This window comes from Toxorhynchites rutilus, chromosome 2 (assembly GCF_029784135.1).
Source record: "Toxorhynchites rutilus septentrionalis strain SRP chromosome 2, ASM2978413v1, whole genome shotgun sequence".
Classification (NCBI taxonomy): Eukaryota; Metazoa; Arthropoda; class Insecta; order Diptera; family Culicidae; genus Toxorhynchites; species Toxorhynchites rutilus.
Window position 1 is genome coordinate 102,034,572 of NC_073745.1, and position 576,716 is coordinate 102,611,287.

The 576,716-nt window shown below is 38.8% G+C and overlaps 8 protein-coding genes, 2 long non-coding RNA genes and 3 pseudogenes across 32 annotated transcripts in view; 6 read left to right on the plus strand and 7 right to left on the minus strand.

Moving 5' to 3' along the window:
* Positions 1-18,758, minus strand: part of LOC129769711 (RNA polymerase II elongation factor Ell) — a 198,333-nt gene extending 179,575 nt beyond the window's left edge. For 4 of the 7 annotated variants that reach the window (XM_055772140.1, XM_055772139.1, XM_055772138.1 and 1 more), the window contains exons 1-2: positions 18,097-18,758; positions 16,509-17,331 (exon numbers count right to left, since the gene is read on the minus strand). In XM_055772140.1, coding sequence (XP_055628115.1) covers positions 16,509-16,646 — 138 coding nt within the window. In that variant the 5' untranslated portion in view covers positions 16,647-17,331; positions 18,097-18,758. The remainder of the gene's footprint in view (positions 1-16,508; positions 17,332-18,096) is intronic. The other 3 variants (XM_055772135.1, XM_055772136.1, XM_055772134.1) reach the window with 3 other exon arrangements.
* On the plus strand, positions 3,974-4,775 carry LOC129769712 (uncharacterized). The gene is made up of 3 exons (XR_008741948.1): positions 3,974-4,032; positions 4,240-4,586; positions 4,658-4,775. It is a non-coding gene; the product is annotated as an uncharacterized LOC129769712 (long non-coding RNA).
* A 13,270-nt stretch (positions 18,759-32,028) lies between the features above and the next one.
* LOC129765999 (uncharacterized) lies at positions 32,029-37,275 on the minus strand. The gene has a single exon (XM_055766460.1). The coding sequence runs from the start codon at positions 37,273-37,275 to the stop codon at positions 32,029-32,031; it is 5,247 nt and encodes a 1,748-aa protein (XP_055622435.1).
* A 7,599-nt stretch (positions 37,276-44,874) lies between these two features.
* On the plus strand, positions 44,875-46,520 carry LOC129768520 (uncharacterized). 2 transcript variants are annotated; one of them, XM_055770230.1, is made up of 4 exons: positions 44,875-45,063; positions 45,140-45,679; positions 45,733-45,862; positions 45,911-46,520. In XM_055770230.1, the coding sequence occupies exons 1-4, from the start codon at positions 45,061-45,063 to the stop codon at positions 46,021-46,023; spliced, it is 786 nt and encodes a 261-aa protein (XP_055626205.1). In that variant the 5' UTR covers positions 44,875-45,060; the 3' UTR covers positions 46,024-46,520. The 2 variants fall into 2 exon arrangements, with proteins under 2 accessions (XP_055626205.1, XP_055626204.1); XM_055770229.1 differs by having other exon boundaries at positions 44,878-45,063; positions 45,921-46,520.
* Positions 46,521-50,843: 4,323 nt separating this feature from the next.
* LOC129765197 (coatomer subunit beta') lies at positions 50,844-365,300 on the minus strand. 2 transcript variants are annotated; one of them, XM_055765215.1, is made up of 16 exons: positions 364,410-365,300; positions 209,859-209,908; positions 152,776-153,033; positions 101,690-102,552; positions 86,818-86,951; positions 71,752-71,851; positions 71,482-71,681; positions 71,044-71,146; positions 70,838-70,985; positions 70,608-70,777; positions 66,397-66,800; positions 65,828-65,984; positions 65,556-65,757; positions 65,361-65,492; positions 51,792-51,968; positions 50,844-51,671 (listed from the first exon to the last, which is right to left on the minus strand). In XM_055765215.1, exons 3-16 carry the CDS (start codon positions 152,896-152,898, stop codon positions 51,636-51,638), a joined length of 2,949 nt encoding a protein of 982 aa, XP_055621190.1. In that variant the 5' UTR covers positions 152,899-153,033; positions 209,859-209,908; positions 364,410-365,300; the 3' UTR covers positions 50,844-51,635. The 2 variants fall into 2 exon arrangements, with proteins under 2 accessions (XP_055621190.1, XP_055621191.1); XM_055765216.1 differs by lacking the exons at positions 152,776-153,033; positions 209,859-209,908; positions 364,410-365,300 and adding an exon at positions 103,266-103,423.
* Positions 179,353-179,485, plus strand: LOC129772180 (U4 spliceosomal RNA; annotated as a pseudogene).
* On the minus strand, positions 323,843-323,915 carry LOC129772275 (U4 spliceosomal RNA; annotated as a pseudogene).
* A 23,580-nt stretch (positions 365,301-388,880) lies between the features above and the next one.
* On the minus strand, positions 388,881-406,462 carry LOC129768867 (uncharacterized). 2 transcript variants are annotated; one of them, XM_055770802.1, is made up of 3 exons: positions 405,878-406,462; positions 405,496-405,824; positions 388,881-389,596 (listed from the first exon to the last, which is right to left on the minus strand). In XM_055770802.1, the coding sequence occupies exons 2-3, from the start codon at positions 405,638-405,640 to the stop codon at positions 389,232-389,234; spliced, it is 510 nt and encodes a 169-aa protein (XP_055626777.1). In that variant the 5' UTR covers positions 405,641-405,824; positions 405,878-406,462; the 3' UTR covers positions 388,881-389,231. The 2 variants fall into 2 exon arrangements, with proteins under 2 accessions (XP_055626777.1, XP_055626776.1); XM_055770801.1 differs by having other exon boundaries at positions 405,496-406,462.
* Positions 406,463-417,379: 10,917 nt separating this feature from the next.
* LOC129767906 (uncharacterized) lies at positions 417,380-432,211 on the minus strand. Of its 3 annotated transcripts, none has more exons than XM_055769178.1 (3): positions 432,094-432,211; positions 428,761-431,643; positions 417,380-428,648 (listed from the first exon to the last, which is right to left on the minus strand). In XM_055769178.1, the coding sequence occupies exons 2-3, from the start codon at positions 431,527-431,529 to the stop codon at positions 428,316-428,318; spliced, it is 3,102 nt and encodes a 1,033-aa protein (XP_055625153.1). In that variant the 5' UTR covers positions 431,530-431,643; positions 432,094-432,211; the 3' UTR covers positions 417,380-428,315. The 3 variants fall into 3 exon arrangements, with proteins under 3 accessions (XP_055625153.1, XP_055625154.1, XP_055625152.1); XM_055769179.1 differs by lacking the exon at positions 432,094-432,211 and having other exon boundaries at positions 417,380-428,205; positions 428,271-428,648; positions 428,761-431,778; XM_055769177.1 differs by lacking the exon at positions 432,094-432,211 and having other exon boundaries at positions 428,761-431,778.
* Positions 432,212-444,264: 12,053 nt separating this feature from the next.
* Positions 444,265-445,822, plus strand: LOC129766000 (jerky protein homolog-like). Its single transcript, XM_055766461.1, has 2 exons — positions 444,265-445,438; positions 445,497-445,822. Exons 1-2 carry the CDS (start codon positions 444,265-444,267, stop codon positions 445,778-445,780), a joined length of 1,458 nt encoding a protein of 485 aa, XP_055622436.1. The 3' UTR covers positions 445,781-445,822.
* Positions 445,823-445,882: 60 nt separating this feature from the next.
* LOC129770983 (H/ACA ribonucleoprotein complex subunit 2-like protein) lies at positions 445,883-446,772 on the minus strand (annotated as a pseudogene).
* Positions 446,773-449,139: 2,367 nt separating this feature from the next.
* LOC129764678 (huntingtin-interacting protein 1) lies at positions 449,140-555,969 on the plus strand. 11 transcript variants are annotated; one of them, XM_055764013.1, is made up of 13 exons: positions 449,140-449,295; positions 501,907-502,433; positions 502,568-502,989; positions 503,059-503,120; positions 511,131-511,862; positions 511,926-512,035; positions 512,407-512,445; positions 525,496-526,009; positions 534,629-534,999; positions 535,358-535,829; positions 536,055-536,302; positions 554,485-554,738; positions 554,806-555,969. In XM_055764013.1, the coding sequence occupies exons 2-13, from the start codon at positions 502,401-502,403 to the stop codon at positions 555,194-555,196; spliced, it is 3,648 nt and encodes a 1,215-aa protein (XP_055619988.1). In that variant the 5' UTR covers positions 449,140-449,295; positions 501,907-502,400; the 3' UTR covers positions 555,197-555,969. The 11 variants fall into 11 exon arrangements, with proteins under 11 accessions (XP_055619988.1, XP_055619991.1, XP_055619989.1 ...); XM_055764016.1 differs by lacking the exon at positions 449,140-449,295 and adding an exon at positions 449,801-449,899; XM_055764014.1 differs by lacking the exon at positions 449,140-449,295 and adding an exon at positions 449,937-450,130.
* A 19,442-nt stretch (positions 555,970-575,411) lies between these two features.
* Positions 575,412-576,716, plus strand: part of LOC129771501 (uncharacterized) — a 1,336-nt gene continuing 31 nt past the window's right edge. Inside the window, exons 1-3 of one of the 2 annotated variants that reach the window (XR_008742393.1) lie at positions 575,412-576,345; positions 576,416-576,513; positions 576,584-576,716. The exon at positions 576,584-576,716 is cut by the window's right edge and continues 31 nt beyond it. This is a non-coding gene — a long non-coding RNA (uncharacterized LOC129771501). The remainder of the gene's footprint in view (positions 576,346-576,415; positions 576,514-576,583) is intronic. The other variant, XR_008742394.1, reaches the window with a different exon arrangement.

The following is a 576,716-nucleotide window of genomic DNA, read 5'->3' on the forward strand; positions in this document are numbered from 1 at the left end:
ATATTGTGTCGTTTCGTTAGTTAAAAATTGATTTTTGAAACCCGAATTTCAAATGTTTTTTCACTTTATGTTTCCAAGTTCGGCATGTGACAAAACATTGGACGGTGTGTATCTCAGCAACAGATTTTTGCTTGGATATTGGATTCAGGAGATACGGACGGAATTGTTTCTGGAATATATGTATCTGGACCTGAATCGCTTTCAAACATATCAGATCCATCCCACCTCTACTTACTCTGAATTCAAAAAGTTTCATTTATTAAAGTAACTGACCAGAACTTCATTGGTCACATCCAAACATATTCCGAGCCTTTCCCAGATACCTTCTATGATCAGTTCCTGAGTTGACCCTAAAATCCATAATAAAATTACGCAGAAAATCTATCTTGTTAAAAAAAAACGCTGAATAAAAATGCTTAGCAGGAATAGGAGCATATGAGACGAGATGAAACAAATAACACAAAGTAAGTAGCATTTTTAATGACCCAGAATCTGACTCCTTTTTCTTTAAAATGCGTCCCATTTTTACCCCAGAGCCTTGATTTATTTTAAGGACATGTTCGACCCGTATGCTGGATCTACATTTCAACTATCAACTACTATTTTTTCAATGATACGAATGTTTCTATTGGATGCCATAAGAAAACCATGAGAGAAAGGATTACAAATCCAGTTCAACTTTCAACACTTTTTGAGCATTTAATTTTCTCTACCATCAAGACTGCATCTCTCTGGGTGTCAACCAACATCTTCGAGTTTCTAGCCTCGTTCGTGCTTTTCGAAGAAAATCCTCTCTTTTCAATGATGCTTTGCCATGCGATATGTTCAGAACTTTTTTCACAAACAAGATCAAAATTGGAAGCTCCTTCTGCGACTGAGCGATAATTTTCATCCAAAAGTTATGCAATCTTTGATCTTTTATTTGATATGCAGATAGTACAATTCCAGCATTCCAGCGTTGGACACAATTGTCCATACTCATTCTTTATTTTATCTGCACAAACGCCGGGCAAATTTTGTTTATCGACTAACACTTCCAAGCATAACTCCGTCCGTTTCTTCGCTATATCCGGAATGTTGAAAATCACATCCGGGTTAATACACGTTAGGTAACGAGTGCGATATGTCAAAGGGGATTGTATGAACAATTTTTTCAAAAATCCACCTTGGAACTCACGATAGCTGGTACGAAATATTAGGACACATTCATCAGAAATTTTGCGGAATTCCTTGCTTGTATTGCGGATTGCGGATTTCGTTGTAAATCCAATTTTAATACTTCCAGGTAGCAGTAGAATGGTTCATGTGAGGTGATTTAGATTTTACTTCCAGTCGTTCGGATTTAATATTTTCTCCATAACAGGTCTCACAAGTCCCGTTAGGTCATCGAAAAGAAAAGGAACCATCGGTGCCTCTGTCTGACATTCACGAATTTTTTTTTTACCTGTCGATGCTGCCGTAACACAAAAAATCAATTTTAGTTCCAGCAGCCTATATTCCATAGCATGTGCGACAATCTCGTACATCTTTGACCGGAAAACTAATGCAAAACTCCGTTTAAAGTGTGGATGCCTTTCCTTAAGCTTATTCTTCTCTTGTTTCCTTATCTAGCTGACAGGATTTTTTGATAAACAAAGATTCACACTGCTGAGAAAGTCGTAATTCGCTAAAACACATGCAGTAACTTTTGAGAGAGCCGAAAAAAAAACACGGCGCGAAAAAAATCCCGACTTCGTGGAACAATTTCCGACTTTTTCCCGATGTATTTTGAATCCCGACTTTTTTTTAACATTAAATGAGGAGATTTGAAGTATTAGTCAACTCATTGACTCTGGAAATTAAAATTTTTATTTCTTCTTTGTCAGACATTCCGCGGAGCCTCTCGCACATGGGAACAGTTCCAAAACTGAGTTTTGAGCGTCAATCCCTAAACATATCCACAAAAGCTTGAACAACTTTTCAGACTCCAAGACACTTGCTCTATAGCTTCAGGTTTGATGAATCCAAAAATATTCAAAAATATCTACAAGGTAAGCGAACGGTTTCACGGTTTAATCTTGTCCTGAAACTGAGAAATACGGATGAGCGCATTACCTTGTTCCCAACAGTACATGGCAGTATGGGGAAGACGCTTACAGCTGCAGTGTAGAAAAGATCAGCCAGTGGCTGAGCCCTTCAAACAAAGATATGAAAAACAAACAATACAATCGTACCGGCAGGGTCTTACTGACAATGTCATTTTGATGAACCATACAATGAACCTCAGCGAGAAACTTGTGTCAATGGATTTTGAAAGAATTAAAAATTCATTATATAATCATCAGTTACGCACAGGAGCTGGAATTCGGAGTTTCTTTGAGTTGGATTGCAAACTGTTGATTTCCGTAAGACATATAGTCGATTTGACCTTGCACGGTGTTTCAAGACAAAATATTATATATGCAAGCACTTCGCGGACTCCCTGGGCAGATCTTTTTGGTACTCATGGCTCTCATTTGTAGATAATAAAACACACTAGCTGAAACGGCAAACTTCGTCCCGCCAAAAATTTTGTTTTTTGTTATCAATACCTTCAAACATTCACGTTTTCCTACTATGAGCAAGTTCATGGGTCCAATCGCAGAACTGATTGATCTTTAAATCGACCCCATTGGATTTACCTTTTACTATAAAATTCCTAGTCTGGCATTTGTCTGGCAGCCCTCCCCTTAGAGAGGAGGGCAAATTTGGTTTCATTTGCTTGATTAATACTCGTGTAATGCAGAAATTTGTGTTTTATTTGTATGGCAGCCCCTTCTAAGAGAGGGGTGGAGTATCTAACCACCATAAAAATATTTATTGCAACCTTAAACCTTCATATGCCAAATTTCGTTTCATTTACTTGATTAATTCCAGAGTAATGTAGAATTTTCTGTTTCATTTGTATGGAAGATTTGTATGATGAGGTTCTGACCTATCTTCCATATTGTCAACAGCTGGGAATGCGTTTACAGCTAAGTTATGATCAAAACAGAGAGCCGATGTAGAGAATTCGATTACGTCACATACACCCCTTTCAATTTTGTGCCCCTCATATTTGACAGAACGATTTTGAATGAACCGGGCGTCATTGAAAAGAATTCGCAATGTTTGAGAGGCGTGAGAGGGGGAAACTAAAATAATTCGGAACAATTATCACCGTAATCAATTATGTTATTAAGGGATGATAACAATCGCTAGCATATTTGAAGGAAAAGCTTCCCGTGGATTCCAGCTTCGGAAACGAAGCGCCGCGTTCGCGCAACAGACGACATTTCACGTTCGGCGGGTTAGCGCAGAAAAGACCAATGACTACACGACGGTGGTGGTATAAATGTGCATAGCAGCGCAAAGGTGAATAAAAAAACAAATTCCATCAAAAGTGAGTGGAAATTTTCCTACATGCAGCAGCAATGCTGGATGATGACGAAGCGCTTAGCGGGGGGAGGTGGTATCGGTTTGCAAAGTCAAGTCGATGTCGATCCAAAAGTGCTCTCTCTCTCCCTCACTCGCTCGAGTCACTATTTCCTCTTCGAGCAAAACGGTCCGCAACCAATAGAGAGATTTTTGACATGGTGTGCGTTGTTGTTGTTGTTATTTTGCACTTCATCTAGCTGTGTCTATTCGAACGGATGACGGTGCTGTCTCGACGTCCGTAAACAAACACACACACACACTCAGCGCGTGTGCTGTGTGTGTTTACGTGCCGAGGGTATCGAATCGCAGAACATCTGTAGTTGGTTGGTGGTGTGTGTGCGTTTGGGGCCAACGCGCAACAGTGGCAGCACACACATGGGTGCAAAAAGGTTTTTCTTATCTGTCACAACACTACAGGTAGGTTGCGCGTATCGCAGCCGCTGTGGATTGTATTCGTGTGCACTCTCCGAGACAATCGCGAAAGCAAGTCTATACTATTTTTTTTCGATGCTGCGATGCTGTGTCTTTGAATTGTCATGTGTCAGAAGAGGTAGTGTTATTTTTTGTTCCATGCTATCCGAGACGACCAGCGCGACAGTAAGAAAAATTACAGGGGAACACAACGAAAATAAAAGTTTTGGTTTTCACTAAAAGTATTGTGTGAGCGATCCGGGGTATGGGAAACGGAGGGGAATCCATCTTCTTCTTTTTTTGTTTTTAAGAGGCTTTAAACTTTGCAGTTCATTCGCCTCTATGGGGAATCCATCTCATCACAGCCCCTAATCTAATTGTTTCGTTTTTCAGATTGTATGCTTTTCTGTATTGGTCGAGACGAGGAGAGACGCATCGGTTATCGAAAATTAATTGCTTATTCCAAAACAATGGCTCGGGGCGACAGGCGTGATCGAAACTGTGTAGAGGCCACTAACCAGAAACGACACGAAACAAAAATGCACAGGACAACATTCCAATAGACTACTACTGACAGAGAGATAAGCAAAAGAAGAATATTTAAAGACCGCGTGAAGGTAGTTTCATAACCTGCAGGAGTAGATGTGAAACACGGTGAGAGGTAGAGGTGATGGACGCACTGCTTCGGAAGCATAAACACATAATGGCTATTGTTGCGAGCCGATTTGAACCGACAGATTGTGAGTAGCAGGCAGGAAAAGCATTTCACGTGTTCAAATGAGTCATTGTGATTTTTGCATTTTTCTCTTAGTGGCGGCGTAACAGGATTACACATCTAATTACTCCAGGAAGAAGATAACAAAAGCATTCGTCCTTTTGTTTACGCTTGCTTTTCCAACGCGTTACCCAAAAACATTAGAAAATTGGAGCAACTTGTTCGTAATTGAAATTATAGAACAGCATGGGAAAATTTGCGTTCTCATTCACATTCATTAAATGATGTCTCAGCATCAAATAACTCGATTTTCTATCCATACTGCCATACAAAAAAAAACACAAATTTTTGCATCACTCGAGAATTAATCAAGCAAATAAAACCAAATTAGGCATATGGAGGTTTCAGGGGGCACGAGACGTTTCTATGGTGAATCGACACTCCACCCTCCGCTCTAAGGGGGACTGCCACACAAATTCCTGCATAAATCGAAAAAAAGGTGGGGGGGGGTCGTGTCATAGAAATGAAACATAAATTCCTGCATAACTCGAAAACTAATCAATCAAATGGAGCCAAATGTGGCATGTGAAGGTTTCGAATATGAGAAATGTTTCTATGATGGTATGACAACCCTCCCTCCTCTGAAATGGAGAGGGGGTTCCGTAAAAATTATAAACATTTCAACCATACATATTCCAACCAAACATGACATTTAAAAAAAATATTAATGTGCTAAAACGCACTCCTACACTGCGTTTCACAACTATAGAACCACTCATTTTTTCTGAGTTTCCAGAGATATGTAAGAAGTCGGTTAAATTGAAGTATATAGTGTAGGATATAACAACTACCTTCATTTAAAAGACTGGCCATTTTAACTTTATTATTGTGTTCAGGCGTGAAACATTCAAAAAACTAGAATTAAAGTGTTTCATAACTATAGAACCAGATGGAAAAACTCTCACTCCTTTACAAAATTAACGTCAACTTCACATGAATTACAACAAGTTTCTGATTCGTAGGTCAACTTTAGTTCCCAATCAGTTCAAATAACCCTTTCTGGGTGGTTTCGACTAAGCTGCGCCATGTTTTAGTGTGTATCTTATTCTACGCAGAGGATATTACTCGTTTGAGCTCTTCTAATCACTCATACTGCTTGTAAACTGCATCTACTATTCGTACGATCACTCCTCATAAGTTCTTGGCAGGGTTTTGATTTGGTAAACATGCTGACCAGTCCAAAATCTGAAGCCCTTATTCATCAAACCATGTCATGACTTTCCGGATTTTATGAATTGATGTCAAATAACTCAATTATCACATTGTTTTTGATGTAAAACAGCAGTAAATGATTCTGAAGTACTTCGTTGCATTTCTGACTGTTCATTTGTTTTGATGATAAGCTACCCAAACCAAGCCTACTTGAGAAAAATCTCCCCAAACCATAAAAATTCCATATTCAAAGCTGCGGGTCCAAAAACTAATGTGGAAGCTAATCCCATGGGTTTCACTATTTCAGGAGAACTTTTCCGATAAAAGAAACCCAATTTGAAAAGAATTTCTTTATACTGGAAGGACTTACGGAACATGTCATGTAATATTTCAACTCGTAACTTTGCAAGAGGAAGTTTCACGGTTTGAGGAAAATATTTTCAAAACGGCCTGGTTCTGATAGCTTTTTATCAACACCAATGTACAGTCAGAAGTGCAATGAAGTATTTCAGAATCATTTACTTCTGTGTTTGCATCAAAAACATCGTGATAAGTGGATAATTAGACATGAATTCATAAAATCCGGAAAGTCATGGCATGGTTTATAGAATAAGGGCTTCATATTCTGGACTGGTCAGCTTGTTTACCACATCAAAACCCTATCAAGAACTTATGAGAAGAGAAGTGATCTTACGAATAGTAAATGCAGTTTACGAGCAGTATGAGTGATTAGAAGAGCTAAAACGAGCAACATCCTCTGTGTAGAACACACACACTAAAACATGGCGCAGCTTAGTCGAAACCACTCAGAATGGGTTATTTGAACTGATTGGGAACTAAAGATGACCTACGAATTAGAAACTTATCGCAATTCACATTAAATTGACGTTAATTTAGTAAAGAAGTGAGAATTTTTCCATCTGGTTCTATAGTTAAACACTAGAATTTTAGTTTTTTGAATGTTTCGCGCCTGAACACAACAATATAGTTCAAATGGCCAGTTTTTTAAATGAAGATAGTTATAATATCGTACACTATATACTACAATTCAACCGGCTCCTTACATATCTCTGGAAACTGGAAAAAAATGAGTGGTTCTATAGTTGTGAAACGCAGTGTATATCTTCTTCTATGTATATAAATAAAAATTGAACACCGAATGTGTTGAAAAGAGCAAAATTCGAGAAAGGAATTGTCCGCTTTAAGGTTGTCTTTATTCTATCAAATTTTCTGTATCAAACATTTATTTCATGTAACGGAGAAACATGTTATTTGCAAGTGGTTGAAAAATCTTGAACGAGAATTGTGTCTGAATATAATCTGATCTTATAATGACGAGTTTTGGAAGAAGTACAGCGCGGACTCGATTTTATACAGTCTCCGCTTTCTTTTCACTGTATATAATCAAATCTTGTATATAATCGAGTCAAAAAAAAATTTGACGTAGGACTATGTCTTTCATTTCTATACCGGGGTGTAAGATCAATGTTTCGAAAACGAAAGCGTTACGCCTGAGACCGAGATTTTGAGCGTTAATAGCTCCTAAACAATCGAACGAAACGGTATGATAAACACTCAGTTATAATTGAACAGCGATTGGAGCATGTTGTCACTGTTGTGGGAAACGGTGTCACCAAGAGCCTGTTTGTGCACCTTAGGCCTGAAGGGAATCCATCAGGAGGAAAGTGATGCCACAAACGGTTCCGCTTGAGACATCGGAGCAGCCACCACACACACATACACGCTCGGAACTATTTTCGTTTGGTTGCCATCCAGCATCGAGAAGGTTCCGGAAAGATGTCATCGTTGCTGAAAAATAATCAACCAGTTCCCTTGGAATTCAAAAATACATTCATGCGAAAGAGTTTATTTTAATGTTTTCTATCCATATAACACTGCAACCAAATACATTTGGTTTCGTGATTCTTCAATCAAGTGCAATTGACAGGTGGTTATCGAATTACCATTAACCACTGGTGGGCTTCGAGTATCGAGGAGTATCTGGAAAGATGCTATCGTTGCTGAAAAAAAATCTGCCAGTTCCCTTTGAATTAAAAATTACATTCAAGCGAAAGAGCTTATTATGTTTTCTATCCATATGATACTGCGACCAAATACATTTGGTTTTGTGATTTTTCAATCAAGTGTGATCAACGTGAGACCACGTCTTTCGGAAATTTATTAGAGATGGAATGACTGGCAAACGATGTTTACTCAACAATATCTCAAACGAGAAATGAGTCTTGTGAGAAATGTTGAGCGAACGCAAAAATTATGTAGACTGATTTGATGCAACAGATATTTTGTCTATTGGAAATGGAATACAAATCATATCACAATACAAGCAATGTAGTATGTATTATACAACTTTCGTGTGATTGCTTCTTTTGATGAATATCGTTCCTTCAACGCAACGCTCTATTTTTTATATCTAGTCCCCCAAATATCCATTTATTCATTCATTCAGAATTGATTCAGATGCAACTAAAAACAAATGATCACTAAATTAACGATAGTCCTATATCACCCTTGCGGTTATACCACAGATATACCCCCCTTTTTTATTAATTCTTTTTGCATATATGTTTTGTTTATTGAAAATAAAAGAAGAATTTGATTTTTGATATATCCCCTTAAAGTCAGAAAACACCTTTCTCACATGAAAAAATATTGTTTTCCAGAATTTCACAGAAGGAGATTTGATGAAAAAAATGCTTGTACGCATATGTTCGAATTTCAACAATGACAGAGTTATAAAACTTTTTTTTTGTTCCGGACTCTGTTGTCTCAAACTGGCTCGACACTGAAAAGTACACTGCGTAATCCATTTTTTTTACCTTTATTTAAGCATCTAAATTAGTGGATTTAAATAACTGTTTTGGTGAAAGAAAATTTCAATATTAGTAATTTTTAATGTGCGGTTATCAATTTCATCCCGAAAATTCATATTAAACTTTATTGTTTCTATCAAACTTAAGTTCTCAAACCACTTTACAATTTGTTCTTTGACACTCATCTTCTATCTTTCTTAATTTCGCTGCAATATCGATATAAACAATTCCTGGTGAAAATTCAAGCAAAACCAACAAAAATCACGATTTTTATCCCACTGTACATATAATAGCCACTTAAATTCCACCTTAACGTTCAAAGATTATATTTTTTCTTGAAACAACTCATATTTTAAATGAAAAAAAATATTTTTTTTCAAACTTTATATAATAAGTCCAAAATTGTATATAATCGAATCACATATAATCGAGTCTGTATATAATCGATTCCGACCTGTACTAGGAATTTAATGGTAAAAGGTAATTTTGAAGGGTGGATTAGAAAATCAACCAATGAACAGTTCTGCGATTGGACCTATGAACGTGCGCTTAGTTAAAAAACGTGAATGTGATAGCGAAAAATAAATGTTGGGCGGAACAAAGTTTGCCGGGTCAGCTAGTAAATTATATTTTAAGGTGAAATTTGACTCTGTAAACGTTAGATAATAAGTAATTGAGTCTGATTAATAAACATTCTCGGTTTTCGTCTGGCACCGGTTTGTCCTAGGACATCTTCAAGTCGTACGAATTCCGAAAATTAACCAACTTGAGAGAATCTTTGATCTTCCCACACAAGAAATAGACAGACGTATTTTCCAGCACTGTTTGGGAAGATATGGATTCCGATCTGATTGGAAAACAATTCCAGAAATATATTTAATGTTAAGAACTTCGCTGGCCTAGAATTGATCTATCTGAACTAGAACTATAATGTTGTCGACTGTTGGATTGTACTTGTACGTTTGATTTAGTGCAGAGATTCTCAAACTATTTTGAGCAAGAGACCCGTTTTCCTGAATGAAGTAATACCATCCAAAGGGCCTGGCCGTGTAAGGGAGTAAAAAGTGCCCCCAAACCAAATCACCAGCTGTATGGCAAATATTGTATAGGATATTAAATAAGAAATTTTAGCGGTTTATTTGAACCCTTATGTGGTTTGACGTAGGACCTATAGTGAAAAACGTGCTTTTTCGTTTATTTCACGCCATCCTCAAAAGCTTCGAGATAAAAATTTGAAAAAATACTCAATGTGCATCTTATTACGGTGTATCAATGAAAACTATAAAAAAAATTGTAAAAAATTTAAGTACTAAAAGAAATATTGAAATTTAGAATTTTTTTTGGGATTTAGAGATTTAGTACTACTCTAATTCATATTTAAATGTGTTCCTACGGCTTTTCTAGATATGTTTTTTTCAGTGTTGCGCGGTACAAAAAATATTTTTTTAATATTTTAAAAGGGTCTGGCTGGGTAGGGGAGTAAAAAGTGCCCTCATTCTGGCAACTATGCCTGCAGCACACAACAAGCGCGAATAGACTGCTGAAAACAAACAGTATTATAAGTATACAACGTCGTTTCCGTAGAATCAAATTGCGTTAATTATGCAGTTTAAATAGCGTGTGGACATTACAAAGTTTTATACTCTCTAATATGTGCATCTGTGCTCAGATATAAAATATTGATCATCGAATGCTGAAAGAACGCTTAAAGAGTTTTCAATACCACCGACAGCACTTATCCATTGTCCTATTACGGTCTACTGTGAAATTCTATTACGATCTACTGTGGGATTATTTTTCTGTCTACATCTGTTCGTAAACAACGATGTCAACTAGAAGCCAGAAGCTTTATGCCTGTCCGGCAGGTAGCTCTGGATGCACCTTGGAAAGCGCAGTTGCAATGCTCTCTAAACGTTTCGACGAAACAAACCAGCTTATAGATGCCTCGAAAGCTGAGCTTAACTCGAAACTTGACGACATCAAAGAAGATCTTCAGAAGCAGATTATGGCGATGGAGCAGAACTTCAACTCATTGAAAACTTCCTGTGATAATGAGCGCAAGGTACTCAACACTCGAGTCGATAATGCCACTGAGAGTGTCCAGCGTTTGGAGAACAGAGCAGAATTGATTGCAGCAGGTATCCCGTATATCACCAACGAGAATCTACGTAATTACTTACATTGTATTGCGGAAGAAATTGGCTTCGATAAAGACAAGGTGCCCCATATACACTGTAAACGTCTACGTTCAAGAAATCTTTCTGACGGCAATGAATGTTTTATCCTACTGCAATTTTCTGTGACATGCTTAAGGGATGAATTTTACTCGAAGTACTTGGCTAAGCGTAATTTGAAGCTGCGGCACATCGGAATTTCATCGGATCGTCGCATCTATATTAACGAGAATTTAACTGTGAATGCGAGGACAATAAAGCGTGCTGCATTGAAGTTGCGTCGAGAAAATAAACTGGTCGCAGTCTCGACGAAACTAGGAATTGTACAAGTGAAGAAAAATGCTGATAGTCCGTACCTGTCAGTTTCATCTATCGATCAATTAATGCAAATTTGAATTAACTAGAGCTACATGTATACTTGTTATTGTTTGTTAAAGTGGAGATTGTATGTAATTTGCACTAAAGAAATTTGTTTGTATACTGGAACTATATGTAAAGTATGGAGACTATCATTAGAATGCAGCCTATCCATGTACATTGTTTCCCTCACGTTACCTGATGTCATCCTTAAGTAATCACACACTCTCACTACACACGATTCCCAGAGTTGTTATGAACACCATACTCAAGGCAAACAAATTCAACATATGCCATGCCAACGTTCAAAGTCTTTGTGCACGACGATTCTGTAAGTTTGAAGAAGTCAAACTAATGTTGTATGACTCCAAGGTATCCGTCGCTTGCTTCTCGGAAACATGGCTAAATAATTCCATTCCTGACCAAGCCGTTTCTATACCTGGTTACCGTCTCGTACGGAACGATCGGGCGTACAAAAGGGGTGGTGGAATTGCCATCTATATTCGTGAAAATATCCTTTCCAAAACGGTTTATTCTACGAATCTGACTGCTTCGTCGATATGCAAAACGGAATGCCTGGCTGTGGAGCTTAAAATAAGCGGTGCTGTAATGTTGGTCGCCGCGATCTACAACCCGCCGGACAATGATGTTTCAACTTTTATGCAGTGTGAATTGGCAACCTTATTATCAACTTATGAGCATTGCGTGCTTACCGGAGATCTTAACACTGATTGGTTACGAAGAAGTACCAGAAAAGAACGCCTAGAAGAAATATTCACAACGTATACCATGACTGTATTAGGCACCGAGCCAACTCATTTCTATGATGATGGTTGCTCTCAACTGGACTTGCTTGTCACTAACCGACCAGATGTAGTAACCACCTTTCAACAAGTGTCCGTGCCTGGCCTGTCTAAACACGATCTCATTTTCTGCTCGTGTAACATCAACACGTGTGCTATTGATCAACATTCCGTGGAAACCTACCGAGACTATGTAAATTTCGACCCAAATTTACTGCGAGATAGCATCAATGGAATTTCTTGGGACATCTTCCGCAATATTAACGACGTCAATCAACTTACTGAATACTTCAACAGTAGTATTATGTCCGTCCATGACTCGTGTATCCCACTACGGACTGTCCGACATCGCCAGCATTACAATACTTGGTTTAATGATGCTATACGTAAGGCAATCGTAGAGAGAGACATGGCTTATAGTGACTGGAGGACTGCTCCCATGGAATATAAGGATGGAAAAAAGCAAATATATACGCAGCTAAGAAATAGGACAAATGCTCTTGTTCGACGTGTCAAATCGGAGCACATCAATCGAAATATTGTGGTTGCTGGCTCAACAATGAACCTGTGGAAGATGGTGAGAGGTCTTGGTATTGGGAAGGTGCAAGATCAAGAAGATTGTTCTTTCGATCCAAACATGATAAATCATCATTTTGCCGGTCAATTCACTATCGACAATGCTGACAGTTACGAAACCCGAAGACCACAACCTGTCGGTGGATTCTCTTTCCAACAAATTGCAGCGCACGAAGTGTTGAATGCGTTTTGTGAAGTCAAGTCAAATGCTGTTGGAACCGACGAGATTCCCACCAAATTTCTTAAAATAATTCTTCCACTCATCATCGATCACATTGTGCACCTCTACAACATGATCATTAAGACATCGACATTCCCGGAGGCTTGGAAGTGCGCCAAAATAATCCCTCTGAGAAAGAAGAAACATCTAAACTCTGTCGAAAACCTCCGCCCTATCAGCTTGTTGAGTGTTTTGTCTAAGGTTTTGGAGAAGGTACTGAAGCAACAAATCAGTACCTATTTTACATCGATGAATCTACTAAATGATGACCAAGCGGGTTTCCGGCGTGGTCATGGTGTAAAAACTGCGTTGCTTCGTGTTTATGACGATATTGCTGGACTGATTGACAGAAAGGATAAGGTGGCTTTACTGCTGATTGATTTCAGCAAAGCTTTCGACACAATATCTCATTGTCGACTCTTGCATAAGCTACATGAGCGCTTCCATTTCTCATCATCTGCTGTTGGCCTCATGAAGTCGTATTTGGCCGGGAGAACGCAAATTGTATATTGTAACCATATCTCTTCCGCTGCAGTTTCCGTTACCTCTGGGGTTCCGCAAGGATCAGTGCTTGGACCTTTGTTGTTCTCTACATACATTGATGACCTACCCGGAATATTGAGATACTGTCGAGTCCAAATGTTCGCAGATGATGTGCAACTGTACTTTTCTCATCCTGACGTTTCAACTGCAGTGGCGCGGTTAAACGATGATCTTCAACGAGTAGTAAATTGGGCTTCAAGGAATTCGTTACGCATAAATCATACAAAAACCAAAGCGATTTTATTCGGTACTAACCAGTATATGGATTCAGATCATCCATCGCTTGTCGTCGAAGGGAATTACATCCAGTTTGTAGAACACGTGAACAATCTGGGCATTATTTTTCAAAGGAATCTCAGCTGGGACAAAGCAGTATCCACCCAATGTGGTAAAGTGTATGCTGGCCTACGTACATTGCGTGCAACCACGTCAGATCTCCCTCAGCATACGAAACTCCTGCTTTTTAAGTCGCTAATATTGTCACACTTTATTCTTGGTGATGTCATCCACCTTAGCATGAGTATGGCTATGATGTCAAAATTGGAAGTTGCCTTAAATGATTGTTGCCGTTACGTATACAATTTGAATCGTTTCACGTCTGTTCGGAACCTTCAGAGGAATCTACTCGGATGTCCTTTCCGTCGTTTCTATGAAATGAGGACATGTCTGCAACTGTGGAGAATTATTCACCGTAATGAACCCTTCAATCTTGTCCGAAAGCTGAGGCTGCTCCAAGGACGTCGCTCGCTCAACTTCGCGGTCCCATCACATCGTTCTGCTTTATATGGTGAGTCATTTTTTGTGAGAGGAGTGGTTTATTGGAACGCGCAACCCATGGAACTTAAACGAATACAGTCGGAAACATTGTACAAAAAGGCTGCACTAGATTATTTCAACAGAGATTAGGTTAATAAACCTTTAAAAATAATAATGTTTGCTAGAACTTATGTAAATGCTTTGTAAAAATCGTTATTGACAGAAAAAAGACTTTGTCTTACGTCATGTGAAACATTTAAATAAATAAAATAAATAAACAAACCAAATCACCAGCTGTATGGAAAATATTGTATAGAGTAATAAACAGAACATTTTGGCAGTAGTACCATATATTTGAGTCCTCATATGGTACACCATATGGTCTATGGTGAAAAATGCACCTTCACGCCATTCTCAATAGTTTTGAGACAAAAGTATGAAAAAAAAATACTGAAAGTACTTCTTACTAAGGTGTATCGATCAATATTTTCAAACAATTTCTTCATCAAAAAATTAAATATTAAAAAAAATTTAATTAATTTTTATTTTTATTTTGAATTATTTTTTTTATTCTGAGATTCGGTACTACTCTAGTTTGTATTCAAATTTCTTCCTTCGTCTATTTCAGGTGTATGTGATTTTTTCAGAATTTTTAGAGTGTTTTTCGCGGTACAAAGAAAATTATATATATTTTCAGGCATTTCGAAATTTTGAAAGAAATATTACTTTGAGATCCACTTTTGCTCTAATTTTTATTTAAATACATTCGTATGGTTTTGCCACATGTAGCGTATTTTTTCTTGAAGTTTTAAGAGGATTGCGCGAAAAAAAATATGTTTTTGCCCTTTGGGCATTTTTAATTTATTTTGAATTTAGAATCCCAGTACTGCTCTGAAATTTATTTCAACTTTGTTTTTTATATGTCTAAATTTTGACGGTATATTTAGAGCATTGCACTGTACAAAGATTTTTTTCTCGTGTTTTGAAATATATGAGATTATCTTTACATCGGATTTAGATGGTTTACCAAATTCATAGGAGTCAGCAGTACGATAGAGCTCTGTGAGAAAAAATAAAGTCCCTGTGGAAAGATCATTCGGATTATTGAGAAAAACACTTAAAAACATCCAAATTATTATTATTTTTTGAATTCTAATCTTACAATTGAAAACCACGAATACAATAAAATAATCGATTTCAAGAAAATAACAATAATAATGCAGACGATGAAAAAAAATTATGTTTGTGTTTCGCAATGCTCTTAAACATTCAGGAAAAAAATGCACCACATGTAGCAAAAGACACATACATACGAACGGCATACGAACGCATTTAAATAGAAATTAGAACAGAAGCGGGTCTCAAAGTTATTTTTTTTTTAATTTCGAAATGCCAGAAAACATATAAATTTTTTTTGTAACGCATATTTAATTTTCTTAATATAATTACATTTTTTGATGAAAAAATTGTTTGAAGATATTTATCGATACACCTTAGTAAGATGTACTTTCAGTATTTTTTTCCATATTTTTGTCTCAAAGCTATTAAGAATGGCGTGAGAAAAACGAGAAGGTGCGGTTGGTTAAGTGAGTAATTTCGACATCATTTTCTCATCAATAAATATACATAAAATTTATTCCGTCGGTTTGTTTTGTTAGGCTCACTTAGCACTTCAGTTGTAAAAGAACTGAAGCAATACATAACATTCAGTAAATATCAAAAGTAATCAATATTTATTAATATAAATTACAATAATACTGTCTACTGGAATATTAGTCATTTTTTCAACAAATTGGTTCACGCAACACAACTCATAGAGTATCTTGCGAATTTGCGTTAACTAATAAGGTTGTATTTTAGGCCTCATCGATCGCCGATATCAGTTTTCGTTTATGACGACCCCACCGAAACTCCAAGGGGTCGATATCGATCACTTTGGAAAACCCTGATTTTGTGTTTCAAGAACATGACATGCATCTCGATTTTTTTTATTCTTTATTTTTGAGACTTTCAGCCTCCTGGGCTGGTTCGTCTCAACATGCATCTCGAAATTCCCCTTGTGAATTCTAGAAACATTTTGATTACAAGAACATTTGTATCTCAATATGTTCATCGACAAACGTTCCATGAAAAGGTCAACTTGAAACTTATGTTCCTACAGTACCTCCAACGAGAACACAACATCCGTGATTTACAGGGTTTCATCGTCTTCAAAAAATTAGGATGACGGTTGAAATGATTAGCTAGAGCTAGAGCTAGATGGACCAATATCCCTTGCGATTGCGCTGATGAAACAAGGTGTATTTTGTGAAATATGACAATTTCACCATTCTTCCATTTGTCAACAATTGAACCACTTCTGATTCACTCGACAGAGATTCAAAAGATAAGATTGAGATATAAGACCAAAACGAAACTCAAAAATTTCAATACAATCGATAAACAAGTCAGACAAAATAAAAGGAGAACACTCACCTGATTCCGCTGGAACTCCTCGATTGCCCGCAACGCCGAATCGGTCAGCTTGACGAAGATCAGCTCCTTGTTGTCATTGTTGGGATACTGCGGCTGCTGCTGGGACAGTCCGTAGCTCCCAGCACACAGGGCGGCCATCTTGAGACACGGCGAGCGCTACTCTTGGCCGAATGGTGCCTTCGGTTTCGGTTTTTTTTTCTTCCCCCCGCGATACACACCACTACTCTGTTGTTGTCTGGGCGCTTGGCGATGGGTGCGATTAGACCAACTAAACACAATCCGCACAGCCCAAAGCACTCAAAGCACAACGTCCGCCTGTTAACGTCGGTATTGGCCGCTTTTGCTTCGCTATTTCTCACTCCCCAAATGGGCACCCCGCGCTCTACTTCTTCTCTCGGTGTGTTTGCTTGTTGCGTTACTGTTGCTGCTGCTGCCGTGTTCAATTGATAGCAACTATTTGTTGTTGTTTTTTTCTTGCTCTCTTCCGACGACGACGACGACGTTCAACTCGCAGACAACTGTGTGTGCTATGGCGGTCGGCCGCTGAGAGGGCGCTACTCTGTGGCCGCGGTGCGGTCGGTGTTTCGCTGCCTTTTTTGCCACGTAAAAATTCAATGAAATATTTTTATATCTACTTGCTCGGCACTGTATGGGTATGAATCGTCGTAGTACACACACAACGATACTGTATCACCGTTTAACTACACTCACACATTCACGCACGTTTTGTGTATCAATTTGCCTTCAACTTTTTTTTTCCTATTCTTTCCCGATCACTCACGATTTTTCGACAAAGGCTTTCCCTCTCTTTCCTGCTCGCAATCTGCAAATGGTAAATGATTTTCTTAATCTTACTTTTTGCCTGAAGACGTGCGCCTGTGTGTGCGTGTGCGAGCCATCCGAATTGTGTGAGTGTATATGGGGGGCTAACCAACCAGGTGGTGGTGTGTTGTACATTCAGATGAAAGGAAAACTATTTTTTCGCCTGCAATCTGCTAATACTTTGTTCGGCAGGAGTTTTTCCTCGTTTTGGCGAATATTTTTTACAAAAAATCTTTATGCAATTCGCGTCCAGCGAAGGATCATTTCCCCTTCACCACCATGCGCAACCATGAGTCCATATAGATGTGTGAGAATCACGAGCACGACAGCAAAACGATCGACGAATCGAATGATTTCCTTGCTCTACCTTGTTCTACCTTGTTCTACCGATTAAAATAGGGGGTAGCTTCCAAGGATCCCGCACGATCCGCTGACACTAGAGCATGTACACATATGGTGAAAATTTTTCCTTTTAACGTGAATCAACATCTTAATTTCACCTTCTTTGTATCTGCTCTTTTTTATTTCTTCACCCCTTTTTGGGCTCACTTGTCACACTTATTGCCTGCTCGCTCATGATTGATTATACACACACGCAGACCCACACGCACACACATTCGCACGTATACAGAAAATTCGGATTCCAGCCCTTCTCCCGCTGCAGAAAACGGTAATTCTTTAATATTTTTACCCTCAATGCAAATGTCCCTCGAAATATGTACTGATTTACCCCAAACCCGGAAAACAAGATTGAACGAAATCTTACTTTTCGCTTGCTGATACCGACCACTAAGCAATCTGTTGCTAGGTAGAGGAAAAAAGTACGTTTTTCAGCAACTTATAAAATATTGTTGGGAAATTCCACCGAACAGTTTCTTTTTCCTTCTTATGCTCTCCTCTCACACACTAATGCACAGTTCGCTCACTCATCCAGAGCCAGCCTTGGACTCGTTTTTTTTTGTATCTCTTTTTCTTGCAACTTTAGGAGTACAAAAAATGTGCACAGCACTTTTAACACACTTTTTTTTAGAAAACTTGGCAAGTGTTTTTCTTTTTTTTCCTCGAAATTCGCAATTCACCGGAATTTTATGAAACTATAGCAAACCGTAGATGTCGATCTGCTGCAACTGTATTCTTCACCACGGGATGATGACGGAATTTATTCTCTCTACACTCTATGGTTTATCAATAAAGTAACATAAAACTATAATCATATACCGATTGATTGCTGGCTTGGCCGGAGAAAACAAACACGGAAAGGGATACTCTACTGTTTTTTTTTGGATGGAAAATCATAAAAAAATAATACAAAAAGAGAGAGTCGCGTATTTTATCCCTAGTCTTCTTTTGCACGGAGCAATTTTTCTTCTTCTTCACGGCTTCACTTCTGGCACGCGCAGCGAGACCCAGTTCCTTTTCCCGCACTCCACACACTGCGACTAATTTACGAACGGCACATCGCAACAGCGACTCGGCGAAGGTAAAGCACGAGGCGCGCCCGAAGCGGGCCCCGAACGGTAGCCGAGCGGCTGTCACTCAGGCGCACCGCATTGACAGTTACCGGAGGTATGCTATTATTTACGTTTCTACACACAATACTCACACATAAAAATATGAAATTTAGGGCTGATTTTATGAAATTTTGATGAATTTTGCTGATATAAATTCCTTTTCAGGATTTTTTCTTGTACCAAAGCGAATCGGCGATTAAATTAATTTGAAAGTGATAACTATATACGTTCGTGAATCTAAAAAGTTCGTGAACGCATAATTTTGCAAATTATCGACCAATACTAGTGCGAGGACCTTAACAACATACATTCAACGCTGTTTAATATGTTGATTCAGGTAGACGTCAGCTACCTGTCAGCTGATGATGGGGTACATAAATAACGAGTGAAGATGATTCATTATTTTGATTGTTTGCTTTCGATGGTGATGATAACAAAACTGTTGATTTGCTGGAATAACTCATTCGTAATTTGGATTTCCCCATTTCAATGGCATATGGAAATGTTTTCATAAATATTTGCTAAATTTGACAGCGGTATGTAATTCCGGATAGGGCGGCCAGTAGTCAAGCGTAGATGTAAACATACACTGAAGGAAAGAAGTAGAGATATGCCATCTGCTCATGAGCTGTTCCGAAGAATCGACTCTTTGGAGGGAGTTGACACGGAACAGCTCGCAAAAAAAAAACAAACAGCTTTTCAGCTCACTTCGCAGAATGAACACGTTTTTAAAATTAAAATTATGAATCAAAATTAACTTCTACATATCAAATTAGAGCCCCCGCATACTACAGACTTTCTGTCAACCAACAGTTTGGTCGGGTCGGCCTTGCAAAAACCGACCCAACTGAATCGGCGTAATCAAGACGGGTCTATGGTACTAGGTGAGGCCGTTTCGTCACTAAGTTGGTTAGGGGAGCGGTATATGAAAACAGCACGGAAGAAAGTAGAAGGGGAATTATTTGCTTGTAGCGTGAAAGAGACAGACTGATCACGAGCGACCTTCGGCAATAGCGTATTGTGTTTTGTTTACAAACAAAACACAGTAGACTTCCAAGATGGCTGAAGAGTGGTTTTAGCAAGATGGCCCACCTTAGTATATACTTCTAGGCGCCGTGGGCGTAATGTGCGCACATGCATACCTCTCTGTACTGATTAAGAAGCCGACCAAACTATCGGCCGACAAATCAGTCTGTAGTTTGCGGGGGCTCTTAAGCGGCCCTTACACGATCAGTAGCAACGACATTATCAGTAATGGCAATACTAGCAAGACACACTCCATTCGGCATCATCATTATTCTTCAACCCTACACGATAATTTTTATTACTTCGAGGAATGCAGCAACTCTACCCAGCAAACATTAAATCGTATAATTTTGCACGTGCCAAGTCTTACAAGAAATCCGAATAAATCATAATCGCATATAATATCAATCAAAGTATGTATCGTGTATATTGGAAATCGCATAAAATGTAAAAACTCGATTTCATATACCATTATCAAATTAAGTCGCATATCAGTATAATAAACATCAATTTTATGATGTACATTGTCGTAAAATATATTTAATCCGCATCATATGCATATATTACGTTGACGCAGTTTGTGGGTCGTATAATCGTATAATTTAAATCGATTCAGTACTGTAGTAAATCGTGTTGCATGCTGAAGAAAATCATGAAACAGTAAATCATATTAGATCCTAATAAAGAACATATTACATCGTATTGAAATGTCAATGAAATGCTGATGCACTCGAAAGTTTTAACCGCTGTTGAATTAAATTTCAGATAGCCGCGCGAGATAGCTGGTGGATGATAATCCAGACGACCGGAGTTCGAACCCACATCGGAGCAGTTTTCACCAAACATCAATCTGTGCCATTTTAAACATTCATATTCCACTCCCAACACAAGTCAATCAAACAATTATTATTTCTAGAAACATAAATACTCATATATGAAAATGGCGATTCGTGAGGCTATAATAAACATTTCACGAAAATATTTTGCGCCATTTGTTTTTTTTTCATGTCTGTAATAAATCGTATATGAGTATGCATATTCATCCAAACAAATTCGGTAAGCATTTGCCATGTATGTATATGGCCTCCACTTTTGCATGCATATGCCAGTTAGGCGCATTATATGCCAACCAAATTTTAGGGCATATGATGTTATATATACGCTTGTTATGCGATTTAATGTTTGCTGGGTAGCCTTCATAGTCGTAAGAGAAATATACCCATTTTCGAAATGAAAACTATCAATGAAAATCAATTTTATTGTATCATTTAAATATCCACATCAATAATTTGAAAGGTTTTCTGCAAACAATGAAAAAATCTAGAACGAAAGTTGTTCCTAATAATGGTTTCTAATTATGATTTCAACAATTTGATCTGTTAATATAATGTATTTCAGTGATGGATGAAGAAGATTCAAAACAATATGTTATGAGCATTCGAAAACCATTTTGAAATTCTTTTCATTGATCTATTCACAATTTAAAACTGTATTTTTCAATAGTAATCTCAATAGCTTATGCTTGATTCATTACCATTTAATACCTTCGTAGATGTCGACATCGTATCTCACCCGTATGCTTCACCCACTCATTTGGGAAAAAGATGTCGACACTGCACCGTCGCTATCGCGAATTACCATTTTAAGCTTCGTGCTCCATCGTTGTGAAGTGAAAATGATAACGGGTTTTCAGGTAGAAGAAACAAACAAAATCAAAAAGTATAAATGAAAATCTTTTTTTTTTTTCGCATCAAATATGTTGCTTTATGTAATAGAGCAACAGGTTTTCTGTAAAAATCTTGAGCTAAAACTAATTCTGGTGGTCATTTTATTTTATACTAATGAGTTTTAGTAGGGATTTTAGAAAAATTATAGAAAATTGATCAAGTAAGGTTCAGTGCTACGTGTTTTATGCATTCAAGTAACAGCAAATAATAACTTTCATTCAAATTTTAAGAATTTTAAATTGCTTTGGGCCCACTAATCTGATGAGAGTAAATTGGCTCACAAACATAGATTTTGACACAAGATGTCGCACAGTATCCACCTCGAATGATAGTGTCCCTGCTCTATTACAGTAATGATGGATCGAGATCAGAAAATCCGGATTTGCATCATTATTGCCCTTCATATCAATTTTGTCAACCTTACACGATCATTGTTATTGCCATTCTGATGGAGTAATGTCATTATTATTTATCGTGTAAGGGACTCTTTAGTATTTTATTTAAATGAAAAACACTTTGTTTGTAGGCGGTAAAAAAATAAGGAAATTGTTTTTGAAAACTACTTTATATTATAATGAAAAGGGGGTGTATGCCATTTCCGGCCAATCGGGGGTAGATTCAGTTCTACTAGGGGAGGGTCGCCCTGACCCAACATTCTAAACTGCATCGGAAATTTATCGCATAAGATTCTTGTTTTTTGGCAACACCAGTATTGAAATGTATAGTATAACTCTTTAAATATGTTTTCTACCGGTCGGCGTGGTTTATGAGTGTTAAAAAAAGGCGAAACAGAGACCTAATCAGAAGTCCCTTTTTTCGACACTTTCAAAAATGGTGATCCTTAACCGATCCACCCATGGTCCTGTTTCGACCCTCTGTTTTTGCAGCGAATCTGCTTCCGATTGGCCGGGAATAGCATACACCCCCAATTGTATAGGTAATAGGTGAAAATAATTGACGAGTGGAAAAGAAATATCAACGTGTTTTGACTTCCGGTTGCGACTACAAACAAGGGGAAACTCCTACGATATGGCTAGTAGGAGAAAATGCTCTAACAGCGGAAGTCGATTGTTGTATTCCGATTCCATTTCGAGAACGAAAATGATGGCTTCCGGTTCATTGAAAACGACTCTAGTGGACCGGAAATGGAGTTTGTGAACTGGAGGAAAACAAAGAAAGAGAGACGATGATCGTGTCAAAGCGAAATGGTGGTAGTTAAAGAGCACATGCACAAACATAAACAGAAACGGAAACAAACGCTCAACGCTCAATGCTCATCGCTTAACGCTTAATGCTTAATGCTTAACGCTTAACGCTCAAACTCAACACTTAACGCTTAACACACTTAACGCTTAACGATTAACGCTTAATGCTTAAAGGTGGAAACAGAATGCCGCGTTGTGCGTTGCTTCTCGTCAGCTGTCATTGCTTGCGTTTTGTGCCAAAACATTCGCCCGACGCAATCTGTTGATTTGCAGTCACAATCTAGCATTCGCGTCACCTCTTTTCATGTAAAAAAAACAAAATAAAATTCGTGTGAAAATCTTGTTCTTGTTGTGTCCACGGATCAGTTGAATGTTTTTGAAAACAACACATTGACATATCCGCGCTGGCGGCATTGAGATTTGTTCACTAGTTTAGGGGAGAGTGAAAGAATAGCTGATTTTCAGACGGATTGAACACGTTTTCAAAATTAAAATTATGAATGAAAATTAGCTTTTCTAATCAAAATAGTATTCTAGTTAAATGAAAAACATTTTTGTTTGCAGGTGGTGAAAAAGTCTCATACGATTTTTTTATGAAGACAAGTCTATATTATGATGAAAAAATTCAGCAACAATGTTGGATTTGTTTAGCCATATGGTTGAATGAAAGTCAGAAATACGCAATGACGCAACGCACTATTGTGTTCGACTAAATGGAAACACACATATTTAAAATGAAGTGAAAAATCACAATTGTCGCAACGCGAAGCTTAGCGCGGTATTCTGGTCCCACCTTAACGCTGAAAGCTTAACGTTTAACACTTAATGATTAACGTTTAACGCTCAACACTCATATTCCGTACAAGTTCAACGCTAAACGATCAGCGAAAACACAAAACGGCGTCAAAACGCTAGAATAAAGGGAGCAGGAAAAAGGCCTTGGAAATTGAAATTGTCAGTCTTGTCACGCCTTTCATTTGACACCATTAAAAATTCGGTAGGTAGTGCCATACCAAAGATCTCGGGGGAGGTCGATTCTTGGCCACCGGTCGGATTTGGACCACCTTCCTCGATACATTTCACTGCCGAAGTCGCCAAAAACAAGAATTTTGTGTGATGAATTGCCATCCTTTACCATCAATCGATTACACTCTTAACTGGTTGATGTTGAATTTTATGCTTTGATTTTCACTAACAAGCAATGATCTTCAATTTCAACGTTACGAATATCATGATGAAAATGAAGATGCAAATGAAAAATGAACTTCATGGCAAGCTGATGTTGATGTTCTTTCCACTGGTGTTCATTGATAGTGTTGTTTCATATTTATCATCTTTCGCTTGAGCAGTAGGTTATCAATACAAGACAGGCTGAAATTCGCCGTATTTGAATGTCGTGAACGTGAATATTTTCTGCACTGCTCGACGGCGCCTCGGCATGTCGAATTAAATGTAACTTACTGTATTTCGTTTATGCAACATTAAGGTGAAGGTGGAAGCTAGCCACAAAGGCCCTCATTTCCTTCATCTCCCTCCGTCACCCTCGCCCGAAAATCAATAATTTTGCGAAACAATGTGAAGAAAATGATCGTTTTCGCACACTTCCCATCAAGTAATATCAACCAAACTCTGATCGATTACTCACAAGATATTAAATTTTCATCTGCTGTCGCAGGCAGCTTGGTTTTGATGTCTCTGTTAGGGAACCGCCGCATATGTCGTCAATTTCGACCAATTTGAAGTGGATATTTCCGTTAGGATAGGGGTTGAGATTTTTCAACTGTTCGATAGTTAGTTTCATGACATATATTATTTTATTCAATATAAAAAATTGTTATGGAGTGCCGAAATCGATTGACGCGAAAATTTCATCAATCCATCATGAACTGACTGAGCAATAAGCGTTTGAAATTGAACAATTTTCCCGATGTGCTCGATTTTCGATTTTCAATTTGTACCCCAATATGTTCCCGAAAGACGTAATCCTACGTCAAAACCACTCAATAAAATGTTATTCCTGAGTCATAGCGTTTCATGTCATGAAAATCAATAGAATAACAATGTAAGTTTTAGCAACTTAAACATTGGTTAAGCAAATTGTATTGCAGAGCACGGAACACTGCCACGGCTGCCTATGCTTTCAAAAACAGTAAACGGAGAAGTATTACATTCAATCAAAATGCCGCGGCCAGCGAAGAGAAGGGTTAAGGCTCTCCAACGTGAATATGTGAAAACAATACGATCAACGATGGAAAATATTAAGGAATTATTGACATCGAGTTACTATGCGGAAGAACTTCTTCTTCTTCTTCTTCAATGGCACTAACGTTCCTAGAGGAACTTCGCCGTCTCAACGTAGTATTACTCGCGTCATTTTTATTAGTACTTAGTTGATATTTCTATGCCGAATAACACGCCTTGAATGCATTCTGAGTGGCAAGCTCTAGGAATACGCGTGATCACAGTGCAAGTCGGAGGAAATTTCTTTGACGAAAAATTCCCCCGACCAGAACGGGAATCGAACCCGAACACCCGGCATGTTAGTTATGACGCTAACCACTCGGCCAAGGGAGCACCCGGAAGAACTTGTTAATACCAAAAGAGCCCAAATTCGCAAGTGTTATAAATTTGCTCATGTTATAATCAGAGTTGTACTTCATATACAAATGCACCTTCCCTACGGAGTGGTCCCCATGGCCTAGTGGTAAGCGTTGCGCTTGTCAAGATGGGGGCTTCGGGTTCGATTCCCATTCGGGTCAGAAATTCTACCGTCATAGATCGTTTTTCTGGCTTGCACTGGTAAAGGGGGACTGTCTAGGGTGTGGTGGGATGAGCATTGGGCATTGCTAGTCCTCAAGAAAAGCCACAAAAACCCGGAAACAGCTCCTCTAAGCGAATTGACGTCGCTATAAGCGTCTTTGCCCAGTCTACCACCAGGACTGGGACATAAAGCAGCAGTATCACGATGGTCCTCCTGCGAGATAGCGGTGTTGATCGCAGGCCTTGCAAGCCGCACCACTAAAAACACCAAGCAACGAACGATACACAAGCGAATTGTGAATCAAGCCATGTTGTAAAGACGTTAAGCCAAAATAAATAAATAGGGAGAATTTTTGCTACTACCGAAATGTGTTCCCTATCAGAGACATCAAAACCAAGGTGCCCGAGGAAAATCAGCATTGCAATATATGCAAATCGGGAGCATTTTTATATTGCACCCTACTTGCTATATAAAAATTCCCTCGAGTGATACGATTAATTCTAGCAAATAAAATTTAAATTTGGAACTTTAATTTGCTTCGTGAAATTCCATATCAATGGCCGATCGTGCATTGTGAAAAATTTAGCACAAGTGAAATTGTAAAATTTTATATGGTAGGAGTAGTGTTAAAATGACTCGATATATGAAACGATTTATTTCAATTTTCATAAATAAACACCAAGGTATGTTCCCGCTCGAGAACGTCGTTCGATTTAAGCTGTCTGTTTTGTTGTGTTCATTTTCACCCAAGGAAAGTTCATGCGGCGAGAAAAAATTGGAAAAGTGAAGAAATATTCGAAAAAGTGATTTCCCATATGCTCTACAATACCTAATACCGGGATTTAGTATTAGTTGTTGTTAGTTCAATTAAAATTTCCATTGGGTTGAATAAACACCCAGAAAATAAAAATTATAAAAGAAAATTACCTTTTCCATATCAAATATGTTTTCTATATATTAAAGTAACATGTTTTTACCCAGCAAAAATTAAATCGTATAATTTTGCACGTGCTAAGTCTTACAAGAAATCAGAATAAATCATAATCGCATATAATATCAATCAAAGTATGTATCGTGTATATTTGAAATCGCATAAAATGTAAAAACTCGATTTTATATATCATTATCAAATTAAGTCGCAATTCGGTATAATAAACATCAGTTTTATGATGTACATTGTCATAAAATATATTTAATCCGCATCATATGCGTATATTACGCTGATGCAGTTTGTGTGTCGTATAAGCGTATAATCCAGTACTGCAGTAAATCGTGTTGCATGCTGAAGATAATCATGAAACAGTAAATCATATTAGATCCTAATAAAGAACATATTACATCATATTGAAATGTCAATGAAATGCTTTAACATTGACAAGTTTCATTTCATAACAGCAATGTCTGAACACATTACAAAAATGAACTTCTGAATATCAGCACTCGAAATTGCTGATGTTCGATGAAAGTAACAACGACAAACATCCCTTCTAACAAAACATGCAGCAAAACGAAGTGAACTACGCCATTGAACGCCAATCCTAGATATATACCACATCGAATTTGGCACACTGCATCGCATCGCTTTGCAAGATTGCCAGATTAGTTTATTATATTCATTATAATAGTGATCAGAATTTAGTTGGATATGATTGAGAAAACATATTGTACAGTGAAAATTGTAATAAAAATAATTTAAAATTGAGATGGTTTCATTGATATTCATGTATTTTTTATTATTCCAGTTCAATGATATTATATGATAGGGAAATCAAAGATCCTTTTCTTAAATAATAAAATCGGCAACCAGGAATGACTGATCCTACTGCATAGAATGTATTAGGTTATATCATATCGAATCATATGTGCGAGTTTTAACCGCTGTTGAATTAAATTTCAGATAGCCGCGCGAGATAGCTGGTGGATGATAATCCAGACGACCGGAGTTCGAACCCACATCAGAGCAGTTTTAACCAAACATCAATCTGTGCCATTTTAAACATTTATATTCCGCTCCCAACACAAGTAAATTAAATAATTATTATTTCTACAAATATAAATACTCATATATCAGGCTGTCTAAAAAGTCCTGCGGTATTTTTTTTTGAATTTTCATTTGTTCATAAAATTAGTTACAATCATCTGTTTTAAGTCAAATATGCGCCGTTTTGTTCGATGACTAGTTCCCAACGAGATGCCAACTTCATAATACCCCTGTTATAGAAGCTCGCTTCCTTATTGGCAAAAAACTCGGATAGCCAATTTTCACAGGCCTCTTTTGTGGCTAACTTCTGACTACCTAGCTCGTTCGCCATGGACAAAAACAGGTGGTAGTCACTTGGTGCAAGGTCCGGACTATACGGCGGATGCAAAAGAACCTCCCATCCGAGCTCCAGGAGCTTCTGGCGCGTCACCAAAGAAGTGTGTGGCCTGGCGTTGTCCTGATGGAAGACAATGCGGCCTCTGTTTATCAAAGATGGCCACTTCTTCATGAGGTGACCCACTTTTCATCGCCAGTCACCATCCGCTTCAGAAACGGGTCGATTTTGTTGCGATTCAGCAGCGATTCACATGCGTCGATACGGTCAAATATGTTTTTTTGCGTCAACGTGTGTGGCACCCATACATCGAGCTTCTTTGTGAATCCAAGCTTCTTCAAATGGTTAATAACGGTTTGATGACTTATCCCCAGCTCTTGGCCGATGCTACGGCTGCTACTATGCCGGTCTTTCTCGGCTAATTCAGCGATTTTGTCGCAATTTTCGACGACAGGCCTTCCGGAGCGTGGCGCATCTTCGACGACCTCTACACCAGAACGAAAACGTTGAAACCATCGTTGTGCGGAGGAAATGGAAACTGTATGGGGTCCATAAACTGCACAAATTTTATTGGTAGCTTGAGATGCATTTTTGCCTTTGTCATAGTAGTACTGTAAAATATGTCGGATTTTGTCTTTATTTTGCTCCATATTTGCGACACTATAACTCACGAACGACTTAACCAAACAAAACACTGTCAAGGACTATAGGACTATAGCGCGCAAAAATACATTTCCAACAAGCTATAGTATGACTCGATACAATGAATACAACTAGAACTACGCGCTTACAACGACACCTCGCGGAAATACCGCAGGACTTTTTTGACAGCCTAATATAAAAATGGCGATTCGTTTATTAGGCTATTATAAACATTTTACGAAAATATTTTGACCCTTTTTTGTCTATGTCTGTAATAAATTGTATATGAGTATGGCAAAAGTCGTATTGCGTTGATAATTTATGAATATATTCATATTAGATCGCAATTCAATTTCAACATAATCGCTATTATAGTCGGTCAAAGTTGCATATTCATCCAAACTAATTCGGTAAGCATTTGCCATGTATGTATATGGCCTCCACTTTTGCATGCATATGCCAGTTTGGCGCATTATATGCCAACCAAATTTTAGGACATATGATGTTATATATACGCTTGTTATGCGATTTAATGTTTGCTGGGTACTTATGAGAAAAATTGATAATTGTGTTCGATATTGGTTATTATCTTATATTACATTGGTGAGTTTCTTTTTCTTGATTTCATCCATACATAACACAGGAGGCATCTCGTCTAGGATCACAGAAGGCGGTTTTCATCATATCTCGTTCCACTTCGGTATCTTTTATCTGATACGCACCATCCAACGACTGTTTACCATCCTTCTGGCATCATCACCCGGTTGTAAACACTGGTGGAGTGAACAAACGATACCCAACAAACAAAAAAACGGCCCTTTTCAGGAGGCCACCAAATCATTATCAAAGAGTTTATTGATGTAATTCTTCAAACATATCCAGAATCCACAGATAGCCTAACGGAATCCTACGTCAACTATGCGGTCGTGTCTCGGACTTTTTATAGCTGTTTCGATGATGTTGTCTGGCATCAGTGTCGAAAAATAACGATGCTTTCACCAATACAAACAAAACCATTGCCGGAAATTGAAAAATAAAAATTTAACTTTCAGAGCACTAGCTCGAGTTTTCCGACGTTTTTTACTATACAGTGCGACAGCAGATAACAGTTTCGCAAAATTATTGATTTTCGAGCGAGGGGCGAGGGAGGGAGATGGAAGAAATGAGCGCCATTGTGGCAGCCATTTGTGGCTAGCTTCCACCTTCACCTTAGGGGCTGTCCACATACCACGTATGAGTAGGGGGGAAGGGTTTGGGGGTAGAAAAATGTCTACGCTTGTCCACGGAGAGGGAGGAGGGGGTACAGACATAATCCACGTGGACAGGAAGAACAAATATATATTTTAAATACAATCACCTATACATTCAAAATTAAATAAAATCTGTTCTGTTACATTTTTAAGAATTTCGAAACACTTCGTATTTATCAATATTCGAATTGAGCCGGCTGAGAGTGCAGCCCAGTCAAACGTTCATATTTTTTTCTCATATCATTGAACTTTTTCAGTGGAATCTATATTCTAAAAATATCTCATGTAAACTTCCTTTGATCGAACTTTCATAGATACGGAGTATGCATAGACACCCATAACCCAAAACTATAAAAATTAAACGATTCCAAAGGATTGAGATTGTGATTTCATGGTATGCGTAAATGGTTTTTCATGAGATATAACTTTCTATACATGTTTTTTTACATCGAGAATAGTTAGCCTTAGGATAATAATGTCTGTATAGTTTTTCATACAGAATTGCATGTAAAATGAATGCAGTTGTAAAATATTCAAATTAATGGAACCAAGTATCTTTTAGGAGTAACGAAGAAACTTAAACTTTTGTGTTATATGGGTATAATCTAAGGAACTGGAGTTCCCTAGATGCTTGCTATGAAGGCAAGACTTTTCGCTCGTCCTCTCTCGAGCGCTTCGTGATTAATCTAGGGAACTTATTTCCCTAGATGTCGGCAATTGAGGCCTGAGAATCACGGTTTAAATTTATTAAAGCCAGGGATCTATTTCCCTGGACTTGGTTGGTCTCTTATGGGCTAAGCCCCTTTGCGTGAACAAATCCCGGCTAGGGCAGCCACAAAACTTCAACCTCTTCCGGCTCCAGTGCGGTCCGGTGAAGCGAAGCAAATGGTCTGCTTTTCGGATTGGGATTTGTTCCTTTTGGTTATACCTTTTATAGCGTGGCGCCTGGTTGCCAACGCTTGGGTGTATCCGGATTCTGATGCGTGACGCCTGGTTGTCAACGCTTGGTGGATTTTCGGATCACGAATTGAACTTTGAACTACGAACTTTGATTTTGAACTAACGAATTAGACTTCTGATTTGAACTGTTTGATTTGAACTGTTTGATTTGAATTTTGAAATGGACTCAACAATTGGACTGTTTGATTTGAACTGTGAAATTGAACTGACTGAAACTTGAACTGAATTCCTAGGCCAGAATCCCGAGTATATATACCCAAGAATTCATTCCTAGGCGTTAAAACTATAAAGGAGAGAAGAGATCTCTCTTTCCTTCTCAGACAACCGAGCCCATATCGATTGTCTGCCTGCTATTTCCCTACATGTAATTACTACCCGCTTATCTCTGCGGACCTCTGTCGCTCTCGCTAGAGGGGTACAATTTAGAAAGTTTATTACTCATCGTCGGCTTAAAATGTTATTTTTGTTTATAGCCCTTCGTATATTCGATAATGGGCGAGGCCAGGCTTATTACCAGCAATAATCTTTCGCCTGGTGCCTTGTTGTCTTTGTGTATTCCAGGCGCCTTATCTGTCTATGCTGCCTGCTCACGGTCTCAAATGAACACGTGATTTCCTATCTTGTATGCCTGCGCTACACTATGAGTAATACGATCTATTCAGAGGATCGTGCGGGTCACAAATTTGTTTATTTATTTGTCCCTACTTTCTGGTGCGTCATGCACCGCTTGTCTGAAGCTATACAAAAGGAAAAGAAAAATAAAAAAGGGATGAATCACATGGCCGTATCTGGTGATTCATTGGGCTATAAATTTTCTATGCGCTCGCTTGCGCTTCAATAACATTATTTTGTTTATTGGCCGGCCTTGCTATCTAAATTGGGTCCGTAACATTCCGGCCCTGATAAATCTACTTGTTCGATTTATAAAATTCCTGAACGGACCCTATGCTACCTGTGTTACTTATATCTCTATTTGTTTACATGTTTTCGGAGCATCATTTATTTTACATTCATCCTTATATTCTAACAGAGTTTAAAAACACTTTTAAATTTCAATTCTTCGGCACGTTGCCTGGTTCCAACGGATGTCCTCTTCAATGCTCGGTCCTTGGAAACTTTCTTCATGTTGACTCTGGTACGAGTTATCTTCATTGACTGCAACTTTCGGATATTAGACAGCTTGTCCTCCTCAATGCTTGGTCCATGGATCATACATCTTAGCTCTGACGCGAGCTTACATCAGTTGGCTGCATCTTTCGGATATTGGTGCTCTGGTGCGAGCACTGACGTCTTCTTCCTGATTAGTTGATGGCTGGATCATTTCCCTTGATAATGTCCAGTACTGCAATTTTAACTGCCGGTCGTTTCAGGACACCTTTCGCGGTTTGGATCTTTGCTTGGCGAACTTGCCCGTCGCTCGCCACAAACGTTTCGATGACTCGTCCTTTAAGCCATTTTCCTGGTGGTGCGTCGTCGTCCGTGATTAAGACGATGTCGTTGACTTTGATCGGTTCTACTTTCTGCGTATTTTTATTACGCTTTAACAGAGTTGGTAAGTACTCCTTCTTCCATCGGTTCCAAAACAACTTGGAATAATGTTGAATGCGTCTCCATTGCGCTGTGTCATACTGACTGGTCGTTGGTGCATACGGTGGGGCATACTCTCCTGCTCTTCCTATTAACGCGTGGAATGGCGTCAACACTTCATCGTCGATGCAGGAGACTGGTATGTGTGTCAACGGTCGAGAGTTGACTAAAAATTCCGCTTGGATGAATGCAGCTTGCAACGTTGCTGCTGATGGCTTGCTCCTACCCCAAACTTTCAGGATCTCTGCTAGTGCTACTTTGACGTTTCTTATTAATCTCTCCCAAGCGCCTCCAAAATGTGGTGCTGAAGGTGGGTTGAATCTCCACTGGATTTCCATTTTTGCTGCTTCATTTTTGCCCATCTTCTCGTTGATTTCATTGACTAGCGACTTTAACTCTCGCTCTGCTCCAACGAAGTTCGTTCCGTTGTCGCTGTAGATACTGGTGACCTTTCCTCTTCGGTTCTGGAAGTTCCTTAACACGACCATGAACGCATCAGTACTGAGATTTTCTGCCATCTCAATATGTACTGCTCTTGTTGAGAGACAGGTGAATATGACGCCCCATCTCTTCTCGAGCGATCTCTTTACCGCTACTTCGAAAGGTCCGAAGTAATCTACTCCGCAGTTTGTGAATGGAGGTATATGCGCTTCTGTGCGGAAATGTGGTAAATCTGCCATCATCGGCTCTACCGGAGTTGCACGTCGTATTTTGCACCTATTGCAATTCTTCTTGACGTTTGCTAATACTGTTCTTATATGCAGTATCCAATACTTCTGCCGTAATGCTGCTATGACGGTGTTTTCGCCGTGGTGGAAATATCTTTCGTGTGTTGCTTTCACGATCAAATACGTATATGGATGCTTTTGTGGGAGCAATATTGGCGTTCTTGTAGTCCATGGTACTGACATGGCTTTCTTCAAACGTCCTCCACTTCTCATTACCCCTGCCTCGTCTAGGAAGGGTGCGTAACTGACCAATGGTCCTGACGATATTGTTCCGCCATTGAATAAAGTTTCCATCTCTGTTGGAAATGCTTCCCATTGCATCTTTCTATAGAGCACGTTCTCAGCTCTTTGGTAGTCCTTGTACTCAATGTCTGGAATATATCCACGACGTAATCTTTCCTTTGTCCTGTTTAATACACAAAGGTTCTTCACCAATTTCCACCAATCTGAGTATTCCTTGTATTTATCGATGAAACTAAGTTTGCTTAGTTCTTCGTGAACTAGCACTGTTTCTCTCAACTCTTCGTCTGTTTCCTTCTCTTCAATGGAAGGCCATGACGATTCTGAGAGCTTTAGGAAATCAGGTCCCTCAAACCATTGTGATTTTCCTAGCTTTTCCTTTGTGCCTTCATCGGCTGGATTTTCATCTGTTGGCACCCATCGCCATTCATTTTTCCTGTTATCTTCCAGGATTTCACCTACTCGATGCATCACAAATACGCTTCTTCGTTTTGGACTCTTGATCCATGACAATACGGTCTGTGAATCACTCCAAAATGTTTTGCTGACGATTTTCAACCTCGTTTCATCTATTATCGTTTTGGTTAATCGGCTTCCTAACACGGCCGCTTGTAGCTCTAGGCGTGGTATGCTCAATGGTTTGACTGGTGCTACTCTAGACTTTGCTGATAGAAGTCTTACGTGTGGTGTGTTTCCAGATATACTTCTTACGTACACACATGCACAAAATGCTTTCTCAGAAGCATCTACAAAGGTGTGTAGTTCTACTTCACCTGTTCTTTCTTCGAGGATGTATCTTGGTATCGTTACGCTATCAGCAGATTCAATAATTTCTAACCAGTGTTGCCAGTCTGACTGCAACTTCTCGGGAATTTCGTCATCCCAATCTATATTTTCTATGTGCAGCCTTTGCATGAGGATTCTTCCATGCACAGTTATATTTGAGATGAGTCCAAGTGGATCGTAGACACTCATCACGAAAGCTAGTACCTCTCTCTTTGTTGGTAAACGTAGCATTTGTGTAACATCACTTCCTAGCTTGTCTAATTTGATTTGATAGCCGAGTGTGTCAGACGTGGTGTTCCAATATACACCAAGTACCTTTTCTGTCATTGAATCCTTTTCTTCGAACATTTTGATTCCGGAAATTTGTACACGTTCCGAGGGTAAACTTTGCAGAAGTTCTCTGCTGTTTGACACAAAGTTTCTGATGTGGAAACCCGCGTGATCGTGAATTTTCATAACATGTAGTACTATCTCTGCTGCCTTATCAAGCTCTTCGAAACTATCCAAATAATCGTCGACGTAGTGTTGCTTGATGATTGCTTCAGTCGCCACTGGACAATATTTTCTGAATTTTTCTGCGTTGTGGTTTTTAACCGCTTGTGCACATGACGGTGAACAGGTTGATCCGAATGTCATCACCTGCATTACGTATACATCAGGTTTCTTACTGCTATCACAATCTCTCCATAAGAATCTCTGAGCGTGTTGATCTTCAGCTCGGATTCGTACTTGGTGGAACATCTCTTTGATGTCTCCACATACAGCAATTGCTCCTTCTCGGAATCTTACTAAAACACCGAACAATGACGTAGTAGCATCCGGCCCTGATAACAGTTCCGTGTTGAACGATACACCTTGTGTCTTTGCCGCCGCATCGAAAACCAACCTTGGTTTAGGTGGCAACTTATTTTTGTTGTGCACAATAAAGTGTGGAAGATAATACACTCTTGATATCGGCTTCATAATTTCTTCCTCTGACAGTTTGCGGATGTAGCCTTTCTTCTCGTAATCCGCAAATGTTTCTATTGCCCATTTTTTCAACTCTGGGTCTTTTTTTAACGTTCTCTCACTCGTTGTCAGCCTCTTTGCTGCATTGTTGTAGCTATTTGGAAATTTCGTTTCCTCATCTTTCCATAGAAGTCCAACTTCGTATCTACCATCCTTGTATTTCATAGTACTTCTTAGAATTTGTTCAGCCTTTTCTTCTTCAGCTGATTTTGGTAGATTCTTGACTACCTTAACGCCGAAGTCTTCGGTGGAGAAATATTTCTGCAAAGCCTTGTTCATTTCATCTTCTTGCTGAATGACCATGATGTGTCCGCCTTGCACATTGGACGATATGTTGCCGAACATGAACCATCCAAGTTTGGTTCGTAGCGCTGTGGGCTCGTTCGGTTTTCTCATTCGCCTTTCGAATGGAATTAACAAGTGACTGTGACTCAGTCCAATTAATATCGTCGGGCGTATACTGCTGTAACTGCTCAACGGCAGATTCTTGAGGTATGGATACCTTTTCTCCATCACCTCCTTGTTGAAGCTTTGCTCTGGGAGTTGGAGATTCTTTATCGTTCTCACTCCTTTCATGACGTATTCTTTTTCATTGTTGCCGTTGATTCGTACCTGAACTCTACGGCTGTTTTGTTCGTTTCTCGTGACGTTCTGCGTCCACTTTAGCATTAACGGATCAATTCTTCCGTTGAGCCCTAACTTGTTCGCAATCTCCTCGTCTATTAGAGAGAGTGATGACCCCGCATCCAAGAAAGCGAACGTGTTGATGATTTTGTCATTATTTTTCAACGTCACAGGAACTATTTGGTAGAATACGTTGGATTTTGTTAGTTGTTGGTGATTGTGTATCTCACCATCTGCTTGTGTATCTGGACTATGCTGTCCTTCCGACTGATTTGAATCACTTGATTCTCTCTCATGAGATTTATGAATTAATGGATGATGTTTGAACTTACATCCATTAATTCCACATTGTTTTGCTCTTTTGCAGTCTCGCATCATATGGTTTGTAAATGCGAGACAGCTCAAGCATACCTTTGCCTTAAAGGCTAATTCATTTCGCTTTTCAGGCTTCATAGCCTTAAATCTGGTGCATTCGAGGAGTTTGTGGTTTCCCCGACATGCTTCACAATTGCGTTTTATTATTGTCGATCTATTTTCCTGATGCGTATTTACGTTAAATCGACGCTCAGGCCTCGTGTCTCGCGGCTGCGATCTGTTAATTTCTCGCGGCTGCGGTCTGCTTGTTTCTCGCGGCTGCGGCCTGCTGGTGCCATTCAGCAGTCTATTGGTTCTCGAATGAGGCTTCAGCCACTCATTGAGATCAGCTAAAGTCTTTGCCCCGTCGTACATTTCTTCAGCCCACTTCACCTGTAGACCGTAGGGCATTTTCCTTATGATCTCTTCCACCAATCGGTGGTCAATCAGGAATTCTTCTCTATCCATAAGAGAAACATTACAGACGAGATTATCCAGTGCTTCGGATATCTCGGTAATCAAATTCCGACTCTCCCTTTTGATATTGGTGAGTTCGGCTAGTAGTTCTTTATAGACTAGTTCGGGTCTTCCGAAATTATCTTCTAGTCTATCAATTATTTGGTCCATATTATTTGGATCCATCATTAACTGTCGGACGCTCCTCTCTGCGTTCCCGTACAGCACTGTTTGCAGGCGATTCAAATTTTCAAGCCTGTTAAATTGACCTTGTTTTGTGGTCTCATCAAAGGCCTTTTTAAATTTCGGCCATTCTCTGGCCGCACCTCCATATTTTGGCAAGCTCATGAGTGCTTGTCGCTTTAGGTAGACAGTCCATTCTGGCTCTGCCTCCTGATTTTGACCTTCGATGCTGTCATTATTGTGTGCTGAACTTGTACCTGGTTCAGCTTCGAATCTCGTTGTCCTCATGGACTTTACCAGAGCCTCCATTGCTGCTCTGTTCTCTTGCAAAATTTCTTGCAAGCTGTCTCCGGAAACTGATTGTCTGACTTTGACTTTCAGTTCCATCATTTCCCTTTCTGTGCTCATGCACTTAGGGCATACCCACCTTTCATCTTTCTTGGGTAGGTATGTGAGTCCCACACATGAAATGTGGAACCACCGATCGCATTCATCGCATGCGACCATGTCCTCTTTCTTGTCTTTGTCCGTACACAGACGGCAGTGCCCATTAGGGTTGGCTTTATATGCGTATGTAGCCATTTTAATTAACGTGATTCCTTCTTGAATACACGTGAGTTCAATTCAGATCTTTTTTGAGTGCTTAAATTTTCAAGTCTTATCTCTTTCTTATAAACGTGATTCCCTTTTGAATGCACGTGTGTTCAAATCAATTTCTATGAGTGCTTGAGTTCCAAGTCTTATCTCCTCTTACAACGTGATTCCCGTTTGAATACACGTGAGTTCAATTTCACTCTCTGGCGCGAGAGTTCAAATTTCAATTCTTGACTTCTTAGTCTTTTCAAAAAGGCGTGATTCTGAGCCTCCCGATTTACTCCTCTTGCGCGAGGGATCGTGGTTCTTTTCTTGGCGAAGGTGTGAGTTTTAAATCTCCTCTCTGGAGCCACCAAAATATAATCTAAGGAACTGGAGTTCCCTAGATGCTTGCTATGAAGGCAAGACTTTTCGCTCGTCCTCTCTCGAGCGCTTCGTGATTAATCTAGGGAACTTATTTCCCTAGATGTCGGCAATTGAGGCCTGAGAATCACGGTTTAAATTTATTAAAGCCAGGGATCTATTTCCCTGGACTTGGTTGGTCTCTTATGGGCTAAGCCCCTTTGCGTGAACAAATCCCGGCTAGGGCAGCCACAAAACTTCAACCTCTTCCGGCTCCAGTGCGGTCCGGTGAAGCGAAGCAAATGGTCTGCTTTTCGGATTGGGATTTGTTCCTTTTGGTTATACCTTTTATAGCGTGGCGCCTGGTTGCCAACGCTTGGGTGTATCCGGATTCTGATGCGTGACGCCTGGTTGTCAACGCTTGGTGGATTTTCGGATCACGAATTGAACTTTGAACTACGAACTTTGATTTTGAACTAACGAATTAGACTTCTGATTTGAACTGTTTGATTTGAACTGTTTGATTTGAATTTTGAAATGGACTCAACAATTGGACTGTTTGATTTGAACTGTGAAATTGAACTGACTGAAACTTGAACTGAATTCCTAGGCCAGAATCCCGAGTATATATACCCAAGAATTCATTCCTAGGCGTTAAAACTATAAAGGAGAGAAGAGATCTCTCTTTCCTTCTCAGACAACCGAGCCCATATCGATTGTCTGCCTGCTATTTCCCTACATGTAATTACTACCCGCTTATCTCTGCGGACCTCTGTCGCTCTCGCTAGAGGGGTACAATTTAGAAAGTTTATTACTCATCGTCGGCTTAAAATGTTATTTTTGTTTATAGCCCTTCGTATATTCGATAATGGGCGAGGCCAGGCTTATTACCAGCAATAATCTTTCGCCTGGTGCCTTGTTGTCTTTGTGTATTCCAGGCGCCTTATCTGTCTATGCTGCCTGCTCACGGTCTCAAATGAACACGTGATTTCCTATCTTGTATGCCTGCGCTACACTATGAGTAATACGATCTATTCAGAGGATCGTGCGGGTCACAAATTTGTTTATTTATTTGTCCCTACTTTCTGGTGCGTCATGCACCGCTTGTCTGAAGCTATACAAAAGGAAAAGAAAAATAAAAAAGGGATGAATCACATGGCCGTATCTGGTGATTCATTGGGCTATAAATTTTCTATGCGCTCGCTTGCGCTTCAATAACATTATTTTGTTTATTGGCCGGCCTTGCTATCTAAATTGGGTCCGTAACAATGGGTTTTTACTAATTTTCTAAAAATATTGTTGATATTGTTTTTATAAACCAAATTGAAGCTAACATTTTGTCTCATATTCCGAAATTCTGTTTTATTAATTCAATTCATTGTAAAAACTGAAATTATTGAACATCAATGTTATTTTGATACCTATAAATGTTGTTATACAGAAAGGTTTACCCTAAAGAGGGTTTTCATTATTCAATTATTTATAACATTGATGTTCAGTAAATTTAATTTCAAAATGAAGTGTTCGGAATTTGAGTCTGTTCGGAATATTCGGAATAATCACTTAAAAATTTCGACCCTTTACTCCTCAATCCTTTGTTAAATGTAGATCTATAGATATCAGTGCATGCTTCCTACTTTATCTTTTCTTTCTTTGAGATTATTTTTTATTAATCAAAAATAATTTATGTATGAAAAATTGGTTCGTTTGTGTGCGCTCGAAAAGTTCGGTACTGATGGGGCTCATATTATGACAAAATATACAACACACTTCAAGGATTGTTTTTGCTACTGCCAACACCTCAGGAAGCTTTATGATTTCCAAATCGAATAAGCACACTTCTGAAATAAAGCTGTGAACGTAAATGTATTCTATGTGATATCAACATATTTTTTGAAAGTGTTTAAAAAATCGTGAACTAAAATTGTATCTGATGATGATTTTAAATCCATTTATTTTTATTCGATTGGCGTTACTCAAAACCAATCTTCGCAATTGTGTTGAAATTCGGATTCGGATTGTTCAACTGTATTTTGCACGTGTTCGTGTTGGGAAACAAGATAGACTTTATATCTTCGCAGATAATACAAAAACAAAGTATTTCAAGAATCGAAAATTCAACTTATACGAAACGTACGCTTTTGCTAATCGTTTCTGTGCCATAAAACCTCAATGTGCCACAGCAAAGCGTGACAGGGTACAGCTAGTAAAATTTGAAACAAATAAACTTGAGTAGAATCAAAACATAATTCAGCGCATTTCACTTATTTCATCAATTATTCTAGTAAAATAAGGAAAAATGTCCACGTGGACAACAGAGCGAGGGGTATGAAAGTGTCCACGCTTGTCCAAAATCGTATTTTTTCTGTTCACGTGGTATGTGGACAGCCCCTTTACTTGTAAATTGAACTAATAATATTAGTGTAAACAACGTGTAATATTAAACTTGTAGATTTGTACTTCTAGATTCATTATGCAACAAGAATCAAGATACAATTTACAAGACTAATGTTATTAGTGAAATTTAGATTATGCAACAGGGCCCATAGGGGCTGTCCACATACCACGTGGATAACTTTAGGGGGGTAGGGGTTACGAAAATGTCTACGCTTGTTCATGGTGTGGGGGGAGGGGGTTTAGATAATATCCACGAGAACACGTTAAGTATTTTTTTATGGTAAACATTAATGTTAATAGTCTAAATTGAATGAGATCTGTTTTGTATTTCAAGATTTTTTAAGCTTCAAGTCCACCCTGACTACTCTGTATTCCTCAATAAATAGACTGAGCTGCCTGAGAGTGCTACCCGGTCAAACATCTATTTTTTCATATGGCTGAACTTCTTCCCTGAAATGTACATGCTGAAAGAAATGCACATGAACTGGGATCGATCAACTTATTCCAATCGGTAATAGAGAGCCGTGAATTCCGTCAGTATAAAGACACCCAAAGACACAAAGAATGTTGGAATTTCTGTAGTATTAAAAATTACGACTTAAGTGCGGATTGAAATCAGCTTTTGCTCTTGATGACAAAACTGCTTCGTTTTTATTTTTCGAAAACTCCCAAGGTTTTCCGAACATTGAAACAACCAAAAAATTCTTCCATGAGTACACGGGCCGTATCTCTGGAGATCTATTTCTTGCAATGGAGATCTATTTCTGCTACTGCTGACAATCAAATCGAGACACTTATCAAGATTAATCCTCGATACACGACACATTAAGTAGTAGATTCGCTACAGATGTCGAAAATCACTGTTCATGAGAAACGAAACATCACGAAAAACGCTACAATGCATGGACTACATATTAATCTATATTCCGGAACCCGATCGTATTTGACATATCGCAATCCGAACGAGATAAACTTTTGCAACTTCGGACGTTTCTTCGAGCTCCGGAAAAAGTAAAACAAAGACTATTTTTACCATCCATTATTTATTTATCTATCTTTCAACCATTCTGGTTATCTGAAACAAAAAAATTGAACATATTCTGAATCAGTAAAAGTGCCAGATGAACGTGTTTTTTAACAAAATGACGGCCGTTTGAAAAAAAACTGTCTAAAACATTTTTTTCAAGTTTCCTAATTTTTTGAAAATAGTAAAGTTACGAAATTAGGATTTTTATAGGTTCATGCAATAGAGAGATGCATACAGATTGTATCCATATAGACATAAATCGGATGAGTAGAACTTGAGATATCGTGTATCCAGACATGTTTCGAGAAAAACGCGTTTGAGGTTGATTGTTATGGCCGTACTAGATGCGATGCCGGATCACTAGAATGGCTATAACTTGGCAAATAATGAGATTTTCGAAAAGTCTCATCTATGGTTTATTCTTAAATGTCTAAACTGAAGAAATGTGAAGGAAAAAAATGTATTTTTTTCAAATTTCTAGACTAGAATACCCCCTTAAAGAATGCAACATCGTACTAATTCACCGACCAGAATAAGGATTTATTTTACCGAAAAAATACTTGAAGGAACGTACCTCAATCCTCGATTCGTTTCATAAACGCAACGAAAATACATATTTGTAACGAATTGTAAAGGGCAAATAATTCACAAGAATGTTGAGTTGAAAAAATCTTGGCAAGTGAATGGAACTCCGAAGCAGGTTTTTGCCTGAAGGAAGTCATGACTGGGTATGGTGGGACTAGAAGAAAATTTGTATCATGAGCTTCTACCAAGCAACTAGTTTCGATGAATTTCAACAAGTACTGCTAGCAGCTGAACGTATTAAAATCAACGATCCAGAACGCTTCTAGGTCACTTCTAAAACTCCACTCGCCTTACTCATCAGATATTGCATCTTCAGATTATTAACTGTTAAGATTCCTGTATGAACTTCAACTTACTGCATAGCATAAGTTCTAAGAGGATGGAATTCCATGTAGCGTGGATGCCGAAATATTCAGGAAAAAAATGTGCATCTATAATCGAAAAGATAATGGTAAATGATTTTGGTTTATGCAGTCGAAAATATGATCATGGTTTGTTCACTTTCTTGAATGCTCCAATTCAGCACCCCTGTGTCAAATCAGGTATTCGAATGTTTGAAAACATATAAATGAAATTATCTTTTTCATGATTTACAGTAGTTTTCTAGTTATTTTACGGATTCACATGTTTTAAAGGATTATAAAATCCACCTTCTATTGGTGTCAATGCGCTTCTCATTTGAGCTAACTTTCAATCAATCAGCAGATGATTATTTGGCACGTATTCAGACCTTTTCTGGACTATAACACTTACAAATATTGTAAACATCATGCTTGCACACCATTTGTATCAGATTTACATAGCTAAACCATGTGAATTTAATCCTGATGTCTGCAAGTATATATACCCAGCTTAGCGAAGAATCCGGCCCTGAACGAGTAGATATATCTCATCATCCAAACTACGTAACGCAATAGGAGAGAGATGACCACAATCATCGCACAATCATCAACTGCCGCTAATTCGTATTAGCAGCAGTGAGATCGATCGGAGAGAGATAAAAATCCTCGGCTAATCTCAACGAGAAAAACATCGCAAAACCCAATCGATAGGTCCTGGAGAACTCGTATCAAACGATAGAGTTGAGTTGACTTAGCACCGCCAAACCAACCACACGGAACCTAGGACCCAGGCTCACCGAATAAGTTTATTCCTTTGTTAATTATTCTTTGTTGTAAATAGTTTCTAAATGTTAAATGTAAAATTAATAGTTTGTGAATTATATGTAAAACTGTGTAACAATAAAAAGTGTGTGAATTGTAAAATTGCGGGAGAGTCCTTTTATCAATCCCCATCTATGTGAGGGAGAAGCCACCGGAATATCGAAGGAAGGACCCACAACTCCCCCACACCTGATCATGAGTGGATCAATATGATGACTGTAAACTCAAGCAATGAGAAAAGCATCAATATGTTGACAGTAAACTCAAGTAATGAGAAAAGCTATTTGAAAATTAGATTTTTTTCATTCAAAAATGGTGCTTTCTAGAACTGACAAACCATGATCATTTTTTGGACAAACCATGATCAAAGGTGGACAAACCATGATCATAATTTCTCTTTGAAGAAAAAAAAATAATTTCAACGCCTTATGTTAGTATTAGCAACTAGAGATTTGGGGCTTTTCAACAAACCCAAACTCGTATTTTTTTTTTTTTTATCTTCGCTTATTTTTCGTCGGCCTATTTCCGCCACTTTAGTGCCAATCACCGACATCAGGGAGGCGACTCCACCTGTTCCTACCTATCAGACTCACCAACTCATGAGCCGGGCCAACTTCTTTTACTTCCGCTCCGAAGGAAGACGTAACCAGAGATTTTTCGCCTCAGAAAATCCCAACGACGCCAGCTGGGATTGAACCCAGGCCGATCGGATTGTGAGGCTGTTACGCTAACCATACAACCACTGGCGCCGTCCAAACTCGTATTGATTATATGTGATTTTCATGAAGATTTTGCATTCACTAGTTGCGTGAAAACACCGTAAATTGGACAAACCAAGTTGATTTACCCTATGCCTATGCTTTTAGTTTCTTCCTTAGAATCGGCACGAATTTTTCCGTACAATATTCAGCATGATTTAACAATTAAGGCTTGTAGGTCAACGGAATCATCGAATCATCGATGATACTGCAGATGTTTTGTTTTGACTAGGTTCATTATAGCCGAACCTGTAAAAGCGAAAGACATTGATGTTTAGACGGAATAATTCTGTGTTCAAACAAAGTGCTTGATTTTATTGGCGATCTAACGCAAAACGTAAACGATCGGTGAGACATCTGGATTTTGTTTTTGAACTAAGAAAATGATGCTAATGTAACCTAAAACTCAAAAACAAATCACATATATTTTACTTCCGGGCTTTCCAAGGTAGTTCTCACATGCACGAATCGTGCATTTTTCTACTTGTGTTTGATTGTGCTCTCGAATTTCCTTCTTTAATTCAACCGTTGGCAACATTTTTATAGTTTTCACTACTGAAAGAGGTAAATAAATAACATGTTATATATAAAACTGCGCAGAATTAAATTTCTTACAAACTCATCGCAATCAAATAATCTTTTATGATTATAACATTGTAATTTATGGAAAGAACTACAAACCTTCCATAAGCTCACATGGCAAAATTTAAAACCATCATCACTTTCACCGCAGCGCCGCCTAGGTGTAGATTTGTACGTTAGATCGCCAATTGTCTGATTTTTTGAAAACTCAAACAGCCAGCCAGCTTTAATAAAAATTCTCGAGAGTAGATTCACAAACGATTTTTTGATATGGATGGGGATAACGTAAATGGAATTCGGAAGAAAATAATGAGCTCCCGGACAATGTTGAAAAGAAATCGAAGATTTCAAGACAAATCGTTACCATTGATAAGGCTATAATTTTTATCAATATAATCATGGAATAGAAAATAGAAACAAACTTGAAATGGAATTTAAGCGAAAAAAGGAGAATTTTCTTGATTTTTTTTTTCCAAAACTGGAGGAATGTCCACGTGGACAACAGGGGGACGGGGTATAAGGAATGTCCACGCTTTTCCACGGAGGGGGAGGGGGGTGTCTAAAATTATGCTTTTTCTGTCCACGTGGTATGTGGACAGCCCCATAGGTGTCGTCATGTCCAAATTTAATACGACCGAAAAAAAAATTGTTACAACCGTTGCCACACAGTGCTTTACCCTGCTTGATTTTACTGGCATCACTTCTCCGATCATTAAAAAACTTTGACGTTTTCCAATGTACACAATGTCAAAAAAACAACACATATCAAGCAGGAAAATAAATGGCTGCATAGAATTAGGCCAAAAGTGAAAAATGTTAGGATTAAGAGAAAATCAATAGAATATTCGAACTGTCGTTGTCTCCCCGGAACACAATCGACGACAAGCTTTCACTAGCGCCTAATATAACCTGAACAACAATGGTAATGATGAGAAAATCCGTCTTGATTTCACATAATCTTGTTGGCGTTTCAACTTCCCTTTTTTTTCCTGCATCAGGACATAAATAAAGAACCATCCGCTAGTGCCTCTGCAACAACGGAGAGGGAAGGAAAAAGCAACCTCAACCTTTCGGCGGACGAGCTGAAGGAGGAAGGCAACAAGTGCGTCAAGGCGGGGAACTTCGCGGAGGCCATCCTGCACTACACTCACGCGATCAAGCTAAGCCCAAACGATGCTATCCTGTACAGTAACCGGTCGCTGGCATTTCTCAAAAAGCAGCAGTACTACTACGCGAACGAGGATGCGGACAAGGCGATAGCGCTGAATCCCACGTGGGCCAAGGGCTACTATCGGAAGGCGGAAGTGCACATGAGCGTGGGACAGTACGATACGGCTCTGCTGTCGTACGGAAAGGCTCTGCAGCTACAGCCACAGGACATGGGCATCATTCAGTCGGCTCGGAAGGCTGCCAATCTGAGCAACCAGGATATCGAGAAGGAGAAACGAACGCCCGTGATGGGTGCCGGTATTGGGTGCATCGTGGGGATGTTTATTGTGTTCGCGGATATATTGCTGACGGAAACCCCGACGTTGAAGGTACAGCTTGAGAATGTGTCCGGAGTTAATTGATAAAATTGAATTATTTTCAGTACACCTCATTGATGGTGCTGGTGGTGCTTGTTGTGGCAGGTATTGGTTTTGGAATTGCGAAATTGATGCGTTATTACACCAAACTGCAGAGGAAGGGTTTATTGGATCCGCCGATAGATTTGTTGGAAGGTATTTCGTTCATTTGTAGTTATGTTGCAATTATTCTTAAGATCTCAGTTCCAAATAGATTTCCAATCAACCAAAGAAGAGGAAGTGGAAAATGGTGGCGTAGGGGACCAAAAACCGCCGCGGAATCGTTACTCGAAGGCTCAAGCAAGACAGCGTTTTAAAAAGGGTAAAACATAATTCAATTGGAGAGATTGGTGCAGATGGCGATGACTGATGGCTTGTCTCCATAACCATGAGAGTGAAATTTCGTCTTATAGAAAGCTAGTAATGATGCAACAACCACAACCATTCTGGTCGGAAACTGAATAGTGAATACAATTATTATTTATGTCATCACAACCAGATATCCAGGACAAGTCAAGTGGAGGTGGAGAAAGGGAAGCATTTAGTTTTCCTCCGACTTTTACTTGTAATGTTTACTGGGTAGTGTCTACAATAGGTAGAACAAGATTAAAATGTCATCTTTAGGGTAGTATCCTAAGACTATAGGACAATGTTCCATTTATTCTATTTTATTTTGAACTATTTTATTTTTTCTTACCTTAATTGTTGGGTGTTCTGTAGCTAATGATTGTGCATTTGAAGGGCATTTCCAGATTCAATAAACATTTTATGCACAGGAATGCCATCCAATGTGGATGGTATGGAAACGAATAAATGTATTCATCCTTATTCTTATTTTAGTTCGAACTATTCTTCCAAAATACATCCAAATGTTTCACAGCAGAACAATCATCTAGAACAGCGGTACTCAACCTTTTTTTCATAGGGGCCACAAACACGTGTTCGTCATGGTGTCAATGGCGGCAAAAAAAAATGAAAAGGGTAATATCGGGGACATAACTTCGCAGAACGGCAACAAAAAATCCGAGATCGATTGTTTTTTTTCTCCAGATATATATTTTTATTAAGGCTCATATGCCGTCAGCCTGACAGGGTCGGGAGTTCAATAGTTTGACAATGTTTGCCTTACAACTATGTTAGTAATATGTAACCGATTACTCGCGGTTGGCACGAGGTTAGTATTACAAGTGTTCTCACAATTGGGATGTTGCAGCCTGCAATGCTCTCTACGTGCGCCCGACACGGTATACTTCATATTGGGATGCAGCTGACCATTAATCAGCAACGCCCCCCTAGTCTACCCCATATCTAGCGTGGTGCGCCTTTCTCGACTCAAGGAATCCAGGATAGAATGGTCACTAGCCGGCAGAATCGTCAACTCGTGTAGAGTTGCCATGAGCCATGAGTTGCCATAATCAGTGGGCTGCACAACCTTCGGCCCGTATATCTGTATAGAGTATGTGTATGTATTGCCGCGACTAAGTAAAAGTTTATCGATCAGGTAGAAGGGATATGATACAGGGATACAACGGAGGAAACATCATTAAACGTTGACATCGGCGTTTCTGAGGAACAGGTATAGATGAAGCATGCACTCGTCGAGACCTTAGGGATAATCGTGTGTAACCGACGACCGAACTCATCTCCACTCCACATGCGCTGCCAACTTACGAGCGTGTACTGACGAGGAATGTGGAAAAAATCATTATAAGCAATTTGCCTTTCAAAAAGAGTGCCTTCTAAAGCGCTCACCTTAGCTAGCGAGTCCGCTTTCTCATTCCCCGGAATCGAGCAATGAGAGGGTGTTCCGTCTGCTGGGAACTAGGGGTGGACTGTATGTAGGATGCGTTGATCCACTCTTGGACACAACGGGTGCGTGGAAGGAACCCTCGTGTTCCACACGCCTTAATCGCCGGGTGGGAGCCCCATTGGCTCCGCTCCGTGCATGGAAAACTCTCTACATGCTCTGAAAAGAGCATTTTTACTCTTTCGGAAATGCTTGAAAAACTCTTCTTTACTTTATGGATTTGGGTTTGAGTAGTGCGAGATGGAGACATGGGTTATGTTTTATTTACACTGCTTTGATTGTAATTATTCTCACTGAATTGTTTAAATACGTTAAAATTCACTAGCTGCTGCTGCTGATGTTATATTTCTCCCGCTGCTGCTGACGCAGTACAACCGCTGATGCAATGCTGCTTGCGACGCAATACAGCTGCTGCCGCAATGCTGCTTCTTATTCTTCTTGCTCTGCCACTGCTGCTGACATCATAATGCTGCTGCTATTTATTCCGCTACTGTTGATGGTGTTCACTTTTCCTTGTTGCTTGTCACACGGTCGAGATAAAACTGAATGAAGTTCGCGGTTAGTGCATCGCCTTATATACCCTCATTTGGGCAAGTGCATCGCGACAAAACTAAAGTGGGCGTGGCTTACGGAGCGAATACTTTTCAGTGCGTTTTTCGGACTGAACAGAGGGAACCCATGCTAAGGTAATCTTGAATAATTTTTCGACCAAAACACTCAATAGTTGTCTTATTCTTGTTAGGAAATAAGATGAGCGTTTATCAACCTTCATTGAGCGGATTGCCTCTATTGAGCTGAGACTGTCTGAAAAAATAAAATAGTGGTCGATGGGCAATGTTTCAATGATCCTCAGTGCGTAGTATATCGCACCCAGTTCAGCGACATACACGGAACAAACGTAACGCTCTTGTTTTTGAATGTTTAAACTTACACTCCAGCACAGATGCAGCGATGGTGTGGTCAAAACAAAATGGAAGCACTCTCCATCAGACGGTATGAAAATCGATGCGATATGTGTACCTTCCATTCTTCCTTTGTATCGAGCAAAACAGCTGTGTCTGACATCAGTAATGAGAAAGACTGCTGTCTGCTAGCTGAAGCGAGACTGTGACCCGAATAATGACGATCAGCATGGTTTGAATTATAAAGACTTTAAAATATCTCAGTTCATTCGAAATTGGCCTTGAAAAAAAACCGCTGCTGACTGGCCGTTAGCTGGATGACTGATGAATCGTGGATGACGAATAGTCTATACATGAAATTGGGGGTTTCAAACAATTTTGTTTTATGCCAAATGTTTTCAAATGCATGAATCGTCAAGATCTATTGTCATCTCGAAAAAAATTTTCGTCATAAATCGACTCGGGGAAAAAAATTTAAATTTGACTTCTGCGACACTAGTAAATGAAGTCCGAAAGAGCTAATATTTTGCATAGCGTATATCATTGTGCAAATCAACATTTCGCAGCAGGTTCCGTATGAAAAATCGAGATAACTATTTTCATTAGCACCCTAAACCATACATTTTGCCCCGTATTCTGAAGTCCCAGAGAGTCGATTTTTGATGAAAAATTTATTAGAGGTGACAGTAGATCTCGACGATTCATGCAATTTGAAGGCATTTGGCATCATTTTCCTTCACACAGGTGGGTCATTGAAATCGTTTAATTAAACTCATATTCGTATGGTATTTGAGATGTCAATTCGATTCCGAAGGTGTCGAAGCGAATGAACAAATGTTTTTCTAAATTTAACACCTGGTAATGAGACCACTGCATCGTCAATGATCAGTTGAATTGCGGAAGTTAGGGCGAAAACAGTAAAGCAACTGCGCTCCATGGTTTGTGCCTACTGGGAGCTCCATTCCGTTGCGAAGAAAGAGAACATCGTTAAGTACTTTAAGTCCTCCGGATACGCCCGTTCCGATATCTATAATATTCTTACACTTCTGGAGAAGAATGGGATCATTGAACGGAACCCTGGTACCAGTCGTCCGACGGTGCTAAGCGATAGTAAACTACAGCTGAAGCTAAAGTAGAAGACGGAGGGAAAGGTGGCTACATCGTTGCGGACTTTGGGCTTGGAGGTTGGAGCAACGGGCCAGACAGTAAAAAAAAAATCCAGAAACGAATGCTAAAAGTGATTTTCTTCCGACGAAGCGGAATGTCGCGGTCGTCAATGACGAGACGTGTTTTACGCTGGATGGCAACGACTGGCAGGGAACCAGTTACTATACGACTCCTGTCGAGGAAATAAGTTCCGAAGTGAAGTACATCTCCCACACCAAGTTCCCAAAGGAGATGCTTCTGAAGCTAACCATCAGCGAAAAAGGGATGTCAACGCCGCTCTTCTTCCATTTGGGACTTGCGGTGAACGGGGAGATTTACAGCACAAAACGCGGACCTGGTCTCCGCCCATTACGCGAAGAAGTCGCTGGAGGAGATGCACCGCTTGAAGATAGATGTTGTTTCGAAGTTCGCCGAACCCTCCGAACGTTTTTTTTGGAATTTTAGATTATCATCGATCGGAGATCGTTCCAACGATCATCGATGCAAAGTAGGGGCGTATCAATTGTTGTCATATGGATTTTTCTTATGTATCCTCTATGAACGAATCCACACAATTTGGTGTGTTCAACGAATTTTTTAGCACCTCCCACAGTCTCAAGTATCCTTGCTCAGTGTATATTGCCGAATTGGCAACGATACACAGGGCGTTAGACAGCGTCGTCTCATGACCTGTTGAACACTATTACATTGTACCGGATAGTCTGAGCTCTGTCGAAGCTATCCGTTCAGTGAGACCGGAAAAGCACTCGCCGTACTTCCTTGAGAAGATACGAGCATTTTGGAGTGCTTTATCCAGAAGCTGTAATGTCATTACCTTTGTCTGTCTGGGTTGCCGTCCCATCGAGAATTCCTGTGGAAACCTGGAGTGGAGGGTCTACTCCAACAATTTCGTAGCGCAAATGGAGGAGTAACTAATAAATAAGGCTATGGAAGAACTTAAAAACATGCACGCAAGTATGCTTTCGTGAGCAATGGCGAAATTCGGCGTCGTAATGTTTTTGTAACATGTAACAATTATGTTTTATGGGCAATTTGTCCAATTGAATCATCTTTTGTATTTTTTTTATCGCCATCCGAAAAATGTCCATTTTTTAATGCAAGCGTTATGGTAGCTGTCTCCTAAAAAACGAGTCATGGGAGACGGAGAATTTAAAAGAATTCGGAGAACAAAAACATGCAGAGTGAGCCCCCCAAACGACAGCATGAAGAGTTGTTCTATGGATTTCGAAATGTTCTAGAATAGATAAACATTATCACCAAATGAATTTTATACATACTTTTAATATATTGTTGGTTTTTCGGTTTAATGATTTGCTGTTTTTTTGTTTGTTTTCTGCAGATATAATCAGGAGACAAAATATAGATAATAATTACTCATAATGACAATAATCAATATTTGATAACGATACAAAATATATCCTAGTTAGTAATAAAAAAAGTAAGATGTAGGTGTCATCAAACTTCACACCTTCGGGCTCAAATTGGAAACCACATATTGCGCGACCGTTTTTTTTTGTTTCGTTTTGGAATATTTGGTCAAATCTATTTGTCCTTGCGCGAGTCGGTTGGTAATTATCATCCGGAAAACGATTCCCTTCCCAGGTGCTTTGCTACTTGCCTTATTTTGGTTGATATAACTACACATTAACTGTTTCTGCTTCGTCTTCTTCAAATGACGGAGGTGTTAAAAGACAAGGACAGGACTGTTGAAGTCAGGTTAATATTCTCTAAATGCTATACTTTTACCACCTATTTCTCCAAGTGCAGCACGTGTTTATCAATCGTTTGATTCAAAATTCTCCTGTTACGCTTTGTTTTACAAATCTTCCAATTGTTTGTTTGCTTTCTTTCATCACCTTACCCAATATTCGCTCGGATAACCATTTCGATAACATTATTTTTTGTGGTTCAGTTTTTGTTTCTTCTCAGTGTTTAATTGTAATAAACTTCTATATTCTCTCTATTACTAGCACTACTAAAAAGGGGAATTACTTTTCATTATTATTTCTCTCGCTACACCGCAGTCTGCTTCCTATCGGAATATCCGCCATTCTCAATCACTTAACAAATCGTCGTCTATATTTACATCCTTTTTTTTTGTTGTGGTTGTGGTTGCGTGAGAGAAAAAAAAACAGAATGATAGAATATATTTTCGAAAAGCAAACAGGAGAAAAGGGAAAAGAAAGAAGTGGAAATCTTAGGTACTCACCGAAGTGTCAATATTATCGTCCAGGTTCAGTGCTTCAATTTCCGACTCGAAGTCCTCTAGCGAGCTCTTTCGCTTGATTGGATTTACAGTCGGAGGTTGAGGCAGGGAGGCAGATACATCCGATGCGAGTGTTGGGATTAATATCTCGCCCGTAACGATGGTAGCTGGTTCAGGTTCCTGTTCAATTATAGGTGAAATCGAATGTGTGATTATTGTTGGGTCGTGAATCAATATCCAACTAGAAGAGATTTGGAGAACTTCAAAATATTGCAGCTTTAAATATGAAAATCATTCCAAGAAAAAGAAAGTTACGAAGGCTATTCTCGACCTACAGTAGAACCCCGATTATCCTCGGAGTATTCTAGCATTGTCACCTCGGATAACGCAATAAAGGACTAACAATGAAGTGTAAACGCGAAAAAAGATATATCTGCATGTTATATCAATACAAAAATCATTTGACTATCCATCTGTGAGGTCGTGTATACCAGAGGACAGATAATGTGAAACCAAGACCAAAAGAAAAGATAAAGAGCCTACCACTCACTGATAAATTTGGGAAAGTTCTATAGAATTAATATACACTCTGTCCAACTTCTATAAGCTACATCTTCCGTTGGTTTAGTTGTTTCGATCAATAAATCTGGAAAATGCCGAAGGGGAAAGTCCTCACGGAGAGAGAAGAAAAACAAATCAATGCAATTCACCAAGAAAATGTTGATATCAGAGAAATTTCTCGTCGGATTGGACGATCCCATCAAGTAGTGCTCAATTATTTGGCGAATCCTCAAGGATACTGTAAGAAGAAGAGAACTCCACGTAAATCGAAGCCCTCTGACCGGGCTAAGCGGGAAATAGCTAGAACAGCTTCGAATACCCCAAAATCGCTAATGCAAATAAAGCAATATTTCAATTTAAATGCTATTCGGGTGACAATTCGTCAAATTTTGGTAAAAAATTGACATATAAAGAGGACTTTAAAGGTTAAAGCTCCTCATCTCACATCGGAAGAAGTCTGAGTTTTGCCGAAGCTCACATGAACCGGCAGTAGAACATGGCATGTTGTGACAAAGAATATTTCCAAAAAAATACATTGTGCTATATACCATAACGAAAAGATCTTCAATGTATAGGTTATCTTCACTAACGAAAAAAGTTCAATTTGGAGGGTCCTGATGGTTTCAATGGGTACTGGTGTGATTTACGGGAGGAGGAACAGTATTTTTCAACAAGGAATTTTTGGTGGAGGCTCATGCATGGTTTGGGCGGAATTCTGTGCAACCGGAAGGCTCAAGATAGCTTTCACATCATTCAAGGATTACATACATGTTCTGGAATCCTCTCTCCTACCGTTTTTGTGTTGATATCGTCACAAAAAATTCACATTTCAGCTACTCTTCATACAAAAGAAACAAAGCAATGGATTAAGGACCCAAAGCTTGTTTTTTTGGACTGGCCGGCTCGCTTTCCAAAATTGAAACCTGTTGAAAATCTTAGGGGGATCCTTGTACGCAGAATCTACACTGAAGGACAACGGGACACCACGATTGAAGAGCTCACGGTCGCAATTTCGGAAAAATGGAAAAATATCGAGAAATACGATCAGCAGAATTTTGTATAAGTATTCCAACAAGAATTTTCAAGATTATTAGCCGAAATGGCACAGTTGCCAATTATTGACATGTAAATCAGCCGATCGTTCTGAATTTTCGTTGATAATACTTATGAATTTTGAAATGGTCTTATAGTAAAGTGACCAGATGGTCAGAGGTCTAACGCGGGACACAAAAAAACAAAACGTTATGTATATACGTTATGTAAACATAAACCATAGTTTAGCGAATCTAAACTGATCTGTATTATTTCTTTCTATGTATTAGCACCCAGTTGTGATTTTTCGGTGGTTTAGATTTTGTTTACGCCTGAAAACCACTCGCTCAATCAGAGCATTTACGCTGGCAAGCAAGATTCAAATTCTACAATTTTCTTCAAATTACCCAATGGAATGCTCGAAAATTCCAATTCATTTCTCATCGATTTTAGTGTTAACGTATGCATTCAAAAAAATGGACTAATTTCGGATGGTGATGAAATATTATTTTATGGAACAAATTTTCCTTGGATCTTACGTTTATTAAGCCTACAACAAAAATGATTCAAGGCTGTTTCGTCGCAGCAGCAGCACTGTCAAGCAACTTGATGATTTTTTCAAACTGCAAGCTCCACCCTACAGCGAAAAAGTTGGACATCCTGAGGCACTTTGTGTCCACCACATATAGCCGATCTGGTATTTACAACATCATCTCCCTGCCGCTCCTCAAGCAGGGAGACCGAAGCAACCAGCAACCGAAGCAAAATGGACATTTTAATGCAGAAGCGCCAAACGAGACCAGCCATATCTGAGGAGCATGCAATCACCCAGAAGGAGTAGCATGAGGTGCTGGTGAAAAACTTCTTCCCTTGTTCATGAGATGAAAGATGAGACGTACTAGATGCTAGAATTCAACGAATGGCAAGGGACCGAGTACTTTACGTCCTCCAGGTAACCGATGACGTCGAATATATATCATCCACATCAAGTTCTCGAAGAAGGTTCTTCTCTGACAGACGTGAAGGGAATGTTCAAGCCGCTCTTCTTTCGAGTCATATGATGAACGAAGAGATATATAGTACGAAGTGCTTGCCGGAAGTGGCGAAGGTGATGTGGTCTTTATGCCGAGCCTGGGATCAACCCATTATGCCAAAAGATCCCTGGAGGATGGATCGGCTGGAGATAAACATTGTCGTGAAGACCGCCAACCTTCCCAACATTCCCAAGCTGCGACCGATAGAAAACTTTTGGGTGAATGGCTAAAATGGAGAGACAGTCGACCACCAAAGCCACGAAAAGGTAAAAAAAACACGTCGACTTACATCTTTTTATCGGTCATGGTTGAGGTTCCGGCCAACTTCCGTAAGACCACCCAGCGCTTCATTTAAGATACTTCATCAAACAACCCTGCCTCTTCCTGTCGAGTATACACAAGTTCTTTCAGCTTATTGAAAACATTAAGCCCTGACCGAGCTAGGGGACCAAATATGAACTTTTCGTCTGACTCACGTTGGTCCCTGCGGATGAATAGGGGACTTGCTGTCGCTTCCAGTCGACACTCTCTAAACAGAAAGCCCACTGTCGGTGTGATGAAACCATCTCAACGTATTAATCTTTGGATGCATTAGAAGCGCTCTTGAACAAGAAAATAAGAAAATCAACATGATCAAATTGAAATATATTGATATCGCGGGACATTTTCGTTTCTTTTGCCAAATGCGGGACGCTTCGCGGGACGCAATCTTACGCGGGACATTTTGTTGAAATGCGGGACTGTCCCGCGTAACGCGGGACGTCTGGTCAGTTTATCTTATAGGAACTGGACATCTCAATTCAGCATATTTAAGCACAATAAATAAACAAACAACTCTTTCGAACGAAATTGACGTTAAATATACTTTATTCTAAGCATTCAACAATGTATGAATGTATCTTGTTGAAATTCTAACTGTTTGTGCAACGAACTATAATCAGGATGGTCTAATAGAAGTTGGACAGAGTGTAAAACTCGCTTCAGCGAATAATTCGCTCACGGATAATTGGGGTTCTACTGTATTCCTTTAGACCAGTTATACTCAAACTGCGGCCCGAGGCCACCTACTGCCCAATGGGCTCTTCTGGTTGACCCACCTGGGTGTCACTTCATTTTATTTTATTTTGTATGTGTAACGATGGATAGAGATTTTTAGCAATCACATCAATCGTTTACACTAGAGCAATTCCAAATGAAATCGCCCTAAAAATGTAGATTTTAAAAACATGTATTTTTGATTCGAATGAAAGCTTGTATTTCGATTGGGTTGGAGGAAATACGGGGAAACTTCGATATAACGTACCCTCGATATAACGTACATTTTACCTCGATATAATGTACACACTTCCAAAATGTAAAGGATTTTTTTTTTAATATTTTTTTTATAGAACAATGAATCATCTGTATTGTGATGCTAAAACAAGTTTTGTACCTTTAATCAACCCCGAAACCCTGGTTTGGTGATTCCGGATTCTAAATGAATCAAGCTTTAATCAACAGTACGAAGGGAAACGTTATGAGAAAGGCTGGCTTTGTTTTCTGATTGAAGTTATTCATTAACTTCACTAAAACAGTAACACAATAATGTATTATAGACTACGTTTGTGAGTACTTCATTATGCTTCGATATAACGTACAATTCGATACAACGTACAATTTTGAAAGTGAAATGTACGTTATATCGAAGTTTACCTGTACGAGTTTTCCACAGTAAGTTGGAATTTTTTGACTCAAGCGTAAATTTTGAAAAGGGCGTATGAATCCTGATGTCATTTTAAATAGAAAAAGGCTATTCACCAATCTCCTTCTGAATGCAGCCATTCTCGAGATATATTTTATTTTATTTGATGTGAAAAAATTAAAAAAGCAATCAAAAATACATATTTTAGATATTGCAAATTCAAGTTTTTTCTTGTAAATAAAAAAAGAAAATGTGTGTTATGGTCACTCGTTCGAGAACTCGCGAGCTGATCGGACAAGTTTGAGAATCGATCCGATAACGGTGTTTTTTTTCACGCAGATTTATATTGTGCTTTTTTCATCAGCGCTTGCGAGTGAAGCGAGCTCAATAAAAAGTGGTGCACGATCGAGACGCTGAGGATCCAGTTCAGATCAACACACATTCATCACACGCTACACAGCAGCGGCAAGTAGAAGTTTATTTTTCTATTGTTCCATTTATCATTCCTTCAACCTCCTGTGTACGATTTACACCATTGTCCAACATTGTATTTACCAAATCGGCAAGCGTTGGCATTAGGGGTGTACAATTTTCTTACATTACCGTTGAACTTTTGTTGAAACTTTTTTTCATTTTTGAATTTATACAATAAATATAATTTATATATACCTTGAATACAAATATAATTTATTTACTCATTTATTTTTTTTTCTATTTTTTTATTATTATTCTATACTGTTCACATCGAACAGGTGACTAATTTATTATTATGGCTGAGGGCGGGGAGGATCCCCCCTCCACGTCATTGAATGTTTCTGATGCTGACCCACCTCCTGAAGAGCAGGAGGATGAAGTAGACGTTGAGGAGGAAAATTCTGTGTATGAAGTAGAAAGTTCTGAAGATGAGGAAATTGATGAAAAACATGATTTTCGTCTAAAGGAATACCCGGAGGGATTCAAAGGTCCATTCATTGTATACTTTAGACGAAAATCAAAACCTCTCAATGTCATTCGCACCTCAAAAGAACTAACGCAGAAATTTTCCAAAGTTACTGAAATTACTCGGATGGGGCCAGACAAATTACGAGTTGTCGTCTCTTGCAGGACCCCTAGCGAATGCAATAACGCGCTGTGATCTCTTTGCGATTGAGTATCGCGTATACGTACCCTGTTGCAACGTTGAAATAGACGGTGTAATAAACGAAAAGGGTTTGACTCGAAAAGAGATACTCGATGGTGTCCGTCGCTTCAAGAACTCCTCACTTAAAAGTGTGAAGATTCTTGAATGCGATCGACTGAAGTCTGTGTCACTTAAAAATGACAAACGAGTTCTCAATCGGACAAACTCTTTTCGTGTGACATTTGAGGGTTCCGCTCTTCCAAACTACGTTGCAATAGGTGCACTTCGTTTACCTGTTCGGTTGTTTGTACCCCGGGTAATGAAATGCAACAAATGCATGCAACTCGGTCACACGGCCGCCTATTGTTGCAATAAACAACGTTGCGCAGATTGTGGAGAGAGTCATGATGGGACTTCTTGCGCAAAAGAGCGCAAGTGTCTTCATTGCGACGAGGCTCCACATGACCTTACTCAATGCCCGGTGTACATACAACGAGGGGAAAAACTCAAGCGTTCCTTAAAGGAACGTTCCAAGCGGACTTATGCAGAAATGCTTAAGAGTTCCGCTTCAACGACTCAGGACAATCCCTACTCCATTCTGCAGAACGACGAGCCTGTTGCTGACGCTCCCAATGCAGGAAGTTCCGGTACATCGCAGGGTGCCATTAGGAAAAGAAAAATTACTTCTTTTCCATCACTCCCCAGAAAGAAGACCGAAACTTCCCAAATTGGAATGAAACCTCGTATCGAACGTGCTGAGAATAGACCGAAGCAAGTACCTCCTGGTTTAAGCGGTTCTTCTACGCACCAGGGGTCCTCAGCACTTCCCGGAGCAGAGCCCAACACGTCTGTTCCTTTTTCGCGGTCGAGGCAACAGCCACAATCTGGCTTGCTTGCGCTTTCTGACCTGGTGGACAATATTTTAAACGCTTTAAATATAAATGACCCTCTTAAAAGCATAGTATTATGTTTGCTCCCGATTGTGAGAACATTTTTGAAAGAAAAATGTGGTTTTTTAGCAGCGTTCATTTCCCTCGATGCCTGATTCAGTGCAAGAGGTCAAGGATTTGACCACTGTAATACAGTGGAATTGCAGAAGCATCATCCCTAAACTAGATCAATTTAAATTTTTAATTCATAGTTCTAACTGTGATGTATTTTCCCTCTGTGAAACATGGCTTTCTTCAGCCGACGAACTGAATTTCCACGATTTCAACATTATTCGCCTCGATCGAAATGACTCGTTTGGTGGCGTACTATTGGGGATCAAAAAATGCCACTCCTTCTATAGAGTCACTCTCCCATCGATGACAGGCATTGAAGTTGTCGCTTGCCAGACACAAATCAATGGCAAAGACCTCTGCATTGCCTCGATATATATTCCTCCAAGAACTATGGTTGGCCGCCATCAGTTTTTTGATATCATCGAGGCACTGCCGGAGCCGCGGCTAATCTTAGGTGACCTCAACTCCCATGGAACAGCATGGGGTTCACTCTACGATGACAACCGTGCCACTTTGATTTATGATCTGTGCGACAACTTCAAATTGACAGTTTTGAATACTGGGGAAGCAACTAGAATAGCCAATCCCCCTGCACGGGCAAGTATGCTAGACATATCACTTTGCTCTTCTTCGTTATCCCTGGATTGCACGTGGAAGGTAATCCAAGATCCCCACGGTAGTGACCACCTGCCAATAATTTTATCGATCGCCAATGAATCAGGTTCTCGTGAGTCAGTCGATATTGCGTATGACCTCACGAAAAATATTGACTGGAGAAAATTTGCAGAAATAATATCTGAAGCACTTGTTTCAATGCATGAACATCCTCCACTCGAAGAGTATAACTTTATATCGAGTTTGATTTACGTAAACGCACTTCAAGCTCAAAAGAAACGTGTTCCTGCTACCACTTTCCGACGTCGTCCTCCATCACTTTGGTGGGACAAGGAGTGTTCAAAGGTCTACCTTGAAAAATCATCCGCTTTCAAAAAATTCCGGAAAACTGGACTAGTGGAATGGTTTCGAAAGTACCAAGCTCTAGAAGCCAAACTAAAAGGTCTGATTAAAGCAAAAAAGCGTGGATATTGGCGAAAGTTCGTCAATGGTTTGTCAAGGGAGACCGCTATGAGCACTCTTTGAAATACGGCTAGGAGAATGCGTGGCTGGAACCATACAAATGAAAGTGAGGAATACTCTGACCGTTGGATTTTCAAATTTGCAAGAAAGGTTTGTCCCGATTCCGTTCCTGCACAAAGCGTCGTACGCGACATTCCGCTCCAATGCGACTATGAGAATTTTTCGATGGTAGAATTCTCAATTGCCCTCCTCTCATGTAACAATTCAGCTCCTGGGATGGACAAGATTAAATTCAACTTGTTGAAGAATCTTCCCGACTTGGCAAAACAGCGTTTGCTGAACTTGTTCAACAAGTTTCTGGAGCTGAATATTGTCCCACATGACTGGAGGCAAGTGAGAGTGATAGCCATACGAAAACCCAACAAGCCGGCTTGCGATCACAACTCGTATAGGCCGATTGCAATGTTATCCTGTATTCGTAAATTGTTAGAGAAAATGATTCTACTTCGTTTGGACAAGTGGGTTGAAACGAACAATTTGCTGTCAAATACGCAGTTTGGCTTTCGCCGAGGTAAAGGGACGAACGATTGTCTGGCGCTGCTATCTTCTAAAATCCAAATCGCATTTGCTCGCAAAGAACAAATGGCTTCCGTTTTCCTCGATATCAAAGGGGCATTTGATTCAGTTTCCATGGAAATTCTCTCAGAGAAACTTCATAATCGTGGACTTTCACCAATTCTGAATAATTTCCTGTACAATTTACTGTCAGAAAAGCACATGATTTTCTCTCATGGCAGCTCGAAATCTTCTCGTTACAGTTTTATGGGCCTACCACAAGGCTCCTGCCTAAGCCCCCTCTTGTACAGTTTTTACGTCAATGATATAGATGATTGTCTAACTAGAGACTGCACGCTGAGACAACTTGCAGACGATGGAGTTATTTCCATCACGGGTACTAATCCCGTCGTTCTGCAAAAGTCGTTGCAAGATACCCTGAACAATCTGTTCACGTGGGCCCTCAAGCTGGGTATCGAATTCTCTACGGAGAAAACTGAAATGGTCGTTTTTTCTAGGAAGCACGAACCCGCCCAATTCCAGCTTCACCTATCCGGCAAAACGATCAAGCACTCGATGTTTTTCAAATACCTTGGAGTATATTTTGACTCTAAATGTACCTGGGGAATACACATTCAAATACGCAATGTCAGCAAAGAATCAATTTTCTCCAAACAATAACCGGAACATGGTGGGGTGCCCATCCAGGAGACCTCATTCAGTTATACAAAACAACGATATTATCAGTGTTAGAATATGGCAGTTTTTGCTTCCGATCAGCTGCCAGGATTCATATTCTCAAGCTGGAGAGAATACAATATCGTTGCTTGCGTATAGCAATGGGGTGTTTGCATTCGACACATACGATGAGTCTCGAAGTTTTGGCAGGAGTACCCCCGCTTACTCTTCGGTTCACAGAATTATCCAACAGATTTCTCATCCGTTGCAAGATCATGAATCCATTGGTGATTGATAACTTCGAAAATCTACTCCAACTGATTCCTCAGTCAAGTTTTATGTCTTTATACCATGAGTACCTTACCCACGACGTGCACCCTTCACCAGGCATCTCCAACCAAGTTTGCTTCCCATACTTTTGCAATTCCTCTGTCATTTTTGATCTGTCCATGCGACAAAAAATCCATGGAATCCCAGATCATCTACGCTCCGATTATATTCCGCCGATATTTTCGGCAGAATATGGGAAAGTTAGATCTGATAAAATGTTCTTTACTGACGGTTCATACATAAACGGGTCCACTGGCTTCGGCATCTTCAATGAAAATTCCAGTGCCTCTTTCAAACTCAAAGATCCTTGTTCCGTGTATGTCGCTGAACTGGGTGCGATATACTACGCACTGGGGATCATTGAAACATTGCCCATCGACCACTATTTTATTTTTTCAGACAGTCTCAGCTCAATAGAGGCAATCCGCTCAATGAAAGTTGATAAACGCTCATCTTATTTCCTAACAAGAATAAGACAACTATTGAGTGTTTTGGTCGAAAAATTATTCAAGATTACCTTAGCATGGGTTCCCTCTCATTGCTCGATTCCGGGGAATGAGAAAGCGGACTCGCTAGCTAAGGTGGGCGCTTTAGAAGGCACACTTTTTGAAAGGCAAATTGCTTATAATGAATTTTTCCACATTCCTCGTCAGTACACGCTCGTAAGTTGGCAGCGCATGTGGAGTGGAGATGAGTTCGGTCGTTGGTTACACACGATTATCCCTAAGGTCTCGACGAGTGCATGGTTCAAGGGATTGAATGTAGGTCGTGATTTCATTCGCGTGATATCTCGGCTTATGTCCAATCACTACAACCTAAACGCGCATCTCTATCGCATTGGGCTCGCAGCAAACAATCTTTGTGATTGTGGCGATGGCTACCACGACATCGAGCATGTTGTCTGGTCGTGTATCCGGTTCCATGCTGCTCGCTCTCAGCTCTCTAGAGCACTGAGAGCACAAGGCAGACAATCGGAGATCCCCGTCCGGGATATCTTAGGTAGCCGTGATCCTGATCTTCTGCTTCATCTATACCTGTTCCTCAGGAACGCCGATGTCAACGTTTAATGATGTTTCCTTCGTTGTGTCCCCGTTTTATATCCCTCCTATCCGATCGATAAACTTTTACTTAGTCGCGGCAATACATACACACACTCTTTACAGATACACGGGCCAAAGGTTGTGCAGTTCACTGATGATTCAACAAGAGCCAAAGGTTGTACCGCTCATGACAACTCTACATGAACTGATGATTGCGCCGGTTAGTGACCATTCTATCCTGGATTCCTCGAGTCGAGAAAGACGCACCACGCTAGATATGAGGTACAGACTAGGGGGGCGTTGCTGATCAAGGGTCAGCTGCATCCCAATAGGAAGTATCCCGAGTCGGGCACACGTACAGAGCATTGGAGACAGCAACATCCGAATTACGAAAACACTTGTAATACTAACCTCGAGCCAACCGCGAGTAATCGGTTACATATTACTAACATAGATAATAAGAAAAATTGTCAAAGTATTGAACTCCCGGCCCCGTGAGGCTAACGCCATATGAGCCTTGATAAAAATATATATTTTGGAAAAAAAAGAGTACTATTTTTTCCTCAGTGTGTATTTTTTTCGCATATTAACATTAATACTCTAAAACTTTTTCCAAGACACTATTTCGGTACGACTCATAGTTTTTGAGATATAAATTATCAAAGATTTCTGTTATTATAATCGATACGCTCTTTTCAAAAGTTACACTTGAGCCAAAAAAATCCCAATTGCTGTGGACAACTCATATTTCCTCCAACCCAAACGAAATACAAAGTTTCATTCAAATTAAAAATACTCTTGTTTTGTCATTTGTCGATTCCATTTCATTGCTCACTAGCGTGAACTTACATAATGAATATATTAATATTTTCGGTGAATTTATTCACCTGAAGTAGAACTGCATCCAACTTTAGTGATTTCTCACCAGTGAGAAATTGATCAGCGCTTACATACGCCTGAATTTATTCTATTCATAGTGGTTATATATATCACGAAGAAGTGTATCATCTATTTTCGGGTGATCTATTTTCCATCTAAAGCTATAATTCTCTCTAATGTAAACGTGACATAACAAACGTGGGGTAATAACTGTTTTTGCTGCGACTATATTTTGATGATCTGCTTACCAATCGAATCGGAAATTCTCTAAGATTTGTTTGATATGGTCTACATCACGATTCCCTAATCCATAAATGGTTTAAATTACACAACATTGGAAGCATTTCTATTTTCCTATACATTTGTTCTGCCTATTTGTGTGTAAGCACACAATTCGTAATGTCAATAACTCAGCAAGACACATTATTTATATATACCACTGTGAATCCGGTGCGCGTGAATCGCTGTGGATAGAGAAAACATTGCAATTTAGGCTCCGTCCGATTTCAATTTATTGAGTGTACACAGTCAATTCGCGATTTCAGATCACAGCACTTACGATTCATCAGTCATTCAGCTAACGATCAGACGGCAGAGGAGCAGTGTTGCCAAACATACAGATTTATTTGGAAAGGTACATATTTTTTCGATTTTTTCGGTACAGATTACAGATTTTCGTCCTAAATTACAGATAGGAACAGATTTGATTTCAATGATTCAACCCTCAAGGTTGTTGCAATGTTGCAGGTGCTCCCGTGGTCGAGTGGTTACCGTTCCACGTTATCAAGCCGGGGGTTCGGGTTCGATTCTCGTTCTGGCCGGGGGATTTTTCGTCACAGAAATTTCTTTCGACTTGCACTGTGATCACGCGTATTCTAAAGCTTGCCACTCCAGAATACATTCAAGGCGTGTTATCCGACGTAGGAATCCTAACTAGGTACTACAAACAAAAATTACGCAAGTAATACCTATGTTGAGAAGACAAAAGTTCGACTGGGAACGTTAGTGCCATCCAAGAAGAAGAAGAGATCGATAAACGTTTCTATGGTAGTTCGACACCCCTCTCCCCTCTCTAAAGGGGAGCTCCCATACAGATGAAACACAAATTCCTGCATAACTCGAGAACTAATCAAGCAAATGGAGCCAAATTTGGGATGCGAGGGTGTTCGAGGGGTCCCAACAAATCAACAAAACATGACAATTGAAAATTTTCGGAAAACTCTGAAGGAAAATGGGAAAATTCAAAAAATTCAATTCGAATGTGTTCTACAATAACATATTGACAAGAGTTGTTAGTCCATTTGATGTTTGCGGTAACGAAATTGATCTTCGTTCGAAAGTGGAAATGGATTTTGATGTGATAAAACGCGCTCCTATATCGTTCTCTATCTATATAAATAAAAATGGATCGCCGAATGTGTTGATAAGAGCAACACTCAAGGAAGGAATTGTCCGATTTAGGACTGTCTTCATTCTGTCATATTTTCTGTATCAAACATTTATTTAATGTAACGGAGAAACATGTTATTTGTAAGTGGATGAAAAATCTTGCACGAGATTTGTGTCTGAAAATAATCTGATATTGTAACTATGAGTTTTGGTAGAAGTACTGAAATTCTATAGTAAAAATAATTTTAAAGGGTAGATTAGAAGATAAATCAATGAACATTTCTGCGATTGGACCCATGAACGTGCGCTTAGTAAGAAAACGTGGATGTGATAACGAAAAATAAATTTTGGGAGGAACGAAGTTTGTCGGGTCAGCTAGTAACATATTCAGAAAAACCTACAGAGAGTCAAAGTAGTCAATTTTTTTTGTATCATTAATCACTGCAATGATCAAAATTCTAATTGGCGGTATTTAATTTTTTCCAGATTGGTGACGAAATTCCCTGATATTGTTGGATTTTCCTGATATCCCCTGTTTTCAAGGTTTTTCAAGGTAGTCGACAGCATGAACTCTTAGTGTTTTTGGAACGTTGTATTTCATGGAAATTAAATTTCGCTCAAAGATACTGAAGACTTCTTGAATATATAAAAAGTTTAGTGTTTCCGTGTCGCTCTAGACAGTGAGCAATCAACAATACATGTTAATTCTAAGAGTTAATTTAAAAATCTGCTCAAATTGGCGTTTTATTGCTTCGCGAAACGTTTGCGACCCCCACAAAACGATTAACGCGTGTTTGTGGCCCCTATAAAAAAATGAGTACAGCTGCTTTATGGCTTTATGGATTTATTCGCGTGAAAATAGGTGTAAACGGGTGAGAATAAATATGATACACTTATTCGAAGTATATATAACTTGAATAAATTCAGCATATGTAAACGCTTGTGAATTTCTCACTGGTGAGAAATCACTAAAGTTGGATGCAGTTCTACTTTAGGTGAATAAATTCACCGAAAATATGAATATATTCATTACAGAAGTTCACGCTAGTGTAAACGGTTGATGCGATTTCTATAAATCTCATCATATTTCTTCACATGAATATATCACTGGTCTAAACCCACCCTTAGACAGAATAACGTAAACAATCCCTTAGGCAAGAACTAATTACACGTTCGGATAGGCTCAACTTACCGTTGCATCAGCCTCAGGTTTCGCCGGCGGAACGTATCCTTCTCTGTTAATTCTCGGATCGTAATCAAATCGTCCTTCATTTTCAGCTGCTGTCATTTCTTCCACCGGATTGCGCTCGATGTTTAGTGGGACCTGTGAACCAGAAAATTTCATCGTTACGTTATCCGATAATCAATCAAATAAAAAACACCGTACATTGATAGCGGAGCTGGCTGGCAGCAGAGTCGCTCTTTCTGGCTGCAGAAATTGGTATGTTTTAACCGCGTTGTAGAAACCAGGGAATAGATTCTCGTACTGCTCCGGATCGGCCAAACTCTGGCCGGCTTTCTCGTTGATTTTACCCAGCTCCGTCCGCCAAATGTTCAGCACGTATGAAATCTTGTTGGGCATATAGGTTCTGTGGAGTATAGGAAATTCGTTACAATTCCATTTCCGGATTAAACATCTAATCAATTTGTTAATCGAACCTGGCGAAGAATGCAGCCTCCGGTATCCGATTGGTTTGAATTAAAATGTCCAAGCATTTCTCTAGATCGCCCAGCAAGAACATCGACAGGAAGGAGATGTTGAACTTCCCCTGTGATTCACCGTTCTCGCCCAGATTCTGCAGCATATCGGCGTCACCTACGAGGAAAAATATTTTACCATTTTAGTGCCTCTCACATCAGATTATTTCATCCAGTGTTCGTTAGAATAATTGAGTTCCATCCGGTTTTCCAAGTTTTATGAGAATTTAATTCCGATTACCCAGTTCACCGTGCAATATGCTTGCGAAAGAAAATCAGATCCTAGCTCTTCTGGTTATTTGATTGCTCATCCTTTCCCCATGTTTACGCTATGCCTGTTATGTCGCATTGCAACAACCTGTTCCCCATATAGGCATCAATTCTCTATTCATGATCAATAAAAAGACATTCCCACACCACCCTCACACACAATCTGCTGAAAGTTTTCCTTTCTCATTCTTCACGCTTATTTGAAATTATAATTATTTTCACCCTCTCCCCCTTTGCGCATCACACCGAAGGAAACTTACCCGTGCTGGTGGCCAGCAGCAGCAGACCGCCGTAGTCGTTCGCGTTGGTGAGACACTCCTTGACCAGGTCGAACTTGTTCTTGCTGGTCGCGATGCTGGCAAGCTGGGACCACTTTTGGGGACTGTCGGATTCTCGTGCCAGCTCGAGCGCTGTATCCAGATCGCCAATTTGCAGCGCCAGATCGAACCGGTGCTCCGGATCGGTTGAAACCTGCAGCGCCTGCTGCTTGAAACCTTGCTTCTCGAGGAAGTGTGCCACGCGGGTGCGATGCTCCTTCGGGATGGTGGGTAGCACTCGGTCGGCTGTGTCGAAATCCCGTCGCATCACCGCGGTTTGGTACTCGAGCACCGAGAGGAGCAACGCATAGCTGGTCACATTCAGCTCCTTGTCGCCGAGGTAGAGTCTGTTGGAAGAAGAAGAAAATTTGTTTACATAAGGCTTGAAACATTCAGAATCCGGAATCGCAAAACCAGTTGTATCACGGGATTGATTATCCAATTAACGGTCAAGCTGTGAAAACTATTTTTTTAACGACCCATTGGTGTAATTTCGAGTATTGGCGATACAGAAACCCTAATCTTCTAGAATTTTTTTTTCCATTCTTCCGTTTTCCGGAAAATGACAAAAAGTCGAAAAATCTTCAAACAGCCAAAACGTACATTTTTATTGATGTAGGAGGTTCAATCCAACGGTTTTTTCCTACATCACAATGTGTGTTACTTTATCAAAGTAATACTGTATGGAAGCTTATATATTGCCCAATTAGACACAGTTATCTTAAACCGAATTTATTGCCCAATAAAGATATGCAATATTGAATTAAACCGATAGTAAGTGGTAGCTAACCAAAACCTTACCATATGGTTGCGTTCCAAAGCCATGAAAAATTATCAAAGTTGCTGTTTGATTAGGAGGATTGTGTTGAAAACACGATCGCATTGTCATCGTGGGACTAAGAACTTGTTGCATTCAATTAGCCTTCAATTCAATTCAAATAACCTTCGGTATTAACTTGGGAAGGAACAAAATTTTATAATTAACTCTTTAGTATATTTTTTGTGGCTCTGATACGTGATTTTGTTGTAACTTTATCGTACTCTTCAAAAACAGATTCTAATTTTCATATCAAGTCTCTGCGTTGGTTGATCGCTGTCTAGAGTGAAATTAAAAAAAAGGATGTTTTAAAGTCGAATACTCAATACCTCTCGCCTGATGCAGTGTTACATTCTTTTTACATTTGTTTTTTATTTATTTATTTAATTACAACGTATTCACAACGTGGCCTCATTCACAATGTTTCTCAAATTAACTCGATTCCTCGGATATCCGGTGCTCACCATGTCTTGTTCCACTTGGTTTAACCATCTTGCTCGCTCGCTGTACTCCTCATCGTCTCGTACCAGTCAGATCTCTCGAAATAAACAGCATTTTTGCAGGATAAGGAGTGTATCGAAAAGTAGACTTTCCTTCTTGAACTTGGCCTTGACAATTTCCCAGTAACGCTCAATTGGCCGCAGCTGGGGACAGTTAGGTGGGTTGAGGTTGTTCCGACGAACATGATGTTGTTTTCCGAAAACCATTGTAGCTTGGATTTGACATAATGTGCCGATGCTAAATCCGGCCAGAATAGAGGAGGAATCTCGTGCTTTCTATAAAGTGGAAGCAATCTCTTCCTCAAGCATTCTTCCACATAAATTTGAGCATTTATAGTACCTTCTGTGAAAAAAGATGACGATCGCATGCCACACGTGCAACTGGCTTGCCAAACGAGCACTTTTTGGCCGAATTTCTCCATCGCAACAGTCGTATCCGCTAATGGTACACTCTCTCCAATCGATTTGACAGAAATTGAGGTCCCGGCAGCGTTCTGAAATCTTCTTTGACGTTTCGTCATCCATGAGAATGCGCTGGTTGGGATTGTTCAGAATACGCTCATATAGCTTTCGAGCTCGTGTTTTAGTGCATTTACAACTTTTCGGTCCAATTCGGGATTGCTTGGTCCGGGTTTTCGCCCACTTCTGATGAGATCCTCGAAAGAACACTCATTACCGAACTTTGCGACGATTCGTTTAACATTATTGTGGTATGTAACATCCTTTCAGTGTACCAATTGTGCCGAATATTCTTTTTAGTTTCTAAATCAATCCGCGACATTTTGAAAACAACTTTTCGACTGACTTGTACTTCAATTTTTGACATGTAAACAAAGCGGGCTCTGATTACACAACAAAAAAAAGTTCACCCGTTTGTGTGTAATAACGTGTTCAATGTTTAAGTTGATGTCTTTTCGATACACTCCTTAGTTGACCGGTATTCTTTCAATATGTCCTGCCCAGCGTATCCTTCCAGCTTTGATCACTTTCTGAATACTGGGCTCACTGGTGATTTACGTGACTTCATTCTTCGCCTCCATAAGCCGTCCTCCTGCACACCACCGAAGATGGTTCTTGACACATGTCATTTAAAGACTCCGAGTGCTCGCTGATCTTCTTCGAGTATAGTCCACGTTTCGTGCCCCTAGAGGACAACCGGTCTTGTGAGCGTTTGCTACAGGGAACATTTTGCACGATAGCGTTGCATAGACGCAACTCCCATTAATAATGTATCTCCAGATTTCTCACTGTCAGATATTGTTCCACTACCTCGAACTGATCGCCGTCGATCACATCACTACTGACTAATCGGGCCCTGCCATACTCGGATCCGGAAGCCAGCATGTATTTTGTTCTATCGTTAGGGGTGGTAAATCTTCACTATTTAAATCACCAACGTGTAATCGCTTCCATCGTTATTTTGCCCCTCTGCCTGTAAGCCATTCAGGTGTACTTCGAAGTGCTGTTTCCACCTTTCGTTCACTTCACGATCGTTCGTCAGGATACTACCATCCTTGTTCCGACACATTTCTGCTGTTCGAGTTTTTAGTACTCATCCTCTTTCAGGCGAGGCTTCTTTTCCCTGAAGTGTTGGGTTTACTTTCTCCGTTTCTGTCTGTATCGTTCCACGTTCTGACGGGTAGCTTAACGCAGCATTAGCTCCTGCGCAATATTTTTCTCGTGTAACACTTGCTGACACTCATCATCGAACCTCTCGTACCGTTGCCTAGTTCCATGTGTCCTAGGATGTTCTACGCTGTTTATGACTGTTTTAATCATGCTTCAACAGTCCTCAAGAGGAGCTTCGTTAAGTTGATCCTCTTCCGGAAGCGCAGCTCCGAGCGAATGCGCGTAATTTTCGTCGAAATCTGTTTGCTTTAATCGTGTAAGATAGTACCGTCGCGGGCATCGGTTCCGAATGTGGTTCATAACGGAGTTGTTAATAAACGGAAGGAGACGTTTCTGCAGGCATTCTTCCCCATAAATTTTCAAGCCCCTTATCTTGTTTGTGACGAGAACCTTTTTTTTGTCTACAATCAACGAAAACGAACTTACATTAGCTGGGAACTTCATTTCTGGCAGATCCTTTATATAATTTTAAGCCGGAAAGTTGTCCAAAAACCATCTTCACGTACTTTTCGTCCATGCATCCTTCGTACTTCGTCAAAACCTTGTTGAACAACTTTCAAGCGCGTCTTCTGATCACCAGATTTTGCTGCAGTGTCCTGTTTGGTTGCTTGGAGGCACGGAAATTACGATAACCTTTTCTTATACGGATTCTCCGGATGGTACTTTGGTTAGAGTTGTGTTTTTGGGCGATATCGTAGTCCCAGAGTTCTGGGTTTGCCTTAATTGTTCTCAATGCCTTCAACCTCAGCTTCCGACCGAAGTTCCGCTACGATGCGTCCTCTGATCCATCCGAATGACAGTTGTACGTTAGAGGAAACGTTTCAGCACATCATACACAGTCGATCTAACCACTCGACTAAATCACACTCAGTTGACCAGTCGACACTTTGATTACTGATTAACCACTGTCTCGCGATTTTAGTATCCGACTAGGACGGAGTTTGAATGTGGGCGTTCGAAATCAAATTTCTTCTCTCAGCTTCCATCCTTCACAACTTTTTCAAAACAAAAAAGATCAAAGTGAATTTTTTACCGTCGAAAGATACAAATTTTCCAAAAAATCTGCTGTCAAAATATTTAAGATACACCTACTACGAGTGCTGCTATAAATTTTGTTAATTGAACGAAATTTCTGTCCAAAACATTATGCACACTCATGTTTATTTCAAAACATTGTTCTGCGTGTAGGTTTCAATATTGCTACTCACCGATTATCCTTCGGCACATATCCCAGCAAATACATCGTCCTATCGAGATGGGAAACGGTGACAATCTCACCCCCGACGTAATAGTTGATCCTGTTCACGGAGTTCGTATAGATGAAGCAGTCACCAACCCAGACTCCGGTTCGAACCATTTCGTGGACTTCTCCCAGCACCTGTGTGAGTAGATTTTATTCTACATTGTGCTTTCACATACATCGCAAATCAAAACCTACCTCAAAAGCTTCCTCGATCCCATCTTCGCTAACCTGCTGCTTTGTGGCCAATGCGTTCTGAATCATGCCGATGTCGACCTGCAGGATGAAGTAGGAGTCTTCCGTGGCCAGACAAACAAGCGTGCCAGCTTCGTTCCAGAATACGTGTCTGCGGGGTTAAAACACATTATTTCTGGAACACACAAACATCACGACCGTCCTCTTACCTTGGTTGAACTTCAATCCTTCTAATCAGCTCGAGGTTCTCCCAGTCGTAGAATGATAACCCGGAGGAGGTCTTAACTCCCAGCAGTTGTCCGCCGAATATACCTGCGAATTTATAGTACGTGTTACACAAATTATGCCCCAACCAAATGTTTCAACCATTTTAACAATGGATTGTTAATCGAACTCGGACAAGTACCTTCTACGGATTATAGGCGTGCACATTGGTTAGTTAGTATCAATTTGAGTTTAGATGGGTTCGCATGAAGAGAAAACGGGGGGAAAACAGAGCAAACGAGAACGAGAGTTGAGCGTTTGGCATTCAATCTCAGTTTTCATTGTTTTGTTTGTTTGATTTTGATTTACGCGAAAAACACAAAGTAGCGCCCATCATTGGAACACACACACATCGTGACCACTGTGGAGCATCTTCTACTAACCTTCTGCGCCATAATCCGGAGTGAAGCTCTTCCGCTCCTTGAAGTTGCGGAACAGTTTTACGGCTCCGCTGGATTCGCGCACGGCATACTCGCTGTTTTCCGCGGCCCACACGAATTCCTGAGCCGAACCGAACGACTTATTTCGCAGCGCCATCGAGGTGTAGATGATGTACTCGCCATCGCCGCAAACGACCACGAATCTGGAATCGGAAAAGCGAACAAGAGTCTCAGAAAGGGTTGGGTTGTTTAAGGTGAGGCATAACGCGTTACCGTCCGTTCGGGTTGTGGGCAATCGTCTGTGGATAGTTTTCGCAGGCGCCCATGTCTTTGACCGCCACCGGTAACCTTTCACCGTCTTTGATTTCAGTACCTGGAAGGGAAGAGATTAAATGGAAGGCGTTAGCGTATTTTTGGATCTGATCGAAATTATGTGTCCTTGGCGTTCGTTTTGTTATACAAAAAAAAAACACTTCGATCATCAAGGAAACGAATTAGTTAGTTGAGATTACGTCCACCATTATTTTAAGGTATTGCAATGGGCTAGACATGCTTTCAATTGTAGATTTGTGTATGTACCTAATCCAGATGTAAATAATGGGTCTTCTAGACTATCCTTCTGCATGGAACGAAGTCTGACAAAGTGAAATATAAGGTCAGTGATACAACACATTCCATCCATTATTTCCCAAACATAACGGTATATTAAACTGAGGTCAAGCATTGTCATGGTGGGTTGTGTCCCGCGATATTCTGAAGATTTTCGCTTCGATCGAATCAATTGTTACCTATAGAACAGTTGCAGATTGACTCGGATTCAGCAGCTCTACCAGGATGACACCCTTCTGATGCTATTAAGTACGGAGACATACCTTGGCGTTCATTGTTATTAAATATTTACGTTGATGTTCCAGGTGGACTGGAATCTAATAAATGTTTTTTCTTCTCGTTTCGAGCTGTGACATGAATCTACTTCGCAACAGTAATGTTACTGGGTAAGGGAAATGGTATTACAAATAAAATCATTTTTTTTCAGGCAGATGAAATTGAAGTTCTAATTGCATTTGACAGAAGTCTCGATCAACCGGTATATTGACTTATTCTCTCCAAACTTTAGGCTCTTCTCCACCACTCCATTACTACTTAAACTGTGTAGCCGAGTATACTTGTTATTGAATTCACAAAGAAACGATGAGTCTCAGCTTCAGTTTTCTTTCCAAGAAGTAGCTCAGCAATCAACATCTATCCGAATACGTTAAAAAACAGGAAGTGGGTTATGTATGTGATATAACCGCAAGGTTGACGCGGTACTATCATTGTTGTAGTGATCATTTGTTTGGAGTTGCATCTCAATTGTCAATGAATGGATGAATAAATATTTGGGGGATTCGAAAACGAGAGCGTTACGTTGGAGGCACAAGGTTTTAAGCCTCAGTACCTCTTTGTCTACTGAACTAAATGTAATGATTATTACTTCACTAGAAAGATAAAATGTCTACGAGTTATATGCCTTGAAAACAATCTTTTGATGGAGTCAAATGAACTGAAAAAGGTTTACGTCTCTATAATTCAAGACAACAACAAATTACTGAAATCACAAAAATCTATAAATGTGGGTACCTGCTTGAAATTTAATCTTAGTCATGATCAAGGATGGAAAACAAGGGAGCATGATGAGATTTACGATTAATCGCAAACTGCGTAGATCGTAATCTGTGCAAACTGCGACTAACTATTAATCCTCTCCCATCATAACAAAATGATTTTCTCTTGGTAACTCTGAGTTGACCAAAGCATTGCTAGACTGAAACTAGTCCGAATAATTGAGTTACTCTCCTTCCTCGTTCTGAGTACAACTCCTAACAAGAATTTGCTCCATGGGAATGAGTATCTCTATGACGTACGCTTTACGATTCTCGCTCTCTCGTCCGGGCGTTCAATTTTCCTCTCCGAGCGCATTTACTTCGATGAAACTGTGTGAGGAAAAAATGCGCTACAGCAGATAGGACGACATGATGGTTAATGTTCCACAGAGGATTCCTCAGATGGTGTTTAAATTCATCTACAAGAGACTACAAACAATAACCCTCCTCAAAACGCTAATTTTATGAGTTAATGTAAATGCGTTATTGGCCAAGGCTATTACGATATCGAACACGTGGTCTTGTGAGATATTTTTTTCCGCCAGCACAAATACAGAACATTCCTTTCGGGCCCAGTAAACTTGTGGCTAGAAAAGACCTTAATTACCTTGAATTAATCAAAAACATAAATTAGCGCAAATATGTCAACATGTGTTTTTTGTGTAAGCACGTAAATATTTACTCATAACATTTTAGGATTGTGGAACTCTACATAATTTGTATGCAGATAGACTATCCACAATTTGTGGGGGGAATACTCATACAACTCAAATTGGTAATGATTATCTGCTATCACAAAGCTGAGAAATTTTTGACGTTTTGTTTTACAACTGATTCATTCAAAAGCTTTATTTTAAAATATTTTCTTATCCTGAGACTGGCTCACCATATTGCACTGCTGCTAAAACCGTAGGCTAACCTCAAGGATATTTTTTTATCCATTTTCGGCGAATAATTAATAGAGTGTCGTGTTATGAAACATCAGAACAATGGCAAAAACAACATCACGATCATAAGGTGTTGGTTCGGTTATTCCAGAAGACATTGGAATATATTCCATCTGATCATGTTTAGGAAGGTTAACGACCTTCAAAGGATAAATTTATCTTGGGAACATTAAATTGATGTTCATGACTTCCAGTCGGACGTTTATCCGCTCTGATAATAATTGTGTAGTCCTTACAAAGCATATATTCCAATGCCGTTTGTTCACTTAAATTCTTCGCATACCGTTTGATGATTAGGTAGGATGTTGATAAGCATTTTCTGCGATACGGATTGTTCCAATAGTATTTATTCGACAATATGGAGATTGGAATATACCTGAAATTAACTAGATTCAACCAAACAAATCAGCGGACAAAGCAGTATGCACACTCAGGAGATGCAACAAGTTTGAAGGGATATGAAGAAAAAAACATTGGTCGTTTAATAAATCTACTGCCACATATGTCGGAAGTCCACGATATATGAATAACATATGTCCATACTTATTCATTACATTTATTTGCAACGAAAAACGTAACGACACAGAATTGAATTAATCAAATATGTGATTCGTTTTATCTACAAAATAAAAAAGGATCTTAAATTCCATTGAATTCGAAAAGTGTTTCGTGAAATCACTAATTGAATTATTATTAGAAAAAAATATTTGAAGAGAAATGTGAATGTTCAGAATTATTGGAATCTAAAAAACGATTTTGGGCGGGATGAGATTCGCCCAAATCTGCTGGTAATAAAATTAATCAAATGCATCCGTTTCCCGTCTGCTGTTTATCGGGCGGGAGACGACAGCAAAACAAAATCGACACGAGACTGAGTCAGCCACTCACTGCGGACAGTGCAATAGAGAATTAAAAATCCCTCGACGAGTGTCGTAAGATTTCAGTTGATCGTCTCTTGTACACTTTCCGATCAAGAACTCATCATCCGCTCTATGGGATGGGATTAATCGTTTGTGGCTTGCACTCTCGAGTAGCCTTGAGTAGTAGAAGTAATGCTTCGAGAGTGCATACAGTGGGGATTCCTCTTTCATACTGCTTTTTTGAGATCTTGGTAGCTCACCGTTCCAAGTATTCTCTCTGTGTACATATGAAGGATAAAAGAGCATCGCCTGGGGTGATTTAAAAACATCCGACTAGAGGGATATACTTATTTATTGATCGTTGAATGTGATTTTTTTACCATCACTGGTCATGATTATTAATCGGGTGATGCAAGACACGACTAGAAAAGCAAGATTGTCCTTCGATTTGTGCACAACGTCGTTGAACAACTTGTATGTAGGGAAGGCAAAATATTTAGTGAAAAAAACAATCACGTAAAATTTAAAACGTATTAAAAATTTAATCTCCGCATTCTCGTGTTTGCCCTATCTATACAGTCATTCCTTGCCATGCCGATATAGTGGTTTTCAGATTTTCGTGAAAAGTGCTAGTTTTGTTCCTTATCGCGAAATATTAGACTAGTATTTTTTTATTAGTGTGCTCATTCCCATTTTAGAGCGGTCCGAAAAATGAACTATTAGCCTTTTTTACAAAAATGACTTTTTCAAAAAAATCATAGCTGCTGAACTGCTTCTGAATCTGAACCGATTCAGATGATCAACATATCAAATTAAAGCCAATTAGCTGGTATTCTTTAAAAAAATGCTACACTTGCAAAAATATTTAATTTAATTTACATAATCGTTGACTGTATTATATTATAAACTAGTCCGGCAAACTTCGTCGGCCCACAATTGTTTTTCTGATTCAAATAATTTCGAACACTCACCTTTCCCGAGTATTATTGTTCTGTACGTGATATTTATTCGCGGTTATTTTTTTGACATATATACCAGACGCAGATTGAGACACATCAATCCTGATACTGACTGTTCAAGTCCGTTGCTCCGTTCTTGAGTTAAATCGTGAGGAACGGACACCAAATCATTTTTATTTATATAGATTATAAGTTTTTTTTGTCATATTTTTCCTGAGGAATTTTACCTAACATATCCAAAAAATGAGAGATGTTTTCTTTTTCTTTTTGAGTTATGATTTTTCAAAGTTAACCGATGGTTTGAAAAACAATTTTCGCCTTTTTTCCAAAAACGACTTTTTTTTCAAAAATTCATAACTTTGAACTACTGGATTTATATAACCGATTAATTATAATAAATTGAAGCCAATGTTCGCCATTTTGGAAAAAATATAATTTTAACATAGATGCGAAGAAATTGGATTCTAGTCGCATAGATCTAGGTCGTATAGAATATTGAACGAAGACTGCAAACATTTTAACTTTGATAAATCATGACTCAAAAATAAAACAAAAAACACATCTCTGATTTTTGTACATGTTATGTAAAAAAATCCTTAGCTTTTTTAAAAATATATAGTCCGCTTCATCCCGAGACCATGTAAACTAACGGGTGTTAAATAAAAAATGAAATTTTTTTCAATCACATATAAAAAAAAATATTTTTTTTTCATCGATTTCAGTATTTTTTATTAATAACATAATGTATTTTCTTCAAAAAATGTCAGTGAATGTTTGAGTAAGGGCCGTGGTCTGCTGTTCGACGCAACTTTGTCACGATGCTCTCACAAGAACGTTGTACGGCACTTACGTCCATTTTCCGGATACAATTCCGGATTCTTGTAGTCAGTTTCTTCGTGTCCTTGGCCCTCCAATTGTTTTCATACACTAGGGCACTGAGTAAGCCAAAGAAATCCTCTATTGGGCGGCACTGGGGCAAGTTTGTTGGGTTACGATCTTTCGGCACGAACGGTATCTTTTTCTCCTCAAGATACGACAGCGTCGTCTTGGCGTAATGGGAAGACGCCTTGTCCGGCCAGAAGACGTACTTCCCATCCGCGTGATGCTCGTTCAGAAACGGCAGCAGGATTTTATCGAGGCACTCTTCTCGATAGATTTGTTGGTTGATTGCCAGACCGCTCGGCTTAAACCAAGGCTTTGAAATGCCCCGGTAGGAAATGGCGATGTACAACATAACCTTTTTTTCAAACTTGTGCTTGAACTTGTATTTCACTTCAGGCGGTGTGGATGACTTGTCGCTGGAGTAGTAATTATCATTTCCTGGAATATGCGTTTTGGACAGCGGAAAATAGCTTTCGTCGTCCAGAACGAAAGACTTCCCGCGGTATTTTTTGGTCATCCACCGATACTGTGATTTAACCGTCTCAATCTGCTCCTCCGTGTACTCCGGCGACCTCGTCTTCTTCCTGCAGACGATTCCTTCCATCTTGAGGGTCCGATGGATCAATACGTGGGAGCAGCCATATTTCCGACCGGCGTCACGCAGGCTGGTTGCGTCCTTGTTGTCAAACAGCTTCTTTAACGATGTCTTCCTCTGCTTCGTCATTATCGTCACCGGACGACCACTTCCGACCTTCCGACCTTCCGCTCTACGTTCAGGGAACCCAGGATACGAAATACCGTACTGACAGGTACATTTTCTTCCTTAAAATGTGCCACCGTGAACTTTTTTCGTTGCTGGAAATGCGTTTCGTAGAACCGTACAATGCGTTCGCGGAGCACGTGCTGTTTCGACGCCATCTTTGCTTTGACTAAATTCAAACTAGCGAAACCAAACACGCCTACTGTTTCTAGGGAGCCCAAAGAGCAATTTTCTTGGAGAAAGAAAATTTTACGCTCTTTATTTGAGTTACTGAAAGGAATTGAAAAAAATCTCATTTTTTATTTAACACCCGTTATAAAAAGCAAATACAATCGAACAAATCACGGGAACAAATTACAATTTTTTCACCAAAGTTATATTTTTTAAGAAGACTTCATTGCATTTGATATATCGATCATCTGAATCGTTCAAATGTTATTAACTTTAAAAAAAGACATTTGTGGAAAAAAGGAAAAAATTTGATTTTTCGGACCATCGCACTGTGGCTTTTAAGGCGAACAAAAGTCGGAGAAGTGACTGTCACCGATTTTTTCTATATTTCTTATTGAAAGTAGACACTCTAACTAGGAAAAGTTCAAAGTTTCAGAACTATGGCATGTACTATTACCTGAGATATCGATAAAAAGAAGATGAAAAATTAAAAAAATGCATTTTTTTTCGAAAGAAAGCAAATTCAAAAAAAATTCGATCATGGTAACTCAGAATAACTTATAAGTACATTATATTCTTATAAACGTATTGATTAGGCTTTCCGAAAAACTTGTGGTTAGGTGACTGTATAGTATAAAATAAGAAGATAAAGCAAGTAAATAAGGGTACAAATCATAATTTCAACTTTTTTGATTGGCATGTTTTTACTCCCAGGAGCTCCCGGGTCGGATCCTTGTTTTTCTTCATGTTTTGGATATATACTAACAAATTTTGAAGAGTATAGCTGCGACGACCTGCGACGTATACCATTCTGATTTTTTTTTATCTATAGGAAATATACAAAGTCAAAAATATTTTCAACAATTATACATGACAATAAACTTTTTCTTACCCCTTTTTATGTTTCGTTCTTCTTGATATAGTTGAAACTTGTCATCTATGACAATTATGATATATTTCACGACTAACTTATTAACCCTTCACGTACAACATCGAGTCTCACTCGATGTGAAATGATTGTGCCAAAACGTACAACATCGACTCTCTCGTGGTGCGCTTGCATATCACACGGCGCTAATACGCTCAGCAGAGTAGTGAAATCACTCGATACGTGACCCGTCGAAGCGTTTGCATTTGGTCCGCTCTTTTGACAATTAAATCGTACGCGGAGGGGTTAAAAGAGCTTAAGTTTGGGGCTGAATTCCAAACAAATCCATGTATTTTTTTTCTTTTTATAAAAAATACACGCCTCTATCAAAATTTGACCGTAATATAGTCACAAATGATCTTAAGCACCTTGTTTCAAAATCATAACAAGTTAAAAAATACCAGAAGTGTTGGAAAAATGATGAGAAGATTTTTGTCCGCTGGCTTGTATGGAAATCATCCCTAGTGGTATCGGTTTAAAAAATATAAAGCGCCCTTGTGCTGAGACCATGTAAACAATAAAAAACAAATACAAACAATAATTATGAACACTAAATTCAAACTTTTTGCAAGTGTAGTATTTTTCCAAAAAATACAAGTTAATTGGCTTTAATTTGATATGTTGATCAACGTTACAGCGGTACAGAATCTCAAAAGTTATGAATTTTTGACAAGTCATTTAAAAAAAATGGGAAATTAAATGTTCACCCCCTCGAAAAAATACCCTATGCAAAATTTCACCTCAATCGGACTTAAGAGAGAGTGGCGCAAAGCGGTCATAGTTTGAGTTTTTTAAAAATCAAAAAATCACCCAAGGGGAATCGGGGTTTTCAAAACAATTGTTTGATGCTAGATGTCTTAAAATATTATGAAACATCGAGATTTACTGTCATTTCGAAATTATTTTTTTTTCAAGAATCGACACTCGTTTTTTTCGGAATGCGAGGCAAAACTTATGGTTTAGGGTGCCAATAAAAATAGTTATCTCGATTTTTCATTCGGAACTTGCTACGAAATGTTGGTTTACACGATATTATACGCAGTGCAAAACCAGAGTTCAATCGGACTTTCTTTTTCAGTGTCGCAGACGTTAAAATTTGATTTTTTTGAAAACTCAGCAGCCGGCAGCCTAATCTATATAAACGAAAATTATTTTTTGCCAGCAGCGATGACATCTTTTTGGTTTCTTCTTGGCGGCTGTCTTCTTCCTCCGCGCTCGACGCCCGCCGGCAATCGACTCGATGACCACCAAACGAAAAGGGTTGCGCATGTGTGTGTGTGACGGTCGTTTTCAATGCGTAGCCTTTATCTCCTTAAACGGAAACCTTTTTCGATGCTGGTGCTTTCTTGGTCGCCTTCTTAGCGGCACCATTGTTCTCCCCGGTGGATTCCCTTTTGGCCTTAGGGGAAATCTTTAACCAACCCGCACCAATGCCGTTTGTTTGAACAAATGGGATCTTGCTGACACCATTCATCCGCGCTTTCTTGATAAACGAAGTAGGCTTCGCTACAGCAGCGTTAGCATGCTCCAATCGCTGTACAATCATAACTAGAGGGAGTTTTTTGAAGCGCGTCAGCTCATATACAGATCTATGTGATTTCAATTTTTAACCGTTTGAGTACGGGGCAAATTTTGTGAGCATATGCCAAATATCCATATTATTTTGGATGTATTAAAAAAAATAATGAACGTAGATTACTGATTAGGCTATGAAAGTTGTGTTAAAGTAAAAAAACACACGAAAAGTGATATTTTTGAAATTTATAAACATCAAACTCTCTCTCTCTCTCTCTCTCTCTCTCTCTCTCTCTCTCTTCAAGGAGTGTTGTTACGACATAAAACATTGGAAAATTGAAAGAAAAATTATTTTATATATGACCAAAGTGAGTTTCTGAAAATGCGCTTCTAATGAAAATCGACTATTCAGTGATGAATATGTGTTCTATTTGAAGGAAACATCTTTTTTCCACGTGTTTGGCAAAATCATGAACTGAAATTGTGTTTCGGAGTGATTTAAACTTTATCGATTCCCCTCAGCTATCTTTATATATATTAAAGTTCTCTGTTCGTTTGTGTGCGCGTTAAAAACTCGAAAAGTACGGAACCGACTGAGTTCAAACTATTATACAATATAACAAAACAACCAAACATATCTAGGATTGTTGTTACAACATAAGAAATGAAAAATTCAACTCAACCATGCAACCACAATGTGCCACGGCAAAGCGTTGCAGGGTACAGCTAGTATTTATATAAATATTTTTTTTTTTTAAATTATGAGAAAATTATAATTTGACAAATTTCTTCACAATTATGTTTAGTTGCACAAAGTACGTGAAGTTCACAAATTGGGCAAATTAGATTTGTTCTTTTCACTTTTTCGTCCTTTTGTATTATAACATTCTACACCTTAACCTTCGGCCCGACAGCTTTTAAGATGTTTCTCAAAAATCTCTTAAATCCATCGAAAAAATAGGTGAGCAATAAGCGATAGAATCTATATTTATTCAATTTGTACCTCCAATGTGTTCCCGTTAGACAAAATCCTGCATTAAAAAGTGCCAAGTCAAAAATGTTAGGATAGAAGAAGAAGAGCGATATCGTGCTCTCCCGTACTCAAACGGTTAAGCTATTGAAACAACTTTTTGGATCAAAAATAAACAAGCATATAACGCGTAGACATTTTATCTTTCGAATGATGTTGTTATCATATCATTTCGTACAGTTCTTTCGCTCAAAATCTTGGAAAAACGGAATCTTTTACTGAACAGAAGGCGAAATTTTCGAATGACGAACCGCAGATTCCTCGACTTCCTCGACGCAATTGGAGGGCTGGTCGCTAGGATCTCCCGATTAACCCTAGGTATGAATGAATGCGTGGTTGGAGGATTTGTATGTTTGTATCTCAAGTATTGCCCCTCGCTAGCCACAATCTTTCCCCATCTATGGCTGCATAAGGAAAATGTCTCCGAAATGATTGGTCTAATTTCTCTGACATTGTCCGTAAGCTGAATTATCTGTTCTTGCAGTCACCAAAATGATATTTGGTTAAGTGAACTAAATATTTTGATTTTATTGAGTCATTCAAATGGAAATCGGAGTCTGTAAAATTTTTAGGTTAGGTTGAGAATGTTTGTATAAGATTGATTCACACCTAAGAATTGTTGATTTTATGTGTTATCAAATGGTGAAGGTTGTGGTGGAATAAAGAATCGCTTGTGTGTGCAGTAGGTTGCCAATGGATGTATGGGAAAAAAGTGACCCTCGAATTTTCAAAGCGAACCTGATTAAAAATGTTGATTCCCACGAAAAACTACCCTATGCAAAATATCAGCTTAATCGGACTTCATTTATTAGTGTCGCACAGCGGTCAATGTTAGAGTTTTATGAAAACCGAAAAATCACCCAAATCGGGGAATCGGGGTTTCGAAAAAAAAATTGATGCCAAATGTCTTCAAATTGCGTGAAACGTTGAGATCTACTGTCATCTCGAAGAAAAATTTTTGGCAAAAATCGACGCTCTGGGACTTTGTTGTTTTTTCGGAATACGAGGCAAAACGTATGGTTTAGGGTGCCAATGAAAATCGTCATATCGATTTTTCATACGGAACTCCCTGCGAAATGTTGATTTGCACGATAAAATACCATCTGCAAAATATTAGCTCATTCGGACTTCATTTACTATTGTCGTAGATGTCAAAATTTAAGTTTTATGAAAATCGAAAAATCATCAAAGGGGGAGAAAAAGGAAATCGGGATCTTTAAAAAAAAAGTTGATGCCAAATGTCTTAGATTTGCATGAAACGTCGAGATTTACTGTTATCTTGAAAAAAAATTTCGTCAAAAATCGACTTTTCGGACAAAGAACGACCAAGCGCCAGAAAGTCAATTTTTGACAAAAAATTTTTTTCGCGATAACAGTAAATATCGACGTTTCACGCAATTCTAAGACATTTGGCATCAAATTTTTTTTTGAAAACCCCGATTTCCTTTACTCCGAATGAGCTAATATTTTGCAGAGGGTATTTTATCGTGCAAATCAACATTTTGCAGGGCGTTCCGTATGAAAAATCGATATGACGATTTTCATTGGCACCCTAAACCATACGTTTTGCCTCGTATTCCGAAAAAACAACAAAGTCCCAGAGCGTCGATTTTTGCCAAAATTTTTTCTTCGAGATGACAGTAGATCTCGACGTTTCATGCAATTTGAAGACATTTGGCATCAATTTTTTTTCGAAACCCCGATTTCCTTTACTCCCCCTTTGGGTGATTTTTCGGTTTTCAAAAAACTCTAACTTTGACCGCTGTGCGACACTAATAAATGAAGTCAGATTAAGCTGATATTTTGCATAGGGTAGTTTTTCTTTTTTTTTTTATCTGTATTATAGTGATTTTCAACTCATTTGGCTGGTTCGTCACTTTTTACTTCCATTTTTGGAAGAATGTCGGGAGTGAGAATTGAACTCGTGACCTTTAGCGTGAGAGGCATGGATGTTACCACTACGCCAGATCGCCTCCACCAGGGTAGTTTTTCGTGGGAATCAACATTTTTAATCAAGTTCGCTTTGAAAATTCGAAATGGCCGTTTTCATTGGCACTCTAGTGCAAGATGGTGGAGTTAACAAGTGGCTCGTAATTTACACTATTTAGAAAAGACGTACGAGGAATGACAAGACGAAAAGTTTGGATTTGTTTATGTTATTACTTACGTTGGTATGGTTACATTTGATTTCGTCAAAGGTATTTGAAGCAGTATAATAAATAAACAGTTGTCGTTGAAAATAGTAACCTAGTAACTTTTATGCATATGCTTCCGCCAGCTGGCTCGGCTAATGTGATTCAGGGAGTGCTTTGATCGTGGTACCGCAACTGGCGCATAATTTTCAGCTTTGTTTTTTGTGCTGGTTCATAACGACAACCGTGCCGGCGAAACTGTAGTCAATGTTTAGTGTTGTTTGGATACCATCTATGTAAATAAGTTCAAACTTACGGGATACGTCCGAACGGCAATTCTGACATTACGTTTTACCTCCACTTCACTTTCCTTGCTCTAGTGTGCAGTGTGTGTCAGCTGTGTCTAGAAGGAGAGATGCATGCTGAGTGCACTACGTGCATTTGCAATAAGACCACAAATTACGACATATTGACGTGTATTGTCAATGTAAATCACAACATCTCAAATCAAATCGCGACATCTTGTGTATTGTTCTCGCGAGAAAAATAAAGAATCATGAATGAACCATCATTGATCATTCCGGGGCCAACAAAGCTTTGTACTAAATAGTTAATTTTCGATGCATTCTAAAGTAATACCCGAAGTAATAAAAAGTTGATTGATTCTTATAATTTTCCTGTCGGGAGAAGGCTCGTGTGAATTTAGAAAAGTGCTGGGGCTCATTGGTTTTTTCATTGGACTTTTGCTGATCGCTCAATTTTTGCGAATTCGGGCATTGTTCCCGGATTAAAAGTGGCATTAAAGTTCAGCGCCTTTCAAGCCGGGTGTGAAGTAGGTATTTTCTAGCGTGAGCGTGATTATCTGATGAAAATAAAATAAAAATAGAATAAAAATTACCAGGCACTCGATTTTGTTTGGATTTTCTGTTGCCGTTCTGCCAAATGAGATGCATAGCAGAATTTGTGGATTTTTTTGGAAATTGTGTTTTTTATGAGCGCTGGAGATGTAATTCTGCTGAGAAATACTGGAAAACTACTTGTATATTCAATAAGTTCAGTGTTTCGGTGCCACTCTCAAGAGCGAGCTATTAATAGAAAATATTAATACTGAGAATTAATTTCACAATCTGCTTGAATTGGCTTTTTACTGCTTTGTGGATTATACGCGTCCCTCACTCAGTGCAATCGCTATCAAGGTTCCAGTTCCAGTTCTAAAATTCATCAGTATAGCTACGTTAGGAGTAAATCATTCTAATAGTGATATTCTTCAAATTTCAATTTGTTTTCAACACGTCAGGTCGAATATATGTCGGGATTCAATTAAACACAAAACATGACTGGAACTTATTGTATTGTTTCAACTCATTTTTAATATATTGAGTAATTAAAAAGTACCTCGCATAATTTTCTTGCCTTGTAAGGAAATTCATCAATACTATCTCAATTACCTTTTAAAACAATATAAATCCAGAGCAGTTAAGAGAATTTAAAATTTACTGTTCTGTTTCTCCCTCCATCGGCAACTCAAATAACAGTACAAACAAAGCATCGGTTGCACAAAAAAAAACAACATATTTCCCTTGATTCATATTCACGGGAAAGCCAACAAAAAAAAACAAGATTCAAGAACCTACCACAAACAGAACCAGAACAGAATAGAACCAAAATAAAAAGAACAACCCAAGCTGGACACGGTTCGAGTACCACCGATTGGGTCATTATACGATACCCATCTCATTACGAGGGTACACCACACAACTGTGAGCAGTCACAGCAAGAAGCGTCGTGGTGTTGCTTACTTCTCTTCCTGTTAGTGGAGAGCAAAAGTTTACACTTGTGGAAGATACCCACGTGCGCTCCACCTTTCTTCTCGGATGATCATTGTACACACATAATAGTGAATGTTAAAGTGATTCTAATCTTGAGGCTTCGCCGCTACACATACGACTTCGGATGGGTTCAGTTCCGCTTCCTGGAGATTTGTTACTTTTTTTTTTATTTTGGAACAAGCAGTTTGCCTGGTTCTATACTGTGTACAACGGTCAAAATCTTGAATGAAAACTGGAAGAAGACATTGCAATAATTAAAAGAACCTTCGACGTGTTCAGCACATTTTCGGTGGTCAACAACACAGTTACTGAAGTCGTTCCAAGTTCCATTGCAAGGCGTCTGTTCATTCGTTCTAGATTGTTGAGCACGATTGTTGATGTAACGACAGGCGCTCGTGCCGAATGAGCTTGCATATTATTATAGTTATGATCGGAAGCGATGCCATAAATTATACACCAACCCAAAAAACAGCGGAAAAAAATGTTGTGGAAAGTCAAATTGGTATGATAAGGATTTAAGATCAATACCAATGAACGTTAAGATCTGTTCCCGGCGCATGAGACAAACAAGTAGACAAACATTGATGTGAAACTGGACATAAATGGCGGAATATATTATCCGGAAGCGCGTGGAGACCGTAATTGCGCGACAAATGACAATTCAATCAAAAATTAACCAGAAAATCAGTAGAAAATGTTCCTTTGTATCTCTTTTTTTCATGAATAGATGTAACGCATCTTGTATTATTTGAAATCAAAACCGAAATTGAAAAGACGTTCAAATCAATCACTGATATTATAATATAAACAGCCAACATTAGACTGTGGATACAAACAAATTTGATGTAAAACAAATAACTGATGAAACATGTTTGCTTCGAATTTCGTAAGTGAGACGAAGAGGCTCACAGTTTCGAAGTTCAAACTCTTGCACTATTATTGTTGCATTTCCTTAAATGGCAGGAATAAAAGCGAGAGTATCCCACGATTGTTCTCCGGCGACGGCTGACCAATCGAAAACAAACTCTTTTTCCCAGACGGCTGCAGTGCTGGGACTTCTCTTATTTTTTTGTTCCCTCAAGGTAGAATGGGGTCGTGGGAAGTAAGTTAATACTTTGTCGGTTGATGGGACTCTCCAACCTGTTTGTGTACTTTTTAATTTATCAAAATAAGAAATCTGCGTACTTCCCAGCCCGTTGGGAAATATGCTAATGCGACTGGCGGAATCACGTGAGGATTTTTATTCCAATGTATGCGAAGCGCATACGAGAGCTCAGTGCATGCTGCTACGATTTCATTTCGATATTAATCTCGCTAATGACACATCCGAATGATAGAAACATCTCGCTGCTCTTGTGTATGTAACCTTTTGGTGACATTTGATAGAAAAGGATATGCTGCTCTGCAACAGCAGGTCGGGACCACCTTAAACTACAAATGAAATATTACACAATCCGGAACCGAATGTCGACAGAACGCAGCGAGTTCCGGACGACGATGATGCACTTTTAATTAAGATGAAAGCTTCGTGAGCTTCGTCCTGTTGACAATTTTTTTTTCGTCCCTCTCTGTTCTGGGATTTTTTTTATTATAATGATTAGAGTTTGGGACACATTTGCTTCCGACTTGTATCAATGATGTGTCCTTATTGTTTGTCCCCCTTCTTCCCCATTTGGTACTTACCCTCGGGTAGCGCTTTGAGATTGACCTGCTGCATTTCCGAATGTCGTGCCCACACGATTTTGCCTCCGTTCACATCCATCGACATGGCCGGCTCCTCGCGGCCCACCTTGATAATGATGGAGCCTTCGTCATAGCTGGGGGAGGGGAAAGACGATCAAAATTAGTGTTTGTTGGAACATATGAAGATAAATGGTGGAATTTAGAAATTATGTTTTGTTAAGTAACCGTATTGAATTGAATGTTGTTATGTTTTGGAACACCAGCCGATTGGGAAGCAGCACGATATGAATTTTTTTTCGGATATACACTACGCGTTATACCGTTAGAACGATTCGATTTTGTTTAAGTTTTCAGAGATGTGTAAGAGCTCGGTTGAATTGGTGTATATGATGTAAGGTAGAATAACTATCTTCGTGTATAAGAGTGACCATTTGAACTTTTTGTTTTTTCCAGACGCGAAGCAGTCAAAAACGAAAACGTCATTGTTTCATGACCATAGAACTAGGTGAAAAACTATTACTTCTTTACAAAATTCACAACATTTCCCATGAATTACAACAAGTTTTTCAACAGATACTGCGGTTCTTACATTCGTAGTGCATTTCAATGTGAAGGTATGCTCCAACAACACGGATTACTATTTATGGCAATCCAACTATGTGTGACAATTAACTAGACATCATACTACTGTTTAATGGTCTTGAAGACAGCTGCAAACAGGGTTTTGCCGGAAAATATTGTGTGAACTATAGATCTTTGCCTCCAATCTTACAGGGGCAGGTCAACGAATGTCAAAAGCCTCTTCATTTGGTACTCATTATCTATGAACAGACTTCCGTTTACGTTCGAAGTTCGTCTAGGCTCGAATGTAACATTCCTGACACACGCTGATCCGGCTCTGAACACGGTTTCCAAGAAGGGCCGTGTCAACACTGCTTTCAAAAATATCCATGGAATCACGAAGAGAGACTATGTACTATGTAGACTATGTATACTACGAGTGGAGATAGTGACTCGGAGGGGGACCCAATCAACAACCAACAAAAAGAATGGAGAAGGAAACAGTGGTACAATGGATGCTACAGGTGTTCAAGCCAACGTGTTCGCATTTAGTAGGAAGCTTCTGCGATCGCCAATACTCAACCGAGTGGAAACACCAGGCTCTAGAGACAGTAATGGAGGAATACCTGAGATTCGACCAAGTCAATTAACCCTCCGTTCTTGTCAAAATCCAACTGACTCGAGATACACGATACGATGAATACAGACAGATACGATGAACAAGAACTCGACTTCTTCATGCAGGCAAAATTCAATGTGCACAAGGAGATAAAGTCCTGAATGTCGAGTCTAAGATCCCTCATAGGATGTGCTACATTGGAGCATGATAGACTCGTCGAAAGAACAAAAGTCGCCGAGAGAGCACCCGCTGAAACGTTGCAGAGAGCTCCAAAGCGCGAATGTCCATCCCCAAGACGGGTCTATGGTACTAGGTGAGGCCGTTTCGTCACTAAGTTGGTTAGGGGAGCGGTATATGAAAACAGTACGGAAGAAAGCAGAAGGGGAATTATTTGCTTGAAGCGTGAAAGAGACAGACTGATCAGGAACGAGCTTCGGCACTAGCATATTGTGTTTTGTTTACAAACAAAACACAGTAGACTTCCAAGATGGCTGAAGAGTGGTTTTAGCCAAGACGGGTCTATGATACTAGGTGAGGCCGTTTCGTCACTAAGTTGGTTAGGGGAGCGGTATATGAAAACAGTACGGAAGAAAGCAGAAGGGGAATTATTTGCTTGTAGCGTGAAAGAGACAGACTGATCACGAGCGAGCTTCGCCACTAGCGTATTGTGTATTGTTTACAAACAAAACACAGTAGTCTTCCAAGATGGCTGAAGAGTCGTTTTAGCAAGTTGGCCCACCTTAGGATATACTTCTAGGCGCCTTGGTTTTAGCAAGTTGGCCCACCTTAGGATATACTTCTACGCGCCTTGGTCCATCCCTATCCTTATCCCCATCCAATGCACTGCCTACCTATCATGAGTGCCGAGATGGAAAATGAAAGGTGGGAAGGTTTTTAAATCTGTGACGTCACAGATTTTGTTTATATATGTTACTTTTCTTATAATAGTCCACTACATAGGAAAAGTGTTGTTATTAATAGTAAAAATATGCAGATGAAATGAACTAACTAGTTTTTTTTTCTTAAATCAATGCTAGCGTTCAAAATCATAAGGGCCCAACTGACATTTTAGCAGAAACTGAAATTTCAGTATTATTGAGGTGTTCTTAACTTGATTTCAATTCAATGTTTCTTCTTGTTACGTAGACCAAAAACGCAAATGAACAAAGTCTGAGTCACAGAATATTTTGTTTCTTTGACGGAGAAACATTTGACAGTGCATGGGAATAAAGGTTTCATTTTTTTTCTTGTAAAATGCACATGAAAAATAAATTTTATTGACTTCGTATGACCTAGATTGAGACGAAAAGTTTTCCGTTTGTGTCTTAGTTTTAAACGAATGAAGTGTTCAGCACCGTAATTGTGGAAAAAAAGTAATTACAATTGCTGACAAGAGATAAACGACCAAAAAGTTGCTCTAAAATTCAAACAAAGTAGACATTGCAACGTTATTCGTTAACACATTCAATTTTGTGCCATTTGAGTAACTGGCTGGTATGCTTGGTATGTGAACTTCCTATCTTCCTGGCTACTAATACAATCAAAGTTTAACACAACTAAAATCTGTGAATCTTCCCACCTTCTATTCTTCATCTCGCATCAGTGCAATGTGTGATGTAAGAAACGAATACTAGCAACATATCCCGATGTACAATGCACATCATAAACGTATACTACGAAACGAAGAATATATAACACACACACCGATGATCCCTACTATATATGCCATTCAAGTGTGAAAGATCGCGAAAATGAATCTTGTTAGTAGTTATCCAAAGTGTTCTTTAATTCTCCAGTGCAAGCATTCCAAAATCCTGAGCTATGAACTTCCATGCCTCCTTCAGGACACTTCCTCAACAGTTGACTCTAAAAAATCCTCGAGATCATTCGGAAAAAAAAGAAAAGGGGTTCACCAGCAGAAAAGACCAGAGTGCCGGACAATCGTAAAAAAAATAAAAAAAAATAGCTGGGTTATATCCGTGATATAACCGCAAAGTTGGCGTGGGACTACCATTGTCTTAGTAAGCATTTGTATTGTATTGACTAGCTGACCCGGCAAACTTCGTTCCGCCCAAATTTTTTTTTTGTTATCAATACCTTTTACCTTTTACCATTTACATTTTCTTACTATGAGTAAGTTCATGGGTCCAATCGCAGAACTGTTCATTGATTGATTTTCTAATCGACCCCGTTAAATTTACCTTTTACTATAAAATTCCTAGTATTTCTAACACAACTCATCATTATAATATCAGATTATTTTCAGACACAATTCTCGTTCAAGATTTTTCAACCACTTGCAAATAACATGTTTCACCGTTACATGGAATAAATTATTTATACAGAAAATATAATAGAATAAAGACAGCCCTAAATCGGACAATTCCTTCCTCGAGTTCTGCTCTTATCAACACATCCGGCGATCCTTTTTTTTGGTATAGATAGAAGATATAGGAGTGCGTTTCATCACATTAAAATCCATTTCCAGTTTCGAACAAAGATCAATTTCGCTGGCGCAAACATCAAATGGACTCACAGCATTTGTCACTATGTAATGGTAGAACATATGGGGATAAAATTTTTCGAATTTTCCCTTTTTCCTTCAGAGTTTTCCGAAAATTTTCAATTGTCTTTTTTGGTTGGAATATGTTTGGTTGAAGTGCTCCCTTGGCCGAGCGGTTAGCGTCATAACTAACATGCCGGGTGTTCGGGTTCGATTCTGGTCGGGGGAATTTTTCGTCAAAGAAATTTCCTCCGACTTGCACTGTGATCACGCGTATTCTAGAGCTTGCCACTCAGAATGCATTCAAGGCGTGTTATTCGGCATAGAAATCTCAACTAAGTACTAATAAAAATGACGCAAGTAATACTACGTTGAGACGGCGAAGTTCCTCTAGGAACGTTAGTGCCATTGAAGAAGAAGAAGAATGTTTGGTTGAAATATGTGGAATATTTTTATTGGACCCCCTCTCCATTCCAGAAGAGGGAGGGGTGTCATACCATTATAGAAACATTTCTCATACCCAAAAACCCACACATCCCAAATTGTGCTTGATTAGTTCTCGAGTTGAGGCAAAGACAGCCACAAGCCTTCGAAAAAGGGGGCCTCCGTAGCCACATTGGTTGCGCGTTCGCTTAGTAAGCGATCGATCGTGAGTTCGAAACTCAGGGCCCTCATTGACCATCTTTGTGTTGTTACAGAATAACTACGTCCACGCAACAATCATCAGCGATGGAGATCGATCCACGGTCGAAATATGATCGATTCATCCATACAACTGCTCTGCTCTGCAAGACACATCGGGCTGCTGTTCTATAAATAACTCAACAATGATCAATCAACTGTCTCCGCTGTCCGGTCTAACTGGATAATGGAAGAACAGATAGAAAACTCTTACGCCTAAATGGCTGCTACTGTGTAAATGTGTACTATATGGAATGGTATAGAAGGGAATACTCTAACGCCGAAAAATGGCAACTGTGTAATGTGCTAATTATAGATATGATAAATATGTGACATGTACACGATTAAAATTCGGCTCTGTTACAGCTAAAATGCCAATGAGCCTAAAATAAATAAAAGGGACAAAAAAAAAGCCTTCGAATGTTTCGTAGTATTTGTAAAGAGTTTTTGAAGCATGATTTAAATTTTTGACCTGGTGTGTAATCAATGTTAGTATGTAAGATGACGAAGCTATAACGGATTAATTTTTTTTTGTGCTTTTGTCTTTTCTATCATTAGACTATGATGATGGTGGTATTTTATTTGTTTGTACTCGTTTTTAATTATTTTTTTTTTATACATTTCGAGTAGTCTACAACAGTTTGAGCATCGTGCACGTGAAACGGCATAGAGAAGCTTAAAATTGAGCATTGGCTAAAAAAAATGGTTCTGTTTTTAAGAAAATCATATTCTAAGGGATTGAAAGTGGAAATTGCGAACAAGCTAGGGATAGCTCAACCGGAATTCTTGTAAATTTATCTTTTTTACAGATGATTGACGAGATCTTTCTGTGTTGTGGGAGATCTCATTGCAGATTCAGATTGAAGCGATTATACCCCAGTTTGAATGAAGGGCCTGAAGTATCGGCTGGAATTAGGCTTAGGTTTGCTCAGCTGTCTGGTCTCGAAAACGATTAACAGATCGTTGTCGGGTATCCAGTAAAGCGGGATTTCCTTTGTAAATTCAAGGCTGGTACTGACATAGGTATTAGGTTCAATTCATGATCGGTCAAGGGTCTTCTCGGGTTGGAAATTCTCTTGACATGCCTTGGGAGAGTTACTGGGCCTGAAGTGTCGGCTAGAATTAGGCTCGGGGTTGCTCAGCTGTCTGGACTCGAAAGCGATCGCATTAGTAGATCGTTCTCGGGAATCTCTAGTAAAGCGGGAAAACCCTTGTAAATTCATGGCTAATGCTGATATAGGCATTGGGTTCGATTCCCGATCGGTCAAGTGTCTTCCCGGATTGGAAATTCTATTGACATGCCATGGAATATTTAGCGTTCAGATAATGCCCTTACTTGTTCTTTTGATAAACAATCTATGCCAGTGCACTATGGTCCAGGAGGTGCATTTAAGTGGAAATTAGCATCTAAAGCTCGGCAGTGATTCTCTAGACAAAAACTGTCTTCGACAAAGTTGTTACATATAATAGAGCGCTCATTTTTATGTTATCAAAAATAGGGTGACCAAAATTTACGATGGAATAAAAAATATAACTTTCTTATCTTTATAGATAGAGGTAAACATAGTTCGACAATATTGTAGCTCTGGTTATTTTAAGTAACTTTGTGGAACAATATTTCTTTCTATCTCTTCAAATAACCGATATAGCGCTTTTTCTCTAGGTTGAGTTAGGGTTACCATGAAAAAAAGGGTTTTTTTGCTCTAACTTTTATATGTAAAATTCTACATCAAAACTGTCCTTGAATGTCCTACTCAAAGTTATTGATGTTTTTTCCCCGAAAACACGACCTTTTCATTTGCTTGTCATTCTTTTTGGGGCAAACATAATAAAAAATTATTGCTAGCATTTTAAAGAGCACATTTGACTCTACATAAGGTGTAACTTTCAAAAGAGTGTTATTTTTTGTATTTGAGTAAATTAAATTTGAAATTATGAGTTTTTGCATATAAATGAACAAGTTGCAATTTTTAAATGCATATAGTAAGCGTAGACTTTAAAGCAGCATCACTACAGTTCAGTCTTATAGCCACTCAACATTCATAGAAGACACATTGTTGATTTCCTTTTTCGGTCGACGAAATATTGAAGACGTTATACAATTATTACGAGAAAAATTTCTGACTATTTTCTTTTTCTACAATAACATATATTTATTGTATAAAAAGAAAAGCGGGGACCGACAAATTATCAAATGCTTCCTGAATAGAAACCGTATGAAGAACAACTCGGGGCTCGACGTGTTATTTTTTAGTAATATATTGACATATTTTACTGGCGATGAGTTGATTGATCACATTATTTTACCAAACTTTTGTTGTTCCTATTGTTTTATTCAAATTTATTTTTATAATCTTCCGTATGTACATATTAACCTGTTTTAGTTGTTATAATGGAAATGAAATTCATAGTAATAAATAAAAATTATACAAATAAAAAACTACAAAATCAAATGCTTAGCATTTTCCGGAATCAGAAGATCGGAATACTCTGGTGTTTGCCTATTACTAAGAGATAATACTGGATCCGAAGCTGTTGTGAAGCCCAGTTCTTCAGCAGAAAATTTTTCTGTAATCTCCCGAACACGGTTACGCTTCATCCTTTGGCTCAGCATTTGGCTTTTCAGGCACTTTCTGGCACTCAAAACACATAAATCTTGGCATTTTTCTCGTAATAATTGTATAACGTCTTCTATATTTCGTCCACCGAAAACAAAAACAAATATGTGTCCTCTTTGAACCTCTATGTTGAGTGGCTATAAGCCTGAACTGAAGTGATGCTGCTTAAAGTCTACGCTTACTATATGCATTTAAAAATTGCAACTTGTTCATTTATATGCAAAAACTCATAATTTCAAATTTAATTTAGTCAAATACAAAAAATAACACTCTTTTGGAAATTGCACCTTATGTAGAATCAAATGGGGGTTTTCGGGGAAAAAACATCAATAACTTTGAGTAGAATTAAGATACATACAAGTTATGCACCGTAAAATGCGTGGATTGGAAAGCTCTAAAGATCATTCAAAGACAGTTTTGATGTAGAATTTTACATATAAAAGTTAGAGCAAAAAAACCTTTTTTTTCATGGTAACCCTAACTCAACCTAGAGAAAAAGCGCTATATCGGTTATTTGAAGAGATAGAAAGAAATATTGTTCCACAAAGTTACTTAAAATAACCAGGGCTACAATATTGTCGAGCTATGTTTACCTCTATCTATGAAGATAAGAAAGTTAGATTTTTCATTTCATCGAAAATTTTGGTCACCCTATTTTTGATAACATAAAAATGAGCGCTCTATTATATGTAACAACTTTGTCGAAGACAGTTTTTGACTAGAGAATCACTGTCGAGCTCTAGATGCTAATTTCCACTTAAATGCACCTCCTGGACCATAGTGCAGTGGTACAACCGGACCGTTTTTTGTTTTTAACTTGCTTACTGGTTGATTTGATATTACAAAGAAACTCCTCCATATAATTATCCACAAGATAACTCGTCCAGCTCAAACCTATGTAGGGGAAAGAGGTGGGACCATCATCATTTTTATAAAAAAAAGAAGTTTGTGTTTTGTTTGTATGGCAGTCCCTTTTAGAGAGGGGTAGGAGTGTATTCACCATAGAAACGTCTCGTGTCCCGTAAAACCTCATGCCAAATATGGCTCCATTTGCTTAATTAGTTTTCGAGTTATGCAGAAATTTGTGTTTCATTTATATGACAGTCCACTTTTAGAGAGCGGGAGGAATGTATGACCATAGAAATATTTATTGCATCCTAAAACCTCAACATGCCAAATTTAGTTTCGTCTGCTTGATTAATTCTCGAGTCATTCAGAAATTTGCGTTCCATTTGTATGGCAGCCCACCCTTAGAGAGGGGGGGGGGAGAGTGTAACCTTAGAAACATTTATTGCACCCTAAAACCTCAATATGCCCAATTTGGTTTCATTGCTTGAATAATTCTCGAGTAATGCAGAAATTTGTGTTCCATTTGTATGGCAGCCCCCCTTAGAGAAGGGGGAGGGGTCTCAAACTATCACGAAAACCTTCCCCGGCCCCAAAAACCCGTACATACCAATTTCCATGTTGATCGGTTCAATAGTTCCCGAGTCCATAAGAATCAGACAGACAGACAGACAGACAGACAGAAATCCATTTATATATATAATCATACAAATAAAAAATATAATATATATATATATATATATATATATATATATATATATATATATATATATATATATATATATATATATATATATATATATATATATATATCAATTGAATAAAACAATTTTCGAATTCAATTGAAGTTGAGGAAAAAGTAATCCATTATTTTGGGTGAAATTCAAAACTATTTTCAATATGCTTCGGATTGTCCGATTTGGGTTAAATATGCACCGTTTTGTTGGGATTGCCATTTTTTGTTGCCATTCTGAAGGTAGCTACATTATGTCTCTATCATTGAAGTAAGTTAAATTTAATGCGACAGTGCTAAAATGCTAAGTGGATAGACCTGTAACGCGACACGTTTAATTAGACATTTTTGTAAACATCGAGTAATACGAGAAATCGAATAACACAAATACAGGTCAAAATCGCCTCCAATGCGACACTGACTGGTGCCTCGACATGTCGCATTAAATGTAAATTACTGTATTTGGATTCCCCCAGGCACATTGATTTTGAGGTCCGTGTTAGGTACATTGATTTTGAAGTCGTGTTCGGAAAACCGTAAACCGGGACAATCAAAACTAGACAGCTAGGGCGTACAGATAACGCTTGACATTTTACAGTTATTAAATTGTTTATCCCATGGAAAATTACATTTTATTAAAAAAAGAAATATAGAAAAATAATAGAAAAAGTAGAAACATTTCATATCAATTGATACAAACATCTTTCCGATCTCTTAAGAAATGTTCGAGTTATAAGCATTCGGAATCTTTCATTTTTTCTTGCATGTTCTGTGTTTAGGTTTTCATTTTACCCCCCATTATACTCCGGTTAGACGTAGTCTCACGTCAAAAAGTCTATTCGCATAGGAATATCGAACGAAGACTAAAAACGTGTTAAATTTTTTTCCCCTGTTGGATGTGAACCCATTTTTTTATACTTCACTTCAAGCTTACCTACTGCTTATTGATGAAGAAGTAGACTGAAAGCGAGATAGGTGCCAATCAGGAATACTCTGTTTGATAAATTTTATAATCCTGATCGGCGACGTACCCCAAATTTCCTAATAGCCTTATCAAGGTATTGAAATCTGCGTCTAGTTAGAGCTCCACAATTACAGAGCAAATGTTCCGAGGTTTCGGTTTCGGTATTACTAAAACGACAAATATCATCTTGCACTAAACCTATGTTTTTGAGATGTTATTTACTCGGACAGTGTCCTGTTATAAGGCCTGTGATTGTGCCTAAGTCTTTCTTATTAAGACTCAGCAATTGTTGAGTAATTTTAATACTCGGCGTGATAAATTTTTTTGACTGGTTAAGTTGTACCGCCAACCAGTTGGCTAACACTTCCCGGTCTTCCCAGTTCTTCAGCTCACCTTTCAACACACAGTCAGAAATTCCACAGAATGGTTCTGGACCAGTGAAAGGTGAGCTTGAGCCGTTCCTGGCAAGTTCATCTGCTCGCTCGTTTCCCTCTATTCCACAATGGCCAGGAATCCAGTACAGTTGTACCGAACTTATCCGACTTAGTTGCCGTAAGAGGAGAATGCATTCCCAGACAATTTTTGGGGAGCATTAAAAAGCATTTAGAGCTTTAAGTGCCGCTTGACTGTCTGAGAATATGCAGATGTTGGCATGTCTATATTTTCTTTTAAGGCAGACATTTGAGCATTCTATTATCGCAGCTATTTCTGCTTGAAAAACTGTTGGCCAGTTTCCCATAGCTACAGAGATTTTTGTTCTGGGACCATACACTCCAGCACCTGTTCTGATTCCCATTTTTGACCCATCAGTGTAGAACATGATTGAACCGTTACGAACACTAGGATCGCCTTCATCCCATATTGAACGAGAAGGTTCGATTACACTGTATGGAATATCGTAGTTAGTCCTAGGTTCCATCCAATCACTGTTCATCTCTGAGGATGGTCCTACGGGTAAGAGATTCAGGATGCTCAAGTGACCAATTTTGTCTCCGTCTAATATTTTTTTCCATTGTTTAAGCTTTAGAGCGCTTTTCTTAGCCTCTAGCTGAACATGTTGGTTCAGAGGTAGAACGTGTTAACTTTGAAAAATCATAACTGAAACACGAAAAAGATCTCTGATTTTTGGATATGTTATGTAAGAAGTATAAAAAAATATAGCGCCCTTGGTCCAGAAACCATGTAAACTATAGAAAACAGATACAATCAATAATGGCGAAAACAAAGTCCAACTTTTTGCAGTTGTGATAGTTTTCCAAAAAAGATCAACTAATTCACTTCAATTTGCTATGTCGATCATGTGAATCGGCGTAGTGGTTTAAAGGTTTTGAATTAAAAAAAAGTCATTTTTGGAAAAAATGGGAAAAATATTATTTATTCTACCACCCTAAAATCGAAATGGTCATCCTAACGAACAAATAAAAAATACGGGTCTAATATTTTGTGATAAGGAACAAAACCAATTTTGATGTAAAAATCTGAGAACCACTATATCGGTTTGGCATGGTATGGCTGTATATGAGAGTAAACTCCCCTCTTGGGTGATTTTTCGATTTTCAAAAAACTCAAACTTTGACCGCTTTGCACCACTCTCCCCTATGTCCGATTGAGCTGAAACTCTGCATAGGGTTTTTTCGAGGTGATGAACATTTTGTGTTGGGTAACTTTTTGAAATTTTAGGGTCGATTTTTTCCTATACATTCATTGGCACCCTAGCGTACATAGTTCAATATGACGGAACCAATGAAGTACTTTTCTAGATTTGAATTTATTGACTGAACAATTTAGAAATATTTTTCAACCAATTAACAGTTTTGAGTCAAAGTGTGCCATTCTGTTATGAAAATCAGAGCGAGAAGAGGTGTGAGATTGTACCCAGGGTTCGGCATAGTCATATTCAACTGAGGATAGTCAGGGGACTATGAAGAAACTCGCCTTCGTATTCAATTGGAAATGGGTTTTGACTTCTTCCAGCAGCTTCTCCGTCAACATGACTCAACAGTCATTCGGGCGTTTAGTTGCTATTCCACTCTACGACTCTACTATCTCATTTCATCCTTCCCCGTCAACTTCATTGCATATTGAAGTGACTCCCCGCCCAAATGAATTCGTTTTGACGTAGGTTTACGTCTTTCGGGGAACATATTGGGCTACAAATTGAAAATTGTCCAATTTCAAACGCGTATTGCTCAGTCACTTCATGTTGAATTGATGAAATTTTTGCGTCAATCGATTTTGGCACTCCATAACAATTTTTTATATTGAATGAAATACTATATGTCATGAAACTAACTATCGAACAATTGAAAAATCTCAACCCCTATCCTGACGGAAGTACCCACATCTGATAAATAAAAGTAAGGGGAGTTTTTGTTCCCACCGGAATGTGTTCCCTAACAGAGACATCTAAACCAAGTTTCCCGGGGGAAATCGGTATTGTAAATATATGCAAGCTGGGGGCATTTTTTATATTGCAAGTGAGGTGGGTGACACGATTAAACGATGATTTCTAGCAAATAAAATTTAAATTTGAAATTTTAATGTTGGTTGCTTCGTGAAATTTCATATCAATGAAAGGAAAGGGAAGCTTCATACGGCGAAAAAAGTCTGAAAAGTGAAGAAACATTCGAAAAAATGATTTCCCATATGCTTTACATATAGTATTATGTGTTGTTAGTCGAATTAAAATTCGCATTGGGTTGAATAAACACTCAAAAAGTAAAAATTATAAAAGAAAATTACCTTTCGCATTTTAAATATGTTTTCTCTATATTGAAGTAAGATGTTTTTATTGATGAGAAAAATTGATAATTGTGTTCGGTATTGATAATTATCTTATATTACATTGATGAGTTTTTTTTTCTTTATTTCATCCATACATAACACAGGAGGCATCTCGTCTAGAGTCACAGAGGGCGGTTTTCATCATATCTCATTCCACTTCGGCATTTTCTATCTGATACGCACCATCTAACGACTAATTATCATCCTTCTGTCATCATCACTCGGTTGTAAACACTGGTGGAGTGAACAAACAAAACCCAACAACCAAACAAATCATTATCAAAGAGTTTAAATCTTCAAACATATCCAAAATAAACAGATAACCTAACAGAATTCTACGTGAACTATGCGGTCGTGTCTCAGACACAACCCTCCTGTGACTTTTTCTCTCTCATGTATCACGTATGCATATATCGGTGTTTGACGTCAACAAGGTTTGACATATACTACAGGTGAGCTAGATTTTTTTTGTATCGTACACGAAAATTACACATATCAAATAGCGTGCAGTGTTGTGTTCAGGAATACTGACAAGTTTGTGATTTTTGTTGATGTGAACCCGTTTTCTGTATGTTTTTCCTTTAACAAAATTGAACACGAAGACAACGTGAACTAAAATTTTGTTGAAAATTTGGGAGGAATGCACGCTATTTAAAAATAAAGCGTTTTTCAATAAGAGCGCTACAAAAGCTTTTTTAAATAAAACAAAAACGGGTTTGGATATCATTGAAATTCTTTATTCATGTGAAAGTACATTTGATGTTATTATGTATGGAACACGATTTCTTTTGCATGGCCAATGGCCAACCCAATTTACGACGGTTTTCAAGCATAAATCGGCCGATACTGCTGCAATTTCACGTAATTTTTTGAGATGCAATGGTGACTCATGGAGTACGGGTGGATTGCTGCCTAACCAATAACACATATTTTGCTTATTGACGAAGCCATTCAGCCAGAAATGAGCCGCACCGCTGAAGATGAATTTTCGATGAAAATCCGGATTATTTTCACGTTGTTGCTCAGCCCAATTCACGAACATACGACGCTTCTGGTGGTCAAGCGACTTCAGTTCTCGCGTCAATTTGATCTTGTAAGGATGTAGGCCAAGATCTTTTCGCAAAATTCACCACAACGACGTCACAGAGATGCCCAACGCTTGGGAACGACGTGTGAGACTGATTTGGGTCTTCCTCAATTGATGCTCTAGCGGCTGCAATATTCTCGACACTACGGGCACTTCTTTGTCTCACTGGTAATAGAATATTTTGTACTGTGCCTGTGGATTCAAATTGTTGATCTGGCAGGACGATTATGACGACCATAAATTGGACGTAGCGCTGTTAAAGTTGAAGACATTGACTCCGAATTTAGGCAGTAAATTGTAATAATCTCTACTCGTTGATGGATCGTATATCTTTCCTTATGAAATGGCAAGCCTTTCTGAAGAGAAGCGTCAAGAGAGTGGAAAAAATATGGCGTCGTTTGCTGTCTCTATCAGTCTACTTTTGTAGCGTTCCTATTGAAAAACCCGTTACATATTAATACAGCAATGCCATGCCAAACTTTAATAGTGGCTCTCAGATTTTCGTGAAAATTAGTAGTTTTGTTCCTTATAGCAAATTTTTTTCATCAGGGTGTCCATTTTCATTTTTGGGGTGGTCCAAAAAAATAACTTTTTTTCCTTTTTTTCAAAAATGACTTTTTCAAAAAATTTATTACTTTTGAACTACTGGACCGATTTAGATATTTGTGAACTATTTTCTATATGTGTAAAATATATGACCTCATGTTTCAATGCGATGGAAAATTTTGGAGGGTAAAAAATCTAAACATCTTCTAATGGCATCAATGACTCCTCATTTAAGCTAACTTTTAATCAACCACCAGATTATGATTTGGCACGTATTCAGATTTTTCTGAGTTGTAGCATTTACAAGTATCGTGAACATCATGATTGCACACCATTTATATCAGATTTATGTAATTAATGCATCTCGATGACCTCAATTCTGATCATGAGATGTCCGATTCACTAATGTTGGTTTGTCCACATGATTTCTATGGCAACCTTTTGGTGCGCTGCAGTTTGTTCGTTTTGTTAATGGTGTCTCTCGCGCATAGCAGAAACAAAGTGCTGTTTACTTTGAAAAAGCTCAAGGAAAGGCGATATTCTGAAGAAAGCCTAAAGTGGCTCATTATAATTACAGTAAACTCAGACCAATAAGGAATGCAATATCTACTTGAGAATTCGAATATCTTCGTTCAAAAATGGTGATTTCCAATACCGGACCAGCTATGATCATAATTTTTCTTTAGAGAAAATCGTTAAAAAACATAGAAATATGGATAATTTTAATGTGTTACAGTATTATTAGGAATTATAGACTTGGGCCTTTTCAACAGACCCAAACTTGTCTTGATTAAATGTAATTTTCGTGAAGAAAGTTCGATTTGCATTCACTAGTTGCGTGAACACATCCAAAATCGGACAAACCAACATCATTTACCCTAATATAAATTTAATTTTAAAATAAAATAAAATGATTATAAGTGTACTCACCCCAGCGCAACGTTGTTTGTGCCCCGCATTGCGGCAATCGTCCACGCCCGTTCGAAACCATAATTAAGCGATGTCTCCAACCGATAGGTACCCGAGTGCCAAATTCGGATAGTGCCATCCTCCGATCCGGTCAGCACAATGGGCAACTCCGGGTGGAACAGAACGGCCGACACGTTCTGGGCGTGTCCTTCCAATGTTTGCACACAAGTCTTGTTCTGGTAATCCCAAATTTTGACCAACCGATCGTCAGCACCGGAGATTAGGTACGGCTTGTCGCCACCCTGGTAGTAATCCACACAGTTCACACCCTTCTCGTGACCTTCCAGCGTGAAATTGGCCACATTCGATCCCAACTGCCACACCTTAACGTCCCGATCCAGCGATGCACTGGCAAATGTGTTGTTATCCTTCGGGTTGAACACAATCTGCATAACGTAGTGCTTGTGACCTTCGAACACCCGCTGCATGGACCACATCTTCTCCCAGTTCCACAGTTTGATCAGCATATCGTCACTGCAGGTCAGAATCAGGGGCTGTGTCGGGTGAACTGCAATGCAGCGCACATAATCTGTGTGTGCCTCGAAGGAGTGAACCTTCTCCAGGGTGTTGTAATTGAACACCCGCACCTGCATATCGTCCGAACCGGTGATGATCCAGTTTTTGCGGGCCACGAATCGTGCGCATCGTACCGGAATGTCACACACTTCGAAATCCTTCACCAGCTGCTGGTTGTCGTAATTCATTACGTGTACGTGGCCATTGTATAGAGCGCACAGCATCCATGGTTCCGTGGGATGCAAATCGACCGATTTTACGCGATCCGAGCGGGACGTTAACCGCCTCTTGATGTCCAGTCGAAGTGGCTGAACGGAGGGATTGAACAACGCATATAAAGTAAGTATTCATAAATTGATATATAGTTAAATGAGAATTAAAATAACGATGAACTTGTAAATAACCCAATCATATTTTTTTTAAATGCAATGACAATCTTCCGACGGGATACTCATCTGACTGGAAAGCCGACGGTTGTCTTATATCATCAAAAAGCTACGTTAAGGTTTTTATCCCGAAGTAAAATTTAATCGCGAGGATACAAGCTGACAAAAGCATCAATATTTTGAGGCCTTTTCGAATTAAAAAAAAAAAGGTTTTTGCTCAAACAAAACTATTCTTAAAACATGTTTCTCCCGATGTGTGTGGTATTGGGGGGAGTAAATGCTCCGGATTAGTTCCATTTGGGTTGATGCAATTATCAACATGATGGTTTGCGCCGTCATTTTCCCGAAAACACAATTATTCAATCCGAATCACACAATCACAGCTTTCACAAATTCTTCCTAGGACTGTAATCCCTGGTCAATCGTATTATAAAAATTCACAACACCAGGTCTTCTTGCCCTTCGGACACATATCGTTTCTTCCTTCCAGCTCGACAGCGGGGAAACTCAAAATGCAGCAGCAGCAGCACTAATAGTTGCTGCGCCTCGAGAATTTCGTCACCATTTTCTCCGCTGAAAAACACCCCTAAACATTCCAATTTAACCCCCAACCATTGGCCCGCATTGGAACTAACCATTTTGCTTCTTTAACACGATTCAACACACTCTGTTCCGTCGAAAATTCACCGTACAATCCGCACCGACATGAGAGGACGAAAAATACACCGCGATCCGAGTTTAGACGTGGCTTAAAATGATTTTAGCGAAAAACGTCAAATGTGGCGCTGGTGTTCGCTGCCTGTCGAGCAGGGGCGCGTTGGTGTGCGTGCGCTCTGCTGTCAGTGGTAAACTACGAGAGCGGATTGACTACTAGAGGCGCTCGCATCGAGGAGAAGATATGGTGCACGAATGACACGAAGGATACGATAAAATATGGGTCGGTTCTGTTTAATAATATTTAATAAGAAACGTTTGCATTTTTTATATACAGTGACTCAAATCCGAAATCGTACTCCACAATGCAGATCTCTTTTCCCTTCTTTTGAAAGTCGAAAATAAGTTTTTGGAACATTCTATTTAGATAAAGTTATAGTGTCATATGAAAGTTGAAAGGTTTTCTATCTGTTTCCAGAATAATTGTTTTTATATCTCTAAAAATGGCGAATATATGTGCTAATGTATGAAAATTGACTCAAACTCATAATCGTACGCTGGTTGAAATATCTACTCGATTTCGAAGCCGTTGGTCAATTTTTGAATTCCATCATTAGTATGGTATCCCTTGTTCATTGTAACTATCTTTAGTTGTCTTTGGCCTTATCTACGAGTGTTTTGTTGTATTCGGAAGGAATATTTATAAGTTTTTTCATCAAGTGGTTTTTAAAATCGTTATTTTTAGAAATTTAATGGTTTCTGAATTTCCTACACAGATAACTTCCTCAGTTTTTTACTGGGATTGATGTTAGAAGATTGTGGAGGAATATCAATAACTTTTGAGTAATTGTAATGTAACGATGTGCGAACTTTATATGTCTTTAGCTCTTGGTCATTGTCTTGGAAAAACTCGAATCCTCGATTCCATCACATTTTGTTGACACTTTGATTCATATTTCATTCAGGATGTTCAAGTAAACATTCTGATCCATTACACCATCGATAAAAACAAAATTGAGCAAACATAAAGTTTGTAATGTGCCTAGGAAGGGCAACTTGAATGCCCGAGCACAGAGGGACAAACCGTTCCTCAGCAAAAAAAATAATAATCAGTAACTCCAATTTGATTATTCCAAACAGCATGAAACACATCAATGTCTTACTGGTAAGATGGTATTTCTATAGAAGGATCTTAATTTGATATTTTTGGCTCCGATGGTTATCGTTTCGTATGGAGGAAGCCAACGATGAATTAAACGTAAAAAAAATCTGAAAGCAACTTTTAAACATGGTGGTGGTGGAGGGATGGTATGAGGGTGCATGTAGGGGCAATTTGATTTTTATCGATGGTGTATTGGATCAGAATGTTTACTTGATCATCCTGAAGGAAAAGATGAAGCAAAGTGCCAACAAAATGAGATGGAATCGAGGATTAAAGTTTTGCCAGGACAATGACTCAGAGCTCAAGAGATGTAAAGTTCGCACATGGTTACATTACAATTACTCAAAAGTTATTGATATTCCTCCAAAATCTTCTGACATAAATCCCAGTAAAAAACTGAGGAAGTTATCTGTGTAGGAAATTCAGAAACCATTAAATTTCTAAAAATACCGATTTTAAATAGAACTTGATGAAAAAACATATAAATTTTCCTTCCGAATACACCAAAACACTCGTAGATAAGGCCAAAGACAACTAAAGATAGTTACAATGAACAATGGATACCATACTAATGATGGAATTCAAAAATTGGCCAACGGCTTCGAAATCGAGTAGATATTTCAACCAGCGTACGATTATGAGTTTGAGTCAATTTTCATACATTAGCACATATATTTGCCATTTTTAGAGATACAAAAACCATTATTCTGAAAACAGATAGCAAACCTTTTAACTCTCATATGACACTATAACTTTATCTAAATAGAATGTTCCGAAAGCTAGTTTTCGACTTTCAAAAGAAGGGAAAAGAGATCTACATTGTGGAGTACGATTACGGATTTGAGTCACTGTAGATACAAACAAAAAAATCATCGCATGAATTTTTGATGACTGGCGATTGTGGAGATATTGTAGCAAAACTTCTGGGCATTACGAACGACTAATTGCTCAAATGTTAGCCTGCAGTCTACCAACGTTGACTGTATCAAAAAGTCATTAGAAAATGAATGTAATACTAGAAGCCTTAGCATTCAAAATTAAATAAAATCTGTTACACATTAAGAATTTCAAAACTCTCCGTATTTATCAATAAACGGTTTTAGCCGTCTGAGAATGCTGCCCAGTCGAACGTATATATATTTTTTCTCAAATCATTGAACTTTTTCAGTATTTTAAAAATACCTCACGTATACACGTGTAAATGACCAAACTATTTCCTACGATTGAACTTTTCTAGTTACGGGGTATGCATAGATTCTCATAGCCCCAAACTATAAAAATTAAACAATACCATAATTGTTGAGGTTTCATGATATGAGTAAATGGCTTTTCATCAAATATAATTCTCTATACATATTGTTCTATCTCGAGAACAGTTAGTCTTATGGCGGGTTTACATTAGGGAGATCTATAGCTATAGATGGATTTATTCACGTGAAATAGGTGTAAACGGGTGATAATAAATATGATATACTTATTCGAGGTATATATAACATGAATAAATTCAGCATCTGTGAACGCTTGTGAATTTCTTACTGGTGAGAAATCACTAAAGTTGGATGCAGTTCTACTTCAGGTGAAGAAATTCACCGAAAATATGAATATATTCATTATAGAAGTTCACGCTAGTGTAAACGGTTGATGCGATTTCTATCAATCTCATCATATTTCTTCACATGAATATATCGCTAGTCTAAACCCACCCTTAGGATAATAATATCTGTATAGTTTTCCATACAGAATTGCGTGTAAAATCAATATTTCAAAGTATTTTTATTCGTCAATTACACTTGTATGAGATTTTCCACTCACTTTTAGTCGTCAAATTCAAAACAAATGAGCCAGTATTCCAATAAAAATATATATGGAATTAGGTAGCTGATTCTGATTACTTCAGGAAATTATAGAGGTTAGCATTTGACGAAAAAAAACCTTCTCCACATATGGTCAATTCTCAACTAGTCAGAACCACAAGAATTTTTTTCCACTATTCCATTCCATTCGCCACTAATCTTCCACTAATTTAAATGTTTTATAACAGATTTTTATGCAAAATTTTCTCATCTTTCAAATGAAAGCAATTGAAACGTTCTAAGCAGCCTACTTTTTGAATTTGAGTCAAATTAAGGCAAAAGAAAATCGATCTCAAGGAAAGTTCAATAATTGTTTCTTAGTTGAGATGTGACCACAAGCGAGGAAGGTTTTTTTCATCAAATATGATCCTCTATCACCTCCTGAAGTATTGTGGATCAACTACTTAACAACCTGCATATAACAATATTTTAAACAGACATAAACGTTTTCGATGCATTATTCAATTTATGAGAATGTTTTCTCAACTGTTTGAACATTACTTTAAATTTCCATAGAAAGTTGATTGATTTCTCAAAAAATTTGTTTCAATCGGGCAGCACGTTTCAGAGCTATGATTTTTTGAAAAATGGAACATTATTTTTCAAATGTAGAGTATCGGGTAATCAATTAATTTGGCATTGAATTGTTCTCTTGTAAACTATTCGAGTTTCATAAGTAATATTTAAAAACGGATTTGAGCGGAGGAAAACCAAAACAATAGAAATGGAATTTGGAAGAAACTAAAGAGCAAAAAAATAAGGGCAATATTAGTATCAAAAATTTCTTATGTAGTTTTTCCCCGCGAGTACTGCGACATCGAAAGTGACTTTTGAGTGATTTTTGAAACGCTGTAACTCTGTTATAAAAGAATGCATTCGTCGAAGCAAACACTGCTCCTTGCATAGAATATTTTCAAGTTTGTTGTTTTGACCATCGTTTTGCTGTTCGTTCATTATTTCATTGAATATTCCTTATTCAAAATTAAAGGATAATTTTTCATTCGTTAGAGAATACCTCTGTAGGCAAAGGTTCTACTGAAACTTTCTATGAATCAAATGGAAACGAAATGAAATTATTATTAGGAATATATTTTTAAAATCTGTACAAACTTTGAAAATAAACCAAAAACGTTTTATTTTTTTCTTCTTTTTCTTGAATGGCGTTAACGTTCCCTGTGGAACTTTTGCCGTCTCAACGTATGCATTAACTAGCGTCATTTATTAATACTTCATTGAGATTTCTTAAGCCAAATAACACGCCTTGAATGTATTCCGAGGGGCAAGATCTAGAATACGCGTGACCACAGTGCAAGTCGAAGGAAATTTCTTTGACGAAAAACCCCTCGACCAGAACGGGAATCGAACCCGAACACCCGGCATGATAATGTGAGACGCTAACCACTCGGCCACGGGTGTACCTTTATTTTTTTATTCTTGCAATGTCTTTTGTCTACAACCCATGTACATATTAAACTTAAAATATGTATGTACGATAACCCTAAACTAGAAATTTGTAGCTTGAAAATGTTGTATTTTGTATCTTCATGTTATCATTGATATCGAAACTACAGCGTTCCGAAATCGTTTAAAAATTTCGACCCTTTACTTCTCAATCCTTTGTTAAGTGCAGGTCTATAGATATTAGTGCACGTTTCCTACTTTATCTTTTCTTTTCTTGAAATTCTTTTTTCTGAATAAAAAATAATATATCCATATGGAATTGTTCTGTTTGTTTGTGTGCGCTTCAAATACTCAGAAAGTTCGGCACAGACGGAGCTCATATTATGACACAATATAAAATCCACTTCAAGGATTGTTGCTGCTACTGCCAACACCTCAAGAAGTTTTAAGATTTCCAGTTGGAATAGGCACAATTTTGAAATAAAGTTGTGAACGTAAATTAACTTTCTACTCCCAAAGTTAATTTTTAGTACATGTTCTGGCATCCCGATTTATTACATTAAATGAGCTGAAAGATAACATAAAATGTTCTACTCCCCAATACATGTATATCATTTGTTACATATATATGCTATAGCCAATGTGAGGGAGCGAAACAGGAGACACATTTAAATGAAAGCATATGAAAGCTTTTCGTATAGTTTGCCAAATACACGGCCCAGACAGAGAAAGATATATTCTCGTTCATGTTCTTCTTTATCGTCTTAGAAAACACCTTCCAACTTCATTTTATGATGAGGTGTAATATTATCACGCTCCTTTATAATAGCGCTGGCAGCTATATGGATAGCGTGGTCGTGTAAAGTAACTTTGGATTCCAGCCGGCCTTGGTTCAATCCTCATTGACGTCGTATGGACTTTTTTTTTGCACCCAAATGAAAAAAGAAAAGGAAACAGAAAGAGATGTCTGCACGCATACATACAAACCATTTTTAACCTTTCCAAATAGCTCATTATTTGCGCATTTGACTCTCATGAACAGGAAATGGCATCTTTTTTGCCAAAGATGACATGTTTTCTGCCAGCGCTAGTTTGGGTGTAGTATTAAATATGTTGCCCAAGATCAATTTTTGAAATTCCGTGCTTTATATTCGGATTTGTACGGTTCAACCAGCTGTATGACACCCGCCATGTTTTTGGTGCCAACATCTCAAACGTTAAAAGCTAAGTGGTGCGGACTCAATCCACTTCATTCTCAAGCAAATTCTTGCATGTTTTCAAGCGATTTCTTGCAATAAATTCTCAGACCACCAGAGATGCCAGATTTACAAATATGTTTGTAAATTTACAGACATATCTGTAAAACATTCATCACATCTATTCATCACATCAAAAATATTTGACTCACCATATGACATTTTTCCATAGTTTTAATACAGAAAAGTTATTATATTTAGTATATATCAATACACATGACGTTAGACCAGCGATACTCAACCTGCGGCCCGGCAGTCCTTCTTGTTGGCCCATCTGGTGTGTATGAAGTTTGGAACTCATACACATAAGTACTTTTGCCTTGACATCATTGCAGACGAAAAAGAGGATACGGTTATTCACAATTAATGAACAATTGCATTCTCTGCAGGTAAGGAAAAATCTTGAACGAAAATTGTCTCTGATAATTATTTTCTGTTCTAGACAAGATTGTTTTGCTGAAATGCAAGGAGATTTATTGAAAAATAGTTAAGTTAGGGTCAGGACTATTCAACCTATGTATTTAAACAACATCGAATAAAAATTTTCATTCTTTTTTTAACAACTTACATTTGCTTTCGGGTCTGCTTATGACGAAATATGGGTTACTGTTCGATATTGTTACGACAGACATGGTTCATGGCCGTGTGGTGGTCTAAAACTTGTATAGCCTTGCATGGCGGATGGAAAATATACACTGCATTTTTTTAAAAATAAAAACGACAAGACCGCAAGCCTTGGTGGATGTCCAATATATCAACGGAGAAATACTGTGTTTTATAGAAATTAACAACGCGTATGTTTGTGTATGTATGTGTATGTTTATATGTGTAGATCGTTGAAACATTTAAACACACTTACAGCACATAAGTTATTAAGTGGTCCGAAAAATCATTTTTTTCCACTTTTTCCCAAAAATGACAAACGAAAATTAATAACATTTGAATCACTGAATCGATTTAGATGATCGACATATAAAATTGACCTAGCCTTTTATAAAAAAATATTTAACTTGCGAAAAACATAATTATATTTTAGTAATTATTGATTGTAGTCGTTTTTTATTTTTTTTATGACTTTGGACAAGAGGGCGCTATATATTTTTATATTTTTTCTTGAAAGCTGAGGATTTTTTACACAATATATCTCGATATCAGGGTTGCTATTTTTTCGTTTTTTAGATATGATTTAAAAAAAATCATTTTTCCCTATTTGTCCAAAAATAACTTTCTGCAAAAAATCATAACATTTGCACTACTGAACCGATTTAGATGATCGGTATATTAAATTGAAGCCAATAAGCAAAACTCACACTTGCGGGAAGATTGGATTCTAGTAGCATAGGTCTAGTTTAGTCACATATGAATATTGATCGAAGACTTAAAACATGTTAAATTTACAAAATTCTAACTTAAAAACGATAATTATAGCATCTCTGATATCGAGATATGTTAAGTAAATACTCCTCAGCTTTCCATAAAAAATATAAAAAAATATAGCGCTCCTATCTTTAACCGAGAAAACTATGAAAAACTAACTCAATCCATAATTACAAAAACAAAATTCAATTTTTTCGCAAAAGTAATATTTTTTTTTAAAATATATCTCGTAAGCTTCAATTTGATATGTCGATGATATGAATCGGTCCAATAGTTCGAAAGTTATGACTTTTTGTAGTGGGAAAAATGGGGAAAAATTGTTTTTCGAACCATCGATTAGTTTTGCAAAATCATATTTCAAAAACGAAAAAAATAGCATCTCTGATATCGAGATATTTTATGCAAAAGTTCTCAGCTTTCAATCCATATTAAAAATAGGATCCATATTATATGCAAGTTAAATATTTCTCAATTAAAGCTCATTGGCTTAAATTTGATATGTCGATCATCTAAATCGGTTGAGTGGTTCGAAAGTTATAAATTTTTGAAAAAAGTCATTTTGGGAAAAAGTGGAAAAAATGATTTTTGGGAAAAAAATGAAATGGGCACCCTAATGACAAATTAAAAAAATACGAGTTTAATGTTTTGCGATAAAGAACAAAATTACCACTTTTGACGAAGAGCTGAGAACAACTATATTAGTTTGGCATGGAATGGCTGTATATATATATATATATATACAGAATACAATCTTACGTGCATCGTGATGTACAAAGTATTAATGAATAAGTGAAAATTAACGTTAAAAGACATTTCTATAGATCTGCACACTTTTACAGACTTTTCCACATTTTTAACAGACATTCACATGTTTTTACAGACTTTTTTTAAAAATCATCTGGCAGCTCTTCCTTCCACTTTTTATCGAATATTTCCAAATCGCAGGAGTAAACATTTACGTGACTCTGACTTTGTTTGTTTTTATTACGTTCGGAAAAACGTTATGACAAAGAGAGGGGACATTAAAAATGCGTTGCTCAGTGAAAGGCTGAGATGGTCTTTTAGAGATGCAATGGTTAATTAAACAATTGACGGAAAAATGTAGTTCGTTCATTTTATAATTTTACTTATTTTTGCCCTTGACAACAATACCTCTTTTATAGTGTTGATTATCATAAGAAAAATAACACTCCTGATCGTTGGATCTCTTTTGACATTTCAATTGGATCTTTTTTGACAGCCGTTTTGATTCAGTCCGCACTACCTAGGTTAAAAGTATTTGCTTTCTTCGAAACAGCGATCCGCGTTGGCGGCATTGAGCTTCGTTTACTAGTTTAGGGGAGCGTCAACGCATAGCTGATTTTCAGTCGGAATGAATGTTTTCAAAATTAAAATTATGAATGAAAATTAGCTTTTCAATATCAAATTTGTATTCTATTTGAATTAAAAACATTTTTGTTTACAGGTGGTGAAAAAGTCTCATACGAAAATTGTTTATGAAGATAATTTTATATTATATTGAAAAAAATCAGCTACAATTTTGGAATTGTATAGCCATATGGTTGAATGAAAGTCAGAAAAACATGTTTCAAGTAATTAAATAACATGATGTGAAAATTTTCATTCAAATTTTAAAATTTAAAAACCGGCTTCTTGTCTTCTAATCTGATAGAGATTACACTAACGAGTTTGGGACACAAATTATGGCCCTAATTTGAGGTCGCCACCAGACATCGACACCATCGCGAATTACCAATTTACCACCATCTGACATATCGTGATGTCGATGATGAACTTTTACAGCAGAGGGATAGTGAGATATGCGATGACGGTAGGTAGAGTAAGATAGCGATAATCGTGCCATACACCTGTGTTCAACTATATGTTGCGCGTTTCTGTGTTGGCAAACCAGATAGCCTTTATACAGGGGGGGCCATTTAAAGTGGAGGGATTTGTTTTTGCAATAGCAAAGTAAAGAAGTGGAATTTTAATTTTTTTTTGAAATTCATTTATTTTAGTCCATGGAGATTTGTTCTAACTACTTTTTGATTATGATATCTCGTAAATGACCGCCTCTGGCCTTGACCGCAAAATGTGCCCTTTTTTCGGCATTTTCCATCACTTTGCCCAATGTTTTGGCCGATATGGCAGCAATTTCTTGTCGGATATTGTCTTTCAGCGCAGCCAGGGTCCTTGGTTTACCAGTGTATACCTTGGATTTTAAATATCCCCATAAAAAAAGTCAGGAGGCGTCAAATCAGGTGATTTCGGTGGCCAGTCATAATCGCCGTTTTTCGATATTAATCTTCCGGGGAACATTTCGCGCAATAATTTGGTCGTGGCAGCCGCTGTATGGCATGTAGCGCCGTCCTGTTGGAACCAGTAATTGTCCAATTCTCGCGTAACTTTTGAAAAGGTCCTATGTAACAAATGTAAACAAATCGAGTTAATGTATGCACGCTATTAGTTTTCAATCATTGGATGCATTACAAAAACAATTTTTCACGTATCTATTTTCTCCATCTTTTTATCGCCGATGCAAAAAATATCCTATGTACAGATTGGGATTTTAAGTACCCGGCTGTTACTTCGGACGTCACTTACCTCCGACGCCCGAAACGCCAGAAGTACTAAAGCAGTCAAAACAACACGATGTCGTACTTCGGTCGTTTTGAGTTTTTGTTTCTTACAGGTGTTGTTATCGATTTCAGTGCAATTCAACGAGTGATAACAACAATAATCTGTCTTAAGAACGAAATGCTGATATTTGGATTGTTGTTTAGTAGTCAGTTTCAAATTCTTATCGTGCAAAGTAATATGTCCAATGTGCAAACGCGGGCAGTCAAAACGTCCAAAGTAACATTTTTCACTCCGAAACTTCAACTTTAATCTCAAATCACGGAACAACAGTTACGATTGGTTTTTCAGAGTTATTCTTGACTGCTAGTGGTGAGAGTAGCGATAAAGAAGGATTGCTTTTAAGACAATTGGTGGAATAATGTTCGGGTTTTCAACTTCGTTTTTCTCGAGTTGACTAAAATGTTACATTGGACCTTTTCAAAAGTTACGCGAGAATTCATTTTCACGAACAAATGGCAATAAAAAATCGGTTATCATTATCCGATGATGTCGATGGAGTCTCTGCAACACTGGCTCGAACGGCATCAATATTCTCGTCGAAACGTCTTGGTCGTTGTCTGGACAGATGACTGGCATTACCAACACTACCAGACGATATAAATTTGGCATATAATCGACGTATAGTGTTGTCTCCAGGCGATGTTTTAACTTTATTTTTATTTTTCCACGCACGTTTAGTTAACACAATTGAGAAGTTATTTTGAATGTACAGCTGAACAATTTCAGCGCGTTGTTTAGGTGTGTATTGTTCCATGGTTAAAATTGTACTGAAATGACGCTTCCAACGCGGTATGACATTTGTTAATCTGACATCTCTGTCAAAAGTTATGGGGTTGCCAGATGCTTCCACTTTAAATGGCCCACCCTGTATAAGAGTGACAGGTAAAATTACTAAAATTACAACTACACTCAAACTAGCGTTGGCAGAAAACATGTCATCTTTGGCAGAAAAGATGCCATTTCCTGTGCATGAGGGTCAAATGCGCAAATAATGAGCTATTTTAAAAGCTTAAAAATGGTTTGTATGTATGCGAGCAGACATCACTTTCTATTTTCTTTTGGGATTGTGCAAAAAAAGGCCATTCGACGTACACGCGCGCAAAATCATAATTCGTATACTCGTGCACGGTGTCACAAGCTGTGCGTGGCTTTGCAATTTTGCTATTGTTTTTTAGGCGTTATTTGTATTTATTTAAAGTATATTTAAAGATACAGTGGTTTGCCTCTAATTTTATATCTAGCTAATTAGACAGATCTGTAATGTGATATTAATAATTGGACATTTGATCTTCTAATTGGACATTTTTGTGAACATCCTTTGTGCAAGTTTCTACAACACGATAAAATTTTAGTAGACTTTTCAACCTTTTTACAACCATTTTACTAGATTATGTATTTTGCACACTTTTCTAAGGCCAAGAACATAGTGAACGCGATGCGGTCGCGGGTTGCGGGAAAGCTCTTTCGTTCACGAATGCGCGGAAATCAAATGCAAACCGCTGGGACCTGACATAGGGGTATGTCACATTAGGTGGATTCGCCGCCGCGGATATCGCGACGGTTTTTTTTTCTCGATTTAAAATCGCTTCCAAAACCACCCCGCTCTGTGTGACATGGCTCATTCACAATACACGCTGCCGTTTTTACTCGCGGCGGCGAATCCGCCTAATGTGACATCAGCCATAGTAAACGCGATGCGGTGCGGATTCCAATGCGGCGAAACTGTTTGTGGAGTGTTTTGCCGCGAGTGAACGCAAGTAATGATTGCCAGACGATTTATCTATAAATATCTTCACAACCGAACTCATCGAACTAAAATAAAAATTGAGTTGTTGAGAGAAAAAGTAACCAAATTCCACTGAGAAAAATGTTTCATTTGCTGTATTTTCAATTTAGATTTTCGGTTGGAACTTTTTTGAAAAAAACATACAATTTCTTACTAAATTAAATAACTCACTATTCAACTGTTTACAGAATGAAGATTTGATATCATATCTGGCATCCTTGTACTGGGTTGTTTACATGTGGAATGGAGTGGAACGAAACATCAAAAAACGCGCGATTAGAAGCGATCAGTACGTCATAGCACGCGATGAGCTCCAATTCATCGCTCCGCATCGCACCGCACCGCGTTTACTAAGTCCTCGGCCTAATGGTTACTTGTTAAGACGCGTCCACACTGTGGCATCCTAAAGCTGTTATGTGACGTCATGATGTTATGTGGCATCCTAATGTAGTATGTGTGACGTCAAGATGCGAGGTCAGATAAAAAGATAGACGTTTGGAGTGCACGGTTGAATGGTAGCTCGTGGAGTATCTCATTCGTTTTACAGGATATCACACACATTACGCCAATCGGCCTTGCCGACGTGTCGAAAATCGATTCGATTCATGCCGAACCCAATCCGAAACATGTCGGTCCGGATCAAAAAAAGTCGAACCAAAACAAAACAAAGTAAATTCGCGTTGACCATGCCCTTCGTGTGTTCGTGACGGCTTCGTGCACCCGGTGGGACTTCGGCTTCCTGCACCTTCCTGTCCACATTACATAACGAACCGAATATGCCGCTTGGTACAGGCCGGCCGGCATAATGTGGACGCGCCTTTAGATTTTCAATGATTTCCTTCTTTTAACTTGTTTTTCACATTGTGTTGTGTTTGTTGATATGTCCAATTACAGGTCACGATCGCATCATCACACTGAGGCGTGTTTCGGTATGTCCAATTAGAAGCAAATCGCTGTATAATTAAATGAAAAAACTTCATTCAGTCTCAATAGTCATTTATTTCAGCCTCCTCAAAATAAAATTGGTGACTCTCGGTCTGTGAGACCGTAGGCTCGAGTATAGGAGGGTCAATTAAAGAAAAAAAAAGATTCCATAAAATACACCCAAGATTATTATTATATTTCAATTACCTAGAGGTATGTGTAATCGGAATCGGAAATTGACGAAAGCTGTTTCAGCTCATGCGACACCTATATTAGATATCATAACCGCAAAAGTGATGATGTTTGTACTTCTACGCGCTTGAAAGCGAAATTCAGTCATGATTATTTTTATTAATTTCTATTCTAATTCGTTCTAAGCATTGATGTCGTCAGTAAATGGTAAGAAAGTTAGATTTTTTTGTATATTTACAATGGTTTGAACACTCGATTGATCGAAAGTCAAAGATAATTTTAGAAATTTTTATGTTTGATAATGCATATAGGCTATGAGTCCGGACATTTTTCTGAAGCTCATGCTGAGAATAATGGAATGCAATCGATCTCATATTAAGTTGGTTGATATCATTGATTATGAAGGGGATTTCATTTGGCCGATACGAGAAGGATCTGCAGCATTTGAAGTGCAACACATGCTACACATTGTTTACCTAGTACAAAAAATTCAAATTACAACACTTATACCGAACCATCCTCAATGTGTTATGAATGAAACAATGTAAGATGATGATTTTCTCACCTTTCCAGCGTAGAAAAAAATTCTTAAAACCGTGAAGTTTGGAGAAAATTTTTGATTTATCTAAAAATTCAAACGCATCTCAACAGAATCATCATTTTACTCTCTGCGCCATCTGGGTGCACATCTAACGTAGATTCGTCAATATTGGTCCATATTATTTAAATTGAATCGAACGGTCGACTCGATCCCTATAACTATCACACTCAACAAATTTTCGTATTTTGTATTGAAAAAATGATAAAAAACGTCTAAGAAAACCCTAAGTTTTAACCATTTAATTTGTAAAATGTTATTTAATTCCACTAATTTAAATGTTTTATAGCTGTGTCCAGTACCAAATTTTCTTATCTTCCAAATGGAATCAACAGAATCGTTCTGGTAGCGTTTTTTAAATTAAGAGCCAATTTGAGGGGGGACCCAGGTCTGGAACTAGCAAGGTACCGATTTTCAGACAACATCTACGCATCCAGCTGTCAACAGCGTAGTAATCATTATTCGTGCTCTCAAAAAATGGAAAATACATCTTCAAATATGCCTTAAACAATAACCAAAATACCCGAATACTTGACTTTATTCCTAACATCCGAATAAATCACGAAAAATTTTCCAGAGAGTCTCTTGCGTTTATGTAAGTCTTTCGGGTACATTTTTTTTCCAATATTTGTAAATATATAGCATTAATGCAGAATGTTTCCGTATTTTTTCTATTACTCCAATTCTTACAAACCGATTTCAGTTCATATAACATTTCCGTGAATATTTGAATACTTGATGTTTGAGCTTCGCAGAACTCCAGTTTCGTAATCTTTAGGTTGGCGCATGAAGGCGGAAATTGACAATTACGAACTGGACTCATCAGAAATTGTTGAGATTTGATGCTTTTTATGAGAACAATATCTGTAAGTCATATCGAGTCTATTGCTTTGATATACTTATGTGCATGCTTATAGTTACCGTTAGAATGTAATTTGTATAAATCTATGCAGCTATTATCGCGTAAAGTAAATGAACGACACAACGTGAAGTGCAATAGTGGTTATTTTACTAGTGATATCCGTCTATAGAAGTTGTTATATATTTTTCTGATGGGAATATAATAAATATTAGGTTGGGGAAAAAGTAATCCATTATTTTTTGGTGAAATTCAAAATTATTTTTAATATGTTTCGGATTGTCCGATTTGGGTCAAATATTTCCATTATAATATTGCCATTCTAAAGGTAGCTTCATAATGTCTCTATCACAGAGGCGTTGGTTCTTATTAGCGAAAAAACATAGCAATAGATTTTTACAACCTTCTCTTGATCCCAATTTTTTGTCAGCCTGGAAATTTTCCAATGCGAGAAAAAGATGATAATAGTTTGGTGCCAGGTCCGAACTATATGGTGGATGCATTAAAACATCCCAATCAAGCTCTCGGAATTATGTTGCCTTGCGTTGTCCTGATGGCAGAGACAGTAGAGATCATAATTTTGTGTATTGCACCGAAAAAAATAAAGAGAAATTTTTTTTTGAATTTCAAAAAAAATTAAAAAATTTAAAAAAAATTGAAAATAAATTAAATTGCACGTATTTTACTGTTGCAGTATCGGCACCATAAACATCAATTACAATTTCAGCGGCCTGGCTTGCATTTTCGGATTTATAAAATAAAAAGTGTAAAATGTACCGAATTTTCTCTTTGTTAACATCCATTGTTAACACCGTGTAACTCACATCTGAAGGGAACAAACAAAAAACAACAAAAAAAATTTTTTAGTGTGAAACGCCACATTTACAACGGGCCTAAACTTAAAATTGTATGAACGATATTACGCGAGATATTGATCACTAAAGCCAGCCAACGAGAAAATAATGGATACCTTTTCCCCAACTTAATATATAACCAGGTATGGCTAAAAACATGGGGGAAAATATTTGAGCTACTGAACCGTAAATTCCTATATTAATCCTTCTTCTTAAAACTAAGAAAAGGATATCCGCTTAAGCATCTGGAACCGTATTATACAGCTTGGAGAGACTGAAAAGCTCAATGCCTAGGGAATAAAGCAGGAACTTGAACATCCCATATCGGAAAGACGTGTATCTTGAATTTTACGAGGATGTGGACATTTAGTTTACACTAAAAAGGCGAAGAAACCTAACCTTACCAGAAGGCACATACAGGTGAGATTGGAATCTGTGAAACAACACATGAACTGGAAAGCGGAGTGGGATGAGGGTTTTTTTGACGTAGAACTACGTCTTTCCTTAAGGGTGCCAAATCAGAAAACAGCTCACGTTTTTATGAAATAAAGTTAACGTTAATAACTATTTTTGCCGCGAACGGATTTTGGCGATTTTCATACCAAACGAATCGGAAATTTCCTAAGATTTGTTCGATATGCTATACATTACAATCCCATAGTCTGTATGTGGTTTAAATTGATGAAAATCGGAAGCATTCCATTTCTTCATACATTTGTTCTGTCCATTTGTGTGCTTTCCCGAACAGAGCTGTCAATAACGAGCAACTTATCGACGAGCAACGAAGGGGAAATCGTAAGAGGTAAAGTCTCCGTGAACAAAGGAAAAGAAGAAGAACGAAGGGGAATATTTGCCTAGAGTATAAACAGTGGATCTCGCTGAGGAAAACTTTCATTCTTCGTGAGGAAATCGACTGAACAACATCGTTGCTGGGCAAGCTGGACGGCGAGGGATGCCTTTCTCAGGACAATGGGGGTGGAGTAGTAATATGATGGATAAAATGAAGTTTCCAAGGGCCTTTTTGAAGGTTAGAGACGAATGAACTGAAGAAGTTTAAAATCTCAAGCAAGGAAGGAAGGCAAACTTTCAGTATCGTTCTGTATTCAAAGCAAAGAACATCGCTTGTTCTTCCTTGGTTTGCGTCATCACATGTCTTCATTTTGGATTGAGCTTTGGACGCGAACAAATTACTCACTTGCTGATGTCTCTGGCATTGCAATCATTGCATCAAACTGACGCCATTGCATTAAGGTTCTGAGCTACACAATTATGTGGGGAATCACCAAGCTAGGCTATCGCCAGCTCACCAAGAAAATTAATGTTTTGGAATTTGGTCAGTGATTTGGTTTTGTATGACGGTAGGAAAATTCTCTCCACAAAGGATGACTGCTAAGCTATTCTAGACTAGCAATATTAACAGAAACGGCTTCTGTTGAGAAGAGCGCAAAACGGAGATAAGTGTGTGTATATTTAGTTGCTTCAAGCCATCGATATATGAATATTTGTGTGCGTACGTGCGTGCGTTTGGTGTTGCAAATTATGCAGTCACAATGATAAATATAAACATGGAGGGGAGATGGCGGGAGGAAAATATTTACGCTAGGGTATTAGTAATTAATCTCTGCTGAGGCAAATATTCGGCTTTTTTCCAAGCAGGTAACATTGTTTGTTTTCTGTTATCAATGCATTGAACTGATGCTATGCTGAAGCAGGTGTTAAGGTTGTGCACCAAAAAATTATCTGAGGAATACCAAGTTATTCAATAAGTTATATTAAGTTATTAATTTATTTGGGCTCGCGTGCCAGTCGCAAAACTGCTTTCATGCGCTAATCTTGATCATAATGAAGCAGTGCTACTCTTTTGAAGGTTGTTGAGATTAACAGATAGAGTTTATTTCGTTTATTCGGTCGCCAAGAATGTAAATGTCGTACTGGAATTTCGTATGTAATTTGGTTTCGCTTGCTAGTAGCAAAATTTTATCCACTAAGGATTTTTTTTTCGTAGGATGACAGCTGCGGTTATCTCGAGCATGTATTGTTCTGCGAGCGCAAGAATGAATAATCAAACAATTATCGTCAAACGATTCTACAATAAAAAAAAATTCAGGGCGACCAAACTGGTAGAAAGGTTATTTCAATATTTTTGTAGCATTGTAAAATAATATCCGCAGTTATAAACAAGCGAATTGAATAGAACCACAGCGCAGTTCTACGTCAATAATGCGGTCGTGTCTTGAACACAACCTCTTATTTTTTTTTTCGATAAAAACAACAATTTAGACATTAATGAATTCGGAAACCTATATGGAGCAGCTGGAATGTGTTTTACGTCTAGCTCACACCGATTTTTGAAAAATTCAAAGGTACATGTTTTGTCTCTAACTCAACGTGTTAAAGACCATTTCTGCCGATCTTGAGACAATATAATGATTATCTTGTTTTTATCCCATAACGATACCGTACCATTACGCAAAAATGTTCTTGAATTGAATCATACAAAACAAATCATGTTGTATCTAAGGCGGCGGTGACACTGGATGCGGAAAAGTGGTCGTATGGATTGTATGCAATAGTGAATGTAAACAACCACATTGAATTGTATTGGTGTGGTTACAATGCTTCCCCCTTGCTTCGTTCGAATTCGTCAGCTTCTATCGAACAAAATTGTTTGTTTCTCGTTGTCAGTTATCGTTCAATCTAATTTTCGTTCGTACTCCGAGCCAATGTCACCTCAGCCTAAAGACTACATCCGTGAAATTGTCCAATATATCGGTCAATCGCACGATGGTGGGCAGTTTTTTTTCTATCTTTTTCTCTTCGTCTTCAATTTTTTGTTTGTTTTTTGACTTTCAAAAGAAAGTCTCTTTCTGCATCTCGCAAATATGGCTGTCATGATTGGCATGCAATAAATAAACTGTTATACCTTTACCTCGTTCGGTGTGCAGGTAACCTCATTAGAACTAAGTGGAACGTTAGTGTCGATCTATCTCAGAAGTTCAGGACACTAGCGGATAGTCTTATAGATCAAACACTAAGATCTGTACGAATTTGGAGCGTGTATGGTCTGGTAGAGCAGAAGAGTACTTTCAGAGCGTAAACGTAATCGAACCTGGATGTTAGTCGTCGGATGAGTCCAAGGACAGAACATGCAATCATGAATCATATAACAGTTCGGCTGAAAAGTTCATAACGTTGACGTCTAGATGTCGCCTCTTGCAAAAATCTACTTGACTATCACAAAGCACCATCTTTCAATGGATACGTGTCAAAATTTTACAGCAATCGATCGATAGGTTTGTGAGTTACAGCATTAAGAGTGAGGCAACTTTTGTTATTGTGAAAAAAATCACAAATCAATGAAAACGATGGCAATATTGCATGAATTGGGCTTCGAATTGCTTCCGCATCCACCGTATTCTCCAGATCTGGCTCCCAGCGATTATTTTCTGTTCGCAGACCAGAAGAGAATGCTCGCTGGCAAGAAATTTAAGACCAATGATGAAGTGATTGCGGGAACTGAGGCCTATTTTGAGGAAAACCCGAAAGAGTACTATAAAAATGGTATCAAGTTGCAAGATCACTATAATCGCTGTATCGCCCTCGAAGGCAATTATGTTGAATAATAAAATTGAGTTTTGCAAAAAAAAAAAAAAAATGTTTTACTGTGTTACCTTAGAAACTTTTCAGCCGAACTGCAAAAAATAGAAACATTTGCACCAAGGAAAAAGTCTGCGTCGCACCCGGGGCGGAAGGGTCTACACTGATTTCATTTCTTTATTTGTCTCATTTGCTGCGTTCTTTTGTGTTGAATAACTTCGTGGCCTGAGTAAATTCAACGTTTTGTCTATCCTCAGTATTCTTGAACTATTAATCGTTGTAAGTGTGAACTAATCATACTTCAGATATTATCGTTTTCCTAACTCATAACTAAACACAAAGACGAATCTTCTTCTCCGTGATAAATCGTCGCTTGCAACCTGTAAACGAATCGCAAAGGTATTTGATATCATTCAAAATATATATATCAAATTTGGTTGATATGCCCCAGTAGCAGAGTTGCCACTCGTCACTCATTTCAATGTCGGTCTCCCGCAAGGCTATCGTTTAACTTGGCTAAAAAGCCAAACCTTTGTACCACAGTCGAGAAGCTGCAAGAATGCAATTATTGCATTATTAAGAAACATCCCTGCTGAGTGCTATTATAAGATATTCATGAGAAATTCATTATACGTTTTGGAAGTACGTTTGTTATGGTTTTGCTCCCGTTTCTGCCAATCTAGACTTCTTTTTAACATTAGTAGAATCATCACGAAGCAAATGCAAATTTTGTACAAGTTATAAATGATTGGAAATGCTGTTTTCTTCCCTGCCGTTGAAGTATAGGAATACATTGTTGTTTGGCGATAGCAGCAATGACACTTCAGCGATCAACACAAACAATCCAAAGTACCATTCGAAGTTACATTGTCGCACACCTTCGAGTGCAGTTCGGTTCGAAACTTTCGGACAATCAATTTACCTTTGCATTGGCAAAGTTGTTCCATGTAGAGGGTTTGCTCAGCAGCAGCAGCATTATAAACCCGACCACTCCAGAGCATTGTCACACCTACCAAACCCACCCCCGCGCGTTGTTCCGGAATCGGAGACGCCGTCTATGGCATTCATTCGCGCAACATCCGCTAGCAACTGTGATAAAACTGCTCTTGCCCATGCCTTCGCGAAGACGAATGGGAAATATTCTACCAATTCTAACAAGCTGTTTAATTGGAAAAGTTCCGCAATTGAGTCGAAGCTAGGCAGCAGCACAATCATTGCACTCTTTTTTATTTTTTTTTCTGTTGTTCCTCCCAACCATTGAGAGTCGTTACTCGGAGCAACGCAATCGTCAGTAATAAATTTTGCACGGCGTGACATTAAATTTTCTCGCTCTTTAATTAGCTTTCCGCTTGAAAATTGACTTCGTAAACTCGTCGTTGAGAACAAAATAGATAGCTACCTGCTCGGTGGATTTCATCCAGGTATCCTTTTGTGAAGGAATGAAGAAGTTGATAACGTTTTGCCAATTTTATTATATAGGGACTGGTAATAAAAATGTATCAACATATATTTGGTTATTTGAAAAAGTATTCGCGGTTTCTGTTCAATTTGAATGAATTTTTTCTCTTTTCAGATTCAATTTTCAAGTAAATATTGGCTATTGGCTAAAATGGCCATACCTTTCGCCATTTCCGGATAATTTCATCCATGTAGAACTTATCAGCGACAAAACACACCAGTAGAGCTGTAAATCAATATTTAGGCCATGTAGTAATACCTTATAATAAATGACTCCCTTCCAATCACACCATACACACAGCATCACCTTATTTGGGGTCAATCCAGGCTTTGAAGATGTTTGTGCTGGTTCATAGCGCTTACCCCATTATCTTCTGTGAATGCTATTCCTGTATTCTACTCATTTTTCATCAACCATAGTGATTTGTTTGAAAAAATGGATCAAGATCGTTGCGTTTTAGTGAAAATTCGGTCTTTTCAATATATTATACCGATAACAGAACATGTGCTGGCATCTTTACAAAATTGAAATTGCCACGAGGACCTTTCGAACAACTGCGGAGCAAGTTGGGTTGTTGGGTTGAGGTGAGATGTTAAGGGGGGACCCCGGTCTGGAAAGTCGAAGAAATCGAATTTTTTATTATTGCATTTTTGAGAAGCTTATGCCCTCAGAAATGTTGTCCTTAAAGGATTTTTCGATATTTGATTTCGTTGGAAAGTTACAGCCAAAAGTATGATGTCACCCAAAGGGATGTAGTATTGCTGTACGAATTTTTAAACGCGTTTTTCTCGAAATCATATTTTTTCAGCTGGTGGTATCGATATCTCAGGATCTACTCGAACGTTTTGGCTGAAATTATTTATCAGCATGTAAAAATGAATTATCTAAAGCGTTACATAGCCGTTTTTTGATCTCTTTTTTTTTCTTATTTTCTATGGCGATATTTAAATTTTTAACAATTTTAACAATTTTTCAAATTTTCAAAATCCCTTATGTAACGCTTTAGGTATTGTCTTAAAGTTCATTTATAAATTGTAATATTATAATGACGAGTTTTGTTAGAAGTACTAGGACATTTATAGTAAAAGGAAATTATAAAGGTCAATCAGAAGATCAGTCAAAGAAGAGTTCTGCGATTGGACCTATGAACGTTAGCTTAAAGGGTGTGTCACATCAAATTGCATCACGGAAAAAACGCTGTAGAAATTTAATTTTTAGGAATTATATCTTCAGCTTTCGCTTATAATCAGATAAGAGTGTATAGATCACGTTGGCCATGCTTCACTGTCAATTTTTCGTAAATTTGGAAAAATGTCGTCGAACGAAAAAGAGCGTCGTGAATTGATCCTGTGCACTCATTTCGAGAATCCGGAGTTGTCACATCGGGACATCGGTAAGATGCTGGGAATCGTCCAATCCACGGTCAGCAGAGTACTAAAACGATACTTTGAGAACCTAACCATCGACAGGAAGGTGAAGAACGGCAAAAATGGATGCTCCGTTAGTGAAAAAGATCCCAAGCGCGTAGTTAAGCAGTTTAGACGTGATCCGAGAAGTTCGGTCCGGGATGTCGCCAATAAGCTGAATTTGTCAAGTTCATTCGTCCAGCGGACCAAGCAGCGGGAGGGCCTGCGTACTTTTTTTTTATTTATAATGATACTACATCCCATTGAGAGATTAGATCTTCTTCACAATTTTTCGCCAATAGTCCCGATCCATGGCTGCAGTTCTCCAACTCCCGGCTGCACCGATTCTTAACAAGTCCTGCTCCACCTGGTCCAACCACCTCGCTCGCTGGGCTCCTCTCCTTCTTGTTCCTACCGGATTCGATGCGAACACCATCTTTGCAGGGCTGCTGTCCGGCAATCTTGCAACATGCCCTGCCCATCGCACTCGTCCAGCCTTGGCGACTTTCTGAATGCTGGGTTCGCCGTAGAGTTGCGCCAGTTCGTGGTTCATTCTCCTTCTCCATACTCCGCTTTCCTGTACACCACCGTATATTGTTCTGAGCACTCGGCGTTCGAAAATTCCAAGCGCTTGTTAGTCCTCTTCAAGCATCGTCCATGCTTCGTGCCCATAGAGAACAACCGGTCGAATTAGGGATTTGTACATGGTACACTTCGTACGGGGTCGGAGTTTGTTGGACCTCAAGGATTTGCGGAGCCCATAGTAGGCACGACTTCCATTGACAATGCGTCTTCGAATTTCACGGCTGTTGTTGTTGTTGTCAGTTGTTATCAACGAGCCAAGGTAGACAAATTCCTCTACCACCTCGAGCTCGTCGCCGTCGATCACTACACTACTACCAAGAAGAACTCTGTTGCGATCAGTCCCTCCAGCTAGCATGTATTTAGACTTAGACGCATTGATCCCAAGCCCAATCAGCCCTGCTTCGTGTTTCAGTCGGGTATACAAGTCGGCTACCGTCGCATGTGTTCTTCCGATTATGTCCACGTCGTCGGCGAAGCAGATAAACTGACTAGACTTGTTGAAAATCGTGCCCCGCATGTTGAAGCCCGCTCTCCGCATAACACCTTCCAGCGCCACGTTGAAGAGCAGACAGGAGATTCCATCGCCTTGTCGAAGTCCCCTGTGAGTCTCAAATGATTCCGACAGCTCACCTGAGATCCGCACACTGCACCGCACACCGTTCATCGTTGCCTGAATCAGTCTTGTCAGCTTTCGGGGAAAGTCGTGTTCGTCCATGATCCTCCATAGCTGTCGTCGGTCGATTGTATCATATGCGGCCTTGAAGGATCTGCCGCAGTGTAAAAATCTGGTCCGTCGTCGAGCAACCGGGCATGCATCCGGCCTGATAACTTCCCACAAATCTACTTACTATTGGCGATAGGCGGCGGAAGAGGATCTGAGACAAAATTTGGTAGGCACCATTCAGGATTGTGATGGCACGATAGTTCCCACAATCCAACTTGTCGCCTTTTTTATAGATGGGGCAGATTACCCCGTCCTTCCACTCCTCCGGTAGCTGTTCTGTGTCCCAGATCCTGACTATCTACCGGTGCATACACTCTACAAGTTTTCTCGGCCTGCGTACATACAAGGTTCAGAAGGCTCCTAACCGCGACGAAAGGCAAAACATGGTGGGGAAGACGCGAGCCCCGAAGCTGTACACCGAAATGCTGACGAAGCCGCATTGCCTGGTAATGGACGACGAAACCTACGTCAAAGCGGACTTTCGTCAGCTGCCGGGCCTGTTGTTCTTCTCCGCAGAGGACAAATTCAGCGTTCTGGAGGAGATTCGCAAGCAGAAACTATCCAAGTTTGCCAAAAAGTACATGGTGTGGCAAGCGATCTGCTCTTGCGGAAAGCGGAGCGCCCCCTTCGTGATGACCGGCACGGTAAACGGGCAGGTTTACCTTAAGGAGTGCCTACAGAAGCGCTTACTACCACTATTGAAGCAGCACGAGGGCCCGACCATCTTCTGGCCGGATCTCGCTTCGTGCCACTATTCAAAAGACGTGTTGGAGTGGTACGAAGCCAACGGGGTCACCTTCGTGCCAAAGGAAATGTACCCGCCCAACGCGCCGGAGCTTCGCCCAATAGAGAAATATTGGGCGATTATGAAGCAGGCCCTCCGGAAGAACCCAAAAGTTGTCAAATCGGAGGCGGACTTCAAGAGAAAATGGATTTCTGTTCAAAAAAAACTACAACCTGACGTTGTACAGAACCTTATGGACGGGGTAAAGAGGAAGGTGCGAGCATACGGGCTTGGGCTCGAAGTATGAATAAAAAGAAAATGCCAAAAGTTGTTTAATAGTTTTTATTTTACTGTCTAAAATTTTCAAAAGGATCGGTTTACTGGGCGAATTTCTACAGCGTTTTTTCCGTGATGCAATTTGATGTGACACACCCTTTAGTAAAAAAAAGTGAATGTTGGGAAGTATCCATAACAGAAAAATCAATTCTGGGCGGAACGAAGTTTGCCCGGTCAGCTAGTTTCATATAAATGCATGTTGTTGACGTTTCACCCCACGGACTACGAAACAGGGTTGCCAGATTTAAAAGGGTGTCTGTGAATATGCAGACATTTCATTCTTGTTACTCGTTTTTGCGGCTGCAATTGACTTTTACAAACTTCTAAAAGAGTAGGAAACATTAATGAAATCATTTGGTTTGGAAAAGTGAAATGAAAAATTTTAACCTTTCTACACTCTACACTTCAATGAAGTGGCTGAATCAAATGACTATTAAAACTGAATAATTTCATTAAAAAATATAAACAACATATTTTCTGAAATTTTTTCATTCAATTATATCTTTTTTTATAAATAAATACCAATAACGTCCAAAAACACACAATAGTAATATTACAGAGACACGCATCGACTGGTTAATAACAAAATACGGTACTTTACGGAAAACGAATTAAAGCCTCAAAGTAAACTGACAATGTTATGTCGACAGAGTGAATGAATATATGTTGTGTATTCCTTCATATTTCGCTCATGCGTTAATTCAATGTATAGAGGGAATACAAGCTATAAATTATATATAGCCTTACTTATAGAATGAAAATATCAGCTTGCAGATAATATGGTGTGCATATATTTTCGCAAACTAAAGAAAATGGCATCTCTAAAACTGAAAGGAACAGCCTTTTTTTTGAAGCGAGTACAGTAATCATTCGGTAACTAAACCAAAATAGAAGTCCTGTCAAATAAAGCCGAGGAGAACTCCAATGAATTGTTTGATTTGTGTTGATCGCGAAATTGGATAAATAGAATGTTTCCACTGGAAGTTCTGCATTGAGTGCGACAACAGGTATGTACAGGTTTCTGTAATAAATCAATGTTTTTGTCATGTGAAAATAATGTCAATTTTATAACATCTCAAATTACATTAGAATGCCCCTCACAGCAAATCTTCAAATTGAATATGGCGTCAATGTTTTACGAAATTCTGCTTTTCCACTGAACAAAAACCAGTTAACGTTCGCCCCGGTTAAAGAGCAGTCCAGTTAAACCAGGTTCAATTATCGAATGATTTATAAAAACTTTCTGCGCCTTGTTTTATTGTCGATATTGTTCAGCCCATATATTATAAAAAAATATCCCCGAAACTGTAACTGTGAAAAATAACCATAAACTACCGATTAGTTTATAGTTTACAGTTAACAATACTTCCACAAGTGTGCATATATGTGACCATTGTATTTAGCGAATAACTATACGAAAGTCAAATATTTGTATTTTTCTTTTGCACGTATGAATCGAACAAATAATATATGAATCCGTTCAATCCGGTGACAAATAGGACTAAAATCAAATACCAATAGTTCAGTAATGATCTTTTGCATTATATTAAAAAAAAAATTTTCCACGCCACTAACATTAATTTATACATTCCATTCAACAATATTCTAAAATAGGAAGAAAAAAGTCACTTATCCAAAAAAGCTACTCCTATACTCGCGTCGGTGTCTCAGACCGAAAGTGGTAAAAAAGCGATAGGGGAACCGCGGGTAAGACAGACAGTGGGGGTATAATGGACAGGTGGTTGATTTGCATAGTTGCATAGTTGCATTATGAATTTCAAATTTCTGTTGATGGGAACCCCTTCTACATGCTATTCTATAATATTTGAACCATCCTTTGACAATGAACACTGATTAAAAGTGGAACAGGGAAACAAAAACCGAAAATCAAACGTGATTCCACGTGTGGATGTAGTTTTCCGGCTTCGATATTAAGCATTTTGAGTGGTTTCATTGCAAAATTTAATTCGCTGATTGTTATATTTCGGTTTGTGAGTTGACAGAGAAGCGATATTAGGTATGTACGGAAAAGTAAATTCTTCCGTAAGTGGTATATTCAAATTATCAAAATAATTGCACTGGTGGGGTTGAAATGGACAGTCACATCCATAATCACATCCAATGCATGATAGAAAGTGAAGAGAAGAATCTTCAGCTCTTTTTGATATTGCTTCCTCTTTTTGTTCTATTTCAGTTACTGGACAAACAAACACAGAGAGAGCGAAATTATTCCTCTCGCGAGCGATAAACTTCTACGGTTCATACATTATCAACCTGTCCATATTCCCCCCACTACATGTCCATTATACCCGTATTGATAAAAATGTTGTACTTTTCGGCTTGTTTTAATTTCAGTAAAAACATGGAAAAACAATTTTTTATAAAACGTTTGGCCAATTATTTCGAAAAACAGTATACTGAACTGTAAGAAACTGCTTTTAAGTTTTGGAAAACATGAGTTTCCAAAGATATAATTGAAATTCTTCTTAACATGTCCGTTTTACCCCCATTTCCACTACACGTCCCCTTCGTATCAACACATACGATTCGCTAAACGATGATGAACGACGAATGACGAAGCTAGAGAAAATCGCAAAGTGATGTTTTCTGAGAAATGAACGAATTATTGATTTTTCGGTCTCACAGACCTCCCAGCAAACATTAAATAGTATAATTTTGCACGTGCTAAGTCTTACAAGAAATCCGAATAAATCAGAATCGCATATAATATCAATCAAAGTATGTATCGTGTATATTTGAGATCGCATAGAATGTAAAAACTCGATTTTATATACCATTATCAAATTAAATCGCAATTCGGTATAATAAACATCAATTTTATGATGTACATTGTCCTAAAATATATTTAATCCGCATCATATGCGTATATTACGCTGATGCAGTTTGTGTGTCGTATAAGCGTATAATTTAAATCGATTCAGTATCGCAGTAAATCGTGTTGCATGCTGAAGAGAATCATGAAACACTAAATCATATTAGATCCTAATAAAGAACATATTACATCATATTGAAATGTCAATGAAATGCTGATGCACTTGAAAGTTCTAAATGCTGTTGAATTAAATTTCAGATAGCCGCGCGAGATAGCTGGTGGATGATAATCCAGACGACCGGAGTTCGAACCCACATCGGAGCAGTTTTCACCAAACAACAATCTGTGCCATTTTAAACATTCATATTCCACTCCCAACACAAGTCAATCAAACAATTATTATTTCTACAAACATAAATACTCATGTATAAAGATGGCGATTCGTGAGGCTATAATAAACATTTCACGAAAATATTTTGCGCCATTTGTTTTTTTCTATGTCTGTAATAAATCGTATATGAGTATGGTAAAAGTCGTATTTGGTGCTCTGACAATTCATGAATATATTCATATTAGATCGCAATTCAATCCAACATAATCGCTATTATAGCCGGTCAAAGTTGCATATTCATCCAAACAAATTCGGTAAGCATTTGTCATGTATGTATATGGCCTCCACTTTTGCATGCATGTGCCAGTTAGGCGCATCATATGCCAACCAAATTTTAGTGCATATGATGTTATATATACGCTTGTTATGTTAATGTTTGTTGGGCTATGCGCGAGCATAGGAGGGTTAAGAAGGAAAAACAAATTTTGAGTGTAAATTATGAATGAAAATTAATTTTTCCGGATCGATTTAGTAGGAGAAAGTCGGGAAAGATGGACACCTATGTATGATTGATAAATTAAATTTTTATTTAAAACTAGCTGAACCGGCAAACGTTGTTCTGCCATTTAAATTATTTCTAGAGAATATTTCTGGTGTTGAATAAAACATAACTATTATATTTTAAGCGTGTTTGAATGTTTTAACGATCTATAAAATTATTCGAATGTGATCGATAAAAGGAACGAATGAAACGATTTCAACGGAAGTTGGAATGATGTTTCATAATGCAATGTATTTCATTAACGTAACTGATATATTTGATGTCTCAAAAGTTAAATGTAAAGAGAAAAAAAAGTAACATATTTTTGTCTTAAAGTAGAAAAATGAAATGAATAAATTATTATTCGTATCGTTCAAATGCTGTCTCGTTGGTGGAAAATACGCACTTCTCTTTTGCGATATGTACTGCTAAATTTATAACTGCTGGGTCTCGTTAATGGATTGGGAAACCAATGTATCGTTCTCATTTGGAACCGCATTACTTCGTTGTTGTCATTCAATCGAGGAGTATTCACAGCGGTATTCAAATTCAGAAACACAGCCATATTGCTTCCTTTATCCACGTACTTGCAAATGTATTAATTTGATCAGCTGATGCGAATATTCATATTCCGGAATCCGATTGGTTCGAAACTCGATCGAATTTCACGATCACTTGATGTCGTTTAAATACATAGAAGACATTGCCCTAACCCTATCTTAACGTTTTAGTCTATAAATTTGCTTGCATTTCCACCATAACTTTATACATAACATAAAATCATCGGCAGAAACAATTTTCGTTCTAGATTTGTCCCCCAATTGCAGAGAATGAGTTGCTGTTTTACATCGAACACATTTTTAATAAGGAGAATTAACCTTCATTAAAAAAATTTATTTAAAAACGTGTTTATTCCTCCCGAATATCCATTTTGCATTTTTGCTTCACAGAAATGGAACACGGAGCTCAATGTTGTCTATGTTGAATTGCGTCGCAAGGTTGATACATTTGCACAACTCGATTGGACTTGAGTCGAACGGATTTCAGAATGCGAAATCGCAATCCGCTCATATAATTTTGATTCTGACGCTGTGTCGGTATTGCTCATGATAGCGTTTTTTAAGTGAATGTATTCTTCCTCAAACCGCTTAATGTGATTCTGTCGTAGGAATCGCAATCGTTCGCTATCTACCTTCACGTACATGTTGATCATGAATTGTTGGCACATCTCACGACATCATATAATGACATCATACGATCCATATAATACCCATCGAGCGCACTCTTTTACTTCATTCGTCTGATATAGCTATTCATAAATATTATTTCAAAATGCGTAATGATGTTCATAATGAATGGAGTACCTGTGGCAGGATCATGCTGTCTAATGTTGTATTGCAATATTCATCTTATTCTTTCAGAACGGTCGGGCATTTTTCGTCAGATATTTTTTCTGGCTTGCATTGGGGTCACACACATTCCAGAGCTTGCCACTTCAGAGCGTTTTGTTTGGTAGTATCTCAACTAAGTACTACTAAAAAATGATGCAAGTAATACTACGATAAGAAGGCGAACGTTGGGAACGTTAGTACTACTGAAGAAGAACACGGAAAGAGCCGTTCGAACGATGTGCGTCAACGATAGTATCCAGATTATTGTTTTTTCTACGAAAATCACAATTTCTCGCGTCATTGTGCGAAAACCTTCTATGATTTTAGTAACGCTTGCGCATTGAATCTAGACACGTACTCTCCAGCGGATGTTTTATCAGAATTGATGACAATAACGTGATTATCATGGTTTGAAATATTTCAATAATTCGTTGTGCTCATTCAAAAATACTTCTAGCTCGCCGGCGATACGCCTGGCTTTAGACGAAGAGAGGTTACTTGCGAAAGCGTGAATGAAAGTTCGATCTAGTGCCATCTGTCATTTAACAACGTAAATAAATTCATTCTGTTTGAAAAACGACCGACGGTTAAATGTTTTGAATATTGTTTATACAAAACTACTAAAATCGCGATTAAAAATAGGATATGAGAGTTTAAATTTGTGATTATATTATTGTTTGAAGCAAAATTTGAGAAAAAAAATCAGATTTTTTTTCTGCATAAAGGCACTCTAATCGGAATCAAATATTTAGTAATTGGTATCCTAGCGGTATATAGTTTACAACATATTCTCATGCTTACCAACTTTTTTGTGCATAATTTCGATAAAATCGGTCGAGCCGTTTCGGGGGAGATAGATTTTAATGATGTATAAACATTCCGTACAGTGTATCGATATTGCTGGCCTTCTGTTAAAATTGTAAATAGAAGCAAACAAGTAATCTACAGAGAGCATCTTGATGTAAGTTTTCGTCTGCAGAAAATAAGGTTCTCATTGTTATCGAGTAATTTATTTGGGGTATTTTTCGTTACGTGAGAGTTTGACCATCACTTATCTTCCAGTTTATCGAATCAGCGGTGAATATTATTTTTTTTGTTTTTTAACATACGCTCACTAACTACTTTTGTAAGTGCAACCAGATATCATGGACGAATCATCAGAGCGGTTTTTTAAAACGTAATTCGAATTTCTCACTCCGAAGGCCGGAAGCTATTTTAGAGATGAAAAAATGAGAAAAATTACAAGGTGATTTTAGTCTAAGTTTTTTGTTCAGTCATTTTTAGGGCTTATTTGAAGACCTTCAAAACTTATTGAGTACATAAACTTGAACTTTCAGTTAGTGTCTGTCTTTCCCGACTCAATCTTATTTTTTCAAAGATGCTGAATACATTCATTTTGTAAAATTTCTGCCTCAAAAACAATAATTTTGTTTCTGCAAGTGGTGAAAAAATCCTATATAAAGATTATGTTTGAAATTGATTTCATGTTCTAATAATGAGTTTTAGTAAGAATATCGGGACATACTTTCGTAATCCCGGGTTGATGACGATATTGACCGTGTAAGGTGGCAAAATATTGATTGAGGTTAGATCGGATCGGAAAGCCTAGCTGTTATGATATTGAAGACATTTTTCTCAATAAAATTGATCGCCACATATTTTTGTATTTCTTCAGAAATTTAAGTGTCTTTGCAATTGGCCTTTGTGGTTGTCAAAGTTAAATACTTTAAAAGGCTTCGAGAATTTCGACACATTTCAATTACTTTTTGAACGTTGTTTCGTCTGCCAATAATGGTATCATATTTCACAATAAAGCAAAGTCAAAACTTTTATGGTATCTGTCATTCACTGAGGAAGGAACAAAGAGTACACGCAATTGTCTGCCTCCCATCAAAGGGAAAATAAAAAAAACTTTGAAAGTCATTTGTCTAACTTTTGCGCCTCCCCCCAGATATGATGTCTGGGAACAAGTTTTGCGAACTATAAACATCCAAGAGATGTTTGTTTCGTCTCGTGCAACTGACATTGATTCCGAGCACACTTCCCTGTGTGTTCCTTCGTATACACTTTAATCCAAAAATGAATACACGAATGGCGCGTGCTTCGGACAGAGATTCCTCAAATATTTCCCACACTTCCGCATCCCCTAGAAAAGACCACTTTGAAATGTGTTGTAACGGTTAAGGATTACAAAAGGTAAGTGGCACGTGGCAACGATCGACACCTCCCATTCCCGCTCCGTCCGTTTTCCCTGTTCGTATCATTAGCCATTCGGTTTCCCCTATAGATAATTACCTTGCGTCACGAACAAAGAAAAAAGTCTTTAGGGGGTACCAAAACCGATAACAAACGATATATTTCATTTAATTAGATTCCACCACCTCACCTAGTCCGGAGGATCTAACGGCTGTGAGAAAAACAAGCTTCTCACTCGCTCTTCACGAGCTAATTTAATTAGAGCAATCCAAAGAATTTCACTTTGATACAATTCCAGCCTCCGGGCGGTGAACGGCACGAGTGGGCGGCTCTTTGATAGTAATTCGTCTGCTAGCTGCCAGAAAAACACTATCAGCCGCAATGCGAGGCACTGCTAATCAAAGCCATACGCTTCGGTATTCCGGAAATGTGTTGCCCTTTTTCCGCAGCCAACCAATCGTTTGATGTTGTTCGAATGACCATAGGTGTAGGGTTAGGAATTTTGCACATATTCTCCGCATGGCTCCCCGAATCAGATAGGGAGCAGACGAGCTAACCAAAAAAAAAACGCGATTCCATTTTGCCAGTCAGCACAAGAAAGAATTCGCTTGTCGTATGCCGGTGGTAGTCATGCAGTTTGAGTTTGGGGGAAGGGAAAGTCTCCCGGACGACCGGTTTCATCTTTCTCATCCATATGACAGTCTGGCTGCCATGTGTGCCTAGAGCCTAGATGATGACGAGATAAGGCGAGATAAGGACCATCGTGACAGCTTCATTTGTGTGATCTGTGGTGGTCTGTTGCTCGGCTGATATAAATGGTAATTCTGGTCTGCTTGTTTTTTCTAATTAATTTTTTACTTATATCTTATAGACTTTCAAAGTATCGACACATTTTTTTCACTTCAAGATATTATCACTGTCATAGTAGTGGGTGGACTCGTCAAATTACCCGTGACATTGTGAAAAAAGTTGAAATTCACAATACTTTGACAGGAGGCCAAAGACGGCAGAGTTCTTCTAGGTTTATTAAAGAAGGAGAATGGATGTGACATTGACGCAAAACTTTAGTTAGGTATAAGCATTAAAAAATACAAAATTTTTTCATATAATGATCAAAAACAGCTTATTTAGGCCTGAAAGGCCTTTTACTTTTATTATTTTAAAAATTCGTTGAGTTTAACAGAGAATAATATTTATTTTAGACAGACTTTGATTATTGATAGATATGCTACATAACTCGACTACTTTGGGCATAACTACGACTACTCCATGTTTAGTGGGAATGTCAGCTTCGAATCACTTTTAGGAATGTTATCAGATGAAATACATTTTCGTGGTGGTAGTTGAAATCGTTCAACTATTCTCCAAATAATTTGATTTTACGGTGTGATTTCAATCTTTTTGAAGTCTTCTAGGGTAGTTATGTGAAGCTTTTTTCTGTATTATAGTGACTGTCAACACTTTTGGCTGGTTCGTCACTTTTTACTTCCATCTTTGGAAGAATGTCGGGAGTGAGAATTGAGCACGTGATCTTTAGCATGAGAGGTATGGATTTCAAAACCAATGAGCCTGGGGAAATCGGAATTGCAAATATATGCAAGTTGGGGGCATTTTTATATTGCAAGTAACGTGAGTGATATGATTAATTTTAGCAAATAAAATTTAGATATCGAACTTTAATGTTGGTTGCTTAGTGAAATTTCATATCAATGACCGATCATGCATTGTAAAACGTTTAGCGCAAGTGTAAGTGTAAAATTGTATATGGTTGTGTTAAAATGACTTGAAATATGAAACGATTTATTGCAATTTTCATAAATAAAAACCTAGCTCGAGATCCTTAATCCTTAGCGAACGAATGCTGCCATACTCGCGACATTGTAAACAGGTAAACTTCGATATAACGTACATTTCACTTTCAAAATTGTACGTTGTATCAAATTGCACGTTATATCGAAGCATAATAAAGTACTCACAAACGTAGTCTATAATACACTTTTGTGTTGCTGTTTTAGTAAAGTTAATGAATAACTTCAATCAAAAGACAAAACTAGCCTTTCTCATGATGTTTTCCTTCGTACTGTTGATCAAAGCTTTTATTTAGTATCCGGAATCACAAAACCAGCTGTATTTCGGGATTGATTTAAGATACAAAACTTGTTTTAGCATCACAATACAGATAATTCATTGTTCTATCAGAAAAAAAATATTGAAAAAAAATTTCCTTTACACTTTGGAAATGTGTACGTTATATCGAGCGACGTTATATCGAGGGTACGTTATAACTAGGGTACGTTATATCGAAGTTTCCCTGTATTCTAAAAAAAATCGAATGCCGCCATACATGCGGCATTTCGTTATATTTCAGGAATTCTGTTAGGTTATGCCTTTTTTATGCATGCAACGTGATCTGGAGCATTCCTTTCCGAGCATTCAGTGCAAATACATATAGCGAGAGAATTCGTTTTTGTTCAGTTTCAACCCCAGTTCCAACCTAACTTCTGTCAAAATGTTTTTTATTCATTCATTTTCAACCTAGTTTCGCACTAGGTTCAACCGGAAAGCTATTGCCTGCTTCGCCACACGATCTTCTCTACACCACTTTCAACTCCCGTCACTACTGTCATCATTATTCTTCAATCAATGCAAAGTGTATGTGTATATTCAAGGTGTGTATTTTATTTGGGAATGAGGAACCCTACACCTTCCTTCTTCTATAAATGAAAACATAAGACATATCGTTTGTATTTATTATGAAATGTAATCCTTCAACCGACTCGATTTCATTCTGGTTGTTGCTCGGTCTATGATGTGAGTTTCCATCATCTGAATGAGATAAACCGTTATTCACTGATATGCAAGATTTCTCCACAACAAGTTCTCGTTGATCGTCGTTAGGAACAGCATCCCGATTACTTTTTTCAGCATACACCCTCCCCTATTCTTTCTGAATCTTGCCATGATTTCTTACATCATCTTCAAAATTGACAACAGAAGGTACATGAGACAATTTAGTTCGGAAACGCCGTCCGAACATCAATTCTGAAGGCATGTTATCCTGCATTTTTTCAACATCCTAGTATCTATTGTGGTAATCCACACATACCAGAAAATTTTCACCAATTGGAAAGCGGTCCCGAAAACTCAATGGCGATTTCTTCCCACGGATGTGAAGGAAAATCCTTGCGAACCATCGATTCTGGAAGATTAGGTGCAGACACAAGGGTACACCAACGGCAGGCCTTCGGATACTTTTCAAGAAAATGACTCTCGTACTTGGTTTAAATCCGGATCTTCCTGATCGGCAGACTTTACTTCTCCTCACTTGAAGGCTACTGTGGTCTCAGATTCGCCAAAACGCATCGGAGAGAACGTTAAAAGACATGACAAAGATATCAGCGATGTTAGATTGGCCGGCAATATGAGCTACCTTATATTTGAAACTTTGCAACCGTAACCCCCACCGCACAATTCGCACACATGGCAGAGACGTAGGAGTGAACAAGAAAGTAAGGGCTTTAGAGTCCGTAAGAAGATTGAACTGTCTTCCTATCAAACAGAATTGAAATTTCTCAACACTCTAAACCAACGATAAGGCTTTCTTTTCTGTTCAGAAGCATCTCCTTTCGGTTTCGGCGAGCGATTTCGAAGCGTAACAGATAACTCTTGATTCCCTTCTATCTTCCATTCGAATGAGAAATGCGCCTAAAGCTATCGGACTAGCATCTGCATATAACGATGGTTTGGATTGAAAAATCCGAGACAACTGGACTTTGAAAAAGACGTTTGATAGCGTTAAAGGCTTGTTCTTCGATTGTACCTCAATCACACTTGATGCTTTTCTGTGTGAGTCTTCTAAGCGGTTCATCAATTTCAGCTGAATTTGAAATGAACTTGCCCATGTAGTAAGCCAGGCTTAGAAAACTCATAATCTAGCTTTCGTTTACTGGATGGATGCATCTCTCTTAGCTTTGAAATGTACAACGCAAACATGGGCGGATTTTATTTCCGAGGAAATTAAGCTCGGTAACACAGATCCTACCCAGTTCCCAGCTAAGGATCACACCCTTTTCTTGAACTTTTGCGATACCTACAAACCCACACACAACAGAGAAAAACTCGCTTTAATTTATTCAATATGCTTCGATATGCTTTTCATGAGTGAATAAAACTACCAAATCATACCTGATCAGCTATCGTGTTCTTTTAACTACTACCCTCAACGCCAACATCGTCGAGGTACCAGTAGACACCCTCACAGTCGGCTAGCATTTCATGCATCATTCGCTGAAATATTTCCGGTGCTGGGATGAGACCGCACGGCAACCGCTTAAATCTGCTTAACATCGATCAACATCGAGTGACGATCACGAATGGCCGCCTGGTCGACACGTCGAAGGTTCACGCACAGCTGTATATGACCCATTCCAGCGTGACGTGACAACGGTTTTTTTTCGTTTTCATGTATACATCACACGATTTCCAAATGGTAAACGATTTTAAAGTTAATTTGAGAAAATTTCTTACAAGAATCTTCAGTTGGAGAATATTTTGCAGTTGAATTCGCTTGTTGCCAGCCCAATACTTTTGTGACGTGACAACACCTGTCTTTTTGCGGATTCCGACTTTTGAACATTGATGTTGTATTTTAAGTTCCGTTTCAATACATACAAATTAACTTTGTTCTATGATTTGGCAATAAAAGATGAACGAAGATTCCAGTAAACTCAGTTTTTCAAAAAACTCGCAAGAACATGCATTTTGTGACGTGATAACGCGCTCTGTGCGAATAAACAGTCTCCACAAAGCGTTGTCACGTCACACAATCAATAAGTTGTATTAAATAAGATTTTCACCGTATTGTAGCCTATAGGGGAAAGTGGTCCTAACGCAACCGTGCTTCCTACTGAATTTTCAATGGTGTCATAACGCTGACAATTTGATAATATGGTGAATCCTCTTCATTCTAGCGTTTTAGTGCCATTTTACGTTTTCATTCCTCCAAAGTCAGAAAAGAAATATATTCGACCTGTGTGCAAAATGAGTTCTATGTTCTTTTAGTTTGTGAAACATTGCGAAACAAGGCAATTTTAATTGTTTATGGTATGTTCATCAAAAAAAAAAACTATATAATTTGAATCTACCTGTTACCAGTAATACACGATATGTCTTTATTTGGGAAAAATCGGGGTGGTCCAAAACCGACATCCAGTTTTTATATCGTGATTGTTTAACACGTTCACTCTGGCGCTTGCCATCAATGGCTAGCACACTCCTGGTTCATCGAGTGGCGTTCACTACAGGGGGAACGCATTTGATTTTGCTATCAGAAACATTTGATAAACTCACATACCTGTAAAAGGGCGTTTATGTTTGCGTATTGAAGATGACTTTGACTTTGACGACTTTGACGTTGATGTTTGCGTGTACATTTGTAGGTGCACTTTCTTTGTATAACTCCACACACGTCGCTCTAAGGCGACTCTTCCCACTCAAACATTATCTCCCTCTCACTTAAATCCTATCTCTCACGATCAAACATTATTCTTTTTTTATTCCTCTTCGTGCACCCATGGTTATATGCCAACATTACCATTCACGATCGTATTGTGGGATTTCATGCCATTCCCGGCCTTTTATATCCGTTTTTCATATCCGGAAGTCAACATCCTCGATTCTTAAATGGCATCGGAATACGATATTCGACTTCCGTTGGGTTGGATATCGTATGGGTTTTCCATATTTTTTTTAGCATTCAATAACACCATCAGCAAACCGGAAGTTGAAATAAGATTATATTTTATATTATGGAATCTACGTTCATATATTGTTGATAAAACATAGGAGAAATATCATTTGTATGTTTTGAAACGAAACGGTAATTAATGAAATTAATCATAAATGTTCAACAGTCCGAAACAGCAAAAAGTCAGGTGTTGCCACGTCACAAAAGTATTTGACTGACAACAAGCCAACCTAACTATAAAATATTCTCCAACTGATGATTCTTGTTGGAAATTTTCTTAATTTTATTATAACATTGTTTAATTTTGTGTGCTTTATTCATGAAAATGCAAAAAAGTGTTTGTAGTTAGTCAAAATATTGTTTGAATGGATCGTATACTATTCGTGACGTGACAAATACCTCTGGAGACAGTTGATACTCCTCTATTTGTGGACCGATCTCAACCAAATTTTGTGGGTTGTTGACTTTCACTGTTTGCTCAAAGAAACTCAAGTATAAAAATGTTTGAATCTATGTTCATTTGATAAACTAAAAAAATGCTCTCTTTTTGTGACGTAACAACGCTTCAAAATACCTGTTTTTCAAATGCTTGTTTCTCATAAATTACAAAATGAAACGTAGGTCCACCCACGGCTCTTCAAACAAGCATTTAATCACCCATTCAATGGTATATAGACATTGAAGTTTGGTTAAGCATGTGCAGAGATATCTCAAGAAACACAAAAATAGTGACAACCTAAAATATTTTAAATATAATGAAGTAGTTTTTTAAACTCACCTCTCTTAAAGGTTGGTGCATAAAAATTAAATTTGTTGCAAAAAAATTATGATATAATTAGTGCTTATTCAAATAACGTTTTCAATTTTCACCTAAAACTAGATTTGAAATTTGGTTTTCTGGTGCATAACCTCATGGAATGGGTCATATAGCTGTTTGTTTTGGTTTCCACTACTAGTGGTGACACCCACCGTAGTTTTTTTTGACGTAGAACTACGTCTTTCCTTAAGGGTGCCAAATCAGAAAACAGCTCACGTTTTTATGAAATAAAGTTAACGTTAATAACTATTTTTGCCGCGAACGAATTTTGGCGATTTTCATACCAAACGAACCGGAAATTTCCTAAGATTTGTTCGATATGCTATACATTACAATCCCATAGTCTGTATATGGTTTAAATTGATGAAAATCGAAAGCATTCCCATTTCTTCATACATTTGTTCTGCCCATTTGTGTGCTTTCCCGAACAGAGCTGTCAATAACGAGCAACTTATCGACGAGCAACGAAGGGGAAATCGTAAGAGGTAAAGTCTCCGTGAACAAAGGAAAAGAAGAAGAACGAAGGGGAATATTTGCCTAGAGTATAAACAGTGGATCTCGCTTAGGCAAACTTTCATTCTTCGTGAAGAAATCGACTGAACAACATCGTTGCTGGGCAAGCTGGACGGCGAGGGATCAAATGCCTTTCTCAGGGCAATGGGGGTGGAGTAGTAATATGATGGATAAAATGAAGTTTCCAAGGGCCTTTTTGAAGGTTAGAGACGAATGAACTGAAAAGGTTAAAGTCTCAAGCAAGGAAGGAAGGCAAATTTTCAGTATCGTTCTGCATTCAAAGCAAAGAACATCGCTTGTTCTTCCTTGGTTTGCGTCATCACATGTCTTCCTTTTGGATTGAGCTTTGGACGCGAACAATTTACTCACTTGCTGATGTCTCTGGCATTGCAATCATTGCATCAAACTGACGCCATTGCATTAAGGTTCTGAGCTACACAATTATGTGGGGAATCATCAAGCTAGGCTATCGCCAGCTCACCAAGAAAATTAATGTTTTGGAATTTGGTCAGTGATTTGGTTTGGTATGACGGGAAAATTCTCTCCACAAAGGATGGCTGCTAAGCTAAGCAATATTAACAGAAAGGGCTTCTGTTGAGAAGAGCGCAAAACGGAGATAAGTGTGTGTATGTTTAGTTGCTTTAAGCCATCGATATATGAATATTTGTGTGCGTACGTGCGTGCGTTTGGTGTTGCAAATTATGCAGTCACAATGATAAACATAAACATGGAGGGGATATAGCGGGAGGAAAATATTTACGCTAGGGTATTAGTAATGATTCTCTGCTGAGGCAAATATTCAGGCTTTTTCCAAGCAGTTAACATTGTTTGTTTTCTGTTATCACTGCATTGAACTGATGCTATGCTGAAGCAGGTGTTAAGGTTGTGCACCAAAAAATTATCTGAGGAATACCAAGTTATTCAATAAGTTATATTAAGTTATTAATTTATTTGGGCTCGCGTGCCAGTCGCAAAACTGCTTTCAACTAGGATTGCATTTGCGCTAATCTTGATCATGATGAAGCAGTGCTACTCTTTTGAAGGTTGTTGAGATTAACAGATAGAGTTTATTTCGTTTATTCAGTCGCCAAGAAAGTAAATGTCGTACTGGAATTTCGTATGTAATTTGGTTTCGCTTGCTAGTAGCAAAACTTTATCCACTAAGGATGACAGCTGCGGTTATCTCGAACATGTATTGTTCTGCGAGCGCAAGAATGAATAATCAAACAATTATCGTCAAATGATTCTACAATAAAAAAACAATTCAGGGCGACCAAACTGGTAGAATAGTTATTTCAAAGTTTTTGTAGCATTGTAAAATAATATCCGCAGTTGTAAACAAGCGACTTGAATAGAACCACAGCGTAGTTCTTCCTCAATAATGCGGTCGTGTCTTGAACACAACCTCTTATATTTTTCTTCTTTTTGGCTTTAAGAGGGTTTAAACTTTTCAGTTCATTCGACTCTAGCACCGTAGTTTACACAAACATAGCACAGAGCTTCCTGTCTTTTTCCTTCTCTATGTACTCTATGCTGTTTCAGAGTCGAAGAGCATAGCTCGCGGCTACAGTTCAAATACTCGAAACCCTGCTATTGTATGTCTTTCTCTAAGCTTCCGGCATAGAGTCAACATAGCTCCCAGGTAGGGTAACACGGGGTGAGTTGGACATACGGGGTGATTTGGACCGCCCCATTATCTCAAAAAGTGCGGCTCAGTTTGGATTTTTTGACGTAGGACTACGTCTAACCGGAAGATATAGGGGGTGAAATGGAAATCTGGGCACTGAACAAGTAGGAAAAAATGCAAGATTCGGAACGCTTATAACTCGAGCATTTCTCAATAGATCGCGAAGGCTTTTGCATCAATTGATAGAAAATATATCTACGCATCTATCATAACGAATAACATTTCATTTTTCTTGAGATAAATAATTGAATAATTGTGAAATATCAAGCATTGTCAAAATGCACTATGTGCCCATTTTTGATTGGTCCATTTTGTGCTCCTCAAATCGTACCGACCAAAACGGGCAACCAGAGCAGCAGCGAAATAGAATGAAGCACGATTGGGAAGGAAAAAGAAAAAAAAATGAACGAAGCATTGGTCGCAGTCTCACACAAGCGTAATTCTCGAGTCAGCCAGTCAGCTTAAAAATCCCCGCTCCGATGCCGTAACGATCATGGTGCTACTGACACTCGACCGCAACGGTTATGTTTTAGCGCCATCCTAAAAGAGAATAATAACTATAGAAGTTTTCTCCTACAACCGGATGCATAGCTTTTTTCAAAGCTGTCTTCGGTACTAAATAAAGCGTTCTTTTTCAGCAACAGTTGTCCGGACATCAGGAAAGGAGGAAGCAGCCGAGAAGCCCCCACGGGCATTCAGGAAGTTGGTTCGGTCGGATTGGCCACTTTGACCGGCAGTTTTCACTGCCCCTTGCGTGTCCCGCTGTTTGCGCCCGTTTCATCAGCAACGTTTTCCCTGCCAGTGTCGCGCGATTTTGGCGCAATTTTCTTCTCATCAATCATCAGCAGCTCAGGAGGTGTGAAAAGAGTTTTTCTTCGCTTCGTCGCTTCGAACCGCTGCGGCGATTGCCCTGCCGTCGGCGGTATCTGGTCCCTTCCCCGCTACCCCACTACCATTTGGTGGTGTATTAGGAGTGGTTCTTCAACACGATCGGTGAGTGACCAAACCTTTATTAATACCAGGAGCTAGTGAAAAATAGGACGCCCATAGGGTATAGGTTAGAAAAAAATTTTTTACTACATATCCCAAATTGATTTTAATTTAACTGACATTTAAAAAGTGATTTTTTCCAAGTGTTTTTAAAAATAGTGTTTTTCCGCCAAGTGATTTCGGTGTTTGTTCTTGTAACTGCGTTGGCATTGTCCCCCGCCGTTACCGTCCTCCGCCGTTTTCGTCCCCCGTCGCACGTCGTATAGTCTACTTTGGTTCGTGAATATTTTTCCGCGCCTGGCTGTATTTCGATATAGCCAGGCCCCAATCATGGCTTCCAGCAGCTCCGGCGCCGGAAGGCCAACCAACATTTACAGAGGTGTTACCACCACTCGTACCTTGCCCAGATGGGCTGATCCTTTTGGTGGCAACTTGCAAATATTACTGTTGAGAGCCACTGAAGGTAACATTCTTCCATCGAATCCTTTCACCGTTTCCAAATCGATCCAAGGAGTGATCGGTACGGAATTTAAAGACGCGAAACCTCAACGCGACGATAAAAATCGCCTGCAATATGCGCTACATTTACGAGATGAAAAACTCGTTCAATTGCTTCTGGGTACAAAGTCGCTGATCGACGAAACACCCATCGAAATTTTATACCATCCCACCTTGAACCAACGCAAATGCGTTGTGTCCTGTCGTGACGTAATGTTCTTAAACGAAGACGTCCTCCTAACTGAACTAGCCGACCAAAATGTGATCGGCGTTAAAAAAATCCTACGATTTGACCCAGTCTTGAAGGAAAGAGTTCCTACTTCAACAATGATCCTTACCATTAACGGAACAGTTATCCCTGAAGCAATTAACTTCGGATTCCTCCGTGCTTCAACCAGGAATTTTTATCCAAACCCGATGCAATGCTTCGGATGCTTCGCTTTCGGCCACACTTCCAAAAAATGCGCCAAAAAAATCCAGCTTTGTCGTAACTGCGGTGTAGCCCACCCTGAACTTAACACAAATAGTAATGAGAAGGACAAAATTAAAAATTTTATCTGCAATGCACCTGCCTCTTGTGTGAACTGCAAGGGAAATCACGCCTCTACCAGTAGGAAGTGCCCAGCGTGGATCGCAGAGGACAACATCACCAGAGTCCGAATTGACCAAGGTGTATCTTATAAGGAAGCTAAATCCATTTTTGAGAACAAAAATGGTCCTTCCTTTGCTAGTAAGCTTCAAGAAAGACTAGTCAAAATCCAGAATACTGGTTGTTCTCAATGCAAATGCAACTGCAATCAGGCTAAGCTAACTTCTTCAGAAAAAGCAGTTCCAACCCCGTCCAGTAATCCACAGGAATCGGAACTTAGCACCTCCTCGTCAGATTCAGAATCCGACCCAGAAATTTCTATGGAAATCGAAACTACCCCTTCCAACAAGAGGAAAAATACAAACAAAAGGTCAACCTCAGATGAATTCAAATCATCAGAAGAGGAAATTTTTAGAGGAAAAGAATCCAATAGGAAGAAATCCAAAAACCAAAAATATAACTCAACCCAACCAGCCAACGAATCCAAACCATCCACTTCCTTCCAACCATCCACTCCCCCCCAACCATCCACTTCATTCCAACCAACCACCGCAACCAAAACTAAAACTTCCAACCAATCCAACCATTCAAACAAACCCACCCCACCTGGCAACAAATCAATTGCCAAAGCTTCCAAAAATGATCCTAGACTGAAGAACAAATCCAGCAAATCTACCCATTCCTAATCTCAAGTCTTCTGATGAGGAAAACAAGCAAACCAAAGAAGTCCAACGGAAACGGACAAGGAACGAACAAACAAATCAAATAAATGAAAGAAACAACACACACACACCAACAATAAACACCCACATAACAACAATCAACAATCACATGCTAACACTCTATACCACTCCACTCCAAATAAAAATAACACTAACACAAATAACACACACACCAGGAAAGTTTCCAGCCCTCCAAAGGGTAATAATAAAAACAAATAAATTATTCCTTCTATTACATAATTTTGACCTTTGATCTGCAGCATTTTTATATCAATCAATATTATTTTAGTTAAACCGAACGGCCCGGAATTGCCGTCCACCTTATTTTTGAGGGAGGTAGGATGGACGGCGGCTCCAGCCCTCGATCTCTTGATACTATTTACCATACTTTTCATAAAATAATTCATAAATCGAAAGACCTGGAGTCACCTTCCGCCTTATTTAAGAGGGATGGGACGGAGGGCGGTCTTCAGGCTTTCACTTATTCATATTATATTTAATCTGATTAATTCTTTAAATAACTTTCAAAATCGTAGGACCGGAAACCGACTCTCACCTTATTTTGGAGATGGTAGGGTGAGCGGCGGTTCCTAGTCTAATATTATATTTTCTCTAAAGGCCGGGAGTTGTCCTCCATTTCACTCAGTGGGAGTGATGGCGAAGACTCACGGTTGCAGACACCATAAGGACAGCACTATCGGACGACGCCGTCGAGCAAAAAAGGACCATCGAGTTCCTAAAGGATACAGGTTTATTCGATCAGATCTAATGTCAAATTACTAAATCTACCTATACTGATAAAACTACGTTTGTTTTCTCTTCTAATTTCAGCAAAAGATGAGCAGGTTTTTTACGCCCTTTTTAGAAGCGAGCTCGTCAAGCACACTAAAAGGGGCTTTTTCCCTGCTCCATTTGTTTGGTTGTGTTTTTGGCCCCAGAGCCGTGTAGGGTGCGGCGTTGCGACATACATCCATAGCGGTTACTAGGACTGAGTCGAGCGAGAATAACGAATTTTGCAATAGTTTTTCTTAGTTTTCCTTTAGTTAAATTTCCCGCCCTCAAGGGCAAGAGACGAATGAACTCTCAGAGTTTAAAGTCTCTCTAATTCATTACCATTACCATTACCGTAACGATCATTCTCATCCAAACCATACACCACATCGTTTCGCATCACATCACATCAACAAACCAACCATGCAGCCATGTCTGGACATGACAAAGGAGCAAAGGAGGATCGCGACGATACCCGCATTCAGAACAAACCACAATCGGTTCCGTGGACACCAAGACAACAACAGGCAGTTGCAGTGAGTGGCGAGTGGCAAACGCAATCGCAAAACGGCAGCAGGTAGCAGAAGAAAAAAAGTTTGTTCTTTATTCAAACTACTTTGGTGGCAAATCCAGAACAAGGCGGCATCGAGGGCGTTCGAAATGGTTTTTTTCAAAACCACGAGTACTAAGTTTTCTAAATTGGAACCATTCCATAAAACACGGCGCTTATCAGAGCCATTAAACCTTTCAAAAAAAGAGTTCACGAAATACAGTTGTATAACATGCATTCTAAAATAATATCCAAAATAATAATAAAACACACATTGATTTTTTTCATAATTTGTTTGCCAGGATATGATGAGTATGTGAATTTGTCAGTTGTTCTGAGTTTATTGATGGTTGTGGACTTTTGCAATTATTCAATTTTCACCAATTCTTAAATTGCCTCCAGATTGAAAGTACAGTAATTTACATTTATTTCAACATTTAGCTAATTGGACGGACATGTAATGCAACATATTTGGTTGGACATTTTTGTAAACATAGAAATCGGGATCCAAATTATGATCCCACATTGAAAGTCGACACTGTACCACTGTCATCGCAGATGTTCAATTACAGGTTAAAATCGCTTCCAATGCGACACTGAGTGGTGCTTCGGCACGTCGCATTAAGTGTAATTTACTGTACAACATGTTACAATCTGGATGGGAAGTAATTTTCTAACTGTGAAAGCTGTGGCGAGTGGCAAACGCAATCGCTAAACAGGAAGGTTTAGCCGAACAAGATGGGGATATCGAGTGATAACAAAACAATAAACTCTTTAGATTAAAGATGATTTTGTGGTCCTGAAAAGGACCCTTTTTAGGGTTTGCTTCCGGATCAGCAGTCGGAAAACGCTCTTTACTTGGAGTAAGTATACTTCGTCACCGCTTTGGTACCTTCGGAAACCGCATGCAAGTTCACCGGGCAGCAACAGACTGATTGCGATCTGAATTTCCCACGCAGTAATGGTTGACCGCTTATTGTAGTGGATCAGACGAGGAGCTTCTGCTACGATACGCTCAAAGATGCATTGACGCTCATCGCCTTTGATGAGAAACCGGTGTCGGAATGATCCTGATTCAGCACCTTATGATGTAGATAGCATATGATTCCTTCTCCTTCTTCTTGTCGGTTTCCGAAATATTCTTCTGCGCCGTGCCGAACTTTTTGGCGGCTTTTCCACTATTCCACTAGTCTTCGGTGCCTTCGTGTTTGTTAGAAACAACTGCATGTGAATGCAACGAGCGAACAAATCGTAATGAATATATTTTTTTGCCATCGCTCATTCGTTCGTCTCGTTGGACTCGCCCCTTTGGCTGAGTCTGCCGATTTGTCTCTATCCTGTGAGTGTGTACCGCTAGAGTACAAAACGCGCGGACCCCAAAAAAATCTCATTTTCTTTCAAGCCAGTGTGGTTGTATGGCATGGTTTAACATCGCATCGCATCACATCACATCATAAAAACAAAACACAACACCAAAGGTTCTTTTCAGAACCACCAACATGTTCATAAAGAGTAAACAGTAAACTAATTCATTTTTCAGGTAGATAGGTAGGTATTCACGTAGGAGAACAAAATAAAACAATATTATTAAAATATATATTTAACAAAAGCTGTCCACTTTGTATAGTCCTACGTCACTCCGGTTATGTCCCCGACATTACCCACCCGTCTTTTATAATGTCATTTTCTTTTATTGTTGAACCGTATGTAACTAACGTAAAAAAATTTTCTTAAAATTCGACAGGTGGAAGGAAATGGTAGCATGAACACAGCAAGCACTTTGATTGTAAAAAAATGTGAGTTTTCCGATCGTGGTTTTACGGTTTTTCCCGCTGATTAGACAAACTTTTCGTGTATTATGCAGTAAATTTCTGTTCGTCTACAGAAGAGGAACAATTTGATGCAGCGAAACTGTAAGTTTGATAACAATAAATGAAATTAATTGCATTTTAACTTTTGCATGTTGTGTGGGGTAACATGGACACGTTTCAGTGGGGTGAATTGGTCTTACAGATTTGAGGTTTTTCTTTGGTCTAATTGATTCCAGATGCCGCTGAATTACAAAAAGAGGATGGGCACACAACGTTGGAAGAAGGAGGAGATTGAAAGAGCAACGCAGGCCATCAAGAGCGGATTTTCTTTGACCAAGCATCGAAAGGGTTTGAAAATGCTCGAACAACAGTGAAAAGATCCACGCAGAATTCGCGATAGTCTCAATCCAATTTTTCTGGTCTGGAAACTAGCCAAGACACCTGGTATCGATCCCAGAACACTGTTACTGATTGTAACATTATCCCAAAATACTTTACATAAACATAAGTATGTTTTTTTCGATGAAACTCACACTGAACCAAATCACCCCACAGATGGTCCAAATCACCTCGCATCAAACTTTAATGTCCAAAAATCATCTCTTTTATTTTATGATATATTTGGTAGTTTAAAGCTTGATATAATGATTTAACATTATTTATTGATAGAAAACAAGTGTAGCTTAGTATACAATGTGACATTTTTTATTTGGACCGTATTGGTTTGGAAATATACGGCGATTTGCTTAGGTGGTCCAAATTCCCCCCTATTCCCCTACATTTTCTTTACAAATACCTAGATTACTACTGCGATATTCTATCCATAAAAATGAAACACAAATTTCTACATTACTCGGGAATTAATCAAGCAAATGAAACCAAATTAGGCATATGGAGGTTTAAGGATGCAATAAATGTTTCTATGATGATTATACTTTCCACCCTCCTCTCTAAGGGGGGAGGGGGGGGCGCTGCCATACAAATGAAACACAAATTTCTGCATTACTCGAGAATTAATCAAGCAAATGAAACCAAATTTGGCATGTGGAGGTTTTAGGGTGCAATAAATGTTTTTTACTGTGGTTAGACACTCCACCCCCCCTCTAAGGGGGAGCTGCCATACAAAATTCAACGGGATCGATTAGAAGATCAATCAATGAACAGTTCTGCGATTGGACCCATGAGTTATCTCATAGTAACAAAACGTGAATGTTTGAAGGTATTGATAACAAAAAACAAATTTTGGGCGGGACGAAGTTTGCCGGGTCAGTTAGTAAATAATAAACGAACCCTTGGCCCAGATTGGTGCTTTGGGTGTCGTATCACGCTCTATGGTTGTATCGCCCCGCACCCTCGTGGGAGGTTCATTGCCTTAGGGGCATTGAATATAGGAAAGCTAAACTTATGTGTGTTCCTGGGTCATCATATTTATTACAAGCTTATGCCATTAGATATGTTGTCCTAAAAGGATTTTCCGATATTTGATTTCGTTGGAAAGTTACAGACAACAGTATGAAGTCATTTCAAAGGATATAGTATTAATGTACGAATTTTAAAACACGTTTTTCTCGAAACCATGTTATTTCAATTGGTGATATCGATATTGCAGGTTTTACTCGACCGATTTGGCTGAATTTTTATTATCAGCATATAAAAGTGAATTATCTAAGGCGTTACATAGCCGTTTTTTGATATCGCATTTTTTCGATTTTTTAAAAATCGCTATTTAGAGATTTTTCATAAAAAATATCTTATTTTTAACAAAAATGGCAGCCGATTTGGATGTTTTTCGAATTTTCAAAAACCCTTACGTAACGCTTCAGGTATTGTCCTAAAGTTTCAAAATATACATTGGAATTCGTTATACGACACCCTTTTGCTTCAGAACCGATACCACCAGTAAGGTACCGATTTTCAGACAGCATCTACGCATCCAGCTGTCAACAGTATCATGATCATTATTCGTGCACTCAAAACAAATGGAAAATACATCTTCAAATATACCTTAAACAATAACCAAAATACACGAACACTTCACTTTATTCGTAACATCCGGATAAAAAACCACGAAAATTCATTATTTTCCGACCTTCCAGACAGGGGTCCCACCTTAATCGACTAAAATAATATTTTCTGTATCATCTGAAATGAAAATGAAATGTATGATTAATTTTGTCTAGTATTGTTACAGTACTGGACAAAATAAGTTCAACTTATTGCTTATTTGTTTCCTATTTCTACTGCCGATATCATATACCCATTTCAGGTCAAACAATGCACCCGAACAACAGATACAAACATCAAATCATCCCTGCCGATTGCCGTTTTTCTGCCGAAAAGCAAAAAATCGTAACCGTAATCCTGAATACAGCCTTATCACAACGTGAAGATCCTTTCTCAAATTAAAGCATGTGCTTATCATCACCGTTCAATCTCTTCCATCATCACTCTTCCCGTTGCTTGTTTGGCCGCTTCTGTAAATTGTATTACGAATATTGATACATTCTACATGGCACCATCTCTCGAGCACTCGACGACAGTCAATTCTTGCTGCTGCTTGCCGAAAGATTAGATCAATGCATTATTAGATTTTCGTTGTTCTGGTTTTCATCCCGCAGCTCGAATGCCACCACCCTTCGAGCGAATTAGGCATTTATTTTGATCGCTATCCCTGCGAGGGGAAAATTGAGCACAAAATCGAGGGGGAAGTGTTTCCCCTGGTGCGTTCCCACAAGCAGGCACAAGAAATGTCACACTCAGAAAATACGGACAAATTCATTGTTACCCATTAATGAATTCAAATGGGAAAATAAACGATTGCGATAGCACCAACAACATGATTATTACGAATCGGCGTGCAGTGGAGTGGGAAGACACCTACCGGGAATGACACCCACCAGGTTAGACAGCTAACCACTTGGGTCGGAAATCACCTGTGGAATTGGTTTGAATTACAATCCCCCCTTCCTAAACGATTTTACAAAAAGTATCGCATTTAGAGTCGTACAACCAGAGACAAAGCTCGAATCCCACGTCCCAAGAAAACAAAAGCCATTTGTAATGTGATAACTTTTCAGCAATAAAAACAAACGAATTCAATTTACACTGCTTGCCGGGATGGGACAGTGTCTAACCTCAAAATGTGCGAAGAATTGCTATTCATTACCGACGGTGAAATGAAGGAAACTCCTCCAATTACCCACACATTCAGCCAAACGCACTCCGGTTCCCGTGGAACCGTTCCATGTGGGAACAGGCATGTCGTTGATTATTTTCGCCTTTTGTCACGTCTGACTGCGGTTTTGGTGTCGGCGTCGGTCGGCTTTTCGTTTAGCAGAGGAATCCTTTCAGCCAAACGTGTGCGTGTGTGTGTGTGTGTGTGTGTGTGTGTGTGTGTTGGTGTTCATGGGGGTACTTGCTCTTCAGTCGTCACATGTTTTCTAAAGATCGTTTACCGCAGATTCCACTTCACCGTGGGTCGTAGTGTGACTAGGTGGCGGTGATCGGTGTGTAACGAACACCGGTAGCCGCCTGGAAGTGGTGTGAAATATTTGGTTTACATCGTTTTCCGTAAAATGTTGCTTATGAATAGCAAACGTGTCTGGAGTTGGCATGTAGGATATAGAACATTCATTCTCACCCTCAGAATCTATAGTTATCTTGGTAATTGTCAAAATCAGAAAAGTGGTACATTTTGTTGAAATTGCACCGATTAACAAAAGCTCTTCATCGATATTTTAATTCTTTTCTTATCTACCTATTGGCTACTCACCAATTTCATAACATCTACATCGAGCAGCTTCCGCATGCGCTCCTCCCGTCGAAGGGCTGCTTCCTTCTGATGGTGCCGCCGCTGTTTATTTCGCTGTTTGCTCCCACCGCTCAAGTGTCCCATGTTTCGGTCCGGTTACCCGGCTAGTTTTTGCTACTCGGTTTCTTCCCTCTTGGCCGTGACAGCCACGAGTTGTCTTCCTGTGCGTTTCCGCTTGCTCTTCTATTGACCCTTTGCTCGCAGCATTCGACTCACTTCCTGCGAGGAAAGATAGCAAAAAAAAAAATAGAATGAGTGCTAAAGTTATTCGCCCATTTTCACCAGCTCGGGATAGCTTCCTGAATAAATTTTCCATTATTCGTGGCAATCGTTTTGGACAGAAGCAAGTAGGAAGTGATTCAAGGAGCGGGTTGTCATCTTTAAGGAAATCGATAAATTTTCCAACGCTGCAACGTGTTGATTCTGTCACTTCCTTCCTCCACGAATCCGCTGCGAGCCCAGCGTGTGGACCCATTCGCTAACCCTGATGAAGATCCGCATTTGCGAAAAATTGGCAAAGTATGGAAAGCCGACGGATATACAAAGAAATGCAAATTCGTTGGCTTGTTCCCTCGTGGGCATTATTTCAGCGACAGTTGGGAACAATGGCAGAAGAAATAATTCTTCAATGGGAAAAACGGGGTTCGCCGGGGGTTTCTTTTCTTTTCGACGAAAATTTTGCATCCCTCCGAATCTACGATCGCAGTTACATTAATCTCTTATGACAACCTTGGCTTGCATTTTATTTTGGCGTTCCTAATTTAATCAATGTGGTTATGTTCATCTTGAAGTAAACAACATTGTAATTGTTATCGATAGTATTTTTGAATTAATTTGCAAACCGTGTAACAGACGGATATGTACAAATTATATTCAGGACAATGAGAATAACCAACGTTAACTTGTCCACAAACATACTGTTTCCCTGGAGTAACCCCTTTCTGCGGATTCTATACCGTCGGGAATAAATCTTCCTGTCTCCATCTATGAATATGCAACAAAAATCCTGATGCGGGACGATTATGACGGTGGCATTGATGATGGGGCAGATTGAAACCGAAGCGCGCAGGACCAACCGTTCCGCATCATGTCCGGCAAAATCGATACTCGGGCTCGGGTGGAATATTCACCGCTGGGGGTGGAAATAAACACGGGATCCGTAGCCCGTGTTGGAGCGGCATGTGTGTACAAGAAGCAAATTGAATTCGATGTAAAACATTTGCTTGAATTTTGCAGTACCCGTCGGGCGGAAAAGATTTAAGTTGTTCGTAATATTATCTTGTGACAGTAGAAAATTTGGGTTTTTATAATAAGTAAGAATAAGGTTACTGGTTCATAGATTCATAAGGTTCATACTTTTTGTTATAGTATGCTCCCATCAGCGACCACTAGTGAAAAAAGACCATCGACTACCTCATGTAGAGTGGAAAGTAAGTAAAAATTACTCTGAATATAACTCTTCACAAATCGTTCAACAATTCGGTATACACCGTACGACAATCAAGAGAATGTTAAAAGAGAATGACTAATTTGTGAAACTGTATATCTGAAATAATCGAGTACTATAAGAGAATTAAATATGCTGCTGAAAGTAGAATTGTTTGAATGTTTAAATTAATTGATGGAAGATATTATATGTTTACTTGAAGGGAAAATACAGGAAGCTGGAAATGGCTGTGAACTCGATAGTATCTGCGTCGTTAAAGTTCAGTGATTTTTGTCTTAATTTTGAAGTTTGTGCAATTGATAATTTCAAAGAACAATTACTTGAAGACTGATGATTTGACCGTTGACCAGATTGATTGCAACGAATCTGTCTTATTTTTCAAAATGATTACCAGATAAACTTTTACTCACTTGACGGAAAAAATGTGTCGCATGAATCAAAGCTGACAAAAACCGGATAATTTTCATGTTACAGTGTTTTCGGTACTCATAAACATTTTGATTATGATAATTGGAAAATCGAGAAACTTTCGATGTTTCCAAGCGGAAACTGTTTTTTGAATGGTTCTAAAATCAGTTTATTCTGGAAGTTCCCGAAAAAGACTACAACCTAGGGACGTTCCGATAATAGATAACTGCATTGCGCACCATTACTTGTGGGGATGAAATTTCCTCTGGCGATTGACTGATTAAAGATTGTCCAACGCCAACAGAATGATGAATCAGGGCCTAATTCAAAACATAATAGTAATATATCGAGAAAAATTAGAAATGTCAATTATGCTAAATTCAGAAATACTGGACAAGGCACTGAAAAAAATAACATTAAAAGATCAACCACAGCCACAATCACAAAATCTTGGAAACAATTTGATGTGGTCCAAAACAAATATGTTTTTGGTTAATGCATTATCAAGTTATCGGTATAGTGAATGGTCCATCAGAAAAGGATGAAGAAACCTATGTTGGGAAAGATGAAGATGAGAAAAAAAGAAAAATAGATACAGTAATCAACTGAAAATACCGTTTTGTCTCAAATTCCGAACACTTAAGCTTAGCCACCATTAAATAGTGTCTCATTACTCAAAATGGTCCTTTATTGCGAAATTAATTTGATTTTCGGATACAATAGAGCCTTCTTTTCCATTTCCATTTCCAGATATATTTTCATGGTGAAAAACTAAAAATTACATTTATCACATTTGTCTCAAATTCCGAACACCATTTATGTCACTGATTCATATTCCGAACACTTTTGTCTCAAATTCCGAACAGCCAAAATGCATTTGTTTAAAAAAATCATAACTTTTGAACTACTGGACCGATTCAGATGATCGATATATCAAATTAAAGCGAATAAGCTATTCTTTTGTGAAAAAACATATTACTCGCAAGAAAATTTGATTTGGTTTTCGTAATTCTCTATTGTGTTTGTTTTTTCTAGTTTACCTGGTTTCGGGACCTAGGGCGCTATATATTTTTATATTTTTTCTTGAAAGCTGAGGAGTTTTTATTTACATAACATATCCTGAAATTAGAGTTGTGTTTTTTTTATCGTTTATGAGTTATTATTTTTCAAAGTTAACATGATTTAGTCTTCGTTCGATATTGCTATGCGACTAGACGAGATCTATGCGAAAAGGCTTCCATTTTTTGCAAATTAAATAATAGAAGACTAGCTCATTGGTTTAAATTTAATATGTCGATTATCCAAATCTGTTAGGTAGTTCAAAAGTTACGAATTTTTGAAAAACGTCATTTTTGGAAAAAAGGGAAACATGAGTTTTAGACCAACGATTAACTTTGAAAAATTATAATTCAAAAACAAAAAAACAACAAATTTCTGTTTTCTGGATATGTTATTTATATTTAAATGTAATATAATAATCGAGTTCGCCCTGTTACTTCAGGACCCCGGTTTTGTTATTGTGGTTTTAGTTGAAGACCTGGCTAAGAAAATCAATTTTACTCTCGTTGGTTTGCACCTGCAACCTGCGTTTTGCAAGAATGAGCATGCAAACATTTGTTAACAAATGTTCTTTTTATACTGTTGCACCAGAATTGAATTGTCCTTGTACTCTAATTTGTGAACTATCGTTGAATTTGCCGGAAAATAGTGTTCAAACATTTTTCTTCGGAATTCGATTCATGCGTCGAAACTTGATTCAAATTTCGAACACTACGTTAATTGTAATAAAGATTTCTTCATAAGAGATTTTTTTTAACAGTTTAGAGTAGATTCGTAACGAGATTCTTACCGAACGAATATATAAACAGCAATTCAAACACAAAAATTTAAAAATTCACGATGCTTGTTTTCGACGGAATTTGCTAATGCAAACTTTCTATCACTGGTTTTCGATAGTCACTTTGTTTTTTTGACGTAGGATTACGTCTTTCGGGAACATATTGGGGTACAAATTGAAAAATGAAAATCGATCGCATGGTGAAAAATGTCCAATTTCAAACGCTTGTTACTCATTCATTTCATGATGGATTGATGAGATTTTTGCATCAAACGATTACGGCACTCCATAACAATTTTTCATATTGAATAAAATAGTATATATCATATAACTAACTATCGAACAATTGAAAAAATTCAACCCCTATCCAAACAGAGATACCCAGTCCTGATTGGTCGAAATTGACGTCATTTCTTTTTCGCGCCCGATTCGTTCTCTCACCGGCAAGCTGCATGGCAATCGAGTTGGAGGCGCCTACATCACACATACCAAATGATATAAAAGCAAGGATCATTCGTGGATCTCATTCATTCTTACAACGGACGTGGAACGGACAACAACAAGTGGAGAGCAGCAGCAGTGAAAGCGGCTAATATATAGGCGAGCATAGAAGTTGGGCGGTCAAAATGCGAGCTGTGTCTCACATCGAGCTTCTATGGCAGCATAAGCAGCGGCAAACAGTAGCAACGGTTGTTGAAACCGATCTACTACTAGTGGCAGCAGCAAGCATCACGAGCGGATCGTTTCAGGCACGCTCTATCCATCAGAAGTTCGAGAACGTTTCTTGGCATCGTGAAAGTGCAGCATCGAATCTGAGCGGCCAACAATTGAGCTGTGTCTCACATAAGTGGCAGTAGCAGCAGCAGCGGCGGTAAACATCGAGGCTGAACCTCAACAATCGAGCTGTGTCTCGCATCGGTCCACTACTGTTGGCAACAACAAATATCAGGAGTAGAGAGTTTTAGGCATTCTCTCTTTCTCTACTGCTGCTGCTGCTGCTGCTGCTACTCAGTCAGATTTCTCATTCTTGTTGGACTCTCAGATCGATAAACATATGTGTTTCTAGTGTGCATTGCTGGTACTCCTGTTCACATCAACCAATACAATTGGATGCGGTTATGGAGGTAAAGGAGACAAAGGACCCGATTAAGGAATAGTGTATCGCAAGGTTCCACATGGCAACATCCAGTGTATCAAACCCGCTATCCGTTGTTTAGCTCACCGTGATGGTGTCAACGAAACCCTTGCAAACCGACGCACAGAAGCCGAAGATGCCAAAGCCAAGGAAAGCAGCAGCGACTCCGAAAAAACTACCGCTGCCAAAAAGTTAACAACTACTACATCCGACTGAAACCTCATTACATTAGCACGCAGCAGATTCCATACAACCCATTTAACCATTCCAGTTCTTTTCAGGACTTTCGATATTGCTTTGAAACGAAAGAGTTTAATTTATTGTTTTCCACTTATCATAAAAATGATATAAAACTACGATCAAAAATACTGTTTACTTTTACATTTTCTTTGATCATGTGCAACTAACAGGAAACTTATCACGTCAGAAACATACTTTCCATCAACCAACCTGACTGGATGCGGTAAGGGAGGCGAATGACATATGTATGCATATATATATATAGCGAAACGGCTCCGGTCATACACAGCACGTTTCAGACAAATGCCTCAAGGAATTTTATAAAATAATATTTTGCCGATGCCTTTGCGCGAACTACACAGGCGAGTAGCACCATAATAGCAAATCAAATGTCGAAGTTCGTGATATGGGTGCGTTCATCGCTATTCGGTTCGGCGTCGGTTTAACCCTTTCATTACGGCAGTGTGCTCCGCCGAAGTGCTACCCCTGTACGAAGCACTGCGCCGAAAAGTATGCACATCGCGCTGGTGTGATCGAAGAGCAGTATGAATTTCATGTCGTCTAAAGACGACGCTCGTACACACAGCTCGTCGCGTGGATGTCGTCTATAGACGACATTCGTACACACAGGACGTCGCGCGGATGTCGTCTATAGACGACGCTCGTAACGGATGGGTTAACCATCAATAACTACGCTTGGCAACATTGACATCTGGCAATTTTCATATAAGATTTTTTCCCCGCATGTTAAAAGTGGTTTTTCATGTACATAAAAGCGCAGCGTAGTATGTCAATTGCTTCCCGGTTAGAAAATAAATGATCGTTAGAGCGACCCATCCAATTTCAAACGCTTATTGCTCATTCATTTCATGATGGATTGATGAGATGTTTGCGTCATACGTTGTCGGCACTCCATAATAATTTTTCACATTGAATAAAATAATATATATCATGTAACTAACAATCGAACAATTAAAAAATCTCAACCACTATCCAAACAGAAGATACCTAGGCCTGATTGATCGAAATTGACGTCATTTCTTTTTCGCGCCCGATTCGTTCGTTCACCGGCAAGCTGCATGACAATCGAGGAGGAGGCGCCTACTTCACACATACCAAATGATATAAAAGGATGGAGCGTTCGTGGATTTTATTCATTTTTACAACGGACGTGGAACGGACAACAGTGGAGAGCAGCAGCAGTGGACGCGGCTAATATATAGACGAGCATCGAAGCTGTGTGGTCAATAGGCTAGCTGTGCCTCACATCAAGCTTCTATGGCAGTATAAACAGCGACAAACTACTACTACTCTACTAGTGGCAGCAGCAAGCATCGCGAGCGGAGCATTTCGGGCACGCTCTCTCCATCAGAAGTGCGAGCACACGCTTCTTGGAATCGTGAAAGTGCAGCAGTGAACAGTGACGAGCATCGAATCTGAGCGGCCAACAATTGAGCTGTGTCTCATATCGAACTTAAGTGGCAGTAGCAGCAGCAGCGGCGGTAAACATCGAGGCCTAACATCAACAATCGAGCTGTGTCCCGCATCGGTCCAGTACTGATGGCAACAGCAAACATCATGAGCAGAAAGTTTCAGGCATGTTCTCTCTTTTTGCTGATGCTGCTGCTGCTGCTCAGTCAGATTTCTCATTTTGTTCGACACTCAGATCGGTAAACATATATGTTTTTAGTATTTTAAGTGTGGTCACATCAGATCAACATCAACCAACATGACTTCATGCGGCAAGGAAGGCAAAGGAGGATCGAAGCGTATCGCAAGGTTCTACTTGATAATATCCAGTGTATCAAATTCGCTATTCGCCGTTTAGCTCGACGTGATGGTGTCAACGAAAACCACCAAAATAAAAACAGAAATAAGCAGCAGCGGCTCCGAAAAAGCTACCGCTGCCAAAAAAACAACAGAAGTGAATTGTTGTTTTTGTTGCTCCATAAAGTTTTACGCGAGTAAATATGTCGGAATATATGTTCACGCAATATGAGCGCCAATCTCGTAAACGTGCATCGGAGCTGAAACAACTTTCTATCACTGATACCGAAAGCTCGATTGTAACACTGGTGAAATGAACAAAAAATACCCAACAACCAAATCAAACGGCCCTTTTCAGGGCCATCAGATCATTATCAAAGAATTTAACAATATATTTTTTTCAAACATCCAAAATCAGCATGCGACAGATAGCCTAACGTAATTCTACGTCAACTATGCGGTCGTGTCTCGGACACAACCTTCTGTGACTTTTTGTAAATGTTTAATATTATAAATTATAGGCAGAATGTATACCTGTAAATGAATTTTAAAATAAAGCCTACAAACCAAAGAATGTTAGGGTTTTCATTATGGAATTATTTATAACATTAAAGTTCAGTAAATTCTTATTTGAAAATGATGTGTTCGGGATTTGAATACGTCGAAACTCGATTCAAATTCCGAACACTACTTCAATACTAATTTTAATGAATATTTCTGAACAAAATATATTTTTTTTCATCCATTTATTACAGTCCCTTACCTTTTCTAGCACTTAATGTGAAAACAGCAAACAAAATAGTTGAAAAACTACAAAAACTGAAAAAATAACGGTGCTTGTCTTTTACGGAATTTGCTAACGCCAACATTTTATCATTGGTTTTGACTGTCACTTTTTTTGCAAATGCTGAATATTATAAATTATGGGCTGTATATATGATACCTGTAAATGATGTGAAAATGTAGCCTATAACCCAAAGAATGTCTCATTATCCAACTATTTATAACATTAAAGTTCAGTAAATTTACATTTCAAAAATGAAGTGTTCGGAATTTGAATCATGCAAATAAACTTGATTCAAATTCCGTACACCACTTCAATACTAAATTCAATGAATATTTTTGCATACAATATAATTTTTTTCATCCATTTATTGTAGATTGTCACCTTTTCTAGCAATCAACCTGAAAAAAAGCAAACAAAGAAATTGAAAGGACTACAAAAACTAAAAAATTAACGATGCATGCTTTTTACGCAATTTGCTAACACACGCATTTTATCTTTGGTTTTGACTGTCACTTTTTTGCAAATGTTTAATATTTTAAATTATAGGCTAAATCAATGCTCGTAAATGATGTTAAAATGTAGCTTATACCTCAAAGAATGTCAGGGCTTTCATTATTCAATTATCTATAACATTAAACTGTAGTAAATTTACATTTAAAAATGAAGTGTTCGGAATTTGAGACTGTTCGGAATATCAGACAAAACGGTAGCAGCTCTGAAAAAAATCATACAAAATTTCAATTCTAAATTTGAAAAATACGATAGAATGGGAGCAACAAAATAACTTTAATTTAGCTACAATGTCTTTCACACAATGTATTCGAGAAAACATGAGACATTGCTATGAGAAAAGCACTGTAACTATAACGTCGTTATATCATGTTATACTGTGTTGTTTTACGTGTCCATGTGATAAATATTGCCATAAATGTTATTTTGTTATAATGTTATAAATCATACATATTGGAGGGAAAAAAGATTTTTCGTTTAAGAAAAATTTCTGTTTCGAATATATCACGTTTCCATTTTAATACGCGGCCATTTTTTAGCGTGATATAATCGAGACGTCGTGTTATATTTTTTTCATTTTTCTGTTTTGCAAAATCACTGAAATCGTTCATAAAACTTTATTAGCGAGCAAATAATGATACGCTGGATACAAATAGGGTTTGAAGAAGTAAAAATGAAAATCTTTATGGAAAGTACACAACAAGGTAACCATGCTAACACCTTTGCTGCTAAGTTGGTTCTCTGTTGAACAGTTATGTTGCTATAATGCCATGTTGTCGACAATGGTGCTCCACAACATTGTTCGATTTGATACCAATAGTTTTTCGTAACTATCTGCTTCAGCTTCATTGCCCCCAGAGGCTTGGTAAACAGGCCTGCCTTCATAATATCCTTTGGACAGTACTGTAGGATTACGATGTCGTTCTCCACAAGGTCCTTTACGAAACAGTACTTCGTGTCAGTGAGATTCGACTTGCGGGTGTTCCTATCAGCAACAGAAAGAGCAATACAACTCAGATTGTCTTCATTTACCTATATCGGTAGCTTAAGTTTTTAAGGTCGTTCATCAACTTTCGAATCCTTGAAGACATTCAGCAAGCGCGATGTATTCCGCTTGTGTGCTTGACAATAAAATTCCAGCCTGTTTGTTGTATTTCTAGTTGTCCACCGTACAGCTTGAAGATGCAACCGGTATTCGATTTCCGGTCGTCGGCTTCACCTTCCCAATCTGCATCGGCAAAGACTTCAAGTCCAAATTGTTCTGTGACCCCAAAATGTAATTCGTGGTCGATTGTACCCTTGATAAAACTTAAAACTCTTTTACCTTCATTCCAGTCAGCTTTAATAGGCTTCGATACACGTCTTCCAAGAATAGAGGTTGCGACGGTCACTTCAGGGTTTGTATTGATGGCTCCTAGTGAACTCTGGAACTGCTTTTGAAATGGTTATACTCCTTCTCTTGTTGAAGAAAGCTGGTTGTCAATGTTGGATGCATTCGCATTCACAATCTGGAAAGGTGATAGCACTTTCGTTATGTAGTTCTTCTGGTTATGAACAAACTTCATTCAAACTTGAATTCCCAGAAAGGAACGTAATCACTTAACTCCGTTTTTTGAACTCCGCTAGTAATGCTTTCACCAAATGGTTGTACACCGATTCTGTCTTCGCAATAACGACGATGTTATTGAATTCTGCGTTCGGACACCGTACAGTCAGGGATCTGCAGTTGACGACTGGAACCCATGCTTCTCGAACACATCATCAATTCTACGGCTCACGACTCTTGCGGCCTGCTTGAGTCCTTTAACCGCGTCTCAATGGGCATACGACATTCATGTTGATGCCCGTGAAGTCCAAGGTTGCTTCATATAGATCTCTTCCTGAAGCTCCCCATATAAGTACACCGTTTTGATGTCTACGTGACGAACCAGCATTTTTGAGAAAATCTTTGCACCATAGGATTGCATTTGAACAGTCTCATATCCTTTTCGTTTGAAAACTCATTTGCATCCTATTAGCTTGTGTTTTGAAGGTAGATCGAAGAATTTCCCATGTGCAATACCATTTCTTTCTCACATTGCGACCTTCGACTTTTAACATGCTCAGACCTTAAAACAGCTTCCGCGCCCGCCTTCGGTTCAGCCTGTAGATTTACGGTAAGTCTAAAGGAGTCCTTACATCCTTGCGAAAAAAAACACCAATGTTCGGTCGAGATGAACGTCGGCACTGATTCGGAGTATGTTGTATCTTCTACCGAATTCTGCTGCCGACAGTCGCTTTCGTTTTCAGTCTTGGGAAAATCTAGTTCTTCGGGATGTTCATCTTTCTTCGCGACAGGATCTCCTTCACTCAAAAAACGGACAGAAATTTCTCCAACATCCTTCTCAGTTGCAGCCAAAAACCTTCAAATGCTTGATTTCAGGCTTTTTATCAAACCAAATCCCGAATGGTGTAACACCTACTGCGCTGGATGGCAGCCTGGTCTGTCAACAAGTCAATATTCAAGGTCCTATTCTTTTTTTCGGTCACGCCATTTTGTTTAGGCTTAGCGCTCCCGTGGTCGAGTGGTTAGCGTCACACATTATCATGCCGGGGGTTCGGGTTCGATTCCCGTTCTGGCCGGAAGATTTTTCGTCAAAAAATATGTAGTCACGTGTATTTTAGAGCTTGCCACTCCAGAATACATTCAAGGCGTGTTATTCGGCATAGAAATCTCAACTAAGTACTACTAACAAAAAAAATGATGCAAAATGTCAAATGTTCCACTGGAAACGTTAGTGTCATCCAAGAAGAAGAGGAAGGCTTCTTCCCGAACTGGTTTTCCACAAAACGGACGTATTCGAGAATCTTGCCTTCAACACCAGATTTATCCTTAAATAATATATCATTGTGTATCTGCAATGGTCATCGTTCAATTAGATAATATCCGCAAACCACCCATAAGTTTTGTAAATCATGTAAATTTATATTGTCGCCATGAAAATAGCTCCCTTCTGAAGCAATACGCAGGACGTGCCATCTTCCCTTCAAGGCAATATTCACACTTTAGATGAACTTCACAGTTCTTCATCCCTCCAAATACAACCCTATGGTCAAGTCTACGGTGCCACAAATGTTGGCAATCCTGATTATGTCGTCGTTTTCGTCGAAATGGTACAATCTATTTACTACATGAGCTGAAAAGTCCCGGGATTTTTAATGAAAACAATAGTTTTTTTGGGCGAAGCTGTATTTATTCCTCAGCATAGTTTCCTTCGAGGCCTAGACACTTGGTATAGCGAGTTTCCAACATTTAAAAAGTGTGTCATTTAAAAAAAAAATACGATTTGCCTCTTTTTCCATTTTCTATACTAAGGCTCAACTAGTGACACTTAAACAACTGTAGTTTGTGAATGCACCATTTGATAACGGAACGAATCGAAGCAGTGTGGTTTGAGCGCTCGAAACGAATGTTGTCTCATTTTGAAAAGAAGCAACTGATCATCGTGTTCTCAGATTCGAAACTTTATTCGACTGTACCGGTATCCAGTACACGAACGGATAAGTATGTTTTACTCCTGAAGCCTGAAAATGTAAATGTGAAATTTAAGATTACCACCAATCATCCCCCTGGAGTCATGGTATTTGGATGAGGTTACATCGAATCGATTTAAAATGCCTTCATTTTTCATAAAATCAGATTTAAAAGTGGACACTGAAGTCTACATGGACACTTTGAAGGATCAAGTTTTTCCGTGGATTCAAGAAAACTTCGATGATCACTAGAATATTGTTTTTCAACAAGTTGGAGCACCATGTCATGCAGTGATAGGCATGAAAAAAGAATATCTTGGATGTTTAGAAACTTTTCTCAATTTCTGGACTATTTTATCGAAAACTACTATCGTAATTTTATAGAATTGTTTGTTAAATATTACTCTTTCAATTGATTAACAAGTCTTAACAACAAGCCATTTTTGTTAGATTTTGTTCACTCCCTTACATGACCTCTTTAATGTGTGCAAATATGCGTCCACCCCCAAAAAATAAGATTAAAGTCACTCAAAACCTTTGAGTAACCACTCGTCGCTTCATGTTATGACAGTAATAGATGTGCGGAATTGTTGGCAATCGATATTAAAGTGATATGAACAAAGTGTTGTTTACATTGTATTAAAAACAACATTAGATAACGGTTTCTCAATTTTGTTTGAATAAAAACAAAATTGAGAAATTTGGTTAAGTTGAAATAGCAATTTCATGACTCTTTATAATAAAAACACATTTTCATTGCATTTCCATCATATGGGTTTGATTCACAAAACTTAAACCAAACATTTCATTTTAAAGGCACGCAAAATAAAATTGAAACAAGTATAAAATCCCGAATTCGAGAAATAACGAATCACACAATAAAAGCAAAAAAGCTAAAAGCATCAATATTTAGTGTGGCCTCCTGAAGCTTGAATGACCTGTTGGAGACTACCAATCACCTAATCATCTATGGGCATATTATCGAGCAAAGTTCTGAAGGTGCTAAGGGTCGATTCCGTTCCACGCCTTCTGGAGAGCCGTGAAATAAGCTGTTTCGTAGGCCAGTTTTTGAAGCGATTCCTTCAGGTTATCCTTGAGCATGTCAACGTAGACATCTGTTGTCATGATTCCGTGAATTCGCTCCAGATTTTCAACACCAGCCATCCTCGCACAATTACATTGCATCCTCTCCGTGCTTGACTATAGCCTACAAATGACTTTTCTGCAATCCTTAACCATCCTTCCGCCACACTCTTTCGCGTCGCTTCTTGTTGAAAAGCTCAAATTTCGATTCGTCAGTCCAAAGTAAGGTAAATGACCTTGGTTTGTCCAATTTGGGATGTTTTTACGCAACTAGTAAATACAAATCGATTTTTCTTCATGAAAATCACATATAATCGATACGTGTTTGGGTTTGTTGAAAAGCCCCAAGTCTCTAGTTGCTAATACTGCCATAAGGTGCTGAAATTATTTAAATTGTTATGTTTTTCAACGATTTTCCACAAGGAGGAATTGGTTTGACCGCCTCTGATGATGGTTTGTCCAAAAAATGATCATGATTTGTCCGTCTTTAGAAATCACCATTTTTGAATGAAAACATTCGTTTATTGTCATCATATTGATCCATTCACAATTTAGGCTTTCTTTAGAATATTGCCTTTTTTTTGGGCATTTTAAAAGTGTTACCCTCAACACACTCAATACAGAGAAACTTTATTTATGCCATGCGCGAAGGACACAATAAACAAACTGAAGCGCGCCAAGCGGTTGCCATAGAAATCACGTGGACAAAACTACACTATTGAATTGGACAACTCATGATCAGAATTGAGTTCATCAAAATGCGTTAATTTAATGATTTATCTATGTAAATCTGATACAAATGGTGTTCAAGCATGATGTTTACAATATTTGTAAGTGTTATAATCCAGAAAAGGTCTGAATATGTGCCAAATAATCATCTGGTGATCGATTAAAAGTTAGCTCAATTGAGGGGAGCATTGACATCAATAGAAGGTGTATTTTATCATCCTTTAAAACATGTGATTACGTAAAAATATACTATAAAACTACTGTAAATCAAGAAAAAGACAATTTTGTTTATATGTTTTGAAACATTCAAATACCTGATTTGACAAAGGTGTGCTAAATTAGAGCATTCAAAAAAGTGAACAAACCATGATCATATTTTCGACTGGACAAACCAAAATCATTTACCTTACATTGTTCTGAAAGTGTTTGGGTTTGTTAACATGTTTTCGGGAAGATTCAGTTTATTTTTCTTTCTGATAAATGGACGGTTTTTTTTGTGAATCTGCTTTTGAGTCTATGCTCAGCTAGTCTGCGGCACACGGTTCTGGCCGATACTGCCATTTCCCGGATGATTCGTTGATCCGTTCGGCTATCGGTATTCCGACGACGGCCTCTTCCGGATTTGTCAGCAAGCAAACCATAAGCTTTGTGTTAGTGCACAATTCCACGGACTACTCCCTGGCTTGTTCCGAACTTCTCTGCAATCTTCCGCTGTGAAATCTGCTGCAAATGATCCCTTACGACAAGATATCGGACTTGCATGCTGATTTTCGTTCCATCCATTTTGATTTTGTTGAAAACTCTTTGAACAACTATTTCAACAACTTTTATGTGCCAACGTAAACAACACTTTGTTTATATCACGTCAACTGAATCACTGAAAGTTTGTAAATAATATCGCACATTGTGGAAACAAGGGGTTAATCAAAGGTTTTGAATGATTTTAAATATTTTTTTTAGAGTGGGCTTTTATTTTTGTCATCGTATATTTGCATACTTTAAATAAGTTATGTAAGAAAGTGAAAAAATCGACCGAAAATGGCAAAACTTGTTACTTACTTGGAAGAGTAATAGTTAATATACAATTCTATGAAATAGCAGTAGTAGTTTTTAATGAAATACCTAGTCCAGAAATTGAGAAAAGTTTTTGAATATGCATGATGGGCTTTTTTATGTCTATCACTGTACACAAGTGTCAATTTTCTTAGATGTTTTGAGAAGTTCTGTGACAATTACTAGTGACGCATCGCTTTAATCGACTTCGCGGGAACACATATCAAATTTTACCAATAAATAAGGCAACAAACAATCGACTGAAACTGTTCTCCACGTGCAATTGGCACACTGCATCAAACACCAGCTCAGGATTTGTTCTCCGCCGTTCGCCGAATTCAGCCATTGCGCGAACAAAACGCTGCTAAATTTGATCCGTTTACCGGTGCATTGTTTCGGGTTCCAATACTGAGGCGAAGCTGATGAATTCAATTTTTTCCTGCCGCCAGGATTGCGTTCCCATCGACAGCTGGGAATGCACCGACAAAGATAACAATAGAAAATCTCGCTCGTGATAGCTGCATTTCCCCTTGCTACTGTCAGTTTTTGACAGTTTCATGCGAGGGAAACCTGTAAACTTTTTCAGTGTATTTTTTTTGTATTGTTCCACTCCACACAAAATCTATCGATTCGAAAGGATTTACCGGGCGTCAATGACGCTCGGGCTTATCGACGGCGAGCGCTGTATGCGTTGGGAAACTTTTTTTCTGCTCTGAATTGTGCATTTATTAGCGCTCCACTGTGAGTGAGACAATGAGGTTTGAAGTAATGTCGTACGCCGGTAATCAATCGGCGCCTGCCGCCATATGATTCTGTTGCTGGCTGTGAAATACGTGAGCCGGCATCAGGCTCACGCAAATGCATTTGCTGCCATTGTTTCGAAATGTGGCATTGTTTGGCGCTTGGTTGTTGTTTGTTTGCACAGCAGATGCATTTTTGGCCTATTGTGGCAGTGGGCAGTGGTGGTGGTGAATGATTAAATTGCAATTAGTGGTATTCAGTGATAATTGCATGACATTTGGCGACGATGATTGACGTTATTTCGGGGTTGATGGTTTTTTCTTCAAACGTCAGAGATGGTAGCAGTCCTGGCATTCGATTTGATCATAAACCACGAAAGTAATATCCACATTTGTTTCCGTTGTTTTCCGTAGCTTTACATTAGTTATGGAAATTAAACGTCCATTCCCCGTCACGCTCAGAGACGCCGGTGCACACATCCATATAGACGGAGAGCAAATAAAATGTCATGAATTATTTTAATCGGCTCTTGCATATTGATAGCCGTGGACTGCAGCCGATGCATCGGTCCAGCTGGACATCGAATGGCCCCTCTGATGTCAAATATATTAGCTGCCATTTTCCTGCCCGTATCAGAGCTTTAGCTTCAAGCGAGACTGAGACTGTTTCAGTATGTAAATTTTGAGCCTATAATACAAGCCCGCCATTCGCTTCGCTACCGCCCAATAGCCTCGGAGCTGGGAAGTGAATTACATGGTATTATATTAATAAATCGAGTTGTAAACAAATAACAAAAATATTGATTCCCATTTCAATATATTATTCATGGGGTGTGGTGGTGGCGGTGGTCAGTGGGGTGGCCCGTTATGTTTGGGGTAGAGCAATATGACTGAGCGAAAATATTTATCCTTCTGTGAACCCCGATAAACTTGGAGCACGCGGAAGGTAAACAAGCGGTTGGACGGGCAAATATATACGCACTATCGGGCCGAGTGAAAATATCGTCAGCCGGGTACAATAACGTTTGACATTTAAATTTTAAATTAACACAAACAATTCCGACAGTTATGGTACGACCTGACGCTAGATGTGTTCACCGGGATTTGTGTAGTTTGTGTTCGATGATTTTGTCAGCTCGGTTGCACACAAGATGTGGAAAACATCGTTCATCACATATCATGCAATAAGCCTTGTGTGTCATATGTTGTCGGCAATTGAATCCTCCATGATTTTTAGTGACAAGTTATTTTCTGTGAAAATACATTCATTTTTCCTGGAGATAAAAATCGATGTTTCCTGTTGCCATTTGAGGCGCAAAGCCTCAGGAATGTGCGCGTGCGAGGAAGGGAGGATCAATTTATGCATAGTGGAAAGACCGAAGGGTTGTGAAACATGCCACCCCTCAATTGAGACTAACATGCGGGTTCCCATAGGGGAAAAGGCGCCGTGCAACAAATGTCTTTATCGGTAATGTACGCCACCTTCGCTGTTGTGTTAGGTGGAATTCGCAAAGGGCGTAGGAAACAAAACGGCAAATGCTTTGGCAGAATGGAAACGAAGGGAACAAAGTATGCGCATATTAAGCTTCAATTTCTCTATAAAGAAATCTCAACAAACTGGCCCTTTAGAAAAAATGGTAGCGAACGCTGTCCCCTGCTTACAAATAAATATGTTTCTCTACAGGGGAGACGTTTCAAGAGTCATTATGTGATTATGAACATTGGGAAATAGCTGTAATCTGAAACTGATTCATTTTAAAGAGAGTTTAATGAAGTCTCGGCTTGAGAGAGTTTATGTTTTTTCAATAACATTGGATATTAATAATACTTCCGCAATGCAGCGTTTCCCAATTTTAAATAATCTCTTAAAATATGGACGAGCTGCCAATTTTTTTGAAGCGCTCCCAGTGATTGGATTTGGAATGTTTTGACAACAGATCGTTCTGAAAGGTATGCTCTTTCAGTGGCGAAAGATTTACTACAATTCATTCAGTGTTGGCGTTGTGAATGATGGAAAATATCGCAAAAGTTCGAGGATATGTCACCAGCATGTTTATCAAGTTTACTCATGGGATTTTTGTCGACTAAAATTTTTTTTTCATTTCAAATAAAACTGCGGACTCGAAAGCCTATAAAGAAGAGTGATTGAGAAAACGCATTCATCCATATATCAAAGCACACAAAATGAAAGAAAAAATCGAAGTACACCGATAGGAGAAATTTATTTACAAATTTCGACATGATCTGGTCGAATATTGCGAAATAATTGAGTTTAGTTAAACCAACAAGCTATGCCCTGAGGTCCCTTGCTGAGAGAAATAATAAGTAAATATAACGAACATTTTTGGTACATGCTACCAATATATAGGCATTTACTACCGTACTAACACATATATTTATGTCAAGCAGAACCATGATCCCCAATATCGGCTACATTTTCCCGGCAAAAATGCAAGTATTAGATTTAGGGGAAGTGGGAGGCATAGTGGTCACCATAAATATTATGTCCATTTCTTGCGCTTTTTTCGTCCAAATTTGTTTAAATCATTATTGAAACAGTATGTACATTAGGGTGCCAATGAAGATGGTCATCTCCAATTTCAAAAAGTTACCCCATAAAAAATGTTCATCACCTTCGGACGGCATACGTTTGCCTGGTGCATTACGTTTGCCCGGTTGAACTTATATTGAAAGATATGCTTCGGTGGCGATCATACGTAAATACCGCAAATCACAAATACGCATTTTCGTAGCACTAAATACAAAAGATAACAGAGTGCCCGTGCGAAAAATAAAATTGCTATTTATTGAATTTCAGCTCCGGTGACGCTAATACGTAAGCAGTAGCGTAGTGTGCAGGCGGCAAACCCGGCATTTTCCGGGGGCGCTGGCCCTTTGGGGCGCCAAAATCCATGAATTTTCAATTGCAATTTTTTTCCGGATTACATTTCATCTTTCATTTGAGTAAAAAATATCCATCATGAGTAGTTGCTTCTGTACGTACATGATATCAATAACCTCTCTTTGATTTTCGCAAAACTGAAACAACATCACATCACATTTTATCAATAGCCTTTTAATTTTTTGCTACGTATGCCTGGGCGCTCCTCCATGCTAGGCGTTGTTTTACAGTTATTTCCTATGGGAGGGCCCCTATCTGGAAGGTCGAAAAATAATGAATTTTCGTGATTTTTTTTTCCGGATAAAGGGAAACTTCGATGTAACGTACCCTCGATATAACGTCACTCGATGTAACGTACATATTTCCAAAGTGTAAAGGAAAAAAAAATCAATATTTTTTTTCCTGATAGAACAATGAATTATCTGTACTGTGGTGCTAAAACAAGTTATGTACCTTCAACCAATCCCGAAATACAGCTGGTTTTGTGATTCCGGATTCTAAATGAATCAAGCTTCAATCAACAGTACGAAGGGAAACATCATGAGAAAGGCTGGCTTCGTCTTCTGATTGAAGTTATTCATTAACTTTACTAAAACAGCAACACAATAATGTATTATAGACTACGTGTGTGAGTACTTTATTATGCTTCGATATAACGCACAATTCGAACGATTGTTTAATGTACGAACAATGATCTTTACGCTGTTGACAGCTGGATGCGTAGATGCTGTCTGAAAATCGGTACCTTGGTATCGGTACCTTGGTATCGGTTATGAAGCAACGGGGTGTCGCAAAACGAATTCCAATAAATATTTTGAACCTTCAGGACAATACCACATAGGGGTTTTTGAAAATCCAAAAAAAATGGTGGCCATTTTTGTTAAAAATTAGTTATTTTCATCAAAAATCGGTGTTTGAAAGCTCATAAAAATCCCTAAAAAATAAATGTAAGAAAACGGCTATGCAACGCTTCAGATAATCCATTTTGACATGCTGAAAACAAATTTCAGTTGTATCGATCGAGTAAATCCTGAGGCATCGATACACCCAGCTGAAAAAACGCGTTTAAAAATTCGTACAGCAATACTACATCTCTTGAGGTGACCCCATTTTTTGGCTGTAACTTTCCAACGAAATCAAATGCTAAAAAAATGCAAAAAAAAAATGTTTTTTCGATCAGAAGTTTTATTGCACCTTGAGAAATTTTGTTTGATAATTTTAACAATGAATCTGAAATAATTGCTTTGATTAAAAAAAGTCGCTGTCAAGAAACACAGTTATACATAGAACAGAAGTCAAAAGTTGAAATTTGAATGAGATGCTGATAGAAAGTATTTATGATTTCCGGTTGCATTCTTACAACTCGACGAATCAACTGATACCACATAGTTATGTACACTGAAGTCGCTTGTTGCGCAGTTTTTTATACACGATTTTATTTTACGAGGTGTTTTTAACGCGGTTTTTTGGAATTCACGCGGATTTCGGAATTTATGCGGTTTTTTTACGCGGATTTCGAAATTTACGCAGTTTTTTTTACGCAGCACGTATCAACCGCGTACAAATTCAATGTGCTAATTGGTGTGATTTTTCACGAAATATCTTTGTATTGTATCACTGATTAGTAGCGGAGAAATAAAAGAAGATACAGATATCTTGATTTACGCATACAAAAAAAATCAGCTAATCAATTGTTAGAATATGAGTTGCAATTTTAATTAACAATTCACTGTTTGTTAGATTTCTATACGGTTTTTTAAATTTACCCGGTTTATATTTACGCGGATTTTGGAATTTACGCGGTTTTTTTTACGCAGCACGTATCCCCCGCGCAAGAAGTGACTCCAGTGTATATCCAAAAGGATGTTTTTGCAGGATATGTCTAATAAGGATGTATTTTTTACAAATTTTCATCAATGAAAGAACAAACGACATATACAACACGTTCAAGTCCTCCATCACTAAAGCATGATTTCCAATACAAAAATTGTTATCGATTATGACTTATGGAGCTCGGTTGGAAGTCATAATGGATTTATGAATAATTGCAAAACTGATGATATCAACTACCATTATATCCATCAGCAAATACTGTGCGCAAAAATATTGAAATCCGATGATGTGAGGAATTTGGCTCTCAAAATAGTCAATATCGTTAGTTAAAATAGTTAACTACGTATAAAAAGCAGTTTTCAGAAACGCAAGTTCAGGGCAAGAGAATTGTGGATCAAATATTGGAGGATTATTATTACACCCCGAAAAAAAACTTGGCAGTTTTTTTTAAAAAGAATTAATGGCAACTGCCAATAAATCATATCCTCAATAAGTGGGTGCATGATCTCGTTTTTCATTGTGTCATCATCAAAATGAAATAAATTTGAAACATCAACGAAAAAAAACTGCAAACACTCTTTAAAGCACAATTTAGGAGACGAAGTTTAAATCAATTCGAAAACATTGCGACTGAATCAGAAAACTAAAACACATTGATACGATCGTTATGCAGATTAAATTTCTTTGATATGAAATGAGTTCGACAGAAGATTTGAAGATATTTCCAAAAAAATATAATTCATAATATAATTCATGTCATTTCCATTCAATGATGGAATCAACATAGAAGAAATGTCAATGAATTAAAAATCATTGATTGAAAATTAAATCTTCAATTTTCATGGCGATATATTTTTTTAAATCAAGAGATATGAAGCGCTTGATTTTAAAAGCATTTCAATTTCAAAAATATATTCACTGCGCTTATTGTAATTTACTTGGCGAGGAAATGTGTTGTTGATAACATTTTTCGGATATACTTATACCCGAAAACAATTTTTTCTACTATGAATACAATCGAAACAAAACATCGCTCTCCTTTGACAGATTACTAATTATAAAATTGTTCGCAATAAAAATAAAAACATAAAAAATAAAAGAGCCTATTGTTATTATAACTAACTAGTTTTTGAGAAGAAATCATTATTCTCGTTACCTAAAACAACATTTTACAATCAAACTACTACTTATTAACGATGACTTAAAAAAACATATTGTATTGGTAGGAAGAGTTGATGAGAAGTTTGGCCACCCCTGCTATAGCGGATATAGCATCAGATTTTTCATTTATAACGAGAGACTGACTAACATCTATAGTCATGGATCAATTGGATAAGGATCATGGATCAGATGTTGAATCAGAGGAACTTGTATCAGAGGTGGAAGTGTTTAAGACATCGATGAAGGACCAATTCTCTGACCTGAACTCTTCGATGCTCTAAGGCATCTTTAACATTATTCTCAGATATTCTCTCGATACATTTTATCCTAACATCGAGACTGCGCTTGAGTTGGATCGTGCGAACTTGATTGAAAATTATCTGCATTCTATAATAAGCTAAGGCCGACTCAATGGCTTGGCAATTCATTCGAACGAGAAAGAATCGCTAAGACTTTGATTTTGATGCAATTTCAGACCATTTTGCTTTAACTAAAGCACGCACGAAGCTGGTAATGATATTTCTAGCCTTTTAAATACGAATAAACTGCTCATAGTGAACATTGGTATAAGCAAGTAGTTTTCCTCATATTTATACAAAATATCACAATCTCAAAATTAGTGAGAAAATCGATAAAAGTGGTACTTTTTGGGGCGCCATTTTCATCATTTGCCGGGGGCGCTGTCTACCCTCACTACGCCGCTATACGTAAGTACTGGATTCCCTAAATCAACGGAATTCTTCAAACTGTTCTCACCAGTACCCCTGCAAAACGTTGAAAAGATTCAGAACAAAGTGCCGGAAGAAGACAAGAGTTCCGGAATACATTGAGAAACAGATTTCGACGCTGAAATTCATAAAAAAATATTCTCGAAAATGTTCTGTTTTTGACGACAAAAGCTGGTTCCCTCTATCGAAGACACACATTTCCGGAAACGATTGATACTATTCCATGGGTAGTTATACTGCATCTTCGAACACAAAAATATGAGTCTAAACATAACTTTGAACAGAAAGTTATGCTGTACATTGCCATTTCCAGGAGAGCTATTTCTAAGCCATGGCTCAAGCCCTCGAGTTTGGTTATCAATCAAGATGTGTACCAGCACGGATGTTTGGAGAAAATTTTAATCCCGTTTCAAAAAAAAAAACATTAAGCGGGTGGACAATATGTGTTTTGATCGGATAAAGCGTCATAGAATCACGCCAAAAAACACAATCGTTCCTTAATACACATTTCCATATACTCATTCGATTACAAACGGATTACAAACAGTTGATCGGTAGAATCAAGAGATGCATTCGCAATGTTGACTTGAATGCGGTACAACGCTTCTGTTCCGACATCAAACGGAAGCTTTGCCGAACAGCCGATTGCGGACCGTTTTCAAATGGTCTCTTTTTTTTGACGTAGAACTACGTCTTGTATGAGGGGGGCCGAGTCAGAAAACAGGTCACGTTTTTATGAAATAAAGTGAACGTTAATAACTATTTTTGGCGCGAATGAATTTTGGCGATTCACGTACCAAACGAATCGGAGTTCCCTAAGATTTGTTTTTTATGCTATATAATTCAATCGCCTGGTGTGTAAACGATTTGAACTGATGAAAACTAGAAGCATTTCCATTTTACCATGCACTTATTCTGCTCATTTATGAGCTTCCCTACCCATGCCGTTAAAAACGAGCAGCTTATCGGCGAGCTACGAAGGGGAATGATCTAAAGTCTCCGTGAACAAAGTAAAGAAGAAGAAGATCGATCTCTTCCTAGCGCATAAATGTTGGACATCGCTGATGCAAACTTTTAGTATTGTTCTAGATACGACGCAACGAACATCGCTTGTTCTTCCTTGTTTTGCGTCATTACATGTCTTCGTTTCGGATTGAGCTGTGGACGCGACCAAATTACTTACTCGCTGATGTCTCTGACATTGCAATCATTACATCAAACTGACACCATTCCATTAAGATTCTGAGCTACACAATTGTGTGGGGAATCATCAAACTAGGCTATCACCGGCTCACCAAGAAAATAATTGTTCAGGAATTTCGTGAGTGGCTTGGTTTCGCCATGGAATGTAAATGTCGTTCTACAATTTTGTATGTGATTGGGTTCCGCCTGCCAGTAGCAAAACTTTTTCTCCACTAAGGATAACAGCTACGCTTATTTCGAGTGTGAGAGAGCGTTTCAGAAGCGTTTCTTTCGAGAATAGCGCAAAATGATGAGAAATGTTTATTTTCTTAGTCGCTTTAAGCCAACAATGTATGGCTCTGTATGCATGCTTTGTTGAACGCTTGTTTGGTGCTGATTGGTTTTCGTTATACGAACGATGTTCGATGTCGATGACGATGTCGTGTCTTGGACACAACTTGCTATATTTTTTTTCAAAAACGTTTATTAATCAGATTCAATTACTTATTATCTAACGTTTACAGAGTCAAATTTCACCTTGAAATATAACTTATTTTCTATATAATTAAGAACTGAATCAAGCCATAAAGAAAATAAATACCATATCCCTGCAGTCTGCAACAGGATAGAGTTCGCGACAAAAATTAAATATTAGTAAAATTGCGAACATGTCTGCAAATTTGGCATCCTTGCAAAAATGAAAAACAAATATCGAAATAATTCGAAGGGTTACAAAATGCACATATTTGCTAATTTCAAACCCGATCGGGATCAGGAATAGAGGTGTTTGAGAACAGTAAAGGCGAACCCGGGACTCTCGGATTACGACATCACCACGAAACACAACTCTAACCAAAGTACCATCCGGAGAGCCCGTATGCAAGAAGGTTATCGTAATTTACGTGCTTACGAGTAACCAAACAGGACGCTGAAGCAAAATGTTGTGATCAAAAGAGGCGCTCGAAAGTTGTACAACAAGGTATTGACGAAGTACGATGTATACATGCTGATGGATGTCGAAATATACGTGAAGATGGATTTTGGACAGCTACCAATACCAGTGGAGATGTCACCAGCAAATCTAGTTTCGTTTTCGCTAATAAATTAGCCAGAAAGTTTGGTAAGAGATTTGCAGTTGTAGAAAGAGAATCAAGGTTCTCGTCACAAACAAGACAATGGACTCGAAAATGTATCGGGAAGAGTGACTGCATAAACGACATAAACGATGAAATTTTAGCCAGATTTGACAAGCTGCCACGAGAGGTGCTTCAGTGGTTCCGTACAATAGGGCCGATTACATTGAAAAATACCTCAATCCTCCCAATTCTCCTTAACTCTGGTCAATCGATAAACATTGGGCAATTGTCAAGCCGAAATTGATGAAAGGTGGCAAAATGACTCGGAATGCTGAAGACGTGAAAAAGTCGTGGAATGAAATGACCGCTGAGGTTGACCAACAGATATTCCAATCTTTAATGGAGGGTATCAAAGGGAAAAGTCCAAAAAGTTCATCAAAAATATAACTAAAATATATAAATATAAATAAAATAAAATATAAATAAAAAAAATTCAATAGTTTTTCTGTGAAAGACAATAAATTATCTGCATTTCGATATGCAAATTTTTTTCTACACCTTTAACCACCCGATGTACAACCAGAGTTGCCAACCAATTTTTTAAAAAGCTGGGAAAATTCGAAAAAAAATACACCGGAGTCGCTTTTTACTCGGGGGATACGTGGCGCGTAAATTCCAAAATCCGCGTAAATTCCAAAATCCGCGTAAAAATAAACTGTGTAATTTTCAAAATCCGTGTAAAAATCTAACAAACAGTGAATTAGTAGTTTAAAATGCAACCCATACTCTAACAATTGATTACCTCAATTTTTTTGCATGCTACAATCATGCTATCTGTATCTTCTTTCAATTCTCAGCTACTAATCAGTGATACAATACAAACTTACTTCGTGAAATGTCACATCAATTAGCATATTGAGTTTTTACGCGGTTAATGCGAGCCGCGTTAAAAAGAACAGCGTAAATTTCGAAATCCGCGTTGAAAAAAACCGCGTAAATTCCGAAATCCGCGTAAAAAAACCGCGTAAATTCCGAAATCCGCGTAAAAATAAACCGCGTAAATTCCAAAAACCGCGTAAAAAAAGCCGCGAAAATAAAACCGCGTAAAAAGCGACTTCAGTATACTGGGAAAAACTGGAACAATTCGAAAAAACTGATAGAATCGATTTTTTTCTTAATTTTGTTTATATTAGCATTAAAAACTACGATATACAGTGACAATATAAGTAATTGGCATTTATAATTTACCTGTTATCATATGTTTTAACATTATACATTGTTATACATGTTGTTTTATTCTAACTTATCCTGATCTTAAAATATGATGTTTGACAATGTTGTTGGAAAATCAATAATAAAAATAACATTTCATATGCAATTCATATGACATATTCTGGAGATATATCCAACTTAATATAGTGATTAGCTTCTAATCGGACATACCGCACTAGAGCCGATTGTGGCCTATAATTAGACACATCAACAAATACAACACAAACGAAAAAAAAACAATGTGAGAAACAAGTAATCATTAGTACAGTGTGCAAAATACAAATTCTAGTTAAAATGAACAGTTAATAGTAATTAAGTAAATGACATGATTAATGTGTAAAAAATTTGGTTGTAACACCTTTATTGGGAAATGGTTGAAAAGACTCCTAAATAATATCTTAGAAACTCACACAAAGGTATATTTACAAAAATGTCCAATTAAAGATCAAATGAGCAATTGTTCGTTTTGCATGACAGACCTGTCCAATCAATGATTTTGAATACTCCCTTTTCGAAAACCAGTCGTGATTTGGATATGATGATATGATGATCAAAATTGAGATTTTGATATTGATGAGATTCGAGTCTGCGACCGGGTGATTTGGCGTGGAATTGCTTTTTATTCATCTTTATTATTTTTGATTTCTACATAATTTTTGGAAGCTAGAATTCCTCGCATAGTTTTTGTTCCTGTTCTACTTCCCAGTTTTGATTCGTTCAAGATGTATACTGAAAACTATCGCTCAACGATTGCCGAGGGATACGTCAGAATGAAGAATGGTGTAATCATATTTCCTATTTGGCAAAATAAATGTCATACCTTTTGGGGATAGAATTGTACCTCAAAAGAAACAAGCATATTGGCGTTCGTTTACACTGAAGTCCGGATCTTCTTAAATTCATTATCGATTTCTTGAAAATCACTTCGATCGCAAATATTTGGAAGATTTTGTAGTAGGGGAACAATTGACATAGGCCTCCTTTCAATGACAATAGTTGGATCAATTATCGCCATGTTGATGATTAATGGATCATTGAAATTAAAACGTTTTAGGATTTGATTGCATACTGTGATGTAAAATTGAAACAAGCTATGGTGCTGTGTGAAATTACATACTGACAAATATTAATTGGTAGCTCTGCGCAGTGGCGATATCGTAACCAATGAGGTACATCCTAGGAGCGATTATTGCTAGTTGAAAATATTAATTGGTCAACATTTCGACAACAGCGCCTACAGAAACATTTTTCAAACTGGTATAATTTTCCTGATCGAACAGAATATCAATAAAAGGGAGGCAAATTAGCGAGAAAACACCATACCATGTTTCTGTGTGCTTATACTAGATAGATAGATTAAGATATAGAAAGACGATAAACAAGTCTACAAGTTCTCGATGTGAGTGAAGCGGAGTAGAATTTTCACAAATCGTAGAACAGAATACAATTTTGGGGAGTAAAATACTTGAAAAGGCCGAAAAAATAAAAAGCTGGATAAAACTGTGAAAATTTAAAAAAACTGTAGATTTTTTGGCTTTGGCTGTTTCGCTGGCATGCTTAAAAAACTGGTAATACAGGTCGGACTCGATTGTCCGGAGACTCGATTATCCGGGATTCGATTCTCCGGAATTTTAGACTCCATTATCCGGAGTATTTTATTTTTGATTTTCGGAAATTTTGAATAATTTGTATAATAATTCTGTTCAAGCTTAGGTCAATAATAGACTCGGTACCCTAAATGATTTGCCTACGCTCACACTTTACCGCGCAGATCATTATTATCTCAAAAATCTAATCTGCATACGCACAAAGCAGATAATAGTTTTATAATCCCTTTTGTCACAGAACGAAACGAAAGACAGATAAAACTAGATACACCGATAGCTTCAGCCTCTTTCTACGTAGATAGTTCACAGAGTACGCATCAAAAATTATATCGTCGGTCAAATACAATTTCGAGCAAAGGAATTGAATAGTTTTTTCCATTACTTATCCGCGCCAACAGTGTCCCGTCCACAATCCGGTGAACCAGTCGAATTTAGTTAGTTTCCCTACATTTTTATGGTCCTTCGAGAAACCGGATATGTGTAATTAGTGGCCAAAACTGGCAAAAGTGAACTGTTGGAGTGCGAATATCACGGACTTTCACATCGGACTGTGAACATCTACATCACCCTACGCGTGCGGAAGTTTCATCGGCGTCGATTGGTCTATCGGCGATTACGGGTCCAGCTGAAAAAAGGATTTCTTCTGCATAGACTCAGGATCGGATTTCGGCAACTTATATCGAACGTGGAGCTCTCGGCCGTGGCAAACGGATTTCATCCTCCTTCGTAAAATTATAGCGTGGCTCGCTAGTAGCGTGAGTATTCAGAAAAGAAAGGTGCGAATAGAAATAAATCGATATAGTGCATGTGAGTTTCAATTGCTGGATTATATAAGAGTGATTTCATACAAAAAGTTGGAAATTCGAGAGGGTTAGTGATCTGAATAACGATAGAAACAAAATGGCGTCGTTACGTGAGCTCACCAAAGTTGAGCGTGGTTTCATCGATTCACTGAAGAATTTACAGAACTTCGTGAATGATTTTGATAATTCTCGTGATCATGTGAAAATTGAGTCTCGTTTGGAACATCTTGAGACATTATTCAAAAAGTTTCTTGATAATCGTGCAAAAATCGAAGCAATTCAGGAACAGGACTTAAGCCTGGTTGGTCAAACTAAGGACGAAAGAGAATCCGAAGTTATTAGAGACGTGGAATCGTCCAATAGAAAGACGCGCATTGAATTTGAAAATACGTATTTCGATATAAAGGATTTTTTCCTTTCTCTACGATTACAACCGACAGCTGTGACTGATCTTTCCCCTCCGCCTTCCCATTCAACCGTATCCCGTGTTCATCTTCCGGTCTTCAAAATCCCTTCTTTTGATGGTAGTGTGAAAGATTGGCTTAGTTTCCGGGATGCCTTCCAGAGTATGATCGATAAAGATGCATCGCTTACACCCGTTGACAAATTTAATTATCTGCTCTCTGTACTAACGAAGGAAGCAAAAACATTAGTTGAGTCGATCGAAGTAACAGTGTCAAATTATGAAGTCGCTTGGAAAATGCTACAAGAACGATTTGAGAACAAGAAAATTATCGCTAGAACTCTGATGGACGGTTTTTTGGATGCCGAACCCATCAGACGGGAATCTTACGATTCGTTAGTTACGTTGATAGATTCGTACGAACGCAACCTCCTCCAACTTAAGAAACTAGATCTTGATACTGATGGTTGGTCTTATATTTTGGCACACTTGTTGTATAAACGTTTGGATACAGAAACCCAAAGATACTGGGAGCGTCATCATAAATCTCGTGAGGTACCGCAATATCAAAATTTGTTGAAATTCCTTCGTGATCACCTGGCTACCCTACAACCTATAGCAGCGGCAAAGACTCGTGAACAAACTATCCGAAATGATACTCGCAGACTCTCAACGAAACAAAAATATGGATCGACACTCACAACTACAGCCACACAAAATAAATCTTGTCCACTATGTCAAAAACCATATCATTCTCCTTTCAAATGCGAATCCTTTGCTAAACTAAAGCCCGTCCAAAGGCACGAAATGGTGAAAAAGACTGGTCTTTGCCTAAATTGCCTCTCCTTCTCCCATATGGTGAAGGCTTGTCCCAGTTCAGCCTGTCGCGTTTGTGGACAAAAGCACCACACAATGCTGCACATGCGCTCCACTGATAGTAATTCCAACCGAGGACAAGAGATAGCTTCGTCACAATACGTTCCAATTACCACAACCCCTCGACCTCTACACTCATCGAACGCTCCAATCATATCGAACACACCTCACTCACAATCGCAAACCTTCGCTACTAGCCCAGTACCCCCAATCGTGTCACAATCACTTCCAGTGGGAGCCCACGCGCCGAATGCAGTTCGTGAAAATACATCCTCTTGTGGAAACGTTGTATTCCTGTCTACCGCAATAATCAAGATAGCAGATTCTCACGGCAACATTCATTTGGCCCGTGCTCTATTAGATAGCTGTTCCGAAAGAAATTTAATTAGCACACAACTGGCACAAAAGCTAATTCTTCATCGTCAAAACGATTCACTCTCTCTCCAAGGAGTTGGTCCAAGCATGATACATTCAAAGCAATCAGCCATGGTCAAGGTTTTGTCTCGTTACACCAACTTCGCAGTAGATTTGAAGTTCCATATTCTACCAGAATTCAAACCGATTATTCCGTCGAGTCGTTTATCGGTTTCACAATGGAAAATACCAACTTCCGTGGTCCTTGCCGATCCACGCTTCTTCGAACCCAGTCACATCGATGTTATAATAGGAGCTGAAATCTACCATCGTTTACTACTTGATGGCTTTATCGAACTTGATTCAGATTTGCCCATTTTAAAGGAAACCGTCTTCGGCTGGATTGTATCCGGCAAATGTAGCAACACTATCAGCTGCCATTCCGCTGTCACCATGGTATGCAGCAATGCGGATTTAGAAAAGCAGATGATGCGTTTCTGGGAGATTGAATCATGTCACTCCAACAACATTCTTTCTGTGGACGAACAGCAGTGTGAACAATATTTTGCAGAGACGACCACGCGTGATGCCAATGGTAGATTTGTTGTATCCCTACCGACGAAGAAAACTGTTTTATCGAAGCTTGGAAGTTCTCGAGAAATTTCACTACAGCGATTTCTCTCACTCGAACGTCGTTTGCACGCAAATCCCGAGTTAATGAAATCGTATACGGATTTTATTCGAGAATATATCGAATTGGGACACATGACCTTAATCGATCCTAACGCTGATTTATTGTCTTCTACTATTCAACCTTATCATATGCCACACCACTGTGTTGTACGACCTGAAAGTTCAACTACGAAACTGCGCGTTGTGTTTGACGCTTCCTGTCCGACGGATACTGGTGTATCGCTCAACGATGCCCTCATGGTCGGTCCAGTCGTACAAGACGACCTCTACAATATCATCCTTCGATTTCGACTCTCACGGTACGCTATAGTCGCCGATTTGGAAAAAATGTATCGGCAGATACTCATTCATCCAACAGACCGTCATCTCCTACGGATTTTATGGCGAAACAAGCCTAATGATCCTGTGGACACGTATGAACTTCGCACCGTTACGTATGGGACAGCGAGTGCCCCATTTTTAGCTACACGCTGCCTTCGGCAACTTGCGATGGAAAACGTCACCTCATACCCTACTGCGTGCGCTATACTCGATAAAAACTTTTATATCGATGACTTGCTTTGTGGAGTGGCATCAGAGCAAGAAGGCATCGTGCTTTATAAGCAGCTAACTGATATTCTTCGTAGTGCTGGTTTCAAGTTGCACAAATGGGCGTCAAACAGCACACATATTTTAGAGAGCATACCAGCCGAATTGAGAGAAAATCGCAATGTTTTTGAACTCGATTCGTCATCACCTGTAAAAACTTTAGGTCTACTGTGGCAGCCAGCAGGAGACGTCTTCCGGTTTAAAATACCCTCCTGGAATTATAACGCTGTAATCACCAAACGACTTGTGCTCTCGGACGCAGCACGCTTATTTGATCCCCTTGGGCTTGTGGGTCCAATTATAGTACGTTCGAAAATGTTTATGCAACAATTGTGGCAATCGAAAATATCTTGGGATTGTCAATTAGAAGACCAGCAACTACAGTTTTGGAAAGAGTTCCGAAACGATCTGCAATCTCTAGAAGGTTTTGCCGTTCCTCGCTGGGTAGTCCCATGTAGTCAACCATACGTCATTGAACTACACGGCTTCTGCGACGCTTCAGAGAGCGCGTATGGAGCTTGCATCTACCTTCGCTGCATCTCCGAGAGTGGATCAACTTGTGTACACCTCCTCACGGCTAAGTCGAAAGTTGCACCGAGGGCTCAAGGAAAAGGTCAAAAAAGAATTTATCTGCCTCGCCTCGAACTGTCATCCGCCCTCCTACTAACCCATTTGTATGAGAAGGTTAAGAGTGGTTTGAACCTCAACACACGTGACTTCTTCTGGTCAGATTCAATGATCGTCATCCATTGGCTAGCTGCATCGCCATCTCGTTGGAAGAGATTTGTAGGAAATCGCGTGGCGGAAATCCAGCAGATTACTGCCGCTGGAACTTGGGGCCATGTAGCCGGTTTTGAAAACCCTGCGGATGTAATATCCAGAGGCATGCTAGCTAGTCAACTGATCAAACACACTCTCTGGTGGAGAGGCCCACTTTGGTTGAGCACATCAAGTGAATTTCGACCAAATATTTTGCGTACTACCGACGATCAATTCGATAGTCAATTATTAGAAGAGAAACCATCGACTTCCCTAGTTTCAGTTTCTCCCAGCAATATATTCGAATTTAAATCAACGCTCACCGGGTTAATTCGATTAGTTGCTCATCTCCGCCGATTTGTGTTCAACACTAGATTAAGAAACCGAAGTACACGACAAGTTGGACCCTTATCGACTGCTGAATTGGACATTGCTCTACAACCTAGTACGAATCGCTCAAAATGAATCATTCGGAGAAGACATCCGCTCAATTCGCTCATCTACACAAGTTAAAACCACTTCCAAATTGAAATCGCTTTCACCCATTCTGAAAGATGACATTCTTCGAGCTCGTGGCCGTCTCAGTAATGCTTGCATCAACTACGATCAAAAACAACCAATGATTCTCGATCATGATCATCCTCTAACATTATTAATTGTTCGCCACTATCATATAAAATATCTACACGCTGGACCCCAACTGTTATGTGCAGCAGTTCGTTCAAGATTTTGGCCTCTTCGACTACGAAACATTGCCCGTAAAGTCGTGCACACCTGCGTCACTTGCTTTCGCAGCAAGCCTGAAGTTACCGAACAAATCATGGCGGATCTTCCACCAGCACGTGTAACCCCAACCATGCCATTCCTGAGAACAGGAATCGATTTTTGTGGACCACTATATTTGCGACCGCTTACCCGGAAACGTGCTCCAGAGAAGTGCTATGTTGCAGTTTTTGTCTGCATGTCAACGAAGGCGCTGCACTTCGAGTTAGTGGGCAATCTCTCCACAGACTCTTTCGTCGCAGCGCTCAAAAGATTTGCCGCCCGACGTGGCATACCACAAACAATTTTTTGCGACAATGCCACTAATTTTGTCGGCGCTAGACGATTATTGAACGAATTTTTGCAGTTATTCCGAACACAGCAAAGTCGAGATCAAGTTGTAAAACTGTGCTCAGACGAGGGCATAGAATTTCGATTCATTCCGCCAAGATCTCCTCATTTTGGGGGAATTTGGGAAGCTGCGGTGAAATCCCTAAAACATCACCTGTATCGCACTCTTAAAAACGCTTTAGTAACCGCCGAACAAATGGAAACATTACTGTGTCAAATCGAGGCGTGTTTAAACTCACGGCCTCTCACACAGCTTAGCAGTGACCCTCAGGATCTGAACGTCCTTACACCAGGACATTTCTTGGTGCATAGATCGCTAACCGCGATACCTGAACCGTCTTATGAGGAAATTTCATTGGGAAAGCTTTCACAGTGGCAAATAGTTCAGGAATTCCTTAGACGCATATGGCAACGATGGTCAACGGAGTATCTCGCCGACCTACAGCAACGAGCCAGATGGACCCGAAGACGCAACAACATCCAGATTGGTACCATGGTGTTGGTCAAGGAGGATCATCTCCCTCCAATGAAGTGGCGATACGGCCGTATCGTAGAAGTTTTCCCTGGCAACGACGGCTGTATACGTGTAGTCAACATCCGGACAAAAGATGGCATATTCAAACGAGCCATTACACGCATCTGTGTTCTCCCAATTCAGGACAATCTGCAGCGCAATGCAGAGTCATCATAGGTCCAGTTGTTCGCGGATCCAGAAAACAAGCATTGTTGGATGGGAGAGGGTCTTATGGCCCTCTCACATGCTAAGTATCCCTGTTCCATTCACTATATTTTGATTTGGTCTCGGCCTAAATACTATACATTGGCAGATGACGACACTATCCCGCAGACGAATCCACATCCAACCTGGCATCTCCTGTGAAGACGACCCGTGCAAGATCCGGCAGGAACCTTTCCCGACACCTCACCCCGCAGCCGTTGGAAGAAGCAATCCTGTCATCGAGTAACTAATATGTCAAACATGAAAACAGCGTAGATAGTTATTGTTTTCGCTCTCATCGCCATTATTCTTTTGCGAAAAATAACATTGAAATGAATTGAAATCAAATACCGACATGTATCTAGTAAGATTGATAGCCCCCACCATTAATACGCATGAAAAAAAAATTGTATTGAAATAGAATTTCAATGGTGGGCGGTATGTTCAAGCTTAGGTCAATAATAGACTCGGTACCCTAAATGATTTGCCTACGCTCACACTTTACCGCGCAGATCATTATTATCTCAAAAATCTAATCTGCATACGCACAAAGCAGATAATAGTTTTATAATCCCTTTTGTCACAGAACGAAACGAAAGACAGATAAAACTAGATACACCGATAGCTTCAGCCTCTTTCTACGTAGATAGTTCACAGAGTACGCATCAAAAATTATATCGTCGGTCAAATACAATTTCGAGCAAAGGAATTGAATAGTTTTTTCCATTACTTATCCGCGCCAACAGTGTCCCGTCCACAATCCGGTGAACCAGTCGAATTTAGTTAGTTTCCCTACAAATTCTATATTGAATAGCTAATATGGGTATCAAATGAAAGGGCTCGACTAGTAGAACAAAGTTATTTACGAAAAATGCAAATCTAAGATGGCGGCCACTACAAAATGGTGGATTACATATTTTCTTAGAACCCCATCAAAATGGGTATCTAATGAAAGAACTTGACTAGTAGAATACAGTTATTTATGAAAAATTCAAATTCAAAATGGCCACCACCACAAAATGGCGCTATATATATTTTTTTCACGACCCCATCAATATGGGTATCAAATGAAAGGGCTTGACTAGTAGAATACAGTTATTTATGAAAAATGCAAATCTAAGATGGCAGCCATTACAAAATGGCGGATTACCTATTTTCTCAGAACCCCATCAATATTGGTATCAAATGAAAAGGCTTGACTAGTAGAACACAGTTATTTATGAAAAATGCCCCAAAATGTATCAAAAGAAAGTTCTCGACTAGTAGAACATAGCAGATAATGAAAAATCCAATTTCAAGATGGCCGCAGTTGTCAAACAACTAATTACTTTCTGAGTGGTTTCACTCGCCTTAACCTGCTTTCATGTATGTTTGAATGTTTGTCGGGTTGTCCCACATTAATAGGAAATTGACCCCGTTCCTGTTGAATGATTGATCTGAAACTTGGAACATACATTTGATTCTACTGTCATTATAATACTGCGTATTTCATGATCTTGGAAAATTCAATTTGGCCGCCGCAAAAAAAAATGGCTGAATGGCTTGATTTGGAGAATACACTACACTATGAACAACATAAATTCGAAAAGGTCGCCGCCACAAAATGGTCGACTATGTATTTCTTGCAATCCCCTCAATATTGGTATCAAATGAAATGATTTGACTAACAGAATACAGTACAGGTCGGACTCGATTATATACAGACTCGATTATATGTAATTCGATTATATACAATTTTGGACTCGATTATACTCAGAGAGAATCTGGATAAATTATTTTTTTTCATGTGAGAAAGGTGTTTTCTGACTTTAAGGGGATGAATCAAAAATCAAATTCATCTTTTATTTTCAAAAAACGAAAGATACATACATGGATAATCGAGTCCGACCTGTATACTGGAGGGTTGCCAACTCTGTGTACAACTGATTTGCTGATTCCGGATTCTAAATGATTCAAGTTTTATGTAATTAACTGTTTCAGTAACGGGACTATGCGGGTTCGATTCCCGTTCTGGCCGTGAACTAGAACTTGAAACTCAGAAAACATTCAAGGCGTGTTATTGGAATAGAAATCTCAACTTATTACTAATAAAAATGACGCAAGCTATCAATACAACGTTCCCCTAAACATTAGTGCCACTAAAGAAGAAAAAGAAACTGCACGAATTCAGTTGTCTGCAAAAGCCGTGAAATGTACCTTATCTGTGAATCACAAGTGAATGGACCAAACAAAAAACAATATATTTGAGTATGAAATATCACCATTGTCAACGGGCATAAAACTAAAATTGTTCGATCGATATTTTACGAGACATCGATCACTGCAGCCATAATGTATCTTTTGTTCCCAAAAAGATATTTGCAACTTTATTCAGCAATCCACATCGGCATTAGACAGATATTAAAAAAGAGCGGAACGCTATCATAAACTACCATCTTGGTAGCTGATAAATAACCATACTATTTCCGGGATGGTTTTCCCGATCCAATCCCTCTCCTGGTCGTGTTTGAACGGCGCAAAATCACACAGGAAGTAGCACCAAACAGCGAGCACAACCCCGAGCTCTCTTTATTCATCTTGCACATTCATTTTCACAGATAGCATGCAGTACCGTTTTTAATATTTTCCTGTAACGAGCTGGGGTCCTCGTCCCCGTCCCCCGTTCAGTAGTTTTCTTTTATGTTTCACCACAAAGGCAGAAACTCCCAACGACGGACGACGACTATGGCGACGAGATGCGATCCCGTGCTCTTCTGTTGGCCTGGCCCGGTTTGGCTGATGGGATGTAATAGTGAAAAGGCTTTTCATACTAGTTCGAGTTCCTGTTCGAGCACAACCGCACTAAATGAAAACAGGTACCCCGGGTATCCACGTTCCTCATCTCCCTTCGCGTTTTTTTTTCCACTTTTGCTTGGTCTCGTCCAAAGAGACTTCAGCATCGCCAATGATAGCTTCATATTTCTCTACTACAAAATAGGATTGACTGAAATCAGTGATGGATCATCGTGGTGGCTCACGACGAGAGACGAAGCGCAGGCTGTGTTCTCTATATAAATAACACTACTTTCAGGGTTCAATTCGACGCGGAACGGTGCTCTTTGTGGCTTTGCCACAGTGAATATCTATGGGAGTCCCGAGAAACTACACTTTTCATCGCTTCGTTTTATAAATTATAAAACAAAATAGGAATAGCTACATACCAGATGTATGCGGCTTTTTTTCTACTATTGTGTGAGCAAGTCGTCCAACGTATGACGTTTTGCTTTTGACGATCCGGTCCGCTTTGTGTAGTATGCAAATTGAAGAAAGAGAATCTCTCGTTCGTATGTTACACAATTTTCTAACTTTTTATCAAAAACGTAGAATGAGAAATATGTTTCTTGTTTCTGTTCTACTTTTGAAGTCATATTCGCAACATCAAATTCAGTAAAAGTTAGATTCAACTCAATTCCGAAATCACTGCTTATTTCTACAGCAGCGCTCCTAGTGGTTTCTTTTGGAATGTTTTGACAGAAGTTTGGTTCGAAAGTCTATGAATCATTTGCATTAGTGGGAATAGTCGCTTTCGAACTATTGGGGCTTTGAATGAATTGAATTGACAACATAAAGTCTATGATTTCTATAGTGAAAATCAAACTGAAAATTCAGATACAGCGATCGTTCATTATTCGGGGTAGGATATTCCAAAGAATCTTCAATGTTTCGATTTTTTTTTTTTGAAACGTTGAGTTTCACGGATACTTCATAGAACATCAGTTTTCAAACCATATCACCTTATCGGGGAGAAAGGGGAAACACCCACCCAGAAGCTGTACACCCTCCTCCCCGGGGTGGGTTCATAATCCGCTTACGATTTTCCCCACTCATTTACGCGTTTGTTATCCTTTCCTCACTCAGATGCGGACGGCAGGCGCAAACCAATTTCGATTCCTGTGTCTATTTATACGATCAGCCAAAGCGTTGATTCGGCCGGCAGATTTTTCAACATATGGCTTTCATTGTGCGGCAGTTTTGCCAGCCATTGCCATTGTATTTATCCGTTTTTGTACATCGAAGAGAGCACATTTTCCACACTATTGTTATCGCTTTCTGCCACAACCAGCGTCAGTGGTGGCACCGGAACGGGACAGGAAGGGCAGGTAGCGACGGGGGAATGGGACGAGTGGGTCCATTGTTCGATTGGAAAAAGGATTATCGAAAAAAGGTAGAGAGACCGAGCAGCAACTGTTAGTCTGTGTGTGATACGGAATTTGTTTTTCCGTTTAAAAAATTGTATCAACGTTTTTGTTTCTCCCTTGTTGGTTGGCACTTTGATAAGCTTGACAGGGAAGGTGGAGGACAGATACTGGCGCTGCTGCAAACCTTTTGTTGTTATGTTCCGGAGAAATAATTTATGATATTTTTAATTTGTTTAAAATTTTCGCTCACTTCGAGCGTGAATTTTCGCTGAACAAGAGATTCAAAGTGAAAATAAACTTCGCCAAGATCAAAGACGGACCGGGAAATTGAAGGAATTTCATTATTACTCTCCGCTCGGAAACGTTTGCGTCTTGCGTGGGTTTGTCGAATGCTGCGAGACGAAAGTACAACAATTGAATTTCCATCTCATGCTCAGGGCTTTTAGAGGTTCGATTCAACATTGATTGAAAATCAACCTGTTTCGGTCTGAACCCGCAACAAGCGAGCTGGAGGTTAACAATCCTTTTTCGTTCTGTTTTTTTTTAAATAAACTATTCAACTATGTGTTTACTCTTTGACCAATTTCTATAAGACTACTAGCTGACCCGGCAAACGTTGTTCTGCCATATAAATTATTCTAGTAACAATATTTTGGTTGTTAAATGAACAATAACTAATGCATAAGTGTAGGTGTGTATGACTGTTTTTTGTTTTGTAATAAAGTTTGAATTGAAATAAAGAAAATTGGTGAAAAATACTTAGCAGAAGCGAAAGCAATTTTGCATTGTTAAAATATGAATAAAAAATATTCCTCAAAGCTGTTTAAATACCTTGGAAACTTAGTCTCAACCCTAACTTAACTTTTTCTCTATAAATTTCCTTGCATTTCCGGCAAAACTCTATCCATAATATAAAATCATTATCAGAGACAATTTTTGTTCAAGATTTTTGCCCACATTACACAGAACATATATTAGAGCCTATTTCAATTATTTTGGCAAAGTATTTCCATGTATAATTTTTGTTTTAAAAACATGTTTCTGTCATCCGAAAATTCGCTACCATATCTCCATTCACCAAAAAAGGAACACGAACTACAATGACATCTGTGTCAAATTGTGTGGCACATTTGTACAACCCGATTGGACTTGAGTTGAACGGATTACAGAATGCAATATTGCGAACCGTTCGGGTAATTCTAACTCGAGCAGATTTTAGAATACAGAAGAGTAGATGGGTATGGAATTCCCAAGGAAATTACACTGTAATGGAGCCCACTAAAAGCTTAATTTTTGTTTGAACACATATGATGTAATGTCACGACATTGCATGCGTTTTGGCCTGGCAATAGTGAAGACTGTGTCGGTGTTGCTCATGATAGCGTCTCGAAAGTGAATATATTATTTCTCACGCCCCTTCTGTTGATTGTGTCGTGATAATCGCAGTCGTTCACTCTCTGCATTTGCGTATGTGTCGACCATAAATTAATGACACAGCTCACTACATCGGATATTTTTTTTTTTTATCCAAAATATATATTTTTATTAAGGCTCATATGGCGTCAATCTGACGGGGCCAGGAGTTCAATATTTCGACAATGTTTGCCTTATAACTATGTTAGTAATATGTAACCGATTACTCGCGGTTGACTCGAGGTTAGTATTACAAGTGTTTTCGTAATTGTGATGTTGCTGTCTTCAATGCTCTGTACCTGTGCCCGACGCGGGATACTTCCTATTGGGATGCAGCTGACCATTAATCAGCAACGCCCCCCTAGTCTGTACCCCATATCTAGCGTGGTGCGTCTTCTCGAGTCGAGGAATCCAGGATAGAATGGTCACTAGCCGGCGCAAACATCAGCTCGTGTAGAGTTGTCATGAGCGGTACAACCTTTGGATCTTGTTGAATGATCAGTGGACTGCACAATCTTTGGCCCGTGTATCTGTAAAGAGTGTGTGTATGTATTGCCGCGACTAAGTGAAAGTTTATAGATCGGATAGGAGGGATATGAAACAGGGACACAACGAAGGAATCATCATTAAACGTTGACATCGGCGTTTCTGAGAAACAGGTATAGATGAAGCAGAAGATCAAGATCACGGCTACCTAAGATATCCCGGATGATGATGTTGTCCTAATCGCGTCTAATTTGCTTGTTTGCGTCGTCTCCTCTAACCACATGTTCAGAAAAAGTATTAACGTTCATAAAAGAATTTTTTTCTGACTTCTGTGGTTACACATATTCTAGAACTTGTCACTCAAATTAATGTATCTTGGCATAGGAATTCAGGTTATAAATCAAAATCAAAATTTCTCGTCACTATGCAGTCGTCTAACATAATTCCAGCTAAGTCTTCAAGAACATTGGATCTGCACACGTGCTAGTTGGTGCTTCTTCAGAATTGATGACAATAGAGTGATTGTGATTTTGCAATTCAACCATGTGTGATTTCAATAATTCATTGTGCTCATTCAAAAAGGCTCGCCGCCGGCCTGATTTTAGGTGAATTGAGATTACTGTGTGAATGAAAGTTCGATGAAGCGGACGTAACGCCATCTATCACTGACAAAGTAAACAAATTCGATTTATTTGAAAAATGAACAACGGTTAAATTTTTTGTATATTGTTGATACAAAAATACTGAAATCGCCAGGAAAATAGAGGATGGGGGATAAATATCTGGTATTATATGTATTTTTGAAGCCGAATTTAAGAAAAAATGCAAAAAAATATTCATATTTTATTCCGGGATAGAGTTACCCTTATCGCTATTACATATAAAGTAATCGGTACTCTAGCGATATCATATATAGCTTACGACCTATTCTCATGCCTGCCAAGTTTTTTGTGCATAATTTCATAAAAATCGGTCGCGCCGTTTCGGAGGAGTTCGACCACGAACATCGTGACACGAGATTTTAATATATATAGATTTCAATGTTGTGTGTTACCTGTCACGTTATAGCGAATTCGTTTTTAAAACTGAATCAGTTCCAAACTGACTTTGTAATAAAAAAACGTTTTCAGTTTCACGAATGCGGCGATTTGTTGGTGTGCGTTATATAGTCTGATTTGTTTATATTTTCGATGACAAATGTACCGTGTCAACGTCTGGTGGCGATATTAGTGCTTGTGAGGTAAATTATTCTCTATCAGATCAGGCCAAGTGCAGTGTAAAAATATAAAAGTTTGAATGAAAATTTCTACGTCATATTGTTTGATTACCTAAAACATGTAGTCCTGACACTCATTTAACCTTTTGTCGATGCATTTCCTGTTTGTTCTACAAATAATTACTGTTATAATATGAAATCATCATCAGACACAGTTTTCGTTCAATATGTTTCAGCATTTTCGGAAAAAACTCTTATTTCATCACATAAAATAAAAAACGATACGTTAAAGTTAATTTTCATTCATAATTTTGATTTTGAAGGCATGTTCATTCCACTTGAATATCCATCATTATTTTCGCCTCCCACATTTGTTGCCATTCTAAAGGAAGCTTGATAATGCCACTCTCATTTTGGTCTTGGTGCTAATTGGAGAAAATCTCTAGCAATTGATTTTTACAATCTTCTCTTGATCCCAATTTCTCATAACTCAGGAAGTTTTACAATGCGTGAAAAAGGTGGTAATAGTTTGGTGCCAGGTCCTGACTATATGGTGGACGCATTAAAACATCCCAATCAAGCTCCCGGAGTTGTGTGGCCTTGCGCTGTCCTAATGGAACAAAACACGTCCTCTGTTGGCGAATTCTGGAAGTTTCAGGTCAATCACTAGCTCCAAATGGTCCATTTGTTTGATTGTAGAGATCTGAATTTAGTGTATTGCACTAAAAAAATTAAAAAATTATAAAAAAATACTAAAAAAAAGAGATAATTGTCACTGTTTGTGTGGGTTGCTACCGCCTTGTTGTGTTGTTGTTGATTTGCTGCTGCTGTTGTTGCTGTTGCTGTTGGGTTGCTGCTTGTCTAGAAGCTGGCAATGTTGTTCTACAATAACATACCAGTGATGGGGTGAAGTTAACCCTCCCTTTGTTAAGGGTCATGGAGAAGAACTCACATTACTTTGGACGCTGCGGTTGAAGGCACAGTGCCAAAGGGAAGATTCCATCTTGATGTTATTATGATGGGCACCTTACACGATCAACCGGATTGACAATAAGTGTCTTCAATATCGTGACAGCTAGGCTTTCAACATCTGATCTAACCTCAATCAATATTTTTCCACCTTACACGGTCAATATCGCCCTCAACCCGAGACAACGAAAATGTCCGCGATGGCTAGTGGCGACATTTGAGTTTGGGATCCAAACTATTCTCAATCAGATTAGAAGGCTAAAAGGCAATTTTCTATTGGTAAAATTTGAATGAAAATATCTACTTGGTATTATTTAATTAGTTGAAGCGCGTAGTCCTAACCTTAACTTAACCTATTTCCCCTGAATTTTCAGATATTCCTACTAAAATGTATTATTATAATATAACGTCAATTTCAGACATAATTTTTGTATGGGATTTTCTCACCACTTGCAGAAAAAAAGTGATTTGCATTCACATAGAAAACTAATTTGATTCGTAAAAGTTCATTTTCATTCATAATTTACACTTTAGAATTCGGTTTTTCTTCTCAAAAATACATCATAATACTCGTTTCACAAATACAGACTGTTCCTTTCAGTTCCAGAGATGCCAGATTATTTTAGTTTGCGAAAATATATGTAAGTTATTTTATCTGCAAGCAAATGTTTTTATTCCATAAATGAGACTATGACAGTAGAACCCCTATTATCCGCGAGCGGGTGATCCGCCCTGCGGATTATTCGTGACTGCGAGTTCCATAGTAAATCAATAGGCCTTTCCGGAATTTGTTAGTGAGTGGTAGGCCCATGCTCTTTTGTTGTGGTCATGGCTTTGACATTATTTAGCCACTGATGTACACGACCTTATAGATGGATAGTTGATTGATTTCTGTATTGATAGAACATAGTTTTTATGTTGAAACATCTCTTTTCGTGTTTGCATTTTTTTGTCCTTTAATGGGTCATCCGCGATTTTCGTTAATCGCGGTGAGTTTGCCCGACTATTCCGCGGATAATCGGGATTCTACTGTAGCTTGAATTAACACATGATGATTTTTCATCTGTGATTTTCCCAGATCTTCTCATTCTCCAAATTTTATAGCGGAGTGTGAAGAAACACACAACCCGCTTACTAGCGCAATGAATGACCGAGTTCAACGTTAAAAAATTCCTAAAACGTTGTTAAGTTTCATCCACTCTCTCACCACCATCACATTGTCAGTTTACTTTGAAGTTTTGATTTGTATCGTGAAAAGTACCGTATTTTGCTATTCAAAGTATCGGTTTTCCAAACCAAAAGCTTCCATTTATGATTCCTACAATTTCAGTAGTTTATAAATTTTAATTGCAATCGCAAAAAAGACTAACAAAAATTAAATGTGCGCTTGCATATCTGGCAACTCAGTCTGGAAGTCCGTGAGGTAAAACGTCAACATCATGCATCCATATGAAATGTCACGATATTGATGCTCGAAAATCAGAAAATCCGGATTTCTGCGTCGTCGGCCATGTTCAGCTGTCATTATGCTCTCAAATGTCATCATATTGTCAATAAAGTTGACCGTGTAAGGTCCGCTTGACGGTTGAAAAATATGTAAAAAAAATTATTCCACGTATTTTACTGTTACCATATCGGCACCATCAACACCAGTCACAGTTTCAGCGGCCTAGCTTGCATTTTCACCTTTATAAAATAAAAAGTGTAAAATGTACCGAATTTTCTATTTGTTAACCTTCATTATTAACATCCTGAAACTCATAACTGAATAGAACAAACGAAAAACAGCAATTTTCCGAATTTTCCATTTGTTGACCTCTATTATTAACACCCTGTAACTCATAACTGAATAGAATAATAAAAAAAAAACAGCAAAATGATGTTTTTCCGTGTGAAATGTCTCCTTTACAACGAGCCTGAGAAAAAATTGTATGATCGATATTATGCGAGATATTGATCAATAAAGCCAGCTATCGAGAAAATAATGGATACATTTTCCCCAACCAAATATTTTCACTTTTTTGCAGTGTCTATTTTATATAAGTCTGTACTTGTCTGTTTCATGGTGTGACATTTTTTATACCTGACATTAAGGTGAAGGTGGAAGCTAGCCATTGTAGTAGTATAGGTAAACCCACGTGTAAAAATGGGGTAATAGTGTTTGTGATAGAAGAGCAAAGCACACATAAATAGATCAATCCACTTTTCAGACTGTGTGGCGCTCCATTGAAAAGAGTCTTTGAATACATTTGAAAAAAAAAATAACAATTCAAAACTAAAGTAAAATGTATGAACGATATGTTCCGACGAACAATTGCAAATATAAATCTATATAGAAGGTGCATTTGCATATGAAGTCAAATTCTGATTATACGCGAGCGTAACATGAGCAAATTTATAACACATGCGAATTGGGACTCTTTTGGTATTAACAAGTTCTTCCGCATAGTAATTCGATGTTGATAATTCATTAATATTTTCCTTCGTTGATCGTATTGTTTTCACATATTCACGTTGGAGAGCCTTAACCCTTCTCTTCGTTGGCCGAGGCATTTTGAGTGAATGTAATACTTTTCCGTTTACTGTTTTTGAAAGCATAGGCAGCCGTGGCAGTGTTCCTAGCTCTGCAATACAATTTTCTTACCCAACGTTGAAGTGCGATAGCAGATGAAAATTAAATATCTTGTGAGTAATCGATTAAAGTGTGGTTGATATTACTTGATGGGAAGTATGCGAAATCGATCATTTTCTTCACACTGCTTCGCAAAATTATTGATTTTAGGGCGAGGAGTGAGGGAGGGAGATGAAAGTAATGAGCGCCATTGTGGCAGCCATTTGTGGCTAGCTTCCACCTTCACCTTAAAAGGACTAAAAAGGTGAAGGCTTCCACTCTAACACCTTCTGACATTCTGAAGAACGATTGAGTTTCGCCAAATTTAAATAAATCGACAATGAAACATGATAGGCTTGAAAAAGTAATTTCTTAAGTCTGTGTTGTGATTATAATCGTTTATAATAAACCGGTCGTAGATATGGCTAAAAATTTGAATTTTTGAGGTGCCGTATGAGTGTTGTTCTTGGAATGTTGGAATTCAACGCAACTGTCCCTCCCTTAACAGCTTTTACAGCTTCTTCCATCTGCTGATTCGTCCATGACTTTCGGTTGCTCTTGCAAATGTAATAAGTGGGTATCTGATATAAAAAACGGAGGAAATAATCAAATTGTTTTCTAAACCACATGTTCGTCTTTCCTTTCGCTGGAGTGTCCGGCTTACCCGACTAGATAAGTTTTTTTAATATAAATATTTCTGGATTGAAAATGAGAAAACTTACCGGTGATTCGATAAAATGGAAGCAAAGTAACGAAAAATACCCGAAACGAAATTTTACAACTGTTCACAACGCAGATCACTTTTCTGTTTTCATTTATAATTTTGACAGAAGACTAGTTAGGTGTACAAAGTAATTGTAAAAAGTATTGATACACTGTATTGCATGTTTGTACATCATTCAAATTTAAAATAAAAATGTAATTTATCAATCGTACCTAAGTGTCCATCTTACTCATCCTGTCCGTCTTTCCCGACTTTCCTCTGCCAGTAATATGTCAAATAAAGCATTCAACTACAGTGATTCGCCTCTAATTGGACATACCGAGGCATCACTCTGTGTCGCATAAGAGACGATTGTGACCTGTAATTGGACATATCAACAAACACAAGACAATGTGAAAAAACTAGTTATAACAGAAGAATCATTGAAAATCTAACTATTGACCATCAGAAAAGTGTGCAAAATACATAATCTAGTAAAATGGTTGTAAACACTACCGAAAATTAATCGTAGAAACTTGTAGAAACTTGCACGAAGGCTTTACAAAAATGTCCAATTAGAGGATCGAACATCCAATTATTCGTATCGGATCATAGGTCTATCCAAATAGCTCGATGTCCAATTAGAGGAAAATCACTGTAACTCACATTGTATATGCTAACTCGCGCTTCGTATTTTCGTATTCGGTTGGACAAACTCTATCGGGACAAAGTGATCATTAAAAAACTGCTCCCTGGTGTTGAGCGTAACAGTTCGGCTGAAAAGTTCATAAGGTTGACGTCTAGATGGCGCCTCTTGCAAAAATCTACTTGACTATCACAAAGCACCATGTTTCAATGGATACGTGTCAAAATTTGACAGCAATCGGTCGATTGGTTCGTGAGTTACAGCATTGAGGGTGAAGCAACTTTTATTTTTGTGAAAAAAATGGAAAAATCTTAATTTAGTGTATTGATAAAGCATTGATTTTTGATGGAAAAAATACAGTACAACCCAAAGCATGGCTTGACAAACGTTATCCGGACTCTGCTCTAGCTATTATTACAACTGTGGAATATTACCGAAATTACCGAAATTACCGAATTACCGAATCTGAGGCCTATTTTGAGGAAAACTCGAAAGAATACTATAAAAATGGTACAGCGCGGACTCGATTATATTGATTATATGTGATTCGATTATATACAATTTTGGACTCGGTTCTATACAGTTTGGAAAAAAAATTAAATAACACATTAAAAATTATAAACTTTTAAGTTTTTAGTACTCCTGTACTGTTATCCTGTACTAAATTTTCTCATCTTTCAAATGAAAGCAACAGAATCGTTTCATGTAGCGTACTTTGTAAAGTAGAGACAGTTTGAGGCAGAGTCCGAAACAAACAAAAAAGTTCTATAACTCTGTCATTGGTGAAATTCGAACATATGCGTAGGAGGATTTTTTTCATCAAATGTCATCGTCTATCATCTCCTGAGAGAATCTAGATAAATTTGTTTTTTTTTTTCATTTGAGAAAGGTGTTTTCTGATTTTAAGGTGATGAAGCAAAAATCAAATTCCTCTTTTATATTCGAAAAACGAAAAATACATACAAAAAAACGAATTTTTTTTTTGACGCGATTATATACAAGATTCGATTGTATACACTGAAAAGAAATCAAAAACTGTATATAATCGAGTCCGCGCGATATAATCGAGTCCAAAATTGTATATAATCGAATCACATATAATCTAGTTTGTATATAATCGAGTCCGACCTGTATCGAAAAGAAAAGATTGCTACAATCGCTGTATCACCCTCGAAGGCAATTATGTTGAATAATAAAATTGAATTTTGTAAAAAAATAGTTTTACTGTGTTACCTTATAAACTTTTCAGCCGCACTTTTACTTAACGCAGCTATATCAAGAATAACATCACAAAATGAACGCTAAATTCGGAAAATATTCTGGAACGATGGTACTGCCCATCGGAAAACGTGGACTGAGTCTGCTCGTTTTGCTAAGTCCTTCTCGAAATATTTGGAAATTACTTCAAATATTCCGGTAATTTCAACATGTTATCAACATCCCACATGTACTGTGTACATAAAAATGTATCAGCATTTCGCCATGACAAATTAGCTCTCACGTAGACCTAGACCTTGAACGCAGAGTTCGCAGTAGTTCCACTACCAATGGAAGCTTGATCGCTCACCGTTTATAAGACTTTAATTCAGAATACATATTTCATTGAATAAGTTCGATGATATGGATAAAAATAGAGTACCGTCGATGGGGGTGAAAATTGGTTATGAGGGTGACATTGGGTCAAAAATGGAGTAAGTTACTAAAAAAAAATTAGTACTATCTTGGCAAATATTGCGAATATTTTTGAAAGCTGTGAGCCGTTCAATAGACGACATATTTCCACAACTTCCAATGCATAATTCTTAATTGTAGTACTAATAGTTATTATTTAATAATTCATCAAAGTTCGATGCCATCAAATAACACCTCAGAAAAAATCTCATACCCAGCATTAACTACTAAAATTGTAAACATTGTATAGAATTATTCTTTAAAGTCTTGCCAGATGAGTCATTACTGATTTTGAACATCAAAAATGTTTTTCCATTCGAATTTCAATATTTTCGAAATAATCTTTTATTTACACTGAGTGTGGGTGAGAATGGGTCAAGCACAAAATTGAATTCCATGCCAAACCGATATAGTGATTTTCAGATTGTCATGAACATTAATAGTTTTATTCCTCATCGTAAAATGTTAGACCCGTATTTTTTATTTATTTCATCAGGGTGGCCATTTTAATTTTATGGGGGTCCGAAAAATCAACTTTTCCCCCTTTTTTTTTTCCAAAAATGACCTTTTTCAAAATTTCATAACGTTTGAACTACTGGCTATTTAGATGAGCGATATATTAAATATTTAGATGAGCGATATATTAAATTAAAGCCAATGAGCTAGTTTTGTTTGAAAAACATTACACTTGAAGAAAAAAAACTGGGTTTTGTTTTCGTAATTTTTGATTGTAATTGTTTTTCATAACATGCATGGTTTCGGAACTAAGGTCACCATATTCTTCATATTTTTCTTGGAAACTGAGGGATTTTTACATAACAATATCAGAGAGGTGTTCCTTCGTTTTCGAGTGATTTTGTAAAGTTAACATGTTTGCGGTTTTCGTTCAATATTCCTATAGGACTGGACAACATCTATGCGACTAGAATCAAATTTTTATGCATTTGTGGTATTTCATGTGGCTTAAAATTGCTATATCGATTATCTGAATCGGCTCGTAGTTTAATAGTTATAAAATTATGAAAAAAGGGACAAATGATGTTTCGGACCATCGCTTAATTATGAAAAATCATAACTCAGTAACACAAAATAACGCATCTCTGAATCTTGGATATGTTATCTAAAAAAATATTAGCTTTCAAGAAAAAATATTAAAAAAATATAGCGCCTTTGGCCCCGAGACTATGTAAACTATAGAAAAAAAAAATACAATCAATAATTACAATTTTTGTATAATATTTTTCGAAAGCAAAGCCAATTAGCTAGGAGACAAGCTAATTGGCTTTAATTTGAGATGTCGATCATCTGAATCGGTCAGTAGTTCAAAAGTAAAAAAAAAAGTAAAAGTGACAAAACATTATTAATTCAAAATGATACACGAAGCTGGCTAGTATGTCAGATATTAGCACATATTTACAAATATTTCAGATTTTTATCGCGAAAATTTAAGCAAAAACACATCTGGCATCCCAGAATTTTATTTATTAGGCTGTCAAAAAAGTCCTGCGGTATTTTTTTTAAATTTTCATTTGATCATAAAATTAGTTACAATCATCTGTTTTAAGTCAAATATGCACCGTTTTGTTCGATGACTTGTTCCCAACGAGATGCCAACTTCATAATACCCCTGTTATAGAAGCTCGCTTCCTTATTGGCAAAAAACTCGGATAGCCCATTTTCATATGCCTCTTTTGTGGCTTCTGACTACCTAGCTTGTTCGCCATGGACAAAAACAGGTGGTAGTCACTTGGTGCAAGGTCCGGACTATACGGCGGATGCAAAAGAACCTCCCATCCGAGCTCCCGGAGCTTCTGGCGCGTCACCAAAGAAGTGTGTGGCCTGGCGTTGTCCTGATGGAAGACAATGCGGCCTCTGTTTATCAAAGATGGCCTCTTCTTCATGAGTGCTACCTTCAAGCGGTCCAGTTGTTGGCAGTACAGGTCCGAATTGAGCGTTTGGCCATAGGGAAGCAGCTCAGAATAGATTATTCCTTGACAATCCCACCAAACACACAGCAGAACCTTCCTGGCCGTTAATGAGGGCTTGGCCACCGTCTGAGCCGCTTCAGCGGGCTTCGACCACGACCGTTTGCGCTTCACGTTGTCGTAAGTGACCCACTTTTCATCGCCAGTCACCATCCGCTTCAGAAACGGGTCGATTTTGTTGCGATTCAGCAGCGATTCACATGCGTCGATACGGTCAAAGATGTTTTTTTGCGTCAACGTGTGTGGCACCCATACATCGAGCTTCTTTGTGAATCCAAGCTTCTTCAAATGGTTAATAACGGTTTGATGACTTATCCCCAGCTCTTGGCCGATGCTACGGCTGCTACTATGCCGGTCTTTCTCGGCTAATTGAGCGATTTTGTCGCAATTTTCGACGACAGGCTTTCCGGAGCGTGGCGCATCTTCGACGACCTCTACACCAGAACGAAAACGTTGAAATCATCGTTGTGCGGTGGAAATGGAAACTGTATCGGGTCCATAAACTGCACAAATTTTATTGGCAGCTTGAGATGCATTTTTGCCTTTGTCATAGTAGTACTGTAAAATATGTCGGATTTTCTCTTTATTTTGCTCCATATTTGCGACACTATAACTCACGAACGACTTAACCAAACAGAACACTGTCAAGGACTATATTATGTCGCGCGCAAAAATACCTTTCCAACAAGCTATAAAGGGTGTGTCACATCAAATTGCATCACGGAAAAAACGCTGTAGAAATTTAATTTTTAGGAATTATATCTTCAGCTTTCGCTTATAATCAGATAAGAGTGTATAGATCACGTTGACCATGCTTCACTGTCAATTTTTCGTAAATTTGGAAAAATGTCGTCGAACGAAAAAGAGCGTCGTGAATTGATCCTGTGCACTCATTTCGAGAATCCGGAGTTGTCACATCGGGACATCGGTAAGATGCTGGGAATCGTCCAATCCACGGTCAGCAGAGTACTAAAACGATACTTTGAGAACCTAACCATCGACAGGAAGGTGAAGAACGGCAAAAATGGATGCTCCGTTAGTGAAAAAGATCACAAGCGCGTAGTTAAGCAGTTTAGACGTGATCCGAGAAGTTCGGTCCGGGATGTCGCCAATAAGCTGAATTTGTCAAGTTCATTCGTCCAGCGGACCAAGCAGCGGGAGGGCCTGCGTACATACAAGGTTCAGAAGGCTTCTAACCGCGACGAAAAACATGGTGGGGAAGACGCGAGCCCGGAAGCTGTACACCGAAATGCTGACGAAGTCGCATTGCCTGGTAATGGACGACGAAACCTACGTCAAAGCGGACTTTCGTCAGCTGCCCGGCCTGTTGTTCTTCTCCGCAGAGGACAAATTCAGCGTTCCGGAGGAGATTCGCAAGCAGAAACTATCCAAGTTTGCCAAAAAGTACATGGTGTGGCATGCGATCTGCTCTTGCGGAAAGCGGAGCGCCCCCTTCGTGATGACCGGCACGGTAAACGGGCAGGTTTACCTTAAGGAGTGCCTACAGAAGCGCTTACTACCACTATTGAAGCAGCACGAGGGCCCGTCCATCTTCTGGCCGGATCTCGCTTCGTGCCACTATTCCAAGGACGTGTTGGAGTGGTACGAAGCCAACGGGGTCACCTTCGTGCCGAAGGAAATGAACCCGCCCAACGCGCCGGAGCTTCGCCCAATAGAGAAATATTGGGCGATTATGAAGCAGGCCCTCCGGAAGAACCCAAAAGTTATCAAATCGGAGGCGGGCTTCAAGAGAAAATGGATTTCTGTTCAAAAAAAAAACTACAATCTGACGATGTACAGAACCTTATGGACGGGGTAAAGAGGAAGGTGCGAGCATACGGGCTTGGGCTCGAAGTATGAATAAAAAGAAAATGCCAAAAGTTGTTTAATAGTTTTTATTTTACTGTCTAAAATTTTCAAAAGGATCGGTCTACTGGGCGAATTTCTACAGCGTTTTTTCCGTGATGCAATTTGATGTGACACACCCTTTAGTATGACTCGATACAATGAATACAACTAGAACTATGCGCTTACAACGACACCTCGCGGAAATACCGCAGGACTTTTTTGACAGTCTAATATTTCGCTCAGAGGTCAGATATTTGTTTTGTTACAGTCAGTGCTTTTTCGTTGTGTATCGGGACATTCTGTCGAATTTGCAGACATTTGATTGGGATTTAGTTTGCTCAACATGCAGAGTAAAACAGATTATTGTACCCTTTAGTTTGTTTTTGTCGTAGTTGCTGCTGCTCTCTGCGCTCTGTGTCCAATTGTTGCTCTGGCTCCGGTTTCGGCGTTTATCACGGCTCCTGGAATGGATATGTAGTTCGGTGATGACTCGGTGCTAGATAGATGAAACGCAAGATCCATGTAATATTTTTTTTTTTTTTTTTTCTTTCTTTATTAAAGAGATTTTCAGCCAAAGGCTGGTTCATCTCTAGTGTAATAGATATATTGTAGAATAAATAAATTGATTCCATGTGATGGAAATATTTTCGGAGTGTTTATTCGTCCGATCGAAGGATAACAGATTCTCCACCGCCTCCACAAGAAATTCAAACTACTTGCAATTCGTCACAAGCACTGCGAAAATTGTTGATAAATTGAATTAAATGATACATACTATACCATAACTATCGATTCTATACGACCAAAACGACACTTCCTATTTGTCTTCCATTTCTCATTTGTTTTTGTGCGCTGTCAACAGTTCAAGACATATCGACGATTGTCACCTAGGATTCCCAGTTCATGTGACAATCGTCACGTATATTTGAGAGCGAGAATAAGGTGAGAGTTCATTCAAGTGAGATTTCTCAGGGCATAAGCCTGGTGGAATCGCGTGACATACGTGACAATTGTCATCTCACCTCACACGCCACGCAGAATCGGGCCGATTATTTCAGAATGCATCGAAATTTTTGTAATAGATTATGTTCTTCGTCACAAATAAATTTGATGGACGTCCTTATACGTTTGATGTGATGTCTAGGACTACCAAAATATGTGAACGGAAGAATTGTCAAACGATCATTGTATTTTACATTTTCCTCTGAAATTATTGCACATCTCATGTTTACGTAGTTCTCGAACCGCGAAAGTTCATTCACCTCTAGTGTCTGAAATGATGATTTTCCCAGGATTCTCACTTTTAAAGTACGTTTTAGGGAAAAAAATACCCCCGACTTGCATGTTTTGACAAAGCGGATTCCTCCAGGCACATTGATTTTGAAGGAAAACACAGCTCGGTGGGAACAAAAATACCCCCGACTTACATGTATATTTGCGAAGCGGATTTCCACAGGTACATCGATTTTGAGTTCTGTGTTGGGGAAACCGTAAATCGGGCCAATCAAAACTTGGCAGTTAGGGCGTTTAGATAACGCTTGACATTTTACAGTGATTCAATCGTTCATCTAATGAAAAATAACATTTTATTAACTGTGATAGTGAGCACACAAATCGACAGAATAAATGTATGGGAAAAAAGGAAGTTCTTCCAGTTTTCATGAATTTAAACCGTTTAGAGATTAGCGAATTATAATGTATAGCATATCAAACATGAGAAATCGTTCACAGTGAAAATAGTTATTAATGTTAACTTTATTTCATAAAAACGTGACCTGTTTTCAGATTTGGCATCCTTCCGGAAAGACGTAGTTCTACGTCAAAAAAGTTATTTTTGGGATAAATGGGAAAAAAATGATTTTTTGGGTAGCCCTAAAATGGAAATGATCACCCTACACCCTACACTTTTCACGAAAATTTGAGAACCACTATATCGGTTTGAAATGGAATGGCTGTATATAAACATTTCCATCACACTTCTACACTCTGCCCAACTTCTATAAGGCCAGGTGATGATCTTGCTGCTTTGTGCCATTGTAAACAAACCATGCTTCAACTTATATTACGTATGTGTGCAAGCGCTGAGCGTAAACCAAAGTTTTGGTTTTTTCAAGTGTCAATTTTCTATGAGACCAGTTACATTTTTCCGTTGTTTTAGTTGTTTTGATCAATAAATCTGGAAAATACCGAAAGGGAAATGAGAAAAGAAAGACAAATCGATGCATTTCACCAAGAAAACGTTGGTAACAGAGAAATTTCTCGTCGGATTGGACGATCCCATCAAGTAGTGCTCAATTATTTGACGAATCCTCAAGGATACGGTAAGAAGGAGAGAGCTCCACGTAAATCGAAGGTCTCTGACCAGGATAAGCGGAGAATAGCCTTAAAATCGCTTTTGCAAATAAAGCAATATTTCAATTCAAATGTTACTCGGGTGGCAATTCGACAAGTATTGGTAAAAAATCCTCACATAAAGACGGTTTCAAAGGTTGAAGCTCATCATCTTACACCATCTCACAACGGAAGATGTCTGAGTTTTGCCAAAGCTCACATGAACCGACAGTGGGACATGGTATGTTGTGACAAAGAATGTTTCCAAAAGAATACATTTTGCTATATACCATAACGAAAAGTTCTTCAATGTATAGGTTATCTTGACTGACGAAAAAATGTTCAATTAGAATGGTTCTGACGGTTTCAACGGGTGCTGGCGTGATTTACGGCAGAAGAAACAGTATTTTTCGACTATAAATTTTGATGAAGGCTCGTGCATGGTTTGGGCGGGATTCTGTGCAACCGGAAAGCTCAAAATAGCTTCCACATAAAAAAAATCAAAGAAAATCATTCGGCAGCATTTGGTAAATAGTATTCCAACACAAATTTTCCGTGTTTTTAGCTGAAATGGCAAGGTTGCCCATTATTGACATGTAAATCAGCCGATAGTTTTAAATTTTTCATTTAATTGATACTTATGAATTTTGAAATGGTGTTATAGAAACTTGACAGCTGAAATTATCATATTTAAGCACAATAAATAAACGAACAACTCTTTAGAACTAAATTGACCTTCAATAAATATTATTGTAAGCAATCAACAATGTATGAATGTATCTTGTTGAAACTCTAACTGTTTGTGTTGCAACGAAATAGAATCAGGGTGGTCTTATAGAAGTTGGACAGTGTGTAGGTGGATTGACACTATTTTCGTAACTTAAATAATCATTCAAGACACTTATATGTTGTCAAATTATCTTGAAATTATTGAGAAATTGATTTCTAAACATAATTCTTAATAGAAAGAAATATTCACTACTTTGACCCATTGTCACCCCCTCTAAGGGGTGAGATGGGGTCAACTTTCATTCAATCGTAGTTCAGTGAAAAATTAATATTATTCAACAATTCCTTCAACACTTACGAGTGTTCATCATTAGAGAACATTTCTACGTAATCAGAATTGTGTTTTACTTCAATTTACAATAGTTATTCAACAAAAAGTTCGAAAACTAACTTTTTTTACCCTTCTTCTTGAATGGCGTTAACGTTCCCTGTGGAACTTTTGCCGTCCCAATGGATGCATTAACTAGCGTCATTTATTAATACTCAGTTGAAATTTCTTAAGCCAAATAACACGCCTTGAATGTATTCCGAGGGACAAGCTCTAGAATACACGTGACCACAGTGCAAGTCGGAGAAAATTTCTCTGACGAAAAATCCCCCGGCCAGAACGGGAATCGAACCCGAACACCCGGCATGATAATGTGAGACGCTAACCACTTGGCCACGGTTGTAACTTTTTTGACCCATTTTCACCAATTTTGACGGTACTCAAAATGGGCGGAAAGTTTGAACATTCTTGAAAACGCAGAACAAATTTAATTTATTTTTGAAAATAGATCTGAATGTACTTTTAAACAAATTTGTTTTACGTGTCTACGTGGATATTATCTGTACCCCCACCCCCTCACTATGTACAATCGTGGACATTACGTTAGGTTAAGTTTGACGTATAGATTGATGAAGCAATTAGGCGTGCTTGGTTGTATGGTAACAAAAACAAACATGAGAAAACAGTCTCAGCATCGTTGGAGTTCGTAACTCAACAACAACTGATGATAGTGGAAATGGGTATCGTATCAAGTTTCTGCTAACACTGTTGATGTACGAGAAGACAAGTATGTCATTGTGGCAAATAAATTATTGTTGTTTTTTTTCTCTTATGTCTTGTCAACATCTCATGATTCCATCGATACCTGGCTCATTTCCCTGCCGGAATGACGGAACCGGCATGTGATTGACGCCAGCCGCCGATCAGCGTTACAACAAGCTAACGTAAACATATGATGGACGCCCCATCGTGCCAAAGGTGGATAGATATGATGGAACAGGTAACAGGTGACTCGAGGGGCTGGGTGGCAGAAAAATGTTGACGTTGTTGCTGTTGATGTTTTGTTTGTGTAGTGTAGTGTGTATGTAAATGGGTTTGGTTTTGCTTGTTTGACCACGCCTCTCCAGGAAAGCGTGAAGAGTGTGTGTGCAGCGATGAGGAACGGCGGGAGGATGCCGACAAAGGCGAAAAGCTCTTCATAAGCCAGAGCAATGGCGCTGGAGATGATAGCGATGATGATGCTGCTGCTGATGATGACGACGATGATGTTGATGATGATGGCGACGGTTCCAGTGTCGAGAAAATGGTAAAGATTTTGTGTTAGATTGTTACTGAATGGGAGCGCGCATAAAAAGGAATAAATTTATTATTATATGGCTCGCTTTTTGAGGATACAGTTTATTTTTAACCCCCACCTCCTCCATGGAGCTGAAAAGTTTTGCATTGCAATGAAAACCCTTTTTTGGACAAACTGTCGGTGAAAATGGGAGGAAAAAGGGATTGCGCCCCAACCCCACTTTGCTTCGGCCCAATTCCTCGGCACGCAAACGGTAGAGTTATTTGTTTGTTGTTTGTTCTCGTGCTTGTTGTTTGGTGTTATATGTTTATGAGATTTGTCGTTTCATTTTACTGCGATTTTGTGCTGTTTGCCTGACTGCCGGGCCATCCGATGGCAAAATTTAGCACCGCTTCAAACAGACTGTGACGGTTGGGAGTAAATTTCGCTGAAATATGTTCTGAATTTGAATATTACGATTATAGGTGCTCTGACAAACATAACTTTCCCTGGAAAAGTGAAAGGTTACAGCTACTTCTCCATTGTACGTACAACTGGAATTACTGACAAGTTTTAATTAAACAAGATCATCAGTGTTGTCAAGATTTCGGTGTCACCATTCATTATTATTTTTATCATTCCATATCTGACGCCGAATCACCCCTGTCCATGATGCACGATAATGGTATCCTGAGACGGTGTCCCCTAATGAATAATTCGGTTTATTCTTCCATCGGCATTTGACATTCCCTCGTTTCAATGCCAAACCGCAAATCCTTCGGCCACTCGTTGTCAGCCCGGACGTGACGAGATGGGATAACCTGTTTGGTGTGTAGATGCGGTGGATCATTTCCTCATTAATGTTTCGAATAGTCAGAGCATTGCTTCTGATAACTGTTGTATTGTGCGTGACCACCATAATCGATGTCGAAGATTGCAATAAACGTCGTTGTCAATCCCGACACCATCATGCGCCATTTGAGCATTCAAATTCGATCGACACTTGATGCACACTTCTTTTCCCAGCAAAGAAACCCCGATGGGTTTAATAGAAGGAAAACAATTCCACAAAGTGTCTGCCTCAATCTGTTTTTCAATTTGTAATTCCTTTCCGAGGAAAGGAAAGGTGAGATGACTCCCCTCGTCACACCGTTTGACAGTTATCGATTTCGGCTCTGCCAAACACGATTTACCGCGATGTATGCAAAGAGGGATGTAATTAGGAGGAAAATATCAATTGTCAGTTGGAGGAACATTTTTGTTGTCGTTTTTGTTTGGCAATCAGTGGTGGGAATGTGGCTAGGGAGTTAAAGTAAATTTACATAAGGTTCAATTACCTGTTCAAGTTTTAATCGGTGGCAGCCACACTTCCATAGTTCATTGAAATCTGAAAAAATAAAAAGATCTCTTGCATTCATTGTATGTTACTAAAATCTCGTATTCCAAAATTAAGTTACAATCGGTTGGAATTCTTAAGTTTTCTTCTGAAACTGTTTTCATACTATGGTTCATTGAAATTGAAAAATTGCTAAAAAATGGTAATGTTTGTCAATTGAGAATATAGAAAAGTAGAAAATATCGGTATTTACAGGAAGCGGAAAATCACACCAGTGGCCAGATACCAGAGGCTTGATAACATCTCGAAGCATATTAAACATTTTCAAATGTTGAAAATGTTCAACATTATGAATATTTCAATTTGCAACATGTTTATGTTTCAAAAATCTATCATTATTGCTCTCACCCTTGGAGGGAAATACCTTCCATATCTTCAGATCCCAGAAAGTGCCGTAATGCGATAGAAATCCATGGCGATCAGCGCACATTTTCAACTCCGACACCGATGAAAAATTTGTGAATTTAATAGCAATTGTTCCGCCACGTGGCCACTTTTCATCGTTTTCCCCTCGTACCCATTAGCGTCAGCATCCGATAGCGATTATCTACTGGTCTAATTTTTTCGTTCCCTCGCTCTCTTTCAAATGTCGATCAAATGATTCGATAACGACGGTACAATATGCATCTGTACATTTAACGAATCATGTGTGTGTGTGTGCTTATCAAAAAGTGTACTGCTAGCATTGTGCGAGAGAAATATTTTTCTCTTTGGTGGGAGCAATATTTTTCTGGTTAGATGTGATATATTGACTTTTTCCAAACTTTCAGACACTTTTCGACAACCCAATATTCAATTCTCCACATTCTTAGCTTGATTCTGTGAAATAACTGAAAAATAACCCAAAAATTGTAGGATTTTTAGTCCGGAGCACGATCGCTTGTTATAGCTGTTGAGTGGAGCTTACATTGCAACATTTACTTTTTCCAAAGTGACCGTTTATTTGTTGCAGTGTTTGTTCTCTGTATTTCTCTGCAATTTTTTAATTGTCCCTATATACATTGAATTCACTGGTAAAGTGTATAAAAATATGCTTCTGCCGTTTAGTTCAGTCAGTGCATTTGTAGTTTCTGTGATGTTATTTTGTTGTCCAAGTTTGTTCTATGATGTTTCTGATCCATTTATTTCAAATATCTCGACCATCAACATTGACGTCACCATCACATCGAGAGACTCAAGTTTCACCATTTCCATATCGTTTCTACGTCTTAAAGTGAAACATACAACCTACAAACAAAACTAGATTTCTCACCTTTACCCGAGCAGATGAATAGATTGTTGATACCTTTTAATGAGTAGACAGTGTTTGCAGAATAAATGTACACCCTATGTTCCATGGAAATAGAATGGATTGGAAGAAATACCGCACACTCACACACATAGTCAATCAATAACCTACCTGAACAGAAACTGGATATACCCAACTAATGCTTTTTCTTTCATAGCCACAATGCATCGTAAGAAAAAGGATACAACCAAAGAATGTCAGAATAATGAGGTGCGTTGAGTGTTGAAACGCAACAAATCGATTTTGAACTGAAGTATAGGTAAAAAGCGGTGCAGTTTTTGATCACCGTAAATTTATACGGTGAAAACTTGGAATCCAGTTTCGCTAGATGATGTTTTGATGAACAACTACGTATTTCAACAAGGGCACCAAATCGGAAAACAGGTCACGTTTTTATGTAATAGTTTTGACGTTAATAACTACAGTGAAAGCTCTCTGTAGCGACATCGCGAGGGACCGTCGTTATAGAGAATTGTCACTATAAAAGTTTGTCGTTATAGAGAGCTTAGATGTCGCTATAAGGAGTGAAACGTCCAAGCTCACGCAAAACAATCAAATTATATTAAAAACAAAAACAATTGCTGTCTAACCATCTTGAAACAAAAAACATTAAAAAAATGGATATAAAATTCAGTTCCTTCGTCCGATATTTTTTTTTTTTAGACAGAAAAAATAGTAAATTGTTAATTGTTTTTATTTTTAAACCAGCATAGATAATCTGGAAAGCATCTGTTTGCTGGTTTTGAGAGGGTGGGTTTATAGTTTCATTATTGGCGTCAGGCCCTGATTTAATAAATGATTGATTTTATTTGTCTCATCGCCAGACAAAATATACCAATTGAACATCATTGAAGCCGATATTCTTACCCTTTTCCCGACTCTAGTCTATATTTTTGATGATGAATGAATTCGCATTAGGCAGCACATTGAATTCATTAGACAATGTTGTCTTTTTAGTACCTATTTCGACCCTTTGAACTATTTTATTTTTTTTTTTCCAAAATATATTTGTTTATTAAGGCACATGTGGCGTTAGCCTGACGGGGCCGGGAGTCCAATATTTTGACAATTTTTGTCTTACAACTATGTTAGTAATATGTAACCGATTACTCGCGGTTGGCTCGAGGTTAGTATTACAAGTGTTCTCATAATTGGTATGTTGCAGTCTTCGATGCTCTATACGTGTGCCCGACACGGGCTACTTCCTATTGGGATGCAGCTGACCATTAATCAGCAACGCTCCCTAGTCTGTACCCCATATCTAGCGTGGTGCGTCTTTCTCGACTCGAGGAATCCAGGATAGAATGGTCACTAGCCGGCGCAATCATCAGTTCGTGTAGAGTTGTCATGAGCGGTACAACCTTTGGCTCTTGTTGAATGATCAGTGGACTGCACAACCTTCGGCCCGTGCATCTGTAAAGAGTGTGTGTATGTATTGCCGCGACTATGTAAAAGTTTATCGATCGGATAGGAGGGATATGAAACGGGGACACAACGAAGGAAACATCATTAAACGTTGACATCGGCGTTTCTGAGGAACAGGTATAGATGAAGCAGAAGATCAGGATCCCGGCTACCTAAGATATCCCGGACGGGGATATCCGATTTTCTGCCTTGTGCTCTCAGTGCTCTAGAGAGCTTAGAGCGAGCAGCATGGAACCGGATACACGACCAGACAACATGCTCGATGTCGTGGTAGCCATCGCCACAATCACAAAGATTGTTTGCTGCGAGCCCAATGCGATAGAGATGCGCGTTTAGGTTGTAGTGATTGGACATAAGCCGAGATATCACGCGAATGAAATCACGACCTACATTCAATCCCTTGAACCATGCACTCGTCGAGACCTTAGGGATAATCGTGTGTAACCAACGACCGAACTCATCTTCACTCCACATGCGCTGCCAACTAACGAGTGTGTCCTGACGAGGAATGTGAAAAAATTCATTATAGGCAATTTGCCTTTCAAAAAGTGTGCCTTCTGAAGCGCCCACCTTAGCTAGCGAGTCCGCTTTCTCATTCCTCGGAATCGAGCAATGAGAGGGAACCCATGCTAAGGTAATCTTGAATAATTTTTCGACCAAAACACTCAATAGATGTCTTATTCTTGTTAGGAAATAAGATGAGCGTTTATCAACCTTCATTGAGCGGATTGCCTCTATTGAGCTGAGACTGTCTGAAAAAATAAAATAATGGTCGATGGGCAGTGTTTCAATGATCCCTAGAGCATAGTATATCGCACCCATTTCTGCGACATACACGGAACAAGGATCTTTGAGTTTGAAAGAGGCACTGGAATTTTCATTGAAGATGCCGAAGCCAGTGGACCCGTTTATGTATGAACCGTCAGTAAAGAACATTTTATCAGATCCAACTTTCCCATATTTTTCCGAAAATATCGACGGAATAACATTGGAGCGTAGGTGATCTGGTATTCCATGGATTTTTTGTCGCATGCACAGATCAAAAATGACAGAGGAATTGCAAAAGTATGGGAAGCAAACTTGGTTGGAGATGCCTGGTGAAGGGTGCACGTCGTGGGTAAGGTACTCATGGTATAAAGACATAAAACTTGACTGAGGAGTCAGTTGGAGTAGATTTTCGAAGTTATCAATCACCAATGGATTCATGATCTTGCAACGGATGAGAAATCTGTAGGATAATTCTGTGAACCGAAGAGTAAGCGGGGGTACTCCTGCCAAAACTTCGAGACTCATCGTATGTGTCGAATGCAAACACCCCATGGCTATACGCAAGCAACGATATTGTATCCTCTCCAGCTTGAGAATATGAATCCTGGCAGCTGATCGGAAGCAAAAACTGCCATATTCTAACACTGACAATATCGTTGTTTTGTACAACTGAATGAGGTCTCCTGGATGGGCGCCCCACCATGTTCCGGTTATTGTTTGGAGAAAATTGATTCTTTGCTGGCATTTCTGTTTCAAATACGCAATGTGTCTCCCCCAGGTACATTTAGAATCAAAATATACACCCAGGTATTTGAAAAACATAGAGTGTTGGATCGTTTTGCCGGATAGGTAAAGCTGGAATTGGGCGGGTTCGTGCTTCCTAGAAAAAACGACCATTTCAGTTTTCTCCGTAGAGAATTCGATACCCAGCTTGAGGGCCCACGTGAACAGATTGTTCAGGGTATCTTGCAACGACTTTTGCAGAGCGACGGGATTAGTACCCATGATGGAAATAACTCCATCGTCTGCAAGTTGTCTCAGCGTGCAGTCTCTAGTGAGACAATCATCCATATCATTGACGTAAAAACTGTACAAGAGGGGGCTTAGGCAGGAGCCTTGCGGTAGGCCCATAAAACTGTATCGAGAAGATTTCAAGCTGCCATGATTGAAAAACATGTGCTTTTCTGACAGTAAATTGTACAGGAAATTATTCAGAATTGGTGAAAGTCCACGATTATGAAGCTTCTCTGAGAGAATTTCCATGGAAACTGAATCAAATGCCCCTTTGATATCGAGAAAAACGGAAGTCATTTGTTCTTTGCGAGCAAATGCGATTTGGATTTCAGAAGATAGCAGCGCGAGACAATCATTCGTCCCCTTACCTCGGCGGAAGCCAAACTGCGTATTTGACAGCAAATTGTTCGCTTCAACCCACTTGTCCAAACGAAGTAGAATCATTTTCTCTAACAATTTGCGAATACAGGATAACATTGCCATCGGCCTATACGAGTTGTGATCGCAAGCCGGCTTGTTGGGTTTCCGTATGGCTATCACTCTCACTTGTCTCCAGTCATGCGGGACAATATTCAGCTCCAGAAACTTGTTGAACAAGTTCAGCAAACGCTGTTTTGCCAAGTCGGGAAGATTCTTCAACAAGTTGAATTTAATCTTGTCCGACCCCGGAGCTGAATTGTTACATGAGAGGAGGGCAATTGAGAATTCTACCATCGAAAAATTCTCATAATCGCATTGGAGCGGAATATCGCGTACGACGCTTTGTGCAGGAACAGAATCGGGACAAACCTTCCTTGCAAATTTGAAAATCCAACGGTCAGAGTATTCCTCACTTTCATTGGTATGGTTCCAGCCACGCATTCTCCTAGCCGTATTCCAAAGAGTACTCATAGCGGTCTCCCTTGACAAACCATTGACGAATTTCCGCCAATATCCACGCTTTTTTGCTTTAATCAGACCTTTTAGTTTGGCTTCTAGAGCTTGGTACTTTCGAAACCATTCCACTGATCCAGTTTTCCTGAATTTTTTGAAAGCGGATGATTTTTCAAGGTAGACCTTTGAACACTCCTTGTCCCACCAAAGTGATGGAGGACGACGTCGGAAAGTGGTAGCCGGTACACGTTTCTTTTGAGCTTGAAGTGCGCTATCGTAAATCAAACTTGATATAAAATTATACTCTTCAAGGGGAGGAAGTTCATGCATCGAAATGATTGCTTCAGATATTAATTCTGCAAATTTTCTCCAGTCAATATTCTTCGTGAGGTCATACGCAATATCGACTGACTCACTAGATTTTGATTCATTGGCGATCGATAAAATTATTGGTAGGTGATCACTACCGTGGGGATCTTGGATTACCTTCCATGTGCAATCCAGGGATAATGAAGAAGAGCAGAGAGATATGTCTAGCATGCTTGCCCGTGCAGGAGGGTTGGCTATCCTAGTTGCTTCCCCAGTATTTAAAACTGTCATGTTGAAGTTGTCGCACAGATCATAAATCAACGTGGCACGGTTGTCATCGTAGAGTGACCCCCATGCTGTTCCATGGGAGTTGAAGTCACCTAAGATTAACCGCGGCTCCGGCAATGCCTCGATAATATCAAAGAACTGATGGCGGCCTACAGTAGTCCTGGGAGGAATATATATCGAAGCAATGCAGAGTTCTTTGCCATTGATTTGTATCTGGCAAGCGACAACTTCAATGCCTGTAATCGATGGGATAGTGACTCTATAGAAGGAGTGACGTTTTTTGATCCCCAATAGTACGCCACCAAACGAGTCGTTACGATCTAGGCGAATAATGTTGAAATCGTGAAAATTCAGCTCGTCGGCTGAACAAAGCCATGTTTCACAGAGAGAAAATACATCACAGTTAGAACTGTGAACTAAAAATTTAAATTGATCTAGTTTAGGGATGATGCTTCTGCAATTCCACTGTATGACAGTGGTCAAATCCTTGACCTCTTGCGCTGAATCAGGCATCGAGGGAAATGAACGCTGCTAAAAAACCACATTTTTCTTTCAAAAATGTTCTCACAACCGGAAGCAAACATAATACTATGCTTTTAAGAGGATCATTTATATTTAAAGCATTTAAAATGTTATCCACAAGGTCTGAAAGCGCAAGCAGGCCAGGTAGTGGCTGTTGCTTCGACCGCGAAAATGGAACAGACGTGTTCGTTGTTGTTCCGGGAAGTGCTGAGGACCCCTGGTTGGTAGCATGACCACGTAAACCGGGAGGTACTTGCTTCGGCCTATTCTCAGCACGTTCAGTTCGAGGCTTCATTCCAACTTGGGAAGTTTCGGTATTCTTTCTGGGGAGTGATGGAAAAGAAGTAATTTTTCTTTTCCTGATGGCACCCTGCGATGTACCGGAACATCCGGCATTGGGAGCGTCAGCAACAGGCTCGTCGTTCTGCAGAATGGAGTAGGGATTGTCCTGTGTCGTTGGCACGGAACTCTTAAGCATTTCTGCAAAAGTCCGCTTGGAACGTTCCTTTAAGGAACGCTTGAGTTTTTCCCCTCGTTGTTTGTACACCGGGCATTGAATAAGATCATGAGGAGTCCCGCCGCAATGAAGACACTTGTGCTCTTTCGCGCAAGGATTCTCATCATGGCTCTCTCCACAATCTGCGCAACGTTTTTTATTGCAACAATAGGCGGCCGTGTGACCGAGTTGCATACATTTGTTGCATTTCATTACCCGGGGTACAAACAATCGAACAGGTAAACGAAGTGCCCCTATTGCAACGTAATTTGGAAGGGCGGAACCCTCAAAAGTCACACGAAAAGAGTTTGTCCGATTGAGAATTCTTTTGTCATTTTTATGTGACACAGATTTCAGTCGATCGCATGCAAGAATCTTCACAGTTTTTAGTGTGGAGTTCTTGAAGCGACCGACACCATCGATTATCTCTTTTCGGGTCAAACCCTTTTCGGTTATTACGCCGTCTATTTCGACGTTGCAACAGGGTACGTATACACGATACTCAATCGCAAAGAGGTCGCAGCGCGTTATTTTGTTCGCTTGGGTCCTGCTTGAGACGACAACTCGTAGTTTGTCTGGCCCCATCCGTGTAATTTCGGTAACGTCAGAAAAATGTTGAGTTAGTTCCTTCGAGATACGAATGACATTGAGAGGTTTGGATTTTCGTCTAAAGTACACAATGAATGGGCCTTTGGAGCCTTCAGGGTATTCTTTAGGACGAAAATCCTGTTTCTCGTCGATTTCCTCATCTTCGGAACTATCAACTTCGTAAACAGAATTTTCTACCTCAATTTCTGCTTCATCCTCCTGCTCTTCAGGAGGAGGTTCGGTATCAGAAATATTCAATTGCGTCAACGGGGGGTCCTTTCCGCCCTCAGCCATATTAGAAAAATCGGCCAACTGTTCGATATGAACAGAATATAATAATTATCAAAATGAATAAGTAAAAAAAAATATATTATAAGGTTATGCTGCGGATAATATTTATATTAATTTATTTTATTTATATAAAATTCTAAAATGAAAAAAGGTCCAATAAAATTTCAACGGTAATGTAACCAAGAAAAAATAGACACCCCTAATGCCAACGTTTGCCGATTTGGTAAACACACAGATGAACAATGGTGTAAATCGAGCACAGATGGTAGAAGGAATGATAGGAGGACAAAAGAAAAATAAACTTATACTTGCCGCTGCTGTGTGGCGTGTGTGATAAATCTGTCTGAATTGTATCCTCTGCGTCTCGGTCGCGCACCACTTTGAGCTTCGCTCTACTCGCAAGCGCAACCGATGAAAAAAAACACAGTCTGATTCGCTGTGGAAAAAAACACCTTTGTTGGATCGTTTCGAAAACCTATCCGATCTACTTGCGAGTTATCGAACGAATCAACCATTTATCTATGTCCAATTTATTTTTAGCGTTGAAGATTTTCGTGTATTTGAACTCATTTTGGGCAGTGAATGTTTCCGAAGTGAAACAAACGATACTTCAAGTTATTGCCTGAATTAGATCAAAAGCTTTATTCATATAACAATTGCCCAAACAATACATTCATTTTTAAATTTATTGCAAATTTAATGCAATTTTATTCTTTTGCTCTAGGACAGAATTCTTGTACAATTCTTCGATTTATTTGTTATAAAAAACTTTCCCTATCTTTATGGTTCAAATTTCTGTTTTTGTAAGTATCCGAAAATTTGAATCTATTGGGTGTGAACATATGTTATGAGTGGAGTAAAATTGGAAATTGTCGCAATAGAGAATGTTCTGTTCCAGTAAATAGAAGCGATAATGTGTCGTTATAGGGAAAAGTCTTTATAGAGAAATGTCGCAATGAAGAAAAGAATTTCTATGCGATTTTGAAGGGACCTTTGGACATGTCGTTATAGAGAGATTTGTCGCTATAAAGATAGTCGTATAGAGAGCTTTGATTGTATTTCTTTTCGCCAGCGGATTTTGATGATTCGCATAATGTTCGAATCGTAAATTGTCTAATATTTATTTGATATGTCGTACATTACGATTCCCTATTACGAAAATGGTGTAAATGTACGAAATTTGAAAGCATTTCTTTTCTCCAATATATTTGTACTGTGCATTTCAGTACTTACTTAACTGTGCTGTCAAAAAAGCGCAACTAGTGCAGCGAGTGCAGCGAGATATTATTTTTATATATTACTGCGAAAAAGGCGCGTGAAATGCTCGCTTGGAATACAAATGTAGCGTTTGTTCTAAGAACAATATGGAGAGAAAATATTGAGATTCAAGTTCCACTCGTTTTCAACCTATGGACATAGGTCCTAAGCATTTTCAAATCACAGTTTCAATCCAGTTAACGAGCAGACAACATTCTTTCCGAATGTTGATGTCACACACATAGGTTTTGCTCGATACAAAGGAAGAATATAAGAACAAACAGCGGTGTAATTCTGTTCGGTTGAGGCACCGGGTCGATTTTCATGCCATCTGGTGAAAAGTACTTTTGTATTTTTACATCCAGAATCATTATAAAGTTTCGATGCATTCTAAAATAATATCTGTAGCAGGGCCCGAAATTGTCGAAAATGAAAAATGAATATCGACTCTCCTTTCAGTCGCTTCGCTTCGACTAGCACTACTTCGGCATTCGCCGTCAACATGATTTAACTTGACTAGAAAATGAATTGACGAGCGTTGAGAGCGAGGATGGCTGATGAATTATTCTAGTCAATTATTCTAATTGACGTGACTAATGAATACAAATTTGTTTTCTTCATTCAACAGGCTCCAATCCACACTCATTCTTCCCCCTGTCACGAATCTCTTTACCCGCGTTTTTCGTCCATATAAAGTGAAACGAAAACTTGATTTCTGATGCCAACAAGTAGTTCAACCATTAATGGAAGGTCATGAGTGTCAAATGATGGTACTCACACAAAGATAATCAACAAATTTTGTACTTCGATTATCTTTGGTGACCATCCCAAAGGCAGTTCAATAACGTGAGAAGAATAATCAAGAAAATCACAATACTAACATACAATGAGCTTCAGCTTGACAGTAAAAAACAGAGCTCCTTAGTGAGTGCCCTGTTGCTAAAATGTGAGAATAGGGCGAGACTCGAAAGCCTGGTTGAATGTTGTGGTGTTTCGATATTCACAACATTCTTTGTATTCGAAGAGGGATGCCAGATGTGGATATACAGCTTCATTTTGAATACAATTTGAAGAAAAAAGTATTTTCAATTCTTCTTTTCAGATGGTCTTAACGTTTTGTGAGTAATTTTCGTGTACCATACAAGAAAATCTAGCTCACCTGTAGTATATGTCAAACCACGTTGAACTCAAACATCGATACATGCATACGGGACACATGAGAGAGAGAGAAACGAATTCATTTTGAGGGGAGTCACTTCAAAATGCAATGAAGTCCATTTGACGGAGAAGAATGAAATGAGATAGTCGAGTCGTAGAGGGAGATAGCGACAAAACGACCGACTGACTATTGAGGCATGTTGACGGAGAAACTGCGTGAAGAAGTCAAAAGTCATTTCCAAATGAATACGAAGGGGAATTTATTCATAGTCCGCTGACTATCCTCAGTTGGATACGACTATGCCGAGTCCTGATCTGAGGTGAAGCACATAGGAATCAAACCATTTCGTAGTTCTACGTTTATACTGAGATAGGGTCTTGGACATAATCCCCTTTATTTTTTTTCAGATAAAATTCTATGAATAGTTGTTGCATTTGGAGTTCAAAATCAAACCAATCCGGTTAGTGATTTACACTGTCGTCGCGTCCTTCACAATCTTTGTCATGTAAAATTTGCTAGTTTAAGGCAGTATTCTAGTCTAGAAATTGGATAAAATAAAAAAAAATCTTCATATTTCTGAAATTGGGGCAATATACCCAAGAACGGACTTTCCGGAAATCCCATCATTTACTGAGTAATACGTATTTTAGTGGTGTGGTATCAAATCTTGTAAGGCCATAACAATAAACTTCGAACGCGTGCGTACACGATACCTCAAGTTCTACTAAATCGATTTATGTCGAATTCATATCAATACAATATGTATACCGCTCTCTATTGCAGGAATCGATAAAAAAAATCTAATTTTTTAATTGCACTATTTTTAATCAAATCGGGAAACGTAAAAAAAAACGATTTAAACAGGATTTTCCTTCAAACGGCCGGTAAACGGTAAAAAAAATGTTTTTGACTTGTGCGAGGTTCATGCGCTTCATGCTGGTCACACAATCGATTGTACAGAGGAATATTAAAGATTAGTTCTCATAAAGATTTAGTTTGGAATAAAAACACCGTAACAAAGATAAAAAAACGTTCTCGATATGTAAGTTCCATGTGTATAACTCCTCATTCCTCATTTCTTTCACGGAAAATTCGTAAAATCTTAAAATCGATGTTTTCATCGATAATTATAATGTGGAATACGGATGCTGTCAGCCAAGTTATGATGCTTAAAATAACCCGCTTTTATCATGAATTGATTATTTTTATATTAGTCGATAATGGACCTCAACATTATAAAGAGCAATCAATGCCTGATTAAAAAGATACGATGTCATGGATACATAGTTTGCACGAATTGTTCAAATGGAAAACGCTCTCCTTACAGTGACAAGCTTTCTGCGCAAACACATGTTATTATTCACAGATGATGTTTTTTTTCTGTGGCACACGAAAGTCAAATCCCGAAAATAGAATTATGAAACATTCCATTTTCCCGGTCCGTCTCGACTTTCTCGGTGGAAAAAAAACAACATCGACTGTGATTTTACATCTCTCACTCAAAGTATTTTTTTTTGCGGAAAATATTTTCATTATTCTATGAAAAATTAAATGGGTGGAGTGGGGACGAAATGAACGAAATGTGTTTTAATCAAAAAGCCGTCTCCCTGTCCTGCTGCTATCTGCATACCGTGCTCCTATCTCTCATTCACCGCTGCGGCGGATCTGTGTGGCAGCACCCATACCGGCAGAGTGGCTGCGGAATCAGTGCGGTTGGAGGTTTAATTTGGGAAAGTGTACTAAATATTTTCTTGGTGAAATTTTCTCTTCCACTTTTTATGAACTGTCTATAGCTATGTCTGATCATAACCATTCCGGTCATGACGTCAGGCAGAATTTGACGCCAAATGTTAATAAACGACTGTTGGTTAATGCCAAAAGTTTATCCGTAATTGGACAATATATCCGTTACTTCTAAACGATACGCATAGAAGCAAGACTAGTCGTTAGCAGCAGTGTTTGCTGGTATTGGCACTTATCTACTGCTCGTCTATACTCCCCCACAGACACCGCTAGGTAACAATCATCGGTTGTCTTCCACTGCTTCCCCATCGACTGACATTTATACGCATGACTGAACTCGCAGTCAAATCAGAGAACGCCGTCCCGTCGCTTGTTATATACACATTTCATACTCTGGGCGAAGAATTCACCTCGTCATCACCTTCTTACGATTGGTGCCTTACACGGTTGGAGAGAGATCATCACCCAGGCCAGGCCCCGGTAGTGGTGGGGGAAAATGTGTTTCAAACGGGCACATACCCAGCAAAGCGCAACAAAGCGTCCGATGATAAGAGCGTTCCGGTTGGTTGAAAATATTAGAGGAAAATCGAAAGAACAAAAATTAAAATGGCGGTCCAGGGTTTTTCCGAACTGGATCCAAAGCAATGTGGCGTTTCGACATGGTACGCGTGGGCTAGAGCTTGTGTGAAGAGTTTCCCACTTTAGTCTTGAACGTTTGGAGTAAGAAGTTTTAGGGTTGAAAAAATTAATTGGATCGATAACAAATCATTATATGTCCAGTGTTTCGATGAACGTGTATTATCAGAGACATGATCTCACGGAGTTTTTCAGTTTCTAGAGTAAAACATTCAGAGACATAGACTATGAAAATCAATATGGTTTAAATAGCTCCCTCAGTTCAAAAAGCACATATCTCAAAAAATAAAGAGGAATGGACGAATTTCATGTCAACTCGTCTTAGGAGTTGGCAACAACATCTCAGATAGTAGTGAAACGTTGTGGGTTTAAAGATATGGGTCATACAAGCAACTTTGCATACTTGAAATATTCGAAAAAGAATTAGACTACCTTTTGGAAAAAGGCAATTTTTTTTCTCAATTTTTTACAAAAATATATTACTTAAAAACTATGATACCTACAAAATTATTGTCAAAAGATGAAATGTAGGAAATCCAAAAAATTCTTTGATAATTTTTAATGAAAACCTAAGTATTTCATTAAAAATTATCAAAGAATTTTTTGGAAAAAATTTTTATTGAAAAAAAAAGTTTGAAAATAAAAATTTTTTTTTCTCGAAAACATATGCTTTTAAGATTCTGAAAAAAACTATATATAAAAAGCCCCTAAAATTTCCAACAAGTTTGTCATACTTCGGACGATGGGCACATTTACATAGAAAAAGTTTTTCGAACAACAATTTTTTCATTTTTTTCTTTGAAATAATACTATTAATGTTAAATTTGTAACATTTTTACGTATAAATTATCGCAACTTACACGCTCTGCTAACTTTTCTCTATTTAGAAACATGTCAAGATCATGCCAAACGTGAAAATTTACACACAAAAATGTTACGAGCAAATCATTATTTTTTTTCAGGAGTCTTCATTCAAAAATGACTTATATTCCAAAAACTGTAACAGATAGAAAGTTGATGTCTTCGACAAAAGTTTGTATTTTAATGAGATCTAAAACTTTGTCGAATACACTATATCGTTATCTTGACTTTAAACAAAATTAGGATAAGTTGTATTTTTTTCAAAGAAAACATGAAAAAGTTGTGGTTCGAAAAACTTTTTCCCTGTAAACGTGCCCATCTTCCGATTTGTGGACTACTTGTTGACAAATTTTAAGGGCTATTCATATATATTTTTGGGAATTTAAAAAAAAATACGTTTTTGGGAAAAATGAATTTTAATTTTTAAAATAATATTTTTGTCAGCGAAATTTTTTTCCAAAAAATGTTTGGTATTTTTTTATTGAAAATCTAAACAATTTCCTACATTTCATCTATTGACAATAATTTTGTAGGTATCATAGGTTTTAAGTTATAAATTTTGTAAAAAATTAAGAAAAGAAATTGGCTTTTTCCAAAAAGTAGTCTAATTCTTTTTCAAATATTTCAAGTATGCAAAGTTGCTTAAATGACCCATTTTTTTACACCCAAAACGTTTCACTGCTATCTGAGATGGTGCTGCCAACGACCAGTCGAGTTGGCTTGAAATTCGTCAATGGTCAAAAGAATACTTAAAATTGTTATGAAATTATCTTAGCTTCTTTTGTTGCTATTGCAAATTCTGTCTCCCTTGTCCAAGTGCCAAGTGCAGATTCTAATTCTTGTATATTCATTATTATTCAAGCACGTCAGAGGGTTACTCGAAAAATTTATCATATCATGAATAAATTCAGCTTTCTCAGCTGCATTTCAAAAACTTTTACGAATTTGGCGGCCTACATCGGCACAAAAATCGTTAGCTTCGTTCCACTCCATCATCGGTTAATGGATAATGGCACAATACCAAATCCAGCCAAATCTCGTGTGAAGTTGGTGGATTGGCCGCCAAAATCACCCGTTCTGAACCGGATCGAAAATTGGAAAAAATGGATAAAAGCTCGGTGACCAACAAAACTTTACTGTTTGGGGAACTTTCAACGACGTGGGGACAAATTGATCAACATTACCTGCAAAACTTGGTTGAAAGCATGCCCCGACGTCTGCTGGTAGTAATAGGGGAAGACGGGGCAAGACCGTCCGGCGGGGTAAGACGAACCACTCCTAGTTTTCAAGACAACCAAAATAATTCTTTTTCCAGCAAAAACTGTATATTCCGTTAGTTGCCAGTGTCCCAGTCCTTCAGTAGATTGTTCCGGTTCTTCCTGTGTGAAAAGGTATGTAAAATATAATATACAATGCCTGTAAAGTGCAAAATAATGCAAAAGGTGCCCTGGGGGAAAACGGACCATTTTCGACGGGGTAAAAGCGCCATGCGTCGTGATATTGAATGATATATCAAATAAAACACCATCTTTTTACTCGTCTCTTTACACACAGATGCCTCGAAAGTACGTAAGAAAGCCGTAACGCATGCAATGGATGTTGGATAAGCTTAATATGACTAAAGCGGATAGCGGCATGTCCATCAGAACAGCATCAGTCAGTTTTGGGATTCCTAGGACTAGGACCCTTTGCCAACAAGTCAAAGACAATAAATCACCGACGATGAAGCTCGGATTTATTGGTCCAGTTTTTACCACTACTCAGGAATAAGAACAGGTGTCATCCATTCAACAAGAAGAAGCGAATGTCGGGGCAATAAATTTTTAAACGCTAAATAGATTTTTAAAGCGCAATCTGTCATTATCTTTCCAGAAACCGGAAGCTACTTCCGGTGCCAGAGCTCGGGGCTTCAACAGGCCATCCGCCACTAAATTTTTCAACTTTCTCACATCCAACACGGCACACACGGATTTTCGACCGGCAAGAAAATTTAATGTAGGCGAAACTTTCGTTTGCACGGAAATACCCAAGGGAAGATTGGGAGATAGATGGCTACCGTCGTCACTATAGGTTTCCGTTTTTTTTGGAAACCTTTACTATTGGTACTCTTCTTGCCCCTGAAATGAAACGTCAGAGAACACGGCCGAGTTGACTTCGAACGACTACATGGAAGGCTTGAAAAGGGCCAAACGAAAGACGACTTTCAGCAAACCTAAAGGATCAATAACATCACCTACTTCGGGGTCATTCAGACCCCATGAACATTCACGTGAACAGATTTTTAGAGATTTTAGACCCACGTAGACAATCGTCCTTATAGATTCCGAAAAAATGGTAATTTTTTCACGAATATTTGATAATCTCTGCGCGTGGAATATGGATGACCTTAACAGAAGTTTTGTGTAGTTTATGAACAACCCTGAAACAAGTAGTACCGTAGACAACACTGTTCCTGTTATTTTTACTAGACTAAACTGTTTGAAAATAATATTCGTTCGGCTTACGCCATGGTTTACCCCGCGGGTGGTCCTTCTTACCCCACCAGCAAAATATATTTTTTATAATATTTGAACGATCTTTAGTTGCTAAATTGACTAATTTGACTCGTCTCATGTCCGTGTATTTATAATTTACGTAGAATACACTGAGGAACGAAATATGAATAATTCTAATTTTTTGAACTTATCATCATTCATTCATACAGCAATCACTGATAGCTAACGTCCGGCACCCGCAACAAATTTTTGAAAATAATCGAATATCTCTGTTTGCTCAACTTTCCTCAGGGTTGAAAAAACGTGGGGTGAGCTAAAATGCTCAGAGCTGTACAGAAAAAGATTTTTGAGATAGCTTTCAAAACCACTACACTTGGTTATCCCTATTTGATTACCTGACGTGTAATTCTGGCGATATTTTTTCGAAAACATCAATGATTTCGGACCGATTGAGTCAGCGCACAAAAATGTTTGTTTTGATTTCAGAAACAACGAAATGTAAACAAAGGCGCGGATTGTGTTAAGGGGTTATTCTAGTGTAGAGACACTAAATTATGTTTACTATCTATTATATCATTATTTGTTCATCTATCTTATAATAATAAAACAAAAATTGAACGCTGAAAAAATATTCGTAACTAGAATAGTTACAAGATGATGAAGTGGTGGGGTTCAAAAAAAAGTTGTGCCATGGCGTGCACGATTCCAGCTCTTCTGATTATCTGAAACAGAAAAATCGAACAGATTCTGAATCAGTAAAGATGCCGCTATCGCATGAACTTCGGACAAGTTAAAAACATCTTTTTTGAAAAAAGGGCTGCCGTTTAAAAAACAAATTGCGGTTTAGAACGTTTTTTCTTACGTTTCTCGATTTTTTAAAAACAGATTTTTTTTTAAAAATATAATTTTTAGAGGTTCATGCGATAGAGAGTTGCATGCAGATTGTATTCATATAAATTCGACATGAATCGGTTCAGTAGAACTCGAGATATCGTGTACGCCAGTTTGAAAGAACTAGTTTCGAGAAAAACGCGTTTGAAGTTCATGGTTATGGCTATGGTCAGGTTAGATACCGCACTACCTCACTAAAATTGCTCTAACTCGGTAAATAATAGGATTTTCGATAAGTCCTTTCTAGTCCTTTCTTTCTATATTCTTGAAAGCCTAAACTACAGAAATATGAAGAAAAAAAATGATTTTTTTCAAATTTCAAAACTAGAATACTGCCTTAAGGCATTCCAATATTCTGGTAATGGTGTTATGATAAGATGGGTTGAAAGGTAATGTTTACTGAAAAAATATATCACAAAAATTCAGTGAACATTACCTTTCAACCCATCTTATCATAACACCATTACCAGAGTATTACCAGAATATTGGAATCCATCATTTCTGGTAAATGATGACAGAGCTTGGACTGGCTGGCAGAAGTAATTCAGAGCAGAAGTGAAAAAAAACCAGTTTAAGCTACGCCCTTGCACCGAGTGAGAGTATAAAAAATATGTGAATTGCTTTTTTATTCTGGTGTCATGGACGAATGACTTTCGGGTTAAAGGTCTTTATAAATAAAAATTATAGGAGGTTGTGTCCAAGATGACGTAGAACTACGCAGTTATTTTATATGAGTCGCTTGTTTATACCTTCCGATATTATTCTATAATGCTGTGAAATTTTAGAAACAACTGCTTAGTAGAATAATCTCTGGAATTTTTTTTTATTGTAGAATCAGGTGACGATAGTTGATTGATGATTCATTCTTGCCCTCGCAAAACAATACTCTAGCTGATCATATGTCGCAATTTATTTCATGTCAATGCATTGAAAATTTACCTCGAACGCTATTCCGGTGGCCTTTTTCGCAATAGACCTAGACTAGGCTACAGTCGATTATATACATGTTGCATCAGCACCATTATTCCACATCTCATAACTACATCAATATATCTTTGGCACCGCATGGAAACAACAACAATGACAGACAACACTTGCAAGTATCAAATATCATGCTACATGTTATTTAGTATTGGCTCAGTGGAATCGCACCTCTCAATAGAAACTCTTCTGTTCATATTACCGATCTCGAAAAAAGTTGCATTACTTTCTCATGCTCGAGAGAAGCGCAGCTGTCACCCTTAGTGGAGGAAGTTTTGCTACTGGTAAGCGAAACCTAATCACATACAAAATTCCAGAACGACATTTACTTTCTTGGTGACTAAACAAGCGAAATAAACTCTTTTGTTAATATCAACAATTTCGAAAACAGTAGCATTGCTTCATTATGATCAAGATTAGCGCAAATGCAATCCTAGTTGAAGGCAGATTTGCAACTGGCACGCGAACCCAAATAACTTATAACATTCCAGTAAGACATTCAAGCTGCTTGGTTTTCCCCAAACAATTTTTGGCGCACAACCTAAACGCCTGCTTCGCCATAACGTCAGTTTAATGCATTGATGCATTCTCAAAGGCACTAACGAAGCCCTTATGATGACGGAAAACAAACAATGTTAACTGCTTGGAAAAAGACTGAATTATGCCACACAGCTTGTACTCTGCTGTAACACCCATCGATGCGAATTCGCTGATGAGTTTGTCAAGAGCGACCGCCTACACCACCAGCGGGAGGAGCTTGATTTTGATTACTGCCTGGGTAACGGTGCTTACATTTTCGACCGACGCGCCGTAGTCGCCTACTTCGCTGTTGTTCGATGCGGTGTCACACTCGCGAAGGCTCGGTTCAGTGCTAGCGCTTTTCACTGCACCAACATCACGTGCATCATTACATTACGCTTGCCTCGAAATGTTATTGCCCCTGGCAATGCGTTCGTTTTTTTGCAGGGCTCGAGCCTGCCTTCCTCTTCTTCTTGCTCATCATACAGCGTCCAATTTATAACGCGGAAAGAAAAACACACGATACGAATAACGCGAAAAACGAACTGAAAAAACCACACGACGATATCTAAGTTGGATAACCACTGGTGGGGTCCAATCTTAGATCGAAACACAGCGAAAGCAAAGTGAACTGGATTACTCAACATTTCGATGCCGAATAAAAGTTTGCCTCAGCGAGATCCACTGTTTATACTCTCGGCAAGTATTCCACTTCATTCTTTTACTTTTCCTTTCTTCACGGAGACTTTAAATCCTACGATTTCCCTCTCGTTGGTCGTCGATAAGTTGCTCGTCATTGACAGCTCTGTTCGGGAAAGCACACAAATGGACAGAACAAATGTATGAGAAAATGAAAACGCTTAAAGTTTTCATGAATTTTAACCATTTACAAATCAGGGTATTCTAATGTATAGCATATTAAACAAATCTTAGGGAATATCCGATTCGTTTAGTATGTAAATCGCTAAAATCCGTTCGCGGCAAAAATAGTTATTAACGTTAACTTTATTTCATAAAAACGTGACCTGTTTTTTGATTTGGCACCCTTAATGAAAGACGTAGTTCTACGTCAAAAATGAATCAGGCATTCATTCTTGTCTCGTTCAAACAAGTGAGCAGCATATAGACTTTCTTATAGTTCCTTAAGAGAAAAACTCAACTCGAACTTTAGGAGAACTTGAAAACAAGCTAACAGTTAACAGCTACCTGTTATTTCCTACCGTTTACTTGCCATGAAAAAGATCCAGAATGAAGGAATGAACACTCGGTCACACACTGGAAGAGCGGTCAAGGAAACTATTCGGAAAAATAGCACAAATTAAAAATCAATAACTCTCTTTCTAGCATTCTTTACTACAGTTTGGAATCGATTATATACAGACTCGATTATATGTGATTCGATTATATACAATTTTGGACTCGATTTTATACAGTTTGGATTTTTTTTAATATTTTAAATATGGCTTATTTCATGAAGAAATGTAACCTTTCAACGTTAAGGTGAAGTTTAAGTAGCTATTACATGTACAGTGGGGTTAAAATCGTGATGTTTGAAGATTCCCATTGAAAACTCACCAGGAATTGTTTATATCGATATTGCAGCCAAATTAAGAAAGATAGAAGTTGTGCGTCAAAGAACAAATTGTGAAGCGGCTAAAGAAATTCAATTTAATTGATGGAAACAATCTAGTTTAATATAAATTTTTAGGATAAAATTAATAATAACACATTAACTTTTTAACTTTTTACTTCCAAAATGTAATTAAAATCCACTAATTTAGTTGTTCCACCACTATATCCAGTACTAAATTTTCTCATCTTTCAAATGAAAGCATCAGAATGGTTTTCCGTAGCGTACTTTTTAATGTAGAGCCAGTTTGAGGCAACAGGATAATTTTTTTTTTCATGTGAGAAATGTGTTTTCTGACTTTAAGGGGATGAATCAAAAATCAAACTCTTATTTTATTTTCATAAAACGAAAAATACATACAAAAAAAAACAAATAGAGAAAAAAAATTTTGACTCGATTATATGCAGTGAATAGAAATCAAAAACTGTATAGAGTAATGCGGGGCAAAGGTGCGCACCTAACTGTTGTCGTCCAATAACTTCTTGAAATAAAAGTAAAATAATAAAATTCCGTTTGTTTACCAAATTGTAACTATATATATTACCTTCGAAACGTAGTACAAGCATTTCTGGAGTTGTGTTAGTAATTGGACAAATACCTATTTTAATACAAAAGGACAAATGCGCACCTTTGCCCCATAGTGGGGTGCGCACTTATTGAATTGAACTTCTGAGATAACTTATACGTAAAATAAATGTTTTATCATCAGAAGCGGGAGATGCATCATTACTAAAGAGTGTAGGCACCATCCGGTAGGTAGGAGGGGGGTGTTCTGTGGAGAAGAGTGGGTGTTATAGTCGAACATACCACGTGGAAACTTTTTTGGGAGGAAGGAGACTGACAATATAAGATATCCGAAAATGTCCAACATTTGAAACAGAATTCATTTCTATCAACAAACTAGCTGACCCAGCGAACTTCGTCCCACCCACAATTGATATATTGATATAAATCATTTCGAACACTCAAGTTCCCACGGAAATTATTTTTATGTACGTAATCTATACGAGTATATAATTTCTGTTTTGACATATAAACCTGATGCAGACTATGAGGCATCAATCCTGATACTGACTGTTTAAATCCGTGGCTCCGTTCTTGAGTTAAATCGTGAGGAGCGGACACCAAATCATTTTTATTTATATATATCAAGTTTAGAAATACATTCTTCGCCGATTGCCCGAAGTAACCAGACGAAGGAAAGTCGCGTCCAAGTTCCGTTATCGGTTACCGCGTGATTGTTGTTTTTTTGCCGCTGAAGAGTTCATTTCACTATCTGGATAGTGAGTGAAGTGCCCTGCCTGCAAGTGGATAAAGGCTTTCATCCTCGGAAAGCCAAGCATTGGTTTTTGTTTTGTCGCTGCTTCGCCGACATTGGAGATTTCGCCGAGTCATCGTGCCAACAGTGACAGTGCGGGTAAGCTTTCACCGACGACTGTGTGTAGTGGTGTCGTAGGCACATTCCCACCACCAACGAGCTTTCAGCACGCTCCCGTTCATCTGCACTGGAGTGCGTTCATAGGTGAATAAGATTGAATATACTGAGAGAAAATATTTAAGTTTTTTTTTTTTTTTTGTTTTTGTGAATTATTTTATTGTGAAATATTGTTTAAAAAAATACTTAGAATATAAGTGAAAATTTAAAATGGCAGAGAGTGGGGGACCTTCGGATATGGAGGTCTCTGACTCTAGTTCCCTCCTAACGGATAAAAAAAAGTCACTCAAACGTGTTCCAAATACGGAAGATACTTCTTCTGGGGACGAGTCAGCTAACCCTACCAAGCCTCCCTCCAAAAAACTAGCAAATCTCCCATCTGCCCTTAACGATCCCACTCTACCTTCAACCTCGTCTTCTCCCTCTGTTCTTCCCGCTCCTTCTCAACCTTCGCCTTCCCACTCTCAATCCCTGTCCTCGCCTTCCCCCCCTGTTATTCCCACTCCCCGTGTAAAGGTCTATCCAGAAGATGCGCCCGGAAGTGGTCCCTGGGTTGTTTTCTTCAGGCCTAAGCCAAATGGAAAGGCGTTGAGAGTCATGCAGATCGCGAAAGATCTGGCAAGGTATACCTCCGTTTCGGAAATTTCGAAGGTTAGACCAAACAAATTGCGAGTTGTCGTGAATGATCGAAAAGACGCAAACAAGATTGTTGTCGATCAGCATTTTACAATTGAGTATCGGGTCTACATACCCTCTCACATAGTCGAAATTGAGGGTGTGATAACCGAAACGGGCTTGACGTGCGAATACATTACGAGTGAAGGTACCGGCCGTTTTAAAAAACTGCCCTCGACGACTGTTAAGATCTTGGGTTGCCGCCAGCTCGGAACAGTCTCCCATGAAGGAGAAGAAAAGAAATTTACGCCGTCCAACTCGTTTCGAGTCACCTTCGCTGGTTCAGCTCTCCCTGACTACGTGATGGTAGATAAATTGAGGTTAGCCGTGCGACTTTTTATTCCAAAGCCAATGACTTGTCTAAAGTGCAAGTCAGTTGGTCACACGGCTGCTTATTGTGCCAATAAAGAACGATGTGCCACTTGCGGAGAACAACATGAGGGGAAATCCTGCAGTGCGACTGAGCATAAGTGTCCATATTGCGGGGGATCCCCACACGTGCTCTCAGCTTGTGAAACATACAAGGCTCGCTGGGAGAAACAGAAGCGCTCTTTGAGGGAACGCTCTAAACGCACTTTCGCAGAAATTTTGAAGGGCGCTTCTCCACTGGCTCAAGAACAACAACCAATCAATACACACAATGTCTTCGCTACGTTGCCAGTTGACGAAATGGAAGCGGATACAGCTAACGGGGGCACGCCGTTTATTTCTCAAGGGAATTCCCGGCGCAAAAATGTGACCACTCCCAAAGTTCAAGGACAAGTCCCTCCGGTGATACCCCCTGTTAGCTTGCCCAAAAAATCGAGTGCAGCGGATAAGCAAAATCAGGTCCCTCCTGGCCTCCGTGGTAATAGTTCACCTTCGAACGACCCAGCACTCGAGGGGACATCAAAAACCCCAACTGTCCCTGTTTTTCCGTCAAGTTCAACTTCCCAATCGGGATTTATAAAGTTGTCTGACCTTGTGGATCAAATCTTCACGTGTTTTAATGTTTCCGACTCCATCAGAACCATTGTCACCGCAATGCTTCCAGTACTAAAGACAATTTTGCAGCAATTGATGCAAACATGGCCCCTCCTTGCAATGATTATCTCTCTTGATGTCTAATTTAAATAGAGAGGTCGGAGATATCACTGTTTTACAGTGGAATTGTCGTAGTCTTATCCCTAAATTGGATACATTCAAATTTCTAATTCATAAACTCAATTGTGATGTTTTTGCTCTATCCGAAACCTGGCTCTCTTCTCAAAATGATCTCTCTTTCCACGATTTTAATATAATACGCTTGGACCGTGATGACAGATACGGAGGGGTACTATTGGGGATCAATAAGTGTCACTCATTTTTTAGAATTGACCTTCCACCTATTGGAGGGATCGAAGCTGTTGCTTGTCATGCAAACATCAGAGGCAAAGACCTCTGTATAGTCAGCTTGTATTGGCCTCCGAGAGCTGCGGTTAGCCGCAAGCAACTTGTTGACATGTGCTCACTCCTTCCTGAGCCACGATTAATCTTGGGAGACTTCAACTCTCACGGAACTGCCTGGGGGGAACAGTACGACGACAATCGTTCATCGTTGATATATGACCTTTGTAACAGCTTCAATATGACCGTTTTGAACACTGGGGAAACAACACGTGTACCTAAACCTCCTGCTAAACCAAGTGCTCTTGACCTCTCGCTTTGCTCGAATTCACTATCGTTAGATTGCAAGTGGAATGTAATCCAGGATCCCAACGGTAGTGACCACTTGCCAATCAAAATTTCTATCACCAATGGGTTGAATTCTTCTGAATCAATAAACATGGCATACGACCTCACAAGACACATTGACTGGAAAAAATATGCGGACGCGATTGCTCTAGCCATCAATTCCAGAGATGGTTTGCCTCCATTGGAGGAGTATAACTTCATTTCTCGTTTGATATATGACAGCGCGGTTCGCGCTCAAACGAAACCCATCCCAGGTTCCACTATTCGTCGAAGGCCTCCCAATCCATGGTGGGATGGCCAGTGTTCCAAGCTTTATGGAGATAAATCGAATGCATTTAAAGCTTTTCGGAAACGTGGAACCCCTGAAAATTTTCAGAAGTATTTGGACCTTGAAAATCAATTTAAAAACTTGATCAAAGGGAAAAAACGTGCTTATTGGCGAAATTTCGTGGGAGGTTTGTCACGAGAAACGTCAATGAAAAAATTATGGAAAGTGGCTCGAAACATGAGAAATCGCTCTTCATCCAATGAAAGCGAGGAATATTCACATCGATGGATTTTTAATTTTGCACGAAAGGTTTGTCCCGATTCCGCTCCAGTGCAAAGAATTATTCGAGATATACCACAAGATAGGTGCGATCTTGATTCCGAGTTTTCGATGGTAGAATTCTCTCTTGCTCTCCTTTCATGTAACAATTCTGCTCCGGGATCGGATAGAATTAAGTTCAACTTGCTGAAAAATCTCCCTGATGTGGCGAAACATCGCTTGTTGAACTTATTCAATCGGTTTCTGGAGCATAATATTGTTCCAGATGATTGGAGACAAGTACGAGTTATAGCTATTCAAAAACCCGGAAAACCCGCGTCCGACTTCAATTCGTACCGCCCAATAGCAATGCTGTCTTGTATACGGAAATTGTTGGAGAAAATTATCTTGTTTCGCCTTGATCGATGGGTTGAAACGAATGGCCTACTCTCAGATACACAATATGGGTTCCGCAGGGGCAAGGGGACGAATGATTGTCTTGCGTTGCTTTCTTCAGAAATTCAACTGGCTTACGCCGAAAAAAAACAAATGGCTTCAGTATTCTTGGACATAAAGGGGGCCTTTGATTCTGTTTCAATAGAGGTTTTGTCAGACAAATTACAATCTCGGGGTCTGCCGCCTCTATTGAATAATATGTTATATAACTTGCTTTGTGAGAAACATTTGAACTTTTCTCACGGAGATTCGGCAGTAAGTCGGGTCTCTTACATGGGACTCCCCCAGGGCTCATGTTTAAGCCCCCTTTTGTACAACTTCTACGTAAGCGACATTGACAATTGCCTTACACAAAATTGCAGCCTAAGACAACTTGCAGATGATGGAGTGGTGTCTGCCGTAGGATCAAACGAATCCGACCTGCAAGAATCCTTACAAGATACTTTGAACAATTTTTCAACCTGGGCCATTGGGCTAGGGATCGAATTCTCCACGGAGAAAACAGAGATGGTGGTTTTTTCTAGGAAGCATAAACCAGCAAAACCAAAGCTTCAACTTTTGGGTAAACCGATCACTCATGCTATGTCATTCAAGTATCTTGGGGTCTGGTTCGACTCTAAATGTACTTGGGGGGCCCATATTAGGTATCTGAGTAAAAAATGTCAACAAAGAATAAACTTTCTCCGTACAATTACCGGCACCTGGTGGGGAGCCCATCCCGAAGATCTTATAATGTTGTATCGAACAACTATTCTCTCAGTGATGGAGTATGGCAGTTTCTGTTTTCAATCAGCTGCCAAAACACACCTCATTAAACTCGAGCGAATTCAGTATCTTTGTCTCCGTATCGCGTTGGGATGTATGCCCTCAACCCATACCATGAGTCTCGAGGTTTTGGCAGGCCTACTCCCACTAAAAGATCGCTTCAATTTATTATCTCTTCGGTTCCTCATCCGGTGTAAGGTTATGAACCCATTGGTGATCGGAAATTTTGAGCAGCTGATCGAGCTAAATTTTCATTCTGGATTCATGAGCTCATATCATGAATTCGTCTCCATGCAGGTTGATCCTTCTTCGTATATTCCCAACCGTGTTTGTTTTCCTGACTACATCAATTCCTCTGTGCATTTTGATCTGTCCATGAAGCAGGATATCCATGGAACATCAGATTATCTTCGATCGAGGATCGTTCCAACGATCTTCGATGCAAAGTATGGGGATATCAATTGTGATAATATGTACTTTACTGATGGGTCCTCTATGAATGAGTCCACAGGATTTGGAGTGTTCAACGAATTTTTTAGCACCTCACACAGTCTTCAGAATCCTTGCTCAGTGTATATTGCTGAATTGGCAGCGATACACTGGGCGCTGGACAGCGTCGCCTCACGACCTGTTGAACACTATTACATTGTAACGGATAGTCTTAGCTCTGTCGAAGCTATCCGTTCAGTGAGGCCGGAAAAGCACTCGCCGTACTTCCTTGAGAGAATACGAGAAATTTTGAGTGCTTTATCCAGACGCTGTTATGTCATTACCTTTGTCTGGGTCCCTTCACATTGCTCAATTCTGGGTAATGAGAGGGCTGACTCATTAGCAAAGGTAGGTGCAATTGAAGGCGATATTTATCAGCGTCAAATCGCCTTCAATGAATTTTATTCTTTAGTCCGCAAAAATACCATAGTTAACTGGCAACGCAAATGGAACGAAGATGAATTGGGCCGGTGGTTTCACTCGATTATCCCTAAGGTTAGCCTCAAACCATGGTTCAAAAGTCTGGACTTGAGTCGGGACTTTATTCGCACCTTCTCCCGACTCATGTCCAATCACTGTTCGTTAGATGCGCTACTCTTTCGTATTAATCTTGCCGACAACAATCTTTGTGTTTGTGGCCAAGGTTACCACGACATCGAGCACGTTGTTTGGTCGTGCGAGCTGTATCTTGTCGCCAGATCGAATTTAGTAGTCACCCTTCGGGCCCGAGGAAGGCAGCCCAATGTGCCGGTGAGAGACGTGTTGGCTCGGTTAGACCTTGATTACATGTCCCAAATATATGTATTCCTTAAAGCTATCGATCTTCGTGTGTGATTGTCCTTATACCCTTAGTTTTTCCTTTTCCTTTTCCTTTTTGAGAGATCGGATCCCTTCTTAAGAATAAGATGAGATGTAAATACATATTAGATATAAGATAGGTTTAAGAATTGAGTGTGATGAGTGTGATTGAGAGTGTGAGTGTGATCAATGTCAACATATCCTCATATCCCCTCCTTTTCCTGAAGAAAATATGTCACCCTTCTAAACTCGAGTTGACCGCGAGTAATCGGTTTCCTATATTATTAACATTAGAATTAAGGAAAAATGTATATATACTAGTAACAATACAGTAAGGAGTTCGGCTCCTTTAAACCTATGTAACTGAGCCTGTAAAAATAAACGATATAAATAAAAAAAAAAAAAAAGTTTAGAAATACATCGTTACCTTCTCTTGATTTATTTGAAACTCATTGTTGAAAAAAAAAACAATATTGATTCGAAGTTCATTGTGAAAACATAAACATAAACGAAACATAACCGTTATTGAATTGAATGAATGGTGAAAATAAAAACATTTTTCGTTTGAAATTCATTTTGAATTATTTTTGAGCAATTGTTTATTTTTATTTCTCATCTTGGTTCTGAGGATTCCGACGCTTTACCTTGGAGCGCTGTTGCTTCGTTGCGCTGTTCTGGGGTTCGAAGAGACAGACGGTGGTTCCACATGAAGCTAGAAGCCCAATCTCTTCCTGCTAGTTTTGCAACTTGGTTGAATTCGTGCTGGAGGTTGTCGACTTCCGAAAAATCGAACGCCATGCGCCGTAAATCTTTGAGAGTCATACCATAGAAAACTTTGTCCAGTGACCTGCAGATCCTCAGACTGCTCACTCGTAAATACCTATCTGAACCGCACTAGGTGCTCGCTGATACATTCCAGCAGAAGTAGAAATGTCAATAAAAGAAGATCCAAATCATAAATCACTTTCTGATATGAGCCTCTTCCTCAGAGTTGATTCAGAAATACCGAGGTCTGCCGCAATCCGACACTTCGAGATCCCCTCCCGAAGTCTCTGTCGGACTATTTGAGCATTTCTGGAGTGCATTTCTTCAAATCAGTTTTCTTCTTGTGGGTCCCGTTAAAAATTTTGTTGAAAATATTTTATGAAATTTTTTCAGAGCAAAACGCTAGTGCGAGCTTTTACCCCACAGCCACTGCGCACCTTTGCCCCACAAGCAATTTTTGAACTAATCGAATTTTTAAAAAAAGACCTTAAACTTTTTCACAAAAACGAAAACGCACTATCATCTACTATAGAATGAAGGTTTCCTTGACAGTGTAGTTTCGAACTTTCCAATTATTTTAGGTAAGTAAATCGTCATCTCCAAAACTGAAAAAATTAGATCAAAACATCGCAAAACTATTTTTTTTCCTTATAACTTTTAGCCACTTTCATGAAATGTATCTTTTTTTATATATGTGAGCTGCTGGTGTAATAATGTACCAAACGACTACACTGTTGTCGAAATTTTATGCTCGTTTGCTTCAATGCGCACCTTTGCGCCGCATTACTCTATAATCGAGTCCGCGTTGTATTAATAAACGTTCAATATTGATATCAGTTTGCTATATTTGTAACAACTTTTGAATTATATTGTAGATATTTGGGGTCAGAATTAAGTACCACTCGAGTCAACCTGTTAGTTCATGAAACAAAGAATAACTTCTCAAATTATTCGTACCTCCAAATGGTGGATGATGTCTAGCAGCTATCGCTACATCGCAACAAGCAACCCTCCGGGACCTATTATCGACCCTCTTTCATTAATAATCGCAATAAATGTGCCATAAATGTAAATTTTTATTCGAACCGATCCCGACGGTGAAACAAAAATACCCAACTTTCAAACTTCTCATCGTACGCCGATTATTCATCGTGCCAGTGCTCAGCAGTAGCGGCATCTTCAGGAACGACCCACGTTAAAACGCATCAAGACACACTCTCCCTGACGAGGCAATTTAAGCGAAATGTCTTCCGCCGGATCGAAGGGTGGGTCGAGGCTGTCTTAGAGCAAAGGAAAAATCTTCCTGTTGGAAGCCTTCAGCCGACGCCAGTCACCGACAAACACACAGCTTGAGTGCTGCGAAATCGAATGGAATCGGAAAAGTGGAAAATCTATCCGACCGTGCCGTGTTCACGTCCGAATCTTTTTGGAGGCCATCCGCTCCTCCGGCTGGTTGTCGCGGTCGGGAGGAGTGGAGACGCCAGGAAAAGATGTATTCCGTTTTTCACTCTGTCGCGCAACTGTGTCGGATTTTCAGTTCGAGTGCTCCCAGGATCACCGCAGTGGAATAATATTACATAAACATAGTCCGCACCCTTGGTGCCGTCTCGCTCGTACCTGGGCAGAGTCACGATGCGCTGCGAAGACAGACGCACGTGGGAGTCAGATTGGGGGAGTAAGGGTGACGGGTGGCTGTCGGGTACGACCACATGGAACCAGCCAGCCATACAGAGCAGTCAAAAAACAACGAAACGAGAACCGACACCAACGAAAGACGACGAGAGATGCATGCAACAAATATATCTCCCCGATTTTCTATGTGAGTAAGCGCGGAGTTACTCATACAAAAAGAAATTGTTGCGCTTTCACTTTGGCAAGCACGGGAGCGGAAAATGTCGGCAGTGAGGTGCAGTGGGATCCGCGGGGGTCTACCCCCTATGTACATGTGGCCAGCGAGCTTTTTGATTCAAAACTTCGCTCTCCTCCTTCACGGCTTCGGGAATGCCATCGGTGGATGTGTTCGGGTTGAGGAGTCTGCGCTTTGGAACCGTTCGTTGGATGCTGTGTGTTGGTACGGATGAATCCTACAGGTACGCATTGGTTTGTGTAGGTTCATTCAAAGATTCCCTGCCGAGAGTGCATCAGGGACAGATAATGATTCTCGAAGGAATGGAAGGCAACATAAAAAATGAACAAAAAAATCAACGGAAACCTTTGCTGCTTGTGACCATCGAGTACCCCCAAGTTGCCCAAACAAAAGCTCGAGTCTAGTATATAGAGACCTCATCTCAACACAGACGAACGTTCCACAGCAGCTGTATATACCGTATGAGCCACACGATTCGGTAGTTTATGTGCTCGCTGATGTGTGCTGTTTTGAACTGGAACCGCCCATCCGGAAAATAATTCTAAATTACACACTCTGCCGAGCCGAAGTTTGGTCTGACCAGAAAACCCGACCGACCGATGAAAGAACTTTGCCAACCCTTTACCCCACGTTGATTCCGGTGCGTCGTCCGTCGACAGAGGAGGGGGGGGATAGAGAAGACAAATCTTGGTTCGCTCTGGAACTTTCTCTTTTTCTCGTGTGAACGGTGAGTTGTGAGTTCATATGTACACATCCACACGCAAACCCAGCGAAGCCTTCCCATATTTCCCGGATTTATGCGCAGTTCGTACATGCGAGAAATATGGGAACGCGTAACATGTAATAAGCAAATACTGCTCGGTCGCTGGTGGGAACAAAAAAAGGGATTCGGAATGCAGATCCTGAACATCTCCGGTGGGTTCTTCTTGTGTGTGTCGGAAAACATGCACAGCCCAGTCGTGTCGTGTCAGATTCGGTGACCAATCAACATGATTCGTGGGTTATGGGCGAGTACTCCCCACTTTTCCTGCTTGGAGCAGAGCCCAGCCGAGAGGACGCACAAGGTGACGAAAGGATAGAACTGCTGCGAACGAACTGTGCCTGCTGCAACTAGGAAGTCCTGTGAAGATGAATATACTTTATGTAACGACCAAACGGGGCAATGTGTTGACACAGAACAAAGGACAATTGTGTGTGATCCCCTTGGAAATGCAGCTCGCTTTGAATTATCTACGATGCAGTGGTCTTCGCTGGAAATTTTCCAACGGCACTTCTTTGTTTGGGGATTGCTTTTGAAATGTTGATGTAAGCGATGGGTTTGCTGTCAGAAGTTTGGACAAATCAACCCGAATCCATTGATTGATGTTGAATAAACACACAATAGGTAGATCTGATGCAGCTGCTCAAACGGGACGGGAGCGCTTGAACTCGTTAGAGAAGATACCCAGTTTTTTACTTCATTGCAATGCTTAATTACGATTCTTGAAACTTCAGCTGCAGATTAGTGGTTACTGCATAAATCATACAACTACAGTTATATGTTAAGAAAACAATCAATTATAACACTAGCTGGTGATGTACCGTTTTGTCTCATATTCTGAACAGTCTCAAATTCCGAACACTTCATTTTTAAATGTAAATTTACTGAACTTTTATGTTAAAAACAATTGAATAATGACAACTATGACATTCTTTGGGGTATAGTTTCCGACCTCGAAAAGTAGTTTGCCGTATACACCGGACCCTGACGAACAAAATGACGTTGAGTATCGATGCACAGACGTGCACATTTTTGAATAATTTAATGAATAAAAGTGACATATTTTTGGTTTGTAACCACTGTACATCGCAATGGTGTCATTTAACACTAATAGTGTGTTCAGCAAAATTATGTATTTTCATGTTATCTAAAACATTGTGGAACATGTTGAGATGATATAATGTAATTTAGGTATAACTTAAGTTAAAAAAACTGGTTTTGAGTATCCTCCCTAGAAAAACAGTTATATCTCTGAAGGACTGATAGGTAGTTATTATGTATCTTCAGTAAAGTTTTATGAAATTTATAGCTCTACAACGTTGCTGAAGACATAACTATCTCGTAAGTATAAAAAGTATTTTTTTTAATTTTTTGCTGTAACTTGGTAAGAGTTTAAATGAAACCGTCAAATTATTCGAATTAACATTCTGAACCCTTTTCCCATCCTTTTCCTAATGAAAATGTGTCACCCTTCTAAACTCGAGTCGACCGTGAGTAATCGGTTTCCTGTTTTATTAACCATAGAATTAAGGAAACATGTGAATATATTCTAGTTATAATATAGTTAAGAGTCTGGCTCCTTTAAACTTATGTTACTGAGCCTGTAAAAATAAACGATTTAATAAAAAAAAACATTCTGAACAAGTTTTCTGAAGACACCCAACCTCTAAAATCTAAGGTAAGACGAGAAAAGAATTTTGACCGTCTTTTTCCAGAACGGCCCCACTATGCGCCGTGTCGAAAACGGACATCGTGCGGCACATTGTGGACGCCGGATTCACCCGTTCCGGCATCTACAACATCTTGGCACTATTGGACAACAATAGTGCATCAACAGAGCATCGAAAGAAAGCCCGGTTCTGGACGGCCGACGACCCTGAGCGACAAGAAGCTCCAAAGGATGCTGAAGTGGAAGAACGAGGGAAAGGTGGCTACATTGCTGCGTGCGCTTGGTCGGGAGATCGGTGCAACCGGCCAAACAGTGAAAAAATACCTGGCGAACATGAACATACATGTCAGGAAGCGGAAGTCCCGTCCATTGGTCTCTGAGCTGCATACAATTACGCAGCGGCAGCGGCTGAATAAGATGGTCAAGTTGATTTTCCCGGCATATCGCGACGTGGCGGTGGTGATGGACGGTGAGACCTATTTCACTCTAGATGGCAACGACTGGCAGTACACTTCGTATTTTACTTCCCCCACGAAGGAAGTGAGCTCCGAAGTGAAGTTTATTTCACACACCAAGTTCCCCACGAAGGTGCTGCTGTAGCTGACAATCAACAAGAAGGGGATGTCGAAGCCACTCTTCTTTAGCTCCGGACTGGCCGTGAACGGGGAAATTTATAGTACGAAGTAGGGCCCGAAATCTTCGAAGGTGAAAAATTGAAGACCGACTCTACTCTCAGTAGCTTCGCTTCGACTAGAACTGCTTCGGCAGTCGCCCACAACAAAAAGTGACTTGACTAGAAAATGAATTGACTACCGTTGACTAGCGAGAATGACTGGTGAACTAGTCCAGTCAGTGGTTATTTTAACTGATTCGACTAATGGATACAAATCTGCCTCTTCATTCAACTGACTTCAATCCACATTTCTACTCCCCTAGGAACGAAATTTATACCCGCGTACGCAATCTTATTTTTACGTCCATATAAAGAGGACCGAAAACATTATTTCTGATGCAAAAAAAGTTACCCCATCAATGGACAGTTTATTGTCTACCCATCGTGAACTCAAACCAACGAACCTAGACAGTTATCAGGTATATTATAAAGGTCCTCGCGTTAGTATTAGTAAATAGCGTGCAAAACATTGCACGCTATTTTATACGTGTGAGTAATTTTCGTGTACGATACAAAAGAATCTAGCTCACCTGTAGCGTATGTCAAACCACGTTGAACTCAAACATCGATTTATGCACACGTACATGGGAGAGAGAAAGAGAGGAACGAATTTGTTTTGGGGGAAGTCACTTCAAAATGCAATGAGGACAATTTGACTGGGAAGAATGAAATGATATACATCGCGCACTCGATTATATACAGTTTATGATTAATCCTGTACTAGCTGTACTGTATTGATTTTCTAATCTACCCTTTAAAATTATCATCTACTATAAAATTCCTAGTACTTCTACCAAAACTCATCATTATAATATCAGATTATTTTCAGACACAATTCTCGTTCAAGATTTTTTAACCACTTGCAAATAACATGTTTATCCGTTACATGGAATAAATGTTTGATACAGAAAATATGATAGAATATATATATATATTTTTTATTCTTTATTTTTGAGACTTTCAGCCTCCTGGACTGGTTCGTCTCAGATGATAGAATAAAGACAGCCCTAAATCGGACAAATCCTTTCTCGAGTTTTGCTCTTATCAACACATTCGGTGATCCAGTTTTATTTATATACATAGAAGAAGATATAGGAGTGCGTTTTATCACACTATCAGCCCCCTCTCCTTCAGAGAGAGGGGAGGAGTGTCTATCTACCATATGAACGTTTCGTGTCCCCTAGAACCTTCACATACCGAATTCTGCTCCATTTGCTTGATTAGTTTTCGAGTTATGCACAAATTTGTGTTTCATTTGTAAGGCAGCTCCCCTGAAAGAGGGGGGGTGGAGTGGCTTACCACCGTAAAACATTTATTGCACCCTAAACCTTCCACATGCCAAATTGGGTTTCATTTGCTTGATTAATTCTCGAGTAATGCAGAAATTTGTGATTCATTTGTATGGCAGCCCCCCTCCCACTTTAGAGAGGGAGGAGAAGTGTCGATTCACCATAGAAACGTTTCGTGCCCCCTGAAACCTCCATATGCCTTATTTGGTCTTATTTGCTTGATTAATTCTCGAGTTATGCATAAATTGGTGTTTCATTAGTATGGCAACTCCCCCTTAGGGAGGGGGGGTGGAGTGTCTAACCACCGTAAAAACATTTATTGTACCCTGAAACCTCCACATGCCTCTAGGAACGTTAGTGCCATTGAAGAAGAAGAAGAAGAACACGATCGTGTCTTAGTCAATGGTGATGAAGCAGAAACGATGACACATCGGGCTGCTCATCTTGTGCGCGATCTGTTGGTAGCGCTGTAGAGGATGTGTTGCCAAATACATGATTCGGTACTAGCGTAAGCCAATGTGATATTCTATTCATGGGATTATAAACTCCCAGAAAAACGATAAAAAAAAATCAAAAACATTCCTACACGCATGTTTTCGTCCGCCATGACGATTGTTACGGTTAACTGCCGGAAGGCCGCTCGCAAAGGGGTAGAGTTTATTTGCAAGTAAGCTAATATAATTACCTTCCATGGGAAATTTATCAAACTCAATCTGTCTTAGTTTTTTTTCTATCACCATCCGAAACAACAATTTTTTTAATGCAAACGTTAGTAACGATGTGGAATCTATGTAATAATACGTCGAATTCTTGGCAGTAGAATTTTGTAGAAATTATTGAACCGGTGCTCAAATTGTTCAGTCGAACTTGTAAGCAACTGGTCATCTCGATTCTCCTTAGGCAACTTGACGTAGAGGATGGCACGTGGAGGGAGGAATCTTCTCACATCGACTTTCCAAAATACTGGAAGCGGCCAAATCGAGTGCGGAAATCGTTATTCATGAGTTCAGCCAGGAACGAGAGAAAACCAAAACTAGGATGCTGCGGCGACCAGAAGAAGAAGCGTTTTCAAACATTATCCTAACCATTTCTACCATAGATATCAGAAACAAATTGAAGATATCACACATGCAAAGAGCCGAAATTCCATGGAAATTCCCGAAAAAATCCATGGTTTTTAAATTACTCGAAAAAATGCTAACATCGCATAAGTCGTACTCATAGATAAAATCCCCACAAGCTCGTAAGAGTTGCGCCAAATTGAAAAATATTGATCAATCTTTAATTTTTTGTTTCTAACAACATATTCGGTGTTCAAAATATTGCCGACACCTTTGTACAATTTGTCAGACATTCAGAAGATCATGGTTCCGGAGTGTTTTTTTTGTTTTGATTGTGCATATTTTTTTGGAACGCAAATATGGTAAATGAATGATGGTTTATCCGATTTAGGCTGTTTTCACGCTTAACGCAACTAGTAAATGCAAATCGATTCTTCTTCATGAAAATCACATATAATCCTGACGAGTTTGGGTTTGTTGAAAAGCCCCGAGTCTCTACTATCAAAAGGCGTTGAAATTATTCAATTCTTTATGTTTTTTAACGATTTTACTCAAAGAGAAATTATGATCATGGTTTGTCCACCTCTGATCATGGTTTGTCCGAAAAATGATCATGGTTTGTCCGGTTTTAGAAATCACCATTTTTGAATGAAAAAACAAATCGAATTTCCAAGTTGCATTTCTTATTGCTTGAGTTTACTGTCATCATATTGATCCATTCATATTTTCGGCTTTCCTCAGAATATTGCGTTTTCTTGGGCATTTAAAAAGTGTTCACCTCAACACACTCAACACAGGGAAACTTTGTTTCTGCTATGCGCGAGAGACACCACAAACAAAACAAACAAACTGCAGCGCGTCAAGTGGTGGATTCGATGAGTGAAGCCTATTCGCAGTTAAAACTATTGTACATCAATGATCGAATCAGCACCAAATTCTACCGCACAAGTTGCTAATAACGTGAAAGAAACAGCTGATCGAACTGTCCAAAACCCGCCACAGCCAACCCGGCAAACGTAGACTTCCGTAAACTGTACACTGGGGCGGTCGATTATGCCGCTCGATAACACACCGAACTGTGAGTGCCACTGAGCAGAAAAACCGTTTTCAAACTCAGTCAGCTCTGAACATCGACCTGACCATGACCTAAAATTTTACGAATAATTATTTCAAATTATTTCCATCACATTACAAAAATCTCGTCGCCAGCCTTCCGGAAGAAGGATGCTGCTGCTGCTAAACGACGGTGCGGATGAAGGTGGCAGTGATCGATCCCCAAAGGTTGTATTTTTTGCTTCCTTCCCGCTTCCTCTTCAGCTACCTCACCCAACCGCCTCAACGCAAGCAACAACAACTGCACAGCTTTTCCATTTCTACATCATTCATCCGGAATCTCCAACCCCCCCAAAAGTAGCAGCAGTAGTCGCAAAATTCACCAGAGTGCGAAATCCAACAGCCGTCGGTCTGGTGTCGATTGTGTCATCACTGCCTCCACTGGCTGCTGCTGCTGTTGCATCCGGAACAAACGAGAAGTTTACCCGAAAAGAACGGGCCGAGATTCGTACCAGCGCACACCCACACGGTGGCAGAAATTTCAACTCCAGTAAGCTCACATGGTTCTGCCAAGCGTGCAGAAAGCAAATGAGCGGCGAAAGCGGGCCAGTGCTGCCGGATGATTTGTTCCCTGCCAGACATTCAACAGGTTTTCGGTTGATTTCTTCGTCCTGGTTCGCAAAGGGAACCATTGCGTACAAATTTTTACAAGTAATATCAGTTTATTGAATTCCAACAGTCGTTTGAATTTCCAGTTTTATCTTTTTTTGATTTCATCGAGGGGTCAATCGCAACCACCCAGTCGACAGTTGGCAACACTTTCCGCTGGGATGCTTTCGGAACTACCTCAACCTGTTTCGACGTCATTCGGTCGATGCTCGTTCTTCCATCCGAGCGATTTTTCCGGTGACATCGTCCAGGCGTAACACCGCCCTGCTGTAACCATGTTCGAGTGCATGTGTTGGTACATTATGTACCGATCAGCTTGTCCCAGCAAATGGGAGGCAGACTGGAAAATTTGTCTGCGCGCGCACTTTGTGTCATCACCAGTCATCATCATCATCAGCAAGGATGCAAGGACCTCCGGGAGGCGACGATGGAGCTCCATTACAGTAGGCGATCCCCAAATACCAGAGCCAGCACATATGTATGGCTGTATGTGTGTGAACGTGGCCCACTCGACCACCGAAAAACCCAGCAGGCTGTGATTAGCAGACTGTGCGAAATCTAGTTTATGTACAACCCCCCCTGAAAAAAAAAACACCATGCGCGCTATCTGACGGTGACGATAGCGAGTCGACGACGGGTTCCGACTCCACGTGAGTTCGATCTTCCGCACCAGAGAGATTCAGACATAAATTTTTCACTCCTGGGCGGGTACAGATGATTTCTGTGTACAATCCTGCCCGGTGAAGCTGTCGAAATCGATTCGGGCGATTCATAGAGAGCATGCGATAGAGGACAGTAGAAGAAGGGGCCAGGTGGGGGATTTTGAAGCAAATGCTAAATCATTTTAATGACGCGCAGTCGTTTGTTATCTGTCCGGGCGATAAATCATTTTAAAATAATGATTTGTAGCAGTCCAAAGGCGGCCCGGGGACTTCGGCAGGCAGGCGCGCTTTGTTGATGTGAGTGTGTGGAAAACCGTCGGTTACGGCGTCATGACAGGGAAGCTATCCCCAGGAACATGAATTGTGATAAAATGGACTGTAAAAACTTAACTGACTCTATGGGTCATATATTTATAACGATGGTGATGGGGGCAACTTTATCGTGTACTATTTTTTCTGGGTAATATTCTGAGATTGTGTTCTTAAAATATATAGGAACACTCCACCAGAGAATCCATTGCCATTTTCGCTTCACACCAACATGAAGCTTAAGCCCGCAAACGCCAGATCCAATTAGACTAACAGCGATGTCATTATAGAACATATGGGAATTGATTATTTTCGAATATTTCCCCAATGTTTTTTGAAAAATTTCAATACAGGTCGGACTCGATTATATATAATCGCAATTTCACTTTCAACGATAATTTTCGAATCCAATACATAACGGGTGTTAAACAAAAAAAGAGAATTTTTACAATCACATATAAAAAAAATAATTTTTTAAATCGATTTCAGTATTTTTTATTAATAACATAATGTATTTTCTTCAAAAAAATGTCAATGAATGTTTGAGTAAGGGCCGTGGTCTGCTGTTCGACGCAACTTTGTCGCGATGCTCTCACAAGAACGTTGTACGGCAGTTACGTCCATTTTCCGGATACAATTCCGGATTATTCTTTGTGTCCTTGGTCCTCCAATTGTTTTTACACTAGGGCACTGAGTGAGCCAAAGAAATCCTCTATTGGGCGGCACTGGGGCAAGTTTGTTGGGTTACGATCTTTCGGCACGAACGGTATCTTTTTCTCCTCAAGATACGCCAGCGTCTTCTTGGCGTAATGGGAAGACGCCTTGTCCGGCCAGAAGACGTACTACCCATCCGCGTGATGCTCGTTCAGAAACGGCAGCAGTATTTTATCGAGGCACTCTTCTCGATAGATTTGTTGGTTGATTGCCAGACCGCTCGGCTTAAACCAAGGCTTTGAAATGCCCCGGTCGGAAATGACGATGTACAACACGATGGCGATGTACTTTTTTTCAAACTTGTGCTTGAACATGTATTTCACTTCAGGCGGTGTGGATGACTTGTCGCTGGAGTAGTAATTATCATATCTGGAATATGCGTTTTGGAAAATAGCTTTCGTCGTCCAGAACGAAAGACATCCCGCGGTATTTTTTGGTCATCCACCGACACTGTGATTTATCCGTTCCAATCTGCTCCTCCGTATACCCGACGACCTCGTCTTCTTCCTGCAGACGATTCCTTCCATCTTGAGGGTCCGATGGATCAATACGTGGAGCAGCCATATTTCCGACCGGCGTCACGCAGGCTGGTTGCGTCCTTGTTGTCAAATAGCTTCTTTAACGATGTCTTCCTCTGCTTCGTCATTATCGTCACCGGACGACCACTTCCGACCTTCCGCTCTACGTTCAGGGAATCCAGGATACGAAATACCGTACTGACAGGTACATTTTCTTCCTTAAAATGTGCCACCGTGAACTTTTTTCCTTGCTGGAAATGCGTTTCGTAGAACCGTACAATACGTTCGCGGAGCACGTGCTGTTTCGATGCCATCTTTGCTTTGACTAAATTCAAACTAGCAAAACCAAACACGCCTACTGTTTCTAGGGAGCCCAAAGAGCCATTTTCTTGGAGAAAGAAAATTTTACGCTCTTTATTTGAGTTACTGAAAGGTATTGAAAAAATTCTCATTTGTTATTTAACACCCGTTAATCGAATCACAAAAAAGCTATTTTTCTATTAATGTTTGACATTCATACATTAATGAAAAAATTGTTTTCTTGAGATTCGATTATATATAGGATTTGAAAATAATTGTTGAATAAAAATGGTCGACTATATATAATCGAGTCCGACCTGTAGTTGTTCTCACCATGACATTGCACAATGGTCCAGAAGATGTATTTAAGTGGATGTAAAGGGTGTGTCACATCAAATTGCATCACGGAAAAAACGCAGTAGAAATTTAATTTTTAGGAATTATATCTTCAGCTTTCGCTTATAATCAGATAAGAGTGTATAGATCACGTTGGCCATGCTTCACTGTCAATTTTTCGTAAATTTGGAAAAATGTCGTCGAACGAAAAAGAGCGTCGTGAATTAATCCTGTGCACTCATTTCGAGAATCCGGAGTTGTCACATCGGGATATCGGTAAGATGCTGGGAATCGTCCAATCCACGGTCAGCAGAGTACTAAAACGATACTTTGAGAACCTAACCATCGACCGGAAGGTGAAGAACGGCAAAAATGGATGCTCCGTCAGTGAAAACGATCACAAGCGCGTAGTTAAGCAGTTTAGACGTGATCCGAGAAGTTCGGTCCGGGATGTCGCCAATAAGCTGAATTTGTCAAGTTCATTCGTCCAGCGGACCAAGCAGCGGGAGGGCCTGCGTACATACAAGGTTCAGAAGGCTTCTAACTGCGACGAAAGGCAAAACATGGTGGGGAAGACGCGAGCCCGGAAGCTGTACACCGAAATGCTGACGAAGCCGCATTGCCTGGTAATGGACGACGAAACCTAGGTCAAAGCGGACTTTCGTCAGCTGCCGGGCCTGTTGTTCTTCTCCGCAGAGGACAAATTCAGCGTTCCGGAGGAGATTCGCAAGCAGAAACTATCCAAGTTTGCCAAAAAGTACATGGTGTGGCAAGCGATCAACTCTTGCGGAAAACGGAGCGCCCCATTCGTGATGACCGGCACGGTAAACGGGAAGGTTTAGCTTAAGGAGTGCCTACAGAAGCGCTTACTACCACTATTGAAGCAGCACGAACGCCCGGTCATCTTCTGGCCGGATCTCGCTTCGTGCCACTATTCAAAGAACGTGTTGGAGTGGTACGAAGACAACGGGGTCACCTTCGTGCCAAAGGAAATGAACCCGCCCAACGCGCCGGAGCTTCGCCCAATAGAGAAATATTGGGCGATTATGGAGCAGGCCCTCCGGAAGAACCCAAAAGTTGTCAAATCGGAGGCGAACTTCAAGAGAAAATGGATTTCTGTTCAAAAAAAACTACAACCTGACGTTGTACAGAACCTTATGGACGGGGTAAAGAGGAAGGTGCGAGCATACGGGCTTGGGCTCGAGGTATGAATAAAAAGAAAATGCCAAAAGTTGTTTAATAGTTTTTATTTTACTGTCTAAAATTTTCAAAAGGATCGGTCTACTGGGCGAATTTCTACAGAGTTTTTTCCGTGATGCAATTTGATGTGACACACCCTTTATTGCACAATGATCCAGAAGATGTATTAGCATTTAGAGCTCGACGGTTATTCTCTAGACAAAAACTGTCTTCGACAAAGTTGTTACATATTATAGAGCGCTTATTTTTATGTTATCAAAAATAGGGTGACCAAAATTGTCGATGAAATAAAAAATATAACTTTCTTATCTTTATAGATAGAGGTAAACATAGTTCAACAATGTTCTAGTCCCAGTTATTTGAGACATCTTTGTAGAACAAAGTTTTTTTTCTATCTCTTGAAATAACCAATATAGCGCCTTTCTTTCTAAGTTGCGTTAGGGTCACTATGAAAATAACGGTTTTTATACTCTAACTTTTATATTTCAAATTCTATATACAAACTGTCCTCGAAAGGTTTTAGAAAATACTAATACAAACATTTTGCGATGCAGAACTCAACTTCACTAAAACTTATTGATATTTCTTCCCAAAAAAATACGCTCTATTTAATTGCTTGCCATTCTTTCTGGGGCAAACATGAAAAATGTTTGTTGACGGAATTTGAAAGAACAAATTTCACTCTATATGATATGTGATATTCGAAGATATGATATTTTTTGTATTTGAGTGAATTAAAATTGAAATCATGAGTTTTTGGGTGAAACCCCATCAATAACTTTGAGCAGGATTAAGATATTGACAAATTCTGCATCGCAAAATATTGGTATTGATAAACTCTAAAAGTCGTAGGAAGACAGGTTTGATGTAGAATTCTAATTTTAAAAGTTAGAGTAAAAAAAACCATTTTGTTCATGGTTACCCTAATGCAATTTAGTTAAAAAACAACTTTGTGGCAGATATTCATTCTTTAGACAAAAACTGTCTTCGACAAAGTTGTTACATATGGTAGAGCGCTCATTTTTATGTTATCAATAATATGGTGACCAAAACTGTCGATGAAATAAAAAATCTAACTTTCTTATCTTTATAGATAGAGATAAACATAGTTCGACAATGTTATTTTAGATAATTTGGTAGAACAAAGTTTTTTTTTATCTTTTAATATAATCGATTTAGCGCTTTTTTCCTAAGTTGCATTAGGGTGACCATGAAAAAGCGGTTTTTTTTTCTCTAACTTTCATATTTCAAATTCTACATCAAAAGTGTCTTCATACGACATTTAGAGCTCAGCAAGACCAACATTTTGCGATGCAGAACATGTTAATATCTTAATCATACTCGAAGTTATTGATGTTTTTTTTACAAAAACTCATGATTTCAATTTAAATTTACTCAAACACGAAAAATAACATAGTTTTCTTAATCACGCATCATGTAGAGTGAACTATTTTCTTTGAAATGCCGCCAATAAACTTTGTTTATGTTTGCCCCAGAAAGAATGACAAGCAATTGAAGAGAGAGAGTATTTTTTGGGAAGAAATATCAAGAACTTTGAGTAAAGTTGAGATATTGACATGTACTGCATCGCAAAACGTTTGTATTCGTAAGCTCTAAAAGTCGTTCGAAAACAGTTTGTATGTAGAATTTGAAATATAAAAGTTAGAGTATAAACACCGTTTTTTTCATGGTGACCCTAACGCAACTCTATAAAGTTGTCTAAAATAACTGGGACTACAACATTGTTGAACTATGTTCACCTCTATCTATAAAGACAAGAAAGTTATATTTTTTATTTCATCGAAAATTTTGGTCACTCTATTTTTGATAACATGAAAATGAGAGCTCTATCATATGTAAAAACTTTGTCGAAGACAGTTTTTGTCTAGAGAATAACCGTCGAGCTCTTAAGGATAATTTCCACTTAAATGCATCTCCTGGACCATTGTGCATTGATCTACGGGTAGAGATGAATACAACAAAATGAAGTCGACTCAAATATGACCATTCCTCTCTCGGGTTTTGAACTAACCAACACATTTGGCGATCCATTTTTTTATATAGATCACCAGTACTCAACCTTTTTTCATAGGGGCCACAAACACGACTTAGTCATGGTGTTGCGGGCCGCAAAAAAAAAAATGGTAGTGTCCAAGACACGACTACATTGCTAGAGTAGGACTACGGAATTATAGCCGGCAAGAACAAACATATTAGAAATTTGAGAATGAAACTATTTAGTACAAATTTTTGGTAGTGAGAGACATGAGTACCAACATAATGTCGTATAAAAATCTTGAATCGAATATACGTAACTCGCGTAAATTCGAAAGTCGCAATACTTTTTGAACAGACCTCTATTTACGCTTCATTATAAAATGGAGTAGGAACGTGTTTTCTAAGAGTAAAAGTTGATGGGTTTGGGCCTATGAGCGTGGTAGAATCCGGAATCACATTCTGTTCAACAATGTACACGAAAATACCATTAAAGCCATTATTACCTTTTTCTTCTGTTTATTCGATGATACAGAAGAAGACAAGGAGTCATCATTTATCATTTTTAAACACAAGTTTTAATAGTTGAGATCTAAATAAATATAAAACTAAGTCAATTAAATCTATGACTACAGAAATATATGATAGCTAAAAATAACATTTTCTACTTCGTTGCTACGTTGTCCGGAACATTGTTCGTAGGAGGTTGTCAGGGATCGGAACACTCGCATCGATTTCCACTCAGACTGCTACTCGTCTGCTATCGTTTACCCGCGCTGCGTTATTTTGTTCCTTCCTGTGTGACTGTCGATCGTCCCACATCACCCTCAGCGAAAGCTAAGTGAGCGATTAGGATGCATTGCTCCCATACTTTCCCTTCCTCACTCGCTCTGATGCATAGCGTGATCTATTCCGTCAGACACCCCTTCGAGGCAATAAAGATTTAGATCGCTCGGCAAAACGAAGGGGTATGATTATTTGCGATCGTGAATTTGGACCGTGTTACTTCGGATAGTTCACAGCAGGGTTGCCAATAACAATTTTCAAAAAACTGGAAGATCGCTCTTTAAAAAACTGGAAGAAAACTGGATCCTGTAAAACCATTTTATTTCAAAAAGATTGCCTTTAAAGTGATTTTTTACCCATTCCAATGATTGAGAAATAAAACCTCCTTTGAAACTTCGTGTCGTATTCATATGCAGTTTATAAAATGGCGAAATAAACAAGTAATTAATCATATAAGTCGAGGAGATCAAAATGATGTTTTCCACTATTCGAACATTACTGTAAAACAATATTTGAGGATCTTTCTTTCTAGAAAATACGGTTTCATTTGGGTAAAACTTGAAAAATCTCGTATTTTCTGCTTCGTGTCCATCATGTCCTTCATGACATGTCATGTGCCAGATTAATTGAGGTGCATAGGGACGCGGAATTTAACTCCAATGTTCTGTTCTTTTTCTACTAACGCGAATTTTGATTTCTGTACTGTTCTGTTTGACCATATTCGTTGTTATCTTTTTCTCACTTACGAAGAACGTAGGATAAGAAAAATAAATCTTCGGTTCGACGTTCTTGCGTGGTTTTTTTCAGCTCCCAAAATTGCAACGAACGGGAACTCAAACAAACAAACTGCCAAACAGACGTCTCCGGGCACTAATTTATGCAGTGATCTATGTATCAAAATTCTGGAATATTTTTTCATAGGGTCCCATAATATTATTTTAATACTGAAAAGAGCACATTCAATACCAAAGCAACGCTGCTCAAGTGTTACTGTGGTATTGAAATTATAAAATATTGGTATTGAAAAGCTATTTCTCTCCAATTTTGATATTATTCTTTAGTATTTTACTTTTATATCAGACTTGTCCAAACTAAATTTGGGTATCAAGATCAAAATTAAGTATCCTTAGGTATTTCCTCCTGCCCGAGAATATACTTTTGGAAAAATCCATAGTATACATACTTGCTAAATAAACACTATAGTGCTTATGTATTTTATGCAAATCCTGCATTTTTTTCGAAATGTGCATCAAATAGGAGAGTTTAGATCATGCGTAATATTAATGCTATTGAGAACTAAAAATCCTTTGAGAGACCATTAAACACTAATATCTCGTTGATGGAAACGGGGACAAGATTACTTGGGTTTTATGTTTATATCAATCAAAGTCAATGGACTTCAATGACACTAAGGTCTTCAAATGATTATATAAACTCAAAGCCAGCATAGCACACGGGCTCTATGAACCTATTTGGGTAAGACTATGAACATTGCTAATTGAAATGGTACTTCAATTAGTCTCAACTAGGAGGACCTAGAAATTCGGAAGGTGCATGGTGGTAGGTGCATGCAAGGCGAACGGAAATAAATGCCGTCCGCGTTGGACGGGAAATTTAAATGCATTACTGAGTTTTTTTTTTCCAAAATATATTTGTTTATTAAGGCACATGTGGCGTTAGCCTGACGGGGCCGGGAGTCCAATATTTTGACAATTTTTGTCTTACAACTATGTTAGTAATATGTAACCGATTACTCGCGGTTGGCTCGAGGTTAGTATTACAAGTGTTCTCATAATTGGTATGTTGCAGTCTTCGATGCTCTATACGTGTGCCCGACACGGGCTACTTCCTATTGGGATGCAGCTGACCATTAATCAGCAACGCTCCCTAGTCTGTACCCCATATCTAGCGTGGTGCGTCTTTCTCGACTCGAGGAATCCAGGATAGAATGGTCACTAGCCGGCGCAATCATCAGTTCGTGTAGAGTTGTCATGAGCGGTACAACCTTTGGCTCTTGTTGAATGATCAGTGGACTGCACAACCTTTGGCCCGTGCATCTGTAAAGAGTGTGTGTATGTATTGCCGCGACTAAGTAAAAGTTTATCGATCGGATAGGAGGGATATGAAACGGGGACACAACGAAGGAAACATCATTAAACGTTGACATCGGCGTTTCTGAGGAACAGGTATAGATGAAGCAGAAGATCAGGATCACGGCTACCTAAGATATCCCGGACGGGGATATCCGATTGTCTGCCTTTTGCTCTCAGTGCTCTAGAGAGCTGAGAGCGAGCAGCATGGAACCGGTTACACGACCAGACAACATGCTCGATGTGGTGGTAGCCATCGCCACAATCACAAAGATTGTTTGCTGCGAGCCCAATGCGATAGAGATGCGCGTTTAGGTTGTAGTGATTGGACATAAGCCGAGATATCACGCGAATGAAATCACGACCTACATTCAATCCCTTGAACCATGCACTCGTCGAGACCTTAGGGATAATCGTGTGTAACCAACGACCGAACTCATCTTCACTCCACATGCGCTGCCAACTAACGAGTGTGTCCTGACGAGGAATGTGAAAAAATTCATTATAGGCAATTTGCCTTTCAAAAAGTGTGCCTTCTGAAGCGCCCACCTTAGCTAGCGAGTCCGCTTTCTCATTCCCCGGAATCGAGCAATGAGAGGGAACCCATGCTAAGGTAATCTTGAATAATTTTTCGACCAAAACACTCAATAGATGTCTTATTCTTGTTAGGAAATAAGATGAGCGTTTATCAACTTTCATTGAGCGGATTGCCTCTATTGAGCTGAGACTGTCTGAAAAAATAAAATAATGGTCGATGGGCAGTGTTTCAATGATCCCTAGAGCATAGTATATCGCACCCATTTCTGCGACATACACGGAACAAGGATCTTTGAGTTTGAAAGAGGCACTGGAATTTTCATTGAAGATGCCGAAGCCAGTGGACCCGTTTATGTATGAACCGTCAGTAAAGAACATTTTATCAGATCCAACTTTCCCATATTTTTCCGAAAATATCGACGGAATAACATTGGAGCGTAGGTGATCTGGTATTCCATGGATTTTTTGTCGCATGGACAGATCAAAAATGACAGAGGAATTGCAAAAGTATGGGAAGCAAACTTGGTTGGAGATGCCTGGTGAAGGGTGCACGTCGTGGGTAAGGTACTCATGGTATAAAGACATAAAACTTGACTGAGGAGTCAGTTGGAGTAGATTTTCGAAGTTATCAATCACCAATGGATTGCAACGGATGAGAAATCTGTAGGATAATTCTGTGAACAATTGCCAGCGCTCAAATGCAAAGCGCTGCTAATTAACCGACATCTGCGAGAGATGGATGTCATGCCGTTCTATAACTCATTTCTCACTAATACAATTCGTATCCCAGCAGATCTGCCCTGTTTAAGACAAATCCGTCAACATGTCACACTTCTCCCACCTCAGATCCAACAAAACATCTCTAATGAACTCATCCATAGATTCTTTATCGAGCAGACCGAACAGCCGAGAATAGAACGAAAACATCCGAATCACCATTGGCGTCGTATATGGCGCAACATAGCATCCAGGAAAATCTCGTCGAGACATCGCAGTGGATTATACCTACTAGTGAACGAGAAGACACAGCACAGGAAACTGATGCACACTATGCAGCGGGCAGATGGAGCCAGCTGTGTACATTGTCAGGCAGTTGAGGAGACGTTAGTGCACAAATTGAGCGAGTGCCCTCGAGTTGCAGCAGTTTGGGCAAGAATGCAGCGCAAAATGACAGAAACATTAGGGGGATGGCAACAACTATCTTGTGAGGACCTATTGAGACCATCATTGCAACATATCAATCATACAAAAAGAAATGAATTATTGAGAAACTTCGTTCAATATGCTAATTTCATTGATGAGGATAGCGGAACCATGGACATTGCTAGTTTAGAATTTTATTTAGAAGTGAACTAAATATGTAAATATTTTCGAACAAATAAACTTGACATTGAAACATAAAAAAAAAAAAAAAAAAAAACCGAAGAGTAAGCGGGGGTACTCCTGCCAAAACTTCGAGACTCATCGTATGTGTCGAATGCAAACACCCCATGGCTATACGCAAGCAACGATATTGTATCCTCTCCAGCTTGAGAATATGAATCCTGGCAGCTGATCGGAAGCAAAAACTGCCATATTCCAACACTGATAATATCGTTGTTTTGTACAACTGAATGAGGTCTCCTGGATGGGCACCCCACCATGTTCCGGTTATTGTTTGGAGAAAATTGATTCTTTGCTGGCATTTCTGTTTCAAATACGCAATGTGTCTCCCCCAGGTACATTTAGAATCAAAATATACACCCAGGTATTTGAAAAACATAGAGTGTTGGATCGTTCTGCCGGATAGGTAAAGCTGGAATTGGGCGGGTTCGTGCTTCCTAGAAAAAACGACCATTTCAGTTTTCTCCGTAGAGAATTCGATACCCAGCTTGAGGGCCAACGTGAACAGATTGTTCATGGTATCTTGCAACGACTTTTGCAGAGCGACGGGATTAGTACCCGTGATGGAAATAACTCCATCGTCTGCAAGTTGTCTCAGCGTGCAGTCTCTAGTGAGACAATCATCCATATCATTGACGTAAAAACTGTACAAGAGGGGGCTTAGGCAGGAGCCTTGCGGTAGGCCCATAAAACTGTAACGAGAAGATTTTGAGTTGCCATGAGAGAAATTCATGTGCTTTTCTGACAGTAAATTGTACAGGAAATTATTCAGAATTGGTGAAAGTCCACGATTATGAAGTTTCTCTGAGAGAATTTCCATGGAAACTGAATCAAATGCCCCTTTGATATCGAGAAAAACGGAAGCCATTTGTTCTTTGCGAGCAAATGCGATTTGGATTTCAGAAGATAGCAGCGCGAGACAATCATTCGTCCCTTTACCTCGGCGGAAGCCAAACTGCGTATTTGACAGCAAATTGTTCGTTTCGACCCACTTGTCTAAACGAAGTAGAATAATTTTCTCTAACAATTTGCGAATACAGGATAACATTGCAATCGGCCTATACGAGTTGTGATCGCAAGCCGGCTTGTTGGGTTTTCGTATGGCTATCACTCTCACTTGTCTCCAGTCATGCGGGACAATATTCAGCTCCAGAAACTTGTTGAACAAGTTCAGCAAACGCTGTTTTGCCAAGTCGGGAAGATTCTTCAACAAGTTGAATTTAATCTTGTCCGACCCCGGAGCTGAATTGTTACATGAGAGGAGGGCAATTGAGAATTCTACCATCGAAAAATTCTCATAATCGCATTGGAGCGGAATATCGCGTACGACGCTTTGTGCAGGAACAGAATCGGGACAAACCTTCCTTGCAAATTTGAAAATCCAACGGTCAGAGTATTCCTCACTTTCATTGGTATGGTTCCAGCCACGCATTCTCCTAGCCGTATTCCAAAGAGTACTCATAGCGGTCTCCCTTGACAAACCATTGACGAACTTCCGCCAATATCCACGCTTTTTTGCTTTAATCAGACCTTTTAGTTTGGCTTCTAGAGCTTGGTACTTTCGAAACCATTCCACTAATCCAGTTTTCCTGAATTTTTTGAAAGCGGATGATTTTTCAAGGTAGACCTTTGAACATTCCTTGTCCCACCAAAGTGATGGAGGACGACGTCGGAAAGTGGTAGCCGGTACACGTTTCTTTTGAGCTTGAAGTGCGCTATCGTAAATCAAACTTGATATAAAATTATACTCTTCAAGGGGAGGAAGTTCATGCATCGAAATGATTGCTTCAGATATTAATTCTGCAAATTTTCTCCAGTCAATATTTTTCGTGAGGTCATACGCAATATCGACTGACTCACTAGATTTTGATTCATTGGCGATCGATAAAATTATTGGTAGGTGATCACTACCGTGGGGATCTTGGATTACCTTCCATGTGCAATCCAGGGATAATGAAGAAGAGCAGAGAGATATGTCTAGCATGCTTGCCCGTGCAGGAGGGTTGGCTATCCTAGTTGCTTCCCCAGTATTTAAAACTGTCATGTTGAAGTTGTCGCACAGATCATAAATCAACGTGGCACGGTTGTCATCGTAGAGTGACCCCCATGCTGTTCCATGGGAGTTGAAGTCACCTAAGATTAACCGCGGCTCCGGCAATGCCTCGATAATATCAAAGAACTGATGGCGGCCTACCGTAGTCCTGGGAGGAATATATATCGAAGCAATGCAGAGTTCTTTGCCATTGATTTGTATCTGGCAAGCGACAACTTCAATGCCTGTAATCGATGGGATAGTGACTCTATAGAAGGAGTGACGTTTTTTGATCCCCAATAGTACGCCACCAAACGAGTCGTTACGATCTAGGCGAATAATGTTGAAATCGTGAAAATTCAGCTCGTCGGCTGAACAAAGCCATGTTTCACAGAGAGAAAATACATCACAGTTAGAACTGTGAACTAAAAATTTAAATTGTTCTAGTTTAGGGATGATGCTTCTGCAATTCCACTGTATGACAGTGGTCAAATCCTTGACCTCTTGCGCTGAATTAGGCATCGAGGGAAATGAACGCTGCTAAAAAGCCACATTTTTCTTTCAAAAATGTTCTCACAACCGGAAGCAAACATAATACTATGCTTTTAAGAGGATCATTTATATTTAAAGCATTTAAAATGTTATCCACAAGGTCTGAAAGCGCTAGCAGGCCAGGTAGTGGCTGTTGCTTCGACCTCGAAAATGGAACAGACGTGTTCGTTGTTGTTCCGGGAAGTGCTGAGGACCCCTGGTTGGTAGCATGACCACGTAAACCGGGAGGTACTTGCTTCGGCCTATTCTCAGCACGTTCAGTTCGAGGCTTCATTCCAACTTGGGAAGTTTCGGTATTCTTTCTGGGGAGTGATGGAAAAGAAGTAATTTTTCTTTTCCTGATGGCACCCTGCGATGTACCGGAACATCCGGCATTGGGAGCGTCAGCAACAGGCTCGTCGTTCTGCAGAATGGAGTAGGGATTGTCCTGTGTCGTTGGCACGGAACTCTTAAGCATACTGAGTTGATATAGGGCTCTGGGAAAACTTCACATTATTTTTTTTTTAAATTGTATAAAAAAGATTGATTGGTTCTATTCATATCATGAAATCGTTCGACTTCATTTTATAATATAGTTTCAATTTTGCCTTGATATGTTCTCCTGGGCTTATCGTGTGAAATGGGGTGACTTACTCTAAGTATTGTCAAGTTATTAACTTATTAACTTATTAGTTAACTTATTTACTATACTCTTAAGTAAATAAGTTTCCGGCACACATTATCATGCCGGGAGTTCGGGTTCGATTTCCGTTTTGGCCGGGAGATTGTTCGTGAAAGGATTTTTTTTCGTAAGTGTAAGGTCTTTGTTATTCGGCATAGAAATTACAACTAAGTACTAATGAAATGACGCAATCGTACTGCGTTAAAAAGGAAATGATACTTTGAAAACGTTATTTGAGAAGTTTCAGAGAATTTCAAATTAACGCAACCCAATGATTTGCAATACTGTAATGCTTTTGAATCTAAGCGGCTTTTCTATCCGGGAAATAAACGAAATATGCTGTATTTTGCCAATTAGATTGTTACATGTTCTAGCCGTTTAGCGGTATAAGTAAAAGGTATAGGTAACTCAAATAACTCTAATAGTAACGTTCCCATTGGAACTTTCGATTATTTCGATTATTTTTTTTACGTTTAATCGAATCATAAAAAAATATTTTCCCGGTAAATGTACAATAACAAATATTATACAAATCATTGGACTGATTTATTTTCATAATGCGTAACCAGAAATTGTCTTGAGCCACTTGGATGGGGGAGTAATGTTTTGAAAACCGAAAGAAATATTAATTCACTTGGGCTGAGGTAAACGGATTGCCATTGGAAAGACAATTGCGAGAATTACGTAAAATATTTTAGTGAAAATCATTCATTCACAAAATGTTAGTTTTTAATTTTTACTTTGTGGCATATTATGCATATTAGAGTGCCAATGAGTGTATGAGAAAATGTGATTTTCGAATTTTCGAATGGCACTTCCTGCAAAGTGTTGATTTCGGCGAAAAAATACCCTATGCAAAATTTTAACTCAATCTAACTTTACTTACTAGCGTTCCAGGAGGTCAAACTTTGAGTTATTTGAAACCCGCGTGAGATATTACTAAAAATCGTCTCTGGAAGTTAGATGACAAAACAATAATTAAAAAACAATAATCAAACATAAAAAAGCACCTCTATAAAAAATTAATAAACTCGATACCGCAACATACAGTTTGTTTGTTCAAGAATTATTTTTTTTTACAATTTTCCATTTTCCATTCTGCGCTTATTTTTTTACAAGCACAAACATACTGCAACCAAAAACCTTTTTTATTGACAAATATACATATACGCTGCATCAATTTTACATTCCGGGATGAAAAAGCACAGGAAAATGAAAATATCTAAGAAAAAAACCTTCATCCATCTATTGCTGTGGCTTTCTTTTTTTTCCATTATTTTATTCATTATCGACAAGCTTCTTCTTACAAACGAAAATTATTGCGGTTTTTTTATTGTTGGCGCTGGGGAAATGTCAATTTTAACTAATTATTTCTCTCCGATTGTCTATTTCCCGGAAAAAGGAACATTTACCAAAATATTCAAAGTACAAATGCGCTGCGAAAACACAATGACATTAAGGGCTACGAGGTTGCTATTCAGTGGAATATATTGAATTTTTATGAATTTTATTCGTCAATAAGATGCTTACTGGATCCGACAGGGGAATATTCACACCAGCAATCTTATTAAAATCATCGTTACACTTCCCGATGATTTTTTCCGTTCCTCTAGATTCGAAATTATACAAAACGTCATAAAATAATGTTGTTGCGAAAATCGGGCGACGAACGAGTTAATGCACTCTCCCCATACGAGCGGTATAGAAAGCACACCCAGCACAATTTCAATCCAACTATCATTGTTAGTAAAAGCATATATCTAACAATAATACACATATTACACTAGCACAAAAACTAGGTGCATGTTTTTAGTAATTACTCGACTATTTGATTAACATTATTGTCCTCTGGCGAATAACTGCAACTGTTCAAACCATCCAATAATTATGAAAAGACAATAATTTTTGATCATTGTATATACCCTAGATTTATATTTAAATGCCTATTTCATCAAATTTGTATTCAACTTGAACGAGAAAAGTTTCACGCATTTACGGCTCGATTGGCCCCCAGAAAATATACCCATATATATGACGACGACATGGAAAGACAACGAACGCTATACGCTTCCTATCCACGATAATATTCCAACCATACTGCAGGAGTAAATTTCGATTCAACTCATACTGCCCGGTAACCGTCATATTTATAGTTCGCTCGGGTTTTTCGAGCGGTAACGACCGAAACGATCGTTTTTACGACCGATCATGATCATCAGCGATCTAAGTTCGGCAGCGATCAGAAACTCGTTGCTTCGACAGGTAGATCGTTTGCTAACGTTCTAGAGTTTTGCGATCCTTTTTTCTAGCCGCTCGTATACAGGGCGTTCGCTACCGAGGGGAGCGCCTTTGAAATTCGCTCATGTGAGTGCCGGTAGCTAATGATTTTTGCTGAAGGATGCTCAGCGGCGTTCTGAGCGGTGAGCGATTTTTTCCGTCTCTGATGCCAGGTCCGAACTATATGATGGATGCATTAAAGCATCCCAATGAAGCTCTTGAAATTGTGTGACTACGTTGTCCTGATGGAACACAACGCTTCTTCTTTTGACCAATTCTGAACGTTTCTGGTCAATCGTTAGCTTCAAACGGTCCATTTGTTGACAGTAGAGATCATAATTTAATGTATTGTACTGAAAAACAAATTTAAAAAAATATAATTAAAAATTTTAAAAAAAGTTTTAAAAAACTTTAAATTTTTTTGAAATAATGGAATAATGGATACATTTTTGCCCAATCTAATATTAGGCTGTCAAAAAAGTCCTGCGGTATTTTTTTGAATTTTCATTTGTTCATAAAATTAGTTTCAATCATCTGTTTTAAGTCAAATATGCGCCGTTTTGTTCGATGACTTGTTCCGAACGAGATGCCAACTTCATAATACCCCTGTTATAGAAGCTCGCTTCCTTATTGGCAAAAAACTCGGATAGCCAATTTTGACAGGCCTCTTTTGTGGCTAACTTCTGACTACCTAGCTCGTTCGCCATGGACAAAAACAGGTGGTAGTCACTTGGTGCAAGGTCCGGACTATACGGCGGATGCAAAAGAACCTCCCATCCGAGCTCCCGGAGCTTCTGGCGCGTCACCAAAGAAGTGCGTGGCCTGGCATTGTCCTGATGGAAGACAATGTGGCCTCTGTTTATCAAAGATGGCCTCTTCTTCATGAGTGCTACCTTCAAGCGGTTCAGTTGTTGGCAGTACAGGTCCGAATTGAGCGTTTGGCCATAGGGAAGTAGCTCATAATAGATTATTCCTTGACAATCCCACCAAACACACAACAGAACTTTCCTGGCCGTTAATGAGGGCTTGGCCACCGTCTGAGCCGCTTCAGCGGGCTTCGACCACGACCGTTTGTGCTTCACGTTGTCGTAAGTGACTCACTTTTCATCGCCAGTCACCATCCGCTTCAGAAACGGGTCGATTTTGTTGCGATTCAGCAGCGATTCACATGCGTCGATACGGTCAAAGATGTTTTTTGCGTCAACGTGTGTGGCACCCATACTTCGAGCTTCTTTGTGAATCCAAGCTTCTTCAAATGGTTAATAACGGTTTGATGACTTATCCCCAGCTCTTGGCCGATGCTACGGCTGCTACTATGCCGGTCTTCCTCGGCTAATTTAGCGATTTTGTCGCAATTTTCGACGACAGGCCTTCCGGAGCGTGGCGCATCTTCGACGACCTCTACACCAGAACGAAAACGTTGAAACCATCGTTGTGCGGTGGAAATGGAAACTGTATCGGGTCCATAAACTGCACAAATTTTATTGGCAGCTTGAGATGCATTTTTGCCATTGTCATATTAGTACTGTAAAATATGTCGGATTTTCTCTTTATTTTGCTCCATATTTGCGACACTATAACTCACGAACGACTTAACCAAACAGAACACTGTCAAGGACTATATTATAGCGCACAAAATACCTTTCCAACAAGCTATAGTATGACTCGATACAATGAATACAACTAGAACTACGCGCTTACAACGACACCTCGCGGAAATACCGCAGGACTTTTTTGACAGCCTAAATAATATTTATTCCCAAGGCAGGTAAACGGTACAGGACGACTCCCAAAGCGTATAGATCAATTAGTCTAACAGCTGTCATCTTGAAAAAGATGGAAAAGATCATCGATCTCCATATCAAATCATCATATTTGAACAAGAGACCATTACACAAATTTAAATTCGCCTACCAAACAACCAAATCAAGAAAAACAGCGCTTCACACGTTCTAAAGCCCAGACTTCGCCCTGGACTAGTAATATATTCAGGAAAAAGTGGGGATTGAAACCGAGAATGATTCACTGGATTTACTCGGCAACTGTGAGATTCAGACTAACATATGCTTCAGCTCAGAAGAAGCTCGATAAACTACAACGTCTGACATGCTTTCCAATAACTGAAGCAATACCCAGCGCTCCCTCCAAAGCCCCAGATGCTTTTTTTTATTCCGTTTACCCTTGTACCAATATGTGCAACTTGAAGCGGAAAAAGGTGCTCTTAGGCTGAAACGTATAAAACATTTTCTAGAAGGAGATCTCACAAGGCATTTACAATCCAGAAATAATTTCAACTTAATCTGAAAGAATGAAGACTGGATGAAAACAAAGACTTACTTAGGTGTTCCTTTCAAAGTGATTGAATTCAATTGCAGCGAATGGAAAGAAGGTGGTCCCAAAATTCGTCCAGGATCACTCGTGTTTTATACCGATGGGTCTGAAATTGGTAAATCCACAGGAGCTGGGATTACTGGACATGTCAGTTCTAATGGGAGAGCGGGGGCTTCAGTTTTCCAAGCAGAAATACATGCTAGTCTAATATGCACAAATATTTGTTTGGCTAGAAAATACAGGTATCTGCATTTTCTCAGATAGCCAAGCAGCTCTTAATGCATTGAATATGTATGCTACATGTCAGTCAAAGATAGTTTGGGAATGTATTCCATCCTTAAAACAACTTGCTGCTACTATCGATGTTAATCTATATGGATACCTGGTCACTACGGTATAAAAAATTATGAAAAAAAAAACGATTTCTTCGCAAGATTGGGATCTTCAACTAAATTCGTCGGGCCTAAGCCATTCTGCGGATTATCTACAACATGCCAGAAATCAGAGCTCAAAACCTGGGAAATATCGATGATTGAAGCCAACTGGAGGGCTCTATGAGCACCGAGGCATTGCAAATTATTCATTTATTTTTTTTTTGCTTCATTTAATATACTTGAAATTATTCAATTTAAGTCAAATATGCGCCGTTTTGTTCGCAAACTTGTTGCCATTTAGAAGGCAACTTCATTATCTCCCCCTTATTTGCAAAAAACTCAGACAGCCAGTTTTTGCAAGCCTCTTTTGAGGCCAACTTAGTATCACCAAGAGCGTTTTGCATGAACCGGAAGAGATGATAATCACTTGGAGCTAGGTCCGGACTATACGGTGGGTGCAATAGGACGTCCCATCCGAGCTCCCGTAGCTTCTAGCGGGTCATCAAAGATGTGTGAGGCCGAGCGTTGTACTGGTGGAAAACAACACCATTCCTATTGATCATTTCTGGCCGCTTCTGGTCAATCGCCTGCTACAAACGGTGAAGCTGCTCACAGTAGAGAACCGAGTTGAGGGTCTGGCCATAGTTGAGCAGCTCATAGTGGATGATTCCCTTCCAATCCCACCAAACACACAGCAAAACCTTCCTGGCCGTCAATCCGGGCTTGGCGATGGTTTGGGCTCACCGGCTCACCGCGCTTCGACCGCTTCGCTTTAGGTTGTCGTACGTGATCCACTTTTCATCACCAGTCACCATCTTCTTCAAAAATGGGTCGAGTTCGTTCCGTTCCCGGCAGTGCATCGCAGGCGTTGATTCGGTCTAAAAGATTTTTTTGCGTCAACTCGTGTGGCACCCATACATCCAGCTTTTTTTGGAATCCAATCTTCTGCAAATGGTTTCAAACGGTTTTATGGTCTATACCCAGTTCCTGGCCAATCGAGCGAGTGCTCACATGCCGGTCTACTTGGATGATTTCAACGATTTCATCGGTTTCCACGACGATTGGCCTACCAGTACGGGGTGTATCTTCGACAGTCACTACACCAGAACGAAATCGATCAAACCAACGCTGTGCGGCGCGAATCGTTAACAGTATCGGGTCCATAAACTACACGATTTTTTTCGGTCGCCTTCGTTGCAGTTTTACCTCGCAGGTAGTAAAAACGTAAAATATGGCGAATTTCTTGCTTGGTGGACTCCATCTTTGACGCGCTATAACTTGAGACTGAAAAGGACAATCACAGCACTGTCAAAACGACACTTGTAGCACAGAATGTCGTCTTTAAATAGCCGTATAGTATGACCTGATGCGATAAGTACAACACAAGATATGTTTAAGTGTTGCCATATATTGACAATATACGACATTTCTTTTTCCCCAACCCAATAATAACACACAGCCTACTCGGCTTGAATAAGACAGATTCGAGTACATTGACCTTAAGAAAACGGAAAACTGAAGATGATAATCGATTTCTCTACATCAACTCTCTTTTTTGGTCATAACTTAGCTGCAAATACATTCCCAGCTGTAGTTGACAATGATAGGTCAGAACCTCATCTATCGGATTCTATAGTAAACCTAAATTGGAACATTTTTGCAGTTGAGTTATTAACTAAAGAAGAAGTTGATGAAGAGAAATCGACCAAGTCACTTACACCCCTTGCATTTTAAGCCCCTCAATTGTCATTTCTGTAATTTCGAACCTGAAACTTTTACTGTGTCAATGCAGAACATTTACTGTGTCAATGCAGTACATTAATTCAGTGCCTAACGATATTTGGTCTGCTGAACCAAAAAAAGGTAAGGAACTTCATAAAGGAGACTTCCGTGGTGGGAGATGCAAAGTCCTACTGCGACTATCATTTATTCCCTGAGTGACGAAACGAACTGACAGTGCATATATAGCGAACTAGAGTGCACTACCAGAGATCAAACTAATGGTCGCAGCGATTCATAGTTCCTATAGAAGAAGATATCTTAGAACGATTTGGAGAACATCTGACCATCCCCAGGGAACTTACAAGGGACAGTCAAATCAAAAGATCCTAAAACTAATTCGAAAGTGGTGGCTGTTGTTGAACAGAACCTGAAGTTTTCATCGAGAGACGCGATGGAGATGATAGAAGTTTTGTAATCATATGTCCAAAAAGCAAGAAAAGGCAAGGGGACAAGGTGTACCGAACCGTAACGCGAAGCAAAATCTGGAGGTAAAGCAATGCCCAAGAAAGCTCAGCGAGAAAATGCTACCGGAATATGATTGCGATGTCATGATTAACGAAATGCACTGCAAGACTCCTTCGAACAATTTGTGGGATTTTATATTTCGTCTTCGGAACCGTGCACCGGTAGACTGCTAGATAAAAAAGGAGTGGAAGCTCCCGAAAACGTTTACCACATGAATGACAATTATTATTCTAAATTCTTCGAAGATTTTCAGTTTATCCACTGTTGTAATTCCAGTCTCATTTCAAACTCCGCTGTATTGTCTTTACTATTCATTGTAAGAAAAAAAACCGTTTGTTAACTGAAGCGATTGCATTTGTTCCCCTGAATATCTCATTAGAGCAAATTGGCCCATCTAGGCCAATTTGGCGCATCCTTCTGCCGCTCATGTCATCGTCTTGACGGCAGAGTGGCGCATTCCGGGGAAGATGCAACCCAGAGGTGACGGTATTGTTTTTATTATGCGCTGCCAACGGAATTAGCACCTCTGCTCATAGAGAAAATCCACTGAAGCATTTCAACGCTCGTTTGCCTATTTACCAGCAGCTCCACTCCAAGCGGCAGCCCCGCCGGTGGGTGTCCTACTGAAGTGGCCGGTGCTCGAAAATAACGAACCTTTTTATGCGCAAATGGCGATGGATGCACTTGGCGGATTCTTGTTTACATGCGCTGTTCCCCATTCAGCTTCCATTATCTCTTCGTGTGTTTAGTAGAGTTCTTGTGTTTCCATGTGCATATATTTTTTATGCTAATAAAATAGCATCCATCCACGCGCACCTAACCACACGATGGTTGCTTTTGTACTAATTAGGAAATCTTTGCAGGCAGTATTTTGTGCTGCTCAACGACTTGGTTTGTTTGCTGTAAAGGGTTCTAATTGGGTTTCTTCTGTTGATGTTGAAAGTCTCACTTTTGTTTTTGAATAGTCATTGGAATTGTTCATTTTATTTCTAAACGAAGGGGTTTGGCCGGATTTCCTGTCAAATCTGATTTTAGTCGTATTTTTATCTTCAATTGATAGCGGTCCAAATAGCACCGATTATATTAAAGGAAATCTATAACATATCAAAATCTGTTATTTCAATAGTGATCGCATTTAATCGTTGGAAAGAAGGTAGAAACACTCAAACAACACACTTCAAATAATTCCAGTCATCGCAGTGGAAAAAACATCGCACAGTTGCATTTTTTTTAAGTTCCTCTAGACCCAATGAAAATATTCCTAACCAAGTCAACAGCAAATTATCCTAATTAATTAGCTATCATTTGATTCCCTAAACGTTCCAGTAGAACCTTTCACTACAGAGATATTTTCGATTGAATTCGAGACGAATTCAAGAAAACGAAATGTACAAATTGTTTATTCAAAGGGAACGCATAGTACTATGTACGTTCGTTACAATTTACAACGCAATGCTAATCTTTGATCAGTTTATCAGTTTGGTATTCAACACTGGTCGGATTCCGCTCACACGCTTCCACGACACGTTTATGATCCGGATCACTAATACACCCAAAATTGATTTTTAGCTCATGTTTTGTCATCCCGATTTATGACATTAAATGAGACATAACATTACAGAAAATGTCATGACTCACAAATAATGGTAAGCATTTGTATAATATACATGGTACAGCAATATAAGATTAATACGAGCGAGCGAAACAAAAGACAAATAAGCTTTCCGCAAACTTTGCCACATACACGGTCCAGACGGAGAGAGATATTGTTCTCCTTCATGCGCTCCTTTTGACGTAGGACTAAACTCTTTGATTTCTATATAGGGGGTCAGTCTACGAAAAATGTTACGTTTATTAAGAGTTTTCAAATGCATATTACGCAGAATCGTTCATAAGATATATGTGATAATATATACCATTAGACGGCAAATTTATCCAACATTTTTTTCGCCTGAGACATCAACAGTGGAAATAGTAAAACAAGTGAGCAATTTAACAAATAAAATTGCGAGCGGATGCGAATATAAATCATGTATTATGCATTCTTTCTTTCAACTTCGTCCCCATGAATGTTGTATACAACACAAAATTGTGTGCAATGATTCGTTCTATCAAACAAATGAGCAAACCCATTTCGAATGTCAAAATGTTGAAGTAATCATGAAAGATTCCATCAAAGCAACGAGGAAAGTGTCACCCATAGAGTGATCATTCGTTAACACGTTGAGTGCCACGATTTTAGAGCGACTCTATGGAAATTTTTAAACGTATTAGGGCCATCGTTTCTTATCGTAGTGGGAGTTATTTTTGTTCGAAAGAGAATGTTTATAAGTTTTTATGCCTATTTAGTTACCTTTATTATCATATTTTATACTGTCAGTCACCGGACTGACGCAGCCTGAGCGAAAACTCGGTGTCAGTCACCGGTGACTGAGGTGGCAGTCAACGTGTTAATTGAGCCGGAAAATCAATACAATTATCGAATTCTCTCGCTAACAGAACTCAAAAAAAATCAAAAGCAATACCTCAAATTGAAGAAGACATCTATTATTGATACATAACTGCTTTGCAGCTCAGTTAATGTACGCCCTGTTATAAGTAAGTCCAGCAACATGGGCAATTGTACAGCGAAAAATGATATCAATACTAGGAGGATGGCAGCGATTATCATGCGAAAACTTATTAAGATCGGCATTACATCGCATCACAAAAATGAAACGAAATGAAATTTTAATAACCTTCATGACTCATGTTCATAATTTCAATGACTCAATTCTTTCTATGATAGATTGAGCAGTAGAACCAAAACGACTTGATTGCGATAGTCTGCAAACCGATGCCTTAGAATAAGACTAATCCTAAGAATAAGACAATGGAAATAATTTACAATCCATTATCCATTATCTATCTATTAAAAAATAAAGCAACTTCATGAGTTAATGCGTATTTTACCTCAAAGCATCACGAAATCGTATTTTTAACTTGTTTTTTTTTTTGTTTCTTCGCCATGAATTTCATATTCAATGTAATCAATGACGATATATATTTTTTTGTTTACCAATACACATATACTTCATCTATCATTCCATCCAGTTATGTGTCACACTGGTATTCATTAATTATTTTCAGTAAACAGTTGAACTTCCTGCCAGAAGCTAATTTTCTTTTATTTTTCGTTACAAACCGTTTGACGGTATGAGTACATATAACTAACGGCCCTTTTCAGGACTACTATTTGGAGTTTCAAAAGAGTTGAATTAACAGATTTCTGAACAATGAAAAGAATTACATAAAAAACTGTTTTGAACAATCACAGTCCTACGTCAAACTTCCGTCCGTGCTCCTAGGCTTAGACCCTTCTCCTTTTTTACTCTTAGAAAACACTTCCCAACTTCATTTTATAATCAGGTGCAATATTATCACGTATTTGCTGAACAACTGCTGAAGCGTCATTAGCAATGTGGAGAGCGTGGTCGTGTAAAATAGCTTTGCATTCCAGCCGACCTTGGTTCGATCCCCATTGACGTCGTATGGACTTTTCTTTGGCACAATCCCATATGAAATGAGAAAAGAAAACAGGAAGAGATGTCTGCACGCATACATACAAACCATTTTTAAGCTTTTAAAACAGCTAATTATTTGCGCATTTGACTCTCCAGCACACTAAATGACATCATTTCTGCCAAAGATGACATGTTTTCTGCCAACGCTAGTTTGGGTGTGGAACATCTATTCTGACCGTATTTCTCCTTCCAATCGACGCTCAGAGTTTCGTAGTAGCACTTAATTACACGACTCGCCGTTGATTACGCTATTCCGAGTTGTTTTCCGATGTCTCGATGAGAAAGTTGAGGTTTTTCCAGGTGTGTGCACAAAATTAATTCACGTCGTGGCTTTTCGGGGGACGCAATTTTTTGTTTGAATTTTACTACAAACTACAAACTACACACACTCTAAACTACTTCTACCCAAATTTTCAATATAAGTTATCACGATTTGCATGTTCTGCAAACTTTTTTCTATTCTGAAACTTGTCAAAAACATGTCAAACGCGAGAATTTACACACAAAAATGTATTGAGTAAAACATTACTTTTTGAAGATAACATTATATTTTAAAGATAAACATTAGTATAAAAGATAGAAAGTTGATGTTTCCGTCAAATGTTCTTATTTTAATAATTTTTAAAACTTTGTCAAATACGTTATATCGCTATCTTGATTATAAACAAAATCTAGTTCTGTAATTTTTTCAAAGAAAACATGAAAAATTTGTTGTTAGAAAAAAAATTTCCCTGTAGAAGTGCCCATCTTCCGATGTCTTTTTGGACTTGTTGGAAACTGTAAAGTCTATTCACATAATCTTTTTGAGAATTTGAAAAAAATTGTTTTTGAGAAAAATGGATTTCAAATTTTAAAATATGTTTCACTGCAATTTGAGATGTTGCGACCAATGGCCAGTCGGGTTGGCATCTTCTTCTTCTTGAATGGCGTTAACGTTCCCTGTGGAACTTTTGCCGTCTCAACGTATTCATTAACTAGCGTCGTTCATTAATACTTGGTTGAGATTTCTATGCCGAATAACACGCCTTGAATGTACTCTAAAGTGGCAAGCTCTAGAATACGCGTGACCACAGTGCAAGCCGGAAGAATTTTCTTTGACGAAAAATCCCCCAACCAGAACGGGAATCGAACCCGAACACCCGGCATGATAGTGTGGGACGCTAACCACTCGGCCACGGGTGCAGTCGGGTTGGCATGAAATTCGTTAATACGTGTTCCTGTTCCTGCCAATACGTCAGTTAGATTTTAATTTTTATTTTGAACATTGGCGTTAATTGATGGAAAATGTAGTTCTCTCTTTTTTATTAATTTGATTAGTTTTTGCCTTTGATAACAACACTTTTTCCATGTAGTTGATTATTATAAGAAAGTAACACCTTTTGCTCTTCTAGATCGTTGGTCATCACTAGCCACTAGTTTTTACTGGTACCGAAAAATATTTTTTTTTCCATTAAAATCATTCAAAATTCATTACTTTTGAACTACTGGATCGATTCAGATGATCGACATATCATATTAAAGATAATTAATTGCAAAAAATTTTGGAAGTTTTTGGGAAATATTGCACTTGCAAATTGGAATTTATTTTCGTAATTATTGATTGTAATTGTTTTTATGGTTTACATGGCTTCGAAGTGCACCCGTGGCCGAGTGGTTAGCGTCTCACATTGTCATGCCGGGTGTTCGGGTTCGATTCCCGTTCTGGCCGGAGGATTTTTCGTCAAAGAAATTTCCTTCGACTTGCACTGTGGTCACGCGTATTCAAGAGCTTACCCCTCGGACTACATTCAAGGCGTGTTATTTGGCTTAAGAAATCTCAACTAAGTATTAATAAATGACGCTAATTAATGCATACGTTGAGACAGCAAAAGTTCCACAGGGAACGTTAACGCCATTCAAGAAGAAGAACATGGCTTCGGACTAGAGAGCGCTATATATTTTTAAATATTTTTTTTTCTTGAAAGCTTGAAAGCTGGTTTTTTACGAATCAAAAAATCGTAACATTTTAACCACAGGACTGTTTCAAATAATCGACATATCAAACTGAAGCCAATGAGCTAGTCTTCTTTCAAAATTATCACAACTGGAAACAAATCGGTTTTGGTTTTTTTTTTCCAAAATATATATTTTTATCAATATGATCATGGTTTGCCCACTTTTTTGAATGCTCTAATTCAGCGCTCCTGTGTTAAATAAGGCCTTCGAATGTTTCGAAACATATTAATCAAATTGCCTTTTACATGATTTATAGTAGTTCGATAGTATATTTTTACGAAATCACATGTTTTAAAGGATTATAAAATACACCTTCTATTTGTGTCAATGCGCCCCTCATTCGAGCTAACTTTTAATCGATCACCAGATGATTATTTGGCACGTATTCAGACCTTTTCTGGATTACAACACTTATAAATATTGTAAACATCATGCTTGCTCACCATTTGTATCGGATTTACATAGCTAAACCATTAAATTAACGCATTTTGATGAACTCAATTCTGATCATGAGTTGTCCAATTCAATAATGTTGTTTTGTCCACATGATTTCTATGGCAACCGCTTGGCGCGCTTCAGTTTGTTTATGTTTGTTTATGGTGTGCTTCGCGCATAGCAGAAGTATGGTTTTTCTGTGTTGATTGTGTTGAGGTGAACACTTCTAAAATGCCCAAGAAAAGGCAATATTCTGAAGAAAGCCTAAATTATGAATGAATCAATATGATGACAGTAAACTCAAGCAATGATAAATGCAACATCTAATTGTGAATTCGAATGTTTTCATTCAAAAATGGAGATTTCTAAAACCGGACAAACCATGATCATTTTTTTTGGGCAAACCTTGATCAGAGGTGGTCAAACCATGATCATAATTCTTCTTTAAGGAAAATCGTTAAAAAACATAAAAATTTGAATAAATTCAACACCTTATGGTAGTATTAGCAACTAGAGACTTGGGGCTTTTCAACAAACCCAAACTCGTATCGATTATGCGTGATTTTCATGAAGAAAAATCGATTTGCATTCACTAGTTGCGTAAAAACACCCCAAATTGGACAAACCAAGATCATTTACCCTATCCAAAAATCAGCGATGTGATTTTTATCGTTTTTAGCTATGATTTTTCAAAGTTATCTTATTTTCAGTCTTTGTTCAATATTCCTATGCGACTAGAATCCAATTTTATCGCACATGATTTTTTTTAAAAGAAGACTAGGTCATTGGCTTCATTGTGATATATCGATTATCTGAATCGGTTCAGTGGTTCCAAAGTTTTTGAAAAATGGCGTTTTTTGAAAAAAGAGAAAAAAATTATTTTTCGGTACCACCCTCAAATAGAAGACGGTGCCTTAAAGGTTAATCCATCACATCATAGATTTAAAGAAAGGGTGTTTAACTTGATATTTATTGAATTTTAACAACCAATTTTTTAAGAAAAGTCATTTTTGGAAAAGGGGGAAAACTGATTTTTCGTACCATCGGATAACTTTGAAAAATCATAGATCTAAAACAAAAAAAAAAGACATGTCGGATCTTATGCAAAAAAAATCTTAGGTTTCAAGAAAAAATATGAAAAAATGTAGCGCCCTCTAGTCCGAATCCATACTAACTATGAAAAACGCATACGATCAACAATGGCATAAATTTCGTTGTAATATTCCAGATCGAAGCTCTGTTTGGCAATTATCTTCCGACTTTTCCGTCCACATATTGTTCTTCGTAGAAAAAATTCTTTCAATCGATGTGGTCCTGCCAAGCAGACACCAAGAAACTTCACGAATTTCTTACACTATAGAAATCCGTTCGCAATTTCTGAAAATATTTACTCCCAACGATTTGCAACTGACATGGATTCGTTGTACCACCTTTCTATTCCACCAATTATAATTAATTTAATCATTGTTCACTTTCAACTGTCTGAACAGGAAGTTTTATACTAATGCTATTTTGAATTTATGATCATTCAGGAATGGACTTTAATACAATCCATTTATACTGTTGTGCTTCTTCCAGACTAGCTTTCCATTTTTCAATGTAACTCAACGCAGTCAAAATTACCAGCAACTTCAGTGATAAAGTTATCACCTCCTTCAACAAGGCCAATAAATGTTTGGAAAGTCACTGATTGATCTCTATTTAAAAGCAACCATAGTTTTGAGGCATGGATTCTCAAATAAATTTCATGGTTCAACAGGACATTTCGTGTTGTGGAGAATAGAACCAAAATCCGCCATAAAACGTTCGAAAATGATTCGTTGATTCATTCGAAAACAATTTATTAATAATAATAATAAGGATTTTTTTCTTCATGCCTAAAATACGGTACAAATCGATAAAAAGACGGAACAATCTAAAAAAAGGTCGAAAAAACGGTACTGTCCCGTTTAAAACGGTACGGTTGGTAAGCCTACACCCAAACTAGCGTTGTCATAAAGCATTTCATCTTCGGCAGAAAAGATGCCTTTTCGTGTCCTGAAGCGTCAAATGAGCAAATAAAATCATCTGTCCCAAAGCTTTAAAATGTTTGTATGTATGGGAGCAGACATCTCTTTCTTTTTCCTCTTTGACGTAGAACTACGTCTTTCATTAAGGGTGTCAAATCAGAAAATAGGTCACGTTTTTATGAAATAAAGTTAACGTTAATAACTATTTTTGCTGCGAACAGATTTTGACGATTTACATACCAAACGAATCGTAAATTCCCTGAAATTTCTTTGATATTCTATACATCACAATCCCCTGGTGTGTAAATTTATGAAAACAATAAGCGCTTCCATTTTCCCATACATTTGTTCTACTGATTTGTGTGCTTTCCCGAACAGAGCTATCAATAACGAGCAACTTATCGTCGACCAACGAAGGGGAAATCGTAAGATTTAAAGTCTCCGTGAACAAAGGAAAGGAAGAAGAATGAAGGGGAATATTTGCTTAGAGTGTAAACAGTGGATCTCGCTGAGGCAAACTTGCAGTCTCGTTCTGTTTTCAAAGCAATGAACATCGCTTGTTCTTCCTTGTTTTGTGTCATCACATGCCTTCGTTTCGGGTTGAGCTGTGCACTCGACCAAGTTATTCATTCGCTGATGTCTCTGGCATTGCAATCATTGCATCAATCTGACGCCATTACATTACATTACAAAATAAATGTTCTAGAATTTGGTCTGTGGTTTAATTTCGCGTGGCGGTAGCAAAACTCTCTCCACCAAGGATGACCAAAATCAGCGATGTGATTTTTATCGTTTTTAGCTATGATTTTTCAAAGTTATCTTATTTTCAGTCTTTGTTCAATATTCCTATGCGACTAGAATCCAATTTTATTGCACATGATTTTTTTTTTAAAGAAGACTAGGTCATTGGCTTCATTGTGATATATCGATTATCTGAATCGGTTCAGTGGTTCCAAAGTTTTTGAAAAATGGCGTTTTTTGAAAAAAGATAAAAAAATTATTTTTCGGTACCACCCTCAAATAGAAGACGGTGCCTTAAAGGTTAAATCATCACATCATAGATTTAAAGAAAGGGTGTTTAACTTGATATTTATTGAATTTTAACAACCAATTTTTTAAGAAAAGTCATTTTTGGAAAAGGGGGAAAACTGATTTTTCGTACCATCGGATAACTTTGAAAAATCATAGATCTAAAACAAAAAAAAAGACATGTCGGATCTTATGCAAAAAAAATCTTAGGTTTCAAGAAAAAATATGAAAAAATGTAGCGTCCTCTAGTCCGAATCCATACTAACTATGAAAAACGCATACGATCAACAATAGCATAAATTTCGTTGTAATATTCCAGATCGAAGCTCTGTTTGGCAATTATCTTCCGACTTTTCCGTCCACATATTGTTCTTCGTAGAAAAAATTCTTTCAATCGATGTGGTCCTGCCAAGCAGACACCAAGAAACTTCACGAATTTCTTACACTATAGAAATCCGTTCGCAATTTCTGAAAATATTTACTCCCAACGATTTGCAACTGACATGGATTCGTTGTACCACCTTTCTATTCCACCAATTATAATTAATTTAATCATTGTTCACTTTCAACTGTCTGAACAGGAAGTTTTATACTAATGCTATTTTGAATTTATGATCATTCAGGAATGGACTTTAATACAATCCATTTATACTGTTGTGCTTCTTCCAGACTAGCTTTCCATTTTTCAATGTAACTCAACGCAGTCAAAATTACCAGCAACTTCAGTGATAAAGTTATCACCTCCTTCAACAAGGCCAATAAATGTTTGGAAAGTCACTGATTGATCTCTATTTAAAAGCAACCATAGTTTTGAGGCATGGATTCTCAAATAAATTTCATGGTTCAACAGGACATTTCGTGTTGTGGAGAATAGAACCAAAATCCGCCATAAAACGTTCGAAAATGATTCATTGATTCATTCGAAAACAATTTATTAGTAATAATAATAAGGATTTTTTTCTTCATGCCTAAAATACGGTACAAATCGATAAAAAGACGGAACAATCTAAAAAAAGGTCGAAAAAACGGTACTGTCCCGTTTAAAACGGTACGGTTGGTAAGCCTACACCCAAACTAGCGTTGCCATAAAGCATTTCATCTTCGGCAGAAAAGATGCCTTTTCGTGTCCTGAAGCGTCAAATGAGCAAATAAAATCATCTGTCCCAAAGCTTTAAAATGTTTGTATGTATGGGAGCAGACATCTCTTTCTTTTTCCTCTTTGACGTAGAACTACGTCTTTCATTAAGGGTGTCAAATCAGAAAATAGGTCACGTTTTTATGAAATAAAGTTAACGTTAATAACTATTTTTGCTGCGAACAGATTTTGACGATTTACATACCAAACGAATCGTAAATTCCCTGAAATTTCTTTGATATTCCATACATCACAATCCCCTGGTGTGTAAATTTATGAAAACAATAAGCGCTTCCATTTTCCCATACATTTGTTCTACTGATTTGTGTGCTTTCCCGAACAGAGCTATCAATAACGAGCAACTTATCGTCGACCAACGAAGGGGAAATCGTAAGATTTAAAGTCTCCGTGAACAAAGGAAAGGAAGAAGAATGAAGGGGAATATTTGCTTAGAGTGTAAACAGTGGATCTCGCTGAGGCAAACTTGCAGTCTCGTTCTGTTTTCAAAGCAATGAACATCGCTTGTTCTTCCTTGTTTTGTGTCATCACATGCCTTCGTTTCGGGTTGAGCTGTGCACTCGACCAAGTTATCCATTCGCTGATGTCTCTGGCATTGCAATCATTGCATCAATCTGACGCCATTAAATTACATTACAAAATAAATGTTCTAGAATTTGGTCTGTGGTTTAATTTCGCGTGGCGGTAGCAAAACTCTCTCCACCAAGGATGACAGCTAAGCTAATCTAGACCGGCAATATTAACAGAAAGGAGACAGAACGGAGATAAGTGTTTAGTCGCTTCAAGCCATCGAAATATGGATATTCATGTGCGCACATGCGTGTTTCATAACCCTTACGTAAAAATAGTGCGAGAATCGACTGTATCTGAGTCTATGTCAATTGCGAAAAGGTCACCGGAATAGCGTTCGAGCTAAATTTTCAATGCATTGACATGAAACAAATTGCGACATACGATCAGCTAGTGTATGATTCTACTGATTCTACAATAAAAAATAATTCAGGGCGATCAAACCATTCTACTAAACAGTTATTTCTAAAATTTCACAGCATTATAAAATAATATCCGAAGTTATTAACAAGCGACTCATATAAAATAACAGCGTAGTTCTACGTCAACAATGCGGTCGTATCTTGGACACCACCTGCTATAATTTTTTCATCTCTTTTGGGATTGCACCAAAAAAAAGTCCAAACGATGTCAACGGGGATCGAACCAAAACCGGTTAGAATGGAAGGCTGTTTTACTCGACCACGCTATTCACATAGCTACTGGTGCTGTTGCGTAAATGGGTGATAATATTACACCTGATTATAAAATGAAGTTGGAGAGTGTTTTCTAAGAGTAAAAAGAAGAGCATAGAGGAGTTCTATATCCATCCCGGTCTGGGCCGTATATTTGGCAAACTATACGAAAAGCTTTCAAATGCTTTCATTTCAGTGTGTCTCCTGTTTCGCTCGCTCATATTGGCTCATATTGGCTCTAGCATATGATATATCAGCCATTCCATGTGAAACCGATATAGTGGTTCTCAGATTTTCGGAAGTGGAAATGTTATTCTTATCGCAAAACATTAAACCCGTATTTTTTTAATGTTTTTGTTAGGGTGACCATTTCCATTTCAGTCAGAAAAAATCCTTTTTTTCGCATTTTTGCCAAAAATGACTTTTTAAAAAAATTCATTACTTTTGAACCACTGTACCAGTTTAGATGTACGACACATTAAATTAAAGCCAATTAGGTGGTCTTTTTTGGAAAAATATTACAGTTGCAGAAAATTTGAATTATGTTTTCGTTATTATTGATTGTATTTGTTTTTTATAGTTTTCATGGTCTCGGGACCAAAGGTGCTATGTTTTTTTAAATTTTTTTTTGAAAGCTGAGAATTTTTCACATAGCATATCCCGAAACCAGGGAGGCGTTTTTTTTTGTTTTTTTCCCTTTTTGTCCACTACAAAAAATCATAACTTTTGATCTGCTGGACCGATTCAGATGATCGTCATATCAAATTGAACCCAATAAGCTAGTCTTGTATGAAAAAATATTACACTTTAAATAGAAATGGATTTTGTTTTCGTAATTATTGATTATATTCGTTTTCTATAGCTTACATCATTTCGGGACCAAGAGCGCCATTTTTTTATATTTTTTCCTGAAAGCTGAGGTTTTTCACATAATATATCCGAATACCAGAGAGGTGTTATTTTTCGTTTTTAAGTTATGATTTTTCAAAGCTAACATGTTTTCAGTTTCCGTTCAATATTTAAATGCGACTAGACTGGATGTATGTGACTATAATCCAATTAATTGGCAAGTGTGTTATTTTTCAAGAAAGGCTAGCTAATAGGGTTTAATTTGTTATGTTGATCATCTGAATCGGTCCAGTGGTTCAAAAGTAATAAATTTTTGAAAAATGTCATTTTTGGGAAAAAAGGGAAAAATGATTTCTTGAACCATCGGGAAATTTTGAAAAATCATAACTCAAAAACGAAAACAAACGCCTCCCTGGTTTCGAGATATATTATGTGAAAATTCCTCAGCTTTCCATAAAAAAATTTAAAAAAATATAGCGCTCTTGGTCCCGAGACCATGAAAACTATAAATAACAAATACAATCAATGATGACAAAACCAAAACCTGAAGCATAGTATTTTTCCCAGAATGACTAGCTTATAAGCTTTAATTTGATATGTCGACCGTCTAAATCGGTTCAGTAGTTCACAAGTAATAAATTTTTGAAAAATGTCATTTTTGGGAAAAAAAAGGGAAAAATGATTTTTTGAACCATCGGGTAATTTTGAAAAATCATAACTCTAAAACGAAAACAAACGCCTCCCTGGTTTCGAGATATATTATGTGAAAAATCCTCAGCTTTCCATAAAAAAATATAAAAAAATATAGCGCTCTTGGTCCCGAGACCATGAAAACTATAAATAACAAATACAATCAATGATGACAAAACCAAAGCCTGAAGCATAGCATTTTTCCCAGAATGACTAGCTTATAAGCTTTAATTTGATATGTCGACCGTCAAAATCGGTTGAGCTGTTCACAAGTTATGAATTTTTGAAAAATGTCATTTTTGGAAAAAAGGGGAAAAAGTCGATATTTCGGATCACCCTAAAATGAAAATGGGCACCCTAACAAAAAAATAAAAAAATACGGGTCTAATAGTTTGCGATAAAGAACGAAACTACCACTTTCGACGAAAATCTGAGAACTACTATATCGAGTTTGACATGGAATGGCTAATATATGATATGCACGTATTGGAGAGTAGCGCATTTTCTGTTATTTTTAAGCTCATCTAATGTTATAAAGCGGGATGACAAAACAAGTGCTAAAAATTAATTTTTGGTGTAGTTGGATAGACATATTACCGAAGCTTTTTGACCGGTTAGAATGTCAAACTCGTGAACCCATGTCTCATCACCAGTATTAATGCGCTTGGGATCAAATTCGACCCGCTCTTTTCCATGTTAACAGCGGCCTTTACTTCTATCGGCTTCTTGAAGAAAAGTCTGTTGGAACTGTTGGAACTAATCAGTTGGAGCTACTCGTTGCATACCCTAATGATTAGGAAATGGTGCGCCATAATCATATTTAATGGGTATCTTTTTCTCACTCGGCTGACAATATTTAGCCTCTTCACTTTATAGAGAAATTGCTTATCGATTAAATATTTTCTATAAATTAAAAAAAGTGATGACCATTGTTGCCAACTATTTTTTTGAAAAATCAGGGAGAATGAAAAATAATCAGGGAAAATCAGGATAGCTTATATTGGGTTGTCCGGGAAGTTCGTATCCATTTTTGAGAAAACAAAAATATAATTTTTTGAATTTTATATGCACAGTGTTGTTTTGCAATCAATTCAGGAAGTTCTGAAATCTTTCAGGTAGTCTAACATTTCTAAACATTAACTATTTATGGAAGCTAATTTGTCACGATTTGCTTAAAAAAAATCGATGCATAGATGAAACGCACAAGTCGTAACGATTTACGTAACCATGTTTCAACTGATACACATGAACGAAGATTTTAAACATATGTAGTGAACCTGCTATGTGCTCCCGTGGCCGAGTGGTTAGCGTCATAACTAACATGCCGGGTGTTCGGGTTCGATTCCCGTTCTGGTCGGGGGAATTTTTCGTCAAAGAAATTTCCTCCGACTTGCACTGTGATCACGCGTATTCTAGAGCTTGCCACTCAGAATGCATTCAAGGCGTGTTATTTGGCATAGAAATCTCAACTAAGTACTAATAAAAATGACGCAAGTAATACTACGTTGAGACGGCGAAGTTCCTCTAGGAACGTTAGTGCCATTGAAGAAGAAGAAGAAGAAGTGAACCTGCTAATTCATTTATCGTGTCTCACGGATCATTCTTGCAACTTCTTGCTTTACAAACAATTTAATATATATTCTTCAAGAAATAAAACACTTTTTAATAATAATTACAGTTTAATAAAAAAAGATGCCTACATGTTCTTACTTCTAAAATTCTTGTACATCGATTGTTATACTTGGATGTTATTTGCAGCGAAAATGTAATGAAACCTGTATCGTTTTTATTTAACTGTACATATTTTTTGGTCGCTAATATTCCTTTCATCGTTTCCGTTCCTATTCTGTTTCTAATCTTCGTTTTATTGAGATTGAATTACGAGGACCCTCAGGCATATGATTCTTATAGATTATATTTCTTTCACGTTAACTTCAAAATTTCAAAAATGTCGACACTGTACATTCGAAAATGCGAACAGATAGAGTGTAATCGAAAGAAAGAGTAAGCATTATATAAACGCGGACCGGAAAATTTTTTAATGTAGACTATTATGACAGTTCTCATACACAACCACCAAAACTCCTGGTATATTTATATGGATTTTTTTCTGATTTAGCAAAAAGTAAAAAATCAGGAAAAATCAGGATCATTTTATAAAAATCAGGGAAAATTGAGTGTTTGTCAGGATATCAGGGAGCGCGCCAAAAAGTCTGGGAAATCCTGAAAAATCAGGAAGGTTGGCATCCCTGGTGATCTCCGACCAGAGCGAGGAAAGTTTTTATACAACTCTCGACCGCTTTCAATGTAATATACCACGAATACATAGAGCATAAATTTAATATCGGGTAGTGGTAGTGAAAATGAACTTTTAAATTAGTAGTTCGGCTATTGGTTAATTTTATTATTTTTTACGATTCAAATGAATGCTCTAAATTTTAGAGAAATTGGGTTCAACGCTTTGGTTGAATTTGTTCGAATGGTCATCAAAATGATGTTTTCAAATTTGCTTTAATTTTTGTGAAAAGAGTCATAGGGTGCCTAATTAAATCAAAATGATCACCGACTTGTGACTTGCTGCATCATCATGTTGAAGAGGTCAACTTTCTGGATTGTGATATTTGGTTTGAATTCGGCGGATTCTGGCCATCAAATGCTTCAAGGTTCTGAGGTATTCGTTTGACCAGGCTTATAGACAATAGTTTGGTATGGTTTGAGTTCTATGGCCAGGTTGACACACTGTGTATGCTCGGTTCTATAACATTTTCAACGATTTGCCACACGAAAAAAATGTAAAAATTCTTTTCCCTTTTTTTATTTCCAAGCCATGTCATCCATTCATGCCATCGATTGATTAGCAGCATCTGAAAATAACGAAAAATCCACGAATGCTTAATTCTATGCACCGGAATCAATTGCAAACTCCAAACTCCCCAAAGGACAATTATTCGTTGGACGATACATCCGGCGATAAAACAACACTCAACACCGTCCAGACTGGCGAGCCGGGCAAGCAGTAAGATCTATTGCTCCGTCCGTACGCAAATAATTGATTTAAATTGTAACCTATTAATCTAGATCTGCCGCCCGGACGGATCCAACCCGGGTTCGGTTCACATTTGCTCTGATTTATGCCAACACCCGGCGGCACAGGCATTAATACGGGGTATATGGACCTGTAAATAATTACTAGCAATTAAAATATTCACTTAGAACAGAAAGCTTGCTTTTTTCGGAGGGTACACTTGCGAAAGGTCCTATTGCTACATGCTTTTTGCACACGTGAGTGCGTATGTGTGTGTGTGTGTTTGGGGGCTGACAGGATGATGAACACGACTGTAAATTCTCACGTGCAAATCAGCCATGCGTCCCCATTAGTAGTGGGCGCTTCCACTTTCGGTATTTGCGCCTCGAGAGGACTCCCGGAGTAGATTGTTGTTGATGGGTATGACGAGTAAAAAAAAATCGTGAAAAGCAAATGTATTCATTTTCTCCTTTTGCTATTCATTATGATATGGTTTTTGTGGATGGTGTTCGCGGGGCGGGGGTGTTTGTGGAACGACGAGACGGAAGTGGAGAAGAAATGTTTCCATTTCCAGAACGAACGAATGCAGCCCTCTGGTTGGATGAAGGTGTGAGTGAGTGTGTGTGTATGTGCGTTCACCATTAAAGTAATGAGAATTATGGTCTTCATAAAAATTGTAAAAGAGCACTTTGCTTGCTCTATGAATATGTGAACATTGTGCACTTTTTCTCCGTTTGGTTTTTTTTTCTTGCGAAGGCAGAGCACTTGACAGCGAATAAAAACTCGATTTTATGAAGTGAGCGTAAAAATATAATAAGCGCGATTTCTGCGAGTTTCTAGAATGTAACTTGAGTTGGTAAGAATAACAAAAGCTCGTTCAATTTACACAGTTTGTTGCAAGCGAACTGTTTCATTACTGGAGCCCCTTTTCATAATATATGTTACGAAAAGAGGCTTAGTAATTACGAGAATTTATTTCCGAAATTATGTTTTAAACACTAAGAAAAATTGACCCAAACCTCTTACGTTCGTTCTAATATCGTTTTCTCAATTAGTCAGAACGATGACAGATTCTTGATTCTAGATTACAGAATCTCTTTTCAGACGAAATACACTGAGGTCCATAGTATTTAGATTTATTTACAATTTTTTTTTGTCCTCTAATTCTTTCGCATATTTGATAAAAATGTTAACAAAGACAAATGTGTTTGTCGCATTCTCAATGAAATCAACTTCGTTCAGTTACTTGCAGCAGGCAAGGAAAAATGTTCATCTTTCAAATGGAACCGTCAGGTGTCACCTAAAAACCTTCAGTTTAATAACTTATTTTCGAAACACCGATAGATATTATTCTTCTTATAAAAAATGACGTTGAAGGATGTATTACAGCATTCAGATTACAATAGCATATGTAGCGAGAAATTGGAATGCACATTTTTCCCCCGTTTAAACATGTTCCATTCTGCAAATTATAACTGTTGATTTTTCCTCCTGTTAGTGGGTTCCGAGAGTTTTTTTTTGAAAAAAAGAAAACAGAAACAACAACAATGATACGAACAAAATGGGGAACAGGGCTCAATTTTCCCTGAGCGGATTAAAAAATTGCACATTCTCGGAAATGAGTTTCTGTTTTTTTTGCCCGCAGCCGTTGGCAGTGCATTTGCACACGGCTTGGGTGACCAATATCCGCCTTTATCACAACTCCGATGGCTCGTTGTTGGTACCAGATTCTAATTATAATATTTCGAGATGGAAACGGGGGCTTCGTCACACGCTACACCGAAAACAACAGGTTTCACATCAGCATTGATGTTTGTAATTTATAATTGTTACTGCCGTGGAAAAGGCTCATTTGCGACATCATTCGTGCACAAAGCCAACGAAAGGAGTAACAGTGGCGGGATCTATTTTCCCATCACTCCGTCGGTTGGGGCTGCATTCGAGATGAGCTCAGCCGAAACGAGAAACAAGCAGCAAATTATAGGCAACACAACACACGTATTAAAATGAACAAAATCTAGTCCTGTGTTGTAGCGTTGTATTCTGGTGTATTCAGCACTTGATGTGAATTATAACTTTTTCCTGTACTGCCACTCTCAAACCGCTGGAACGCACCAATGAAAGCCGAGACTCCACTACATAATGATAATCATCCCATGCCCCAGTGACAAAAGTTCACAGTTCCGGGTTCTGGTTAATGACTCGCCGTCCTTTTGCGAACGTGAATCATTCGCCAGCTCAAATTGGCAACGGGTTGGGAGAAGGATTGATTTCAATTTACACCGGCAAATGGGAAAAAATGTGTAAAACCGACGACAGTCGGACTGATTTGAGGTTGGAAATGGATTCCTCTTTGTTGTGCTGGTAATTATTTTCCCAACCGGTGGTGAAGGGTTTTCATGATGAGTTTAGTTGTGTGTTTAGAAGATCCAAACTTTCACGGTAATGAGTTCTCTAGTACTAGTTTCTCGGGTTCCTCGTTATATCTCACTCTCTACTTATCTTGCAAAATTAACAATCTCAGTTGAAGCTACACCTAGAAAAATCCTCGGTCGAAAACTACCAAATACATTTGGTAATGCAAAATTAGTAGAATGTACAAATTTTTTGTACATATTGTCAACAAACTCACATCACTACCAGAGATTAGTATATTTTACTCGATAACATTAGTAAGCTTGGATATTGTCATATCTGAAAACGGGTGAGAAAAGCGCATATTAACCATTTTCATTGTTACCATAAGGCAATACGGAGGTATAATAAGGATATAATTCTGATACGTGCATTTTCGGCGAGAAAATGTAGTCGATATTGGGCTTCCGAATCATGGTTCTGCTTGACATATGTGTTTATTAGTACGGTCGAAAATGACTATAGATTGGTAGTATTTACCAAAAAATTCGTTATATTTACTAATTATTTCTCTCAGTGTAGTAAACTCCGACAAGTGGAACGAAATGTTTTTGTAAACACAGAAGCTTCCTAGCTTGAAGGTGGCCTGTTGTTCTTCGCATCTTCCCATCTGCCAGTCTATTTATGAATGCCTCACTATCACAAAAATCTTTCCGAACCATTTTTATACAATTTTATCGCAAGATTAGAATTGTTGCTCGGCTAGTTAAAGTTCCATCGATGGAAGGCCAAGCCTGGTGAATAACCCGTATGCAGTAGTCAATCCCAATTGAGTATATCAACCGTTTTCTCAGGCCGGTTGACTGGGATTTCAAGTGAGTTTCACCGGTTTCCAGAAGGTCTCACCAGATTACACCTCGCTGATCACAGAAACCACACAACATTGTCTTCTTTCTGATGCGATCTTAGCGCACTTGGTGAAGGGTTTTGCCTATTGACGTACCTTGAATAATTGGACGAAGTTTGATTCAGGCGGGGAAGCATGAATGACAGTTAGCGAGAGGGAAGCATGCGGGCGAGATAGATTAGCGGGCAGAAAAAGAAGTGACTGTAAGCGAACGGTTGTGCCGAAAACGAAGTCGGAATATAAATAATTATATTGAATATAAACCAAGTGTTTTAATCAGATCTCTATACCTGGTGACGAGATTGGGAGTACCAGCAAGGTAAATTATGCATTGCGTTTGATAAATAATGGTTTCAGTACAAACGAAATTACTTCGTTCAACGATGAAAATCATAGTATAATGATTACGGACAGGAAGTCTGGTTGAATATTGTACTATGGAGCCGAGGCAGAGTGCCCGGTGTGAGTTACCAAGTGCTAGTGGGTCTTGGTGGTAAATACAAACAGGGTGTCTGATAAAATTGAATATGATTGATAGTTCACGAACATGAAAAATCGAAATCATAATACGCTAACTAGCAAATTTTTGTTCAAAATTGTGGTTTCAGATGGATGAAAGCCGTGCTGTACCGATGTTTAAATGCGAGCAGATTGAAGGTGGGCGACTTGCGAAGGAATGGCAAGAGTGGAGAGGTGCTCTCGAGTGGTATTTTGAATCGAGTCAAATAACGGATCAAAAGATAAAACTTTCTAAGATGTTGCATTTGGGTGGTCCCCAGTTGCAGAAAGTCTTCAGGAGCCTTGATGGGACTGAAGATTTTCCGTTAGTGCTGTTATAGAAGCCTTTTTATGACATCGCTGTAGAACGGTTGGATTTGTATTTCAAACCTCGTAATCAAAACGATTTAGAGCGACACAAGTTGCGCATGATGAAGCAGGGATCCAATGAAAGATTTTCGCACTTTTTGCTTCGGTTGCGTCAACAGTTGGCTGACTGCGGATTTGAAAAATACACGAATGAAATCAGAAACGTCATCGAGGAAATAATGCTCGTTGATGTTATTGTAGAAGGATGCAACTCTCAGGAACTGCGTAGAAACATTTTGGAAAAGGATCAATCACTATCGGAGATCGAATCTCTCAGGGAATCGTTGGAAAGCGTTCGCTTGCAGGAAAAAGAGCTGAAAGGTAGCAATGAAAATAGTCACACTGAGATCTGCAAAATCCAGAAGACAGATTCTCGTTTAGGATTGAAAACGCGAATAGAACGTAAGCAGGACAAGGAAGATCTTTGGAGCAAAATGAAGCGGATACCCATAGAATATGTTTCGCCTGTAGTCAGTACGGTCACATGTCTAAGGCTCCATTTTGTCCAGCGAGGGGAAAATCTTGCCGTAGATGCCAGAAATCCGGTCACTTGAAGAAAGTTTGTCGCAAACGGTCATATGATTCTCAGGCCAAAGTCACACAGTATACCAGAAAAGTGCATGCAGTTGATGATAATAATGTTGTGCAGAAGATGAGTTCCCCACTATTACCGAATGAAACGGAGAAAAAAGTATGTTACACCTTCTATGCAGGAAACGATACAAATGCTTTCGACTGTAAGATAGGAGGAATTCCGGCAGAAGTGTTTATTGACTCTGGATCTGAAGTAGATTTAATCACAGTGAATACATGGGAGATGTTGAAAGCGCAGCAAGTAACTTTATCAAACTGTACGAAAGGTAGCAACAAAGTTCTCAAAGCATACGGATGCAATGAGCCCTTGCGTATCTTGGGGACATTCAAAGCTGTGGTAGAAACCGGCAAACGTTCGACAGAGGCAGAATTCATCGTGACCGAGAAAGGACAACGTAATTTGCTGGGAGATCTTACCTCTAAGCGACTTGGAATTTTGAAGATAGGTCTTGAAATTAACCAGATTAACAATCATGAACAGTTAAAGCCGTTCCCACAATAACGGGTATTCAGGTGCGCATCCAGATGAATCCAACGGTAACGCCAGTTTACCAGCCACTACGACGAGTACCAATCCCATCAGAGAAAGCCGTAAACGAAAAATTAGATGAGTTGTTGGCACGAGACATAATCGAAGTTAAACGTGGACCGGTGTCGTGGGTTTCTGCTCTGGTGGTTGCAAATAAGGCCAACGGACAAATTCGCTTGTGCGTGGATCTGCGGCGAGCTAATCAAGCAGTAATTCGTGATCGGCACCAGATGCCAGTGATTGACGATGTGCTTACTAAGATTGGGAAAGGAAATATTTGGAGTGTACTGGATGTGAAGGATGCTTTCTTTCAACTGGAGTTACAGGAACAATCCGAGATGCCACAGTCTTTATCACGCATCGAGGTTTATACAGGTTCAAACGACTCCCGATCTGCGCCAGAAATTTTCCAACGTACGATGGACGAGATTCTACTGGATTGTGCTGGCGCATATTGGTACTTAGATGACGTAGGAGTTGAAGGCAGGACTTTAGAGGAGCACGACAAACGATTGAACGAGGTAAATTTTTGAGACAATTTTATTATACGGTGTTAATAAATAATCAAAGATGGGTTTACTTTTCTTTTTTTTTGTCTTCTTTTTCAATATACTTTTCCAAAGAAACTTAAAGACCGGGGAGTAAAGTCTTGTCCAGTTAGAATCCGTACGCGTTGCACATTTTACAGCGGCACAGTCAGTGGCCGCTGCAAGAAAGTTTTTACAGCGGTTTGTTTACAAATGTTTTCTCTTCTGGTGGTAAAAGTTTCAAATTTTTTCGTGCCGTAAGTCCGGAGTTATTCCACATGGAAGACAGAAGAAGAAAATTAATCTTGCACACCCACGTTGACAATCCAACGTGGTCGGGTGCGAAGATCGCGAAACAGTTGGATATCGCTAAAACTACCGTATGTGATGTGCTCAGACGATTCCGCGAGCGGAACAGCGTGGACCGGGCGGTTCAAAAGAAGCGTCGAAGCGGAACCTACGATCGTCAGCTGAATTGGAAGGTGTTGAGAACCGTCAGAGCAAACCCTGGACTGTCCGAACATGATATCGCTCAGAAATACGGTGCCGCTCGTAGTACCGTTCGACGAATCATTCACCGAGCTGGACTTCATTCCTACAAAGCAATCAAGCAACCAAATAGGACGATGAAGCAGAGTCTAGTGACGAAAACTCGCGCTCGTAAGTTGTATTATCAGGTACTAACGAAGTACCATGGATGCCTGCTCCAGGATGACGAAACTTATGTAAAAATGGACTTCGGCCAACTTCCGGGACAAAAATTTTATCTTTCCACGGCACGAGGCGATGTCCCCGCCAAATTCAAGTTCATGTTCATGGACAAATTTGCCAAGAAGATGATGATCTGGCAGGGTATATGCACCTGTGGTGCGAAGACGCCGGTTTTCATCACTACAAAGACCATGGATTCGAAATTGTACAAGGAAGAGTGCCTGAAGGAGCGTGTGTTGCCTTTCATAAAGGCACACAATGGTCCCGTTAAGTTTTGGCCTGACTTAGCGAGTTGCCACTATAGCCGGGAGGTTCTCCAGTGGTACCGCGACAACGGGGTGGATTTTATCGAGAAGGAGTTCAACCCACCAAACTGCCCCCAATTCCGCCCAATTGAAAAATATTGGGCGATTATGAAGCGGAAGCTAAAGAAGACCGGAAAAATGGCTCGGGACGCTGCAGGGATGACCAGATTCTGGAAAAAACTGGCCACAGAGGTCGACACTGCCGCTGTGCAACGTTTGATGGGAGGAATCACCAGAAAAGTGAGAAGTTTCATCAGAAATGAAGAAAAATAATTTTAAGGACATTTTTTTGTAAAAGTGCAAGAATATATCTTTCTTTTGGTTGATCACTCTTTTTTGTATGTCATTCTATCTCCGAGATATAAATGATTTCTTCCGTACGGATTCTAACTGGACAAGACTTTAGTCCTCAATTGGGAAAAATGCAAGATACGCGTCACGGAGTTTGATTTTCTTGGATATAAGATAAATTCTGGTGGAATTAGGCCTTCTGATGAAAAACGAAATGCCGTGATTACGTTCCGTCCTCCTACAAATGAAAGCGAGGTGCGCAGTTGCTCGCTAATTATATGGGTAAGTTCATCCCTAACCTAGCGGCCGTTGACGTTCCTTTGAGGAAGTTAACGCAGAAGGGAGTTAAATTTCGTTGCTAGGAACCCGAAGAGGCAGCATTTCGGACAATTAAAGAGAGCATTGCGAGTGCTGGATGCCTTGGGTTTTACAAACTAAATGATAAAACTTCGGTCTTGGCAGATGCAAGTCCGTTTGCTTTAGGAGCAGTTCTTATCCAAACGAATAGCGAAGAAATATCTAGAATAATCAGTTTTTCATCTAAATCCTTAACGGACACCGAGAAGAGGTATTGCCAAACGGAGAAGGAAGTGCTGGCAATGGTCTGGAGCGTTGAAAAGTTCCAAGTGTATTTGATCGGCCGTGAATTCAACCTTCTCACAGACTGTAAAGCATTGACTTTCTTATTTGGTCCAACAGCTCGGCCATGCGCTCGTATCGAGAGATGGGTACTAAGGCTACAGAGTTTCCAGTACAAAATAACTCATATTTCAGGGCAGTCTAACATAGCGGATGTTCTGTCTCGACTTTCCACACTGGTATCCCAACCTTTTGATGAAGCAGAAGAACTGACAGTGAGAGAAATTGTATCCTGTTCAGCAACAACAATGGCTTTGAAGTGGAACGAAATAGAACGCGCTAGTCGAGACGATGCCGAAATACAACAGGTAATTGGCGCTCTTGAGTCAGGGACAGAGGAAGACATTCCTTTGCCTTTCAAAATGATATCGAAAGAGCTTTGTCGATTAGATGATGTTTTGCTGAGAATGGACCGTATTGTTATTCCCGAATGTCTCCGAAAACGGGTCTTATAGATTGCACACGAGGGGCATCCGGGTATCCGGATTATGAAAAGTTATTTGCGTACTAACGTGTGGTGGCCAAAGATGGATCAGGACGTCGAAAAATACGTGAAGACATGTCGGGGTTGTGTATTGGTTTCTGCTCCCAATAATCCGGAGCCAATGATCAGAAAGACACTTCCTTCACGACCGTGGGAGCAAATCGCTATAGACTTTTTAGGTCCTCTTCCGGATGGCGAAAATTTATTAGTGTGTATCGACTACTATAGCCGATTTATGGAGGTTGTCGAACTGAACGAAATAACATCAACATCAACTATTAAGGAACTTTTAACCATTTTCTCACGTTATGGAGTGCCTGAATCCCTACGTGCGGATAATGGCCCTCAGTTTGCTTCAGAGGAGTTCAAAGGCTTCTGTGATGAATATGGCGTGCACCTAGAAAGTACTATTCCGTATTGGCCGCAGATGAACGGAGAGGTTGAACGGCAGAATCGATCCATTTTAAAACGATTACGCATAGCGCAGGAACTGGGACAAGATTGGCGGAAGGATCTTCGACAGTACTTATTAGTTTACCACTCTTCGAATCATTCAAATACTGGGAAGGCGCCAGCGGATTTAATGTTTGAACGTAAAATGCGAACGAAGTTGCCAAATGTGCCTATTCACACATATGACGATGGAGAGATGAGAGAAAGGGACGCGATTGAAAAGGAGAAAGGAAAATTATACGCCGATAAGCGACGGAAAGCAGAGCCATGCACTATTGAAGTTGGAGATCGGGTGGTAACGAAGCGAATGAAGAAAAACAACAAATTGCAGTCAAACTTTTCACCTGAAGAATTCAGTGTAATCAAAAAGCAAGGCGCAGAAGTCATTATAAAATCATCGTCATCTGGAAAGGAATTTCGGAGAAGCACTGCACACTTGAAACCGTTATACTCGAATCAGGAAAGCCATTTGAATCAGAATGCTGATGGCCAACAAGACTCACCCGAGACTGTGGATCCTGAAGGGATCACAGTTCATTCGGAAATACTTCATCAAAGGGAAAGCTCAATCGCGATGTCTAGAAGACCTCGGATCGACTCCAGTCGACTAAAAGATTTTATAAGATATTGAGAGTGCAATTATGTTTGTTTTCAATTGTAGGAAGAGTAGGGATGTAGGGTTTTGCCTATTGACGTACCTTGAATAATTGGACGATCCTTGATTCAGGCGGGGAAGCATGGATGACAGTTAGCGAGAGGGAAGCATGCAGGCGAGATAGATTAGCGGGCAGAAAAAAAGTGACTGTAAGCGAACGGTTGTGCCGAAAACGAAGTCGGAATATAAATAATTATATTGAATATAAACCAAGTGTTTTAATAGGATCTCTATACTTGGGATCGATACGAATGCATCTGGAATTCTTGAAATAGGGAAACCCGGAGCAAGAGTGCCATACGGGGCAAGAGTGCCCATCTGATTATTTTGCCTATTTCCATCTTTTACAATTATTTAACTACAGAACTTTGTTTTATACAGATACTGCATATATCTCACATATTATCAGCCAGAACCTTAAATATTTTTTATTGGAAAACAGATAAATACTAACTGAGCTTCTTACTACTGCAATCTATATAAGAACGCACAGGCGCAAATTAACGAAATACCCTCAGTTTCTATATGTTTACATGACTCCACCTATAAATACAAATAGATCATTTTTCTTCAACTTACTGTATGAAATAATTAAAATCGTACGCATTTATTTCAATAAAAAATAAATTTGTTATCTCTCAAATTCCGGGGCAAAAGGAGCCATTATTACCGGGGTAAAAATGCCATAAAGGGTGTGTCACATCAAATTGCATCACGGAAAAAACGCTGTAGAAATTCGCCCAGTAGACCGATCCTTTTGAAAATTTTAGACAGTAAAATAAAAACTATTAAACAACTTTTGGCATTTTCTTTTTATTCATACTTCGAGCCCAAGCCCGTATGCTCGCACCTTCCTCTTTACCCCGTCCATAAGGTTCTGTACAACGTCAGGTTGTAGTTTTTTTTGAACAGAAATCCATTTTCTCTTCAAGTCCGCCTCCGATTTGACAACTTTTGGGTTCTTCCGGAAGGTCTGCTTCATAATCGCCCAATATTTCTCTATTGGGCGAAGCTCCGGCGCGTTGGGCGGGTTCATTTCCTTTGGCACGAAGGTGACCCCGTTGGCTTCGTACCACTCCAACACGTCCTTTGAATAGTGGCACGAAGCGAGATCCGGCCAGAAGATGGTCGGGCCCTCGTGCTGCTTCAATAGTGGTAGTAAGCGCTTCTGTAGGCACTCCTTAAGGTAAACCTGCCCGTTTACCGTGCCGGTCATCACGAAGGGGGCGCTCCGCTTTCCGCAAGAGCAGATCGCTTGCCACACCATGTACTTTTTGGCAAACTTGGATAGTTTCTGCTTGCGAATCTCCTCCGGAACGCTGAATTTGTCCTCTGCGGAGAAGAACAACAGGCCCGGCAGCTGACGAAAGTCCGCTTTGACGTAGGTTTCGTCGTCCATTACCAGGCAATGCAGCTTCGTCAGCATTTCGGTGTACAGCTTCCGGGCTCGCGTCTTCCCCACCATGTTTTGCCTTTCGTCGCGGTTAGGAGCCTTCTGAACCTTGTATGTACGCAGGCCCTCCCGCTGCTTGGTCCGCTGGACGAATGAACTTGACAAATTCAGCTTATTGGCGACATCCCGGACCGAACTTCTCGGATCACGTCTAAACTGCTTAACTACGCGCTTGTGATCTTTTTCACTGACGGAGCATCCATTTTTGCCGTTCTTCACCTTCCGGTCGATGGTTAGGTTCTCGAAGTATCGTTTTAGTACTCTGCTGACCGTGGATTGGACGATTCCCAGCATCTTACCGATGTCCCGATGTGACAACTCCGGATTCTCAAAATGAGTGCACAGGATTAATTCACAACGCTCTTTTTCGTTCGACGACATTTTTCCAAATTTACGAAAAATTGACAGTGAAGCATGGCCAACGTGATCTATACACTCTTATCTGATTATAAGCGAAAGCTGAAGATATAATTCCTAAAAACTTAATTTCTACAGCGTTTTTCCCGTGATGCAATTTGATGTGACACACCCTTTAGTCGTAACCTCGAATTCGATCTGTCAAACGCAAACAGTGTAATCGTGGTTGTGTTTGTTGTGGTCATGGTTTGTAAATATGAACGAATTTCGTTCCAAATCCAGTGGCAGATGGAAACTATGGTTGTTGCCGTATATTCTGTAAATCATGGAGACGAGCTGCGGAGGAATATAGTTTGCCCAGAAGAACATTGGCCAAATATGTGCAGAAGTTAGGCCGTTTTAAAAGTGTGTATTCTAAACAACAGGAGGAGTAACTCGTGAGTCACACCCTAAATATGCAGTTATTTTATGGGCTGGGTCATTTTTGTAAATGAAACATTTTCATAGTACACATAACTTTTGAACAATTTGATCATAGCTACACCTAAATAAGAGTAGAAAAGAACAAACCAGCAAAAAAAAATTTAAAAAAATATAAGAAAAGAGCATTCGAAAACGCGTATTAGCTTAAGGTGGCACTCTTGCCCCGGGTTCCCCTATGTATGAACATAATAAATTTGCCAACCGCATATTGACTCATTTAAACGACCCTATGACTAAACCGATTATACTGTTCCTGAACTTTGTTCTACCGCTCATCAATAATGTCCAGCTAGGAAGTTGATCTTTAAATTGATTTGTCGTGACTTTTATATTGAACTGGCGAAACATAGTTGCAGCCTTGAGAAACCCTCAAAATTTCGTGAAGCTACCAAACCTTAATGATTTGATGCTACAATTTCCTCAATTCGTTGAAACTGGTAATAGAAAAGGCTTGGGTTACGAATTTAGGCTTCTCAAGTCGAATATAAATAATAATTCCATGGGGCGAAAATTGAGTGACTCGGATATAACTTGGTCCCAGCTGTTAGATATCAAATAGCGTGATGGGAAATTTTTGTATCCATTGCTAAGGTCGTTTGTAAGAGATTTTTTTGCGGCTCCCCAAAGCTTATGCCTTACAAATAAATGTACTGAAAAAAAAAGACATTTGATGATATTCAACGGCAAGTGTTGAGCGAATATTTTTGCTTTACAGTGCCAACAAAGTTCGGAAATCGGTTGGTTCATACAATTATGGACTTTATTTTGAGAGCGAGGAACCATGTATCGGCACAAGAAGGATCGCCAAAGATGAAGTTGAAGGAAAATTTGAAAGCAAAGTGCAACAAAACCATGTAAAAACATCGTACAATTTAGAGGTGAAAAACATTTCTATGATTTATTTTGTTATATTGACACGACTTTAACAACCCATAAATAAGAAAAATAAGTTCGAAGTGAAAATAAACTTTCATTTTCATTTTTTTCCTCTAACTTCCGATACAGATTTTTTATACAGTTTATTTTTGCTAAAAATACAGATGTACAGATTTTTTCAGAAAATTTTACAGATTTAAATGTGGCAACCCTGGGTGGTTTAGTGAATTTAAAATGAGCCGTACAAGCACCGCAGATGCACCTCGCTCTGGAAGGCCAAAAAGAAGCTACGAATCCAGAAATCGTAAAATAAATGCACCGACTCGTTTTAAACGATCGTAAAGTGAAGTTACGCGAGTTAGCTGAGGCCTTAGGCATTTCAAAAGAACGAGTGGAATACATTTTGCACGACATTTTGGACATGAAAAAGTTATCCGCGTTTGCTGACCGTCGACCAAAACAGCGGCGCAACCGGTTTGGCGTTGTTGAAACGTAATCGAGTGGACTTCTTTTGACGTTTTGTGACAATGGATGAAACATGGTTCCATTACCACACGAAGGAATAAAGTGTGATGACAACTGTATTGTGGCTTAATTGCCAACGGACTGAGGTATATTTCGAAGTCTTAGACGTTTCGTACTACAGAACAGAAATCCAGATGTTGGAAACTCGCTATACCAAGTGTATTGCCCTCGAAGGAAACTATGTTGAGGAATAAAAACAGCTTTGCCCCAAAAATGATTGATTTCATTAAAAATCCCGGGACTTTTCAGCCCATGTAGTAATTCCTGCTCATGGCTTGAAAAGTTCGCGCCTTCTCCAACACTTTATTTCCATGGAGCATTGATCCTATTCCATTCATAAAAATCTCGTCCAAGCTTTTATTTAGGCAATTCTGTTGTGGTGTATATGGCACAGTATTATTTAACTAAATTCCTTTCAACTTGCAAAAATCCTGCATATCCTGACTGATATCTAATCTGCGTCATTGTAACGTCCTAGTCGTGAAATCTTCTGACAGAAGTGTGTGCTACTGCCATAGCCTCATATTTCACTAGTTTATTTAAAGCTTATACTAAAAACTATGAAACATACGAAATACTAAAACCAAACGAAGGTTGTATCTTCCACTCTCCCATACACGTGTGTGTGAATTCTTTGATTTGAAGTGTATGCTGCTCTGTTTCCCTCCCATACAATTTGCACAAATGTTGATTCCTTCAACCATTTTGTTGTCCAGTAACTCAAGTGCCCTAGTTGTTCATACCGCTCGGCTAGACTTACTTGTTTTTTTTTATTCTCGATCTTCGCACCTGAATAGATTATATTATCTAAGTCGAATTCAAAGCAATATAGCAATATATATAGCAATATATATGAAATTTGGGTAGAGACAAACGATTTGTTTGAGTTTCAACAGGAAATAGTCCTTCACTTTCATTGCCTATTACTGGAAAAATTTTCTACAACAGATTTTCCTCTTTTCTTCCAGCTAGATTTCATCTGCAATCGCGTTGTTTTTTGTACGAGGTGATAAAATCATGATTTAAGAGCATAAGAACACAATTCATGCCACGTGCAACACCGGAAGACACTTTCCCCGCGCATATGCCATAAATGGTGAGAGCAACAACTAAAAAGAAATTAATTGCAGAAACGCCGTCTGTCCGTGCAATGGAAAAACGCATCCCTGTACAAGGTCAAAGAAACACTTATTTCAAATCCACGACAACCCACCCCCACAAGATCCCTTTTCTTCTCAACTCTTGTCTCGTGAAGGACCATTCCACAAACGAAAACCGAAGTAAAAATATCCTAGCCGATCAAAGAGCCAGTGAAAGGAAAAATACACGCTGCGGGAAATCTCGTAACTCACTTTTGTGCTATTATTTACCGGTATAATTTTCTTTTTTCCCTATACCCCAAGTTGAAAAAAAACAGGACATGGCATTCATTCAGAGGAAGAATGAACCGGGAGATGGGAAAAAAGTTTCTATAAAATCAATTCATACCGAGCGTCATGAGAACGCCAGGATGGGGCATCAGTCGTCTGCCGATTTCTTGATGTCTCGACGCACGGACCAATCTTTGTGGTTTAGCAGTCGTCGTTATTCATAAAGTTGCGCCACAAACGCGATACAAGGTTTATTTGTTTGAGAAAAGAGAGCGGCTCGCACAAAGAACCTCACCAGTATGATCACACTGAGTTTGAGCGATTCCGAAGGCGAAATTTATCGCACATTCAAATGCATCCATCGAAACTCTCCTCTCCCCTCAGGGGACGTGACAGAGACATTGAAGTTGAAAGGAAACATAAAATTTCTCTGATGTATGCTGGCTTGAGTCTATAGGATCCACTTGTTCTGCTAATTGCATTAAGGAAGCGATTTGCCTTGGATGTTATTGTTGATGGGTTGTTCGAATGGAAGCTCAATCGTTTAGCTGTAGTTTTCAAATCGATAAACTGAGGATTGTACAACTGAGTTTGTGAACAGACGATACCTATTTAAAAGGTCTCTTGCTGGACGATAAAACATATGTAGAGCCCTACTTTAGATAAACTTTTGATTAGGCTTCTGGGCGAATAACAATGTTTAACAATGCTGTAAGGAATCTATAGTTGCGGCAATAACAATAGAGTTCAAATAAGACTGAATTCGTAGTTATATAAATAGGATGATCTCAAAAATAGTATGTTACATTTCCTCGAAACTCTTTTCAAATTTCGAATTTCCGAATGGTAAGCGATGTCAAAGTAAAACACTGTGCGAAAAAACAGTCTCCACAAAGCATTGTCACGTCACAAAATCAATGAAGAATATCAAATATGAATTTCACCGTATTGTAGCATGCTATATAGGGGAGAGCCGGAAAAGATTTACAATTACATTTTTATTTTAAATTTTAATGATGTACAAACTTGAAATACAGTGTACACCTTTGACACTTACTATGTACACCAAGCTGGTCTTCTGCTAAAATTGTAAATAAAAACAAAAAAGTAATCCACAAAAAGCAGATGGATGTAAATTTTCTGGGGTATTTTTCGTTACTAAGTGTTTTACCATTACTTTTCTACCAGTTTATCGAATCAGCGTTGAGTTTTCTCATTTTTATTCCAGAAATATTGATGAAAAAATACTAATCAAGTCAGGTAAGACGGACACTCCACCGAAAGCAAACAATTTGATTATCTCCTTCTTCCTTTTTTAACAGATGTCCACTAACTACGTTTGCAAGGGCAATCAGATATCATGGACGAATCAGCAGAACGGATTTTAAAACTTGATCCGAATTTGTCATTCCGAATGCCGGAAGCTATTTCAGACGTGTAAAAATGGAAAAAACTACAAGTCCTTCTAGGTGATTTTCATTAGATCATTTTTAAGGCCTATTTGAAGACCTCCAAAACTTATCGATTACGTAAACTTGAATTTTCAGTTAGTATTCGTCTTTCCCAATATATGGCCATGTTCGGTCGTGTTGTGTGGCACGTGGCGCCGTCCTGCTGAAACCACATGTCATCCGTATCCATATCTTCAATTTGTGGCAAAAAAAAATCGGTTAACATGCGGCCATAGCGCTCACCATTCACAATTACCGTCTCGCCGTCCTCATTTTCAAAGAAATACTCCACCAAACCATAATGCGCACCAAACAGTGACTTTTGGCGGATGCAATGGCCTCTCAACAATCACGTGTGGATTTTCTGAGCCCCATATACGGAAATTTTGGGTGTTCACATAGCCACCGAGCTCGAAATGTGCCTCATCGCTGAAGAAAATTTGATGCGAAAATTCAGCATTTTGCTGCTGTTGTTCGTTCACCCAATCGACGTATGCCCGACGCATTCTATGGTCACCACGCTCTAATTTTTGTACCAATTGGACTTTATATGGATGTAGGTGCAAGTTCAAATGCAAAATTCGCCACAATGATGTGTTTGACAAGCCCAATTGCTGAGCACGCCGTGGAATCGAAACATTCGGGTCATCCTCCACACTGGCAGCAACAGCAGCAATATTTTCGGCTGAACGCACATTACGATGATGCACAGATTTCACAATATCCGCTACGTTCGTTCCAGTTTGTTCGAATTTACGCACTACATTAGCGATTTTGTGCTCTGTAGGCCATCCATGACGACCAAAATCCGTCCGTAATGCTCGAAAAACATTTGCCGGTTTTTCATCATTTTTATAGTATAATTTAACAAAATTAACACGTTGTGCGATGCTAAAACGATCCATATTGTAAAATGGCAGACATTCAACTAACGATATGACGCTTTGTTTGACAGCCATGTTAAACGGTTGTCAGCGCAGGGCTGTATACCTTCGGAAGCCCGAAATGGAAAACCCTGTATAGTAGTATAATATTGTATAGCTTGTGCTCTCACGGCCGAGTGGTTAGCGTCACATAATATCATGCCAGGGGTTCGGTTCGATTCCGATTCTGGCCGGGGGATTTTTCGTCAGAGAAATTTCTTCCGACTTGCACTGTGATCACGCGTATTCTAAAGCTTGCCAATGCAGCATAGAAAATTCAACTAAGTACTAAAAAATGACGCAGGCAATACCTAAGTTGAGAAGGCAAAGTTCCTCTGGAAACGTTAGTGCTATCCAAGAAGATGAATATTGTATAGCACCTGAATTGAGCCCATACTTTTTTTCACCGGTGGCAGATTTCTATAATGATTTTGTATAATTTTTTTTTATTTTCATTTTTTGTTTAGAATATAGTTTTGTATTGTTTGTGAATGATATAGAAGTACTTCTATCCATATCAGAAACAAGCATCGTATTTATTTCTGGGGACCAAAATCACACCATTCCACATTATATCATGCCAACAAGCTCTCAGTAGCCGGCAGAAGCAACACAACATGCTCTTACACAGCCGGGTTTTGGTTTCGCTTCGGTTCCAGAGTTATTTTCGGCTACAATCAGATGGAACATGTTAAAAGCTGATGAGCTACTGCCACTGCTTTCCATATCCCCAACGGTAGGAATATCAGAAACAACAGCACCCACACTGCTTGGTGGCAGACTGGCAGGGAACACGATGGCATAAAAAATAATGTTGAATGTGGAGAAAGGTACCATCGCCTGCAGTTCCAACCTTTCCTTTTCAGCCAGAAAAATGGCCCAACTTTCACAGCACAACACACACATGCACATGCTCTCGGGACGCCCCATACAATTTTTGTTGATATTTTATACGCATGACTGGTTTTAATCAAAAAATATTCCAGCTTGCCCGTTGGCTGGAAAAATTTAACAAATAACAAAGAAGCGCAAAAACACTACATATCGAGCGACCGGAATGGAGGGTGGACGGAGACGAAAATAACAAGAAGAGCGCACGTTATGATAAAATAATATCCCCCCATTTTCTCGCTCTCACTCTCTCTCTCTCTCTCTCTCTCGTTGTGTGCCTTTCTAGCTTAGTCGAAAACGGTACATTTGCGGGTTTAGACCGGCTGATGCGAACACAAACGAGGGGTAGTTCGCCCGTCCCAAAGTTCTCGGTTAGAAATGGAGACCTGCCAGATTCAACTTTTTTTTTCGAAAAAGGCCGACAACAGCCCAAACCTTCTACGGAGAAATGCCGATGGGAATGTTTAAGATTTTATGTTTCTGTATTTCATGGGAAAATACGTCTGGTCCGGTCTGTACGAGAAAAGGATAAAGTAAGTTTCCCGAGTATGAAAGGCTATGATAAAAGTTAACACACGCCTTCGAGTATATCAACTTATAGACAATCGGCTGTTCAAAATGAAATTTTAGTTGCGAAGTATTTAAATTAACCATTTTCAATGGTAGCTGCTGTCCAAATCGGCAATTCACAAACTGTCAGCCCATCATATCATTCCAATTGAAACATGGAAAGAAGTTTTCTTCAGTGTTTGAGCATATTTTATTGATAAATCATGTTTCGTAAACGAAACTTATGTTCCGTAGAGGAATTTCACTTTCTCAGCGTAATATTACTTACATTATTCCTGTTAATATTTGAATTGAGAATTTGAGACAATACGACACTGTTTGATTGTATTTTGAATGACAGGTTCGAACAGACGAGAGTTCCAGTGCTAGTCAGAAGATCTATCACGGTGGGAAAACCCGACAAGAACGGATATCGAAGCTGAAGTTTCCATAACGATATGTATGATTACAATAAACACCTATGGATGTATCATATCCAGTCCATGAAAAGTTATTGATCCAAGCCCATTTGTCAACTTTCATACTCCGAGATACATAAGTTTGATTTAACTGTTTAACAAAACTGAACTTTTAAAATGAATTAGAAGAATCCAAAAACATGAGCCGTTTCATTAGGCGGATTTCATTAATCAATGATGTTACAATGTGAGGACAGGTACTTCCAAACATTTCGCCATCATTACGATTAACAGCTTCAATTTTGTACTAGAAAAAACGAGAATAAACATTTCTTGAATAGCGTTGTTTGCGGAATGTTTTCTTTTTCATGTTTAATTCGAGTAAATCTCCGGCTGAAGCGCAACTAATGGTTGTTGATACCCATGGTGGGATTCTGATTCTGAAGTGGAGATTCGAAACCGAATGAGGATCCATTATTATTACGAAGAGACCAACAAGTCGCATAGATTCGTGAGTCGTGTCATACAAATGAAAAAAAAAATTCTGCATAACTCGAAAACTAATCGAGCAGATCAAGCCAAATTTAGCATATGAAGGTTTTAAGGGGCACGAAACGTTTCTATGGTAAATAGACACTCCTCCCCCCTCACTCAGGCGGGGCTGCCATACCAATGAAACACAAATTTCTGCATAACTCGAGAGCTAATCAAGCAAATGAAGCCAAATTTGGCATGTGAAGGTTTTAGGCGGCAAGAAACGTTTCTATGATGAGTAGACACCCTTCCTCCCTCTGTAAGGGGGTCTGCCATACAAATGAAGCATAAGTTTCTGCATTACTCGAGAACTAATCAAGAAAATGGAATCGAACTTAGCATATAGAGGTTTTAGGGACCGATTCTATAGTGGTTCGACACTACTCGACATAACTTGGAAACTATCAAGCAAATGGAACCAAATTGGAGGTTTCTATCGTGAATCAACGCTCCTCCCTTCTCTCTAAGGGGGAGAGGGGGGGGGGAGTTTCTACGATACAGATGAAGCATAAGTTTCTGCAAAACTCAAGAACTAATCAAGCAAATGGAACCAACTTCGGTATATGGAGGTTATAGGGGACAATACACGTTTCTATGGTGGTTTGACACTCCTCCCTTCTCTGGAATGGAGGGGAGTTCAAAAAAATTAAAACACATATTTCAATCAAACATATTCCAACCAAACATGACAATTGAAATTTTTTTATGAAGTGTATTTAGAATCAATCTTGAGAAATCAACTTTTTTGCATAAGATGTGACAGGTGTTGGAGAACCAAGAAACTGTTTAAAAAAAACATTTTGAATACACCGTTCAAAAATCTTACTGAATAATTTAATTTATATTAATAAAGATTATAGCTCAAAACATGTCCCGGTTCGATATTTTTTAAATATTTTTTTTAGAAAGGCCTTTTAGGTTAACAACGTTTGAAGTATAGTGGTGCTGTGTCGTACTCATTAAATTGAATATATGCATTTTCAAATGTTTATTTGATCCTAATGCTCTGCGAGCCATTCCATGTGAAACCGATATAGTGGTTCTCAGATTTTCGTCAAATGTGGTAAGTTTGTTCTTTATCGCAAAACATTAGACCCGTATTTTTTTTTTTATTATGGGCATCCCATTTTTATTTTAGGGTGGTCCGAAAAATTAATTTTTTCCACTTTTTCCCAGAAATGACTTTTAAAAAAAAATAATAACTTATGAACTACTGAACCGATTTAGATGATTGATATATCAAATCAAGCCATAGAGCTAGAACGAAATAAAAGCATCTCTGATATCGAGATATGTTGTGTAAAAAATCCTCAGCTTTGAAGAAAAAATATAAAAAAATATAGCGCCCTCTAGTCCAAAGCCATGAAAACGACTACGCTCAATAATTACGAAAACAAAATCCATTGTTTTTGTAGGTTCAATATTTTTTAATAAAAACTATCTAATTGGCTTCAACTTGATATGTTGATCATCTGAATCGGTCCAGTGGTTCAAACGTTATAAATTTTTGAAAAAAGTGATATTTGGGAAAAAGTGGAAAAAATTGATTTTTCGGACCACCCTAAAATGGAAATGAAAAATGACACCCTAATGAAAAATAAACAAAAAATACGGGTCTAATGTTCTGCGATAAAGAACAAAATTACCTCTTTCGACGAAAATCTGAGAACCGCTATGTCGGTTTGGCATGGAATGGCTGATTTACTATATTTCTCATATTAAGGGGATATTCTAGTGTAAAGGCATAAATTTTGGACGCTTCTTCGAGCTCTGAACAAATAAAATAAAGAATATTTTGGTTTTATTCGAAAAAAATGATTTCATTCAAATTTGTAGACTAGAATACCTCCTTAAATTGAAACGATTTTTTAACAAATTCAATTTTTCTTCGAATTAAACGTCAAAAGCGTTATATTCCCGCAAACACTACTTTTTAGGACACTTTTATTCTCGTTTGTACCGTACAAAATTAAAGCTGGTAATCGTAATGATAAATATTCAATTTTTGAAAGCAAATAGGGTAGAAGCACCAAATGTAGTAATCAGGGCTCGGCAAAGCCATATTCAACTGTTAATAGTCAGGAGACTATGAAAAAATTCTCCTTCGCATTCAATTGGAATTAAGTTGTGGCTTCTCCCAGCAGTTTCTCCATCAACACGACTCAACAGTCATTCGGGCGTTTAGTTACTATCTCACTCAACGACTCGACTATCTTATTTCATTCTTCCCCGTCAAATGGACTTCAGTGCATTTTGAAGTGACTTCCCCCAAAATGAATTCGTTTCTCTCTCATGTAACACGTATGCATGTATCGATGTTTGAGTTCAACTTGGTTTGACATATACTACAGGTGAGCTAGATTTTTTGGTATCGTACACGAAAATTACTCACACGTATAAAATAGCGTGTTCAGAAAATCTAAATTTTGTTGATAGAAACCCTTTTTTCTATACGTTTTTTCCATAAAATTCAACTCGGAGACAAAGTGAACAAAAATTTTGTTCAAAATTCCTCCCAAACTGCACGCCATTTTGCACGCTATTTACTAATACTTACGCGAGAAGCTTTATAGCATACCCGGTAACTGTTTAAGTTCGATGGTTTTAGTTCATGGTGGGTAAACAAAGGAGCCGTCCATTAATGGTGTAACTACTTTTTTGCATCAGAAATCAAGTTTTCGTTACACTTCATATGAACGTTAAAATCAGATTGTATACGATTGTGCATTCATCAGTCATCCTCGCTCTTAACGCACGCCAATTCATTTCTAGTCAAACATTTTCATTTCGTTGCGAAATATTTTAGTTTCGAATCTCGTAGCGAGAAGACTGGATTTCCCATTCGAGGTAGGTAATTTAGATGAATCAGTGGCTGTTCTATCTAATACCTTGAAACCTTGTACGAATCGGCTTGATACGAAAAATTTTGTATCTTTGAAAAATTCGAACCACTGGTACGATTTGGATTTTTTACGTCTTAAACGTGAGCGAGTCAGATGGTACAACAAATTTTGTAGAACAAATGATAGAAATCATTGGAACATGTACATGATCGCGTGCAATAGATATTCACAATCGATTAAGAAAACAAGTTGTGAATATATTCAGAGGAAGATTGCTCGGCATCAAAGCAACGGCAAGGAGTTATGAAAAATTTTGAAAAATTAATTTAATCCTAGTAATAGCTAACCGCGGTCCATAACTTTAATGGCGTACTTGAACTGTCTGAACAGGCTATAGCATATAAGCCTAACGATTATTTCGTCAATAGTGTTTCATAGATCAATCAGTCCATTGGATTGGTCGATGAACCTGATGAAATAAAACAGCCGGTTGATATTAGTTGTAAATTTGAATGTTTTCATCCAATTACATCAAACGAACTTAGAACTATCCGCTTTTATTTAGGAAAAACGGCTGGAGTGAATGATGTCAATGATAGAGTTATTTAAGATTGCTTTCATGTCATCGATCACATCTTGCTGGACCTTATTAATAAATCCTTACTAACTGGGCATGTACCTTAGGTGTGGAAGGAATCTTTAATAGTCTCAATTCAAAAGGTTGCTGGAACGATTAAAGCCGAAGAGTTCCTTCTCATCAATATGTTGCACACGTTAGAGAAAATATTAGAATTAGTCGTTGAAGGCCAGCTGCTGGAATATTTAAATTGCAATGCTAATACCAGAACAATCGGAATATCGGCAAGGTCATTCCAGTGAAACCGCTTTGTACTTGGTATTAGCAAAATGGAAAGAGAAACGAGAGTATAAAGAGAATATCATTGATGTTTTCTCGGATTTAAAACACGCTTTCGAAACAATTTCTAGACCCTTGTTGTTGAATACGATTCGGTGCTTTGGTATTACGAGTACTGCATAAATATGGTTTGAAAGCTATTTGAATAACAGAAGTCAACGGATCATTTTTAATTATTTATTTTCCAATACCGTAGGGAATAATCTTGGAATACCTCAGAGAATTGTATTAGGGTCCCTTTTATTCATTATGTACATCAATTACATGCGATGTGTTTTTTATTACGAATTTGTGATATCAATCTTTTTGCAGATGATACTGTGTTATTATTTGCAGCTAATGATTTGGATCCGTTCATTTAATATTTGAATAGAGACTTACATTCTTTGAGTAGATGGTTGAAGTGTCAGCGATTGAAATTGAACATAAGTAAAACAAAATATATGGCAATCTCGCGAAATCATTAAATGAAAACGTTTCCATTGAGACAATTGATCGCGTTCGGGACATTTGAACAGTTGCCTAGCGGTCTTAGGCTTTCTTTCTATATGAGAGATACAACCGTTCCTCTCTCTGTCCAAAAACTAACTGCTTTACTTTCTGTCCTTAGAAATTAAATACAAGTTTTTCTTAAAATTTATGACTCAACATGAGTAAGCGAACTTGCGATAACCTAACAGTAAGACTATGAGTAACACATAAGCATAAACAAAAACCCTATCGTAAAACTAGACCTTTTCTCTTTTAGAATAAACAAAAATGAACTATAAGTCACACGATCCGCAAAAAAGGATCGTGCAAGAGAAATGTATTTATTTAGGTTCGGGATCGACCCGACCATATCGGAAACTTATTTACACGATCCGCAATAAGGATCGTGCGATAAAGATGTATTTATTTAGGCTCGAGCTATTTATAATTATGGGTATACAAAAACCCGTCTGTTGCGGTCGCTGCACATTGCACATGACAAACTCAAGTTCAACACTCACATTGACAATGCCATCAAGAAAATTACGAAAAAGATAGGTGGGTAATGTCGTGGACATAACCGGAGAGACGTGGGACCTTCTCACTTCCTTCCTCCACTTTTCAGCCGGCGGAAATATCTTAATGCTGGTAAGCCGGTAACTGGTTGCTAGCTGACTGACTGTCGAAATGTAATTGATACTAAAAATGTAAACAGAACACAGAACGGACAATGTATGCATTTATTACTCTCGATGCAACATATTCTATTTCTATTTCCCAGGTACTTTGTTTTTGTAGTCCGTGTTAGGGAAATACAGCTCGGTGAGAACAAAAATACCCCCTACTTGCATGGATTGTTTGTAAAGAGGATTCCCACAGGTACATTGATTTTGAAGTCTGTGTTGGGGAAATCGTAAATCTGGCCAATCAAGACTTGGCAGTTAGGGCGTTTAGATAACGCTTGACATTTTACAGTTATTCAATTGTTTATCTCATGCAAAATAACATTTTATTAATTGTGATAGACACGTAGAAATATTTCCTATCAATTGATGCAAACATCTTTCCGATCTATCAAGAAATGTCCGAGTTATAAGCATTCGGAATCTTTCATTTTTTCCTGCATGTTCTATGCTTAGGTTTTCATTTCACCCCCATATACTCCGGTTAGACGTAGTCCCACGTCAAAAGTATGGAACGATTTAACTATTTGCAGTAAAATGCAGCCATACAAATCAATCATCTCTCCTCATTTAGACTTTTGTTCTTCCATTTTGTTTTTGGCCAATGAAACGCAAATATCGAGATTACAGCGCTTGCAGAATAAAATAATGCGTTTCATTTTACAGTGTAGCAGGTTCACATAATTGGTGCTGGACACTCTGCAATGGTTATCTGTGAAGCAAAGGATTGTTAATTTTGCTATGGTGTTCATTTTCAAAGTAATTAACGGTTTACTGCTTCGATATTTGTGTGATCGAGTTGAAAGAGGAAGTAACTTTCACAGTTACAACACTAGAAACGCGAATGAATTAAGAACATCCCATTTCTTGACATGTACTTCACAACATGTTCAACTCGATGCCACGATATATTAAATGCGCAACAACACATAATTTAAGATGCATTGAAAGCTGTGTTGCATTAACAGCGGAACGAGTTTTTTTTAAATTTTTATGACGAAGATTTTTACTGACAAAGTTTTACACGAACGGATGTTTTAACACGTTAAGCCCCGTGTCGGTCCCTAGGGACTGACATTGAGCTTTTCGCTAGAAAAACGTTGATCACTGGAGTTGGCAGTTACAAAATAAGGAAATAAAAAAGAACATGGTTCGTGTTCGGATGGTTTACGATATGTGACTACTTTCTAGTTGAATTCCAGACTATTTTCATTCTGTACAATAAATATCTTTTTCCTCATCCGGTGTAAGGTTATGAACCCATTGGTGATCGGAAATTTTGAGCAGCTTATCGAGCTAAATTTTCATTCAGGATTCATGAGCTCATATCATGAATTCATCTCCATGCAGGTTGATCCTTCTTCGTATACTCCCAACCGTGTTTGTTTTCCTGACTACATCAATTCCTCTGTACATTTTGATCTGTTCATGAAGGAGAAAATCCATGGAATTCCAGATTATCATCGATCGGTGTTCGTTCCTACGATCTTCAATGCAAAGTATGGGCGTGTCAATTGTGATAATATGTACTTTACTGATGGGTCCTCTATGAATGAGTCCACAGGATTTGGAGTGTTCAACGAAATTTTTAGCACCACAGTCTTCAGAATCCTTGCTCTGTGTATATTGCTGAATTGGCAGCAATACATTGGGCGCTGGACAGCGTCGCCTCACGACCTGTTGAACACTATTACATTGTAACGGATAGTCTTAGCTCTGTCGAAGCTATCCGTTCAGTGAGGCCGAAAAGCACTCGCCGTACTTCCTTGAGAGAATACGAGAAAATTTGAGTGCTTTAACCAGATGCTGTTATTTCATTACCTTTGTCTGGGTCCCTTCACATTGCTCAATTCCGGGTAACGAGAGGGCTGACTCATTGGCAAAGGTAGGTGCAATTGAAGGCGATATTTATCAGCGTCAAATCGCTTTCAATGAATTTTATTCTTTAGTCCGTAAAAATACCATCGCTAACTGGCAACGTAAGTGGAACGAAGATGAATTGGGTCGGTGGCTTCACTCGATTATCCCTAAGGTTAGCCTCAAACCATGGTTCAAAAGTCTGGACTTAAGTCGGGACTTTATTCGCACCTTCTCTCGACTCATGTCCAATCACTGTTCGTTAGACGCGCTACTCTTTCGTTTTAATCTTGCCGATGGCAATATCTGTGCTTGTGGCCAAGGTTACCACGACATCGAACACGTTGTTTGGTCGTGCGAGGAGTATCTTGTTGCCAGATCGAATTTAGAAAACTCCCTTCGGGCTAGAGGAAGGCAGCCCAATGTGCCGGTGAGAGATGTGTTGGCTCGGTTAGACCTTGATTACATGTCCCAAATATATGTATTCCTTAAAGCTATCGATCTTCGTGTGTGATTGTCCTCATATCCTTATATTCTCCTTTTCCTTTTCCTTCGCGAGAAATCAAATCCCTTCTTACTAACAATAGAATAAGGTGAAATGTAAATGCATGTTAGATATAAGATAGGCTTAAGAATTGAGTATGATGAATGTGAGTGCGAATGTGAGTGTGAACATTGTCAACATATCCTTATATCCCATCCTTTTCCTGAAACAAAATGTCACCCTTCTAAACTCGAGCAAGCCGCGAGTAATCGGCTCTCTACTTCATTAACATTAGAATTAATAAAAAATGTTTATATATACTTGTAACTATACAGATAGGAGTTTGGCTCCTTCAAACTTATGTAACTGAGCCTGTAAAAATAAACGATTTAATAAAAAAAAAAAAAATATCTTTGGGAGCGGGGAACGACACTGATATTGTGCAAATGCTCTTGATGCAGACTAAATGGAAAGCACAGCAAGAACAATCCGGGGCTTAACGTGTTAATGTGGACAATTTTTTTGCAGTTTGTTTTAATATTTTCAATGAACCTGGCGAAGTTTTTTTGAACGGATTATATTATGTAGACTATTTAAATTTTTTAAATTTTTTTTTTATTGTATTTATCTCTATTATGTCTGCCATGATCTTGGTGATGATGGACTGTTTTTAATTTTTATTTTGTCGTTTTTATAGTTGTATTAGTTTTTTTTTTTTTTTTTTTTTATCTTCGCTTATTTTTCGTCGGCCTATTTCCGCCACTTTAGTGCCAATCACCGACATCAGGGAGGCGACTCCACCTGTTCCTACCTATCAGACTCAACAACTCATGAGCCGGGCCAACTTCTTTTACTTCCGCTCCGAAGGAAGACGTAACCAGAGATTTTTCGCCTCAGAAAATCCCAACGACGCCAGCTGGGATTGAACCCAGGCCGATCGGATTGTGAGGCTGTTACGCTAACCATACAACCACTGGCGCCGTCGCGTTGTTGTATTAGTTGAATAAAAATAAAAGACACAGGTATATATGATATTAAATTGAAAGTTTTTAAGTACCGGTGTCTGGGCAGAGTTTCAATGTAATGTTGAGGATAGACTGACTTCCCGATTAGTGATAAGAGATGAGATGATGAGATCGAATATAGTCAATACGCTTGATCTATACTGATCGATGGTTTATTTGCGACTGAACTGTTCTTAACATTTCGTGCCCAATTTATATGATTGGCCCATAGTCATTTGAATAGTCTATAGCAATTGTTTCTTTGGTCGAGTTCTTTCTCGAATGTTCGCTATAAACAATACGTTTTGTATAGCGGATTCATTCCCATCCGTTCCTATCCTTTGGCACTAGTATGCTATTGTTTGAGATTGTTTATATGTTGTGTTGTTGTGCTGAACGATGAACGGTGAGTGTTTTGTATGATACAATTGTATATAATAACAAACATTGTTTTTGCAGAATGTTAGCAGTTGAAAATTGAGAGGTATTAATGTATATAATATGCTAAATGTTCTTTTTTCAGGTTCGGACTCAGGCTGTTTTGCCGATTATATTGTGTAGTGTTTTAAGTGCTAAGTGTTTTGTAGTTTGTTGAATAAAGTGGTTCTTTTTTGTAAGAAAAAAATTGTGTTGGTTTTTTTTATTTGTTCGGCTTGGTCTAAACAGCCGGTCTACAAATTTTAGTAAAGGAAATTTTCTCGATTTCTCTGGATGAGGATATTCATAGTCAACCCAAAACATGGCTGGCGGTTGGACTTGTGCTCTGGTGGACCACTTGGCTGCAAGGACCTCGTCGAGACCGTATCGGCTCTGTGGTGGACATGACTGAGTATTGGCTTGCAACTTTTTGAACTTATATCCGTGAATAAAATCAATTCGTTTTATGTGTTTGCTAAACTGAACGCAATGTTGAGGAAAAAGTTGATGGATCTGAACCTAGGGGCATAGACGGGATCTTAACATAGGACTGTGATTGTGTGTAGTAATTGCATTTGAATTGAATTTTTTTATTTTTCAAAATCTGTATTTTATTCTTTTTTGATACATCAAATGGAAGCCCTGAAAAATGTGCATGAGTATGTATAAATTCATTAATTGTATTTTTTACATAACCAAACAACATACTCAATATAATTACATTCTGGACAATTTACAATTCACAATTTACATAAATTGTTAGTAGCAAGACCTATACGATAAAACGTGAATTGAACAAGAACTGATTGGACAATAACCTGAACTTGAATCTAATAAAATATCTATCAACGTTTAACCTCTTAAGCTTTGGGGATTGAAATGATCCAATATTATCTTCGAGATCATTCCTAGATCATCACTCCATTGATTATGACAACTGATAAATGCCTATGATAGGCAAATCGAGAATAATTCATGGTGTGCATCTGATCAATTAGTGAGCTAACGCCGAATTGTAGACAAAAAAAATTGCTCGTTGCCTTGTGGGCGAAAGCGAGTGGCGAGTAAAATTGAAAAAACATACCCAATTTATTTGTCAAACTGTTAACTTGTTTTACTATATTCACTGTTTATGTCTTGAGCAAAAAAATGCTGGATAAATTTCCTGTCTAATGGTATATAACAAAACATATGTCACAATAACGATTTTGAGTAATATGCGTTTGGAAACTCTTAATGAACCGTTACATTTTTCGTAGAGTTTCCCCCCCTATATAGAAATCAAAGACATAGTCGTATGTCAAAAATATTTTTTTCGATAACTCGTCTTGCTCAAACCTTTGTAGGAAAAGGAGGCGGAACCATCATCATCCTTAAAAAAAAGAGGGTATTCTGGTTTAAACGAATAAATTTCGGACGTTTTTTCGAGCTCTCAACAAACAAAACAATTTTAATTTTATTAAATTTATGGATTCCATTCAAGTTACTAGACTAGAATACCTCTTTGAATTGTAACGATTTCGTAAAACATTGAGCTTTATACAATTTTTAAAAGCAAAAAGGATAGAAGTACCAATTATAGTAATATTGGTGAGTTTTTGTTTTTATTAGTTTAGAAAACATGTCTCTAATATGTTTTTTAAACATGAATAAACCCTTCTGTGTTGATTTCGGTACTTGATTCCATGCTAAAAATTTGACGTCACATCAGTTCGAAAATCCCATTGCCCCATTGATGCTTGCATTATAGCATTTTGCTAAGGATAAAGTAATCTAAATTATTAGATTTTCATACTGTGAAGCGGCTGTTTTGTTGCAAACACGCCCTAAAATGGAAACATGGTAGGCCCCGACCGAACAAGGGGATCGACATTCAAATTTTCGTATGGCCAACGGACTTCATCAAATCATTTCCTAACTTAGATAGGAAAAATTAAAGTCTATTGCATTTGTCCTTTTTCTTTTATACGGGTTGTTGTTCCAAACGCCCTTTCTCCCTATCGAACTCAACAGCTTATGGGCCGGGGACACTAGCTTTACTTTACTTCCGAAGATATAGACGTGACTAGATATTTTTCGCCTCAGAAAACCCCAACGACGCCAGTTGGGATTGAATCCAGGCTGGCCTGGTTGTGAGAATGTTAAGCTGAACACACAACCATTGGCGCCGATGGGCTGCTTGTTCGATGATATCAACAATGATGATATCATCTCTCTGGAACTTTAAGATTAAAGAAACGATTTTCAATCATCCTTTACCTCCCTTTACCAATGTTATCTTCAGATGAAGATGTTGATGGCTGAATTCAGTAAATTTCAGACAATTTCTTCATTTCGATATTTGTTGTAAATTGTAAAATTGTAAAAATCATATAGTATACTTGACACTTGACAAAAACTGACAGAAAACGAGCACTGAAACAAATTAAATGATAGATCGCCCACAAACTCCTAGCTAAAGAAGAGAATAATTTTGGTAATTCAGCGATTCAAATAATATTGATAATTCCTTTAAGCGGGCATTATGAATTTTACTTTTTTGTACCAAAGTCATGGTCAATTCACTGATTTTTTTGACAGAATGTATAAGCTTTCAACTTAAATCAGATATCTCCAGGACCAGTGTATAAATACTCAGCTCAATTCAATTTTCAATTTGTCGATTTGAATCAAATTAGTTCAGCAATGCGTTCCAATTCTTGCAATCTTTATATTCATCTTGCTAGGTATATAACATTTGAGATTAACTATACAATTCCTATTCTCTTCCAACAAGCATTGACAGGTTATAATTTCTTCGCTACCAGAATGGCTCCCACTTTCCCCGTATGAGCAACTCCAAACTCCGTTCCGTCCTCATCGAACCACCGCAATGAAAAATTGCTAAATATGTATCGTAGAGTTGTGGGACGATTCCATTGCGGTATGCGGAAATGTCGATAGTCATTCTTGCCCGATGGGTGTCCAAGGAAACACCAGCAAGTAACAATGGGAGATAGCAAAAAAAAAGTATCACCAACTTCCGGAACGATAAATGGCATCTTTATTCGGCCACACAAACACACCCTCGCACACACACACACAGACACACACTCACCCGTATGAATTCAGCGGCAGTTTTGCTGTGGTCGACCGAGAGCCGAGTCAACTCAAGAGCATACCAGAATTTAGCACCACTTCTGTGTGATCCGGGGGTTGCTTCGGGTGGTCCTGTATGTGCGGCTTGAATCCACGTCTGCAACGGACAAGAACCACCATCGTGGACATATTCATACACAACAAGCAACCAGGAGGGGACAGTTCCGATTATCGGTGCTCGGCCGGATGTGCAACTGGATCCAACAACTTATCTAGACAATGAATTTTATGTTTCTCGATATCCGCTTCGTTCCTAAGATGGGATGCTCGTTTGGTGGTCTAATGTAGTAATGTGACTAGAACGCATACACCACACACCACAAGGACTTGGGACGACACCCTGGGATCCGGCTTGGAGATTTATGGGTGGAAAAACAATTCAACCAAAGCACTTACGCCAGGGAGGTGATCTTATTTTTTGTTGCTTTCTAACAAATGATATAAAGCATTTGTTGTGAAGTTTCACAGCGACAAACAGACAAGATTTTCAATAAAATTATAATGTTTTAGGTGCTCTTTTTCCCTGTCGAGGTCAATGTCAATGCTCGCAATAAAATCATCCCAAGTGGTTAGCTATCAACGTGACTCATGTCCGCATATTGAAGCGGACTGATAATTAAGTTGGTTCCTATTCACCAGAGGGACACAAAGGACAATTAAATCTTGCTTCCTGCGCGTTCGTGCCCTCCATCCGGACGGAATCCGCTGTCCCCGACGCCAAACGCACGTACTTCAAAACTCAGAACCTGAAATGTGCCACGCTTCAGCACAATTCCTCCATACCCAGCCCGTTGCCTCTTTCTTTCCCCAAGCATCATTCAACCGAGTCTTTCTGTGATCCTTCGCTTTTTTTTCTCCTCCGCCAGACTTCTTTCTGTATAGTTTATTGCAGAACGAATTAAGGAACGCTCCACTGAAATCTCGTTCCAGCTCCGTTCCTACGATTCCAGTTATCGTCAATACCCGAACGCAGCCTATGAGAATGAATAGCGGTGCCAGCGGAGGCGACTGCGAAGTCCTAGAGGGACGGTGCACAAATTGTTATGTTTTCCTTGAAATTTTTATCGAGCTTTGGGAGTATTTCAATTTTGAACGTTTTATGAACGTCAATTTCTTCAATTCAGAGTTCAATTTTCCAATTAATTCCTCCTATGGGAACACCGCGCGATTGAAAGTAACAGCAGCAGCGATAGTAAAAGGGCGCAGAAGGAAAATCCTTTGATATCTGCTTCACGCGGCAATGTGCTCCGTATTATGATAGCGCACACAGTCGGCAAGAGTGTCCCAAGTGTGTGTTTGCGATAAGAGTTTCTTCTAGGTGACAGTTTGTGGCCACATCGGCCAGTTTTGCGATCCGTTGAGAGTGTTTTACCTCTCTCGGGAAAAAGGCTTTTAGGCACAATGAGAGTCCCGTGGCCGTTTAGAAGACAGCCTGTCCATGCTTGCAGAGCGGACCGACGAACGAAACGATCTTCACAAAGACCTCAAGCGCCTGGAGTATCCACTGATGGTCTCACTTACAAGAATTCAGTAATGTTAAAAGATGTGTAGAAAGAGTACACATAAATTCTCAATATTATTTAACCAAATTCGAAAGAGTTCATAATATCGGCTGATTATTATGTTGAACAAATGTATGCATCAAAGCTTTTTCTTATAGGCTGATTAGACTAAAATTAATAAGTTATATAATTATAATCTGTTTAAGTGACGATAAAAATTGTCCTTTATGCAATTAACCATAATGGTAACACTGTTAGCGCCATTGGGAACCTAGAAATTTTCATTGGTCCTGATTCTCGAATACACTACGGATACACTTCACGGTGGAAACGGAATGAAACGTATTCGCGATGACAACGGTACGGTGTCGACATCTGGATACGAGATTAGTTTCCCACTAAACTTATCATTATAATATCAAATTATCTTCAGATGAAATTTTTGTATGAGATTGTTATATCACATGAAGAAAACAAAGTTTTCCACTCACATTGAATACCAGTTTGATACGAAGAAGATAATTTTTATTAATGATTTTTTATTTGAAAAGTGCTCATTCTCCCTGAAAACTCATCATTATCTTCGACACTTCACTAACTCGTAAAACGTAGTTCAATGGCATGCCGTTTATTTCGTTTCCACCGTGAAGTGTATTCCAGAATCAGGCCCATTGTGATTTTTGTTTATCGTTACCCAAACCTAGGGTTAATCATCGATTGAATTGCCTTTGCCGCAATTAATTTATTGGTTTATATCGTGTTAATTTATTGGTTTCCAGGATTCGCATTTCTAGGACAATGTTTGTCAGAAGGTTGTTGTACATCAACGGTGTTTGAAACAAGCATTGGCCTTCATGGTGAGCCATACATAGTGGATCAAAAACTGGTCAGGACAACGACCACATATCTTTTGCCTTTCAGCCACTTCTGAATGCAGTTAGAGGTATGGCAGGGATCTCTTTGCCGTTGAAATACCACATTCCAGTCCGTATTGCCGTATTTTTCGTAGCAGTGTTACCCTCGGTGAAATATATATACTTATTTCTAATGTTCATGTACATATTCATGAACACCGGATCCATTTTTTCATAGGGACCAAACGAAACACCATAATACCAGAAAGATGGATTGACTCATCAGCAGAGCTTGTCACTTGCAAGTTTTTTTGTCATTATCAATTGATTCATTTTAGATTATCGTGTTGAACTGAAACCAGTATATTCTCTAGGAGTACTGAAACTTCGATCCTAGTGTTTCGTTCAATGCTGCTGTCGTTTCCTTTCGATTTGAAAGAAAAAAGCCCCAATGGGTCAAAATCATTGTCATCGTCAATCTGGTTCATTTCGCATGCGAAATGATGCTCGCAGCTAGTCAATTGGAAGTTTTTCTTTCACATAGTTCCACCAAAATGGATTGTCACAAAGTGAATGCAATACACAGTTTCATCAGACATTTCTGAATTTTTCGTTTAAATATAAATTGCTCGAATAAATAACTCAAATGATTACTAAGCCATTTATCCCTGGCGCTTTGGCCGAAAAATCGAAGAAACGAAGAAACGTCAAAGATAGAAATGGCAATAATATCAAACATTCGCTGCTGAGAACTATGAATGTTGTCATTGAAAATAATTAGGTGTACCGGTAAGTTTTTTTTTTTATTTTACAACTGATAGCGTAACTTTATTATTATTCCAGTGAATTTCCAGACATTCGTTGGAAAGCTACTGTCATTGCGCGTCTTTTTCAGTATATGCCAAAAAGTTGAAGCGTAAACAACATAGTTTTTTGCCACTCCGTATATATCGAATTTCGTACCAATGAGAGTGATTTTGCGGGGAGTGTTACTTCATCACTTCAATGTGAAGAAAAAAGCTGCGGAAAGTCATCGAATTTTGGTGGAAGTTTATGGTGACCTTGCTCTAACTGAGCGAACGTGTCAGACTTGGTTTGCACGGTTTAAAAGTGGTGATTTTGACTTGGAAGACGAAGAACGTTCCGGAGCGCCAAAAAAGTTTGAAGATGAAGAATTGGAGGCTTTATTCGATCAAGATCCGTCACAAACGCAACAAGAACTTACACTTATACAACAGATACACTTGGAGTAGCTCAGCAAACCATATTCAATCGTTTAAAAGCAATGGGAATGAACCGAAAGATAGGACATTGAGTGCCGTATGAATTGATGCCACGAGACGTCGAACGTCGTTTTTTTACGTGCGAACAACTGCTCCAACGGCATAAAAGAAATGTTTTTTTGCATCGAATCGTTACTGGCGATGAAAAGTGGGTTCATTACGACAATCCTAAACGTCGAGCAACGTATGGATACCCCGGCCATGCATCAACATCGACGGCCGCGCGGAATATTCACGGCCAGAAGGTTATGCTGTCTATTTGGTGGGACCAGCTGGGTGGGGTGTACTATGAGCTGCTAAAACCGAATGAAATCATTACGGGGGACCTTTACCGACGACAATTGATGCGTTTGAGCCGTGCACTGAAGGAAAAACGGCTACAATACGAGCAAAGACACGATAAAGTTATTTTGCAGCACAACAATGCTCGGCAGCATGTCGCGAAACCGGTCAAAACATACTTGGGAAATGTGAGGTCCTATCCCACTCACCATATCCTCCAGACATTGCTCCGTCCGATTACTACCTTTTTCGATCGATGCAACATGGCCTGGTTGGCCAGCACTTCTCCTATTTTGATGAAGTCAAAAATTGGATCGATTCGTGGTTAGCCGACAAACCGGCCGATTATTTCCGCAAAGGGATCCGTGAATTGCCAGAAAGATGGGAAAAAGTTGTGACTAACGATGGGCAATATATTAAATTTGTAACCACTTTTGCCGAATAAAGCATTATTTTTGAAAAAAAAAGAAAGAAACTTACCGGTTCTCCTATTATAAAAATAAAATTTTGGATAGCTAAGAGAGAAAGTTGCTGAAAGATTGCCGAAATATACACTGTGTGATTGAAAAGAAGAAGTTACTAGAAATTGGCTGAAATTGGTTGCGGGAACATCAGGTGAATAGAGATTGGGTTTGAATAGATTATTCCAATTAGCAAATCTAGATCACGAATAGGAATCCACGGCACTGAATTAAGGTTGACAACCGAAACATACATTTTACAGTTTGATTTGTAGCTTCAAAACAAATTACCAAAAAGTGTTTCTATAGCTCGACAGAACAGACATGTTTCCTGAGATCTGTCTTCCTCAATGCTCCAAATTCTTCAGCTGGTCGAATTTACGGGAAATTAGGCCGATTCATGTCCTTTGGAACAAATCTAGAGCAACATGTCAAAAGGGTCTATCTCCTTTGATCGATTCTCTTCATCGATTTTCGCTTTTTGATGTTCATAGATACAATAAAAGAAACGCGAATGATGCAAGAACACTCAACTTTATGTTTAGTAGGTCGCAGAACTCTTTGTTATATAAAGGTATAATTTTTTTCAATTCGATGCCCAGAGAAATTAAACGTGCGGCAACAATGGCAGATTTCAAGAAAATGTGTATTTCACATGTAAAATCTGTTTTGTAAACAGGTTTTATGATTTTTTTTCCTAAATCATTCAATTTCGTACCAATTAAAATTAATAAAAATTATAATTGATTAAAATTAATAAAATTTATTTACAGGTTAAACCACCATGTTCGTACTGATGATGATGATTTTTTGTTGTTGTTTTGTTAATGTATATTCTAAAAAAAATAAGCGTTGTCTACGAGAGTTTTAGCCTCGCGCGCGTTTGGTGGGCCTGGACTATATTAATGGAACACTGGCAGAACACTGATACATAATGAAATTTTTATGTGGGTCTGAAGTGGAAACTGGAATGGGGATAGCTCATTCAGAATTGTCGTAAACTATCTTTTTATAAGATGGTTATATCGAGTATTTCTGAATGTGGCAGATCTCTATCATCTTCTAAGTAGACACTTTTAGATATTGGGTTCGATCCCCAATCTGTCAAGGATCTTCCCGGGTTGGGAATTTTTTTGACATGCCTTAAAAAACTTGGGTCTGATGTTGGGATTATCATTATGATAATGTCGATACGGATAGGACCATTGTTTTTCTTTTAAAGTTTTTGCCTATTTATGATGTTCGATTAATAGAAATTCATGCCTGCAACAGAATCAGTTCGCTCTTTTGTTTTATAATACTGATATCTTAATTTGGTTAAATATAAATATTATCTATTAGATAAATCGGCCAGTTCAAACCTTTGTAGGGGTATGAGGTGAGTCATCATCATCTTTCGATAACCACGGCCTTTCAGACGGATTTTGCTCCAGTATTGCCATGTAGTTTGATGAACGAGGTTCCCTTCCACACTCCTTATCGTCGAACACATCGGGAAATTCTTTTACCGCTGAATTATTAATGAAATAGAAAGTAGATGAAAAGAATCGATCAAAGAAGATAGGTCCTTTTGACATGTTGCTCTAAAAAGAGTACATCCTCGGAGGTATACCACTTTACCGTTGATTTCGCGTTGCGGCAAGATGTTAAATCTGGCTCGGAGACAAAAAATCCTTGTGGTTACGAATCGTGGGTAGAAGTCGTTCGTGTAAACATTCCTTGATGCTGTTGATCGAAGCAGTTGTAATCAGGACCCGAAATCTTCGAAGATGAAAAATGAAAGTCGAAAACAAGCGTTGAGAGCGAGGATGACTGATGAACTTCTAGCAAATGGTTATTCTAATTGACGTGACTAATAAATGAGGGGCTTAGAATGAAAGGGGTGTAAGTGATTTGATCGATTTCTCTACATCGACTCTCTCTTTTGGTCATAACTTAGCTCCAAACCCATTCCCAACTGTATTTAACAATGTGTAAGATAGGTCAAAACCTCATCTATCGGATTCTATAACAAACTCAAATTGGAACGTTTTTGTAGTTGAGTTATTAACTAAAGAAAAAGTTCATGAAGAGAAATCGTTCAAGTCACTTACACCCCTTGCATTCTAAGCCCCTCAAATACAAATCCATCTTTTCAGTCAACATGACTTTAATCGACACTTGTACTCCCCCTGACAAGAATCTAGTTACCCGCGTGCATAATCTTATTTTTACGTCCATATAAAGTGAAACGAGAACTTGATTTCTGATGCAAAAAAGTAGTGACACCATTAATGAACGGTTGATTATCTACTCACCGAGAACTCGAACCAACGAACTTAGACAGTTATCAGGTATGCTATAAAGGTCCTCGCGTTAGTATTAGCAAATCGCGTGCAAAATAGCGTGCAATTTGGAAGGAATTCTAAACAAAATTTTAGTTCACTTTGTCTCCGAGTTCAATTTTATTAAATAAGCGTATAGAAAAACGGGTTATTGTATTAACAAAATTCACAAATTTGTTAGTGTTTCTGGACACAACACGGCACGCTATTCCATATGTGTGATTAATTTTCGTGTACGATACAAAACAATCTAGCTCACTAGCATTGATACATGCATACGTGATACATGAGAGAGAAACGAATTCATTTTGAGGCGAGTCACTTCAAAATGCAATGAAGTTCATTTGACGGGGAAGAATGGAATGGGACAGTCGAGTCGTAAAGGAAGAAAGCAAGCAAACACCCGATTGACTGTTGAGTCATGTTGACGGGGAAACTGCTGGAAGAAGCCAAAACTCATTTCCAATTGAATACGAAGGCGAATTTCTTCATAGTCCCCTGACTGGCCTGAGTTGAACGTGACTATGCCGAGCCCTGGTTGTAATGAGCGGTTGACAAATTTTACCGTAGCCAAAAATTGCCTGCCAAACAATAGTCTTTTTGCCGATTTTTTCCTACTTTAATGGATGTTCCAGGCAGACTCTAATATTCTTTCTTTTTGCACCGTATAATACTGCGGCCGTGACAATGATTTATTGAGTTTGACGCATGTTTCGTTGTCCATAGTACGACTCAGCAAGCATCGTATCGTATGGCTTTTGTATTCTGGGCCTGAATGATGCTTCTTGTTTTAGGATTCGTTTTGGCTGCTTTTTCTTCTAATAGGTTTCTAGATTCGGAATTCGTTATGAACGTTTGATTTTGACGTGTCAACCTTTTTAATGCGAACGCCTTCATTATACGATTACCCAAACTAGGGCTGGCAGAACCTTTTTTCAATCCGTTTTCGGTTTATCCTTACTGAACTTTCAGATCACTGTTCGCACAGCTTTCTCACCCATTTTCGCTAACTTCCACTGTGACAATCGAGGTTCTGTACTCCATTTGAGCATCATTTTACGATGTCGTTCTGTTGAAAGCCGACGCATTTTGAAAAAAAAAATTGTCAGAAAATATCTGCCCTGCACAGGTGCTGTGTAATAAACTTAAACAGCGCGGCAACAAAAATGGACTATATATGAAGGATTTCGAAATGGCACCGATTTCCGACTTCGTCCATGCTTCCTGGATCAGTCTTTATGCTGGTTCAACTCGAACCTATATTTAGTCACATTTCGTGTTGCATTGTTGCATTGTATGTTTCCAATGATTCCACCGGCCCATGAAGTGCATTAGGCGCCATCACCCATTGTATGATATTCCCGATGACGTATTATTAGAGTAAAAGTGGTGTGCAAACGATCCATGGTTGCATGAGTCAACTGCTCTGGTGGGCGATTAGTCGACCGTAAAATGGACAAAAAGCGCGATGAGTTTCTCGAACCACGGTTAAGGTTTTCGTTGAAAAATTGTCAAAATTCACAAGCATTGTTTAGGTGTCAGTCTTTTCAAGATGAAATGGCAGGTCAAACTCAAACTCACAAAGCAAGCAACAACCGGCATAAAACTGAGGGGAGCATCAATGAATTCTCGCGTAATTTTTGAAAAGAACCTATCTACATTGATCGATGCTCTTCATCGACATTCTCTTTCGGTAATGACATGGCGATAAAAGCATTTCCTGATGTGTTCGAAGATCAAGATTGTAGAAGGAAACCTCGTTCATAAAACTATTTGGCAAAACTGCCGCCAAATATGTCTGCAAGGCCGTGTTTATCGAAAGAAAAAATCAATGAAGAGAATCGATCAATGTAGATAGGCCGTTTTCAAAAACTATGCGAGAATTATTTGATTGGCACTGAAATAAATCTTGTGCGCTTGTGAATGTTCCAATTTGGCCATGAAGTTGGTTGCCTGTACTGCGTACTTTATATTTCCTTTAAGCGGTCCATATACGTTCAATACCATTTGCGCAAAATTTTAGTTTGTGCAATATATTTGTTCGTCTAGAGACAATATTGAAAGGTTGTGCAATATGTTGTGTTATTTTCGGAATCATGAAAATATATAGTGCAAACGGGAATCAATTGTTGGTCACTAACGGTCGTTTGAACTAGTCATCTCAAGCACGCGTTATTATCACGAGTAACAAAAACTATGGATGGGTTATACTTATGATATAACCGCAAGGTTGACGTAGGACTGCCGTTTGATTAGTAATCATTTGTGTGTTTTCAATTAGCAATAATCGCACTTCGAATGTTCCTCATTAGGTACGATATCGCCGCTGCGCAGAGCTATTGATTAAATTATTGATTAAACTAGTTAATGAATGAAACAATGTACGAATTCAATTGCAAACAAGTCCCAATTTAGATCAATTTATGCATTATGGTAGTGGTTATCGCAGCAAATAGTTATCAACATTTTGCATAATCATCGAACGATATGCGTAGAAGTTCAGTGAGCTGGCGAAATGAAGGAATATGCAGTCTCGAATAACCGAGCCAAAATGTTTCATTACGTGTTAGCAGAACGAATTCCGGAGTGTAAAAATGCATGAGGGTATAAAAGTACTGTCGAGATCTGGAATGCCGATTTTTCCAACTTATTAGTTTCGGAATCTGTGTTGGGAAAACACATTCCGGTATGCAAAAATGCAAGTGAGTACAAAGTACTCGTAGCTTACATCTCGTCTCAGGGAAACATTCCGATTTGCAGAAGCGCAAACGAGTACAAGAGTATCCGCGGCTTGCATCTATTTTGCAATGCCAATTTCCCCACTCTCCATGGTTTTGAAATCTGTGTTAGGGAAACATTCCGATTTGCAAAAACGCAAACGAGTACAATAGTACCCGCTGCTTGCATCTAATTTGCAATGCCGATTTCCCTTGGCTCCATGGTTTTGAAGTCTGTGTTAGGGAAACATCCATTCATTCCAGCGATCGTACCTCAATCGTTGGGCAATCATAACTGAGTGAATTTCCAGGCGACACTCGCTTCATACCAATTGGTGTGATTTCAATAGCCTGTTTTGAAAACAATTTTAAGGCTATTGAAACAAGTTTTTGGATCAAAAAGTAACAAGCATAGAACACGTAGACATTTTATGTTTAGAAGCTATTAACGCCCAAAATCTCGTTCTCCGGTGTAACGCTTTCGTTTTCGAAACTTTGAACTTACAACCCAGTATAGAAATGATAGACGTAGTCCTACGTCAAAAAGTCGAAAAAGAATTTATTGATGTGCACCGTGGTCTTCCGGCTCGGCTCTGCTCGGCTGACCAATACCCCAAAAGTATTTTCGACCACACGTCGCGCACATTTTGCACAACCTTCAATATCGCCTTTATACGGTACAATAATATACAATATTGATTGATTGATATTGATATTGGGTATACAAAAATCGTGATACTTTTAGAACAGCTCTTGTAGATAGAGTGGTTCACTCTATCCCATACCATTAAGTATTTCCATAGCCATAACCGATTTTGCTTCAGCACTACGAAGGGATTTCTCTAGAGATAGGCAATAGACAAAAAATCGAAGATGAACCAAAACACATGTAAGAAAAGCAGTTGTCAAAAATTAGCTGAACATTCAAAATAGCCGTACTTGTCAGCATAAGTGAGAGACATTAGTACCAACATTTCACTATGGTCCAGGAGGTGCATTTAAGTGGAAATTAGCATCTAGAGCTCAACAGTGATACTCTAGACAAAAACTGTCTTCGACAAAGTTATTACATATAAAAAAGCGCTTATTTTTATGTTATCAAAAATAGGGTGACCAAAATTTACGATGAAATAAAAAATCCAACTTTCTTATCTGTATAGATAGAGGTAAACATAGTTCGACAATATTGTAGCTCTGGTTATTTTAAGTAACTTTGTGGAACAATATTTCTTTCTATCTCTTCAAATAACCGATATAGCGCTTTTTCTCTAGGTTGAGTTAGGGTTACCATGAAAAAAAAGGTTTTTTTTCTCTAACTTTTATATGTAAATTTCTACATCAAAACTGTCTTCGAATGATCTTTAGAGCTTTCCAATCCACGCATTTTACGGTGCAAAACTTGTATGTACCTTAATGCTAATCAAAGTTATTGATGTTTTTTCCCCGAAAACACGACCTTTTCATTTGCTTGTCGTTCTTTTTGGGGCGAACATAATAAAAAAATATTGATGGCATTTTAAAGAGCACATTTGACTCTACATAAGGTGAAACTTTCAAAAGAGTGTTATTTTTTGTATTTGAGTAAATTAAATTTGAAATTATGAGTTTTTGCATATAAATGAACAAGTTGCAATTTTTAAATGCATATAGTAAGCGTAGACTTTAAAGCAGCATCACTTCAGTTCAGTCTTATAGCCACTCAACATGGAGGTTCAAAGAAGACACATTGTTGATTTCCTTTTTCGGTGGACGAAATATAGAAGACGTTATACAATTATTACGAGAAAAATTTCTGACTATTTTCTTTTTCTACAATAAAATGTATTTATTGTATAAAAAGAAAAGCGGGTACCGACAAATTATCAAATGCTTCCTGAGTAGAAACCGTATAAAGAACAACTCGGAGCTCGACGTGTTATTTTTTAGTAAAGTATTGACATATTTTACTGGCGATGAGTTGATTGATGACATTATTTTACCAAACTTTTGTTGTTCCTATTGTTTTATTCAAATTTATTTTTATAATCTTCCGTATGTACATATTAACCTGTTTTAGTTGTTATAATGGAAATTAAGTTCATAGTAATAATTAAAAATCATACAAATAAAAAGCTACAAAATCAAATGCTTAGCATTTTCCGGAATCAGAAGATCGGAATACTCTGGTGTTTGTCTATTACTATGAGATAATACTGGATCCGAAGCTGTTACGAAGCCCAGTTCTTCAGCCGACATTTTTTCTGTAATCTCCCGAACACGGATACACTTCATCCTTTGGCTCGGCTCAGGGCTTCCTTTCTTGCCTTCTAGCAGTATTAGAAAAGGTATTTTTTGAGAAAACCAAGATTTCTTCGAGCCACGTTGCATTTTGCCGTTCAAATCGGGAGCGTGTACGAGCACATTTCGACCACCGTGTTGAGAACTTTAACTTCTAAAATTTCAGGCACTTTCTGGCACTCAAAACACATATATCTTGGCATTTTTCTCGTAATAATTGTATAACGTCTTCTATATTTCTTCCACCGAAAACAAAAACAAAAATGTGTCCTCTTTGAACCTCTATGTTAAGTGGCTATAAGCCTGAACTGAAGTGATGCTGCTTAAAGTCTACGCTTACTATATGCATTTAAAAATTGCAACTTGTTCATTTATATGCAAAAACTCATAATTTCAAATTTAATTTACTCAAATACAAAAAATAACACTCTTTTGAAAGTTACACCCTATGTAGAATCAAATGTGCTCTTTAAAATACTATCAATAATTTTTTATTATGTTTGCCCCAAAAAGAACGACTAGCAAATGAAAAAGTCGTGTTTTCGGAGAAAAAACATCAATAACTTTGAGTAGAATTAAGATACAAACAAGTTATGTATCGTAAAATGCGTGGACTGGATAGCTCTAAAAGTCATTCGAAGACAGTATTGATGTAGAATTTTACATATAAAATTTAGAGCAAAAAACTCGTTTTTTTCATGGTAACCCTAACTCAACCTAGAGAAAAAGCGCTATATCGGTTATTTGAAGAGATAGAAAGAAATATTGTTCCACAAAGTTACTTAAAATAACCAGAGCTACAATATTGTCGAACTATGTTTACCTCTATCTATAAAGATAAGAAAGTTAGATTTTTTATTTCATCGTCAATTTTGGTCACCCTATTTTTGATAACATAAAAATGAGCGCTCTATTATATGTAACAACTTTGTCGAAGACAGTTTTTGTCTAGAGAATCACTGTCGAGCTCTAGATGCTAATTTCCACTTAAATGCACCTCCTGGACCATAGTGCATTTGCCCCAAAAAAAAATCTTGAATCGAAAATACGTAACTCGCGTAAATTTGAAAGTCGCGATACTGTTTGAACAGACCTCGTATATTTTAAAGATTTTGAAAATAACACAATATAAACACAACAACCCCTCGACGAAAAATTATATTGCACAAACCAAAATATTGCGCAATAATATTGAGCGTCTATGGGCCGCTTAAGTCTCTATTTATAATAATATTTTATTCCTTTGGATTGGACGGTGCATTCGCGCATTCCGTTCCACCAAGAAGCCCTAGCAATGCTCTTGTTCCATGTGAAAAACAACATCCCTTCAAGACACAACCCTCCGTTCCGCTCCATACCAACTTTTATCGATTTCCACCCGGCATTTCCACTCCAGAAACTTCACAATCAGATGTTTCCAGTCCCGGAACTGCCACACACCGATCTCTGGTTTCCTACTGCCGAGGATGCCCCGGACGACGGGGGAGAAAATATGTGACGTTGCGGATGTGCGGCACGCGTCACTCGTAGATTCTCGACAGTTTCTGCCGATCCGCTTGGATTGCTTCCCTCGTGTTCCTCACGCGCTGCTGTGTGTATAAATTCCCTTCTCGACGCGGAGGAGAATACACCACCAAAGGGATTGATTGCATTATTCATCAGGCCACATGATGTGGAACGGACTTGCGCAAACCACCCAGGGGCCTTGACTTCGGCGAAAGTTCAATTTGGTTTTGCAGCAAAACTATCACTTTCATTAGCGGCACCTTGCAACCGAAATTGATGAGTTTTTGGGACCCATTTCTGGTACCAAAATTCGTACTCCTTTACTCTTTCGCCGTATGAAATCCTCTGTGCTTCAAAGCTGCTCCTTTTCCAATCGTCACCGGACATCGTAATAAATTTGAAACATCACTTTGCGCTCGACTGAGCCTGAAAATCAGCAGCAGACTTTTCCGTTTTCCGGCAGCTCCGGTCTGGCAGCATTCCGGGGCGACTGATGCGAATACCGACGAAGCAAGAACCCACAAAACCATGAACGGATTTCCACGAGATGCTTCCCGTTCTAATGGCTCATGGACGTAACATCAGGCACGGGGCAAGGGTGGGTATACTCAGTCGGGGGGCAGAAATGCGTCAGCTGTTCTGAAGGACTTCAGATTCCGCCGACATCGGCGTCATGGTCGACGTCGTTGCCGCCGCGTCTGATCCAGTTGCTGCTCATAGGGTGTATTTTCCAATTCACGCACCGGTTAAGATTGGGTTCAATTGATTTCTGTGTCAAATGAATGCATCCTCGTTCAGTGAGAATTCAACGGTATTGCCGGTGGGGGCGGCGGAAGATTGCCATAAAAATTTTGCGAATTCACAATGTCATTGGAATGAACTTAACGAACTCGTTAATTCAACATTAATTTGAATTAAAATATTCCAGCCATATGGCACCCGCCATGTTTTTGATGCCAACATCTCACACGTCAGAAGTATTTGTTTTCTTCAAAACAGCGATCCGCGTTGACGGCAGTGAGTTTCGTTTACTAGTTTAGGGGAGCGTCAAAGAACAGCTGTTTTTCAGTCGGAGTGAACGTTTTCAGAATTAAAATTATGAATTAAAATTAGCTTTCCCATATCAAATTAGTATTCTGTTTAAATTAAAAACATTTTTGTTTGCAGGTGGGGAAAAAGTCTCATACGTAAAATATTTATGAAGACAACTTTATATTATAAAGAAAAAAATCAGCAACAATGTTGGAATTGTATGACCATATGGTTGAATGAAAGTCAGAAATACGTGTTTCTAATAATTAAATAACATAATGTGAAAATTTTCATTAAAATTTTAAAATTTGAAAACCGGCTTCGTGTCTTCTAATCTGGTAGAGATTACACTAACGATTTTGGGACCCAAATTATGACTCAAACTTGAAGTCGCCACCAGACCTCGACGTTATCGCGAATTACCAATTTACCACCATCTGACATATCGTGATGTCGATGATGAACTTTTACAGCAGAGGGATAGTGAGATAGGCGGTGACGGTAGGTAGAGTGAGATAGCGATAATCGTGTCATACACCTGCATTATTCGGTTTAAAAAATTTAATGAAATGTCGTTTTGAACATATGTAAAATATTTGGAACAGGAGAAAAAACATTAAATCTCTTCCAAGATAACATTAAAGTATACAGTGAAATATAAAAATATATAATCTTTGGCTCACATTTTGCAGGTAAGGCACACTAATAGTTTCTCATGTCATCTGTAGAGCGTAATTTTTTGTTCGTCACACTGATCCAGTGGTGTAGCGTGATCTGGTGACACCCGAGGCGGGTTACTAGAGAATCTCCCCTCCATAATATTTAGTGTTGTTTTCGAATGAAAAATCAAACTTATTTAAACAAGAAACATATATTAGGCTGTCAAAAAAGTCCTGCGGTATTTCCACGAGGTGTCGTTGTAAGCGCGTAGTTCTAAGTGTATTCATTGTATCGAGTCATACTATAGCTTGTTGGAAAGGTATTTTTGCGCACTATAATATAGTCCTTGACAGTGTTTTGTTTGGTTAAGTCGTTCGTGAGTTATAGTGTCGCAAATATGGAGCAAATTGAAGAGAAAATCCGACATATTTTACAGTACTACTATGACAAAGGCAAAAATGCATCTCAAGCTGCCAATAAAATTTTTGCAGTTTATGGACCTGATACAGTTTCCATTTCCACTGCACAACGATGGTTTCAACGTTTTCGTTCTGGTGTAGAGGTCGTCGAAGATGCGCCACGCTCCGGAAGGCCTGTCGTCGAAAATTGCGACAAAATCGCTGAATTAGCCGAGAAAGACCGGCATAGTAGCAGCCGTAGCATCGGCCAAGAGCTGGGGATAAGTCATCAAACTGTTATTAACCATTTGAAGAAGCTTGGATTCACAAAGAAGCTCGATGTATGGGGGCCACACACGTTGACGCAAAAAAACATCTTTGACCGTATCGACGCATGTGAATCGCTGCTGAATCGCAACAAAATCGACCCGTTTCTGAAGCGGATGGTGACTGGCGATGAAAAGTGGGTCACTTACGACAACGTGAAGCGCAAACGGTCGTGGTCGAAGCCCGCTGAAGCGGCTCAGACGATGGCCAAGCCCTCATTAACGGCCAGGAAGGTTCTGCTGTGTGTTTGGTGGGATTGTCAAGGAATAATCTATTATGAGCTGCTTCCCTATGGCCAAACGCTCAATTCGGACCTGTACTGCCAACAACTGGACCGCTTGAAGGTAGCACTCATGAAGAAGAGGCCATCTTTGATAAACAGAGGCCGCATTGTCTTCCATCAGGACAACGCCAGGCCACACACTTCTTTGGTGACGCGCCAGAAGCTCCGGGAGCTCGGATGGGAGGTTCTTTTGCATCCGCCGTATAGTCCGGACCTTGCACCAAGTGACTACCACCTGTTTTTGTCCATGGCGAACGAGCTAGGTAGTCAGAAGTTAGCCACAAAAGAGGCCTGTGAAAATTGGCTATCCGAGTTTTTTTCCAATAAGGAAGCGAGCTTCTATAACAGAGGTATTATGAAGTTGGCATCTCGTTGGGAACAAGTCATCGAACAAAACGGCGCATATTTGACATATAACAGATGATTGTAACTAATTTTATGAACAAATGAAAATTTAAAAAAAATACCGCAGGACTTTTTTGACAGCCTAATATAATGTTAACCACCTCGAAAAAACACCCTATGCAACATATCAGCTCAATCGGGCTTAGAGGAGATTGGCGCAAAGCGGTCAAAGTTTGAGTTTTTTGAAAATCGAAAAATCACCCAAGGGAGTAAAGGAAATCTGGGTTTCCGAAAAAAAAAATTGATGCCTAATGTATGAAAGTTGAATGAAAAGTCGAGATCTAGTGTCATGTCAATTTTTTTCGGACTACGAAACATGGTTTTGAGTGCCAATAAAAATAGTTATATCAATTTTTCATTCGGAACTTGCTCGATAATATACCCTATGCAAAACATGAGCTCATTCGAACTTCATTTATTAGTGTTGCAGACGTAAAGATTTACGTTTTTTTTAAAAACCGAAAAATCCCCGGAAATTAGGGTTTTCAAAAAATGTTTTCGATGCCAAAGTCCCAGAGTTTCGATTTTTGATTTTTTTTTTTTCGAGATGACACTAGATCTCGACGATTCATGCAATTTTAAGACATTTGGCATCAAATTTCGGGTTCAATTCCCGATCGGTGAAGGATTTTTTCGGGTTGGAAATTTTCTTGACATGCCATGGATGAAATGCGCTCACGCAATGTCTCAAAATGTTAATTTGGTAAAATTTCTATGTCTGTGACAAAACCAGTCCGTTATTTAATTTTTTTTTATTATCTTGCTTACTGGTTCAGTTTGATGCTATAAAGGAAAATTCTAACATTTAATCATCTTCAAGATAACTCGTCCAGCTTAAACCTTTGTAGGAGAATGAGGTGGGACCATCATTATATATATAAAAAAGAATTTCGATAACCCCGATTTCCTTTACTCCCTTGGGTGATTTTTCGATTTCCAAAAAACTCAAACTTTGACCGCTTTGCACTACTCTCCCTTAAGTCCGATTGAGCTGATATTTTGCATAGGGTATTTTTTCGAGGTGGTGAACATTTTTTATGAGTTAACTTTTTTAAATTAGAGATGATCATTTTTATTGGCACCCTAATATACAGCCATTCCATGCCAAACCGATATAGTGGTTCTCAGATTTTCGTCAAAAGTGGTAATTTAGTTCTTTGTTACAAAACATTAGACTCGTTTTTTTTTATTTTTTTATTAGGGTGCCCATTTGTATTTTAGGGTGATCCAAAAATTTTTCCCAAAAATTACTTTTTCAAAAAAAATCATAACTTTTGAACTACTGAACCAATTTAGATAATCGATATATCTAATTGAATTCAATAAGCTACCCTTTCAAAAAAATGAATATGCATAAAAAAATGGATTTTATTCTGTAATTATTGATTGTAGTCGTTTTTTATTGTTTTCATGGCTTTGGACTAGAGGGCGCTTTATTTTTAATATTTTTTCTTGAAACCTGAGGATTTTTTACATAACATATCGCGATACCAGAGATGTAATTTTTCAAAGTTAACCGATGGTTTGAAAACACAATTTTTCCTCCATTTTCCCACTATAAAAATTCAACTTTTGAACTACTGAACCGATTCAGATGACCGTCATATCAAATCGATTTATTTCTCAACATAGTCTCCTTTTAGCTCGATACACTTTATCCAGCGATGCTCCAACTTCTTGGATCCATCTGAAAAAAAAAAACCTTTTCTCGAGGTCCTCGAGGACCTCCTCATTCGACTTAAACTTAAACTTTTTGAAACAAAAAAAATATATAGAAGGTTGTGTCCAAGACACGACCACTTTGTTGACGTAGAAATACGCTGTTATTTTGTTCAAGTCCTCTGCGCTCTTCTCAACAGAATCCCTTTCTATTAATACTTCAGGTCTCGAAAAGCTTAGCTGTCATCCTTGGTAGAGATGGTTTTGTTACTGTCATGCGAAACCAAATCACACACAAAATTCCTGAACAATTATTTTCATGATGTTCCGATGATAACCTAGTTTGATGATTCCCCACACAATTGTGTGGTTCAGAATCTTAATGGAATGACGTTAGTTTGATGTAATGATTGCAATGTCAGAGAAATCAGCGAGTAATTAGTTTGGTCGCGTCCACAGCTCAATTCGAAACGAAGACATGTGATGACGCAAGGCAAGGAAGACCAACTTGCTTCGTATTCAGAACGATACTGGAAGTTTGCCTCAGTGAGATCCAATATTTATGCTCTGGGCAAATATTCTCCTTCATACTTCTTCTTCTTTTCTTCTTTACTCACGGTGACTTTAAATCATTCTCCTTCGTTGATCGCCGATAATTTGCTTGTTATTGACGGCATGGGTAGGGAAGCCCACAAATGACAAATGAATGGGAAAATGGAAATTCTTCTAGTTTACATCAATTTAAACAATTTACACACCAGGGGATTGTAATAAATAACATCAAAAATAAATCTTAGGAAATTTCCGATTCGTTTGGTATGTAAACCGTTAAAATCCGTTCGCGACAAAAATAGTTATTAACTTTAACTTTATTTCATAAAAACGTGACCTGTTTTCTGATTTGGCACCCTTAATAAAAGACGTAGCTCTACGTCAAAAAGTCGCACGGTGCCAAATCTGGAGAATACGGTGGATGGGGCAGCAGTTCGTAGTGCAATTCGACCGATTTGGACGTGGCGACGGCGGAATTTCCATTTTTTTCCATTTTTTCCAATTATCTAAAATCCGCGGACACGCCCGCTTCCACACACGGTCAAAACAAAACTACGAGTCCGATTCGGCTGAAATTTTGACAGTAGTTGTTTACGAGAATGTACTACACGATAAGTAATCTCTCTTGCGATAATGACACCATCGGAAGATGAGGCTAAGTACTCATCGGACCGCCCTCGTATATATATGTATAGATTTGCTAGAATTAATCGTATCAGTCACCTTACTTGCAAAACAAAAATGGCCCCGATTTGCATATATTTGCCACTTCGATTTCACCAAGCACCTTGGTTTTGATTGCTATTGCGAATCAAACATAAATCAAGCCTGATTTCCATTGAGACAATACTTCAGATTTTTAAAATGTCTGATAATTGATATTTATTCATTTTACACTGTAATGAATTGTGATGGAGCGCCCAAATCGATTCATGCGGATATCTTATGACTGAGTAATAATTGTAAGTACAGTGGAACCCCGATTATCTGCGAGCGGATGTTCCGCGGTGCGGATGGGGTATAGATCGAGTCCACGTGGACAGGAAGAATATTTTTTTAAAATACAACCACCAGTGTTCTGATAAAAATATACGTGGAATAAGGTAGCTTCGGAATATTTCAGGAGGTGATAGAGGATCATATTTGATGAAAAAAATCTACGCATTTGGTCTATTCTCAACAAGAGTTGTTGAACTTTTCTTGAGTCGAATTTTATGTCTTGAACTGACTCTTATTTAGAAAGCACGCTACTTAGAATAATTATGCTACTCATTTGAAAGATAAGAAAATTTTGCGTAGAATGCAGTTGTAAAACATTTAAATTAATTGAACCAAGTAACTTTTAGAGGTAAAGATGAAACTTAAATTAAAAAGGTTTTTATAAATTTTCCAAAAATGCATGATAAACTAGATTGTTTCTATCAACCAAATTGAAGCTGTTCAACCATTCTACAATTCTTTCCTTGACACTACACTGTTATCCTTCTTTATATTAAAATTTAAATGATTCACAACATAATTTATGCACAATTTTCTCAAATGAAAGCAATTGAATCGTGCTAAGCAGCGTAATTTTTGAATTAAAGTCAGTTCAAGGCAAAAAAACGATCTCAAGGAAAAGTTCAATAATTCATTCGTAGATGAGATTTGACCACAAGCGTGGAAGATTTTCTTCATCAAATACGATCCTCTATCACCTGAAATATTTCGGATCAGCTACCTAACAATTTGTATATAACAATATTTCAAACAGATATAATAGTTTTCGATATTCTATTTAATTTATGAGAAAGTTTTCTCAGCAGTTTAACCCATTAACGACCAAACTGTAAATTTTTTTTTTAACGAACTCCATTCATTAATTTTGATTATTGGCGTCACAGAAACCCAAATCTTCAAGAATAATTTTTTTCCTTCCTTCCGTTTTCCGGAAAATGACAAAAAGACGAAAAATCGCCAAACAAAAACATTGGCTAAACCTATCACAATGTGTGTTCTTTTATCAAAGTAATACTGTAAGAAAGTTTACATATTTTTGCATTTTAGAAGGTTTTATTTTTTAGTAGGTTATGTGAGGTTATGTACCCTTCGCACATAGTTGCTTTAATCCGAATTTATTGTCCAATAAAGTTATACAAAATCGAATGAAATCGATGTTAAGTGATAGCTAATAAATTGAGCTATCATTTGATGCCAAAAGCTTACCATATGGTAGCTTTCCAAAGCCTTGAAAAATTATCAAGGTTGCTGTTCGATTTTTCGAACGCTTGGCCTGAAATGGGTTAAACATTTCTTCATGTTTTTGAGGAATCAATTAACTTTCTATTAAATTAATTGATTTCTCATAAACTTATTTCAATCGGGCAGCAGATTTCAAACCAAAAATGTACAAATTTTCAAAAAATGCGGAGGATCGGGGCAGCGACTGATTAATTTGGCGTTGAATTGTTCTTTAGTAAACTGTTCGAATTTGATAAGTGATGTTTTGATAAAGATTTTAGCGGAGGAAAACCACAGAGCAATACACATAACTTTTTCGGGCAAGGTTAGTAAAAAAATCAATGAGTCATGAGTTTTCTGATGTATACACCGATTCTGCATTCCGTTCGAAACCATTATTTCGTTCGAGATATAATTTTGCATTCCCAATATTTTTGCCCATTTAATGTTCGAAGAGAAGCAGATTGAACGAAATGCAAAAACAACTTGAACGGAATACAGGATGGAATTTCATCAAGTCGATCGAGATATTTCGAAACGATCGAAATATAGAATAGGGGTGGTGGTTTTTCCCCGCGAGCATTTTGAAAGCCATCTAGACACCCAATGAAGAAAGGTCAATAGGCAGTTGAAAAATTAAAAAATATACATAATACGCTATTAGTACCCTCCCAAAACTATTGCGGAAAAGGTTTCGCATTGCGCCGATGACTTAAAGTGAAGCGAATGTGTAAATGAATCGACATTTCCTGTGACCAATCGTACTCCGGAGTGGGCAAAAAAAAACTACACTCGACAAAAAAAAAGAGGAGCAAAATGCGACATCGAAATTTTTTAATGATTTTTGAAACGCTATAACTCTGTTATAAAATAATGCATTTATCAAAGCAACAACTGGACCTTGTAGAGAATATTTTCAAGTTTGCAGTGGGCAGATTTGACAATCGATTTGCGGTGCGCTCATTATTTCATGAAATATTCATGATTCAAAATTAAAGTATAAACGGATCATTCGATAGAGAATACCTCTGTAGAAAATAGTTCTACTGAAACTTTCTATGAATCAGATGAAAGCGAAATAATCAGGTTGATTGAATTGTTATTGTGAATATATTTTTAAAATTTATAGCATGGTCTATTCCTTCTTTTCTTTTCTTGAAGTTCTATTTAATTGATAAAAAAATTTATGCATATAAAATTGTTCTATTTGTTTTTGTGCGCTTCATAAACTCGAAAAGTTCGCCTCTGATGGAGTTCATATTATGACACAATATAAAATCCACTTCAAGGATTGTTATTGCTACTACCAACCCCTCAGGAAGCTTTAAGCAGATGGAATAAGCACACTTCTGAAGTAAAGCTGTGAGCCTAAATCAACTTTCTAGTATTGAATAAGTATTCTATGTGGTAGCAACACATTTTTTTTGCAAGTGTTTAAAAAATCGTGAACTAAAATTGTATTCGAATGATTTTAAATCCATTTAATTTTATTCGATTGGCGATACTCAAGATCAATCTTTGGAATTGTGTGATGTAGATTCGGGTGCGGATTGTTCAACTGTATATTGTGCGTTTCCGTGTTGGAATACTGGATAGCCAAAGCGTGGCAGGGTACAGGTAGTAGAATTTAAAAAAAAAAATATAGTAGGTTGTGTCCAAGATACGACCGCATTGTTGACGTAGAACTACGCTGTTATTTTATATAAGTCGCTTGTTTATACCTTCGGATATTATTCTATAATGCTGTGACATTTTCGAAACAACTGCTTAGTAGAATAATCTTTGAAATGGTTTTTCATTGTAGAATCAGTTGACGATAATTGATTGATGATTCATTCTCGCAAAACAATACACTAGCTGATCGTATGGCGCAATTTATTTCATGTCAATGCATTGAAAATTTACCTCGAACGCTATTCCGGTGGCCTTTTTCGCAATTGACATAGACTCGCCTACAGTCGATTATATACATGTTACACCAGCACCATTATTCCACGTCTCATAACTACATCAATATATCTTTGGCACCAAATGGAAACAACAATGACAACACTTCTTCTTCTTCTTCTATGGCACTAACGTTCCTAGAGGAACTCCGCCGTCTCAACGTAGTATTACTTGCGTCATTTTCATTAGTACTTAGTTGAGATTTCTATGCCAAATAACACGCCATGAATGCATTCTGAGTGGCAAGCTCTAGAATACGCGTGACCACAGTGCAAGTTAGAGGAAATTTCTTTGAAGAAAAATTTCCCCGACCAGAACGGGAATCGAACCCGAACACCCGGCATGTTAGGTTTGACGCTAACCACTCGGCCACGGGAGCACAACACTTGTAAGTATCAAATATCATGCTACATGTTATTTAGTATTGCCTCAAAGCAATCGCACCTCTAGGCATCGTCCGTACAACGTAAACCAAGCGCCAAACAATCGTTCGCCATAGCATGCTTAAAGAACCATACATTGGTGGCTTGAAGCTACTAGGAATACAAATACTTCTCACCATTTTGCGCTATTCTCAAAAGAAACGCTTTTGTTAATATTACTGGCCTCAAAAAAGTTGCATTACCTTCTCATGCTCGAGAGAAGCGCAGCAGTCACCCTTAATGGAGGAATTTTTGCTACTGGTAAGCGAAACCTAATCACATACAAAACTCCAGAACGACATTTACTTTCTTGGTGACTAAACAAGCGAAATAAACTCTTTTTGTTAATATCAACAACCTCGAAAACAGTAGCAATGCTTCATTATGATCAATATTAGCGCAAATGCAATCCTAGTTGAAGGTAGTTTTGCGACTGGCACGCGAATCTAAATAACTTATAACGCTTCGCCATAACGTCAGTTTAATATATTGATGCATTCTCAAAGGCACCAAAGAAGCCGTTCACATTTTCGACCGACGCACCGAAATCGCCTATTTTGCTGTTGTTCAATGCGGTGTCACACTCGCGAAGGCTCGGTTCAGTGCGAGCGCTTTTCACTACACCAACATCGCGTGCATCATTAGATGACGCTTGCCTCGAAATTTCATTGCCCCTGGCAATGCGACCGTTTTTTGCAGGGCTAGAGCCTGCCTCCATCTTCTTCTTGCTCATCACACACTACACGAAACGTCGAATTTATGACGCGGGAAGAAAAACACACGATACGAATAACGAACAGAAAAAGCAAACGACGATATCCAAGTTGGACTACCACTGGTGGGGTCCAATCTTAGATCGAAGTGCAGCGAAAGCAAATTGAACTGGATTGCTCAACAGTCCGATGCCGAATGAAATTTTGCCTTTCTTTCTTTCTTTCTTTCTTTTTAAGAGGCTTTAAACTTTGAAGTTCATTCGCCTCTAAAATTTTGCCTCAGCGAGATCCACTGTTTATACTCAAGGCAAATATTCCTCTTCATTCTTCTACTTTTCCTTTGTTCACGGCGACTTCAAATCCTACGATTTCCCCTTCGTTGTCGTCGATAAGTTGCTCGTTATTGATAGCTCTGTTCGGGAAAGCACACAAATGGACAGAACAAATGTATGGAAAAATGAAAACGCCTAAAGTTTTCATGAATTTTAACCATTTACAAACCAGGGGATTCTAATGTATAGCATATTAAACAACTCTTACGGAATTCCCGATTCGTTTAGTATGTAAATCGCTAAAATCCGTTCGCGGCAAAAATAGTTATTAACGTTAACTTTATTTCATAAAAACGTGACCTGTTTTCTGATTTGGCACCCTTGATGAAAGACGTAGTTCTACGTCAAAAACTTAAATGGAATTGAAATTTAATGTAAGCGCAATCCAGTTATTTCCTCAATTATACTAACTAAATAAGCAAAATTTTCCACGTGGACAACAGGGGGAGGGGTATCAAAATGTTCGTACTGAAATATCTTTTTTTCGCGTTTGGTCCTTTTTTGCGTTATGCGCAATTTTCGTTATTCGCGGTTAGCTATTCCGCAGATAATCGGAGATCTGCTGTACATAGGAAGCTTGTATCTTCGATTTTGACCAATCAGAATGGGAGATTTCTCAATTGTTCGATAGTTAGTTTCATGACATATATTATTTTATTCAATGTAAAAAAATGTTATGGAGTGCCGAAATTGATTTATAAAACAATCTCATCAATCTATCATGAAATGAATAAACAATAAGCGTTTGAAATTAAACATTTTTCACAATGCGATTGATTTTCCGTTCACAATATATACCCGAAAGTCCTAATCCTACGTCAAAAGTGTTTTATTCCAAATATGGCTTATTTCAATCAAAAATATATAATATTTCACCATCAGGTGAAAGAAATTGGCTACAATAAGTACAGTGAAGTAAAAATCGTGTTTTTTGATGATTTCAATTGAACTCACCAGGAATGGTTTAAAATTATATTGCAGCGAAATTAAGAAAGATACAAATTTGGCGTCAAAGAACAAATTGTAGAGTGGTTAGAGGGCTTTACTTTGGTTGATAGAAACAATCAAGTTTATTATGCAACAGAATTGTCCAACGTAGCGTGCTTGTAGAAGTAGAACCAGTTAGAGGCAGATCCCGAAACAGAAAAAGTTCAATAACTCTGTCATTGTTAAAATTCGAACATATGCGTAGAAGAATTTTTTCCATAAAATAACATCCTCTATAACTTCCCGAAAGAATTATTTTGAACAACTAATTTAGAAAAAAAAATGGTCAAATCGGGCTTTAATTTTGAAGACGCACTGCATTCACTCCAACAAATTTCTCAAGAGCTACCAGCAATCAAACACATTCCCGACATACCTTTTAAAAGACCTGGCGGGAACGGCGAATTCCGAAAAGAATTGACTTTTGATACAGACGATATAATTAACTTCCCATTCCGGGAAACGTCGCAATCAAAGTGAAGTACTTCCCGTGTTTTCCCCTCGATCATACGGCTAGTAATTTAGAATTTTTATATCTATCATTACGTACACTCTTGAGCAGTTGCGTACCACAGCTTCACCCCTTCCCCCAATTTGATTTAGCAAATTTCATCCCCGAAAGAAGGGTAGATAAAAACGCGTACCAAATTCACACCGCATCAGATTATTGCCCTTGTATCACATCGAAGAGAACCCGCCACCGGTTTCTCGTGCTCGAAAGCCAACCCTCCATACGGGAAGGCCCTGCCTGAAGTACTAAAGTAGCAGTATTCCAGCCGAACAACATTATTTGTTTTTCAATTTCGATATTTTCCCGATCCACCACCGGGACGGTGGCGCTCTTTAAATTGAAACACGTTTACGGGTTTAAAGATAATCGCCCACTCGTCCTCTCGCCCCCCCTTTTGCGAAAGGACGCGAAGATAAATTGTCTCCCGTCAGATGTCGCTCGTCAACTTTAACTGCGAGTGGAGCCCTTACCCGGAAAATGGAAAACAATGGAGGCGCAAACGGAGAGATCACGTCGCGTAAAAAGTGATTTAACCTTTAAGATGCGTGAACGTTTAGTGTCTCTACGCGGAAAGCTGGAATGCCTGGGCAAAGGAAGGGGGGAAGGAAACGAGTAAACGATTTTCCTCCTAAGCCCTTGCGGACGTGAAAGTCAAGTCAGGGAAGTTCGTTTTTCGTTGTCCTCTCTTCTGAAGGCAACCTTCTCGAGCGGGAACGAAAATCCCATTTGCCGTGAGGCGGAACGAAAGAGCATGCGCGTTGGGGTCAGAGTCGGTCCGCCGTTGAACGGTTGAGAGGGATTTTCATCGATTGGAACAGGAGTGAAATATAGCCGCGGTATGCCGGTTGTTATCCGGGATGAGTAATTATTTCTGGTAGTGTTTTATCGGATGTTCATATTTTGTTGTGTTGAACTCATCTCAGTTATCACAAATCTGTGATAAAATTCATTGAATCAATCTCTAATGCATACTGCATGCTTTCCAAATGAGTGAAACAGTGGAGCATGTGCTCTAGTATAAAGTAATTGATAAGACATATTCAATCTATCAACTAATGCGATACATGAATTTTTATTTGTAGAACAGAATACCCTTATTATGCTTTTGGAGAAATGTTATTAGTGAACTTCACAAAGTTATTGCCAGAAGATTTCTGTTCCATAGACCAGGTGCACAAGTTGACATTGTCGGTTTTTTTTTCGATGTAGAAAACCTATAATTTTAGGAGGACTTTACAAATATTTTTATTCGAAGTTATCCTTGTGTGATTCTACACATTCCGCCCATCTCTTAGGATAAATTTGGATTTCCGCCAAATTTACCACTGATTCCTCCTTTCATCAACTTCCATCAACTTCAAAACGTTATATTTTGAACTTAAACTGTTATATTGACGAAAAAGTGGTTTCACATTATATGTTTTGTGTGTAGAAACCGAACCTGATACCAACAAATAGGAGGATCAGGTCAACATTTTGAGAAAAACAGTTGTTTATCGTTTTCTCGCAAGTGCGTCAAATGGACTTATTGGGTTTCTCAAACAAACGATTCAATTGCAGTACGTACAATTTCATCACCCTGTACCCAATGAGGTACATATCGAGGTGAAGCAGTAGGCGAAGTATACTTGTATTCGCATGCAAAATTTCGTGTCGTAATTATTTGCGTTCTCTATGAAATGTATATGGAAGAAACAAAACAATGTTCAAAATACTTACGTTTTCATGATTTCTCATGAAATCTTTCAACGGTTTGTTTTTTAACAGATGGCAATTGTATTGTTATTTTTTCCATTATTCATATGGTAAAAAGGTCCAGAGGCGTATTCTTGGTCTTCGGAAGCATTTACATTTTCGATGAAATGTTGCTTAATTGAACACTATTTTCCCACATCACACACACCGACACTGAGACCCATAGTAATATCTATATGGTGCGGTAAAACTAACGAAGCTTCGTTCGTTTGTATGTCCGTGGGGGTGTGAAAATGTTGTACTGAAATATCACTTTCGTTCGTCTTTTTCAACGTTATTGCACAAATATTTACTACACGCTGTCACATTATATTCATAATCAGCGGAAACTTCAATAAAATATATGCTTTTCATTGATAAAACAGATACTGAAAATAGCATTTTCACATGAATGTGATAGGCAATCGAATATAGATACAACGACTGACGTCACTATTTGAGGAAAGGTTATGGCAACGCATGCTATGTCGCTCGAAAAATCACCATCTTCATTACATTTTTTTCAAGGACATTGCCCTGTACCGTTGCATACGTTGTTCATGATACCGTTCCGAATCATATTTCGGACACTTTGTTCTTATATCTTGAAATGCTCAATGCACTGCTGATATAAATAAAAAATTAATATCACCATTGCTTCTTTAGAGTAATTGCTTGGTTTCACTATCACTTCATTAGAGCATTACATTTGAATTATTACATAATAGGAAAAAAAATCCATTCAAAATCCAGAATCCACTCATTATCGTTTGTGTTTGACGTTTGCTTAGCGTGAGCACGTAGAATTCACCCCTTCATCAATATTCAAATTTCTATCGTGTTTCATCAGTTCTCCTCATCGTTATCAGGTTACTGTGATTGCTTGGTAAGTGTTTTGCAGTTGATTATAAAATACAGGGAAACTTCGATATAACGTACCCTCGTTATAACGTACCCTCGATATAACGTCACACGATATAACGTACATTTTACCTCGATATAACGTACACATTTCCAAAGAGTAAAGGAAAAAAATTTTCAATATTTTTTTTCTGATAGAACAATGAATTATTTGTATTGTGATGCTAAAACAAGTTTTGTACCTTCAATCAATCCCGAAATTGTTTGTGTTGAGTGTTATGGTCGAAAAATTATTCAAGATTACCTTAGCATGGGTTCCCTCTCATTGCTCGATTCCGGGGAATGAGAAAGCGGACTCGCTAGCTAAGGTGGGCGCTTCAGAAGGCACACTTTTTGAAAGGCAAATTGCCTATAATGAATTTTTTCACATTCCTCGTCAGGACACACTCGTTAGTTGGCAGCGCATGTGGAGTGAAGATGAGTTCGGTCGTTGGTTACACACGATTATCCCTAAAGTTTCGACGAGTGCTTGGTTTAAGGGATTGAATGTAGGTCGTGATTTCATTCGCGTGATATCTCGGCTCATGTCCAATCACTACAACCTAAACGCGCATCTCTATCGCATTGGGCTCGCAGCAAACAATCTTTGTGATTGTGACTAACCTCGAGCCGACCGCGAGTAATCGGTTACATATTACTAACATAGATAATAAGAAAAACTGTCAAAATATTGAACTCCGGCCCCGTCAGGCTAACGCCATATGAGCCTTGATAAAAATATATATTTTGGAAAAAAAACAAATCCCGAAATACAGCTGGTTTTGTGATTCCGGATTCTAAATTAATCAAGCATTAATCAACAGTACGAAGGGAAACATCATGAGAAAAGCTGGCTTCGTCTTCTGATTGAAGTTATTCATTAACTTGACTAAAACAGCAACACAATAATGTATTATAGACTAGGTTTGTGAGTACTATATAATGCTTCGATATAACGTACAATTCGATACAACGTACAATTTTGAAAGTAAAATGTATCGAAGTTATATCGAAGTTTACCTGTATAATCAAGTGTAATGTAGCTTTAGTTCAAAAAATTACAAATTAATGTGTCCAAAATTTGAATTCAATCTGTCCGAAATTTGATTTTTTTATAAATGGTTTCCGAAGTTTGATTCTTATTCGCTTGATTTGAAAAGCATTTTATTCGATGATTTTTTTTATGTTTTCAATCAAATAGGTACCAAAGTAGAAAGCTTAAAAGCATATTGAACTAATTTATTAAAAATATCAACCAAATAATACCTATGCATAAAGTTGAGATCTGTTTTCTGCATCATATGCCTTAAGCGTCCGAAATATGATTCAGAACGATAATCATTTTTCAATTCTAACCTCTCCATCACAGTAATGTGCAGTGCCACTTTGATTGACCCCACTGTTGAGTAGTGTGCTGCTGCAACCCCAAGAATCGCGCCCCGATCCCAGTAGGCTTGTTTCACAATTTTACAGCACGAACCGAGTATTTTCACGCAAATAACAACTGCTCTGGTCAAACGTAGCCTGCTGCGTTGGGGCGGTTGAACCATTTTGCAGTCAGACTGCGGTTAGCCGCATTCGACCCCTGTCTCACTCACTCCAGTTTTGGTCACTCAGCATCATTCGTAATGAACCATCGAGTACCATTTCAAATTAACTAGCTTCCCAGTTAGCGGTTGGCAGCGGAAGGTACACCCATCAAATGCGGGAATCGTATAGAAGATTTAAATAGAATAGTTGAATCGTTTTGATTAAGCCGCGTGGTGATTTGCGGGTTCATACAAATTAAAATACGAGGCTCCCGGAACCCGTATACACTATGTGATGCACAGGAGAAACGGTAGTGCATTGTGCCAACCTGTCAACGACGGAAACGAAAGCTGTGAAGCGAAAGCGTAAAGTGCTATTGGAAACATAAGTGTCTCCCATCGCCGTCAAAAGTTCCGAAAAGCGTTCGTGTCTGCGAGTTACGAAATTAAGATGTATATTATAAGCCGCGGCGAAAATGGTGTACTGAAGAAGGAAACGCGAAGCAAAAAATAAGCGGTGCGACGTTAATAATAATCGGATGGGAAAAAGTGGAGCGAGCAATCTCATATATAATATTTTACCACATCCTGACTTTTACCCCTCGAGAGGTTTGCGTTTTCCGATGATTCCCCAAAAATCAGCTGCTCCGCTAGTTGAAACACACAGTGTGAGTTGTGAAAAATAGGATTACGTCCTTTTTGAAAGCACAATGGGTGAAAATGAGAATATGAATATAATAATTCCATGAATATTGTCGTTTCACCGTCTTTCCAATTTCTCATAAAGCAGTTTCACGCCAAATCAGTCATTTTTGACACGACAACAGCAAGTTTTGACGCGACGCTCGTCGATTTTATCGAAACTTGGTACATATGATGGAAACTACCCAAAATCACAATCCTCCAAGAACATGGCCATACGTAGCACCTTCTTCCAGCACAGCCTCTAATACCGTTACATCTGGAGATCACCACAGCAAACAGAAACACAAATTGACCACGTTATGATCGGCGGTCGGCACTTCTCGGATATCATCGACGTCAGAACCTATCGTGGCTATAACATCGATTCAAACCACTACCTGGTGATGGTCAAACTGCGTTCTAAACTGTCAGTCGTAAATAACATAAGAACCCAGCGCTCACCACGGTACCACCTACGACGACTACAGGAGCCGAACGTTGCTGCAACATACTCGCAGCGTCTTGAAGCTGCGTTACCGGGGGTAGACGAACTGGATGCTGTTCCCCTCGATGAATGCTGGAACACCTCAAAAGCAGCAATTAGCAGCACAGCAGAGACCGTCATCGGGTATAAACAACGAAGACAACGGAACGAATGGTTTGACGATGAAAGCAAAGCGCTCCTGAACGAGGAGGATGCCGCACGCGCAGCCATGCTACAACGAGCGACTCGACAAAACGTGGAACGATACAGACTGAAGCGAAGGCAGCAAACACATCTTTTTCGGGGAAAAGCGCCGCCTGGAAGAGAAAGAGTGTGAGGAGATGGAGCTGCTTTATCGTTCTCGAGAATCGCGGAAATTCTTCAAGAAACGAAACGCCTCGCACAAAGGCTTTATGCCGCGGGCCAAAATGTGCAGAAACAAGGAAGGAGGCATCTTGACGAACGAACGCGAGGTGACCGAAAGGTGGATGCAGCACTACGACGAACACCTGAACAGCTTGCAGACAGGAGAGGACTACACCGGTGCAATGAACAACGACAACGTACCACCCCCGACGACGGGTGAAGTTAAGGAGACCATTAATCAGCTCAATAACCACAAAGCAGCGGAGCTCTTCAAAGGAGGTCCGGGAAGTCAGGATCTGGGACACAGAACTGCTACCGGAGGAGTGGAAGGACGGGGTAATCTGCCCCATCTATAAAAAAGGCGACAAATTGCATTGTGGGAACTATCGTGGCATCACAATCCTGAATGGTGCCTACAAAATTTTGTCTCAGATCCTCTTCCGCCGTCTATCACCAATAGTAAGTAGATGTGGGAAGTTATCAGGCCTGATTCATAACCGGTTGCTCGACGACGGATCAGATTTTTACACTGCGGCAGATCCTCCAAAAGTGCCGCGAGTACCAGATCTCTACACACCACATCTTCGTAGACTTCAAGGCCGCATATGACACAATCGACCGCCGACAGCTATGGAGGATCATCAACGAACACGGCTTTCCCCGAAAGCTGACAAAGACTGATTCAGGCAACGATGAATGGTGTGCGGTGCAGTGTGCGAAGCTAAGGTGAGCTGTCGGAATCATTTGAGACTCACAGGGGACTTCGACAAGGCGATAGACTCTCCTGTCTGCTCTTCAACGTGGCGCTGGAAGGTGTTATGCGGAGAACGGGCTTTAACATGCGGGGCACGATTTTCAACAAGTCTAGTCAGTTTATCTGCTTCGCCAACGACGTGGACATAATCGGAAGAACACATGCGACGGTAGCCGACTTGTATACCCGACTGAACCACGAAGCAGGGCTAATTGGGCTTGTGATCAATGCGTCTAAGACAAAATACATGCTAGCTGGAGGGACTAATCACAACAGAGTTCTTCTTGGTAGTAGTGTTGTGATCGACGGTGACGAGCTCAAGGTGATAGAGGAATTTGTCTACCTTGACCTAATTCGACCGGTTGTTCTCTATGGGGACGAAGCATGGACGATGCTTGAAGAGGACTCACAAGTGCTTAGTGTTTTCGAACGCCGAGTGCTCAGAACAATATACAGCGGTGTACAAGAAAACGGAGTATGGCAAAGAAAAATGAACCACGAACTGGCGCAACTCTACGGCGAACCCAGTATCCAGAAAGTCGCCAAGGCTGGACGAGCGCGATGGGCAGGGTAAGGATGACCAATTCAAATTACGGCTGATTTTTCAAAAGGGCGTTTTCAGGATCAGGTCAGCTATTCCGTACCCTAAATGATTTGCTATGAGCTTATAGATCGCTCGCACAGTTAAAATTTCTATATCTCAAACGAAGGAGTATCCGAAGTGCGGATGTCGCTGAACAATTCTAGTATTGGCAGCTGAACCAGGAAGCGTTCGAGTTGGCGGAGCTGTCGTGAAGAGCTGATGAGCACAAGTCACAAGCTAGCGTCAGTGGAATTCAAAGTCGACTCCTGGTTGGCTGCGATGTTACTCATGGGCTTACCGGAGCAGTATGAGCCAAATATAATGGGAATGGAGGCATAAGATATTGCGCTGACAGCGGATGCAGTGAAGTCCAAAATTTTTCAGAATATGAAGATCGAGCGGAGCGCAGTCAATTGCAGGGACGAAGATGCTTTGTATGTCAAGCAGGGTCCCAGAAAGATCAAGCCAACAACGGTGAAAGCGAATGTTGACGAGAAAACGTGCTTCAAGTGCCAGAAACCGGATCATTTTGCCGCCAAGTGTCCGAAGAAGTAATAGCATAGTAATACGCGTCGCTAAGGATTATTATCAGTTGCTAAGAGATAGAACAAAATTTTCATTTCTTTTCAAACATTCAACCGAACAAGTCGTTTCATTTATTTGCTTTGCGATAGGTACAACAGTTTAAAAGCGAGAATGTCACGGCTTCGACTGTTTACCATATCCTAACATTCCTCGCAAGCAAGGTAGTGGAAACCTAACCAAAATTATGGACGCCAAAGAATATCGTTCTCTTTCTCGTGTCTTCAACATCAAGGATTCACTCAGACAACGGGATATCGCAAAAAAGTTCAACTGTTCTCACTAGAGATGCCAACCTTCTTGATTTTTCGAGATTTCCCAGACTTTTTAGCACGTTCCCTGATATTCTGACAAAGATTCAATTTTGCCTGATTTTTTTTAAATGATTCTGATTTTACCTAATTTGTGTACTTTTCACTTTATCAGAATGAAAATTATCCGTGATAAATATACTGGTTTCCATGCCAAAGTTTTCTTTACTGGAAATGAGAAATGTCATCGTAGCTCTCCGGTCCGCACTTGTATACCGTTCTGAATAATATTTCGGACGCTTAAGGCATATGATGCAGAAAACAGATCTAAACTTTATGCACAGGTATTATTCGGTCGATATTTTTAATAAATTAGTTCAATATTCTTTTAAGCTTTCTACTTTAATACCTATTTGATTGAAAACATAAAAAACCATCGAATAAAATGCTTAAGAATCAAACTTCGGACACTATTTATAAAAAAATCAAATTTCGGACAGATTGAATTCAAATTTCGGACACTCTGTTTGCATAACGGTTTCTTGCGGTTTTAAGCACAATTTAGATTTATGTACAATTACTAAAACTATAAAATGATCAAACATCCGAAAATAACAACGACTTGGCCTGTCTAAAAGTGTGCTGCAGCCTTCCATGCACACACAAATGTCTTAAAAATTTTCTAGAACCATTGATGGCTGGTTAAATTGCAATAGAACTTTAACCAGTTGTTTTTTTAATTGTGTTAAAATAATTTTCAACAACCTCATTTATTATATTTTCTATTTTCCCCAAAATGCTTGTCGTTAGTTCATGTTTCTTTGTAGCGCCATGGTTTGAAATACCGTAAGGCTTATATTGCTGCAATGATAATTATATATTTGAATTCAGGTTATTTGTTGTTCAAAGTAATAAAATTGAAGGCATCAGAGCATGAATCTTGATTCTTAATTTTTGTTACATAGTTACATCTATTTTGTCATTGGTTCTACTGCTTTATACAAAATATCCCAGGACTCGCTTGTGGCCACTGCAGGAGTAACGTGAGGCTTACCTTAACAATGAGTTTATGAATTACCAGGATACACTGCAACATAAGGAGGATTCAAGGTTTCTTATGTTAGAAGTTCATCCATTTGCACATTGTCCACTAATTATTCAACTTCCCTCATATCTATCTGTTGGTCTGAAGCTGATAAACATGTGTATTATTTATACAAGATTTCAAAATATTTGGCAATTACATACCTTTTAACGCAGAAAAAACCGGATCAATCTACTTGAAAATTGGGACACTGACAATTCACTGAATCGCTTGCAACCGCGACGGACGAAAACTTTATTTTGTTTACAATTTTGATATTTCGTGCGCTCAAGTGTTGCCAAGTATTTCGAAACGACAAAAATAGGATAAACATGCTTCTTGTGTAACATGTTTGTCAAAAAACTGAGGATTTTTTATAAAACTAGAAGTGGCCCGTCTTACTCCGTCTTTCCCTATGTGAAGCTAAATAAAGTAAATACAAGTTCCATTACATTTTCGCAGCAAATAGCACCCATATGCAACAAATCTATGTATAAGACTTTAAGAAATAAGAACATTCATTTATTGAAGAAAATAAGTTGTTCGGAGAGCTCGTGCGGCCACTAGTGATGATCAAATCAAGGCGCTGGTCACAAATAAAACCCGGTAGGTGGCAAATGAATTAGCAGATTCACTACAGTTATCTAAAACTATCGTCAATGAGCACCCAGTGAAGCTTTGTTACGTACATCGTTACAATGTCAAGGTTCCACACAATTTGACCGAAAAACCTCTGATGGATTGCATCTTTATCTGAGAATCGCACCATAAACCTATCGAAAATTACGTTTTGAGTAAAACCGTGAGTTGTGATGAGAATGGGTCATTTACGACAATGTGGAATTTGGAATAGATTCTGTATTATGAGCTACCACCAAGCAATCTGTCATCTCACAAGTATGAATCCCAACATTTTTTGATGAGAAAACAATCATATTCTGGAACCCACACTGAGAAACATATTTCGACGCTGAAATCTCAATGCTGCTGGTTGATTGACTGCATCTCCGAACATAAAATATAAGTTCAAACATAAGTTTGAACAGAAAGCGATGTTGTAAATTGCCATTCCCAGAGAGGTATTTCTAAGCCATGGTTTGGCTATCAATCAAGATGTGTACCAGAGCCAATGTTTGAAAAAAAGGCAAATCATTCCCGAATGTCCATTCGATCGCATTTCAAACCAAAAACCTCAACCGGACAAATATGCCTCAGTATCGTATAATCGAAGATTTTTCCGGGGTTTTGAGCTCCTTGGTGTACGAAGATAACTGGAGGACTACGAATTACAAACAGTTGATAAGTAGAATATAAAAGAGATATGAAGTTTCAATAATATTGATGAGGATCGCATAAAAATTTACTATTTTCGGGTGATTTGGCGAAGAATTATTCAAGAACAACACTGATATGAAAATACAAAAGATGCCCATTTTAAAAACAGTTTTGTCCACAATACCTTTTAAATTTCCACAGCCACAGCCACCCATAGCTCCCATGTCCTTCTTGGAACACAGACAAGCACATCAGAACAAAAAAAATATCACGTCCAGAATCTAGAAGCTCCCGGGATGGAAGGGCGGAAAATAAAACAATTTTATCTACCCTCTATTGTTCGCCGCCGTGCGAAAAGCGTTCTGCATGAAAAACCGCTTTCCACCGAGCAAATTTCCGCTCATTTCAGCGGCTGGCGCGAAAAAGATCCGGCGTTTCGGTGTCATCCTGATACCATTCTTTTGGGTACTCTTCGCGTCGGTGACCTCAGCTTCGGAGCGTCGTTCTGAAGTTTGGCACTGACTAAACGCTGGGGGGATCCATTCTGTTGCCAATGGAGGAAGAATTATTGTAACAACCTCAGCTTCATCCGTACAATATATTTGGCAGCGGTGTGTGGAGTGTTTTTTTATTTGGTTTGCCGAAAACTGAATATCCATGACAACAAAGCGGGGTATTGTTTCAAACAAACGACCGCGTTGAGCCACACATCCTGGATTTTTACCGTTGTCATTAGAATCTTCGACAAGATATTCATGAATCACTTGGGCATATGAAATATCATTTCATTCGCGAACAAGGTTTGAAGCAAAGTTGAAATAAGCACAACAATTTAAAATCCGGTGAGATAGGAATGTGTGTCCTCTCGCAGAAAATAAAACATAAGCAAAAATTTATTCACACCCTCACCGCATAAAAATTTATCTACCAACAGACAACGCATAAATGTGTATTAATCATTCTGAATTAACCAATTAACCAATTGTTTGAACGCGTCCGAATGCAAATACAGCGCGCGTTGGCGGCAATAGTGTCGTTTTGGAGCGAAAGCCCAACCGAAAGCACAACAGAAGCGTTTCTCTTCTCCTCTGGGTGGGAACTGACCCCCACCCACGTACCCTCGCTCGGTACAATCAACGCTAGTTTTTCATATTTATTGAATTTCATTTCAATTTCGGTTTCCATTCATTATACATGGCAATATGTTGAAATTTTGTCGCCACAAATATATTTAACGTGTGCAAACTATACAATGGCCGGCCGCGGCCGAGGCGAAAGAATTGTTAAAATATTTATTTTCTCACCGCTCTTCCCGATGGTAAATGCGGGATGCAACAGTGCAGAGCGGGAGCTGGTTGCAGTGGAGGAAGGGGATCACTGTCGAAATCAATTTATGAACATCGAACTGCGGTTCGGTAAGGCGTTCGTGGGCATAAACTTTTGCTTATAATTTGTTTTGTTTTGTTGAAATTTATCATAAACAAATTCGATTGGTGATCGAACGGAATAGATTGTTCAACAGACATACATAGTGTATCAATCAAGTTTCGAGATATTTAGTGAAAATGAACTTTTAAATACATTATTTCATCATTTGTTGATTTTGTTATATAATGTAATTTTCTATAGCTTGCATACACTTTCTACATAGTGCAAAGTTTCCGGCCGTTCGAATGGCCCAAATGTCATAAAAAATACTTTTCAAGTTTGCCTCAATTTTTGGGAAAATATAGAATCTACAGGGTACCGGATTAGATTTCCGATTTCTAATAAAAAAATGGACGCACAATCAGTGGCTTGTGACTGCGTACTATTGCGTAAAATAGCTCAACTTTCTGGATTGCGATATTTTGATCGAATTCGTAGCTTTGAACTTTGCGATGATATTCTCCAGTAACCGTATGACCATTTGAAACATTTTTTTACAAATTACTTGGACTGCTGCTGTTCATCGTCATTCCGAAAACATTCATACCTTAATTTTCTGACAATCAGAACCAAAAGACAGATTATAGACCTGATTGAATTTTGAATAATTATTGTATCAATACCTCCTACAGATCCACTAAATTTTGCTTTTCCTAGTTTGTCTTCACAATTGAGATGCTTTAGAACCATCAGTATGGAAACAGTGAGGAAGGTTATGATGGATTTAAGAAACTGTGCGGGTGTTGATGATATCAATAAAACGGTATTAGTAGATGCATTGGATTTAATCAAAGATAATCTACTATATATAGTAAATGAGTCGACGATTCGTGGTGAATGCCCACATAGTTGGAAGAAATCCGTTGTCATACCGATTCCAAAAAATCCGAAATCAACCAAACCAGAAGACCGTAGACCAGTTAATATGTTACCGATGTACGAAAAAATCCTAGAAATCGTTGTCAAAGATCAACTGTTGGAACATATAACGGAAAACGAAATACTGGTAGATGAACAATCTGGATTTAGTAAAAACTACTCTTGTGGAACGACTCTTAATTTGTTGCTTCTAAAATGGAAACAGGCTATAGAGGAGAAGAAAGTTATTTCGACCGTATTTATTGATTTGAAAAGGGCCTTCGAGACAGTAGATCGGTGTAAATTTATAAAACTGCTTTCCAGTTATGGTGTAACTGGGCCTGTATTGACGTGGTTTGAAAGCTACTTAAGCGGGCGAACACAAATCACTATTTATAGGGACAGTAAAACATCGGCGGGATCAGTGAATGTGGGTGTGCCTCAAGGAAGTGTTCTGGGGCCGTTACTTTTCTCGCTTTATATCAATGACATCAAATAGGTGTTAAATGACAGCGACCTGAATTTGTTCGCTGACGACACAGCGATATTTGTTGCGGCAGATACATTGCAAGACTGTTACAGAAAAATGAATCTTGAACTACAAAACATAGATAACTGGTTAAAATGGGAAAAATTGAAAAAACGATCTACAAAGCGCTGATCGCTCCACATTTTGATTATTGTACATCTTGTTACCGATCAATTTATTATTATCGGTAACGAAGAGTTGTCTGTTCAATGTTTTCTGTTTAGTATGTAAGTCAAATTTTGTTTGTTTTGGACTGGTTGAATTGTCGGTGAATGTAGAGTCTTTTGAGCAAAATAAATGTATCGTACTAATCATACGTGAGTCCGACAACGATGGAAGAAGAAATGCGAGCTGTCAGCGTTGACAGCACGAACGGGAGGAAGTTCCGGCAACGGTTACAAGAAGTGGAAGAAGAGAAAGTGAGAAAGGAAAGAGAGGAGGAGAGGAAGAAAAGGCGATGAGAAGGGATAGATCGGATTGGCTCGAGCATTATTGCTGGAACTAGTGATCCCCGATTTTTGAAATTAATCGTTCATCCACTAATCGAATACTTTTCAGCAGTTTGTTATTCGATACGATTAATCGCTCCTAATAATCGATTAATCGATTAATCGTCACACTGAGAGAAATAATTAGTTAGACTAATATTTCTCATTTGTTAGAAAGACGTTTGGAATCAAAATAGTGTTCATTCCGCCTGAAAATCAATTATTATCTTTCACGCTCCCCTAAACTCGTAAACGAAGCTCATTTCGAATCGACGGCATTGAACTGGTTTTAGGAGTTTGGAGCGTCAAAGATAATGATTGATTTTCAGGATAAAACTGCAGCGGCCGGACGGTTTTTTCGCTCTAGGTTTGAATCGATTAATCGACGTAAATTATTCGTTCGCTTCGATTATTGGTTGTGCAGTATTCGTTCGATTAATAATCGATTTCTGTACGAAGTATTCGATTAATTAATAATTAATTAATCGAACGATTATCGGGGATCATTAACTGGAACAATCAAGCGAACCAGGTCGACTAAGAAGGAGCTGATACCCAGTAAAAGGTGAAGAAAGGATAGAAAGGTGTAATAGACGAATGTTGATAGAAGTAGAGTGAAGTGAAAAAACGCTTGAGTGCAGCCGAGCAGAACGAAAAACGAATTCTTTCAGCTCGTGCTCATTGCAAATCACCCCAAAACGGCTAAGTGTTCCGGAAACTCACACCGCGGCATAGAGAAGCTTGAGCATTGGCTAAAAATAATGGTTCTGTTTTTAAGAAAATCATATAATTCTGAGGGATTGAAAGTGAAAATTGCGAACAAGCTAGGGATAACTGAGCCGGAATTCTTGTAAAATTATCTTTTTAACAGATGATTGACGAGATCTTCATGTGTTGTGGCAGATCTCATTGCAGATTCAGATTGAAGCGATTATACCCCAGTTTGATTCCGGCCTGAAGTATCGGCTGAAATTAGGTCTAGGTTTGCTCAGCTGTCTGGTCTCGAAAACGATTAACAGATCGTTGTCGGGTATTCAGTAAAGCGGGATTTCCTTTGTAAATTCAAGGCTGGTACTGACATAGGTATTAAGTTCAATTCCTGATCGGTCAAGGATCTTTCCGGGTTGGAAATCCTCTTGACATGCCTTGGGAGAGTTGCTGGGCCTGAAGTGGTGGCTAGAATAAGGCTTAGGGTTGCTCAGCTGTCTGGACTCGAAAACGATCGCGTTAGCTAATCGTTCTCGGGAATCTAGTAAAGCGGGAAATTCCATGTAAATTCATGGCTAATGCTGATATAGGCATTGGGTTCGATTCTCGATCGGTCAAGTGTCTTCCCAGATTGGAAATTCTCTTGACATGCCATGGAATATTTAGCGTTCAGATAATGCCTTTACTTGTTCTTTTGATTAACAATCTATGCCAGTACACAATGGTCCAGGAGGTGCATTTAAGTGGAAGTTAGCATCTACAGCTCGAAAACTATTCTCTAGACAAAAACTGTCTTCGACAAAGTTGTTGAATATGATATAGCGCTTATTTCGATGTTGTCAAAAATAGGGTGACAAACATTTACGATGAAATAAAAATTCGAACTTTCTTATCTTTATAGATAGAGGTAAACAAAGCTCTACAATGCCCCAGTTATTGAAGAAAACTTTTTAGAACAAAGTTTTTTTTTCTATCTCTTTTTTTATCCCATTTATTTATTCAAGGCTCATTAGCATTTTAGATGTAACAGAGCCGAATTTTAATCGTGTACATGTCACATGGTTATCATATCTATAATTAGCACATTACACAGTTGTCATTCGCCAGTATTCCTTCTATACCATTACATATGGTACATTCACACAATAGCCATTTAGGCGTAAGAATATTCTTTCTGTTCTTCCATTATCCAGTTGGACCACCGGACAGCGGAGACAGTTGATTGATCATTGTTGAGTTATTTATAGAACAGCAGCCCGATGTGTCTTGCAGAGCAGAGCAGTTGTATGGATGAATCGATCTTATTTCGACCGTGGATCGATCTCCATCGCTGATGATTATTGCGTGGACGTAGCTATTCTGTAACAACACAAAAATTGTCAATGAGGGCCCTGAGTTTTGAACTCACGATCGATCGCTTACTAAGCGAACGCGCAACCAATGTGGCTACGGAGACCCCCTTTCTATCTCTTGAAACAACCGATATAGCGCTTTTTTTCTAAGTTGCCTTAGGGTCACCATAAAAAAAAAGTTTTTTTGCTCTAACTTTTATATTGCAAATTTTATATGCAAACTGTGTTCAGAAGATATTTTAGAGCATACTGGGACAAACATTTTGCGTTGTAGAACTTGTCAATATCTCAACTCTACTCAAAGTTATTGATATTTCTTCCCAAAAAACATGCTCTCTTCATTCGCTTGTTATTCTCTCTGGGGCAAACATAAAAAATGTTCGTTGACGGCATTTCATTGATCCTGAAGAGGATTGATGACATGCGTGGATTTGTAGAAGCTGGAGATGGTTGATACAGCACACAAGCTGGTCATATTTCGCAATTTATTTATTTATGTTCATGCACACATTGAACTGAGTATTCTTCGCGAACGCTATCTCGGCGATCTTTTTCGCATTTGACACAGAGTCGGCCACAAGCGATTATGTATTTGTTTCACCATTCACCAAATTCTTTAAAGCACTGATCATATTCGCTGTCCACTATTATGCTTTGGTTCGGAGATTCACAAAATAGGGCGTGCAGCTTGCGATACAAATTACCTTTTTTTCAGCGATTGAATACCCCCAGACGTCCAATAAGATGTATCTTGTGGAGAAATAGTCAGCGACGTGTCATTTTAGGCATTTTGACTTAGATGGTGGTTCATGCTTGAGTCGCGATTGATTGACAAAGTTCTTTGTTTTGATGAATTACGTAGATTTGACATGTCCAAATTTTACGACCCGTAATTTTCTTTCTGACGCCATTTTTGACTTAGATTTTTTCCGTGGTATCTAACTCCGAAAACTTCATTTTCAAATGTAAATTTACTAAACATATTAAAAAATGGAAAAAAAAATAAAAATGAAAGTCCTGACATTCTTTGGAGTGAGACTAAATTTTAACATCATTAACAGGTATCGATATAGCCTATAATTCATAATAATAATAAGGTAACGAAAGTATTTTGGTCCACCTTGGAACATTTTGCGCGTTTTATCTGATAAATTAGGAAACTTTATATGCACTATTGAAATAACATATCTAAGATTTATTCAGCACTTTATTCTGTTAATATACTGTGTTCACGCACATCAAATGCCGCGTGTGAATTCAATGTAATTCTCCTTCCGAGCACCCGCGTTAAAATATTACTAAGCAAGCTATGTTTTTTCTGTTGTACAGTATCCATAGAAATAGTAAAATCATTCGGAAAAAGACAGCCAACCGCGTCGGTCGCTTTAGAACATTGTAGCAAATAAATTAGTTCGAGAAAATTGATTCGTTTTTGCGTGCGTGTGCTGAAGAAAGAAGAAACGAAATTAGGTGAACCCAGACCCTCTGACCATCACATTAAGACGGGTCCGAACATACTGCATTTAGTTACCATTATGTGGAAAATTGGTTTACACATGTCTAAAACCAAGTACAAGTGGGAGTATTCAGGTCAACTTTCAGGAGTTTATAGAACAGATAGCTATGCTTTTGGAACAATTCAATGTAGTAACTATATAAATAAGATATAGTAGAAATAGTTTGTATACTTTTACAGTTGAAATTTGTCGTTAAAATAGTAATTTAAGGCAGAGTCAAAATATGATCGTCATTATCTAGAGCGTATGTATTTTAGTCAGTCCACCCAACCAAGCTTAGACAACTCTTTATTTACCATTCGGTTGTTGCGCATTGGACGGAGCAACAACTTATAGTGATTCACAGGTAATCATTTCTTATTTTTTACACATAAATTTAAACAAAACAGGCGTAAAATGCCTACAAATCCACTCTGAGTCATCTCTTTTGATCTTCAAATGCCTGAAATAGCGAAAGCTACACTGCGGGAGAGGTATCACGGTCAACTTACACAGGTGTTTACATGGAATCGGCCAATGAGCTACCTCCGTGAAGCCTTGTGTAACATATTTTTGGCACTTTTGTAGTTCTTCCCAATAAATTCTGAAAATATTGTTTGAACCGTTTATATCACACTGAAACCTCAACTCTTCCTCCCCTTTACTGTTCATGTGCATTGTGGATTGTTTAAATATATTATTTAAAAAAAAATTTATGTAGAGGTAAGAGAGTTTATGTTAGTAAATTTTATAAACCTCACTTTTTATGTGTTTTTTCCTATTAATACACCTTCTGTGACCTAATCAGTTATCTAAGCTCTTTAGTATTTTTTTAAATATACCCAAACTCATCCGCATTTTTGGCATATGGTAACAAAATTTGCTCCGCACTCAAACGGTTAATGAATTGATGATGCTTCGAAAATATGAATAAAACCTAGTGAAAAAAATTCCGCAAGTGGTGAAAGTGAAGTGTTCGGGTATTTTGGTTATTATTTAAGGTATATTTTAAGATGCATTTTCCATTTATTGAGTGCACGAAATTGCCAAAATGGTGGCCATTCTTGTTAAAAATGAGTTATTTTTCCTGAGAAATCGCTGTTTAGAAGCTCATAAAAAATCGAAAACATGAGATATCAAAAAACAGCTATGTTACGCTTTAGATAATTCATTTTTACACGCTGATAAATAATTTCAGCTGAATCAGTCGGGTAGATCCTGAGATATAGATACCACCAACTGACAAAACATGGTTTCGATGAAAATGCGTTTAAAAAATCGTACAGCAATACTATATCCCTTAAGGTGACCTCAAACTATTAGCTGTAACATTACAACGAAATCAAATATCGAAAAATCTTTTTAGGACAACATTTCTGAGGACATAAGCTTCCAAAAAAAATCGATTTCTTAGATCTCAATATTTATAACATTTATAACATGCTGTAATTTCGTGAAAAATCAACGAATATTCTACGTACATACTTTTATCGTCGTGTGTATGTACAGTGGGCAAAAATATCGGGAAGAAATAAAAAATCGATTTTTCCTGTGGACTAACACAATTTGTTTCTAGCCAACTCAATAGCAAATCCAATTAACTTTTCCGAACATCTTTCATTTGGTTCCTGAAATGTTCATTTAGGACATTTCCGTACAGAGATATATCTGTTTGAATGAAAAAATACCCATTCGTCTTTTTTTTATCCCATTAGTTTATTTCAGGCTCATTAGCATTTCAGCTGTAACAGAGCCGAATTTTAATAGTGCACATGTCACATGTTTATCATGTCTATAAATAGCACATTACACAGTTGCCATTTTTTTGGCGTTATAGTATTCCTTCTATACCATTGCATATGGTACATTACATTTCACGGTAGCCATTTAGGCGTAAGAGTATTCGTTCTGTTCTTCCATTGTCCAGTTAGACCGGACAGCGGAGACAGTTGATATGATCATTGTTGAGTTATTAATAGAATAGCAGCCCGATGTTTCTTGCAGAGCAGAGCAGATGTATGGATGAATCGATCTTATTTCGACCGTGGATCGATCTCCATCGCTGATGATTGTTGCGTGGACGTAGTTATTCTGTAACAACATAAAGATGGTCAATGAGGGCCCTGAGTTTTGAACTCACGATCGATCGCTTACTAAGCGAACGCGCAACCAATGTGGCTACGGAGACCCCCTGACCCATTCGTCTTTGATGATGCCTAATTCAATAATAATGATCGCACCGCAAATCGAAAGATTTTGAAAACTCAGTTATATAGGTTTAAAGGAGCCGAACTAAAATGCCATTTGAATCCACTAATTTAGATGTTTCACAACTTCTTGAAGTAGAGCCAGTTTAATCAAACAGATTCTGAAACAACAAAGAAGTTGAATAACCCTGTCATTGTTGAAAGTCGATACATCAAATATACTGCCATTCTACGCATAGTTGTCCCATGTTACTTTTTGGCAATTTTCACTTTTATTCATAAAACGATATTTTTATGCCTAGTCTTTCGGAAAAACACAAAAAAGATGTAATTTGTTTTGACGTGGGATTACGTCTATCCGGAATATATGGGGGGTAAAATGGAAACCTAAACACAGAACATGCAGGAAAAAATGAAAGATTTCGAATGCTTATTTCTCTAACATTTTTTACTGGATCGGAAAGATGTTTGCATCAATTGATAGGGAATATATCTACGCATCTATCGCAATTAATAAAATGTTATTTTTCATTAGATAAACAGTTGAATAACTGTGAAATGGTAAGCGTTATCTAAACGCCCTAACTGCCTCGTTTTGATTGGTCCGATTTACGGTTTCCCCAACACAGACTTCATAACCACGCAGCCTTGAGGTAATCGGCATTGCAAATACATGAAAGTAGGAGGATTTTTGCTCTCACCGAGATGTGTTCCCTAACACACACTTCAAAACCAAGCAGCATTGGAGAAATCGGCATTGCAAATAACTGAAAGTAGAGGGAGTTTTTGTTACCACCGAAATGTGTTCCCTAACAGAGATTTCAAAAGCAAGGTGCCTGGGGGAAATCGGCACTGCAAACACATGCAAGTTGGAAGTATTTTTGTTCCGACTGAGATGTGTTTCCCTAGCACAGACTTCAAATCCATGGAGCGTGGGATAATTGGCATTGCAAATTCATGTAAGTCGGGGCATTTTTGTTCCGACTGAAAGTTGTTTCCCTAACACAGACTTCAAAACCAAGGTGTCTGGGGAAATCGGCTTTGCAAATAAATGCAAATTGCGAATACTTTTGTACTCGCTTGCCTTTCTACAGACTGGAATATATTATATGAATATGATATATTTGCACCCTCATGTTTTTTTTTGCTCTCCGGAAAGTGTTTTCCTAACACGGATTACACTACGTTTTGGCTCAGCTATTCAAGATTGCATTGAAGGATATGCCTGCATGTCTTCTGCTATCTGAATTTCTACGCATATCATTGGACTATTAGGCAAAATGTTGATAACCATTTGCTGCGATAACGCCTATTGATTAAACAATATGCGCTCGAAGTACATGTCAAAATAGAAAATGAGTGCCTGAAGTTCATCAAATCAAGTAAATTCAGTATTCGAGAAGTACGTACACACGAGAGATACAAACTTCAGAGGGAATGTAAAATACAATAATCGTTTGATAACTCTTCCGTTGACATACCTTATAAGTCCTAGGCATCATACAAAACGAAAAAGGGCAGTAATTGGATGTACTCGTAATGAAGAACATAATCTGTCACAATGTATGAATTGACCTTACAAGGTATTTGTTCAATAATTTTACTCACAAAGCAAATATATTGAATTAAATTCAATTCGGGAATTATTTTATTCAATCAAAAATTTATTCAATACAAATAAATGATTACTAAACTAACTAACTAAGGTAGTCCCTAACTAACTAAACTAAGATAGGTCCACGTCAACCTTGCGGTTATGTCTAAGATATAACCCACCCATTTTTTTTAAAAAAACAACATCAAGCTCAATTGTCCCATGTTGATATTTTATTCATAACCGTCCAGTCATATATGTTTTGTAGATCCATACCAAATAAATCGGTTCAAGTAGAAGAATTTTATGTCCCGCTTTCGACAGGACTAATGTACTCATTTCTGGTTTGGAAGAACGAACTTATTCTCAAACAAATGAAAAAAAGTTTAACAGAAAACTAGCTTGTTGGCTTCAATATTTGATTTGTCGATCTTCTAAGCTGGTCCAGTGGTTCAAAAGCTGGGAATTTTGCAAAAACGCCAACGACGTATCATTTAAGCATCCTAATAGCATTTCGGCTTGGTGTGGGATTCATGCTACGACCTGTCATTTTATTTCGAACGCCATCTTGGACATGGATTTTTTTCCATGGTTTTCTGCTGTATTCTTTTTCACCGACTTAGTTGTTGGGCCGTCAAGTCGTATCATACGTTTGCCATAAAAATTCTATCACTATAAAACGTCTTCCAAAAATCACAGTATGTTTCAATTCTTTTTACGATAAGTACTATGTTTTTGTTTCAGATGCTCGTTCCATTTACTCTTCAACTTTTTGGATAGTTTCACTGACCAACTTTTGTTAGAAACAAAATTTTCTACATATTCAATGTAGAAATAATAATTCGTCATTCGATCTTCCAACGTTAAAAGCATTCTGTTCGTATCTTGTGATCTAATATTTTACATTCTGACTTTGTCTAATCATTTTGATTTCTGTTATCTATCAATTTATATCAGTCCTCTTTTTATTATGGACTAGCTGACCCGGCAAACTTTGTCCCACCCAAAATTTATTTTTCGTTGTCACACCCACGTTTTTTTTACTAAGCGCTGTCCATGGGTCCAATCGCAGAATTATTCATTGATTGATCTTCTAATCTACCCTATAAAATTATCTTTTACTATAAAATTCCTAGTACTTCTACCAAAACTCGACATTATAATATCAGATTATTTTCAGACATAATTCTCGTTCAATATTTTTCAACCACTTGCAAATAACATGTTTGTACATCCCCCTCAACGTTACATACATCGCCCCTCTACGTTACATGCCAAATTTGGTTTCATTTGCTTGATTAATCCTCGAGTAATGCAGAAATTTGTGCTTCATTTGTATGGCAGAACAAGCACCCCCCAGAACCAGGGGGGGGGCTTCCCCTTAAGAGAGGGGGGGACGAGTATCTAACCACCATAGATTAATTTATTGCACTCTAAAACCTCCACATGCCAAATTTATTTTCATTTGTTCGATTATTTCTCGAGAAATACAGAAATTTGTGTTTCATTTGTATGGTAGCCCCCTCTTAGAGGGGGGGGGGGGGGGGCACAGAGTGTCTAACCACCATAGAATCATTTACTTTGTATGGCAACTCTCCCTTAGGGAGGGGGGAGGGGTCTCAAACTGTCACGAATACCTTCCCGGCCCCCAAAACCCCTACATACCAATTTTTATGTCGATCGGTTCAGTAGTTTCCGAGTCCATAAGAATCAGACAGACAGAATGACAGAAAATCAGAAAGACAGAAAGACAGAAAGACAGAAAGACAGAAAGACAGAAAGACAGAAAGACAGAAAGACAGAAAGACAGAAAGACAGACACTCCATGTTTATATATATAGATTCAAACAAAAAAGGAAGGACCAGCTAGCTTGTATATGAGGGGCTTAGAATGCAAGGGGTGCATGTGACTTGATCGATTTCTCTTCGTCAACTTTTTGTTTGATTAATATCTCAACTGCAAAAACGTTCCAATTTGAGTTTACTATAGAATCCTATAGATGCGGTTCTGACCTTCCTTTCAAATTCTCAAATACAGCTGGGAATGAGTTTGCAGCTAAGCTATGACCGATAGAGAGAGTCGATGTAGAGAAATCGATCAAATCACTTACACCCCTTTCATTCTAAGCCCCTCATATAGCATAGTTGAATGCTAATTTTATTTTATTTTACAAATGTCAATAACCCGTAAATGATATATTCACGATACTATTCTCCAGAAATGTTCGCTAATACAAATTATTATAATTTTCTCAATTGGGTCTCATGCAACTCTTTGCACTTTCTATTACGTTTACGTTCGAGAAACGGAAAAGTACCAGTTGTTGGGTTATTTAAAATTATAAACGAAGTAATGGCAGATGCTTTCAATTCATCATTGATTTTTTCCTAGAGAAGTTAGAATAGATAGAATAGTTCTTGTGTCTATAACAAAAGACTTGACGAACCATGTTTCTGTTATTGAGTTTTTCCAAAGAGGATTACAAAGAAAATCGGCAGAATATAATTTCTAATAAAGTTAGATTAATCAGGGAAAAATTAAATTCGATACTAATGAAGTTGCGTGTGCCAAGTACAAAATAGCTCATTTGTTTTTATACAGAATCGTATAGCATATTTTAATACAGGACCAAATAAACCACAAACGTTTTCTCGCGACCACATCCTTTCGCTTGGAAATCTGCTTGATACTACACTACCCATAACAGTTCAAAATAAACCCTGAAAGTTCTGTGACTGCAACCACCAAAGTTTGGAACCTCCCAAGCCGAACCATTGCCACAATCCTGCCCTGCACAATCCTGTTTCTCCGTGCTGCAAGCAAGTAAAAAAACCTGACGGCGTCGAAATTAGCCGACTGGAAAAATGTAAACACAACCAGCAACTTTCCGAGCAAGCGGTACACACCGTCGTTCCGCTGGCTGGTAGATTCCAAGACTGGATATAAACGCAAAATCGAAAAAAAACATATTTTTTCCTGAAATTCGAGAGCACTTACCGGCGAAGCGGGGAACTACTGGAGGTCGAAGATGGTGATGACTTTGACTGATTTGTTCTGCTTTTGATTTAGCTCTTTTTTTTTTCCTGTCTTCGTCTGCACAGCGTCCAACAAACGTCTAGTTCAGGAGTTCAAATTCTCGGGGTCACTGATCACCAAATCACTTGGAAGAAACGCACTGCCCCACTCACTCGATTTCGGTGCGGACTTGTTTGATTTGTTGATTTCCACACTCACACCGAAACTACCCTGCCGGACGAAGGATTACTCCCCGAGAGGTTCCAGAATGTATCGGTACCGGTACCAGATACAGCAGTCCACCAATGAAAACAAAATCTGTTGATTGTACTGCACGCGTCACAATGAAAGTCTTTTTTATCGCCCGCACTGAGCCCGGGGAGGGTGAAATTAAATTATTTGAACCATAATCAACGAGCTGATACTAATCGAATCAAAACCCCTGAACTTGGAACCATCGGGGAAGCAACACGACAGCGTCCTAGAGAGTAAATCGAATAAATCTTTCTACTCTATTGCACTGGGGAAGCCCTCTGTTTGAATGAATGATCAATTCTTCGGTGTTTTGGAAGTTCCGTCCCGACAACCAGCTGGTTGTTTGCCTTTTTGCCGCCTGGTTAGTTCTGAACACACGGCTTGTCAGTTCGGAGTCAAAACTGGAGCGGAACAGCTTTAGGAACTCTACAGTTCGGGATACTTCCGACACGCAGTCTTCGTGTGGCCTCACTCACTTCCTTCCTTCGGTACATCCATCCGACCGTCCGTCCGTCCGTGCGTTTGTCACGGCGGGCCAAATGCCGTCCAAAAGGCCGTCGTCACACAGAACTTGCCAACTACAACGCAGTGCGATACACAGAGAGAGCCGGGGAATTTACACTCCGTTTGGCACCGAGGAACGATAAATACAGAAACACATGTACCGATGTGCAGTCATCCGCAGTCGAAAGGAGAACTATTCATCTGTGCTTTTTGTTTTGATTTGACTTGAGAGTTGAGCGCTGTTGGTGTTGTTTTTGCCAGCCCTGTGAGGGAGAGAGCGAAAGTGGGAGGAAGAGGGGTGGGGGATGAGATTCCTTTTGGCGCGGCCTGGCCGCTTTATGTATTCATCTCCATGTATGCTGCGCAAATGATCGAAAAATATTATGCATACCTTCGCTTGCTTGCTGTCTGCCCCTTGGTGGGCGCACATGGGTTCTCGCTATGTATCAAAACCTGTACCACACCACCATCAGCAACTTCACGATGATGATAAGCAAGACACTAAGAAACGAACCCACGCGCGCTAATGACGCTGATGATTCCTTCACCTTACAGAGGGTGTCCGTGTATGGGTGTGTCTGTTTGTGTGTATTACAACGGCCACCACCCATCATCGTTCATCCACCACCCATCGAAGGAGTCCTTGCCGCAAGCAGCACACACGGTAAAGTTCCCTCTCGCTCACACGCTGCAATCGAGGGGTTTCTGCGCTGGTGTTGGTTCCGAGCGACAGCATAGTGTGCCATGCCGTGACTCTGGCAACAGCATGCGAGGCGGGAGAAGAATCCTCGCACTAGTACCGTGCCAGCAGTCATCTTGGTCCGATCAGTCGTGCCTGGGGGTGGTCTCACTCTGACAGTAACGCGGATCGGAGCGCCGATCGTGTTTAGGGTTTTGTGTGGATCTTCGGTGGCAGCTCTTCTTTGGACCTCAGAGACCCGACGAGGAGAGAAACTTTGTGATTCAAAGGACTGTGATTTAAGAAGTGTTTTTTTTTTTTACAAAACGCAGAACATAAAAGCTTACCGACGGGAAACAAAAAAAAACATCAGTGATGAATAGAATTATGAATAATGTTTGTCGTAAAACAAATTGAAATAAAGTATCAAACATCTACAAATTTTGTTTTAAATTCTGGTCTAATCTCACCGCTCGTATTTCGTGAAATGACATGTTCAAAAAGTGTTCAGCTTGTGAAATGAAAGGAGGGAACGATTTTTAGCTATTTAGCCGATTAGACAATTTTTGTGACGCTGGACCATAATTGTGTAAAATACGAATGAAGTTATGAGGATATCGTAATTTTCTAGCAGAAATTCAATCTCATGAAAATTCTGAAACAAGTTTTGGAATGTTTTCGATACAGAAAGTTGACTTTTGTGAATCAAATGTTTTGTAGTCAAGTTCGATGACATTTTGCCATCTTTCTAGTTGCTTCCTCGCCCGTAGAACTTGTGATCCTTGTGGGAAAAAAAGCTTGAGCTTGAGCTGGAGTTCTATGCTTTTCTGGGGAAATTCACTACCCTTCCAGACCAAGTTCCAAGAATTTTGAGCGAGTTACGAAACATATAGAACTCGTGGTGTCGTGGTGTAATACAATTTTAGATAATTTAGAAATGAGAAATGAAGACGAAATCTATTTAATTCGTGTTTGAATGAATAAAAAAAAATTCATTGATTCGAATATAGGTGATTGAAATATGTGTTGAATATAAAACTAATTACTCATAGTTATCTCGAAGAAATTATTTTACTTTTTCGCTAGTTTTTTGATGTTGGGATAATCCTTGATTTCCGGAGAACCTTTAACCGCAATTCATGATAAACGGTTCCACTTTGACGCTTAGTTTGTACTTTGTGGTTTGAACCCATTTCATAAGGTTATGCCTAAGTTCGCACATTTTTGTACTTGGGTTTCTCTGAGCAAACAATGAGAGTCAAAAACCCTCAAAATTTGGTCAAGATCGGTCCACAAATAGAGGTGCATCAACTGTCTCCAGAAGTTGTTGTCACGTCACCAAAAGTATACGATCCATTCCAGCATGTCGTGACAACATATTGCCTCACTACAAACACTTTTTTTGTGTTTTCTTATATAATTTACTCAAAAATTAAACGATATTATAGTGAAATTGAGAATTTTTTTACACAAATCACCAGTTGGAGAATATTTTGTAGTTGGAATGGCTTGTTGTTAGTCAAATTCTTTTGTTAACACTTTGGCGTCCGGCGACACCACAGTGGTTACATGCGCATAGTATCTCAGTGGCCGGTGACAGCAATTTAGTTGTATTCTGTTGTGCTTTTGTTTAGGTAACAATACACTTACACACGCAAACAAGTTTTATGTTTTTATAATTAGGAAAGGTGGGGAAGTACGGACATATTAGGAAGAACTTCAACTATATCTTTCGAAAATGTTTCTCCAAACTTAAATGTAGTTTCTTGCATTTCAATACACTATTTTTCGAATTAATCAGCCTATGGTTTTTACTAAAATTGAACCAGTTTTTACTAAAATTAAAACAGACCGAAAAGTAGAACATTTTGTCGATGAATACCCGCATGGACATATAGTGGGAAGAATATGGGCAGGTTTGTAATATGTGCGTATGTATATCTTCGAAATTTCATGAAAGTAGGGGAACAGGGTTGAGAACGTATCAAAACTAACGATGAGATTAGTAAAAATTCACAATTTATAATTTCCCGATAATATCAAGAACAGGCGGCGACAAGCTAAGTAATCCTAATTAGTGCTGACGGCGCCAAGCGAATATTTTTTACGAAACGTGCGGACGCCAAAGCGTTAAATGACAGCACCTGACTTTTTGCTGTTTCGGACTGTTGAACATCAATGATTAATTTAGTTGATTACAGTTCCGTTTCAAAACATACAAATGAACTTTCTTCTTTGATTTGCCGACAATAGTTGAACATAGATTCCAGAATATAGAATCAAATCTTCTTTCGATTCCGGTTTGCTGATAATAGTATTGAATAAAAAGCAATATATCCACGGGGGAAAAAAGAGAATAAAGAATTATAGTGAGCAGATATGATTTGAGCGAGAAGGAGATAATTTTATAGCGGGAAGAACTTAGCGTTGAAGTGACACATGAGAAGCTAGACAAAAAAAGTACACATACAAATGCTCACACAAACGTCAATGGTCAACGGTCAAAGTCAACGTCAACGTAAAAGTCATATTCAACAAGCAAACATAAACGCCCTTGCACAGGTACGCGCACATGCACACGTTTCCAAAAGCAAAATCGAATGCGTTCTCCCGGTAGTAAGCGCCACTCGATGAGCCAGGCTGTTGCGAGCCATTGATTGCAACCATCAGAGGGAACGTGTTAAATAGTCACAATGTAAAAACTGGGTGTCGGTTTAGGACCACCCCGACTTTTTCCGAATAACGGCATGCCGTGTACGCCAAGTAACAGGTACAGTGTCGGACAAAGCATTAAGACCACTACTCAAGCAAAAAAAGAAAGTGACAAAACTTTGAGAAAAAATAATCCATTCCAGTGCTTCAATCCATTTATAATAATTGCAAATAGCATTGTTCGAAGAAATTTATAACATCTGTACAGTCATTGGTTAAATAATGTGTTTTAAGCATACTTAACAACTAAAATGACGCGACAAAAATTAAGACCGGTAAGTAACCAGTCATGGAAAAAAAATAAAAACCAAAAAATCATACCGTGAAAAGCTTCTAGGGTTAGTTCATGGTCTTGTAACCTTTGTTACGAATCACTTCTCGCATCCCGTTCGGCATGGATTCCACCCGTTTCTGGCATGTGGTGACCGGGATGGCGTACCAACTGTAGGAGATTGGAGTTGAACACATAAATAATTAAAATTAAATGAAAATAAAGAATATATATATGAATGAAATAAACTGAATGTACAAGAAAGTTTTATAATTAATACTTTTGAGAAATTGTTATATTTTCGGTCTTCGGACCGATCCAATCAAAGTGGTCTTTCGCGAACTTTAGCCGCGCCTGCAGATGCTTCGGTATCAGCATCGAGACCTTCCAAAGGTTTTTACCGTCTAGCCCCTGATCCACCAGCCGCCACTGAACTGTCCGGGATCTCACGGACAAGTTCAGCTCGTTCCAGATCTTTTTCTAGGCGTTGAAGGTATCTTTCTTGGAGGCTCGCTTCATGGCAGAGTCATCCTTCGCGGTCGTTTTCCTTGGGTTTTCCTTAAAATTAAAAAAGACAATAAACTAGAAATGTTTTTTCAAATATCTCGAGAATGGCTGCATTAAGAGATTAATAAAGGGCTTTTTTATTTTAAATCACATCACAACCACATACAAAAATTCGAAGTTTCGAAAATTCATTCATATTCGATGTTCCACGAAGTTCGTCAAAAATACCATCTTGGACAGATTTTTTTAAATTTTCTACATGACTTCTTTTTTATATGAAAAATAAAAAAAATTAAACATATTTTAGATATTGCAGATTAAAGTTTTTTTTGTAAATTAAAAAAAAGAGTACTATTTTTCCTCAGTGTATAATTTTTTACATTTTTACATGAATACTCCATAACTCTTTCTAAGACATTATTATTTCTAAGACGAGTATTAAAATTACTCAACAATTGCTGAGTCTTAATAAGAAAGATTTAGGCACAATCACAGGCCTTATAACAGGACACTGTCCGAGTAAATACCATCTCAAAAACATAGGTTTAGTGCAAGATGATATTTGTCGTTTTTGTAATACCGAAAGCGAAACCTCGGAACATTTGCTCTGTAATTGTGGAGCTCTAACTAGACGCAGACTTCAATACCTTGATAAGGCTATTCTGGAGCCCAAGGAAATTTGGTATGAGTCGCCGATCAGGATTATAAAATTTATCAAACAGAGTATTCCTGATTGGCACCTATCTCGCTATATCTTTCAGTCTACTTCTTCATCAATAAGCAGTAGGTAAGCTTGAAGCGTAGTATAAAAAAAATAAGATATACCACGATAGTTCAGAATAATGGACGCAGTGGTTCACATCCAACAGGGAAAAAGAAAAAAGACATTGTTTCGGTACGGCTCATAGTTTTTGAGATATAAATTATTAAAGATTTCTCTTACTAAAATCGATACTTCCTTTTCAAAAGTTACACTTGAGTCAAAAAAATAAAAAAAAAATTGTTGTGGAAAACGCATATTTCCTCCAACCCGAACCCGATCTGTCCTGATTTAGCAGGACATGTCCTGATTTTGTGATTCTTTTGGGGCGTCTTGATTTATTTTTCATATTCTAGCATTTTTCCTAATTTTTATAAGAAAGTAGCTGACCCGGCAAACTTCGGCCGCCCAAAATTTATTTTCCGTTATCACATCCACGTTTTCTTACGAAGCGCACGTTCATGGGTCCAATCGCAGAACTGTTCATTGATTGATCTTCTAATCTACTCTTAAAATTATTTTTTTACTATGAAATTTCAGTAATTCTACGAAAACTCGACATTAGAATATCAGATTATTTTCAGACACAATTGTCGTTCAAGATTTTTCAACCATTTGCAAATAACATGTTTCCCCGTTACATGGAATAAATGTTTGATACAGAAAACATGATAGAATGAAGACAGCCCTAAATCGGACAATTCCCTTCTCGAGTTTTGCTTCTATCAACACATCCGGCGATCCATTTTTATTTATATAGATGAAAGACGATTTAGGAGTGCGTTTTATCATATTGAAATCCATTTCCTCCTTCGAACGAAGAACAATTTCGTTACCGCAAACATCAAATGGAATAACAACCCTCGTCAATATGTAATTGTAGAACACATGCGAATTGAATTTTTCCATTTTCCTTCAGAGTTTTCTGAAAATTTTCAATTGTCATGTTTGGTTGGAATATGTTTGGTTTAAATATCTGCATTATTTTTTTGTTTCCAGAGGAGGAAGGGATGTCATAACATCATAGAAACATTTATCGTACCCAAAAACCCTCACATCCCGAATTTGGCTCCATTTGCTTGATTAGCTCTCGAATTATGCAGAAGTTTGTGTTTCATTTGTATGGCAGCCCCCATGCCCCTAGAGAGGGGATAGGTGTGTCGTACCAGCATAGAAACGTTTCGTGCCCCCAAAACCTCCACATGCCAAATTTGGTTTCATTTGCTTGATTAATTTTCGAGTAATGCAGAAATTTTTGTTTCATTTGTATGGCTTTTGTGACGTGACAACACCTGTCTTTTTGCGGGTTACGACTTTTGAACATTAATGTTGTATTTTCAGTTCCGTTTCAAAACATATAAATACACTTTGTTCTATGATTTGTTAATGATAGATAAACGTAGATTCCTGTATACTCAGTTTTTCAAAAAAACTCGCAAGAACGAATGTACGAATAAACAGTCTCCACGAAGCGTTGTCACGTCACACAATCAAAAAAATTGTATTAAATAAGAATTTCACCGTATTGTAGCGAGCGATATACTATTTTTTATGTTTTTTTTCTATTACTCTGAATACTCCTTACTTTCCTCTGAGATCTTCCCTTCCCCTTCCAAAAGCCCATCCTATAGGGGAAGGTGGTCCTGAACCTACCCTCATTTGTATCTCAGGAACGGCACTTCCTACTGAATTTTGAATAGTGTCAAATGAAAGGTGCCATAACGCTGACAATTTGATAATATGGTGACATTTTTCTGGCTCTCTTCATTCTAGCGTTTTTATGCCATTTTACGTTTTCATTCTTTCAAAAACACAGAAAAGAAATATATTCGACCTGTGTGCAAAATAAGTTCTATGTTCTTTTAGATTGTGAAACATTGCGAAACAAGTCAATTTTAATTGTTTACCGTATGATCATCAACATAAGCTATATAAATTGAATCTACCTGTTACCTGTAATACACGGTATGCCGTTATTTGGGAAAAGTCGGGGTGGTCGTAAACCGACTTCCAGTTTTTATATCGTGATTGTTAAACACGTTTACTCTGGCGCTTGCCATCAATGGCTAGCACAATCTTGGTTCACCGAATGGCGCTCACTACAGGGGGAACGCATTCGATTTTGCTATCAGAAACTTTTATAGGAGAAGTGTGTAATACGCACCCCCTAAGCGAAAATGGATTTATCTAGACCGTGCTCTCAAAATTTAAGGTAACAACTACGTCGGTACGTAGATTAGTTAACCCTCAGTCATCTGTAATCCTTCTGTATTTTCGATACTGAATAACAGAAGTGCTACGAATTTTATTTTGTAAGGCGCCCAAATTCTAAATTTCCAATCATACGGTGTTAAATGGCCCAGCAGAAGTATAATATGCCCATGAGTTGTTTCTCTCAGAGACTATAAAGCCCAGAGAAGCAGTTTGTATGAATGAGAGATTCCATCAATCTATTCCCTTCATGCCCACTAGCGAAGAGAAGAAACCGTTCCTCCGGTGAGCGTGTTCTCCCAGTATTCGTGCGTTAATTCTCCAGTCCGCGCTCTTGTATTCCTACATTCTCTGAGCACATAATATTGCTTGAGATGTGAAGACATGTTTTCGTTTTGAAGACATTTAATTTTGTGAAAACATACTGAGGTCAATTCAAAGTATGTGAAAACAATTGTTTTATCGTGATGGTTTGCTCATTTTTGCTCATTACGATTACATTTGAAGACATTTATTCGTGCCATGCAGAGAGATTTGAAAAAATCATCTGGCATCCCTCACATAGAAGCTATTTCTCTCGTGAGAATGGTTACGGCCGAAATTGCCCTGATCGAGGGTATGCCATACTGCCCGATGGTACGCTGATGCGGAAAATATCAAATTGAGAAAGAAAAGAATCCTTTCTTACCATTTTCTTCATCTGATATATTCACTGGGAACTCGGCTCAATAAATATGACCCACAATTATCGCCTCTGAATCGGTTTCAAGCAACAAAAACTTTATAGAATAATGTAGAAAATTACATCGGAAATCGCTTCCAAAGAAAATTATTTTTCTTATTTTTTTAAAGCATGTTAGAAATGTAAAACTTGCATGGTAGGATTCTATCATTGACTAGCACCGTTGAATATATCCATTGCATTTCTTTTCTTGCTGGTTTACGAGAAAATCGGGCGGGTCCAATTGCCCGGCAGGCGCGTTTTAGACACGTGTCTTTATTCATGAAAACGCAAAAAAGTATTTGTAGTGAATCAAAATGTTGTCAAGTCACACTGGAATGAATCGTATACTTTTCGTGACGTGACAACAACTTCTGGAGACAGTTGATACTCCTCTATTTGTGGACCGATCTCAACCAAATTTGGTGGGTTGTTGACTTTCATTGTTTGCTCAGAGGAACTCAAGTATAAAAATGTTTGAAACTATGCTCATCTGATAAACTAAAAAAATGCCCTATTTTTGTGACGTGACAACGCTTCAAAATACTTGTTTTTCAAATGCTTGTTTCTCATAAATTACATAATGAAACGTAGGTCTACTCACGGCTCTTCAAACAAGCATTTAATCGCCCATTCAATGGTATATAGACATTGAAGTTTGGTTAAGCATGTGCAGAGATATCTCAAGAAACATGACAATGGTGAAAACCTTAAGTATTTTAAATATAATTATGTTGTTTTTTAAACTCACCTCTCTCAAAGGTTGGTGCATGAAAATTAAATTTGTTACAAAAAATTTATGATGTAACTAGTGCTTATTCAAATAACGTTTTAAATTTTCCCATAAAACTAGATTTTAAATTTGGTTCACTGGTGCATAACCTCATGGAATGGGTCATTTTTATTTTATTATTTTGTAACTGTCAGCCCAGTTAGTCAGCGCTTTTCCACCAAAAAGCTCAACGTCGGCCCCTAGAGACCGACGCCGGGCTGAACGTGTTAATGAAACCTTCCCTACGGAAATATTAATCAATCGGTCGCCTTTTTTATTTCGTTCATTTTATTTAGTTGAATACGATCTTACAGTGCGTTCTTAACACTCCTATACTCGCGCGAAAAATCGTAATTTGTGTACTCTGGACTGTGCGCATCTCTGTGATATTAGTATTGTGTATTTTTAGGCGTTACTGGTATTTATTCAAAGAAAAAGATATCATTGAGTGAAAAAACCCCAGAAAATATTTTTCTTTAACTTCTTTCATTTTTAATAGTCATTTAATTCAGCCACTTCATTGATGCTCGGTCTGTCAGACCTATACGCGAGTATAGGAAGGTTAAACTTAAGTTTCAACAGCCATTATCATAAACAATATTTTCATTGGCAGATGTCACCAGCGAGAGCTGTCAGGAATGAATGTTTTGAAAAACGGACCTCCAAAAAATCACCATTTATAAACTATGCTAGAATAAGATATTTGTCACTGGAATCCACATTGTAAATGAAAACAGCGAGAGGATTGTATGGAGATGCACTGTTGTTCTGTGTATGTAGATTTCATGTAGCAGATAAGAGTATAAATCATCTGTAATCAATTAGCTCTGTCGAAGCTATCCGTTCAGTGAGGCCGGAACAGCACTCGCCGTACTTCCTTGAGAGAATACGAGAAATTTTGAGTGCTTTATCCAGACGCTGTTATGTCATTACCCTTGTCTGGGTCCCTTCACATTGCTCAATTCTGGGTAATGAGAGGGCTGACTCATTAGCAAAGGTAGGTGCAATTGAAGGCGATATTTATCAGCGTCAAATCGCCTTCAATGAATTTTATTCTTTAGTCCGCAAAAATACCATAGTTAACTGGCAACGCAAATGGAACGAAGATGAATTGGGCCGGTGGCTCCACTCGATTATCCCTAAGGTTAGCCTCAAACCATGGTTCAAAAGTCTGGACTTGAGCCGGGACTTTATTCGCACCTTCTCCCGACTCATGTCCAATCACTGTTCGTTAGATGCGCTACTCTTTCGTATTAATCTTGCCGACAACAATCTTTGTGTTTGTGGCCAAGGTTACCACGACATCGAGCACGTTGTTTGGTCGTGCGAGCTGTATCTTGCCGCCAGATCGAATTTAGTAGTCACCCTTCGGGCCCGAGGAAGGCAGCCCAATGTGCCGGTGAGAGACGTGTTGGCTCGGTTAGACCTTGATTACATGTCCCAAATATATGTATTCCTTAAAGCTATCGATCTTCGTGTGTGATTGTCCTTATACCCTTAGTTTTTCCTTTTCCTTTTCCTTTGTGAGAGATCGGATCCCTTCTTAAGAATAAGATGAAATGTAAATACATATTAGATATAAGATAGGTTTAAGAATTAAGTGTGATGAGTGTGATTGAGAGTGTGAGTGTGATCATTGTCAACATATCCTCATATCCCCTCCTTTTCCTGAAGAAAATATGTCACCCTTCTAAACTCGAGTCGACCGCGAGTAATCGGCTTCCTATATTATTAACATTAGAATTAAGGAAAAATGTATATATACTAGTAACAATACAGTAAGGAGTTCGGCTCCTTTAAACCTATGTAACTGAGCCTGTAAAAATAAACGATTTAAATAAAAAAAAAAATCTGTAATCAATTTTTGAAGACAGTGTTCGATATTCAAATTGGCCATTTCCAAAATCGGGAAAGGTTACCTCATGACTTCTCAATCGTCAGACAACACAAACCGTTGTTATCCGGTTTCAACAATGTCTTGAAATATCCTCACGGTAGAAAATCGCCCCCAGGGAGTTGCCACAGAGCTGCTTTGACGTGAAATCAGAAACAATCCATGTCCCTTGGTACGTATCGTGCAGAGAGTCGTCGTCCTTGGAGGTGTCGGAGAGAATGGACCAGTAATAGCGTAAAGAGATGCCATTACTATCCTCACCATTACTTACATTGTACCCAACCGAGTCCGACCAGCAACAAAGACAGAGGGAGGGAGCATACAAAGGAGCCACGAGAAGAAAGCAGCAGTGTCCTCTTAAGACGCTGCTCCCGGGGGACATATTCGAAAGTAATAAAAGACAAGCGTCTTTTCTTCGACGATAAGTAAAGGATGTCAGCGCCGGATAGGGTTCGTCGGTTCGGACTGGAAAATTTTCACAAATTTCATTACGCTGCATGTAGGTGGCTGCAGGGTGGAGGACGAATTGGCGGGATCGATTCTGACTACATAGCCGGGATGGATTTGTTGTTGGTCCATGAAAAATTAAATCGAAACATCAAAGACGTTTTCGGGTCGGTTCGAATTGATTGGAGCTCGTGTATAAATTGGCATTGGCGTTTGACATTCACATCAAAAATACTCTCCAAATTGTGTATTCCATATTTTGTTTCGCGTCTCGATAACCAACTTTTGTTACAATGTTGATTATAGAATTTCACGCAAATGTATAAAGTTCAGCGGGATAGTTTCGCAGAAAACGAAAAATGAAACCTGGACAACAAAACAATTAAAATTACATTACTTTGAAAGCTGCTTAGCAGGGGGCCAAGCGGATTTACCATTTAAATCTATCTTCTATCAACATAATTATAATCTGCTGACCCTTCCCATTGCACAAAGTGCAATGAGAACAGAACTGAAAATGGTGTTGGTGGGGGAAGATATGCGCGTCAGTACCGTACCCCACGACGCACTCTGTTGCGGGTGGCAGCAAAAACCGCACTCACACGCATTCCAACGATCAGTCAAGCCCCGTGGATCCATTTTCAATTTGCGTTTCGATTGGATATAAGCCTCTTTGCTCCCCGAGGGGTATTAGCGTTAAAGTAATGCTGTAATGGAACACTACCAGAACCAAGAGGCATTCCTCCGCTAATTTGCGTTCACCGTAATGTTTGCAGCACAAGCCAACGTTTCGAGCTGAGGAAGGAGGGAAGAAGGGGGGAGAGTGAAAGGTTTCGAATTTCTATATTCACTTCAGAAGCAACTGTTTGAGCAATCGGAACAACAAGGTGAAAATCTGACGAACTTTGGTTCACCTCAGGAATGTTGAATGATGAAAGACGGAAATATGAAACCGATGGGGATTCCCCTGCTGCTCGTTGGGTCTTTCCTCCCTGCCTGATCGTGAAGGATTTTCACAAACACAGAGTGGATCAATCCTGACATTAAGCTGTGCGATGGAACAATTATCGTAACACGAGAGACTATTTATGTGATTCCTGTTGTGTTTCTGTATTTGTACTATCGAACTCTTTGTGTTGCTGCGTTTAGCTGCGGCTAAAGCTTGCATTATCTACGATAGTTGTTCGCTATGGTCACACTTAGTGGGAGGTATCAATTACAGTTAATTACAGTTAAGTACAGAACAGTTAAGCGCATACATAACATTTTGTCTTTACCGATTTAATGCACAAAAAAGGAAAATCACATTTATATAAATGAATATTATGAAAATTTACAGATAAATAAAACTATATTTGCAATCGATATGAATAAAACCTAAGTGAAACGAAATAGAAATTCAAATAATAAAAGACGAGCTAGCTAGATTAAGATACAATCAGAAGAGCTATTTCGTTTTTTTTATCGTATATTCGTGATCGATTATAGAAGATACCACTAGAAGAATTTTTCGAATTCGATTAAATTCAGTACTTTCTATCTACCTAGTGGTTTGCTGACTCGATATTTGTGTGATCGAGTTAAGAGAGGGAGAACACTAGGAAAGCGAATGAACTAAGAACACCCCATTTCTTGACACGTGCTTCACAAAATTCGTTGTATTTTAAAGGAATAAATGTGTTCAACTCGATACCAGGCGCTGACCTTGACATCACGCCACCAGCGACTCGGGCGTTGGACTCCGGAAGAGGAGTCGGCAGAATAACAATTGGTTTCATTATTAATCTTATGTGGAAATAACTTCATTCTATGTTAAACTATAGATGCGTTTAGTAGCTTCGCCAAAGCTCTTTTTAAAAACCCCCATCAAAAAACCATAATAAGCAACTGATGTAATGAATAAGTCTGGATGAAAGTAATTCAAAAACAAGCTTAATATCAGAAAATGCTTGATAACGAATGTTCAAATGAATCATTTAACCACTTTTTCGGACTTTGAGATTAGTCACCTGAACTGAGTGATTCGACGCCTCTAGATTAGCTTTTGTAGGGTTACGTAGAGTCTCTTGCTTGTAGGAATAAATCAGCAACGACTAAAATGCGAATACGAAATTATTGCGACACCGAAAATGTAATGCCAATTTTCTTATGATGTTTATCAACAATGTTTACAATCAAACCAAAATTTCAGGGTAGTTTTATACATATATTTACTTCAAAAATCAAATGAAAAGTTAATCGATGGAGCCTTCTTAACATGTCCTTCTCGTCTTTGACTGTCTTCTTGCTCTTCCGAAGTTCCCGCTTCATTATTGCCCAGTACTGCTCCACCGGGCGCAGTTCCGCACAGTTTGAAGGGTTCATGTCCTTTGGAACAAAATGGACAGAATTAGCCTAATACCACTCCAGGATACTTTTAGAATAGTGGCATGATGCCAAATCTGGCCAAAATAGCGTAGCTTCGTCGTGCTGCTGCAAGAACGGCAAAAGGCGCTTCTCGAGGCACTCAGATTTGTAGATCTCGCCATTTACGTCACGAAAGGCTCACTCAGTCCGCAAGAGCAGATGGCCTGCCAAACGAGATATTTGGAGGCGAACTTCGACATTTTCTTCTTCTTAAATTTGTCGTCCACATCGAACTTGCTCTTGCCGGTGAAAAACTCCAACCCCGGAATTTGCTTAAAATCGGCTTTTATATACGTTTCGTCGTCCATCACACAGCAGCCATATTTTGTCAGCATCTTCTCGTAGAGCTTCCGTGTCCGAGTTTTAGCCGTCGATTGTTGCCGCCCATGGCGGTTTGTGAAGTTCTGTACCTTGTATGTATGTAGTCCAGCTCTCTTCTCTGCATTCTGGACGTAGCTCTGCGACATGCCGATCTTTTTAGCCAAATCACGGCTTGAGACGTTGGAATTTGCTTTAATCATCCGCTTCGCCTTTCCCTCCGTCTTTTTGTTCTCCGGTCCCGGTTTTCTTCCAGCTCCTTTGCCGTGGTACAACGTCAACCGCTCCTGGAACCGCTTCAGCACTCTGGAGACGGTTAAATGGTGAATGTTCAACATTTTTCCCAACTGCCGGTGTGACAGGTCAGGAAATTCCAGGTGTTTGGAAAGAATTTGTTCTCTCGACTCGCGTTGGTCCACCTCCATTTTCGTTGAATCGAAAAACACGACTTCGAGTTTGACAGCATGTAGAAAATACACATCAATGAGAAAGTTTGCAAAATTTGGTTGATTTTTACCCAATGGTAAAAAAGTTATGCCCTGTTGAATGTGTCGCAATAATTTTGTGTTCACCCTTTATGGACTTGGGAGACTCGGATCTTTGGTTGTCGCTGTTGTTTATTTCGAATACTCGGCACCAAGAAGAGATTGTGAGATGCTGATCTTTTCTTCTGTAGTTTGTAGTTTGAACCGCTGCGACCACTAGTACAGTCAAGATTATCATATACGTATTGTCAGTTCGTTCAATCGCTATGGATATAGGCGATAGTCGCTCTAGAAAATTGCCTTTGCAAGAGCACTAGGACTTAATGGAATTCGCGACCAACGTAACCTTGTAAAGATAGCCCTGGCCAATTCTTTAACTCCCGTCACTCATCGAACAAACATTGAATTGTACCAAAGTTCTGTGCTTTTTCAGAAGTAATTTTGATTTACCCTGAGAAGTGCGTATTCATCATGATACTAAGTGGATCCTGAGAATGGAATGTATTCGATGTATTAAAATTTCCGTTAATAGTAACCAGGCGTGTACAGTGCACGTCTCCGTTTCCGTCAGCCTATTAATTATGCCGTGGTCCATAAATCACGCGTTGTCAGTCCCGCGGAAGAAATATAGTGCCCAAAGCAACATCAGCTAGAAAAGGATGCAGTCACCAACAACGAAACAATAAGGTTGGCTTTCATTTGTATCGCCGCTCTTCGCCGCATATCAGTGTGGCGCATCGCTCACCGCAAAAAAATACAGTGTGAAGATATGCACCAGGCTGATTCTTATTATTGTCCGCTATGCATTCACATCTGTACTAAGCACCCTGCTCGCGATCCATCGAATCGAAAGAACAACGTTGGTTTTCTATTGAACTGCACCGGTGTCAGCATTTTATTACTTGTCGAAAAAAAAACAAATGGAAGTGTATAACTACCGCATGAAATATTTGGCAAGATACCCCTCCGTAACGGAAATTTAAAAGGTTAAACCGTACAAACTGAGAGTTGTCGTTGCTCAGCGAAAGCACACAGAAGCAATTGTTGCCGAATAGCATTTTACGCTGGAGTGTCGCGTTTGCCCTCTTACGAAGTAGAAATTGATGGCGTGATAACCGAAGCATACCTGACGTCCGTTCTCTCTGACTATGTAGTGGTGCAAGTCCGTGAGCCTTTCGGCAGCTTAGTGTGGCAACAAGGAACACAAGGCTATTATCAAAAATATCCGCGTGTTAAACTGAAGTGCTCTTTGAAGGAACGCTCTAAACAAACATTCACGAGAATCCTAAAGAGCGCTTCCCCACTGACCCAACAACAACTATCACACCAATCAATCAACACAAGTATTGTCTACGGCTCATTACCAGTTGAGCGAATTGTTGCGAACTCAACTAACGAGACACAAATCAACACGCTCGGTACCAATATGCCTTCAATTTCAAATTCAAAGACAAGTTGCCGACTCTCTCCCATCATTTTTTTTTCATATAATTTAAAAATGAGGCAATTTCGAATAACAGTGTATTTTAAACCATTCTTTCAATCGGAACAGTTTCTAATAGTAGAACAATACAAAATCCAGATCGTCGAATCGTCAGGAAATGCTTTTACCGCTGAATTATTAACGATAGAGAATGTCGAAGAGGGAATCGATCAAAACAGATAGGTCTTATTGAAAAGTTAGGCGTGAAATCTCCCGTAACTTTTGAAAAGGACCTATCTGCATTGATCTATTCTCTTCAACAACATTCACTTTCGTTAATAACTCAGCGGTGAAAGCATTTTGTGACGTGTTCGATGATAAGGAAAATAGAAGGGAGCCTCGTTTATCAAACAAACTATGTGGCTAGGCTGTCTGCAAGGCCGTGGTTATCGTAATAGAAAGTCAATGAAGAGAATCGATCAAAGCAGATAGGTTCTTTTCGAAAGTTACGCGAGAAATCATTCGTCATTATTACGAAGAAATTATCCCTTTTAGAGCCCCCGCAGGCTGCAGACTATTTTTTGGTCGGTAGTTAGGTCGGCCGACTTAATCAGTATGGAGAGATATTTGATCAGTTTTTGCACTAACAACATTTTCTCAGCACCTGTTGGAACAGTTTACGAGCTTGGTCACTGTTTGTTTTCTGAGGCTTCTATTGGGTTGTCCACTTGCTCGGTAATACTTATAGCTTTCCAGAAGAGGGTAATAGCCGCAAAGCACAGCGGACTGCCCAGGTTAGTTTAGTGATGTCCGGTAATCGTTCGATTTATCAAATACTGACTGGACGAAACGATTTTTATTCCAACGATTATTTCGTGGCTAATAATCGAAGAAAAGGAATAATTTGCATCGAATCCATCCTGAATCCAGGCTAAACCTGTATAGCAAATTAGCATATTCAAAAAAGTTTAAATTAACTTAGGAAACTAACTAATTTTAGTAATCAGAGTCCTAATTAAAAACAACATCTCCTCTTCCTCTCAAATTTCACTAATGTATATAGAAAAACTTCGTTATCTAAACGTGGTATGCTCCCGTGGCCGAGTGGTTAGCGTCTCACATTATCTAGCCGGGAATTCGGGTTCGATTCCCGTTCTGGCCGGGGGATTTTTCGTCAAAGAAATTTCTTCCGATTTGCACTGTGATCTCGCGTATTCTAGAGCTTGACACTCTAGCATACATTCAAGGCGTGTTATCCGGCATAGAAATCTTAACTAGGTACTACTAACAAAAAACTATACCTATACCTATGTTGAGTTATTTTTATTCAGTGATTCGTTGAGGTTTCTACAAAAGGTTTCAAATAAAACGTTTCGATTGTTTTCTTAACGTTTGCATTAAAAAAACACGCACTGACGAAACTACCCATGCAAAATCAATCATAGTAACACTCATGAGTCAGTAGAAAAAAATTGACAGCTCTATCAGTCGAACTCTAACCGTGATGGCGAAAACAGTGAAGCTACTCCGTTCAAGAGTGTGCGCGTCCAAATAACGGTACCCCCCGCGTCGGAAACGGACATCGTGCGGCACTTTGTGGACGCCGGAAACGCCCGTTCCGGCATCTACAATATCTGGGCACTATTGGACAACAATCAGAGTATCGAAAGAAAGCCGGCTTCCGGACGGCCGACGACCCCGAATGACAAGATGCTCCAAATGCTGAAGATGCTGAAGAGGAAGATCGAGGGAAAAGTGGCTACATCGCTGCGTGCGCTTGGCTGGGAGGTCGGTGCAACCGGCCAAACAGTGAAAATGTACCTGGCGATCATGGACATACATGTCAGGAAGAGGAAGTACCGACGGAAATCGAGACGTAGCGGTGGTGATGGACGACGAGACCTATCTCACCCTGGATGGCAACGATTGGCAGTGCACTTCGTATTTTACTTCCCCCACGTAGGAAGTGAACATCAAGTGAAGTTTATTTCACACACCAAGTTCCCCAAGAAGGTGCTACTGTGGCTGACAATTAGGAATTGATCATTAAAACGAAGAAAGAACTCAAAAACATGCCTACACGTATGTTTTCGTCCACCATGGCGAATGTTTCGGTTAACTGCCGGAAGGCCGCTCGAATTTTTTGGCAAGTAAGCTAATATAATTACATTCCATGGGAAATTTATCAGACTCAATTACCTTTCTTAGTTTTTTTTATCACCATCCAAAAAAGTCCATTTTTTAATGCAAACGTTAACGTCTCTCGAGAGCACACGAGAACCAGTGTGAGCCCAACAAACTCATGGATTGATTCAAAAAGATATGCTTTTCAGTTATTGAGATATATATTTTTAGATAAAAAATATGACATAATGTTTAGAAAAAATATATTTTCATATCGGAAATACTCGGCTTTTCTTTGGTCTTAGACAAATCGGAAACCGTAGAACTTTTTTTTAAGTTTTCGCCTAAACATAAACATTTGGGTCACTATTTAATATTTTTCAAAAAAAGTTCATTGAACTATCTTCCATTTACTGTGAAAATATCGAAAATCTATTAAGAGACTCAAATGCTTATTCATCATAAGAAAAAAAATCTAATCTAAAATCTAAAACTAGAAGAAAAAACAAGTTGATCGAAAAGGTCCGAAGGCTTAAGAATTAGAAATATTAGTAAATTCGACAGAAATCTTAATGTTCAGACCACCTAATTCTAAATTATGCACCTTAAGAAACAAAACTAAAGCGCGACTGAAAAACAAATGTACGAGGTCTGAGCAAAACTGGGTTTTTTTTTCGGTAGATCCTTTCTTATGGAATTCCTGTATCAGAAGATCAGGGGAGCCAAACTCTAACGTCACTCGCGACGACTTGTGAGCAGGGAAATTACAACGATTAAGCAATTCCCGTCGGACCAAAACAGAACTTAAAACTGCGAGTACAGTGTCAGAACGTTCCTGAAAATAACTGTAAAATATGCTATTCAGCTACATCCGTACTCCGTCCGTCGTTTTTTTCGAAAAACAGGACAAATCGTCACCTCTGTTCCATAAACCGATCGGACTTGAAATTAGCACAATGTTGTATTCTGGAACCCGATCGAATCAAATCAATCGGGTCTGTGCGAATGAGGTAACCTTGTTATGCAATTCAACATTCACGACATAGAGCTTCGTGTTGTATTTCTGTAATGTAATAATGTAATAATGTAATAATGAATTTTCGATGAAGTGAACACGCTTTCAAGATAAATATTACAAATGAAAATTATCTTTACCGCATTGAATATGTGTTCTATGTGATAGAACACATTATCTCATTTTCTGCAAGTGATTAAACAAATTAAAATTACATGCCAACATGCTAATGTGATAGAAAGTAATAGTTTCACAAATGAACGTGAGTTATATTTTTTTGCACCAATATAATGTTGCCACTTTTGCATATATCGATTGGATTTGAAACTCAGAAGAATTGTAGAATTCAGGAGTCGATCTCGATCTCTTGTGAAATTTCAAATTCGATCGAGCTCAATATGACAAAGAAACAGATTGTTCGGTATTGTTCCTGTAATTGATAGATGGAAGCATTCGTGGATCACTGCGGGATCGCTAATAGAAGTGTGCATCAAAACAATAATCGAACAATAATAACAACGTAAAAATGCACTTTTCCAGTGCTTCCTCACATTTTCACATTATAAACAGCGTGATGCATTCTACTTTTTTTCAATTGTATGTTTGCTCAATTAGAGGAATTAAAGGAATCAAAGCATTTTTAATGTTGGAAACGTTGAAATACCCTTTTTAATGATGAATAATCTGGCGAAAATTAATTTAATCAAATGTTATTAGCCGTTCACTGAATGGCGAAAAAACACGCTAACTGCGGTCACTTACATAGAGCAGTGCGTTGTAAAGGTACGCATGGGGCAAAAGTGCGCATTGGCCTTTTTGAAACAAACGAGCATAAGAATCCGACAAAAATGTGTATTAGTTTGACACTTTATTACACCAGCAGCATCCGTCTATAGTATATAATATTGCGTATTCGTTGTTGTGAAAAAGTTCAAGAGCTTTTTTAAGAAATACGATTAGATGAAAAATTGCTTGTGGGGCAAAAGTTTGCACCGACGTTTTGATCTCAAAAAAATTTAGAAAATGTTTTCAACCAAATTTCTAACAGCACCTACAAGAGGAGAACCAATTTCTGTGATTTATAATTACCATTTATGAATCTTCTTTTATTGACATTTCTACTTCCGCAGGGATGTGCCAGCGAGCACCTAGGACGGTTCAGATCAGTATTTACGAGTGCGCATTCTGAGGATCTGGCGACTGGACAACGGCTGGACAACGCTTTCTATGGTATGACTCTCAAAGATTTACGGCGCCTGGCGTTTGATTTTGTGGAAGCCAACAACCTCAAACACGAATACAACCAAGTTGCAAAACTGGTAGGAAGGGATTGGGCTTCTTGCTTCATGAGGGAACATCGTCTGTCTCTTCGAACCCCACAACAAACCAGTCTGGCTAGAATGATGGCTTTCAACAAAGAACAAATCAAAACTTATTTCAATAGTCTATCCGAAGTAATGAAACTGCACGCGTTTTCTCCGAACCGCCAGTTCAATATAGACGAATCCGGTATGTCAACCGTCCCAAGCAATCCTCCCAAAGTAGTCTCCTGTACCGGTAAAAAGCAGTCGGGAAGGTAAGCTCTGCCGAAAAAGGTGAACTGACCACGGCTGCGTGCGCCATGGGGCGCCTTAGGAATTTTCAGAACTGAAATTCAAGATGAGAATAACAAAAAAAAGACGGGTGGGTAATGTCGGGGACATAACCGGAGTGACGTAGGACTATACAAAGGGGACAGCTTTTATTAAATATATATTTTAAATATATTGTTTTATTTTATATACCTATCTACCTGAAAAATGGATTAGTTTACTGTTTACTCTTTATGAATATGTTGATGGTTCTGAAAAGAACCTTTGGTGTTGTGTTTTTGTTATCACTCGATATTCCCATCTTGTTCGGTTAAACCTTCCTGTTTAGCTATTGCGTTTGCCACTCGCCACAGCTTTCACAGTTGGAAAATTTCTTCCCATCCAGCTTGTGACATGTTGTTCAGTAAATTACATTTAATGCGACGTGCCGGAGAAACACTTTGCCACTCACTGAAACTAATTGTTGCCTTGATGAGCGCCGAACCGAAGCTGCTCTGTTCTTGATGCGGGTTTTCTGATTGTCGTGAGCAGTTTTGCAAGCCAACTCGAGCACTCCGACGGCCGAAAATCTATAATCGCTGTTAGGTATACTGGTGCTCCGGCGCCAATCCGTTCGGCCTAGTTACCCTTGCGGAGCAATCAGTGAATGCGACCAACAAGGAACTGGAAACCTGCACGGTTCGAGTGAGACTTTGCCTTTCCCTTAACTTGTCCTCCTTTGTTACGTCCACGATGCCGATGCCGTACAACCACACGGGTTTACGGTTTTAAAGAAAATAAGATATTTTTTTGGGGTCCGCTTGTTTCATACTCTAGCGGTACACACTCACAGGATAGAGACAAATCGGCAGAATCAGCCAGAGGGGCGAGTCCAACGAGACGAACGAATGAGCGTTAAAAGGGAGCGATGGCAAAAAAATACATTCATTACGATTTGTTCGCTCGTTGGATTCACATGATGGCTAAAAAGGGTCCTTTTCAGGATCACAAAATTATCTTCAATCTAAAGAGTTTATTGTTTTGTTATCACTCGATATTCCCATCTTGTTCGGCTAAACCTTCCTGTTTAGCGATTTGTTGCCACTTGCCACAGCTTTCACAGTTGGAAAATTTCTTCCCATCCAGCTTTGTGACATGTTGTACAGTAAATTACATTCAATGCGACGTGCCGAAGCGCCACTCAGTGTTGCATTGGAGGCGATTTTAACCTGTAATTGAACATTTGCGATGACAGTGGTACAGTGTCGACTTTCAATGTGGGATCATAATTTGGATTTCTATGTTTACAAAAATGTCCAACTAAATAAGTCGCATTACATGTCCGTCCAATTAGCTAAATGTCGAACTAATTGTAAATTACTGTACTTTCAATCTGGAAACAATTTAAGAATTGATGAAAATTGAATAATCAGGAAACTCCCCAACTATCAATAAGCTCAGAATAACTGCCAAATTCACATACTCATCATATCTTGGCAAACAAATTATGAAAAAATCAATTTGTGTTTTATTATTATTTTGGATAATGTTTTAGAAAGCATTGAACTGTATTTCGTAAACTCTTTTTTGGAAGATTTAATGGCCCTGAAAAGCGCCTTGTTTTATGGAATGGTTCCAATTTAGAAAACTTAGTACTCGTGGTTTTGAAAAAAACCATTTCGAACGCCCTCGATGCCGCCTTGTTCTGGATTTGCCACCAAAGCAGTTTGTATAAAGAACAAACTTTTTTCTTCTGCTACCTGATGCCGTTTAGCGATTGCGTTTGCCACTCGCCACTCGCTGCAACTGCCCGCTGTTGTCTTGATCAAGGCGCGTAGAAGTATATCCTAAGGTGGGCCAACTTGCTAAAACCACTCTTCAGCCATCTTGGAAGTCTACTGTGTTTTGTTTGTAAACAAAACACAATACGCTTGTGCCCAAGCTTGCTTGTGATCAGTCTGTCTCTTTCACACTTCAAAGAAAAAATTCCCCTTCTGCTTTCTTCCGTACTGTTTTCATATACCGCTCCCCTAACCAACTTAGTGACGAAACGGCCTCACCTAGTACCATAGACCCGTCTTGGTCTTGATGTCCACCGAACCGAATGTGTTCTGTTCCGAATGCGGGTTTTCTTATTGTCGCGAAGCCAGCTAACTCGATAACATCGGCGGCCGAAACTATATGTCGCCTGCTAGGTGGACTGGTGCACTGGTACTAACGCGCTCGGCCTAGCTACCCTTGCGGGGAACTCCAGATCAACACGGTTCGAGCGGGATTTTGCCTTCCCCTTCACTTTTCCTCCTTTACCATGTCCAGACATGGCTGCTTGGGTTGGTTTGTTGATGTGTTGTGATGCGAACCGATGTGGTGTACGGTTTGAATGAGAATGATCGTTACGGCAGCGGAGCGGGGATTTTTAAGCTGACTGGCTGGCTCAAGAATTACGCATGTGTGAGACTGCGACCAACGTTTCGTTCATTTTTTTCTTTTTCCTTTCCAATCGTGCTTCATTCTATTTCGCTGCTGCTCTGGTTGCCCGTTTTGGTCGGTACGATATGAGGAGCACAAAATGGACCAATCAAAAATGAGCACATAGTGCATTTTGACAATGTTTGATATTTCACAATTATTCAATTATTTATCTCAAGAAAAAGGAAATGTTATTCGTTATGATAGATGCGTAGATATATTTCCTATCAATTGATGCAAAAACCTTTGCGATCGATTGAGAAATGCTCGAGTTATAAGCGTTCCAAATCTTGCATTTTTTTCCTACTTGTTCAGTGCCTAGATTTCCATTTCACCCCCTATATCTTCCGGTTAGACGTAGTCCTACGTCAAAATCAATAAATAAATGCTTAAAAATAATTCAAAATGATTTTCAAATGAAAAATGTTGTGTCATTTTGTATTGAAATTTGTCATTTCGTATTGAAAAATTTATTTGTCCAGCTATAAGCAAAACTCAAGAAATTCTTGTACTACGTTTAGAAGATAATATAAAGTTACAACTAAATTTTATTTGCTTTTATTACAAGAGTTATTGGACGACAACTGTTAGGTGCGCACCTTTGCACCGTACTGCTCTACGGGTAGTAATGATAAAACAGAGCACAGATAATGCAGAGATAAACTACAGCGTCGATACTTTAACAAATTGAATGCAATAATAACGGGACTCGATCGAGAAAAGCGATTGTCAAATAGATCCTGCTCTTTTTGAGAAACAAACGCTACTTTTCTTTAACACAATTGTTCATTCAGTATTTATTAGTAAAAAAGTTCCGGCAGAATATCGCCTCGCCCTACGTGAAAATTACAATAAACTTATCACTTTGAAGTAAACATCCGTGATAACAAGAAATAACAATACAATAAATAATGTTAACAAATGCCTCATTTTTATTTATCTACATATCACAACTGAATAATTAAAAACCGATCCATGTGATTCAAACTAATCCAATCCGTCTTAATTTTTTTTCGCTGGACTGAAAAAGACAATGTGATCGTCTATGCTAATCGTGGGAAAACAAGATGCACACGCTCAACATAGACAACCATTTATGCCAGTTCTACTGGCAAAGTATCAGTAACATGTCAAAACAAAGTTTATTATATCAACATCAGAACGTAATTCTCATCATTCAGCTATCACTGGAATATACACTCCCGAAATCACTCGATGCCCAATCATGAGACGCAGATTCAACACGCGCGCGAGCGCTTTCTACGGAATCCCATAGGTGGTACTGCCAGCGTTCTGCAGCTGGTCGAGAATGGCCTTGTGAAGATCTTCAATCTGCTGGTACAGATACGAGTGCACATCGCCACTGCCCGAGTGGTTGTACGAGTTTCCTCGGTTGTCGAACGAAGCGATGTTTCCGTTCTTATCAATTTCCGCGTAACTCTCGAACTGTGCCCCCGGGAATTTGTTCGGTTCGCGTTCCACCGTTTTGGCGGTAGCCTTGCCGGCTGGATCGAGACACTCGCGTGTCACCTCTATCTGGTTGATGTCGTCCTTGGTGTTGTTCTTGACGATGATACACTTGAACGACTCGGCGGGGCATTTCAGCGTGTCGCAGAAAATGGTTCCTGACGAGAGAAGGGAGTACAAAATAAAACATGAGTTGATCAATGTGTTTACAGAGAATAAAACTAATTTGGAATTTACATTCTTTAAAAAATATACCGGGAATTCGTAATGTTTAATCTTCCCGCAGAACATTTTGAGGTTTTTAAGTAGGACTACGTCTTTCATTTCTATACCGGGGTGTAAAATCAAAGTTTCGAAAACGAAAGCGTTACGCCGGAGACCGAGATTTTGAGCGTTAATAGCTCCTAAACAACTGAACGAAATGGTATGATAAACACTTCATTCGAAAGATAAAATGTCTACTCGTTATATACTTGTTACTTTTTGATCCAAAAACTTGTTTCAATAGTCTTAAAATTGCTTTCAAAACAGGCTATTGAAATCACCAATCGGTATATAAGCGAGCGGCGCTCGGAAATCCACTCAGTTCTAATTGAACAGCGATTGGAGCATGTTGTCGCTGTTGCGGTGAAGCTCTTTATTTATCATGAAAGCGCGGATGAACGGTGTCACCAAGAGCCTGTTTGTGCACCCTAGGCCAGAAGGGAATCTATCAGGAGGAGAGTGATGCCACAAACGGTTCCCTGGGAAGACATCGCTACACACACATACACGCGCGACTATTAACAGGTGGTTATCGAGTTGGCATTAACCACTGGTGGGCTTCCAGTATCGAGGAAAATGTGGAAATATCTAATCGTTACTGAAAATAATCTGCCAGTTCCTTTGGGAATTTTCAAAATATATTCATGTGAAAGAGTTTAATTGAATGTTTTCTATCCATGTAACACTGTGACCAAATACATTTGGTTTTGTGGTTTTTCAATCAATCGCAATTAACAGGATAGCTTCAGAAGATTATTCTTCCCCATCAGTAGGATATTTCCGTATCCAATATTGTATGCGCCCGCAATCGATTATTGCTCAGTCGCCGAAAGTTCCGAGCTCAGAGAGTTCATTCCCCTCTAGTTTGCTTTCCAAATTGCCATCGTAACCACACCTTCTCTCGATTCAATCACACACAAAAAGCATACTTAAGCGATATTCTGGTGGTGAGACACATTCATTTTTCGTGAGGACATCGACAAGACAACATCGTTGCCTAACGTGCTGGAGGAGGTGGACGGCGATGGATCGACACATACACGCGCAGAACTCTTTCCGTTAGGATGCCATTCAGCATCGATAAAGTTCCGGAAAGATCTAATCATTGCTGGAAAATAATCTGCCAGTTCCTTTGGGAATTTTCAAAATATATTCATGTGAAAGAGTTTAATTGAATGTTTTCTTTCCATGTAACACTGTGATCAAATACATTTGGTTTTGTGGTTTTTCAATCAATCGCAATTAACAGGATAGGTTCTGAAGATTATTCTTCCCCATCAGTAGGATATTTCCGTATCCAATATTGGATGCATAAAACCTTGTGCCTCCAACGTAACGCTCTCGTTTTCGAAGTCGCCCAAATATCCATTCATTCAGAATGAATTCAGATTCAACTTCAAACAAATGATCTCTAAATCAACGATAGTCCTACGTCACCCTTGCGGTTATACCATAGATATAACCCACTTCCTGTTTTTTAAAGTTGGTACTACTGTCAGTGGTCTTTATGTCAGTTTTCAGCGCGATCTGTCATTTAGTTTGTTTACAACGTGATTAGAAACAAATAAACATTTTTTAAACGATAGCCACGATTTTTCACGTCAAGGACGACCATCCAAATTGGCCTTTAAGTTTGTGAGAGTCCGTGGATTGAATACCTTTCACGAGACCGTTCGTCATATTTTAGTTGATGTTTTGGCCATGAGAAAAATTGCGGCACGACTAGAGCCAAAGAAGCTCAATTTTCTTCAAAAATTTCATCGCAATCAATTGGCTGAAGACATGCTTGAAGGATCAAATTCTGATCTCACGTATATCCAACGCATAATTACTAGCGTCGAGACATGGGTGTACGAGTATCACATGCAAACGAGTTAACAATTAGTAGCATGGACTGCTTCAAACGAGTCGAAACCGAAAAAAAGTTGATGGGTCTGGGCCTAGGGGCACGGACGGGATCTTGACATAGGACTGTGATTGTAAGTAGTAATTGCATTTGAATTGAGATTTTTCATTGTTCAAAATCCATATTTTTTTCTTTTCTGATACATCAAATGGAAGCCCTGAAAAAGAACCGTTTCCTGTATGAACTTGTATCATTTAACGGGTTAGATGAGATAACGTGGAATCTGGAATCACTTTATGTTCAAAAATGTACACAAAAATATCGTTAAAGCCATTAATACCCTTTTCTTCTATTATGCAGAAGAAGACAAAGAGTCATCAAGTATTATTTTTAAACAGAAGTCTAAATAGTTAAGATCTACATAAATATAAGCTTAAGTCAAATAAATCTATGACTACAGAAAAAATATTATAGATAGAAATAGCATTTTCTCCTTCGTCGCCACGTCGTCCGGAACATTGTTTGGTGATGCTCGGTGATGTATATTGAGTATTCTATGGCCATGAGCAGAGATGCCAAGCTTCCAGTTTTCCTGTATATTTCCAGTTTTTTTGAGCATGCCAACGAAACAGCCAAAGGCCAAAAATCTGACTGAGAAACGTTTTACGAGACTGTGGTTGCCTGTTTCAATAGAGACGGAATACCATACAAGCAGGATATTCTTGTAGGAGATTCTGCCGAAAGGGCTAATAACATGACCGGTACCGAGAAGTCATAAAGAGCGTATCTAGAAAAGACTGCCCAAGTTCGTTCACACTAAAATGTGTTTGTCATAGTATGGTTCTGTGTGCAATATATGCATGTAAACACATGCCTGAGAGAATTGAGCAGCTGTGTAAGGATAACTACTCCTATCTTAGCTGTAGTCCTTTACGATACAGTAAGTTTGCTGAAATTCAAACTCTCTTAAAGTTGAAACCGTTGAAAATGCTGCATCCGTCAGCCACGCGGTGGACTTCATTAGAAAATTTTTTAATATACGTATATTGGAACGTTACGAACCGCTCCAAATTTATTTTGGATTTATTTTGAATGGAGATAAAGTAGAGAAGATCCGAGTAAAATCGATCTATGACGGTTTAAATAAACCTACGACAATCATTTATTCAACTTTCTCATCTCATACTTTAAGCATGGTGAACAATATTACCAGAATATTTCAAAGCGGAAGTTCGGAGCTATTTACTTTGCATTCGAGCATTTCATGATTGTTCAGGACACTTTTGGATAACTTTTTTGAGACAGATATGAAAAATATAATTAATCTGAACAGCGTGCAGTTCGATCAGGAAAATTATGTCAGTTTGGATAACGTTTATGTAAGTGCCGCGATTGAATTGTTGATCAATGAATATTTAGTCGCATGTAAAATCTTGCATTTAATTTCGATGATCATTTGAATATCAACAAGTCTTCCGAATATTTACGGTCGAAATCGAAAAATTCAGGATATTGATAACGAGTTTGGGGAGATCCGAAACCTGGATTTTACTGACTTCACTGTAAACGAACGCAAGGATGCTTCTTTCTTTGTATTAAGTATAAATTTTGTTTATTCCAAGTTGAAAAATATTATTCCAATATTTCTGTTTTTGCCGCATTACTCAGCAAGCGTTGAACGATTGTTTTCAGAATACAGTTCGAACAAAACAAAACTATGAAATAGAACAGTAACAAAAACTATGAGCGGAATTCTAGCTTCTAAAAATTATGAAGACATGCATAAAGAACAGTCAGGGTTAGTAAGAATCACACAGAATGTAAAACGAAAGTATAATGTAAATAATGGTCATAAACAGATTAAGGAAATTTATAAATGCTACGGTACTTACGTATTAACGCCAACGAAGCGCAATTGTTTACGAGTTTATTTTTGCTATAAAATTTATTCTGAGGGTAAAGTAATAGGGCGGCGAAGCTCCCATTTTACGAGGAGAAGGAACAGAGACGGCCCCAATTCATCGAGGTGACGCAATCCGAGTCGACCGCCGACTCGCTGTCAAAAGCGGCGGCTTCCCGCAAGCAAATCTGTTTCCCCAAATTGTGAACAATAAATTTCACTAATCCCATTGGTTCGAATTCTTCTGAATCTATAAACATGGCATATGACCTCACAAGACACATTGACTGGAAAAAATATGCGGACGCAATTGCTCTAGCCATCAATTCCAGAGATGGTTTGCCTCCATTGGAGGAGTATAACTTCCTTTCTCGTTTGATATATGACAGCGCGGTTCGCGCTCAAACGAAACCCATCCCAGGCTCCACTTTTCGTCAAAGGCCTCCCAATCCATGGTGGGATAGCCAATGTTCCAAGCTTTATCAGGATAAATCGAACGCATTTAAAGCTTTTCGGAAACGTGGAACCATTGAGAATTTTCAAACGTATTTGCACCTTGAAAATCAGTTCAAAAATTTGATCAAAGGGAAAAAACGTGCTTATTGGCGAAATTTCGTGGGAGGTTTGTCACGAGAAACGTCAATGAAAAAATTATGGAAAGTGGCTCGAAACATGAGAAATCGCTCTTCAACGAATGAAAGCGAAGAATATTCACATCGATGGATTTTTAATTTTGCACGGAAGGTTTGTCCCGATTCCGCTCCCGTGCAGAAAATTGTTCGAGATATACCACAAGATAGGTGCGATCTTGATTCTGAGTTTTCGATGGTAGAATTCTCTCTTGCTCTCCTTTCATGTAACAATTCTGCTCCAGGAACGGATAGAATTAAGTTCAACTTGTTAAAAAACCTCCCTGATGTGGCGAAACATCGCTTGTTGAATTTATTCAATCGGTTTCTGGAGCATAATATTGTTCCAGATGATTGGAGACAAGTGCGAATTATAGCTATTCAAAAACCCGGAAAACCCGCGTCCGACTTCAATTCGTACCGCCCAATAGCAATGCTGTCTTGTATACGGAAATTGTTGGAGAAAATGATCTTGTTTCGCCTTGATCATTGGGTTGAAACGAATGGCTTACTCTCAGATACACAATATGGGTTCCGCAGGGGCAAGGGGACGAATGATTGTCTTGCGTTGCTTTCTTCAGAAATTCAAATGGCTTACGCCGAAAAAAAACAAATGGCTTCAGTATTCTTGGACATAAAGGGGGCCTTTGATTCTGTTTCAATAGAGGTTTTGTCAGACAAATTACACTCTCGGGGTCTGCCGCCTCTGTTGAATAATATGTTATATAACTTGCTTTGTGAGAAACAGTTGAATTTTTCTCACGGGGATTCGACAGTAAATCGGGTCTCCTACATGGGCCTCCCCCAGGGCTCATGTTTAAGCCCCCTTTTGTACAACTTCTATGTAAGCGACATCGACAATTGTCTTACACAAAATTGCAGCCTAAGACAACTTGCAGATGACGGAGTGGTGTCTATCGTAGGATCAAACGAATCCGACCTGCAAGGACCCTTACAAGATACTTTGAACAATTTTTCAACCTGGGCCATTGGGCTAGGGATCGAATTCTCCACGGAGAAAACAGAGATGGTGGTTTTTTCTAGGAAGCATAGACCAGCAAAACCAAAGCTTCAACTTTTGGGTAAACCGATCACTCATGCTATGTCATTCAAGTATCTTGGGGTCTGGTTCGACTCCAAATGTACTTGGGGGGCCCATATTAGGTATCTGAGTAAAAAATGCCAACAAAGAATAAACTTTCTCCGTACAATTACCGGCACATGGTGGGGAGCCCATCCCGAAGATCTTATAATGTTGTATCGAACAACTATTCTCTCAGTGATGGAGTATGGCAGTTTCTGTTTTCATTCAGCTGCCAAAACACATCTCATTAAACTCGAGCGAATTCAGTATCTTTGTCTCCGTATTGCGTTGGGATGTATGCCCTCAACGCATACCATGAGTCTCGAGGTTTTGGCAGGCGTACTCCCACTAAAAGATCGCTTCAATTTATTATCTCTTCGGTTCCTCATCCGGTGTAAGGTTATGAACCCATTGGTGATCGGAAATTTTGAGCAGCTTATCGAGCTAAATTTTCATTCAGGATTCATGAGCTCATATCATGAATTCATCTCCATGCAGGTTGATCCTTCTTCGTATACTCCCAACCGTGTTTGTTTTCCTGACTACATCAATTCCTCTGTACATTTTGATCTGTTCATGAAGGAGAAAATCCATGGAATTCCAGATTATCATCGATCGGGGATCATTCCTACGATCTACAATGCAAAGTATGGGCGTGTCAATTGTGATAATATGTACTTTACTGATGGGTCCTCTATGAATGAGTCCACAGGATTTGGAGTGTTCAACGAAATTTTTAGCACCTCCCACAGTCTTCAGAATCCTTGCTCTGTGTATATTGCTGAATTGGCAGCAATACATTGGGCGCTGGACAGCGTCGCCTCACGACCTGTTGAACACTATTACATTGTAACGGATAGTCTTAGCTCTGTCGAAGCTATCCGTTCAGTGAGGCCGGAAAAGCACTCGCCGTACTTCCTTGAGAGAATACGAGAAATTTTGAGTGCTTTATCCAGACGCTGTTATGTCATTACCTTTGTCTGGGTCCCTTCACATTGCTCAATTCCGGGTAACGAGAGGGCTGACTCATTGGCAAAGGTAGGTGCAATTGAAGGCGATATTTATCAGCGTCAAATCGCCTTCAATGAATTTTATTCTTTAGTCCGTAAAAATACCATCGCTAACTGGCAACGTAAATGGAACGAAGATGAATTGGGCCGGTGGTTTCACTCGATTATCCCTAAGGTTAGCCTCAAACCATGGTTCAAAAGTCTGGACTTAAGTCGGGACTTTATTCGCACCTTCTCTCGACTCATGTCCAATCACTGTTCGTTAGACGCGCTACTCTTTCGTTTTAATCTTGCCGATGGCAATATCTGTGCTTGTGGCCAAGGTTACCACGACATCGAACACGTTGTTTGGTCGTGCGAGGAGTATCTTGTTGCCAGATCAAATTTAGAAAACTCTCTTCGGGCTAGAGGAAGGCAGCCCAATGTGCCGGTGAGAGATGTGTTAGCTGGTTTAGACCTTGATTACATGTCCCAAATATATGTCTTCCTAAAAGCTATCAATCTTCGTGTGTGATTGTCCTTATATCCTTATATTCTCCTTTTCCTTTCCCTTCGCGAGAAATCAAATCCCTTCTTACTAACAATAGAATAAGGTGAAATGTAAATACATGTTAGATATAAGATAGGCATAAGAATTGAGTATGATGAATGTGAGTGCGAATGTGAGTGTGAACATTGTCAACATATCCTTATATCCCATCCTTTTCCTGAAACAAAATGTCACCCTTCTAAACTCGAGCAAGCCGCGAGTAATCGGTTCTCTACTTCATTAACATTAGAATTAATAAAAAATGTTTATATATACTTGTAACTATACAAATAGGAGTTTGGCTCCTTTAAACTTATGTAACTGAGCCTGTAAAAATAAACGATTTAATAAAAAAAAAAAAAAAAATTTCACTAAGAAAAAAATAAATTCATATTGAAAACAACGCTCCGATGGCAGTAATACGTTAGTAACTGTCTATTCACTGGATACTTCAACTAGAGCACTGACTGGCATCGTCTAAATCAGCCTTAAGTATAAACCCAAATGAATCCAACTAAGGTGAGATGTGGCATTTCTTATTTCATGTAATTTTAACTAATTACTGGCAGGCTTTTTCTTTCAAACGAAAGCATATGCTGTTATTTTTATTGTTAAATGTGGAGAAATGTCAATACCTAAAAATTAGTCTCCACAATTATCTATTTCCCGAAAAAATCGAACATTTTCCAAAACCTGCAAAGTACCAGAGTACTGCGAAAAAACAATGGCATAGAGGGTTGAGATGTCTGGCAGAATAATATTCACACCAACAATCTCATTAGAATCCTCGTTACACGTACTGATCATTTCCTCCAGCTCCTCCATAAAACAAATTCAACGGGCCGCTATCACCTAAAGTTATTACGGACAAAAAATCATACAGATTTTCAATAATATTTGCTAAATTAATCGATATTTGCAAACATTCACAATTGAAAGAGCAATAATAAATGAAAAACATTCCGTCTTCTAAAGTAAACAAATCAAAATGCGCAGCGAAGGTTAGATGTGTTGGTGTTGATTGAGCAAAAAAAATCGTTATGGCCAATGTTTGATTTTTCGAACACTCAATTTCCCCGGCTGTTATTTTCCTATAGGGGGCTCAAGCGAATGATTTTCGTTCTATATCTCAATGTATGTCCTTTTGTTTTGTTTTTTTTAATGGGTTTTTCAATTGAAATTGAAAACACCTTCCAAACATACTTGCTATAAATCGAATTTATTATCCACTCAAAAATTACTCAAAATGGAATGAAATCGATATAAGTGGTAACTAATAAATTAAGCCGTGCAAACACATTACCATATGGTTCCATTCCAAAGACATGAAAAATTATCAAAGTCGCTGTTCGATTTTTCGAACGCTTGGCCTAAAATGGGTTAAGATCGCGACTACGCAACCTATCATAATTTGATATGCGTGAGTATACCCTTTCGATCTACTAAATCAGCAACCAGTTAAATTTATTGATTGCATTTTTTACATAACCTAACAACATCCTGGACCACAATTACATAAATTGTTACTGGCAAGACCTACACGACAAAAAACGTGTTCCATTCAATTGTTGCCGAATTGATTGGGCAACATACAATACAATAACTCATAAAGCGCTATTATCGGTTAATGAAGAATAATTCACTATACGCATCATCTCACATTGTAACCTAACGCTCGAATTTAGGCAAAAAGATTCGGGGAGGAAAGCGAGTGGTTAGTGCAATCGAAAGAAACATAAATACCAATTTTAATCGTCAAATTGTTAACTTTTTTTGACGTGGGACTACGTCTAACCGGAGTATATGGGGTGTAAAATTAAAACCTAAACACAGAACATGCAGGAAAAATTGAAAGATTCCTAATGCTTATAACTCGAACATTTCTTACTGGATCAGAAAGATGTTTGCACCAATTGATAGGGAATATTTCTACGTATTTATCGCAATTAATAAAATGTTATTTTTCATTAGTTAAACAATTGAATAACTGTAAAATGTTAATCGTTATCTAATCGTCCTAACTACTTCGTTTTGATTGGCCCGATTCACAGTTTCCCCAACACAGCCATCATAACTAATCAGTCTTGGGAAAATCAGCATCTCAAATACATGGAAGTATGGGGAGTTGGAGAAATCGGCATTGCAAATACATGAAAGTCGGGGGTATTTTTGTTCCGACTGAAATGTGTTTTCCTAACACAAGCTTGGAATCCGTGCGTGGGGAAATTGACATTGCAAATATATGTAAGTCGGGTGCATTTTTTCCGAATTAAATGTATTCCCTAACACAGACATCAAATCCATGGAGCGCGGGAAAATTGGCATTCAAAATTCATGCAAGTCGGAGGCATTTTTGTTCCGACTGAAATGTGTTCCCTAACATAGATTTCAAATCCATGGAGCGTGGGAAATTGGCATTGCAATTTCATGCAAGTCGGGGGTATTTTTGTTCCGACTGAAATGTATTTCATTAAGGTGAAGGTGGAAGCCAGCCACAAATGGCTCATTTCTTTCATCTCCCTCCCTCACCCCTCGCCCACAAATCAATAATTTTACGAAACAGTGTGAAGAAAATGATCGTTTTCGCACACTTCCCATCCAGTAATATCAACCCAACTCTAATCGATTACTCACAAGATATTAAATTTTCATCTGCTGTCGCACTGTACAGTGAAAAACGTCGGAAAACTCGAGCTAGTGCTTCTTCTTCTTCTTCAATGGCACTAACGTTCCTAGAGGAACTTCGCCGTCTCAACGTAGTATTACTTGCGTCATTTTTATTAGTACTTAGTTGAGATTTCTATGCCAAATAACACGCCTTGAATGCATTCTGGGTGGCAAGCTCTAGAATACGCGTGATCACAGTGCAAGTCGGAGGGAATTTCTTTGACGAAAAATTCCCCCGACCAGAACGGGAATCGAACCCGAACACCCGGCATGTTAGTTATGACGCTAACCACTCGGCCAAAGGAGCACTCGAGCTAGTGCTCTGATAGTTAAATTTTCATTATACAATCTTCGGCAATGGTTTTGTTTGTATTAGTGAAAGCATCGTTACTTTTTCGACACTGATGCCAGACATCATCGAAACAGCTATAAAAACCACTCAATAAAATGTTATTCTTGAGTCATAGTGTTTCATGTAATGAAAATCAATAGAAGAACATTGTGTTGATATCAATAACATTATTATTTTTACGTTTAATGGGTCTATAATGTAAGTTTTAGCAACGTTAACATTGAGTAAGAAAATTGTATTGCAGAGCTCGGAACACTGTCACGGCTGCCTATGCTTTCAAAAACAGTAAACGGAAAAGTATTACATTCAATCAAAATGCTTCGGCCAACGAAGAGAAGGGTTAAGGCTCTCCAACGTAAATATGTGAAAACAATACGATCAACGAAGGAAAATATCAAGGAATTATCAACATCGAGTTACTATGCGGAAGAACTTGTTAATACCAAAAGAGTCCCAATTCGCATGTGTTATAAATTTGCTCATGTTACGCTCGCGTATAATCAGAATTTTCATATGCAAATGCACCTTCTATATATATTTATATTTGCAATTGTTCATCGGAACATGTCGTTCATACATTTTACTTTAGTATTGAATTGTTATTTTTTTCAAATGTATTCAAAGACTCGTGTCAGTGAAGCGCCACACAGTCTGATAAGTGAATTGATCTATTTACGTGTGCTTTGCTCTTCTCTCACAAACACTATTACCCCATTTTTACACGAGGGTTTACCTATACTACTACAATGGCTAGCTTCCACCTTCACCTTAACACAGACCTTAAATCCAAGGAGCGTGGAGAAATTGGCATTGCAAACACATGCAAGTCGGAGGCATTTTTGTTCCGGCTGAAATGTGTTTCCCCAACACAGATTTCAGAACCAAGGTGTCTGAGGAAATTGACATTGAAAATTCATGCAGGTCGAGGGTATTTTTGTACCGACTGAAATGTGTTTAACTAATACAGACTTCTAAACCTAGGTGTCTGGGGAAATCGGCATTGTAAATACGTGCAATTCCCACGTCAACCTTGCGGTTATATCGTAGATATAACCCACCCATTTTTTTACTTTATTCACTGCTCATGTTCTAAGCATAGAAAATGCTGAATAAATTTTCTGTCTAATGGTATATAACACAACATATGTCGCAATAACGATTTTGAGTAAAACGCGTTTGAAAACTCTTAATGAATCGTTACATTTTTCGTAGAGTAACCCCCCCTATATAGAAATCAAAGACATAGTCCTATATCAAAAACACGTAATCGTCGATCAAAAGGGAATTAATGCTGACTATTTTCTTGGAAATTCGTGGTGTTGTCCATTCGGAATACGTTCCGGAGGGAAAAACAGAATATTACCTGGGCGTTATGAAGCGTTTGAGAGAAACAATCTCAAACGCTGCGTGAACTGAAGGCAATTCCTCAATACAGCGTGTTTTGTGCATTAAAAAAATAAGTAATAATTTCATGTCCACTTTCACCATTTAAAAAAATAAATTGCGTGCTCGTCTAATAGACTCAATTGCTTCACGCCACCGTTGATCTCTACACTGTATATTCGTCATCGCCAATTTATTGAGTGATTGGTTTTTCTTCTATTGCAAACTTTACAAACGCTCGGCTCTAGTCTTGAAGAAGAACCAATTTTAAAAACACCTCAATGAATAGTTCTGAGTTTGAATCCACGAACTTTCGCTTTTTAAGAAAACATGAATCTTTGAAAGTAAGTTCATATGAAAAAAATTAATTTTTGGCGGGACGAAGTTTACCGGGTGTGCTGGTAACTGAAAAATTCAAAAATTTGTATGGAAGAATCGTAAATGTTCACCGTAGTGTCATGATCGAATCGTGTTAATCATTTGGGTGAAAACAAAGACTAAAATTGGTTTGTCCAAAAAACGACCGCATTGTTGATGTAGGATTACGAAGCTTTTTCACTTGCATTGTGTTTTATTGCATTTAATAGGCATTATTACGGATATTTTTCTGAATAAAACAAACTTTTGGGACACAACGGAAGCCAACGTCAATCGTAAATGTTCCAACACAAACACAAGAAACTCGGGATAATCCGATGTCGAAAAATGTACACAAAAATTATGTTTAGCGCTCTGTATGTTTAACAAAATAAAAATAACGATTTTTCGCAGCAACGGCAACTATTTATAACATTAGTTGCACGCTTTTTATTCTTTTTAGATGGTTATGATGATGCGTGATTCACGATGGTGTTGGAGTCCTTTTATCCTTGGTTGCATTATAGAAGCTTCAAACTAAATGTCCATTAACATTTGCATGTAACCGAAAACATAAGAAATGTTTATCGAGACCCAAAACATAAAGTAACTTATTTGAAATTAATTAGGTTCATTCATTACAATGCATCGCGTTTTTTCAAAACCTTTTTTCATGGCACATTTATTTCAGGATTTATACAACTGATTCGGCTGAAATTTGGTTTGATAATTTGTTCAGCTTACAAAAATGTATTTCCTATCACGTAGCGTAGCGGATTTTCGATATTAAAATTTTTTGATTGTATATAAGCTTTTTGATTTTTCTACAAATTTTCACGATTTTTGCTAAAAAAAAACATGGCCGTCACTATGGTAATTTTTTGAATAACAGAGAATACATTTTTTCGTATTCCTTCGCCAAATTTCACCTCAATCGCATATAAGTCTCTAGAAAAATGTTCCGTTACGATATATCTAGGAGAACGCTTTGTACATATTATCTACCATGCAAGGCGATAAAGGGAATCCGATTGGCTTGAAGTTCGATCGAATTTCACGATTCGATCGAAATCTACTTTTGCATTCTTAAATCCGTTCGACTCAAATTCAATCATTCCATGCAAATGCGGCAACCTTGCCTTGTCGCAAAACAAACGTCAAAATAATTCATCCATATTCGTGATGCAATTCACTCTCTATCAAATAAGACCCGGAAGCAATTTTGAATTGTGAAATTGTGAATTGAATGAAAGTTATTACTCGATGTCGTTTGAACACATAGTCCTGATCCTAACTTAACAGTTTTTCTCATAAATTTCCTTGCGTTTCCACCAAAACTTTATCCATAATATAAAATCATCATCAGACACAATTTTCATCCACTTGCCGAGATTGTGTTCCTTTTTTACGTAGAACACATATTTGTTACGGTAGAGCTAATTTTCATTTATAATTATTTATAATTTAATAATAATATAATATTTCACCCGAAAATGAAAACCCATTTTTGCTTTTCGGAAATGGAACACGAAGCTCAACGTCTACTATGAAGAATTGCTTGGCAAGGTTGCAACATTTGCACAACTCAATTGGACTTGAGTCGAAAGGAATACAGAATGCGAAATTGCGATCCGTTCAGGTAATTCAGACTCTATCGAATTTCCGAATAGCCGACCAACCAAACTAAAAATGTGTGTATGGGGTAATCCTCGCTTCTTCCATTCAACCGAATACATCTAGCAATATTTTGGACCGAATTCTACCAGACCAGACATTTTTTGTTTGAACACACACCCTGTAATGAAATTGTCAAGACACTGTCATTGCGTTTTGGCCTGGCAATAGCAAGGTTGTGTCGGCTTTGCTCATGCTAGCGTCTCGCACGTGAATGTATTCTGCCTCGTCAAAGAAACCATTCCGACTTGCACCATAGTCACACATATTCTAGAGCTTGTTGCTCAAAATGCATTCATGACGTATTGCTTGGCATAAAAATCTCAAGTAAGTACTAATAAGAATGACGCAAGCAATACTACGTTGAGACGGCGAAGTTCCTCTAGGAACGTTAGTGCCATTGAAGAAGAACATATCGTGTTACCCGTGTGTGTGTCAACGATGAATTGCAGATTATTGTTTTTTTCTTCATATCACAATTTCTCGCGTCATTGTGCAGTCGTCTATGCTTGTGCATTGTATCTACACACGTGCTCTTTTACCAGGAATGATGACAATAGCGTGATTGTATTTTTTGTAATCCGAGCAAAGTGTGATTTGAAAAATTTCAATGATTCATTGTGCTTCCAGCTCACCGGCGTAGCGCCTGGCTTCAGGCGAATTGAGGTTCATTGCGCATGTGTGGGTGAAAATTCAATGAAGCGAACGTAGCGCCATCTGTCAAGTAATTCGAATGTGTGCTGCCGGCGCCAGGCGAATAAATTTTTACGAGATTTGCGGACGGTAAAGTGTTTAGAAAACAAAAATATTAAAAAATATTCAGATTTTGTTCTGTATAGGATCACCCTAATCGGTATTAAATATAAAGTAATCGGAACCATATTAGCACCATATGTAGCTTACGACCTATTCTCATGTCTACCAAGTCTTCTGTGCATAATTTCATCAAAATCGGTTGAGCCGGTTCGGAGGAGTTCGACCACAAACACCGTCACACGAGATTTTTTTTATATACAAAAGAAGAAAATATTGCAATAGATTTATAGGGAGATATCACATCGATTGGTTCAAAAATATCATGAATTCATCATGAAATGTCTGAGTAAAAAGCGCTCAAAATTGGACAATTTTCAATGTATAGTTTATTTTGTGCTCTCTATGCGCTTCCTATGTGCTGAAAACGTAATCCTAAATCAAAACGTAGATATTTTCAGTTCTCAAAACAAGAACTTTTGAAGCATTATAGATTCTACGATAGAATGATCCCACTTTTGAAATTCACATTCACTGTGCTTTAATAAGAAGAAGATAAACAGTGTTATTTATTTATTGTAACATTAACCGATAAAGTAGAATTTTGCATCTTTTATGATATAATAGGTGAGATGGGAAAAATATCACTGACATCAAGCTATAGCTGATATTGAAACGTTATTTAAAAAAACTGCAAACTCTGAACAAAACCAAAATAATCTGTAATTTGTACCTACAGATTCTTAGTTCTGGAAAAATCCGTTGAAATTCGGATTATTCTGTAGATGTGGTTACCCTATTTCTACCTCGTCAGTTCCCAATAAAAATAGGATGTTTGTTATCGTCGACATCTTTTTTGGAACGGATGCTCTACGATCACAACTTAGTGTGGCTCCTGAAAACACCTTGAAAATATTAAGTCCTCTCCCGGATCGGATATCCATTGGCGATATATAGGTGAACCGAAAGTGCGACAAGATGAAGAACTGGAGCCTCTCGACATATTATCATCTGAGACGCTGGAACCTCAATCTTGCGATCAACCCGCCGAACTCAGACTAGTATTTGAACATGTTAGAGTTTTTTTTCTCCACAATTTAATGAGTCGAATTCAAGTGGAACGGATTTTAAATGGACGAAGCCCAGGCTGACACTTCAAGGGCATAGACGACTGTTTTGAGGGAACTCTTCCCCGAGTTCCTTCATTTAGTTTAGTTTCAGTTTCTTCATCTCAATAAGGGGCATGTGGTCAGTTGCTCAACAATCAAGTAGCAATTTGCTACTTTTTGGTTTTGGTGGTTTTTCCAATGGTTTCAAAGTCAATCTTCGACGGGTTCCAAAAATTCTGAAAGGTAATAACTGAACAAATGGAATAGGTCATGACAAACCTCAAACATTATATTATTTGAGTGGAGAATCACCGAATAGTAATTTCCAAGCTGTGCAAATAATCCAAACTATAAGGAATGTTTCAATATTTTTGATTCGTGAAATAGCTTATACTATATTTTAAAAATAAGTAGTTCTAATACATAACATAATACAAAACATAAACAATTCTGCAGAACATATCAACTCGATCTTAAGTAATTGTAAATAATCCACTCACCATTTTCAATCCTCGCATTGGACTCTCCAGTTAGAGTAAGAAAAGAGTTGAGTTGTCTTTTTTCACGAATTGCAGCTCCCTGGACACCACACATTCCAAGAAGGACGAACAACCCCAAATATAACACCACTTGTTTCGTATTCATTTTAAATCCTCAGTGTTTCACTTTTTTTCTTGTTTTAATATACGAACTAAAACTATATCGGGAACTTCGGAAGCTCGGGAATCTATCCGATCACCACCGATCGCCAAACACAAACCAACTGAACACACCTCATCGATTGTAGGGCCTATTTAAACGGACCGGACCGCCCTTTCGACAGCTACTGCTACTGAACACCTGTTAATTAGCAATTTTGCATCCCAAATCACTTCAACTAACCTGTGGGAAAATGCGAGCGCTTCTATCGTTGTTATCGTCAGGGGGTGTTTGGAGGTTATGACAATACAGTTATCGAGTGCGTAGAATCTTTTTTCGTGTAGACGATCTGGACTCAGCTCGGCATCAGCTGGAATAACACGTATCGGTTTGGAAGTTAAAATGCGAACCGTTTATTTCAACGCAATTACAGACTGTACAATGTTGAACGTGAATATACGTATGTAAATAATGGAAATCGTTTTTCCGTGTATATCCGTCGTCTGTGAAATGCAAGCTGAATCAGTGTGTATTTTCTTCTTCCATTCGGGGAGATTTTTTCCACGTAGAGTTCCACTATTGTTGTTGAACGATGAATCAAGCTCTCGGTTTAACTATTTCCCACTTGCTGAGTGCGTCAACTCAATACGTTGGACCGGATATTACGGGTGCACTAAATCATCCAAATAATTACGCACTAGATCAACCAGATCGCCCGTGTCGATATCCCGGATTTTGAGATAGCGGCATCATCACAGCGATAAATAATGGTTCCAAATGATCACTACCGGTGAGAGACTGTCGATCTAGCACTAATTTGCGGCCGCCGCTTAGAACAATGCGTACTGAAATCACGAAGCGGAGGTTCCCTCCGTTCTGAACACCATCAAACGGAAGAGAGGGTGATAAGAAGTGTGTTGATTGATAGCCACCAGAATGGGATCATCATCACTTCACGCTGTGCATGTTTCAATAGGGTAATTCAAATCTCGTTCAATTACCGTACCGTAGTGATTTAGCTGTCAGTATGGTTCCCACTCATTTTTTTCAGGACAACCAATACTGTAATTATACTCGTATTACCGATGTGATGATTATTCAGTCAACACTGAAATCGCTTAGAGAATTTTTTACGATTCTGTTTACATATGTTCTAATGAAACATTCAACTGAATAATAACTGAAATAGTTTCCATACTAAATTAGCATTCAGATTACCCTAGTTTCTTTTCTTATCCCATCACTGTTTGTATAAAGATTAACGATGATATCTGTTGTAACGACATCTATGTTTATGTGTAACAGGTGAATAACTATCGAAATAAGTATAATCAAGGGGGTCTTCGTAGCCACTTGGTTACGCGTTCGCTTACCAAGCGATCGATCGTGAGTTCAAACTCAGGGCCCTCAATTGACCATCTTTGTGTTGTTATAGAATAACTACGTCCACGCAACCATCATCAGCGATGGAAATCGATCCATGGTGGAACAAAGATCGATTCATCCATACAACTGCTCTGCTCTGCAAGAAACATCGGGCTGCTGTTCTATAAATAACCCAACAATGATCAATATCAACTGTCTCCGCTGTCCGGTCCGCTGAACAATGGAAGAACAGAAAGAATACCTTTACGACTAAATGGCTACTACTGTGTAATTTACCATAATGTAATGGAACAGAAAACTTAACGCCTAAATGGCTACTACTAACTACTGTGTAATTTACAATTTATAGAAACATAAACATATGTACATGTACACGATTAAAACCCGGCTCTGTTACAGCTAAAATGCTAATGAGCCTAATAAATAAATAAATGAAAAAAAAAAAAAAAAAAGTATAATCAAGAAATCGATCTTCAATTCGACTCTGAAGAAGCTATAATGTTAGTTATGCTGAACTTATATAATAGGCTGTCAAAAAAGTCCTGCGGTATTTTTTTTTGAATTTTCATTTGTTCATAAAATTAGTTACAATCATCTGTTTTAAGTCAAATATGCGCCGTTTTGTTCGATGACTTGTTCCCAACGAGATGCCAACTGCATAATACCCCTGTTATAGAAGCTCGCTTCCTTATTGGCAAAAAACTCGGATAGCCAATTTTCACAGGCCTCTTTTGTGGCTAACTTCTGACTACTTCTTTTGTGGCTAACGAGCTAGGTTCGCCATGGACAAAAACAGGTGGTAGTCACTTGGTGCAAGGTTCGGACTATACGGCGGATGCAAAAGAACCTCCCATCCGAGCTCCCGGAGCTTCTGGCGCGTCACCAAAGAAGTGTGTGGCCTGGCGTTGTCCTGATGGAAGACAATGCGGCCTCTGTTTATCAAAGATGGCCTCTTCTTCATGAGTGCTACCTTCAAGCGGTCCAGTTGTTGGCAGTACAGGTCCGAATTGAGCGTTTGGCAATAGGGAAGCAGCTCATAATAGATTATTCCTTGACAATCCCACCAAACACACAGCAGAACCTTCCTGGCCGTTAATGAGGGCTTGGCCACCGTCTGAGCCGCTTCAGCGGGCTTCGACCACGACCGTTTGCGCTTCACGTTGTCGTAAGTGACCCACTTTTCATCGCCAGTCACCATCCGCTTCAGAAACGGGTCGATTTTGTTGCGATTCAGCAGCGACTCATACGATACGGTCAAAGATGTTTTTTTGCGTCAACGTGTGTGGCACCCATACTCTTTATTTTGCTCCATATTTGCGACACTATAACTCACGAACGACTTAACCAAACAAAACACTGTCAAGGACTATATTATAGCGCGCAAAAATACCTTTCCAACAAGCTATAGTATGACTCGATACAATGAATACAACTAGAACTACGCGCTTACAACGACACCTCGCGGAAATACCGCAGGACTTTTTTGACAGCCTAATATTAACCCAGATGTGTTCAAATGATTTTCAACGTAACTCCTAAACATATATTTTTACCATGATGATGTATTTGGAAAAGTTGTTGGAAATTATAAGCAAATTCATAAAATTTCATGAACATGACGGTATAACACGACAAACATATTAAAAGAGAATATTTACTATAAAAAAGACAATAAATTAGAAATATGTTTCAAAATATCTCGAGAATGGCTGCATTTAGAAGGAGATTTATAATGAGCTTTTTTGTTTTAAATCACATCAGGAATCATAATTTGTGACTAGAAATGATTGCTAACATACAAAAATTCGAAGTTCCGAAAATTCATAAAAATTCGATGTTCCACAAAGTTTGTCAAAAATAGTTTTACCATCTTGGACCCATTTTTTAAGTTTTTTACATGTCTTCTATTTTATATGAAAAAGTTTTTAAAATAATTGAAAAATATTTATTTTGGATATTGCAAATTAAAGTTTTTTTTTGTAAATAAAAAAAGAGTACTAATTTTTTTCTCAGTGTATATTTTTTTCATGTTTAGACATCAAGATTTCTCCTACTAAAATCAATACGCCCTTTTCAAAAGTTACGCTTGAGTCAAAAAAACCCCAATTGCTGTGGAAAAATCATATTTCCTTCAACCCAAACGGAATACAAACTTTCATTCGAATCAAAAATACTCATGTTTTGTCATTTGTCGATTTCATTTGGAATTGCTCTTAATTTAAAAAAGTAACAATCTGAAAGAAAATATTAAAACGAAAACTTTAATAAAGAAATATTTACCTTTAAATTAATATGTATTATTGAGGTTAGCATAAACACCTTATAAAATGATCACGGCAAAAAATGAACGCGTATCTAATCCATTATGTTCGGAGCAAGACGGGTCTATGGTACTAGGTGAGGCCGTTTCGTCACTAAGTTGGTTATGGGAGCGGTATATGAAAACAGTACGGAAGAAAGCAGAAGGGGAATTATTTACTTGAAGCGTGAAAGAGACAGACTGATCAGGAACGAGCTTAGGCACTAGCGTATTGTATTTTGTTTACAAACAAAACACAGTAGACTTCCAATATGGCTGAAGAATGGTTTTAGCAAGTTTTTTTGGCAGACTTATCTCACTTCTTAACTAGGCGAACCTAGCCAGAATTTTCACCTGCCCCAGGGCTTCTGAATGCCAAAGAGGGACTAGGCTCTGCGGAATGCACGTATCTGCATGCTCGTGCTGTTTCAGTCCTGACCGAGAAATTGTCGGACAATCGCGCAGGTGCTAAGGATGACCGACTTTTGGATGCCGGCCAATGCCTTCTCGATGTTCAACACTTTTAGCGCTTCCAGAAGTGTCTTCGGGATAATTCCAGTTCCAGAGAGAACGACTGGAACAATTCTTGGGACCTCCCTTAGCCCCCACAGTTCCTTGAGCTCCACGGCCAATGGTCGGTACTTGCAGATTTTGCGACCGTGGGTCTCCTCCAGATTCTGGTTCAGTGGAATAGCGACATCGATGATGGTGACTTTGCGGTCGCTCTTGTCGTAAACCATTATATCTGGGCGGTTGTGGTGGATCGAGAGGTCGGTCAGAACAGTGCGATCCCAGTACAGCTTGAAACGGTCATTTTCCAGGACAGGTGCAGGCAGGTACCGGTAGTTTGGTACGTTGTCTTCCAGTAGAGCACATTGGAGCGCCAGTTGTCGATGAACAATACGGGCCACGTTGTTGTGGCACTCGGTGTAGGCTGCGTTGGCCAAAACGGGACAGCCTCCCATAATGTGCTCTATGTTTTCACCTGGTTGATGGCACATCCGGCAAATGTCATCAACGTCTTGATGCCAGACGTACCGCCTGCAGTTTCTCGTCGGCATTATCCTGTCCTGGATGGCTATCATGTCGGCTTCTACTACTGAAGAGAGTTCACCACGCGTTAGCCACAGATTAGATGCGGCCTTGTCGACGTGTGGCCGGTCCAGTTGATGGGGGTGGGCACCATGCACTGCCTTCTGCTTCCAAGCTGCAGTCTTCTCCTCTACTGTCTGCAGATTGCAGTTGAGTTGGTACTCCGCTTGCGCCAAGTGCAGAGCGCTGTATCCTCTGTCGGCGGCGCAGACAGCCCGGTATAGCGCGTTTTGGTTGGCGCGTTCTGCGAAGTACTCGCGCAGTTGTTGTACCTGGGCAACACACAGTGCAGATATGTCGACTATTCCAAGTCCCCCTTCATTGCGTGGCAGTGAAACTCTCTCCAGTGCCGATTGAGGATGGTGCATTCCGGCCTCTTTAAATGCTTTCCTCATCCTCCTCTCAAGGTCCTCTAGGTCAGTTTTGCTCCATTTGAATACACCAAAACTGAAGGTCAGCAGGGGAACCGCGAATGTGTTGATCCTTGTTCCCCGCGTTGAGGAAAGTCCTCAGGACACAGTTCACTCGACTCAAGAACTTGTCTCGCAGCTCCGTCTTGATGTCGGAGTGGCGAATCCCGGTGAGCTGTCGGAACCCAAGGTATTTGTAGGATTCGCCACGAACCATGTCTTGTATAAACTCGCCGTCATAGACCTCGTAGCCTCCGGATTCGGTAAGTTGTCCCTTCAGCAGGTGGACACAGCGGCACTTGTCGAGGCCGAACTCCATGCAGATGTCCCTGCTTATATCTTCGACAACCCGGATAGCTAAACCTAGACGCTGACGTGAATCAGCGTAGACCTTGAGATCGTCCATGTAAAAGGTATGGGTCACTTCTTCGTGGTCGCCGTCGCCATACCTTATTTTATAGCCATGACCGTTTCTATTGGGCGTCCTACTGAGGGGGTTTAGTGCCAGACAAAACCAAAGCGGGCTGAAAGAGTCGTTTTGGAATATCCCCCTCTTTATCTGCAGCGTTCTAGACTGCAACACATTTTCCCCATCACTGAGGTGCAGAGACGTACTCCACTGCCTCATCGCATGCTGCAGAAACCTAACGACGACGGGATCAATTTTGTAGAGCTCCAATACCCGGACGAGAAACGAGTGAGGTATGGAGTCATAAGCCTTCCTGTAATCGATATAGGCCATGCTTAGGTTCCGCTGGTTATAAACCGCCTGGCCGACTATGGCTGCGTCGATGATGGCCTGGTCTTTGCAGCCATGCGTTTTTTTCTGCATCCTTTCTGCTCTTCTGCGATGATATGGTGTTGTTCGCAGTGGGCAGAAACTTTGGCGGTTATGATGCTGCTTAATATCTTGTACAGACTCGATAGGCACGTTATCGGTCTGTACTTTGATGGGTTCAATGTGTTGCTGTCTTTCGGGAGGAGGAATGTGACGCCACGGGTGGCGAATTCAGGAAGGTTGTGTGGGTCACGTAGCACCTTGTTGAAGCACTCAGCTATCTTTTGATGTGCGACGGTCAGCTTCTTGTGCCAGAAGTTCTGAACACCATCGGGGCCCGGTGCTGCCCAGTTCCTCAGGTACCGCGAGGCTTCGCGGACGTCGTTCTCTCCGACGATGATAGCTGGCATCTCTCCAATTTCACCACAACTCTCCTCCTCCCGTCTTAACCACATTTGCCCTTCGCGATGTTGTACTGGGGTTTCCCAAATACCAGCCCAGAAGTTCGTCACATCGCTAATATCTGGCAAACCTTCGCGGTAGTCGGGCTTCTCGTCACTAATGTGGTCGTAGAACGCTTTTTCGTTATCTCTGAACATCCGATTTTGTTCCTGGCGCTTTGCAGAGTCAGAATAACGTTTCAGCCGTTTAGTTAGGACGCTCAATTGCTGTACCAGTGTGTCGAGTTTTTCCGTCAGCTGGTGAGCTCCCAGCTGGCGAAGTTCAGTAGGCCGCACGATCACAGCAACTTGGCGAAATAATTTCGCCGATCTGCTGCCTCTTTTATACGCCATCAGCCTTCCAATTGCGGCGCGCTTGTTTAGGATCCGTTGCTCCAATCTCCTTCGCCATGGAGGCTCACGCCTTTCACGGAGATGTTGGAGCAGTCCGCCTCTTGGCCTTATACGGTATCCTAAACTTTTGGCGATCGCCACAGCAGCACAGTAAACTTTCAGTTGCAGCTCCTCCATGTTCTCAGCATCAACCAAGTGCAGCGGAAGAACGTGCTCGTTTATGAGCTTTACTGCACTTGTCAGCCTGCGGAAATGCTGCAACTTCGGGATCCTGGGGCGCGACAAAGGGTCCGTGTCGCGGAACTGTGAGATCGCCTCGTCGCCAGTTTGGGGACCCTCCTCGGGTGATCGCATTCTAATTACTCTTCGTGATCGTAGCTCCATTTTATTGGGTGTATCTCCTTTGTCCGGGAGACAGCGGGTTGGCAAGGCCTCCATGACCCGGGAGGCCTTCCCCGGGAGAGATATAGCGCTCTGACTCGCTCGCACCCCCTCACTTAGCCACTTTCGACACCCGTTCTCGGAGCCAAGACCAGGTGTGTGTGTTTCCAGTTCACGCCCGATCTAAAAATGTCGTCATATGATCTTCGTGGAGGCGTGAGATAGGAACATTTGAGACCAACAGGCAGGCTCCTACCCTATGTTGATCCCCATTTGAGAACCATACCATTTTTTTTTTTACCACTAACCCCCACACCAGAAAATAGCGGAGAATATAACAACAAATGAAGAAAACAAAACATGTGAAATCCCAGTGGAACATTAGAGTTCCTTTGAAGGGATCCACCATATTATACAACATTAGAACGACGCACGAAAAAGAAAAGTGACGGAAAATATTATTAACCAAAGCATACATATACATACATATACATAAGATGGTCGGCACATTTACAGAATATATTGATTTATGTGGATCGTCATATACTGTTTCAGCTTATTTAAAAAAATATGTTTATTGCTTATTGCTTTCAGATTATTGGGAAGCACGTTGAATTTTAATGGACCGTAACTTTTTATGCGCGTGAGTCCCAATTTCGTAAAAGCTCTGGTTCTCATTAAGTCATTTGCACTTCTCGTATTCAAAAGGTTTATTTGAGTAGGGAATGTGATATTATGGTGAAAATTACGGTTATGCAAAATATTATGAACAAACATGATGCTTTGAATATCACATAGGCCTGAAATAGGAATAATTCTATTTTGTATAGTAGTGTAAAGCGCAACTGTCGGATATAAGTGAGGGAAGATTGAAAACTACTTTCACACATCTATTTTGCAGCGTTTGAATTTTTTTCAATTTTGATTTGGCAGCATGACCCCAGACTACAATTAAGTATTGGAGGATGGAGTGGATGCATGCAAAATAAAACTGTAACAATGCTCTTTTTGGTATGAAACAGCGTTCTCTTTTCATGAGACCACATATACTTTACTCGATACATGTTTAATGTGAGTATCCCAGGAAAGGGCAGAATCTAAATACAATCCTAAGTATTTGAAAGAGAAGACTTTTTCAATAGACAGGATTCCCACACATGGATCACGGTGTTGAGGTATTTTTTTCGTGGCGAATGGAAGACCATATACTTTGTTTTAGTGAGGTTAATGGTTAGATAATTGCCACTGAAATATTCCATGAGTTTCACTATATCTGATTCCATGTCCGCTACAATAGTTTGAATATCAGGACGCGGATAGAATAACGCCGAATCGTCTGCTAAAAGTCTTGGTATTCCGTGGAGCGTTAAATTACCAAGATCATTGATAAAAATCAAGAAGAGTAGAGGACCTATATTGCTTCCTTGAGGAACTCCTATATCAATCGGACGTAAGCTACTACGAACACCGTTAATTACTACAAATTGTTTTCGATCGGACAGGTAACTTTTTATCAGATCGTTGGCAACTCCTCTTATCCCATATCGATCAAGCTTTTTCAGTAAAATTTCGTGATTAAGAGTGTCGAAAGCTTTCTTAAGATCGATAAATAAGCCTCCTACGAACCTTTTTTGAACAATTTCGCAGATCAATTCGTCGACGAGCTCTGTAATAGCGGTCATTGTGCCACAACCTTCCCGGAAACCATACTGATATTGGTATATAACATTGTTGGCACTCAAGAAGTCGGTAAGTCTACAGGTTAAGAGTTTTTCCAAGATTTTGTTGAAAACAGATAATGTTGAAATTGGTCGATAGCTCGAAGGATCACTATTGTCTCCAGATTTAAACACAGGTGAAACTTTGGCGATTTTCAGAATATTCGGAAAAACTCCAGTTAGGATTATTCTATTGAATATTTCGGAAATGATTTCAGCGAACAGACCTATATTAGCCTTTATCAAGTCTGCAGGAAAGTTGTCATAACCTTTGCTCTTCTTAACATCGAGCTGACTTATCAGAATACGAACTTCGTTTACGCTAGCAGGTCTCAGAAAGATAGAGTTTCTAACACTTTTTACTTGTTTTAGATGGTCGAAATTTTGCACTGTTAATTTACTAGCGAGATTATTACCAATACTAGAGAAATAATTATTAAATACTTCTGCAATTTCATAATTTGAATTAATATTCCTATCATCAACTCTTAATTCAATTTGCTCACAAGGCTTAGAGCGACCAAAGATTACATTTAATTTTTTCCATACATTGAGATGATTAGAGCCACTGAGCATAGTTTCATAGTATTCCTTTTTACATCGTTTCTTCATATTTGTTACTTTTTTGGATACATGAACTAACATATCCCTAGCGCGTACATCATTGGGACTGTTTTTCACTTTTTCGAGATAATTATTTTTTATTTGAATCAACTTCCAAAGTCCATAAGTCATCCATGGACATTGATCCCTCTTTATTTTGACAAGTTTAGTCAAGTTGGCCCACCTTAGGATATACTTCTACGCGTCTTGGTTCGGAGGTTATAGGACATAGTACTCTTTGGTTTCGTAAGTTCAACTGAGCTCAATGAGGTACATATCGAGGCGCAGTAGGCGAAGTATACTTGTATTCGCATGCAAAATTTCGTGTCGTAATTATTTCCGTTCTCTATGAAATGTATATGGAAGAAACAAAACAATGCTTAAAATACTCACGTTTTCATGATGATTTGAGTCCAATTTCTCATGAAGTCTTGCAACGGTTTGTTTTTTAACAGATGTCAATTGTATTGTTACTTATTTCCATTACATATATGGTAAAACGGTTCAAAGAGCAGTCGTATTCTTAGTTCTCGGAAGCATTTACATATTCGGTGAAATGCTGCTTAATTGAACTCTATTTCCCACATCACACACACCGACACTGAGACCCATAGTAATATCTATATGGTACGCTACAACTAACGAAGCTTAGTTCGTTTATATGGCCGTGGGGGAGTGAAAATGTTGTACTGAAATATCACTTTCATTCGTCTTTTCCAACGTAGTTTCACAAATATCCGCTACACGCTGTCACATTATATCCATAATCAGCGGGAACTTCAATAAAATTTATGTTTTTCATTGATAAAACACATACTGAAAATAGCATCAGAATGGCTCGAAATGAAGTGTCTAAATTTGATGTGGATTATTCTGAGAATAAGTCACATTCCGTCAAAATCTCGCCGGGATATTTTCTCCAATGTTTTGAAAGTATACTGACTCTAAATTTTTTTCATCAAAACCCCCCCGAGATAAAACAAAACAAATATGATTCCAGATTTTGTTTGGCAAGAACTTTTATCACTCTAACATAATCTCTCATTCGTTATTTCGTTTTAACATACAATTTACCTTCATCAACATTTCAGATAACATCTTCTGATATTAATAAAATATTATAAATAAACAAGGAAACTTGAAACAATGGAATTAAATGTACTTCCATACTTTCATAACACGCCATCTCAATTTTCGCTCAGAAACGAATTCAGCATAATAACTATTTGACTTTCATATAGACAACAAACAACCGAGGCAGGAATTGTTTATTAATTTTTCAGTCGCATTCGCCAACTAAACGCAACAATGGGCTCAAACGTGACTCCCGGTTATTTGTACTTGTTCTAAAGGCATTACATGTTTGCGGCGGGTTTTCACAGAGCGCAGTGCATTGTGTTGTTGTGGAAGAAAAAAAGGTGTATCGCCGTCTGGCCTACATATTTACTGCCGTTCATTGTTTCGGTCTACTCACCTTTGAACCTGGGGCACAGTTTGCGGCTCGCGTGTCCCAACAAAGCCACAACGGCCGACAGCACGTGGATGGCGCATCCACCCATGCCCATGCCCGTGTCGTGGTCTTCTTGGGGAAGGTTAGGAACATTGCGGCAATGGCATTTGGTCATATTTTTGCTCTCTCTCGTATCCGGTTTCGGGTTCTTTCGTATCTGCGATCGATACAGAGTTGAACTTTTGAATTATTCATTCAAAAATTGTTGCTCATCCGACAGCCAACCCTGGTCCCCGAACGACCCATCGATCTACGTTTTGACAGTTTGCAAATTTATCACATTTATTTAGGATACGACGACGCGCAATAATTAGTGCTGTATATCTTAAGGTAGTGGTTTGCATATGCGCACCAGCAGAAAAAAAAACCTTACACAGCCCTGTATCAATCGATTGTCGCCTGTCCGGCCGGGGTTCATATTCTGATTGAGCGGTAAATCGCTTTCATCTTTCAATCAGCTGTCGGATGAATGATGCAGGAGGGAGCGGGTGCGAACGAGGGAACGTAATATTGCTAATAAGATGTAAACGTTTGCTCCAGTTGTGGTTTGACTAATACCACCTAGGTTGTCCATTTATCTCAAGCCACACCGACGGTATTGACGACGACGACGACGACCACGATCGACAATTGCTGCGCTGAAATTTGATACATTTTGGAACGTGCGCACCGGTGCGGCTAGATTCCAGGCAGATCTGTGATTGACGGCGACTTGGACGGGTTCGAAGGGACATTCTTTCCACAATAAAGCGAACGCAAATTAGCTGCGTGCCAATGTCAGACAATATTTTATTTGCAATGTTAACAATTTCACGATTTATCTAGAATTTTGCAGCCCGACCAGTGCCTGCCTCTGCTCGTTTTGGTGTGATGTTACGTTTAGACTAATAACGGGTGAATAAATACGGATGGGTAAATATAAGTGTACATTCGTCTCCTAGCCTCCTAGCTAATCTGCCTTTGCTACTTAACATTAACCTATATCCGCCACAGCATTCTGGAAACACTTGCTACCGATAATTACAGCTAATCACCAATTGCCAATTACCTGCTATTAAGCTAAACGAAGGGAATCTATCCCATCACGCTCATTGCGAAACACAATCAGCTGCAATTGTTCCTAGAACACCTGACGGCTACAGCATCCTCTAAATAGATATGGTATATCTTAAAGAGCATCACAATTTAAAAGAATATTAAAATAGAATAAATACATGGAACACATTGAATTCATCGTATCCTATAGTATACCAGAGAATACTGCCCGGTAACAACCGGAGAAGGAACAAAGGGTGAAAAAAATAGTGCGAGAGAGACCTTAGTCTAAAATAAATATGAATGCTCTTATTGGAAGGTGTTTAGGAATATAAAATTCTATGCTTATATGTTTTGTGTAAGTGTGATTTTGTTTCTACTAACTTCAAATACTTTCTAAGTTTCTTTTATCTCACATGTAATTTTTTTTTCTGTACCTCTTAGTCTTGATGATCTACAGAAGACACAAAGTTTTTTTATTTTGTCTAAGAACACTAAATGACGCTTGGGACAGGAAAACCAATCTAATTAAGCAAATTTCGGTGATTTGAACTTTAAATAATCAACGCTGATGCATGAGCCGGTTAATGTGCGATTCAATTAGAACTTTACGTTCCGTCAACGTTTCAACCAACTCACACTTGCAGTCTATGCTTGCAGCAGTACCGTCACGTCAAATGTCAAACGAATGATTTATTTAATGTTATTCGTGATGTCGCCACTTACAACACTTTTAAATTGCAACGTCCTCTTTCGAATCAAAAGCCCTAGAATCAGTTCCAAGTTTAGGAAAAAATCAATGAAAATCATTGAATTATATTATTTCAATGCTTAAACTCCGTAGTCCCGACCCTTATTCAACAATAATAATATACAGACTTTTTTCAAAGCTAGTCGCAAATGATTTGGACTAAAATATATGTTGGCATAAAAAATACAACCAAGATCAAAACAAAAGCCGAAACACATTACAATTCGCTAATCCCTAAACGGTTTAAATTCATGAAAACTGGAAGAACTTCCTTTTTTCTCATACATTTGTTCTGCCGATTTGTGTGCTGACCCTACCCGTATTTCGAATGCTTATAACTGGAACATTTCTCAACAGATCGGGAAGATGTCTGAATCAATTGATAAGAAATATTTCTACGCGTCTATCACAATTAATAAAATATTATTTTTCATGAGATGAACAATTGAATAACTGTAAGATGTCAAACGTTATCTAAACGCCCTAACTGACAAGTTTTGATTGACTCGATTTACGTTTTCCCCAACACAGACTTCAAAATCGATGTACCTGTGGAAATCCTCTCTGCAAATATACATGCGAGTAGTGATCCCCGATTTTTTTAATTAATCGTTCATCCACTAATCGAATACTTTTCAGCAGTTTGTTATTCGATACGATTAATCGCTCCAAATAATCGATTAATCGATTAATCGTCACACTGAGAGAAATAATTAGTTAAACCACTTTACTAGATTATGTAACTTTTCCAATGATCATTTGTTAGATTTTCAACAATTTTCCTGTTTTAACTTTATTTTACATTTCGTTGTTTGTTGATATATCTAATTACAGGTCACAATCGCATCTAAAGCGACACTGTGTGGTGCCTCGGTATGTCCAATTAGAGGAAAATCACTGTACATACATTTATTTAAAACTTCTCATCATTCTGCCACATGAATAAACAGCATCGAAGGACCATTTTGGATCAGTTAATTTATTCCGACTCTCATTCATTCTTTCTGCTCCTTCTTATCGGTCATGGCAGCAAACTGACAAAGGCAAATTAATAGAAACATTGTGGATTTAAAAATGAGCGTTGTTTCTGTTTGTTGTCACACAAATAAAAATTATTAATGAGTAAGAGTGACAGGAAGAGAGAATGAGTCGCCTTACTCTTCTTCGGTGAATTTATTCACCTGAAGTAGTGCTGCAGCCAACTTAACTCTTTGTGGTCGTTTGTCTGTTCTCAGCCACCAAAGCAAGAAACCAGGCTAATTTTTTTTGGGCAAACTTGTACCGGATTCGAAGAATGAGATCGTTCAGTGTGGATGAGACGAAGGCGAGCCATCGGTAGGCCTGGTTAGATTCTTGACAGATCAAGGATTGAACCATCAAGTGTAAAAAACACGGGTTATTTCGTGATCCATCCGTAACAGACGGAACGTGAAACACGAGAAAACTGGTGAGCGGTCTTTAATATGTTAATACATATATATAGTTCACAACAAAAATTAAAAAAAAAATGTTTATTTTTCATAATATTGTATGTACCACTGTTTTTTCAAGAACAAATAATTCCGACCAGTACGACACCCATTTAATACGACCGTAAAGGGTTATGTGTTTTCTGACTAATGCAAAAATCACCAGTATTTAATATGTTGAATTTACTCTATTCATAGCAGTTATACAGCCATATAGTGGATATAATGGTTCTCAGATTTTCGTGAAAAGTAGTAATTTTGTTCTTGGTGCCAAACACGCTGTATATATGAATATTTTTTTGGTTGAAAGCTGAAGCTTTTACATATCATATCAAAAATTCAGAGACAAATCATAAAACGAAAGAAAACACATCTGATTTTTAAATAACGTAAAAAAAAACTCAGGATACAAGAAAAATATCAAATAAAAAAAGTAAAAAAAAAGACGGGTGGGTAATGTCGCGGACATAACCGGAGAGACGTAGGATTACACCAAGGGGTGTCCATTATTCGAATATCAATTAGCACAGCTCCCAGAATGAGCAGCTTTTCATGTACAGAAAAAAATCAAAGGAAAAAATAAAACCTCAGCACTCAGCAAACACTCAAACGTTTAGATTCAAATACGAAAAAATCAAAATTTGTCGTGCAAATGTCGTGCGGTGCAAATATTGTAGGAGTTATTGTTCAGCCGGCGACGAATACACAGTTGATGGCAAGCATATCGTTACAGGAATTTACCGTCTGGTATCGTGATATAATTGGGCTTTGCACTCCTCATGAATAATTATGTTCTACTAGTCAAGTCCTTCATTTGATACCCATATCGATGGGGTTTAAAGAAAATATGTAATCCGCCATTTTGTGGTGGCAGCCATTTTGGTTTTGCATTTTTCATAATTAACTATGACTTCCACCAGTCAATCCCTTTCATTTGAGGGGCTTACAATGAAAGGGGTATAAGTGATTTGATCGATTTCTCTACATCGACTCTCTCTTTGGCTCATAACTTAGCTGCAAATACATTCCCAGCTGTATTTACCAACGTGGAAAATAGGTCAGAACCTCATCTATCGGATTCTATAGCAAACTTAAATTGGAAAGTTTTTGCAGTTGAGTTATTAACTAAATAAAAAGTTGATGAAGAGAAAACGATCAAGTCACTTACACCCCTTGTATTCTGAGCCCCTCATTTGATACCCTTATTGATGGGGCTTTTAGAAAATATGTAATTCGCCATTTTGTAGCGGTCGCCATCTTGGATTTTCAAGATCATGAGATTCAAGATCCAAATTTCAGATCAACCGGTCAACAGGAAAGGGGTCAAATTTCAATTAATGTGGTACCGCGCCATAGACAAAGATGTTACATACAAACATACAAATATGTCACAACTAAAAAAAACCGTTTAAAAACTCCAGCATTCTATCAAATCGAGCGCTATTAGCCACTCATTCACCCGGCGCGACGCTTCCACCGCTTTTAACACAGTTCGATAGGCTCTGCTGCTCCACATCCCATTGAAACTCCTGTCTCTTACTCTTGCGGTATCGCACCGCATACATTCCCGGCAAATGCAGCGATATCTCTTTTGCTGACAATCAATTTCAAGATATCGTCCATCCTGCTTGGCGTCCGATGATAGAATGTGGCCAAGCCCCACCATCGCTCACTTTATATAGCCATATAGTTAACGTTGTAGCGATCGCCTATATTTATTTATAATCCCTTTTTTGTCACCCTCCTTCACCTTGTCCATACGTTTCGCTCGTCCCGTGGTTGCTTGTAATGAATAGATGTTTGCTGCGGGAGCGTAGACAAAATGTATGGGAAAGTAGGGAATTCTTTCTTCCAATTTTGCATCAATTTGAACGTTATATGAGCTGAAAAACCGTAATGTGTAGCATTTAAACAATTGCTGAGGATATTTCCTATCAATGTGTTTATTTGGAACCAAAATCCATTCATTAATTGAGGAGGTATTAGCGTTCAAAAACTGAACACTTTTCACACCGAAATATTGAAATAGGCCCCAATATTGAAAGGTTAGACGTAGTCCTACGTCAAAACCTTAAATGAAACGGCTTAATGTACTAAAAACTAGAAAATAATTAGGCAAGTAACAGTTAGTAGTTATCACATCCCTTCCTTCATTAACCTATGGCAATGATGAGACTAGAATAAAATCGTTACATCGTCATTTTCAAACAAGTTTGAAGATGATGAATTGGAGGCTTCACTCGATCAAGATCCGTAACAAACGCAACAAGAACTTGCAGATACATTTGGAGTAGCTCAGCAAACCATATCCGATCGTTTAAAATCAATGAGAATGATTCGAAAGATAGGACATTGGGTGCCGTATGAATTGAGGCCATGAGACGTCGAAAGCCCTTTTTTCAGGTGCGAACAACTGTTCCAACGGCATAAAAGAAAGGGTTTTTTGCATCGCAACGTTACTGGCGATGGAAAGTGGGTCCATTACGACAATCCTAAACGTTGGGCAACGTATGGATACCCCGGCTATGCATCAATATCGACGGCCGCGCAGAATATTCATGGCCAGAAGGTTATGCTGTATATTTGGTGATACCAGCTGGGTGTAGTGTACTATGAGCTGCTAAAACCGAATGAAACCATTACGGGGGACCTCTACCGACGACAATTGATGCGTTTGAGCCGTGCACTGAAGGAAAAAATACGCCACAATACGAGTAAAGACACGATAAAGTTATTTTGCAGCACGACAATGCTCGGCCGCATGTCGCGAAACCGGTCAAAACATACTTGGAAATGCTGAAATGGGAGGTCCTATCCCACCCGTCGTATTCTCCAGACCTTCTTCTTCTTCTTATATGGCACTAACGTTCCTAGAGGAACTCCGCCGTCTTAACGTAGTATTACTTGCGTCATTTTCATTAGTACTTCGTTGAGATTTCTATGCCAAATAACACGCCTTGAATGCATTCTGAGTGGCAAGCTCTAGAATACGCGTGACCACAGTGCAAGTCAGAGGAAATTTCTTTGAAGAAAATATTCCTCGACCAGAACGGGAATCGAACCTGAACCCCCGGCATGTTAGGTTTGACGCTAACCGCTCGGCCACGGGAGCACAATCTCCAGACCTTGCTCCGTCCGATTACTACCTTTTTCGATCGATGCAACATGGCCTGGTTGACCAGCACTTCTCCAATTTTGATGAAGTCAAAAATTGGATCGATTCGTGGTTAGCCGACAAACCGGCCGATTATTTCCGCAAAGGAATCCGCCAATTGCCAGAAAGATGGGAAAAAGTTGTGTCTAGCGATGGGCAATACTTTGAATTTGTAACCATGTTTGCAGAATAAAGCATTAATTTTAAAAACGAAGAAACTCACCGGTATTCCTATTACTTTTTTATGTTCTTGTTTTTAGTACACTATCTGTATGATTAGTACACTTCTCTACAATAAAACCATTCAACGTTTTTTTAATTTCTTACCTAATTTTCTTCGGAATATTTTGATGATGTACTGTGTTCTATTAGTCAAGTCATTTCATTCGATACCGATATTGAGGGGATTACAGAAAAATACGTACACCTTTTTGAATTTATGTTGTTCATAATGTAGTGTGTTCTCCAAGTCAAGTCATTTAGCCATTTTTTACCGGCGGATGAATTGAATTTTTCAAGATAATCGAATACACAGTATTATAATAACAGCAGAGATAAAGGTTTGTTCCAAATTTCAGATCAATAAGTCAAAAGGAACAGGGTCAAATTTTTATTAATATGGGACAACCCTACAGACATACAAACAGATCAAGTCGAATGAATCCGTTTAAAAATATGATTTATTTTGTTACAGAGGCCTTCACGTATTTATATATGTAAATAGCTGGGATCTACTGGTCAATCCCCTTCACTACCCATTTTGATGGGGCTTGTTTTGAGAAAATATGTAATCACCCATTTTGGTGGCCATTTTGGCTTTGCATTTTTTTTAAAATAATTGTGTTCTACTGGTCAATCCCTTTCATTTGATACCCATATTGATGGGGTTTTGAGAAAATATGTAATCCGCTATCTTGTGGTGGCGGTCATTTTGGATTTGCATTCCTCATAGCGGCCGCCATCTTGGATTTTTAAAATTATGAAATACGTAGTCTTGTAATGACTGCAGAGATAAAGGTGTGTTCCAAATTTCAGATCAATCGGTCAACAGGAAGGGGTTCAAATTTCTATTAATGTGGTAAAGCGCTACAGACAGAGAGATATGTTCAATCAACAATGGTGTGTGGGGTTTCTTTCGTTTCCATCGGTTTCGATAAGCAGAACACTTTGAACCTCAAATGTCATTTTAAAGAAAGGTGGCGCATTAGTAATAGTGATCGCTTCATACATAGCTGACTGCGTTTGCCCTGCCGCTCTTCAAGATACAGAAAAGCGTTTGAATGACTGCGGGTTCAGATGAATGGTTTGAACCCGGTATTCATTACTGCTTACTTCGTAGTATTGTGTTGCGTGCGGGTTGTGTGATATAGTCAAGTGTAGCCATAAAATTACATTCTTCCCGTTGGAGATGTTTCACCCAAACAGCAAAGAAAATAAGAATATTTGGAATAATATCCATGCTACAAATATAAAATTCGGATTCTGTCGGATTCGGATTCGGAGACTGTCTACCTGTCTTATGAACAGTTTGAACAGACGGACGAGCTGCCACTGTGAATCGGTCCAGTAGTTCAAAAGTTATGAATTTCATTTTTGTAGAAAACGCCTCTCTGATTTTTGGGTATGTTATGTAAAAAAACGCTCAGCTTGTAAGAAAAAATATAAAGCAATATAAAGGGTGTTTCACATCAAATTGCATCACGGAAAAAACGCTGTAGAAATTTAGTTTTTAGGAATTATATCTTCAGCTTTCGCTTATAATCAGATAAGAGTGTATAGATCACGTTGGCCATGCTTCACTGTCAATTTTTCGTAAATTTGGAAAAATGTCGTCGAACGAAAAAGAGCGTCGTGAATTAATCCTGTGCACTCATTTCGAGAATCCGGAGTTGTCACATCGGGACATCGGTAAGATGCTGGGAATCGTCCAATCCACGGTCAGCAGAGTACTAAAACGATACTTCGAGAACCTACCCATCGACCGGAAGGTGAAGAACGGCAAAAATGGATGCTCCGTCAGTGAAAAAGATCACAAGCTCGTAGTTAAGCAGTTTAGACGTGATCCGAGAAGTTCGGTCCGGGATGTCGCCAATAAGCTGAATTTGTCAAGTTCATTCGTCCAGCGGACCAAGCTGCCGGGCCTGTTGTTCTTCTCCGCAGAGGACAAATTCAGCGTTCTGGAGGAGATTCGCAAGCAGAAACTATCCAAGTTTGCCAAAAAGTACATGGTCTGGCAAGCGATCTGCTCTTGTGGAAAGCGGAGCGCCCCCTTCGTGATGACCGGCACGGTAAACGGGCAGGTTTACCTTAAGGAGTGCCTACAGAAGCGCTTACTACCACTATTGAAGCAGCACGAGGGCCCGACCATCTTCTGGCCGGATCTCGCTTCGTGCCACTATTCAAAGGACGTGTTGGAGTGGTACGAAGCCAACGTGCCAAAGGAAATGAACCCGCCCAACGCGCCGGAGCTTCGCCCAATAGAGAAATATTGGGCGATTATGAAGCAGGCCCTCCGGAAGAACCCAAAAGTTGTCAAATCGGAGGCGGACTTCAAGAGAAAATGGATTTCTGTTAAAAAAAAACTACAACCTGACGTTGTACAGAACCTTATGGACGGGGTAAAGAGGAATGTGCGAGCATACGGGCTTGGGCTCGAAGTATGAATAAAAAGAAAATGCCAAAAGTTGTTTAATAGTTTTTACTTTACTGTCTAAAATTTTCAAAAGGATCGGTCTACTGGGCGAATTTCTACATCGTTTTTTCCGTGATGCAATTTGATGTGACACACCCTTTACCGCTCGTGATCCCAAGACCATGTAAACTATAAAAAAACAAATACAATCAGTAATAACAAAAACAATATCTCAGCAAATGCAATATTAGATTAGTTCATAAGCTTCAATTTGATATATCGATAATCGAAATCAGTCCAGTAGTTCAGAGCTTAAGGCATTTTTGGAAAAAAAAAAAAAAGGGAAAAAGTTGATTTTCCAGACCCTAAAATGGAAATGGACATCCCAATGAAAGAATAAAAAAATACTGGTCTAATATCTTGCGATAAGGAACAAAATCTCCACTTTTTTCGGAAATCTGAGATCGGTTCGGCATCTTCTTCTTCTTCTTCTTCAATAGCACTAACGTTCCTAGAGGAACTTCACCGTCTCAACGTAGTATTACTTGCGTCATTTTTATTAGTACTTAGTTAAGATTTCTATGCCAAATAATACGCCTTGAATGCATTCTGAGTGGCAAGCTCTAGAATACGCGTGATCACAGTGCAAGTCGGAGGAAATTTCTTTAACGAAAAATTCCCCCGACCAGAACGGGAATCGAACCCGAACACCCGGCATGTTAGTTATGACGCTAACCCCTCGGCCACGGGAGCACATGGAATTGCTGTATATTAAAGTGCCAATGTATGTAGGGTAAAAAAAATACCTTCGATGATTCTCACGAAAAACTACTCTATGCAAAATATCAGCTCAATCATTTACTAGTGTCGCACAGCCTTGACGGCTTGCCTTGAGTCAGGGTTTTTTGAAAACTTTTGGACTAATGGTTTAAGGTACATGAAGTCGGGGTTTTCAACAAAAAAGTTTAATGCCAAACATGCAAAGTGCATGAAATGTCGAGATTTCATGATTTCACGGTTTTCATAAAACTAATATTTTCAAATTTGTCAGTTCTTTAACCTTTAGACACGCCGAGTCAAGGCACTCAAGGCAAATGAAACATCGTGCTGTGATATTTCAAACAGCGGTAAATTCAAATCGAAAGCGGGGCAATTCCTGAGACTGTTAGGCGAGAATGCTGATGAACTGATGCTGTGTACCTTCTCGAAATGATCTGCGAACAGATTTGCCAATCCTTCCGGGGAATCAGCACTATTACCGTTAAAAGTCATCTCGGCTGGGATTTGAATTCTTCTGATTGAGAATGAACGTCCAAAAATAGAAGGGGTTTCACTTCGCAGCCGTCTCCAGGTGGGCGATGTAATTCCGAAATGATGCGGTCAGAATTTTGTGATAATGAGTCTCAAAATTTGCGGATTTGCGGCGTTACGCAGGTGCCGCAGCTCAGATGTCCACCAAGCGTAGGGATACCATATGATCGGAGTTAAAAATCAGGACACCAATCACAGTTACGATTATGACCAATTCTTTATCATTCTTTAAGATATAACGTGTTCATTTAAAAAATGGACAAAAAATGCCGGTTTTTCATGAGTTTCACCTTCACACACTGTCGAAACTACACATGCAGCATCAATCATAGTAACCCATGAGTCAGCAGAAAAAAAAATTGTCAAGTCGATTGTGAAGTGAAGTGGAGTGAAGTTTATTTCACACACCAAGTTCCCCAAGAAGGTGCTGCTGTGGCAGACAATCATCGAGAGGGGATGTCAAAGCCGCTCTTCTTTAGCTACGTACTGGCAGTGAACGGGGAAATTTATGGTACGAAGTGCCTGCCGAAAGTTGAGTCGGTAATCAAAAAATACCAGAAGGGCAAAGACTCGGTGTTCTAGCCGGATCTGGCGTCGGCCCACTACTCGAAGCGATCGTTAGATGAGATGGAGCGGCTGAATATCGATGTGATACCTAAGTCGGCGAACGTGTCCAACGTCTCCCAGCTGCGTCCCATCGAGAATTTCTGGGCAAACCTGAAGTGTAAGATCTACTCCAACAATTTTTTCGCGAAAACTGAGAAGAAATTGATAAATAAAACGAAGAAAGAACTCAAAAACATGCCTATACGCATGTTTTCGTCCGCCATGGCGAATGATCCAGTTCCGGAAAGCCGTTTTTAATGCAAACGTTAATATAGTTCAAACGCAAAAAAATTCCAACAAAAAAACACATACATTTGTTTACTTGTCAACATTCACGGTCACATTTGTATCATCGCAAATAATACTTCAGCGTATATACGCTGTCAACATTATTCCATCACAATAAATAATTAAAATAATGCTCATGCGAAATATAAAATCGTCTACAACTATGAACTCAAGATTGAACTGCTATCTACCCGGGTAGGGGGAAAACCCGTTGGCAGCTTCGAATTTTTTACAAAATAAAACTTGTTTGAAGTCATCTGTACTAATCAACTGCTCTAAAGTAGTGTACCTAATCACAGTTCCATAACCGAAAACCTCTCCAGCATGCTACTCAATTAATCATAACTTTCAAACCTGTTGAGAGTACGTTAATGAACAACAAAGGTCAATATAAATAAGCAACAAAGAAAGATGTATACCAAATCATCTTTTTCTCCTCCTCAGGCCTAAGGCCACGCCTAAACTCATCTGCTGTTGTAGGTCCCGTTGGTCGCATCCTGCAGTTCTTCCATCAACGATATCACGTGGTTTCTTTGCTGGCCATTATGTCTCACCACGGCGTTCAGATTGCTCATTTCTGCCCGCAAAGAGGCAACACATTCTTGCAGGGGACGCAACGAATAATGTCGAGGTCTGGAACATTCCTCGATCAATGTCCTAAGCGCAGCCTCGTCAATACTTGTTGGTGGTCGATGCTCGATTGATGGCGCGCATACAGCTGATTGTTCACCACTCTCTGACCCTAAACATGAAGTGGCACTGTTGGTACTATCCGGCTGGCTGCTGGATTGGATGGTCTGTAATGTGTGATCGAATTAGTTTGAAATAGGCTAAAGCTGTTCTACTAGTAACATCGAAACCAAGATGAGAAAAACGATTTTCAGACTTGCTTTACATTGATATTCCTACCTTCAAACTGCATTCCACCATCTCCATCATATTCGCTTTCAGCGCCCTAACCATCTCCTGCAGCTCGTACTTCTCCTGCTTCTCGGCGATAATTTCGTCACGCAGTGTTTGAATTTCGTCGAAGAACCGTTGCCTGGATTCGGTCAGTATCCGCTCAGACTCCTCAAACAGCTTGACCCTCTCCGAGGCGGTATCCAGTTGGATTTCACTCACTTGCAGCAGTGTCCGCAAGCAATCAATTTCCTCCTTGAGCTTCGTCTCGCTCAGCTGTTGGCTACCGATAGAATCTTGGAGCGAGTTTCGCTCACAGCTTAAATCGTCAACCATTTTTTGAGAGTCTTCCAGCTGAGCAGATTTCAATTTTAACATCGAACGAACTTCGTCCGTTTCCACACGATGCATTTCGGTGGTAAGTTTCAGGTTTTCAATGACTGTACTTTTATCGTCCGACGAAGACAGCGAACGTCTGAGTTCCTCTTCCAGTTGTTGTATCTTGCTTTCGCTAATTTTAAGAAGTTCCCTCAATCGACCATTTTCTTTATGAACGAATTGTTTGTCTCTGAGATCGGCGAAGATTCTTTGGAAAGATGCCCAGATGTTCTCGTCTGCAGTCAACAGGCAGTTGCCCTGCAAAACCAACATGAGTCGTGTTTTTTCTCCCTTCAGTTGTTGACATTCCTCAATGGCCTTTTCCAAATCTGCTTCCAGGAGAAGATTCCGTTCTCTGAATCTTGCCAATTCACACTGAAGAGAGGTCATCTTCTGAACATCGTTCTCCATCGTTTGCACCTGATGTTCGGCCATCTTTCTGGCACGACAGTGCTCCTTCACTTTTCGGAGCAGCGTCCGGTTATTGAGCTCATAACGCTTCAGCTTGTGTCGGGTTTCGCTTTCGATCACTTTCAGTAAAATTTTCAGCTCCTTCGTATCGTCTTCCGGGATCACATTGCCATGCTTTGGGCATTTGCCACTACTTTTCCCGCTTTTTTGTAGGGATTTGGAACTACCACTCACGCTAGGGGACATCCTGTTACTGCTTGTCACATCTTCCTCCAACTTCTTCTGCAGTTCCGCAATATCCTGCCTCAGCTTGTGAACCACTTCCTCGCTTTTGCGGAACTTCTCGTTATCCTCAGCATATTGACCCAGTTTCACCTCAAGGTTCAAGTTCGTCGATTGGATCTTCGTAAAGTTCTCCAGCAATTGGTCATAGCGATTCGCTGCCGAAGATTCATTCATCTTCAGCGCTGCCTCCAGGTCCCCGCGACATCGTTCCAGCTGCTGGTGGGAACGTTCCCGTAGGTCGTGATACTCACGTTGCAACTTTTCGAGCGCAAATTCCTTCACACCTAGCGTCCGTCGTGTGTTTTCAAAGTTTATCGATAAAACTTTTAGCTGTGCCCTCAAGTGATCTATGCTGACATCTAGGTCTCGTTTCGCGCAACCTTCACGCGCAATAGCTGTGTGCAATTCGCTGTTTTCTGCAAGCGCTTTGTCCTTGTCGGCTCCCAGCCTACTGTTTTGTTCCTTCAAGGATTGTATCGTTGAAAGCATTTCGCTCTCTTTGCTTCTAAACGTTTGAAGAAGTAATTCGTGATTAGTGATAGTATTTTTGAGCATTTGAACGGTTGACTGCAGTTGATCTATCTCAAGTTCATAATTCTTATTAGCTGACGTTAAATTCGTTATCCTATCTGACGCTGCTCTCAGCTTCAATGTGTATTCTTCTATAACAACAGCGGGAATGATTTCTATGCAATTGGAAGCTTCTATTAACCTCAGTTTATCAAGTAATTCCTCTTTTTCTCTGGAGGCTTTTCGTTCTACTTCCTCCGCACTACATATCACCTGATGCATTTGCGCTTTCAGACGATCACAATTGGCTTTTTCTGAGGCCACCTTACTCTCTAGTAATACATTATTTTCCTTCAGTTTGGCAATCACATTTTGGCACCCGTGTAACTCGTTCCGGAACCAACTCGCGGAGCTCTTGGTCGACTCTACTTCATTTGTAGCTTCTGCTAGGAGTTTCTCTAGCTTTCTCAGCTCGAGCGAAAGGTTCTCTTTATCACAATACTGCTCTGCAATTTTCTTTTTCAGGAACCCATTGGCTCGATCCTTGCAATCCAATTGGATTTGCAGCTGATCCAACTTGGACTGTAGGCTCAGCTTCTCTAAATTATTTTCTCTCTCGTTGGAAGAATGGTTTATCTCGACCGCTTGCTGCAACTGATTCCTAAAATCTTCAAGCTCTTGTTGTAATGATATGCTATCATCCACAACTCGTTGGTATTTTTTGTTCCACTCCAGCTCTACTTCGTGCCGAATTTCGTTCCATTTGTATTTATACGTCAAAAGCTCCGTTTTAGTCTGATACAGTTCGGTGTTTAATTGTACAAATCTTTGATGCAACTCGAGTCCACCGGAGCTCGTTCCCATTGGCTTCGCTTTGGAGCAATCCGAGAAGGAAAAATTACCCGAATCATAATTCGTGTAGCTCTCGTTTCCCAATCCTCTACTCGGAACGTCATGCTGCTCTGTCGTCAGTGACAAATCGACGGCATATGATTCTGTGGCACCCGAAAGCAAGCTCTCCGAATCGTCCATAATTTTTCTATACGGTGTACTATTTCTACTGTTCAGCAGCAACTTGTTGTGCCAAGTGGAGCCCCTAGCGGGTGAGACACCCGCTTCCTTCTCGGAGGAGCTGGTCTCCTGGATACAGACCGATTCCGACATAACTTCTCGTAATCCTTCTACGCACTCCATCTGTATCGTCGAATGGAAGTGAAAGGTAAATGCAGGCAGCTGGTTGCCCTCGATTCACTTTTCTGCTGCTGCCATCACAAAAAACCACCACGAGTCCATTTGGGTTACGTTCAACTGGAACCAAGATAACAATTAGTTATTCACTTATCATTATTATTATTGCACCAAATTCAAAAGAATTTAAAACACAACAAAAGTACGAAGCGGCATAGCGACTTCGTTCATTCTTCGGACCATGGAACGATAAGCTCGTACACCGACAGCAACGTAAATAGTATACCAGGTATCGAAGTAAATAAAATACCAGGTATATTACACCCCGTTTTGTTTATGTAGAGGTAGGTAAAGCAAAAAAAAGGAAAAATCAATTCTAAGACCAACGATTGAATGCATCTCTGTCTTTCCATCTCAACGACTAATCTATTGAAAAACGATGAAAAGATATCTTGATTGCTCCGTCACTTTCAGTTCTGCGATTTTTCCGGCATCGTGGGACGTAACATTTCGAAAGTAAACAAAAAGGGGATCACTATGATATTGAGGAAAGATCACATAAAACCTTACCTGCAATGAAAACCCGATACACTATCGTATTTGTCGTCAGATCAGCTTCGACTGTGTCACTTTTCCTTACTTTTCAAACAAGTAATACGCACAATATTTGAAAAACTTTACGACGTCGAACAAACTTTTATTTTTTTTAAATTAGCTTCTCCTTTGACACAGGCGATGTAACTCACCTGGTATTCTCTTTACTTTGACAGTTGACAGTGTATTAAAATTAGCTTCTTTGTATTGGCGGATGTAATATACCGAGTTGGAAAATATAAGGTGGGAAGATTTTCGAATCTGTGACGTCAGAGATTTTGTTTATGTATGTTACCTTTCTTAAAATAGGTAGTACACTATTTTACACTATAGAAAAGTATTTTTATTAAAAGTAAAATTAATCGGATTAAATGGACGAACTAGTTTTAATACTAGCGTTCAAAATCATAAGGGTTCAACTGACATTTTAGCCGAAACTGAAATTCCAGTATTATTAAGGTGTTCTGAATTTAATTACAATTTAATTTTACTTCTCGTCAAAATTTTAACTCCAGAATTATATAATTTGAACTTTTATCTTTCATCATAAAACAGCTAAAATGCAAATTACACAAACTACAGCATTCATTTCATTAAAGTTCAGTCAAAAGGCGGAAAATCAAGATCAATGCATAAGACTTTATTGAATATACTTCGGCTTTGTTTCTTTTTCGTTTCCTAAAATTTTTCCGTATTCAATTTCTTTTTAGGAGAAAAAAAAAGATTCAAATCGTGGCAGTTGGGTATAATTGTTGAAACCTATAAAAATAATTTCAATATTGCGAATAAACCTGAATTTCCTGAATTATCGATACCTTCGTCTCTCAGCTAAGTGTAGCAAGAATCTAACGACACAAAGTAATACAAGAATTCTGCAGAAGGGTGATCTTTCATGGGTAAACTCTGGTTCGACCAAAAACGTAAATGAACAAAGTCTGAATTACAACATCGTTTGTTCCTTTGATCGAAGAAACATTTGACAGTGCATGGAAAAGAGTTGCAATTTTTTTCATGTAAAATGCACTTGAAAAATAAATTTGATTGTCTCCGTTTGACCTAGATGGAGACGAAAAGTTTTCCGCTTGCGTCCAAGTTTTAGACGAACGAAGTGTTCACCACCCTAATTTTGAAAAAAGTAATTACAATTGCTGACGAGAGATAAACTTCCATGAAGCTTCTCTAAAATTCAAAAATAATAGACTTTAGAATACTGATTCTGATATAAGAGGAAATCAAAGAAAAAATAAACATTTTAATTCGCGACATGTCCGTTTTTTTAAAGATGAATGTAACATTTGCAAAAAAATATGTTTTGCAAATATGTAATTAATTTCTATATATTTTCATTCAACGTTATTCGTTGACACATTCAATTTTGTGACATTTGAGTAACTGACCGGTATGCCTGATATGTGAACTTCCTACCTTCCTGGCTGCTAATACAACTAAAGGTTGACACAACCAAAACCCGTGAATCTTCCCACCTTCTATCCTCCTTCTCGCTTTTACCTGGGTGTATGGCACGATTATCGCTATCTCACTCTACCTACCGGCACCGCCTATCTCACTATCCCTCTGCTGTGAAAGTTCATCATCGACATCACGATATGTCAGATGGTGGTAAATTCAGGGGTTAGACATCAATTGAATATAGGCTACCCAAAACCAAAACCCGTGAATCTTCCCACCTTCTATCCTCCTTCTCGCTTTTACCTGGGTGTATGGCACGATTATCGCTATCTCACTCTACCTACCGGCACCGCCTATCTCACTATCCCTCTGCTGTGAAAGTTCATCATCGACATCACGATATGTCAGATGGTGGTAAATTCAGGGGTTAGACATCAATTGAATATAGGCTACCCAAAATTAAAATCAATATGGCGTCATTTGTTTACCAACATACCATTTGCGAGGATTGAAATCGTTGAAATCACGGAGATAGTATGCTTTATTTCTAATTGCATGAGCGATTTTCATATTTCGGTTTCACATGGAGGTGTTCACATTTAACATGGAGTTTAAAGTTAGCCACTATTCGACTATATAACTGGACCGAGTTGTAAACAACAGTAATTGACAGAAACAAAATATGAGGGATTTGACGTTTTAGTCATACCCCTGGGTAAATTGGTAATTCGCGATGACAGTGGCCTGTTGTCGACGTCTGGTGGCGACTTCAGATTAGTGCCATAATTTGGGTCCCAAACTCGTTAGTGTAATCTCTATCAGATCAGAAAACACGAAACCGGTTTTTTAAATTTTAAAATTTGAATGAATATTTTCACATCATGTTATTTAATTACTTGAAGCACGTATCTCTGACTTTCATTCAACCATATATCTATACAATTCCAACATTGTTACTGATGTTTTTCATTAAAATATAAAGTTGTCTTCATAAACAATTTTCATATGAGACTTTTTCATCACCTGCAAACAAAATTTTTTAATTTAAATTTAATTTAAAAATAATTTAATTTAAATAGAATACTAATTTGATATGGAAAAGCTAGTTCTCATTCATAATTTTAGTTTTGAAATTAGCTACTCTTTGACGCTACCCTAAACTAGTAAACGAAGCTCAATGCGCATCGCTGTTTTGAAGAAAACAAATACTTTTGACGTTTGAGATGTTGGCATCAAAAACATGGTGGGTGCCGTATAGCTGCTTTTACCTTCAAGTGCGCTTCACATACAACCGTCACGTCAAGTTACGTCAGTTATTCTACCATGCAATTCTTATGAAAACATTCACATACACCGGCAGCGTAACGACTCGTCAGCATACGTTCAAAAAAAAGACGGGTGGGTAATGTCGGGGACATAACCGGAGTGACGTAGGACTATACAAAGGGGACAGCTTTTGTTAAATATATTGTTTTATTTTCTTCTCCTACGTGAATACCTACCTATATACCTGAAAATGGATTAGTTTACTATTTACTCTTTATGAATATGTTGATGGTTCTGAACAGAACCTTTGGTGTTGTTTTTTTGTTATCACTCGATATTCCCATCTTGTTCGGTTAAACCTTCCTGTTTAGCTATTGCGTTTGCCATTCGCCACAGCTTTCACAGTTGGAAAATTTCTTCCCATCCAGCTTGTGACATATTGTTCAGTAAATTACATTTAATGCGACGTGCCGGAGAAACACTTTGCCACTCACTGAAACTAATTGTTGCCTTGATGAGCGCCGAACCGAAGCTGCTCTGTTCTTGATGCGGGTTTTCTGATTGTCGTGAGCAGTTTTGCAAGCCAACTCGAGCACTCCGACAGCCGAAACTCTATAATCGCTGTTAGGTATACTGGTGCTCCGGCACCAATCCGTTCGGCCTAGTTACCCTTGCGGAGCAATCAGTGAATGCGACCAACAGGGAACTGGAGACCTGCACGGTTCGAGTGAGATTTTGCCTTTCCCTTAACTTGTCCTCCTTTGTTACGTCCACGATGCCGATGCCGTACAACCACACGGGTTTACGGTTTGATAGAAAATAAGATATTTTTTTGGGGTCCGCGTGTTTTATACTCTAGCGGTACACACTCACAGGATAGAGACAAATCGGCAGACTCAGCCAGAGGGGCGAGTCCAACGAGACGAACGAATAAGCCTTAAAAGGGAGCGATGGCAAAAAAATACATTCATTACGATTTGTTCGCTCGTTGGATTCACATGCAGGCTAAAAAGGGTCCTTTTCAGGATCACAAAATTATCTTCAATCTAAAGAGTTTATTGTTTTGTTATCACTCGATATCCCCATCTTGTTCGGCTAAACCTTTCTGTTTAGCGATTGCATTTGCCACTCGCCACAGCTTTCACAGTTGGAAAATTTCTTCCCATCCAGCTTGTGACATATTTTACAGTAAATTACATTCAATGGCACGTCGCATTACCACCACTCAGTATCGGATTGGAGGTAATTTTAACCTGTAATTGAACATTTGCGATGACAGTGGTACAGTGTCGACTTTCAATGTGGGGTCATAATTTGGACCCCGAACTCTATGTTTACAAAAATGCCCAACTAAATATGTCGCATTACAGATCCGTCCAATTAGCTAAATGTCGAGATAAGTGTAAATTACTGTACTTTCAATCTAGAAGCAATTTATGAATTGGTGAAAATCAATAAGCTCAGAACAACTGCCAAATTCACATACTCATCATATTCTGGCAAACAAATTATGAAAAAATCAATTTGTGTTTTATTATTATTTTGAATATTGTTTTAGAAAGCATTGAACTGTATTTCCTAAACTCTTTTTTGGAAGGTTTAATGGCCCTGAAAAGCGCCTTGTTTTATGGAATGCCATTTCGAACGCCCTCGATGCCGCCTTGTTCTGGTTTTCCCACCAAAGCAGATTGTATAAAGAACAAACTTTTTTCTTCCGCTACCTGCTGTCGTTTTGCGATTGCGTTTGCCACTCGCCACTCGCTGCAACTGCCTGTTGTCTTGATGTCCACCGAACCGAATGTGTTCTGTTCCGAATGTGGGTTTTCTTATCGTCGCGAGCAGTTTTGCCAGCTAACTCGATCACTTCGGCGGCCGAAACTATATAACGCCGGCTAGGTGGACTGCTGCACTGGTACTAAAGCGCTCGGCCTAGCTACCCTTGCGGGGAACTCCAGATCAACACGGTTCGAGCGGGATTTTGCCTTTCCCTTCACTTTTCCTCCTTTACCATGTCCAGACATGGCTGCTTGGGTTGGTTTGTTGATGTGTTGTGATGCGAACCGATGTGGTGTACGATTTGAATGAGAATGATCGTTACGGCAGCGGAGCGGGGATTTTTAAGCTGACTGGCTGGCTCGAGAATTACGCATGTGTGAGACTGCGACCAATGTTTCGTTCATTTTTTTCTTTTTCCTTTCCAATCGTGCTTCATTCTATTTCGCTGCTGCTCTGGTTGCCCGTTTTGGTCGGTACGATTTGAGGAGCACAAAATGGACCAATCAAAAATGGGCACATAGTGAATTTTGAGAATGCTTGATATTTCACAATTATTCAATTATTTATCTCAAGAAAAATGAAATGTTATTCGTTATGATAGACGCGTAGATATATTTCCTATCAATTGATGCAAAAACCTTTGCGATCTATTGAGAAATGCTCGAGTTATAAGCGTTCCAAATCTTGCATTTTTTCCTACTTGTGCAGTGCCTAGATTTCCATTTCACCCCCTATATCTTCCGGTTAGACGTAGTCCTACGTCAAAAAAACGACCGGCAGGATTTGTAGAAAAGAATAATTATCGGAGACGGACGGCTCGTTGGGTTTTTGTCTGGTTTTTGGACATAGGACTATGTCTTTGATTTCTATATAGAGGGGTCACTCTACGAAAAATGTAACGATTCATTAAGAGTTTTGAAACGCATATTACTCAAAATAGTTATTGCGACATATATTGTGTTATTTAATTAAATTTAATTTAATTTATTTACACCGTCTTCGCTTAATTCGTACAGACTGATATGAATATTTCTTATTTTATCTCCTAATTCTACTAATAAATTCATGTTTCGACATTGTTAGATCAAAATCTTCCCCTACTTCATTGAACACGCGGAGACACGAGTCGAAAGGACTATTATGGCCGTAGTTAGTTCTGTGGGAAGGGAAGCCATGCGTTTATTTTTGTCAACAACGAGGATGTTTGGTATAGTATCGAATGCTTTAGCAAAATTGATATATATAGAGTCAATCTGTTTTCTTGATTCCATCTCGCGACTCAGGGTGGATACGTTACACATCAAGTTTGTAGTTGTTGACCGGTGCATCATGAAACCATGCTGGTTTTCAGAGATGAATGGCAAGACTGCGTTATAGAGAACGTTGTACACCAATTTTTCAAAAACTTTGCTGAGGCTGCAAAGTAAAGAAACAGCTCGATAGTTTGAAACGCGGTGACAGTTGCCAGTTTTGTGGATTGGTACAATGATTGCCATTTTCCATGCTGATGGAAATATCCGATCTTGCAGTGAACGATTGAATATATACGAAATTGGTGCTGCGAGTGTAGCACTACATTTCTTCAAGAGCAATGCCATCCGAACCAGAACCTTTCATAACGTCGAGATCCTCTAGAACCTTTAGAACTTCGGCAGATGAGCGTAACAATCGTGGCGTTGTACCGGGGATCCTTTGCTGAATACACTTTCAAAGAACGTAGCGAAGAGGTCTGCTGCTTCTGTGTTGTTGTGAGCATTTACTCCATCGTAGTTGATGTTATTTGGGATACGGTTATTTGAATGTTGTTGCTTAACGAAATCCCAGAAATGTCAGGGATCTTGCTTAACTCTTGCTTGGATCCTTGACACATAATTCTCGTGGGTTGATTGGAGTAATACTTTGTAGGATGCTTCCAATTGACGAAGATTGGATCTGTCGACGTCAGATCGTGACAGAAAAAATCGTTTGCGGGATTTTCTGAGGTTGTTGCGCAGATTACGCAAGTTCGGTGTCCACCATGGTTGATTGAAACTTGAGATAATCGATGGTCTTCTTCTAGGTACACGATCGTTAATTGTTCTCTGCAGTTTGTCGTAGAACATCGCCACTATTACATCTAATGATCCATCCTGCAGTAGCACTTCCCAGTCGACATCACCAAGTACGTTGTTCGGTAAACTGAAATCACATGTCCGAAAGTTGAAATAGCGCTTATCGTCTCGGACGTCTGGTAGAGAAGACGTGTCACAGCACTTTTCGATTAATAACATAAGCGGCACATAATATTTGCCTACCGATAGCAGTGGAGACGGGAGGAAGTACCAGGTCGAGATACTCTGGTAAATTGACGAATGCCAGGTCCAGCAATCTACCATTACAATTAACGAAACTGTTGATTTGACGCAAACTAATAGTGAACAGTGTATCCACAAGAATTTGTTCATGCACGGGGATTACGTTTGGTGGAATATAACTGTTTGTAGCCTCATCGAACTGCCATTTCAAGTTAGGAAGATTGAAGTCTCCTACTGATATAATTATATCCGTTATAGTAGCGTGGTTTAGGATAAACTGAATGGCGTTAACGTGTGCGGAATAAAGTTCGGGGCTAGAATTTGAAGGTAGGTAAATTGCAACAATGTAGAGGGATCGCCCATGTAGACGGATACGAACTGCTACCAGCTCCAGCATATCACAATGTGTCAAAAACACAGATTCACAGTTAAGGTGATTTCGAATCGCTACCAACACTCCTCCACCACGTGAATGTTGGTTGGTTGGTTGGTTGGTTGATTCGTTTCGGTAGCATCGGAAGAATACACGTTCTTCCGATGCTAATTTCAGCTCAACCAATGTCAGCACGGAGCCATGTTTCCGTGAAAATGAGCACATCATAATCACAACTACAAAAGAAAGACGAAAACAAGTTAGCCGTTATGAAGTACTCTTATTTGAATTTTTGAATACTGAATACAATAGCCAGAAAGCGGTGGATTGTTTACTCGAAAATGAGAGCGAGAGATATTAAACACAAGCGCCTAGAGTTTTGTATTCTCTTAAGTATTTTAGTGGAGTTCAGTTAATACAAGTACTTCATTTGGAAAGAGGCGTTTTACGTGAAGGAAAAATGAATCCCAAAAGTCGTACTGTTAAAGTTAACAAACCATGCAAAAGCGTATTGCACTTAGAAAAGACGGGTGGGTAATGTCGGGGACATAACCGGAGTGACGTAGGACTATACAAAGGGGACAGCTTTTGCTAAATATATATTTCGATTATATTGTTTTATTTTCTTCTCCTACGTGAATACCTACCTATCTACCTGAAAAATGGATTAGTTTACTGTTTACTCTTTATGAACATGTTGATGATTCTGAAAAGAACCTTTGGTGTTGTGTTTTTGTTATCACTCGATATCCCCATCTTGTTCGGTTAAACCTTCCTGTTTAGCTATTGCGTTTGCCACTCGCCACAGCTTTCACAGTAGGAAAATTTCTTCCCATCCAGCTTGTGACATATTGTTCAGTAAATTACATTTAATGCGACGTGCCGGAGAAACACTCAGTGTCGCATTGGAGGCGATTTTAACCTGTAATTGAACATTTCCGATGACAGAGGTACAATTTCGACTTTCAATGTGGGGTCATAATTTGGACCCCGAACTCTATGTTTACAAAAATGTCGCATTACAGATCCATCCAATTAGCTAAAAGTCGAGCTAAATATAAATTACTGTACTTTCAATCTAGAAGCAATTTAAGAATTGGTGAAAATTGAATAATCGGGGAAGTCCCCAACCATCAATAAGCTCAGCACAACTGCCGAATTCTCATACTCATCCTATCCTGGTAAACAAATTATGAAAAAATCAATTTGTGTTTTATTATTATTTTGGATATTGTTTTAGAAAGCATTAAACTGTATTTCGTTAATTCTTTTTTGAAAGGTTTAATGGCCCTGATAAGCGCCCTGTTTTATGGAATGGATCAAATTTAAAAAACATAGTACTCGTGGTTTAAAAAAAACCATTTCGAACGCCCTCGATGCCGCCTTGTTCTGGATTTGCCACCAAAGCAGATTGTATAAAGAACAAACTTTTTTCTCATGCTACCCGCTGTCGTTTTGCGATTTTGCCACGTTTGCCACTCGCCACTCACTGCAACTGCCTGTTGTTGTCTTGATGTTCACCGAACCGAATGTGGTCTGTTCTGAATGTGGGTTTTCTTATCGTCGCGAGCAGCTTTTCCACTTCGGTGGCCGAAACTATATAACGCCGGCTAGGTGGACTGATGCACTGGTACTAACGCGCTCGGCCTAGCTACCCTTGCGGGGAACTCCAGACTAACACGGTTCGAGCGGGATTTTGCCTTTCCCTTCACTTTTCCTCCTTTGCCATATCCAACCATGGCTGCTTGGGTTGGTTTGTTGATGTGTTGTGATGCGAACCGCTGTGGTGTATGGTTTGAATGAGAATGATCGTTACGGCAGCGGAGCGGGGATTTTTAAGCTGACTGGCTGGCTCGAGAATTACGCATGTGTGAGACTGCGACCAATGTTTCGTTCATTTTTTTCTTTTTCCTTTCCAATCGTGCTTCATTCTATTTCGCTGCTGCTCTGGTTGCCCGTTTTGGTCGGTACGATTTGAGGAGCACAAAATGGACCAATCAAAAATGGGCACATAGTGCATTTGGACAATGCTTGATATTTCACAATTATTTAATTATTTATCTCAAGAAAACTGAAATGTTATTCATTATGATAGATGCGTAGATATATTTCCTATCAATTGATGCAAAAACCTTTGCGATCTATTGAGAAATGCTCGAGTTATAAGCGTTCCAAATCTTGCATTTTTTCCTACTTGTTCAGTGCCTAGATTTTCATTTCACCCCCTATATCTTCCGGTTAGACGTAGTCCTACGTCAAAAATTCTCGGTCGAAAATTACCAAATACATTTGGCATTGCAAACATTAATAGAATGTACAAATTTTTTGTACATATTGTGTATTGTGCAATGTATTTGAGGGACTCAGAAGGAAAGGGATGTATGTGACTTGGTCGATTCTCTCTTCATCAAATTTTTCTTTCTTTAATAACTGTGCTGCAAAAACGTTTCAATTTGGGTTCAATATAGAAACTGATAGAAAAGCTCTAACCTATTGTCCAAATTGCCAAATACAGCTAGGAATGTATTTGCAGCTAAGTTATGATCATAAGAGAGAGTCGATGAAGAGAAGAGCAAGCATTTCTCTTACACCCATTTCATTTTAAGCCGTTTCACCAAAGTGATTTCTTCGGATATATTCACTACATCATGTCATGTATTTCATATTCTTCATTACGAAATCCATATCCATGGCACCTATCGGTAACGAATTATTATCGAAACCACGATTTTCGCTAAATGCTCCTTTCAGTTCGGCCTGTAAAAAACTTTTCTGTACTCTAATCCAACAAATTTGGAGCCCTGAAAAGGGCCGTTGATTATATGCTAAGCTAATATAGCACGCTCTCCTCGGATACGATGGGCCAGCTGGATGTCCTTGGGCATGATGTGACGCGTTTTGCATGGATAACACACAAATTGGTATCTTCGAATAAGCCTCCTGCAGCGTCATAACCGCGGAACTTTGGAAGCGCAAGTCGGTTTTGAAGTCCTGAGCAATTCCACGAACCAAATGCTGCAAAGGTAGCTTGCGGATCAGCAATTCGGTCGACTTCCGATAGCGATGAATTTCACGCAAAGTTCCCGGTCGATAGCGATGTGGCTTCTCCACCTATCCTGCTACTGGTGCGCTTATCCGAGCTGACTTCGTGTGCCTTACCACCGAATAGAGATGTGCCATCCGCTCATGAGCTGTTCCGAAGAATCGACTCTTTGAAGTGAGTTGACGCGGAACAGCTCGCAAAAAAATCAAACAGCTCTTCAGCTCACTTTGATGATGATGAAGGAGAGAAAAGAGCTGTAGAATTGAAGAGAGTGTGTGAGCTGTAAGATTCAAATGAACTGACCGTCTCTCGCTCTTCGTGTTAAGACATCAGTTTAGTTTCATTTGTCCCTCGTCTTTTCAACTGTTATATTCGCGTTGACGGCATTGAGCTTTGTTTACCAGTTTAGGGGGCGCCAAAAATAATAATTGGCTCTCAGGCAGAATGAACACGTTTTTAAAATTCAAATTATTAATGAAAATTAACTTCTGTGTATCAAATGAGTATTCTATTTCAATGAAAAACACTTTGTTTGCAGGCGGTGCAAAAATCTCATAAGATTTTTTTTTTTTGAAGAAAACTTTCTATTGTAATGTAAAGCCTCAGTAAAAATGTCGGAAATGTTGTACTCGCCGAGTCTGTTGTAAATAATAGTCTGGAATACGTGTTTCAAGTAATTAATAATATGGTGTGAAAAATTTCATTTGAATTTTAACATTTTCAAACTGGCTTCGTGGATATCGAGTTTGGGACCCAAATTGAAAGTCGGCACTGACAACTGAGCTGAAGAGCTGTTCATAAAGAACAGCTCATTTAGATGAGCTGATATGATCAGAGCTGTTCATCATGATGAGCTGATTTGCACACCTCTACCACCGAATGACTAACGAGCTGTCTGCGAAAGACTAACGAGCTCGAGTCCTCACGGTGCGAGAGTAGAGTAAGAAATGAACGAAAGCAAAGGAAGCGTCATTTTATAAAGCATAAAAGAATAGAATCTAAATCCCACCCTTATTATATTCGTGAGTATACAGTAAGCTTATACAATAAAGAGGGTGGGGTTTACATTCGATTCTTTTATGTTTTATAAAATGACACTTCCCTTGCTTTCGTTCATTTCTTACTCTACTCTCGCACCGTGAGGACTCGTTTCATCGGGACTAAGCAGACAGCTCGTTAGTCTTTCGGTGGTAAGGCACCACGAAAGCAGCTCGGATCGTCAGTTTCAGATACAATTTTTGTATGGGATTTTCTGACCACTTGCAGAAAAAAAGTGATTTGCATTCACATAGAATACTAATTTGATTTGGAAAAGTTAATTTTCATTCATAATTTACACTTTAAAACTCCGTTTTTCCTTCTCAAAAACACATCATAATACAGTAATTTACATTTAATGCGACATGCCGAGGCACCACTCAGTGTCGCATTAGAGGAGATTGTGACCTGTAATTGGACATTCGCGCTGACAGTGGTCAGTGTCGACTTCTGGTGGCGACTTTCAATTCGGGTCCCGAACTAGATAGTGTAATCTCTATCAGATTAGAAGGCACGAATCCAGTTTTCAAATGTTAAAATTTGAATGAAAATTTCTACATCATGTTATTTAATTACTTTAAACACGTATTTTTGACTCTTATTTAACCGTTTGTCTATACATTTCTGATATTTTGACTGAAACTTTTCATTATATATAATATGAAATTGTCTTCAAACACAATTTTCGTTCGAGATTTTTTCACCACCTGTAAAAAAAGTGTATTTCATCTCAAAAGAATACAAATTCGATACGGATAAGTTAATTTTTATTCATTATTTTAATGTTGAAAACGTGTCCATTCCGCCTGAAAATTAATTACTATCTTTGACGCTCCCAAAATCGTGAAACGAAGCTCAGTGCCGTCAACGCGAATATCAACAAACACAGCACAAACGAAAAACAGAATGTGAAAAACAAGTTAGAACTAGAAAAGAAAAACAGCAAAATGGACTCAACTTTCGTAGACATTGGTGAAGAATACATGCAGGCAGAATATTTAGATGAACATTTAGAAGATGTACTATCGGCCAACATTCATTCGAGCTGTTCTATTGCTTTAGAACAAATCACTGCCAGTGAAGCTAACAGCAAGCCCGATAAACATAACCGTCCAGTGAAATACAAGAGACGAAAGTATAATGTCCTCACCATCAAAGATAAGAACATAGTCTTGGACCTGCTAAATTGTGGTAAGACTGTTCTACAAGTGGCTGACGAAACGGGCCTTCCACGGTCGACGGTTTACGGAATCAAGAAGCAAGAAATAGCATTGCGGCATTGCAAGACGATGGCCAACAAAACGATCCAGTTTCGCAAACGGATAAGACTTCCGACGCATGTATTGCTGAATGAAGCCGTCTTATTGTGGTTCTACGGAAAACGTCAGAAACACATACCGATATCAGATGCACTCTTATGTGAAAAATGCAAGCTTCTCCACGAAACATCGAGCACGACGCCCGATTGTCGATTTAGAGCAAGTTATGGTTGGTTACGTAGCTTCAAAGCTAGAAACGGGATCAGAACGTTAACTGTCTCTGGAGAGAAACTTGACGCGGATATTGCTGCGGTTGAACCATTTAAGAATAAATTGACAGAGATTATAACTTCAAACAACTATAGTGCTGATGATATTTATAACGCTGATGAGACGGCATTAGTTGTAAAGGCCTTGCCTTCAAAGTCATTGGTTAGTTTTAGCGAAAAAACTGCACCCGGACGCAAGTCTTTGAAGGAGCGACTGACAATTACACCTTGCAGCAATGCAAGTGGTAGCCACAAATTACCATTACAAGTGCTTGGCCGCGCAGCAAATCCTAGATGCTTTAAAACGCAAGGCGTGCCTGATGGGATACACTATTTTTCAAATAAGAAAGCGTGGCAAACTAGTGCGACGTTTACTGATTGGTTCTACTCCCTCTTCGTTCCTGAAATCAAACGGAAGGCAGCTGCACAGAATAGACCGGCTAAAGCGCTTCTAATTTTAGATAATTGCACCGCACATTGCAGTAAAGATAAGTTTCAAGTGGATGACGCAGAAATTCAGGTGATCTTCCTTCCTCCAAATGTGACAAGCATTCTGCAGCCTATGGATCAAGGCATCATCAATGCTTTTAAGGGTAACAATGTCATTACATTTTCGAGTCCAAGATAGTGAATATTATTTTTATTTTTTAGTTATCTACAAATCGAATTTTCTGCGCCGTGTTCTGTTGGAAACTGACAGCGATTGTCCAGTCACAGAAGTTATCAAATCATTTAGCCTTTATGACGCTATTCAACTAGCGACTGATGCGTGGGCCACTATAACTCCAGAAACGATTGCTAACTGTTGGCGCAATCTCTTAAGTGTCAGTCAAGATCAAAACTATAACTCGTTCAACGATTTCACAATTTCATCACCAACAAGTGACCCCCGCGTGTTGCTTTCTAAAGTAGTGCAACTCGTTGATCCAAACTAAGTACTGACCGAAGAAGAAGTTCAAGAATGGCTAAGCAACTCAGACAACATAGTGAATAGTGAATTGTAATTAGGTATATGGCATGATAACAAAAATACAAAATAATTGATTGTAACACCATAAGTTGTCTTGATTGGAAAAATGGTTGAAACACTCTTAAAAATTTATCGTGTTGTAAAAACTCGCACAATGGTATATTCGTGTTGACGGCATTGATTTTTCACTTTTAGTTTATCGAACTGTTCTTGATAATCGGGCTGCTCTCGGATTAGCATTGTAACTGTGCCTCGTTTCACACCCATTGCTGCTCCCGAGTCTTTCCGACTCGGCGTATAGCAATATGGGATATTGCGTTTCTCACAAACAGTTGGCAAGCGACACATGATTTCCACTTTTCTGCAGCGAAAATAACAATTCTGTAAAAATTGAGATGCGAATTAGAGACTTCCGATTAGATATATGACTTTATTAGACTTTTTTGTAAATTGCAACACCCATTTCAACACACAATATACACATTGCTTACCCTGTTTCATTATTCCGCGGACGCACTTGAACATCCCTTAATCCATAACATAAATAAGATTTGTGTTTTGAGGCTGCAATGAATTAATATAGATAAGAACACGCGGAAATAGCATTAAAATATCCATCTAAACCTTTTTTGATAAGTTTATGAATGTTCTTGGTTAATTCCTTCGGCGCCATGGGCTGAGCGATTGCATTCGTATTTTTAAGTTTCACATCGTATCCTTCCTTAACGATAGTTGTGTCGATTTCGGCATCTGGTTTCTTTACCTTTATATTTCCCATTACTATTTCGAAATCAGTGGATAGTTTTGTTGGCCAACGCCTTGCAATGCCTCAATGCTATTTCTTGCTTCTCGATTCCGTTAATTCTCGACGGTGGAAAGTGGTTCGTCAGCCACTTGTAGAACACTCTCACCACGATTTATCAAAATGTTATCTGAGTCCATTTTGATGTTTTTCTTTTCTGGTTCTAACTTGTTTTTCACATTCTGTTTTTCGTTTGTTGATATTTGCGATGACGGCACTGAGCTTCGTGTCACGATTTCGGGAACGTCAAAGATAGTAATTAATTTTCAGGCGGAATGAGCATGTTTTCAAAATAAAAATTATGAATAAAAATTAACTTATCCGTATCAAATTAGTATTCTATTTAAATGAAAAACACTTTTTTACAGGTGGTGAAAAAATCTCATACGAAAATCGTATTTGAAGATAATTTTATATTATATATAATGAAAAGTTTCAGTCAAAATATCAGAAATGTATAGACAAACGGCTACGTAAGAGTCAAAAATACGTGTTTAAAGTAATTAAATAACATAATGTAGAAATTTTCATTCAAATTTTAACATTTGAAAACTGGATTCGTGCCTTCTAATCTGATAGAGATTACACTATCAAGTTTTGTGCCAAATCGAAAGTTGCCACCAGACGTCGACACTAACCACTGTCAGTGCGGAATTTTCTCTGTCCAATTAGATGTAAACATGTCCAATTAAATGTGTCGCATTACAGGTATGTCCAATTAAAAAAATGTCGCATTAAATGTAAATTACTGTATAACTATCATTTCCCAAAAGCGGCGCACGAAGCTCTATGCCATCAACACGAATTGACGGTTGTTTGTCATGTCTGTTAGTATTAGTGCAATTCAGGCAATTTCTCTCATGGCAATCAGTCTCATGTAGTATGTGTGCACTATTGACGTTTGTTTGTTGATTTTGAAACCAGTTGATAATGTGCAAGTGATATGGATGCTGAAATTTTTATTTCACTTCTTCAGCAACTACCAGTGCTGTGGAACTAATTCTGTGATGCAAATTTCTGCTCAAAGAGAGGCAATGGTCACAGGTGCACGATGTTATCATTGAGCATATTGCCACGGACTGTGTTATTAACGTTGAGTGGTGTCTTTCGACAAGCAGATCGGGATATTTAATTAACCTCTATTTTTTTGTCCACAGGCAACATCCCTTATTTGAAATTATTAATGAACGAGTTCGGGGATGTCAAACAAATCACCAATTGATTCATCGAGGGGCGGATTCTGAGCGAATTTATCGGGACCCGGGACGCGATCGACGACGAGACCGAAGCACTCAAGCGCAAAATGTCCAATATGTGCTCTGTGGTCAAAATGTTCCCATGCCCGACGCCAAAGCATCGGTTCTGTCAGAACGAAATTCCAGCTTATCTGATTCGGTCATTCTTTGCCCCGGATCCACGTATTGATAGCTGTGATGTGAATTGAGCTCGAAAAGCTGCCCCTGCCCCAGGATTACGTGCTCGAGGAATTGCGGCATATGTTGAGCGCGTTCTTGGACGAGGATCAGCGGAAGCAGCAATGGAATAGTGTTTGAACGAATTATGTTATTTTAATCGTAAAATTTTTTACTGTAATAATGAAATAAAAAACACTCTAGAACGAATGGATGTGCATACATTCTCTTGTAGGTAAATTCCTAAATAATCACAGAAAGTGAACACATTATACATATAAATAAATAGTGCCTCTAGCTTGTTACGGAATGTTATTATTATTGGTTCATCAAATTGCACTTTGATTTAACCGTGTTTCTGAGACTGTTGGAAAAATATGTGGCAACAGAACGTGTGAAATAAATCATGCTATTCGTGCATGCTTGGAAACAAAATAATTATGCGTATGAATGAGTAAACCGCAACTGGACTAAAGTTAGTTTTTATAAACGTATTCTGAAGTGGGGCGGAAGTATTCACGATAGGTACGGTAAGAACGCCGTTATGATGCAGGATGTGCGTAATGTCCGTGAGGCCTGGTCTCACTTTGATCATGCTCATGGTGTGCTACACTCCAACATTCGGCCTTATGTGCTCTCCAAGGAACATACACATGAGAACGCTTGTGGTTGCCGCAGCAGCTGTGGGTTTGAGATTTTCCGTCTACAGTCAGCTGCATGTAACCGGAATATTTGAAGCAATGTCAAATCCACATATAAATAAATGCATGTATGTGTTTGTGAGAGATGTAGGGTTTTTTGTAGCGCGAGGTCTCTTTCACATTGTTGTCCGGTTTTCCGTCCAAACCCAGCGGCACTTTTTGAAACCGGTCCGACAGAAACCGGATAATGTGTAATCGGCCTTACAGCGTATTGGCCCACCATACTGCTGTCAACTGCTGCCAAAATTGAACAGTTCCATATCTATTCCAACACAAACGTACCGAAACAGAGAGCGTTTTTTTGCGTGCGAGAATGTTTTGACGTGAGCTGCTAGTAATGACCACCAGATGGACACCGTTGGTGTTCAAGTTACTCAATCGCGCTAGTGTTAGTGTTAGTATTGTTCGCGGCGGTCCCTCCTTACTGGAACAGTACCTACAAAATTTTGCAAATTCGATAGTTCTCGTTCAGATCAGCGCTATCTTTCTAATATAGTGAACAAAACTGTGCTGTGGTACGTCTTCATAGTTTCTTCGAGAAATGTGATGTGATGTGATGTTCTAGGTAAGCATGGATAGCGGCATTGATTGTGGAAGTGGATAGACTCGCAAGGCGAGGCGAGGCTCGCTTTTGTGTAATTCTGAGTGAGACACACCGAATGTTTACGAAACAAGAACTCCCGTGTGTTTGGTATTGCAAATGAGCGGCTATTGCCAAATGTAGTTCGGTTTTATGTTTAAAGTGGAACACTGGAATCCGAAAAGTTGTACGGCAATTCTGTGAGTTGATGTTTGTGTGCGTTTACAATGAATACAGCGAAATTAGAGCTATTCTCATGATTCATTAAGAAAGGTTAAAATTCTATCAAAATACACCGTGTGTTTGTATGAATGAGACAGCCGAAAGGGGTGTGTATTTCGCGTGGATGCACTTTCTTGCATTTGCACTGTGTGGATGCTGTTGGGCACGCTCTCATTCTCTCACTCTCCCGATTGATTCCACTATCACTCTACGCTACAACGGCTAGTGATAGATTTCATTCAACATTACTCCACACCGACCGCTCAGACTTTTTCTCTTCATCCGGCAGTCCACTCGAGGCGTACGGTCGTGTCAGACTTGTTGGTTCGTCTCTGCAAGCGTGCGTAGAAAACGTGTTTTGTATTAGGTGGGTGAAGCATGTTTGTGGTGTGAGAATATTATGAAGAAGAGCGAGAATCATCTCTAGACGGGAAAGCTGGAAAAGTGTTGTGAGTTCGTAGTTGTATGGGTTTTTGCGTGAACGTCTGTGGCAAATATCGTCGCACAGATATATACGGTTTCTATCGCCAAATTGATAGTTTTATGGGCGGATCACAGCTGTTTTTGGAGGTCTCAAAGTGCAGTGTGACCATCATTTGTAAGTGGTTTTGTGCGTAAAGTTACTACTGTGCTGTTGGCTGTAACGAAACTTGTTACGAAGTGAATGTTGATTGTATTTTTCTTAGCATCAGTGTTTATCGCTGGGTCAGTTATTTGTGGAAAGAAATAAGTGCATCAAAAATCAGAATATGGGTTCAATTTCGCTGCCACGAGTTTTGCAGAGCAAGAAGAACAATCTAGAGATTGAACAGGAGAACCTTATCAAGAACATGGTACGCGGATTTGTTTGTTTTCACGGGAGAAGGACATCGGATAGCACCTTGAATTGCACAATGCACGCCAATTTGACACGAGTTGCTTCTAGCGAGCCCATTTAGCTCTAGACTAGAGTTAATAACTCACTCCTCATATCCAGTATATGAACTGATCAACACCATCTGGTCATTATTGGCTTAGTTTTCTACTCTCTCTGTCACATTTAATGTTGTTTTTATGCTTCTCGGCGCTCGATCACAACGGAACGGAAGAAAATGTTTCATCCTAACCGGCTTCCGGTTGATTATTCTCGGTGTGCACTGTTTGTGTTTGGAATATTAACATTTTATCTGCTTTGCTATTCGTTCCCGCATGAGCGATTGCACATTCACTCCGCTTTCAGTCGAAGCATGGTGGCAGTGCTGCCAGAAAAGAGGAACTCGATCGGATTTCACAATCCTACAAACAAAGATGCCTGGGGGAATCTGCATTGCAAATACAATGACTCAAACACGTATTCGTACTCCACCTTGCAGATCCCTTTTCCTTTCTTTTGAGAGTCAAAAACAAGCTTTCGGAACATTATATTTAGATAAAGTCATAGTATCATATGAGAGTTAAAAGGTTTGCTATCTGTTTTCAGAATAATGGTTTTTATACCTCTACAAATGGCGAATGTATGTGCTAATGTATGAAAATTGACTCAAACTCATAATCGTACGCTGGTTGGAATCTCTACTCGATTTCGAAGGCGTTGGTTAATTTTCGAATTCCATTTCCTACACAGATAACTTCCTCAGTTTTTACTGGGATTCATGTCGGAAGATTGTGGAGAAATATCAATAACTTTAGAGCAACTGTAGTGTAACCACGTACAAACTTTATACGTCTTGAGTCAGGAACTTTTGTCCTGGCAAAACTTGAATCCTCGATTCCATCACATTTTGTTTCAAGGTTTACCTGAACATTCTGAAGGAAAATGTGAAGCAAAGTGTCAACAAAATGAGATGGAATCGATTATTCAAGTTTTGCCAAGACAATGACCCACAGCTCAAGACATATAAAGTTCTCACAAGGTTATATTACAATTACTCAAAAGTTATTGATATTCCTTTACATTCTTCCGACATCAATCCCAGTTAAAAACTTTGGAAGGTATCTGTGTAGGAAATTTAGAAACCATTAAATTTCTAAAAATAACGATTTTAAAAACCACTTGATGAAAAAAATGATGGCTATTCCTTCAGAATATACCAAAAAAACTCATAGATAAAGCAAAGGCAGCTAAATATAGTTGCAATGAACAAGGGACACCATATTAATGATGGAATTCGAAAATTGACCAACCTCTTTGAAATCGAGTAGAGATTTCAACCAGCGTACGATTATGAGTTTGAATCAATTTTCATACATTCGCCATTTGTAGAGAAATAAAAACCATTATTCTGAAAACAGATAGCAAACCTTATGACACTATAACTACATCTAAATAGAATGTTCCGAAAGCTTGTTTTCGACTTTCAAAAGAAGGGAAAGGGATCTGCGTGGTGGAGTACGATTACGGATTTGAGTCACCGTATATGCAAGCTACGAGTACTTCTACACTCGCTTGTCTTTGTGCAAACCGGAATATGTTTCCCTAAAACGTACTTCTAAACTGAGAAGCCTGGGAAAATCGTCATTTCAGATAGTAGAGGTGAATGAACTTTCGCGGTTCGAGAACTATGTAAACATAAGAAATGCAATAATTTCAGAGAGAAATGTTAAATACAATGATCGTTTGACAATTCTTCCGTTCACATATTTTGGTAGTCCTAGGCATCATATTAAACGTGAAAGGACGGTCATCAAATTTACTTGTAACGAAAAACATAGTCTATTACAATGCATGAATTGATCTCACATGGCAACTGTTCAAATGTTTTATACTTACAGAGCAAAAATGTTGAATTCAATTGAATTCGAAAATTGTTTTATTCAATCGATAATTAAATCAATACAATACAAATGCTTACTAAGACAAAGGTAGTCCTACGCCAACCTTGCGGCTATATCATAGATATTATCCAACCGTTTTTTTAACACTCCTATACTCGCGCATTGATCTGTCAGACCGAGAAATCAATAATTCGTTCATTTCTCAGAAAATATCAACACTACGACTTTGCGATTCTCTCTAGCTTCGTTATTCGTCGTTCGTCATCATTTAGCGTATCGTATGTGTTGGTACAAAGGGGACGTGTGTCACTTTTTTAACACTTTCGGTCTGACACACCGACGCGAGTATAGGAGTAACTTTTTTGGACAATTGCCTTTTTTATATTCTAGAATATTGTTGAATTAAATGTATAAATTAATGTTAGTGGCGTGGAATATTTATTAAATATAATGCATAAGGTCATTACCGACTAATCTTATTTGATTTCAGTTCCTTTTGTAACTGGATTGAACGGATCCATATATTAACTATTCGTCGATATACTCGTCGTTAGATTCATACGTTCAAAAGAAAAATATAAATGTTTGACTTTCGTATAGTTATTCGCTAAATATAATGGTCATACATATACACACTTGTGAAAGAATTTCACTTGTGGAAGAATTGTGAACAGTAAACTATAACCTAATCGGTAGCTTCTGGTAATTTTAACAGTTACAGTTTCGGGGATATTTTTTTGTAATGGACAATATCGACAAGAAAACAAGAAAAAAAAGGAAGTTCCTAGAAATCCTTTTACATCATCTTTTTATGCCCCATCTAAAAAAAGGCATGAATTCTTAGTTTACCAAGAAAACAGAGACAAACAATATTAGGGATATGCAAACTTTATATCCCAGAACCTTTATCATCGAGTAATTATCTAGAAAGTCGTTATACATTCTTCTCTTCGATAAAAGACCCGAAAAACACGTAACAACTGCATGAAATGTAAAAAATATGTTTGTTTTGAGCATGCAGTTATGATATATTCTGATTCTTACTCCAATGAAACCACAATCGATTAAAACGTTTTTATGTTATTTTATAGTTCTTTATACTTCCATGAATTATATTCAGTAGCTTACCTTCAATTAATAACAGTGAAAAATTAGAATTTCGTTATTTGTGTTGGAGTATCAAAAATTACTCTATTTTGAGGAGGCTGAATTAGAGGACTATTAAAACATAATAAAGACGAAGAAAACATATGTTTTGGAGTTTTTTCATTCAATCATACCCTCTTCTTTAAATAAATGCCAATAGAGCCTGAAAAATACACAATGGCAACATTACAGAGAAGTTCAACTTTCGGTCTGTGACACCGTGCGCGAGTATACGTGTTATGATTTTGCACGCGAGTACAGGAGGGTTAATGTTGTTTTGTTTGCTCAGGACACATAGACAATGTTGCCACATTGCAATCTGTATTTCCAGGTTAAAAAATCTTTTTATCTGTAGAGAAAATAGAAAATCTGTATTGGAATCTGTATTGCGGATTTTGCACCTAATAAGACTTTTGCGTTTACTACAAGCATACAATTATTACATCGTATTGTAGAATTCAATAAATATATATATATATATATATATATATATATATATATATATATATATATATATATAAATTAACACTTTGGTTATATGAATTTCATAAAAAAACAATTTTATTTCTCCTCAAACTTTACAACACTACGAACTTAACATAAAACCTTTTGATTTCAAATTTTATCTTAGACTGAGCTCTCCTCCTCAATTCTATCCCTTTTTATTAATATTTATCCTGAGCTAGCAAATTCCAACTATCGTATGATATTCCTTGTTTATTTTGTCGATCGTCATTATTCATCCTCCGGCTGGCTGAAGTTTGTTTATTTATGCAATGTCTTTATCGTTGCCCTTGATGTTGTGGCCGAATTCTGCTGACCGCTGATTTGGTTGCGTTCGATGACTGTTGACTGTAGAACGTGAGAATGTTTACGCTTTGCGATTTCCCGATCGCTGATGGTGTTGACCTTGATGCTGTGTATTCCGCTAATCGGCTGACTAGGCTGGCTTGGAAGATTGTAGAACCAACCCTTTATGCTTGTTTGGCTCTGCTTTGGGAGTTTGTGTTGATAACTTCTCCCCCCTAATTCGTCCCGAATCTTCTGGTTTTGAGAATTTTCTGGTTTGTAAGAATGAGACAATGTTGGTAATAGCTTTCTATTATCTAGATTTACTTCAATTGTTGTTGGTTCATTCTTTTTCAGTGATAAAATTATCCAGACTCCTAGGCTGCACGACATTATAAAAAGTAACGAAAATCCTCCAATAGTAGTATTTCTGAACATTGTTTGATTGTTTTTGACTTTATTGATATGTTCTCGGTTCTCAATGTTTAATTTGTGTAGCTGAATAATATCAGGTTTTTTCAGAATGGTTGTTTCATTGATAATTATTCCAATAGTTGGAATAAGGCTTGTTTCATCATAACCTGTTGTCTTTTCTGTATCATATTGTTCATTATTGATAGTAATTATACAGTCTTGAAAACTTATGAGGATCGTGCCTGTCACTGTTCTGACTGCTGATTCGCAGCTGGAGTTAATTGTTATTGGTTGGATGGCATTTTTCACTAGCAATGTGTTTGTATTTATTTGTTTTATTTGCAGAGGTTCTTCAATATCGGTGAATTGGCAAGAAGCGTTACGTCCTTGAAGCATATTGTGAATACATCCATCTTTCGTGATATCAATTAGGGAGTGTTTTTGACAGATTCGGTAATTTTCTATTATTGGGCAGTGTAGTTTGATGACAAATGACGATGATTTTTTTGTAATAGCGATGCAGTAGTTTGATATTACCGTACGATTGTTGTTAGTAATACTTTCGTAATTAACATAATCATAAACTCCTGGGGAAAAGATTGGTATTTTAATGATAAAAAATATTTTTGAATTATTATGAAATACTTCAATATCTAAAAATTCATAAATCTGATCTATATGAGATATTGTTATATTTTGCCTTACTAGTTTTTCCAAAGCAAAGTGTGTTTCATTAACATTCAAAATAGCTTTTGATAAGATTCCGATTTTTGCGAATTGAACAGATTCAAATATGTCTCTTATTTTTCTATCTAAAAGCTCTATGTTAAATAATGTATCATGGACGTGTTGTTTAATTTGAATATCTCTGTTATTGTTATCAATATCATTAAATTTAGATAGCTTTCTGAGAACTTTTGATTGTTGATCGTTTATTTGTTCAATTATCAAGTTGATTCTGTTTTCAAATTCATGATTTATTTTTATTTGCCTCTCATTATTCCCAACAAGTTCATTTATTTTATTTCTTGTCTGGTCGAATGTTTGCATTATGTTGTTCAGGTCATTGTTGTCCAAATTTCCAGTAATTGATTTAATTATGCTTCCTAAAGGGTTCAAAATTCCTCGCTTGGAGCGTTTTATTGGTTTCAGTCTGTAATATGATTCTAAGAGGCTTGTCATTCGAGCGTCTAGAACGTCATTGTATTCAGTAGTTGAGTCATTTAATTTGAGAAGCTTCAAAGTAGTTTGCAATATCTTTATGTTACTTTGAAATTTCTCTACGTCTATTCCGTGGATGTGCAGGTGAGAAGTTGTCACTATTTTCGCCTCTCTCTCCTTGAATGCTATTATTCCCGAGTGTCTTGATAGGTCCGTAATAGATATTGTTGCCATTGTCATCTGAATGTACCTAAAACGAGATAATAATTTGGTTATTCAAATCTGTTTTATTCTTTGGAAATCCTGCAGAAATCCTTGCGCTCGCTCCAGTGAACCTAAAAAGAAACTGTATTATTAAGAGTAAATAAATTTTAACCTTATTTTCTAATTTTAAATAGTTAAATTCACATAAATATAGGTCGTGTCTCTATGTTTGTCTGAGTCTTTTTATTTTGGATTTGTGTAGTTTTCTGTTTCTTGTGTCTTCGAATGTCTTTGTCCTGTCCCTGGAAACTGTATTTATTTTAAACGGATATTTTGTTTTGCTCTTAATACCTTGTCTAGCAACATATACTGTGTCATTAGGGCAGAGACTCGGTTCAGTTTCTCGATTTTTATTATGATACTCATTATCTCTTTTTTGTTTTTCTTTGAGGCGAGTAATCGCTTCGTCATAAATTTTATTTCTATTGCTAATAATGTCGTCAATATTTAATGGTCTTTCGACTCCTTCCTTGATGCCGAAAAATATTTCAACAGGTTTTAAATTTGTGCTGGAATGAATTGTCTTATTGTAGTGAGCCAGAGAAATTTTAAATATTTCTTTTTTGCTAACATTATCATACTTGTCCTGGATACACCGGTATATTTCGCTTAATGTTGAATGAAATCTTTCAACAGTTCCGTTCATTTCACTTTTATTTGATGCTGTGAAATACATATTTGTGCCGAGATCTAAGAGCATACCTCTTATTTCTGCAGACTTTAGTGAAGGTTCATTGTCACACACAATTAGTTTTGGACATCCGTATGTTGTTATTAGTTTTATGATACCTCCCTTGACATCTGGTATTGATCGTGATTTTATTGGGAATAACATACCGAATTTCGACAATTTATCGACAGCTGTTATGAAAATGTTAGGTTGAGAAATAAAAATGTCTACATGAAGAATGTCCATAGGTTTTTTGGGTATAGGTGTTTGTGCGTAAATTATTTTATATGGGTGTCGCTCATATTTAGCTTTTTGGCATATTTCGCAAATTAAAATGAATCGTCGAAGTGTCTTTTTCATATTAGGAAAATAATAGTTTCTTTTTATTTCAGCAAGATTTTCTTCAATTCCTCTATGAGCTCTGGAATGAACTGTTTCAATTACTTCATTTTGTTCTTCAGAATCTCTTAAGTCAACCAGTATTTTCTGAGAAATGAAAATTTTGAATGTTTTCACTCTACTAAAATAATTTTTATATACGATTTGAACAGTGTTTATCAATCTTTCTGGGCAATAAATACAGTTTGTACGAGAGAAGTCAATTTTTGTTTTGAAAATTCTTATCAGTAGAGGAACACCAAATGTAAGTTTGGTTATTGTATGCCGGAATACTTTTGGGAAAATTTGTTCAAATTTTTCTTCTTCATTTTGACCGATTTTTAGAATAATTTGATTAGAAAAAGAATTCACAGGTTTTTCTGTACATGAAATGTACTCTGTGTCATCTGTGTCAGCTGAGTGCTGTGTAGCTGCACAGGATGTTTCGTCTCCACTATTTTCTTGTATTTCTTCTTCATGCAAATTAGCTTCTAGAGGAATGCGTGATAATCCGTCTGTAACACTATTTAGTTTACCGGCTTTATATTGAATGTCGTAGGAGTAATCCATCAAAGCGATCATCCATTTAGCTATTTTAGTTGATGGATCTTTCAGATTCATGGCACCTGTTAATGGTTTATGATCTGTGAATAAAGTGATTTTTTTACCAAAAAGGTAAGGTCGAAAGTATTTTGTTGCCCAATAAATGGCTAGTAATTCTTTTTCTATTGTTGAATATTTTTCTTCGCTTTTGTTTAATGTTCTCGAAGCAAAAGCAACAGGTCTATCTTTTCCTATTGGCCCTTGTGATAGAACTGCGCCAATAGCATATTTTGATGCGTCTGTCGTGAAGTTGAATGTTTTATTGAAATCAGGGTATTGCAGTACAGAAGGTCAATATTTGTTTACATTTTTCGAAAGATTCTAAAAATTGCTCTGTATGAATAATTTTTTCGCCTTTTCTTAAACATTTTGATAAAGGCTTCGTTAAACGACTAAAGTCTTTGATAAATCTTCTATAATAACCCAATGTTCCTAAGAATGATTTTATATCTTTTTCTGTTATTGGAACTGGCCAATTTATTATAGCATTATTTTTTCTGGATTAGGTTTTACTCCTTCTTCATCAACAATGTGTCCTAGGAACGAAACCTGTTTTTGTAAAAAATCACTTTTATCTAATTGTACCTTTAAATTTGCTTTTTCAAGTGCATTTAAAAGTCTACTTAGGTTATTGTAGTGTTCTTGTAGACCTGTGCTAAAAATGATTATGTCGTCCATATAGACAAGACATATCGTGCCAACTAGACCTCTAAGCACAGAGTTCATAAGTCTTTGAAACGTTGCTGGGGCATTCTTAAGTCCGAATGGCATCCGCAAATATTCGTAATGTCCGTCGTCAGTTGAAAAAGCAGTTTTTTCAATGTCCTTCGCATTCATTCCAATCTGGTGAAAACCAGAGGCAAGATCTAATGTAGTAAAATAGGTGCTTCTACCTAATTTGTCAAGAATGTCAGTTATGTTTGGAATTGGAAACTTGTCGTCTATAGTTTTTGAGTTTAATTTTCTATAATCCACAACAATTCTCCATTTTTGTTGACTTGAAGCATCTTTTTTCTTGGGTACAACCCAAATCGGAGAATTCCAAGGAGAGTTGGAAGGTCTAATAATGCCTTCATTCAACATTTTTTGAATTTGGTTAGAAACTTCTTCTTTATGGCAATGTGGATAACGGTAACTTTTCTGATAAACAGGTAATTCATCTTTCGTATAAATTGAATGTTTCATTTCTGTGGTATTGGAAAGTGGTTCGCCTTCGAGATGGAACACTGATTGATATTCATTAATTACTTTAAGTAAACTAGGTTTTTCTTCAGAATTCAGATGATCTAATCTTAGTTGATCGATTAATTTTCTATATCTTTTACTGTTGGTAAAAATATCAGAATTATTTATTTCTTGGTATGCTTCACATTGTTCGAAATTGTTACATTCTACTTCAAATGGGGAATCCAAACTGAGTAATTGGGATGTTTTCGATTTATTCTCGATTGCTATGAAAGCTTTGTGATTTTGGGCTTGGTATAATCCAGAGCAAATGGTTAATTTTGATAAAATGTCAAGATCATGTTCTATTAAAAAAATCTCCATTTTCTATTGAAACTAGAATTTCTATATTCGAAATTGATTGACTTGGTATTTCTTTTGAAATTATTTCAGGGTATTTTTTATATAATTTGAATGTTTCTCCTGCAATTTTTAAAACATTATTCCTTGTATCAATGACTGCACCTAGTTCATGTAGTGTCTCGTAGCCAATGAGGCCATCGAAAAATTTATGAAATTCAAATACATGGAAAACAAAATGTTTTTGAGTAATCTCAGGAAACGGATTAAATTTTACGAAACTGTCGATCAAATGTTTGCCTGCGATGTTTGAAATGATTGCTAGAGTTGTTAGTTTGCTTGGTGTTTTGACCACTCTAGGGCTCAAATAATTTTTATTAGCACCTGTATCGATTAATAGTTTTAAATCGAATCCTTTATTAGTCTGACGTCTTAGATAAGGGATAAAATTCATGTTTTGGGTTTTGTCCCGAGGACTATCTGAAAATTTCGATGATCTGATACTTCATTGTTTTCTTCAAGTGGTTTTGAATCAAGCGATTTTAATTCAGGTTGTTCGGTCAACAAGTTGTTCATAGTCTCTATTGGGATTATAACATTGATCGATTGGATAATAATAATAGGGATTATAAGAGTGTTCATAATAATCTCCTGTAGCTTGTGATTCTTCTATATGAAACTGTGGGTTATTTTGCAAGATAGGACGTCTGTTCATATAATTTATGCGATTAGTTCGAATAGAGTTATCAATTTCCATTGGTTCAGGTTTTGGTTGGGGTGATGAAAATGGTTTTGGAGCAAATACATTTTTGTTAGGCACTGGGAGTCGAGGGATGTTTGGAATGTAATTTTGTTGCGGTCTATAGTTATCAAATGGGTTATAACTTGGGGTTCTTGGATGCATCCTCTGCGGAGTAGGGAAATGATTTTGTTGGAGAGGTGGTCTATAGAAATTATGAGTAATTTGTGGAACTGCTGGATAAAAATTTAAATTATTTGGATGATTTCTGGAAGGAAAATTGTTTTGAAAAACGAATGGTGATTTAGGAGGACGGGGAGGAGTCATATTTCTGAATAGTCCTGTTTTTTGTTGGAAATTTTGCTCTTCAATGCTTGCATCGAAGGCTTGTTTTAATGATTTAGGTTGTCTAGCCCTTACATTGCTTCCAATCGGCTCTCTTATTCCAGCTAAAAATACTTGTAATACATTATCTTTATATGTTTCAATGCGATCTTTTTTATGCGATTATCTTGAATTTCAATGTTCACATGATTAATTAGATGTGATAGTACATTTTGTACCTTCCCATAAAAGTCTTCAATGGTCCCAATCTGCTGTAACTGAAACATTTCTCTCGTTAGTGTTACTGGATCTCTTTTATCACTATAATATGTAATGAGATTGGTTTTGATGTCGTCCCAATTCAAAGGTGTCCCATATATTTCAAGTATTTGATCAGCTTCTCCTGTAATTTTAGTTCGAATGGATTGAATCCATATATCATAAAAAGGTGTGTTCTCCATTGTTTGAAGAAATGGAATTAAATTGTCTACAGCACGAATAAAAGCGTGTAGTTTAATCGGATTGCCCGTAAAAGTTGGCAAATCTTTTATGGTTTGGGGTGTTTGCATAGATTTCAATATTTTGTCGGCGTTGTTAAACATTACTGCCGTTTCGTTTGCACGTCTTTGTTCTTCATCCATTGTATTTGGACTTGGAGGAGGAGTAGACATTTTGAAGTTAAAAAATTAATAAAATAACACACTCACTGAGTTTCGCAAAACTGTATCTAGTATTTAAAGTATTTGTGCTTTTTCACAACACAAAATTAACTTATTTAATATTACAAAGCTCACTTTTTATTCGTTAGTTATCAACACTTTTAGCTTTCAGCTTAACACTAGTTCTTTAAGGATACTTACAATATAAAAGGAAAAAGTCCCATGTCCTTTGGGGTTTCCTTCGGGATTTGTAGATTCGTCGTCCGTGGCACTTCCGATGTTAAAACTAGTCACTCTAATGTTCAGTTAGATTTCAACGTTTAACACTTTCAGCTTCGCTTCGTGAATTCCGGTGTGATGTCCATTCACATAGGTTTCACTAACTTAACCACTCGCGACGACTACCGACTGCGCCAATTAACACTTTGGTTATATGAATTTCATAAAAAAACAATTTTATTTCTCCTCAAACTTTACAACACTACGAACTTAACATAAAACCTTTTGATTTCAAATTTTATCTTAGACTGAGCTCTCCTCCTCAATTCTATCCCTTTTTATTAATATTTATCCTGAGCTAGCAAATTCCAACTATCGTACGATATTCCTTGTTTATTTTGTCGATCGTCATTATTCATCCTCCGGCTGGTTGAAGTTTGTTTATTTATGCAATGTCTTTATCGTTGCCCTTGATGTTGTGGCCGAATTCTGCTGACCGCTGATTTGGTTGCGTTTGATGACTGTTGACTGTAGAACGTGAGAATGTTTACGCTTTGCGATATCCCGATCGCTGATGGTGTTGACCTTGATGCTGTGTATTCCGCTAATCGGCTGACTAGGCTGGCTTGGAAGATTGTAGAACCAACCCTTTATGCTTGTTTGGCTCTGCTTTGGGAGTTTGTGTTGATAACTTATATATTATGCTTATCCATATTTTTAAGCTCCTGATCACTGGTACAGCTTGCCAGTAGTTTTCTGAATGAAGCTATTTTTCAATTTTCAGGCCTATACAAAAATATGATAGTGCATTTTTTCCTCGCAGAGTTTACTTCATTTAGCTTTGCATTATAAGCATCCATCTCCACTTTCCTCGTGGTATTTTACATGGTCTTGTAGAATTTAGCCTTGATGTTGTTTGACAACTGTACTGAGGCACTTCCCCTTCAATATTAACAAATAATTTCGATTTGATAATTGCGTTCACAGTTTTTGTAGCGAGACGTTTTAAAACTTTTGTTGAATTTACTCTCAATAATGGCATCCAATAAAAACGAAAAAATCGTTACTAGACACTATTTTCACTCTCGATTTTAACCACTTGGAGAATATTCGTTACACTTTTATATAGATTACTAGCTGACCCGGCAAACGTTGTTCTGCCATATAATGTATTTCTAGAGAATTTGGTTGGTAAAAATAACGAATATACTTCAAGAGAATTTGTATGTTATCGTTCAGATTTGTCAAATTGATCTAAATGATGATTTTCACAGCGAAACATACATATGCGTTTCTTTTATTTTCGAATTTTCCCTTTTTATTCTACGCCTTCTATCCTTCTTATAGATAAAGATATGCAAAGTAAATTTTTTCGAATTTTTCCAATCATCTCAAATATCTTCCAAAGTACTCTATCATTATAATTTGGGTCAGGACAAACTCACAAAATATATGGACGACGTAGATCTGATCAGCCGTTCTACCGTGATGATGAGTTATACGTACGTGGGAAAAACTGTCTTTTATATATAAAGATGTGCATAGTCATTTTTTTCGAATTTTTCAAATCATCTCAAATATTTTCCGAAGTACTCTATCATTCTAATTTGGGTGAAGACAAACTCACAAAATATATGGACGACGTAGATCTGATCAGCCGTTCTCCCGTGGTGATGAGTTATACGTACGTGGAAAAAACTCTCTTTTATATATAAAGATTCTTTTGATATGGCGAATTTGAGTTTCATTGATATTTTTGTTCCTAGATATGTCTTCATTTTTCCCGCCGCAGCGAAATCGTCATTTTATACAGCAAATAAAAAATGTTCCGAACATATTTCAAACTAATTAGCTCTGCAGACTATTACCCTTTTGTTTAATAATTACCTTTACAACAAGTAAAATTATTACTCGTGTAAAACTACTTGCTCAAATCCACCACTTTTTGGTTTCCGTTTTGTTTATATTTGTTGCATGTAAATTGGCTGTCACACTCACCTTCAATGTCTCAAATTGTAGAATTCAAAATCGCGTTCCGATCAGGTTCTGATTTTGATTATGATTCAATAGGATTCTACAATAAGTCTAATCGTTTACAGAACAGAACTTCAAGTTTAATTTTGCCACAAAAATGTGTTTTTTTTTTTTATTTTTTTATTAAATCGTTTATTTTTACAGGCTCAGTTACATAAGTTTAAAGGAGCCAAACTCCTATTTGTATAGTTACAAGTATATATAAACATTTTTTATTAATTCTAATGTGTGTTTGTTTTTGTTTAAAAACATTTAAATAGCCAACGTACTACATAATACAAAGTTCTGTTAGTATGACACATCAAAATCCACTTCATGTTTTCAACAAAAAAGTAACACACGCAAATATTTACTTTTGAAACTGTGGGTTCGAAACGTCCTAAGTAATTTGCAGAGCTGCAAAATACGTTTGTTCGTTCGTTACTGTTTTGTCCACCTTGTTGTTGAGGATACATTTTCAATGGACCTAAATCGGGACTCTTGGATGGCCATAGTGCACCCGTGGCCGAGTGGTTAGCGTCTCACATTATCATGCCGGGTGTTCGGGTTCGATTCCCGTTTTGCCGGGGGATTTTTCGTCAGAGAAATTTCCTTCGACTTGCACTGTGGTCACGCGTATTCTAGAGCTTGCCCCTCGGAACCATTTTGCTACCATTTTGATCCTATTGGGGATACCTTTCTGGAGTCCTTATGGTTCTTTCGTCGAGCTCTTAGCCACCGTTTATTATTGAACAGCTCGAACTTTGACTCATTAGACTAAATGAAACCAGTGACTTTGTAGAGATATAATCATTGGTTAGACAATCCTTTTCCCCTTAGTTCTACCATACAAATGAAACACAAATTTCTGCATAACTCAAGAACTAATCAAGCAAATGGAACCAAATTTGGTATATGGAGGTTTTAGGGGGCAATAAATGTCTCATAGTGGTACGATACTACTCCCCCTTCCTCCCTAAGGTGGGGCATAACTCGAGAACTAATCAAGCAAATTGAACCAAAATTTGAATATAGAGGTTTTAGGGAGCAATAAATATTTATATGGTGGTTTGACACACCTACTCCCTCTGTAAGGGCAAGGGGGCTGCCATACAAATGAAACACAAACTTCTGCATAACTCGAGAACTAATTAAGCAAATGGAGACAAATTTGGGAGGGTTTTTGGATACGAGAAATGTTTCTATGATGGCATGGCACCCCTCCCTCGTCTAGAATGGAGAGGGGATACCATAAAAATAATACACATATTTCAACCAAACATATTCCAACCAAGCATGACAATTGAAAATTTTCGGAAAATTTGGAAAATTTTATTCGCATATGTTCTACAATAGATGGGGACGAGCGTAGTTAGTCCATTTGATGTTAGCGCTAACGAAATTAATCTTTGTTTGAAAGTGGAAATGGATTTTAATGTGATAAAACGCACTCCTATACCTTTTTCTATCTATATAAATAAAAATGGGTCGCCGAATGTGTTGATAAGAGCAATACTCGAGAAAGGAATTATCTGATTTGGGGCTGTCTTTATTCTATCATATTTTCTGTATCAAATATTTATTCCATGCAACGGAGAAACAAGATAATTTAAAAGGGTAGATTAGAAAATCAATCAATGAACAGTTCTACGATTGGACCCATGAACGTGCGCTTAGTAAGAAAACATGAATGTGATAATGACAAATAAATTTTGGGCAAAACGAAGTTTGCCGGGGCAGCTAGTATGATATAAAATTCTTATTAGAAAAAAATATCCAATTTCAAAACCAACGTATCATGAAATAGCTAAGCAACACGCTTTTTTGAAAACGACTATACCGAATTTAATTTCTGTATTTTTGCGATGCTTTCTCTTGTTTTCATTAGTGAATTTAAAAACTATTCACCTTGCAGCACTATTCACCTATTGTTCGTTTGTTCACCCTCCACACGTACACCGGTCACCGATCACTTATGCACCGTTCAGAACGAACTGTGGCCCTATAAAAAATAACGACCCTCCGTTCACTCATTTTGGTGGACTAGTTCTTTTGAGCGGTCAATGAGAGGTTTGCCCATCTCTTTTCTGAATTGATAAACTATTCTGAATATTCTTGCCCCATACTTCACAGCAATTTTCCGCTGTGATTCGTTACGTTGTAAACAATAAAGTGTCAAAACCGAGGGATGCATCAATGAAAAATATACAATTAAATATTCTTAAGGTAGTTGACAAAATTTATATTTTTTATTTTTGGAAATGAATTAACGATATTTTTATGGCTTATAATTTTGGTTCAAGTTTTGATTTACACCCAAGTTTTTGTACGCGATTTTTTCGTCGTAGCTTTACGTGGATTTTCCAATTAACGCGGTTTTTACCGAGCATTTTCTAATTAACGCGAGTTTTCTAATCAACGCGGTTTTTACGCAGATTTTCGAATTAACGCGGCTTTTACGAGGATTTCCAATTTACGCGGTTTTTCCACTTGGTACCTATCCCATGCGTAAACCTAGGTGTATAATGGGGGTGGATTTTTCTTTGGACTGGTTAATGTCAATGCCAAACAAAACCTTACTTGAAAATGGAGCATTACAACTGAGACTACTATTGTGCGTATCAGAGATGCTACTCAAAAGAATTGGTTTAAATTTAAATTTAAGAAATAATTTTAAATGATTTAAATTATGGACTGCCTTTTACAGGCAAACTTGTTTTTGTGCGGTCCCTTTCCGCGTAATTACTCGTTTTTTGCGATTTTATAATGACATCGGGTCTCGAATTACACAAACTAATCGCACAAATAATAATATCGCACCTAACAGTCACACAAATGAGAAATCGCACAATAAGCAACCGCACAAAAACAGGTTTTCCTGTAATTCCTTTACCATTGATGGTACATGCACTTGAAAACAGTTTGGTAGGTACAACAATTCTGGCAACACTCCCGAGATTGCTTCAGTTATAACTCACTTCATTTTGAGCGAATGAGTACATGTGGTGGCATTTGAAGGTATACCTCACACACATGGCGTGTTTTCAGCCAATCATACGGCTCGAAGAGAGGTGCATGTGGTAAAACATAAACATATCGACCAAAAAAAAGCCAAAAAAAAAACACCAACCAAATGGAACTCTGTTGTCTGTTGGTAGTGAATGCTAGGTGAATGTTTAACAGACAACAAACAAACACGCACTTCCAGCGAATTCGTTTACTGTTGCGATTGTTGCGAATACGACGAGCGAAAAGGTAACACGCATGAATGAGTCTCTCGCTGCATACAAAAGATCGAAATGTGACTGACTGTGCGGGGGGGGGGGGGAGGGGAGATGGGGTGTGAGAGAGAAATCCGACGTGAGTTACTGTTGTTTTGTTTTGTTCGATGGTCGGAAAAAAATCAGCAATTTGTGGAGGTCAAGTTTCTGATTTGCCAATGAGGGAACAGGTGACGAATTTATGGACACGAACTAAGTGGGAACAATGAAAACAGTTTTCCGGCTCGTGCGTTCACCTGCTTTCGGGCTGCCGTTTTCGGTGCTTGCGAATATAACTGCCGGAGCACATTTTATGAATTTAATTATTTGCAAATATAATTCCAAATTAAGTGACTTGTTAAATTTTTGCATTCTAAATTTCTTGAATTCAATTTGAATTTGAACATACGTATTTAAACCCAAACATCGAATTTTGAGCATGTCCAAATCGGACTCGGCCTTGGTTTTTTGTTTTCAACATCTGCCCTTTTCTCGGACGTTTTCGAAATTGCAGGTACAAGCATCCTCGAAAAGGATTAGGTTTTTTTTTGTGTTCCTTCATTCCCTATTGCTGAAATAGATGTTCAAATTACATTGGATTGCAGCTGGTTATTATCGATTATCACTCATAGCACTACGAAACATTCTCGTTAATGTGCGCGCCAATGGGCAGTTTTATAATCTAATCAAACAGAAGCGAAAACTCTTGCTCATGAAACTGTGGAAAAGTGTAATTATCCCCTAATGTCCACTATTGTGAACATGGTTCACGCTTAAGTACCTTCTAATATATGTGGGTGGGTAGATTTCAGTCAATTACGCTGTTGCGGAGGCACGATTACTGCAGTGAAGTCATCCATGTTCGTATGTGCATAGAAAATACCGTTTGCCGTTTCCTTCCAGTCGTTCACCAGCATGGAAAGGCTTTCATGCAAAATTTGCACTACAAGGCTAATCACGCCTTGGAGAAAGGGTAAAAGTGAAACCGCTGAATGCATGCACGCTACATTGATCCGAATTGGCCAATGCCATATCGGCCAAAGTGAATTTATCTAGCGTGAAGAGTACCATTTGGAAGTGGCAAAAGTGCCTCGTGCAACGGTAATTACTCTGATAAAAAAATTTCTTGAGCGATACAGTTAATATGAAAATTCAGGACATCAGAGGATTGATCATTTCCATTTGCTATTACAGGTCGGACTCGATTATATACAGATTCGATTATATGTGAATCGATTATGTACAATTTTTTTTTTATATTTCAAATATGCCTTATTTCAAGAAGAAATGTAACCTTTCAACGTTAAGGTGAAGTTTAAGTGGCTAATACATGTGCAGTAGGGTAAAAATCGTGATTTTTGAAGATTTTGCTTGAATTTTCACCAGGAATTGTTTATATCGATATTGCAGCCAAATTAAGAGAGATAGAACTTGGGCGTCAAAGGACAAACTGTAGAGCTGTTAAAGAACTTCAATTTAATTGTTAGAAACAATCTAGTTTACTATAAATTTTTAGGATAAAATTAATAATAACACATTAAAAATTATTAACTTTGAAGTTTTCACTTCCAAAATGTTATTAATATCCACTAATTTATTTGTGCCACAACTATATCTTCTTCTTCTTCAATGGCACTAACGTTCCTAGAGGAACTTCGCCGTCTCAACGTAGTATTACTTGCGTCATTTTTATTAGTACTTAGTTGAGATTTCTATGCCAAATAACACGCCTTGAATGCATTCTGAGTGGCAAGCTCTAGAATACGCGTGATCACAGTGCCAGTCGGAGGAAATTTCTTTGACGAAAAATACCCCCGACCAGAACGGGAATCGAACCCGAACACCCGGCATGTTAGTTATGACGCTAACCACTCGGCCACGGGAGCACAAGTGCCACAACTATATCCCGTACCAAATTTTCTCATCTTTCAAATGAAAGCATTAGAATTGTCTTCCGTAGCGTACTTTGCCAGTTTGAGGCAACATAGTCCGAAGCAAAAAAAGTTCTATAACTCTGTCATTGTTGAAATTCGAACATATGCGTAGGAGAATTTGTTTCATCAAATATGATTGTCTATCACTTCCTGAGAAAATCTGGATAAATTTATTTTTTGACGTAGAACTACGTCTTTCATTAAGGGTGCCAAATCAGAAAACATGTCACGTTTTTATGAAATAAAGTTAACGTTAATAACTATTTTTGCCGCGAACGGATTTTGGCGATTCACATACTAAACGAATCGGAAATTCCGTAAGATTTGTTTAATATGCTATACATTAGAATCCCCTGGTTTGTAAATGGTTAAAATTCATGAAAACTTGAGGCGTTTCCATTTTCCCATACATTTGTTCTGTCCATTTGTGTGCTTTCCCGAACAGACCTGTCAATAACGAGCAACTTATCGACGACCAACGGAGGGGAAATCGTAGGATTCAAAGTCCCCATGAACAAAGGAAAAGTAGAAGAATGAAGGGGAATACTTGCCTAGAGTATAATCAGTGGATCTCGCTGAGGCAAACTTTCATTCGGCATCGGACTGTTGAGTAATCCAGTTCACTTTGCTTTCGCTGCGCTTCGATCTAAGATTGGACCCCACCAGTGGTAATCCAACTTGGATATCGTTGTTTGTTTTTCGCGTTATTCGTATCGTGTGTTTTTTCTTTCCGCGTCATAAATTGGACGGTTCGCCTAGTGTATGATGAGCAAGAAGAAGAGGAAGGCAGGCTCGAGCCCTGCAAAAAACGAACGCATTGCCAGGGGCAATAATATTTCGAGGCAAGCGTCATCCAATGATGCACGCGATGTTGGTGCAGTGAAAAGCGCTCGCACTGAACCGAGCCTTCGCGAGTGTGACACCGCATCGCACAACAGCGGAAGTAGGCGATTTCGGCGCGTCGGTCGAAAATATAAACGCCGTTACCCAGGCAGCAACCAAAATCAAGCTCCCCCCGCTGGTGGTGAAGGCGGTCGTTCTTGACAAACTCATCAGCGAATTCGCATCGATGGGTGTTACAGCAGAGTACAAGCTGTGTGGCATAATTCAGTCTTTTTCCAAGCAGTTAATCATAAGGTTGTGCGTCAAAAAAATATTTGGGGAATACCAAGCATCTTGAATGTCTTACTGGAATGTTATAAGTTATTTGGGTTCGTGTGCCAATCGCAAAAGTGCCTTCAGCTAGGATTGCATTAGCCCTATGAAGCATTGCTACTGTTTTCGAGGTTGCTATTAACAAAAAGAGTTTATTTTGCTTGTTTAGTCACCGAGAAAGTAAATGTCGTTCTGGAATTTTGTATGTGGTTTCGCTTGCCAGTAGCAAACCTTCCTCCACTAAGGGTGATAGCTGCGCTTCTCTCGAGCATGAGAAAGAAATACAACTTTTTTCGAGGCCAGTAATATTAATAGAAGCGTTTCTTTTGAGAATAGCGCAAAATGATGAGAAGTGTTTTATATTCCTAGTAGTTTCAAGCCACCAATGTATGGCTCTGTATGCATGCTATAGCGAACGCTTGTTTGGCGCTTGGTTTACGTTGTACGAACGATGCCTATAGGTGCGATTCCTTTGAGGCAATACTAAATAACATGTACTTGCAAGTGTTGTCATTGTTGTTGTTTCCATGCGGTGTCAAAGATATATTGATGTAGTTATGAGATGTGGAATAATGGTGCTGGTGCAACATGTATATAATCGAGTCTAGCCGAGTCTATGTCAATTGCGAAAAAGCGAAATTTTCATTGCATTGACATGAAATAAATTGCGACTTACGATCAGCTAATGTATTGTTTTGCGAGGGCAATAATTAATCATCAATTAATTATCGTCAACAAATTCTACAACGAAAAAAACATTTCAGAGATTATTCTACTAAGCAGTTGTTTCTAAAATTTCACAGCATTATAGAATAAGATCCGAAGGTATGAATAAGTGACTTATATAGAAGAACAGCGTAGTTCTACGTCAACAATGCGGTCGTATCTTGGACACAACCTCCTATAATTTTTTTTCATGTGATAAAGGTGTTTTCTGACTTTAAGGGGATGAACCAAAAAACAAATTCCTCTTTTATATTCAAAAAACGAAAAATACATGCAAAAACAATTTTTTTTTGACTCGCTACCAATTATTCCAACATAAACATGGGGAGTTGTCTTCATCGAACTTATAAAACTATTTATCTATGTTTGTGGCATTTTTTAATTTATTTAAATGTCATAAATCAATAGACTACTCAAAATCAACAAGAGACGGATTGTCAATATCGAAACTAAAAAACGAAACAATTTTTTGTAATTGTTCTGTTCTGTTTCTGTTCTGTTCATTCCAATGTGATGTAATGCGTTCAATTGAAAGTTTGCGTCGTTTTTGTATCACCTGCCTTAGAGGAAATCAGGTAAAACCGACACCCTCTGTTTTTTCCAGCTACAATTTTTTTTCAATTTTCCGATGCTCCTATACGCACTTGCCATTTCCTACGATTCGAATCAAGTGGAGTAAGTCGGAAAAAATATAAAATTCAATACTTTTTGTGAGATTAATTCATCTTAGATCACTGTTCAGTGTATTCTGTAAGAAGGTAGGTGGTTTTGTTGCTTATCGACGCTCAAAAGCTTCATTTTGAAATTTCAAGTCCATTCGGGGTACAACCGACACCTGGTTTGTGTTTCCCTGATAGCAAAAAGGCATCCCTATTTTTTGTAGATGCCTACCTTGTTTATGTTTGGAAGGCAAAACGGCAGGGCGTTACTGATATTAAGCTGAACACAGCCAAAACCAACGTTGGGCACTGGGGGTCTCCGTAGCCACATTGGTTGCGCGTTCGCTTAGTAAGCGATCGATCGTGAGTTCAAAACTCAGGGCCCCCATTGACCATCTTTGTGTTGTTACAGAATAACTACGTCCACGCAACAATCATCAGCGATGGAGATCGATCCACGATCGAAATAAGATCGATTCCTCCATACAACTGCTCTGCTCTGCAAGAAACATCGGGCTGCTGTTCTATAAATAACTCAACAATGGATCAACGACTGTCTCCGCTGTCCAGTCTTAACTGGATAATGGAAGAACAGATAGAAAACTCTTACGCCTAAATGGCAACTGTGTAATGTGCTAATTATAGATATGATAAATATGTGACATGTACACGATTAAAATTCGGCTCTGTTACAGCTAAAATGCCAATGAGCCTAAAATAAACAAAAGGGATAAAAAAAACAAAACGTTGGGCAGGGCATGTCAACAAAAAAGGCCCTCGATCAACGCTCATCGGCCACCTCTCCGGTGGATCTCTCAAGCTGGGATAAAACTCCCCTGTTTAGTCCGGACCAGGAGTTTGTCCTAGAATTTGTTTTTTTGACGTAGCACTACGTCTTTGATTTCTATATGGGGGGGTCACTTTACGAAACAGAGAATGTTGCATGTAACTATTCAGTGAGGGATTTCAAACGCATATTACGCAAAATCATTATCGCGATGTATGTTATGTAGTATATCATGAGACAGGAAAGGGCCTGGCTGGGTGAGGAAGGAAAAAGTTTCCCCATTCCAAATCACCCGTTCTATGAAAAATATTGTTGGGTACCAAATGAAAATTTTTGACTATTTTTTTGAACCCCTATGAGTTTCACCATATGATCTATGGTAAAAAAGTACTTTTCATTTTTTGCACGCCATTTTCGATAGATTCGAGATACTTCTTCTTCTTTAAGTTTTTAAGAGGCTTTAAACTTTGTGGTTCATTCGCCTCAATTCGAGATACAAATATGAAAAAGATACTGAAAGTGCGTTTTATTATGGTGTATTGAGAAATATTATCAAATAAAATTATCTAAAATTGAAGTACTGGTCGGACTTGAATATCCGGAATATTGATTTTTTTTCACTCCGGATAATCGAATCATAAAAAAAATCTCTCGGTAAACGTAAAATAAGTATGATTTGCACTGATTTATTTGTACATTGCAGTGTGGTAGCCAGAAATCGTCGCCTTGTTACAGCTCACGAGCCAAAATTTTGTTGAAATGTTTCGATTCTGCGGAAATGAGGAGTTTGAGGCCCTGACCGACGATGGTATAGTCAAAATTGCTTTGCATTCAAACACATATTTATACGATAATGAAAATTCGTTTTCGACTGCCGAGGGTGCGAATGTTTCATCAGTTTCGGAACTACATCAGGTTGATGAAGATGAAGAGTTCGAAAATTGGCTTTCAAATGAAACAGCCTTATGTGAAATCGGGAAAGTTATTGAGCTTGAGCTAAGGAAAATGGATTGCCATTGGAAAGACAATTCCTGCTACGAGAAGTGCGAAAAACCATTTTTGGAAAAAAAAAAGTTAATGTTTGCTTTATTGCATATGCACATTAGAGTGCCAATGAATGTATGGGCAAAAGTGACCTTCGAATTTTCGAAAGGAATTTCCTGCAAAATGTTGATTCCCGCGAAAAAATACCCTATGCAAAATTTTGAGCTCAATGGACTTTTTTTACTCGTGTCGCACAGCCGTTAAAGTTTCAGTTTTTTTTTAACCGTAAAATCACCCAAAGGATATTATTAAAAATCGAATCTCGGGATTCAGATGACAAAAAAAATCGAGATGACAGTAGATCTCGACGTTTCATGCAATTTGAAGGCATTTGGCATCAACTCTTTTTAAGAACTCCGATTTTATGCACCTATCCCATTTTCATTTTAGGGTGGTCCTAAAAATCATTTTTCCCAAAAATGACTTCTTTCAAAAATTCGTAACTTTTGATCCACTGAACCGATTCAGATGATCGACTCAGTGACAAATTTCGGAAAGCTCTATAGAATTCCTATACAACTCGATTCAGCGGATTTTCCGCTCGCGGATAATCGGGGTTCTACTGTATTTATAAAGTATATTAACAAATTTTTCAAAATTGCTGATAAAAAAAAAATCAAAACTAAAATATTCCGGATAATCGAGTCTAAAATTCAAAATTAGTTCAACCTGTTACAAAAAAAATTCCAAGTTCAGAAATTCAGTACTGCTCCAATTCGTATTTAAATGTGTTTCTATGCTTTTCATATATATGTGTGATTTTTTTTCAGAATTTAAACAGTGTTACGCGATACAAAAAATATATATGTTCATAAAATTTTGCTTTTTTGTTTAGAATTATGAGATTTAGTACTGGTTTCATTTCTATTCAAATATGTTCGTATGTTTTTTTTTATATTTATGAAAATTCAGAAAATTTCAAGAACTGCGCAGTACGAAAATATCCAGTAATTTTTGAAAAAATATTTTCTGTATTTTTTTTTTGTTTATTATCTAATATTTTGTTTATTTTCTTAAAATTTAAATGTATTGTATTCATGCGTTCGTGAAAAAAGCCCCCAAACATTATCACCAGCGCTATGTAAAATGCTGTATTAAGTATTAAATTAGAAAATTAGATAATTAAAGAGAAAGTAGTTTTTCTTTTTTCATGCCATACTCAATAGGCTTGAAAATTAAAATTCGAGAAAATATTTAAAGCGCGTCGACTATGATGTACCGCGACAAATTATTAAAAAAAATATAGAAAACTAGCCGACCCAGCAAACGTTGTTCTGCCATATAATTGATTTCTAGAATAATTTTGGTTGGTAAAAATAACGAATATATTTCAAGAGAGCTTGTATGTTATCGTTCAGAACCGTAAAATTAATCTGAATGATGATTTTCACTGCGAAACACACATATGCGTTTCTCTATTTCGAATTTTCCCTTTTTTTAAAATCCTTATGTAAGATATGCAAAGTCATATTTTAAAATAAGTTTTGAGACACAGACCTGGTTTGAAATATGTTCATTAGGGTGCCAAGGAATGTATGGGAAAAAATCGACATTAAAATTTCAAAAAGTGACCCTATACAAAGCACTAGTGTAGCAAACGTTAAAATTTTGGTTTTTGAGATTTGAGTTTTTACCGCTTTTCGCCACTCTCCCTTAAGTCCGATTGAGCGTTAAAAATGAAAAAACAGGAAGTGGGTTATATCTATGGTATAACCGCAATGGTGACGTAGGACTATCGTTGATTTAGTGATCATTTGTTTGAAGTTTAATCTGAATTCATTCTGAATGAATATTTTGGGGACTTCGAAAACGAGAGCGTTACGTAGGAGGTACAATGTTTTATGCATCCAATATTGGATACGAAAATGTCCTACTGATGGGGAAGAATAATCTTCAGAAGCTTTCCTGCTAATTGCACTTGATTGAAAAATCACAGAACTAAATGTATTTGGTCGCAGTATTATATGTATAGAAAACATTAAAATAAATTCGTTCGCTTGCATGTAATTTTCAATTCCAAGGGGAGCTGGTTGATTATTTTGCAGCAACGACATCTTTCCGGATTCTCCTCGATTCTTCTCGAAATCCACCAGTGGTTAATGCTAACTCGATAACCACCTGTTGATTGTACTTGATTGAAAAATCACACAATTAATTGTATTTGGTCGCAGTATTAAAAGGATAGAAAACATTACAATAAACTCTTCCGCTTGAATGTAATTTTCAAGTCCAAGTGGGACTGCAGATTATTTTACAGCAACGATCACTTCATTCCGGATTCTTCTCGATAACCAGCGAACGTAAAGAGTTGCACGCGTGTATGCGTGTGGCAGTTGCTTCGATACCTCAAGCGGAGCCAATTTTCGATGCTGGTACTCTCTCGGTCGTCTTCTCTTCTCCTTCTGATGGATCGGCATTTCAGCCCTCACTAACAGTTCCAAACAAACTGCATGTCTTTCAGGTCAGGTCAGGCCAGGTAATGAATCCCTCGATCCCTCGCCGTCCAGCTCGTCCAGCACGTTCAGCTCGTTCAACTACGATGTTGTCTTGTCGATGTCCTCAGGAAAAATGAATACGTTTCACCACCAGAATATCGCTTAAGTATGCTTTTTGTGCGTGATTGAATCGAGAGAAGGTGTGGTTTACGATGGCAATTTCCGTTGCGCGCGCATACAATATTGGATACGAAAATTTTCTACTTATGGGGGAGAATAATTTTCAGAAGCTCTCCTGCTAATTACACTTGATTGAAAAATTACAAAATCAAATGTATTTGGTCGCTGTGTTATATGGTTGGAAAACATTAAAAAAAAACTCATTCGCATGAATGTATTTTTCAATTCCCAGGGAACTGGCAGATTAATGTTCAGCAACGATTAGATTTTTCCAGATTTCCCTCGATACTCGAAGCCCACCAGTGGTTAATCCTAACTCGATAACCACCTGTTAATAGCACTTGATTGAAAAATATTTGGTATTTGGTTATACGATTGAAAAACATTAAAATAATCTCTTTCGCATGAATGTATTTTCAATTCCCAGGGGAACTGGCAGATTATTTTTCAGCAACGATTGGATCTTTCCGGAATTTTCTCGATGCTGAATGGCATCCAAACGAAAATAATTTCGCGCGTGTATGTGTGTGTGTGGCGGCTGCTTCGATGTCTTCCCGGGGAACAGTTTCTCGACGCTGATACTCTCTTGGTCACCTTCTCTTCTCCTTCTGATCGATCGGCTTTTCTGCCCTCACTCACAGTTCCAAACAAACTACATGTCTTTCAGGTCAGGTCAGGCCAGGTAATGAATCCCTCGATCCCTCGCCGTCCAGCTCATCCAGCACGTTCAGCTCGTTCAACTACGATGTTGTCTTATCGATGTCCTCACGAAAAATAAATGCGTTTCACCACCAGAATATCGCTTAAGTATGCTTTTTGTGCGTGATTGAATGGAGAGAAGGCGATGACTCTCTGAATTTGAAACTATCGGCAACTGAGTATTAATCGATTGAAAATTATATAATTTTCACGATGCGAAACATTTTCCGTTGCGTGCGCATACAATATTGGATACGAAAATTTTCTACTTATGGGGAAGAATAATTTTCAGAAGCTTTCCTGTTAATTGCGATTGATTGAAAACCACAAAACCAAATGTATTTGGTTGCAGTATTATATGGATAGAAAACATTAGAATAAACTCTTTCGCATCAATGAATTTTTTAATTCCCAGGGGAACTGGTAGAGTATTTTTCAGCAACGATTAGTTCTTTCCTGATTTTCCTCGATACTCGAAGCCCACCAGTGGTTAATTCTAACTTGATAACCACCTGTTAATAGCACTTGATTGAAAAATATTTAGTCGCAGTGTTACATGGATAGAAAACATTAAAATGAACTCTTGGGCATGAATGTATTTTACAGTAACGATTGGATCTTTCCGGAATTTTCTCGATGCTGAATGGCATCCAAACGAAGAGTTCCGCACATGTATGTGTGTGTGTGTGGCGGCTGCTCCGATCTCTTCCCGGGGAACCGTTTGTGACATCACTCTCCTCCTGATGGATTCTCTTCTGGCCTAAGGTGCACAAACAGGCTCTTGGTGACACCGTTCATCCGCGCTTTCATGATAAACGAAGAGCTTCACCACAATAGCGACAACATGCTCCAATCGCTGTTCAATTATAACTGAGTGGACTTCCAAGCGGCGCTAGCTTATATACCGATTGATGATTTCAATAGCCTGTTTTGAAAGCAATTTTAAGACTATTGAAACAAGTTTTTGGATCAAAAAGTAACAAGTATAGAACGCGTAGACATTTTATCTTTCGAATGAAGTGTTTATCATACCGGTTCGTTCAGTTGTTTAGGAGCTATTAACGCTCAAAATCTCGGTCTCCGGCGTAACGCTTTCGTTTTCGAAACTTTGATTTTACACCCCGGTATAGAAATGAAAGACGTAGTCCTACGTCAAAAATTGACCACCTTTCCCAGAGCATCTATCTAGTTGAATATTCACCAAGTTTGCACTCTCTGACACTCATGGGTCAGGATCTGCTGCATTAATTGAGTATGAATCATTCGCTTTGCGTAGTCCGTGTGATCCTGCTGCTTCATGATGCATGGAGGGGTTCGACATGTAATGAGTTAGAGGCAAAGAAGAATATAAACTTACTGCACCGAAACCGGTCATGACGGTTTTGGTTCACATGCTCGTGTATCATGAAGTGCGAACCGAAGCAGAATTGTCTCGTTCTCTTTTATGTCATGATTTGTAGCATTCAAAAGCAAAAGAATGCCACAGGGGGATATGATTTCTGTAAAATCATATTTGAACAAACACAAGCGAATTATTCAGTGAAACGGTCAATTGACAAACACTGTTTGTTACCCTTACTGAGAGACGTACTGCCGTTCTACGCATAGTTGTCCCATGTTCCAAAATCAGCAACAGAGAAAAACGCTTCTACGCAAAGTTTTCTAGCACATTCGTCTACCAGAAGCTTTGAGCGTTTCAATTTAGCAATACAACGGGTTATTTATAAGCAGTAGACTATTGTTTGATGAAATGTGAAAAGTTTTCCTCACTGAATCAATCAAGCTTGATTACAGGTTCAAAAATCATGGTGGGACAGTTATGCCTAGAATATCAACGTGGGACAATTGAGCTTGATGTTTTTTGAAAAACTGGGAACGAAAAAGTTTTTTTCCGTGATTTTCCGAAAGAATATGCCTAAAAACATCGTTTCATGAAGGAGGGAAGAATATAAATCTCATTGTTATTAGGCATTCGCTGACAAGGTATACACGTGTTCCGTTAAACATTTTTTGACGGAGGACTACGTCTTTGATTCCTATATAGGGGGGTCACTGTACGAAAAATGTAACGTTTATTAAGAGTTTTCAACTGAATATTACGCAGAATCGTTCTTACGATATATGTTATAAAATATAACATTAGACGGCAAATTTATCCAGCATTTTTTTCACCTGAGACATCAATAGTGGAAATAAACAAGTGAGCAATTTAACAAATAAAATAGGTATGTTTTGCGAACGGATGCGAATCATGTATCCTGCATTCTTTCTTTCAACTTCGTTCTCATGTATGCAACACAAAATTGTGTGCAATAATTCGTTCTATCAAACAAATTAGCAAGACTTTTTCCGATTGTAAACATTGAAATAATCAGATGCAAGATTTCATGCATCACTCAAATTTCATGCAAGATTTCATCAAAGCAACGAGGAAAATGTCACCCATACATGTTCGTTCGTTAATTGGGCCGGAAAATCAATGCAATTATCGAATTTGATTCGCTAACTGGACCGCAAAACAGCAAAAGCAAAATTCTTCAAATTCAAGTTGACATCTATTATTGATACATAACTTCTTTGTAGCCTAGTTAACGTAGGCCCTGTTCTAGATATGTCCAGTTGAAGATAGTCCAGTTAGCGAATGTCTTCTGTATATGACGGCGTGACGAACATCTTAAGCGAGTGTCCTCCGGTCTGCGGCAACATGGGCAATTGTACAGCGAAAAATGATATCAATACTAGGTGAATGGCAGCGCTTATCATGCGAAGACTAATTGAGATCGGAATTACATCGCATCACAAAAATGATACGTAATGATATAATCAAATCTTCATGACTCATATTAACAATTCTCAACGAATTCCTTCTATGATAGATTGAGCAGAAGAACCAATACGACTTGATTGTGATAGTCTGCAAACGAACATTATTTCACCGAAAAGCTACTACTCCCGATGCATTAGAATAAGACTAATAATAAAAATAAGACAATGGAAAGAAACCACATACCAGACCTGTCCGTTAAAAATAAATCAACTTCAAGATTTCATGTGTATTTTACCTCAAAATATCACGAAATCCTATGTATTTTCAACTTATTTTCTGTTTCTTTCCCATAAACTTCATATTCAATGTAATCAATGAAGATATATTTTTTTGTTTACCGATTCACATATACTTCATCTACCATTCCATCCTGTTATGTGTCAAACTGATATTCATTAATCATTTTCAGTTAGACAGTTGAACTTCCTGCCAGAAGCTTATTTTCTTTTTTTGTTCGTTACAAGCCGTTTGACGGTTTTGAGTACATATAACAAACGGCCCTTTTCAGGGCTACTATTTGGAGTTTCAAAGAGTTAAACTATCAGATTTCTGAACACATTACATTGAAAAAAAACAACTGTTCTGAACAATCACAGTCCTACGTCAAACTTTCGTCGGTGCCCCGAGGCTCAGATCCTTCTACTTTGTTATTTGTTTGATAATTAGTTCGTTTTTTCAAACCAGAAATGAGTGGATTTGCCCTGCTGGAAGCGTACCATAAAATTATTGTACTTGAACTGATTCATTTATAATGGATCTACACAAAAAACATGGGACAGTTACACTTGGAATATCAACATGAGACAAATGAGCTTGATGTCATTTTTTTAAGAGGGACCCCTGTCTGGAAGGTCGAAAAATAATTAACTTTCGTGTTTTTTTTTCGAATGTTAGGAATAATGTGAAGTATATGGGTATTTTGGTTATTGTTTAAGGTATATTTAAAGATGTATTTTTCATTTTTTGAGTGCATGAATAATAATTATTACGCTATTCACAGCAGGATGCGTAGACGCTGTCTGAAAACTGGTACCTTGCTGGTGGTATCGGTTCTGTAGAAACGAAACTTCGCAGAACGAATTCCAATGAATATTTTTAAACTTTATGACATTACCTGAAGCGTTATATAGGGGTTTTTGAAAATTCGAAAAATTTCAAAAATGTCAGCCATTTCTGTTACAAATGAGTAATTTTTATGAAAAATCGCTGTTTAGAAGTTCATAAAAAATCGAAAACATTAGATCAAAAAACGGCTTTGTAACGCTTTAGATCAGTGGTGGCCAGGTTTAGATATGGTGCGGGCCGCAATAGAATTTTCATTATAGCCGCGGGCCACAATGATTTTTTCCTTACTAATGTTCCTAATGAAATGTAAAATATACGTATTCGACTGGTACATTTATTGACTCACTTTTTATTTCAAATTAGAAAGAATTAAATTCTATACCTGTAAAATTCATAACTCGAGAACAAAATGAGATCAAAACCCAAAACATTTATTGAAGGTATAAAAGTATCCAGAATTAACATTTTTGGCAAAATTATTCGACCATCTCAACTTCACGTAGAGTCGAAAAGGACTAATCGTTAATCGCTCCATCTTCTCGACAGAATTCTTTACGATTGGTAATTCCATTGAGAACTGCGAATAATACGATTGATTGGCAAATGCGGTCTGGTAGGTTCGTTGCTAGTCTCGTTTTCAAGCGAATATGTTTGGAACGATGCAAAGACTCTAGGAGTTTCTGGGCGTCAACAAATGATTCACACATCGATGTACGTACCAATTAATTTATCCAATTCATTTCGACTGATGAACACTTTTGTTTCCTAAGAGGATTACGTGGAACGTGTTCATGAATAACATAGATAACATTGTGCAGCCGTACCGACCTCGGACATCCCATTTTAGGCCTATCGCCACATCAGCTGTTTCTTCGTACTGTTGTAGTGTACTGAACACGAATCGTTCATTGATAAAAAACGGTTTGAGCAGCTCGTAGATGTGTTTTGGCGTTTTTTCGTACTTAATTAATACGACAATTGCCACACGCTTCTCGTACAGACCGAACTTCAACGTTGCTAAAAAACCGAACAAGTAGGGGAACCGCGGGTAATACGGACAATGGGGGTAATATGGACAGGTGGTTTATTTATATAGTTACATTTTGAATTTCCGATTTCTGTTAATGAGAAGACCTTCTACATGTTATTCTATAATATTTAAGCCACCCTATGGCAATGAATACTGTTCAAAAGTGGAAAAGGGAAAGAAAAACCGATAATCATACATGCTTCCGCGTGAGGAAGTAATTTTAGCTGCTTCGATATTAAGCATTTTGAATGGTTTAATATCAAAATTCAATTCGCTGATGGTTATACTTCGGTTTGTGAGTTAACAGAGAAGCGATATTAGGTATGTACGGAAAAGTAAATTCATTTTTGAGTGAAAAATTTCAAATTATTGAAATATTTGTGTTGGTGGGGTAAAACGGACAGTTGCCAGTGGGACTGAGATGAACTGTGAAAATTCTGTTCAATCTATTCCTAAGAAATGCCCTGCGTCTATAAATGGAAATCAAATCGCCAAATGTGGACTGTTTAGAAGCTGACTGGAACCAAAAGCAAAATAGTTGAGGGTCTGTCAGTTTATACTGCTGAAAAGCACGATATCACTTCTGGGTGGATTAATTCAATGCTTCATCATTGAACGGACATTCGTAATGAGTTTAAACCTTGGTTGAAAAATATTATTCCCCTCGCGATCGATAAACCTTTACACTTAATATATTACAAACCTGTCCATATTACCCCTTCTACATGTCCATTATACCTGCATCGAAAAAAATGTTGTACTTTTCGGTCTGTTTTAATTTTAGTAAAAAACATTGTAAAACACTTTTTTGTAAAATATAGGTAGAAAAACAGTATATTGAATTGCGAGAAACTGCATCAATGTAGAACGATTTTGGAGTAGAAATCCAAGACATCAGCGTTTTTAAATTTGTCACGCTATGTCAAATTTCGTGGTGTGGGTACGTTTGTAATTCTTCGCATCTTATGACATTTACTCGCAACAGAGTAACAGACAACGTAAAAACCCGTTTTGTTACAGCCGTTACAAAAACGTGAAAAAGTCCTTTGAGTACTAACGAGAACAATTGCCAGAAGGTTAAATTAGCTAGGAAAAAACTGAAAAGCACAACGATTAACAAGAATTACTCACAAAGTTATTTTCATTCAATTTTTATGGAAGAATTCCAACTATATTCTTAATTTCGCTCATATGATTTTTATTTTCGAATTAGGTTGCGGGCCGGGCCTAAGCTTCCCAAAAATGCAAAAACCAAAAATCCGATTTTTCGATTTTCCAGACCGGGGTCCCCCTTAAATCTGGGAACAAACAATAAGATTTTTGTGTTTTCCGGAAGATTAGGCATAAAACTTAGTTTTATGAAGAAAAGTGAAAATTGTCAAAAAGTAACATAGGACAACTATGCGTAAAACGGCAGCGTAGTCCTATATCAGAACAGAAACTTTGCGTACGGATTGAAATGTGGCCATGAAACAGGAAATTTATCTAAATTCCATTTTTGTCTGTAATAAAAATTTGATACAGAGGTTTATGAAGAGTTGCTGAACTTTTTGTGAAAAAAAAAATATAAGAGGTTGTGTCCAAGATACAACCGCATTGTTGACGTAGAACTACGCTGTTATTTTATATAAGTCGCTTGTTTATACCTTCGGATATTATTCTATAGTGCTGTGAAATTTTAGAAACAACTGCTTAGAAGAATAATCTCTTAAATGTTTTTCATTGTAGAATCAGTTGACGATAATTGATTGATGATTCATTCTTGCCCTCGCAGAACAATACACTAGCTAATCATATGTCGCAATTAATTTCATGTCAATGCATTGAAAATTTACGTCGAACGCTATTCCGGTGGCCTTTCTCGCAGTTGACATAGACTCGGTTACAGTCGATTATATACATGTTGCACCAGCACCATTATTCAACATCTCATAACTACATCAATATATCGTTGGCACCACAAGGAAACAACAACAATGACAACACATGCAAGTATCAAATATCATGATACATGTTATTTAGTATTGTCTCAGTGGAATTGCACCTCTAGGCATCGTTCAAACAACGTAAAGCAAGCGCCAAACAAGCGATTGCCATAGCACGCATACAGAGCCATATATTGGTGGCTTGAAACTACTAGGAATATTAACACTTCTCATCATTTTGCGTTATTCTCAAAAGAAACGATTCTGTTTATATCACTGGCCTCGAGAAAAGTTGCATTACTTTCTCATGCTCGAGATAAGCGCAGCTGCCAGGAAGGAAGTTTTGCTACTGGCAAGCGAAACCTAATCACATACAACATTGCAGAACGACATTTACTTTCTTGGTGTCTAAACAAGCGAAATAAATCTTTTTTTGTTAATATCAACAGCCTCGAAAACAGTAGTATTGCTTTATTATGATCGAGATTAGCGCAATCCTAGTTGAAGACAGTTTTGCGACTGCCACGCGAACCCAAATAACTTATAACATTCCAGTACGACATTCAAGATGTTTGGTATTACCCAAATGATTTTTGGCGCACAACCTTGATGCCTGCTTCGCCATAAAGTCAGTTTAATGCATTCATGCAATCTTAAAGCCATTAACGAAGCCATTATGATGACGAAAGACAAACAATGTTAACTGCTTGGAAAAAGTCTGAATTATGCCACACAGCTTGTTCTCTGCTGTAACACCCATCGATGCGAATTCGCTGATGAGTTCGTCAAGAGCGACCGCCTTCACCACCAGCGGGGGGGAGCTTGATTTTGGTTGCTGCCTGGGTAACGGCGTTTACATTTTCGACCGACGCGCCGAAATCGGCTACTTCGCTGTTGTTCGATGCGGTGTCACACTCGCGAAGGCTCGGTTCAGTGCGAGCGCTTTTCACTGCACCAACATCGCGTGCTTCAATAGATGACGCTTGCCTCGAAATTTTATTGCCCCTGGCAATGCGTTCGCTTCATGTAGTGCTCGAGCCAGCCTTCCTCTTCTTCTTACTCATCACACACTGCGCGAAGCGTTTAATTTATGACGCGGAAAGAAAAACACACGATACGAATAACGCGAAAAACGAACTGAAAAAACCATACGACGATATCCAAGTTAGATTACCTCTGGTGGGGTTCAATTTTAGATCGAAGCGCAGCGAAAGCAAAGTGAACTGGATTGCTCAACAGTCCGATGTCGAATGAAAGTTTGCCTCACTGCCTCCACTGTTTATACTCTAGGCAAGTATTCCCCTTCATTGTTCTTCTTTTCCTTTGTTCACGGAGACTTTAAATCCTACGATTTCCCCTTCGCTGCTCGTCGATAAGTTGCTCGTTTTTGACAGCTCTGTTCGGGAAAGCACACAAATGGACAGAACAAATGTATGCGGAAATGGAAACGCTTAAAGTTTTCATGTATTTTAACCATTTACAAACCAGGAGATTCTAGTGTATAGCATAATAAACAAATCTTAGGGATTTTCCGATTCGTTTACTATGCAAATCACCAAAATCCATTCGCGGCAAAAATAGTTATTAACGTTAACTTTATTTCATAAAAACGTGACCTGTTTTCTGATTTGGCACGCTTAATGAAAGACGTAGTTCTACGTCAAAACTCTTGGCCTACGAAGTTGAGTTTCTTGTGGGTTTCCACACGTTTGTTAGAAATTAAAAGTTCACTTTATATAGGACAAACAGAGCACGCGAAATCTGTCATCACTGCAGACACAATGCGCGTTGATGTGTCGGAAAAACTAGACAAACATTCAATCATTCAGTTATTTCCACAAACTCGGTCAGTTTTGCGTGATAAATAAAAATATAAGTTACAGAGTTTTCAACCGAATTCAGCGTAGTTTCTGTGTCAAATCTAGGCATGTAAGATAGCGATCGAGCGGTAAACAGTGGATAATTACCGCTAAACAAGTGATGGGCAGACAATAGCGGGAATTTTTTATGCTAGTCTGCTTGGAATGACTAATTTAGAATCCATTTTCATTTTACAGCTTAACCCAAAACAAAAAAATCCTTAAAATTATAAATGCTAAGAAACCATTAAGTGTAACGCAGTATAACATTGTTTTCGGTTCTTGATGCTGCAGGGGAAAAAAGTCTTCGCCCATCATACACAATTATTCAATCCATAGAATGTGGGAGCGGAGAAACTTCCCTTCGGACATGCAGAAGCGCATCAATGCAATGAACCTCGACAACAATTTTGCGCCCTGCAGTAGTAGTTACCTGAAACAGTGGGGGAACGATATGGGATCTAGACATAAAAAGCCAATAAGAATGCACAGCATGGCGTGAATGATTGATGTTGCCTGGAAAACAGCTCCGTTGCGTTACGGACTATGTCGTTCAGTGTTATGGATAGGATGCATTTTGCTACACCTGAGAAAGTCGAACAAAAATTTATGAGTCGTATAGATTTTTTTTGCTGTGGTGATTCTCTGTTTGTTGAGATACGTGGATGGATTCATGGAAGCCTTTCCTGAGTGAGTTATTCTAAATTGTGCCATTCCGGTGTATTGATCGATAGCTCGTGTTTTGACTCATCGTGCGTTATCTAATCTCGCGGTGTAAAGTAGCGGTTCGAATACATTGGTCGAGTTCTTGCAGAGTTGTGATAGCGCGCACAATGCCAAAGTGAAGACAAAACACGTCAGAGAGATAGTGACTTACGTTTCGAGTATGGGGCGAATGGATAACAAATTGGCATGGTTAGTAAGAATAGCTGTGTCGACGATTTCGGAAATTTCAATTTTCGTTTGACATATGTAACGAATCTGGCTTCTTGGACCATGTTACTACTTGATCAATAGAGAGGTTCTTGTAGCTAACTAAACGACTGTCGTTTCCATAGATGCACATTACCGGTAGAAACATTCCGGTACTCAACCGTAACGATAAACACGTATGGATTCCTGCTGAGATCGGTGCATTAACCTTCCTTCTTCGGACGAGTATAATTCCATTTCTGGTTTAGTTCATGAAAGTATTCGTTTAGCTCAGACGGAACGAGTGCAAAATATGATGGTAGAATGTCGTCCTTCATTGGCATGACGGAATATGACCTCATCTGAGGTGTTTTTTCTGATTTGTGAAACTATAAATCTTGAATCTAGCACCTGCACATGGAATCTAGAATTTAAATCGTAACCTGGTGTAAATTATTTAGAACCTAAAAATTGAATCAGATATTCAATGAACATGTATTCGAAGCCTCTTGAATCAGGCATTATACGCCTCATGATCTGGAGTATGATGTCCAAAGACTGGAATCTGAAACTTGTAATTTGATTCTTATTTTGATTGTGCATTATTTGTGTATCTTGTGGATGGTTATGGTTTATTATAGTTCTTCTGTGACGTCACCAAATAACTTTTGATAGCAATGCACAATGGTCCAGGAAGTGCATTTCAGTGGAAATTAGCATCTAAAGGGTGTGTCACATCAAATTGCATCACGGAAAAAACGCTGTAGAAATTCGCCCAGTAGACCGATCCTTTTGAAAATTTTAGACAGTAAAATAAAAACTATTAAACAACTTTTGGCATTTCTTTTTATTCATACTTCGAGCCCAAGCCCGTATGCTCGCACCTTCCTCTTTACCCCGTCCATAAGGTTCTGTACAACGTCAGGTTGTAGTTTTTTTGAACAGAAATCCATTTTCTATTGAAGTCCGCCTCCGATTTGACAACTTTTGGGTTCTTCCGGAGGGCCTGCTTTATAATCGCCCAATATTTCTCTATTAGGCGAAGCTCCGGCGCGTTGGGCGGGTTCATTTCCTTTGGCACGAAGGTGACCCCGTTGGCTTCGTACCACTCCAACACGTTCTTTGAATAGTGGCACGAAGCGAGATCCGGCCAGAAGATGGTCGGACCCTCGTGCTGCTTCAATAGTGGTAGCTTCTGTAGGCACTCCTTAAGGTAAACCTGCCCGTTTACCGTGCCGGTCATCACGAAGGGGGCGCTCCGCTTTCCGCAAGAGCAGATCGCTTGCCACACCATGCAAACTTGGATAGTTTCTGCTTCCGAATCTCCTCCGGAACGCTGAATTTGTCCTCTGCGGAGAAGAACAACAGGCCCGGCAGCCGACGAAAGTCCGCTTTGACGTAGGTTTTGTCGTCCATTACCAGGCAATGCGGCTTCGTCAGCATTTCGGTGTACAGCTTCCGGGCTCGCGTCTTCCCCACCATGTTTTGCCTTTCGTCGCGGTTAGGAGCCTTCTGAACCTTGTATGTACGCAGCCCCTCCCGCTGCTTGGTCCGCTGGACGAATGAACTTGACAAATTCAGCTTATTGGTGACATCCCGGACCGAACTTCTCGGATCACGTCTAAACTGCTTAACTACGCGCTTGTGATCTTTTTCACTGACGGAGCATCCATTTTGCCGTTCTTCACCTTCCGGTCGATGGTTAGGTTCTCGAAGTATCGTTTTAGTACTCTGCTGACCGTGGATTGGACGATTCCCAGCATCTTACCGATGTCCCGATGTGACAACTCCGGATTCTCGAAATGAGTGCACAGGATTAATTCACGACGCTCTTTTTCGTTCGACGACATTTTTCCAAATTTACGAAAAATTGACAGTGAAGCATGGCCAACGTGATCTATACACTCTTATCTGATTATAAGCGAAAGCTGAAGATATAATTCCTAAAATTTAAATTTCTACAGCGTTTTTTCCGTGATGCAATTTGATGTGACACACCCTTTAGAGCTTAACAGTTATTCTCTAGACAAAACATTTCTTCGACAAAGTTGTTACATATGATAAAACGCTCATTTTGATGTTGTCAAAAACAGGGTTACCATAATTTTCGATGAAATAAAAAATATAACTTTCTTATCTTTATAGATAGGAGTAGATATAGTTGGACAATGTTTCAGCCTCAGTTATTTTAAGAAAATTTGTGGAACAAAGTTTTTTTCTATCTCTTGAAAGAACCGATATAGCGCTTTTTTCTAAGTTGCGTTAGGGTCACTGTGAAAAAAACGTTTTTTTTGCTTGTCAACTTGTCAATATCGCAACTTTACTCAAAGTTATTGATATTGCTTCCCCCAAAATACGTTCTCTCCATTCGCTTGTCATTCTTTTTTGGGGCAAACATTAACAATATTCGTTGACGGCATTTGAAAGAGCATACTTGACTCTATATAATGTGAGATTTCCAAAACCATGTTATTGTTTGTATTTAAGTAAACCAAAATTGAAATCATGAGTTTTTGGGTGAAAAAGCATCAATAACTTTTAGTAGAAATGAGATATTGACAAGTTCTGCATCGCAAAATATTTGTCTTGATAAGCTCTAAAAGTCGTTCTAAGACAATTTGGATGTAAGGTTTGAAATATAAAAGTTAGAGCAAAAAAATCTGTTCTTTCATGGTCACCCTAATGAAACTTAGAATAAAAAGCACTTTATCGGATATTTCAAGAGGTTGAATAGATAGAATAAAACTTTGTTATACAACGCTGCTTAAAACAACTGAGGCTACAACGTTGTCAAGCTGTATTTACATCTATCTATAACTATAAGGAAGTTAGATTTTTCATTTCATCGAAAATTTTGGTCACCCTATTTTTGACGACATGAAAATGAGCGCCCTATTATATGTAACATCTTTGTCGAGACAGTTTTTGTCTAGAGAATAAAGATCTTCCATCAAGTTGTTTATAGCGCTTTCTATCTAAGTTACGGTAAAGTCACCATGAAAAAAAACAGGTTTTATGCTCTAACTTTCATATTTCAAACTATACATCAAAATTGTCTTGGGACGACTTTCAGAACTTATCATGAGTAAAATTTTGCGATGCAGAACTTGTCAATATCTTAATACTACTCAAAGTTATTGATGGGTTTTCACTCAATAAACTCATGATTTCAATTTTAGATTACTCAAATACAAAAAATAACATAGTTTTGGAAATCTCACATTATGTAGAGGCGAGTATGCTCTTTCAAATGCCGTCAACGAACTTTTTTATGTTTGCCCCAAGAAGAATGACAAGCGAATGAAGACATCGTATTTTTTGGGAAGAAATGACAATAACTTTGAGTAGAGTTGAGATATTGACAAGTTCTGTAACGCAATATGATTGTCTTAGTAAGTTCTAAAAGTCTTCTGAAGACAATTTGCATGTAAAATTTACAATATAAAAGTTAGAGCTAGAAACCGTTTTTTTCATGGTGACCCTAACGTAACATAGAAAAAAAGCGCTATATCGGTCATTTCAAGAAATAGAAAACAACACTGTTCTGAAAAGTTTTCTCAAATAACTTGGACTATAACATTGTCGAACTATGTTTACCTCTATCTAGGAAGATAAGAAAGTTATAATTTTCATTTCATCGTAAATGTTGCACACCCTATTTTTGACAACATCAAAATAAGCGGTCTATCATGTGCAACAACTTTGTCGAAGACAGTTTTTGTCTAGAGAATGTCTAGAGAACTGTCGTACTCTAGATGCTAATTTTCACTTAAATGCACCTCCTGGGCCATTGTGCAATGATGTAACCGTTTTTTTTACAATATACCAGGTGTGCAAATCTCCGGGTTTTCGATGAAAAAACACGTATTTCCCAAAATAACCTCAAAACGCATTTATTCGAAGTTATCTCCGTTTGATTCTATACATTTAAACCATCTCTCAGGTAAATTCTGGATTTCTTCCCAACAAAAATTGTTTGTTTATTGCTTCACGGCTTTAGCGGTGTATTGTCAAGCTGTAATATCCATATTATATATAGTATCTTCGGGCCCAACCGATATTTGTTCCATTAATTCAAAATTTAAATTAATCATTTGTTGTCGCTAGCAATCTGCCGTTTCACTTTGTTTGTGTAGCTCATGGTACACCATGCTCTCCTGACCTCATTCACACACATAGCATCGTCTTTCTGCCGAAACTATTTGGTTTTGAACTGGATGTTGAAAACCATTTTTTTTTGCGCTAAGAGTTCTCGAAATAATATTATAGTAAGCAAATGATCTGCTTCGACCGCTCTTTCGTTCAAATGAATGAACAAAAGTAACTAAGGCCTCGAATGTTTGTGATGTAGAAGTATGTCTTTCAGGAAGAGTGCCAAACCAGAAAACAAGTCACGTTTTTATGAAATAAACTTAACGTTAATAACTATTTTTGCCGCGAACGGATTTTGGCGATTTACATACCAAACGAATCGGAAAGATTTGATTTGTTTGATATGCTACACATTACAATCCCATAGTCTGTATATGGTTTAAATTGATGAAAATTGTGAGCATTCTCATTTTCTCATACATTTGTTCTGTCCATTTGTGTGCTTTCCCGAACAGAGCTGTCAATAATGAGCAACTTATCGACGAGGAAATCGTAAGATGTAAAGTCTCCGTGAACAAAGGAAAAGAAGGAGAACGAAGGTGAATATTTGCCTAGAGTATAAACAGTGGATCTCGCTGAGGCAAGCTTTCATTTTAATCAGGTCATTGTATCCCCTGATCAATAGATGCTCTCGATTATCTCTAACGAATAAACTTGCAGTATACAAACAAATAATATTTCCAGTTATCGCATATGCGATGCCCATTTGGGAGTGCTGTGCTCCAACTCACAAACTAAAACTTCAACGCATACAAAACAAAATTCTTCGTATGATTCTAAACTCTCCACCCAGAACGCGAAATTCGGAGATACATCAGCTGGCCGGGATTGAAACGTTGGATGAAATTATCAATAACAATTGTATGAAATTTGAACAAAGTTGCGCTCTCTCAACACTCGGAATAATACAAAATCTGTATGATTATGCTACCTGACTGTATAATCGTTACCTTTCTAGGTAACGGCTTAGGGTTTGGGTAAATATATTTATTTCCAGTTAGATAAGTAGTGTAAGTTAGGATAATGTAAATAATTTGGGGAGGGTATCTTATAAGTTAGATTTAGGTAAAAAAAAGAAGGTAACAAAAAACTACAAAAGTTTGGGCATGATTTTACAATAGGAATATGAAATAATCGGATAATGTGTATGATACAAATCATTACAAAACTTGACATTGCAACTTAAAGAGGTAGAACCCTAGGTTGATCACTTGAAATGAAGTATTATAATGTAAACCAAATTAAGAAATAAAAAGAATTTAAGTGACAACAGAAAGAGCTTCTGTTGAGAAAAACGCAAAACGGAGATAAGTGTGTGTATATTTAGTTGCTTCAAACCATCAATATATGGACATTTGTGTGCGTACGTGCGTGTTCCATAACACGTACGTAAAAATAGTGCATCTTCGCTACGCTGAAACCCCATTTGTATCTGCTCCCATGTGCATTGGCCCTGTAACGATGCAACGTTCACCTAATTTTGTTATGCTATGATTGACGATTGTTTGGTGTTGCAAATTATGCAGTCGAAATAAACAAGTAGGGGAGATAGCGGGAAGGAAATATTTACGTTAGGGTATAAGTAATGAATCTCTGCTGAGGCAAATATTCAGCCTTTTTCATAGCCTTTTTCAATGTTAAATTGTTTGTTCTCTGTCATCAATGTATTGAACTGACGCTATGGTGAAGCAAGTGTTAAGGTTGTGCACCAAAAATATTTGGGGAATACCAAGTTATTCAATAAGTTATTAATTTATTTGGGTTCGCGTGCCAGTCGCAAAACTTGATGATAATGAAGCAGTGCTACTCTTTTCGAGATTGCTGAGATTAACAGATAGAGTTTATTTCGTCACCAAGAAAGTAAATGTCGTCCTGGAATTTTGTATGTGATTTGGTTGCGCTTGCCAGTAGCAAAACTTTGTCCGCTAATGATGACAGCTGCGCATATCTCGAGCATGTATTGTTCTGCGAGCACAAGAATGAATCATCAAACAATTATCGACAAATGAATCTATAATAAAAAAAAAAAATCGGAGCGACCAAACTGGTAGAATGGTTATTTCAAAATTTTCGTAGCATTATAAAATAATACCCGCAGTTATGAACAAGCGACTTGAATTAAAATACAGCGTAGTTCTTCGTCAACAATGCGGTCGTGTCTTAAATACAACCTCCTATAATTTTTTTTCAAAAATTCACTGCATTCTAAAATAACATCTGAAGTGATATACAAGCTGATTGAATAATATAATTTAGTAGTTCTACGTCGAAAATGCGGTCGTGTTCTAGATACAACCCGTTACGATTTTATTCTTTGGAACTATGCAAAACCAAATTACTTTGTTTTTTTGCACAATGTCGCATATTTTTGAAGTTTATTGTCAAATTAAAAAATGACATACATGTCAAATCGAAGAAATACTTATAGCCCTGCTAGCAAAATTCAAAGCATCAACTGGATAACTTAATTCGCACACCAGGTAGAACACTACAACGATTTCGCAAATAATTATTGGACATATTATTCGTTTCGCTACACATGTACATCGGTGGCAATTTTGCCCTATTACCTAGTTGCGGGTTCGCATCGATCCAATTTCAATTCCTAATCCTATTTGTACCCACATTCCTACGCAAACAGACTACCGCCAATATGAATTGGATCTCCTAACCGGCAAGTCAGTGCGTTTTGTGATTCTGTTGAAAAGGTTTTTTTAAATCGTTGGACTGCCTGTGAGTTTCATTTTTTTCTCATTCAATTTGAAAACCTAATGTAATTTACAGCCATAAGTGGAGACATTCGATGATATCACGGACTCGATAAGGATTTTGATTGAGATAGTGCTGTCTGTGACCTGTGGGTTTATATCAGTTGAATGGAGCCGATCTGGCGTAGTGGTAGTATCCATACTTCTAACGCTAAAGTTCACGAGTTCAATTCTCACTCCCGACATTCTTCCAAAAATCGAAGAAAAAGTGGCGAACCAACCAAAATGTGTTGAAAGTCACTATAATAGAGAAAAAAAATCAGTTGAACTAGTTAGGCGAGTTTTTTTTAATGGTTTTGTGTTGAATTATTTTTCCGAAAATCAACCCAAGAAGTTGTAATTTTACTTCTATTTCGGAAGAATGTCGGGAGTGAGAATTGAACTCGTGACCTTAAGAACAACTCAGTAATCTATTCTAAGTAAAGTATCAATTCTCTACATTACGAAGTGCAATCAGAAAGTAACGAAACAATCGAATTTATTATCTCTCTGTATGATTCGTATAGAGAATTTAGTGAATGAAATCAAGTTCCAGTAAACGTACAGTTTCCATTACTTATTATTGGACTTTTGGGCGTTGGTCGCAGTTCATTTTGTGAATCATTATTGATGCAAGCATGCCGAAGTGGAAGAAAGGAACTCTGACTAATATTGATTACAATTAAACATGATGCAGATCTGTGATGCAGGACTAAACATGTTTCCATTGCTTCACTCGTGAAGAGGAAAATACCGTTGTCAAAATATAGCAAAATCGCCCTCTTCCTGTGAGCAAGGATAAACGATCAAGGTGCTTAATCAAGGATGAACCCATTCGCTAGAAATTAACAACAACAGATTTGCTTTCAATGCATTAATAGACAGTCCAAATATAACTTCCAGTTTTTTATCCCACCCGGAAATATTCCCGGCTCAGTAAAAGTGAAACATAAAATAGTAAAAAACAAGTACGATCACCCTGTTTTTGTATGATTTTATTTCTATTTTTTGAGCGGTTTTTTTATTTTGTTGTATTCGTCTCTCCCCGTAGACGCACCTATTTTTTTGTGCTGAGACGCTTATGGCGGCGTCAACTCGCCTTTTAGGAGTCGTGAGGGGAGATTGTGTAGAGCCCACTACGCATCTCCCGGCCCTAACTAACTCCTGCTGCTTGTTCGGGGGTACTTATTCATTGTATTCGCACCTACCCTCCATATATGGAGGCCGTTTCGCTATCCACAACGAGCGACCCGTCCGATTCCTTGCAGCTAGGCTGTGCATATTGGAACTCACATTGAACAATGCAAGAAGCGTACGACACTCGGACACGAGAAAAGCATAATAAGCAAATCTCTGCAGGATCTGAGCCAGCAGTTGGAAGGATTAAAGGTATGATGCGGACAAATTTTGATATTGTTCGACGTTGCAGCTCTTTTTTTCTGCCGAAGCCATTGCTGCGACTTTTAAGAACCTAAGCCCACATCTCGAATGAAGTCGTGCGTCACCCTCCCATAATCACCCCTATTCTGTATTTCGATCGATTCGAAATATTGATAAACGACTTGATAAAATTCCATTCTGTATTCCGTTCGAGTTGTTTTTGCATTTTGTTCAATCTGCTTCTATTCGAACATTCGTTCGAAATAGGGAATGCGAAATTACAACTCGAACGAAATAGCGGTTTCGAACGAAATGGAAATCCGTCGGAATACAGAATAGGGCTGAATGTCTTTCTAAGTGAAGAAATTGTAAAAGAAAGCCTGGCTGAATTAACATGCTGAATTTCCGGCAGGGGCGGATGAAAATTTGGCTTTCCTGGAGATGGCGAACATCAGAAAAGAAGATAACACATTATTTAATTGATGCACCGTAAACTTATTTCTAATTACTGCTAGATAACAAGCGATTCCAAACACTTTGTCAAAGTTTCTCAAAGAAAACGAACACATTTACGAAGGTACCACAGTAAATGTTTATGGCAAGGAAAAATGCGTTGGGGAAGTTGGGGTAATACGGACAGGTTAAGATGGACTTCGCTTGTATCATATCATAAAAAGCTAAGAGAATTTATTTTATCTATACAGTCTTCGCCAAAATAAAAATGCCGGACAGACTAAAATAAATTATTGATCCTTATGCTAAACACATTTCTGGTCATATCCAATTTAAAAAAAAATAAAACACTTCATGAAAACGTTGGCAACAAACATCCAAAGGGTAATTTTGTCCGTATAGAGTACGATGCGTTGCCGGTCGACAGAAAACAGATTGTCTGGTTGATTTACCCGATTCGAAGCTAGCCCAAAACTTCTCCACAGTCAAAATTATTGCTCTGGAAAAATTCACTTCGTTTTTGCCGTGTCGGTGGGTGTCAATTTCATTTGCAACATTAAAAGAACAGTATTGCGATGACATATTTTAACATTTTTATTTCTCAACATTTATTTGTCAGTAGGAGCTTATTGACAGGAGCAAAGAGTTGATTTTATTATCCGCGCAAGTGACTAGGCCGGTTATGAAAGTAAAAAAAGGAAGTCGAATGTTGATTACGAATGGAATCATTAGGATTTGGGTTATTTTCTTAAGGAACCTTTTTTAATGCGGTCCCTATCCACCACATAACAAAAAGTTTTTTTTTCAAATTGTTTAACGAACACGATTTTTTGTGCGGTCCCTATCACCCGCACAAAAACAGGTTTGCCAGTATAACAAAAGAATCCTACGGTCAACTATGAGCGCAAACTTATCACTGATTTCTTCATAAAAAAAATGGGTGGGTTATATCTATGATATAACCGCAAGGTTGACGTGGGACTATCTTAGCTTAGTAACCATTTGTATGTATTGATTGCAGTTTGCATGTATTTGCAATTGCGATTTCCCCAGACACCTTGGTTTAGAAGTCTTTATAGGTAATCAGATTTCAGTCGGAACAAAAATACTCCCGACCTGCATGAATTTGCAATCCCAATTTCCCTGGACACCTTGTTTCTGAAGCCTGTGTTGGGGAAACATATTTTAGTCGGAACAAATTGCCCTCGACTTGCATGTATTAGCAATGCCAATTTTCCCTCGCTCCATGGATTTGAAGTCTGTGGTAGGGAAACACATTTCAGTCGGAACAAAAATGCCCCCGAATTGCATGTATTTGCAATGCTAACTTTCCCACGCTCCTTGGACTTGAAGTCTGCGTTAGGGAAACGCATTTCGGTGGGAACAAAAGCTGCCCCTACTTTCATGTATTTGCAATGTCGATTTCGCCAATGCTGCTTGGTTTTGCAGTCTGTGTTAGGGAACATATTTCGGAGAGAACAAAAGTCCCCCTACTTTCATGTATTTTCAATTCCGATTTCCCCAACGCTGCTTGGTTTTGAAGTCTGTGTTGGGGAAACCGTAAATCGGGCCAATCAAAACGAGGCAGTTAGGGCGTTTAGATAACGCTTAACATTTTACAGTTATTCAATTATTTATCTAATGAAAAATGACATTTTATTAATTGCGATAGATGCGTAGAAATATTCCCTATCAATTGATGCAAACATCTTTCCGATCCAGTAGAAAATGTTCGAGTTATAAGCATTCGAAATCTTGCATTTTTTCCTGCATGTTCAGTGTTTATGTTTTCATTTTACCCCCCATATATTCCGGTTAGACGTAGTCCCACGTCAATAAAAACATCTTCCTTATGTCATAAAGGTAATCTTTTTCCACAGTCATCATCATAATTCCGAATAACCGTTTCTGGTCAGATCTCGACCGCAAATAATTCTTGATCCGTCGAACAACAAAAAAAGTTCTTTCAACGGATGCCGTTGTATTAGGCAATGTCAGTATCATTCTGGCCAGCCGTTTCGGAGAAGGTTTGATGCAGGTTTCGTCCAACGATAATCGGAATAATGACTATAATTGAAAAAGAACCGTCAGCTTATTACAAAGCTTCGCTCCATCGAATTTCGAGTGGTATGAAATAAGCATTTTTAAATTCCCAGTAGGTAATGCGACAACGAAGTCGGCAATTTTTTCGTGATTCAACAAATCGACGAATTTGTATTCATCTAGTTCACTAAACCGTTTCCTCATTCCGTCAATAATTTTGTCTATAATCGATTCATATAAACGACGAGAATTGATGACGTTACTGTCATTCATAGTTTCGCCAGATACATCAATTGCATTTTTGAGCGTACTATCGAAATGATGATCTGCTTTGAGCTCCTCTATAGAAGCAAGGCAAGACGTTTCGCAAAAATTCTACTATGTCTAATTTCTTTTTTTATTGTAAAATTTGATAAAGAACGTGTAGTGCGTTTTGACGACTACGAGAAAAATGCCGCAAGAGGTGAGATCATATTGAAAAAAATATAGGAGGTTGTGCTAAGATACGACCGCATTGTTGACGTAGAACTACGCTGTTATTCTATATAAGTCGCTTATTCATACCTTCGGATATTATTCTATAATGCTGTGAAATTTTAGAAACAACTGCTTAGTAGAATAATCTCTGAAATGTTTTTTTCATTGTAGAATTTGTTGACGATAATTGATTGATGATTAATTCTTGCCCTCGCAAAACAATACACTAGCTGATCGTAAGTCGCAATTTATTTCATGTCAATGCAATGAAAATTTACCTCGAACGCTTTTCTTTTTTTTTTTGCCTTTTTCGCAATTGACATAGACTCGGCTAGACTCGATTATATACATGTTGCACCAGCATCATTATTCCACATCTCATAACTACATCAATATATCTTTGGCACCGCATGGAAACAACAACAATGACAACACTTGCAAGTATCAAATATCATGCTACATGTTATTTAGTATTGCCTTAAAGGAATCGCACCTATAGGCATCGTTCGTACAACGTAAACCAAGCGCCAAACAAGCGTTCGCCATAGCATGCATACAGAGCCATACATTGGTGGCTTGAAACTACTAGGAATGTAAAACACTTCTCATCATTTTGCGTTATTCTCAAAAGAAACGCTTCTATTAATTTTACTGGCCTCGAAAAAAGTTGCATTTCTTAGTAGGTTTGCTACTGGCAAGCGAAACCACATACAAAATTCCAGAACGACATTTACTTTCTCGGTGACTAAACAAGCAAAATAAACTCTTTTTGTTAATAACAACCTCGAAAACAGTAGCAATGCTTCATAGGGCTAATGCAATCCTAGCTGAAGGCACTTTTGCGATTGGCACACGAACCCAAATAACTTATAACATTCCAGTAAGACATTCAAGATGTTTGGTATTCCCCAAATATTTTTTTGACGCACAACCTTATGATGACGGAAAACAAACAATGTTAACTGCTCGGAAAAAGACTGAATTATGCCACACAGCTTGTACTCTGCTGTAACACCCATCGATGCGAATTCGCTGATGAGTTTGTCAAGAACGACCGCCTTCACCACCAGCGGGGGGAGCTTGATTTTGGTTGCTGCCTGGGTAACGGCGTTTACATTTTCGACCGACGCGCCGAAATCGCCTACTTCGCTGTTGTGCGATGCGGTGTCACACTCGCGAAGGCTCGGTTCAGTGCGAGCGCTTTTCACTGCACCAACATCGCGTGCATCATTGACGCTTGCCTCGAAATATTATTGCCCCTGGCAATGCGTTCGTTTTTTGCAGGGCTCGAGCCTGCCTTCCTCTTCTTCTTGCTCATCATACACTACGCGAACCGTCCAATTTATGACGCGGAAAGAAAAACACACGATACGAATAACGCGAAAAACAAACAACGATATCCAAGTTGGATTACCACTGGTGGGGTCCAATCTTAGATCGAAGCGCAGCGAAAGCAAAGTGAACTGGATTACTCAACAGTCCGATGCCGAATGAAAGTTTGCCTCAGCGAGATCCACTGATTATACTCTAGGCAAGTATTCCCCTTCATTCTTCTACTTTTCCTTTGTTCATGGGGACTTTGAATCCTACGATTTCCCCTCCGTTGGTCGTCGATAAGCTGCTCGTTATTGACAGGTCTGTTCGGGAAAGCACACAAATGGACAGAACAAATGTATGGGAAAATGGAAACGCCTCAAGTTTTCATGAATTTTAACCATTTACAAACCAGGGGATTCTAATGTATAGCATATTAAACAAATCTTACGGAATTTCCGATTCGTTTAGTATGTGAATCGCCAAAATCCGTTCGCGGCAAAAATAGTTATTAACGTTAACTTTATTTCATAAAAACATGACATGTTTTCTGATTTGGCACCCTTAATGAAAGACGTAGTTCTACGTCAAAACCTGGACGTTTTCTTGTTTGTGCACGAGTGAAGCAAAACCAAGTTCAATACTTGTGCGCGACAGTGAATATATCCAGTGAATAACCGTTGTCGTTTCACCAATGTTTGCACGCCAGATTTATCTCCGGACTTTACAGTAGCGCCATCAGAGCTCTGGGCCACAATTTTGTCACCATTAAGACCAAAGTACACAGCTATTTCATCCACATGTCCGGCCAATACAACGGAGGTTTTGAAACGCAAGCATACAAACGTGTATTATATGTACCAGGTTCAAGTTGTCGAATGAACAAAATCGATAAAAACGATTGAATTAAATCCACACATCAACGAAGAATACCACCACATCCACACAAATCATGAATGAATTTGTTCGTTTTTTTATTTGCATCATGCTCGCTCGGGGTGTTTGGTGCTGTGTACTCTCGCGGTCTCGTCCCCTCTCTCAAATTTCAATGACGTCAGGGATAGAAAGAGAAATAGAAAGGGAAACGATGACAACTACGAACAAACACTGAAGAATTATGGTGCGTATTTTCCATCGTTTGCATCGGTTTTGTTCAGCAGAAATATTGAACCGAAAACGTCACGCAAAGCGGCGCATTAGTCGTAGTAATCGTTTCATACGTAGTTGACTGTGTTTGGATGACGGCGGGTTCAGATGAATGGTTTGAACCCGGTAGTCATTTCTGCTTATTTCGTAGCGTTGAGGCTGTGTTGCACGCGAATTGGGGTGTATTGAAAAGTAATTATCAGATTATATTCTTCACGGTGGGTTCTACCAAACTAGAAAATATAATAAGGATATTCGGGATAACATGGAAATCACAAAAAAATTACCTTCGATAATTCCTTATCCATGTTACGAAACAGTACAGAAGACCATAAAAAAGAAAATTGTACAGTATTTGTCAAGACTTTTTACAACAAATTAAACTTGAAACATATTTACCTTATATCAAAGAACAAATTTGGACATGGTTTGAAATGCCTTCTGACTGGCAGTGACGAAAGTTTCGGATCAATTTCAGAACAAACTCATAGATCTACAAATGATCGATTCTTATCCTGATATGCGGAATAAGCGTTACGAGTGTTGTTGTCTTCTGCGTAGAATTTATGTGAATCTGGGTTTCCTACAATGATGCTGATGGGAACAAAACAACGTAATCGAGTGGATATCGAAGACATGAGGTATGCTTTTCAACAACGTTCTCAAGAATTACGATTTAGACGGAAAGCGATCAGGCGCAGATGCCATACTGACTTGCGAAACTTTATATACCTTTTTTGTAATCAGATACAAGTATAAAATCGAATTTGTTGCGAATATGACATGAAAACCGTTGGTATTCTTACATTACTTTACTGATATACTACGGACTTTTTTACAAAATACTGATAGGGGTGAAGCACTGGGATTAATTTTCGTAAAGGGGGATTTGAGCAAAAAAGGTTGAAAACCACTGTGCTAGCGTTATGGTGTTTGGATTGTTGGCTTCCGATGACAAAAAAATGGTATGGAAGTAAACAAGGAGGTCTACATCGGGATGTTAAGTAAATGTGTCCGCCCATGGATCAAAGAGCAGTACGGCCGGAAGCCAAATGTTGTATTTCAACAAGATTGGGCTCCCTACCACACCTCGTACCGCACTCAGAAGTGGTTGCAGGAACATCTGCCGTTCTGGGCGAATGATATGTGGCCGCCATGCAGCCCCGATTCTAATCCGTAGAATTGCTCAGTATGGCGCGTCCTGTGGGGGTCGTAATTGCAGTAAATGGAAAATTAATCGATGATTAACACAGTTTAAGACTCTCAGAAACATCTGTTTATTTTATTAGGCTCATTTAGCAATTCAGCTGTAACAGAATCGAATTCATTCGTGTACATTTTTATCTAACGATAATTTTTGTTGTACATTACACAGTAGCCTTTTTTGGCGTAAGAGTATCCCTATCTTATCGATACACATTTTGAGGCAAATAAAAGACTTTTGGAATCAAGCAATTTTGTTTGAAAATCCCAAATTCATGTACTCCTTCCTTGTGTGATTTTTCGGGTTTCAAAAAACTCAAATTTTGACGTCTGCGACCCATGAAAATGAAGTCCAATTGAATTAATATTGTGTAATTTTCATTGACACCCTAAACCATACGTTTTACCTTGTATTCCAAAAGTCCCAGAGAGCCTATTTTTAAAAATATATATATTTTCTTCGAGATCACAGTAGATCTCGACGTGTCATGCATGTGTCATTGAAGACTTTGAGGGGCTTAGAATGAAAGGGATGTAAGTGATTTGATCGATTTCTCTTCATCAACTTTTTCTTCAGTTAATAACTCAACTGCAAAAACGCTCCAATTTGTATTTGCTATAAAATCCGACAGATGAGGTTCTGACCTATCTTTCCTATTGTCAAATACAGCTTGGGAAAGTGTTTGCAGCTAAGTTATGACCAAAAGAGAGAGTCGATGTAGGGAAATCGATTATGTCACTTACACCCCTTTCATTTTGAGCCCCTCCTTTTATATTTTATTTAAAAAAAACTCGATTCCATGTTACCTTGCCTCCCGCACACTCCCCTTGGGAGATTTTCGAGGATCAAGACATCAAAACTTTGAGTGCTTTGAGGCTTTAAGGTATCATGTCTGATTGAGTTGAAATTTTCACGCGTTATTTTTCGGACCAATGAACAAAATGTACATAGTCGGTTCTTTGAATTCGATGATGATTTTTTTTCCATACATTCATTTCCTAGGGTGTTGTACGAATAACCGGCAGTTGATATATTCATTCTTTCCTACTACAAACCATTCCACATGAATATTATTGTAAACCCAATAAATCACCGAGGTTATCCAATTCCCGCCCAGCGCGTGGCCCGAGAAAGTGCATTTTTTCGCTCCATTATCATCACACTCACAAACCTTCTTCTAACCACACCGACAGTAACGGCAAAATTGCAAATCGATCGACTTGAAAACTGCGCCCCTTATCTAACATTATCAATTTTCATTTCTCCTATGCATCTTCTTTTCCTTCTCTTTTGTCTCATTACAGGTTGCATGAAGCAGTGGTGTGTGGTTCGATATTATTTTTTCATTCGCCAAATCGTGGAAAGCAGGTGTTAGCACCTCGCCCAATCAACTTGTTTGCTAGCGTTCGGTTTTCTTTCTTCTCATCTCACCCCTATCAGAATTTCATTGGAACCAACGGCCGGACCGAGTAACGAGGTATCAGTAACAAGAGATGTGCTCTAGTTAAACGTAGAAACGAAAGTGAATTGTATCACCCTATTACGTCTTCAATGTTTTATTAATATTTTATCTTGATGAAAGTGAACGGGAGTTGTGATTGTGCAATCTCGAAAAAGAACAACGAACTGCTTGGTGATCGCAACGAAGTATTACACCCCCGATCGTAACAGATTGGTTGAAGTTCTGCATATCAATTAGTTTTTCTGTCGAGGTGTAATTTTTATACGGGCGAGCGAAGCCTTGATTATTTTGTACATAGTTGATTGAAGCACACGCGATCACCGAGACTCACACAAGATGTCGCTGACCGACAAAGAATATTACAATCTGGTAAGTGGAGCCCGTTTTCTACGCTATTCATCTCAACTAACAACACCATTGCACCTGGCTTGATCCACAAAGAAGCTATTCAATGAAACACCCATCCGTTCGCTAACACGATTCCGTTCTCTCTCTATCGCTAGACCATGAGTATATCGAAGGCCCTCAACAACGTGGAGATGCCAATCAAGGTGAAACACGTCCGAGCGTCCATCATCGGGACGTTTCACAGCCGAGGGGGTCACGCCTTTTGGGCCATCGCGATACGGCAACCGATTCAGGAGAATCGAATCGTGGCGTGGAAGTTCTGCCATCTGCTTCACAAGATTCTCCGCGAGGGTCATCCCAACTGCTGCCAGCACTCGATGCGGCACCGAGGGATGCTCATGGAGGCCGGCAAGCTGTGGGGTCATCTGAACGATGGTTACGGAATTTGCATCAAGCACTACATGAAGCTGCTGGTAACGAAGCTGGAGTTTCACGATCGGAACCCCAGGATACCGGGTAGTTTGGCCTTGAAGCCCGGAGAGTTGGAGAAGATCGGAGAGGGGGACATTAATTTTTAGTAAGTGTTTGGTTCCTTGTTGTTGGTTTGGAAGACATTTTTTTCCTCTAATGCTACCTATTCCAATAGCTTTCAATTGGCGGTGGAAATATTTGACTACCTTGATGATATCGTTGCCCTGCAAGCTACAGGTATGCGGACATTTTCTTTTGGGATGAAATGAAAAGCAGCTACCATGAGTGCGGTGAATATTCAGACTCAATCGAAAAAAATTTACGAAAACAACAAACAATACCATTCGTCATCTGAGAAAGCATTGCTGGATCGTTTGAAATTGGTTAACCTTGTTATTTGAGATCCGAAAGAGATCATTGTCAATCGGAAACAATTCTTTCTCATTTGAATGTGATGAATGTATTGAGTCGAATAAAAAACAAATAATCCGTTTTCACAAACTCGGCTTCCCGCATTGAAGCATGATTTCCGTTTATTCACTGCCAAATAGCCAAGGCATACACAGAGCAGACGATGGGAAAGCATTTTCTAATGACCTCTTACTCATGTGTTAGCGTCACACTCTCACAGTAAGGCAAAAAGCGTAAGAATGAAAGAAATAAAAAATTCACTCTCGCCAAACCTGGTGTTTCTCTCAAACCAGCCGTTTCTCTGTTTCTCTCTGAAAACAAACTAAAGCATCGTCGGGTGTCAATTGAGTCTCGGTCACTACTTCAATTGAAAGGGACAAAAAATCTCAAATAACAGCATGACAAGCGGTTTTCGATCGAATGGAAGGAGTACAGAGAGAAGAGATCCGTATGAATGAACATGCTTCTTCTTCTTGAATGGCGTTAACGTTCCCTTGTGGAACTTTTGCCGTCTCAACGTATTTATTAACTAGCGTCATTTATTAACACTTGGTTGAGATTTCTTAAGCCAAATAACACGCCTTGAATGTATTCCGAGGGGCAAGCTCTTGAATACGCGTGACCACAGTGCAAGTCGAAGGAAATTTCTTTGACGAAAAATCCCCCGGCCGGAACGGGAATCGAACCCGAACACCCGTTATGATAATGTGAGACGCTAACCACTCGGCCACGGGTGCACATGAATGAACATCCCCATTCGTCAAATCAGCCCAGGAGCCCGCGATACTCGCGCGAAGAGGAGTGTTGTCAAGCATGACTGATGGTAATTGTTCGTTCGTATTCAAATTGATGATTTGAAAAATAACAGCACTATTTACCATAACAACATTTACCAAAACATTACCAACAAATTTGCGAACGCAATCTTCACCAATCTTTTCGCGAAGCTCTCAGAATTAACATGTACTTTTTATTACATTGAACTTACTGAATTACCCAGTAGTTTTTCAGTATCTCTTAGCAAGCCTACATATTCAACGCTCCCAAAAACAAAGCTCCGAACTAGGATTGGGCGATCCTAAAAAAAGGAAATGTATCGATCTTGACGGATCGATTCTCTAAACGGCTTAGGGATCGATTCACTGATTAAATTGGTACCAAAGAATCGATCTTTGCTGAATCGATCTTTGAAAAATCGAATGCCTTTTTCCAATTCATTTACTCGTTCCATATAATTTTTGTCTTTTCTTTAAAAATGAAATAAACATTTCACATTTCTATTCAAACATCATAGGCATTTTATTTTGATTCTAAGAATAATTAGAGGCGAATGAACTGCAAAGTTTCAAGCCTCCTAAAAACAAAGAATCAATCAATCTCTGAATGAAGGTCACAAAAAAACGTGAAACTTCATGAAAATTGCATTTTTTTAGGGAATTCATCTTGTACCGTCATGGAATTATTTAATTAAATAAATTATTGAAAATTATCGTTATAAATTCAAGAAATTATGCAGAACTCCGTTGACAATAGTCCCATAAAATCCAATCGTGGCATACGTCTGGCATTGAGTCGAAATCTTTGTATCAGTCCTAGTTCTAGAGAAGAACGCTTTAGCTGGACCTGGTATCATCATACAATTTCATCACAATTTTCACCATCAGTCTACTGAATGTGATGGTGTACATATAACTTGTGGCCACTTGTTTTGTAATGACCAAACTTACAACACTGCTTCTCCTAAATTTACGATCACTAATTTGACAACATTGAAAAGGATCCAATGTTTATGAAATTTGTCAGGTGATTTTTGTTGAGATTAAAATCCATGTTCACTAAAAACCAAATTTACAAAAAAAAAGAATTCTGCGATCGAAAAGATCGGAAAGAAAAGGTCGGTTTTCGCGATTTTTTGGAGTACAAAGAATCGATCCAAAAAGTCGGAAATCTGAGAGGTAAGGATCGATCTTCTGAATATCGATCCAAGATCGCCCAATCCTACTCCAAACACGGGGGTGTGGTGAGGTGACGGCGTCGACAGTAATATTTTGTCAGCATCTTCTCGTAGAGCTTCCGTGCCCGAGTTTTAGCCGTCGATTGTTCCCGCTCATCGCGGTTTGGGAAGTTCTGTACCTTGTATGTATGTAGTCCAGCTCTCTTCTTTGCATTCAGGACGTAGCTCTGCGACATGCCGATCTTTTTAGCCAAATCACGGCTTGAGACGTTGGGATTTGCATTAATCATCCGCTTCACCTTTCTCTCCGTCTTTTTGTTCTCCGGTCCCGGTTTTCTTCCAGCTCCTTTGCCGTGGTCCAACGTCAACCGCTCCAGCACTCTGGAGACGGTTGAATGGTGAATGATCAACATTTTTCCCAACTACCGGTGCGACAGGACAGGAAATTCCAGGTGTTTGGAAAGAATTTGTTCTCTCGACTCGCGTTGGTTCACCTCCTTTTTCGTTGAATCGAAAAACACGACTTCGAGTCTGACAGCATGTAGACAATACACGTCAATGAGAAAGTGTGCAAAATTTGGTTGATTTTTACCCAATGGTAAAAAAAGTTATGCCCTGTTGAATGTGTCGCAATAATTTCATGTTCGCCCTTTATAAATAAAATTGTCTTTTCCATGATTTTTATATTTATATTTTTACAGAATCACATGTTTTGAAGGATTATAAAATACACCTTCTATTGGTGTCAATGCACCCCTCATTTGTGCTAACTTTTAATCAATCACAGGATTATTATTTAGAACGTATTCAGACCTTTTCTGGGTTATGACACATACAAATATTGTGAACATCATTTTTGCACACCATTTGAATCAGATTTACATAGCTAACCCATTAAATTAACGCATTTCGATGACCTCAATTCTGATCATGAGTTGTCCATTCACGTTGTTTTGTCCACATGATTTCTATGGCAACCGCTTGGGGCGCTGCATTTTGTTTGTTTTGTTTATGGTGTCCTTCGCGCATAGCAGAAATAAAGTTTCTCTGTGTTGTGTGTGTTGTGGTGAACACTTTTAAAATGCACAAGAAAACGCAATATTCTGAAGAAAGCCTCATCAACAACTCAAACAATGATAAATGAAACATCTACTTGAAAACTCGAATTTGTTCATTCAAAAATGGTGATTTCTAAAACCGAACAAACCATGATCATTATTTGGACAAACTATGATCAGAGGTAGTCAATTCATGATCAGATGCTGCAGACTCTTCAATGACGTTTGTAGATATTTTGATTTTAACGTTAATAGAGTAGTCTTTAAGAATAATATTAAGTGTCCGTAACCAATCTGTGTGACTTTGTGTCAAAGATGTTGATAAAAAAAATTGAAATAATTTCTCTTCAAAGAGAATCGTTAAAAAACATAAAAAAATGAATAATTCCAACGTCTTATGGTAGTATTAGCAACTAGAGACTTGGGGCTTTTCAACAAACCCAAACTCGTATCGATTATCTGTGTGAAAAATCGATTTGCATTAACTAGTTGCGTAAAAACACCCTAAATCGGACGAACCAAGATCATTTACCCTAGAAGGTTGTTGACGCATTGTTGACGTAAGACTACGCTGTTATTCTATTCAAGCCACTTGTTTATTACGGTGCAGTTTTTGTTTGAAATATGTTGTTTCGCCTTATATCCGTGAGTGTTTTCCGAAATTGTGTGTGGAAAAAATAAACTTTCTGATAACGGGGCTTTTGGTGTTTTCAGAAAGATTCAATTTGTGCCCTTCAGGTGTTAATGTTTGTGGTGTGTAGCAGTGTTTTGGTTTAATAGAGGGTCTGTGTTTTCTGTGACAGTAATATACGGTTTGTGGGAAATGGAGGGAAATTCAACATTTGGCATAAAAAAGTTCGTTCGGCTGAGTGAGCAAAGCATTGTTTTCAGTTTCGGTATTCAGATGCTTCGTTTCGTTTTATTTCTTGTTCCGAAACGCGCGCAAATGTGTTGGTGTGTGTTATTGTGTAGTTTCTCGAGTGAGTGTCGAACTGCACCGAAGATGAGAGTGCGTGTTTACGCGAGTGAAATGACGGTGAAAAAGCGCGCACAAGTTCGATTATTGTAGCTTCGTGTGTGTATTTCCCCCCTCATATAACGATGCAGTGGTGGCATCGTTCTAGCGTGCAGTGATGTCAGAGAAGTTTTGTTTCATATACCAACGTCATTTACATTAATTAAATTAATTTTTGATAGTTTTTTTTACCAAACTCTCATTCCTTCATTTTCTATTATTTGAACACAAGATAGGAGAATAAATTCGAGAATTTCTGTTTCTACTCCGAAAGAATAATTTGAGGTTAAAAGTCTTCAATTCTATTTTCACTAAATTCCAAAAATATAAAATTCGAAAACATGTGGAATTAAAACTTTTAAAATTCTAGAATTAAACATTTAAAAAATTAAAATCTAACAGTATAAATTCAAAAATCAAAAACTTAAAAAATCGGAAGGTGTGATTCCTAGATTATTACCTGAAATCGTTTGAAGAGGTTCTCTCGGTTGCATTCTCGGGTTTCCCGCGGAAGGCTCTCCGACGTCGCAATCAGATTACTAATCGCGGCGGCGAGGGATGTCTTTGCGGGAGGCCTGGGGAGACCGAGAGGGGTCCTCTGGAACCAATAGGATCGTCGAAAAAGCGTACACGCGGTGAATAATAGAATATATCGCCGGGACGATTGTTACTAAAAATGGTTTTCTCGGTGACCTTCTCAGGTTTCCCAAAAATAACTAAGTCGTCGCGATTGAAGTGTGATACAGAGGGCCGCATTATGAGCATCGCTTCGCGGTGAGGGCGAGATGATTTGTATGCAAGGTTATATACACTTTATCTCGTTTTCACCGTGAGGTGATGTTTGTGATCAGGCTTAGAGTAGGTGTGATGAATAACGGAACATATCGCCGGATCGGTGCCTTGGAGGAGTTTTCTCGGTTACCTTCTCATGTTTCCCACTATTGAATCTCCGCCAACGCGATTGAATTTCGATGAAAGGTACATGCGATGAATACTAGAATATATTAATATAATGTATTATATAAAATGTATCAATTTTACAGGTTTTCCTTCTCAGGATACCTAAAGATAATCTCTGTCGCGTGTTGTAACACATGATATTTTCGTATTTCTGTTTTGTCGAGAGGTTAATTGTTCGCATTTACATAATCACATCACTTACCGCAGTGAATCCTGATTTTTCTTAACCATTTCCACTAACAACTATCCCTTCCATGATAAACGCTAGGGAACCACGCTATAGAGGCGCCCCTTCTGGCCTTCGGGCGGTGAATATCATACTAACAATCCTTCCCTTTCCCTGGTGACTGTAAGGACGTGGCCGGCGTCGTTATTGACCATTTAAAGCTCGAATCACCGAAAATTGCACAACGAGAATGATTTGCTAGTCCCAAGCGTCATTCTGTGTGTTCTTTGTGCAATTTGGTTGGTTCAGGTCAATCACGGAGAGCAACTACGAATTGTACAGTCTACCCAAGCTCAAGCTCAAGGTCAAGCCACTTGTTTATTACTTTGGATATTATTTTAGAATGCGAAATTTTAAAAATAACTTTTTAGTAGAATGGTTCATAACTACATCAATCTTTCTATGGCACCGCATGGAAGTAACAACTTTGGCAATATTTTTAAGTATCAAATATCACGCTACATGTTATTTAAAAGTATTGCCTCAGTTTAATCGCTCCTCTAAACATCGTTCGTACAACCTAAGGCAACCAGCACCAAACAAGCGTTCAACATAGCATGCATACAGAACCGGCTTGAAGCGACTAAATATATGAACACATAGCGTCAGTTGGACAGAATATTTCCCTCAGCAGAGATCCATTATTCATGTCCTAGCTCACATATTCCCCTTCCGCTTCATGTTTATATCACCACAGCTGTATAATTTTCAAAAATCGTCCAACATAGCAAAAAAATGGCGAAAAAGTGAAGGAAGAACAAGCAATGTTCGTGACTTCGAGTATAGAACGAGACTGAAAGTTTGCCTCAGCAGAGATCCAATTTTTAATATTCTCCTTCGTTGCCCTTCGATAGGTTGCTCGTTATTGATGTCACGAGTAGGTAAGCTCACAAATGAGCAGAACAAATATATGGGAAAATGGTAATGCTTTTAGTTTTCATCAATTTAAACCATTCACAAACCAGGGGATTGTAATGTTTAGCATATCAAACAAATCTTAGGGAATTTCCGATTCGTTTGGTATGTTAATCGTCGAAATCCGTTCGCGGCAAGAATAGTTATTAACGTTAACTTTATTTTTCATATTAGAACTATTTGCTTTTCTTTAGGAAAAACGGCTGGAGTGGATAATGTCAATGCTAGAGTTATTCAAGATTGCTCTCATGTCATCGATCACATCTTGCTGGACCTTATTAATAAATCTTTGCTAACTGGGCATGTGCCTAAGGTGTGGAAGAAATCTTTAATAGTTCCAATTCAAAAGGTTGCTGGAACGATTAAAGCCGAAGAGTTTCATCCCATCAATATGTTGCACACGCTAGAGAAAATATAAGAAGTAGTCGTTAAAGGCCAGCTGCTGGAATATTTTTAATTGCAATGCTTTGCTAATACCAGAACAATGGGGATATCGGGAAGTTCATTCCTGTGAAACCGCAAACCGGTATTAGCAAAATGGAAAGAGAAGCTAGAGTGCAAAGAGAATATCATTGCTGTTTTCTTAGATTTTAAACGCGCTTTCGAAACAATTTCTAGGCCCTTGTTGTTGAACACGATTAAGCGCTTTGGATTTATGAGTACTGCATATAAATAGTTCAAAAGCTATTTAAATGACTGAACTCAACGAACTATTTTTAATTATTCAATTTCCAATCCCCTAGGGAATAGTCTTGGAGTACCCCAGGGAAGTGTATTAGGGTCCCTTTTATTCATTATGTATATCAATGACATGCGAAGAGTTTTACGATTTTGTAATATCAATCTTTTTGCAGATGATACTGTGTTATTCATTGCAGCTAATGATTTAGATCAGGTCGTTTTTCATTTGAATGGAGATTTACATCCCTTAGTAGATGGTTGAAGTATGAGCAATTTAAATTGAACACAAGTAAAACTAAATATATGGTAATCTCGCGAAATCGTTTAAATGAAAACGTCTCCATCGTTATTGATAATGAGACTATTGATCGAGTTCGGGACATTAAATATCTTGGCATGATTATTGATGACAAACTCAAGTTCAACACTCACATTGACAATGTCATCAAGAAAATTGCAATGAAAACCGACGCGGCACGTCCTATTTGATATTTGTCTGCTTCACTTTAGTCCGTCAGTGCAAGCTCTGTACTATGGTAACTCCGCGCATATTCTGAGAATGCATTCCGAGGAGAAAAACTTATCTGCTCATACTCCTCGAGCCTTGAAAAGGCCAATTTAAAAAAAACTAAACTAAATTCTCGACCTTGAGAAAGGCCGTTTGGAAAATCTCGCTTGCTTCTGGTCGCTGACTGGATGACTATTGAATCGTAAATGCTATCTAAAAGATAATTTATTTATTTTCTCAACATTCAAATCACTCAAATGCTATGAAATCACGAATAGCTTGTTTATACTCAAAACATCGAAAACGGACGGAACTTAAACTGCAATAGTTTCTCTATCCACGTTATCCGTTGAACGAACGCTGCATTTGCTATTTCTATTTCATAAAAACTTGCCCCCTTTACTGATTACTGGAAGACGTAGTCATTCGTATCCATATTTCTCTGCTTTTCGTTTCATCCAAATCTTTACGGCAGTTATCAAATACATGTTTGACATTAATTCATCGATTATCACTTAGTTTTCAACTCCATCACAACATTCTGTGTCAGCTCGATGACCTCGGCCGGCCAATGCCGCCTCGCCCCTCTGATCCCGTGCATCCAGGATTCGAACCCACTGTACGATTTCGTTGTGCGAATTATGTTCAAACTGCACGCTAATCTTCCCTCCGATCTCCTCACCGGGCATCGGGAGCGCTTCCGCGCACTGTTCCCCCAGCTGAAATCCTTCTACAGTCATTCCCGCAATCTGCAGTACTTTGTCAATCTGATCACCGTGCCTAAGCTGCCGGACGCTCCGCCAAACTTCGAACAGCAGAGCGATCTCGGCAACTACCAGACCCCCGTCGTGGTGATGCCCGACTCCGAACCCATGGACAACGAAACGGAATCGATCATGTCGGAGAGCTTGATCGACACCACGGAGGTGGCTCCTCCACCCATTCCCGAGCTGCCCCAGAACCACAGCCAGAATCACGTCCAGCAGTCGGCTCCTAGCGCGCAGATGCTGGAGCTGGAACGCCTCCTGAAGGACCGCGATGAACTAATACGACATCTTCAGATGGAGATCCAGCGGCTTACCAATTACGTTAAATCGCTAACGATCGAACAGCGCGACGTGCAGCACCGGCTGGAGGATCAGATTGCTCAGCTGAATTCGCAACTGGCCAACACTCAGGGTGAGCTGTCCAATTTGCGAATTCAGAAGGAGGAACTGGAGCTGCGAGCACAAACCGCGCCCACACTGGAACGTAAGTTGAGGGGGATTTCGGGTGAGTAAGTCTGACTAAAATCTAAATGTTGCATTTCCACAGAAAAAGCCCAAGCGGAGGAAGAACGAGCCAAGGCGAGCGAAGAGAAGTTTCAGAAGCTGAAGGCGATGTACACTCAAATACGGGATGAACATGTGAAATTGCTGAGACAGGTGAGTGTGTTACCATTCACAAAAAAAAACCTTTCCAACCGCTGCTCACTGGTCGGAAAATTGAAAGCTCAACCTTCACACATTTTCCGATCGGTTGATTGTCAATTACACGTTTGTGATCTTTTATTTTGGTTCATCCTTTCGTTCGATTTTATTTCGTTTCTTTGCATGCTGCACACAACTCATTTTCAAAACGTTTTATTACGTCGGGAATGCGATATCGCTTTCGAAATTGACGTTAAATATAATACATTTATTTTTTCTTCACACCTTGTCCGATGTTGCTATTTTCACGGCTCACGGGGCACACATTGAACGCCTCTACGCTTCCAACCCGTTTTCTTTCAAATCCGGACGCCGGGTGCGATTAGATGAAATTGTACGAGCATAAGATGCACTGCTATAAACAGGTGATTGTTGATTGGGGCAGTAGTTTGGTATGCTAGAAAATGTAGTAGTTTGGTTGTGAGTATAGTTTGAATTCCTGCGAACATCATTAACTTCCCAAGTGTTCAAGTGTAGTACGTATGGTTGTGTTTTCGTACAGAGAAGTTTGATGCAGACCAAATAAATAGTTTTTCGATCGAAATACTGATGAGCAATTAGCTGTCCACAATAGATACATCATCTCAAGACAAGCACACAATCCGGAATCTTCCGCTTATACAGCCATTCCATACCAAACCGATTTAGTGAATCTCAGATTTTCGTGAAAAGCGGCTATTTTGTTGCTCATCCCAAAATCTTGTGTAATCTGAAAAAAAATTTTGGCCAAAAATCGATCTTCTGGGACTTAGCCTAAGTGGCAATGAATGCATGGAGAAATTTCATCGTCGAGTTTAGAGAACCGACCATGTACAGAAAAACCTGTTTTTGTGCGGTTTTTTTACGTGGGTTTTCCAACTAACGCGGGAACCGCGTAAAAAAATACCAGAGCAATATCACATCTCTCTCTCAGCTCACATTTCTTCTTCATGCTCCCTCAAAGAATATTCGAAAAAGAATTAGCCAAAAAAATTTCTCTATTTTTTACAAAAATTTATAACTTAAAAACTATGATACCTACGAAATTCTTGTCAAAGGATAAAGGGTAGGAAATTGTTTCAATTTTCACAAAAAATACCAAACATTTTTAGGAAAAAAATGCGCTGGAAAAAAAGTTTTTTTAAAAATTAAAACTCATTATATATATTAGGCTGTCAAAAAAGTCCTGCGGTATTTTTTTTTTGAATTTTCATTTGTTCATAAAACTAGTTACAATCATCTGTTTTAAGTCAAATATGCGCCGTTTTGTTCGATGACTTGTTCCCAACGAGATGCCAACTTCATAATACCCCTGTTATAGAAGCTCGCTTCCTTATTGGCAAAAAACTCGGATAGCCAATTTTCACAGGCTTCTTTTGTGGCTAACTTCTGACTACCTAGCTCGTTCGCCATGGACAAAAACAGGTGGTAGTCACTTGGTGCAAGGTCCGGACTATACGGCGGATGCAAAAGAACCTCCCATCCGAGCTCCCGGAGCTTCTGGCGCGTCACCAAAGAAGTGTGTGGCCTGGCGTTGTCCTGATGGAAGACAATGCGGCCTCTGTTTATCAAAGATGGCCTCTTCTCCATGAGTGCTACCTTCAAGCGGTCCAGTTGTTGGCAGTACAAGTCCGAATTGAGCGTTTGGCCATAGGGAAGCAGCTCATAATAGATTATTCCTTGACAATCCCACCAAACACACAGCAGAACCTTCCTGGCCGTTAATGAGGGCTTGGCCATCGTCTGAGCCGCTTCAGCGGGCTTCGACCACGACCGTTTGCGCTTCACGTTGTCGTAAGTGACCCACTTTTCATCGCCAGTCACCATCCGCTTCAGAAACGGGTCGATTTTGTTGCGATTCAGCAGCGATTCATATGCGTCGATACGGTCAAAGATGTGTTTTTGCGTCAACTTGTGTGGCACCCATACATCGAGCTTCTTTGTGAATCCAAGCTTCTTCAAATGGTTAATAACGGTTTGATGACTTATCCCCAGCTCTTGGCCGATGCTACGGCTGCTAGTATGCCGGTCTTTCTCGGCTAATTCAGCGATTTGGTCGCAATTTTCAACGACAGGCCTTCCGGAACGTGGCGCATCTTCGACGACCTCTACACCAGAACGAAAACGTTGAAACCATCGTTGTGCGGTGGAAATGGAAACTGTATCGGGTCCATAAACTGCACAAATTCTATTGGCAGCTTGAGATGCATTTTTGCCTTTGTCATAGTTGTACTGTAGAATATGTCGGATTTTCTCAATATTTTGCTCCATATTTGCGACACTATAACTCACGAACGACTTAACCAAACAAAACACTGTCAAGGACTATATTGTAGCGGAATATATATAAAAATACCTTTCCAACAAGCTATAGTATGACTCGATACAATGAATACAACTAGAAATACGCGCTTACAACGACACCTCGCGGAAATACCGCAGGACTTTTTTGACAGCCTAATATATATATTAGGGTGCCAATGAAAAGGGTCATCTCGAGTTTCAAAAAGTTACCCCATAAAAAATATTTACCACCTCGAAAAAACACCCTATGCCAAGTTTCAGCTCAATCGGACTTAAGGGAGAGTGGCGCAAAGCGGTCAAAGTTTTTTCGGCATGCGAAGCGAAAAGAATGGTTTAGGGTGCCAATCGAAATAGTTATCTCGATTTTTCATTTGGAACTTGCTACGAAATGTTGATTTGCACAATAATATACCCTATGCAAAATACTAGCTCATTCGAACTTCAATCACTGGTGTCACAAACGTTAAAATTTGAGTTTTTTTGAAAAACAAAAAATCACTGAAAATCGAGGTTTTTAAAAAAAAAATTGGATGCCAAATGTCTTTAAATTGCATCACTCGTCGAGATTTACAGTTATATCGAGAAAAAAAAATTATCAAAAAAAATGTTTTTTTTACCCTTGTTCGTTTTTCCGTCTGAAAAATTAATTTTTGAAAAAAAAAATTTTTTGCGATAACTGTAAATTTCGACGAGTAATGCAATTTTAAGACATTTGGCATCCAGAAATTTTTTTCAAAACCTCGATTTTCGGTGATTTTTCATTTTTCAAAAAATCTCAAATTTTAATGACACCAGTGAATGAAGTTCGAATGAGCTAGTATTTTGCATAGGGTAGATTATTGTGCAAATCAACTTTTCGTTGCAAGTTCCGAATAAAAAATCGAGATAACTATTTTTATTGGCACCCTAAACCATACTTTTCGTTTCGCATGCCGAAAAAAAACCCAGAGTGCCGATTTTTGACAAAAAAAAAAATTTCGAGATGACACTAGATCTCGACGTTTCATGCCATTTTAACACACTTTGACCGCTTTGCGCCACTCTCCCTTAAGTCCAATCAAGATGTGTGGAATAAAGGTGTGTCCGTGTCGTCAATAATTGCGCGAGGGGAAACGGTATAAATATACAGAGGACTGTGGAAAGGGATTTGACTGCAAATAGAGATGTCTAAATTTTTCGTTTATTCAATTGTCGATTAATCGTGGGGTCATTTTTAAATATTCGATTCATTCGAATAAATGTTTTTCAGTATTCGATCAACCGAGCGAATATTAATTTCTTGTAATCAAAAAGACCATACATATTTGTAATAAAAAAGTATGATGTCATAATTTTAAAAGTTACATTAAATATAATTTTGAAATAAACATGGTGCAGAATAATTGTTTTTGAATGAAATGGTATTTTAGTATATTGATAAATTTACCATTTCATGATTTTTTGAGGACGATTGAAAAAAAAAGTACACAATGAAAATGATGCACAATATTATTATTGTACCAACATAAATTTTTTTCTGTTCAAAATTACCTGTTCTTTGAATGTTGAATGAAATAGCTGATATGTTTGAATATTTCTGCTTGGTTCTTATAGCTACTAGTTCAAAAGAGGTACATTTATAGAATCATTGACCACTAGTATGGCATATTTTCCTCGGCACGCTGAATTTGAATACTACTATTTTAGAACGGGAGCTGAGACCACCTTCTTTAAGTCCTCATTTTACTCCTGCAGACCCTGAATTCTTCTTCCCAGTCTCCTCCACCACCACGGAATCATTTTTATGGTTCAACCGTAAATAATTTAACATATCCGAAGAATTTCGACGAAACACCATGACAGTTAACACTCCTATATTCGCGCATAGGTCTGAGAGACCAAGAAATCAATAATTCGTTCATTTCTCAGAAAACATCAACACTACGACATTGCGATTCTCTCTAGCTTCGTCATTCGTTGTTCATCATCGTTTAGCGTATCGTATAAGTTGGTACGAAGGGGACGTATATCACTTTTTCACCACCTTCAGTCTGAGACACCGACGCGCGTACAGGAGTAAATTTTATGGACAAGTGACTTTTTTTCCTATTTTAGAATTCAATGAAATGTATAAATTAATGTCAGTGGCGTGGAATATTTATAAAATATAATGCATAATTTCTTTTTCGGACTATTCTTATTTAATTTTAGTCCTTTTGTCACCGGATTGAACGGATTCATATATTATTCGTCGAAGTACAAATGTTTGACATTCGTATAGTTGTTCACTAAATATAATGGTCACGCATATACACACTTGTGATATAAATGCACTTGCGGAAGAATTGTAAACTGTAAATTATAAATTAATCAGTGGCTTATAGTTATTTTTACAGTTACAGCTTCGGTTTTTTTCTATAATATATGAGCTGAACAATATCGATGATAAAACAAGTCGCAGGAAGTTCCTAGAAATCCTTTTATATCATCTTTTTATGCCCCGTCAAAGACAGGCATTAGGTTTATGTTAACCAAGAACACAGAACCAAAGAATATTAAATATAGGAAAACTTGAAATTCCAGAAACCTTACAATCGAATAATTAACCGACGTCTCTTACTGCAAAACGCGGGAAAAATTCCTCCATCACCGACCGACACCGAAAGTCGATTTTTTCTCTTGAGCTGAAACATATAAGATAGAGTATATTACAAACCTATCTTTAACCGTAAAAAACTTACCTTTCAACTTTCAAATGCTCTTATTCCCACCAAAACAATACCACACACAAAAGCAAAAAAAAGATATTGCAAAATATTGCAGATTGTTTACATACAAAATCCAAGATGGCTGAAAGTCCTTTCTCATAAGTCGCGCTACCGTATTGTATCTATCGTGAGTCCGATTGAGCTGAAACTTGGCATAGGGTGTGTTGGGAACACTGCACTGATCGCAAAAATCCCGCCGTTGAAAATTAGGTATGTTTACCAAGTGATCGCAGACAATTTCGGGAGCTATATGTTCTGCGGTGTAAACAAAACAAAAGGAGGAAAGTAAACAAATGGAATTTGAAAAACAAAAGAAAAGTTGGAGTAGAGAAAGAATAGATATTCGAAATCAAAGTCAAAAGAAGTTGGAAGTAAATTAGATAGAGGTTTTCGTAGAGATTTTTTATTAAGTAGTAATTATTTGAAATCGCTGTAAGCAATCATTATAAAATTTATTACACTATTCAATGTATAAATCAATTTAACTTACAGCAATAGAAAATTGAATGGCAGCAGGAGAATCGAGAATTCAATTCGATTATTAAAAAGCTGATAGTGAGTAATTAAAATATTATTATATTCATCCAAACTCATATAATTAAATCAAAACTAAACTCAAATTAGGTTTGAAAAATAATCCGTCGTTATTTGAGCGGCATCTGCAAGGAACTTTAGAACGAAACTATAATTGTAAGTTTTATTATAAAACTTGAAAACAAATAGTTACTAAACTAAATGCAATAAATTCCAGCTTTGATCTGTCATAAACCAGACCGATTCAAGGAGTTTCGAACTAAGTCCGAACAGGGTGTTTTTTCGAGGTGGTGAACATTTTGTATAGAGTAACTTTTTGAAATTTTAGGGTCGATTTTTTCCCATACATTCATTGGCACCCTAATATATATACAGCCCTGATTCATCCCCTTAAAGTCAAAAACACCTATCTCACATGAACAAAATCAATATATCCAGATTCTCTCAGGAGGTGACAGACGATCATATTTGATGAAAAAAATCCTCCTACGCATATGTTCGAATTTCAACAATGACAGAGTTATAGAACTTTTTTTTTGTTTCGGACGCTGTTGCTTCAAACTGGCTCTACATTAAAATGTACGCTACGGAAGACGATTCTGATGCTTTCATTTGAAAGATGAGAATATTTAGTACAGGATATAGTAGTGGAACAAATAAATTAATGAATTTTAATACATTTTGGAAGTGAAACACTGCTATCTGATATGGTGCTGCCATCGGCCAGTCGAGTTTGTATGAAATTCGTCTTACGTAGATTTTAAGTGACCTGGTTTTTTTTACGCGGATTTTCCAATTTACGCGGATTTTCCAATTTACGAGTTTTTTTTACGCAGATTTTCCAATTAACGCGGTTTTTCCAATTAACGCGTTTTTTTTATACGAGATACGTATCCTCCGCGTAAAAAAAACCGGGATGTATATGAGAAGAAGCATGTTTGACGAAGTTATCGTCCATTTATTTTTTTCGATGGTTTATATGCATTTCGGTGCGAAAAAAAGCATATTTGTGTCTCAATTATCCACTTCTCAAATCAGTCACATCCTTCCATCAGATGCTCTAAGTTTCGCTTGACATGATTTCTAACAGCAACAAGTTTCAACATGCAACTAAAAGCACAACACAGCCACGCGCAACCGAAAAGGCAAACTCTCCCATCGCAAAGCAGGGAATAAAGTGAATCGAACGGTGAACGGCGGCGATTTTTGAAAGCTAAAGATGAAGTTTAGCGGGATTTTTTTATGCGATTTTTTTGTGCGGTTCCTATCCCCCGCACAAAAAAGGTACATTGTACATTGTATTTATGGGCCCAATAAATGACCAGTGCCAAATTTCAGCTCAATCGGACATGATTTAGGAGAACCTCAAAGCGCTCAAAGTTTTGATTTTTTTGACCCTCGAAAAATATTTCAAGGAGTACATGAAATCGGAGTTTTCGAAAAAAAAATGTTGATGCCAAATGTCTTCAAATTGCATGAAACGTCGAGATCTGGTGTTTTCTCGAAAAAAGATCTTAAAATATAATCGACTTTCTGGAACTGAGGCAAAAAATCAAAACTTAGGGTGCTTTGAGGCACTCCTAAATCAAGTCCGATTGAGCTGAGATTTTGCACATGTAATTTTTTGAGCCAATTAACAAAATGTCGGTTTTTAAATTCGATGATGAATTTTTTTTTCGTTGCCATTGCCACCCTACTGTATATCTAGTGATTAGATTCTAGTCCATGTATCCATAGGATGTCAACAAAACAATCTGAGAATGAGAGTCCTAATAAATCATGAATACAGGTAAACTTCGATATAACGTACATTTTACTTTCAAAATTGTACGTTGTATCGAATTGTACGTTATATCGAAGCATAATAAAGTACTCACAAACGTAGTCTATAACACATTATTGTGTTGCTGTTTTAGTCAAGTTAAGGAATAACTTCAATCAGAAGACGAAGGCAGCCTTTCTCATGATGTTTCCCTTCGTACTGTCGATTAAAGCTTGATTCATTTAGAATCTGGAATCACAAAACCAGCTGGATTTCGAGATTAATTGAAGGTACAAAACTTGTTTTAGCATCACAATACAGATAATTCATTGTTCTATCAGAAAAAAAAATTGAACAAAATTTTCCCTTACACTTTGAAAAGGTGTACGTTATATCGAGGTAAAATGTACGTTATATCGAGTGACGTTATATCGAGGGTACGTTATAACGAGGGTACGTTATATCGAAGTTTCCCTGTAGTGGTGAAATATGAAACATTTTTTTGCTTAGATTGTTCCGATTGGAAGAATAAAGCATATCGGATAGGGTGTCCCAAAATAACTTTTAGTCAGATAGTCTGGGAGCTCAACCGGATAAAGATTCCTAATGACACAACAAAACAAATGTATAGGGCCACTCTTAGAAATGATTCGTCAACATGCTAATTTGTGATGTATGCAAAATTTCAATTGATTACGACTTTTCGAAAAATATATTTTTATCACTTGAAATAAAATCAATCCTCCTTATATATTTTTTCACAAATCCCTTGGGGTCTAAACTATGGGAAAATATTTGGAGGCTTTACATGGGGCAACTCTGGGGTAAGAATAACTATTTGGATGTAGAATTTTCATGATGTACCTAAATGCAATATGTGAAATTTAATTAATTTTTATTTGTTTAATGTTTTTTTTTTAAATTAAAAAAAATATTAAATAAATATACTAAATTCAGATCTCTACTGTCAACAAATGGATCGTTCGAAGATAGCGATTGACCAGCACCATAAAAAATCTGTGTGTTTGGTCTGAAAACAATCTTTTAATCTTGGTTTTTTTCTCAGAAAATCTGTATTGACATCTGTATAAAATTTCTAAGTTCAATTTTGATACTAAATATTGTACTTGAATTAAAAGGTAACAATTCAAAAACTAAAGAACTGCAAAAACTTGAAAAAAGGGATATAAAGTTTCTATGATGCGGGGGAATTAAACTTCTTTAGATGCTGCTCAAAATCTTCAAAATCTGATGTTGCTACCTAAGACATTATATATTATTCTGGGTATATATTGCCCAACAGAGTAAGATAAAGTTTCCTGGTTTCCGCATCAGGCTGAGTGAATTCGGATTGTTTGTTTCAACCCAAAATGAAAAGTTCGTTTCTCTATTTGGTTTTGGTCGTAGTTGAATCATTCTAGGTTACATTAAACGATAAATTCCAGTGAGAGCCTGACAAAAATTGCTGACTGGATATTCAATGTTCTCAACTGATTGGGAATTTCAATATTTCCTGAATTGAGTTAAACTTATGTTTTCACTTTGGGATTACGAAATGTAAATGACCGCAATTCGAGAAAAAAATAGAAATTATCAGTATATTACAATTTATTGTTAGGGAATGCCAAAATCGATTGGGACAAAATTATGAAACCATCATCAAATTTCGTCATTATGATCAGCGTTTAAAATTAAACAATTTTCGTTACGCCACCGATATCTAGTGTCTTAATTTGTAAGTTCTATATGCTCCCGAAAACGTAATCCTATGTCAAAACGTATCCATGGTTCTTGAAGACATTTGCAATGATTAATACAATGAATTTCAAAGCATGAATTTCCACGGAAGTATGAGCGCACTTTTAAAATTACCTTTCACTGTTCTTTAGTGAGGAGAAGATAAACAGTGGTATTTATTCATTGCAACGCTAACCGATGACGCAAATTCTTGCATCTTTTCACCTTATATAGATCATGAGAAATCCAACATGAAACAACACGCCATAGCGAATGACAAATAGAGATTACTCTCAATTCAGACTGATTCAAATGCTATATAAGTAAAATAAGTGATATGCAAAAAGATATTATTGACATCAAGTCATAAATAATATAGAAAAGTTATTTCAAAAAACCTGTATATTCTGTATGAAACTCAAAATATCTGTATTCTGTATCTACAGATTCTTGGTTTCAAAAAATTCCAAAAATCTGTATAAATACAGATTATTCTGTAGATATGGTAACCCTGTTGACCAGAAACGTCCATAATTGGCTAACAGAAGGAAGGAAGGAAGGTATTGAATTAGAGAGACTTTAAACTCTGAGAGTTCATTCGTCTCTAGGCTAACAGAGAAGATGTTGTGTTCCATCAGGACAACGCTCCGGGAGCTTGATTGGGATGTTTCAGTGCATCCACCGTATAGTCCGGACCTGGCACCAAGCGATTACCACCTTTTTCTCGCATTGTAAAACTTCCTGAGTGATAAGAAATTGGGAACATGAGAAGATTGTGAAAATCTATTGCCACAGTTTTTCTCCAATAAGGACCACTATTTCTATGAGATAGGCATTATGAAGCTACCTTCAGAATGGCAAAAAAAATCCAACAAAACATGACCCAAATCGGACAACCCGAAGCATAATAAAAATAATAATTTGATAATGTGCTGAACGCAATCATATATTTATGCAGTTCCAGCCTCACACCCCTTCTCGCCTTAATTTGCATAACAGTATGACACACTTTTACCCACAACTGTTGATGGATTGAAAACTATTTCGAAATTGTTCAGTCATGGTGAACCAAGTGTGCTTTATAGGTGAATCAGAGTGAAGCATGTACGTTAGGATTAAGCGATCTTAGATCGATTTTCGTTTTTTTGGATCGATTCTTGTTAGTCCAAGAAATCGCGAAAAACGATCTGTTCTATACGATCTTTCTTGATTGATTGATTTGATCGTAAATTTGTGTTTCAGTGAACATTGATTTTTATCTGATTCAAAACCATCTGACAAAATAAAATGCCTTTGATGTTTGAATAGAAATGTGAAATGGTTATCATATGTTCAAAGAAAACGGTAACGGTATTGAATTAAAGAGACTTTAAACTCAGAGAGTTCATTCGTCTCTTCAAAGAAAAGACAACACTTCTATATTACAAGTGAATAAATTCGAATAAAACATTCTATTTTGCAAGAATCGATTCTCTGGTACCGATTAAATCAGTGAATCGATCCCTACGCTGTTCAGAAAATCGATTCGTAAAGATCGATCTTTTTCTAAAGATCGCCCAATCCTAATGCACGTACAGGAAGGCAAATAACTGTCGGTTTTGAGCATGAGACTTGATATTTTTTGCCATTATCATACGTCACAGTATTGTTCGAGAGTAGTAACATCTCTGGGAATAAAACTGTATTTTACGAAAGCGCGTAACCCAAATGATAGTACACTGTGCTAATCTAAAGTTCACACAGTGTATTGAGTGCTTTCATATAAAGCATTCAACAGCACTTATGTCAATACATGATTCATTCAGGAAGTAATCGATACATCGACTCCGTTATGGCTCAAACATATTGATAAGTAGGGTAAATAGGGGCAATATGGTCCCCCTAAGAACAGAACGTCTTTAATCATATAGGAACATCTATAAACTATGCTACATGTTAAAACCTCACGATTTGAAACCTTATTGATCGATGTTCATTGCATGAATATGCTTTAAAAAGATTTAAGTGGAAAATTTACGCCTTTAAAAATATGTTCCATTTTCGTGGATCGTAAGCAATCAGGGTCCGAAATCTTCGAAGGTGAAAAATGAAGACCGACTCAACTCTCAGTAGCTTCGCTTCGACTAGAACTGCTTCGGCACTCAACAAAAAGTGAATTGACCAGCGTTGACTAGCGAGGATGAGGCAGAGATAAAGAGAGAGAGAAAGAGGGAGAGAGAGAGAAAGAGAGAGATAAATAGAGAGAGAAAGAGGGAAATAGAGAGAGAGAGAGAAAGAGAGGAATAGAGAGAGAGAGAAAGAGAGGAATAGAGAGAGAGAGAAAGAGAAAGAAAGAGAAATTGAGAGAGAGAAATAGAGAGAGAAATGGAGAGAGAGAAAGAGAAAAATAGAGAGAGAGAGAAAGAGAGAAATAGAGAGAGAGAAAGAGAAAGAACGAGAAATAGAGAGAGAAAAAGAGAGAGAGAGAGAGAGAGAGAGAGAGAGAGAAAGAGAGAGAGAGAGAGAAAAAGAAAGAGAGAGAGAGGAAGACAAAGAGAGAGAAATAGAGAGAGAAAAAGAGAGAAGTAGAGAGAGAAAGAGAGAGAAGTAGAGAGAGAAAGAGAGAGAGAGAGAAAGAGAAAGAGAGAGAGAGAGAGAGAGAGAGAGAGAAAGAGAGGAAGAGAGAGAGAGAGAGAAAGAGAGAGAGAGGGAGAGAGAGAGAAAGAGAGAAACAATTTGACTGGGAAGAATGAAATGATATAGTCGAGTCGGTAGAGGGAGATAGCGACTAAACGCCCGACTGACTGTTAAGTCGTTTTGACGGAGAAACTGCGTGAAGAAGTCAAAAGTCATTTCGACTGAATACGGATATAGTCAGTCAGATAGTCAGCTAACTATCCTCAGTTGACTGTGACTATCTTCTTCTTCTTCAATGGCGCTAACGTTCCCTGTGGAACTATTGCCGTCTCAACGTATGCAATAACTAGCGTCATCTATTAATACTTCGTTGAGATTTCTTGAGCCAAATAACACGCCTTGAATGTATCCCGAGGGGCAAGCTCTTTAATAATCGTGACCAAAGTGCAAGTCGAAGGAAATTTCTTTGACGAAAAATCCCCCGGCCAGAACGGGAATCGAACCCAAACACCCGGCATGATAATGTGAGTGTGTAGATTCAATCTTTGAAGTATGTTTCGCTAGGAAATAACGTAACAAGTTCATAAAAAAAAAGTTTATTCTATTTTGTAGAATAACAAAGAAGTATTTTGTATTTTGTATCACGTATATTTCATAGGATTTTATTCAGTTTGCATGTACACAAAAATAACAATGTGATCAAAGTGATTGGACTGCAATTTTACGTTACTCAAAGCAAAACATCAATAGCATTGGTTCCATCCATCGCCGCCCGTAGAGGAATTGAATTGTGCCCACAGTAGCAACATGGGGTGTCCTGTGGAAGACATAATGATCCAAGGCTGCATGTCGCACTGACGTACCACTCTTCACTGCTTCGATTGCCGCGTTCAAGCTTGTATGTTACCATTTTTTGCGATCGGATGTTCTGGTATAATTCCGAACCATGACTCCACATCTAGTTATTTCCAACTTTGTTTACAAATTTTGACACTTGTATTTACAGGTTATGTTGGTTAAATACCTGGTCATACTGCCCCAGGCAGGTATGCCCATTCCGTGCAATAAATCCGTGAAAATGTTCAGAAATACGTACGATGACAGGAAATTTAGTGGAGAATCTAGGAAAAAATAATTCATTAAAATCAGATGGACCGTTCCGGTGGTCGAACTTCCACCAGTTTGCAAAACATGGTTTCGATACATTTACTTCGTTTATTTTGCATCGTATCTTCAGTCTGCAATCCCTGGACCATAAAACTGTCCTACAACGCTTAAAAGGAGATCTTCCTGTCGCTTTTTTTGTTGCCAAATTGGACTTGGGGGCTTCTCTAGCTGCTTCTGATATCCGCATCTCTGCTCGTTCGATTCGTTTCTAATCCGATTTTCCACAGAAATGATGTGGTGTTGATTATTTTCCTGTGAAAAGCTTGGGAATATTTGGTTTTCTCTATTCAAGCAAGACTCAATTCATCAGTGTAGGCTATGGAAACATGAAAAATGGAATTCATTCGTACAGTTAATTCGGGCCTATCAAATATTCTACGTTCAGTGAGAAGCATCCGCCTTTCGACCTGTTTGAATTTTTTGTGCTCTAAATTGTCTGCCGCTTGCGTAGAACGCCAGGAGTGTGAGATAATTACGATCCCGACAGACGTGGTTCGTTTTATCATAATTATCGTATGCTAATATCCATTTACTTCTTTCTTAAAAAAAACGCACATACACAAAAACAGCACGGTGAAGTCAGCAGGCAGTTGGCGTCCTCCACCAAGGCCGCTTCGGACGCCTCGAAGGCTAAAGAGGAAATCCGAATTCAACTGGAGGAAATTCAGCAAAAACAATCCATCGCCGAGGAACAACTGCAGCAAAGTTCGTCGGTTGCCAGGCGCGAACAGGAGGTCGTCGTTGAAGAACTGAAGGAGATTAGAGAGCGATACGGAACCCTCCAGAGCAAGTACGAAGAGATGGAAGCGAACCGCCGGGCAGAAATCGCCGAGCTTAAGATCAGCCTGGAACGGGTCGAAGGTGAGCTGGAAACGTTCCGCAGCGAAAAGGACGCTCTGCAAACCGAGAAAGGTACCCTGGAGAACAGCATCGGCGAGGTTCAGCACGAACGGGAGCAGCTTTCCCGGAAGTATGAGGATGTGCTGTCCAAGCTAGAATCGTTGCAAATCGCAGGCGAAGAACACTCGAAGGAGGAAGCCGTGCTGCAGCAAAATGTTAGCGAGAAGAGCTTGCGGGTGAAAGGTGAGATTTATATGGAAATTTTATACACACTTGTTGGTTTTTTATGATGGAAAACTTTTTCGATTTCAATGCATGCCCTATTTTGTGTTCTATAAGTAAGTTTCTAGTCGGTCAGCAATTTTAACACTAAACCTACCAGAGCGGTCAAATGACTATAAAAACTTCAATCAAATATAGTAAATTTCACTTTCCATATGTTATTCCACTTACTGCCAGACTTTTTCTAAATTATGAAGCTAGTTATTTTTTCAATCTCTTTATATCTTCATTTTTGGTTATTCCTGAGAATCACATGTATACTAGCTTTGTCTACCATGTGCGGTCAAAAGACCGCTGGATAATATATGAGTATTTGTGGAGTCATTTGCTTTGTAAGTCTGAGATTACAACAAGTTTTAATTTTTCACAGCAAAAAGACTGTCTAATTGTTCTTCGGTGCACTCTATATACATATGTTCAGTTTGTCGACCGCTTGTAAATCATGAAGTGAAATAATGGTCAGTCAAATTCGAGTACAGGCATTGTACAAATATTTGTACCTTGATTGTAATAATGAAATTCGTTGTTTATTCTTGGATGATAAATTAAAATAGTATGTAACAATCTGTGTTTTTCATTATTGGTGAATTAACTAAATTTTTCTCTAGTTCTGGAGACGAATGTGAAGAGAACAAACTTGAACTGATTGTCAAGAAAACTATCGAGATATTGAAACCGATGTCTAAAAAATCAATGAGAAGTTGGATCTTGAAAATCTTTGCTTCATGTTGGTTTCAATGCTGCAAGACTTTAATAAATAAATAAATAAATAAATAACTTCTACGGATTTAGATATCTAGACGCTTTTGCGAGATTCAGAGGCAATTTTGTATGCACCAGGTACATATCGAACAAAAAATTTAACCATTCCACATCTATGGTATAAGAAACGGATTCCAGCATTTTTCTAAATAACAAACAACAGATATCGTTTCTCGAAAATTATGCGATTTATTCGTATTGATAGAAGATACGAGCGAACCCAGTATTTCTGCACTAACAAATTCGCTCTCACATCGAAGGCATGACATACAAAATAACCAATCCTGCTACAAACTAGTAGGAAAAGTTATAGTTTTGGAACAGCTATTTTCGACGAAAGCAAGATGCAGATCGACTCAATATAAGAAGCGAAATATGTTAAAAAAATAGCTACATTAATAATAGGCTGTCAAAAAAGTCCTGCGGTATGTATGTTGCGCCGTTTTGTTCGATGACTTGTTCCCAACGAGATGCCAACTTCATAATACCCCTGTTATAGAAGCTCGCTTCCTTATTGGCAAAAAACTCGGATAGCCAATTTTCACAGGCTTCTTTTGTGGCTAACTTCTGACTACCTAGCTCGTTCGCCATGGACAAAAACAGGTGGTAGTCACATGGTGCAAGGTCCGGACTATACGGCGGATGCAAAAGAACCTCCCACCCGAGCTCCCGGAGCTTCTGGCGCGTCACCAAAGAAGTGTGTGGCCTGGCGTTGTCCTGATGGAAGACAATGCGGCCTCTGTTTATCAAAGATGGCCTCTTCTTCATGAGTGCTACCTTCAAGCGGTCCAGTTGTTGGCAGTACAGGTCCGAATTGAGCGTTTGGCCATAGGGAAGCAGCTCATAATAGATTATTCCTTGACAATCCCACCAAACACACAGCAGAACCTTCCTGGCCGTTAATGAGGGCTTGGCCATCGTCTGAGCCGCTTCAGCGGGCTTCGACCACGACCGTTTGCGCTTCACGTTGTCGTAAGTGACCCACTTTTCATCGCCAGTCACCATCCGCTTCAGAAACGGGTCGATTTTGTTGCGATTCAGCAGCGATTCATATGCATCGATACGGTCAAAGATGTTTTTTTGCGTCAACGTGTGTGGCACCCATACATCGAGCTTCTTTGTGAATCCAAGCTTCTTCAAATGGTTAATAACGGTTTGATGACTTATCCCCAGCTCTTGGCCGATGCTACGGCTGCTACTATGCCGGTCTTTCTCGGCTAATTCAGCGATTTGGTCGCAATTTTCGACGACAGGCCTTTCGGAGCGTGGCGCATCTTCGACGACCTCTACACCAGAACGAAAACGTTGAAACCATCGTTGTGCGGTGGAAATGGAAACTGTATCGGGTCCATAAACTGCAAAAAATTTATTGGCAGCTTGAGATGCATTTTTGCCTTTGTCATAGTAGTACTGTAAAATATGTCGGATTTTCTCTTTATTTTGCTCCGTATTTGCGACACTATAACTCACGAACGACTTAACCAAACAAAACACTGCCAAGGACTATATTATAGCGCGCAAAAATACCTTTCCAACAAGCTATAGTATGACTCGATACAATGAATACAACTAGAACTACGCGGTTACAACGACACCTCGCGGAAATACCGCAGGACTTTTTTGACAGCCTAATAGCTTCTCGTTTGAATATAATTGCCCAAGTCTGCAATACAAAAAAAGACAAAATGAAAAACGTTTCCCAATTTTCAAATCAGATAATTGTATTAGGTGTACCGATAAGTTTCTTCGGTTTTACACCAGATGGCGCAACTTGATTATTATTCCAGTGAATCAAATTTCCAGATATTCGTTGGAAAGCTACTGTCATTGTGCGTCTTTTTCAGTATATGTCAAAAAGTTGAAGCGTAAACAACATAGTTTTTTGCCACTTCAAATATGTCGAATTTCATACCTACGAGAGTGTTTTTTTGCGGGGAGTGTTACTTCATTACTTCAATATGAATAAAAAAGCTGTGGAAACTTCTCGCATTTTTGAAAGTGGTAATTTTGATTTGGAAGACGAAGAACGTTCCGGACCCCCAAAAAAGTTTGATGATGAAGAATTGATAATTGAAGATAGGACATTGGGTGCCGTATGGATTGAAGCCACGAGACGTCGAACGCCGTTTTTTCACGTGCGAACAACTGCTCCAACGGCATAAAAAAATGTTTTTTTTTTGCATCGAAACGTTACTGGCGATGAAAAGTGGGTCCATTACGACAATCCTAAACGTCGAGCAACGTATGGATACTCCGGTCATGCATCAACATCGACAGCCGCGCGGAATATTCACGGCCAGAAGGTTTATTTGGTGAGGCCAGCTGGGTGTGGTGTACTATGAGCTGCTAAAACCGAATGAAACCATTACGGGGGACCTCTACCGACGGCAATTGATGCGTTTGAGCCGTGCACTGAAGGAAAAACGGTACACACGATAAAGTGATTTTGCAGCACGACAATGCTCGGCGGCATGTCGCGAAACCGGTCAAAACATACTTGGAAACGCTGAAATGGGAGGTCCTATCACTTGTATATTTTCTCCAGACATTGCTCCGTCCGATTACTACCTTTTTCGATCGATGCAACATGGCCTGGTTGACAAGTTGACAATCTCTCCAATTTTGATGAAGTCAAAAATTGGATCAATTCTTGGTTAACCCGACAAAGCGGCCGATTATTTCCGCAAAGGGATCCGTGAATTGCCAGAAAGGTGGGAAAAAGTTGTGACTAGCGATGGGCAATACTTTGAATATTAAATTTGTAACCAATTTTTGCCGAATAAAGCATTAATTTTTGAAAAAAAACGAAGAAATTTACCGGTACTCCTATTACAAAACAAAAACAATTAAAATACATATATTTTTAATCGTGACTTTAGTACTTTTGTATAAACAATATCCGGAAAATCATCGTCTTGGCGCTCCATTCATCGGTATGTCAAACAAAACTATTAACCGCACCGTCACTTTCGGCAGCATAAACATCAAACACACTTCCATTCAAATCGTTCCATTCGGTCTATTCTGTCGATCACATTCGATCGATTTTATAGATCGTCAAAACATTTAAACACACTATCAATATATTGATTTTTTAATTGAATGAGCAACATAACCACTAGCAATAATTTATATGGCATAACAATGCTTGCCGGGCCAGCTAGTAGATATATATAGATTTTCAGGCACAATTCACGTTCAAGATTCTTCAATCACTTGCAAATAACATGTTTCTCTGTTGTATGGAGTACATGTTCGATACAAAGAACATTACAAAATAAAAACAGCTCAAATCGGACAATTCCTTCCTCGAATTTTTCGCTTACCAACACGTTTGACGATCCATTCCAAATAACAAAACATGAGTATTTTTTATTCGAATGAAAGTTTGTATTCCGTTTGGGCTGGAGGAAATATGGATTTTCCACAGCAATTGGAATTTTTTAACTCAAATGTAACTTTTTAAATAGGGCGTATCAATTCAGTAAATTAAAATTTTGATAAAGGGCTGTCCACATACCACGTGGACAAAAAAAAAACTACGATTGCAGACACACCACCGTGGACAAGCATGGACATTTTCTATACCCCTCCTCCTGTTGTCCAAATATTCGTAAAAATAGTTGAATTGCGCCTAAATTTAAGTTTATGTTTGTTTCTATTCTCTATTCTATGTTTGTACATTATAAACATGTGAACATATTTAATAGAGGCGATTTCTTCTCAATTCTATTAACAGCTTTGGGGAACAACAACTCGTGAAGCTATTTGTATTACTGTTTGTTTTCTTCCAAATTTCATTTACCATGTGATCACGTTATAAAACATAATGTTTACGTTATAGCAATTTAGAGACGAATGAACTCTCAGAGTTTAAAGTCTCTCTAATTCATTACCTGTTACCTGTTATAGCAAAACATCACATGTGAATCTAATCTCGGACATTTTCTATCATAAACCGACGCAAGCTGGCTGAACTGTGAGTTTTCAAGAGAATCAGACAATGAAATCAAGGGCTTCGTAATTGGAATACAGTGATTGAAAATCATAACATGTATAAGGATATAAACATGTTGCGTTGTGCTATGTAGTTTTGGCGAGTTCAACTCCAAAATTGCCGATCAAACTAATAGATGTAAGTCAGTGCCTAATAACTGAGGCCGTTCACTTAGCTGATCCGCAAATTCATAATTCCATTAGAACCAGTTTACTATTGCAAAATCTTTCCTCGCCTGGGCTTCAATAATAAGTCCCCGCGATTCATCTACCAATGATTTTTCTTCGTTCAACTTAATAAATATTGGGTAATATTGAGTTGTTTGGAATAATCATGCCGATTTTTAAGAAAAAAACGAGAGCAAAATACTAAGGCATACATTTTCTTGTTTTTTTCTATGTGCACCGTTTTGTTTCACAATTTTTCGTCATTCTTCATGCAACTTGCAGAATTCATCATCGCAGAACTTTTTTGTTTTCTCGTCAAAAAACTGTGTCCGATGAGTCGAAATTCTTTTTTTTATCCCATTTGTATATTTATTTAGGCTCATTAGCATTTTATCGTGTACATGTCACATGTTTTTGTCGAATCTATAAATAGCGCATTACATAGTTGCCATATTAGGCGTAAGAGTATTCCTTTTATACCATTGCATATGGTACATTACACAATAGCCATTAAGGCGTAAGAGTATTCTATCTGTTCTTCCATTGTCCAGCTAGACCACCGGACAGCGGAGCCGGTTGATATGATCATTATAGTGTTACTAATAGAACAACAGCCCGATGTTTCTTGCAGAGCAGAGCAGTTGTAAGGATGAATCGATCTTATTTCGACCATGGATCGATCTCCATCGCTAATAATTATTGCGTGGACGTAGCTATTCTGTAACAACACAAAAATGGTCAATGAGGGCCCTGAGTTTTGAACTCACGATCGATCGCTTACTAAGCGAACGCGCAACCAATGTGGCTTCTTCTTCTTATATGGGACTAACCTTCCTAGAGGAACTTCGCCGTCTCAACGTATTACTTGCGTCATTTTTATTAGTATTTAGTTGGAATTTCTATGCCAAATATCACGCCTTGAATGCATTCTGAGTGGCAAGCTCTAGAATACGCGTGACCACAGTGCAAGCCGAAGGAAATTTCTTTGACGAAAAATTCCCTCGACCAGAACGAGAATCGAACCCGAACCCCCGGCATGTTAGGTGTGACGCTAACCACTCGGCCACGGGAGAACCAATGTGTGAAATTGATTGTTATCATACAAAAATTCTAAGTTTTGAAAATTCATAAAAAATCGATGTTCCACAAAGTTCGTCAAAAACAGTTTTACCATCTTGGACTAATTTTTTGAATTTTTTGAAAATTCCTAAAAAACCGATGTTCCAAAAAGTTCGTCAAAACCAGTTTTACCATCTTGGACTAATTTTTTGAATTTTCTACATGACTTCTATTTTATATAAAAAAAAGTATTTTAGAAAGTGTTTTTCGTATATAAAAAAAATATTACTAATTTTTATTCTCAGTGTAAATTTTTTTCACGTTTAAACATCAATAATCTTTCACTCATTCTGAGACACTAATTCGGTACGACTCATAGTTTTTGAAATATCAATCATGAATGATTTCTACTAGCAAAATCGATAGGCCCTATTGAAAAGTTACACTTGAGTCTAAAATTCCCAATTTCTGTGGAAAACTCACGTTTCCTCCAACCCAAACGGAATACAAACTTTCATTCGAATCAAAATTACATGTTTTAAAAATCTGCAGTTTTAGGACGATTTAATTTGGAATTGCACTCATATAGAAGACAGACCTTTCGAACAAAGATCAATTTTACTAGCGCAAACATCAAATAGACTAACAACGCTTGTTATGAAGTAATTGTAGAACATATGGGAATTATTTTTTCCGAAAACTTAACGATTTTTCTTTCCGCTATATTAATCCACGGGAATGGACGAATACAACAAAATAAACACGGCTCAAACCGAACCATCCCTTTCTCGAGTTTTCCGCTTACCACCACATTTGGCCTTCCATTTTTATGTATATAGCCATTCCAAGCCAAACCGATATATTTTTATATATATTTTCGTCAAAAGTGGTAATTTTGTTCTTTATTGTAGAACATTAGACCCGTATTTTTTTTATTTTTTTTATTAGGGTGCCCATTTTCATTTTAGGGTCATTTTTTTCACTTTTTCCCAAAAATAACTTTCTTTAAAAATTCCTAACTTGTGAACCATTGAATGATCGATATATCAAATTAAAGCCAATGAGGTAGCCTTTTATTGAAAAATGTTGAACTTGTAAAAAAATGGACTTTATTTTCGTAATTATTGATTGTAGTCGCTTTTTATTGTTTTCATGGCTTTGGACTAGAGAGCGCTATACTTTTTATATTTTTTCTTGAAAGCTGAGGATTTTTCACATAACATATCTCGATATCAGAGATGCTATTTTTTTTTGGTTTTTGTGATATAATTTTTCGAAGTTAATCGATGGTTCGAAAAAACAATTTTTCCTCCTTTTTTCCCACTATAAAAATTTATAACTTTTGAACTACTGAACCGATTCAGATGACCGACATATCAAATTGAAGCTTATGAATTATAGTGTTATTTGAAAAAAATACTATTTTTGAGATTTTTTGGATTTTCATTTTTATAATTACTAATTGTGTTAGTTTTTCATAGTTTTCTCGCTTAACACGTTAAGCCCCGACCGAAATATGGGACCGACAATGAACTTTTCATCTGGTTCGTGTCGGTCCCAGCGAATCAATAGGGGACTTTTCTAAGCAGTTCTAAGCAGTTCTTTTCAGAGTTAACTTTATTGTTGCCGTTCCTAAAGCCGACACTCTCCGAACGAAAAGTCTACTGTCGGTCCGGTCTGATCGGCGCAAATAAGACGGAAAATTCAGTGTCAGTCCCCAGGGACCGACGCGAGGCTTAACGGGTTAAAGATAGAGGGCGCTATATATTTTTATATTTTTTTCATGAGAGCTGATATTTTACATAACATATGTCGATATCAGAGATGTTATTTTTTTCGTTTTTGATATACGATTTTTCAAATTTAACATGTTTTAAGTCTGCGTTCAATATTCCTATGTGACTAGAGTAGACCTATGCGACCAGAAACCAATTTTCCCGCATGTGTGGTATTTTTTCAAAGAAGTTTAGCTCATTGGCTGACATGTTGTTCATCTGAATCGGTTCAGTAGTTTAAAAGTTATGAATTTTCGAGAAACGACGCCTTTTTGGATAAATGGGAAATATGTTATATTATGTAAAAAAATCCTCAGCTTTCGAGAAAAAATATGAAAAAATATAGCGCCCCTAGTCCAAAGCCATGAACACAATAAAAACGGTTACAATCAATAATTACGAAAATAAAATCCATCTTTCTCGCAAGTTCCATATTTTTGAATAGCTAGCTCGTTGACTTTAATTTGATATGTCGATCATCTAAATCGGTTCAATGCTTCAAAAGTTATGAATTTTTACAGAAAGTCATTTTTGGGAAAAAGTGGAAAAAGTTGATTTTTCGGACCACCCTAAAACAAAAATGGTCACCCTAACGAAAAAATATAAAAATACGGGTCTAATATTTTGCAATAAACAACAAAACTACCACTTTTCATAGAAATCTGAGAACCACTATATCGGTTTGGCATGGAATGGCTGTATACAGATGCGCCCATTTGACCGCCACTGGTAGAAATATTTATATATGAAATATTGAAAAGTTCCTTGGTCATACGCACGTAATTTCTAATCTTGTCTTTTGAACTATAATTGACGACAGAACTTACGGATACGCTGAACCAACTGCAACTGGACTACGAAACGCTTCAACGTCAACACGCGGAACTGGAAATAGCCAAAGCCACCCAGGAGGAGCGGTTTAAACGTATTCACGAGGATAATCTTCTCCAGCTAGACTCACTAAAGGTTGAATTGACGGAAACGGTCGCCACCCTGGATGCGGAAAAGATTGCTCTACAGGCCGAGAAAGATAACACCATGCAGCAACTGATGTTTCTTCAGACGGAATCCAACAAGGTAACACAGGATTACGCCTCGCTGGAGAAGGATTTGAAGAATGTCATCGAGCAGAAGGACCATGAGCTGGAAGAATTAAGGAAAGCCCACGAAGGGCTGGAGGAAAAATATCGGGTAAGTTGGTTGGTTTTGGGGCATATTGCCGCTTCGTCTCATTTTCTCATAACATTCATATTTGCATCTGAAATCACACGTGAATGACATGTCCTGGTTGGCATAGATCAGCTCGCTTTGTTCCTGTCCAGTATAGATGTATGTGTTACCGTGATTAAGAAGAAGCTCACAACATTTAAGAGTTTTGGCTTTCACTTGTAATTAACCCCGTACATGTAACAAGCTCAAATTGACCATCCCGTAACGCTTGTATGTCCGGTAAAGGCGAGAGATCCCCAGATCATCTCTGTGTCGAGCTTTCAATGACGATCTTTCACTAACTTGAAACTTGTTTCGCCCAATTTCTGTCGGAAAAAAGTCTCTTGATGCAAATATGGACCGAATGCTGACCGAGAAGGTTGCAATCGAATCTGACCTGCAAGATCTACTCCACCAACAGGAGGAAATGGACCAGAGGTATCAAGAGGCACTAGCCACGGTAAGGCATCTGGAGAGCAGCCTAGTGGATGCAAAGATAACCGGTGAAACGGCCCTTCGAACGTTGCTTGAAGCGTGCATAAAATCTTCCGAGAAGTTGACGCTGAGGGCGATCAGTGAGAACGAGATGCCTGGCGCAGGTGGTACTCCGACTTATTTCCTGATGATAGCCGAAGAACTGCAGGACGTGCTGTCCAAGCTGACGATCGTACACGAGAGCTATCGCAAGGATAACTCGACGAATGTGGAATCGCTGGCGCGGAAGGTTATCATCGGAGCCCATCTGCTGGCGTCAGCTCACGTCCAAGGGATGTCCATCTGTAACCGATCGGCGAATATTGAGTGTGGCGAGCGTAAGTATTTTTTTTCTGATGGCATTAGATTTTTCTCGGCGATCATATTGGGATTTATTCATTAATTTTGTTTTGAGTATTCTGTTCTTTTCAATGCATGCCTCGTTTTTGTTTTATTTTTAATTTGTAAGTATTGAAAGTTAATCGAAAAATTATGCTTTCAGTGTGTGATTCAATACATTTGATGTGTTTTATTAGTACTAACCACCAGTATCTCATCCACAGATATAGCGCAAGAGATCAGGGAGCTGAACAGTTCCATCACTAGTTTGTTCCAATCGCTCCATAAAACCAGCGAATCGGATGCTGTCGGTGCGAAAATTGCAGACCTAAAGCTGAAGTTACAGAAAGTGACGGAAATGATTGGCGATCTGAGCAAACAGACCGACGGTACCGAAAACTTGGGAGACCTGGTGGAGAACGAGCTCAGCAGCATGGACAAAGCGATCGAGGAGGCTGCCACCCAGATTGAGGTAAAGATTCCGCCTGCAATTCATCTCGGGGTGATGAAGCGCGCGTTGATTGATGTGGATACTTGCGTTTTCCAGTTTAACTGTTGCATTGTGTTGCCAAGGTCTACAGTGGTGAGCCTTCGATTGTTGATGTTCGTTATTTCAGTTCAGTTTGTTCTGTGGATGTGGGGTTTATTCTCTAGTCAACAACTCTATTCTGTGGAATGATGTCTCGCTTGATTCCCCTCCTTATCGGGCACACTTATCAATATATATTTCACGTTGGCCTTCTTTGACGTCCAGTAAAGCTATCTCTCCTCAAATTTCTGTTGGATTAAGAAAAGTATTTCTGGAGTATAATGAATGATTTTTTTAAAAACTGAACCTTTTGTTAAAGTTTTTTTCGCATACTGTATGTGGTATATTGATTGCTCATTGTGTGCGTAACACTAAGGGTTTCTTACGGTAGGTTTAGACTGGTGGTCGATACGGTGAAAATTCAGTCTCAATCGAATGAAATCGACGAAAATGACAAAGAATACCATTCGTCATCAATGAAAGCATTGCTCGATCGCTTGAATTTGGCTAACCTTGGCAATTGAGATCCGAAAGGGTTCATTGTCAAACGAACGCTATTCCTTCTCATTTAAATGTGATGAATGTATTTGGCCGAACGAAAACGAATTATTCATTCTCACAAAGTCGCATTGAAGTATGATTTCGGTTTTGTTTTCCTTTATTTACTTAATTAGGCTCAAGTGGATAAAGAGCCATCATCAAGCTGTACATTTTTAAACTATTTGAATATATTATAACTACATAATCATTAACTTAAGTCTAATTAGCTGAAACTACAGAACAATATAAAAAAAATTAAATTTATTCCTTCGTTGCCTCGTCGGTATTATCCTTGTCTGGAACAGTGCCTGTGGTGGGTCGTAACAACTACATCGCCAGTGGATGTAGCAACAGTATCCTTTGGTAATGACTACCTCCTAGCTATGCAGCAATGCCAAATGAAATCGTCCTAAAAATGCAGATTTTAAAAACTTGTATTTTTGATTCCAATGAAAGTGTGTATTCCGTTTGGGTTGGAGGAAATATGAGTTTTTCACAGCAATTGGGAATTTTTTGACTCAAGCGTAACTTTTGAAAAGGGCGTATCGATTTTAGTAAGTGAAATCTACGATAATTTATATCTCAAAAACTATGAGTCGTACCGAAATAGTGTCTTAGAAAGAGCTGTAGAGTATTGAGGGTTGAATAAGAAAAAATGTACACTGAGAAAAAAAATTAGTACTGTTTTTTTATTGACAAAATGAAAATTCAATTTGCAATATTCAAAATACATATTTTTTAATTTTTTTCAAATACTTTCATTCGAATCAAAAATACTCATGTTTTGTCATTTGTCGATTTCATTTGGAATTGCTGTATGTTTATAGCTTCTGTAATGATCTTATCTCTACGGGTACTAAGTTCTGCTTATGTAATAGGAAGGGAGAATGGACAAGTGGGAGTAGGAGAATAATAATATTAGCGCTTCTTAGAAAGACATATATATCTTTGATATCCTTAACCACAATTGCATAAATTGTTAGTAGCAAAACCTATGCGGAAGAGATGCGCATTTAGCGCGGAATGATTGGACATCAAGCTGGACATAGTTCTAATGAGATTTCTGTCAAGATCTAACCCTTTAAACCAGGCCTTCGTTGAAATTTTGGGGAGAATAGAGTATAGCCATCTTCCAAGCTCATCTTTGTTTCATTGGTTTTGCCAACTGGTGAGTGACTGCTGTCGGGAAATGGAGAAGAATTCCCGATAGAGGAAAAGCGGTTAAAATGAACATCCTAAGGAATATGCCCATTTACTTCGTCCACATACTGCTACTATTTCCGTTCTTCGAAGAATATTATAGCTTAACTAACTGTTGTTCATAATATCGAACGGTTTTTATTATAAAAAATAAAAAAAGTACATTTTTCATTAAAGAAAATAAGCCCTGTGTAGCCCGGTTATTCTTGACAATATTCATAACTGGCACGTTTCCGAAGAGGCGTCTTTGTCTGATCATAGACACATTATTTTTGAATGGGATGGTGGCATGACAGTTCAGCGAGAATACCGAGATCCCAAAAAAAAACAACTGGGATCGGAATTCTCTTGAACACGAGTCAAAAACTCTAAATTCAAAAATACGGTCGATTTAGCAGCTTGAATCAGCTTCAAAAGAACTAAACGAAACGATAGTCTCTGTCTACAATAACAATTGCCCACTAAGAAAAGTTTCTTTGACAAGAAACGTTCCTTGGTGGAATAAAAGACTTGAATAGCTTCGCTAAACAGCGCGGAAACTGTTCAACAGAGCAAAAATTACTTCGGACTGGTCTCAATACAAAACGGCTCTAACTGAGTACAGCAGAGAACTGAGACGATCCTAACGAAAATCCTGGGTATATAACTGCGAAAGCATTGAATGTACTCCAACCGTTGCTAGACTCAATAAGACTCTGGCAAAAGTCCACTCAAACGGGCTAGGTTTCCTTAAAAAGGACGACGGTTCGTTTACAAAAACTCCCTCAGAAGTACTAGACTTACTAATGAAGACTCATTTTCCGGGATCTACATCTCTCTACGCTCTATGCGCGTTTCTTGACATCGAAGGTGCCTTTGATAATGCTTCTATCAATGGCACAAGCGATGAGAAAAAGACGTTTCGATAACTGCATAGTCAAATGGACCCAGGGCATGCTCACACATAGACGAATCACCTCGGAGCTGGGCGGGTCGTCAATATGTGTTTGCAACGAAAGGTCACTTGTAGTTGACGACCTTCTGATAAGCTTAGAGGTAAAAGGATTCGAAATTGGGGGCTTTGCCGATGATCTAGTCATAATGGTACAAAGCAAGTTTGACGACGTGTTATCGAGCAGAATGCAGATGGCCTTAAACTTTACACAATCTTGGTGTATCACAGAAGGTCTGAGCATAAATCCCTCAAAAACAACAATTATTCCGTTCACCAAGAAGAAAAGATTGCATCTGCATTCTCTACATCTTGGGGGAAAGGAAATAAAAAGCAGCGCTTCAGTGAAATATCTAGGTGAATGCAATTGTGCGGCCTAGGATAACTTGTGCCTTACTTGTATGGTGACCAAAGACTAAGGAGACTGTAGCTACAAAAAAGCTAAACAAACTCCAACGACTAGCATGCGTTGCAATTACTGGAGCAATTCGAAGTACACCCTCAAAGGCATTGAAGGCTATCCTTCACCTGGTACCTTTGAACCAATATGTTCAGCTAGAGGATAAAAAAAAGCGCTCTAAAGCTTAAAAGATGGAAAAAAATACTAGATGGGGACAAAACTAGTCACATAAGCATCCTGAATCTTTTATCCGTTGGACCAGCCTCAGAGATGAACAATGATTGAATGGAACCTAAGACCAATTATGACATTCCATACAGAGTGATCGAATATTCTCGCTCAGTTGGGTGGCCCCAACGTTCGCAATGGTTCAATCATGTTCTACACTGATGGGTCGAAAATGGGAATCAGAACAGGTGCTGGAGTGTATGGTCCCAGAACAAAAATCTCTGTGGCTATGGGAAACTGGCCAACAGTTTTTCAGGCAGAAATAGCTGCAATAAAAGAATGTCTAAATGCCTCAAAAGAAAGTATAGACATGCTAACATCTGCATATTCTCTGACAGCCAAGCGGCACTTAAAGCTCTGAATGCCTTCAAGTGCTCTTTAAAAAATTGTCTGGGAATGCATTTCCCTTTTACGGCAATTAAGTCAGATAAGTTCGGTACAATTGTACTGGATTCCTGGCCATTGCGGTATAGAGGGCAACGAGCGAGCAGATGAACTTGCCAGGAACGGCTCAAACTCACCATTCACTGGTCCAGAACCATTCTGTGGGCTCTCCGACTGTGTGTTGAAAAGCGAGCTGAAAAAATGGGAAGACCGGGATGTGACAGCCAATTGGATGGTTGCAAAACTTAAACAGGCGAAAAAATTTATTACGCCGAGTACTAAAATTACTCAACAGCTGCTAAGCTTTAATAAGAAAGACTTAAGCACATTCACTCATCTTGTAACAGGACACTGCCCGAGTAAATACCATCTTAAGAACGTAAAGGGTGTGTCACATCAAATTGCATCACGGAAAAAACGCTGTAGAAATTTAATTTTTAGGAATTATATCTTCAGCTTTCGCTTATAATCAGATAAGAGTGTATAGATCACGTTGGCCATGCTTCAATGTCAATTTTTCGTAAATTTGGAAAAACGTCGTCGAACGAAAAAGAGTGTCGTGAATTAATCCTGTGCACTCATTTCGAGAATCCGGAGTTGTCACATCGGGATATCGGTAAGATGCTGGGAATCGTCCAATCCACAGTCAGCAGAGTACTAAAACGATACTTCGAGAACCTAACCATCGACCGGAAGGTGAAGAACGGCAAAATGGATGCTCCGTCAATGAAAACGATCACAAGCGCGTAGTTAAGCAGTTTAGACGTGATCCGAGAAGTTCGGTCCGGGGTGACGCCAATAAGCTGAATTTGTCAAGTTCATTCGTCCAGCGGACCAAGCAGCAGGAGGGCCTGCGTACATACAAGGTTCAGAAGGCTCCTAACCGCGACGAAAGGCAAAACATGGTGGGGAAGACGCGAGCCCGGAAGCTGTACACCGAAATGCTGACGAAGCCACATTGCCTGGTAATGGACGACAAAACCTACGTCAAAGCGGACTTTCGTCAGCTGCCGGGCCTGTTGTTCTTCTCCGCAGAGGACAAATTCAGCGTTCCGGAGGAGATTCGCAAGCAGAAAGTTTATCCAAGTTTGCCAAAAAGTACATGGTGTGGCAAGCGATCTGCTCTTGCGGAAAGCGGAGCGCCCCCTTCGTGATGACCGGCACGGTAAACGGGCAGGTTTACCTTAAGGAGTGCCTACAGAAGCGCTTACTACCACTATTAAGGCAGCACGAGGGACCGACCATCTTCTGGCCGGATCTCGCTTCGTGCCACTATTCAAAGGACGTGTTGGAGTGGTACGAAGCCAACGGGCTCACCTTCGTGCCAAAGGAAATGAACCCGCCCAACGCGCCGGAGTTTCGCCCAATAGAGAAATATTGGGCGATTATGAAGCAGGCCCTCCGGAAGAACCCAAAAGTTGTCAAATCGGAGGCGGACTTCAAGAGAAAATGGATTTCTGTTCAAAAAAACTACAACCTGACGTTGTACAGAACCTTATGGACGGGGTAAAGAGGAAGGTGCGAGCATACGGGCTTGGGCTCGAAGTTAAATAAAAAGAAAATGTCAAAAGTTGTTTAATAGTTTTTATTTTACTGTCTAAAATTTTCAAAAGGATCGGTCTACTGGGCGAATTTCTACAGCGTTTTTCCGTGATGCAATTTGATGTGACACACCCTTTAGGTTTAGCACAAGATGATATTTGTCGCTTTTGTAATGCCGAAAGCGAAACCTCGGAACATTTGCTCTGTAACTGCGGAGCTCTAACTAGACGCAGACTTCAACATCTTGATAAAGCTATTCTGGAGCCCAATGAAATTTGGTCTGCGTCGCCGATCAGGATTATAACGCTAGTAGCTAGTAGCTTTCAGTCTACTCCTTCATCAATAAGTAGTAGATAAGCTTGAAGTGTAGTATAAAAAAGGGGTATACCACAATAGTTCAAAATAATGGACCCAGTGGTTCACACTCAACAGGGGAAAAAAAGATGTAAAATCGAGCATTTTTTATCGTGTGGTTAAAATGGTCACATGGTGGTGATAAAATGAACAATTACACATATCATGCTAAATCGGATAGAATTATGCGTTGTTCCTTATCTAAATTTATTTAAATCATTTTTGAAATAGTAAGTACATGTATGAATCAAGCTGAGCTTATTCACCTAGATTAGTAACTAGAATTTACTCATACGTTCGAAAAAATAGTAAGAAACACATAACGCTTCACATATTGAGGTTTGTTTTTGGTCGAGGTGGCATATTTTTTCAAGGTCAAAGCCACAAAAGGAACTCCTTGAAAAGCAACATTCGATGAGGTAGATCAGCTTTGGAAAACATGACATTGTTAGTCGTTATCCAGTGGTGGCTTATTTTGCCCCAAACAACAAAGTAATTCCGAATGCGAAATAATAACTGAAACCAAATAAAATATCTATTTACCTCTCATTGAATATGTGAATAGTTGTCCAAACTGATGATTTGTCGAAGATATCAGGTCGAATAATTTAAATTTCACGGAAAATTGCTTATATACGATGCGCACAAAATTACATCAAAATGGCTACCGTGAGATGAATTTATGTTTTATTTATTATTTTTTTACATTTGACTTTTGCATGCATAACAGGGTGTCTTAAACAGCTTCAAATGTTCTAAGAGTAGGATAATGAAGAAGTATCAATTTGTTTATAGTTAAATTATCGAAGTTTGTGCACTGGTTCATTTTACCAACCCTGTTCATTTTAACCTCATTTTCCCTACGCAATTTGTCTTTCAAAAACTGTGCCTTGCATACTACCCATCTTTGCGAGTGTATCCGCTTACTCATTACCAATGGGAAGGAATCCAGGAAGGAATGAAAGTGATTCGAATACCTTTATCAACAAGAAAATTCAATGCATCCCTAATTTTGATAAGAAAATATGATGCTTTCATCTGCTGTTTCAAGGATTGAATGGCTTAATACTGCTAGGACTACCCGAGAAAATGAAATAGTGATCAGGTGGTAAGAACTCAATTGTCTTAATTGCATGATATTAAGCTGTCAAAAAAGTCCTGCGGTATTTCCGCGAGGTGTCGTTGTAAGCGCGTAGTTCTAGATGTATTCATTGTATCGAGTCATACTATAGCTTGTTGGAAAGGTATTTTTGCGCGCTATAATATAGTCCTTGACAGTGTTTTGTTTGGTTGAGTAGTTCGTGAGTTATAGTGTCGCAATATTTTACAGTACTACTATGATAAAAGCAAAAATGCATCTCAAGCTGCCAATAAAATTTGTGCTGTTTATGGACCCGATACAGTTTCCATTTCCACCGCACAACGATGATTTCAACGTTTTCGTTCTGGTGTAGAGGTCGTCGAAGATGCGTCACGCTCCGGAAGGCCTGTCGTCGAAAATTGCGACAAAATCGCTGAATTAGCCGAGAAAGACCGGCATAGTAGCAGCCGTATCATCGGCCAAGAGCTGGGGATAAGTCATCAAACCGTTATTAACCATTTGAAGAAGCTTGGATTCACAAAGAAGCTCGATGTATGGGTGCCACACACGTTGACGCAAAAAAACATCTTTGACCGTATCGACGCATGTGAATCGCTGCTGAATCGCAACAAAATCGACTCGTTTCTGAAGCGGATGGTGACTGGCGATGAAAAGTGGGTCACTTACGACAACGTGAAGCGCAAACGGTCGTGTTCGAAGCGCGGTGAGCCAGCCCAAACCATCGCCAAGCCCTCATTAACGGCCAGGAAGGTTCTGCTGTGTGTTTGGTGGGATTGTCAAGGAATAATCTATTATGAGCTGCTTCCCTATGGCCAAACGCTCAATTCGGACCTGTACTGCCAACAACTGGACCGCTTGAAGGTAGCACTCATGAAGTAGAGGCCATCTTTGATAAACAGAGGCCGCATTGTCTTCCATCAGGACAACGCCAGGCCACACACTTCTTTGGTGACGCGCCAGAAGCTCCGGGAGCTCGGATGGGAGGTTCTTTTGCATCCGCCGTATAGTCCGGACCTTGCACCAAGTGACTACCACCTGTTTTTGTCCATGGCGAACGAGCTAGGTAGTCAGAAGTTAGCCACAAAAGAAGCCTGTGAAAATTGGCTATCCGAGTTTTTTGCCAATAAGGAAGCGAGCTTCTATAACAGGGGTATTATGAAGTTGGCATCTCGTTGGGAACAAGTCATCGAACAAAACGGCGCATATTTGACTTCAAACAGATGATTGTAACTAATTTTATGAACAAATGAAAATTCAAAAAAAATACCGCAGGACTTTTTTTGACAGCCTAATATATTGCAGCCAGTTAGGCAACATACACTGAACAAGGGTCTTCAAGTTTATAGAAGCTAGTGTAATGTTAATGGGTCCGTTGATTTCGAACCATCAGTGAAAAACATTCTTGAAGAATTGATATGGTTTTGATGTTGATGTTGAAGCGAAAATATTAGGGACTAGCTGACCCGGCAAACTTCATCCCGCCCAAAATTTGTTTTTTGTTATCAATTCTTTCGAATATTCACGTTTTCATACTATGAGCAAGTTCATGGGTCCTATCGCAAAACTGTTCATTGATTCATCTTCTAATCGACCCCGTTGAATTTACCTTTTACGATAAAATTCCTAGTATTTCTAACAAAACTCATCATTATAATATCAGATTATTTTCAGACACAATTCTCGTTCAAGACTTTTTCAACCACTTGCAAATAACATGTTTCTCCGTTACATGGAATAAATGTTTTATGCAGAAAATATAATAGAATAAAGACAGCCCTAAATCTGACAATTCCTTCCTTGAGTTCTGCTCTTATCAACACATCCGGCGATCCTTTTTTTTTTGGTAAAGATAGAAGAAGATATAGGAGTGCGTTTCATCACATTAAAATCCATTTCCAGTTTCGAGCAAAAATCAATTTTGCTAGCGCAAACATCAAATGGACTAACAGCACTTGTCATTATGTAATTGTAGAACATATGGGAATTGATTTTTCAAATTTTCTTTTTTTCCTTTTCCGAAAATTTTCATCTGTCATTGTTGTGTCGCAGCTCAAGTAATAACTACGCGTAACCGTCTCGCTTGGTAGTCCGTACCAAACTCTCCATATCTTTATTCGATCGTTCTAGATTAGCCATACACATTTATATCGGTACAATAGTGTTTGTGAAACCAACTCTACGGAACAGTGACGTCTAAAAGTATCGAGATGCCGATACTACACTTCTCCTTTTCCTCAATTGTCCTGAACTATATCTAACTGATAATCATTTAGAAATCGCGGTTGTCGTGATTCTCGACGTGGTCGTTGATCACGTTCCTGTTCTAAGACACTCTCGTGTTTTGTATTAGGTTCACTAGTCTGTGCATTTGACCCCTCGTGCCGTGGAACAAGCTTCTTCAAATGTGCAATATTACGATGTATCATCTTCCCGGATTCTGATGATTTCAATGTAACATCCGGTCCTGATCTTTCAACTACTACTAGCTCTTCTGGACTAAAATTACTTGACAACTTATTTTCCTTCAATGTACGCTTAGCAACAACTAAATCCCCTGGGCTGAGAGAACTAGATTTTGCGTGACGCCGTTTATCTGCATATTCAGCTTCGGCTTGTTTCCTTCTCTGACCACTCGTTCTCCTCAAGAGCTCTAAATACATCGTTAATTATTACATCTTTCGACGTTTCTGCCTGGATTTCGGCTAATGTTATCGCAGTAGGGGCCGCCATGTTTATTAACATCCTAATGGAACCTTCATTTACATCATCAAATGCTGCAGAAGCTGATGTTGACAATCTGCGTCTGCAATGTTTGTTATCCCAGGCTCATACACCACATCATAGCTATACGACTGTAGACGAAGTACTCATCGTTCTATTCTTGCACACGGTTTAGAACGGGGACTGAACTAGAATATAAGGGGCTTGCAGTCTGTTACTAATTCGAATCGGATTCCCTGTAAGTATAAACGAAAACGATCCACTGCCCATACCAATGCTAATGCTTCCTTCTCCGTATGAAAATATTTCCGCTCTAAATCCGTGAGGGAAACCTGATCAGCAAGCTGCTCTTGATTCTATAAAAGGAAGCAGTATTCCAGATAAAGAATCTAGGTTTTTTCGCTCCTAAAGATGTCACTATTCTTGTCGCGGATGCAAGCCCATCAGGATTGGGTGCCGTGTTGATGCAGGAAGATTCGATGATGAGCCGTAGAGTTATAGCTTATGCGAGTATCGTAATAAGCTATAACTTCCATTCAAATTTCCTTCCTTTACGTAGAAGCATTCTCAGTGGATCCGTTTTTGTTGCCAAATGAGGAATAAACCGTCCAACGTATGTTATCAGACCTAGAAAACTTCTTAATTCCGCTGAATTTGTGGGTTCTCGAAATTGTTTCACAGCCGACAGTCGACTTTCTATAGGTCTGACCCCGTTAATTGATAGATTATGTCCTAAGAAATCAAGAGTCGAAACTTTGAACTGACATTTATCCCGATTCAACAAAACATTGTATTCTTCAAATCGCGCCAGCAATGCTTTCAATCGAATATCGTGCTCTTTCTGGGAACGCCCCGAAACCACTACATCATCCAAATACACAATTACTCCTTCTAGACCAGCAACTATGGTTTCCATTACCTTCTGGAAAAGCTCCGGCGCACAACTTACCCCAAACATTAACCGCTTGTATCTAATTTAAGAAGAAAATGTATATATATATTTTTTTGAATGATGTTGGTTTGAATAATGTTGGTTTATTTTAATTCAAAATAAGTTCGACAATCAATGTACTTTACCTAAACAATCCGTATTTTGTCAGGAATATTGTAATGACCAGTGAATTCTCTGACAGTTCCACCTGATGATATGCATCTTTCACATCGATTTTCGAAAATTTTACCGCACTATTCACAATTGCCAGTAGTTCTTCGATTACAGGAAGTGGATGTGTCTCTCGCATCACAGCTTGATTGGCCCTCATATCAACGCACAACCTGATATCTCCAGTTTCTTTAACAACTGGAACAACTGGAGATACCCATGGTGATGGTCCATTTACTTTCTCTATTATATCATTCTGAAGCAAATACTGGAGCTTATCGTAAATTTTTCCTTCAAGAGCGATTGGTGCACGTCTGTATGCCTGCTGTACTGGTTGAATTGTTTTATCAATCGGTATCTCAACCAATACTCCCTTTATCTTCGGAAATGTTGACTCGGAAGAAGATTCTATTGATGCGACATCAAACCCATCAAACTTTCAAAACCTTCAGTTCTTTCCCACTAATATCGCCAAGGAGATTTCTCTGCCATTTCTCCGCTACATAGAATTTCGCTTTCACTTTATTAGATCCAGCTTCAACGTTCGTCCAGAACATACATTTGATTTTTATTGGTAGCTTTGTAGCGTATGCTTTTAATGACCTGTCAGATTTCCACGAAAAATCTCGCACCTCCATTCCCGCTTGCTTGGCATGTTCCCATGTCACCTCATCCAAGATATTCACATCTGCTCCGGAGTCAATTATCATGGGGATTTTGATTCCCCCCACCAGAAATTCAAATGTATTTCTTCCCATTGCGTAGAAGATGTTCTCTTCCCTAACATCCTCATTATCATCATCAGTAACAACTCTTATATTTTTCGATTTAAAAAGTTTAGTATCACCTGACTTGCGCTTCAAACATCGTACAGCAAAATGTCCTAACTCGCCACATTTAACACATTTTGCATTCGTTGCACGACACATTGGATCCCCTTTTTGATGACCTTTACACGCAAAACATTTTCTGTCTGTCAATCTGGTAAATGGACGCCCTGACGTACGGAATGAGCTCTGATGTACTGCTGGTTTGAAAACTTTATTGACTGATGCCATGGTATTATTATCAACTCTCTGACGATCAAGCTCTTTTACTTGTTGATTAACATCAGCAAGAGTTGTGCCATGGGATACGATGTCATCGAGAGACATTTCCTTAGCCAGAATTTGTCTTCGCAATTCGGATGAAGTACAAGCTTCAACAATTTGCTCAATGATTCGATCTTCAACTTCCCTTACGTCGTACCTATCAAATTCGCACCGTTTCGCTTGGATACGAAGCCGTAAAACAAAATCCGCAAATCGCTCATCGGACTTCTGAGAAATTTGTCGAAATAAATGTCGCTCATAGTTTCGCCTTCTCATAGGCTCGAAATGTTCATCCAGTTTCTTGATGGCAACATCGTAATACGGTGGATCAGCTACCACGTGAGGAATTTCATTAGTTCCTGGTAGATGATCGAATATCTCTTGAATATCAGGCCCTGCCAAATGTAATAGTATGGAACGTTTCTCCCACTGCGACGTGATCTTGCTAGCATCAAAATAGCGATCAAGTTCTCTCTTCCACTTTTGCCACTCTGTTGGTAAACGTGATCTCTCAGCCGTTAGCTCAAAGGGCCGGATACGTCGTATTGAATCCATCGTAACACTCTGAATAAATAGGATTTTATTAGATTTTTTTTTGTTTTATTTATTTAGCATACTTTATCTTTAATTCCAGCAATCATTTGAAATAAAATAAATGCAGTCAAATATTTCTTATGCTTATTGACATGTACCGCTGTCCATACAATGTATTTCATACTTATTCATTCAACACATTTCCGCATCCCGTTGCGTTAAATAATCTGCCTATAACCTTCCCCCGTTCTACACCCTCGCACACAGTTGCGATACATTACTCTGCACACAGATGTAGTCCCTCTTTTGCACCCAGTTGCGTTTCAAAAATTATGCACTCTGTTGCAATTATCTTTCGCACACAGTTGCTTTTACTGTAATTTGCACACAGTTGCACACTCACGCACCCAGTTGCGTATTGGAAACTTTGCACACAGTTGCATTTCTCTTTCGCACACAGTTGCTTTTACTGAGATTTGCACACAGTTGCACACTCACGCACCCAGTTGCGTATTGAAAACTATGCGCCCTTCTCTCCCGCACGCAGTTGCAGAGTCTCTTCCGCTTCCGAGTCTATTCTAGTCTTTGCTCACAGTTACAATCACTCTCTCTCTCCCAGTTGCTCCATTACACATTTGTCTATAGTTACAAATTCCATTTCACACAAACAATTGTAGTTTCTAAACCATGTATACATTTGCAGACTTACTTTCGCACCTAAAGCGACTCTTAAACAGCAATCTAGTTAATCTCCCTACAACCGAAATTCCCACTACTTGCCTCAAATCAAATCACCCCACTCACTCATGTATACCTTTACCCAAATATGAAGCAGAACAGAATGAAATCTCACACGTAGCTCCCAGTCATTTTTTTGACGTAGGACTACGTCTAACCGGAAGATATAGGGGGTGAAAGTGAAATCTAGGCACTGAACAAGTAGGAAAAAATGCAAGATTTGGAACGCTTATAACTCGAGCATTTCTCAATAGATCGCAAAGGTTTTTGCATCAATTGATAGGAAATATATCTACGCATCTATAATAACGAATAACATTTAATTTTTCTTGAGATGAATAATTGAATAATTGTGAAATATCAAGCATTGTCAAAATGCCCTATGTGCCCATTTTTGATTGGTCCATTTTGTGCTCCTCAAATCGTACCGACCAAAACGGGCAACCAGAGCAGCAGCGAAATAGAATGAAGCACGATTGGAAAGGAAAAAAAAAATTAACGAAACATTGGTCGCAGTCTCACACATGCGTAATTCTCGAGCCAGCCAGTCAGCTTAAAAATCCCCGCTCCGCTGCCGTAACGATCATTCTCATTCAAACCGTACACCACATCTATTCGCATCACAACACATCAACAAACCAACCCAAGCAGCCATGTCTGGACATGGTAAAGGAGGAAAAGTGAAGGGAAAGGCAAAATCCGGCTCGAACCGTGTTGATCTGGAGTTACCCGCAAGGGTAGCTAGGCCGAGCGCATTAGTACCAGTGCACCAGTCCACCTAGCCGGCGTTATATAGTTTCGGCCGCCGAAGTGATCGAGTTAGCTGGCAAAGCTGCTCGCGACGATAAGAAAACCCGCATTCGGAACAGAACACATTCGGTTCGGTGGACATCAAGACAACAGGCAGTTGCAGCGAGTGGCGAGTGGCAAACGCAATCGCAAAACGGCATCAGGTAGCAGAAGAAAAAAAGTTTGTTCTTTATACAAACTGCTTTGGTGGCAGATCCAGAACAAGGCGGCATCGAGGGCGTTCGAAATGTTTTTTTTTTTCAAAACCACGAGTACTAAGTTTTCTAAATTGGAACCATTCCATAAAACAAGGCGCTTTTCAGGGCCATTAAACCTTTCAAAAAAGAGTTTAGGAAATACAGTTCAATGCTTTCTAAAACATTATCCAAAATAATAATAAAACACAAATTGATTTTTTCATAATTTGTTTGCCAGGATCTGATGAGTATGTGAATTTGGCAGTTGTTCTGAGCTTATTGATAGTTGGGGACTTTCCCGATTATTCAATTTTCACCAATCCTTAAATTGTTTCCAGATTGAAAGAACAGTAATTTACAATTAGTTCGACATTTAGCTAATTGGACGGACATGCAATGCGACATATTTAGTTGGGCATTTTTGTAAACATAGAGATCCAAATTATGACCCCACATTGAAAGTCGACACTGTACCACTGTTATCGCAAATGTTCAATTACAGGTTAAAATCGCCTCCAATGCGACACTGAGTGGTGCTTCGGCACGTCGCATTGGATGTAACTTACTGTACAACATGTCACAAGCTGGATGGGAAGAAATTTTCCAGCTGTGAAAGCTGTGGCGAGTGGCAAACGTAATAGCTAAACAGGAAGGTGCAACCGAACAAGATGGGGATATCGAGTGATAACAAAAACACAACACCAAAGGTTCTTTTCAGAACCACCAACATGTTCATAAAGAGTAAACAGTAAACTAATTCATTTTTCAGGTGGATATGTAGGTATTCACGTAGGAGAAGAAAATAAAACAATATATTTAAAATATATATATAACAAAAGCTGTCCCCTTTGTATAGTCCTACGTCACTCCGGTTATGTCCCCGACATTACCCATCCGTCTTTTTTTCGCCTCTCTCCGCCACTCACTCCGCCTTTTGCCAGTGCACTTTATGGAACCGTTCTTCCATTTTCTTTTTCAGGCCTACTTTTGCATTTTCTCCATCATTCTCACCTTTCTTAAACTGACTCCACCTGTTTTTATTTTCCCAGTTAATATTTATATCCAATTTTACTCATTGTCATAACACGGCCATTTTAAAACAAATTATTGCTGGTCATAATTTGCACATGCATTTCATTCACCTTTCTTCCTACCTTTTAATTTGTAGCACGCCGGTTAATTCTCAAAATCTTCACTCAAAACAATAATTTTTATTTTTCACCTCGTCGCCAAATGTTGTGTCGCAGCTCGAGTAATAACTACGCGTAACCGTCTCGCTTGGTAGTCCGTACCAAACTCTCCATATCTTTATTCGAGCGTTCTAGATTTGCCATACACATTTATATCGGTACAATAGTGTTTGTGAAACCAACTCTACGGAACAGTGACGTCTAAAAGTATCGAGATGCCGATACTACAGTCATGTTTGGTCGGAATATTTTTGATTAAAATATGTGTAATATTTTTATGGGACCCTCTCTCCATTCCAGAGGAGGGAGGGGTGTCATACCATTATAGAAACATTTCTCATACCCAAAAACCCACACATCCCCAATTGTGCTTGATTAGTTCTCGAGTTATGCAGAACTTTGTGTTTCATTTGCAGGGCAGCCCTTCTTAGAGAGGAGGAGGAGTGTATTCATCATAGAAACGTTTCGTGTCCCGTAAAACCTTCACATGCCAAATTTGGCTCCATTTGCTTGATCAGTTTTCGAGTTATGCAGAAATTTGTGTTTCATTTGTATGACAGCCCACCCTTAGAGAGTGGGAGGAGTGTTTAACCATCATAGAAACAATTATTGCATCCTGAAACCTCCACATGTCAAATTTGGTTTCATTTGCTTGATTAATTCTTGAGTTATGCAGAAATTTGTGTTTCATTTGTATGGCAGCCCCCCCTTAGAGAGGGGGGTGGAGAGTCTAACCATCATAGAAACATTTATTGCACCCTAAAATTGCCAAATTCGGTTTCAGTTGCTTGATTAATTCTCATGTAATGCAGAAAATTGTGTTTCATTTGTATGGGAGCCCCCTCTAAGAGAGGGGGGAGAAGTATCTTATCGTCGTAAAAACATTTATTGCACCCTAAAACCTCCACATGCCAAATATTTGGTTTCATTTGCTTGATTAATTCTCGAGTAATGCAGAAATTTGTGTTTCATTTGTATGGCAGCCCCCCTTAGAGAGGGGGAGGGTCTCTAACTATCACGAAAACCTTCCCCGGCCCCAAAACCGCTACATACCAGTTTTCATGTTGATCGGTTCAGTAGTTTTCGAGTCCATAAGAATCAGACAGACTAACAGACAGACAGAAATCCATATATTTATATATATATATATATATATATATATATATATATATATATATATATATATATATATAGATTGTTTATGTCGATATTGCAGCGGAATTAAGAAAGTTGGTCGTCAAAAAACAAATTGTAGAGGGGTTAGAGAGCTTTAATTCGTTTGATAGAAACAATCAAGTTGAGTATGAATTTTTGGGATAAAATTAATAATTACGAATTGAAAAAAAAACAAAAACTTTAAAATTGTCCACTTCCAAAATGTTATTTTAATCCACTAATTTAGATGTTCCACTACTATATTCTGTACTAAATTTTCTCATCTTTCAAATGAAAGCATCAGAATCGTCTTCCATAGCGTACTATTCAATGTAGACCCAGTTTGAGGCAACAAAGTCCGAAACAAAAAAAAGTTCTATAACTCATTGTCATTGTTGAAATTCGAACATATGCGTAGAAGGATTTTTTCCATCAAATATGATCGTATACCACCTCCTGAGAGATTTTGGAAAAAATATTTTTTTTATATCAGAAAGGTGTTTTTTCACTTTAAAGGAATGAATCAAAAATTCAAATTCATACCATAATTGGGACACTTACCCTAATATATGACAATTTATGACATAAAAAAAATTATGAAAAAATGTTCTGTATCTCGATACCTCCCTAACTCGATGGTCACTTCGAATATCGAGTTAGGGAGAGTTGACTGTATTTTCAATTTCATAATAACAATCGCTTGTCATCCCGAACAACAATAAGTTGAGCTACAATATTCTTCGAAAAACTGAAATTGTAGTGGTATGTGACCACAGGAAATGGGCATGTGGGAATCGTTATAGGTTATAGGGGAACCGCGGGTAACATGGACAGGTGATTCATTTGTATAGTTACTTTTTGAACTTCAGATTGTTGTTAATGAAAACACCTTCTACATACTATTTTATAATGTTTAAGCCACCCTATGGCAATGAATAATGATCAAAAGTGGAAAAAGGGAAACAAAAACCGAAAATCATACATGATTCCGCGTGTGGATGTAATTTTAGCTGCTTCGGTATTAAGCATTTTGAATGGTTCAATATCAAAATTCAATTCGCTGATGTTTGTATTTCGATTTGTGAGTTAACAGAAAAGCAATATTAGGTATGTACGGAAAAGTAAATTCATTTTTGAGTGGAATATTTAAATTATTGAAATAATTGTATTGGTGGGGTAAAACGGACAGTTGCCAGTGGGAGTGAGATGGACAGTGAAAAGTCTGTTCAATCTATTCCTAAGGAAAGGAACGCTCTGCGTCTATAAATGGAAATCAAATCGCCAAATGCGGACTGTTTAGAAGCTGACTGGAATCAAAAACAAAATAGTTGAGGGTATGTCCATGTATACTGCTGAAAAGCACGATATCACTTCTGCGTAAATTAATTCGATTTTCCCATCTTTTAACGGACATTCGTGATGAGTTCAGATCTTGGTTAAAAATATTTCTCTCGCGATCGATAAACCTCTACGCTTTATATATTACAATCCTGTCCATATTACCCCCATTATATGTCCATATTACCCGCATCGAAAAAAATTTTGTACTTTTCGGTCTGTTTTAATTTCAGTAAAACCATTGAAAAACACTTTTTTGTGAAATATTTGGTCAATGAGGTAGAAAAACAGTATATTGAATTGCAAGAAACTGCATCAAATTTTTGAGAAACATGAGTTTCCAAAGATATAATTGAAATTCTTCTTTACATGTCCGTTTTACCCCCATTCCCCTAAATAGAACTCTATGTACGATATATTTAGATAGGAAGTTGTATTTCATTTGCTATTTCCGCTATGACTACTATATGCCGTGCACTAATACAATGTACAAACGTTTGAAACATGGAAGACCACCCTGAGAATCGGGCCCTCTAAATCCTTCGAACGCACGGAGCCTTCCTTAATCTGTTCCTCTTCTATCTCACAGGAAATGCTATCAAAATCCAGAGCCGTCGATTCGGGCATCAAACTGGAGGTGAACGAGAAAATCCTCGATGCCTGCACCAACCTGATGCATGCGATTCGAATTCTGGTGCAGAAATCGCGCCTACTCCAGTCTGAGATTGTGGCACTCGGCAAAGGCTCCGCATCAGCGAAGGAATTCTACAAACGCAACCATCAGTGGACGGAGGGGCTGATTTCTGCCGCCAAAAGTGTAGCACAGGGTGCGAACTTCCTAGTGTGAGTGTTTGACTTTCCCGAGTTGACGAAGTGAAGCATATTGACAAAAAAAATCGATTTATTCCAGAACGGCAGCCAACAAAACCGTTTCCGGTGGTGCTCGCCACCAGCTGGATTTGGTAGTAGCCGCCCAGGAGATTGCGGCTTGTACGGCCCAACTTGTAGTAGCTAGTCGGGTAAAAGCACCCAGAGGGAGTCAAAATTTGGCTGCCCTTGGAACCGCATCGAAAAACGTTACTCAAGCCACCGGTATAGTGGTGGCAACGGCCAAAGATTGTAGCCAACGGTTGGAGGATTCCCAGGATCTGGATCTTGGATCGTTAACTGTCCACCAGGCTAAAACCAAGGAGATGGAAATCCAGGTGAAGGTGCTGGAGCTGGAGCAGGCCCTACAAACCGAACGAATGCGGCTAGCAACCTTCCGCAAGAAAAACTATCAATCACCAGTGGAAGAGTAAAGTACACGCGTAGATGAATACAATCAATCAATCACTCTCTTACATCCATAGACAATGACGGATTATATTATTGTTCGTGAGACAATATATCAAATACGTAACGAGCATCATCCACACTTAAGGCTGATTTAGACGATGCCAGTCAGCGCTCTAGTTGAGGTATCCAGTGAACAGAGAACAGACACTCTGTCCAAGTTACTTGTACCAGTATCGAACAAGTAATTGGCCTCTAACTTGAACAGAGTGTCTGTTCTCTATTCACTGGATACTTCAACTAGAGCGCTGACTGGCATCGTCTAAATCAGCCTTTAGTATAGATTGTCTAGCTATAACGACTTGAAATGTACCTCGGCCAGAAATAGAATGAATGTGTCCTTTTCTAGCGATTCGAAGCTTTTGGTGTTTTACAAACGGTTTTGTTTGTAGGTAACAAAAAAAAACTCTTGCTAGTCGAAGTCGATCGTTATTCTGTTATAGGTTTTCCAATATTGTCCGTAAAATACGAAGTAACGAGTAAGTTTATTTTATAGAAGATAATATTTATGAAAGAATTTATCTCTCGGCGAAAATTTGGGAACAAAACTACAAAATTACAAGTCTACAAATTGTACCAAATGGATTAAAAGAATTCCATTGATTATTTTTAAAGCGATTTATTTATGTATTTTGTATCCCAGCAGTTGTTAATACATTTTTATAATAAATTGTATTATTTAACACCTCTTCAGAGAAATAAAAAAGCCACCAAGAATATAGTATTCAAGGTTTTTAAATCATTTGTTTTTTTTTTAACGTGTCTCACTCAATTTCTAGCTTATTATTGCCACGAGTATTCTGTGGTCCCGACTGAGAATTCTAAGGAGAAGCGAAACATTCACAACCTAAGCTTCGCTTTGGGACATGTAATCAAGGTCTAACCGAGCCAACACATCTCTCACCGACACATTCGGCTGTCTTCCTCGGGCCCGAAGGAGAGAAACAGAGATTGCTGCCGGCCAATTTGAAATAAGAGAGTAGCGCATCTAACGAACAGTGATTAGACATGAGCCGGAAGAAGGTACGAATAAAGTCCAGACTGTTGAACCACGGTTCGAGGCTAACCTCAGGGATAATCGAGTGAAACAATCGGCCCAATTCATCTTCCTTCTATTTGTGTTGCCAGTTAGCGATGTTATTTTTACGGACTACAGAATAAAAATCATTGAAGGCGATATGACACAGATAGATATCGCCTTCAACTGCACTCACCTTTGCTAATGAGTCAGCCCTCATTACCCGGAATTGAGCAATGTGAAGTATGGAAGTACGGGGAGTGCTTTTCCAGCTTCACTGAATGCTAAGATTATCTATTACAATGTAATAGTGTTCAACAGGTCGTGAGGCGACGCTGTCCAGCGCCCAGTGAATCGCTGCCAATTCAGCAATATACACAGAGCAAGGATTCTGAAGACTGGTGCTAAAGGTGCTAAAAAATTCGTTGAACACTCCAAATCCTGTGGACTCATTCATAGAGGACCCATCAGTAGAGTACATATTATCACAATTGATACGCCCATACTTTGCATTGAAGATCGTAGGAACGATCCCCGATCGATGATAATCTGGAATTCGATGGATTTTGTCCTTCATGAACAGATCAAAATGCACAGAGGGATTGATGTAGTCAGGAAAACAAACAAGGTTGTGAGTATACGAAGAAGGATCAACCTGCATGGAGATGAATTCATGATATGAGCTCATGAATCCGGAATGAAAATTTAGCTCAATAAGCTGCTCAAAATTTCCGATCACCACTGGGTTTATAACCTTACACCGGATGAGGAACCGAAGAGATAATAAATTGAAGCGATCTTTTAGTGGGAGTATGCCTGCCAAAACCTCGAGACTCATGGTATGCGTTGAGGGCATACATCCCAACGCAATACGGAGACAAAAATACTGAATTCGCTCGAGTTTAATGAGGTGTGTTTTGGCAGCTGATTGAAAACAGAAACTGCCATACTCCATCACTGAGGGAATAGTTGTTCGATACAACATTATAAGATCTTCGGGATGGGCTCCCCACCAGGTACCGGTAATTGTACGGAGAAAGTTTATTCTTTGTTGGCGTTTTTTACTCAGATACCTAATATGGGCCCCCAAGTACATTTGGAGTCGAACCAGACCCCAAGATACTTGAATGACATAGTATGAGTGATCGGTTTACCCAAAAGTTGAAGCTTTGGTTTTGCTGGTTTATGCTTCCTAGAAAAAAAACCACCATCTCTGTTTTCTCCGTGGAGAATTCGATCCCTAGCCCAATGGCCCAGGTTGAAAAATTGTTCAAAGTATCTTGTAAGGGTCCTTGCAGGTCGGATTCGTATGATCCTACGACAGACACCACTCCATCATCTGCAAGTTGTCTTAGGCTGCAATTTTGTGTAAGGCAATTGTCGATGTCGCTTACATAGAAGTTGTACAAAAGGGGGCTTAAACATGAGCCCTGGGGGAGGCCCATGTAAGAGACCCGACTTACTGACGAATCTCCATGAGAAAAGTTCAAATGTTTCTCACAAAGCAAGTTATATAACATGTTATTCAATAGAGGCGGCAGACCCCGAGAGTGTAATGTGTCTGACAAAACCTCTATTGAAACAGAATCAAAGGCCCCCTTTATGTCCAAGAATACTGAAGCCATTTGTTTTTTTTTCGGCGTAAGCCATTTCAATTTCTGAAGAAAGCAACGCAAGACAATCATACGTCCCCTTGCCCCTGCGGAACCCATATTGTGTATCTAAGAGTAAGCCATTCGTTTCAACCCATCGATCAAGGCGAAACGAGATCATTTTCTCCAACAATTTCCGTATACAAGACAGCATTGCTATTGGGCGGTACGAATTGAAGTCGGACGCGGGTTTTCCGGGTTTTTGAATAGCTATAACTCGTACTTGTCTCCAATCATCTGGAACAATATTATGCTCCAGAAACCGATTGAATAAATTCAACAAGCGATGTTTCGCCACATCAGGGAGGTGTTTCAACAAGTTGAACTTAATTCTATCTGTTCCTGTAGCCGAATTGTTACAAGAAAGGAGAGCAAGAGAGAATTCTACCATCGAAAACTCGGAATCAAGATCGCACCTATCTTGTGGTATATCTCGAACAAATTTTTGCACAGGAGCGGAATCGGGACAAACCTTCCGTGCAAGATTAAAAATCCATCGATGTGAATATTCTTCGCTTTCATTCGATGAAGAGCGATTCCTCATGTTTCGAGCCACTTTCCATAATTTTTTCATTGACGTTTCTCTTGACAAACCTCCCACGAAATTTCGCCAATAAGCACGTTTTTTCCCTTTCATCATATGCCATATTTATATATTCAGAAGAATTCGACCAAGTGGTGATGAATATTTTGACTGGCAAGTGATCACTACCGTTGGGGTCCTGGATTACTCTCCACTTGCAATCTAACGATAGTGAATTCTAGCAAAGCGAGAGGTCAAGAGCATTTGGGTTAGCAGGAGGTTTAGGTACACGTGTTGTTTCCCCAGTGTTCAAAACGATCATATTGAAGCTGTTACAAATGTCATATATCACCAATGAACGATTGTCGTCGTACAGTTCCCCTCGGCGGTTCCGTGAAAGTTGAAGTCTCCCAAGATCAACCGTGGCTCAGGAAGGAGTGAACACATGTCAACAAGTTGCTTGCGGCTAACCGCAGCTCTCGGAAGCCAATACAAGCTGACAATAGAGAAGTCTTTGCCTCTGATGTTTGCTTAACAAGCAACAGCTTCGATTCCTCCAAAAGGTGGAAGATCAATTCTCAAAAATGAATGGCACTTATTGATCCCCAATAGTACCCCTTCGTATCTGTCAGCACGGCCCAAGCGTATAAAATTGAAATCGTGGAAAGAGAAATAATTTTGAGCCAAGTTTCGGACAGAGCAAAAACAAAAACACAATTGAAGTTGTGAATTAAAAATTTACATGTATCCAATTTAGGGATAAGACTACGACAATTCCACTGTAAAACAGCCCCTCTATATAAATTAGACATCAAAAGAGAAAATCATTGCAAGGAGTAGCCATGTTTGCATCAATTGTTGCAAAATTGTCTTTAACCCTTTGCGGTTGGAATTAATTTCCCTTGAAAGAGATCCTCTTAGCTTTCTACGCTAATATTTTTTGACGTAGAACTACGTCTTTCATTAAGGGTGCCAAATCAGAAAACAGGTCACGTTTTTATGAAATAAAGTTAACGTTAATAAATATTTTTGCCGCGAACGGATTTTGGCGATTCACATACTAAACGAATCGGAAATTCCGTAAGATTTGTTTAATATGCTATACATTAGAATCGCCTGGTTTGTAAATGGTTAAAATTCATGAAAACTTGAGGCGTTTCCATTTTCCCATACATTTGTTCTGTCCATTTGTGTGCTTTCCCGAACAGACCTGTCAATAACGAGCAACCTATCGACGACCAACGGAGGGGAAATCGTAGGATTCAAAGTTCCCATGAATAAAGGAAAAGTAGAAGAATGAAGGGGAATACTTGCCTAGAGTATAAACAGTGGATCTCGCTGAGGCAAACTTTCTCAGTCATTCATCCTCTGCTAGCGTGTTGAGCAGTACAGTTCGTGAAAAAGTGAAAGTAAAGATAAAGTTGAATTTTAATCCGTGCTGGAAGTTGACGTATCTATTAACCCTACTATGGGTAAATCGCGCTCTGATTCGAGCGCCAGTTCATCCGGGAAGCGATCCCGATCGATCAACGATGTCGATTTGGTAAACCCTCCCGCCGACCCGTCAGCAAAAAGGGTGCTGGCCAACAATCGTTTTGCCGTTTTGGACAAAGGTGCTGAGCCGAATAAACTAGAAAAAAAGGAGAAACTCCCGCCGTTTTTCGTGAAAGGGTTCCCTGATGGACTTCGGGAAAAAATCATATTCTTCATAGCGAAAGGCTTGAAGTGTATCATCCGTTACTGCTCTGAGGGGTACAAGTTTATGGTTCCTTCTAGGAACCATTACAACGCCGTCAAAGAAATCCTAAAACAACAGGGCTGTGAATATTACAGCCACGACATCGAAGCTGACAAACCTTTCAAGGTAGTGCTGCGTGGACTCCCTGACATGGATGTGGAAATTCTGTTGGAGGAGCTTAAGCAAAATGGTCTCAAGCCGGTCCAGATATATAAAATGAAGCGATATGACACATCCCGTACATATAGAGATCAACTATATTTGGTCCATCTAGAAAAATATTCAACATCACTGAAGGATCTGCAGTCCATTCGGGTGCTCTCGCACACTTCGATTCAGTGGGACCGCTACAAGCCGGTTCACCGGGAGGTTACACAGTGTATGAAATGCTACAAATTCGGGCATGGAGCAAAAAACTGCCATATGGCTGAGCGCTGTATCCAGTGTGGCAAAACCCATGAGAAAAATGCATGTGATCTAATCGAAACCGCTGATCCCGTCTGCGTAAACTGTGGAGCCGCACACAAAGCTACCAGCAAAGCATGTCCAAAACGTGTCTTTGGTAACCAATCAAGCTAGCTCCAGCAGTACTGCATCTCAGCAGCAGGACTCCTCTCCTCCTCCGGGCTTCTGGGGAAACCAGCATGGTCCCATCTCGCCTAACCAGTCAACGGAAGGTATGTCGCAGATCATCGTCCATCTAACAACGCTTGTTACCGACATGCAAAAAATGATGGTGCAAATGATGCACTTCATGACAAACTTCAGCGTTCATCATCAACGTTCTTAACTGGAATGCCCACTCTGTGGGTAAAAAACAGCTTGAAGTCATCGATTTCCTGCGACACCATGATATTCACATTGCGTTTTTGACTGAGACACACCTCAAGCCGGAGAAATCCTTTAGCCTGCCCGATCACACATTCATTAGACTCGACCGAGTGCAACAAGGTGGTGGCGTTGCCATTGCTGTCAAGCGAGGTCTGGTGTATAGGATGCTGCCTGACTTCCGCCTAACACTTGTGAAAGCCGTCGGAGTGGAACTGGAGTCATCCAATGGTCCCATCACTTTGATCGCCATCTACTGTCCAGTGCAGTGTAAACAGACGAACGGTACAGCTGCGCTTCATAAACGATACATACAGAAACTCACTCGTCGGGAGGGAAAGTTCATTCTTGCCGGTGATCTCAACGCACGCCACTCTCTTTGGGGTAACCCAAGGAGAAACGTGAATGGAGCGGTGCTGGCCGAGGACCTCCAGGCTGGCCACTACGTGATCCTCAATCCAGAATCGCCTACATTCTACTCACCCGTTGGAGCTGGATCTATTCTTGACATTGTACTCACTAACATGGCGGATGTTTGCTCTGCACTACGTGTTATCACCGACATGTCCTCTGACCATATACCAGTAGTGTTCTCACTGGATGATGCAATCGATCAGGGCCACTTGTATCGACGACGAAACTATCACCGTGCGAACTGGCCCCAACTTCAGCGGTTTGTAGAGGACCGTATAAGCGAAAATCCTGTGCTGATAACTACAGATGACATTGATGTTGTGCTGCAAGCCCTCTGCGATGACATCGGCGAAGCTGAACAGCGGTTCATTCCGGCGACCCCGATATTACGTAAGTTTTCCAATCTTGACGACGAAACCAAACAAATGATTTCCCTCAGGAATTGCATTAGACGACAGTTTCAAAGAACCCAGAACATAGGAAGGAAGATTCTTTATAAACAATTGAATAAAATTATTGCCGCCAGGGTGGAAAATTTAAAAAATATTCAGTTTTCGAGAGATATTGGAAAGCTACCAAATTATTCCAGGCCCTTCTGGCGACTATCAAAAGTGCTCAAAAATAAACCTAAGCCCATCCCTCCTCTTCGGGTAATGAACGAGATTCATATCACACCTGTTGAGAAGGCGAATTGCATATCACACCATTTTATGGCTTCGCACAATTTGGGTGGGGATATTGTCAGTCCGTTGGAGGACGAAGTTTTTGAGAGCATCATTCAGCTTGCTGCAGAACCTATCGAGTTACAAAATAGCTACAAAATAACAGTGGATGAGCTGGTAAACGCCATCAAATCAACTAGCAACATGAAGGCACCAGGCTTCGACGGTCTATTCAACATCGTCCTTAAAAACTTGGGGCCGAAATCGTACACCTTCTTGGCGAGCACCTTCAACCGTTGCCTAGAGCTCGGTTACTTCCCCACCGCTTGGAAACGATCCAAGGTAGTACCGATACTGAAGCCGGGTAAGGATCCCACCAACCCGTCAAGCTATCGTCCGATTAGCTTGCTCTCGTCGCTCAGCAAGCTCTTTGAGAAACTGATATACACTAGACTCCTAGAACACACCGTATCGAACAACATCATCCTTGAGGTACAATTTGGCTTCCGCCGAGGTCACTCCACGGTGGATCAGCTCAAACGGATCACGAACTTAATTAAACGGGCCAAATCAACCTCGAAGACAACGGCTATGGTATTTTTAGACATAGAGAAGGCGTTCGATAACGTTTGGCATGACTGGTTGGTGCACAAACTTCGCAGATTCCACTTTCCTACCTACCTGGTGAAAATAATCTCGGATTATCTGGACGTGAGGTCGTCCCAAGTGTGTATAGGCAGTGCACTCTCCGAGTCGTATGCAGTTCCTGCTGGAGTTCCCCAAGGTAGCATCCTGGGCCCGTTACTCTATAATTTATACACATCAGACATCCCGCCTCTGCCGCACGGTGGAACACTCTCGCTGTTTGCTGATGACTCAGCAATCAGTTATCAAGGACGAGTCATGCGGCCGCTTGTGTCAAAACTTCAGATCGGTCTGGACGCCTACATCGATTATCTCACCGATTGGAAAATTTGCGTGAACGCGGGCAAAACCCAAACTATCATATTCCCTCACCGCAACACATTCCGGCTCAGACCCACATCAAACATCACGGTTTCGAATACACAAATCGAGTGGTCTAGCGAAGTTCGCTATCTGGGTCTGGTCCTAGACAACAAACTCCTTTTTCGTTCTCATATAGAAGACCGCATAAATAAAGGCATCGTAATGCTGAAGCGTCTATACCCGATTATTAATCGCAGATCGAAAGCGTCCACTGTCAACAAACTGGCTGTTTACAGACAGGTTGTTGCGCCTATGCTGGAGTATGGGTCCCCGGTATGGCACGAATGCGCTCGAACACATCGTAGGAAGCTACAAGTTCTACAGAATAAATACTTAAAGATGATTTTCAACCTACCAACACGCACCTCGACAGCTCAAGTTCATCGGCTGGCAAATATTGACCTGATCGATACCAGACTGCTTTCGCTCGCTAATCGGCATGAAACTAGGGCTCAAATTTCAGAGCACGAACATATTAGAAACCTTTACCCATAATTTTTGTATTTAGTAGGTTTAGATAGTTTGTAGGTAGTTAGGTAGTTAACGAATTTTTAATTGAAAAAAAAAAACAGTGCAAAATGCTCAGAATGTATATATGGAAAAGCAAACAAAAAAGAAAAGAAAAAATCAGTCTTTGACTCTGTTAAATGGTAAAATGAAGACTGAAAAACAATATGTTGATCACTTATTTTGTGAAAAAAAAAAAATATATTTTATAACAAATAATAGACATAAAAATTGAGGCAAACTTTCATTCGGCATCGGACTGTTGACCAATCCAGTTCACTTTGCTTTCGCTACGCTTCGATCTAAGATTGGACCCCACCAGTGGTAATCCAACTTGGATATCGTCGTTTGGTTTTTCTGTTCGTTTTACGCGTTATTCGTATCGTGTATTTTTCTTTCCGCGTCATAAATTGGACGGTTCGCGTAGTGTATGATGAGCAAGAAGAAGAGGAAGGCAGGCTCGAGCCCTGCAAAAAACGAACGCATTGCCAGGGGCAATAATATTTCGAGGCAAGCGTCATCCAATGATGCACGCGATGTTGGTGCAGTGAAAAGCGCTCGCACTGAACCGAGCCTTCGCGAGTGTGACGCCGCATCGAACAACAGCGAAGTAGGCGATTTCGGCGCGTCGGTCGAAAATGTAAACGCCGTTACCCAGGCAGCAACCAAAATCAAGCTCCCCCCGCTGGTGGTGAAGGCGGTCGTTCTTGACAAACTCATCAGCGAATTCGCATCGATGGGTGTTACAGCAGAGTACAAGCTGTGTGGCATAATTCAGTCTTTTTCCAAGCAGTTAATCATAAGGTTGTGCGTCAAAAAAATATTTGGGGAATACCAAGCATCTTGAATGTCTTACTGGAATGTTATAAGTTATTTGGGTTCGTGTGCCAATCACAAAAGTGCCTTCAGCTAGGATTGCATTAGCCCTATGAAGCATTGCTACTGTTTTCGAGGTTGTTATTAACAAAAAGAGTTTATTTTGCTTGTTTTGTCACCGAGAAAGTAAATGTCGTTCTGGAATTTTGTATGTGGTTTCGCTTGCCAGTAGCAAACCTTCCTCCACGAAGGCTGATAGCTGCGCTTCTCTCGAGCATGAGAAAGAAATACAACTTTTTTCGAGGCCAGTAATATTAACAGAAGCGTTTCTTTTGAGAATAGCGAAAAATGATGCAAAATGTTTTATATTACTAGTAGTTTCAAGCCACCAATGTATGGCTCTGTATGCATGCTATGGCGAACGCCTGTTTGGCGCTTGGTTTACGTTGTACGAACGATGCCTATAGGTGCGATTCCTTTAAGGCAATACTAAATAACATGTACTTGCAAGTGTTGTCATTGTTGTTGTTTCCATGCGGTGCCAAAGATATATTGATATAGTTATGAGATGTGGAATAATGGTGCTGGTGCAACATGTATATAATCGAGTCTAGCCGAGTCTATGTCAATTGCGAAAAAGGCAAAAAAAAAAAAAGAAAAGCGTTCGAGGTAAATTTTCATTGCATTGACATGAAATAAATTGCGACTTACGATCAGCTAGTGTATTGTTTTTCGAGGGCAAGAATGAATCATCAATCAATTATCGTCAACAAATTCTACAATGAAAAAACCATTTCAGAGATTATTCTACTAAGCACTTGTTTCTAAAATTTCACAACATTATAGAATAATATCCGAAGGTATGAATAAGCGACTTATATAGAATAACAGCGTAGTTCTACGTCAACAATGTGATCGTATCTTGGACACAACCTCCTATAATTTTTTTTTACAATGAACCATTCAACAGTCATTCTTTTGCAGGTGAATGTAATTGCACACACATCTGTTGACCCGCGCTCGATCGCCTTGACTCCATTTTGGCTGAATCTGATCAAACAGACATTCCTATTGAGAAAAATTGGCGCTTGAATGAATTTCTATATGGTGGATTAATTGCGGCAAAATATGGTACAGGTTTTTATTTGGCGTTGTAACTTTGATGTACCACCCCCGAACATGAAACCGGAGAGAATATTTGACAGAGAATTATATTTTGATATTTTCCAGCTACTGTTGAAGTTCGATCCGCATGGCCTTAGGAAATAGAAACTAGAAGAGAACGTAAATAACAACAGAACATATAAATCTAATCAGCCATACCCTTCACTTCCAACAATTTATGAATAGGAGTTGCCATAAAAATGAAAAACAAATTTCTGCATTATTCAAGAATTAATCAAATAAACGAAACCAAATTTGGCATGTGGAGGTTATGGGGAGCAATAAATTTGTCTATGGTTGTTAGACACTCCTCCTCCATCTCTAAGGGGGGGCTGCCATTTAAATGAAACACAAATGTCTGCATAACTCGAGAACTAATCAAGCAAATCGAGCCAAATTTGGCATGTGAGTTTTAAAGGTCAAGAAACGTTTCTATGGTAAATAGATACTCCTCTTCCCTCTCTTAGGGGGGCTGCCATACAAATGAAACACAAATGTCTGCATAACTCGAGATTCAATCAAGCAAACGAACCCAAATTTGGCATTTGGAGGTTTTAGGATGCAATAAATGTTTATATGTTGGATAGATACTCCTCCCTCTTTCTAAAGGGGGTAGGGGAGGACTTCCATACAAATAAAACACAACTTTCTTTATAACTTGAGAGTTAATCAAGCAAACAAACCCTAACTTGGCATGTGGAGGTTTTAAGGTGCAATAAATGCTTCCATGGTGGATAGACACTCCTCCCACCTCTCTAAGGGGAGAGAGCTGCCATACAAATGAAACACAAATTTCTGCATAACTCGAAAACTAATCAAGCAAATGGAGCCAAATTTGACATGTGAAAGTTTAAGAGGGCACGAAACGTTTCTATGGTGTTTATACACTCCTCCTCCCTCTCTAAGGGGTGATGAAACTGCCATACAAATGAAGTATTAATTTCTGCATAATTCGAAAACTAATTCAGCAAACGGAACCAAATTTGACATGTTGAGAATTTAGGGGGCAGCAATTGTTCCTATGATAGTTTAACAATCCTCTCCTCTCTCTGAAGGGGAGAGGGGCTTAATAACTCGAGAACTAATCAAGCAAATGGAATCAAACTTGGCATAACAAGTTTTAGGGATCGATATATGTTTCTATGGTGGTTTGACACTCGCATAACTCGGAAATCAATCAAGCAAACGGAACCAAATTTGGTATGTGGAAGTTTTAGAGAGCACGACATGTTTCTATTATGGTATGACACCCTTCTCTCCTCTGGAATGGAGAGGGGGTGCCATAAAAATATTACACATATTTCAACCAAACATGACAATTGAAAATTGATCGTAAGAAAGAAAACGTGAATGTTTGGAATGGAAATTTTGAGCGGGACGAAGTTTGCCGGGTCAGCTAGTATTCTATATATCACAAGCAGGAAAGATAATGAATGAACGTCAGATACCCGATGTGTAGTCTCAGGAAACTTTCTTTTCAGAAAGAATTCTCGAGAGTATGAGGAAACTCAATATAATTCTGGTTCATAGGTCCGGAGTCAGTTGGTAATGCTAAATAGAAATTAATTAATGTCATTCGCTGATTTGAGTTTGTTACTTTGCCATTTTTCAAAATTTGTCTACGTTATTGACGTAGGACTACGTCTAACCGGAAGATATAGGGGGTGAAATGGAAATTTAGGCACTGAACAAGTAGGAAAAAATGCAAGATTTTGAACGCTTATAACTCGAGCATTTCTCAATAGATCGCAAAGGTTTTTGCATCAATTGGTAGGAAATATATCTACGCATCTATCATAATGAATAACATTTCATTTTTCTCGAGATAAATAATTGAATAATTGTGAAATATCAAGCATTGTCAAAATGCATTATGTGCTCATTTTTGATTGGTTCATTTTGTGCTCCTCAAATTGTACCGACCAAATCGGGCAACCAGAGCAGCAGCGAAATAGAATGAAGCACGAGTGGAAAGGAAAAAGAAAAAAATGAACGAAACATTGGTCGCAGTCTCACACATGCGTAATTCTCGAGCCAGCCAGTCTGCTTAAAAATCCCCGCTCCGCTGCCGTAACGATCATTCTCATCCAAACCGTACACCACATCGGTTTGCATCACAACACATCAACAAACCAACCCAAGCAGCCATGTCTGGACATGGTAAAGGAGGAAAAGTGAAGGGAAAGGCAAAATCCCGCTCGAACCGTGTTGATCTGGAGTTCCCCGCAAGGGTAGCTAGGCCGAGCGCGTTAGTACCAGTGCACCAGTCCACCTAGCCGGCGTTATATAGTTTCGGCCGCCGAAGTGATCGAGTTAGCTGGCAAAGCTGCTCGCGACGATAAGAAAACCCGCATTCGGAACAGAACACATTCGGTTCGGTGGACATCAAGACAACAGGCAGTTGCAGCGAGTGGCGAGTGGCAAACGCAATCGCAAAACGGCATCAGGTAGCAGAAGAAAAAAGTTTGTTCTTTATACAAACTGCTTTGGTGGCAAATCCAGAACAAGGCGGCATCGAGGGCGTTCGAAATGGTTTTTTTTTTCAAAACCACGAGTACTAAGTTTTCTAAATTGGAACCATTCCATAAAACAAGGCGCTTTTCAGGGCCATTAAACCTTCCAAATAAGAGTTTAGGAAATACAGTTCAATGCTTTCTAAAACATTATCCAAAATAATAATAAAACACAAATTGATTTTTTCATAATTTGTTTGCCAGGATATGATGAGTATGTGAATTTGGCAGTTGTTCAGAGCTTATTGATTTTCACCAATTCTTAAATTGCGCTAGAGTATAAAACACGCGGACCCCAAAAAAATATCTTATTTTCTTTCAAACCGTAAACCCGTGTGGTTGTACGGCATCGGCATCGTGGACGTAACAAAGGAGGACAAGTTAAGGGAAAGGCAAAGTCTCACTCGAACCGTGCAGATCTCCAGTTCCCTGTTGGCCGCATTCACTGATTGCTCCGCAAGGGTAACTAGGCCGAACGGATTGGTGCCGGAGCACCAGTATACCTAACAGCGATTATAGAGTTTCGGCCGTCGGAGTGCTCGAGTTGGCTTGCAAAGCTGCTCATGACAATCAGAAAACACGCATCAAGAACAGATCAGCTTCGGTTCGGCAAGGCAACAATTAGTTTCAGTGAGTGGCTAAGTCGCATTAAATGTAATTTACTGAACAATATGTCACAAGCTGGATGGGAAGAAATTTTCCAACTGTGAAAGCTGTGGCGAGTGGCAAACGCAATAACTAAACAGGAAGGTTTAACCGAACAAGATGGGAATATCGAGTGATAACAAAAACACAACACCAAAGGTTCTTTTGAGAACCATCAACATATTCATAAAGAGTAAACAGTAAACTAATCCATTTTTCAGGTAGATAGGTAGGTATTCACGTAGGAGAAGAAAATAAAACAATATATTTAAAATATATATTTAACAAAAGCTGTCCCCTTTGTATAGTCCTACGTCACTCCGGTTATGTCCCCGACATTACCCACCCGTCTTTTTATCCCCCGAATTAAAATGATTCGAGCAAACATATTTTTGGTCTGAACACCAGAATTCGTCATTCCCACAGAAAATAATCCATATACTCTTCCTCTGCTTGCTTACAGCACAATAAAAGGGCAGCTGTAAAAACTTACCATGAAACAATAATCAAATACTTAGCAGACTTGCTTGATCTCGAATTTGAAAAGTGCGCCTCAAGTTCTTTTTCCTGGTTCAATTTCACTTTTTTAACACAGACAATTCGCGCATTTGAAAATGCAAAAGTGATGTTTCATACAATAACAAAACAAACAACCCCCGCTGTACACCCCGTATTCCTCAACCTATTGAAGTGGCGATGATGCTTCACCTGTTATTGATATTTATACGCACCTTGGGTCAAACCAAGGCGCCTCTGTACACTGGAAAAAAACATTAGTAAACCCAGCTACCAGATCTTTAGTAGTAGAATTATTGGTAAAATGTACACATTTTTAGTAAATATTACCAAAATTATGTAAAAACTATGCCAGATGCAATATACATCTCTACCAACGATTCGTCCATTTTACTTCAGAGGGTAAGTAACCTTGTTGTCATATTTGGGAAGTTGCGAAATGCGCACATCGTGATTGTGATTTCTCCGGTGGAAAAGAAGCCGGGGATGCAGTACGGAGGTGAACATTTGTATTTTTTCGGATACTAATCAAACCAGAGCCGTCCGATATACTAAAGTATGGACATATTTCTCGAACCGTACCTAGTACGCACCTAGTGAAATCGTATCGCTAAAACAACGTCGATGTACTTGATTCAGAAGAGGAAGAGGAACTCATTAAGCATTAACTCATAAAATCTCTACCATTTGATCGCACATCCTCATTCTTCGGCATAAGCTTCGAGTAACCATGTGCTGTGAGCGTCTCCGTTAAAGCATTGTTTTCGGTTACCGTTGGCTGTTATTTTATTTTTTTTATCGCCCGGGTGTGCTTTTTTCGCGCGTTTTCGAACTGTTCGAGATATCGTAAAACGCAGTGTGAACTCGGAATTAGTGAGAAAAGCAGAATCATCAAAGCCTGGCAAGGCCAGCCGGCTTTCAGTTTTCGCCGATTTGTCGCCATCGCAATCGAAGTCGGACATCGGTGCTCAGTTGCACGCACACAATACCAGCGCGATTCGCTGTTCACTTACAGCAGTGTGAAGGAGAGCATCACTTCTTAGTGGTGTGTGATAGTGCCGAGCGCTCGAGCGCTCCGATTGAGAAGCAAGCAGCGGTTGCCAGTTCATCAGCACTGGGTGCATTGTGGTGAATAGAAATAAATAAGATATAAGATTTTTTTTTATTATTATTTTTTTTTTAATTATTATTATTATTGAAACAAAATATTAGATTATAAGTACCAATTACAGAATGGCAGAAGGAGGGGGAGGATCTCCAGATATGGAGATCTCTGATGATGACTCCCCTCTGGTTGAAAAAACAAATAAAGGAACAGCGAAGACACTTAAACGCGTTCCTACATCAGAGGATGTTTCGTCCGGGGACGAGTCTGCTAACTCTAGCAAGCCCCCCTCTAAAAAACCTGCAAATATCTCCTCTCCAACCCCCCTCGCTCCTACCCCAGCTCAGATTTCGCCTCCCCATCCTGTTGTCCCCGATCCCCTTCAATCCTCGTCATCTCCTTCTCCTCCTGTTGTCTTCTCTCCACGTGTCAAGGCCTATCCTGAAGATGCACCTGGAACTGGTCCGTGGGTTGTTTTCTTCAGGCCTAAGCCAAACGGAAAAGCACTTAATGTTATTCAGATCATGAAAGATCTGGCAAGATACTCCTCCGTGACAGAAATTACGAAGGTTAGACCGACCAAACTGCGTGTTGTCGTGGCTGATCGGAAAGACGCAAACGGTATTGTCGTCGACCAGAGGTTTACCCTGGAATATCGTGTCTACGTGCCTTCCCATGACGTAGAAATCTCGGGGGTGTTAACCGAAACGGGTCTGACGTGCAAATCAATTATGGAAGGAGATGGCAGATTTAAAAAGCTGCCTTTGATTAAGGTTAAAATCTCAGAATGCCGACAACTCGGCAAAGTCTCCCAGGAAGGGAAAGAATCGAAATTTACGCCGTCCGACTCGTTTAGAGTCACTTTTGCTGGCTCCGCCCTCCCTGACTACGTTATGGTGGACAAATTGAGGCTACCGCTGCGACTCTTCGTGCCAAAGCCCATGACTTGCCTGAAATGCAAGTCAGTTGGTCACACAGCAGCTTACTGCGCCAACAAGGAGCGCTGTGCCACTTGCGGAGAGCAACATGTGGACAAATCCTGCAGTGCGATTGAGCAAAAGTGTCCATATTGCGGAGGAAATCCGCACGTGCTCTCGGCTTGTGAAACTTACAAGAGTCGCTGGGAGAAGCAGAAGCGCTCTTTAAAGGAACGCTCGAAGCGCACTTTTGCGGAAATTTTGAAGGGCGCTTCTCCATTGGCCCAACAGCAACAACCTTTAACCGCAAACAATGTCTTCGCTTCGCTGCCAGTTGACGAAATGGAAGCGGATACAGCTAACGAGGGCACACCGTACATCTTCCAAGGGAATCCCCGGCGCAAAAATGTGACCACTCCCAAAGTTCAAGGACAAGCCCCTCCGGTTATACCCTCTGTTAGCATGCCTAAAAAATCGAGTGCAGCGGACAAGCAAAATCAGGTTCCTCCTGGCTTCCGTGGGAATAATTCACCTTCGAACGACCCAGCACTCGAAGGGACATCAAAAACCCCAACTGTCCCTATTTTACCGTCCAGTTCAACTTCCCAATCGGGATTTATAAAGTTGACTGACCTTGTGGCTCAAATCTTCACATGCTTTAATGTTTCCGACTCCATCAGAACCATTGTCATATCAATGCTTCCAGTATTAAAGACAATTTTGCAACAATTGATGCAAACATGGCCCCTCCTTGCAATGATTATCTCTCTTGATGTCTAATTCAAATAGAGAGGTCGGAGATATCACTGTTTTACAGTGGAATTGTCGTAGTCTTATCCCTAAATTGGATACATTCAAATTTTTAATTCATAACTTCAATTGTGATGTTTTTGCTCTGTCCGAAACTTGGCTTTCTTCGCGAGATGATATCTCTTTCCACGATTTTAATATTATACGCTTGGACCGTGATGATAGATACGGAGGGGTGCTTTTGGGGATCAATAAGTGCCACTCATTTTTTATAATTGACCTTCCACCTATTGGAGGGATCGAAGCTGTTGCTTGTCATGCAAACATCAGAGCCAAAGACCTCTGTATTGTCAGCTTGTATTGGCCTCCGAGAGCTGCGGTTAGCCGCAAACAACTTGATGACATGTGCTCACTCCTTCCTGAGCCACGATTGATCTTGGGAGACTTCAATTCTCACGGAACTGCCTGGGGGGAACAGTACGACGACAATCGTTCACTGTTGATATATGATCTTTGTAACAGCTTCAATATGACACTTTTGAACACTGGGGAAACAACACGTGTATCTAAACCTCCTGCTAACCCAAGTGCTCTTGACCTCTCGCTTTGCTCGAATTCACTATCGTTAGATTGCAAATGGGATGTAATCCAGGACCCCAACGGTAGTGATCACTTGCCAATCAAAATTTCCATCACCATTGGGTCGAATTTTTCTGAATCTATAAACATGGCATATGACCTCACAAGACACATTGACTGGAAAAAATATGCGGACGCGATTGCTCTAGCCATCAATTCCAGAGATGGTTTACCTCCATTGGAGGAGTATAACTTCCTTTCTCGTTTGATCTATGACAGCGCGGTTCGCGCTCAAACGAAACCCATCCCAGGCTGCACTATTCGTCGAAGGCCTCCCAATCCATGGTGGGATAGCCAATGTTCCAAGCTTTATCAGGATAAATCGAACGTATTCAAAGCTTTTCGGAAACGTGGAACCATTGAAAATTTTCAATCGTATTTGGACCTTGAAAATCAATTTAAAAACTTGATCAAAGGGAAAAAACGTGCTTATTGGCGAAATTTCGTGGGAGGTTTGTCACGAGAAACGTCAATGAAAAAATTATGGAAAGTGGCTCGAAACATGAGAAATCGCTCTTCAACGAATGAAAGCGAAGAATATTCACATCGATGGATTTTGAATTTTGCACGGAAGGTTTGTCCTGATTCCGCTCCTGTGCAAAAAATGGTTCGAGATATACCACAAGATAGGTGCGATCTTGATTCCGAGTTTTCGATGGTAGAATTCTCTCTTGCTCTGCTCTCATGTACCAATTCTGCTCCGGGATCGGATAGAATTAAGTTCAACTTGCTGAAAAACCTCCCTGATGTGGCGAAACATCGCTTGTTGAATTTATTCAATCGGTTTCTGGAGAATAATATTGTTCCAGATGATTGGAGACAAGTACGAGTTATAGCTATTCAAAAACCCGGAAAACCCGCGTCCGACTTCAATTCGTACCGCCCAATAGCAATGCTGTCTTGTATACGGAAATTGTTGGAGAAAATGATCTTGTTTCGCCTTGATCGATGGGTTGAAACGAATGGCCTACTCTCAGATACACAATATGGGTTCCGCAGGGGCAAGGGGACGAATGATTGTCTTGCGTTGCTTTCTTCAGAAATTCAAATGGCTTACGCCGGAAAAAAACAAATGGCTTCAGTATTCTTGGACATAAAGGGGGCCTTTGATTCTGTTTCAATAGAGGTTTTGACAGACAAATTACACTCTCGGGGTCTGCCGCCTCTATTGAATAATATGTTATATAACTTGCTTTGTGAGAAGCATTTGAACTTTTCTCACGGAGATTCGGCAGTAAGTCGGGTCTCTTACATGGGCCTCCCCCAGGGCTCATGTTTAAGCCCCCTTTTGTACAACTTCTATGTAAGCGACATCGACAATTGCCTTACACAAAATTGCAGCCTAAGACAACTTGCAGATGATGGAGTGGTCTCTGTCGTAGGATCAACAGAATCCGACCTACAAGAACCCTTACAAGATACTTTGAACAATTTTTCAACCTGGGCCATTGGGCTAGGGATCGAATTCTCCACGGAGAAAACAGAGATGGTGGTTTTTTCTGGGAAGCATAGACCAGCAAAACCAAAGCTTCAACTTTTGGGTAAACCGATCACTCATGCTATGTCATTCAAGTATCTTGGGGTCTGGTTCGACTCCAAATGTACTTGGGGGGCCCATATTAGGTATCTGAGTAAAAAATGCCAACAAAGAATAAATTTTCTCCGTACAATTACCGGCACCTGGTGGGGAGCCCATCCCGAAGATCTTATAATGTTGTATAGAACAACTATTCTCTCAGTGATGGAGTATGGCAGTTTCTGTTTTCAATCAGCTGCCAAAACACACTTAATTAAACTCGAGCGAATTCAGTATCTTTGTCTCCGTATTGCGTTGGGATGTATGCCCTCAACGCATACCATGAGTCTCGAGGTTTTGGCAGGCCTACTCCCACTAAAAGATCGCTTCAATTTATTATCTCTTCGGTTCTTCATCCGGTGTAAGGTCATGAACCTATTGGTGATCGGAAATTTTGAGCGGCTGATCGAGCTAAATTTTCACTCCGGATTCATGAGTTCATATCATGAATTCATCTCCATGCAGGTTGATCCTTCTTCGTATATTCCCAACCGTGTTTGTTTCCCTGACTACATCAATTCCTCTGTGCATTTTGATCTGTCCATGAAGCAAGATATCCATGGATATTCAGATTACCAACGATCGAGGATCGCTCCAACGATCTTCGATGAAAAGTATGGGGGTATTAATTGTGATAATATGTACTTTACTGATGGGTCCACTATAAACGAGTCCATAGGATTTGGAGTGTTCAACGAATTTTTTACCACCTCATACAGTCTTCAGAATCCTTGCTCAGTGTATATTGCTGAATTGGCAGCAATTCATTGGGCGCTGGACAGCGTCGCCTCACGACCTGTTGAACACTATTACATTGTAACGGATAGTCTTAGCTCTTTCGAAGCTATCCGTTCAGTGAGGCCGGAAAAGCACTCGCCGTACTTCCTTGAGAGAATACGAGAAATTTTGAGTGCTTTATCCATACGCTGTTATGTCATTACCTTTATCTGGGTCCCTTCACATTGCTCCATTCCGGGTAACGAGAGGGCTGACTCATTGGCAAAGGTAGGTGCAATTGAAGGCGATATTTATCAGCGTCAAATCGCTTTCAATGAATTTTATTCTTTAGTCCGTAAAAATACCATCGCTAACTGGCAACGCAAATGGAACGAAGATGAATTGGGCCGGTGGCTTCACTCGATTATCCCTAAGGTTAGCCTCAAACCATGGTTCAAAAGTCTGGACTTGAGTCGGGACTTTATTCGCACCTTCTCCCGACTCATGTCCAATCACTGTTCGTTAGACGCGCTACTCTTTCGTTTCAATCTGGCCGGCAGCAATATCTGCGTTTGTGGCCGAGGTTACCACGACATCGAACACGTTGTTTGGTCGTGTGAGGTGTATCTTGTTGCCAGATCGAATTTAGAGAACTCCCTTCGGGCTAGAGGAAGGCAGCCCAATGTGCCGGTGAGAGATGTGTTGGCTCGGTTAGACCTTGATTACATGTCCCAAATATATGTTTTCCTTAAATCTATCGATGTTCGTGTGTGATTATCCTTATATCCTTATACCCTCCATTTCTTCCTTTGTGAGTAATTGGTCCGCTTGCTATAAACAGAAGAATGAAATGTAAATTCACAACTGATGTACGAATAGATTTAAGAATTGAGTGTGTGTGATTATCAACATTGTAATAATTTCCTTATACCCCATCCTTTTCCTGAGAAAATGTCATCCTTTTAATCTCGAGTCCACCACGAGTAATCGGTTTCCCACATTACTAACCATAGATTTAAGAAAATTGTTCATATATATAGTTTTAAAAATATATTTAAGATTTCGGCTCCTTTAAACTTATGTAACTGAGCCTGTAAAAATAAACGAATTTATAAAAAAAAAAAATAAATCGCACATCCGACGGAGCATGTTTTATACGATTTGTGAGGACACAACACACAAATTGAGGTAATGTAATTGTTTTTGCCTGATTGGAAACAAACAGATATGAAACTGTATATTTCAGACACACATCCGTAAGGACATGTGCACACAATGTTTCATGTGATGGATTCTTCGTTTTCCTGGGATGATTGGCACAAAATTTACTAGGAAAATCCGCCTCGAGATATATGGTTCTTCACGATAAGGATTCGCCCAGATACACTTTTCTTCAGGAACAAGTTTGTAATATACATATTTTACGACATCAAGTCCAATGATATCGTCAGTAGTAGATGATTTTCTGTCTTTATAGCACATGTTGTTCTGGGAGCGTTGTAATGAATAGTTTGATTCGAATGGAACTTTCAACGGACAACTCAAAAACAAAGATACAAATACGAACAGATACAAGTGATTATGTTTCGTCATTGCACATTGCAAGACACTTCTCGGTCACACGATATGCTTTTGCTAATTTCAGATGATTCCTCTCCCTGAATGACGAAAAGAAACAGGATCATGATCGAGTACAGATGGCAATGGAAGAATCTTATGGGATCGACTTAGTTGACGCTGCGATTAGACCTGTTCCCTAGTACTCTGCTCGTAGAATT

Excerpts from the sequence above, each read along its gene's own strand:
- LOC129765999 (XM_055766460.1), bottom strand. The coding sequence starts at position 37,275 with ATGGCTACATACGCATATAAAGCCAACCCTAATGGGCACTGCCGTCTG.
- LOC129768520 (XM_055770229.1), top strand. Across the intron at positions 45,680-45,732 it reads CGGAAACCCCGACGTTGAAG|TACACCTCATTGATGGTGCT; the intron begins GTACAGCTTGAG and ends AATTATTTTCAG. Across the intron at positions 45,863-45,920 it reads GCCGATAGATTTGTTGGAAG|ATTTCCAATCAACCAAAGAA; the intron begins GTATTTCGTTCA and ends AGTTCCAAATAG.
- LOC129765197 (XM_055765215.1), bottom strand. The coding sequence starts at position 152,898 with ATGGGACACTTGAGCGGTGGGAGCAAACAGCGAAATAAACAGCGGCGG. Across the intron at positions 71,682-71,751 it reads GCCCACAACCCGAACGGACG|ATTCGTGGTCGTTTGCGGCG; the intron begins GTAACGCGTTAT and ends TTCCGATTCCAG. Across the intron at positions 70,986-71,043 it reads AGGATTGAAGTTCAACCAAG|ACACGTATTCTGGAACGAAG; the intron begins GTAAGAGGACGG and ends TTAACCCCGCAG.
- LOC129768867 (XM_055770802.1), bottom strand. The coding sequence starts at position 405,640 with ATGAATACGAAACAAGTGGTGTTATATTTGGGGTTGTTCGTCCTTCTT. Across the intron at positions 389,597-405,495 it reads CAATGCGAGGATTGAAAATG|GAACCATTTTCTGCGACACG; the intron begins GTGAGTGGATTA and ends TTCTCTCGTCAG.
- LOC129767906 (XM_055769178.1), bottom strand. The coding sequence starts at position 431,529 with ATGGAGTGCGTAGAAGGATTACGAGAAGTTATGTCGGAATCGGTCTGT. Across the intron at positions 428,649-428,760 it reads TGGTGGAATGCAGTTTGAAG|ACCATCCAATCCAGCAGCCA; the intron begins GTAGGAATATCA and ends CACACATTACAG.
- LOC129766000 (XM_055766461.1), top strand. The coding sequence starts at position 444,265 with ATGGACTCAACTTTCGTAGACATTGGTGAAGAATACATGCAGGCAGAA. Across the intron at positions 445,439-445,496 it reads CATCATCAATGCTTTTAAGG|TTATCTACAAATCGAATTTT; the intron begins GTAACAATGTCA and ends TTTATTTTTTAG.
- LOC129764678 (XM_055764013.1), top strand. The coding sequence starts at position 502,401 with ATGTCGCTGACCGACAAAGAATATTACAATCTG. Across the intron at positions 502,990-503,058 it reads GAGGGGGACATTAATTTTTA|CTTTCAATTGGCGGTGGAAA; the intron begins GTAAGTGTTTGG and ends CTATTCCAATAG. Across the intron at positions 512,036-512,406 it reads ATGTGAAATTGCTGAGACAG|ATGAAATTGTACGAGCATAA; the intron begins GTGAGTGTGTTA and ends GGGTGCGATTAG.